This window comes from Macaca nemestrina, chromosome 1, assembly GCF_043159975.1.
Source record: "Macaca nemestrina isolate mMacNem1 chromosome 1, mMacNem.hap1, whole genome shotgun sequence".
Classification (NCBI taxonomy): Eukaryota; Metazoa; Chordata; class Mammalia; order Primates; family Cercopithecidae; genus Macaca; species Macaca nemestrina.
In genome coordinates, this window is record NC_092125.1 from 128,299,492 (window position 1) to 128,876,207 (window position 576,716).

Sequence of the window (576,716 nt, forward strand, 5' to 3'; positions counted from 1 at the left end):
CTCTCTCTATGTCTTTCTCATTCTTCCTCCCTCCCTCCTTCCTGTTCTCTCTCTCCACACACATTAATATATGTACATATATGCTATGGTCTGAATGTTTGTGTCCCAACATTTAAATGCTGAAATGCTAATCCCTAAGGTAATGCTATTAGAAGGTGGGGCTTTGAAGAGATGATTAACTCATAAGGATAGAGCACCCATTAATGGGATTAGTGCCCTTAGAAAAGAGACTCCAGAATGCTAGCTATCTGCTTCTTCCAGGTGAGAACAGAGCTAGAAGGAGCCATCTATGAGGACAGAGTCTCACCAGACACCAGTACCTTGGTCCAGGACTTTCTAGTCCCCAGAAGTGAGAATTAAATTTCTGTTGCTTATAAGTTACCCGGTCCATGACAATTTATGTAGTAGTCCAGATAAACTATAAATATGTATATATGTGCATGTATATGTAAATACACATGTACATACACACACATGCATACTTTCTAATAAATGTTTTAAAGTATATTTATCATGGAATGCTATATATTCATCCCAATGATATTTACATTACTCAATGCATTTTTAAAATATAACTTTAGAATTCTCAGAAAGGATTAAAATATTAACCCGTACATTCGTTTGTTCACTGCCTTAGCAAATATTCTTGATATAATAATACCAGGTAATTTTATTAGTGCTCATAGTAGTGTTGAACAAGCTAAATTCATTAACTCATGAAACTAGCATTCTAGTGAGAGAGTAAAATAAAAGCAATTTTAGTTAACATATATGATAAATTTTATGAAAATATTATAATAAAGCATATTTAAACATATACAGTTAAATGGAAACTTTTGCAAAAAAAAAGTACTGTGGTTGTGGGACATTTCTCTAATATAACTGAATAAAATGAAATGCAAACATTCTTTATAATCACTGGGCTTTCTCTTTTATATAAGAAACTTGCTTATCATTGCCCTCTTACCATGCTTCAGCTTAACTTCAATATTTTCTTTTTCTATGAACTTACATTTTGAATTTATAACAGTACTGTCCTAGAATTGAGAATATGCTTAAAGGAGAAAGGACCTAAGAAAATCCTCACCACAGAAAAAAGAATCTTCAGACTGACTGATGTGATGACAGTTGATAATATACATGTAACTTGCTTAGTGCCACAAGTATAAATTGATGGAAGTTAAACTATGCCTATGTGATACAGAAACACATTTTGTGTCTTTCCACATTTGAATTTTGGGAAAAGTGAAGTTTTAATATTCTTAGATGAAATATTAAACTATATATCAAAGTCAAAATGATATTCTGATTTATGTCGTGCTGTGTGGGAGGGAACTGAGAGCTATTTATAAACTGTGTAGGCCCCTAATCACATTGTTTCTGCACAATTTTTAAATTAATCAAAATTTCCACACAGATTGAGTTTGGATATAATTTTTTAATTAAAATCTCAAAAAAAGCCCCAGAAAAATAAAACATCAAAAGGAAGATCTATAGAATCTGCTAGAAATATAGTTCACAAAAAAACCCCACAAATGTTTAAAGCGATTTTTAATTGAAGGATTTTAATTTTGAATTGAAGGAAGCCAGTTCCTGTATGAATTACCATTTTTTTTCTATATTTTCATTGTATTAGTACCATGTTATAATGGCAAATGTGTTATTTCAGAGGAAACTCAAGCCTAGAAATAGGCGAAGAGTGAAAAGTTTGGGTTTTAAGACTTATTCAGGGAAGATGGCATGCTTCAAGCTCACATAAGCTGGGACCATATAAATGTAGAATCATTAGTAAAAGGAAGTCAAGAAACATGGCCTGTTACCTCGAGTAGAAGGACTGTTATACAGCCAAGGCTCTGATTAAAGAAAAAGGCCACATTAGACATTAAAGCTTCAAGCTTAACCCTATTATAAGTCTAAAGGGAAAGAAAGTCATGATCTAGAAAATGAGGGAGTCCCCAATATAATAACAGGGTAGTGATATTCTTGGAGCTGAGACTGAATAAAAGCAATAATTAAAAAAAAAAAAAAAAAATCTTGTGTTGGAAACTTAATCCCCAATGCAACAGTGCTGGGAGGTGGGGCTTTTGCAAGGTAAACAGGTCATGAGTTCCCTGCCATCATAAATAAATTAATGCTGCTATAAAAAGGGTAGTGGATTCTTTGTCTCTTTTGCTCTTTGGCCATATGAGGACAAAAGGTTTGTCCCTACTTGCCCTTCCACCTTCACCTTCCACCATATAAAGATAATACAGCAAGAAGGCTCTCACCAGACACCAGATATTGGTGCCTTATACTTGGAGTTTTCAGACTCCAAAACTGAAAAATAACCTTCTGTTATTTATAAATTATCCAGTCTCAGGTAGTTTGTTATAACCACAAGAAGTAAACTACGACACTTTGATAAAACAAAACACTCTTTTTTTTTTTTTTTTTTTTTTTTTTTTTTGAGACGGAGTCTCGCTCTGTCACCCAGGCTGGAGTGCAGTGGCCGGATCTCAGCTCACTGCAAGCTCCGCCTCCCGGGTTTACACCATTCTCCTGTCTCAGCCTCCCGAGTAGCTGGGACTACAGGTGCCCGCCACCTCGCCCGGCTAGTTTTTTGTATTTTTTAGTAGAGACGGGGTTTCACTGTGTTAGCCAGAATGGTCTCGATCTCCTGACCTCGTGATCCGCCCATCTTGGCCTCCCAAAGTGCTGGGATTACAGGCTTGAGCCACCGCGCCCAGCCAAAACAAAACATTCTTAAAATAATACATTTTAAACATTTAAATGTAAAACATTTCAGCCCAGCGTGGTGGCTCATGCCTGTAATCCTAGCGCTTTGGGAGGCTGAGGCGGGCGGATCACGAGGTCATGAGGTTGAGACCATCCTGGCCAACATGATGAAACCCTATCTCTATTAAAAACACAAAAATGAGCCAGGCGGGGTGGTGTGCACCTGTAGTTCCTACTGGGGGAGGCTATGGCAGAAGAATTGCTTGAACAGCGGGAGCAGAGGTTGCATTGAGCCGAGATGGGGCCACTGCACTCCAGCCTGGCAGCCTGGTGATGGAATGAGACTCCACCTCAAAAAAAAAAAAAAAAAAAAAAAAAAAAGCTTAAATTAAAAACATTTCAATTACATATGTATTTGATTTCTCAATCTCAGAGACTCTGTGGACAATTCCATAATTAGAAAAATCAATGTTCAATAAATATTCAAAAGATTATCATCCCAGAAGCACTATGTGTATAAAATTTTTATAGAGTTATAGTTGATATATGGTGTATTAGCCCATTTTCACACTGCTGATAAAGACATGCCTGAGACTGGGTAATTTGTAAAGAAAAAAAGGGGTTTAGTGGGCTCACAGTTCCATGTGGCTCACATGGAGGAGGATTCACAATCATGGCAGAAGGTGGAAGGCACAACTTACATGGCAGAAGGCCAGAGAAGTGAGAACCAAGCAAAAGAGGAAACTCCTTACAGAACCATCAGATCTTTTGAGGCTTTTTCACTATCACAAGCATGGGGGAACCGCCCTCATAATTCAATTATATCCCATCAGGCCCCTCCCACAACATGTGGGAATTATGGGAGCTACAGTTGAAGATAAGATTTGGGTGGGGACACAGCCAAACCATAAAATATAGCTATTGAATAATGTCACCAAAGTTTTACAAACAAATGATTAGTTCTTCAAAATTATTTGTGTTAGAAGACTATACATGTAAGTCAATTATGGTTTCATTGATTCAAAATAATTTTGCCTTTTATATTTTCACAATAAATGTATAAAAAAGCATAACTGCTAGTATTAATTTCTTTATTTTTCCGTTGGTAAATACTTTTTTATGTTCATTTTATTCTTACATTTATTTCTGCAAAAGAAAGATAATATGTTTAGCCATAAGTTTAATATAAATCATATTTTTATTCCTATTCCTAAGAGTTAGCTTGATCTTAAATAGCAGTATAGTAAGGATTGCATCAAAAACAAGGGTAGTAAAATTGTTACTGTCGTCTGTATTGATCAAGCCCCACAATTCATTCATTCTTTTAATAAATATTTATTCAATTTCATGTGCTGTGCTAGGTTTTAGAGACAAAATTAAAAACAAAGCCACTGGAGATAGTGCATAGAAAATTACAGTAAGCCATGTTAGCCACTACATGGAGAAAGGCAGGGATATGGAATAGAATTCAGAGAACTGACCTCTCAAAAGAGAGGTGTGAACAACTTTCTTGGTGGAATAACTGCATAATTTAATAATAAGTAGGGAATAGACAGATGAAGGAACAAAAGATAAGTAGATTACCTCAAGTAAAGGAAACATCATGTTTAATGTCTTAAAGATGAGGGAACTTAGCATTCAAGGTCCCATGGAGTATACTTGCAATACAGAAATGGAAGCTGTTTAGAAGATAAAAATGCTAAAATTTCTACGTAAGGATAATAAAAATGAATTTAGACCTACTTCTAAGAGTTATTTCAGGTTCTCATATTCTTAAAGTATGAAGTATACAACTATAGGTTTGTTTCCTTTCTTTTTTTGTTTAGGTTTTTTGTTGTTGTTATTGTTGTTGTTGTTTTAGACGGGATCTGTCTCAGTCACCCAGACTGGAGTGCAGTGGTGCGATCTCAGCTTACTACAAGCTCCGCTTCCCAGGTTCACACCATTTTCCTGCCTCAGCCTCCCGAGTAGCTGAGACTATAGGCGCCCGCCCCCACGCCCAGCTATTTTTTTTCTTTTTTTCTTTTTTGTATATTTAGTAGAGAAGGAGTTTCACCGTGTTAGCCAGGATGGTCTAGATCTCCTGACCTCGTGATCCACCCGCCTTGGCCTCCCAAAGTGCTGGGATTACAGGTGTGAACCACCGTGCCCAGCCTACGTTTGTTTTCTTAACACTCTCCTCTCTTCTCTGGAAAATTAACAGCTATTACCATCTTGCTAGATACCTATGGAGCCGATACTTTATACATTATATCACTACCTAAAACAATGGAATTCTTCCAGGGGCAGTCAGCTGACTCCAACCGGGCAAATTATAGGACCTCCCTCCCATACACAGTCACTGTACACGTTAAACAGTAAGTTAGCACTCACCCAAAGGTACTGAAGCAAATCTCTGCTGCACGTGACATTGAAGGCAGATTAAACTGGTGTCTTTAAGTTCTTTGTTTGCAAACATATGGGAGAAGCTGTTGTGCGGTAAAAAAGAATGAAATTTTCATATACATAATGGCAGAAACCACAACTACTTTTGCGCCAACTTAATAGTTGTCCCCGAGACATGACTGCATCTCTGCTCTTACATTATTTTGCTTTCTTTATACATCATTGTTTTCCTTAGTCACATAGTTTCCAAATTTGTAAAAGCTGGCTTGGGTCTCAAGGGGTGAAGCGGAGTTACTAGGGCAGTGTTAAAAAAACTAAAGCCCAGTTATTGTTAGCTATGGGAAGGTGTGCTGCTAGAAAATCTTGACCAAGGCTATGAGCCGATAAGAAACAGACAGCGAACGATGCAAACCTAGGACAGAAAAAAGTTCCTGTATGATAAGAGAATGAAATCTTTAAGGTTGGTATACTTCCAGGCTACCCCACCCCTTCCCTCCAGAGGTATAAAACCGTGTGGAAGATTAGGTGGCTGTGGTTCTGCACTCTGCTATATCCCTTACTTTGCACAGGCTACCATGTTTTGGGTGCAGCTCAGGCTACCATGTTTTGGGTTCAGCTCCATGAAAAATAATGGAATCACTGAATAGCAAAATATGGTCTTTGTACTCTTCAACCAGTATTTCTCCCACATTGTGCCCTTGCTGTTTCAATAATAATCTCACATAAAAGTAATCTCGACCAGACCAAGCGTAGTGGCTCACGCCTGTAATCCCAGCATTTTGGGAGGGCAAGGCAGGTGGATCATGAGGTCAGGAGTTTGAGACAAGCCTGACCAACATGGTGAAACCCTGTCTCTACTAAAACTACAAAAATTAGCCAAGTGTGGTGGCACGCGCCTGTAATCCCAGCTACTTAGGAGGCTGAGGCAGAAGAATTTCTTGAACCCGGGAGGTGGAGGTTGCAGTGAGCTAAGTTGATGCCACTGCACTCCAGACTGGGAGACAGAGCGAGACTTTGTCTCAGAAAAAAAAAAAAAAAAAAAAAAAAAGACAAAAAACAAAACAAAAAAACAGTTATCTCAAAAATTCTTTAGGTATAGAAATATTTCTTTTTTTGTTTTTTGTTTGTTTGTTTGTTTGTTTGTTTGTTTGTTTGAGATGGCGTCCCGCTGTCTGGCCCAGGTTGGAGTGCAGTGGTGCGATCTCGGCTCACTGCAAGCTCCACCGCCTCCCAGGTTCATGCCATTCTCCTGCCTTAGCCTCCCGAGAAGCTGGGACTACAGGCACCCGCCGCCACACCCGGCTAATTTTTTTGTATTTTTAGTAGAGACGGGGTTTCACCATGTTCGCCAGGATGGTCTCGATTTCCTGACCTCGTGACCTGCCCGCTGCAGCCTCCCAAAGTGCGGGGATTACAGGCGTGAGCCACTGCGCCCTGCTAGGTATAGAAATATTTCTATACAAACTAAGTCCATTGTCCTAAAGAGAAAAGTAAAGATTTGTAATTGTTCTGCGTATACAGACAGAACTAGTTTTACTATTTAGATATTTTAGATAAGTTATACAATATAAGGAGCTCTTTATGCTAATTACATGTCTGAGTTACAGAGGTGATTAATAAGGCTAAAATATATCATCTTTGCATATTTATTTAATTAACTTATTTTTTAATTTCAATAGGTTTTTGGGCAACAGGTGGTGTTTGGTTACATGAATAAGTTATTTAATTATTCTCAGATTTTGGTACACCCATATCCCAAGGAGTGTACACTGTACCCAATATGTAGTCTTTTATCCCCTCTTACATTTTCTCCCAGTACCCAAGGTCTTTGTATCATTTTTATGCCTTTGTGTCTTCACAGCACTTATGAGTGAGAACATACAATGTTTGCTTTTTCATTCCTGAGTTGCTTCACTTAGAATAATAGTCTCCAATTCCATCCAGTTTGCTGCAAATGCCTTTATTTCATTCCTTTTATGGCTTAGTAGTATTACGTGGTGTGTGTATATATATATATATATACACACACACACCACATTTCTTTATCTACTTGTTGATTGATGATCATTTGGGCAGTTTCATATTTTTGCAATTGCAAATTTTGCTGCTATAAGTATGTGTGTTCAAGTATCTATTTCGTTTAATGACTTTTTTTTTTTTTCCCCCTCTGGGTAGATACCTCTAGTAGTGAGATTGCTGGATCAAATAGCAGATCTACTTTAGGTTATTTAAGGAATATCTACACTGTTTTCCAAAGTGGTTGTACTAGGTTACGTTCCCACCAACAGTGTAAACATGTTCCCTTTTCACCACAACTACACCAACATTTATTTTTTGATTATGGCCATTTTTGCAGGATTAAGGTGTTATTGCATTGTGGTTTTGATTTGCATTTTCCTGATAATTAGTGATGTTGAATACTATTTCATATGTTTGTTGGTCATTTGTATATCTTTTTTGAGAATTGTCTATTCATGTCCTTAGCCCACTTTTTGATGGGATTACTTGCTTTTTTCTTGCTGATTTGTTTTAGTTGTTTGTAGCTTCTGGATATTAGTCCTTTGTTGGGTGTATAGATAGTGAAGATTTTCTGCCACTCTGTGGGTTGTTTGTTAACTCTGCTGATTATTTCTTTCATTGTGAAGAATTTTTTATAGTTTAATTAAAGTTTCATCTATTTTTCTTTGTCTTTGTTGCATTTGCTTTTGGGTTCTTGGTCATGAAGTCTTCGCCTAAGCCAGTGTCTAGAAAGGTTTTCCTGATATTACTATCTAGAATTTTTATGATTTCAGGTCTTAGATTTAAGTCTTTGATCCCTCTTGAGTTCATTTTTGTATTAGGTGATAGATGAGGATCCAGTTTGATTCTTCTACAAGTGGCTTGCCAATTATCGCAGCACCATTTGTTGAATATGGTGTCCTTTCCCCACTTTAGATTTTTTTATTATTATTATTTATCTATAAGTATTTGGCTTTATTTCTGGGTTCTCTATTCTCTGCCATTGATTTATGTGCCTATTTTTATACTAACACCATACTGTTTCGGTGACTATAGCTTTATAGTTGGATTTCCTCTTTCTCTCTTTCCTCCTTGATTAACTTAATAATCAACCTTATGAATTATTTTTCTGGCAATTCAGAGATTTGATCTTGGTTTGGATCTATTGTTCATGAGCTAGTGTGACCTTCTGGGGGTGTTAAAAAACTTTTTGTCATATGACTAGAATTGTTTTCCTGTGTCTCTTTATTTATTTATTTATTTGTTTATTTATTTTTATTTATTTATTTTTTCATTTGGGTAGACTATGTAAGAGGGAAGATCAAGGACTGAAGGGCTGCTGTTCAGATTCTTTGGTGGCATGGGGTGCTCTATTGATGTATTGATGTGGTGTTCTCCCCATTCCCCTTCAGATGGGGCTTTCTAAGGGTGGAATTGCAGTGATTGTTTTTGCTCTCCCGGCTCTAGCCACCCAGCAGAGCTACCAGGCTTTGGGCTGGCCCTGGGGGGTGTCTGAAAAGAGTCCTGTTATGTGATCCATCTTCAGGTCTTTTAGCCGTGGATGCCAGCATTTGCTCTGATGGAGGTAGCAGGGTTGCAAAGTGGACTCCGAAGTTTTTGGTTGTATGTTGGTTTAATGTGCTGGTTTTGTGTTGGTTGGCCTCCAGCCAGGAGTTGATACTTTCAAGAGTGCATCAGCTGTGGTACTGGGGCTGGAGAGAATAGAAATTTGCCCTAGGGTTGCCAGATTAAGTATTCAGGTTTCTCAGGTAGTAGGCAGGGTCATAGATCTCCCCCAGAGATTATGTCCTTTGTATTTGGCAACCAGGGCAGGTAGAGAAAGACCACCAGGTGTGGGCAGGGTTAGGCATGTCTGAGCTCAGACTCTTTTAGGGCAAGGATTACTGCTGCTGCTATGGAGAATGTGTGATTTAATTGCAACATTTAAGTAATTAAAATAAGATAAAATAAAATAATTTAGTTCCTAGGTTGCATTAGCTAAATGTCAAGCATGTACTAACTATGTGAAAATAGTTGCTACCTTGTTGGACAGGACAGATACACAGAGCATTTCCATTTTCATAGAAAATGTGTATAGATACCATGGAGCTTTGAAATAAATGCTGAGTCCATTCAAACTATAGTGAAATGCAGCATGTGAAAAAGTAATTCCTTATTGACTATAATAAATGCTTAATAAAATATAATAGATTCTGATTCTGTCCAAGATTGACAAAATCTAATGCAGCCTACATGTCTCAGTGGTTAATACTAAGACTAAATAAAATTCAAGCAAATAAATACCTTTGAGGACTTTGAACAATAAATAATAGAGGGCAGATTTAAGGGTAATCAGAACTTGAAGAAACGTCTATATGATGGTGGTGAATTTACTATATTTTTCTTATCTCCTAGGCTGTGACCTAAAGACTGTCTCACAGGGAAAATATATAACAGGCACAGTTATCAAAACCTAAGGGAGAACCACATATTTCTTGGCTATAAGACCAAGAAAAAGGCCCCTCCTAGCAGGAGAATGTAGGAGGAAACTTTTTTATCTTTTCTATTCTTTCTCTAGCAGCCATGTGCCATTGAGCTGTACTTCTGCTCTTAACACAGTGGCACAGGCACTAAGACTCTGAGAGAAATATATATATTTCTAGGTAGAAGAATGGATCAGAAGAGGTTTCTTTGGATCAAAAGAAGACAGATGGAAGAATAGATCAAAAAAGGCAGAAAAGAGTACCATTATTTTTTATTTTTTATTCTCACTACTGTGCCATGTTGAACATTCCCAGTTATGTAGAATTTTAGGACAGTGCTTGAGACTAAAATCTAAAATAATACCCTTTTTTAAAGCCAAAATATTGTAAAATTGGGCCATTGGGAAGCAGAAAAAATTGAGAGAATTCCTAAGATGAATGAGCTAAAGAAAGAGAACCATAAATCTGTGTATGAACTGGCACACCCATATCTGAAATACCCTGAAGCTGCACCAAAGTAGGAGTAGAACAAAGGTTAAGAGAGCTGAACTACGCCAGGCGTGTGGCTTACCCCTGTGTGTCCAGAATTTATTCCTTCCAGTGGGTTCTTGGTCTCACTGACTTCAAGAATGAAGTCGCAGACCCTTGCAGTGACGGTTACAGCTCTTAAAGATGGCACATCCAGAGTTGTTTGTTCCTCCTGGTGGGTTCATGGTCTCGCTGACTTTGGGAGTAAAGCCAGAGACCTCTGCAGTGTTACAACTCATAAAGGTAGTGTGGACCCAAAGTGTGAGCAGCAGTAAGATTTATTGTGAAGAGTGAAAGGACAAAGCTTCCACAGCATGGAAGGGCACCCCAATGGGTTTGCTGCTGCTGGCTCACGTGGCCAGCTTTTATTGCCTTATTTGGCCCTGCCCACGTCCCGCTGATTGGTCCATTTTACAGAGTGCTGATTGGTGTGTTTACAATTCTTTAGCTACACAGAAAAGTTCTCCAAGTCCCCACTCAAAGCAGGAAGTCCAGCTGGCTTCACCTCTCAATCTCCCCTCTAAACAGGACACTCCAACTGCTGTTGGGAATTGAGCGATGACCACTCTAACTAATTCCTGCTGGATAGGAGCAAAGAAGGAACCCTGCCATTGTAGTGTCCTCTAGAGGGGAACTCTTTAAACCAGTGAAAGATCCAGCAGTTCTGTCTAGGGATCCTCAGTAGAGGTTGTTAGTTGAGCTCATTTGGGGTTCCATTTGTATGACCATCTGTAGCTTGATGGCCTTGATCCTAGAGGAAACAAATTTGACAAGGAGGTTGAAAATACAGGGTCCGAAGGTGAGTAATAGCAAGATGACTGCTGTGGCACCTAGAAATGGGAGAAGTCATGTCACCCAACTCCAGAGGTTGGTATAAGAGTTTGAAAAGCATTGTCTGATTTCAGAAGACTTTTCCTGTAAACACCAGGTGGCATCTCGTGCTATCCCTGACTGGTTAGTGTGAAAACAACACTCTTCCCCTAAGAAGGTTCAGAGTCCTCCTTTCTCAGCAATGAGGAAATCTAGGCCTCGGTGGTTTTGGAGAGTCACTGCTGTCAAAGAGTCTACTTGGGTTTGCAGAGTAAGGATACATTTTGTTATTTCTTGCAAACTGTCTGAGAGGCAGATATAGGTTGAAGTTCCATGTAAGAGGAATATACCTTGGCTGGGTAGACAGAAATTTACCCTGGCTATCACCATTCCTTTTCAACATTGTAGTGGAAATTTTAATGGAGCAAGAAAGCAAGAAAAATAAGTTAAAGGCTTACCAATGAAAAGGAAGAAATGAAACTATCTCTTTTCACAGATAACATTTTCAAACAAAGAGCCCAAGGGATTTTAAAGTTACATTTCTCATAGAACTGTTACTCAAATGAATAGAAAATCCATATACACAGAGCTACACACAAATAATTATAGCAGGTTTATTCATAATCATCAAAAACTGGAAATAATCCAAATGTTGCTCATGTAAAGAACAGGTATTAGTACCATGTTATAGTATCATGTAAAGAACAGGTAAACTGTTGTTTATCCACATAATAGAATCTACTCAACTGTAAATGTCAACTATCAAGGTACCCAACAAAGTAGATGATTGTCAAACACAACACATTAAGCTAAGGCACAGAAAGTGTGATTTATTTACATGACTTTCTGGAAGACCCAACAATAATAAGGACTTAAAGGAGATCTGGGGTTTAAGGTAGAGTAAGAGTTTGACGACCAAGTGAAAGCATCTAATGTACACCAAAAATAGTGAAATTTGCTATATGTAAACTAAAAATTCATAAAGAGAAGTAGTAAAAGTATTTCATAATTTAACCAGTTATTTTTATATTTATTTACTTATTTATTTATTAATTTTCTAGAGCAAAAGGGAGAAGGAGCAGAACAGAGGTGGCTCAATGGCAGCACAGGTTTATTGGGAGACAGACCTGTGGTGTGGGGTGAGGGGGAACCAACTAGCACCAGGTCCCCTTTTCCCCCTTACAGGCCTGGACCCAAGAGGTCTGGGATTGTTGCGAAAATGGGGTGGGGGCCGTGTGTTTGGTTGCTGATAAGGAAGGAATTTTCCGTGGTTAGGGCTAGGCCTGGGACCTGTCCAACTGTATGTTTCTCATGGTCCAGGCCCTGATGGAATTTTCCACTCTAAGCAGAGTTTGTAAAATCGTGGGGGTCTGTAAACGGCATGGCTCAGGTTAACATTTATGCCTTCTTTTTTCTTGTAGATTCCAAAGACAAATATTAATTAAATGATTCTTTAAGATCTATTGCAAGTGAACATAATGCATATTATTTAAAATTATCTAAACTGTTGTGGACATTGAGTCAAAATTTAAATTAAGAACACATAGTAATAAAATGGTTTATATTTGTAGTATTCTGAATCTTGTATTCTTTATAATGCTAGCATTAGAGCTCTTCTACAATGAATGAGGTCAAGGCTTTGAGGTACATTTATTTAGATGTTAAAAAGCTGAAGAATATAATTTAAAAATTTACAAAATTAAATCATAGCTGCATTAAAATAACTTCTTAGCAACAGAAACAAACCTGAAGATACAGAAAATTCATGTATTGAGTTCAAGCAATTGAAGCACAACTCTGACAATAAAAATAATAAATTTGCAATGAAAATTCAAACACAAGAGTAGCAGTTCCTTCTGCTTCTACTACTCAGATATTGTCTTCACAGCCTTTCTCCTGATTTACATGAGAAGCCAGAAGTCATTGATGGTTAAACACAATGGCTTTAAAATAGTTTCAATGACTTTTTCAAAATTTTTTGTATGTAGTAAGCCAAAGGAAAACAGAGATGAAATTATTTCTGTTGAGAAAATAACAATAATACATACAGTTGTTTCATATACAAAAAGAATGCTTTCAAAGTGTCTTCAGTGAAAAGTACTAACCAAAGTCCAAGTGTTAAGATTTATTATGCCCACCAGAGATGAAAAGGCAGTTTACATTTGCTGTTGTTACTGTGAATGGAAAATGAAAACGACGGACCCCAGTTCATTCTGCAAAAAAATAAAAAAAAAAAATTACGATGTAAGCTGAGTCATGCAAAAAAGTTGTCTTTTATTCCTAAGCAGATAGCTACAGATGAAATGTTAAATATCTCCAAAGATAGCTATTCTACTCCGTGTTCACCTTATCTTATAGTGGGCAGGAGACAAATACATAATTATTTCCCTACTGTTCCTTTTGTTTTGCAACATGTAGATTCAGTTTCCCCTTTAAATATTGAAGCCCTCAAAATCATTCTGGAGAAAGGCACAGACGTTTCTCCCTGGCGTGCGCATTAACCTTGGCAAAATAAACTTCTAAATTGATTGAGAACTGTCTCAGGTAGTTTTTGGTTTATATTATGAAATATATTCAAAGATTATGAACAAAGTAAAATTTCTAAACACAAATGAAACATCTCTAGTATTGCTACTTTATGTCAAAAAATAAAAATAGCTTTTAGCCTTACGTATTTAGAAATAGCAGAGTTTTGTGTATTTTGCTTCATTGGTATTTCATTAGTTATTACAAAAACTGTGACCATTTTCACATGATAGATCAATTATGACAGCATAAAACTTAGGAAATCCAAAATATGATATATTTTAAAAATGTTTTCTCTCGCAAACCATATTTTATTTTAGAAGCCTGAGTCTAATTATCTTGACTTGTATTATTTTAGTTTATGTTTCTACAACAAGTTTAGATAAAACCATTTTCATCTATTTTTTAAATGAGAAAACATGACACTTTTTTTTTCTGTACCCTTCTCTTTCATATAATTTTAATGTATAAATTTAATATTTAGGGCTAAATAATCTCAATCTATTGATCAAAACTATACACAAGTACACCTGCTCATTTAAACACGTGTAGGTGTAAATTTTATAAAGATAGATGCAGTTATAATATTAATTACTCCTAAAACCAAAAAAATTCAATACCACATCCTTGAAAGACCAAGAATAATAAATGCAAACTTCTAAAGGCTGGTTAATGATAGAATATGCATGTGTGCCAAGAAATTTAATGATTATCATTAAAATACCTATTACAACATAAAAATGTACTCTCTTAGAAGCAAATAGAATGCCAGCAGATGATGTATTTAAAAATTGCTCCTGTTGTACTTAGGTTGATTCTGACAACCATTATTTGGCTGATTGAAAGATGTATATTTTGCTAATTTGTGTCAATGTTATATACAGAGATCTGTGATTGTTCTAACCTTGTATTCCTTGTTGGCCCATATCTGGTATCACACACTTACAAATAATTCTCAGACCATCTGGCTACTGACAGAACAGGGCACAGGTCAAGGACTGTTTGTACAGAGGGTAGTATGCCAGCTGCCTTCTCACAATGCCCTTCATTGTATGTTTCATCTTTGCTTAAAAAACCTATTCTTTCTAATATTAAGATGTCATTTTCTGTTGCTTAGAAACATTTGAACTATAACCAGCCTTTGTTTTATAATGTTAATACAGGATGTTTGACCTTTTCAATTGTTTCATGAGTGCAAAATGGCCCATTTAAATAATGGATATGTGCAAAGAGTGGTATATATCAATATTTCCTGGGTCGACTGTAATAATTCTCCAAGTGCCACTTTCTTAAACTACATTTTTTAAGTACTATCATAAGATTACTGTTTATCCAGCAGAATATTAAAATAAAGTGTAAGCATCAATCAAGGGCTAGGTCTTTTTCAGATATATGTATGCCTATGAATGACAGAAAAGGTAAAAAGGAAATGTGAAGTCACTGACTTATCGGTACATGGAAAGATACCAAACTGAAGAAACACTAAGGTTAAATTAAACTTTTATCAGTAGTTATGGTTAATTATGTCTAAAAATTACAGATTTTATTCTGATTGCAACACAAGTGGAATTACATATTGTTATAATGAAAGCATTATTATTACAGTACAAAATTAGATGTATTAAATTTTAGTGATGCCACGTGTACGAATAAGAAGTCTTTTTTGTTTGTTTTTGAAACGGACTCTCACTCTGTCACCAAGGCTAGAGTGCAGTAGTACAGTCGTGGCCAAACTACATCCTCTACCTCCCAGGTTCAAGTGATAATCTGACCTCCTGAGTAGCTGGGACTTTAGGCATGAGCCACTAAGCCAGACTGTTTTTTTTTTGGTTTGGTTTGGTTTCATAAAGATATGGTCTTGTTCTGTTGTTCAGGCTGGTCTCAAACTCCTGGCCTTAAGCAATACTCCCACCTCAGCCTCTCAACGTGCTGGGATTATAAGCATGAGCCACTGTGCCCACCTGAAATCAATTTTATAATCAAAGATAATCAAATACATTTTAATAGCTTATTTAGAACTAGTCTTTAATGCCACCTTTATTGAGGTTTGCTATTGAATTAAATGTGTGATGTCATGTATCTAACCACATTCTAAAGTGTTATATTAATGCTAATAAAATAGTAATAATAAATAAGGAATTTGATACTTAGTTTTCAAATTTTGCATGAAACATTGCATTATAATGTAATGTAATATATGTATTTTTTGTAAAGGATATAAAATACAATGGTGGGTCCTAAGATCACCCTGCCTCCATTATTTTTTAAATGTATTTGTATTTAATATATTTTGACCATTTGTTCAGAATCCTTCTAAATCCTTTGAATCCATAAGTCAATAAAACGCACCAAAATTAATGGATAGTAAAATTATTTTGATATAAGGAATTTATTATTTACAATAGTGAAATGTTTCATTTCAGTAAAAAGCAGAAAATTGATATAGAAAAACAGCAGAAAAAAATTCATCATTCTATTATAAAAATGACTTAAGGGTTAAATACAGTAGAACTTTGAAAGAAGTAATTTAAATGAATGGCATATTTACTAAAACACATAGCTGAAGAAAATAAAAATTATGCAAACTAAATAAGACATACATAATTAAATGTGTGAAATCTAAATATTCTTATAGGGAATGTATATATTATACATATACATGTGCATAAAATTTTATATATTATCTATACTTTTGAAGCCTTTTATTCAAATAATATTTTTGTACATTTAATCCCATAAAATATTTGACAAGGCTCATTCTTCTGAGTAGAGGCATGGAAATTTTCTCTCTCTCTCCTATTTCTTTCTTTCTTAAGTTTATGATACTATTTCTGTGTATCCTGATTTTGTCAGAGAAATTTTTCTTTGTATGTTTATTTACTGTAGCTAATATATAGTGTTTCACACTGGTGCATCATACTTTTAAAAAGTCATTTTAGATAGCCTTTCCTCAGTTCTGTAACTTCAGCCCAAAGGAAGATGGTATATCCTGTGATACTAATGCTCATGATAGCATGTAATGTGATAGTGAGAGGTGAAGCCAGTTAGGCTTCTGAGTCAGGTGGAGACTTGGAGAACTTTCCTGTCTAGCCAAAGGTTTGTAAACACACCAATCAGCACTCTGTAAAATTTCACCAATCAGCATTCTGTGTCTAGCTAAATGTTTGTAAATGCACCAATCAGCACTCTGTAAAAATGGACCAATCAGCACTCTGTAAAATGGACCAATCAGCGCTCTGTAAAATGGACCAATCAGCAGGATGTTGGCAGGGCCAAATAAGGGAATAAAATCTGGCCATCTGGCAGCAGCATCGGCAACCCAGTGGGGTCCGCTTCTGCTGCGTGGAGGCTTAGTTGTTTCGCTGTTCATAATAAATCTTGCTGCTGCTCACTCTTTGGGTCTGCACTACCTTTATGAGCTGTAACACTCACCACAAGGGTCTGTGGCTTTATTCGTGAAGTCAGGGAGACCATAAACCCTCTGGGAGGAACAAACAACTCCAGACGCACAACCTTTAAGAGCTGTAACACTCATTGCGAAGGTCTGTGGCTTCACTCCTGAAGTCAGCAAGACCACGAACCCACTGGAAGGAAGAAACTCTGGACACAACTGAACATCTGAAGGAACAAACTCTGGACACACCATGTTTAACAACTGTTACATTCACCACGAGGGTCCGCAGCTTCATACTTGAAGTCAGCGAGACCACGAACCCACTGGAAGGAACCAATTCCAGACAAAATGGTGATACCCAGACAGATGTTTTAGGTATCTGAGCTTCACAGCTAATATGGTCAGCACTACTATTGTACCATGCTATGAGGATTAATTTTATGTGTCAACTTGGCTAGTTTATGGTAGCCGGTTATTTAGTCACACACTAGTCTAAATATTGCTGTGGAAGTATTTTTTAGATGAGATTAATGTTTATGACTACTTGACTTTAAGCAAAGTAGATTCCTTTCCATAATGTGAATGGGCCTCATCCAATCAGCCGAAGGACTTTGGAGCAAAGACTGAGGTTTCATAATGAGGAAATATGCTGTCTGAGAACTGTGACATACAAATTTTGCCTAACTTTCCAGTCTGCTGCCCTGTATAATTCAGACTCAAGATTGCAACATCAACTCTACCTTAATTTTTCATTTGCCAGACTGCCCTGTGCCACTCCCATGATTCCATGAGCCAGTTTTTAGAAATCTTTTCCCCCCTCTCTCTCTGGAGGCTGAGGTGGGATAGTCACTTGAGCCAGGGAGGTCAAGGCTGTAGTCAGCATGGCGGTACCACTGCACTCCAGCGTAGGTGAGACAATGAGACTTCATGTCAAATAAACAACAAAAAAAATGGTTATAATCCTACATATAAATTGTAAATATATTTTATACATACTTACAATTTTTTCTGTGTTTTTGGACAACACTAACTAATATAGATGCCAAACAGTAGATTAAAAAAAAGTGAATTCTGTTCCTACTTATTAATGTGTGACTTTGACTTGTATTCAACAAATTTTTTAATCCTCATTTTCAAAAACTTTGAAGACCTTTTTACCATTGAGATAATCAAGTCATGTCCTTAAGGTCTCCTATTCCTTAAAAGTTGTTCAATATAATTTTCTTCTTATTCCGATGCTGCTAGATGAAACAACAAAAGTATGAGAACTTAGTAAATATTGTTATTTTTAAAATTTCTTGCAAGCTCTTTGCTGAAGTGCAAAGAGAATATATACATCAACTAACATTCATATTCATGTTTTCCACTAATGAGTTATCAAAATAAACTGCCTATTAACACGTGATTGTAGATTTTAAAACTATTTTAAAAACCAGATTTTGTAAACCATGACATATTAATAGGTTTCAATGGGTGGATAAAGGAGGAAAAATCTCTCTTTCTGCACAACTATTATCAAGCAAATATAATTATTTTTAGTAAGTCCGATAAAGTTACTCAATCTATATTAATTTGACCTGGAGTCACCTCCCATCTTAGTTGCTGTATTAAGGCATTTCACTCTTTCTTATACTTTGGTTTTGGTGAAAGGCCAAATTGCGTTTAAATTATTTCTATTTACCATGCAAAAGTGTATTTATTTATTTATTAGTAAGAATTAAGAGGTAAAAAGGGCAGGTTGGATATAATTCTCATTTATAAAGCGTCTGAATGCGATAATTTAGTCTAATTAAAATTGTTTAAGAGGACAGATATTTCTGAGGAAGGTTTGTTTAAAATTAGTTCTGTATCTCCTGCAACAGATGGGCTATATTCTTGTCTATTTCAGAGACATAAATGTATTTGTGCTCTTCTGTTAACATTAAGGCAAGGCTTATTTTGCAGATGATATGGCTCAATCAAATGACATGAGTAAAATATTTTTGCTTGCTTGATCACTGATCAGTAGAAATCAAAATAATATGTGTCATAGCTTTGATTAGGATAAGTATAATTTGATAGTTTACCAAATAAACTGCCTACTTTCGTTTTATTTTTTTCAAAGCCAGATTGCGATTATTATGAGTGTCTAAGCATCAGAAAGTTGTGTTGTAATTTTTAAATGTTTTCATGTTACCTGTAATTTTAAAAAATAAAATTATTATGAGATAAAATGGAAACTTTATATTTGCCAGCAATATATGTAACTTATTAATTTTAAATTATTAATGTAATTATTTTAAAATTGTTTATAATATTTTGGACAATACAGTGAAAAAGACATGCAATTTTATCTCTGCCCCTCACTATGACATCTTGGGCAGACTGTTCATCTGGACTTCATGTTCATCTGTGAAATGAAGCATTATTATAATATATTCAAGATATAGTCTCTATTTTTTAAAAAGCTGCTCACTATTCTGAAAATACATAAAATAACATAAACAAACAGGTATCAACAGCAACATCTGTGTTACTGATTGGCTACTTATTGTCAATTACTTCACCTGGAGCTTCTCATATATTATCCTCATTTTAATACTAACAACCACCCTGATTAATTCACGATTGTGCTCATTTTATGGATTAGGAGGATCATTTGTCATTTTTCTATAAACTTGTGTATTTCTAGTATTGAAAACATATTGGATGTCTTACAAATATTTATGACATATATATGTAATCTGTTTCAAAAGCTAATTTGTGCCCTATAAAAGATAACACATTATATTTACACGTCTTATGTTCTAAGGACCCTCAGTTCTAGGAGGGAAAGAACAGACTTTCCCTGTTTTTGAAAACCTTAACAGCTTTAGTAAGTAAAGTATGATACTTTGTAGGGCATTACTAAGTTCGGATATGTATAAATATTTGTTTTCTCATCATTACCCAGGAGTGTGGGATTTTGAGGAAAAGAACACAAAAGTTGTGTCATTCTTATCACATCATATCAAGTGTGCACATTACAAAACATGTATAGGATCTAATTATGGTAAACTAAAATTCTGATAAAATGAATGAAAAAAAGACTAAATATGTAAAGAAATATTCAACATTGTCTTGGTTTGCTGGGTTAGAGATTTCTACATTTTATTATTTTTTCCAAAGAATCTACTTTTAATTTTTTTATTTTTATTTTATTTTATTTTATGGACTTTTTTATTTTATTTGAAGTTCTGGGGTACATGTGCAGGATGTGCAGGTTTGTTACATAGGGAGATGTGTGCCATAGTGGCTTGCAGGACCTGTCAATCCATCTCTTAAGTATTAAGCCCAGCATGCATTAGCTATTTTTCCTGATGCTGTCCCTCTCCCTACACTCCCGGCAGTTCCCAGTGTGTGTTTTTCCCCTCCCTGTGTCCACGCATTTACGGTGTTCAGTTTCCACTTTTAAATGAGAACATGCAGTTAGTTTACTTTTCTGTTCCTGCAGTACATTGCTGAGGATAATGACTTCCAGCACCATCCATGTCCCTATAGAGGACATGATATCATTCCTTTTTTATGGCTGCTTAGTATTCCACAGAGTATATACACTACATTTTCTTTATCCAGTCTATCATTGATGGGCATGTGTGTAGATCCCATGTCTTTGCTATTGTGAATATTGCTGCAATGAATATATATGTGTATGTAACTTTATGATAGAATGATTTATATTCTTTGGGTACATACTCAGTAATGGGATTGTTGGATTGAATGGTATCTCTGGTTCTAAGTCTTTGAGGAATCACCACACTGTCTTCCAGAATCAAACTAATTTACATTCCTACCAACAGTGTAAAAGTGTTCCTATTTCTCTGCAGCCTCACCAGCATCTCGTTTCTTAACTTTTTAATAATAATAGCTATTCTGCCTGGTGCGAGGTCATATCTCATTGTGGTTTTGATTTGTGTTTCTCTAATTATCAGTGATGTCAGTGATGTTGAGATTTTTTGCACATGTTTGTTGACCAAATAAATATCTTCGTTTGAGAAGTGTCTGTTCATGCCCTTTGCCCACTTTTTTGTTGTTGTTGTTGACAGAGTTTCACTCTGTAACTCAGACTGCAGGGCAATGGCATGATCTCGGCTCACTGCAAGCTCCGCCCCCTGGGTTCACACCATTCTCCTGCATCAGCCTCCCAAGCAGCTGGGACTACAGGTGCCTGCCACCATGCCCAGCTAATTTTTTGTATTTTTAATAGAGAGAGGGTTTCACAGTGTTAGCCAGGATGGTCTCGATCTCCCGACCTTGTGATCCACCTGCCTCGGCCTTCCAAAGTGCTGGGATTACAGTCATGAGCCACTGTGCCTGGACCCTTTGCCCACTTTTTAATGGGGTTGTTGGATGTAAAATTTTTGGATGGATGGGATGCAAAAATTTTCTCCCATTCTGCAGGTTGTTTGTTCACTCTGATGATAGTTTATTTTGCTGTGCAACAGCTCTTTAGTTTAATTAGATCTCATTTGTCAATTTTTGCTTTTGTTGCAATTGCTGTTGACATTTTGATCATGAAATCTTTGCCCATGCCTATGTCCTGAATGGTATTGCCTACATTTTCTTCTACAGTTTTTATAGTTTTGAGTTTTACATTTAAATCTTTCATCCGTCTTGAGTTGATTTTTGTATAAGGTGTAAGGAAGGGGTCTGGTTTCAATTTCCTGCCTATGACTAGCCAGTTTTCCCAGCCCCACTTATTAGATAGGGAATCCTTTCCTTACTGCTTGTTTTATCAGGTTTGTCAAAGATCAGATAGTTGTGGGTGTGGAGGATTACTTCTGAGTTTATTCTGTTCCGTTGGTCTTTGTGTCTGTTTTTGTAAAAGTACCATGCTGTTTTGGTTAATGTAGCCTTGTAGTATCGTTTGAAGTTGAGTAGCATGATGCCTACAACTTTGATCTTTTTGCTTAAGCTTATCTTGGCTATACAGGCTCTTTTTTGCTTCTCTATGAATTTTAAAATAGTTTTTTTCTAGTTCTGTGAAGAATGTCAGTGGTAGTTTAATGGGAATAGCATTAAATCTATTAATTACTTTGGGCAGAATGGCCGTATTCACAATATTGATTCTTTCTATCCATGAGCATGGAATGTTTTTATTTTCTTTGTTTATGTCCTCTTTGATTTTCTTGAGCAGTTGTTTGTAGTTCTCTTTGAAGAAGTTCTTCATTCCCTAGTTAACTGTATTTCTATTTGTTTTATTCTCTTTAACAGTTGTGAATGGGAGTTCATTCATGATTTGGCTCTTTGGTTGTCTATTGTTGGTGTTTGTGATTTTTGCACATTGATTTGGTATCCTGAAGCTTTGCTGAAATTGCCTATCAGCTTAAGGAACTTTTGGGCTGAGATGATGGGGTTTTCTAGATATAGGATTGTTTCATATGCAGACAAGGCAATTTGACTTTCTCTCTTCCCATTTGAATAGCTTTATTTCTTTCTCTTGCCTGATTTTCCTGATCAGAACTTCTAATACTGTGTTGAATAAGAGTGATGAGAGAAGGCATCTTTGCTTTGTGCCAGTTTTCAAGGGAAATGTTTCCAGCTTTTGCCCATTCAGTATATTGGTTGTGGGTTTACTTTGAGGTATGTTCCTTCAATACTTAGTTTATTGAGAAATTTTAACATGAAAGGATGTCAAATTTATCAAAGGCCTTTTCTGCATCTATTGAGATAATTGTGGTTTTCAAATTGCTTCTCTGTTTTTAACTTGATTAATTATTTGCATTGTTATTATAGTTTTTCTGTGTTTGATTAAGATTTAGATTGTTCTTCTTTCATTAATCCTTAAGACAGATACTTATGTTGATGAATTCAGGTCTTTCACATTTTCTAATATATGCATTCAGTGCTATAATTTCCCTTTAATAACTGTTTTCAATGCATCTCATAAATTTAAAAAAATTGTATTTTCATTTTTTTAATTCATGATGTTTGTATTACTTAGAAGTGTTTTTTAATTAAAATATTTGGCAATTAACCATCTATCTTTAAATTATTGATTTTTAACTAATTCCAGAGTGACTTTTTTGTATAGAATATGTGTTTTATGGTATAGAATATGGTTGATCTTGGTGAATGTTATATGTGGTCATGAGAAAATGTATTTTCTGCTGTTGAATGGAGTAGTCTATACTTGTCAATTAGATCAAGTTGATTGAATATTGTTTAGGTCAACTACATCTTTATTGGTTTTCTACCTGCTTGATCTGTCAATTACTGAGAGAGAAATGTTGAAGTCTCCATATAATAATAGTGAATTTGTCTATTTCTTTTTTCAGTAGTATTTTGACATTCTGTTAGGTGCATACATTAGGATTATTATGTTTCCATGAATAATTGGCCCATTATTCCTGATCATTTCCCTAGTTGCTTCAGTTTACTTTTGATTAATGTTAGCATGATATATGTCTCTTCATCTACTCACTTTTAAACTGCTTATATTTAAAGTTTGTTTGTTTTTTTTTATTTGGCAGCATATATTTAGAACTTTTAAAAAATACTCTCTGACAATCTCTGTACTTTTTTTTTTTTTTTTTTTTTTCAGACAGAATCTTGCTCTGTTGCCCAGGATAGAGTACATTGGTGTGGTCATGGCTTACTGGATCCTTGTTCAAGCAATCCTCCTATCTCAGCCTCCCAAGTAGCTGGGAGTACAGATGTGTGCCACCACGCCCAGCTAAGATTTTATTTTTTGTAGAGATGGGGCCTTGCTATGTTGCCCAGGCTGATCTTGAACTCATGATCTCAAGAAATCTTCCTGCTTTTGTCTCTCGAAGTGGTGGGATTACAGGTGCACTTAGCCAACTTCTCTATTATAATTGTTGCATTTAGATGATTCACATTTAAGTGATTATTGAAATATTTTTATTACTATCTTTAATCTTTATTAACCATCTGTTATATTTGTTCTTTGTTTTCTTCCTCTTTTTCTGCCTTCTTTGCTTTTAATTGAATGTTTTATGGGATTTTTTTCTTCTTTATGCTATATTATTTATACTTATTTTTTAAATGTTAGTGGTTGTTGAAGAGTTTAGAAAATACTCTTAAATAATCTAAACTCACTTTCAAATAACTTTATAACACTTCATTTGTAGTACAGATACAGAATAATCCCAGTTTCTCATCCCATCTCTTGTGACATTGCATCAATCCTTTCACTTATCCATATGCTATAATCACCCACTATACTCTTACTTCTTAATACAACTAGTTATCATTCAGATCAATATAGAAAAAGAAAAATAATTATCATCATATTGCCTTTCTCTAATAGTCTAGGTTTCCTTATACAGATCAGTTTTTTTTTTTTTTTTTTTTTTTCTGTATTATTTTTCCTCTTCCCCTGAGATTTCCTTTAACATTTGTTGCAGGGAAATTCTGTTGGAGGTGAATTCCTTCTGTTTCCTTTGATAATTTTGTTTCTTAACTCACTTTTAAAAGATAATTGTAATGAATAGAGAATTATAGGCTGATGATTTTTTTTTCTTTTAACATATTAATATGTCACTCTATCTTTTCCTGCTTTTTTGGTTTCTAAGAAAAAGTATACTGTAATTCTATAGTTAGAGTGATTTCTTTCCCCTTTGATTTTAAGATTTTTTTCTTTGCCTTTGCATTTGAATATAATATGTTAGTGTTGTTTGCTTAGTTGTTTGCTTGTTTTTTTTTTTCTTGATAATGGTATATTTAGTTTACATGTATATATTTAGTATATATATATATTTGCTTTTTTTCTTGATAATTTTTATTAATAATGATGCTCATTGACTTTTCTGAATCTGTAACTTGGTGCCAATCATGAATTTAGTCATTATTACTACTTTTTTTTTCTAATACATTTTCTTGTTTTTCTTTCTGATATATTAAATGTTGGTGCATAAATAATTGAGGTTTTGGAAAGTGAATTTTAAGTCATTATAAGATGACTCAAACACATCTTTATTAATCAAAATAGGAACCATTACAATCAACATTATTTTTTGCCAATGAGAAATAAGTTGGTTTATTCTTGCAGTGTAAATATCTGTGCTTCAGGATTTGATTAACTCTTGGAAAGGATTTTTTTGCATCCTGCTGGTTGTGGAAGCATTTTTCTTGCAAAAAGTTATCAGGATGCTTGAAGAAGTGACAATTGGTTGTTGAGAATTCAGGTGAATATGGCATATAAGGCAAAACTTTGTAGCCCAATTCATTCAACTTTTGAAGCATTGTTTGTGCCAAGAAATTTTGTGGAGGACACTTTCTGCTGACCAATGCCAGCTGCAAGCGTTGCAGATTTCAAGGCATCTCATTGATTTACTGAGCATAGTTCTCAGATGTAATGGTTTCACTAGGATTCAGAAATAGTGGCTCAGACTGGCTGCAGAGCACCAAAGAGTGTCCATGATCTTTTCTTGGTGCAAGTTTGGCTTTGGGAAGTCTTTTGGAACTTCTTCTCTGTCCAACTACTGAACTGGTCATCGCCTGTTGTGGTTTAAAATCCACCTTTTGTCTCATGTCACAATCCAATTAAGAAATGGCTTGTTGTCATTACATAGAATAAGAGAAGATAACACTTCAAAATGATTTTTTTTTTTTTAATTTTCACTCAGGTCATGAAGAACCCACTTATCAAGCTTTTTTACTTTTCCAATTTGCTTCAAAGGTCAACAACTGTAGAATGTTTGATGTTGAGTTTTTGGCAACTTCTTGTGTAGTTGTAAGAGGATCAGCTTGGATAATTGTTCTCAACTGGTCATTGTCAACTTTTGATGGCTGGCCACTATATTCCTCATCTTCAAGGCTCTCGTCTGCTTTGCAAAATTTCTTGACCCACCACTGTACCATGCATTCGTTAGCAGTTCCTGAGTCAAATACATTGTTAATATTGCAAGTTGTCTCCCCTGCTTTATGACCCATTTTGAACCTGAATAAGAAAATCACTCAAATTTGTTTTTTGTTTAACATTATTTCCATAGTCTGAAATAAATATAAAACAAAGGGCAAATAATAAGCAATTAGCAAAAAATAAAATAAGGCAAGAAATGCCCATTAACATGATGTATAACATAACCACATTTATTTAAGAATGTACTTCAATATCAATGGTCAAATTTCAAAAATGCAAAAACCACAATTACATTTGCACCAACCTAATATCTAGTACACGTGTGTTATGACTTTCAAATGTCACACAAGTTTTGGATGTTTTGCTTTTTTCTTTTTTTACATTCTCTATGTATTTATTGCATTTCAGTATGAGAAGTTTCTACTGACTCACCTTCCAGGTCATTGATTCAGGTCTATTACCTTTTTTTTTTTTTTTTTTTTTTTTTTTTTTTTGAGACAGAGTTTCTCTCTTGTTGCCCTAGCTGGAGTGCAATGGTGCAATCTCGGCTCACTGCAACCTCTGCCTCCTGGGTTCAAGTGATTCTCCTGCCTCAGCCTCCTGAGTAGCTGGGACTACAGGCACCTGCCACCATGCCTGGATAAATTTTTGTATTTTTAGTAGAGATGGGGGTTTCACTATATTGGTCAGTCTGGTCTCGAACTCCTGACCTCAGGTGATCCACCCGCCTTGGCCTCCCAAAGTGCTGGGATTACAGGCATGAGCCACTGCACCTGGCCTCAGGTCTATTACTTTTTACAACAAAGAGCAAATAAAGATGCTGCATGAACAAGGTTTTCCAGTTTCTTAGTCTGATGCTTTGACATCTGGAGCCTTGAAGACTAGGAAAGTATTGCCCATCCCAGAGTTAGAAGATTCCTACATATAACAAAGAATTCTTCCTAGAGTGTGTATTTTTTATGAAAACTACCTAATCCAAAGCCCAACCCCCCTACCAGCCCCTATTTTCTTTACTCTTAACACTTCTGAAATATTATTCATCTGCCTTAATCACTCTGGCACCAGGCCCCAGAAAACTAGATGATGCCCTTACAGCCTGGAACCCACTATAGTTATTCAAATTAGCCAGTCATAAAACCTGTTTAGCCATTTATCCAGCCTCACTCATTCCTTCCTGCAAAAAACACAGTAAAACTTTTCCCGCCGTTCTCCTTACTCTCTGCCTATGACCACAACTGATGTGGCTCTGAGTGGTGTGGTGTGCCCCCCTTTTTTTGGTACTTCGAGTAATAAACTATCTTTTTAATGGCAATCATCTCCTCATCTATTGGTCTCACCATACCTGAACAAAAACAAAATCCAAGTATATATTGAAAACAGAAGCCCAATATTATTATTTTTATTCACTATTTTACTGAAGTTTCTTTCTTGAATATCCAATACATTTCTAATATTGGTTCATGTGGCAGTTTAAAAAAACAAGTTACTTGTTTTATGGTTAAAATTATTTTCAAATGTAATTTTGTCATCCGTAAGATGCCCTATAATTCCTGAACTCACATTGTACTGATTGCCTTCCAGTGCAAAACAAGTACATCACTATTTCTCAGATTTAAAATTTTGTTTCTATTTTAACATTTTGATCATACTGTTTTCAGTCTTTATACAGCTGGTATTTTGGCATCGTGATTCCTAAATTTCCTAAACTTCACATGGAATATCTGATCTCCCAATCTGATTCTCCACGACACGTTACCGAACTAGTTATGATCCTTTAAGCCCAACACATTGTTTAATGTTTAAATGCTTTTATCAGTCCCTGTAATAGATAAAATATTACCATGTTATTGATTTTTTTGTTTGTTTATGTCTTTGCAACCCAGAAGGTAAACCTCAAGACTGAAAGAAGTGAATACGTATTACTTAGTTTTGTATTTACACTGTATTACCTGTATACTAAATATACATTGGTGTAATTAATGTAGTCTATGAACTAATTAGGTCATTATACTTATAATAACTAATATTTGCATCTACTATTAATCAGATATTTTGCTAAACACTTAATATCTATTAACTAACCCTTAGATTTCTAATTCAATTTCCATATAGGGAGAATATATGGCTACTCATGATCATAAAATAAGGAAGAATCCAGCTGGATGCAAATCTATAATTTTTTACATCTATAATCTATACTATCATACTACATTTTAATAACTCTTTTAGAAATTAGATTTAGGTCATGATTCAGCACAGAAAAATCATTGTGGGCCAATTATTACAAAACAAATTTTCTGCTTTTGTACAGAAAGCAATGTATTTTTTCAAGAGAAAAGTAAGCCGAATGATGTAATTTTGTAAAAGCATTTGTCAAAATCAATATTTCTGAATTGAGAACATGAAGGATTCTCACTAAAATATTTAAATTAAATTATACAAGTTGCCTAATTTGTTTAATAAATAATTTCATTTTTTTGACAGTTTTGTTATATAAAATAGGATTGCTTCTCATGGTATTAGTCTATTAAATCAATCAAAAATTATTGTAAAATATATCAAAATTACTATTGTAGCAACAATTGATTGTTATTACTGTAACCTAACACCTATCTAATGTATTTGTTTCTGTGAATATAGGGTTATAATATACTTCATAAAATTATTGAAATTACTATTTTGCTTTTGCCGTGTGAAACCAGATTAGAGTTTTTAGAATAATTCTACTTTAAAATTTTTAACAAAACCACAAGAAACTAAGTAATATGCAGGGTAATTTTCTTGTATCTTATTAATCAATAATAAAGACATAAAATCTTGTAAAATATTTACCTAAAATATTTTAAAAACTCGTATGTTGATTTATCTATATTAAATAGGGCAAAGACACTATTGATGATCTTATTTGTCAATACCTAAACTTACAATATGCTTAATTTTGCAACTTCATGAAATATAATATGAAAACTTTATGATAGATGGGAAAAATAAAATTGAAAAATCATAAATAAAGCTATTTCATTCACTTTTCTCACACATTGTGGAAGTTGCAATAAAATTTTTTGAAAAGAAAGTTTAAAAATCTAGTGTCTCTTATGAGAAACTACTGGTACTTGATTCTGTATAAATAATATTTATAGTAGTAGAATGCATATTTTTTATAATAATCATACCTTACTTTAGAAAAGACTTTTTAGAGAAAAAACTTTTCAGTGTTGACTTTTGTATTATGCTCTTTCAGGAATGTATAAATGTTATTTACACTGAGGAGAAAATATTAAAAAATTAAATTGAGAGGTGTTAAATATCTGAGTATTTCTAAGAAGATGACACCAGTGTAATGTTTTCTCACACTGGCTTTCCATGTATGCCTATTTCAGCTATTCTTTTAATCCATCACCCACACTACTGTTGCTAGTATTTTCCATTCATTCATTATTAAGGTAGTTGTAATTTGTTTGCTCAATATTTTGACTCTGACAAAGAAGCTCTCCTTTGCTTATGAAATTTAGTTCTCAGCTTTGCTGCCATGAGTCTAATTTAGATTTTATCTGAAAGAGTAAATGAAAAAATGCCACCCACCCACACACGAAAGAATCCAACATAGTTCTGTGAGAAACATGTTATATTTATGAGATACTAGTATCAATCAATAATACAGAAAATTCAAACAAGTTAATTAGAACAAATGTTTATACATATATAAATATGTATATATATCAGGCATAGATAGATAGATAGACAGATAGATAGATAGATAGATAGATACAGCATATATATAGATACAGCATATATATATAGATACAGCATATATATACATACAGCATATATACAGATTTTCCTACAAGGCAGGCTTGTAATAAAAAGCATAATACAAAGTGTGCTATTTTTGTCCTATATAGCCATGGGATTCATATATACATATATATACACATATATATGTATATATACATATATACACATATATACATATATATACACACACATACACACACATATATGCATTTATATGTTTGTACATACACACATAAGAACTTTAAAAATAAACTTGCTAGTATGTCATTCTCCTAAAACTTTTATTTTCCTTCATAAGGGATAATGCCATTTGAGGTTCAACTTGTTTTATTAATAATTTTCTTTGAAGGGAAATAAGAAGCATTCACTTTCAAGTGAAAATATAACAGAACACTAATTGTTTTCATTCCCGTGACATTTTCAAAGACTTAAATTGAAGAAAACTGTTGGTTTATTGTTTTGTTTGTACAAAATTAAAAATCAATTATGACTGATTTTTAGAGCAAATTGGATAGGTCTCTGCTATTGTGTAAACATTCTTTTTGTTTAAACACAATTGAAAGACTTGTAATCTGAAAGATTATGAAAACATGACTGTGGCATATAATTTTACTACAAAAATTAATTATTCCCTGATTTAAATTTGAATCTTTATCAATGATCTAAAAAATTGGCAATGAAAAATGGAAGTTCGACTAATCTCACACACCTAGGTTATTACTGCATTAATTATCTATTACTGGGTATCAATATTAACACAAAACTAGCAACTAAAAATAGCACACGTTTAGTAACTCACAGTTTTGTGGATCAGAAATGTGACTACTTTACTCATAGGGGTACAAATCAAGGTGTCGAAAAGGGCTGTGTCATCTGAGACTCATACAGGAAAGATCTGCTTCTAAGGTTATGAAGATGTTGGTAGGAATCTGTTCCTGTCTAACCGAAGTTCGCTGGGGTGTACAGAGGCCTTCTTCATCTCCTTGAAACAAGGGTCTCTATATGTGGCAGCTTACTTTTTGAAAAACAGCAAGGAAGGGCATCAACAGAATTGGCTAGCAAGAAGTTACAATCTTACCAATTGTATTGTCAAAAGGGACATTCCATAGCCCTTTTTATTGTTTGGTAAGAAGCAAGTCAGAACCATCACCCACTATTCAAGAGAAGCGGATTACTAAAGCTATGAATATCAAAATATGAAAATAACTAAAGGAAAAGGAAAAACATAGAGTCTTTCTATCACAGTAATCCAGCTAATTCATTAAAATCATTGCCAGAACAGAAAAGCCTTAGAAGAAATCTAAGTAGAGAATTGCTTACAGACAATACCTCAGGAAACAGGAGAAAAAAATAGTACCCATTTTCTCCCTAACTTTTCACTTCCATGAATAATTTTTCCTGCCGATGTCTAATATCTTTTAATGGAAGATAATTTGTTTATTTCAAATTAACTCCATTAATTATAGAAATTGTTACAAATTAACAATTCTCCCTTTAAGCTAATATTATACACTAAGTGCTGTTCTAATTGCTGATATGCCATGATTAATGAAACAGAAGTAAAGAATAAAAGTTAAACTATTCAAGACATTTGAATTAAAAGGATATTATTTTGCATAAGATCTTTTATGTTAAAAGGAACTAAGAGCTACTCATTTTGTGTAAAAATACTTTTTGGATTGTTCAATATAAAGAAATTGCCAGTAATCAAAGGAATAAGAAAATAGCTATTCTCTGGCCGGGCGCGGTGGCTCAAGCCTGTAATCCCAGCACTTTGGGAGGCCGAGACGGGCGGATCACGAGGTCAGGAGTTCGAGACCATCCTGGCTAACACGGTGAAACCCCGTCTCTACTAAAAAATACAAAAAACTAGCCGGGCGAGGTGGCGGGCGCCTGTAGTCCCGGCTACTCGGGAGGCTGAGGCAGGAGAATGGCGTAAAAACCCGGGAGGCAGAGCTTGCAGTGAGCTGAGATCCGGCCACTGCACTCCAGCCTGGGCGACACAGCGAGACTCCGTCTCAAAAAAAAAAAAAAAAAAAAGCTATTCTCTAATTTTTGTACAGTAATTCTATTTTCTCTCTAAAGGATGTATTTCCTCCTAAGTTCTTACTATTCTAGATTTTCCTCTCCTGTAGTATGGTCATCAGACCCTGATTTTCCCATATATATATATATATATATGGGAAATTAAATATATGTATATATTTAATTAATAAGTAACAGTTTTAGAGGTCACCTTGAAATATTGAAATTAAAAGACATAGATTTTCCTCCATATTATGTCTCCATGTTATTGACGTAATATGGAGGGAATTACATAAAATTAGATAATTACATGCCTGATTGAATTCTGGAATTACCAATGTTTTAAATTATTTTGTATTATGAATTGACCATATTCTATTTTCCTTTACACAAATATCTAGTTAATTTACTTTGTCAATTTCTTCTCCAACTTTTACCTATATCCAACAGTTGAATTTCTAAAATTGGTAGAAATCATTCTATTAATACATTTTCTGTCATGATGATCAAAGATGTCATTATTCCACCTAATAGAAAATAAGAGAACATTTACAGAAAAATTCATTTTAATTAATTTCATTTATTAGTTTATGTTCATTTCTTTATGATATAAATAATATATAAACATATATAAATTTATGCTTAGTTTTTACAGCAGAAATATGATGCTAGATTTTTTTGTGTGGGAGATCAGTACTTGAAGGACTCTATTACTTTAAATTTTCATGCTCATTTTATTTCATTTATCCATAAATAAAAACTCCAGTTATGCACTCTTAATTAAAGGTTAACATAAGTGGATTTTTCAAAATGTTTCTGCTTTTATTTTATTTGAGCTGACAAAATTATCTGATAAGTGTGTACCTATTCTGTGAGGTTTCTTATTTCCTTCAGTGTTTAAGCTTTTCATTTCTTGCAGGTTAGCAGTTTTATTGCTTTTTATATTGGTCCAGCAAAATACATTATACATTGAATTAGTTATATTATATATATTTACTTTAAAAACTATACAACTATTACTGACTTAAAAAGCTTTAAACATTAACAGTGCTAAAATCAAGATAAAATAGTCTGTTGCTAATGGTATGTTCATTGTTTTGTTAACATAACTTTTAGTGAACTTTATATTTTAACAAAATTAGCCCCAAGATGTCTTAAAGATTTAAATGTTATACATCAAACTATAAGAATCATAGAAGAAAACGTGGGAAATACCATTCTGGACATTGGCCTTGGGGAAGAGTTTATGACTAAGTCCTCAAAAGTAATTGAAGCAAAAACAAAAATTCACAAGTAGAACCCAATCAAATACAGAGGTTCTGTACAGCAAAGGAAACCGTTCACAAAGTATGCATCTGACAAAAGTCAAATATCCAGAATCTACAAGGAACTTAAACAATTGAACAAGTGAAAAAGCAAGTAAACTTATTAGAAATGGACAAAGGTCACGAACAGATATTTCTCAAAGGAAGACATACACATGGCCAACAAACATATGAAAAAATGCTCAGCATCCCTAATTATCAGATAAATGTAAATCACAATGAGACACCACATCACACCACTCAGAATGGTGATTAGTAAAATTAAATAAATAAATAAATAAAAGTAAAAGAAAAAGATGCTAGTGAACTGTGGAGAAAAGGTAACACTTATACACTGTTGCCAGGAATGTAAACTAGTTCAGCCACTGTGCAAAATCGTTTGGCGATTTCTCGGAGAACTTAATACAGAACTACCATTTGATCCAGATATCCCATTACTGAGTATATACCCAAAAGAAAACAAACCATTCTACCAAAAAGGCACATGCACTCCCATGTTCATCGTACCACTATTCACAGTAGCAAAGACATGGAATCAACCTAAGTGCCCATCAGCAGTGGACTGGATAAAGAGCATGTGGTACATACACACTGTGAAATACTATGCAACCATGAACAAGAATGAAATTAGGTCTTTTGCAGAAACATGGACGCACGTGGAGGCCATTATCCTAAGTGAATTAACACAGGAACAGAAAACCAAATACTGCATGTTCTCACTTATAAATGAGAGCTAAATATTGGGTACTCATGGACCTAAATACGGCAACAATGTATACTGGTGACGGCTAGAGAAGGGAGGAAGGGTAAGAGGTAAATGTTGAAAAACTACCTATTAGGTACTATGCTCAGTAGTTGGTTAATGAGATCATTCATACCTCAAACCTCAGCATCACACAGTATACCCATGTAACAAACCTGAACATATATCTTCTGAATCTAAAATAAAATTTAAAAATAAAATAAAATAATAAAATGCCAATATTGGTTTTGTATAGTTGGTTTAGCATGCTTATGCCATTCTTTAGGTGTTGAATGTAGAATATGATTGGGTAACGTAACACAGCAAATAACATTATGCAAATGTGGATAATGTCCTGAGGTAGTTTGAGCTTAATGAAGCTCTCAAAATATCCATTCCACTGCCTCATAACAATGTACAGATAGCAACATTTTTTGATCAAGTTGCAAAAGCAGATGTTAAAGAACAGTGAAATTCACAACTTTCCTAAGTTGAAGTCATTGTGCAACAAGTGAAATCTATAGAAATAGGTGATTAGGAACATTTAAACACTGTGTACATTACCATGAAATTCCTTCTTAAATAAAGTGAACATTTTCTAGTAGTTTAGTGAAGTGTATTTAAGTAGAAAAATGAGTAACACAGACAGGGTAATGTCAGAAATGGATTCTTAAAGGGGTAGAAATAAAACAGTCTTAGTTTTAAGTAGCTTCTCTCAGATCCCTTTGAAATTAGTCTTTAAAATTTTCTGTCAAAAATTAATTTTTTTCTGCTAATTCATGCTATATTTAGAAGTGACTTTTAACTCTGTTGTTTAATATTTATCCTGAGAAGAAACACGGACTAGCTTTAACACAGGAAAGAGAATTCTCACAGGAATCAATGTGTATTTTTCTAAAATGTGATGAGTAAGCATCTAATGTTGAAGCAATTTTTAAAACACTTGCTAAATAAGCATATGTTACTTTATTAATTGTGAAGTGGAAAACTGATTTTACTATAAATATAAAAAAATAAAGACTTGGCTGGTTAAGCTACAAGACACTCTGTATTTCTAATATTTAAAAATCACATATTCTAAATAATTTGTGATTTTGAATGTTCAAAGTATTATGAGGTTGAACATTCTTGGCAGCTACGTATACACACTATCTTAGTTTGGTATAACTATAGGACAAATCCATGTAGTGTTATGGAACAGTGTCATATATGAATTTTAAATGAACATCTCCAAAATTAATTAGAATGAGATTTAAAATTACACCATTATAGTAATTTTCAACTTGCCCAAGAAGGACTTAAATTACAAAATACTTCGCTTTCTCTTTCCCTTATATTTAGAATATAATTAAACTGCTCATTTCTTTTATTATTATTACATACATGAATTTCGAATGTATAATTTAGGTTGTATCCAGTCCTCAGAGCTTCTTACCGGATATGGCTTGAGTATTACTACACCTTAGAAATAAATAAAGAAGTTATTAAGGACTAAGCTGTCTGTGTTCTATCAACTCTTGGGGGATTAATCTTCCTTGAAGTGTATGCCTTTTTCTCCCTTTTTGTCCCTTTTTTCTTATTTATTCTTTATACCGAATTATTGAATATAGTTAAATTTTATTTTATAAATAAAGAGTTGTAATGCATGATCTTCTATAGTACAAGTTAAATGAGAACATGAGAATGTAATTGTCTTGGCTGTATTCTCAATGCATAAAATAGTGTCTGACACATAGTAGGCATTCAATGATTGTTTATTGAATTAATATAATACAACTTTTAACCATGCACTTAACATATAATCCTGCCATTCCTCTCTTAGATTTTTCACCAAATTATTTAAGTTAGGTAGTTACCTAAGAGGAATAAAAACATCAGGCCACACACTATGAGTGGCTCACAACTGTAATCCCAGAACTTTGGGAAGCTGAGGCAGAAAGACCTCTTGAGTCCAGAAGTTTGAGACCAGCCAGGGCAACATAGGGAGACCCAATCTCTAAAAAAATTTCTTAAAAAATGTGTGTATATATATACATGTGTGTGTGTGTGTGTGTGTGTGTGTATTAACTGGGCATTATGGCACGTCCATGTGGTCTCAACTACCCAGAAGGCTAAAGCAGGCAGATTTCTTGAGCCCAGGATGTCAAGGATGCAGTGAGACGTGATTGTTCCACTGCATTCCAGCCTGGGCACAGCAGAACCCTGAAGAGGAAGAAGAAGAAGAAGGAGAAGGAGAAGGACAAGGAGAAGGACAAGGAGAAGAAGAAGGAGAAGGAGAAGGAGAAGGAGAAGGAGAAGGAGAAGGAGAAGAAGGAGAATTATATGGAAAAGCTCACAGTAACTTCATTCATTTACAGTACCCTCAAAATGGAAACAACTCAAATATCCATCAACAGGTGAATGAAAAAATAAGGAATCTCATATCCAAGCAGCAGAATATGATTCAGTAATTTGAAAATAGTGATTTATTTTACAACATGGACGTATTTCAAAAATAATTATGCCAAGTGTAATAAGGTAAGAAAATCAAAGAAATTTTATAATTCTTTTATTTTATTTTATTTTATTTTATTAATTATTTTTTATTATTATACTTTTATAATTCTTTTAATATAAATTTTTAAAATTTATACTTATCTATGGCAATAAAAATAAATTCACTGGTTAGCTCTGGGATGGTACTGTGAAGAGGGAATACATTTGGTGGTGTTGATGGATATGTTCATTATCATGATTGTGGTTAGGTAAAAATTTATTGAATATATGCTTTAAGTATCATGGTATATGTCAATTATTCCTCAATTAATTAAAAAAAGATACAAGCAAAGTTAACTGTTATTGGCTAGTAATTGCCAAATACTGATTTTTGTGGTTAAAAGTGAAACCCCGGAGATCTTCAAAAGAATTACTTCTTCACTTGATAGTCAAAATTATGTATCAAGCCATGAGTAAACTTTATTTATTAATACAATTGAGCTGGAGAATAGAAACTAACTGTATGCCACTGAAAAGGCTAATTGGCTAGCAATGCATACAAGCCGGAGATGATAACTCTCCTAAATGAATTGGTTCATGCTCTCTCAGTCACATCTCTCATGGCAATAAGTATTCCACATATGAAACAAATATGGGACATTCAGGTAGTCATGGAATATCCATTATGCGAGGTTGTATTCTTTCTTTACACTATGTAAGCTCTGTTCAGGGTAAAGTCTATGGTGTCTCACGAGCTGCAATTTCCATTCCAATCCAAACTACTATTTCTGGTTGAGTAACGCACACATTGTAGGGTTGTATATTCCACAGGCGAATATTTTTCATCCAGTTTTTTCAAATGTGTTGGATAAAGCTGATGTGCCTTGGTTTACACTTAAATTTATTTTAGCTTCTGTGAATTTCAGTACTAGTAAGATCTAGTACTATCTAGATCCATTTGTACACCCATTAATTCTCTCATTTTTATCTAATTCAACAAAATATTTATTGTAATGCCAAACATATTCTAGTCACTACACTAAATGTTAGAAGGAAATCATAATTAAAGTAACACACTTGCAATATTTCTGGGCTAAAAGGAATCTTATTTTTAAAATGATTGCCAAAATTTTTCTCTTTTAGCCATCATGGATTTTACTTTAATTTTTACGGGTTATGATGTTTATTATTTTCAAATACTTGCAGGAAAAAACATTATAATCAAATTGTATTAGGTAATTTCATATAAGTGAAAATAAAAAAGTGATTTTGCTCTTCTTTTATTATTTTCTGTTTTGCTGCATTTTTATAACTCATAAATCCTTTTATTTCCATCAATATGTTTTTCAAGGTAATTGATATGGCAAGTATTCAAAGATTTTTAAAAAGTGAATAGATTGATACTGATTTGTTGCTCTGACAGATAATGTTAGCATTCAAAATTAATACTTTGTGTTTCAAAGTGACACATTTGGCTATATCCTGAATATTATTTCTATGTGTGAGATGTCTGTTAAATCAAATTTTTTGTGCATGCAGAAGAGAGATAGAAGCTTTTTAAAGTCCAAAGAAATTGTCTAGGCAAGTAGAAAAATGTAAAAATGCAATAAAATACCAGAGCAAATATTGGATTAACAACCTTATTAGTAAATAAATTTTCTCATGCTTCTCTCTTTGTCTGGAAAAAATAGTCTAGATTATTCAGTGGTGGTTTTTAATAGAATAAAGTTTAAGTTTAGAGACATAAATATGGAATAATCTTAATTGCTAATGTGAATATGAGGAAATTCTCTTGGCAGAAGTTATAACTAATAACACTAAAGTTAAAACAAATAAAGTTAAAGCTATTAAAAAGTTTTATTTTTGTTAGAATGTGTAAAAATTGGTACATTTATTATTTTGTTTGCACATTGTTTTAGGAACTCAAAATGTAATTCTGAGAATGTATCATATGGTTTTGTTAATAATAAATGAGCATTATGAACTCTAACCATTATTACACATGTAATAACTTAGTACACAGTAAATACTCAGCAAATATATAACCTTTTTTTATACAGAAGCCAGGCAGGTAAAATAAATAATGCAGATAGGTATAATTAAACAAGAAGTGGTAAGATACTCCTTTGACAATGGGAGAATGCAGGCCCTATCTAAATACTTTTAAAATCCAAATTATTGCGAGCACCAGGAAGGCTTCAAATAAATAAATAAATAAATAAATAAATAAGCATGTACATGCATATATGTGTACATGTGCACTTATATGACATGTATGTAAGAAATAATTTTAAGTATGTACAATTAACTACAAGACCAAACAACTACATACAATTAAGTACAAGTCCAAACAAGTATGGACATAAGTATGTAAGTACATACTTAAACAATTTACTTTTGCTAAATATTTTTTCCTGGTCATTAGTGTACACACTCTTGAAATTTCCTGCTAAGATCATCCAACATTCAGATGCATCCAACTCTATAATTTTTATAACCCTATAGGGTAAAACTTCTAGTTATTTATCTGTTGAGCAAACTTTACTTCATTTTACATACCTCAAACAAACCACATGTAAAACCAAATTCACTTAGTCACTCCTCTTACCACCTCAGTGGACTCAGTGCATATTTCACTTTTCTTTTGTATTTTCTATCATTTTAGTAGTGCCATCATCTATCCAAAAAATCTGATTCAGCAGCTGAAGGCTTGGGAGTCAATCTCAAAGTTAACCTTACTTCAAACTCTAGCATCTAGATGTTTATTAATTCCATGATGCTGACACTTACTAGGCCCTTTTCTTCATTCACATTGCTATCTTATTTCCTATTCATCTTTTATATAAGTACAATATTCTCTTATTCAATGTCACGGCCTCTTATTTTGTTTCTCTTCTAATTTATCTTCTACATATTTGAGTATCATAAAACATTTTAAATTAGAAATAAGTAATAAAAATCCTTTGGTCTAACTAATATTTTGGATTGCAGTAACCAAGTTACAGACATTCTAGGTATAGAGCAGTGGTTAGCCTTCTCACATAACTTAGGCAGAAACAGTTTCATTTAAGTTAAGTTATTGTGAAGAGTCATAAAGCTAACTAGCGGAGCAGAAAGCATAATGGATTTGATTAATAAAACCAATGATACTATATTTCATACAGCGTTCACAAAACCCCATGAAACTATACTATTAACTCCAGATACACACACACACACACACACACACACACACACACATATATATAAATAATATTATTATTTTTGAGACAAGTCATTCTCTGAAGCCCAGGCTGGTGTGCAATAGTGCAATCTTGTCTCACTGCAACCTCCACCTCCCTGGTTCAAGCGATTCTCCCACCTCAGCTTCCTGAGTAGCTGGAATTACAGGCACACACCATCATGCCTGGCTAATTTTTGTATTTTTGTAGAGATGGGGTTTCACCATGTTGGCCACACTGGTCTTGAACTCCCGACCTCGGGTAATCTGCTTGCCTTGGCCTCCGAAAGTGCTGGGATTACAGGCATGAGCCACTGTGCCCAGCCATAATATATTTCCTAAGTAATGTTTTTTCCATCACACCAGAGAGTTTTGTTTAAGAAAATTAAAATAAATAAACATTTTATGAGATAATTTTTATTTGGCATTTATATACATACAACCCATTAAGTAGAAATCGTCTAGTTAAAGCAAAAGAGTACGCTTAGGCACCAACTTCTGTGTCTCCATTTCAGGCAGTGAATAGAGCTCGAGTTATTAAATAGACTGTACTGGTCTTTGGGATGTAGGCTGGTATTGCAAATGTGCTTATTTTCATTGATCACTTCTACTTATCATTTATGGTTTTATACCTCACTGTTTTAGAAAGAATTCTAAGGTGTAATCTGCACATTCAGAGAGTTTCATGATCAGTTATTGAAGTCTACTTTAGCCACCCATTGCATACAATCTATGTTTATGTCACTGAGCTCTAAGTTGATGAATTTTAATTCTCCAAAGGATCTACACATTTAATGAAACAGTCAATAAACACTTCTATGGCTACTATTCTATTCCACAGAATAACTACATATTAGGTTTAAATTTAATTTAACCCTAATTTGAATAATTTGAATCCAAGTGTAAGAGAATTGCATACATTTGTATTTTTCTACATTGTCAGTCACCAATTTAATTGAGCATACTTAGTTATTGGTGAAGATTCCTGCCTTGTAAGTATTCACGTAAATATATTGATGATTTAGTCTCTGCCCCCTATTTTCTGCTTTTGATTGCATTGGCAGAACAAAACCAGCTTTTTTGGGTAATTCCCATTGCATACATTGTGAGTCGTAAAATGTGAAGCTGCTTTATCTTATTCTGCTGGCTTGGCTATTGCAATGTTAAAGAGTAGAGCCCAGGTACCTATGGAGTGTTCCCTCTCTCCAGCCAGGTTGAGCTAATGGCAGGAACAAAATGATCTACAAAGCCATACAAAGTGTACAATCATCACTCTACTCTTTTAACTACTTAATGTTAAAACAATACAAAATATGAAAATTGGAAAGAAATTATCCTAGAAATTAAAGGGAAATAAGATAAAACAGTTGGCACAGACTTATAATTTGGGAGACTCAATATACTGAATTCTTTAAATATATTTAAACACATTGCTATAATGTGCTTCACTTAAAATAATTTGGTTTTGTGTAAAGCTTTTCTGAGTTGCAACTAGTATTTCAACAATTACATATTGACCTGATGTCCCACTGCACTTCAATTTCTGAAAAAATAAAATAAAAACTTAATGCATCATTAGTATGGTCCTCCTTTATGCCACACTTTCTGTCTCCAAACATATACAAAATTATCAAGACCCTAGTCATGATGATCTAGGTTAATGGTAATAGTTAGCATAAAAATAGTAATGGCTGTTGCCATAAAAAAAAGCCAGCCCCTCTGGAGGGTGTAACAAGATGGTAGAATGCCTTTAGCATTCATTCTTCCTGATGGAACACCACATTTTAACAACTATCTGCATACAGAAAAGCATCGTCACGAGAATAAAAAGTCAGGTGAGTAATTACTGGATTTAACTTCATATCACTGAAACAGACATTGAGGAGGGCAGGAGTGACAGTCTGGAATCACAGATGCTAACCCTGCTCCATTTGCTTGCAGCAGCCATGTAGTGCAGAGAAAGAGTCTATGCATTTGGGGAGGAAGAGTGTGGTGACTGAAGGACTTTATATTGAATTCACCAATGCCGTCATAGTGGAGAATCAAGCTGTGATGGGCTCAGTCACTCCCCACGCATGGAGGGAGCATTTGGATGAGCCCTAGCCCGAGGGGAATTGTCCATCCTTGCAGTCAGAACTTAAGTTTCATGGCAAGACTTCCCACCACAGGCTGAAGTGCTCTGAAGTCCCAGGTAAACTTGAAAGGCAGTCTAAGACACAATGACTGCAATTTCTAGGCAACTCCCAATGCTAGGTTGGGCCTACAGCCAATAAAGTAAGGTCCCATGTGACCTAGGGAGACACCAGGTGGCATGACTAAGGAAGTGCTTGTGCCCTAGGCAGTGCAGCTTACATCAACAAAACTGACTCCTTCCTTCTGCTTAAGGAGAGGAGAGCAAAATGTAAGGACTTTGTCTGACATTTTGGATACCAGTTCAGCCACGGTAAAATAGGCCACTGAGCAGAGTCCTGAGGCCCTCTTTCCAGGCCCTAGCTCACAAACAACATTTCTAGATATAACCTGCACCAAAATGGAACCTACTGCCTTGAAGGGAAGGACCCAGTCCTGGCAGGAGTCATCACCTCCTGACTAAAGAGCCTTTGGGCCTTGAATAAACAGCAGCAATATGCAGGCAGTACACCATGGACCTCAAACTCTGTGATATGCTGGCTTCATGGGTAACTCAACACATTCTCAGCCATGAAAGGCTCTCCTTGTTTAAGAAAAGCAGAGAGAAAAGTAAAGGGGACTTCATCTTGCACTTTAGGTACCAGCTTGGCCACAGTTGGGTAGAGCAACAAGCAGGCTCTTAGGATCCCCCAACAAGCAGGCTCTTAGGGTCCTGTGCCTAGGCCTTAACTTGGGGATCCTAAGCGTAGACCATAACTTAGGGATCCTAAGAGCCTGCTTGTTGCTCTGGAACTGCCCTGGAGCCAGAAGGCAGCCCACTGCCCTGAAGAGTGAAAACCAAGCCTGGCAGAATTGGCCACAGCTGATAAAACAGCCGTTGTGTTTTAGGTGAACATTGACAGTGGCCTGGTAGAATCCCTGTGGAGCAGTGGTGGTGGTGGCCACAGGAAGAGACTCCACTGCCTATGGAAAGGGAAGGGAAGAGCAGAAAGGATGAACTTTGCATTATGGTTTGAGTGCCAGTTTAGTCACAGTAGAACAGAACAACAGATAAACTGCTAAGATTTTTGACTCTGATCTCTGGCTCCCAGACAGCATCTCTGGCTACACCTGGAGCCTTGAGTAACACACCACCCAGAAAAGGAGGACTTGGGCAAGACCCAGTGATGTGCTGGCTTCAGATCTGGCCCCGTGTTGTCCCAGTGGTGATGTCCACAGTGATGCTTGCATCACCATGCCCCCAGTTCCAGGTGGCTCAGCACAGAGTGGGTGGGGGGGAGAGAGAGAGAGAGAGAGGGAGGGAGGGAGAGAGAGAGAGAGAGACTCTGTTCAGGAGAAAATAAGGGAAAAGAACAAAAGTTTCTGCCTGGTAATCCAGACAATTCTTCTGGATCTTATCCAAGAGCATCAAGATGGTACATCTACGAGTCTGCACAAAATGAAATAAAATAAAATACTAAAATGACATGAAATAAATAAAAAATAAAAACAAAACACCACCAACAACAACTGTTATTGGGCTTGAAACCAAAGTCTACTGGAATACTGGGAAAGCTTTTCCAAGAAGTCGAGGATCAAACACCTAGACTGTGAAGACTACAATAAATACCTAATTCTTCAATGCCCATATATCTACAAACACTTAACAGCATTAACACTATGCTGGAAAACATGACCTCAGCAAGTGAACTAAATAAGGCATCAGGGACCAGTTCTGGAGAAACAGAGATACACTACTTTCAGACAGATAATTCAAAATAACTGTTTTGAAAACACACAAAGGCATTCAAGATAACACAGAGATTAAATTCAGAGTTCTATCAGATAATTTAATGAAGAGATTGAAATTATTAAAAGGAATCAAGCAGAAATTCTAGAGTTGAAAAATGCAATTGAAATGCTGAATAATGCATCAGTCTCCTAATAGCAGAACTGACCTGAAGAAGGAGAAGAAAGAATTAGTGAGCCTGAAAATAGCCTATTTGAACATAAATAGAGAAGACAAAAGAAAAAGAAATTAAAAGCAATAAAGTATGGCTACAAAATCTAGAAAGTAGTTTTATTTATTTATATATTTATTATTACTATTATTATTATTATTATTAGACAGAGTTTCACTCTGTCACCCAGGCTGGATTGCAGTGGTGTGATCCCAGATCTCTGCAACCTCTGCCTTCTGGGTTCAAGCGATTTTCCTAGGTCAGCCTCCCAAATAGCTGGGACGACAGGCATATACCACCATGCCTGGATAATTATTTTGCATTTTTAGTAGACACAGGGTTTCACCATGTTGGCCAGGCTGGTCTCAAACTCCTGACCTCATGTGATCTGCCTGCCTTGGCATCCCAAAGTCCTGGGATTACAGTTGTGAGCCACCATGCCTGGCCAAAATCTGGAAAATAATTTTAAATGGGCAAATTTAAGAGTTAATGGCCTTAAAAGGAGGTAGAGAAAGACATAGTGGGAGAAAGTATACTCAAAGGGATAATAACAGAGAAGTTCCCAAACCTAAAAAAGAGATCAACATTAAAGTAAAAGAAAATTATAGAATACCAAGCAGATTCAATTCAGATAATACTATCTTGAAGCATTTATTTAATAATCAAACTTCCAAAGGTCAAGGATAAAGAAAGAATCCTAAAAGCAGTAAGAGAAGAGCGACAAATAACATACAACAGAGTTCCAATATCCCTGAGAGCAGGTTTTCTGGTGGAAATGTTACAAGCCAGGAGAGAGTGGCATGACATATTGAAAGTGCTGAAGGAAAAAAAAACTTTTACTTTAGAATAGTATATCTGGTACAAATATCCTTCAAACATGAAGGAGAAATAAAGACTTTCCCAGACAAAGAAAAACTAAGGGATTTCGTCAACACCACACCTGCCTTACAAGAAATGCTACATGGAGTTCGTCAATCTGAAAGAAACGGATGTCAATAAGCAAGAAAAAATCTGAAGGTACAAGATTCACTCGTAATATTAAGCACACAGAAAAACAGAATATTATAACAATGTAATGGTGGTACATAAACTACTCTTGTCTTAAGTAGAAGTAACAAATGATGAGCCAATAAAAAATATTAACTACAGTAACTTTTTAAGATGAAGACAGTACAATAAGACATAAAAGGAAACAACACAAGATTAAAAAGTGGGGGAGGGACAAAGTAAAAATGTTGAGCTTTTATTCGTTTTCTTATTGTGTGTTTGCTTATTCAATCAGTGATAAGTTGTCATCAATTTAAAATAATGGGTTATAAGATAATATTTGCAAGCCTCATGGTAACTTCAGATTGAAAAACACACAACAGACACACAAAAAGTAAAAAGCAAAAAATTAAAGCATAGCACAAGATAAAATCACCTTCACTAAAATGAAGGCAGAAAGAAAGGAAAGAAGGAAGAAAAGACTCCAAAACAACCAGAAAAAAATTAAGAAAATGACAGGAGTAAGTTCCTATTTATCAATAATAACATTGAATGTAAATGAACAAAATTCTCCAATGAAAAGGCATAGAGTGGCTGAATGAATTTTAAAACATGACTCAATTATTCATTGCCTACACGAAACACATTTATCCTATAAAGACACAAATTGACTGAAAACAAAGGATAGAAAATAATATTCCATGCAAATGGAAAGCAAAAAACAAAACAAAGCAAAACAGGAGTACTTAGACAAAATAGATTTCAAGACAAAAACTATTAGAAGAGGCAAAGAAAGTCATCATATCTTGATAAAGGGGTCAATTCAGCATGAGATTACAACAATGTAAATTTATGTGTACCCAATATTGGAGCACCCACATACATAAAGCAAATATCATTAGGGCTAAAGTGAGATATAGACCCTCAATAAAAAAAATAGCTGCAGACTTCAACACCCCATCTTCAGCACTGGACAGATCATTCAGAGAAAAAAATCAACAAAGAAACATTAGAATTAATTGGCACTATGGATCAAATGGTCTTGATAGATATTTACAGAACATTTTGTCTAGTAGCTACAGAATACACGTTTTTCTTCTCAGTAAATGGATCATTCTCAAGGACAGACCACATGTTAAGTTGCAAAACAAGTCTTAAAATGTTTAAAATATTGAAATAATATCAAGCATTTTTCCTGACCACAATGACATAAAACTAGAAATTAATAATGATGAGGAATTTTGGAAATGATACAAACACATGGAAATTAACCATTATTCTCCTGAATGCCTAGTGTGTCAATGAAGAAATTAAGAAGAAAATTGAAAAAAAATTTGAAACGAGTCATAATGAAAACACAGCACACCAAACTCAATGGGATACAGCAAAAACAGTTCTAAAAGAGAAATTTATAGCTATAAATGCCTGCATAAAAAAAGAAAAACTTCAACTAAATAACCTAGTGATGGATCTTAAAGAACTAGTAAAGCAAGAGCAAACCAAACCCCAAATTAGAAGAATATAAGCAACGGCAGCAAAAGCCAAAATTGACAAATGGGATCTCATTAAACTAAAGAGCTTCTGCACAGCAAAAGAAACTACCATCAGAGTGAACAGGCAACCTACAGAATGGGAGAACATTTTTGCAATCTACTCATCAGAAAAAGGGCTAATATCCAGAACCTACAAAGAACTCAAACAAATTTACAAGAAAAAAACAAACAACCCCATCAAAAAGTAGGCAAAGGATATGAACAGATATTTCTCAAAAGAAGACATTCATACAGCCAACAGACACATGAAAAAATGCTCATCATCACTGGCCATCAGAGAAATGCAAATAAAAACCACAATGAGATACCATCTCACACCAGTTAGAATGGCGATCATTAAAAAGTCAGGAAACAACAGGTGCTGGAGAGGATGTGGAGAAATAGGAACACTTTTACACTGTTGGTGGGATTGTAAACTAGTTCAACCATTATGGAAAACAGTATGGCGATTCCTCAAGGATCTAGAACTAGAAGTACCATATGACCCAGCCATCCCATTACTGGGTATATACCCAAAGGATTATAAATCATGCTGCTATAAAGACACATGCACACGTATGTTTATTGTGGCACTATTCACAATAGCAAAGACTTGGAATCAACCCAAATGTCCATCAGTGACAGACTGGATTAAGAAAATGTGGCACATATACACCATGGAATACTATGCAGCCATAAAAAAGGATGAGTTTGTGTCCTTTGTAGGGACATGGATGCAGCTGGAAACCATCATTCTTAGCAAACTATCACAAGGACAGAAAACCAAACACCGCATGTTCTCACTCATAGGTGAGAACTGAACAATGAGATCACTTGGACTCGGGAAGGGGAACATCACACACCGGGGCCTATCATGGGGAGGGGGGATGGGGGAGGGATTGCATTGGGAGTTATACCTGATGTAAATGACGAGTTGATGGGTGCTGAAGAGTTGATGGGTGCAGCACAGCAACATGGCACAAGTATACATATGTAACAAACCTGCACATTATGCACATGTACCCTAGAACTTAAAGTATAATAATAATAAAAAATAAATTTAAAAAATTGATTTAATTTTAAAAAAAAGAAGAAGAATATAAATGTAAAGAATCAGAGAAAAAATAAATAAAATTTTAAAAAAGAAAACAATACAAAAGATCAATGATACTAAAAGTTGGGTGTTTTTATAATGGAAAAACAAAAATGACAAACTTCAACCAGGCTTATAAAACAAGAGAGAAGACCCAAATAAATAAAATCAAGGATGAAAAAGTACACATTACAACTGGGAACAGAAATTCAAAAGATTATTATTGGCTACTGTAAGTAACTATATGCCAGTAAATTGAAAAAATCTAGAAGAAATGATTACATCCTTAGAAATATACCACCTACAAAGACTGAACCATGAAGAAATCCAAAACCGGAACAGACTAGCAACAAATAATGATTTTGATTTTGATGCCGTAATAAAAAAAGTCTCTGAGTAAAGAAAAACCTGGGACCTGATGGCTTCACAGTTGGATTTTACCAACTATTTAAAGAATAACGAATACCAACCCTATACCCAAACTGTTTCAAAAATAGAGGAGGAAGAAATACTTCCAAACCCATCCAATGAAGTCAGAATTACCCTTATACCAAAATCATACACATCAAAAAAAGGGCAATATATCTAATGAATATTCATACAAAAATTCTCAAAAATACTAGCAAACTGAATTCAACAATGCACTAAAAAGTTAATTGATCAGGTGGGATTTATCACAGAGATGCAAGGATGGTTCAACATATAAAAATCAATTCAGGTGACACATCATGTCTATAGAATGAAGGACAAAAGCCATATGATTATTTCAATTGATGCTGGGAAAGCATTTGATAAAGCTCAACATCTTTCCATGATAAAAGCTCTCAAAAAACTGCTTATAGAAAGAACACACCTTAACCAAAGCCATGTATGACAGATGCTCAACTAGTATCACACTGAATGGGGAAAAACTGAAAGCTTTTCCTCTTAGATCTGGAATATGGCAAAAATGCCCACTTTTACCACTGTAATTCAAAATAGTACTAGAAGTCCTAGCTAGTGCAATCAGACAAGAAAAAGAAATAAAAGACATCCAAATTGGAAAGGAAAATGTCAAATTATCCTTGTTTGAAGACGTTATAATTTTATATTTGGAAAACATAAGGATTCCACAAGAAAACTATTAGAACTAATAAACAATTTTAGTAAAATTATAGGATCCAAAATCAACATACAAAAATCAGTAGTATTTCTAAATACAAACAGTGAACAAACTGAAAAAGAAGTCAAGAAATTAATAACTTTTACAATAGCCATAGATAAAATAAAATACCTAGGAATTAAATTAACCAAACTGAAAGATCTCTATAATAAAAACTATAAAACATTGATAAAATAAATTGAAGATGAAACACAAAAAATAAGAAGATATTCCATGTTCATTAATTAGAAGAATCATTATTGTTAAAATGGCCCTATGGCCCCAGACAATATACAGATTTGATGTAATCCCTATCAAAATACCAATGACAGTCTTCACAAAAATAGAAACAAAATCATAAAATCCATATGAAACCACCACAGAAAACTGGAGGAATTACATTACCAGACTTCAAATTATACTACAGAGCTATACTAACTGAAACAGCATGGTATTGGCATAAAAATAGACACATAGACCAATGGAACAGAATTGAGAACCCAGAAACACATCCATACACTTAGAGTAAACTTATTTTGAACAAAGTTGCCAAGAACATACACTGGAGAAAAGACAGTCTCTTAAATAAGTGATGCTGGGGAAACTGGATATCCATATGCAGCACAAAGAAACTAGACCCCTATCTCTCGCCATATACAAAATTCAAGTGAAAACTGATTAAAGAGTTAAACTATATATGTTAAACTATAAAGTCACTAAAATAAAACATTGGAAACTTTTGGCATGGACATATTTACCAAATCCTTATACCTCCATTATATCTTGGAAATAACTAATTTGTTTTTGATTTTACAGGCTTATAGGCTGAAGGGTCTTACTTTGTCTCAGATGAGACTTGGAACTTTGGACTTTTGAGTTAATGCTGAAATGCGTTAAGACTTTTGGGGAGTATTGGGAAGCCATGACTGGATTTTTCAATGTGAGAAGGACATGAGATTTAGGAGGGGCCAGCGGCAGAATAATATTGTTTGGATCAGTGTCCCCACCCAAATATTATGTCAAACTATAGTTCCACAGTGTTGGAGGTAGGCCCTGGTTGGAGGTGGCAGTATCATGGAGGCAGAGTTCTCATAAACGGTTTAGCATCATTCCTCCTTGGTACTGAACAGTGATTGAGTTCTCACGCGATGTCATTGTTTAAAAATATAAAGCACCTCCCTGCTCTTCCTCTTCTTTCTGTTCTAGCCAACTGAAGTGCTGGCTTCTCTTTCACCTTCTTCCTTGAGAAAATGTTTCCTGAAGTCTCTCCAGAAGCTGAGCAGATTCCAGCATCATGCTTCCTGTATAGCCTACAGAGCCATGAGCCAATTAAACATTTATTTTTGGTAAATTACAGTCTCCATTATTTCTTTGTAGCATTGTAAGAACAAACTAATACAAATATATTTACCATTACGTCGAACAACTAAAACAATAAAATGAGATTATAAAATGCAAAACAACCTTATCTTTTAACATTTGGCATTGAGCATCTATCTTCATTCAGAACACCTTAAAATTCTAAGTAGGTTTTACAATTTTTTAAATTTTACTTAGCTAATTAAAGTATCTTGTACACTTTCAATCACAGAACATGGTCACAACTGTCTTCTTCTATCTTGGACTTACTTCCTACAAAAATCCTGTAGTATAAATATGATCTGGGGGCATGATTGGTTACCGTACTTTTTTCTCTGTCAATTTTTCTTTTCTCCTCAGTTTGTTGGCAGGGAATGCTAACTTTTCCAGTATCAAAGGGAGTTTTCTGGAGCTGGGGAAGAGAAGGAATCAGAAACTCAAAAAAATAAAATAAAATAGGGATGAGGGAAGATCTTAACAAGGTCTTATTTGACTGGTGAATTTGTTTTCTAAGATTGGTGCTTCCTGGGCTTCATAATATTCACAACTCTTGTGGTGTGTTTGTAATTTCAAGGTCCCTTATGGTGATCTTGATACAGTAAAGTTAACCAATTCAGATAATATACTCTCTTGCTCCTCTTTAGAGACATCCACTCCTTATTCCCCTAAACAGTGTATGCCATAGCCTCTGATTCCTGGGTTCCCCTTACCTCAGAAGGCTGACCTGTTGGTCCAGCCTTGGCTATGTTACTCAGCATCCACTTGGCCTTTGGAACACTATATTTATGTAGGTAAGTGCTTTGCCCTTACAATTACGGAAGCAGACCATTCCTAACATAGCTACCTTTCCTTGGTGCTCCTTAGCGAGCTAGCCAGCAAGTTTCTTTCTTTTCAGCTTTCTACCATATTGGCCTGGCAACAGCCTAAGTGTACCACTGACTCCACGTGACACAATTAACTCTCCCCCTTGAAGCTTTTTGTTTTGGGCTTGTGTTGAATCGGTTTTTGTCACTTTATTACCAAGTTTTGTCAAAGCAGTGTAGCACTAAATTTTCAAATAGAAAAAGTTTCCCAGTGATGTTTTATACTTAATAGCTCCTACATTATCACAAACTGACACATAGAAAGTCTCATTCTAACTTCTTGTACATGTGCCTTCCTTTCTAAAACTCCCAAACTTTCTGACCCAAATGATTATTTTTTTCTGTAACCAGTTGTGAACATTTGTCACAGCTAGACTTATTACTGCTTAGAGATGTTTAATGATGTTGGATTTGGGAAAAAATTACAAATCATGTATAAATACAATAGTTTTTTCTTTATACAGATTTACTTTAAGGATATAAGTTGATCTACTAATCCAAAGAAGTAATAGTATGTTATTTCTAATAATCAACAATAATTGTTCAAATATTAGAGTAGATACAAGCAATATTAAAATATATACATTAATTATAAAGTAATTAACAAGTGAAAGTTCTTTTTAAGGAAAGAGTCTATTATTTATTTTAAACTTAAATAGAGGGACTGAAGCAACCACAATAAATATTAAATTAACAGAATATTTTTAATTAATAAAGTATATTCATTTTTATCTCGATTGGTCAGGAATGGGCCAGTCAAATCAAACAACTTGTAGAGTAGATAATTTTAAAGAATATCATTTATGATTAAAGAATGTTTAAAGAGATAAAATATAATAAATTACAATTAAAATAAATGTATATTAAATGTAATTTTATTTCTTCGTTTAATCAAAAAAATGAGACTTTTGACATACAATTATGACTCTGAAAATAAAATATTGTTGTCAGAAAATACCAAATTATCACTGATGAAAAGTTGTTTACTAAATTACAAAACACTAGCTATAATAGTATTTAAACTTCCAAAAAAATAGCATATGCATTTGAGTTGAAATATGATACAGAATACCAAATTAAGCATTTAATTTAAAAAAAAAGTGTCAGTGAGAAGAATTTACCTAAAGAATAATGTGATGGCAAAAACAACTTTTGAGGAGGTAAAATTCATATCATCGATTTCTAAACTTCTTCTCTTTGCCTTATCTTGAGAGGGTAGTTTGTAGGCTTTCTTTAGTTTCTTTAGAAAGCAATCAACAAACCAAGTAGGAGAAAAGTGGGCTGTATACCAATGAAGAAGATGACTGGGTTATAAACGCTATTTCTCCTTAAGAAGTGTTTCTTGAGTCATCGATCATGAAAGTGACCTTGCTGCTCAAAATTGACTGAGTCCTTAATTGTCTGATTTCAAAAAGCAGATGAGTTAACCCAACCATGCTATCAATGTCACATGAATTCTCATGTTCATCACAGGTCAGTGATAAGGCAATGTCAAGTTCTATCTTCCGCTAGAAACCTCTTTGTGATCTTACACGGCCTTTATTGAATTTCAGTACCTTGGGTGAAATTTTAACTGCACTATTACCCATGTAATTGCAACTAAAAATACGAAAGGTAGAATTTTTCTTTGTTTTGTTTTCTCAGCTACTGAAAAAACTTATACCTTATTCAATACTCATTTCTTGCTGAATTGTTCATTTCAGGTTAAAAAAGTTGAAATTAAGGTGGTTATATTTAATATATTTATTAAGCTACTGGTTGTTTGGCTATCAAGATATCAGCTGGTAATGCTTTTTCAGAGATTAGTTTTTGTTTTTTTTTTCCTGTGTTAAGGAGAAACCAACTTTAATGTTTTAAAAATTGTAGCAACTTTTAAAGGGACCAATTTGTATAAACCCAAAATGACTTTCAAAAGTATGCATGCAAACAATTTAGTAAGAAATCTAACTATTCTATTTAATTGACACATGCAAATTATCTTTTTCATACAGAAAGTTTGTATATGAAATTATGGAACCTGCATTAAAATTCAGTCTGAAATGTCAAAACTATTAATCTACTCATCCTAAAAACTTTGCATTTTAATTAGAATGAGTATTTTAATTATTAGATTTTTTATTTATTAAAATATGACAAATATATCAGAATAGTATAATTACAAATGACAACTGTAATTAGATTTCTCCACCACTACTACTTTTAGGAAATTATCTTAAATGAAGCCTGCTACAGGAATAATCCCTCTGTCAGTAAAACAAAGAGCTAAACAAAATAAACTCTAATGCCACTGCTATAAGCAATACAATTCAGTTAGTAAAAAATAATAAGAGTGAAATGATTCTTTTAGTTTTTTAATTTACTCTGTAAATTTATGTTTTACTGAGTAACTAATAGATATCACTTATCCTGCTGTAATCTGGATACATAAAGATAAATATGATTTGTTTTCTAATCCTGAGATGCACAATTTGTAAGATTGCAACCAAATAATTATAACAAAATATTATATTGATGTATACAATTATTAACGTAATTATGTAAAATGCCATGAATAACTCAGACTAGTAGATAAATCTGGCAGAGGACCAAAACTTAGGCTAATTCATTCAAAATGAATTGAAGTTTAACATAAATAGATAGATTGATATAAGAGAGAGAAAATTCTAAGTTAAAAGAATAGCATGAATAAAAGAAAAGAGAGAAAAAAAAGCCCAATGCATTTGAGTAACGTGCATATTTCGGATTTGCTATTGCATAGGACATGTGGATGCACTTGACAGGAAAAGGCAGGACAATCTGATGAAGGACAAATTGTAAAAGTCCATTTTTATCAAGAGAAATATTTTATATATTGTTCTATGTGCACCTAGAAGACAAAAAATCAATCGACTCTGATGTGATCATCTGTGTGCCTATGTGTGTGGATGTCTTGAAGGGGTAGATGGGAAAAGAAGTAACATCAGTCATCTATCATCTTAGATGCCATGAGAGTGCAGACAAATACATATTGGGAGGGGAAAGTGTAGAAAGAGATCTATTAGAGACTTTTCCTTTAATAAATTGGTCAAGTAGACATTTCTGTGATCAGCATGGATGAGGATATAAAATGTGATGCAACATTCTAGAGTGAAATGTAGAAGGTAAGTAGCCAGTAGTGTGCACACAGCTCTGAAAGCACTTCTTTATCCCTCTGCTTCTTACCCAGCTTGCTCTTGGTTACCTAGGCCCTTCAATTTTGTTTCTCCTTGACTTAATTATCACATTATTATTTTCTTTGCTGGCTGGCCTAGTTCAACTGTTGCAAATATTCAACTTGATGTTTTCTGAAAACTCTGTGAACTCTTCTAACCATTTTTCTGATATTGTGTCCTAAGGTTTTTATTTCCGATTAATGATCCCAGAATGTTTTTCTTCTTGCCTATCACATTATACCTGTTTCATATCAGAGGTGTGTAATTGTTTTATGGGATGCTTAACCTACTTCAAATTAGAAAACTGAAACTACAAAGGTTACTGAGTACTGTAATCAAAAAAATCCCCAGATGTGATTCCTTGCTCACCACTGTTTTCATTCTCTTTATATTTTCCTCTCTTGGAGTTGCTGTTCTGGTCCATTGCTGCTTGATGAGTGTATTTTTTCATCAACTTTGCTCTGATATAGTATAAATATATACCACATCTGAGTTGATACACTATCTGCTCCTTGCTATCTTTTGGCAATGCAAACTCTTCCTAGACCTGTGTAAGCTGTCTTTGAGTTCTCTCTTCACTATGGTCTGGAAAGTACCTATATTAATAAGCTGAATAAATTGTATAATATGCTATCTCTATTTTTGTTGTTGTTGTTGTTGTTGTTATCTCTCTCAAGGATCACAGTCCTGTGGTGCCTATTGCTCTATATTGGAATACTAATATTTCATATACATTAGTTACACAATCATTTATGGTATTTACCTATTCTAACAGTGTGCAATGGGCCAGTGATAGAGAAATCTGTGTTGCCAACTTATCTGTGTGTATAGCCAAAGTGAAAGTACTATCCTCGTTGGACTTATGGTGGAAGTTAAGGAGTTATTTTCCTGGCTTTGGAGAAGTTCTGATGATTCTATAACCCAACCAATATCATTTGAATTAAGATTTTTTTTTACCCAAATTAGCAAGAGCTGATTAATTTTACTTTCAACTAAGAATCTTAAAATGCATAGAAGGCAGTAATAACTTTGTTAAATTTATGTTGCAGAAAAATCTGGTCCTCATGCCTATAGGCCCAGAAAATACTTGCCCCAATTTCTGGCACATCAGTATTGAATTTTATATATAGAGGACAGTTTAGCATTATTCAATTTCCTAAGGCTACTATATAAAATGATAAAGCTAAATTATTAGTTTTAATTCAATACATAACTCTAACAATATGCAAAATAATGTGTTCTGCATTGTTGGTTATTTGCCTTTAGGAATCTCTGAAATATTTCATCATAATCTGAAGAACCCATTGTAAATATGTTCAATTAGAAAACCATAATTATTCTATTCAAATATTGAACATTAACAGACTAATTCAGCCTGATGTACCCATATCCCATTAATGATTATAACATTCAAACATATTGTATTCAAACCCTTTATACACAACATTGAATTGAGGAGTGCCTTGCCTGTGGAACCATAATATCTAACCTATTGGTCAAATCCTCCTCTTCCCTGGATACTGTTTGGAGAATTCCCACAGTTGTTTTGGTTAAATTCTTTATTTTGTTGTGCCTCTCTTGTTCTCTGATTGGATAGTTAATTAATTCACATTTGTTTTGATTACATTTGTTTTTTGTATGTTAACATGCTCTTAGAATACAACCAAGCCTTTCAGACTTTGGAGCTATTCCCTCTCTTTATGATTACTTTGCTTTTGTTGTTTTAATATATTTTTTCTTACTATTGGTCTTTTGTAACCATTGTTCTAGTCCATAAACAGCAGTAATCATTGCTAAAGACAATGATGTAATTTATTTATGTTCCTGTTGTTGTTTGCTTTTGCCTAAAAGGAGAACATAGTGAAATAAAGTTAGAGAAGTTGATAGAGTCGTTAATTTTCATGTTAATAAAACATAACCTCAATTGGTAAGCAGTCTTCATTTAAACAATTTTATTGGGAAAGAGAATCAATCGAGGGATTTATTATTAAAATTAATCTAATTTTTTAGGATCTCTGGTGGTGCTTGGGAAGTTGTCATAAATGTGGTATAGTCAGAAAAACTGAGTAAGCAAGTAGTAGAACACAGTAATAGGGTATAATTAATAGCAGATAACCATAACTGCAGAAAGAAAAACATGGAAATGTATGGAAAATTGGAATATATATATTATGTATATTATATATATATTTTATATATATATATGGAGAGAGAGAGAGAGCGAGCATTGGAAATCTGTCAGATATGACCCTACATTCTTTACATGCAGATCACATTTAGATAGGGTTGTTATTATTTCTAGTTTGCAAACAAGTGACGAGGAAGCGATGGAACTTGCATAAAGTTACGCAGCTATAAGTTGTGTGTGCAGTAACTAGACTCAGTCAATTTTGCTTCAGAGGCCACTATGCAACATCATCTTAGCATAAAATCCGGTTATTTGTTACTCCTCCAATTTCTTATTATCCTCTAAGAACAGAAGAAATAAGTCTTAGTTACCACTTTGATTTTTTTAATCATAAGAAATTGAAAGAGTAAAAAAAGACTCTGGATATTATACTAAGTTAATATTTCATAGTGGCCTTTGTAGCAAGATTACCTAAATTTAGAACCTGGAGGCACAACGTACAGCTACATGACTTTTGCAACTTCCATAACCTCCTCATTACTCATGTATAAAATTGAGATGATAATGAATAGTATCTAAAATTATGTTTATATACAAAGAATGTATGTATCTTTGTGACACACTTCAGGTATTCAATAACTGATGTTATATTTATTATTATCAGACTCAAAGTCACTTGAGAAAAATGTTGGAATCATGGAAAAAAGTAGAAAACAATCTTTGTGGGGAAAATAATATATTCAACAATATAGAGTGAGTTTTAGTTGGTTGATAAAATTCTAAGAGAAGATATAGGAAAAATGTGGAAATACGAGTCAAGAATATAAAATTTCAAGCTTAAATTTATTGCCTTTATAGTTGTCTCCACAGAGGTGATGGATACAGCTTAAAGAAGATAAAAGATCTCTAATGGAATAAAAATAGAAAGAGGAACAAAAAGGAAGGATTTGTGGTATATCAGTCTTATTTTGACTTAGTCATGATATTTATCATCTTGCTATTTATTACAGATATCATTGCTATCTTCAAATAGCACAAAATATTTTGAATTACAAAATGAAATTATTAGTGCATGTATTTCTATGTTCTTAAACATAATTTTTAAAAATGTTGCTTAAAATTGTACAGAATGCTAAGAAACAAGAGACAGGGAAAGATTTTTTTTATATTTAATGATAATCATTAGCAAGTAAAAGTAATTAGTAAATTAATAAATAAAAGAACATAAAAAATTTTACATGTTATGGAGATTGGATGTGAATATATATTCTATACATTTATATGATATATTTATATGTCTATCATCTATCTAATAGAGAAGAAAGAAAAATCAGCAATCTAACATAGCATACAGATGACAATTAATTAGTGTACTTATCTGAGATTTTGAGATGATTTTGACAATGATTTCATATGCTCACATATATACAAAGTTATGCTAAAAGTGGAAAATAGAGATACAATATATTTGCCGAAGTTCACACAATTCCTATGGTTCCTTTCCTCAAGTTAAACAATACAAGGATTATAGTCTGGTGAAATATGCTTGAAATTTGAAGTAATATTATCAGATTATCAGAACTTGAATAAGCATTTCTCTGATATTGTATAAATGAATTAATTTTGTAAGCCTCATGGTTTTGTTTTGATTGTTGCTTTATACAAAAGGGCCTAAGAATATTAAACCCAGGCTTATTGTGAGGAAATAACATTAATAAGAATTAGCTATTATCTAATCCTTATTACGTACTCGAAATTTAAAACTTTGAATAGCCTTTTCTAATAATTTCTGAAAATCAGATTAACAGGTATTTACTACTCTTATTTATATTATGCAGATAAAGAAAACTAACTACATAGGAGTTAAGTAATTTGCCCAATATCTTACAGCTAATTTGTCTGAGCAAGGATTCTAACCTCAATGGTCTAATTCCAAACCTTATCCCCTCAATCATAATTATTTGTAAAATTATTTTGAAAAATATAAAAGTTCTATCTGAATGTTACATTTTTGAATTTTTAGTTGAAATTAATCCAAGATTAAAACAGTATAAAATTCAAGTATACATATTTAATTAACAAATATGTTTATTGGTGCCCACATCAAAGTATTATGTGATCTCCAAAATTAAACATTAACAAGATTTATAGTCTCTAATCGGTATTTGAATTTATTTGGCCTTTGCCTTATATTTATGCTTACATTTAAGCATTTAATAAATAAAGAAGTAAGGTGACATAAATAAGTAAGGTGACATAAATAAAATAAGGTGACATAAATAAAATAAGCTCAGAGAGCAGAAATCTCTTTAACAACCGATTTCATTCCTTTTGGATATACACTCAGTGGTAGAATTGTTGGACCATATGGTAGCTCTATTTTTAATTTTTTTTTAGAAACCTCTATACTGTTGTCCATAATGGCTGTGCTAACTTACATTCCCATCAACAATGTATGAGTTCCCTTTACTCCACATCCTAGACAGAATTGGTTGTTTTATCGTTGTTGTTTTGATAATAGTCATTTTAATGAAAATGAAATGGTATCTAACTGTAGTTTTGGTTTGCATTTTTCTGATGATTAGTGATGTTGAACATTTTTCACATAACTCTTGGCCATTTATCTGTCTTCATTTAAGAAATGTCTATTCAGATATTTTGCCCATTTTTAATTGATTATTTATTTATTTATTTTTTTGAAATTGAGTTGTTTGAGTTTCTTATATATTCTGGATGTCAACTCATCAGAGCTATAGTTTGCAAACATTTTCTCGCATTTTATAGGTTGTCTATTAACTCTCTTGATTGTTTCCTTTCCTGTGTAGCTTTTTAGTTTGATATAATCCCATTTATCCATTTTTGCTTCTATTTCCTGTGTTTTGAGACATTATTTAAAAAATCCTTGCCCAGATCAATGTCAGGAAGCATTTATTCAGCCATAAAAACAATAAAATTATGCCATTTGTGACAATACAGATAAATCTAGAGAACATTGTTAAGTGAAATAAGCCATGTATAATGGGGTAAAATACCATATGGTCTCACTTCTTTTTTTTTTTTTTTTTCTTTTTGAGACGGAGTCTCGCCTGTTGCCTGGGCTGGAGTGCGGTGGCCCGATCTCAGCTCACTGCAAGCTCCGCCTCCCGGGTTTACGCCATTCTCCTGCTCAGCTTCCCAAGTAGCTGGGACTACAGGTGCCCGCCACCTCACCTGGCTAGTTTTTTGTATTTTTTAGTAGAGACGGGGTTTCACCGTGTTAGCCAGGATGGTCTCGAACTCCTGACCTCGTGATCCGCCCGTCTCAGCCTCCCTTCTGTGTGGAATCTACAAAGGTTGACCCCATAGAAGTAGAGAGTAGAATAGTTGTTAACAGAAGCTGGGGAGGGGAGAAGGGAAGGAGGTTGGTAAGAACTTAGACAACATGTAGAAATTTACAGTTAGATGAGTAAAATAAGTTCTGGTGTTCTGTTGTACGGTAGGGTGATGATAGTTAGCGATAATGTGTTGTACATTTAAAAATAGATAGAAGGGAAGATTTTGTATGTTCTTACCACAAAGAAATGACAAGTATTTGAGAGGATAGATATGGTCTTTATGCTGACTTGATCATTACACAATACATATATGTATAAAAACATCATACTGTACCCACAAACACATACAATTATGTGTCAATTAAAAACAAAATTTACAAAGCTAATAAAATATAAATACATAAATATTCAACTTCAAAAGAATATTTAAAGAAACACTTAAAGAAAATTTAAAGGAAACGTTTGACATTTAAAGAAAATCACATTTCAATATTTTTTTAAAAAAATACTTGCCTTTAAAGACATTTCCTCATGTATATTTTGACAAGCATCAATATGGTTAAAATAGATAATTGACAGTAATGGCTATTTCAAGTTATTCATTTGTGGGCAAATTGGAAAGGGTCTTATGAATCCATTGCATACCTTTTTGTAGCACTTGGAAATCTACAATATTCCCATAGATTGAGATCACTTTCTCTTATACCTCATGAAAAAACAATAATTATAAGAAATAGAAGAATTTTCAATAAAATGGATATTTTTATAATAATTTTTTTTTTTTTTTTTTTGAGAGGGAGTCTGGCTCTGTCGCCCAGGCTGGAGTGCAGTGGCCGGATCTCAGCTCACTGCAAGTTCCGCCTCCCGGGTTTACGCCATTCTCCTGCCTCAGCCTCCCGAGTAGCTGGGACTACCGGCGCCCGCCACCTCGCCCGGCTAGTTTTTTTTTTTTTTTTTTTTTTTTTGTATTTTTTAGTAGAGATGGGGTTTCACCGTGTTAGCCAGGATGGTCTTGATCTCCTGACCTCGTGATCCGCCCGTCTCGGCCTCCCAAAGTGCTGGGATTACAGGCTTGAGCCACCGCGCCCGGCCTTTATAATAATTCTTAAGCAATTTATAGAGAAATCATTGATGAAGAAAATAATACAAACTATAGCTGTAGCAACTTATGTAACATTCAAAATAACCTCAATACAATATCTTTGCTAGGTATATATTTAAAGTGCATATTGAACACTTACCAAACAAACAAATAAACAAACAAAACCCAGGAACTGCCTTCAGCAAGTGTCTACAACAAATTTCTAAAGATTGAAAACATCCAAAGTACAATCTCTGTCTGTACTAGAACCAAGTTACAAACTAAAACACAGAACATGAATGTATTTAAAAACTGAGCAGAAATTTCTAAGTAACCAAAGGATCAGAGAAATCACTATGAAAATTTGAAAATATTTTGAATTAAATAAATATTGAAATATAAAAGTTAACCTATGGAATGAAGTTAAAATCATGCTTGGTGGGAAATTAGTCTTTAAGTATTTATTTTAGAGTAGGTAAAACTGTGAAAATTAATTCACTAAGCATTTTGTCAAGAAGCTGAAAAACAAATGGAGTTAAATTCATCATGAATTAGAAAGTTTTTAAAAGTGAAATAAGAATTTATTTTATTAGAATAGAAAAATAAATTTGAACAAATTAATAAAATAAATTTGACTAAAAAAATCAATAACTTTCTACCATTTCTGATCTAGACAAAATGCAAGTAAGCATAAATAGCCATGTTAATATTCAGAGTGGGACATTACTGAAGATATTATAATAATTATAAAATCCAATAATAGACTTTATGCAGATTGTTTTTATAATTTAAATAAATTTTCAGAAAACCACATTTACCATAATTAACAAATGGAAAACTGAACCTAGTATTGCTATAAATTTTAGAAACACTGAATATGTAATTTCAGATCTTCCCACAAAACTAAAGATTCATAGGACATTAGCAGTAAATTTGACCGATTATTTCAAAATCCCCAATATTACTAAAACTCTTTCATATGACTTGTCTTATGAGGACAGTAAAGCAAGATCAAGCTTGACATTTCTATAAGAATAAAGGAAAATTTCTTTTATTAGATGACAAATTGTAAATGAAATATTAGCAGTCAATGATATATAAAATGGATAATAGAATATGCCCAAATTGGCTTATTCCAAGAATAAAAAGGTGCCTTAACATTAGAAATTCAATTTTTTAAATTTTAATTAATTAATTAAGTAACTTATTTATTTTTTGAGATAGAGTCTCGCTCTGCCTCCAGACTGGAGTACAGTGGAGCGATCTCGGTTCACTGTAACCTCCGCCTCCCGGGTTCAAGCAATTTTCCTGCCTCGGCCTCCCAAGTAGCTGGGATTACAGGTGCACACCATCATGCCCAGCTAATTTTTGTATTTTTAGTAGAGACAGCGTTTCACCATGTTGGCCAGGATGGTCTTGATCTCTTGACCTTGTGATCTGTCTGCCTCGGCCTCCCAAAGTACTGGGATTATAGGCGTGAGCCAACACGCTGGGCCAAAATTCAATTATTTTAATGTAGCACAAGACAAACAAAACATAAAAAATAAGTAAAATTTCCACATGAAAAAAGAAAATACTTTTCTGTTCAGCCAATTCTATTATTTAGTGTAACTTTCACAAGAGGATTTACAGTATCTGTGTAGCTGCTGGCACTTATGGCCTATGGAGAAAACATCAGGTATTATAGAGATTCAGTTGTAGGGGATTAATGAAGAGACTGCTTAGTGGAGTTAAGAGACTCTTTATCTAGCTCACTCTTTGATCTATTTGATTTTAGGTGGTTTGGCTTATTGGGACCCTGGTAAGGAGCACACACTAAACTCTTGGTATTATCCTCCCGCTAGTCATAATAATAGCCTCCCTGGAATGCTATATTCTCTCAAAGGTTTTAAATGTTTGTATATAGCCATCTCTAGAATGTCTAATGGTCTCACTTCAACTGGATTGACCAGAGCTGAAAGAAATGTACAACCATGAGGACGCTGCAACTATGAATGACATGCTGAGATCAGAAACCCAAGATAATGGTACCTGAGAGTGGTGCTAAGACCCTAAGTTTTGGTCACACTCTCACTTAAGTGAGAATCTCAGCATAAAGGAAGAATGTTTTAAAACAAAATTATGGGAGGCCATTTTGGGGGGCTGAGCTCATGCACAATGCCCCAACAGACCAAACCAAACAGAAATGGAGTTGCTCATGCAAAATGTGACATAAACTAAGACTTTAAGGAAACACATAGATCCTTAAAGATGTGTACAACAAAACAGGTTTTGTTTTTCTCCTGTAAACAGGACGTTCCTGCATAAGGAGACAACCCTCTGCTCAGTCCTTGTTCCTGTCTTTGCAAAGCTGACTGTTCTACTCTTTCCGTGTAGGTTTCAAGACCAAGTAAGTACATGTATGATGGTAATAGTGACATCAATGACTAAAGTTTTGGTCATTCTCTCAAAACAGAAAATGACCCAAAGAGGGGAATTGTTAAAGTTAATTAATATGGCCTAAATAGAACTCTGTACTTCTATATTTGAGTCCTTGTGGACAAACTGTAATCTAACATAATAGACACACAAGATTGAAAACCTAATTTAGGAGTATTCGTCTGTAACATTAGCTGAGTCTCGTCCAGTCTCAGCAGCCATACTTCAACCACTCATGCACTGCTGAGTGTTCAAACTATGTTCAAATAAGGCAAATGCTGAGCTGTAACCAATCCATTTGCTTCTGTACCACACTCCTGATTTCTGTACTTCATTTCCTTTTTTCAGCTATAAATTTTATTCCATGACATGGCTGTGCTGGAGTCTCTCTGAATCTGCTGTAATTCTGGGGGCTGCCTGATTTGCAAATCATTAATTACTCAAACTTACTTAAATTTTTAAAAAGTGAATATAATAAAATTCAATAACCACTCATGATTTTTTTTTTAAAAAAAAGCTAGTTAACTAACATATGAAAAAATGCTCAACATCACTTATCATCAGGGAAATGTAAATCAAAACCACAATGAGGTATCCTCTAACTTCGATTAGGATGGTTATTATCAACAGAAAATTAAATAATGTTCTTACACGTGTGGAAGTCTTAAAAAGCAGATCTCATAGAAGTAAAAAGTAGAGCCAAGGATATTAGAGGCTGGGAAGGTACTGGAAAGGGAGGAATATACAGAGGATTGTTGAAGGACACAAAATTTCAGTTAGGTAGGAGAAACAAGTTCTAGTGTTCTGTATCACTTAAGAATATTATAGTTCACAAAAATACATAGTTTCAAATAACCGGAAGGAGGACATTGAATGCTCCCAATGCATAGAAATGATAAATATTTGAGATGATAGATATGCAAATTACCCAGATCTGATCACTATACATTATATGTAACACAACATCACCATGTACCCCATGAATATGTACAGTTGTCAATTAAAAATAAATTTAAAATGATACCCTAGTAAAATATATGTAGAAAAAAAATTTCTAAATCTGATAGCGTCATTAAAATAAACTTACAAAAAACATGATAATTAATAGTAAAATCTTTAAAAACTTTCACTCTGACATCAGGAAAATGATAATGTTTTCTGCTGTCATCATTTCCATTCAAAAGCATACTGGACATCTTGAAGTACTCAGACAAGAAAAAGGTAAAATGTCTAAAAATGGTAGTTAAACTTTTGCTATCAGCAGAGCTTTGAGTGTACATCTTCAATTTATTTTCTTCTTTTTTTTGAGACAGTCTCGCTCTGTCGCCCAGGCGGGAGTGCAGTGGCCGGATCTCAGTTTACTGTGAGCTCCGCCTCCCGGGTTCACGCCATTCTCCTGCCTCAGCCTCCCGAGTAGCTGGGATTACAGGCACCTGCCACCACGCCTGGCTAATTTTTTGTATTTTTAGTAGAGACGGGGTTTCACCGTGTTAGCCAGGATGGTCTCAATCTCCTGACCTCGTGATCCACCCACCTCAGCCTCCCAAAGTGCTGGGATTACAGGCGTGAGCCACTGCGCCCGGCCACATGTTCAGTATTTTAATTATGACTGTACAATATATAAGATAATCTACAGACAAATCACTGAAATTCAAATATGAGTTCATAAAATTAGCTGAATAAAAAGTTAATGTTTAAGATTATTTATATTTCTGTATGGATAGAACAAATACCATTGTCTCATCACTTCATCGATTGTTTATTTTGTTGCATAGATGATTTCAGTGTTGATGCAATTCTATTTGTCTATTTTTCCTTGGAATACTTGTGCTTTTGAAGTCTTGCCCCCAAAATACAGTTTTATTATTCAGGTCTTATATTTAAGTATTGAGTCCATTTTGATTTGATGTTTTCATATCATGAGAAGTAGGGATCTAGTTTCATTCTTCTGCATATAATTATCTCATTTGCCTAGAACCATTTATTGAAGAAAATGTCCTTTTCTTAGTGTACATTCTTGGCACCTTTAGATAAAACCAGTTGACTGTGAATGTGTGAAGTTATTTCTGTATTCTCTATTTTGTTGCATTGATCCTATGTGTCTATCTTTGTGACAGTGACATGCTGATTTATTTTGCATCAGTGTCTTGCCTCCCGCTTTGCTTTTATTGCTCAGGATTGCTTTTCTATTTGGGGTCTTTGGTGATTCCAAATAAAATTTTAAGATTTTTTAAAATCTCTGTGCCAAATGTCATTTGTATTTTGGTGGGGATTGCATTGAATCTGTACATTGCTTTGAGAAATATTATTATTATTTTAACAATATTACTTCTAATTCTAAGGCCATTTTCCATTTATTTGTGCCTTCTTCAATTTTTTCGTTAGTGTGTTATAATTTTTTATTGTAAAGATCTTTCACTTCTTTAGTTAAGTTGATTCTTAGATATTTTATATTTTGTATTTGCTATTGTAAATAGGATTGCTCTCTTGATTTATTTTTCAGTTGTGCACTGTTGGCATATATAAATACTACTGCTATTTGTATCTTGATTTTGCATCCTACTACTTTACTAAATTCCTTTTCCAATTTCAATAATTTTTGAAGACTAGGTTTTTTCAAATACTATATTATCTGCAAACAAGGTTAATGTGACTTCTTTCTTTTCAGTTTGTATCCCATTTATTTTTTTTACTAGCCTATTTGCTCAGGCCAGGACTTCCAGTATTATGTCGAATAAAAGTGGTAAATGTGAACAACCATGTCTTGGTACAGCTTTAGAGGAAAAGTTTTCAATTTTCTCTTGTTCAGTCTCATGTTAGCGGTGGACATGCCACATATGGCCTTTATTATTTTGAGGTATGTTCCTTCTCTATGCAATTTTTTAGAAGTTTTTTCATAAAGGAATGTTAAATTTTATTGAATGATTTTTCAATAACTATTAAAATAATCATATGGTTTTTGTTCTTGGTTGTTTGAATATGATGTATTGCATTGATTGATTTGTTTGTATTAAACCATATTTGCATCCCTGGGATGAATCCCACTTGGTCATGGGGAATAATATTTTTAATGTGTTGTACAATTTGATTTTTTAGTGTTGTGTTGAGGACTTTTGCATCTATATTAATCAGGGATATCGCCCTGCAGTGTTGTCGTTGTTGTTATGTGTCCTCTGATTTTAGTATCACGGTAATGTTGCCCTCACAGAATGAGGTTGGAAGTATTCCCTCCTCTTCACTTTTTTTGAAGGTTTTGTGCAGAATTGGTATTAGTTCTTCATTAGAACTAATTCGGGAGTTAAGGTATTATATTCTAGGTTTTTCTTTGTTTGGAAACTTCTTATTATGTCTTAGATCTCCTTATTTGTTATTAGTTTGTTCAGATTTTCTATTTTGTATTTATATTCGTATTTTTGTGTACTTGTATATTATAGTCTCTATTTAATTTTTCTCAGTTTTTTAAGTCTTTTTAGTTTCTGATTTTATATTTTGGGCCTTCTTTTTTGTTGTTGTTAGTCTAGATTAAGGCTTGTTAATTCTGTTTATCAGAATTAACAACTTTAAAAAAACAACTTTTTGTTCCATTCATCTCTTTTTATAGTCTCACATTTATTTATTTCTGCTCTGATTTTATTTATTTATTTATTTATTTTACTAATTGTGAGTTTGGTTTGTTCTTGCTTTTCTACTTCTTGAGGTGCACTGGGGTTGTGTTGTTAGGTTGTGTCTTTCTACTATTGCTATAACATTTCCTCTCGGTACAGCTTTTGCTGTATCCTGTAGATTTCAGTATGCTGTATTTACATTTTTATTCATTTTAAGACATTTTTAAATTTTATTGTTAATTTCTTCATTGTCTCATTCATCATTCAGGAGCATGTTGTTTAATTTCCAAGTGTTTGCGTAGTTTCCAAAATACTTGTTATTTGTTTCTTAGTTTATTTTATTGTGGCCAAAAAGATACTTGATATGATTTCTACTTTTTTGAATTTGTTGAGACTTGTTCTGGGGCCAAAGATATGGTCTATTCTGAAGCAGGTTCCATGTGTTGATAAAATGAATGTGTATTCTGCAGCAGTTGGATTACATGTTCTGTAAACGTCAGGCCATTTTGTTCTAGTGTGTAGTTTAAATTTTTTTTGGTTAATTTTCTGTCTGAATGATCTGTTCATTACTAAAAGTGGGGTGTTGAAGCCACCCACTATTATTATATTTTATTGTATTTCCTGCTTTTGATTGATTAATGTTTGCTTTATATACTTTGGCACTCCATTGTTGAACATATACAATATTTAAAATTGGTATATCCTCTTGCTGAATTGACCACTTTACTATTATATAGTAACATCATTTTTTCCTTTTTGTAGCCTTTGTCTTGGAGTCTAATTTATCTGATACAGATATAGTTACACCTATTCTTTTTTTTTATTTCCACCTTCATGGAATATCTTTTTCTATTCCTTCACTTTTAGCCTATGTGTGTCATTATAAGTGAAATGGATTTCAGTAGGCAGCATACTCTTGGGTCTTGTTCCTTTATTCATGCAGCTACTCTATTTCTATTTTGTTTTTCCAGGGTCTCACTCTGTTGCTCAGGCTGACGTGTAGTGCTGTGATCATGACTCACAGGAGCTTTGACCTCTCTGGGGTTAGGTGATCCTCCCACTTTAGCCTCCTGAGTAGCTGGGACTACATGTGCATGCTGCCACAAATGGCTAGCTTTTTATTCTTACTTTTTGTAAAGACAGGGTTTTGCCATGTTGCCAAAGTTGGTCTTAAATTCCTGGGCTCAAGTTATTCATCCACCTCAGCCTCCCAAAGTGCTGGGATTACAGGTGTGAGCCACCACCCCCTGCCCACTCCCTGTCTTTTAATTGGAGAATTGAGTTCACGTCCATTCAGTAAGGAGTTGCTACTGTTTTGTTGTTTATTTTCTGATTCTTTTGTAACTCCTTTCTTTTTCATTTCTTACTGCTTTGCTTCGTGGTTAAGTGATTTCCTGTGGTCTATGTTTTAATGTTTTGCTTTTTAAGTGAATCTATTATAGGATTTTTGCACTGCGGTTAACCAGAAGCTTACAAATACTATCTAACAGAAAAAAGTTGTTTCAAAAGATATGACAGCTTATCTTTAATCACAAATAAAATAATAAAAAAAAAACCAATTTTTAAAAAGCACATCTGTACTTTAACTCCATATCCCCTCTCCCACTTTTGCTTTTTATTATCTCACTTTTTATATTGTCTATATCTTAACAGGTTGCAGTACTTCTTACTGTTTTGTTTTTTGTTTGTTTGTTTGTTTTTTTGTGTGTTTTTAGTAGAGACAGGGTTTCACCGTGGTCTCGATCTCCTGACCTTGTGATCCACCCGCCTCGGATTCATACAAAATTTAAGAGTGGATTGCACACCACAGTTATGGTATTAAAGTATTCCAGGTTTGTCTGTTACCTTGATTTTACCAGTTGGTTTTATATTATCAAATGTTTTCCTTTTGCACACTAGTGTTTTGTTTTTCCAGACTGAATAACTCTCTTTAGCATTTCTTGTAAGGTATGTCTCATGGTAGTGAACTCTCTGGTTTTGTTTAGCTAAAAAAGGCTTTATTTCTCATATATGAAGAATATTTGAGAACTATTGGAAGGAGTGCTTTGCTGGGTAAAGTATTCTCAGATGAAAATTGTTTTTGTTCAGCACTTTGAAAATGTCATCCCATTCATTCCTGACCTATTGGTGTCCATTTAGAAAGCCTGTTGCTAGAGGAGTTGGAGCTCTTTTTTATGTTATTTGCTTCTTTTTTCATATTGCTTTTAGGAACATTTTTTGTCCCTGACTTTTGAGAATTTTATTATTATATGCATTGGGGCCTTATTTGGATCAAATCTATTTAGTGTTCTCTGATCTGGACATTTATTTGTGTCTCAAGTTTAGAAAAATTTTATGTGGTTATTTGTTTGAGTAAACTTTCTACTCCATATTCTTTCTCAATTCCTTCTTGAATATCAGTAATTTTTAGATTTAGTCTTTTGAGGTAATTTTCTATATCATGTAGGCGATCTTCAATTCTTTTCATTTTTTTCTTTTTTCTCCTCAGTGTCTTTAAGCTGATGCATTATTTCCTCTCTCTTATCCATTCTGTTGTTGACAGCCTCTAATGAATTTTTCCTTCAGAAAATATATTTATCAGTTCCCCAATTTTTAAAAAAATTATCATTTCAATTTATCCATTAAATTTCCAAATTACATTTCTATATTATCTTGGAGATCACTTAAAACTCCTCTTTTTGAATTATTAATCAGAGAGCTCAGATATTACCATCTCATTATCATCAGTCAGTGGTCCCATGCTGTGTCTATTAGAGGACATCATGGCTTTCTGTTTGCTGATGTTTCTTGTGAATGTCCATCTATTTATTTACACTGAAGGATTATTTATTCTACTCTTCTCTTTTTGATTTGCTTTGGCTTTTATTGGATATATTGTTAGATACCCTTTATAATTTACGTATTGAAATTTTTTTCCCAAATTTTCTGCTAGTTTACTGCTTCCTTTTCAGTACTAGATGGTGCCTTAACCCCAGGTTTGCCTCAGTTGTAGTATATAATCAAAGAACTGCTGATATCAAATTGGGGATATCAAAGAGGGGATATCCTCATAGTGTGAGAAGGCTGGCTAGAGGTTCGTGCCCAGGGCACCTGCAGAATATATCTCCTTCTGCATGGTGCTGCCGAATAGCCATTCTGGTTTGATGTTTTCTTTGGCCAAGTTACAGAGTTTCTAGGGCTTGGCAAGGTAGTTTCATTGCTTCACTTTGTCTTCCTTTTTGCTGTCCTCTGATATTTATCTGCCTTCTTAGACACTTGCAATGCTTCCTGCATGTTGAGGCAGAATCATATATCTTGACAGGGAACCCAAAGTGATGGGGAAGTTTGTTGTCCACCTTAAACTCTTATTTCCTAGTTTGGAAACTGTGAGTTGGGGATAAATTTTTTATATACTTGGGTGGCAGATGAATTGGGAGAGTAGCATCATAGATATGGAATTTTTATTCTTCTACCATCTCAGATTTTTAAATTTGTCTGTGACCCTAAGAACTGACTCATTCTCATATTTGAGTTGTGAAATACTTTTGTTGATCATCTCTATGCTGTGTATTTGTTTTGGTTTACTGTGGGAGGGAGAGGGTTAATAAATCCAACTTTCTACTCTGCCATTTTGGAACTGAAAGTCATCACTTTTAGTTTTTGGAAGACATTCTCTATAAAAAGAAGCTTAGTCTAGACTTCTGACCGCTACCGACTAAGCAAATTGGCAAACTAGATTCTAACTAAAACCAATTTGATTCCAATATGTCAATAGCCAATAAGAAAAACTGGGTTCCTAATGCAACACAATGGAACAAGAATGACTATTTTGGCAATTCCAGGGTTGATTACAGTGCCTCACAGTTATTCTTTATCTTTTTTTTTTTTTTTAGTGAAAATGTTACAATACATGCAAACAGACACACAGACACACAAACACACAGACACACACACACAGACACACACACACACACACACAACCAAAACTCATATCATGTCATCAAATAAAGAACACTGTAGATTTGAAGTGCTAAGAAGAGTCAAAGGGAATGTGAGATGAGTAGTGAAAGAAGGCATCTATAATGACTGATAGGCCTCTTTGCCAGCTGCGATATTTTAGGCTTCATATAGAAGTGTGAGATAATTAACATCACCCCAAATTATAAGCTGGCCCATAAGACTTAGCCATTTTCTTACTGGGGATATAAACTTTTCACCCAGATGAAAGCAGCCAAACTATTGAAGGATAGAACATATGGACAGTGTTGGGTAACTTCTGTTTAATTTTTATTCTATTCTTCATTGCTTTTTATGCTCCCATTTGTTTAAGAATGATGATGTCTGTAAATTGCATCAATAGGCTCCTTTGCTTCATACGTCCAAGTCCAATGTTGTCAGAAGGAATTCTAAGAATATTTGGAAAGAAACAAATGAGATAGGAAATTTTTTCTCTCACTCTTTCCCTGTGGGATTGATTTTGACTGGTTGTGTTCCTTGACTGCAAGTCACTGCCTTTTTAGTGCTACTTTTCTATAGGACTTTATCCTTCCCATTTACAATACTCTGTACCCCTTTTTCCCCCTTCATGAACCTAGGGATAGTAACTGTGATTCTAATGTTAGCCCTTGTTTATAGTCCTGTTTTTCATGTTTGCCTTCATGTTGTGCAAAGCTTTGCAAATAACTCTTTTATTACACCCTCCTTACATATCGTTATTAGTGTGTGTTCTCTGTTCGCTTGATGGGACCCTGGCTGATATACTAGTTATCTTAGGGAAGGAAAATTAAGGCAAATGACATAAGTGAAACTACTCAACTTGATAAAGTAATTGGTAATGTTACAGATTCTCACAAATCCTTCATTATCTCTAAGAATCAAAGTGTTTTGTATATAACATGACAACGCACTACAAGAAAGCATTTTCTAGACTGTACCCTACTCCTAAAATTCTATCTGTAAGTCCTTTAATGAGTTTTTTAATACTCATCATCACCAGCTTCTCTCCTACCCTTCTTAAGCCTAGCTTACCACTGTTCACTTAGGTTTACCATATTATAAGAAGGTTCTCTTACTCATTGGTCACCAACATTCTCCAATCTTTACAATTCTGTGGCATTCTTATCCAGTGTAATTAATCTTGGTACTCTTTTCATTAGTCAATGTCAGTTTAACTAAAAGACCCTAAAATCTTAAACATCATAACACAGTAATAATGTATCTCTGTTTCTCTCTCACAAAAAAATGTGATGTTGACTGGGTCACCCTCCAAAGCAACAATTTTCAATATAGAAATTATAGTATCTAGGCTGTTTCTATTTTGTTCCAAAGTCATATCAACACATGACATTCATGTTCATCATTAAAAAGGAAGAAAAAAATTGAGGAGGGACACCAGCTCTTCTTTAGAGAATTCTGTCTTCTCTAAGCCTTCACATATAAACAGCAAAAGGAAGAGAAAAATTGTACAACTCTATTACTTTCTCTGGTATTCATATGTTAATAATTAGGCACATATCCTTCTCCTATAAATTTCTGAATGTGAATTGAATGCAGTCTATTAAAAGAAAGGGCCAGCAAAATTAACTCATCTATGTATTAAGGTAGCTAGTTATTATCTCTCCTTTAATTTTCCATAATAACCACATTGTTAAATAAAATGGTTGGTTGTCAAAAGAATAAAGAAACTGAGTATTGTTAGTTTCTCTAATAAAAAAGAGCATTACTCCAAATATTTAAGTATTAATTATATTTGGTAATTATTTTCTAAATACAAATACAATATTCCTGTGTTTGCTTGCATTTGTGTATTAAAGGACATGATTAAATTTTATTTATTATAATAAGTTGAAAATAATAAAGTAAATAAACATATCTGAAAGATGAAATAAAACAAAGCAAACAAACATACCTAAAACTTTGTTATACTGCCAAATCCAGTAGCCCATCTTGTTATCCAAATCAAAAACTGTGACTGCAGGATACTGACATTTCATTCAGCTTTTGGAAAAATATCAATTTATCAGACATTTTCCCTCCAAACTGCATCAGCTAAAATCTTTCCTTACCATTTCTATCAGACTATTCTAATACAACTACTAGAAGCGTTCCATTTAAACCTTCCATCTATTTAATTCTATTTTCTAAATCAGACAGTCGCATGATCCCGATGACCATAATAGAATACCAGTCTTCTTAGGCAGTCCTTCCACTGGCATGGCTACACAAATTGTATGACATTTTCTCTATTTCCACAATACCTCCACCATCTGAATCCTGAAGCTTTTCAAGAAACAAACAAAAAAATCAAATGAAAATGTGTAACTTCTAGAAATTAAAGTGGCTTTATTAGATAAGGATATATATATGTATATATCCTAGGTAATGAATAATAATGCTTTTCACAGTACTAATATTATAATACTTTGTGCTTTTCACACCTATATTACGATTTCATAGCATGTAATCTTTAAAAAAATCTGATATAGACATCATTTTTAAGCACAATTTAAGAATGCTTGATATTACAATTAGACAAAACAAGTGCACATAATAATCATTTTAACATAAAACAAAGCAGGTCTTAAATGTATTAATTGTGCTTGTTTGAGATTACTGATAATTTAAAGGATATTTCTGAATGTCATAGATTTTAAGGTGATAGTGTTTTGTGTACTCTTGTATATATTTAAAAGAAAGACAATAAAAGTTGAATTACATATTTTACTATTTAATAGCTAAGTATGCTTTAATATTTTCCTACTGGTACTTTTAGAAAATCTTATTACAGGCTGACATACATGAGGAAAATATTTATTTACAGGAACATGCCATGGTTTTTATTGTTTCAATTAGATAATACATGTGAAAATCAAGGTTGTAAAATAAAGTGCATGGTTTCTATTAGTGTGACATTGAGTTTCAAAGTGTGAGTATCTTTTTTTAAAATCAAAATATTCATGGTAAACTATGGTAGATAAGCATGGCATATTATCTTCCCCTTTTTACTATCACAAACATACATGAACCCAAAATCTGTAAAATAAAAAGTCTAGCCCTTTTCATCTTCCCAGACCTGTAAAGAGCCCAAAAGGTTCCTGTAATTTTATTTATTATGAATTTTGTCTACTGATGCTGATTACCATGGTGGTTTCCATTTATCTAAACAAGAAATTTTATTGTTTTAAATAAATCCCTTGTAAATAAATACAGCATTATAAATAAATGTCACTTAGAAAACATACAAGAAATAGAAAATAATGGCAACAAGTTAATATATGTCAAAAATGTTGTTATGCATTTCTCCTCAAACTCAGATATTCTTAGACTTTAAGGTATGCTGACTTTTGACTTTCAAAAAGTAATATGAAGTGCAGGATGTTTAAGGTGAACAATTTGTTTAAAGGTCTGATATGAAGCTATTGAATAGGGGAATAAAAAGGGATTATCTTTTTATTTTACATGGTCACTCTCATTACTTCCCAAGTCTATTAACACAATGGTAGATTTTGCGTTGAGTAAATTCATTAATTGTCTATTATAAAAAGCTTTTAATACAACTAAAAACAGTCAACTTCTTTCACATTAGTGATGGCTTGCTCATGAAATTAGTTCTCATAAAGTATTATATATATATAAAAGAAGCAAAAATATAAATACTATTTTAAACATTTGTCCTTTCTACTATCTAAATCGTTATTGATTTTGACTGGCTTTAATTCTATTGTTTAAAAGTGTCATGACATATTTTAGCACTTCTCTACTATGGGATATTTAATTGTCCAATATTCTTACCTATTTATAAAAATTCTGCAATGAAATGTTATTACACATATCCAGGGTACTTGTTTGAATACTTAAAGGCAAATCCTAGAGATTTACTTTTGTTATCAAAGAGTATGTTTTGTTTTATTTTGTTTTGTTTTGTTTTGAGACAGATTCTCATTTTGTTGCTCAGGTTGGAGTGCAGTGGCAGTGATCTCTACACTCTGCAGCCTTGACCTTGAAAACTCAAGCAATCCTTCCACCTCAGCCTCCCACGTAGCGGGGACTACAGGCACGTGTCACCATGCCTGGATAAATATACAAGGAGTTTCACTCTTTCTTCCCAGGCTGCAGCGCAATGGTGCGATCTCGACTCTCTGCAACCTCTGCCTCCTGGGCTCAAGCAATTCTTCCTCAGCCTTCCGAGTACCTGGGACTACAGACGTGCACCACCGCGGCTGGCTAATTTTGTATTTTTAGTAGAGACTGGGTTTCGCCTTATTGGCCAGGCCGGTCTTGAACTCCTGACCTCAGGTGATCCGCTCGCCTCAGCCTCCCAAAGTGCTGGGATGACAGGAGCGAGCCACCGCTCCTGGCCTAGTATACACATTTTAATGATTTAATATTTACATACATTTTCCTGGCCAGGAGTGGTAGCTCACGTCTGCAATCCCAGCACTGTGGGAGGCCTAGGCAGTTGGATCACCTGAAATCAGGAGTTCCCATACCAGCCTGGCCAACATGGCGAAACCCCATCTCTAATAAAAATACAAAATTTAGCTGGGCATGGTGGTGTGAGCCTGCAACCCCCGCTACTCAGAAGGCTAAGGTAAGAGAATCGCTTGATCCTGGGAAGCGAGGTTGCAGTGAGCTGAGATCCGCACCACTGCACTCCAGCCTGGGTGACAGAGCAAGACTTTGTCTCAAGAAATAATAATAATAATAATAATAATAATAAATAAAATATACATACATTTTGCCAGAAGACTCTGGAATAAAGTTCCAAAGGAGTATAAATATTTACAGATGTGCATTAGACAAAACTACCCATATAACAATGCTAGGAATACTCATCAATATTATATATTGTCATTTTTTAAAATAATGATTTATCAAATATTCTGGATAAGATCTTGTAATAGAAAAATGCATCGCAAATATTTTTTCTTGTTGTATAGTTTTTATTTTCTCACCTTTAATGATGTCTTTCTATAAACAAAATTTGTTTATAAGTTATTCTTATATTTTTTAGAGACAGGGTCTCACTCTGTCAGCCAGACTGGAGTGCAGTGGCACAGTCATAGCTTGCTGTAACCTCAAGCTCCTGGGCTCAAAAAATCCTTCCTGCCTTGGCCTCCCAATGTGCTTATAAGCATGAACTGCCACACATGGCCTCATAACTATTTTAAGAGCTTAACAGAGGTATAACTGGCACACAACAAAATGTGTGTATCTAAAGTGTACTATTTGACAAGTCTTGGCATATGCATATACTCAGGAAAATACTGCCAAAATTAATGAATATGTTCATTACCCCTAGAAGTTTCTTTATGACCATTTGTAATCTCTCCTGCCATTGTTCCCAAACCCCTAATTCAGTACATCCACAGGCAGACACTAATTTCCTTTCTGCACTATGGACTAGTTTGTATTTTCTAGAATTTTCAATAAATAACATCATACAATAGACCTTCATTTTTTTTTTTTTTTTTTGTCTTGCTTCTTTCTGTCACAGGAATTATATTGAAATTTTTCCATGCTGTGTATATCAATCGTCTACTCCTTTTTGGTGCTGAGTGGCCTTACACGAATGAACATATTAGAGGTTGTTAATCCATTTCCTTGTTGATGGATATTTGAATTATTTCCAATTTGATTATTACAAATAAACCTTTTAGGAATATTTGTGTACATGTTTGTTATGAACTTATGCTTGGGTAAATATCGAAAAATAGAATGACTGGAAAAATATAGTAAGTAGATGATTCGATATTAATAATCTGCTGTCTTGTTTTTCATCAGTATTGTACCATTTTCCTTCTCGTCAGCAGTTAAAGAGAATTCCAAGTCCTCAGCACATTTTATAGTGAGTTATTTTTTTTTAATGTTGAGTACTCTAAGCCATACACAATGGTATGTCATTGTGGTTTTAGTTTGCATTTCTTTAATGACTAAAAGATGTTGAGTATCTTTTTATATATTTATTTACAATCACCTGAAGTATTCAAATATTTTGCTCCCTCCTTTATTGGATTTCTTTTTTTTATTATTGACTATAATAGGTTGATAATGGCTGCTCAATTATGTCCATATTCTAATCTGTAGGACCTATGAATACGTGATTTACGTGGTGAAAAGAATATTGCAGAAGTTATGAAATTAAAGATCTTAAAATGGGAGATTATTCTGGATTATCTAGGTGCTCCTAATGTAATTACAAATGTTCTGAAAAGTGAGTGGCAGGAGAATCAGAGTGTGAGAGAAAAGATGTAAAGACAGAATCAAAGGTCAGAGAAGTTTTTTGTTTCTAGCTTGGAAGATGGAGGAAGGCACCAAGAACCAAGGAATGTTGGCAGCTTCTAGAACTGGGAAAAGCAAGATAATGGATTCTCCTTTTGAGCTTCCAGTAGGAACCAACCCTTGTGAAGTCTTGACTTTATTCCAGTGAAACTGATTTCAAGTTTTTGGTTGTCAGAATTTGTTTGTTTTCAGTCATGACATTTGTGGTAATTTGTTACAGCAGCAAGAAGAAACTAATACAGATTATGAAACAAGAAATAGGATGCAGGATGCTGACCTAAAAAATACAGAAAACATGGAATTTGTTTTTGGATTAGACAAATTTGAAGAAGCTGGAAGAATTTTAGGAGTATCATGTTAAAATTCTAGATTGCTTTCAACAGACTGAATACAAGTTTGGATGTAAATGACTCTGCTAGGAAGGCCTCAGAAAGAAGAGTGGAACATGGTAGTAAAAAAATTATCTTAGATAATATTTAAATAATAAACACACTGTAGAAACATGCACATTAAAGGTGATTCTGATAAGGGAGCAGAAGGATGTTAGGAACATGGAAGCAAAAACACATGTGGTCTGAGAGAATATGTAATCTTTGACATGCTATTTATAAAAATAAATACATTAAAGGGGTGTTAGGGAAGGCTTAGACGAATGTGAAGAACATGTTACTAGAAAATGGAAAATAGATAATCCTTGATCTGTAGTGGTAAAATGTTTAGCTTAATTGTTTTCTGTAATTGTGTAAAAAGCAAACTTTGTAGATAATGGACTCTTATATTTAGCTCAGGAAATTTCTAAGTAACGTGTTAAAGATGGAACTATTTATTTCTGGCTGGTTATAGTAAGAAAAAAGTGGAAAGAGATGAATTAAAGAAATAATGATTAAGCAAAAAAAGAAGAAAGACTTGATGATTTAAAAAATCATTTGTTAGCCTATCCATTTGGTAAAAAATTAGGAGAGTCACTGCTGAGAAAACCTGATTCTAAGAGAAAGTCAAAAGTGTGGCTGGACAACCTTTTGTGTAAGATGGAAGGATGGAAGCAGAGGTCAGAGAGAACAAAAGATGCCTAACTGTTGGTTTTGAAGATGAGATAAGGAACAACAAGCGAAATAATGCAGGTGGCCTCTACAGACTGGAAAAGGAAAGGAATTTAGACCTTAGTGCTGCCTGAAGGAACACAGTCCTGCCTATGCTTTTACTTTACAGCCAGTGAAATTAATTTTGGATTTCTGTACTGCAGAACTGCAAACGTTTTTTAAATTGTTTTAAGTCACTAAGTTGACAGCAATTTGTCAGAGTGGAAACAAAATTAATCCACTAGTTTTGGAAAATTATTTATTCTGAATACAAGTTTTTTATCCAATATATGCTTTACAAATGTTTTCTTCTGTCTAAGGCTAAACTCTTTTCTCTCTTTCAACAGCATGTTTTAAAGACCAGCTGTTTTTAATTTTGATTAAATCCAACTCAACATACTTGTTTTTTGAGTAAGTCCTGTTTTTTATGTAATTTTAAGACACACTAACCTAACTGAAAATCATGAATGTACTGTCATTAAAACTGTATAATTTGGGTGGTTACATTTAGGTCTATGAACCACTTTTAGTTAATGTTTGAAAAAGATACTATCAATATATAAAACAGAAGGAGGGAAAATGCCATGACTAATATATCCCTTTCCCCATTATTTAGTACTTAAACATTTTTTCTAAACAATGTTTCCAAATTTTCCGTGAAACAGTCTTATATATCCTTTGCTAGAACATACATTTTACAACTTTTCAATGTATTGCAACTTGTTTTATGGCTCAGAATATGGGCTATCTTAAAAAGGCTTGTGTGCTTTTGAAAATCATATGTATTCTGAGATTTTTGAGGTGGTTATTGCATAAGTGCCATTAGGTTTGGCTTTGGTTGATAGTATTATTCAAACTTTCTGTATCCTTACTTATTTTCTGTATATTCCATCAACTAAAAGTATTTAAATCTCTTATAATTTTTTATTTCACTTATTATATATATTCTGAATTTCTGTTATTAGGTGTGATAATATTTATAATTATATTGACAGATTCACATTTTATCATTAAGAAACAACCCTTTATATCCCCGATAATATTTGTTGCTCTGAAGCCTTAGTCTGATATTAATATAGTCATTGCAGTTTTCTTCGACTAATATTAGCATTTAATATATTTTATAATTGATTTACTTTTAGTCTATTTGTATCTTTAAATTTATTTCTTACCAGAAAAGTAGAGTTATTTCTTTTTTATTTAATGTGCTATGCATTGCTTTTATTTGAATTATTACATCATGTTTATTCCGAGTTTTCATTGATTGTGTTTTGATTGTGTTTTAGGTTTCAATCTATCATCTTACTATTTGTTTTCTATTTGCAACATTTTTGCTTATTGAGATTATTTGAATATTTATTTTATTATTTTTGTATGGCTGCTATCACATATAAAAACAAATAGTGGCTTAAAACAGAACAAATTCATTATATGACCGTTATGAAGGTTAGTAGTTGAAATTCAGTAGCAGTTGGCTAAAATGAAAGTGCCACCATAGCTGTGTTCCTTTCTGGAAGCTCTTAGAAGCCATTTTCTTGACTTTTTTTTAACTTCTAAAGCCTTCCCTCAATTTTTGGCTCATGACCCCTTCCATCTTCAAAGCCACAAATAGTCAATTCTTTCTCACATCATATCACTCTGGCTGGCATTGACTTGCTGCTTCTCTCTTCCATATTTAAGGACCATAATAACTACAATGGGGCACCCAGATATCTAGAATAATTGCCCTGTCTTAAGGTCAGGTGATTAACAATCTTGATTCTATATGCCACTTTAATTTTCCTCCATCATGTAATATAACATATTTGTGACTTCCCAAGTTTGGGACATGGGCAGATTAAAAAGGATATTACTTGGCCTACCACAGATTCCATAGTATATTCTTTTTGGCCTTTGATCTAAACCAATTGTTTTGTTATAAAGTGGTAACCTTGGATTTATAGTGTATATATTTAACTTACAGTTCACCATCAAGTGATATCACTACATAGAGATTATAATAAAGCTATAATAACAGAATTTGATTTACCCCTTTGGGACCTTTGTATAACTGTTGATATTCATATATTTACTATTTAATTTTTATTTTTATATTTGTTATAAACCTCACCTACATTGCTATATTTTGTTTAAACTTTCAATTTTTTTATTTTTAATTTTAGTAAATATATAGTAGGCATATATATTTATGGGAACATGAAATATTTTTATACAGGCATACAAATAAATTTTAGCTCCCACAATAAGTGAGAACATGTGTAGTTTGCCTTTCTGTGCCTGGCTTATATTATTTTCACATAATGTCCTCCAGTTGGTCCATCCACGTTGTTGCAAGTGACAGGAGCTCATTCATTTTTAAGGCTGAATAATTCTCCATTGTGTATCATTTCGTTTGACTGGAGAGTTTAGCTCATTAATATTAATATTATTATTAATAAGTAAAGACTTACTGCTGATATTTTGTTTATTATTTGTTTTGTGGTTTTCTCCTCCTTCTTTCCTTCCTTCTCTCCCTCCTTTTTGTGAAGGTGATTTTCTATGGTGGTATGTTGTAATTTCTGTTTTTTTGTTTAATTAAGGTCGTGCTTTCCTTGATGTTTTTGGAGGTTTATTTGTGACTGGAATTTGAAGAGTTATGTATTTATTGTAGTCTTTGAAATCAGCCCATTTTTACCCATCCTTCTTGGGAAGGCACTATAGGTTTTCGAAGGGACTTGGGTGTTTTGATCTAAGCTCTTGGTCATGCAGCCATATCTGCATTAGGGGGCACCCCAAGCCCATTAATGCTGCCTTGCTACTGCTTATGTTCCCTCAAGGCCCTGGGGCTCTGCAATCAGCAGGCAAAGAAGTCATCCCCACTTGTGTCCTTCTCTTCAGGGTAACATGTTCTCTCCAGATTCAAGAAGGTCCAGAGTTGCCATTCAAAAGCCAGGGCCTGGAGTCAGAAATCTTAGGAATCTACCTAGTGCTTAATTCAACTGTACCTGAGCTGGCACTCAACCACAAGGCAAAGTTCTCATTCTTCCCTCCCTTTTCCACAAGCAGAGGAGTCTATTCCCAAAGCCACCACTGCCCCAGGCCTGTGGCAAGTAGTGCCAGGCTACCACTGAGGTTTACTCAAGGACCAAGTACTCCTCAGTCAGCTTGTGGTGAATGCTACCAGGCCTGGGACTTTCTCTTCAAAGTAATGGACTCCCCTCTGGTACAGAAATGCCATCCAAGAGCCAAGATCTGGAGTGCAAGACCCCAAGAGCCTGCTTGTTGCTCTACCCCAGTGTGCCCAAACTGGTACCTAAGCTGCAAAATGCAGTCCCCTTTTCTGTTCCTTCTCTTTTTCTCAAAAACAAGGAGTCTCTCCCTGTAGCCACCATACCTGGTAATGTGCTGAGTCACACCTGAAGCCAGCACTTCTCTGAGTCTCATTCAAGTCCCATAGGAAGTACGGCCTAGTTAGCACTACTGATTATTTGGGGCCCAAAAGCTCTTTAGTTGGCAGGTGATAAATCCTGCCAGAACTTAGCCCTTCCTTTTGAATCAGTGGGTTCCCTTCTGGCCCAGGATTTTATAGAGAAATGCTTTCCAGGAGATAAGGCTTGGAATGCGGAACTCAGGTCTCTGGTGCTCTATCCTACTGTGGCTGAGTTAGTATCTAAATTGCCATACTAAGTCCTCTTTCGTCTTCCTTCACTTTTTCTCAAGCTGAGGGAAGGTCTTTCCCAAAGCTGTGAGTTGCTGCCTGGGGTTGTGGGAGGGGTGACACAAGCACTCCCTTTGCCACCCCAGCTGGTGTCTCGCCAAGTCACATGTCCTCCAAGTCCACTGGCTATAAGCCCAGCACAGCACCAAGTCTTGCCCCAAAATTGCAGTCTCTTTCAAAGTTATCTAGGACTCCAGAGCAATTTAGCCCTTTTCATGAGTCTTGCCAGAACTCAGGTTCTGACCACTGGAATGGGCAATTCCCCTCTGGCTAAGGTTGGTCTAAATGTTCCTTCTGTAGATGCCAGCTGATTTCTACCCAGTGTTGCTTTCTGCTGTGACAGGGCAGCACTGAGTTTCAATGCAAAGCTCCACAGTCACTGGGCTCTCCTTCCCCCAAGGAAACAGATTCTCTCTCCATGCCATGTAGTTGCTGCCAGAGAATGAAGGGTGGTGGTAGCAATTCAAGATTGTCTTTTCTACCCTCTTCCATTCTGCTTTCAGTAACATGAAGTTAAAACTAAGTACTGTGGTTTCTCACCTGATTTTTGGTTCTTATGAAGGTGCTTTTCCTGTGTAGATAGTTGTTCAATTGGATGTGCCTGTGGATAGGACAATTAGGGAGGGCTTCTATTCAGCCAGCTTGCTCGACCTTCTTCTTCTCTATTTTTTAAAGTGATGTAAATAATGAGAAGAATTCATCTGTGTAAATTTATATATCCAGGCAAAATTTTATTATTGCCTGAAAAACTGCTTTAAACGTATCATGTGGAGTGGATTTATTGGTAAGTTATTTAAGCTTTTATCTGCATGGAAAGATTTTTACTTCACCTTCATTTTCAAAAGATATTTTACCAATTATGGAATTCTGGATGGAAAATTGATTTGCATTCTTTTTTTATTTGTTTTCTTTCAGTACTTTGAAAATGTTGCCCAACTCTCTTCAGACTTGTATTGTTTAAGATAAAAAATACATTGGCATCTTCATATTTGTTCCTCTGTCCATAACATGACTTTCTGTTTTGACTGATTTCAAGATTTTGTTTTTATCGTTGGTTTTCAATGATTTCATTATGATATCCTTTGGTGTAGCTTTGTTTATAATTCTTGTGCTTGGAGTTTGTCGAGTTTCTGGAATCTTGTAAATGGCACTTTCATTCAAACTTGTAAACATTCTGGCCCATGTTAGATATTTTTTGTTTTCTGTTCTTCCTTCTTTTCATCTTCCCTCTTCTATGAATTCTATTTGCATATGTATTAGGCAGCTTGCATTTGTCTCACCATTCAGTGGTGCTCTGCATATGTATTCTATAATTCTATTTATTCTCTGTGTCTAGATAGGTAGATAGATAGATAGATAGATAGATAGATAGATAGATAGATTTTTTTTTCTATTGCTGTATCTTCAAGTTTACTAATGTTTTCTTCTGCAAAGTGTAATTTCCATTTTGCATTTTTTTCAGCATTATGTTTTCCGCTTCTATAACTCTGACTTAAAAAATACCTTTCATATCTCCACCTAAATTTTGAGTATAGAGAAAACATTTATGGGGGGAAAGGAATGTCTGTGATTGTGACAGTTTTTTAGATATCCCTGTATAGCAGTTATACCATTTCTGCCACTTTTGAGTGTCTTTCAAGTTGTTTGTTGTTCTCCTCATTAGTTATTTCTATTTTGTGCATGCATAGTAATTTCTGCTTAGAGACCAAGCATTTTTTTTTTATCTTGTTGAGTACTGGATATTTACATATTTCTGTAAATATTGTGGAAATTTGACTCGTAATCTAGTTTTACTACTTAGAAAATGTTTAATGGGAAGGGGAGTCTTGTTTGTAAGAACTGTTTGATAGGAGTAGAGTGGTGTTTCATCCAAGATTAATTATACCCTACTAGTGACTCAAGACCTTCTGAATAAACTACCCAATGCCCCGTGAATTATGAGAAATTCACTGTGGCTTTTGAGAACAGGCACTATTTTTGGCCATGTATTGGTACCTAATCTATTCAGGTGGTTGTTATTCTGTCCTAGGATGTTTTCCTTACAGGTATGGACTTATCTGTACTCAGCCAACTATAGAAGAACAACTCTTCAGAGGTATCGATAAATTTTTCCCTTTGTAGAATTTTTTTCCTTAGTATTTTGTTCTGAACTCTTTTGCTGTTTAATCTCCTGGACTCTCAGCTTCATCTCTGAACTGCAAGTTTTATTAGAACATTCCTGAATTTTCCCCTCCATATCCTGCTGCCAGGAAACTCATACAAGGAAGTGAATTAAAACAAACACAGTGCTCACTTTATTTGTTCCCAGAATCTCAGGGACCATGGTCTTCATTGTCTGATGTCCATTGCCTTTAAACTGTTTTATACATTTTATTCATTACTTTTTTTTTTTTTCCGGAAAGGAGTGTACATCTGGTCCCTATTACTAAATGTTGATTAAAAGATCAAGATTGTTTAAATTTATTTTTAATAATTTATTATTATTTATTTTTAAAATTTCATTATTTTTAATATTTAGTATTTTGTTAAAGATATCTTTGTTTACTTAGACTACATTAGAGATACTACTAAAATATTCAAAATATTTTTGAGAGAAATAAAGAATCTAAATGAAAGGAAGGATAATGACAATGGTCATTGACTGGAAGACTCTAGCTAAAAACAAAAATTATAAAACTTTTTGAGGAAAACATGTCAACTATCTTTAAGATATTGGTAAAAACATACAGCCTTAGCACTGGCTTTTCAAATAACTTGTTAATACTGTACTCTTACACATCATGCTGCTGGTTTGTTCCTCTGCTTTCAGCCAGCAATTCAAACAACTATTTCTTTAAAAGGTCTTACCTAAATATATTAGCATACAAGTTGTCACTGAAGTCTGCTTATTTCTTTAACACTAATTCTACTTGATAATAATATACTTGTTATTTATATGGTTTTCTCTTGTTTACTCATTGACAGGAGGTTCTGTGAAGTCAAGACTAAGGTATATCTTCTTATACCTAAAACAGGGACCCAGGGACCTAAAACAATTCCTGGAATAAAGTATCACTTTTCATTATGAGTTCATTCATTAATTAAATACTCAGCACTGAGCAGTACTTTTACATTTTTGATACATCTTGAGCTTTCCTTTGAACTGTTTTCCATTTTTAGTTCATATGTGCCTTCCTGCCAGGCACTTAATTTCTTCCTCTAGCTTGGCTTAATTTGCCAAAATACATTGATGATTTCAAACTTATTGCTGCCAACTCATCATTTTTTCTAAAGACCATAAAAACATATCTGTTTATTTGAAATTTTAATTTGAAATATTGGTTATTCTACTAAATACTATAATTAAATATGACTAAAATTAATCTAATTATCTTTCATCATCCCCTTACTATAAACTTTGTTTACCTCTTGTAATCTGCTGCTTTCTGTGTATGAAATATATTGCTTCCTAGGTGTCATTCAGAAATCATGTCACTCTGGTCTACCCTTTCTTTGACCACCTCCATACAATCAATTAGACAATATGACATTTCTGAGAAATATGATCATGCCACACCTCTTCTCAAAACTTTGCTCATCCTTTTCTACAGCTTAAAGGCCAACTCAATCTGTAGTGTTAGAACTATCTAACAGTCTGCTTCTCATTGTCTATCTGGCTGCTTTTTTCGGTTGTTCCCCTTTTTATTATATTCCACAGACATACAGAATCACTCTCCCAAATGTAGAAAAAAATTGATGATGCTTTTTCTCCTAAAACATTAACCATAATGTTTGTCATGTCTGTGATGCTCAACTTGTACTCTCAATGCTACCATTTGTCTTCTCCACTCAGTTATTTATATCAAGAGACAAAGACTGTAGTTTGTATCAATGAGCTCTTTTGCACTTTACATTGTTGGATTTGGCCAACAGGAGATATGTGCAGGAGAATAGAGAATTGGAGGAAAGAGAGTTCAGGATATTGTTTCTCCTGATTACGTTTTTGACAGGTTAACTTCAGTGGTCTGTGTCTTTCCCACAGCTCCTGACACTTGGTCTTTTCCATACAGCAACTCTGGATTTAGGTAACTGGTCCCTCCTCTTGCCCAGAGATGTCCAATGGTACCTATCATGTAAACTCAGAGTGCTGTACTCTTCCTATTTTGTTTTCTTTGGTAAATATTTATTTTATTAAGCTTTCTGAAATTTACTCCTTCTAGGACCCTGACTCATCTCAGTACTAACATGCACATAATTGTCAAATAATTTTAAGTAGAAGCAGCAAGTTTAAAAAATGGTAAAAGTTCTGAATCTAAATAATCCTGAACTTATTATAGGTCCTGGGAGCCAAGTTCGGTTGTACAAATTTCTAAAATATTTTAGATATATAGAATTCCATGTGCTTATTTACAAATTAACCTTCTACTTTGTTAAAAGTTTATGTGTGAAGTTTCTTTTCTACTAAGAATAAGGAAAATATTTCCTTAGTTTGAAATTATATATGTCAATGTCATTTTTTGTGTATACTATAAAACCACAGTGCCCGAATTAAATATACTATTAGATGATTGACAAAATCAATTATTGGAGAAAATAGAAACAAAGATATGAGATAGAAACTGTTACTCAACACTATCAAATTTCAAAATATATTACAAAAATGTATGGCTTCATAGATATTATTTAGGAAAATATAATAAGCATTTTAATAGATTTATTTTATATCAAATTAAATTTTATAGTAAAATGCACTTTGATTAGCCATAAATGGTTGAATTTAATGTAAAATGTGAGAATTAATTTATTTCCATTTTAGAAAAGATACAGGCATGATTATTATAGTTCTCATTAAATTCATTACATGTACATTACAATCCTAAAGATAAATTTAAAATACAATGCATGATTACTATTATTATTACCAATACACTATTAACACATTGCATTTTAAGGTAAACTTTTGATTTAAAATTAACACAAAGAAATGTTAATAAAAATGGTGACTGTCTCATTAATAATGCATACATTTTACCAAAATAAGCTACAGCAAAATGTTATTTATAGAAAACTAAATATATATTTTTGTGAATATTTACATTACATTTATCTGTGTAAAGGGTACTCTGCTTACATAATACTAAGGATTTATTTCTTTACAATTCAGATTTTCAACAGGGTTTAGTCTCTCTTATATAATTTTATCATAGCTTTTATTCTATTTTCTCCCTTTGCAGTAACACATAAAATTAGATTTGCTTCCACAGGGTTGTAAAAATAACTTCAAGTCTTTCCTTTCAAATTAATTTTTACCTTAGCTGTTTTTCTTATTTAAGGTCATAAAATCATATTAATAATATATTTACAAAACTCAGACCTGCATGTACATATTAATATTGTTTCTAGCCAAAGTAGAGTAATTTGAGGCAATGTAGACTCAAACATAGTTAAGTAATTATTACCATATTGTATTGTGATATTTGTCTTCAGAGGACATTTCTCCCTTTACAAGTTGTTGATAAAAGTTTCCCGCCTTTTTTGCTTGCTAGTTTCTTTGCAGTGACTCATTGCTCTTAGAATATTTAGAAAAATTATCTTTCGGTCAAACTATCAAAGAGATTACACCACGTCTTACTGCACCTTATTTTAAATGGCAATTATGAGACATTATCACACAGCAATATCAAATAACAATGAACATTCACAGGTTCCTATAATGCTTTTAGCATTGTTTCTTGATTTCCACTCTCATTGCATCCTTTGAAAGAAAATAGATGCAACCTTGTTTTTTTTTTTTTTATTACCTAGAAGTGGTATGAATATACTGAGTAAGGTACAAATAAATTTATGTACCAAGGAAAAGAGAGTGTGTTTTATATTTATATTTTTTAAAAGTTTCTTCAGGATACCTGAAAATGTGCATAAACCTGTAAAATTTCAAGCCCAGTATAGTCTCTAGTGTAGCCTATCGTACTGAAGAAAATAGCAGTGTCAAAATGCAATAAAAATATTAAATCATATCAAAAGAATTAACATATAATGTAATAAGCTCAGTAATGAAAATCTGGAATGAAGATAGAAACAGGTTGTAACGCCCTATCCCTCAAGATGCAAAATTAAGTTGAAAGATAATTATCATTTTCTTTGACCCAAATATATTCTTCATTAGTCTTATCTAAATTCTCTTCATTATAACTTCATGGGTAAAAGACTTTATGGCAGAGAACAGATATTCTTTGGTTCTTTGTTTTGTTCATATTTTTCTTTATATAAATAATAATTTTGTAATCATGAGAGTAAGATATAGGGGTGTCATTTTTATTATTTTTTTCTTTTTTTTTTAGTTATTTTATTCAATTCTACAAAACTGAGAGGAGAGAATGTATCATTAAACCCAGTTGGATGAGCATATTTTTGACATAACAGCACTGAAAAACAAATACCATGAAACAAACAAAGACAAGCAAGGAAACCCAGTATAATAGAAGTAAAAGCATACTGCAAAAGTCAATAAAGCCTTAGAAAATATAAAGAAGATAGACAAATAAAATAGCTTAACATATCAATTTGAAATGTGTTTAAAAATGAAAATTAACTCTTTTCACATTCTAAATAAAAAACAATGCCCTGTTGAGATTCCTGACAGGTAATTAAAGTTTTGGGTAATTTTAAATAATGATCTGAAAAAGAAGCAACTGGTTAAGTAGAAGGTCAATCCCCAAAATCACTCTTCCAAGCCTATTATCAAGTGACAGGGCCTCATAAATGCAATGTTTACTTCCTGATACTAAAAGAGACGAGTGCAAGAATATAAATACCAGACACGACTGAGAATGAAAGTGAGGTGCCACACTGAAAGCAGGCAGATTATATGAAAATTGGCAGGGTGAATTTGAACAGCCTCAGTTTGTTTCTTTGTTTCTTTTTGATTGCTCTCAGAATACTGGAATCTAAGTTTACAGTCTCCTAGAAAGGATACTAAAAATTACCTTCTGGAGAAAAAACTAATTTGACCAAGAAAAAAAAAACAAACGTGTGTATATATATACACACGTGTGTGTGTGTGTGTATATATATATATATATACACATACGTGTGTGTGGGGGGGGGGGTAAAAGTTTGAATCTAAATAATCCTGAACTTATTGTAGGTCCTGGGATACACACACACACACACACACACACACACACACACATGGATTTTAGCAAATCCTCCAAAAAAAAAGACCCAGTTTTCTGACTTATCAGTCTCTATGGTAAGAATCACCAATGCTCAGAGAGCTTCCAAACCACTTATTAGTACCTCACTCATAAACATTCACGATTACCACATAAAAAAGAATAAAGGAAAGTGAAGAATCTCTACAAGAAAAACTATAAACCACTGCTCAAAGAAATTAGAGATGACACAAACAAATGGAAAAATATTCCGTGCTCATGAATAGGAAGAATCAATATCTATAAAAGGAATTTATATCTATAAAAGGAATTTATATCTATAAAAGGAATTTATAGATTCAATTATATTCCCATTAAACTACCATGGAGAGTCTTTTCAGAACTAGAAAAATACTATTTTAAAATTCATGTGGAACCAAAAAAAGAGGCTCAATAGCCAAGGCAATCCTAAGCAAAAAGAACAAAGCTGGAAGCATCATGCTACCCAACTTCAAACTCTACTGTAAGGCTACAGTAATGAAAACACTTTGATACTGGTACAAGAACAGACACATAGACCAATGGAACAGAATAGAAAACCCAGGAATAAGACTGCACACCTACAATCATCTTATCTTTGACAAACCTGTCAAAAACAAGCAATAGGGAAAGAACTTCCTATATCATAAATGGTTCTGGGATAATTGGCTAGCCATACGTAGAAAACTGAAACTGGGCCCCTTCCTTACATCATACACAAAAATCAACTCAAGATGAGTTTAAGACTTAAATGTAAAACCTAAAACTATAAAAACCCTGGAGAAAGTCCTAGGCAATACCATTCAGGACATACACATGGGCAAATATTTTATGATGAAGATTACAAAAGCAATTGCAACAAAAGCAAAAATTGACAAACAGGATCTAATTAAGAGCTTCTGCATAGCAAAATAAACCATCAACAGAGTAAACAGACAACCTGCACAATGAGGGAAAAATTTTTGCAAACTATGCATTTGACACATTCAGGATCTGTAAGGAACTAGAACCAGTTTACAAGAACAAAATAAACAACCCTAGTAAAAAGTGCAATAAGGACATGAATGGGCACTTCTCAAAAAAAAAAAGAGACATATGCAAAATCAACATCACTGATCATTAGAAACATGCAAATCAAACCCACAGTGAGATACCATCTCACACCAGTCAGAATGGCTATTATTAAAAGTCAAAAGACGCTTTTCATGCAGGCTCAGTAAGCCAGCTGGAAGTCCATGGTCAGTACTCCTTTATCAGGAAGGAATGCTCTGTAAGCTGGCCAGCTGTCATATAGGAATCCTGAAAAGCGAGGGGAGCCTGGCAGTGGTGTCATGAAGTTGGTGAAGTTGAAGTCGCTGTAGGAGTCTTCCATCCTTGGTTTTCCAGGGCTGAATTCTGTTTAACTATTAGGAAAAATATTCTGTTAATGGTTAGTGAGGAATAGGGTATCCTGAGGTGCAACTGACCTCTTGTCTTGTCATAGATGGGAAACTTTTGAAAATTATTCCGGGATCTCCTTGGCCAAGAGAGATCTGTTCAGTCAGAGGGATGAGAATTTTACTTTAATGTTACAAATCTAGGATACTTTTGGAGTCAGACTGTGCTAGACATGTGATATATGAAAATGCATGTAAGACTGTGTATCAGACTAATTCCTGAGATTCAGCAAAGGATAACTTTCATTGATGCAATGAAGGCATTCCAGATAATGGGGGTAATAACATTCCTGAGGGAGCGGAGTGAATTGCAGGTGACATTTAGTTACATGCACTGTGAGAGTTGTGTGGCTAACTAGGTATCAATGCTTAAATAGCCCTGAAACCATGATTGCGACATTATAACTGAGACGGTGAAAGAGATGTGACCTAACCAACTCCATCTTGCTTCTAAACTCCAAGCTGCCCTTTTTGTTCCTGGACGTAGGACAAACTAACTTTGGGAGGAGCTTAGTTTATAGTTTCTAACAAAGATGATAACAACTTTTTCCCAAGACAAACCTCCTTCTTGCCTGGGGACTAGACTGCCTTTGTAGGACTAACAATTTAGCCACAAGATTAGAAATTATGTTTTATGAATCATGCAGCTACAAAGGGTGGCTAAAAGATTCCGAAGCTCCTCAAATTGCTTCCGGCAATAAAATCAGTATTGTAAAACCTAAGACCAGTGCTCAAGATATTTTGTAGACCCTGCACTTGATGGATCAACTGTGACCACCTAGATTGATAAACTGGCGCATTTGATCTTGTGCGCCTCCCCCCCCCACTCAGGAACTGACTCAGCACAGGTTCAACTCCCTACAGTTTCACCTCTGACCTGACCAATCCACACTCCTGGCTTACTGGCTTCTCTCCACCCACCAAATTGTCCTTAAAACCTGTGACTCCTGATGCTCGGGGAGACTGATTTGAGTAAAAATAAACTCTGGTCTCCCGCACAGCCATCTCTGCATGAATTATTCCTTCTGTATTGCAACTCCCCTTTCTTGGTAAATCAGCTCTGTCTAGGCAGCAGGCAAGGTGAACCCATTAGACAGTTACAGCCCCAGTGCTAATTATTTCCCTTAATGGAAGTACCTATATGATGTGATTTGAATATTTGTCCCCTCCAGATCTCATGTTGAAATATAATCCCCATTGTTGGAGGTGGGGCCTGGTGGGAGGTGTTTGGATCATGGGATGGATCCCTCATAAATGGCTTAGCACCATTTCCTTGGTGACAAGTGAGTTCACACGAGATCTGGTTGTTTAAAGTGTGTGGCACCTCCTCCCTCTCTTTCTTGCTCACACTCTTACCATGTGAGATACCTGCTTCCCTTTAACATTCCACCATGACTGTAAGCCATCTGAGACCCTCACCAGAAGCAAATGTTAGCACAGTGCTTCTTCTACTGTCTGCAGAAATGTGAGCCAATTAAACCTCTTTTCTTTATAAATTACCCAGCCAATCTCAGGTATTTCTTTATAGCAACACAAGAGTGACCTAATACACCATGCACATTCACGTCATTTTATGATCAAGGAAAGTGGTTCCTTAAAGACATGACATATGAATTATACCATGAATAACACAATGAATGCTATGTTATTTCTTGACCTGCACCCTTTTTAATTTATTTATTTATATTTAGATATTTACTTTATAAAAGTCAGGATCTTGCTATGTTGCTCAGGTTGGTCTCAAACTCTTGTGCTCAAATGAGTCACCTGCCTTAGCCTCCTAAATTGTTGAAGTTACATTCATGAGCCACCATGCCTTGTCCCTGCACACTATTTTAAACCTAAATAAAGTCGTGCTGGGTGAAGCTCATGAATTTGAATTTTACTCAGTCCCCAGGAGCTCTACTAGTGGAGTGAACACTTTAGAACATTAATCTCAATAAATAAATAGCAGCCCAGACACATTTGGAAGTTGTCATCCTATCCTTATAAAAAAGACTAAGCTGAACAAACTAAAGTAAATGACTTTTTGGACTCATCAGAGATGGAAGCTTGCAAAGCAAACCACCACACCCAAATCTGGAAATAGCCATAGGAAAAAAGTAAAAACATAGCCAACATCTGTTAACCTGGAAGGAGATCTGCTCCAACAGCTTCTGAGTGTTCAAGCTGCTGGAGCAATAAACTGGTAACACTTTAGGAATAATTTTGATGAACTGCTGGAGGCTGAGTGTAAAATAGCTTCAGAGTGGGAGCCTTATTTATTTTCCCCACACCAAAATTAATACAGTGAATGAATGATACCACTAGGAACATTACCAGATTCTCATCATAAAAAGCCAAGAAAGAGTCCCTGTTACCTCTGGCTTAGGAAAGGAGAAAATGACCATGATGCAATACATCCAGAGAGTTATCCATAAGAAAACAGGGGGAAAGACTTTATCAGGAGAAGAAACATTGCCAAAACCCAGATCTTCTTGCTCTCCTGTCTAACCTAAGGAGAGAAATTGGAGATAAGAAACGCTTGAGAATATCCCAGCCTAGGGACACTTACCCACTGAAACACTGAGATAAACACATATAATTATCTTATAAAATTATTGAATATTTCCCCTTCCCCACACTTTATCTCCATACAAACAGGGCTCCATTATAGTCGATTACAGTTTTAAAAGATGCAAGATAGCAAGAACAATACTTGACAGAAGTTCTTAGGAAAACCCATACACAAGGGAGACAAAAATACTAGACATTAGAGTAATTTTAAGCACCTACAGCTACAGGAAATATGAAATAGAACACAACTTCTAGCCATATTAGCATAAAATACAGTAAAGATCTATTTTTGCCAGTTCCTATTAATACATCACACTTATCTTTAAACAAAAAATGCTAAAGGCAAGACAAAAATACTGTCTAAATAGACAAAGCAAGAATCCCAACCAAACTCAGACATGAAACGGATTATAGAATCATCTCACAGTAATATAAAATACCTATGATTAACATGTTGAAGGCTTTAATGGAAAAAGTAGACAGCATGCAAGAATAGATAGACAATGTAATCAGAGGGATGGAAATGATAAGACAGAATCAAAAGGAAATGCTAGAAATCAAAAACATTGAAACAGAAACAAATCACACTTTTGATGGGCTCATCAGTAAACTCACAGACCAGTTTAATATTATAAAATATTAATATTTTAATAAAAATATTAGCAAGAATCACATTGGTCAATAGAAATCTCCCAACCTGAACTGCACGGAGAAAAAGAAATGAAGAAAAGTTGAATGTGAGATAATTTCAAAGGGCATAACATTTGCAAACATAGAAAACCAGAAGAGAGAAGAGAAGAAGAACAGCTTTGAGATAATAGTGGTCAAAAAACTGAAAAACTCAATTACAGAGAAAAGCAAAACAAAACAAAACAAACAAACAAACAAAAACAACACAGATCCAGAAAGCTCAGAGAACACAACACAGGATAAATACTCCAGCATCTATACATAGGCATAGCATAGGACCAGGAGGAATATCTCAAACAAAAAAACTAGATGGTGCAGGGGCAGAGGACACATCTTACATGTAGAGAAACAAGGATAATAATTAAATTGTACTTTTTTTTTTAGAACCATGCACACAAGGAGAGAATATAGTAAACTATTTGTGTGGAAAGAAAAAAACAAAACTCTATGAACCTTGAATTCTATATCAGGCAAAATTATCCTGTAAATGTGAATGGAAAAGCCTTTCTTAAACAAACAAAAATCAGGAAAATCCATTGCCAGCAGGCATGCCCAACAAGAAATGTTGAAAGAAGTTCTTCAGGCAGCAACAATCAAAATCAGAAACTCAGATTGACATAAAGAGTGTTGAGAAGGGATAAATAAAGGCTGAATAAAATAATTTACTTATTCTGTTTTTAATTGAACAACATAATTGTTTTTAAAGTAATACTAAAACAGTTATTCACACAGCTTTGTGTGATTATAATATAAGAATAAGTGAAATGAATGACAACAGTGTTGTAATGTATGGGAGGGAAGTATTGAGAATGACCTGCGTTAAGGTAACTGCAGTATATGTGAAGTGGAATAGTGTTATTTTAACAGAGGTTTAGATTAGTTTAAAATGCAATTGAAAACTCTAGAAAAAAACCTAAAAATATTACAAAGTAACTTATATTATTGATATAACTGAATAGGGGTTAAAATTTAAGTATATAATATACCCAATTAAAATCAGAGAAGGTAGAAAAAGAAGGAAGGTAGAAAAGGAAGGAAGAGAAAAAACAAAGGATAATTGCAATGAATGGAAAACAGTTATAAATGTGGTTGACATTAACCAAATGTATCAATGCTCATCACTTCAGTGGTAATATGACTTAACTGCTGAAAAATAAAATAAAAAATCATTAATAGTATTGGCATTTATCCATATGTTAAGGCAATAGATGTAACTCTATATCTCATACAATAAAATACAAATACCTGTATGTGATGTAAATTTGAAAACCAAAGCAGGCCAGGCACGGTGACTCATGCCTGTATTCTCAGCACTTTGGGAGGCTGAGGCGGGCGCATCACCTGAGGTCGGGAGTTCAAGATGAGCCTGACCAACAAGGAGAAACCCCGACTCTACTAAGTAAATTACAAAGTTATCGGCGTGTCGCGCATGCCTGTAATCCCAGCTACTCGGGAGGCTGAGACAAGAGAATTGCTTGAACCCAGGAGGTGGAGGTTGCCGTGAGCCAAGATCGCGTCATTGCACTCCAGCCTGGGCAAAAAGAGAGAGACTCCATCTCAAAAAAAAAAAAAAAAAAAAAAAAAAAGCAAACAACAACAAGAAAGCATAAAGACATTGTTTTTAGAAAAAGTACAATAAGTACAATCTAGGGATCAAAGAGCACAACCTTACCAGGATGAGTGGATATCTCATTCATCACCAGTAGAGATGTAAAATAATGCAGACATTCTAGGAAATAATTTGACAGTTTCCTTTTGTTTTTCTCCATTTGTTCCAGCCTTGGCCACTTTGAGTTCTTTCAGTAGGCACGTCGATTTGCTTGTCTCACTCTTTTTGTCCAGGCGGAAGTGCAGTGGCTCAATCTCAGCTCACTGCAACCTCCCGGTTTCAAGCAATTCTCCTGCCTCAGCTGCCCAAGTAGCTGGCGTTACAGGCACACACTACCAAGCCTGGCTAATTTTTGTGTTTTTAGTCAGGGTTTCACCATGTCGACCAGGCTGGTCTCGAGCTCCTGACCTCAAGTGATCCACCCACTTCAATCTCCCAAAGGGGTGGGACTACATGTGTAAGCCACCACAACTGGCTGACATACCATTTTCATTATATTTTACTCATATGTATTTCATGAGAAAATTTATAAGAGTGGTTTCTTAATAGGCCCTAAATGGCAAATTAAAGAATTTTTAAATAATTAAATCTAAGTTTAAAGAATTACTATATATATACTTATAACAAATGTAAGACATACAGATGAAGACATAGATGGGCATGTAGATATAGATAGATGATAGATGGTTATAGATAGATAGATGATAGAGATATATAGATCTAGATATAAAGTATATAATATACATATGTGTGTGTGTGTGTATAAAGGATGCTTTTCCAATGTTAAATGATAGACACATCATATCATTTAGTACTTGAAGAAGTACTCAAGGATGATGTGGGAGCCAAGATAGGAGAATGCTTGATCAAAATACGAGAATGCTTCATGTGTGTTCAGAACAGTGAAAAACTGAAGTTTTTGGATAAGGAGTAGAGCGATAGGTGACAAGGTCACAAAGATAATGAAAGAATAGATGTCTTGCAAGAACTTTTGCTTTTAGTTTAAGTGTGAAGTTTTTTTTTTTTTTGTTTTTTGTTTTTGTTTTTTTTTTTTTTTTGAGACGGAGTCTGGCTCTGCCACCCAGGCTGGAGTGCAGTGGCCGGATCTCAGCTCACTGAAAGCTCCGCCTCCCGAGTTTACGCCATTCTCCTGCCTCAGCCTCCCGAGTAGCTGGGACTACAGGCGCCCGCCACGTCGCCCGGCTAGTTTTTAGTAGAGACGGGGTTTCACCGTGTTACCCAGGATGGTCTTGATCTCCTGACCTCGTGATCCTCCCGTCTTGGCCTCCCAAAGTGCTGGGATTACAGGCTTGAGCCACCGCGCCCGGCCCACTAAGTGTGAAGTTTTTAAGGAGGTTCGAACAGTGGTATGACATCATAAGATTTAACATTTCTAAAAGATCACTTTGTCTGCCTTTGGATAGGAGACAGTAACATGACAAGGTCAAAAGATTATTTTAGCCAGTTAGGCTATTGTAAAAATTCTAAGAAATGGTGCTTGAGCAAAATTTATGGAGACTGTGAGAAGTGGTCAAATTCAACAAACATATTTCAAGTAGAGTCCACAGAATATATGGAGAGATTGTATGAAGTGGAAAGAATGGGTCAAAGATGGTATTTGGGTTCCCTTTGTGCAAGCAAAAAAATTAAGTAACAATAACTATTTAGTAAAACTGAGGAAATTTATGACAGGTTTTGGGGGAATGTGCAGAGCATCTAAGTGGAGATCTATATTTAATCATTAGGTTTACAGGTATGGAGTTTAGGAGAGGAGACTTGACTAAGGATGTACATCTAGGAGTTTTCATTGTGTAGATGGCATTGAATCTGATGAGACCACCAATCAGAGAGAGAGAGAGAGAGAGAGAGAGAGAGACCCATTTAGAGTTCAGAGTTAGAATCATTCATAGGCACTATAAAAATAATAACAATGAGGGTTCATATTATCTTATCGATAATCTTCTTTTTCTACTTTTTACAACTATTAAATGACTCTGGTTGACAGATTGTTGTGTACAGATTTAGAGTTGTTAGAAAATAACATACTTAGTGTGGAGAACTGCAAGATTAAAAAATACAAATATAACACATCCTTTGGGTATCTCAAACATTATGGAACAATTCTTGTCAAAAATTAAAAAAATTTCAAAGGCTTTTTTTAAAAAATACTTGAGATTGCTGAAAACTAGTATTCATGCTATTATGTACATACCTGTTTAAAATAGCAATACTTTTAGGTTTTCTATAAGAATCAAGTGTTTAAATCAACACTTTATTCAGAAACTGTTAGTAAGGCAGGGGGAGCAAAATTAACACTGTGTGTAGAATAATGTATTGGTAAAAGTAACTAATGTTTGTTATGTCTGTAATTATGTGCAGTTTTTTCAATTTTCTTTGGATACTCTTTGACCTTTATAGGAAAGTTTGTTGTTACTTTTCTGATGGAATTTTTTCAATATTAGATCAGATGTTTAAAGAGATTTAGATTTGAGGAAATGGCCTTTTCTGTGTGCCACATCTAGTTTGCATTTATATGAGGAGATCTGCAACTTTCAATCTTGTTAAACACAAAGTTCCTCTTGGAAAGAGCAAGATATTAGAACTTTCAAAATTATTTTTCTCCTATTCAGATTTTCTTATAAAATTATCAGTTTTATAAGTGAATTACATTTATAACTCCTAACTTTTTGTCATTATATAACTCAATGATTAAGAAAGGTTGAAGAATTTCTTAAAAGAAAGAAATGTGGTTAAAAATATACATTTGTATCGTCAAGCATGAAAAAAAATTCTGAGGAAAACATGGATTTGGTATGATGTGAATTAAATATCTACATAGCATATGTATTTATTTAATTGGTTAATTATTTTAGATCTCAGGTATAAAGTTGAATTATGCATAGTTTTTGTTTTAAGAGAACAATTCTAATATTTTTAATGCCTGGACATTTACTTATGCATGTATCTAAAAACACTGTCAAACAAATGCAGAATATATCCAAAAACGTATTACATGGATAATAACATCTTATCTATCTATATGTTTGTTCTCTTTCCATTCATCAATTTTTTTTTTATTTGTTTTTATTTTTGGCTTTGAATAGTCTCACTCTTTAAAAAATATTTATCATATACCCACATACATTTATACAATTTTATCTTTTTTTTTTCCTTATTGATTGAGTTTTACTCTGTTGCCAAGGTTGGTGTACAGTGGCACAGTCATAGCTCACTGTAACCAAAACTGCCTGGGTTCAAGCAATCATCCTGCCCCAGCCTCCCAAGTACCTAGGACTGCAGGTACACGGCACCACACTCAGCTAATCTGTAAATCTTTTATAGAGAAGAAATTCTCACTTGCTCTGGCTTATAACAAACTCCTGACCTCAAGTGACTCTCCTGCCTAGACCTCATGTAGGCCACCATACCCCCCAACACCACTATCTGTTTCTGTCTATATACTTATCAATTTGTATTACTTGCTGAACTTTATGAAACACTCTTATATTATATTTTTATATCTGGGGCTTGCTTTTTTTGATTTCATGATATGATATTAAGATTTTATTCTTGTCATAGCTTATAGTTGAGATTCATTCCTTATCATGACATAGTATTTCATTTGGTGACTATTACAAAATTTATTGATCCATTTGTAAATCTATGATTACTTTGATTGCTTTTTTTCTTTTATTTCTGCTAAATGATTCTGTAGATATTCTACTGTGGTTATCCAATAATTGTGTTCTGAAATTCATGTTGCATTTTTCATAGCTAGTAGATTCCTGGCTTATTAAGTGTATGATGTTCAGATTTAAATGCTAATGTCAAAGGCCAGAAACAGCAAAAGGAGACTAAAATTCATTATGAAGTCTTAGTAATTTAGACAATATGATATTGGTATAAAAGTAGATAAATAAAACAATGAAACTGAATAGATAACCTAAAATTGTACATGAATATATGTTTATCTGAATTATGAAAAACAAAGTTGCAATGACAATGAAATCATCTTTTCATTAAATTGTGCTGGATCACTGGTTATCTACTGGAAAAAAATATTTAGAAATTTACATCATAGCACACTAAGTCTACATAAATTTTAAATCTAAATGTGAAAGCCAAATGATAAGGTACTTTGTAAAAAACAGAAGATAATATTTTCATGACCTTGGAAGTTAGCCAAAGGTTTCTTAACCAAGTTGCGAAGGATAAAAGTGATAAAACTAGGAACCCCTATTTATCAACAAGCGCCTTTAATGGACTGAAAAGCAAGCCAAAATGAGAGAAGTTGTAAAAAAATTTTATACCCATATCATACAAATCAATTATAAAAATTAACAGCCAACTAAATAGAAACTTTATATATACACAAAAGACCCATTCAGATACTTTAAACAATGCTCTAAAAGTCAGCGATGTTATGAGAACACATTCAGATTCATTAGTTAGTGAAAAATTGCCAGCTAAACCACAATAACTTATTCCTACGAATTAATCAGAACATCATTTTGTGTATCTCTGTGTATCTCCGCAGGGACGAGCTGCTGCTTTTGTCTTTCTCTAGTACTTTACATTCTTACTGTAATCCATGATTAACAGCAGAGTTAAGTCATATACCAATTTTCCAACCAAAAATGTAACTTAAGCTTCTACATAGCACCAAGCTGAGCGTATATCAAACATTTTCTGATGTACTGCTATGGAAATTTCCATGATTATGAAATAGATTTGAGTTTGTCTCCTAAAACTAAGAGTTCATGCTTGGGTTGCCAGAAGACAAAGTCCTCTTATTTCTGGTTAATTTTTTTTATGTATAGTATAATAACGTCATGTCCCACATGCTTAAGTAAAAACATGTAGGCCCCATGTTGATTTTTAGAGACTTGCCAACTCTCGCTATATTGTATTTTCACAGTCGTGGAGATTTTTGTTGTTATTTGTTTCATGGCTACTTTCTCAAACTATTTCCAGATGATTTTACTGGAAATGTTTTTTTAAAACTGGCAATAAATTTTGGTATAAAAATATTAATCTTTTCTAACACTCATTCTATTCTTCATTTAAATCAGAGATCTAAAATTATGCTCTGATGAAGTACATGTAAAGTTAAATGAATATTCTAGTGTATTACTACTAGTTTATAAATAAAGTAGGATCGACGGTATATTGATATTAATGATTATTGAAGTGTTTGCAATAGTTCTTGGATTTCACCTGAGAAACTCTTCCCTTCAGTAGGTGATATAAATAATTATGTATATTAAATATAGGAGCAAGGATATTAATCAACAAATCAAAGTCCTGTTAATTAGTTAGAAACTAATTAGTTTAGAAATTAATTAATTGATTGATAAACATTTTCTTTAGAGGAGACAAGCCAAACACATTCTCTACTATTAGACAAAAATTTTTCTTAAAAAATGAGAGAATGTTTGTGATAATGTTTTAATATTGAATAATCAAAACACATAGTTAATAATCATGAGATTCTGTTCTTATTTATGGTAAATTCACTCTACTCTACACAAGCACATGATATTTTCCTATTTATGATGAACTCTATGTCTTACTATTCCATATTACTTTGTCTTATTGTTTTCTTTTAAAACGTGTTAGAATTATCATATATGACAGTATCTTTTCTTACATTTTATATTATGGTATAATGTATTTTAGAGCTTATTTATAGACTCTCTTCTTTGTTTCCATATGTCAATGGGGGAACATTTCCTCGCTAAAAAAAAAAAAAAAAAAAAAAAAAAAATTATTCTGGCACTTACTGAAACAGTAGGGAAAACTTTAGTTTAGTTCAGACTATTGCAATAGGGATATTGCAATAGGAAATAAAGGTGAGGCTCAGCTTTGAATATGGCAAAGAAAAACAGAATATAACTGACAGCAGGGTGAGGGAATCAATGGATAGAAATTACTAAAACGAGACATCAAGGAGAGAGAGTTTTTGTTAAACCCACTTAGAATCTTTGCTTAAAGCAGGCCAGAATGATCAGATATCAACAGTGAAGATTTCTTGTTAAACTGGCTTAGGATTCTTGCTATCAATGAATTTGACAAAGATGAAGACAGAAGCCCAAGGTTGAGACCTAGTGGAGCAGAGGGCTCAGAGTCACCTGACTAAATTTTGGTCAAAGAGGAAGTCTTTGTCACAGTGAAGGCAGAGTTCTTTCAACCACACTAATTATCCATCATATACTTTTAACAACGAAGCCTAGAGTTTTACTCTTCAGCACCAGGCCTGGAGGTATTCCATCAGAAATAGCATGATGCTGGTGAACACGAGAAACTGTAGTAAGGTTAAGATCTTCTGATCCAATAATTTGCCTTTTCTGACTGCATGTGTGAGACATACTGCTTGTAAAAAAAATATGCAGAATAAAAGCTTATGTTAGATCTCCTTGGTTTAAAAATCTTTGTTATTCATTTAGTAAACAAATGCAATGTTTTCCTATGCATGGGTTAAAATGATCACCTTTTAACCTTTTCAACTATCCATGGAGAAGAGTTTACACATTTCAGAAAATACTAAGCAGATGACAGAATAATAAGTAGTCTTTTTTCTCTCTTAAATTTCTGTAGTGTTTTAACTTAATGAGTTGTATCTTTCAAGATAATTTTCCCTCCCTGAAATCAGTGATTATTTGGTTATGTATTTTAAGAGTGAAAAGAGGTATCTCAAATCGTAAAGCTACAACTATATCTGTAATTTTCCAGTGGAAATATGGGCTTCACATCCTTTTTGTAACCAAGCATTTTGTACAAAGTTATTAGTATCTGCCGCTTGATTTCATTAAAACTTAACTTGATCAATTACTTCGTTAGCCTGGGAAAAAAATTATATCCACTCTCTAGAATATATAACTCTTAAATTGGTATTTTATCAAGTAGATATAAAAAAGAAAAAGACGAAAATGGTTATTTTTAAAAATAAATAATCTGTTTTGATAGGTTAATTGAAGCACAACATTTCTGTGTAAGAGGCATGAAAAAGGATGACAATAAAATTCATTATCCTTGGTTTAATATGATAATAACCTACAAAACACAGAAAGCAAACATATGTTAATATGATCAAGGTAATCATATAGTGTAATGTTTTCTTTATTAATATGTATTATTTAAATAATCAAAAGAAATATTTTATCTTAAAGACAACATTTTAAGTTTACCTGTTTATCTTATTTTGCATTATGCAGTACTTTAGAATTTATTTTATTTTGTATTATGTTGTAATTTAATCAATTTTCCAAGAGTTAAATGCAGATGTTTTACAAATGACCTTGTAAAAATATTCAACTTTACCTAATTAGGGGCTAACTGAATGAAACAGAGATTAACAACCTTACCCAAATAATTATTTTTATTTAATTATAAAAGAATAATGTTTCTTAAAAAGGCAATATTGAAGAATACCTTGAATATAAATTACCTAATATACTAATACTTTGCCTTTATCCTTCATTATAAGTCTATCTGAACTTTTTACACCCATTATTTTAAAAGCTAATTATCATTAATTAATACATTAACTAATTTATTAAGCATTTATTTATGCATCATTTATCATGTACAGAGCTCCTAATCCTGGGATATTCACATAAATGTTAAAATGTTTAGTGGGTCTGTGTTTCACAACTATATGAAAAATAATGTACATTTAAAGTCTCTCCAAAACATATTCCCTTTTCCAGCTCTGCCACAGAATGTCTGCTGATACTTTATAACTTTTCTAAATTGCTATGGGGGGCCTCAGTATTATCCAAAATTAGCATTCTTTCAATAAACTACTAATTGCAAGAGTGGCCTGTCTGATGCAGTCACAGTGAAGATGCTGTCTGCAGTGTGGGTTAGGTGCTACTCGGAGCCAGCGGGAACTGACAAAAGTCGGGAGTTCAGCCCTCTACTGAGTTGGTGGAGCAGAAGCCCCGCACTCCTGGGCGTAGCTGCAGCTGCTCAGCTGTGGCTCTGGACCTGGGCATCACTGCCCTCTTAGAGACCCTGGAAGCCTCCTGCTCTGGCACACTCGGTAGTGCCTGTTCCTGCTCACTGGCCTCTCCCTAGTCTCAGTGCTTGCTCTGGGGGCACAGTGAAGTTATGGCTCAGTCTGAGTGCTCTTGCAACCTGGCCGAGTGTGTGCATGCTCAGGCTGGTGCTGACATGCCAGCTCCCTGTGTTGTTGGCACCCTCTGGACTTTGGGCACTGACAAGCATGGGAGGGAGCCCCAGGTGGGGCTGGGGATGGTTTGGCATGGGCCTTCAGGCGCTTCTTGACATGAACACATGGGCACCGTGGATGTCATATTTATGTTGGCAGGAGGCAGACAGGTTTCTGGGTCAAAAGGGGTGGGTTACTGGTAAAACTGCACCTTTAAACCAGGGACAGCCTGAAGTCTTGGGTCCAGGCTGCCAGTTCCAGGTGGGGTCCATGTCCCAGAGTGAGAACTTATGGTCCTTTTTCCAGGCCCACTCATAATCACCCATGGATCAATCCACATGCGCTTCCTTCTGAGCCCATAAAATCCCCAGACTCAGTCAGAGTAGGACAGATGCTGGGATCCCCTGCCTGCAGAAAGGAGCTACCCACTGAGGGTCTCCTCTCTGCTGAGAGCTGGACATCATCACTGGGATGACCTGCTACCCACTATGGGTATGCTCTCCACTGAAAGCTGGGCACTTATCAGAACGACCTGCCTGTGGAAAAGAGCTACCTGCTGTGGGTCTCTTCTCTGCTGAAAGCTGGACACTTAACTGGGATGACCTGCCTGCAGAAAGGAGCTACCTACTACAGGTCTCCTGAAAGCTGTTTCATCACTCAGTGATGTTCCTCTCTACCTTGTTCACCCTCCAGTTGTTTGCATACGTCAGTCTTCCTGGATGCAGGGCAATAATTTGGGTTCCACTGAATGGCAGGACTGAAAAAGCTGTAATACAAACAGGGCTGAAACATGCCCTCCCACCCCCAACTGCTCTCCATCTTGCAGGCGACAAGAAGGAGAGAAGACCCTTTGGAGAGCCCAGACCTAGAGGATCCTAGAGCCAGGGTTGTGATGCCCTCTTCAGGGCTCTGTAGTTTCTTGTGTCTCCAAGCTTCTAGGAACCACCACATTCCCCTTGTCCAGATGTAGATGCAGATGCCTGCAGCAGAAGTCTCATGCAATACATCTTGTCCAGCCACAACCTTGCACAGAGCCAGCACCTGTGCTGGCACCTGGAGCTGGCCTGCCCTGCTGCAGCAGTGGCATGCCTGGCTATGTGCAGCGGCTAGACCCTGCACTTGCTCGGCCACACACCCTTGCCACTATGTACCTAGCTCCACCTTCGCAGGTATGAAATCTGGGTCAATAGTGCAAGCTGAGCGCAGCCTGCTTGGCTGTGTGGGAGGAACAAGCCCAGCAGGTGTGATCAATACTCAGGCAGAAGGCACCACCAGCCACAAAAGTTTCCAGCTGGCGAAGCTACACTCCAAGGAGCCTGTGACACTAGTATATGTCCATATCAGCAGTAGAAGTGCTACTTTTCAGTGTCATGAGTATTTCTTTCTGGTGCATTACATCTCCAAATTTTTTAGGTATTACTTTTTATGCAGAATACCTGCTGCATAACCTGCTCCTACTTGAATCAACTTCATAATTTTCAGGTTTAGTCATAAACCCTAATACATAGCAAAAGATAGATGTAATTTGCTTGTTTTTAGATTATGTGAAGTTGCACGACTTTATTTTGAAAATTTTGACAGTATTACACTAGTTACTAAATATTTTACTAAATTACTGTCTGATTACACTAGTTACTAAATATTTTACTAAATTACTGTCTGAAGAGCTGCAAAGTTTTAATATGGAAAGTAGTTAATGGAAGTAATATTCTTTTTCATAAATTGATACTTTTAAGAATATTATTTTGAGCTCAGGAGGAATGTTTGCGTCCTCATTTAATAATTACAGTGTGCCTTTCTGTGCTTCCCTCTTCTGTTCTCAAGACTGTTTAGAACATATAAAACTCTTGTGGAAAAATACTTATGAATCTCAAGGTGCATTGTTACTTATCTATTGGATAAAGCACAAAATTGAGAATATTGTTTATGCCCCGGCAAGTTTCAGTTTGTGTGTGACCTACATTACAACTCATTCTTGGAGGCTGCTTGGATAAATTACCAAGAAATTACTAAATTTTCAATTTGATTTTTATATATGCAGAGCTGCATATATAAATTCTATGCAATACATAGAATTGCAGAATTGTGTCATACCAATGATTGTCTTTTTCATAATTTTTCAGATATATACTCGTAAATAAAGAGAAAATTAAAATATGAAATTCAGACTTATAAGATTGTTTAATTTGTAGAAATATTAAATTGGTGAGATATTTAAAATATGAATATTGCTGCTATTTTCTAGAATCACATTACACCAGTTAATTTGATAACCAAGGTGTTGAAGATACATTAAGAATTAAAGTATAAGCCCCAAAAATACAGCCTCCAAAAGCATAAATACTTGATACTTGGAAGCATTGAATAAACTAGAGTTTGCTTGAAGCCAAACTTGGGCACATCTGTGCCTATCTCCAAAGATGTCTAGAAGTCTCGTATTGGCTCTTGGTTAACACAAGGATGAAATAGGATAATTTCATAGTCTTAGTCTTGACCTAGCACCAAGTTTAGAAGAAAGGTAGAATTTTAGGTTTTAAAAAGGTACAATACAGGAACAGCATGCCAGTGGTCTCACAATTCCCAGGCAAAGCTACCAATACTTCTACACACACACACCCCCGCCCCCCCAGAACCATGAGAAATAAACTTAAATGGGTGCAGTCCACATTAGCACAGTGGAACTATCAGCTCTGGGTCTCTCCAGCCTTTATAACTTGCTAACCGCCTCGGAGATATATAACTAGCTTGAACTTGTTGATACAGCTGTAGGTCAATTATAAGTTAGTACACTGAACAGTGTCGACAAAAAGTAGAGTATTATATACAACATAAATTCCTGACAGTCTCATATTGATCCATATTTTCATTCTTTTAAATGAAGTCAGTACAGCTAATTAAGACTCTTTCACTTTCCTTAAATTAAATAGAAAGTAGTTCAAACAAGGATCAAATCCTAAAGATCTTTGTAGCTGGAAAAATATTATACTTCATTATGTAACCATTTTCTCACAATAAGAAAAAAATAGTAACATAGCTTCAAAGAGAAAAGTAGAAGCATATATCACTCTTTGTAGATAAAGATTTCTTAAACTGAACATAAGAGAGCCGTAGTAAAGAAAGTTTCAATTTAAGCTATATTAAAATTGTAAACTTCTAATTATCAAAATATTCTATTAAGAATCTGATGATTTTTACACATTGTGTGCCTGTATCAAACTATCTCATGTTCCCCACAAATATACACACCCACCATGTGCCCACAAATTTTTTAAAATCGATTTTAACCTCCCACAAAAAGACATTGTTAAGGAAAGACATAATGTAAAAATGCATTTTCAATACATATCTTAAAAGATACATATGTACAGTAAACAAATACTAATAGAAACTGTGAAAAAGACAGATAAAAAAATATGGAAGAGTCTTAAACATATTTCTTGTAAACGATATCCAAATGGTCAATAAACCTAAGAAAAAAAATGCTCAAAATATGCTTACAATTTGGTAAGTAAGCTAATATGTACTATTTTAATGATATACTATATCTGACCTTCAATAGTAGGAAAATATTATGAGAAAAATAATGTCAAGCGTTGTCAACAGTGTTCACTAACAATCTGTCATACACTGCAGATGGAAGTAGAAATTGACAAAAATAGTTTGAAAACTGATTAGCAGAATCACTAAAGTTGAATGTGGACATAGTTTATGATGTAGGGGTTTTATTTCGAGGTCTATACCCCAGGGAAATGTACACATAAGTACACCAAATTATCTTTACAGTTGGCAGCATTACTCAAAATATTCCAAACCTAGAAACAGTCCATATATCCATAAACACTGTAATAGATACTTAAAACTACACCATATTCTACACAGTAATGGAATGAACACACTAGTAAGAACATTAAAAGAGATCCTAGAGACTAAATGTTAACCAAGAGAATCCAAGAAAAAGAAAAAGTAATAATGTATGATTTTATTTATAAGATTTAAATGGAAAACCTGCAAAGTTTTAAAATGTTAGAAATGAAGATAGAAGTTGCTTCAAGGGAGGAGGAAAGAGATCGTCATTGTGAAAGAGTGAGAATATAGATTTAGAGTTTCTGAAGCTGAATTTGTGTGGAGGTTACCTTAGTGTGTTTACTTGGTGATAATTCATCAAGTAGTACTCTCGTAATATTGTATTTTGTATATGTGACATACATCTATGACACTAGTTATTAATGACTAAAATATACTAGTTTTTATGTAAACTAATAAGCTGAAATAAATATTTATTTGAAAACGATAAAGCCTAAAAATAGTCAAGCCAACATTAAACATTTTAGCGATAAGAACATTGTGATATTACTGCAAAGACAGAAAAACATAGAACAATGGAACGGAAGAGAGTTTATAAATAGATCCATGTTTATATGCGTAATTAACTCATGATAAAGTCTCTTTATGTGGATATATTCCAATATTTTTAAAAAATTAATTATTTTTATTCCCCTAACTTGAATCTGAGAAAGAGTGGCAAAGCTATCTTTTCTCCATTCGTCCTCTTCTGCATTCTGTCGTATTTCCGTAGCTGGCTGTGTCTGATTTCTCTAGTGTTAAATTTGAGAAAGGACAAGAGATAAAGGAATGAAGATGATTGCCTGTTTGCCATTTCCATGAGTTGGAATTGGAAGACATTTACAGCACCTTTTTCCTCTCATGGGGCATCTTCTTGGTTTTGTGGGAAACCTCGTATTTAGGGACTTCTCACTTGCAGGGGTTTCAATTGTTTAATGTTGGCAACTGCATCTCAACTGATTTATAGCTTTTGGATCTCATTAGCATCCAATGTCTATCACCAGATTTTCACAGCTAGTATTAATTCACTTCTCCACATAATTCCCTCGGACAGGATTTAAACCCCACCTGAAGATTTCTCTCTTGTATGTGATACAATTTGTTTCAGGAAACATAGACATCCTTTTCCCTCCCACACTCTGGAGGTGCAGGATGCCACCTAGAACAACTTCACTTTCCTCCATAGTGACAATAGCCTGAGTTCTGCCCCAATTATTTTATTCTTCTATCTTCATGTAACAGATGTCAAATTCTCCAAGGATTCTATTGAATTTTCTCTTATGTGATTGAAGCAAAAGAAATATATTCTCTTAAGCCCTGTCCTATAAACTAGTGAGACTCAAAGCCTACCAGTAGCTATAAGAGAACCATTCTTTTATTTCTCAACTTCTCACCTACTACAATTTTCACTCTTTTTATCTTAGATTGCATAAAAGGCCAAGAATTGCAAAACTACACCATTGTTAATAGGTAAATAATGTGTTGTATATTTTCTGTGCCAGGTGTTTCATATATGTTATTTTAATTCAATATCTAAAACATTGATATAAGTTAGGATCACCTTCATTTAACATAAAAAATAGTAGTTCAAAACTACTAAGCAAGTTTCCCAAGATCACTTAACTACTTCTATTTGAATCACTTCTCTGCTCAAAAGAACTAAGATTTCGCTGGGCGTGGTGGCTCACACCTGTTATCCCAGCACTTTGGGAGGCTGAGAGTGGTGGATCACCTGAGGTTGGAAGTTCAAGACAAGCCTGACGAACATGGAGAAACCCCGTCTCTACTAAAAATAACAAAAAATTAGCCGAGCATGGTGGCGCATGCCTGTAATCCCAGCTAATCGGGAGGCCGAGGCAGGAGAATTACTTGAACCCGGGAGGTGGAGGTTGCGGTGAGCAGAGATCCTGCCATTGCACTCCAGACTGCAGCCTGGGCAACAAGAGCGAAATTCCGTCTAAAAAACAAAAGAAAAAGTCACAATGTTGACAAATTAATGAATCAAAAAAATATTTAATTAAATTCCCACTATTTTTATAAGTATGTGCTTAATATTGTTCTAACAGTTTATGGAAATGAAAAATAATTTCATCAGTCAAGAGAAAAAAATATTGCCCTTGTGCCTTAATGCTATTAATTAAATTAATAACCTATCTTCATTATTAGATTTTATTCTTAATGGGTACTGACAGTTACTAAATATAAAATATGCCTTAGAAAAATTATTATAATTGGACATACTAATGAATATTCTTTTATCTCTGAAAGCAATTCTAATGAAAAAATTTCCAAAATATTTCAGGAAATACTATCATCAAAGGACTAAAGCATTACTCTCCTCTAGACATATATTTAGGGATACTTGTTAAAATAAAAAGAGAGGGGAGGAGTGCAATTCTTTCTCACTAGAAAGCATGCATCAATTTTGTAGCAACTGTCCCACATAAGAAGAAAACATTTCATCAATAAAACTATTTCCGTATACCACAATTTTATTTCATGAAATTGATTTTATCAAATTTGCATAAATACACTGTTACTATTGCTTTGATAAAATACATTTACTGTCATTTTATTTTCGTGGTTATGAATAACTTTATGAGTAAAACATGCTTCCAATTGAAAGCAAATTTCAAATTGAATAAAAGGAATAGAAATTGTGAAGAAATTTCTGTTGTGCCATTATTAGTAGAATTGTACTGTAGAAAGAATCAACTGAATGAGTGTATTTTGTCAAGAGCTATGGATAATTAGAGATTTTATCAAACTTTCTAGCTAATAACTTGGACTGCCATAGTCTCATGGATCTGGCAGAAGATGTGAAACTCCTGGGTCAGAAGAAAAGGATTTTATGACTCACAGTACAACAGGCAGCTCTTACTTCGTCTTCACATCAGTTACCTTTCTTGTCTAAGTCCCTCAAGGGTGATACTGAAGTCACCCCAGATGGATACTAAACACAAAACAGGTGAGTGTCATAGCTGAGGAACCCTTAACTTAAGAAAATCCTAATTTTATAACAATGCTACTAGCACACCTGCCAGACTCTTGCCCTGAAAACACTTTTTTTTTTTTTTTTTTTTTTTTACTACATTTGTCAGGAAACAAAGCTACCCTCTGCCCTGTAGTGTTTTCTGATAGGAAAACACTATTGCTATCTTTCAGGATTGCTTGCTACACAAATGTTCTTGGAAAGATAGCCCTGGAACAAAAACAGGTACAAGACTTGTAGAAATGACACAATGAAGTGTTTCCCAGCATATGTTTGCACAGTGTTCTCCCTGCTAAGATGTAACCCCACGTTTTAGGAGTATTCTCTCCTTCTTCCAGTGTCCCAGGTACAGTGACGGCAGCTAAGTTCATAAACATTATCTCGTATATCATCCAAATTGAGCTAATAATGGCCCTCTGCCCAAATTTGCTCTATGCTTTGGTAAACAGAGAGAACTGTACCCCACAAAAACTAATATGCATATTAGAAAGTTGTAATTACCATTTTTAAGTCAAATACCAAACGTTAACATACAGGAATAAGAATGAAAGAGATAGGCAGGCTAGAGAACAAATAAGAGATAAAAACAGGAAACTATGACTTTAGCCTTGAGCATTGGCCCCAAATAGGTTCTGAGTCCCAGCTGCTTGCTTGACTTTGAGTATAACTTCCTGATGAGGGTCTCCTTTTTGCCTAAATTAGCTCAAATACATTATTTTTGTTTACATATGCATATGAAAAAACAGATAACTAAGACAAATTTAGTAATGACTTTTTATATTATCATTTATCCTTGAAATATTTTTTAGCTCCTTATCTGTGCTAGACATGAGAATGGGTGCTGAGATGGGAAGACTATACCCTCTTTCAAGTGCCTCAAAGTCTAGATTGCAGGACAATGTGGCCAGTTCTGTGAGAAAGATGTAGTCAGATTGTATTTGGAAAAAAGAACAAGGATAATTAACACAAACTGGAATTGGATATTGAATTATTTCAACTATCAGGTTTAATATGTGAATTGAAAATTTGTGGGTTGAGCCATTCCACTAAGCATGGTTGGCCTTTGGAATAGTTTATAATTAATTATTTTATTATAATACTAGCTTAGTGTCAGAAGAATTATATATAATTCAACATCCTTTATAGAAAGTAAAATTAATCTGAGATTACAGAAAAGTTTAAATACTAAACTAAGAGTACATTATTCATCCTAATATAAGAAACTGTGTTTTATCATTTTACTAATTCAGTATACACTTCCAAATTTGTTCAATCTTTAAACCCATTTATGGGTGTGTGTATTGAAGTTTTTTTTTTTGTTTGTTTTGTTTTGTTTTTTACAATTTTACATGTCAAGAGTTTTGTCCTTCATGGAACAAATTACCAGGTTCCTGAGCTATTAAAAAAGAAAATTCCTCATGGGAGTTAAACCAGGTAAGGTTGGCCTTATCTACAGGCAAACTTAGACGCTATTAAGTGTGTATCAGTGAATAGATGAAGGATTAACTAGGATAGTTACAACAAGAGGAACAGGTAAATTAGACTTTTTGATGCCATTAATGCAAGTGGCACCTGAATATCAAGTTGGAGTTGGCCGAGAGCCTATGAAAGTGTTAGGAAACAGATGATGCTTGAACATTTTCTTGATTCCGCCACCTTCATATAAGTGACATTTCCTTTTCTGAGAATTAACTGTTAAGACAGTTTGCCTTTTTCCTATCATGTTTCTTTATATTTTTGTATTTTACAAATGTCTTACAATATATTTACTAATAACTCCTTTATATTTATGTCTTCCAGTATATTCTCATTGTAAATTTGTTACTTTTTAAAAATCACATTTAATATCTCTATGTACATAATTTTGAAAAGAAAATTTAATAAAATATATCAATATTTTCCTTTATGATTGTTGTTTTGCATTTATATGTATATATTATTTATAAAATCTGTGTTTAATTTGAGATCTTAAAAATATGCACTAATGCTTACTTAAAATAAAATGCCAACTTTTATATAAAGGATTTCTGTAAATCTACACCTCAGTTCTGCTCTTTTTATTCTATTATTTTGATCTATCTCACCAAACATGACCACCCTATTATAGTGCTGAAATTTTAAAATGTAAATTAATATGTGTGAGACAATTTTTTCTACATTTTTATTCTACTTAAGTTTTGATGAATTCTTCTTTGCTATTTATCTTCTCATATATTTTTTACATAGTGTTTTAGATAAAGTGTATCAATTTGTATGAAAAAATTGGGATTTTAAAAACTGACATTGATTTAAATGTATATGTTAATTTGGTGAACACTATTTTTTTACATTATTATATACCTTTTGCATAAACATGTATTATTTATCAATGTATTAAATATGTCTTTATTGTCTTTCAGTATGTCATATTTTTCATAAAACCCTGCAAATCTTTAAATACATTTAATCTTATATATCCTTTTCTAATTTTAATTTTAAATTGTATCTTTAAAATTAACTTACTAAACTCTTCTGTTCATCTTGATATAGAAAGGGACTATATGACTATTTCAAATTTGAACATATATTACTTTGCTAAAGCTAAAAATCATTTTAAAGGTTTAAACAAGTTATATCTAAATATCATCACATTCTAAATGATGATGAAATCCATGGCTATGACATGTGGTCTCACATAAAGAATAAATATAAATCTCATAATTAAGCCCCTAATCCAGCCTGTGGTGTTTTTGTTTTTGCTGTGGTTTTTTTTTTTTTTTCTTTTATTTATTTTCCTGGTATCTGTTTTACTTTTGATTTTATTTTCTGAACTAAATTTTTATTCAACTTTTTCTAACAGTGCAATTAATAATTTATGCAGTAAGTGATATATGTTTCAAATTACAACAGATATATGGCTTTAATCTAAATTATGGCACCATTTTATTATTCTTTTTTAAGATAAGGCTCTTTCACAAATCTAGTTGATTTGGTGAGTGACAGAAATTCAAATACTCAGGCTTCTGGAATTCTATAAATATTCTCATTCTGCCATTGGAATTATGTTCTGCCATATTTTCATAAAAGTTTTTGCTGCTTCAAGACTGAGACACACCATTAAAATTAAAAAGAAGGTGATTTTTTTCTTTATATTCTTAAATAGTGTAAATTTTAAAAATGATAGTTTATGTATACCAAAACAATGTTTGAAATTAGAAATTACCATAAAAAGAGACACACATATACATATATATCCCTATTTGTGTATATATATGTGTGTGTATATATATATGTAGAAATATATTCCTTTTGTTACATCTACAGAGATTAATAAATAATGCTGCTGTTGATATATAAATCATGTAAATATTTATTTTCTGTGGTCACATATTTATTTAAAATGCTCTCCTTAAAATAAGCATTGAGGATAAGGTAGTTGGTAAATTTTTAATGTTGTACGATTTGACTATTATTGACAATTCTTTCATCAATGTGCATAGGCAGTGCCTTTTATCTTTTGCCTTCAATGTTCAACTCTCTAGGGTATGTGGAATCACAAAGGGGCACAAATGGGACTGCCTCATCTCCATATCGATGCATATTGGGGTGTGGGTGAAGGTGAAGGTGAAATCATGTGTTCCAGCAAGAAGCCAGATGCCCCTGTGAGAGCAGATGTATTTGTTCCTACACATTTGGGGACATTTGCCAGTTCATAAATATAATGTTAATTAGATTAACACAACACTTGAACTAAAATTCTTATAGTACAATACTGCAAACTCCAGTTCAAAACTGTAATAGTCAAACTTCTACTTGAACAATGTTTTCTTAATACATTTTCATTTTAAATTCTGTCTGTAAAATCAAAACTTAGAAACTTATTTTCCTTTGAGGAGGTCAAGTAGATTTTTGTTTAATCTCAGAATGATTTTAAGAATAGTTGGTGAGACCATTAAGTTGTATATTAATATAAATGTTCAGGGTACACTATAAAACATAGAGAAGTAAGAACACGTTTTACTCAGTATTTCAAGGTAATAGTGCTGGGATACAAGGGAATGGAGTTTCTCATTGTTCTTGAACAAGATCCTAATCTCTTAAGACTATACATATATATATATACACACACACACACACACACTGTATAGATATACTGTAAAATTAGTAACTGCTTTGACTTCTCCTAGAACATGTTTACATATTATAAAGTTCAGATTTTCAGTCATTTGTTTAAATGTTTCTTATCTCCCCAAAAGTCAAATAATTACATCTTAGGATAGGTACTTAAGTTTGTGCAGAAGGTAACTGGGAGACTGGGGTATTTTCCTACACATTTAAATCCCAGGGAGACATCTAGCAAAAATACCTGGGGCTCTTTTGTTCCTGAGGATATTTTATTTACATTTTCCATACAAAAGAACTGGAGTCAGAAAGAGATCCCTTCTAGAGAGGGGGAGTATGGGTGCCTCCAATACCTTATTAAACAGAGAATAATTGTTTCCTCTTTTCTAGCCTGTGGAGTGTCTTGCAACTTGCCTTGCACAATTGACTAGTCTCGCATCACATCGCCATAGGGGTAACTCCCAGGGCAAAGGGAAACAGATGTGCTCATCATTTACTGTGTAGTATTTAAAAACAGCTCTGCCTCTGATCCAGAACACCTAATGGACCCATTTAGGATAAAAGTATACGTAGAGAAAATTAAACGATCAACACAAATAACAATTTGTGTGCAAATAATTTCAAGAAATGGATTATAATTTATTCAATGTCAGTCATTCAAAGATATTCAAATAGAATTTGAATAATTGTAATAATTACAAAAAATAATATATTATCCCCAGTTTTTAGTATTTATGCCAAGAACTGTGCTATACTTATTAATAGAGCTTTTTTATCATATGTACAACAAATCTCTAGATGCAGTAATTTTTAATTTTTGGATCTAACCTGAGTCTTCAACTCCCTCAAAATGTTTTAGCTAAACATTCTTTTACATAGTGCATTCCAACTTTTTTTTCTATAATGATATTCTATCTCTTCTCTTTGCTAATACTTACAAAGTTTAACATTATTTCATTAAAAATCAACCTTTTATGGATTCAAAATTGTATGTAATGTGAAACAATAAAATTAACTCTCATTTTTTGTTAATTTACCCTAATAATAATTTTAAAACCTCAACTCATAGACTTTTCTATGATGTAGTGCAAACAAATATAATTAGAATTGTATTAACATTACATTCACTATTTATTAATCTATTAATATCTTTTTGTCATTTTTTGTACCTCCACCAAAATAATGCAAGGTCCAATAAGTAAAAATCTTATATGACTTTTATAACATTTTATTCTCAACAGCTAGCACTGTGGCTTTGTCCATTCTACACTCATTTTCCTTTTTGAATGAATGAATGATTATATAAATGAGACCTACAGGTATTAAATAACCTTCTCGTATTCTCATAACTACCAAGGGACAAAGCAAGAACACAAGCCTGTCTTACTACAAAGTCTGCTGCTTCTTCATTTTACAAAATGGTTTTGCCTGAATATTTTATAATCTTGGGTGTCAAATATGAGTACTATCTTAAACTCTTACTCTTTTGGCTTTCATGTGGAGTCTCAATGTTTGCCTCACTTTTTTCTGGCAGTTTTCTGTGCTGGCTATGATGTAAAAGTTTACTCACGACACCTCAGCTACTCACACATACATTTCAAGATTTTTTCCATGGGGATAGCTGACTGGAACACGAGAGGTATTCTTTGAGAATTGAAGTAGAGTTGAAGTTTTCTTCATTGACAGTGAAGTGACAAAGTGGTCATTTACATGTCTTCTGATTTTCTCTCTTTGTTTTTTTTAAATTTCCATTTTACTGCCAAGTTTTTACTCTAAGAGAATGGAGGGGTAACATATGCTGGGCCTCGCATGTGACTTACCCTTGGGTGTTTTCTGTTTGATTTCTCATGGTGACATGGAGATCTGGCAATGAATGACAATGGTCCTTGGAAATATGAGAAAATGGTACAAATACTTTGCAACTAATTAAAAATCTGTGGTGTTGACATCTGCTTAATATAGGTAGTAATTTCAGAAGTTGGTAGCAGACCACCTCTAAGCAGCAAGGGTATGGCGCTGCCTCTTTAAATAATTATGAAGTGTAGTGGCATGGATATAAACTTGGAGATCATCCAAATGGAGTCATAAAATGTGCTAATTGATACTGAGGATTAGAATGCAATAAAACCACATTTACTATGCTATTTTACAGTGGAAGTAACTTTTCTACTCCAAAGACTAAAAATGCCCCTGAGTATTAGGAGAAAAATGTTACTAGGTTTCAATTCTTCTTGCAACTTTAAAGTTATCATAGGTTGTATTCAGATTTAGGAATGTATATATATATATATATATATATATTCACTTTTAATTCATGTATTTAGTTAACAGATACAAAGGAATAGTATCATTGTACAATTATTAACTATTTGAGCATTCTATCTAAATATGGAATAATGACTTATGAAAACACTTAGAAAGTACATTGAACCACTGTCATATAAATCAAGATACTGGCATAATAAATATCACAAGTTTTATGTGTATATGCATACATTTTCATTTGTCCCCCATAAAAAATGATAGATATTAATAGATCAATAAATAGTGAATGTAATGTTAATATAATTCTAATTATATTTCTTTGCACTACATCATAGAAAAGTGTATGAGCTGAGGTTTTAAAATTATTATTAGGGTACATTAACAAAAAATGAGAGTTAATTTTATTGTTTCACATCACATACAATTTTGAATCCATGAAATCCTGTGTGTAAAGGGCAGTTGAGATAGATGTTTAATTAAATATAATTTTGAAGAAGATAGGCTAAATTAAAACTGATGATAGAAAATCAATATGACTTTTATGGAATTCTACAAGATACTAATGATAATTTAATACTTCAAATTGTCATACTAAGAACCTAATTTTACATTTGAATTGGCAATAAAAATCAAGATGATTCAAATTATAAAATCTGTGCTTCTGTAAAAAGTTGAATTTATTGCTTCAGAAGTAATAGTAATGAGATACTTTATTCATAAATCTTAAAAGAAATGCTTATTTTCAGACTGAGTTTCTAATAAATAATAAACATCATATAAAACTAATTATCCATTCAATAGTAGATGGAAAATTGGGTTGTGTTCACTTTTGAGCTACTGTGAATAATGGTGCTATTAATATTTGTGAGAATATTTTTATATGGACCTGTGTTTTCATTTTGCTTGAGTATATAACCAAGTGTGGAATTGATGATTCATGTGGTATCTTCATATTTCACATTTTGAGAAAGTGCCAAATTGTTTTCCATTTTATAATTTTACCTTATAAATGTTACCAGAAATTTATGAGGGCATCAAATTTTCCACATTGTAACTGGTTATCATTTGTATTTGAGTTTTAGTCATCATAGTGAGCATGAAACCATAACATATTGTTATTTTGATTTGCATTTGCCTCATAAATAATGATGTTCATGTGATCGTCATCTATTTATGTATTTTATTTGAGAAATGACTATTCAATCCTGTTGCTCATTTTTCAACTAATTATTTGACATTTTATTATCCAGTTATAAAGTCCCTTACCCATTCTGGAAAACAGTTTCTCATCAGATACCTTATTTGCAAATATTTTCTTCCATTCTGTGGTTGGTTTTTCACTTTCTTTATGGTATCATTTACAGTGAAAAGGTTTTAAAATGTTGATAATTTCTCTACTTTTTTTCTTTGTCCTTATGACTTTGGTATCATGTCTAAGACATCATTGCCTAATTCAAGTTCACAAATGTTTACTGCTATGCTTTCTCCTGAGAGTTTTATACATTTAGATCTGTGATCCATTTTGAGTTTATGTCTGTGCAATGTGTAAGGGATAGTTCCCACATCAGTCTTTTGCTTGTGATACCAGTTGACCCAGGACCAGTACCTGAAAATACTACTATTTCTACAATTGAATTTTCTTGTGACCCTTGTTTAATAGCACTTGACCAGTCATGTATGGGTTTATTTCTAGACTCTAACTTCTGTATAATTAATTTATATTGACACATAAATGTGTATGTTTGTGTGTGTGTATATATATGTGTGTTTTTCTGTTTGCATGCATGTGTGTGTGCCTGTTTGTGTGTGTGCGTGTGTATCTCATTATGCTAGTAAAACAGTCTTGGTTATTTCAGTTCTACAGCAAGTTTTGAGATCAGAAAATGTGAGTCCTTTGGAAATGTTTTTCTTTCCTAAGATTGCCTTGTCTATTCTCAGTCCTTTTCAACTATATAAATTTTAAAATCAGCTGTTAAAGTTCTGCAAAAAGCCGGATGGAATTTTCATAGGGATCACAGTGTATCTCCAGTTCATTTGGGGGGATATTACTAATTAATGGTGTTGCTTTTTTAAATCTATGTACATAGGATATTTCTTTTCTTTTTATTCTTATTTTTTGACAATGTAAATAGTTTTCTTAACTGTATTTTGGATTGTTCATTGCTAAGGTACAAAATTTCAATTGCATCATGTGTACTGATTTTGTATTCTGCCAACTTGCTGATCAGGTTTGTTAGTTTTAATAATTTTTAATGGATTCCTTAGGATATCTTTTATACATGATCATATTAGTATAAATAGAGTTTTATTTCTTCCTTTCAGAATTAGATGATTTTATTTACCTTTCTTGTCTGTTTCCCTACTAGAATCTCTAATGCATTTTTAAATAGAAGTGATGAAAACAGGCATTCTTTTCTTTTTCTTGATATTAGGAAAGAGTATTCAATCTTTTACCATTAGTATGATGTTAGCTGTGCATTTTTCCTAGCTGAACTTTATTAAGTTGAGGATATTCTATTCTATTCTATTCCTAATTTGTTGAGCATTTTTATCATAAAAGGAAGTTGCATTTTGCTATATGCCCTTTCTTTTCTTTCTTTTTTTTTTTTTTTTTTTTTGAGATGGAGTCTTGCCCTGTCCTCCAGGTTGTAGTGCAGTGGCGCGATCTAGGCTCACTACAAGCTCTGCCTCCCGGGGTCACGCCATTCTCCTGCCTCAGCCTCTCAAGTAGCTGGGACTACAGGTGCCTGTCACCATGCCCGGCTAATTTTTTTGTATTTTCAGTAGAGATGGGGTTTCACCGTGTTAGCCAGGATGGTCTCAATCTCCTGACTCGGATCTGCTCTCCTCAGCCTCCCAAAATGCTGGGATTACAGGCGTGAGCCACTGCACCTGGCTGCTAAATGCTTTTTCTACTTTTATTAAGATGATCCTATGAATTTTGTTCTTGATTCTATTAATATGGTGTATTCTATCAGTTCATTTTCACATGTAAAACAAATCTTGCTTTCCTGGGGTAAATTTCATTTGGTCACTGTGTATCATTCATCTTGTATGTTGCTGGATTTGATTTGCCAATATTTTATTAGCTTTTCTTGTGTGTCTGTGTTCATAAGGAGTATTGGTCTAAAGTTCTTTTGTGTGTTTTTTTCTTCTTTTTTTGTTTTTTGTTTTTTGTGTTTTGTTTTTTTGTTTTTAGACAAGGTCTTGCTCTGTCCACCTATGCTGGAGTGCAGTGAGTGGCACAATCTTGGGTCACTGTAGCCTCAAATTCCTGGGCTTAAACGATCTTCCCAGCCCAGCCTCCCAGATAACTAGGACTACAGGCATACTCCACCATGTCTGAATAATTAAAAAAAAAAAAGAAAAAGAAAAAGAAAAAATTTTTGGCTGGGCCTGGTGGCTCACACTTGTAATCCCAGCACTTTGGGAGGCCGAGGCAGGCAGATCATGAGGTCAGGAGATCCAGACCATTCTGGCTAACATGGTGAAACCCTGTGTCTACTAAAAATACAAAACAAAAAACAAAAAAAAAAAAAAAAAAATTAGCCAGACGTGGTGGCGGGTGCCTGTAGTCCCAGCTACTTGGGAGGCTGAGGCAGGAGAATGATGTGAACCCGGGAGGCGGAGCTTGCAGTGAGCTGAGATTGCGCCACTGCACTCCAGCCTGGGCGACAGAGCGAGACTCCATCTCAAAAAAAAAAAAAAAAAAGAAAGAAATCATAGGGACAGGATATTGCTATGTTGTCAAGGCTGTTCTCAAAACTCCTGACCTCCAGCAATCTTCCAGCCTCTGATTTCTAATTCTCAAAGTGTGAGATTAAAGGTGTGAGCCACCATGCCCAGCCTTGTGATGTCTTATATGGTTTTGTTATCAGCATAATACTACACTCATAGAATAAGTTGGGATAGGTTTCTGTATTTTGGGGAAAGTTTGTAAAAACTTTGTGTTAATTTTTCTTTCTGTGTTTGGTGGAATTCACCAATGAAGTCATCTGGGCCTGGAATATTTTTTTTTAGTGAAGATTTTGATTACAAAATTGCTCTAATTCTTTTAGGTCTATTCTGGGTTTCAACTTATTTTTAAACCAGTTTTTGTCTGTCTAGAATGTTATTGATTTTATTCTAGTTATCTAATGTGTTGGTGCACAATCATTTATATGATTGCTTTATAACTTATTTCTGTAATGTAGATAGTGAGGCACTCTCTGTCATTCATGCTTTTAGTAATTTTAGTCTTATCTATTTTATTGGTTGAGTTAGCTAAGGACTTGCCAATTTTGTTTATTTTTACGCAAAAGAAACTTTTGGTTTTATTGAGTTTTTCTATTGCTTTTTTCTATTCTTTATTTCATTTATATTTACCCTAGTCTTTATTATTTTATCTTATTGTTTGAATTTATTTTGTTTATATTTTTCTCTTATTACTTGGGAGAAGGTTTAGCCTATTGATTTAAGATCTTTCTTCTTTTTTAACATATATGTTTATAGCTATTCATTTATATTTAAACATTACTTCAACTGTATCCCATAGTGCTAGTATGTTGTGTTTTAATTTTATTCATCTCAAATTATTTTCCAATTTATGTTTAAAGCTTTTTTTTCACCCACTTGTTATTTAAAAGTGTGCAAGTTTTGTAATTTCCACATATTTTTGAATTTTTCAACTTTTTTGGTTGATGGTTTCTAACATAATTTTGTTGAAGTTGGATACTATGTGACATTTCAAGACTTTTAAATGTATTGAAGCTCGCTTTATCACTAAACATAAGGCATATTCTGAAGAATATTCTAGGTATCTTTGAGAAGACTCTATATTCTGCTGTGTTTGGTGGAGTGTTCTATATAAATCTGTTAGATCTAGTTGATTTAGAGTGTTGTCCAAGTCTTTTTTTATTGATTTTCTGTCAACTTGTTCCAGCCTTTAATGACAGTGAGGTATTGATGTCTATTGATTTTGAATTGTCCATTTTCTCTTCAGTTTGCTTTGTATATTTTATAATGACTATAATATTTATATGTAATATAAGAATTATATTCATACTCAAAATTATTATATTTTCCTGATGGACTGATAATTTTATCATAGTGAAATTTCTTTTTCTCTACTACTTTCTTTTGAAGTCTATTTTTCTGATATTAGTAAGGCCATTCCAATGCCCTTAAGGTTGCTGCTTGCATGATATATCTTCTTTTAAAACATTTTATCTTTCTTTGATTCTAAATTGTGTATCTTCTAGACAGTAGAGTTGGATCTTTTTTTTTTCTTCATTCAACCTCCTGATCTGCCCATTTATACATTTTTATTGGATCTATTCGAATTTAATGTTATGATTAATATTGGATTTACATATGCTATTTGGAATTTTTGCTTTTCATGTGTCTCATGTTTTTTGTTCCTCTGTTCTTCCTCATCTACCTTATTTTGTATTAAGTAGACTATAATTACATTCATATTTTTAATTACACATGTAAATATTTTCTTACATCTCAACTTCTCAAAAACTACTTTAAAACTATGCTATTAATAGTTTGTTTCTAGCCAAATATAAAAACTTTATTACTTTATAGCTTCATCCTGATTCCACATCCCTTTTTGTACTATTACTGCTAGAAATTTTTTTTTCCAAGATGGAGTCTTACTCTGTCTCCCAGGTTGGAGTGTAATGGCACAATCTCGGCTGACTGCAACCTCCACCTTCTGGGTTCCAGCAATTACCCTGCCTCAGCCTTTTGAGTAACTGGGATTACAGATGTGTGCCACTACGCCTGGCTAATTTTTTGTATTTTTAGTAGAGGTGGGGTTTCACCATGTTGGCCAGGCTGGTCTCAAACTCCTGACCTCGTGATCTGCCCACCTTGGCCTCCCAAATTGCTGGGATTACAGATGTGAGCTACCGTCCCCAGCTTACTGTTAGAATTTACATCGACTTATGTTACAAACCCAACAATATATTGTTGTAACTGTTATTTTACATAATCATATATCCATTAAAAAGTTGAGAGATGGAAGAAGGGTTGGTATTTATTGAGTGACTTTGTTATATTAAATTTCTTATTTACTCGTTTTTATTTTCTCTTATAGATTCAAGTTACCATTTAGTGTCATTTCCTTAATCCAATAAGGCTTTGTTTCACCTGCTTCTTTTGTGTTGTTACTCTCATATATAGTTGAATCTTGAACACAGGGGTTGGGGTCCCAACACCCCGTGCAGTCAAAAAACTATATATGATTTTTTTCTCCCCAAAAACTTAACTACTAATTGCCTTTTGTTGACCAAATTGTTACCAATAACATAAACATTTAATTAATACATTTTGTATTTTATTCTGTACTATATTCTTACAATAAAGTAAGCTGGAGGAAAGGAAATGTTATTAAGAAAATTATAAAGAAGAGAAAATGTACTTACTATTCATTAAGTAGAAGTGGCTCATGATAAATGTCTCCATCTTTGTCACCATTAGAGGATGGGTTGATCTTGCTATCTCAGGGCTGGCAGGGGCTAAAAGGTGGGAAAGTCAGGAGAGGGCAGGCACACTGGTACCGATCATTTCACTATTTGCTTTAGTTTCAGTTTTTGTATCATAGAAGGTCACATATTGCAAAATAAATCAAAACTGGTCTTGACAAATCCGAGTCCATTTTTCAGACTGTCCAAGGTGAATTTGTTTTCTGGCAATGTTTCTTCTGCATGGTCTTCCTCATTGTCTGGCACTCGTTAGAAAAGACTCATTTCCATTAAGTCATCTTCTGTTACTGTCTGTCATGTGGTGTCCATTAACTTTTGAATTTCTCCAAGATTCATATCTTGAAATTTTTCACTCCCAAGTTTTTAAAACACATCCACAGTCTCTTTCATGATTTTTTGATTGACTGTGTTATATATCCTGGGAAATCATGCAAAGCATCTGGACACAGTGTTCTCCAGCAGGAATTTGCTTTGGGATTGATGGCATTCACAGCTTTTTCTATAACAACAATGGCATCTTCAATGATAACCTTTTTTTTGTTTGTTTGTTTTGATGTTCTCTCTCTGGCAAAGTACTTCCCTACTTCAAGGGCAAAGCATCAATGGGACAAACCCAGAAAGGGGGTTTATATCCAGGTCTTCTTGTACAACCAAGAGACTGGCAGCTGGTGTACATCTTTTTCCTTCAAGGCTCAAGGGTTAGCTTTTTACAGAAAAAGGCAATCCTAATCATAAACCTGAATGAATTTGCACAAAACCATAGACGTGGCCTATCTCTGCCTGCCTTAAATCATAGTGCTCACTTTTCTTCCTTACTAATACGTGACTTTTGTGGCATTTTTTCCAGATTAGGGCACTTTTGTTTGCATTAAAAACTCATTCAGGCAAATATCCTATCTTCTCAATGACTTTCTTAATGACATACGGACACTCGTCTGCGTCTGTTGCTCTTGGTCAGCAGAAACTGCTTCTCCTGTTATATCTACGTTTTTTTCAGCCAAACTTCTTTCTAAAATTATCAAACCATCTTTCTCTGGGATTAAATTCTCCAGCTTTAGATTCTTCATCTTTTTTTGCTTTAACTTGTCACAGAATGACTTTGCTTTTTCTAGAATTATACTAGAGTCTATAGTCATACATTTCTTACAGCAATACTGCATCCACATTATGGCTGCAATTTTAATACAAAATAGAAAAATATTTAGCAAAAAGAGCAAGGTTTTACAAAAATTCAGTTTTCTTTTTCTTTTTCTTTTCTTTTCTTTTTCTTTTTTTTTTTTTTTACAGTAGTCCTTATGTTGAATTCATTTATCTTGAAATGGTGGGCAAGCATGTCTGTAGGCTTCAATCTACAGTACATATTAAGAATTCAACCATTTTGTGTAATGTCATGACTTTTCTCTGCTTCTTGGGAGCAGTTTCATCATCGCTAGTGGCACTTTATCTAGGTCTCATGATGTTATTCAAGGTTTACAGTACTGGATTAAACAGGATGAAAGATATGTGAGAACTGTGAGCGATCACTTTTTACTGTGATAAGTAATTTACTAGGGAGTGACTGATCATGCAGAGATGATCAGTGTCACATGGTGTTTAAGGTGACTTGTCAAAACACTTGAGCTCACTGCAGTAGCAACAGAAGTGACTACAAAATCATTATATTAGTACAGTATGTACTGCAGTTAATTCATACAGTTATAATTTAATACTGCATCTTTTTGTTTGTTTATATTACTTCTCAACTGAGAATGGTACCATACATGATCTGTAAGTGTTTGTGTGTGTAATTTTTAATAAGTTACAAATTAATGTAATAGATTTGTCTATATTTTATATTACATAAGAAAATAGACTAGTATTTGCATATATTTTATGCATTTATGACATCTCTAACTTCTCAATTTTTTTGATATTTCTATGACACACGATTTTTCTATAAAAAATTTTCAAATAGCTGCAAATCTCCCAACATTTTTTCTACAGTTTTACAATTTGCATATTAGTAAACCTAAATATAATAAGTTCAAGCCCACACTTTTTTTGCCATAGTCATAATCTCTTCTTAATTTTTTTTATTGACCTGTCATAAATTCTGCGGAGGCATGCACAACATCTGGGCACAGGTTTCTTTAGCAGCAGTTTATTGTTTTGGGCTTGATGACTTTCACAGCTTTTTCTATAGAAATGGCCTCTTCGATTGTGTAATTTTTCGTGAATTTCTGGTTCAAGAGTCACTGTATAATGTATTTTGCTGTATTATATGTTCAACAATATAAATATAAATATAAATATATATTGCAATACTAATGCAAGTAAATATTTATGTAATTTATTTTAAAATCAATTAAGAAAAAACATATGTATGTATTAAAACACCATATCTGTGATTATTGACAAAATTTTTATTGTGTGATATTTCTAAGGTTCTTTTTCCTCCATGTGTGTGTGTGCTCACATGTGTATGTAATCAAACTATTGTCTCGTGTCACTTGCTTTTAACCTGAATAAGTTATTTCAGTATTCCTTATCTCTGAAACTTCTAATACCAGGCTATTTCACCTTTTGATTAATTAGGAATTTCTTTATTTTGTCTTCATTTTTGAAGGTAGTTTGGTAGATAAAGTATTCTTGCTAGGAAGTGTTTTTTGTTAGTTTGTTTGATTGTTTTGAACTTTTTAGCACTTTGAATATGTTATCCCTTTGTCTTTTGGTCTCAATTATTTATGTTGAAATATCAGCTATGGGTTTTATTTAGCACTCCTTGTACGTGGTGACTAATTTTTCTCTTTCTACTTTCAAGATTTTCTTCTTGGCTTTTAACATTTTGACTACAATATATATAGATGTTGATATATTTGCATGTGCCTTATTGAAGGTCATTGGTCTTCTTGGATGTGCAGATTAATTTTTTTTTTATTATATTAGAGGGTTTAGAGAAATTAACTTTAATTTTTTTCTCTTATCTTTTCTTTCTCTCTTTCCTTCTGATGTATCATGTGTGTTGGCCCCCTTAATGGTGTTTTACATTGATCAGAGGATCTTTTCATCTTTCTTAACTTGATTTCCCTGTTCTTCAGATTGTATAGTTATTTTATTTCATATTTGATGACTTTCTTGTCAGTTCTAATTTTAAGACTCTATCAAAATTTTTATTTTTGTTATTATACTTTTCGATGGTAAAATTTTCATTCAGTTCTTTCTTATAATTTATATGTTTGTATTTACATTCTCTTTTACATAAGCCATTGTCATCATGTCTTTAATTACTTATATGTGGTCTATTTTAGTTCTCTGATTATACTAGTATGTATAAAGATTACTTTAAAAATCTTCATCTACCGAGTTCTCCATCTGGGCCTCATCTAAAGCAACTTTTATTACCTGCTTTTTTCTGTGTATGAATCACACTTTTCTCCTTTTCACAATTTTTTGGTTGTTAAAAATCTTTTCATTGTTATATTTTTTATCATTACTGTTCTGGATACTTCTCCTCCCTCTCCCCATGAGGGTTAATGTTTATGCTACTATAGTTTTTGTCCGCTTTACCTTTTAATTTTTGCTTAATGGTTTTGCATAACTCAGTATGCAAAATTAGTTCTTGCCCAAATATGAAGTCCTTGATATCTCGGTTTAAATTCTGTTTTTGTTTTATGTTTTACCCAGCAGTCACTGCGCATCAATGTAAGATACATATTGATGAAAGGTTGTATGTAAGTCCCTTTGGTTCATTCTTTCCATTTTATTTTTACTAGTTGTACTTTAACTACATTGGTAGACTATATAGTCATCATATTCTTTATTGTATTCCCCATAATGTTTAATTTTCTTAGATCTGTGGGTAAATATGTATTTAATTCTCACTATCAGTATTTTGTGCTTAAGTATTTCCAGGCCCCTTATGTTTCTCTAGTAGATTAGTGATGAAAGACTCATGGAAAGAATACTGCCTGAACTCTTGTAGCGTCATCACATATTTTTTAGGAATGTTTATTGTGAGGATTAAAATTTTTGTTCTACATTTTTTTAATCCATGGATGTATAAATAGTGCTACCTTGTCTCGTAGCAAAAACTATTGCTATGAAAAACTATAAAGAATTCAATTTACTTATCTTTTAATGGCCTGATCGCAATCCCTGAACACCAAAAATAATTGTCTCTTTTATTATTTAATATAGTGTTCTAAATAATTCAAAATAATAATTTTTTAAACTTAAGTTTTGAAAACTAATTTTTATACAAATTTTAATATTTTTATCACAAAATATTCAGACTGATTTTCCCCTTATATGACATTTCAACTGGTAGTTTCAAGTTCTTCTCATTTCAGTAAAATTTTTCAATTGTTGCCTTTCTGTTTGCTCATATATTACTTTTGGCATCTTTTTTCTTTTTTTTTTTATTTTAAGTTCAAGGGTACATGTGCACAATGTGCAGATTTGTTACATATGTATACTTGTGCCGTGTTGGTGTGCTGCACTCATCAACTCATCAGCACTCATCAACTCGTCATTTACATCAGGTATAACTCGCAATACAACCCCCCCAACTTCCCCCTCTCCAAAATAGGCCCCGGTATGTGATGTTCCCCTTCCCGAGTCCAAGTGATCTCACTGTTCAGTTCCCACCTATGAGTGAGAACATGCGGTGTTTGGTTTTCTGTTCTTGTGATAGTTTGCTAAGAATGATGGTTTCCAGCTGCATCCATGTCCCTACAAAGGACACAAACTCATCCATTTTTATGGCTGCAGAGTATTCCATGGTGTATATGTGCCACATTTTCTTAATCCAGTCTGTCACTGATGGACATTTGGGTTGATTCCAAGTCTTTGCTATAGTGAATAGTGCTGCAATAAACATACGTGTGCATGTGTCTTTATAGCAGCATGATTTATAATCTTTTGGGTATATCCCCAGTAATGGGATGGCTGGGTCATATGGTACATCTAGTTCTAGATCCTTGAGGAATCGCCATACTGTTTTCCATAATGGTTGAACTAGTTTACAATCCCACCAACAGTGTATTGATGGGGATGGCATTGAATCTATAAATTACCTTGGGCAGTATGGCCATTTTCACGATATTGATTCTTCCTATCCATGAGCATGGTATGTTCTTCCATTTGTTTGTGTCCTCTTTTATTTCACTGAGCAGTGGTTTGTAGTTCTCCTTGAAGAGGTCTTTTACATCCCTTATAAGTTGGATTCCTAGGTATTTTATTCTCTTTGAAGCAATTGTGAATGGAAGTTCATTCCTGATTTGGTTCTCTGTTTGTCTGTTACTGGTGTATAAGGATGCTTGTGATTTTTGCACATTAATTTTGTATCCTGAGACTTTGCTGAAGTTTCTTATCAGCTTAAGGAGATTTTGAGCTGAGATGATGGGGTTTTCTAAATATACAACTATGTCATCTGCAAACAGAGACAATTTGACTTCTTTTCTTAACTGAATACCCTTGATTTCTTTTACTTGCCTGATCGCCCTAGCCAGAAATTCCAACACTCTGTTGAATAGGAGTGGTGAGAGAGGGCATCCCTATCTTGTGCCAATTTTAAAAGGGAATGCTTCCAGTTTTTGCCCATTCAGTATGATATCAGTTGTGGGTTTGCCATGAATAGCTCTTATTATTATGAGATACATTCCATCAATACCTAGTTTATTGAGAGTTTTTAGCATGAAGGGATGTTGAATTTTGTCAAAGGCTTTTTCTGCATCTATTGTGATAATCATGTGGTTTTTGTCTTTGGTTCTGTTTATATGCTGGATTACATTTATTGATTTGCATATGTTGAACCAACTTTGCATCCCAGGGATGAAGCCCACTTGATCATGGTGGATAAGCTTTTTGATGTGCTACTGCATTTGGTTTGCCAGTATTTTATTGAGGACTTTTGCATCAATGTTCATCAGGGATATTGGTCTAAAATTCTCTTTTTTGGTTGTGTCTCTGCCAGGCTTTGGGATCAGGATGATGCTGGCCTCAAAAATGAGTTAGGGAGGATTCCCTCTTTTTCTATTGATTGGAATAGTTTCAGAAGGAATGGTACCTGCTCCTCTTTTACCTCTGGTAGAATTCAGCTGTGAATCCATCTGGTCCTGGACTTTTTTTTGGTTGGTAGGCTATTAATTATTGCCTCAATTTCAGAGCCTACTATTGGTCTATTCAGGGATTCAGTTTCTTCCTGATTTAGTCTTGGAAGAGTGTAAGTGTACAGGAAGTTATCCATTTCTTCTATATTTTCTAGTTTATTTGCATAGAGGTGTTTATAGTATTCTCTGATGGTAGTTTGTATTTCTGTGGGGTCGGTGGTGATATTCCCTTTATCATTTTTTATTACGTCTATTTGATTCTTCTCTCTTTTCTTCTTTATTAGTCTTGCTAGTGGTCTATCAATTTTATTGATCTTTTCAAAAAACCAACTCCTGGATTAATTGATTTTTTTGGAGGGATTTTTGTATCTCTATCTCCTTCAGTTCTGCTCTGATCTTAGTTATTTCTTGCCTTCTGCTAGCTTTTGAGTGTGTTTGCTCTTGCTTCTCTAGTAATTTTAATTGTGATGTTAGAGTGTCAATTTTAGATCTCTCCAGCTTTCTCTTGTGGGCATTTAGTGCTATAAATTTCCCTCTACACACTGCTTTAAGTGTGTCCCAGAGATTCTGGTATGTTGTATCTTTGTTCTCATTGGTTTCAAAGAACATCTTTACTTCTGCCTTCATTTCGTTATGTACCCAGTAGTCATTCAGGAGCAGGCTGTTCAGTTTCCATGTAGTTGAGCGGTTTTGATTGAGTTTCTTAGTCCTGAGTTCTAGTTTGATTGCATTGTGGTCTGAGAGACAGTTTGTTATAATTTCTGTTCTTGTACATTTGCTGAGGAGTGCTTTACTTCCAATTGTGTCGTCAATTTTGGAATAAGTGTGATGTAGTGCTGAGAAGAATGTATATTTTGTTGATTTGTGGTGGAGAGTTCTGTAGATGTCTATTAGGTCCGCTTGGTGCAAAGTTGAGTTCAATTCCTGGATATCCTTGTTAACTTTCTGTCTCGTTGATCTGTCTAATGTTGACAGTGGGGTGTTGAAGTCTCCCATTATTATTGTATGGGAGTCTAAGTCTCTTTGTAAGTCTCTAAGGACTTGCTTTATGAATCTGGGTGCTCCTGTATTGGGTGCATATATATTTAGGATAGTTAGCTCTTCCTGTTGAATTGATCCCTTTACCATTATGTAATGGCCTTCTTTGTCTCTTTTGATCTTTGATGTTTTAACGTCTGTTTCATCAGAGACTGGGATTGCAACCCCTACTTTTTTTTTGTTCTCCATTTGGTTGGTAAATCTTCCTCCATCCCTTTATTTTGAGCCTATGTATGTCTCTGCATGTGAGATGTGTCTCCTGAATACAACAAACTGATGGGTCTTGACTCTTTATCCAATTTGCCAGTCCATGTCTTTTAATTGGACCTTTTAGTCCATTTACATTTAAGGTTAATATTGTTATGTATGAACTTGATCCTGTCATTATGATATTAGCTGGTTATTTTGCTCGTTAGTTGATGCAGTTTCTTCCTAGAATCGATGATCTTTACATTTCGGCATGTTTTTGCAATGGCTGGTACCGGTTGTTCCTTTCCATGTTTAGTGCTTCCTTCAGGGTCTCTTGTAGGGCAGATCTGGTGGTGACAAAATCTCTAAGCATTTGTTTATCTGTAAAGGATTTTATTTCTCCTTCACTTATCAAACTTAGTTTGGTTGGAGATGAAATTTTGGGTTGGAAATTCTTTTCTTTAAGAATGTTGAATATTGGCCCCCATTCTCTTCTGGCTTGTAGAGTTTCTGCCGAGAGATCTGCTATTAGTCTGATGAGCTTCCCTTTGTGTGTAACCCGACCTTTCTCTCTGGCTGCCTTTAACAGTTTTTCCTTCATTTCAACTTTGGTGAATCTGACAATTATGTGTCTTGGAGTTGCTCTTCTAGAGAAGTATCTTTATGGCTTTCTCTGTATTTCCTGAATTTGAATGTTGGCCTGCCTTACTCGGTTGGGGAAGTTCTCCTGGATGATATCCTGAAGGGTGTTTTCCAACTTGGTTCTATTTTCCCCCTCACTTTCAGGCACCCCAATCAGATGTAGATTTGGTCTTTTCACATAATCCCATACTTCTTGCAGTCTTTGTTCATTTCTTTTTCCTCTTTTTTCTTTAGACTTCTCTTCTCGCTTCATTTCATTCATATGATCCTCAGTTGCTGATACTCTTTCTTCCAGTTGATTGAGTCAGTTACTGAAGTTTGTGCATTTGTCACGTATTTCTTGTCTCATGATTTTTATCTCTGTCAGTTCATTTTTAGCCTTGTCTACATTGATTATTTTAGTTATCCATTCTTCTATTCTTTTTTCAAGATTTTTAGTTTCTTTGCATTGGGTACGTAATTCCTCCTTTAGCTCTGAGAAGTTTGATGGACTGAAGCCTTCTTCTCTCAACTCGTCAAAGTCATTCTCTGTACAGCTTTGATCTGTTGCTGGCGATGAGCTGCATTACTTTGGACGGGGAGATGCGCTCTTGTTTTTTGAATTTCCAGCTTTTCTGCCCTGCTTTTTCCCTATCTTTGTGTTTTTATCTGCCTTTGGTCTTTGATGATGGTGACGTACTGATGGGGTTTTGGTGTGGGTGTCCTTCCTGTTTGTTAGTTTTCCTTCTAACAGTCAGGACCCTCAGCTGTAGGTCTGTTGGAGATTGCTTGAGGTCCACTCCAGACCCTGTTTGCCTGGGTATCAGCAGCAGAGACTGCAGAAGATAGAATGCTGCTGAACAGCGAGTGTACCTGTCTGATTCTTGCTTTGGAAGCTTTGTCTCAGGGGTGTACCCTGCTGTGTGAGATGTGGGGTGTCGGTCTGCACCTAGTGGGGGATGTCTCCCAGTTAGGCTACACAGGGGTCAGAGACCCACTTGAGCAGGCAATCTGTCCCTTCTCAGTTCTCAACTTCCGTGCTGGGAGATCCACTGCTCTCTTCAAAGCTGTCAGACAGGGTCGTTTGCATCTGCAGAGGTTACTGCTGCTTTTTGTTTAGTAAGACTGTGCCCTGTCCCCAGAGGTGGAGTCTACAGAGACAGATAGGCCTCCTTGAGCTGCTGTGGGCTCCACCCAGTTCGAGTTTCCCGGTGGCTTTGTTTACCTACTTAATCCTCAGCAATGACACAGACTGCTGTGCTAGCAATGAGGGAGGCTCTGTGGGCATGGTACCCTCCGGGCCAGGTGTAGGATATAATCTCCTGGTGTGCCTTTTGCTAAGACCCTTGGTAAAGGGCAGTATTGGGGTGAGAGTTACCTGATTTTCCAGGTGTTGTGTGTCTCAGTTCCCCTGGCTAGGAAAAGGGATTCCCTTTCCCCTTGTGCTTACCAGGTGAGGCGATGCCTCTCCCGGCTTCAGCTTTCGCTGGTTGGGCTGCAGCAGCTGACCAGCATAGATTATCCAGCACTCCCTAGGGAGAGGAACCCGGTACCTCAGTTGAAAATGCAAAAATCACCCGTCTTCTGTGTTGCTCGCGCTGGGAGCTGAAGTCTGGAGCTGTTCCTATTCGGCCATCTTGCTCCGCCCTCCGGCATCTTTTTTTTCCTTTTCCAAAGGTGTGTGATCTTCTCCATGATTCCCACCTCCTAGTATTGATTTTCTTATTTAATTCTGTCTGCTTGAGTATGGGTGAGATTTGTGATGTGCATCTAACAAATATATGGCAAAGGTGATAAGATAACATTCCCATTATTTTATTTATTATATTATATTAATTGTATTGCATTATATTTTTATTCTGTTCTATTGCAGTAAAGATGAAATGCCATTACATTATACAAGGAACCCTCCTACTAGTAGATTTACCTTGGAATCTTTGAATAGCAATTTCTTTGAGTCCTACAGCCACAAGAAAATAAATTCTATGAAGATCTTGAGTGAGCTTACAAACAGACCCTTTCCCAGCCAAGCCTTTGGTTGAGAAACTAGCTACATCTGATACCTTGATTGGATTCTTGCACAAGTCCTGCACAGGACCATCTAAGCAATGCCCAGACTTCTGACACAAAAAGACTGTAAGGTAATAAGTGTATGTTGTTTCAGTTCTCTAAATTTGTTATGCAGTATAGATTACTTTCAGCAAGAAGCTTTTATTAAACACATCTCTGTTAATTCTGCCTGCTTTCAATAACTTTCTGTCTTTTTAAAAAGTTTTAAATATCTAGAAACATATATATATATATCTTAAATCATTATTCATTGTTTCATTATTTGCTATTGCATTTCTTGTAACTTGGTGTTTATTTATGAAATATATCTAGTACTTTAGATATAAATATTTTCTCTCCTAACAATTCTTTCAAAAATCTTTCATTTTTTTAAACGACCTCATTAATGCTTTTTCTAATTATGATTTATGCTGTTTTGATTTTTCATAGCTTCTATGAATTATTTTTATGAAATTAATTATTTTTAACTGGCTTTAAAATATCAAAACAAAGTTCTGTTTATTTGCAGACATCTTACTTGGCATGTATTTATGGTCTGAATTGACATTAATCTGCACTTATTTCATTTTTTAAAATAATGTTTATGGGATTCATTTCAATCTATGTTGCTCAGGGTGAACTAAGAGGAGTTTTCCAGTACTTTTAAAATAGAAGTTAAGGCAGTTTTTCTAATTTCAAAAATCTAGAACTCTCTCTTCCATTGTTTTCTCAAAGTGTTGATGAATACAGTGCTCTCTTCTCTGAATCCACTGACTGTAACACTCATAAATTTTCACCTTGATATTCTCCTTTTAGTGCTTCTATTGTACTGTCCTGCTCAATCTGTATTCTATTTTTAGCAGTTTCTCCTCCATGTACATCTTTGTCCTGGAAAGGAGGCTTGGTTGTTTAGTTCTGTTCTCCTGTGGTCATCTGCTCATCTGCACCTGTTCTTACGGAGAAATCCTTGCCCAAGTTTTGCTGCCATTCCCAAATTGGTGTGCGAAAGTTTCCTGTGGGTATGTATTGAAATATATGTCATTTGAGGATATTCGAGACTGTTGGAAATTCCTTTCTCTTGCTTTGTCTTTGACTTCTTCCTGCACAGTTGCTGATCACACACAGTACACAGAGTTGTGAGTTTGCCCACTGACTCTTGACTCTTTATTTTTGGCTTTGTGGTCATTATGTTGCTGATAAATGTTTTCTGTTTCTGTGAAAGTTTGTGTCTGAGTGTGTTTCAGTTTGGTATCTTAGTTTCTCTGTCCATTACACATTTGATCTAACAAATTACTTCAAACTTGGTGACTTAAAACAAGAGAAATTTATTATCTCACAGATATGAAAGCCTCAAGTCCAAAGTCAATGTGTCAGTGGGGCTGTGTTCCCTCCAGAAGCTCTATGGAAAATTGAATTGTTTGCTTTTTCCAACTTCTGGTCACTGTCTGTATTCCTTGACTTGTGACTGCTTACCAACCTCATTTTACAGAATGTTCTAAATTATCAAATATTTGAGAACATAAATTATATGTTACAATTCTTACTCTTTTTCAGGCATAATAGTTTCAACATATTCATCACTCTGGGGATATTGTTTAATAAATAATCATTAGGCTCTATGTATATACTTGTCAATAAGTTCTTATAAAATATCTAGCTAGAACCCATGGAGCTTTTAAATTAAGAAAGAATGCCTTACTTCTGTGTCACAGTTGTTTCTCTTATTAACCTAATTTCCCAAGTTCTTTGGATATGAATATCAATCAATACAGTTCATATAGTCTCAAAAATTGTGGGTAGTGAGAATTAGGGTACACGTCATGCATAAGTACAGGCCTATGCAAAAATCCTAAGAGCTTCCTCATCTGTTCCTCTAGGGATGCGAAGAGTTTTTAAATGATATAAGGGACAAGTAGAGCTCACAGTCATTCATAAATTATCCTACTTTATCAAAGTGAATACCGATTTTCCTGTGTTTATATTTGAACTTGATCCCAAAGTTAACATGGTTGTTTGAAAACTTAAAATATTATATTGTATTTGCTAGTGTAGCTTCAATACATTCGATATATTAGTCTCTGGTTTTCAGGGTATAGCGAACAGATATATTGTAATTTATCTAACTTTCTATCTTTTTTCCCACTTGCCTATAAAAAAACGGGAAGGGAGGCAGCAAGAGTTTCTTCTTAAAGTGAATGTGCTACAAAGATGATTAGAGTCTATGATTTTGAAATTAATATTGTATAAATATTTTATGCCATATATCCCTTTATATCAGAATTCCTGCCATGATGGCTAGTAAAATATTCTATAAAAGAAGCACTGTATGTTAAGTACATAATGATTATGACAAACATAAACATGCATTGCTTATACTTAGTTTTATTAATTTTTTTTATCCTGAGTTTTATTCATGAGCTAGGTTATCACTAAGGGCAATAAATACAACAGAATAAAGTAATTAATTGAAGGTATTATCTTAAATACATATAATCTCTTTGTCTAAGTAAATGTTTAAAGTGAATCTTATCAAATTCATTTTGATTAATTTAATATTTATGAACTTCCATTGTGCTATAAGTACCTACAAAACACTTGATAAGAAAAAAGTAACAGATTTGGCACTTGTTCTCATGGAATTAAAATTATATAAGTATTTGAGGCTATTACCTCTATTGCTTGTACATATGTCTAATTTACTAAAGGAAATAATTAAAATCAATAGGTAATATAATATACCTAATTCTTAAGGAATATATTTTAGGAATAACAAACAAAAATCAGTAGCAATTTATGTATGTCAAGACCAAGCAAACTTAAAAGAAATCAAGAAAGCAGTCTCAACTACAGTAGCTACAAAAATAAAAAATACCTGGAAATAAATGTCACCTAAGTAGTAAAAGATCTCTGCAAGGAAAACTATAAAGCACCAATGAAACAGATTTAAAAAGAGGCAAAGAAATGGAAAGTTATTCCATGCTCATGGATTTGAAAAATTAATGTTACTAAAATGTCAGTACTGGCCAGGCACCGTGGCTCATGTCTGTCAAATCCCAGCACTTTGGGAGGCTAAGGAGGGCAGATCACCTGAGGTCAGGAGTTCGAGACCAGCCTGGCTAACATTGTGAAACCCCATCTCTACTAAAAATACAAAAATTAGCCAGACATGGTGGTGGGTGCTTGTAATCCCAGCTACTTGAGCAGCTGAGGCAAGAGAATCGCTTGAACCTAGGAGGCAGAGGTTGCAGTGAGATGAGATTGCACTATTTGCACTCCACCCTGGGTGACAAGGTGAAACTCCTCAAAAAAGGAAAAAAAAAATAGTCAATACTACACAAAATGATCTAGTATCAATGGGATCTCTGCTATATTACCAATTATATTTTTAAATATTAATATTCATTCAATATTCTTCACAGAAACAAAAAAAAAAAAAACAAATTTCACATGAAAACACAAAAGACCCAAAATAGACATAGCAATCACACTACCTGACTTCAAAATATACTAAAAAGCTATGGTAACCAAAACAGCATGGTATTAACATTAAAAGAGATACACAGAGAAGCAGGACATAATGAAGAACCCAGAAATAAACCTACATATTTATAACCAACTCATTTTCAACAAAGACAGCAAAAACACACATAGGCAAAAGGATAGTATTTTCAATAAATGGTGCAAAAAAACTGGATAACCACATGCAAAAAAAAAAAGAAAAAAAAATGATGCAACACTGCTATCTCTCATCATACACAAAAATTAACTTCAAATGGATGAAACACTTAAATATAGGACTTGAAACTATGAAAGTACTAGAAGAACACATTGGTAAAACATTTTAGGATATTTTCAGTAAAGAATTTAGATAAAACCTCAAAAGGACAGACAAAAAGAAATAGACAAATGACATTACTTCAAGCTAAAATGCTCAGGACAGCAAAGGAAAATATCAATAATGTGAAGAAACAATATCACAGAATGGGAGAAAATGTTTGCAAGCTACCCATCTGAAGGGGCATTAATAACTAGAATATATAAGGAACTCAACCAACTCACTCGTAAGTAATAATAATAATGATAATAACAATAATCCAGTTTTAAAATGGGTAAAATGTATGAATAGATATTTCTTAAAAGAAAACATACAAATAGCAGGTATATGAAGACTGTTCAACATCACTCATCATCAAGAAAATGCAGGCCAAAACCACAGTGAGATATTATTTCACTTCAGTTGAAATAGCTTTTATCAAAATGTTTTAGGAAATAGATATCTCAATTAGCCTGATTTGGCGATTATGCAGTGTACACGTGTATCAAAATATCCCAATTACCCCAAATTGTGTGCAATTATGTATCAATGGAAAACAATATTCTATTAACATTAGATGGTTAAATGCAGCAGGTGAGAAGCTATTTAAGAGTATATACATGTTTTCCCATTCCTACTCTTTATGTATTTCTAAAATTCACACAGAAATGACAAAGGTAGAGAATTGTTAGGCAATACAAACTGTGTTACTTCAACGACATTTTCAAATGCATTAGTTGTGGGTAAATGTATTAAATGACATAATATTTGTATTAGTCCATTCTCATCCTGCTGATAAGACATATGTGAGAGTGGGCAATTTACAAAAGAATGAGAGGTTTAATGGACTTAATTTCCACATGACTGGGGAGGCTTCACAATCATGGTGGAAGGCAAGGAGGAGCAAGTCATGTCTTAAATGGATGACAGCAGGCAAAGAGAGAGAGCTTGTGAAGGGAAACACCCGTTATTAAAAACCAACAGACCTCATAAGTCTTATTCACTATGATGACAACAGCACAGGAAAGACTCACCCCCATTAGTCAATTATCCTCACTGAATCCCTCCCAGAACACATGGAAATTCAAGATGAGATTTGAGTGGGAACAGAGCCAAACCATACAAGTATTCAATGTCGGTTATCACTGCCCTATAAGCAAAATAGGAATATTTTGGAACTTGATAGAGATATAGAATTCTAATTATTTACAATGTATCTTATTATTTCCTTGGTTTTAGGAGCAAAATACGTTTAATTTTTTAGCTGAAAGTTTGCTAGTTAGAAGTAATAATCACTAACACAAGAGTAATGACAGTAACATAATCACTTGAAAAATAAAGAAGATTTGGATAACTAAGTGAAGACAAAGTGTTATTAACTCATAGAGAAAATGATTTTAATATCCCCAAAGTGAGCCTGTGGTTTAATTATATTATATGTCTTTGAATCATTCAGATGTTGATACTACAACCTCACAATAAATAAAATATAGATGTATTTTATTTTATATTTATTTAGGTTTTACTTAAAATATAGATATAGAAAGTCAAGCTCTGAAAAAGAAATCCCAGATGTGTCTCAATGTAATAAATTTTTTCCAACTTAAGAAAATATCAAATATTGTTCAAGACTATGACAGACACAGGTGGTATTTAATTCTGGTTAAATTATTTTCTCTATAAGAACTAAAGTCATCCAAAGCTAAATTTCCCATAGAGTTTTCTTGGAAGAAGATTTGTACAAGGTATGTATAGTTAAAAAATATTACTAGTTGAATGTGTAAAGTAATGATTTATTTGCTGAGAAAAAAATACATTAGTTTTTATTGTGACTTAAATGAGTTATCATTGTGCTATAACATTTAAATGGTGAAATGAGATTTGGAAGCCCTTTGTGTTTCTATTAGATTGATATGAAGTTGGTTATGAAGTAACTTATTCATATTTTTTCTCATTTTCATATACTTAAGTGTATCTTAAAGTTACAATCTAGTACTATTGATAAATCTGGCAATTTAGTCAATTGTGGAAAGTATTATTTTTAGCCATTCTAAATGAAAACCCAGATCTTGGAGTTAGACCAAATCTAAAACCTATTCCATTACTTTAGAAGACATCCATACTGTCATTCTTGGAATTTCTCCATACATCTTACAAAACCATCTTTGAGGGAATTGCTTTTTTCCAACTTAAGCTACAGGACTCCAGTGGGGACTGCAAATTGGTTTACATTATATCTCTGGACACATGAGTAGCCTTATGATTTGATTGGGGCCACCTAGAATTCTTATCCAGTACCTTTCAATTCTTTCCAGTACTAAACTAAAGAAAAAAGAATTCATCCACTTGTTGGTGAAATTGGAAAAATGTAAGTCTGGCAGTCATAAGTGCCCATGACTCAGGCTTAGGTTAAAAAGACATCATGAAAAAAGCCACACCAGGGGAAAATAGAAAATAAATGAAAATAAGAGAATCATATTGTATTTTATTAAAATTAATTAATTAATTTATTTATTTTGAGATAAAGTCATCCTCTGTTGCCCTGGCTGGAGTGCAGTGGCGTAATCTTGGCTTACTACAAGCTCAGTCTCCCGAGTTCAAGCAATTCTCCTGCCTCAGCCTCCTGAGTAGCTGGGATTACAGGCGCACGCACACCATGCCCAGCTAATTTTTGTATTTTTTTAGTAGAGACGGGGTTTCACCATGTTGGCCAGGCTGGTCTCAAACTCCTTACCTTGTGATTCGCCCATCTCGGCCTCCCAAAGTGCTGGGCTTACAGGCGTGAGCTGCTGCTCCGGGCCGAGAATCATATTTTAATTCCACTGAGCAAAGGAATCTATGCATCTACCCTTCCTCTCATTGATTATGCAAGTTAATAATTGTTTCTGAATTTGTTCTATTTTGTTTTTGTTTTAAGTTGGTTAAAGCTTAGTTTCTTTCTCTTTACAGCATGTGACTTCTGACAAAAACTTAATGTCTCACTCTTTCACTCATATAATTATTGTAATATTTGAATCAGTAAACCTGTTTTCCTTTTTTTTTTCATCTGTTTCAGCTCTCAGAAAACTTGATTCTTTAAAGTAACATAAAATTTGGCTCAAACTGGCCCAAATAATGTGGAGTGTCATTGGATTACTGCAGATTCCAGAGGAGGGCCGTTTCAAATAGATAATCCAGCAGCTCAATGACATCACCAAAATTCCATTTGCTTCTTTTTTATACTCTGATCTTCCTAAGGTCAGTTTCATCCAAAAACAAACAAACAAAAAATATCTTCTTGTTACTGGTTGTAGTATTCTTTTTTTTCACGTGTAGCAGAGAAAAAAAAAAATATCATCGTCTGTGAATTTTCTTAATAAAGATCTGAAAGTCCTATCTCTACTTTTGTAATTCTTTTCTCTGGTATTAAGTTATTCTGTATATATAAAATATCTTTTCACATGAATTAAAAAAATAGTTAAAATTTAGTTTTCCACCACAGATTATTTCTTTAGGTCACAAACTAAATTCAGAAAAAGAAGCTTTGCGCTACACTGGATGAGATGTGCTGTTGTTTTGTCCTTCATCATCTGCCTCACTTAGGTGCTTTCATAATTTTTTGAAGGGGGCGTAAAATACTATAATAATAGAAATTATTTAGCCTTTAAAGCATGTAACTTTTTATTAGTTACATCAATTGCTATAGCAGTCAACAATATGCTCAATAAATTGCCAAATCATCTGGTCAACAAAATAAAATAGCCAGTTGACTTTTTTCTCGTTTCTAAAGTATTAGCATGCTTTTCTCAATCGTTTAAGTTATCTCAGTATTTTGATACAACATTTAGTTCAATGTGTGGTGAAGAGAAAGATGTATCATCCAAATATTCCTTTAAGGGAGACTTGCTGTTCCAGCTATTAGCAGACTGCTTTCAGATCTCACCTGTTCAGAGCTTGCCTCAGTTACAGAAAATTGCCTTGCAGAAGGGCACACCCTCATCCAATGACCAATTAAGGTGGATATATAAAAGGTTAATACTTTCGGTGAAACGTGGGACATCTCTGATGGCCACATATTTTTCAAATCTGTCTGTGATGTTGACAGAATCTGCATTGAGCCTGTACTGATCAAGGGAGCCATAACAAAAGTTTAGATAGAAAAATACTTACTGATATGTGAGCTTTCTCCCAAAATACACGATTTAATAGCTGGTAAAGACTCCTGGAGATGATGAAAACTGACTACATAAAAACCCGATGGTTCCTGGGCCAGTTTCTGTATTCCATTCACTTTCCAAATTCAGAATCTACTGACAGAAAAGGAGCTAGGTCTCCTGGAAGAAGAATGCAGCAGCACTATTGAGAGTATGCCACTAATGAATACCCAGTGCTTACACAGACATATCTATGGTTATTTACTTGAGTGCCTACGCAGGGCAAAATAAAATAAATATTTTGAGGCCTGTTGGACACATAGACAGACCTAATTATTGCTTTAGTATTTATGGCACATACTAAGTATGGCAATCCCAATTATACATTTAGGGATTGTAAAAATGACCACCAGGTAGATTCATGGCTCAAGTAGATCCACAATAAGCTGAAGCTTAAGCAGGAATCCACTGAGTCAGGAACCCACCTAGTGGTCAGTTTCACAATCCCTAAATGATAATTGGTATTGGCATACTTAGTATTTGCCATAACTCCCACACTGATGACTTGATCTGGCGGGTGAGATCTCTCACAGTCCAGAAGGTAAAATGAAGGCACGGAAACTACCACTCTGCCAATGTAGTAAATAGAAACCAATAATACATCCTGGGACAGACAACATAAATTAATACGGATTTGAAGGATTTAGAGTTGATGGTTTCCATCATATCTCCATTTGATTCACAGGTCTGGCCCATCCAGAAAGCAGATGGATCCTGGAGGCTACCACCAACTCAGAGAGGTAGCAGCACTCGCTGCTGGGCTAGCTAGGTATTCTTTGCTAGGACAGATTATTAAGGCCTTGGGTGTAGGAAAGCAGCGTGGATTTGGTGAGTGCATTCGTTTGTATTATTATCAGAAAGGAGCATAATTAGAAACAATTCTTATTTACATGGAATAGGTAATAACACAGATGTACAATTTTGTACATCTATATTACCTCTTCTGATCTCCATCATTTTAGAGTACCAGGAAATTTGGACAATACGGTTATTCCACACAGTGTCAGATTGAATGACTACATTATATTACTAAAGCTGAGTAATCAAGAAATATCGGCCAGACACAGTGGCTCACGTCTGCAATCCCAGCACTTTGGGAGGCTGAGGAAGGAGAATCACTTGAACCCAGGTGGTGGAGGTTGTAGTAAGCCGAGATGCACCACTGCACTCCAGCCTGGGCAACAAGAGCTAAACTTGGTCTCAAAAAAAAAAAAAAAAAAAAAAAAAGAAAGAAAGAAAAGAAAAAGAAATAACTAGCACAGTAGAGAGTCTAGTAATGCAAATTAATTCACAGAGTGTGAGATAAACTATATGAAGATCAGCATCCTGACACATCACATTTAGTGGAAGTAAACAGCATGTCTTTTTCCAAACTCCATAATCATATAGATGATAAACAGACATCCTTAAATTTGAATGTAATACACATATATTTGAAAAATTAAGTTTCAAGAGAGAATGCTTTGTAAAGGAGCAAAAATAACTTGAAATAACAATATTTGCATAATTTGTTGTTGTTGTTCTAAACAGAACATTAAGAATTGATCTCTTTGGTTTTTAAATGAGTCTCTATTGAATTACACATTTTAATGACTTAGAGACATAGACTCTTTTAGCAGTTGAATTCGATTGCTTGTGGTATTAATCAATGTATGAAATCAACTTTAAATTTTATATAATTAGAATTGCTTGAAGGAATAACTTGTTAGAATTAAAGATTTTCCCAAAACAAAATAATTAAACTGTTAAAATCTTTGGCAAAATAAATTAACATAGTGAATTATTCTAACTTTGCTGGTATTATATGATTTGATAGCAGCTTTTGTGCATGACAGAAATAATAGACTAATATATGTAGAATATATACTTTCAAAAACCTAATTATTGTCAGTCTGATTAGCTAGGCTAATCTCATAAAACAATAGGGTTGATAATTTAAATGAAAACAATTCCCAAATAATTAATATTTTGCTTTCTAAAGAAGCTTTTCCCTGCAGATTTAACATTCCAATTATTTCTACCCTTAAGGTAAAATTAAAACTAATTTATAATTGAGTTCAAATGACTTCACCATTAACCTATCTTTAATTTACTTATTCAAAAATATTTTTTCTGTTTATTTCATTGTTACCTATCTTCAAACATACAGCATATACCACTTTTTGCCATATTTATTAACACAAAAGTGTATTTTTATCTTACTGTTAAAAAATGCTCTAATGACATTAATATTCCTCCATTATTCTATTGGTGGGCAAAACTATCATTTTAAAATAAAACTTTACATGTAAAGTGAAAAGAAAGCAAGCAAATTGCAATATTAAAATTTCAAGAATTTTTTTTTCCAATTACATGAAAATATTCACGTTTAAGTAATTCCTCTAGAAAGTGAAAGCTACTGGGATTCTTTTTTTTTTTTTTTTTTGAGATGGAGTCTTGCTCTGTCACCCAGACTGGAGTGCAATGGCACCATCTCAGCTCACTGCAACCTCCACCTTCTGGATTCAAGTGATTTTCTGCCTCAGTCTCCCCAAGTAACTGGGATTACAGGTGCCCACCACCACAGCGGGCTAAGTTTTGTATTTTTAGTAGAGACTTGGTTTCATCATTTTGGTCAAGCTGGTCTCAAACTCCTGATCTTGAGATCTGCCTATCTTGGCCTCCCAAAGTTCTGGGGTTACAGCTGTGAGCCACCATGCCTGGCCACTACTGGGATTTTTTATGTGTTATATTTTTTCAGAATATACTTTAGCAATTTCTAACAGAATTGAGAGCATCAAAAGTGTTTCTTTTTTTTTTGAAGAATGTTTACCACATATTACATATTATAAAAATGTAATACAATATAAATCTGTATTCTAATTGCTATACAATTTTCTAAATTAATAGCAATTAAGTAAAACATATTTTCGTTATCTAATTTGAGTCACACTTAATCTGTGATTTTTAAATTATGAAGCATTTATTTGAAAAGAGAAGACATAACTAATAAATTTTTCTGAACACATGAAATACTTTTCTTAATAGATTCAGTTACTTAAATAATTTAATTTCAAGAAAATGTAACTTTTACAAACTACTGGCAATGCTAGTATTTAATAGTCTTTACTTTTCTTCTATTTTCCTACCATAGGTGGATTAAAACTCCAATCAAGTACTTTGCAATGTGTAGTGCAAAAAGTCGTGGGTGTATGGATTTTAACAAATTTTAAACAACAAATTTTGTCTACAATTAATTATAACTTCTGTTTACAAATTTATTATTCTTGCACTTCAACAAAATTATTTTTGAATTTTTGTGTTTGGCATGATATAAATTTTCTTTTTGTGCTCCATGTTAATATTTTTACTTATGGGACAACGATAATTTGTAAGTATCACATCGCTACCATTTGTGGATGGCTGACTACTTTTTTTTTTTTTTTTTTCCTGTAGAGGCCAAGTTTCACTCTTGTGGTCCAGGCTGGAGTGCAATGGCAGGATCTCCGCTCACAGCAACCTCTGCCTCCCGGGCTTCAGCAATTCTCCTGCCTCAGCCTCCCTAGAAGGTGTGATTACAGGCACCTGCCACCAAGCCCAGCTAATTCTTGTATTTTTAGTGGAGACAGTGTTTCGCCATGTTGGCAGGCTAGTCTTGAACTCCTGATCTCAAGTGAACCGCCAGCCTGGGCCTCCCAAAGTGCTGGGATTACAGGCCTGAGCCACCGTGCCTGGCCGGCCGACTACTTTCTAAAGTAACAATGTAACCTGGATCTATTCTTAACTAATTTTAGCCTGTAGTACTTAAGAGGTAAGGGAATGGACAATCCTACAAATTGGAACAAGGTTTTTCACAAAAGTGAGCTTACAGCTAGCTATCTTTTAAGCATCTGTTGGAAATTCAGAATGTAAACAACTATTGAATTTTGTCATTGGGTATTTTTTGTATATATATACACACACACAACATATATAATTTATTGTACCATATATATATATATAAAATTAATACTACTAACAGTTTTAATTATAGACCCTTGGAGTTTCTAGGAAACCTTAAAAGAAATCTAATCTTAACTCTGTATTTGTAGGATTTTTTTTGTTTTTGCTGTTTTCCTTTCTTCATATTCTAATAGAACACCTTCCATTATAACAAAAGCACCCTTTGAACAATCATTCTATTACAATTTGGACCATTATGACTCATACAGATGCTAATAGTTGACCTACAAATTAAGCAAAATAAAATATTTTCAAATAACAGTATGCAAATAATTTAAAAATCATATTTTATATTTATTTCCTTAAAAGTGAATAAACTGAAGGTTGGTTTACTAGAATAAAATAATTTAGAAAGAAAAATATGAGGTATATGTGATACAGTAATCATCTTTTTGTTTTATTTGAATTGTATAAGTCAGAATTATTTAAATACTTTAATTCAACTATGTGCCTAAAATACTTTCAGTCAAATTAAATACACAGATTATCAGATATATGTTGCTAAAAATAGTAGTTTTAAAAATAATAATGTACAGGCTTTGTGGGAAAGCAGGAAATTTGTTTTTCAAGGGTATTTGTGTTTATCATAAATATTCAGTCTGAAAAAATTAGAATTCTAATCAGAAAAAGAAGGCAAATATTTTACAAATTGAATAACTAAAGTTGACTGCAATAATGAGCTAGCCTTTACTCTTATAGAGCAAATTAAATGAAAGGAGAATACACAGCTTCTTGCATTTTGGTGCTATATTATGTTTTCCCTTAGACTCTTTGAGAGCCGTCTGAAGTCAAATAAGTAGGTCACTTGCTGCGTTGCTGAGCTTCTGGTTCTCAGCCACTAGGTTTTCTGACAACATCATCCTGTCAAGTGTTGCCTTTTTATTGGCAAGTATATTGATTTCCTGATTAATGTACAACTCCATCACTGGCATTTGCTACAGGAGACATAATTTTAATGTTAGTATGATCAATAGCTCCATCAGCACTAAGAACTCCTACTGTTAGTTTGAATGGCTTTAACTGTAGGGAATTGTGTGTTTCTTGATAAATACAGGAAAGGCATTGTAAATATTATCAAAGCAAATAAAATGGATGTTCTATATGGTGTTCTATTATATCTTACTACCAAAATAAAGGAAAAAATCAAAAAATACAAAAATTTTAAAGTAATTCTGTAGAGAGGAAGCAACCTAGCGGATGTTGTTTGTTTGGGATTTAACAGAATATATGAACATAAAGTATTTATTTAATTTTTTCTAGTTCGTTAAATGCAGGATGTGTAAATATATGTTACAAAAAATATTGTAAATGTGTATATGATCATAGTAAGTTTCATTTGAGTAATGGAATTCAATGATGGTAATAGCATTTTTAGATGTATAACATCTACATACTAAATGTGGTACATCAGAGTGATTGTCTAAAACATTATAAACTTGTACTTAAAAATTGTAATAGATGCTACAATTACCTGAATTTTACTGAATATATGTTTTTCTTTATCATGTTTAAAACTAAATGAGCCATCAAATCAAATGGGAACTTATTCCAGGTATGCAAGATTGGTAAATCAGTGGAATTGGTATTATCAGCAGGTTAAAGAGTAAAGTGTCATACGATCCTATCAATTGCTGCTGAAAAAATATTTGAGAAAATTCATTTATCTCTTTATGTAAATAATATGGAAGGAAAACTATGTCTTTAATTTTCAATATTTCTAGAAGAAAGACCTCTGATACTGTTACTTATCAATTAAATATATTTAACTGTATATATATATTGGGGTAAAATCAGGGCCAGGAAAGCCAAGATAATCATACTATAGGAGATAAAAATATATGAATAATAAGAACTTAGAATCAAAAACACAGTTTAGAGAGAAAAACGGAATTACTGCAGGAGAGAATGAGAGAATATTTTGTTATCCCTTTCATTACTGACAATTACGTTATCTGGAAGGGTCCAAAAAGTGTTTTTTATATAAAATGAATAGCTCTTATTTTAACATAAAAGACCTTAAGCAAAATAATTAATATGCTTTTAATCCAAATGTCTTGAATATTTTAACTTTTACATTTTCTTTCTGTTTTATTAACCATTGTATATCCAGCAGTTAGAACAGCACTTAGTATATAATACTAGCTTAAAGAGATAATTGTTAATCTAGAACAAATTTCCTCAATTAATGAAATTAATTAGTAATTTTTTTTTCCCATTCAAAGATGTTAGACATCAGCAGGAAAAAATATTCCTGAAAGCGAAAAGTTGAGGAGGAAAATGGCTACTATTTTTTTCCCCGTCTCCTGAGGTATTGTCTGTAAGCAATTCTCTACTCAGATTTCATCTAAAGCTTTTCTTTTCTGGCAATGATTTAACTGAATTAGTTGGGTTACTGTGGTAGAAAGACTCTAAATTTGTCCTTAGTTATTTTTTTATTCTGATATTCACGGCTTCATCTCCTTCTCTTGGATAGTGGGTGATGTTTGTGATTTGTTTCTTACCAAAGAAAAACACAAAAAGGTGATGGAATGTCCCTTTTGAGAATAAATTATGTAAGATTGTAACTTCTTGCTAGCCAGTTCTCTTGATGCTCTTCCTTGCTGGTTGTCAAAATGTAAGCTACCACAAACAGAGACCGTTGTTTCAGTAAGGTGAAGGAAGCTTCTTTCCACCCAGTGGACATCAGTTTAATGGGAACAGATTCCTGCCAATATCTTCATGAGCTTAGAAGTAGATCATTTCCTGCATGAGTCTGAGATGACACAGCCCTTTTTGAAACCTTGATTTTTACCCCTGTGAGAAATCTAAAGTAGTCACATTTCTGATCCAGAAAACTGTGAGTTAATAAATGTGTGCTATTTCTAGTTCCTACTTTTGTGTTAATATTGGTACATGGCAATAACTACCTAGGTGTGTGAGACTAGTCAGACTTTCATTTCTTATTGCCAATTTATTGTACAATTAGATCATTGATAAGGATCCAAATTTAATGAGAGAATAATTAATTTACTTAATTAAAATATATGTCACAGATATGTTTTCATATTCTTTAAAGTTTCAGATTACAAGTCTCTCAATTGTGTTTAAATAAAAAATATTTAAACAATAACAGAGAACTATCCACACACACCGGGTCCTATTGTGGGGAGGAGAGAGTGGGGAGGGATAGCATTAGGAGATATACCTAATGTAAATGATGAGTTAATGGGTGCAGCACACCAACATGGCACATGTATACATATGTAACAAACCTGCACATTGTGCACATGTACCCTAGAACTTAAAGTATAATAATAAAAAAAGTTAAAAAAAAAGAAGAAAAAAAATCCATTTTTAACATTGTACAAACAAAATAATGAATCAACAGTTTTCTTCCATTTAAGTCTTTGAAAATATCAGGGGACTGAAAATAATCAGTGTTCTGTTACATTTACACTTGAAAGTGAATGTTTCTCATTTCCCTTCAAAGAAAATTATTAATAAACCAAGTTGAACCTCAAATGACATTATTCCTTATGAAGGAAAAATAGAAGTTTTAGAAGCATCACATACTAGCAAGTTTGTTTTTAAAATAAGTATGTGTGCATGCACAAACATATAAATGCATACATATGTGTATATATATTTATATACTTCCAGGAAAATCAATAGTATATATCAAACACAAATCCCAAGAATATAGGACAAAAATAGCATAGTTTGTATTATGCTTTTCATTACAAGCCTGCGATAAAAAAATATTAGGAATATCTATTTATAGAAAAAAACATTTATTCTAACTAATTTGTTTGAATTTCTTGTATTATCAGTTGATGCCCCTATCTTATAAATATAACCTGTTCCTCATAGAAGTATGTTAGATTCTTTTTTGTGTGGGTGACATTTTCTCATTTATTCTGTCAGATAAAATCTGAATTACACTAATGGCAGCAATGTGAGAACTAAATTTCATAAGCAAAGAGGAGCTTCTTTGTCAGAGTCAACATATTGAACAAGCGAATTACAACTGCCTTGATAATGGATGAATGGAAAATATTAGCAAGAGGAATGTGGGTGATGGATTAAAAGAATAGCTGAAACAGGCACACATGGAGAGCCAGTGTGAAAAAAGGTTACAGTGGTGTCATCTGCTTGGAAATATTCAGAGATTTAACAATTCTCATTCTAATTGTTCTATATTTTCTCCTCAGTGTAAATAATATTTATATGTTCCTGAAGGAGCATAATCTGAAAGTGAACACTGAAAAGAAATTTGTGGTTTATCTGAAGTTAGTAATGATTATTATAAAAATTATGCATTTTATTACTATAAATACTGTTTATATGGGATCAAGTACCAATAGTTACTCATAAGAGACACTGATTTTTGAACTTTTGTTTTTAAAAATTTTATTACAACATACAAGTGTGAGAAAAGTGAATAAAATGTTTTTGTTTATAATTTTTAAATTTTATTTTTCCCATTTATCATAAAATTTTCATATTATATGTCATAAAATTGCAAAATTAAGCATATTGTAAGTTTAAGTGTTAGCAAATAAGATAATCAGTAGTGTCTTTTGCCCTATTGATAAATCATACATGTGAATTTTTAAAATATTTTAGATTAATATTTTATAAATTTTTGTCTTTATTATTAAGATTATTAAGATATGAGAAAACTATCTGCATTTCACTTAGTTACTTGTGGTTTCATTAAAAATTTCAAAGTAGAACTTTTCTAAAGGATCTAATCTGGTTTCAAGTGGTATAACCAAAATAATACTTTCAATACTTTGTGAAATATATATTAACCCTATGTCCACAGAAACAAATAAATTATATAGGAATTAGGTTACAATAATTACAATCAATTGCTACTAAAATAGTAACTTTGATATATATTACAATAATTTTTATTCAATTTAATAGATAAGGTAAGAATATAAACACAAACAATTCTATTTTATATGAAGAAACTGGGATAGAAATAAAATTATTAAATGAATTAAGTAACTTTTATAATTTAATTTAAAAATATTAGTGAAAACTTTCTATGTTCGTAATTAGGATATATTGTTTTTGACATATGTTTTTACAAAATCATATCATTTGCCTTAACTATTCCATAATAAAATACACATTGTTTTCTGTATAAAAGTAAAAAATTCTTTCTTTAATAGTTGGCCCACAATGACTTTTCTGTGCTGAATTATAATTTAAATCTATTTTCTAAGAGAGTTGTTAAAAATATAGGAGATTGTAAATTATAGACATAAAAACTATGGAATTGCAACCAGCTAGATTCATCCTCTTTTTATTATTATGAATAGTCACATATTCTCTCTAAATGGAAGTGGAATTAGAAATCTAAGGGTTAGATGAGGTAATAAATATTGTGTTTAGGAAAATAACTGATTAATAGTAGACATAAATGTTAGCTATTATCAGTATAATGACCTAATTAATTCATTAAATAAATAAATTATACTAATGTATATTGAGCACACCTGCAATATGGTGTGAATACAGAACTAAATAATACATACTGATTTTTTCAGACTTGAGGTTTACCTTCTGAGATACAAGGACACAAATGAATACAAAAATCAACAACATGTTAATATTTCATATATTACAGGGTCTGTGAGAAGCATTTAAAACATTACAAAAGGTGTTGGGTAATGATAGTGACTAGTTTGGTAGCATGTTGTAGAGAATCAGACTGGTAGATCAGATATTCCATATGAAGTTTATGAAATTTGGAAATAATGATACCAAAATACCAGCTGTATAAAGATGGAAAGTGGAATGTTCAAAATGTTAAAATAGGGAGAAAATTTTAAATCTGAGAAATAGTGATGTAATAGGTTTTAGGATTGACTACTTTGAATAATTACAGTGGATTCCAAGGTGTAAGGACATTGTTTAGTTGTCTGAGGCCTGGTGTCAAGGTGATTAGGGCAGATGAATAATGTCTCAAAAGTATAAGAGCCCATAAAACAAGGGCTGGTGGGGGGGGGTGGTCTTTGAATTGGGTAATTTTCATACAAAAGACACACTCTACAGAGAGTCCTTTGTTATCTGCAGGAATCTTCTAACCTTGGAATGGGCAGTCCTTTCTTAGTCTTCAAAGCTCCAGATGTCAATATATTATACACAGAAACTGAACAACTGTATTAGTCCAGCAACCTTCTTTTCTCCCTAATTTAAAAAAGTAATATACCTGAATCAATGACCTAGAAGATGAGTCAATAGAAGCACCTCATACTGAAATGCAATCTCATCTCATGCCAGTCAGAATGACAATTATTAAAAAGTGAAGAAACAACAGATGTTGGTGACACTGTGGAGAGATAGCAATGCTTTTACACTGTTGGTAGGAATATAAATTAGTTTTAGAACTTAATTAGAATATAAATTATTTTAGAACTTAAAATTAAATTTAATTTAATAAAATAAAGAAAGAAGGGATGCTGAAAACCATTCTTTTTTAAAATTCCATTTATATTATACTCTGAAAAATGGAAAATTATAGACATGGCAACAGGTCAGTGGTTGCCAGAAGTAAAGCGTTAGGAGTTAAAGCATGGAATTTTTAACCATTTTTTAACCATTTTGAGTGAAATTGTAATAGGCAATACTATAGGAATAGTTATAGTTTGTATACACAGTTTACCATACTACTATACTAATGTATATGTATATATATGTGTGTGTGTGTGCGTGCGTGTGTGTGTGTGTATATATATATATATTTCTCTGTCAGCTAATAGTGCAGACATGTGAAGATACTACAGTAACAACAGGCACACCTAAAACCAAATTCTGGTTCCTAATGTCATTTTGAAATAAAAGGAACCAAAATGGACTGATTCTGGGATTGAGACAGGAAATTGACAAGATTAATCTGGAGCATGGCACAGAGACAGTAATTAAGGAGGTGCTTAAAAGAGCACACACACATATACACTTACAGAGCACACCCCAGAGTCAATGGAAAGAGCTCCTCATGGCCAAAATGGAAATAATTTGAACACCAAAAAATTTCAAATAATTTATATAGATATTCTAACCTCAAGGAGGCGGAGCATAACTTCCTACTTCTTGGGCTATACTTAATGACCTCTTTTCAAGGATTACAGTAAGAAGAGGGGAACAAAAGAGTAAATATATAGCAGAGAAAGCTGAAAAGTACTACTTTAAACAGGTGATCAAACATTAACAGTGATAAGTCATGCTGAATCATTCATATGTATCGTCAATATGAGGTGATGAGATTTTTATTTTATCTTTGTGGTATCCCTCCTCAAACTCCATAACATCAGGCTAATCATCAGGGGGGAAATATCAGACATATTCCAATAGAGAGGCAGCCTATAAAATACCTTGCAATTAGTTCTCAACTCACAAGGTACTTTTCAAAAAGGTATTATAAACTATCACAGCCAGGAAAAGCCAACGAAACATGACCAAAAAAAAAAAAAAAAAGTAATGTGGATCCTGGTAGGGATCCTGGAACATTGGCTAGAATTAGCTAGAAAATAAGGAAATCTGAATAATGCATGATTTTAATTTACAATAATGTATCAATATTGGTGCTTTAATAGTAAAAAATGTATCATATTAATGTAATATAGTAATAATACAGGAAATGTGATTTCAAGTATATAGCAACTCAAATTATATTGATAATTTTTCCATAAATCTAAAATTATTGTAAGAAAAAGTTTTTAAAAATCTGAATCAAGAACACAAAGTATCTACTATTTATGTTTAATTAATGACACAATATAATTTGTAAATTTTATTTTGGTTAATAAATAATACACTAATGTGTTTTTTTTATTTTAATCAAAATTCACATGGTGAATTGAATTAGAATGCTAAAATTGAGCCAAAACCTATGTTCTTAATTTACAGTAGAATCACTCTGAACAAGGTAAAAACATACAATTTAAAAATCCTGAAAGACAACCTAGGCAATATCATTTTGGACATAGGACCTGACAAAAATTTCATAAGTAAGATGTTAAAAGCAATTGCAACAAAGGCAGCAACTGACAAATGGGACATAAACTAAAGAGCTTCTGCACACCAAAAGAAACTATCAACAGAGTAAACAGACAACCTACAGAATGGGAAAATATTTGTAAACTATGCATCTGACAAAGGTTTAATATCTTGCATTTATAAGGAGCTTAAATTTACAAAGAGAAAATGAACAATCCATTAAAAAGTGGGCAAATGGCATGGATGCTTTTCAAAAGAAGACATACACATGGCCAAAAAGCATATGGGGAAAAAAAAAAAAAAAACCCTCAATGTCACTGATAAATGCAAAGAAAAACCACGATGAGATGTCATCTCACACCAGTCAGAACGGCTATTATTAAATAGTCAAAAAATAATAGATGCTGGCAAGGTTGTGGAGAAAAAGGAACACTTATAAACTGCTGGTGGAAGTGTAAATTAGCTCAGCCATCATGGAAGGCAGTTTGATGATTTCTCAGAGAACTTAAAACAGAACTACAATTTGACTCAGCAATCCCATTACTGAGTATATACCCAAAGGAATATAAATTATCTACCATAAAGACCCAGAAATGTGTATGTTCTTCACAGAGACTCACAGGAGCAGCCCCTTTCAACAGAGGACATCTTCCCTATAATTGATATATGGTAGGATATCTTGTTAGTTTGAATCATCCTTCCCTTTACTAGTGCGTATCCTGATACTCATGTCTAATGTCAAATGGTTAAATTTTGGTTATTGTCCATTTCTTGGAAAATAGAATTAAGTTCATTTCTAAAAATACAGAAATAGGCCGGGCCCGGTGTCTCACACCTGTAATCCCAGCACTTCGGGAGGCCGAGGCGGGTGGATCTCTAGGTCAGGAGATAGAGACCATCCTGGCTAACACGGTGAAACCCTGTCTCTACTAAAAATACAAAAAAAATTAGCCAGGCGTGGTGGCGGGCACCTGTAGTCCCAGCTACTCGGGAGGCTGAGGCAGGAGAATGGCGTGAACCCGGGAGGCAGAGCTTGCAGTGAGCCAAGATCAAGCCGCTGCACTCCAGCCTGGGCCACAGAGTGAGACTCCGCCTAAAAAAAAATATATATATATATATATATATATATATATATATATATATATAACATTATTGATTATTATTGTAAAAGACAATGCCATTCTATCATTAGAAAGAGTGTTAGAGATTTACTGGGTACTGTGCTAAAACTACGGCTTCTAAGGTTTGTAAACATAGTCAATTATCCATAATTTACATGATTTGATTTGCTTCTATTTAATTGGATACTTGTATTTTTATCTAATTATGCCTCTTCAATTTTCTGTGTCTCCATCAAGGTAGTAATCTCCTATAGTGCAAGGACTGTAATGTATATATTGTCATTATTATTCATAATAATCATATTACAAGCATTACTGTACAAGTGATAATTTTATTATATTCCCTTACACTTTGCAAATAAAACATTTAACCATATCAATTATTAAATAATGATTAAATATAATAAATATAATGGTAACACTTAAATCTCCCTAATGTTTGCAAACAACTGGCTTTTACATGACATAATTTTGATATGATTTTAGTACACTGAGGTTCATAGGATAAGTTATATTATGTCCATTTTTAAAAGGATACAACCACCTCCTAGAAATTAAGTGATTGGATAGAGATCCCATATTTAATAAGAGGTAGTACTTTGATTTGAACTCAAGTATTTTATTTAAAATCTGATAATCTTTTTACTGATTCTGCTTTAAGTTTTTGTGAATTTCCAACAGAATCCTGGACAATAACCGTCAGTAGGAGGATAAAGACGAATCCTCATGCAACTCAGCAATGTGTGATTTTTTTGAAAGCCAAGGAAACAGGTTTAACTGGGAACACTGCCATTTTTAATGGCACTCTGTCAAGTATAGTAAATTGGAATTTTCATTCTTGCATGTGCAGTTACAGTAATCCCCTGATTCTCTTCACTATTTTTCTCTATATGAGCAAAACTAAATTTTGTCATCTTACTACACCAATTCACTCTATATTAAATTAAACATAAATTTGTTATAATATTTTCACTTTGCAAGTATATTAATTACTGAAATACTCAATATTCAGACTGTCTCTAATAATCTTTATATTCCCACTCATCTTCACAGCTTTATTGATGATATTTTTCCAGACTTATTTACTTTCCCTTAATCAATAATCACCCAGATATAATAAGTTTCTTTGTTTTCTTAATGAAATAGGATTTTTTGCTTATTTTGAAGCATAATCATGGAATTGTCTTATCATGTAGGGGGTGGGTGGAATATGGAGAAAAGTTTCTCTACCACTGCTGAAAAGAAATATTGATGCCCACCAATAATGCAACTAACTGTGGATCTGGAGATATCATGTTCTCATATTCTTAGACTCTTCAAACGACTTGTGAAATGGTCACTGTGTTTTCCATGAAAGAACACAACACACTGCGTTTTCACTATGGAAAAATTATTCTACTTGTATGATCTTTAGTATACTCTCAGCATATAATAATAATGGTAATATAATTCTTTTCTGGAGCTCACTTAGATTGTGAGACAATTTAAGGTGGAATTTGACTTAGAAATAGAAATTACAGCCATTATATTCCATTAATGCTAGTTCTTTTGTAAACTGACCTGAACTATACCAAACCCTGAATAAACAGGATAATTTTTCTGGTCTAAGCCATTTTTATCAATTGTTAATTCTATTATTACCACAGAATTTCACTACCATATGTATACCTACCTGGCAACACTTGCATCTATTGAGTTTGTCTTCTCACCTGTCATCAAAAAATGGAGAATATCCCCCATTTATCACAAATTGTTCTGATCTAGCCAGGCACTTCAACAACAACTTACTAATCCCTAATTGGAATATTGAATAAAATTCCAAGAATTTTTAGAAAAAATAAAAAACTATATTAGAAAACATTTTGTAGTAGGAAGATTTCTAAGATGACAGCTAAGGTGCTCACTCCCTGTTGTATATATCCAGTGTAATCACCATATAGAGTATGAAAGAAATTTGTGAATATGGTGGAACAATTACTTCCCTGGTTATATTACATTATATAAGATTCCACTGTAGGAGACTGGAGAGAGACTCTTTTGCTGGTTTTAACTAATTTTAGCTGCCATGCTGTGGATAGGACATATATCTAGGTACGTAATATAGCTTCAAGGAGCTGAAACTGTCCCTCCCAAGGTCCAATTTTCTTTCTGAGTTGTTGGCACAATTCCGTCCATTGTGGTTGTATGAATGAATGAGGTCCAGTGGAAGGGAAGGAAATGGAAGGGAGAGGAGGGGAGGGGAGGGGAGGGGAGGGAAGAGGAGGGGAAGGGAGGGAAGGGGAGGAAAGGGAAGGGAAGGGAAGGGAAGAAAGAATTATTATTTAAACATAGTAATATGGTATTATCATTATCAGAAAAAAGAAAGATAAAGAAAGAAAGAAAGAAAGGAAAGAAAGAGAAAGAAAGAGAAGAAAGAGAAAGAAAGAAAGAAAGAAAGAAAGAAAGAAAGAAAGAAAGAAAGAAAGAAAGAAAGAAAGAAAGAAAGAAAGAAAGAAAGAGAGGGAGGGAGGGAGGGAGGGAGGGAGGGAGGGAGGGAGAAAGGAAGGAAGGAAGGGAGGAAGGAAGGGAAAGAAAGAGAAAGAAAAAAAGAAAGAAAGAAAGAAAGAAAGAAAGAAAGAAAGAAAGAAAGAAAGAAAGAAAGAAAGAAAGAAAGAAAGAAAGAAAGAAAGAAAGAAAGAAAGAAAGAAAGAAAGAAAGAAAGAAAGAAAGAAAGAAAGAAAGAAAGAAAGAAAGAAAGAAAGAAAGAAAGAAAGAAAGAAAGAAAGAAAAGAAAGAAGAGGAAGGAAGGAAGGAAGGAAGGAAGGAAGGAAGGAAGGAAGGAAGGAAGGAAGGAAGGAAGGAAGGACGGAAGGAAGGAAGGAAGGAAGGAAGGAAGGAAGGAAGGAAGGAAGGAAGGAAGGAAGGAAGGGAAAATTGGGCCTCACTCATACAACCACAAGGTACTGAATTCTGCCAACAACTAGTAAACTTGGAAGATAATTCCAAGCATCAGATGAGATCATGATCCACGTAGAGAACTTGTTTCACGTGACATCCTGAGTAGAAGACCCAGACTTCTGACCCAAATGTAAGGTAATATATTCACATTGCTTTAAAATGCTAAATTTTTTGCACAATAATATATAACAAATACAGACATATTATTCAGAAAATATAATAATTAAATTAATTAAAATCCAATAATTACTTGTTACACAATTAATATATAGTCATTATATAATACATATTTCTTGATTATATCAATATCCTCTCTCTCACAGTTGTCTGTTTTGATAATACATTATGGTTAATCTACACATGCTGCACACCCAATTTACTAGTTGTTGTTAGTTGTGTAACTTCCACAGAATCTCACTACCATATATACCTACCTGGCAACATTTGCATCTATGGAAGTCTACCCTTCCTCAAATTTCAATTACTTTTCTCACTTTTAATGAGCTAAGTTACTTTCATTCTTCAGTTAGATTACTCCAAAAGACTCATAATATGTTTGTTTCTAATCTCATCCACCTCATTCACTTGCATTTCTCTATAATGGTCCTCAACACAGATCCCAAACATAATTTATATCTTGTCACTCTTGTGCTCAAAATTCTGCAGTAACCTCATATTTAAGTCAGAGTAAAAGCCAAAGTCCTTGCAATATATATCAAGGCCTTACATGGTCTAGTATACTTTCTCTGTAGCTACCCCCAGTACTTGAACACACTAGGTTTACTTAGACCTTTGAGCCTTTGTTCTGTTTTGTTGTTTGTTTGTTTTGTTTGTTTGTTTTCCCTACCTGGAATGTTCCAGGTAGGTATTTGCATGGCTAACTCTTCCTCAAAACTTGGTTCAAATCTGATCTTCAGTGATGTCTGTCTTGACCAAGCTTTTGAATGTTAATAGCTACTATTCCACCATCTCTAGTGTAACTTATTGTGTTTCTCACCTGATTTCCTTTCCCCAGCTCTATCCCTTTTTAATAATATGCATTGTTTTCTAGCAAATAATAGCATTTATCTATTTATTTTTCTTGTTTTTCTCTCACTGCTAGAATATAATTTCCATGACTACATGGAATGTTAATTGTTTTGTTTCATTACGGCTTATCAAATATCTAGAAATATGTATTGAGCCCTAGTACATATTCAATAAACATGAGTTAAATAAATACATTGATATAGCAAAAGTTTCCTTTCTGGTTCTTTCTTGTCTGTAGAAACCCCCTCACGTTTGCACCCACTTGAACTAACTCCTTCCCTTTCTGAATGCTTTCAGAGATTATATCACAAAACCTTTATAATTTTATGTTAAATTTAAAATATATAAAAGTAATTATTTACTGCTATTAGACAGGTTTTCTTGATAATGTATTAAACTGGTCTGTGAAGGACCTTGCCTTTCCCAACATTTGGCACATACCTGTGCAGATGGTGAATAGTCAGCTTTTAAATTGTAAGATTTTTCATGGAGGACATCGGTGAATGTGGTGGTGATTCCTTAGGAAATTTTTTAAAATTTGCTTAAAATGTTGATTTAGAAAACTTTGAAAAAGTAGCAGGTAGAATCATATTAGGTACACATGAATTGGATTAAAAAATACTGACTTATTTTGGTAATTAATCAAATGAATAATTCACACATGTATAATTGGAAATTGATTTTACTAATATATATTCTAATTAGTTTCACTGAGAAATAAAATCACCTTTAAATGATTTCTTACTATTCATAGACAAAAGAAATGCCATAAGTATATTTTGACATACTTCTCCAACTTTGTGTATAAAAATACAATAATATATTTTCTTTTTCATTCTATGGAGATGATTTGGTCTTAAGAAAAGGCTTCGTGGCTTGAACTTTTAAAAGGAGATGAAAGAACTTGGTATATATGAATCTACTATTTATTTTGTTCATTTGATATTTGTAGTTTGTAGTTTTTCATGCAAAAAAATAAAAATAAATAAATCTAACAGGCTGCATTGTTTTTCACACTGATTCCTTTGTAAATTAGAATTGTGCTATATAAAAGCACAACATAACACCTATAATTACCATACTTATACTGAATCTTTTGTAGATAAATTAATTTAGATTTTTTTTTTTTTTTTGGTATGTTTTGTTTTATTTTGTTTTTGAGATGGAGTCTTGCTCTGTCACCCAGGACAAGAATGCAATGGTGTGATCTTGGCTCACTGCAACCTCTGCCTCCAGAGTTTAAGCGATTCTCCTGCTTCAGCCTCCCGTGTAGCTGGGACTACAGGCGTGCACTACCATGCTTGCCTAATTTTTGTATTTTTAGTGGAGACGGGGTATCACCATGTTGGCCAGGCTGGTCTTGAACCCCTGACCTCAGGTGATCCGCCCCCACTTGGCCTTCAACAGTGATAGGATTACAGGCATGAGTCACCACACAAGACTATTTTTATTATTTAAACATAGTAATATGATATTATCATTATCAGACATATTTTGCTAAGTTATTTTACCATAAGTAATACTTTGTGAATCACTTATTAGACATAAAACAGTAAGTCGGATGACAAAAATAGTGTTAAGCTGTCTTATTTGTCAAATATATATTATTGACTATATTTCAATGGGATTATAATAGATATAAAGTTAAGGATAACTGAGCTATGTGGGGTTTATGTTTTTATGGGAAGTAATGGACAAACCAAAGCACATCAATGTTAGTATCGTTGAATAAGTCTTCACTAAAGGGAATAGTGATGAGGCAAAAGAGAAGAAAAACGTCATTGCAAATTCAAATATTAGCCTCTACGTATTAAAAAAGAAGAAAAAGGCAAAGAAAATGCAAACCTAAAAAATGTCAGAAGTGTTGTAACTTGGAGTTTAAATTCAACCTAAAAAATCCAATATAATATGATATAACCTATGGAAGAGTTGGGAGATAGAGAAAGTGAGGTGGTTCAAGTTGGGGCAGTTGGCATGGGGTTGCCACAGGCACCGAATATTATTTCAGCCTTAGGCATTTTGAATTGACAGCTGGTTAAGGAGAGAAAATCTAAGGTCATTTTGTTATCTTATGAAAGTTATGAGAATCAGCCAGTAAAAGTTTCTATTGACTTGGGTGTCAAGAAACTCTGACTGGCTAATACTTTTATAAAAAGGTTATTGGTATTGTAAAATATAGGTTGTATCTCAATATATGATCACATGCAAAGTTGTTGTCATGACAGTGAACAATAAGTATATTAAATAAATACTTTTTAACTATATAAACAAATCAAGTAACTCTAGTTCTAGCAGGGAAATGTCATAAATTAACATTATTATGTATATTTTCAAGATTATCTAGTAACTATCTTTGAAGTAAATTGAGGACAAATGAATAATTATGTGATAATTTCCTCAGCACACTTGTTTAAATTATTGATAAACATATCAACATTCCCTCCCAATCTTCTGTAAAATTTTCACAATAATTTATACACAGGAAATACTATAAAAGTAATTTATATCAAAAGTATTGAAATATTAATAAATGAAATTTAAAGCAAAATAATTTTGTGAGAATTGTCCTTTTTAAGCCAATGTCAGTTTGTAAAATGCTAATTTTTCTAATAATAACTTTAACAAAAGCAGCTAAACTAAATTTCTACTGGATTTTAGAATAGGTAAAAAATGTAATAGAAAATATAGTTATAAATATTGAACTGAAACTATCCTGTATATTATTAAAACATTTCCAAACTTCTACTTGGGAAATAACCTCCAAATTTAAGCTTAAATTTTTAGTCAAGATTATGAGTTTACATGTGGAAATCTAACTCTGTGCCAAAGCAATGACAGAATACATGTACACAGACACGCACACACATGTACACACACAGAAATGTAATGTTAATAAATAATAGGGAATGATGAAATAAATATAGCCAGGTCTGAATAAAAAACTGTTGTATACGGGAATAGTAAATCTGTGTATGCGTGTGTGCGTGTGTGTCTGTGTGTCTATGTGTGTGTATAGAAATAGATATAGGTGGATCACTATGTATACATTGAGACATAATTATTTAAAAATACCCTCAAAACTGGCATATACTTTAGGTAAGCCATAGAAGATGAATAAAGGTATATAACAAAGAAGTTCAGAGATACAGAAGTTCAATTATGGAGTTCCATCTCCCATCTATCAAGAAAATAGTGAAGGGCAGAATTTATAGGGGATTCCTAGTATCCTGGATAGAATGGATTTTTTTTGTTTACAAATTGGTAAGAAATAAATGATTTTTTTTATCTTCCCTAGATGGAGAGCCCACCAAATAACACAGAGTTATAGCATAGTGAAATTACATAACATCAAGATAAAAATAATAATTAAAAGCTAAGAGAAAAAATATCATACAGCAACAACCTTAGAATAATTGAAGACTATTAAACAGCAATAATAAGATTCAGCTAACAAAATACAGCTAAATATAGATATTTAAGAAAATGTAAAATGTGGAATATTATCACCTATATGGAATGTCATAATTGGCTCTGAGCAGGGAAGAAAATTAGACCTCACAAGAGTAAAAGCAGGACACATCAACTTTCTCTGTAGACCTTTTTGTTATTTATTGTGGTAAGAAAATTTAAAATCTACTCTCCTAAACTTTTACTTGCACAATACGCTTTTGTGTGTACTATGGGCACAAAACTGTATAAAAAATATCTAGAAATTATTCTTCTTGGACCACTAAAACTTTATAGCTATTGGATAGCAAACCCTCCATTTCTAACACTTCCATCCCTTCTAACGACTACTTTACCATTTCTTCCCATGAGTATGACTATTTTAATGACCTCATATAAGGGAAATTATATAGTATTTGTGTTTCTGTAAGTGGCTGTTTTTCACTTGACATAGTGTGCACAAGATGCATCCGTATTGCTGTATATAACAAAATTTCCTTCATTTTTTTAATAGAGCAATTTTAGTATCACAGTACATTTCAATGAAAAGAACAGAGATTTTTCATATATTCCTTGCTCCCACACATGGATATCCTTCCCCATTATCAACATCCCCCACCAGAGTGGTACAACGGTTACAATTGATGAGCCTACACAGACACACCACAATCAAGCAGAGTCCATAGTTTACATTAGGGTTTACTCTTGATACTACACATTCTATGGGTTTGGAAAAATTTATAATGCCATGGATCCATCAGTATAGTACCATACAGAATAGTGTCACTGCCTTAAATATACTCTGTACTCAACCTTTTCATTCCTCTCACCTTCATAACCATTATCAACCACTGATCTTTTCATTGTCTCTATAGATATACCTTTTTCAGAATGCCATACAGTTGGAATCATAGCATATGTAGCCTTTTCAGATTGGCTTGTGTCACTTAAGAGTACACATTTAAATTTCTTCCATGACTTTTCATGGCTTGCTAACCCTTTTCTTTTGAGTGAAGAATACTCTTCCATTGTTTGATGGTACTACAGTTTATCCATTCACCTATTAAATAACAGCCCATTGCTTTCAAACTTTGGCAATTACAAAGAAAGCTGCTTTAAACATTTATGTGCAGGTTTTGTGTGGACATAAGCTTTCAATTCCTTTGAGTAACCACCAAGAAGCTTAACTAAGACATTGTATGTAAGATAAGAATATGTTTAGTTTTTTAAGAAACTGCCAAATTGTCTTCCAAAATGATTGCACTATTTTCCATTCCTATCAGCAATAAATACTTTGCAGGAAGTCAGGGACCCCAAATGGAGGGACTGGCTGGAGCCTTGGCAGAGGAACATGAATTGTGAAGATTTCATGAACATTTATCCATTTTCAAATAATATGTTTATAATTCCTTACACCTGTGTTACTTTAATCTCTTAATCCTGTTATCTTCATAAGCTGAGAATGTATGTCACCTCAGGACCACTGCGATAATTGTTTTAACTGTACAAATTGATTGCAAAACATGTGTGTTTGAACAATATGAAATCAGTGCACCTTGAAAAAGAACAGAATAAAAGCAACTTTTAGAGAACAAGGGAAGACAACCATAAGGTCAGACTGCCTGTGGAGTCGGGCAAAAACAGCCATATATTTCTTCTTGCAGAGAGCCTATAAATGGACGTGCAAGTAGGAGAGATATCACTAAATTCTTTTCCTGGCAAGGAATATTAATATTAATACCCTGGGAAAGGAATGCATTCCTAGGGGGAGGTCTATAAACGGCCACTCTGGGAGTGTCTGTCTTATGCGGTTGAGATAAAGACTGAGATACGCCCTGGTCTCCTGCAGTACCCTCAGGCTTACTAGGGTGGAGAAAACACTCAGCCCTGGTAAATGTTTGGTCAGACCAGTTCTCTGCTCTTGATCCCTGTTTTCTGTTATTTAAGATGTTTATCAAGACAATATGTGCACCACTGAACATAGACCCTTATCAATAGTTCTGCTTTTGCCCTTTGCCTTGTGATCTTTATTGGACCCTTATCAGTAGTTCTTCTTTTTGCCCTTTGAAGCATGTGATCTACTCCCTGTTCTTACACCCCTTCACCTTTTGAAACCCTTAATAAAAAACTTGCTGGTTTAAGACTCAGGTGGTCATCACAGTCCTACAGATATATGATGTCACCCTCAGCAGCCTAGCTGTAAAATTCCTCTCTTTGTACTCTTTCTCTTTATTTCTGAGCTGGCCGACAGTTACAGAAAATAGAAAGAACCTATGTTGAAATATTGGGGGTGGGTTCCCCCTATATAAATAAGTTTGTGTTAATCCATGTCCTTGCAGGATTTGGTGTTGTCAGTGTTCTGAATTTTGGCTATTCTAATAGGCATGTAGTGGTTCTTCATTTTTAAGACTAAATAATATTTATTTGTACATATATTCTACATTTTCTTTTTCTTTTCATCTGTTGATGTACACTTTGGTTGCTCCCGTATCTTTACTATTACAAATAATGCTACAGTGACTATGAGAATTCAGGTATCTCTGAGATCCTGATTTCAACATTTCTGAATAAATATCCAAAAGTGGAATTTTTGTATCACATGCTAGCATTGTTTTTCATCTTTTTGAGAAATCACCATACCGTTTCCATAACAGCTGCACCATTTTATATTCCCACCAACAATGTAAAAAGATTTCTTTGTTTTCACATGCTCACTAGTGCCTTTTTTTCTCTTCAAATACCCATTCTAACAGGTGTAAGGTGATATTGTGGTGTTTATTTGCATTTCTCTGCTAATTAATGATGTCAAGTATCTTTTCAATAACCTGTTATCAATTTGTTTGTCTTCTTTGAGAAAAATGTCTATTGAAGTCCTTTGCTTTCCCACTCCATTTTTTCCTAATGAGTTGTAGAAGTGTCTTAAATATCTTGGATATTAACCCTTTATCAGATATATGGCTTCTAAGTGTTTTTCTTTCTGATTCTGCAGGTTGTCTTATTACTTTATTGATTGTTGCCTTTGCTGTGAAAATGCATTTTAGTTTGATGTAGTCCCATTTGTCTACTTCACTATTATTTTCTATGTTTTTGGTGTCATATCTAATACATCATTGCAAAGACCAATGTCATGAAGATTTTTCTATTCCTTTCTTCTGGGAACTTAACAGTTTCAGGTTTTACAGTTAAGCCTTTAATCTATTTTGGGGATCTTTTTGCATATTATATGAGATAAGAATCCAAATTTATTCATTTCCACATTGATATACAGTTTACCCAACATCATTTATTGAGGAGACTATCTTTATTAGGTGTTCTTGTCATACTGTCAAAAACTAGTTGATTGTATATGCATGAGTTTATTTTTCAGCTCCATATTCTATATCATTGGTCAGTATGTTTATTTTCATGCTAGTGTCATATTGTTTTAATTACTATAGCTTTGTAATGTATTTTGAAATGAGAAAGTGATATGCCTCCAGCTTTGTTGTTCTCTCTCAAGGCCAATTTGGATATTGGTGGTCTTTTGTAGTTTCATATGAATTTCAAAATTATTATTTCTAATTCTGTAAAAAATGCCACAGAATTTTTGATAGAGATTTCACTCAATCTGCAGATTACTTTAAGTAGTACAATTACTTGAACAGTATTAAACTTTCTAGCTCAGGAGCATAAAATATATTTTTATATATTTGTGTCTTCTTTAATTTCTTCCATTAAAATTTTGTAATTTTCAGTATACAAATGAAGGGTGGACTTGCCAGAATATATAGAGAGCAATAGCTAAAGTTAGAGAAAAGGGCGACTAGAAAGGAGATGATGACTTACAACAGAGCCATGAACAATCTGTATAATTGTAGGGAAGGATGTGGGAAATAAATGGCCTCGTCATTTCCTTTATTCAATATCATATAGGTATCTACAATTGGCTGAATCAAATCAGATGATGGAGGGAAAGAGGGTAAGAGGGTTAGTTTGGTATAGACCATAAGACAGACCTCTGACTCAAATAACAGAGAAACATGAGCAGTGAATAAATCGATGGTGGCTAATTGAGAAGATCCGGCACACTATAGTTAAGCCAGTGGAGAAGGAGAATAGTGAACATAGAAATGCTTAGTCCAACAATAAAAGTTTATGGGTGAGAGGTCATTGATTAATGTGTTCAGAGTCTTCAATATGTTAAACACACATAAAATAATCAAATTTATAAAAACATAATTGAAAAAAATATTAAAATTAAATATTTCCATGGGAGCCTAAAATATTGTGGGCTGTAGGCACTGTGGCAATTGTGTGTGATGAATAAGTTAATCTTAGTGGGCAGACTAAATTTCCCATGTAGTACAAAATCCTGAGTTTTCTAATATAAGGCCAGTTTAGTAATATGCAACATAGATGCCTCAAAATAGCAAACAAAGAGCTACACAACAAAATGAAATTCAAAGAGAAACAAAATTTTACATAACACAAACTCTCAAACAAAATTAGAGCAATTATAATTTATCAAACAAAAATTACTTTTTTCAACAGAAAATATGATTTAAGGAGATTACTTATTAACACATAGAGATGTAATGAGAAATTCCAAGAGGACCATGAAAATAGTAGTTATGAATGTGTAAAAATATAAAGAATAGCAACCATGCCATGAATAAAGGAATTTATTAAATAATATGCTAAATACATTATAGACAATTCCCAGTCAATCACACTTTTGTGTACCTCCTTCCTTTTGAGTACAGGTGGAATCTGTGCCTTGCTCCTAATCACTAAAATATGAAAAAATTGTGGAATTTCACTACCATACATGTTTGTTATGTAAGACTGTAATCACTAGAAGAACAGATTCTTCTCTTGGCACTGGAGAAGTAATTTACATGTTGTTAAAAGGTCTGTGGGAAGACCACATGGCAGGGAAATGTGAGCAGCCTCTAGAACCTTGGGGCAGCCTCAAGCTAACCATCAGTAAGAATGAGAGGACCTCAGTTATGCAGTCACAAGGGAATGAATTTTGACAACCAGCTAAATTAACTTAGAAGTGTATTATTTCCCAGTCAATTCCCCAGATTAAAATGCAGCCTGGTAATTATGCTTCTACTCTCAATTATTAGGCATTCATTGCATGCCTGTGTCAAGGTTTCTCTTGTACCCTATAAATATATACATCTACTATGTACTCCCCAAAATCAGAAATTAAAATAATGATAATGAAAAATATATATAATTATAATTATAATAATAATAATTATTTTTTGAGATGGATTTTCTCTCTTGTTGCCCAGGCTAGAGTGCAATGGCACGATATTGGTTCACCGCAATTTCCGCCTCCCAGGTTCAGGTGATTCTCCTACCTCAGCCCCCCAAGTAGCTGGGATTACAGGCATGCACAACCACACCGGACTAATTTTGTCATTTTAGTAGAGACAGGGTTTCTCCATGTTGGTCAGGCTGGTCTCGAACTCCCGACCTCAGGTGGTCTGCCCGCCTCGGTCCCCCAGTGTGCTGAGATTACAGGTGTGAGTCACTGCTCCTGGCCTAAAATATATATATTTTTAATACAGACTGACCCACACTTTGACTGTAGTATTGTAATATGTCAAGCAGAGTCTAAGTAGGCCATGCCAGAACTCCTGGTACACAGCAACTGTGAGAAAATAAATACATATTGTTTTAAGCTGGTAAGCTCTGATAATTTATTACACAGCAGTAGAAAACTAATACAAATAAGAAATTAAAGGTGTGAAATAAAACTGACTAGGGGAATGAAAATACTCAGATACTTAAATAAAAGTTCACTCACACACTGTCGTACGTAGATTAAATATTAGACACATTTCAGTCGAAAATAGAATTAGTAAATTGGGGAATAAATATAAATAAAGTATCTGGAGATGTAAGTGAAAAACATTTTTTTTAGAGTTCAGAAATAGCATGACTAGAATGAGTACCTCCATCCTATATTTAATTTTCTTTTAGGAAATGAATAAAATTTAAGAAGAAAAAAGGTAACATTTGAAGACTATTTGGGGATGAAGGAATATTGTGGCTGAATATCCTCTCATGCAAATTAATATTTTGAGTTTTGGGGCTGGAAGTATTATCAAGTTAAGAGCAGAGCTAAGAAATTTTAGAAAATAATCGCGATTTTACCATTGCATATTGAAGTTGCAGAACATAACATATAAAGACAAAATCTGAAAATTAATCAAAAAGAAATGACAGATCTCTTTCAAAAGTACAGGAGTCAAAATAATAGAGACGTTTTATGAACAGAAATGAATACGTAAACTTTGAAGTAATTGCTGTAAAGCGAAGCAGAAAATAACAATAAATTGGAATTAAGTTATTCTCTACTCCTCAAAAGAAAGGGTATACAGTAGTCCTCCAGTATTCACAGTTTCAGTTACCCACAATAAACTGCATCCTAAAATATTAAATGGAAAATCCCAGAAATCTACATTTCTTTAAGTTGCATGCCATAGTGGGTAGCATAACGAAATCTTTGGCTGTCCTATTTTGTCTTGCCAGGAATGTGAATTATCCCTTTGTCAAGTGTATCCACTGTATACGCTGGCTTCCCCATTAGTCACTGAGTTGCTGTCTCAGTTAAATCAACTGTCATGGTATTGCAATATGTTCAGGTAGCCCTTATTTCATTTAATAATGGCCCTAAAGTACAGTAGTAGTGATATCGGCATGTTGTTATAGTTATTCTATTTTATTATAAGTCATTGTTAATTTCCTCTGTGTCTAAATTTATAAACTAAATTTTATCATGGGTATGTATGTATGTATACACGTCTATAAAGGAAAACAACATAGGAAATACAGGGTTTGTCACTATATGCGGTTTCAGGCGTCCACTGAGGTACTGGAATGTACATCCAGAGATAAACCAAAACAATTGTACTATCAACATTTTGGGAAAATGATGCAGAAATGTAATACTTACAGATCGTATGTGAAAGAACTACTAAATTCTATTATTCATTAAAAAGAAAAATTAATTCCACAGAAAAATCATCCAAAATGAAACAAAAAAGTGGAAAAAACTATGGTGATCCAAGAAATTTATAGAATAAATCTAAAGGTATGCATAATAATGTATTGTAAACAACAATAAATAAATAATAAAAATAATACTAAAAATTTGGCATTCAAAGCAAACTGGAATTAAAAGTGAAGATAAAAATACAGAAAAAAGAAATTCAAAGGAAAATTTAATGACTAATATTCTTTCTCATTCTACAAGAGGTCATAGTTTCTAATAAATTTTGGACTTAGAAAAAAAAATTATGCTAAAATTTTGTGTGCCAGTGAAAAAATAAAATTTATACTTTATGAACCATTAAATTTAGAAAGCCTATATGAAAAGGACTTTATCAATCCTATGAAAATCAAGAGGTTGTAGAAAAGTCAAAGAACAAGCATGGTGAATAAAAAGCACAATTTAAGATGACAATAACTGCAAAGTATGTTCATAATCACTAATGTTAATTTCATCTGTCGAAAGTGAGAGAGCTTTGTTTGAAACTATGAACTATTTCAAATAATTAAACTAAGGACAAGTTTGCAGAATAAGTGGAAATGAAATGATGAGGGGGCTATACACCTCAAAAAGAGTAATCCCCCTTCTCTAAAATATATTGTGCCTCAGTATTTATATTAAAAACGAACCTAAGGCCTACTTATTATGTGAGAACATTCTTACTAATAAAAGTAAATGTATATAAGTGATATTTTAACAAGTCATACATATACTATTGAAACATAAATTATGTGGAAAAAATACAGATAAGCAAACCCCACATATTTATAAGAAATTCACAACTGTAATAAGAAATTATAACATACTTTTCTTAAAAACTGATATTCAAGCAGTCAAAAAATTATTTAATTTATAAAGATTGGCATAATATAATTTAAAGGCTATCATATGCATATAGACCACATTAGTAGATTTAGAAACATAGTGTGCAATAGTACTCTTTTTTTTTTTTTTTTTTTTTTTAATAAAGTCTTGCTCTGTCGCCCAGGCTTAGAGTACAGTGCCATGATCTCAGCCACTGCAGCCTCTGCCTCCTAGGTTCAAGCAATTCTCCTGCCTCAGGCTCCCAAGTAGCTGAGATTACAGGCATCTGCCACCATGCTCAGCTAATTTTTATAGTTTTAGTAGAGACAAGGTTTCACCATGTTGGCCAGGCCGGTCTTGAACTCCTGACCTCAACTGATCCACTTGCCTCAGCCTCCCAAAGCGCTGAGATTACAGGCAGGAGCCACTGTACCCTGCCTGCAGTAGTACTCTTGAAGCCCAGCTTTATTTTCTGATGAGGATGTACCATCTAGAAAGCACTTCTTGCATTTACAGGGTTGACAAGTAAATATATGTTTTACAAATATATTTAGAGCAACAACAATGTTTTAACATTAACCAATACCAAGCTATCATATACTGTATCTATAATTTAGAAAGAAAAGAATGAGCTTAGTAAAGATAAATCTGAATTTAAGACTGAATATTTATTATCTATACCCTTCTCAAGATATTCTTAATTAAAATAATTTATGTCTTTATCAGCTGCTTTTAAAGGCAAAAATAGTAGTGTTTTAGTCAGCTATAATCCTGCTATTGATTAAAGCTTTTAAAGGCAAAAATAGTAGTATTTTAGTCGGCTATAATCCTGCTGTTGATTAAACTCAACTTTTCAATGACTATTTAGAATTTTAGCAAAATGTTAATTTGTAAATAAAGCCCGTGTTTTAGATTTTGAGGCACAAATTAAATTTTCTCGTGGGATCACAAAAATACCAACATCTCAATATTAGAGACAGAAGAGATCTTTGTGGTTGATACAAATCTCACTAACTAACTGCTTATATATATTTTTCAGCAATGTCGATACAAAAAAAAAAAAAACTGGTTAGGGCTTTCATTACACACAGTGAAATTTATAGATATGCCTCTAAGGCGCGACACTTGAATTCCTACTATTTGATTGCTCAAGAAAGCATCTATTTTGAAGCAAACATCCCAGCACCTAGAAAAGAGGTGACATCACATAATATCATTTTTTAACGTATTTCCAATAAACTAGTCACACAATATAGATAGGTATATTTCAAGCAAAGTGGGTATATTCATTTTAATGTGAGAGAGCGGGTAATGAAATTGTCATGTTATATGGATGCCAAGCCATAAAAAGATTTGGAAACAAACCATGGTAAGGAGGCTTCTTAATTAAATATTTGACGAAAGCCAAGAAATGACTCATTATTCACTGAAGTAAAAAGATTGTTGAAATGAACATAATAAAAAGAAAGAATGAGAAATTAGTATGTACTACTTTTGAATGTTAACTTCTGTTGGGTGATTAATTTATTTTCTTATTAATAACTATTACTTAATCTTGAAGCAAGTTATTCTTTACTTCAAATTCTGACTGAAGAAATTCAAGCTCACATACTACTGCCAGTGATTATACAGATAGAAATTTAGAAAACAGGTTCTAATCCAGTTAGACTTGAATTAAAAGCCTGAATTGTTTTCATGGATACTTGATGCCTCCTGGAAGAAATAGATATTGAAAATAACATAACATACAATCTAGTTCTTATATTTGAAAATAGACTAAGAAGAATTTATTTTTGGGTCTTATGACCTGTGCTAGCTTGGTAAGAGATTGCTGTTTTTTGTTATTGTTGTTGTTTTTTTTTTTCAAATCCTTGGAAAAAATGTTTTCTAACGGAAGGAATAAGAAAAGAGATAATTAAGATTAAATTTTTTTTCAAAAATTAATTGAAGATGTTTATTTTTGTTTTTATTATTAATTTGCTAAGTATTCTATTTTAAAGGAGAAAAAAGAAAAAATATACAGGAGAGAATACCTTACAGAAACTATCAATTAGAGCTAAATGATTGATAGATTAGTTGAGTACATTGATTACTATAAATTCAATTTCCTATAGTTATCAGTGAGGGCTAGACTGATCCTTTGTGAGACTCCTAATTTCTAAATGTTCAGTTATTCTTAATTGTACTATTTAACAGGTAGAGAATACTTAACAGGTAGAGAACTATTTAATAGGTAGAGAATATTTGTTAAAGTGTTGAGTATAGTAGTACGTGTGTGTGTTTCTATATATACAGTTCTTAACATTTCAACAGAAACTGTGTGATGCACCTACTCAACAAGAATAATTCACATGTGGAATATATGTCTATTTTCTTTGTGTTTGTCCAACTATTCAGTTGATTTGGTGGCACTAATAAGTTAATATGGAAAGGCCCTGGCATCTCAGTTGCTCCTCTGAGGAAGGAGACCCTTCTAACTTTAAAGGACAATGCATTTGTCTAGAATTATTCTTATGTGTTATTTAAATGCTCCCTGGAACAATTCATATATATGTTTATTTGATAAAATATCAGATTAAAAATAACTAGGGAGTAATTTTTTACTTCAGCTTGAATAATTGTGGAAAGACAGTGTGGCAGTAGAAGTTTAAATGATTCATCTAAATTACTATCCTTTAGAGAACTGCAGCAAGGAATTTAAATTACAAAGCAGGTAACAATCTAAATATTGTCAGCTAAGCAGAAGCCTCAATCCATTCAGTTGATCACCTACTGAGAATTGTCTTGTTATGTGTCTCTTGATAGTTTTCCAATGACAAACTTCAGATTTTAAACTATATTATTCATTTTTATATAATTGCATTACTCTATAAGACTGTTAGAATAATTAAAAGGACAAATGAAGTATGCGCTGTGAAGCAAAAACAAGGTAGTTGAGTTTGTAAAATGAAAATTCATGATAATGTAGAAATTAGGCATGTATGCAGGTGGAAAAAGCACAGTATTACGTATGGTAAATACTGCAAATTTTAAAAAATTAAAACAATCGATTTATATATACAGTGCATTCTTAGTGCAGTAAGGAAACTGTTAAGAAAAGAAAGTAAACTATTGCCACTTCCTCTGGTTTCACATCCTATCATTATCATTATCTTTATTACTACCTAATTTTTTGTTGTTGCATCCATTCAGATTTACTGAGATTATTTGCAATCTTGGCTCAGGTTCATAGCCTACTTGATTAGAAAATTATTAACAAACTGCCGGAAAACCATAGAGTTCCCAAATAACAAATCAAATGTCTTTATCTTGTACCACGTAATTTAATTTGCTTTAATGCCTTTTAATGTCTTCATTTAGTACCACGTAATTTAATTTACTTTAATGTCTTTTCTTCACTTATACTCCACCACCTCATTCTCCTTTTCCTCCTCCTTCTGCACCTCCTTTTGCTTTCTGGTTTGTTTGTGTATGATGTAATAGAATTAAGCAACATCGAATAGAAGGGAATACAAATGTGTAGTTGACGCTGTTTCAACAGAGTTATAGAAAGAAAATAGGCATTGGTAAACAAACATACAGGCAATACTTTTCTTGGACACAGTCTATAATTTACATATAAACAAAGCTGCTAAACACACGTACCACCAAACATAGTCATTATCGGAAGTGGTACCCAATTACCTACACTTTATAATCTTTATGACATCTGTAGTGTGAGCTTCAACTTCTATCCTGGCCAAGGACTATTATTTAAGTCTCAGACTTGTCTACTTTCCTCAGGTAATTTTTCTCTTGGTTCATGGCAATAAATGCATACCTACATATTCTGTCACCAAGCCGTAGAATAAATGTAGTTCCTAGGAAAGGAGACCCTAGACAGAGGGCAAGCACTGGAATCAATAGAAGTCAGGTGTCAGGTGCTGGATACTAAAGGAAGGTAAATCGTGGTTGTAGGTCCCCCCTATGTTTGGCGGGGAGAAAACATCTTAAACATCAAACCTAGAAAAGGGTATACAATTGCTATTAACAATATCAATAATTTTCAAGGCTAAAGGGTATACAATTGCTATTAACAATATCAATATTTTTTCTTTTTTTCTGTTCTTTCTTTCTTTTTTTTTTTTTGAGACGGAGTCTTGCACTATCGCGCAATGGGGCGATCGCAGCTCACTGCAACCTCCTCCTCCTAGGTTCATAAGATTCTCTTGCCTCAGCCTCCCGAGTAGCTGCGATTACAGGCACACGCCACCACACCCCGCTAATTTTTTGTATATTTAATAGGGTCTGGGTTTCACTATGTTGGACAGACTGGTATAGAACTCCTTACCTTGTGATCCGCCCGCCTCGGCCTCCCAAAGTGCTGAGATTACAGGCATGAGGCACTGTGCCCGGCTGAATTTTCCTTTCTGTAAGGCTTAATGTGTGTAGTGGTCAACAGCAAAAGTATTCAGCTGATTTACCTTTTCTACTTGAAGCAATTATGCTTATTCAGTTATAAACCAAATTTTACAGCATCCTGGCTTTTCTTTTACTTTTTTAAGGTTACATTTTATGGAAAAAAAAATATTTTTCCACACTTTGTCTTCATAATCTTGTTTTCTTGTATTCATTCTTAAAGCTAACCACTTTTATGAATTTGGATGTATATGGTCCTTTAAAGTAGTTTAATACATATATTTCTATATAATGTATGATGTTTTAATTATTTAATTAAATTTTCAAAAATGGCGTATTATGGAAACTTGTTGGTTATGAAATACCATTCATTTTGAGAACTATCTAGAAAGAATTTAGATTCAGTTCTTATATTTTAACCACTAGAGAATGAATAGTCCTCTAAATAAATATCCAAAATGTATTTATTCCCATAATAATGGATACTTAAATTATTATCAAATGTATAAAATTACCACAAAAAGCTATGACAAATATTCCTGTAAATCTACTTAATTTAACCCACCGATGTCTCCAACATCTATTTGTAATTAAAATTAGTGTGCATGGATTTTCACAGTGTAAATTAGAACTCCAATGTGAATTCACCAACAACTACTCTCTCAAGCAAAGTTCAAAAGTTTTTATTTTTGGAAGGTTTTCAAAAAATAACCATAGATCTTCTACATTTTCTTTGCCTGTTTTTTTTTTTTTTTTTTTTCATCATGCTATTGATTTTTCCTTAGATATTTTATTGACTATTTTCATAATTGTGGATGTTAATCCTTTGGCTAATATGTGAAAATATTGCTTGAAATGTTAAATATTTTTGTTTTCTGAACTTATTTTTGAACAATGTTGCTGTATTTTTACATTATTTGTTGTACCTTAAAATAATTTTTTGATATTTTGATTCCTATTTTATTCCATTTTAATAGTTTTTATTACATGTATAGTTAATGTTGCTATTATTTTATAGCTTCTGATTTAAATATTGAGCTTATTTTAAATATTATTGATTATTTTCCATAAATGGATTTAAAATTTTAATCTAAAATTTCTTTTAAGTTTCACTTATATTGTAATACAAGTTTATCTGCAGTGCTTCCTTTGTCAATCATTGCTAAGCGCTTCAAACAAGTTAGTATGATTTTCTATTAATCAATGAGTTATTTAGGCTTTGTTTAATAGTTTTCAGTTATATTGCATTTTTAGTCAGGCTCATATATCTTAAAGATAATGTATCTTATTTTATGGACTATTTTATGGCTTGATTTTATCGATGTTGAATTTGTAGTATGTTGCAAGTGAAAGTTTCTAAAATATAGTTTAGATGAATTTTATTCATTGAATTGCTTAAGTCCTATGAATCCTTAAAAATACTTTGTCAGTTTTATCTTTCAGTTTCTAATTGAGAACTTTAAAAATCTGTTATTGCCTATTGCAGTTCTTTTAGTTTGTGGGATGTGGCTTATATATTCCAAGTCATTGTTTAAGTGAATAGAAGTTTGTAATAGTTATACTTTTTTTATTGGCTGTATTATTTTGTAGTACTCCTATGCAGCCCCATTAATTATTTTCCACTTAAGTGGCAATTACCTTTTGATTATTTTGATATGATTTTTTTAAATAGACTTTTTTATAAGTAGAGCAGAGACATAAGATTTTTCACGTTAATTATGTTTCAGAAGATATTTGTATTCAAAAAGTACTTATAAAATTATGTCTTTATGAGAACAATATAATATCGTTCCCCTCAATTCCACCTCTCTCTCCTCTAATCTTATTTACTTGCAACACTAGAAGTTTTGTGATTTAGTTATCAATGTAGACAAATAACTTCTAATCATAACACTATCTATGAAGGCAAAGGGAGCTCCCACAGCCTTGGGAAACTCTGCCCTTGTGGCTTTGCAGGCTACAGCTCCCTTCTGGCTGCTTTCATGGACAAGGGTTGAGTGTCTGTGGCTTTACCAGGCACACAGTGCAAGCTGTTGGTGGAGCTACCATTCCTAGTTCTGGAGGACAGTGGCTGTCCTCTCACTAGGCAATGCCTTAGTGTAGGCTCCGTGGAGGGGCTCCGACCCCACATTTCCCTTTCACACTGTCGTGGCAGAGGTTGTCCAGGAGTACTCTACCCCTGCTTCAAACTTCCTGGACATCTAGGCATTACCTTACATCCTCTAAAATCTTGGCGGAGGTTTCCAAACCTCGGTTCTTGACTTCTGTGCACCCACAGGCTCAACACCACACCATGGAAGCCATCAAGGCTTGGGGCTTACACCCCCTGAAGTGATAGTCTGAGCTATACCTTGGCCCCTTTTTGCCACAGGTGGAGTGAAACAGCTGGGACACAGAAAACCATATCCATAGGCTGCACAGAGCAAGGAAGCTTTGGGCCTGGCCCACAAAACCATAATTCCCCTGTAGGCCTCTGGGACTGCGATGGGAAGAACTGTTGTGAACATATCTGACATGCCCGGGAGACATTTTCCCCATTGTCTTGGCTAGTTTCTTGTTACTTATGCAAATTTCTGCCTGTGACCTCCACCATTTCTGGCGAGAAATTGGCTCTGGTTAAGGATCTTTTGTGCATGATGAGTCACTTCCTTCTTATTGCTTTCAAGATTCTTTGTCTTTGGCTTCTAACATTTATGAATATAGTGTATCTTGGGATGGATATTTGAGTTTATCCTTCCTATAGCTTATTGAGCTTATTGGGTATGCAGATACATGTTATCAAAATTGGAAGATTTTAACCATTTTCTCTTTCTTTGTCCTTCTTCTATTTCTGACTTTTTTCTGTGTGGGTAGGGGGATTCCCACATTGCATGTATTGGTATGCTTAATGTGTCTGGTAGTTTCTTTAGGCTCTCTTTATTTATTAATTTTATTTTTATTTTTATTTTTATTTTTTTTTTTTTGAGACAGAGTCTAACTCTGTAACCCAGACTGGAATCAGAGGCATGATCTCGGCTCACTGCAACTTCTGCCGCCCGGGTTCAAGCAATTCTCCTGTCTCAGCCTCCCAAGTAGCTGGGATTACAGGCATGCACCACCACGCCTGGCTAATTTTTGTAGTTTTAGTAGAGACAGGGTTACTCCATGTTGGTCAGGCTGGTCTCAAACTCCCGACCTTGTGATCTGCCCGCCTAAGTCTCCCAAAGTGCTGGGATTTCCAGGCATGAGCCACCATGTCCAGCCCGTTTTTCTTTTTTCTTTCTCCTTTCTCCTCCTCATACTAGGTAATTTTAATTATTCTGTCATGAAGCTCATTGATTCTTTCTTCTGCCTGTTCAAACCTGCTGTTAAATTCATCTGATTTTTTTTTTTATTTTAGCTGTTATGTGTTTTAGCATCAGAATTACAATAAATACATTTTCTATTTTCTATCTCTTTGTTGATATTCTCTACTTGTTCTTACATCATTCTCCTGATTTTCTTTAGTTCTTTGTTCACAATTTATTTTAGTTTTTTGAGCACTTTAAAGACAGTTGAAATCGTTGTCTATGAAGACCCAAGTCTAGTCTTTCTCCTGGTATTTGTACATTTATTTTCTTTCCCCTATGAATAGGCTTTACTTTATTGTTTCTTTGTATGCTTTGTAAGTGCTTTGTTTATTAAGTGACCTTCTAAATATGGTAATGTAATTCTGAAAAGAATTGCTATTGTTATTTGTTGAAGGCTCCAGGGATCCATTAATTTACGGACTTTTCTACACTATTTTATTTGAAGAACTACATTTCTTGTCATATTTTGTCACTGAGGTCACTGTACCATTATCTCCACGGTCAGCCAGTGATCTGACAGAGATTTAACTTTAATGCTTGTATCCATTAAAAAAAAAAAAATGAAAAATGTTTGTTCTGTATCTTTAAATTCCTTGGACTGATGCCTCTGAGGAAGCTGATTCAGTTCATAGAGGTGTAAACAACAGTACTGGCTTCTCAGTGATCAAAAATAGAGAATAAAATAAGAAACTCTTACTTTTGGAGGACAAAATGCCTGTTGTGCACGCTGGCATCAAGCAGCCATGTGATGAACATGGGACACCATCTTCATGACTGACTGCCCCATGGGGATGTCAGCAACTACACAAAAAGCCAAAGTTCACTCAAATTTACTAGCCTCTTTCTTCATCAGGTAGACCCCTAAATGGTACAATGTTTGCCTAGGCTCAAGATTTCTTAAATAGTTGATCAAACAGTTCTTGGCAGCTCAATAGTTGTTTTGTGGAGGGATTGATTCCTGGAGCTTCCTATTCTACTATCTTTCATGATGTCATCTCACGCTCTTTCTTTTTCATTTGTTAACGAAAAACTTATTTTAAATATTCAATGCCATTCTCATTTATTTAGCTGTTTTATTAGCTGTGTTTTTTTTTAATTATTATTATACTTTAAGTTCTAGGGTACATGTGCATAACGTGCAGGTTTGTTACATATGTATACTTGTGCCATGTTGCTGTGCTGCACCCATCAACTCGTCATTTACATCAGGTATAACTCCCAATGCAATCCCTCCCCCCTCCCCCCTCCCCATAATAGGCCCCGGTGTGTGATGTCCCCCTTCCGGAGTCCAAGTGATCTCATTGTTCAGTTCCCACCTATGAGTGAGAACATGCGGTGTTTGGTTTTCTGTTCTTGTGATAGTTTGTTTTTAATAGTATGAAGTTTGAAAGAAAAAAGACATTTTGGTATTTGTTCAATATTTAATTATATTATAGAAGCACTTGCTATCTTAATTGGAAAATGCTCTATTTTACTTTTATTTACCACTGTTTTGAGTGTCTCTCAAAAACCTTTGAAAAAAACAGTTAATTATACATTATCATGGCCAGAAAAACCTCTAGGTCTTAGTTGTAAAAAAAGAATAAAAAAAGAACACATTTTATTTTTAAAACTACTCCTGGTCAGAGGTCTTAAATGGATTACACTTCTTGATGATTCAAACAAGCTCTCTAACTATTCTTGTATTTCTGTTCCTAATTTCAAAACCGTCTCCTAACCAACATGGAAAGATTTACATATATAAAATTTCTACTGATGGGCATGGGCCTGTGTTTTGTTCTTTAAATCTTTTATTTTCAATCATTCGGGTTATATAAATATTGTGTATGTCTACATCTATGCTCTTCATATCATATAAACTGAAAACAGAAAACATTTTAGATCTTAAGAAGTCAACAGTTTTTACATTATTTTAAAGCAGTGAAAACTTTTCTACTCCATAAAATTTATATATATATATTCATATTTGAATTGTGTGTGTGTGTGTGTGTGTGTGTGTGTGTGTAAATGCAAGGATGTCTGATTGCAAAAGCACCTCACCAGTTTACTCCCTCTTACCCCACTTAGTCTCTTCAGGCAATATATAAGAAACCACTATGTGCCTTTATGACAAGGCTAAACAAAATTCAAATAACTTATATGGCTTAATATCTACATGAATAGTTTAGAAACCTACAAAACGAACATACAAAAAGTGGTATGGGACTTATTCACTATCTCAAATGCATTAACGAATGGATGATGAATATATTCTCTGAATGTTGACCATTCTGGTTTTGTTGGCTGTTGTCTTCATTATACTTTTACTTTGGACTGATTAACTAAAATCTACTTTGGGGCACAATGGTAAGTTAGCTGAAATGATGGGAGCAGTATATATATGAACAGACATGTGCTAAATAATGATGCTTTAATGATGAACAATATAAACCATGGTGGTCCCCTAATTATAATACTATATATTATTGTACATTATAATGGTTAGATAGACAAATACCATTGTGTTACAATTACCTACAGTATTCGGTGCAGTAACATACCGTACATATTAGTAGCCTAAGAGGAACAGTCTATACTATATAGCCTAGTTGTGTAGTAGGCTATACCATCTAGGTGTGTGGAAGTACTCTCCAGGATGTTCATACAATGACAAAATTTTGTAAAGCTACATTTCTCAGAATGTATTCTCTTCTATAAGTGATGCATGACTGTGTGTGTATGTGTACGTATGTGTGCGTGTATGTACAGCTAATCAAAATGTTAGCTTCAGTGAAAGATTTATAAAATAAAAATAAGAGAACCAAAGCTAATGTAAGGGAGGAAAACCTATGCTTAAATATCTCATCTAATTGTAATACAGCAGAGTCTCACAAATGAAAGAAACTAGAAAATCATCAGAAACCCAGAGCCCGGGCTATTTTTTTTCTTATGTATTTCATTTTCCCTGTCTGCTTTATTTCTCCCATTATCCATATTTTTTTTCTTGCACAAAGGAAAAACATAAATGGGTCAGATGTAGTGTCTGGTAACTACCCCACTAGGTTTTATCCTCTGCTCCTGCAATGTGTCCTAACCCAATTCCAGATCCCCTCCCCCTACTGCCCCCCAAAAAACTCTGATTGAACTTGTTCGGATGATGTAACTGCCCCTAGCCAAACAAGTATATTTAGGGAATTTGCTAAATAAGATAGCTCATTGAAAATTCCTAATTCAACGTTTGTTGAAACATAATGCATCTTTGTTATTATCTTTATTGCCACCATGATGTGCACACTTAAGGTAAAGGACAACCACTCTAACTTTCATGTTTATTCCAATGTATATGTGCACAATCTCAGTATTTTAAATGCTCTGTTATAGAAAAATACAAAAGATATTAGTCCAATATTCCAAAAAGCAAGCATGAAAATATGTTCAGAGGAAAATAATTTCAATAATGATTATATATATATCATTTCAGTTTATCAAATGAATGTCAGTTAGAGATAGGATAATATGTAATAAATAATACCCATATTCCCTGCAAAATTACATATAGGATTTCAGTCTTGCTTTTATTTTTATTTTCTTATTTCTTGGATTTGGGTTCTGGCTCATTATAATCTTTTGAAGAGCTTCAGCAGAAGTGTTCATATGTGACCCAAAATGAGATCTGCATATGTTATGTGTCATAGGCAACATGCTGTTTAAAAGTTTAGAAATTTGCTCATTATTGGAGACGCTCAAATGATTGAGCCCGAAAAGGAGAGCCAATGCTGCTGCTCAACAAAGCATTGAGGCAGTTTGAACAATTTTGAAGGATAAAATTGAAGGACTCAGAATATTCTGAGCCTAAGGCTATGGCACAGAGCAGTCACAATATTACCTTGCCTGGAAACCACAAAACAGTTTAAAGTATCATTGTGGGAACGGAAGAAAAAGGTGCTTAGAAGTGTTTGATTTTCGATATTTCTGAGTACACAAAAGATAAAAAGTATTGAAATGCAGCATTACCATATCTGAACCAATTTAATGTCTGTATTACAAAATCTCTTTGGGATTTTCTAAGAAAAACAGTGGTGGAAACATCAAGGGAAAATAGTACCACTTTTCCCACATTAGAATATTCTGAGACTTTATAATTGAATATGTTTTTTTCATTTTCATTTAGAGACACATAGATATAGGGAGAAAGACTAGCTAATGGCTTGCTTTCAAATTTAATGACATAGTTAATAGACTCACACATAGTAAAACAAGCTGTGAAGTTTTGTACTTCTGAATTGCATTTGTGTATCTCATTAATCCATAGGGCTCAGTTGCACTTTCTTTGTATTTGTGGCTTTAGTTTTTTCAATGAGTTTCTGTCACCACAGGCTCTGTCACCCGGGAAGCTTTCTTAAAATTATTGTTGCCTAATAGTCATCATGTTAAAGTTGTTTACTGCCAATGGTTGAAATTAACTGTAGTGCCTGTTTGCCCAAAAGAAACAAAAATTTGAAATGAGAGCCTCAGCACTTTTGATTTCTCATGGAGTCCTTACATCAAACATATTCACAAACAGCTAGTAGAAAGCATTAAACAATTCAATAACAGTCCAGTTTTAATGTGATATATTGCTGCATCCTTTCTGTAAGTCTAACTTAAATAATAACAGCAACAACCTCAAAACCCAACCCTCCTTTTGTTAATATTCAATCTGGTAGGTAATATTGAGCCTGACAAGGCAGAATAGCTGTTTTATTTTTTAACTAAGAAAACAATGCTGGCATTATTTTCGCATACAGTGAGAAAATTATTATAAAAGATAGGAGAAGGGTATTAGATCTCTCTCCACATTTATTAGAGGGAAAAATAAAACAACCATTGATGTGGGTTCAAAAATCCAGTTTTATTTTCCTAGCTGCTAAAATATTTCTGATAGATCTAAAACTGTTTACTGAATCCTTACTATTTCCCACAAAAGATGTGATGTGTTTTACCTATCTTACCTCTTTTGGCTTATTTCAACAGTGTGAGATGGGCATATTATTTTCATTTTATAGATGAAGAAACTAGGATGAAGAGAATTTAAATAAATTGTTCAAGTTTATATAACCAATAGATAGTGAAGCAGTGTTTTCAACCTAAAGCCATAAACCAAGTATTCTCTTTTTATATCACATTATTTCACATCAAATTTCTTTAGCAAAATAACCATGCTTAGAAAATGCAAAAACTATGATTTAGATTTATTATTTTATAGAATTATTTTGAATTATGTTATATATAGATCTTAGAAATAAATTCACTTAAAGTTTACTATATTTTTATTATTTTAGAGTTTCCAATGTCTTATTGTTTTTAATTGTATTCTAGACAGACTCTCTATCCTGATCTTCAGTCTACTATCAAAGATTTATAATTAAACTTCCCTAAATAATTTCAGTAACTTTACTGAGATATACTTTGTATCTCACACAATTTATTAATCCATTTTAAATGTACAACTCAATAAATTCAGTATATTCATAGAATTCTATAGCACATCATCACACAATACCTGAATCTAATTTTAGAACATTCCAATCACCCTAAAAAGAAACCTTGTGCCCATTTATCATGACTCTGTATTCTCATCCCTCTTCCTAGGTGACCACTAATCTACTTTCTGCCTCTTCAGACTTGCTTTTTCTTGTCAGTTCATACAAGTGAAATTATGTATGTATTCTTTTGTGTCTGGCTTCTTTTACTGAGCATAGTGATCTAAGAATAATTGAAGGTTAATTTATTATTAATGTTATTACTGCTCAAATATCTCAAAAAGACATACTCAATATTGAGTTCAAAGAACATTAGAGCCACAGTTCCTTCATTTATATATTATATAAATTATATATCTATATAGATATATAGATCTATAAATAGATCTATAGATATATCATTTAGTCTATGTGGGAATATAAAATAATGTGTACTATCACACTTTAAAGATAGAGTTTATTTAATTTCTTCTCAAATTACAAGCCTATACTCATATTTAGTTGGTAATAGTTTTGAGTGAAGTGTATTAAACACAAATGAATCCTAAAAAAATTAGAATAGGCTAGAATGAGCAGAAAGTACATAAGACAATACTTTGAATATTCCCATTACTATAATACAAGTGAAGGTACTTTCAATTTCTAAAATTATTTTGCAACTTAGAAAATTTAGAAACATATACTTGAATAATGACAGCTTATAATCAAAATTACCTGAATTTATTTGAAATGTACGTGCATGGGATTGAAAATATATAGGGGTGGTATTGAAAATTGACCTTTATAATCATGGAATCTGAAAAGGCACATTTGTTTTTAGGTAAAAATATTGGTTAGTTGTTTTTCATAAAAAACAATGTGTGTGAATCTCAGTTGCTTCTAATTCTCAATTTAGAACACTTCAATTATAGGGAGGTTGTATTTCTGATAATTACTGACAAAAATAATCATTATTAAATATAAAAAGATAAAAATTACTGACAAGAAAAAAAATCAATGGAAAACAAAATATGAGATAAGATTTTAAAAAACCGTATTCATTTTTAAAATTAAAAAATCTGCCAATTGTAGAAAGAAACACAAAATAATAAACAGAAAAGTCTAGAAATGTTATGCTTCCGGTCTGTCTTAGTCCATGCTGCTGTAACAGAGTACCACACACTGGGTCATTTATAATGAACAGATACATATTGGCTCACAATTCTGGAGGCTGGGAAGTCTAATATCAAGGTGCCAGCATCTAGCAAGTGCCTTCTTACCATGTTTTAACATGGCGGGAAGCATTACATGACAGAGGGCAAAAAGAGTGTCAGAGAGATAGCAAGAGGAGGTGAACCGGCACTCACAGAAAGGAAGCCACTCCCTTCATAGTGTTATTAGCCTATTCATGTGGACAAAGTTCTCATACCTAAACACATTTTAAAGGTCCTGTCTCTCAATACAATTACAATGGCAATTAAACTTCAGCATGAATTTTGGCCAAGACAAGCAGTCAAACCATAGAAAGGTTCTAAAGCGAAGAGAGGTAGCCAAAAGCTAGATTCCTTTTTTTTTTTTAAGATATGCCCCCAGCTAACAGAAAAAAAAATGGACTGCCCATGGCTTACTTATGTTACTTACGTGCTCATTAATGTAACAGGATCCTTAGGGTGTCGCTTCACCAGCTGGAAGCCTCTTAGGCTTGCAGTGCCTCTGCAGGAGTTTTGTTCCTGCCCATTGGACTTGTTCCACCCACTTGGCCTAGCAGGCTGTGCTCAACTCATGCTACCAGCCTGGATCCTATACCTGCCAATGGCAAGTCAAGCACTGAATAGCGAGAGGTGTATGAGCGAGCAAGCATGGGGTCTGGCCAATGCACACGGCCAGGCACACTGGCTGCTGTGGTGGTGAGGCAGCTCCAGCCACTAGCACAGGCATTGACTCCATGTGAGGCTGCAGCTGGAGCAGATGGGCTGCAAGCAGCTTCCACTATGGGCATTGGTGTCTGGATGAGGGGAATGTGGTGGCACCAGAAAGCTTAGAGATGCCAGGAACTGCAGAGCCCCAAAGAGGGCGTTATAGTGTGTCATAGGCCTGGCTCGGGGAGCCCGGAGGTCTGAGTTCCCAGAAGGTGGCCACAGCTCTTCTCCCCTTCTCGTCACCTGCAGCATGATGAGCGGGGAGGAAGGTGTGTTTCAGAGGGGACATGTTTCAACCCATTTGTGTTACAGCTCTTTCAGTTCCACCACCCTGTTCTGGCCCATGGCTCCTAGGCTGGCCCAGCCTCGCTGCTGCTTTCTACTGCGTAGGGCAGCTACCCCATGCTGGCAGAGGGCCGGAGGGTTATAGTGTTACAGCAGCTGTGGCTTGGGGAAATCTCGAAGTCTGGGACCCCAGAAGGGTTGCTGCTCTTCACTCTTGCAGTCCAGGACCATGTCATCACCCGAAGCTTGCTGAGCTGGCCAGGAACGTGTAACAGTTCCTTTAGTTCCTGCCGTTTGGCAGGTCCCAAGTTCTTGTCCGGAGTCCAGGAAGAATGAGGTTACATAGACAACTGGAGGCTGAGCAAAGCAGAAAGGAACTTTATTGACTGACAGAATAGCTCCCAGTAGAGACCAGACCTGCAGTTGGTAGTTCATGTCCACAGGCAGGTCGCTCCAAGGAGAGTCTGAGTGTGGTTAAGTCTGAGGTTTTTGTGGGCTCAGAAAGGAGGAAGTACATGCTGATTGGTCCATGGGTGGCTCTGGGCGGGTCTGATGAAAACATCACTCAATTGGCCGAAAGGTATGCAGAAAGTTCGCACTCTGGGTCATTGACTTCACCCTGAATTGTCAGCCCAGCCTCCAGGCTTCAGGCCTCCCTGGCTTGAAGGTGGGATTTCACCACGGACCTGCTCCTTCCCTCCTAGGAACCTGTCTGCCCCCCACAGCCATTAACATGCTGTCCACAGCGCCCAGGTTGTCAGCACCAATGGGGCATCTTCAGGCCCACACTGCGCTGCCTTCAACCCCCTGGACTCCCTCCTGTGCTCAATGACGCCCAAAATCTGGAGGAGGTCAAGGCAGCATGGGGCTGGCATGTCAGCACCACCCCCAAGTATGCACACACCTGACCAGGTTGCGACTGCACCTAGGCTTGGTCATGACTTTGCTCTGCCTTGGAGCAGGTACAGGGAGTGAGAAGAGGTCAGGGAGCAGGAGCAGGCACTTCTGAGCATGTGCGGGCAGGGGGCTTCTTGGGCCCCCAAGAGTATGGGGATGCTTGGGTCCAGAGCCACCGCTGGGTGGTTGCAGCTGTGCCCAGGAGCACAGGTTCCTACAGTGCCAGATTGGTAGGCATGATGTTCCTGTGTGGGTCACCTATTCCCTGTCCCCACTGGCTCCATGGGGCTTGAAGCCCTGCCACGTCTCTCCCACTGAAGCCAGCAGATGCCCCAGATGGGCTGACGCTGCCATCTAGGCATTAAAACAGAACCAGGCAGCCACAGCTGAACAAGAGAGTGAGCGTATATTCTGTATTCTCAGAAAAATGTAGAGGTGTCACAGGACCTCCCTTGGGACAAGCCAAACTAGTTCTTGTTTTCTGTGCCAAGATAGACTGCAGCTGGAAATTCCCCAACTGACCACCGACGGACCACCTGAAGCCAGCCAGTAAATATAATTGTGATGTCTTGTTTAAAGGCCTCCAATCTAGACCTAGCAACTGATTCCCTCATTCTATGGTTTTTGCATTTATAATCTACTTTCCTACTCCTGCTCAGAGCACACTTTAAAAGATTACATCCTCCCAACCTATAGATTGCTTTTAGAAAACAAAATTTCCCTTTTGTTTCTGCACATCTCAGGTATTCTATTAACATTTCATGGTGACAAGGATTGGATTTGAAGCAGCACCAAGCTCATTCCCAATGCCAACCAGACCAATACATTGACCCCTACATGAGTTCTTTATGTTCAGTTGTTTCCCTACTGCACAGGGGAGGAATTAGACAGACCCTCTCAGATCCAGGATCTCTTGTTTTAAACTGAGGTCTCAGCAACTTTATTTTCTTCAGAGAGCCTTCCCATCTGGCTCCACAGGGTACCCATTTGTGGACTACACTTGCACTTGGCAGAGTTTGCTCACCCTTTTCGGGGTACACTCAGGCTTTGTGGGGTAAGCTAGTCAAAACTTCAGTTTTGAGAGGATGCTCACACTTTGTTTGGACTCGAAGAGACACCCACATAAGTTGATTGCTATGGGTAACCTAGGGTCTAAGGGAATGGCCTCTAACCAGCTGCCATTTCAGTGGTTCAATTACTGACCAACCACCATCAGGTACTCTGGCGGTTTTTAAAATGTAAAACTTTAAAATCAAATTAAAACAAAGAGGAGTCTGCACCTCTCAAAGATAATAAGGGGATTTCAGCACTTCTGAAAGCACCAATTACAATTGGGACTATGTCCAAGTTTTCAAAGTAGACTAATCTGAAGACAAGTGATATCTCCAAATACTTGAAAGGCTCCCAGACACTAAGGTGGAGAGCCCTATACCTCCCTGCCCCTCCCATGCCCTGCATTCCACCTCCACTTTTTCCTTCTCACCACCACCTTCATCATCTGGAACACTGTGAGAACTCAATGCCCCAGTTGCAGCATAGGCCCTTTGAGCCCTTCTGACTCTTCCATGGTTGCAAAGAACTGGGTGAGTCTTTGCTCTATTTCGGACCTCTCACTTCTCTAATGATCCAGAGTTTTATTCAGCCAGTTGCTCTCCTTGGCAAAAGGGTAAGTTTTCCTTGAGATGTTTTGTTTTCTAAGAAGGGGATAATTCTCTGTGGTTCTCCCCCATAAGGACATTAATACATTTATATGCTATTTCCCCTATAAATCTTCGCTGTGGGTTGAATTTTTCATTGAATCTTCAGAGAGCAAGGGGGAAGCTTTCCCTTGGCCTTTACAGTTTTGTCACTGTCATCAGGATGAACAAAGCCACTCTGGTTTTCTTAAAGTCACAGTGAAGGGAACTCAGGGCCCAGCAAGCCAGCAGAAGATTAAGATTTTCTTACTAGTCAGGCTCCCAGCCTCTAATACTCTGGGCTCTAGTCAAGCAGAAGGTAGAAGTCAGTTTGTCTTCTCTGCAGTATCTTAATTAGTGGGAAAAAAGGATTGATGTGAATAATCGTGGGTATAGCAGCACTTGTGTTTTTTAGTAATTTTTGATATGAATATTCATATTGTTTAATTCCTTTGAATCTCAGACATAGTCTATCCAATTGTCTTTGTCTTCCTGTTTTGTTCTGTCATAATGAGGTATACCACAGCATGGAACATGAGAGTATAATTATTATAAGACCATTGTTCAAGCCAACCCTGCAGAATGATCAGTTTGCAGACTTGATCAGACTGGTATATAAACTTTGCTTTGGGTCCTCAAAAAAAAAAAAAAAAAAAATTAGATGAGGTTCTTCTCTGTTCTTGATTTACGTCCTTGAGAGCTTGACTTGTGGCCAAGTAGGAGCACTTTCTTTCAGTGTCTGCCATCAGGGGGAGGGCATTATTTTCAGGTTATGTCAGGTGGCCTGTCCGAAAATGGCTGGGAAGCCAGGGCATATAAGATTTTAAGCAACCCGCTTTTTGTTCTGAATGTGTCATACTTTGGGGGCAACTTGTCCCAAGAAACACCATCTCTGAGGGCTTTTGTCATCTCAACATTTTTTGCCCAGTTAGTCCTGGGAAAGTCCAATCCCAAAAGGACCTACCAGGTGTGACAGATTAGTGGATCTGTGAGTGTCAGCCCACCTCCTCTTCTGGGTCGCAAGAGGTAATATCGTTTGGACATTTGTCCCCACAACCACCCACCAAATACTCTCTTGTTTCTGCTTTCATGAAGTGATGTGCCTGCTCCTGTTTTGTCTTCCAACATGATTATAAGCCGCCTGAGATCTCACCAGAAGTAGATGCCAATGCTTCCTGTACAGCCTGCGGAATCATGAGCCAATTCAACCTCTTTTCTTATAAATTACTCAGCCTTAGGCATTTCTTTATAGCAATGCGAGAATGGACTAGCACAAGAGATAATGTGTGCATAAATGCCATTTTTAACCATGTGTGTCAACAGGAGTCTTTTGCCATTTTAGCTATTTTAGGGAGTAAGTTTTCATGGGGGAGATCTTTGGAATTGCCACTTCTGTGCCCTCTCAAGGAAATACCTTTATCTCGACTGGCAAGAACTTATTCTAAAACTGGAAAATTACATCCTGGGCTTTTCATGAAGAAAGCATTGGAGTCTTCATTTAAATAAATATACCATGGAAAATTCCATTGTCAATGGCTAGAAGATTCTTTAAAGTAGACTCTTAATAAAAAGATTTTAGAGATTTGTCATAGTAAACAGTTCCTTTATTTGTATTTATAGAAAGTTTAAGTTGAAAAAAAGGCACATAAATGTCATAGCCTGCCTTAGAAATTGTCTTGACAAAATTAAAGAGCAAAAATTTGACCTAAAACAAAGTTAAAATCTTTTGTATGCTTAAACTCCTTGCCTTGTATTCTCTGCAGGATTTATTAGAAAGCACTCCATCCTATAGTCTAGTCACTAAGATTCTCTACTCTCATTGCTGTGGTCTTAGTTTAATTCCCCAACAGAGTACCGATCCCATTTATTTTTAAATTATTTGCATGACCCTTAAACTTTTGGGGTATCCATTTGTTATTGATTATTTTCCCTTCTGTGGACAGCTTTTGATTTCTTATCTTTTACTATCTGTAAGGCATGTGGGGACTTGGGGCCTTTATGATTAGACCAGCTGAAAAGCTGAGATGCTAGAAAATATGGTTGGACAGAAATGTGGGTTAGAATCTGTTTGTGGAAGAATTTTCTTACTTTGAACTGCCTTTAGAGTGTTTCTGGATCTTGTGAGGACTGTTTTGCACATCTTTAGAGGCGACTAATTTTTCATAACCTTAGTTGAGGCTTATTAATTTTCATGAATCACTTGAAAAGGTATATTTGGTTTAAAAGAAAAAGCCAGAGAAAGTGTTTACAAAAGTTAGGCCCTCAGGTAAAATAGGAGTGCTCAGTTTTCAGAGCTATTCATGCTAAGTTGAGGCATGAAAAATGCCTTTTCCACAGTCAAGTAAAACCAGTGAACCAGTTCCTGCTGTCCATGCTGAGATAGACCGTAGCTGAAAATTTTCCAAATGAACACCAACAGATCACCTGAGGCCAGCCAATAAAAAGAGACTTGTAATGTCTCTCATAGAAACCATCCTAATCCAGTCCCAGTACCTGATTCCCCTCCGCGCTCCCATCCATCCTGCAGTTTTTGCCTGTATAATAATCTACTTTCCAACCCCTCCTCCGAGCACACTCTTTTTGCACCGAAGGCCGTGACATATTCCCAATCTGTAGATTGCTTTTGAAAAATGAAATTTTCCTTTTGTCTCCCTTGTCTTTTTTTAACACCTTCATGATTAAAAACAACAAGAAAAGCTTACCTTGTTGTAGAGGCTTAGTGCAAGAAATTGTGACAGGACTTCTTATCAATGAAAGGAGGCTGAACAAAGCTGTGACCATTGCCCAGGATTATGGGGTATATAATACTATCATTAGAGAGAGTGAAATAAACCAGATTGAACGTCAAAAGCAGGAACTCAAATATTCCGAATATTTTTCAGGTGTTCTGGATCTCTCTGCAAGATATTGAACATGTTGCGGTGATGAGCAGATCCAGCTGTCGAACAACTTGACTGGATGGAAATGCCTGGTCTATTCTGTAGCAGTGTGTGAATGTAAAATATGACAAAATATTTTGGGACTTAGCACCAAGAAGGTACTCAATATCTGTGTGATTGTTATCAGGAGTCACCTGAGCTGGGAGAGAGCTGAGCTGCCAAGTATTAGAATAGCCAATCAAAGCAACACGTCAATTAATGACTTACTGCAATGTCACAAGCAAGAATTTAAAACTGAAGAATGACTTACTGCAATGTCACAGACAAGAATTTAAAACTGAAAAATGACTTACTGCAATGTTACAGGAAAGAATTTAAAACTGAAAAAATGCCAACTCCCGTGTCCCATTTCCTTCATGGAATGTGAGGCTGGTCCAGAATCAAATGGATCAGCACAAATATGGAGGCTGCCTCACTTTTGAGGAAGTCTCAACAAAAGACTCCAGCAGTTCTGTGGAATCTGAATTGAGGGTAGGGTAAAAGGGAGATATAGGAGTAGAAAAGTACTAAGTGCTGGGGAAAGTGTCCTCAAGGTTTCCTCCCTCCTCCTCCTATTAGCAAACCTTGGGAGATACCTGAAAATAATTTTGTGCAAGGCCTCAGATAAAGAGACCTAGAAATGGAAGAGGCATGTAAATATGTGAAAAAACATTACCTACCAGGGAGTTCAGAGTCCTTGACCGCATCTCCTTTCGGAAATGATAGTGCACTGGCTGTTTACCCCAGCTGGTGAGGTAGGGCAGAATTTCCTGAGGAGAGGCCCTGCAGTAAAGCCTTCATCATTGCCTAATGTCAGGCCTGAAAAATCACACCTAGGTTTTTGTTGTTGACGTCGTTGTTGTTTTCTTTAACTTTTATTTTAGGTTCAGAGATACATGTGCAGGTTTGTTATATAAATAAACTCATAATGAGATACTATCTCATACCAGTCAGAATGGCTATTATTAAAAAGTCAAAAAATAATAGATACTGGAGAGGTTGTGGAGAAAAGGGAGGAAAAAGGACACTTATACACAGTTGGTGGAAAAGTAAATTAGTTCATGTAAAGGGTGTAGTGATTTCTCAAAAACCTAAAAACAGAACTACCATTCAACCCAGCAATCCCATTACTGGGTATATACCCAAAGGAATATACATTGTTCCATCTTAAACACAAATGCACTTGTATGTTCACTGCAGCACTATTCACAATAGCAAAGATGTGGCCCATCAATGGTAGACTGGATGAAGAAAATATGGCACATACACACACCAAGGTTTTTAACCAGGAGCCAGGTTGCTCAACTCTATAAGGAGGATGTGAAAATCTTAATAATGCTAGATTTTATCTTTACTTGTGGAATACAGTATTTACTCTTGTAGGTAATAGGAGAACTCAAGGTGTGATCTTGAAAAGTAGGATAATAAAATAATCCATTGGATTAAGTTTTTAAGGGACTCATAATGCCATCTAATTATATATAAATTAGGTAGTTATATAATGAAAAGGGAACATCAAAATGTGGAGGCAGGACATGTATTTTAAATCTTAAAATCAAGAAGACTCAATATGTAAGTAAAAAATGATATGGTGGCAGGAATAATAGGAAGATATGACATAACCTATTTCTTATTATAAGGTTACTAATGTGTTGTAGGTTTGTAGAAGAGATACATATGTGGAATAAGTCATACACAGAGAATATAGTACACCAAATGAATTTGCAGAGAAAGTAAATAAAATAGAACAAGCTCATTAGAGAAGTGAGTCTAAAGGAGAGAAATGATACTTTTTTGTCTGAGATGGAAGAGATGAAGCAAGAGGGAGAAAGAGGAAATTGAGTGAAAGATATATCCAGTGGCCTCATATTTTTGAAATAGTAAATTCTATTTGCAAAAATAAAGGAAGCAAGTGGGACATCCAAGACTAAGGAGATTTAACAACAAAGTTGAGAGGATTGCTTCAGGAAACGGGATTGACAATCAATTGTAGACTAGTAGGATTATTGATAATCAATTGGGAAAAATTGAGACTCACATATACTGTTAATGCATAGTATATAGAAATTATAAAAGTGGAATTTTTATTAAAAGATGGGGCAGAGGCCAGGCGCAGTGGCTCACGCCTCTAATCCCAGAACTTTGGAAGGCCCAGGTGGGCGGATCACGAGGTCAGGAGATCAAGACCATCCTGGCTAATATGGTGAAACCCCGTTTCTACTAAAAATACAAAAACAATTAGCCCAGCATGGTGGCGGGCACATGTAGTCCCAGCTACTAGGGAGACTGAGGTGGGAGAATGGAGTGAACCCGGGAGGTGGAGGTTTCAGTGAGCCCAGATCGTGCCACTGCACTCCAGCCTGGGCGACAGAGCGAGACTTCTGTGGGGGGGGGGGGGGGGGAAAGGCTGGGGCAGAGAGTAGGGTTACAGTTTTGAGACCTTCCCAAAATAACATTGAAATTGAAATTTTTTTCATTTTTGTAATATAAGTGAGAAAGTATGCATATTTGAAATAAAAGAATAAAGTCAAACAATTTTTGGATTTATTTTGCATACAAGGAAATTTTTCTTTAAGTTTAGGGTTTCTTCAGAAAAGTTGTATTTTCCTTGTATATATAGAAATGTGCAATCATTTAGAACAAAAATAAACCTATTTTTTATTTTATGTAGATTCAGTCATCTATTGAATATTTGTAGGTTTGTGTATGTATTTTATCCACTTTGAACATTTATTTCTCTGAGGATGTTACAAGGATGGTTTGTTAAAAATGTGAATTTCTGAATGCTAATAGTAGCAAATATTTATTGTGGTTACAATGTGGCTTATGATGCAGTTACTTTTTTAATTCCCATTAGAAATCTGAAGACACTGAGGTTTAGAGGATGTTTATGCCATATGCTAGTAATTATAATTCTGACTGCATCAGGATTTTTGTTTTTATTAGTCATCTCACAAATGTTTGAGAAGAAATATGTAGTTTACTTTTTAATCTCTTTTTATTTCTCAGTGTAACAAAACTGAAATGGTACACGTGAGACTCAAATTAAGAGCCATCTTCCTCTCTTTGTGTTTGTAACAAACATAACAGTTTCCGCTTATGTGGCAATAGTCTGTGTACTACATCGTAGCTTTTTGCATAATTGCTGATTCTCTTTTTTTTTTTTCTCCACAGGACATTTCACCCACAATTATAAACTGGGCAGAGAATGGGAGAAGAGCATGAGGAATCATGTAACAGCAATGGATAGCAGAGAAAAATAATCCTCTGGGGAGATTCATGGTCGGCACCAAAACCAGCAAAATGGGGGAACTCGTTTTTTCATTTATTCCTTCTTGACTATTCCTTGGATATCTACTGAGCCTCATTCTGAAGGTCAGAAAAGTGTAAAAAGTGACTAAGACTGAACTTATTCGAGATACATCTCAAAATATTTCAAGCAGTACATGTCTATCCAATTGCTTTCTTTTAATGTTCAAGGAATTTTTCTATATAGTCAACCTTTAAAGAAAAATAAATATATATATATTTGAAACTGAAGAGAAGACAGTGTTACAAGAGGTGTCACATCTAGATAAACACAGTGTGCTACTGTTTTGGTAAAAGTAAAGATCATTAAAAGAGAAAATAATTTGCTGCAGAACACTGAGTGTTGCAATTCTATTAAACAAGGTTTCCCCTCTTTCCTGAAAGTGTCATAACATAATTTGGATGTTTACAATCTTAAAAGATTTGTATGCTGTGTCATAAGAATCATGTGCATTGTTTCTTTAAAAGATATATGTTTTATCTTCGCCCTGTATTTGTAGAGAAAAATGTTCATAGTTAACACAGTGTTTTATAATTTACATAGAGGAGAAGATAAAGTCCAGTGAAATTCAAATTAACAAGTGCAAAACAAAGAAAATGCTCCAACATCTCCTACATAATTATTTGAAGGTTTTATTTATTTTTATTGACAAATAATATTAGTATATATTTATGAGGTACAATGTGATGTTTCATTATATGTTCATTCTGTAGAATGATTAAATCAAGCTAATTAACATATTCATCACCCGATCAACTATTTTTGTAGCAAGAACTTTTAACATTCATTATTTCAGCAATTGTGAAACACAATCTCACTTATGTCTGGGATCTGGAAATGTCAATTTCATCTAAACAGAGAGTAGAAAAGTGATTACCAGAAGCTGAGAGGTGAATGTAGAAATAGGGGAAGGGTAGAGGTTGATCAAATGGTACATATTTCAGTGACATGAGAGGAATCAATTTTTTTGTTTTATTTGTAGGGTGAACAGGGTCTCACTGAGTCACTCTGTCACCCAGATTGGAGTGCACTGGAGTAATCATAGCTTACTGCAGCCTCAAACTCTTGGGCTCAAGTGATCCTTTCACCTCACCCTCTGGAGTAGTTGGGACTACAGGCATGCACCACCACTATGCCTGCTAACATTTGTATTTTTTGCAGATGAGGTTTTGCCATGTTGCCCAGGATGGTCTCAAACTCCTGGGCTCAAGAGGTCTACCCATCTCCTTCTTTCAAAGTTCTGCGATTATAGATGTGAGCCACAGCACCCGACCAGTTTTAATGATCTATTACACTGCATGGAGAACACAATTAACATTTGCAGAGTTTACATAGTTCACGTCAAGTTTGAGAAATCTGGCTCCTGGTTAAAAAATCTATAGGTGATTTTTCAGGTCTGGCCATAGACGGTTACAAAGGCTTTATTTAAATGACAGGCCTGATGGAGAAAACCTGCCCTCACATCTCCATACAAGACATAGTGCACAGACCATGCCTTAAACACTGTCAAAGGGGAGCTGCAGTCAAACACTCAAGCCCCTTTGTGTGTCTGCCTATACACATATTTGCACTTTCAGCCCAGATAATTTCATCCCTTAGGTATCTTTATTTGGGGTCTCCAGAGACCTTTTAATAAAATTTGAGTAAGAAATGTGAAAAGTTGAAGATACTTTTCTTCACTCTAACTCAGTACTTTTCCACTCTCTGCCCTTTGCTTTTCTCTCATCCCATTCCAGGGTCCATAAAACTGCAGGAGTCTTTTTTGGGGGAGCTCCCTGGGCATTGAGAGGACCTCCGTGTCTGTGCTGAGCCCCCTGACCTTCAACTGGTGTCCCTGGGGGAGAAAATGGAATAGAGGTGGGACTGGGGGTTCAGCATAATCTCTGGTATTAGCATCTTGCTTATGCTATCTCAATCAGAAATTAAAGGTTTGATTGTTACTTTTATTTTGGGTTTGTTGCTTTGATTGGCTACTTGAGCAGCTGAGATTTCAGCTGTCCTCAGCTCAGCTGAACTCCTGACACAGTTATATAAGTTTTCTTCAGAGTTTTCAAAAAATAATTTTTAGTATGTTAGTCACTCATTTTGATTCTGTCTGTTCACTTAGCAGATATTTAAGGAGCAAACCCACCACCCTGCACTATGCTAAGGTGCTAAGTAGTGTGCTACAAAATGGGAGAAACCAACATTTTTACCCTTGAGGAAGTGTAGAAAGTGGAGAAAAGACTTCATAAAGGAGGAGATGCTTACTAACCCTGTAGAATTTTACAATAAATTATAATGGAGAAGTAAAGTCAGAAACGTAATGAAGGGGAATGCAGTGTTATCCTATAATCAGGATTGGAATACTTAGCCCAGAGAATGTGTTACTTGTACATAAAATAGATGATGGCTTACCAGGCTAAAAAAGTCACATCACACTATCTCCATGTTCTGTCATGGAGAGAAGAGTATCTGGGAAAAGAGTGAACTGATTGTAGAAGGCTTGCTTAGGGAGGGAAGTCTTGGAAAAAAAAAATGGGCAAGGGAGCTGGCACTAGACCCCAGTATTTTGACAGCAGTCAGGATGCAACAGGAGAAACAAGGGAGGGAGGCATCCATGGGGAGGAGATGGAAACCAAAGGAAATTAAATGCCCTACCATTTTAGTAGGTCTTGTGTTGTTTGCAGCAAAGAAAATGCATGAAAAATGTCAGTTATTACAGAGCTGAAATCTGAAAAGCTGCATTATTCTCATAGCAGTTAAATATTCAGTGTGAAGTTTGCTTATATGCTACACACAAATGTGTATTATATACTCATCTATATGTGTATATACATATTTAATATGTGTATATACATATTTAATTATGTACATTTGATTTATGCATATACATATACATAAATATTTAATTATGAGTAACCATAGGCTTACAATGAGATCCACTCAAAATAGTAGTATCATACTGGTGCCTTGTTTTCCAAATCTCTAATTGATGAGTCATAACTGACTGAAATTCTCAGACTATTGTGATCCAAGGAAATTCTCTGGTGTTATGTGTTTGGAAGCCTATGTGGCCAATATTTATAACTCCTGTAACATCTGCTGTATTTCAGCTCTCCCAGACAAACTGTCAAAATAATGAGATGCTGAAATGTGGATACATCTCAACGTTCAAGATCCAAATCTGGCAATTCAGCTTTGCACATGTCAAAGGGAAGATAGTTCTATGGGATGATTTTGATTTGACAGAAATCTCCTACCTGCTTATCTATCACAATTGAAAAAATTCGAGTCCACTCTATGATATTTAAAGCTTCTAGGTCATAGAACACAATTTGAGCATATTACAATCTGGACTCTAAATAAATATCTACAATTTTAATTAATTGTCAATGCAATTAATTTAACTTCTTAAATTTATTTTTATTTACTTACTTTTTTATTATACATTAAGTTCTGGGATACATGTGCAGAACAGGAAGGTTTGTTACATAGGTATACACGTGCAATGGTGGCTTCCTGCACTCATCAGCCCGTCACCTACAATAGATATTTCTCCTAATGCTGTCTCTCCCCTAGTTCCCCTCCTTTGACAGGCATCAGTGTGTGATGTTCCCCTCCCTGTGTCCATGTGTTCTCATTGTTCAACTCCCACTTATGAGTGAGAACATGCAGTGTTTGGTTTTCTGTTCCTGTGTTAGTTTGCTGAGAATGATGGTTTCCAGCTTCATCCACATCCCTGCAAAGGACATGAACGCATGCTTTTTTATGCCACATTTTCTTTATTCTGCCAATCATTGATAGGCATTTGGGTTGGTTCCAAGTTTTTGCTATTGTGAATAGTGCTACAATAAACATATGGGTGAATGTGCCTTTATAGTAGAATGATATATAATCCCTTGGGTATATACCCAGTAATGGGATTGCTGGGTCAAATGGTATTTCTAGTTCTAGATCCTTAAGGAGTTGCCACGCTGTCTTCCACAATGGTTGAACTAATTTATTGTCCAACCAACAGTGTAAAAGTGTTCCTATTTCTCCAGGTCCTCTCCAGCATCTGTTGTTTACTGAGTTTTAATGCGCGCCATTCTAACTGGTGTTAGATGGTATCTCAATGTGGTTTTGATTTGCATTTCTCTAATAACCAGTGATGACCAGTGTTCATTGGCTGCATAAATGCCTTCTTTTGGGAAGTGTCTGTTCATATCCTTTACCCACCTTTTGATGGGATTTTTTCTTGTAAATTTGTTTAATTTCCTTGTAGATTCTGGATATCAGCCCTTTGTCAGATGGATAGATTGCAACAATTTTCTCCCATTCTGTAGGTTGCCTGTTCACTCCAATGATAATTTATTTTGCTGTGCAGAAAGCACAACAATTAAATCTAAAATTTAGTTTAATTAGATCCCATTTGTCAATTTGACTTTTGTTGCCATTACTTTTGGTGTTTTAGCCATGAAGTCTTTGCCCATGCCTATATCATGAATGGTATTGCTTAAGTTTTTTTCTAGAGTTTTTGTGGTTTTAGGTCTTACGTTTAAGTCTTTACTCCATCTTGAGTTAATTTTTGTATAAGTGTAAGCAAGGGATGCAGTTTCAGTTTTCTGCATATGGCTACCCAGTTTTCCCAACACCATTAAATAGAGAATCCTTTTCCTGTTACTTGTTTTTGTCAGGTTTGTCAAAGATCAGATGGTGTGGCATTACATCTGAGGCCTCTGTTCTGTTCCATTGGTCCATATATCTGTTTTGGTACCAGTATCATGATGTTTTGGTTATTGTAGCCTTGTAGTATAGTTTGAAGTCAGGTAGCGTGATGCCTCCAGCGTTATTCTTTTTGCTTAGGATTGTTTGGTTATATGGGCTCTTTTCTGATTCCATATGAAATTTAAAGTAGGTTTTTCTAATTCTGTGAAGAAAGTCAATGATATCTTGATGGGGATAGCACAGAAACTATAAATTACTTTGGGCAGTATGGCCATTTTCATGATATTGATTCTTTCTATCCATGAGCATGGAATGTTTTTCCATTTGTTTGTGTCCTCTCTCATTTCCTTGAGCAGTGGTTTGTAGTTCTCCTTGAAGAGGTCCTTCCCATCCCTTATAAGTTGTATTCCTAGGGATTTTATTCTCTTTGTAGCAATTGTGAATGGGAGTTCACTCATGATTTGGCTCTCTGTCTATTACTTGTATAATGGAACGTTTGTGTTCTTTGCACATTGTTTTTTTTTTGTTTGTTTGTTTGTTTGTTTTTTCCTGAGACTTTGCTGAAATTGCTTATCAGCTTAAAGAGATTTGGGGCTGAGAGAATGGGGTTTTCTGAATATACCATCATGTCATCTGCAAAGAGAGACAATTTGACTTCATCTCTTCCTGTTTGAATGCCCTTTATTTCTTTCTCTCTCCTGATTGCCCTGGCCAGAATTTCCAATACTATGTTGAATAGGATTGGTGACAGAGGGCATACTTGTCTTGTGTTGGTTTTCAGAGGGAATGCTTCCAGTTTTTGCCCATTCAGTATGATATTGGCTGCAAGTTTTTCATAAATAGCTGTTCTTATTTTGTATCTCTGGCAGCATTCAACTGTGAATCGATCTGGTCCTGGGCTTTTTTGCTTGGTAGGTTATTAATTATTGCCTCAGTTTTAGAACTTGTTATTGGTCTAATCAGGGATTCAACTTCTTGCTGGTTTAGTCTTGAGACAGTGTATGTGTCCAGGAGTTTATCCATTTCTTCTAGATTTTCTAATTTATTTGTGTAGAGGTGTTTGTGGTATTCTCTGATGATAGTTTGTATTTCTGTGGTCCAGTGGTGATCTCCCATTTATCATATTTTATTGTGTCTGTTTGATTCTTCTCTCTTTTCTTCTTTATTAGTCTGGCTAGTGATCTATCTACTTCGTTAATCTTTTAAAAAAATATCAGCTCCTGGATTCATTGATTTTTTGAAGGATTTTTTTGTGTCTCTATCTTCTTTGGTTCCATTCTGATCTTAATTGTTTCTTTTCTTCTGCTAGCTTTTGAATTTGTTTGCTCTTGCCTTTCTAGTTCTTTAATTGTGATGTTAGGGTGTCAATTTTAGATTTTTCCCACTTTCTCCCATGGACATTTAGTACTATAAATTTCCCTCCAAACACTGCTTTAGCTTTGTCCCAGAGATTCTGGTACGTTGTGTCTTTGTTCTCATTGGTTTCAAATAAAATCTTTATTTCTGCCTTCTTTTGGTTATTTACCCCGTAGTCATTCAGGAGCAGATTGTTCAGTTTCCATGTAGTTGTGCAGTTTTGAGTGAGTTTCTTAATCCTGAGTTCCAATTTGATTGTAGTGTGGTCTGAGAGCCTGTTTGTTATGAATTCCGTTCTTTTGCATTTGCTCAGGAGTGTTTTACTTCCAATAATGTGGTCAATTTTAGGATAAATGTGATGTGGTGCTGGGAAGAATGCATATTCTGTTGATTTTGGGTGGAGAGTTCTGTAGATGCCTGTCAGGTCCACTTGGTCCAGAGCTGAGTTCAAGTCCTGAATATCCTTGTTATTTTTCTGTCTTGTTGATCTGTCTGATATTGACAGTAGGGTGTTAAAGTCTCCCATTATTATTGTATGGGAATCTAAGTCTCTTTGTAAGCCTCTAAGGACTTGCTTTATGAATCTGGGTGCTCCTGCATTGGGTGCATATATATTTAGGGTAGTTAGCTCTTCTTGTTGCATTGATCCCTTTACCATTATGTAATGCCCTTCTTTGTCTCTTTGGATCTTTGTTGGTTTGAAGTCTGTTTTATCAGAGACCAGGATTGCAATTGCTGCTTTATTTGCTTTCCATTTGCTTGGTAAATATTTCTCCATCCCTTTATTTTGAGCCTATGTGTGTCTTTGCATGTGAGATGGGTCTCCTGAGTACAGCACACTGATGGGTCTTGACTCTACCCAATTTGCCAGTCTGTGTCTTTTAATTGGGGTATTTAGCCCACTTACATTTAACGTTAATTTTGTTATGTGTGAATTTGATCCTGTCATTTTGGTGCTAGCTGGTGATTTTGCTTGTTAGTTGATGCAGTTTCTTCATAGTGTTGATGGTCTTTACAATTTGGCATGTTTTTGCAGTGGCTGGTACTGCTTGTTTCTTTCCATATTCAGTGCTTCCTTCAGCAGCTTTTGTAAGGCAGTCCTGGTGGTGACAACATTTCTCAGTATTTACTTCTCTGTACCGGATTTTATTTCTCCTTTGCTTATGAAGCTTAGTTTGGCTGGATATGAAATTCTGGGTTGAAAATTTTTTTCTTTAAGAATATTCAATCTTGGTTCCCACTCTCTTCTGGCTTATATGGTTTCTGCAGAGAGATCTGCTGTTAGTCTGATGGACTTCCCTTTGTGGTTAACCAGACCTTTCTCTCTGGCTGCCCTTCACACTTTTTCCTTCATTTCTACCTTGGTGAATCTGACAATTATGTGTCTTTGGGTTGCTCTTCTCGAGGAGAATCTTTGCGGTGTTCTCTGTATTTCCCGAATTCGAACGTTGGTCTCTCTTTCTAGATTGAGGAAGTTCTCCTGGTTAATATCCTGAAAAGTGTTTTCCCACTTGGTTCCACTGTCCCCGCCACTTTTAGGTACACCAATCAAAAGTAAGTTTGGTCTTTTCACATAGTCCCATATTTTTTGAAGGCTTTGTTCATTCCTTCTCATTCTTTTTTTTTCTCTAATCTTGTCTTCATGGTTTATTTCAGTTATGTAAGTTGATCTGCCTCCTCAAGTGGATTCCTGACTCCCATGCCTCCTGACTGGGAGACATCTCCCAGCAGGGGTGGACAGATACTTCAAACAGGCGAGCTCCGGCTGGCATCTGGAAGGTCCCCCTCTGGGATGAAGCTTCCAGAGGATAGAATAGGAAGCAATCTTTGCTGTTCTGCAGCCTCCACTGGTGATAGTCAGGCAAACAGTGTCTGGAGTGGAACTCCAGCAAACTCCAGCAGATCTGCAGCAGAGGAGCCTGACTGTTAGAAGGAAAACTAGCAAACAGAAAGGGATAGCATCAACATCAACAAAAAGGACGTCCACACAATAACTCCATCTGAAGGTCACCAACATCAAAGACCAAAGGTAGATAAATCCACGAAGATGAGGAAAAACCAGTGCAAAAGGCTGAAAATTACAAAAACTAGAACACCTTTTCTCCTCCAGATGATCACAATTCCTCGCCAGTAAGGCAACAAAACTGGACGGAGAATGAGTTTGACGAACTGACAGAAGTAGGCTTCAGAAGGTGGGTGATAATAAACTCCTCAGAGCTAAAGGAGCATGTTCTGGCCGGGCGCGGTGGCTCAAGCCTGTAATCCCAGCACTTTGGGAGGCCGAGACAGGCGGATCACGAGGTCAGGAGATCGAGACCATCCTGGCTAACACGGTGAAACCCCGTCTCTACTAAAAAATACAAAAAACTAGCTGGGCGAGGTGGCGGGCGCCTGTAGTCCCAGCTACTCGGGAGTCTGAGGCAGGAGAATGGCGGGAATCTGGGGGTGGAGCTTGCAGTGAGCTGAGATCCGGCCACTGCACTCCAGCCTGGGCAACAGAGCGAGACTCTGTCACAAAAAAAATAAAAATAAAAATAAAAATAAAAATAAAAAAAGGAGCATGTTCTAACCCAATACAAGGAAGTTACGAACCTTGAAAAATGGTTAGAGAAACTGTTAATTAGAATAACCAGTTTAGAGAAGAACATAAATGACCTGATGGAGCTGGAAAAAAAAAAAAAAAAAAAAAAAAAAAAAGCAGCATGAGAACTTCGTGAAGCATACATAAGTATCAATAGCAGAATTGATCAAGCAGAAGAAAGGATGTCAATGCACCTTTAAATAACAGTAACACATAGAAGAAAATTTTCAGCAATTATCGTACATTTTGGAAAGTATTACAAACCATAATACTGCAGGCCAAATTATTTTTAATGCCTCAGAGTCTTACTTTCAAGAAATACATTTTCATATACATAAAAATATTTAGGTTTATACAGAGGTAGTCATTTTTATATTGAAGATCAGTGCATAACATTCCTTTTAATAAGCATTCAAAAATTGTCCTTATTTCTTACTTTTCTAAACAATTTTAACAAAGCACAGTAGCTTGCACTGCTTTTCCTTTATTTTCTTTTATAAAAACTAAAACTGTCCCTCATCTTGGGCTTAGTTATTCCTGCACCTGTGTTCTCATTTTAAATGCCCTAAATTTTCATTATTTTCTTTCATAATATTATTTCACACTCATGTCTTTATAAGTTATAGTAATACTTACATAAAAACACAAAGCCTTCTTTAGTACTTCTTTTAAAATTGCCTTGTATCTTTCCATATTCTTTGAGACAGGAATCTATTTACTCTCGGTCTACATTTACTCTTGGATTCTTTCCAGATTTTTCCATTAAAATTTGAATTTTATTCATAGTACTTTGACTTCTTTCTTGATAGTTACCCTGCCATATCCACTTAAAGACAAATTTCTCACACTTTTTAGCTTTTCTATGATATATCATAACATTGTAGTACATCCTATTCCTTTGAAAATAATATTTATTTTTTACCTTCTTCTCTTTATCACATTACGCTGCTTCTCCAATCTTTTGGGTAAACTGTCTTTTATTTCTAATTAGCACAGGGTTAGTTCATTGTTACCACTCTAACACTGACTGTTAAAGTGAATCTGTTTTTCTATACATTATACTTCAGTAAAACACACACACTGTGGCCCTTCAGAGGTTGGAGCATGTGAGGAGGGAGAGGATCAGGAAAAATAACTAATGGGTACTAGGCTTAATACCTGGGTGATGAAATAATCTGCACAACAAACACCCATGACAAATTTATCTATGTCACAAAACTGGATTTGTATCCCTGAACTTTAAAGTTAAAAGAAACAAACAAAAAATATTTTAAAAATTAAATATATAAATATATATTTTTATATTTATATATACAATTATATATTATATATAAAATATATAATATAGTATATTATATAAAATATATATTAGTATATGATTATATTTATGTAAATAACATGATATAAATAGTATATAATATGCATTATATATAATATAAATTTTATATTTATATATATATTTATATATTTTACACACACACACACTCTGAAAGTTAAAAGTATCATAATAAAAATAAAAATAATTCACTCTACTGGCTAAATAGCAAACTTAAACTAGCAGAAGAAAAAATCAGCACATTTAAAGACACATCAAAACAGACTTTCAATCTGAAGAACAGGAAAAACAATGGAAATAAACAATGACTCAGAGACATGTTGTCCACCATTAAGCACTGCAACATAATGACTAGATCAGAAAGAGAAAGACAAAGAGAGGAGCAAAAGAATGTTTGAAAATATAGTGACTAAAAACTAAATTTGAGGAAAACATTAATTCACATATCTAAAAAGGCCAAGAAACACCACAGAGAATAAACATGAGATCCACAACTAGAGATCACAGTCAAACAGTTGAATGCCAGAAATAAAGAGAAGAATCATTACTGTTGTTATTGTACTTTTATATTCAGAATTTTCATTTGGATCTTTTTAATGTAATTTTTACATCTTACTGATATTCTATATTTCCAAGAGTTCTGTTATCAAAATAACTTTTAACTTTTAAACGTGGTTTTCTTAGTACTTTGAACTTTTAAAAGAATAACTGCTTGAATCTTTCTGTTTGTTCATTTGTTTATTTGTTTTTGAGACAGGGTCTGGCTTTGTTGCCCAGGTTGATGGGGCAATCTTGGCTCACTGTAACCTCTACTTTCCAGGTTCAAGTGATTCTCCTACCTCAGCCTCAAGAGTAGCTAGGATTACAGGCATGCACCACAATGCCTGATTAATTTTGGTATTTTTATTAGATACAGGGTTTTGCCATATTGGCCAAACTGGTTTCAAAGTACTTGTCTCAAGTTATCTGCCCATCTAGGACTCCCAAAGTACTGGGATTACAGGCATGAGCCACTTTGCCCAGACACTGCTTTGAATCTTTTTTGCTAAGTTAAACATCTGGGTATACTCTGGGCAGCTTCTGAAGTACAAAAAAACTATCTCAAAAAGTCATCTTAGGGATAACTAAATGAACATAAAGGCATCTATGCTAAAGTTAGAGATAATAGGATTAGTACATTTGTGGGACAATATTTTAAAAACAATTTTAGGGATTCTTTCTCAGCATATTTTATGTATATAGTGTCTCTTTTCTCCTACCAATAAAAAAAAAGAAATAGAAAATGTCTTCTGTAATCTTCAATCGCCTTCTCAAAACTTTTCTCAATGACTCCCTCTACTCTTTTGCAATCTTATTTTGCAAATGATTCTATGATCAAATATTACACTGAATTGTATATGTCAACAGTTTCCAGACATTTTACTTTGGATCAAATTTACAATTGAAAACAAGACACAATTTTTCAAAGTACAAGATGTATAATGTCTAAATATGGGAATGCTTTGTGTATTTCAGATAATTAAGCATAAGCCATGCAACATTCTTGGCTGTGGTTCAGTATTCAATTTTGCTTCATTATGAACTACTGGATACCACTACATTCTACCCTCTAGTCCTAGACACACCTTCAAGTATAAAAGTTACAGAGTCTATTTTCAGAATTATTTTCCCTAGTAGGGCCAGAGTTTCTGTTTGTGCCTTAGTTCATATATGATAAGTACATTATTGTAAGTATTCTTGTATGGATTTTATCATAAATTCATTTCTGACAAATAAGCTCTTCCATTGTTTTTTCTAAGGAACTGCATCTAAGGAGTGCATCTATCTTCAAATTGCAATTTTGCACCGTGTAAGTCTTATTATTGTGTTATCCTGTTTCACTTTTTTCCCCCTCACTCTCGAGATTGATAGTATGATTTTACACTTCTTAAATGTAATACTGTGAACGTTTTTGATGCATCCTTTATTTTGCTATCCTTTAGATATTTGCAGTATCTTTAAATTCTTAAAGAATTTAAGAGTATTTTAAATTATAGAAGTATATGGAGTGCGTGAATTTTTGAACATTATGGATTTATTCAGTAGCTAAATTGAGTACTTAACATATTTGTATTTTAAAAATTAATCTAAAAAACTACTTTGACACTATAATGAACATTTGTATACATATTGCCATGTCATGTATTTTTATACATATATGTGTGCACATATGTATATATGTTTATACTTATATACAACTATAGATTTAAATTTATGGAATTGAGAATAAACTGACATATACAGTTTTATTTCTCTGCATTTTCATATGATTTGTACCTTCCACAATTTATCATAAATTATTATCCATACTTGATTTCTACTTAATACCTATATAATCATTTGAATATGTGTATTTTAGTGAAACATTTCCTTAGTGTTCACTATTAGTTTCTTTCCTCCAGAATTTGCATTCACAAATTATACTCAGATAAACAGCCTTGAACACAGCCCTTACCTTGTATCTCTGATTATTTTTAGCAGTAGTTCTAGGAAAAAAAGTTGATTGGCTGTTAAAATAAATTATTGTACATAATTTGAATTTTGGTCAGGTAGTATTTTGTACCCTTAGTGGAAGATTATGTGAGAACTCTTTTCCCCTCCTGGTTTTCCAAGATGTTTGGGTTTTACATAATATAAAAATAAAACAGTAGAACAGATCTACTTGTTAATATTTTACACTACAATTAACTCTACTTTCTCAAAAGATCTCCATATTCTCAAAGAAATGCATTTAAGTCCAACAGGTGAAAAGTAAGGAATGAAAGCTCAAATTACTAATATTTATTTTCCAAAAGGCATGTAAAATTCTCTGCTATTGTAAATGATGTAATTGCATCTACTGTAACCAGCAGCAGTTTACTAACTACACCAGGGATGCTGTCAAAGGGATAGCAGAACAGTTGACGCCCACTGGCCAGATGGCCTGAGAAAACAGAATGGCCCTACATATGATGTTAGCTGAAAAACCTGGTGTTTGTGTTGTGATTAAAATTCAGTATTGTACCTTTATCCCAAACAACACTACCCACACTGGGAGCATAACAAGGGCCTTACAAAGACTTACCACTTTGTCCAATGAGTGAGCTAAAAATTCTGAAGTCGATAACCCTTTCTCAGGGTGGCTAAAAAGGTGGTGGTTCAGTAAATGGAAAGAAATAGTAGCCTCAATTCTTTCTTCTCTTGCAGCCATAATAGGTGTACACATTCTTCTTGGGTGTGTTGTGTCATACCATGCATCCGTGGGATAGTACAAAGACTTACAAGCAGCACTTACTAAAACCTCCCTTAGCTCTCTCTTCCACCTTATTCAGATCATTTTTTTTTTTTCTTTTAGAGAATTAAGTCAAGCAGCAAAGCCAAAGTATGTTAGAAAAGTTTGAAGAGGAAGTACTGTGAAAATTGAAAGGGGGAAAATTGTAGGATATAATAAATTCCTCTTGAAAGGTTTTAGCCTGTAAATTGTTCTGTACAATTTACAGAATTCTGTGCAATTTACAGAGTTCTGTACAATTCTGTAAATTGTTCAGTACAATGAGTTCTGTGATCCTCCCAAAGAACCAATGTATCAGTATGTTCAGCTCCCCTGTTCTTTGTTGTTCATTTTAAAGTTTAAATTCCTCATTCCTCACATCTCCTTGCCCCTAGTTTCAGTAAACAACTCCATCCTAGCCTCTATCACTTGCTCTGACCTTAGTCACTCTTGATCACCTGCTTTGACCTGAGTTATCCTCGGTCACCTGCTCTGTCCTTAGTCATCCTAGCCACCTGTTCTGTAACCATCCTTCCTGCCAAATTACTCACCCCGCCACTCCTGCTCATACCCCTGTTCTCTTTAAAATAGCCAATCGGAATTAGTTTAGACTGTGCAGTCCAACGCTAGCCAGTAGAGGAATGACACAGCACTAGAAGCTGCCTGAGTCAGATACAGAACCTCTTCGCCTCCCTGGTTCAGATGTGCTCTTGCCATTGCTCCATCCACGAGACACACCCTACTATAGAAGTAAAATTGCCTGGCTAAGAAAAAAAATTCTCTGCTATTTGTGTTTAGATTAGAAAACATCCATCTTAAATGGCAATGAGCATGTCTGTCAATTGCATTTATTTAAGCATTCTTATTAATATTTCTAGTCTTAGTTTACTAAAGCATACTTAATCAATGTATTTTATATTTAACATAAGTATTCTAGACAAATCAGAATATACTGTCATGTACAAGCTTTCAGAAAATTAGAAATTATAGAGGTATATAACTATTAATTTATTGAGATATGTCACCCAGCAAAATAAGCAAGTAATGAGATCACGTAAAATAATTATTCTAGGTAAATTTTAGTTCTATTTTAAAAATTATTGTGTAGAAAAGTAAACATACACAACTGTGACAAACTAATCTCTTTAACTAGAGCAGTCTCAGATGTATTTAAAATATTAACATTTTGCTTAAAATCATATTTACACTTCTTTATAAAAAACAAATTTTAAAATACATTTTGGTTCCATTGTCAAAGGAAAACAACCATCAAGTCAGATTATTTATTTATCATTCCATGTTTCTGTTAAAATGGCAGAGACACATAGTCTAACAAATACTGTAAAAGAGTTCATCCTTTTTCAGTAACTAAAGATATTTTTGAGTTCTATTGTTTTTTCCCTTGGGTGGTAGTGAGATGTCACTTTTGGGAAGCAATTTCTAACTACATAGAAATATTTATTATTTATGATTTAATATTTATTAATAATTTACATTATACATTCATATATTAATATATTATTGCTATATAATAAATATCTATATTACTAAACTCTTGTATATAATGTAATTATATATTTTTATTTGCATAGAATTGTTTTAACCTCATTGAAATATAACTCCCTCTGCCATTTATTGAATTGAAGAAAGTAGTAAAGATATTGAAAACATTGACTGAAGGCAAATTATCTTTCATTCTATAGCAGAATCTAATACCTCTACTTTATGACCTGAATTAATATTCTAAGTTTTAATTAAATTGATACTAAATCATGTGTTCTTTACCATATTGAGCTGAGCATACTCAAACTTAATATATTGCCTAGAAAACACACATTATTCGCCCTTAAAAATCTGATTGTGGAAAAATGAGAAAATAGGTGTGATCATTTAGATATTAAACCAAAATAAATATGACTCATTCATTTGTTGATTGTAGATTTACTATGTGAGGTGATTATGGCTAGAATTATAAAAGACATAATCCATATTTTCTTTTGCAAAATATTATCTAACCTAGAAGATGGGGTAAAGAGAATAAGAACATTTGCATAAAGATTATAAAATGATTTCAACTAATGTTATTGCATATATATGTAGATATATATATAATGTAGCTATAATATATATGTTTTATATAATTTGTCTTCTGGTGATATAAGGGTGAATATAAAATAAGTAAGAGAAAGAATGATTTCAGAAATGTACATTAAGAATCATAAATTGCTCATTCATAAAATTCTCACTTTTTACCTCTTCTCAATTCTATCTATTCCCCCTGCCAATATGATTAATTGTGCAGACACACTAGATTGACAATGAATTAGCTACATTCTTAGGTTTGTCAGTTGCACAGACAAGAAATTAGACATTGCTTAAGCAACACTCCAACAATGCACCAGATCAAACAATAAAACAAAAGTATGTATCGACTGCTTTTGGTATTAAGTTGTCCAAATAAAACTGTTAATTACTTAAGTTTTTCACTATGTGTTAATTGTTTGCTCCTTTATTTATTACAAAATTATAATTTTATAATATAGCTGTATAATCAAATAACGTGAATCTTTTGAGTATTCACAATAACTAAATAAACCCTAAGAGCATGTTGAGTGTGTGTAGCAATTTCAAGTTTTAAACATTTTCATGCATTTTATACATTTCACAGTTTCTCAAAATCTTGCAAAATTATCTTAAAATTTTCAAAAATATGAGATGCAAAGATGTTTATTTTTTTAGATACAGTCAAACTAACATACATTATGATGGACCCAGAAAATCTCTAAGACATGACACTGGACAATGCCTTTCATAAGTGTACAGGCAATTCTGAAGACATCACTTTCTAAAATATATCATTTTCTTGCCAGGTGCTAGGTACTCTTATGTACACTTTGTATAATATATATGGGAGAAAAAACTATGAAATATTTGAACCTTTTCGAAATTATGTGCTAAATTGAGTGATAAAAGCGACAAACAGTGTTTTGAAGAAATGGATAATTTGGGTTGGAGCCAGTAGGGAAGTCCTGGTGGAAGGGGGAAGCTCCCAATTCTAGAAGAATGCCTGGTGATGAACAAAAGTAAAGATCAGTGAAGATATCAAACCTCTGTACACACAAATGTAAAAAGTACCATTGAGCACATGAGAAAGTCAGAAGAAAGAACTAGATTGGAACATTGGCTGTGGAGTAGTGAGAGAAAATATAGGTTAATAAACTCACAAGTGGGTTGAAATGTACTCATGACACAAATAAAACGTATCTGCAAATAAAAGGTATTATTATTTTAGATATAATGAAGATTTGATCTTAAGATCAGCCTACACATGATGGATAGAGTAAAAGGGAGCATTAGAAACACATAATTTCAGTCTAATCTATTAAGCATATTGAGTTTAAAGGTTGATCTCAGCGATGTTTATTCTCTCAGAATTATGACTCAGTCTTTGTTCCTCTCCACAGTGGTGTTTTCGTGTATGGAATGTTGACTTCTATGTTCTGTTAGCAGCAGGAAAAAAAAGAGAATCTCAAACTCACACACAGTCCTCACGTTGCCTGTTCTTTGCTGTGGCGTCACTGATCTAACATGGTCTGTAAATTGGTAACCCCTGAGATGAAAGTATTCTTGACCACAACTCTTTTGCATGGGTTTTGCTATTGAAATGGTAAAATCTGTGTCTCGTACGTTTATCCAGGACTAATGTAATCCCTAGTTGATTTGGCCTCACCTTAGCTATTGCTGGTGCTCTGGAGTTGACTATCTTTAACTTTTTAACTTTTTTTTTTTTTTAGGCAATGACTTCTTTCTGTCTTCTGGCAAAGGCAGTCTAATTTAATCATTGTCTTAGCCAGCCTCATGCCCTTCTGGTGGTTTGCATTTCTGCTAATTTCTGTGTGGTCAAGTGGAAAGATTTGGAAAATTTTTAGTCTGATTCATGCCACAAGAGGATATGAGGGTAACTTCAGAAAATTATTTAAATGGTTGCCTTCATTTCACAAAATTCAACTATACTGCCAAATTTACACTGAAGTAACTCTGAGGAAAACTATCCTTGGTTCCTATTAAGACTGAAGTGCTGTTTCTTCTTGAACCCAAATTATGAAATGGTGCAAAAATTCCCTGTTCTATATGTTCCCCTCAATTCAGTTAAAAGTTAATCACAAAAAAATTAAGAATGTAGAGAAGGCAAACACACTTATCCATCTGTCTTCCCTATTTCTGTCTGTATTTTTTTTTTTACAGTTTGTTGGTTCAGTAAAAGAAAATATCTATCTTCCACTTCCTGTATAACTTTCTTATGTAAATCTCAATATTAGGTCTTTAGATTTCATCTTTATATATTAGTAATAATTAGTAAATGGTGTAAATATGTTTTCTTACGTAAAAATATTTGATTATATCTTGTTTCAAAGTTCTATTTCTTCTTTTTTTTTTTTTTTTTCTTATTTTGAGACAGGGTCCCACTTTGTTACCCAGACTGAAGTGCAGTGGCACATTCACAGCTCATTGCAGCCTAAACCTTACAGATTCAAGCCATTCTCTCAACTCTGTCTTCTTAGTAGCTGAACAAAGTTCTGGTTTTAATATTAATATCAAATTAATAACTATTAATTTTCATTTGCACTTCTACGTAACAATTCTAGTGGCTCCTATACCTCTCTTCATTTCTTTTTCCTTGATTCCAAAGCACATAGACATCTTAAATGCACAGCAAAAATGTGTACACAAAATGGAAAGATTAAATACATAATATTAGATTTTAAAACATTTTTCCAAGTGCAATATGTTATCATTGGGATAAACTGGGTGAGTGGTAGACAGAATATCTCTGTATTATTTCTTACAACTGTATGTAAATTTGTGATGATCCCAATATAGAAGGTTAAAAATATTTAAAAAGGAAAGAGACTAAACAAAAAAATACAGGGCAATGAGAGACACTTTATATCTCTATATTTTAAAGTAAATAGTGGTTGGAGAATACATGGAAGTAGAATATGTGATCCAACTTTTAACTACTAAGTTTGCAATTAAAAGTTTTCCCCACAAGAAAACTGTATTCTGCAATGAAATTAACAGTAAATACAACCATCAAACTTTTAAGGAAAAAATAACACTATCTTACACAAAGTTACTCCTAAAACAATAAGTGAATAAAGACTACTAAACTTGCTTTATGACATCAGTGTCATCTGGATAAAAAACAATCCGGAAATAAACATCATAAGAAAAGAAAGTAATAAGCTAGTTTTACATGTAAAAAAATCATTCAAACAATTCACAATTGGAACTTTCAAAATGTATGAAAAGCATAATAGACCAAAGCCAAATTATATATATTTTAGGAATGAAAAGTAATTTTCCTATATCAATAGAGTAAGGTAGAAACACATTCCTAATGGATACATGCTGTATGTAGTCTGAATATTTAAGTCCCCCAACATGAATATGTTGAAATTGTAATCCCAAAGGTTATGGTATTAAGAACTAGATACTTTTGGGAGGTGATAAGATCAAGAGGAGAGAGGCCTCATGAAGGACAGTGTTTATAAAATAATCCTAAAGGAGCACCTTCTCTTTCTACCATTTGAGGACACAGCTAGAAGATGCATCTATGAGACAGAAAACAGGCCCTCACCAGACACCAAATGGGCTGGTACAGCCATTTGAATTTCTCAGCCTTCAGAACTGTGAGAAATAAATTTCTGTTGTTTAAAATTCACTCAGTTTATGGCAGTTTGTATAGTAGACTGAATGGACTAAGACTGTAAAGTATTTTATAAAATATAACATCCTTCATGCTTAAACATCACTAAAAAATCAAAATATAATTAGACTTCTTTTATGTGACTATTGTGACCTACAAAAACCTTACAGCAAGCATCACGTGTTACAGTAAAAGTTGAAAGTTTTACTGGTGATGTGAAAAATCATACAAGCAGGTTTATTGTCATTATTCCTCTTTAAAACTTTAAAAGAAGTTCTATTCAATAGCGTTCAAAAAAAGATAGCCTGGACAACATAGTGAGACCACATCTCTACATAACGTAAGCACAGTTTAAAAAATTAGCCTGGCCTGATGGTATGACTCTAGTCACACTGTAGTCACACTGCTGCGTGGGAAGTTGAGGCAAGAGGATTGCTTGAGCCCAGGAGTTTGAGGCTGGAGTAAGCTATGATCACGTGACTACATTCCAGCCTGAGTGAGCAAAATCTTTTCTCAAAAAGAGAAAGAAAAACAGAAATAAAAAAGAAGACTATGTCAGCAATAACAATTAAAAAAACCTATCGCTTACAGATGTTATGATTCTTTAATCAGAAATAGCCAATCACAAAAACCTGTAAATTATTATAATTAATAATTAAATGTAGCAATATTGTAAGGCACGTTTTAAGCAAAATATTTATATTTATACATGATAGCAACATATAGGGTAAAATAAATTTTAAAAACATTATTTTCATCAGTTTCTTAAAATATCAAATATATAGAAACATACAAAAACCATGTTTTAAATATACTTAAGCAAAAAAAAAAAAATACAGATGCTGATGTAAGCAAGAGGGTAAATTTGAAAGCTCCAGATCTTTTTTTTTTTCATAATGGAAACCTCAAATAAACAATAATTTATGGACCTAAATTCCTTTCTGTGAACTCTAGAAATCAGCTAAGAAGGTAAAGAAAACAAACACTTAATTAAAAAAAAAAAAAAAAAAAAAAAGCTGTACCGAAAAAGGTAGGAAATTTGTGACTTTTGTCTCATCTTTTTCCCATTCACATTCTAGTGCAGTACTCCTGGTCAGGAGGAAACAAAGCAACTCCCAGCTCTTCTCTCCAGACAGGAGGAAAACATGGACATTTGCTTGCAATATTCTGACTCGTCTGGGAACTGCTTAAGGGACTGGTTTTGGAGTCCCTTATCTCCAAAAACTGGTGGGAACATTGATACAATTCCAAATTGGTTCTGACACCAAGGGTGTCAAGGGTGACAAGCTCTAAGAATCCTAAGCTAAGATACAGTAGAATCCAGCTGTCAAAACTTAAAAGACAAATGGTCTTGAAAGAAGAAAAGCAACTTATTCCATACAAGAGAGAGTCTATCAGAGTATTAGCATATTTTTCACCTGAAACTTTGCATGCCAGAAGGTAGTACAGTAATGTATTTAATGTGATGAAAGAAAAAGAAACTGAGTAGCGAATACTATATCTGGCAAAACTGTCATTCATATAAGGTAAAATTAAGACTTTCCAGAAAAACGAAAGCTGATGAAGATTATTATCATTAGACCTGTCCTATTAAAGAAAATGCTAAAGGGGCTTCTTCTAGTTGAAACAAAAGAATACTAGAGAGTAGCTCGAAGTTGTATGAAAATGTAAAGTTCACTGGTAAATGTAAATAAACGAAAAATATATAAACCTAAATTATTTTAAATTTGGGTTGTAACTCCAATTCTTTTATGTGGGCTAGGCACGGTGACTGACATCTGTAATCACAGAGGGAGGCCAAGGAAGGTGGATCACCTGAGGTCAGGAGTTCGAGACCAACCTGGCCAATATGGCAAAACCCTGACTCTACTAAAAATGCAAAAATTAACCAGTGATTGTGGTGGATGCCTGTAATCCCAGCTACTCTGGAGGCTGAGGCAGGGGGAATGGCTTGAATTCGGGAGGCAAAGGTTGAAGTGAGCTGAGATCATGCCACTGCACTCCAGTCTGTGTGAGAGAGTGAGACTCCATCTCAAAAATAAAAACAAAAACAAAACAAAAATATTTTATATGATTTAAAACACAAAGTATAAAAATAACTATAATCTATGTTAATGAGTTCATGATATATCAAGATGTAATTTATGGCATAAATAATATAAAGGGTAGAAAAAACTGTAAAGAAATAGAGTTTTTGTTTGCAGTGGATCAGTTTAAAATAGATTGTTATAATTTATTTCATGCAATCCTCACTGAAAGGAAATGTGCAGAGAATCAAACATGTCACTATAAAAAATTAAGCACCAAAAAAGGATATAAAGGAGAAAATTGACAAAAATGTTATAACATCCAGGAAGCAATGAACAAATTGGCAGTAGCAAATCATTCCCTATCTCTGATTACTTTAAATATAAATGGAATAAACTCCTTGCTATGATCTAAATGTTTGTATTTCCCCAAAATTTATATGTTGAAACTAAATAATCATTGCAATTGTATTTGGGGGTAGGGCCTTTGAGAGGTCATTAGATAATTAGGGAAGAGCTCTCAGAAATATAATTAATACCCTTACGAAATAGGCTCTAGAGAGCTTCTTTTATTTCCATCATGTGAGGACACAGTGCGGTGTCTTAGTCCATTTTGTGTTACTATAACAGAATACCTGAGACTGAATACTTAATCTTAAAAAGAGGTTTATATGACTCATTATTCTGGAGACTGGGAAGTTTAACAGCATGACACTGGCATTTACTCAGATTTTGGTGAAGGCCTTTGCTACATCATAACTTGGCAGGGAAATGGAAGGAGAACCAGGTACATGAAAAAGAGACCAGACACAAGGAGAAATATCACTTTATAAAAATGGGCTCTCACAATAACTATTCCAGTCCTTTGAAAGTAACAACTCACTCCCACAAGATGGCATTAATCTATGGTGATCTGCCTCCATGACCCAAACACTTCCCACTAGGCCTTACCTTCTAACACCAGTACATTTGTAATTAAATTTCGAGATAAATTTTGTTGGGACAAACCATATCTAAACCATAGCGTATTGCCTCTGCCCCATAAAACACATGTTCTTCTTACACACAGAATACAATTATTTCATCCTGACAGTCCCAAAAGTCTTAACTTGATTCAGCATCAACTCAGCAATCCAAAGTTCAAAGTGTCATCTGAGATGCAAGGCAAAACTCCTAGCACTAAATGTGTGAAATCAAAAAACAACTTGTCTACTTCTAAAATATGATGGTTGAACAGGGATCAGGTTAAAATTTCTATTCCAAAAGGGATAAATAAGTCAAAAGGAGAACATAATTTGCCCCAAGCAAGTTCAAAACCCAGTAGGGCAGACATTGAATTCTAAGGCTGAAGAATAATTATTTACCTGTGTGCTGCTTCCTGGACACACTGGAGCAGAAGGAGGAACCCCAAGGCCTCTGAGTTCCTCTCCTTCTGGCTTAGCCCACAGGGAGGGGCTCAACCCTCATGCCTGCTCTCATAGGTTTAAGGGTTCAAGTCAGGTGCTTGCAGGTTTCCCAGGCAAGCATTGCATGTTGCTGCTGGCTCTACAGTTCTGGAATTTGAAGGGCAGTGGCCTGTTCCTATGGCTCCACTAGGCATTCCAGTACAGATTTTCTGTGACAGTCCTGTTCCTGCAGAAAGTTTCTATATGGGCCCACAGCTGTTTAATATATCCTTTGAAATCTAGGTGGAAGTCACCGTGACCCCACAGACTACACACTGTGTAAGTCTGCAGACTTAGCACTAGGTAGAAGTTGCTAAGACTTACCACTTTTACCCTTCAAAGAAACGGTAGGAGGCATACCTGGAGTCTGTTAAGCCATGGTTAGAGAAATCAGAGAAGTTTTTTAATTTGATGTTATCTCACTTGTCTATTGTTGCTTTTGCTTTTGGTGTCAAATCCCTGAAGTCATTGCCAAAACCAATGTCGTGAACCTACCTCCATGTTTTTACCTAGGCATTTTACAATTTGGGGTCTTAAGAGTTTAATTCATTTTGAATTTAATTTTAGGTATGGTGTAAGATAAGGGTCTAATTTCATTCATTTCCATGAAGATGCACACTTTTCCCAATATAATTTGCTGAAGAGACTATACTTTCTCATTTCATATTCTTGACAGGCTTGTTGAAGATTAGTTGACTATATATGCATAGATTAATTTTTGGCTTTCCATTCTGTTTTGTTTCTCTCTCTCTCTCTCGCTCTCTCTCTCTCTATATATATATATATATCTCCATATATATGTATATGTATAACTCTTATACACATATATGTATATACTATATATTATATATAGTATATATACTATATGATATATGTATAAATGTATATAATTAATACATTTGTATATACATTTGTATATACAAATGCATGTAAGTTATATGCATTTGTAAGTTATATACATGTATACATATACAACTCATATACATATATGTATATAAATATATATAACATATATATAGAGAGAGAGACAGAACAGAATGGAAAGCCAAAAATAAATCTATACATATGTAGTCAACTAATCTTATATAACTCTCATATAAATATATATGTGTGTGTATATATATGTATATATATATAGAGAGAGCATCACTAGTTATTAGTGGAACAACAATCATAAAACAATGATTAAATTAATTAAAAATAACCATTGATTACTGACCATTAATCAAAGTAATGAAACATCACTTGATATTAAAATGGCTGCTATTTATAAAATCCTGGAAATAACAAGAATCGGTGAGTATGTGAAGATATTGGAAGCTTGTTAACTGTTGGTTGGAATGCTAAATGCTGCAGTAGCTATAAAAAACAATATGATTGTGTCTCAAAAATCTAAAACTAGACTTACCATGCAATACAGCAACTCTACTTCTGGGTATATATCCAAAAGAATTGAAAGCCAGGTCCCAAAATCATATCTTTATACACATGTTTATATAAGCATTATCCACAATGCCAAAAGGTGAAAACAGCCCAACTGTCCATGGACAAATTAATGGATAAAGAAATTATGGTATATACATACAATAGAATATTACTCAGGCTTAAAAAGAAAGGAAATTCTGACACATGCTACAACATGCATGAACACTGAGGACATTCTAAGTAAAATAAGAAGTCACAAAAATATAAATACTACATTATTCCACTTATATGAGGTATCTAGAGAAGTTAAATTAATAGAAATAAAAATAGAATGGTGGTTGTCAGATGCTGATGGGAGTGAGAATGAAGAATTGTTTTATGGGTATAGAATTTCAGATTTGCAAGATAAAAAATGTTCTTCAGTGGCTATACAACTATGTGAACAGTATTAACAATTACTAAATCATGTGCTTCAAACAGTCAAAATAATAGATCATATGTTCTATTTATTTTACCACTAATTAATTAAAGTACAAAATATTTTTGAAACAAATTTAAAAAGCTGAACATAAATGGAGGAACACACCATGTTTATGAATTTGGAAGCCCCTATCTTATAATCATGTCAGTTCTTCATAAATAAATTTAAATACAAGTCAGTCTCAACCTTAGTCTCACTAATGCCCTTGTGGGTACATAACAAACTTTTGAAAATTTGTACAAAACCTGAGGAGCTATGAATAGTCAATTTATATATATATATATATATGAAAATGAACAAAAAGATAATGATAATACTGTACTATTGCCACAGCATAAGTAAATGATACAGTGGAATAGAGAGATGAAAAAGACAGCTACATGTGTATGAACAAAAAAGAAGGTAATATATTACTTTGTTTCAAAAGTAATTGAGATTTACTTTTATGGCAAAAACCGCAATTATTATGCACCAATCTAATAGATTAGTGATAAACAGTTATTTAAACATTTGTTTTTGTTGAAACAAAAAATAACAATTCACAACTTATAGAAACATGTATATGAAATGAACCATACAAATGCAGTTAGCTCCTAGTTGATTATATGATAAATTGCTTCTCAGTTTCCAAATTAAGAGTTAAAAAAAAATTTGAAAAATAGGGTTTAAAAAGTACGAAGTATAATACAAAATGAATAAAGCAGAGTACACTAAAATTAAGTTTCTCTTCATAAGAGAAAGAAAGAATAAAAACACCATTAAGAGGAAAAATCCAAGCCACTGAGTCAAAGAAGGATTTGTATAACAGAAATAATCACAAAAGCTTTTATCTGTAATAATAATAATAATAATAATAAGTCAAGAAGAAATAATAGAGCTTGTAAAAGAAGAATGGGATGCTTGAAAATGTACACAAAAACTATATTCATATGGGCAATAAACGTATGAAAATGTGGTAAATTCTATTATCATTAGAATTTTGGACTTTCACTATAGCACACCTTTATTATCCAGCAGAAAGGCTAAAATTAAAACAATGAAAATAGAAATTGTTGACAAAGTTGTTGTTGTAGTCCATTTGGGCTGTTATACAGAATACTAAAGAGTGGGTGATTTATAATAAACATAAGTTTATTGGTTGGCAGTTCTGGAGGCTGGGAAGTCCAATATCAAGGTGCTTGCATCTGTTGAGGACCTTCTTGCTTCATCTTGTGGCAAAATGAAAAAGAAGTAAAAGGAGGCTGAACTTCTTTTATAACAGCATTAATCCTATCAAGTAGGGCAGAACCATCACGGTTTAATCACCTTTCAAAGGCCCAACCTCCTAATACTGATACAATGGCAATAAATGTTTAATATGAGTTGGAAGGAACAAACATTCTAACCACAGCAGTTGTTGAGCTACCAAACCCTGAATCATTACTGGTCGTCATGTACATTGGTATCACAATTTTGAATAATGTTTTGGCATTAGCTATTATAGTTGAACTCAACCATAGTGTGTATATCATAGAACAGAGTTTAGCAAACTGTAACCCACAGCCTTTATTTGAAAATAAATGTTTTTTTGGCATACAACTTTACTCACTTGTTTATGTATTGCCTATGGCTACTATGACACTACAACAGGAAGTTTGTGTAGTTGCTACAGAGACTATGCCATGTATCATGTAAAGCTTAAGGCACTTACTATCTTATACTTTACAGAAAGTTTAATAACCTCTACCATAGATATAAATCAAAAAATAAAATATTGGGTAAACATCAAAACAATTACAAACACTAAGGAATATATACAGCAATAATCAGAGCAGTATTGTTTATAATAATAAAAAACTAAAGAGGATCAAAAGATCATTCATAATAATCAAAATCGGAAAATATATATAATAGTGGTATGTTCACATCATAGAATGTTACTGAGTAATGAAAAATGAACAACTATCTGTTGCACAATAACATGCTTTTTATCTGTTAATTTGCCCTATTTCAATTAAATTCTCAGGCTTAGCTGGAAGCCCTAAGAGGATAAAGGTAAAGTTTTCTTCCCCTATGCTGTCAATGTTTCATTCATATATATATATGTATATTAGTGGTGCTTATATTTGTGATTCATTTATGATTTGCTGCTCACCTAAGTGAACATTTCCATTTTGTATTATTTTCTGTGTGTTTGTTTATCTTGAATGGTCTGTTGGCAATTCACCATCACTTTGAGCCCTTCTAAATTTTGTCGAAGAGAAGTAGTCACAAAATTTGGAAGATGAGAGAGAAAATAAGAAGTGGTTATTGAGGCAATAACAGATGTGAAACCCACAGTTGGCTACCAAAACAAAAGCACACTTTTGTGGTCCAAACTAAAAAATTGGTGAACACTGGCCAGAGATTCTTGTAAATGGCAGCCAGTTTCTAGAGAATTATTGACAATCATCTGCCTTCATTCTGCAGGGTGAAATTTTTGTTGGTGGCTCTTCTGACCTTTATTCCTGCAGTCATTTGATTACACAAAATTATATTAAAATATTTATACTAGGAATATGCAGAGTGGCTTCTGTATTCTTAAAGAAATCTGGACTGATTATTTCTATATCTACATATATCAGATATTTATATGGTTTTGCTGTGTCCCCACCCAAATCTCATCTTGAATTGTAACTCCCATAATCCCCACCAGTCAAACGAAGGACACAGTGGGAGGTAATTGAATCAGGGGGGTAAGTTTTTCCCATGCTATTCTCATGATGGTGAATATGTCCCAAAAGATCTGATGGTTTTATAAAGGGCAGTTCCCCTCACACACTCTCTTGTATGCTGCCATGTGAGATGTGACTGTGCTCCTCCTTCACCTTCCACCATGATTGTGAGGCCTCCCTAGCCATGTGGAACTGTGAGTCCATTAAACCTCTTTTCCTTTATAAATTATCCAATCTCAGCTATGTTTTCATAAGCAGTGTGAGAACAGACTAATACAGTAAATTGGTCCTGGTAGAGTAAGGTACTGCTATTAAGATACCTCAAATTTGGAAGAGACTTTGGAACTGGATAACAGGGAGAGATTGGAACAGTTTAAATGGCTCAGGAGAAGACAGGAAGATGTGGGAAAATTATGGAGCTTTGTAGACACTTATTGAATGGGTTTTACTAAAATGCTGATAGTGGTATGGACAGTGAAGTCCAGGCTGAGGTGGTGGTCTCAGATGGAGATGAGGAACTTATTGAGAACTGAAGCAAAGGTGATTCTTACTATGACTTAGCAAAGAGAATGGAGGCATTTTGCCCCTGTCTTAGAGATCTGTGAAATTTTGAGCTTGAGGGATATGATTTAGGGTGTCTGGTGGAATAAATTTCTAAGCAGCAAAGCATTCAAGAGGTGAACTGGATGCTCTTGAAATAATTCAGTTTTATTAATTAACAAAGATATGGTTTGGAATTGGAACTTACGTTTAAAAGGGAAGCAGAGCAAAAAACATTTGGAAAATTTACAGCCTGATGATGTGATATAAAAGAAAAACCCATTTTCTGAGAATTCAAACCAGCTACAGAAATTTGCATAAGTAAAAAGGAGGCAAATGTTAATCACCAAGACAACGAGGAAAATGCCTCCAGGGCATGTCAAAGGTCTTCACACCAGACCCCTCCATCACAGGCCTGGAGGCCAAGAAGGAAAAATACAGTTTCATAGGCCAGGCCCAGAGCCCTACTGCTTTGTGCAGTCTCAAGACTTGGTGCCCTGTGCCCCAGCCAGGACTAAAAGGGACCAACATATAGCTCAGGCCATTGCTTCAGAGGGTGCAAGCCCTAAGCCTTGATGGCTTACATGTGGTGTTGTGTCTGCAGGTGCAAAGAGGTCAAGAATTGAGGTTTGAGAACCTCTGCCTAGATTTCAGAGGATGTCTGGAAATGCCTGGATGTCCAGACAGAGGTGTGCTGCATGGGCAGAGCCCTCATGGTGAGCCTCTGCTAGGACAGTGCAGAAGGGAAATGTGGAATTGGAACCCCCACTCAGAGTCTCCACTGGGCCACTGCCTAGTGGAGCTGTGAGAAGATGGCCACTGTCTTCTAGACCCCAGAATGGAAGATCCACTGGCAGCTTGCACTGTGTACCTGGAAAAGTCATAGATACCCAATGCTAGGCCATGAAAGCAGCCAGTAGCGGGGCTATACCCTTTAAGGCCACATGGTGAACTGCCCAAGTCCTTGGGAGCCCACCTCATGGATATGAGACATGGAGTAAATGGAGATCATTTGGGAGTTTTAAGATTTGACTGCCACGCTGGATTTTTTACTTGCATGGGGCCTATAGTCCCTTTGATTTGGCCAATTTCTCCCAATTGGAATGGATGTATTTACCCAACATCTGTACACCCATTGTATCTACGAAGTAACTAACTTGCTTTTGATTTTACAGGCTCATAGGCAGAAGGGACTTGCCTTGTTTCAGATGAGACTTTGGACTGCAGACTTTTCAGTTAATTCTGAAATGTGTTAAGACTTTGGATGACTGTAGGGGAGACATGATTGGTTTTGAAATGTGAGGACATGAGATTTGGGAGGAAGCAGGGATAGAGTAATATGGTTTGGTTGTGTCCCCACCCAAATCTCACTTTGAATTGTAGCTCCCCAAATCCCCATGTGTCATGGGAGGGACTCAGTGGGAGGTAATTGAATCATAGGTGTGAGTTTTTCCCATGTTGTTCTCATAATAGTGAATAAGTCTCACGAGAGCTGATGGTTTTGTAAAAGGCAGTTCCCCTACACACGCTCTTGCCTGCAGCCATGTAAGATATGTCTTTGCCCCTCCTTCACCTTACACCATGATTATGAGGCCTACCCAGCCATGTGGATCTGTGAGTTCATTAAACCACTTCTTCTTTATAAGTTACCTAGTCTTGAGTATTTCTTCATAGCAGTACGAAAATGGACGAATACAAATATATACCTATTTCTCTACCTATATAATATACAGTCTATTGTGTCCCTCTAAATTCATGTTCAAATCTAATCTCCGTTGTGCTGGTAATAAGAGGTGAGATTTTTAAGAATTTAGTAAATCATGAGAGCATCACCTTTACAAATGGGATTAATGCCCTTATAAACGAGGTTGAAGAAACCTATCTTGCCCGTTCCATTATGGGGGAACACAACATTCACCATTCTGCTATGTGAGGAAACAGGGAATGAGTTCTTGCCAGGCAATGAAAGTGCTAGCACCTTGTATTAGTCAGGGTTCTCTAAAGGGCCAGAATGAATATGATAGATGTATACATAAAGGTGAATTTATTAAGGAGTATTAACTCACATGATTACAAGGTGAGGTCCCACAATAGACCATCTTCAAGCTGAGGAGCAAGGAAGCCAGTCCAAATCCCAAAGCTGAATAACTTGGAGTCTGATGTTAGAGGGCAGGAAGCATCCAGCATGGGAGAAAGATGTAGGCCTGGAGACTAAGTCAGTCTAATCTTTCCAGTTCTTCTGCTTGCTTTTATTCCTGCCTCACTGGCAGCTGATTAGATTGTGCCTACCCAGATTGAGGGTAAGTCTGCCTTTCCCAGTCCACTGAATCAAATGTAAATCTCCTTTGGCAACCTCAAAGACACACCAGGAACAATAATTTACATCCTTCAATCCAATCAAGTTGACAATCAATATTAAGCATCACACACCTTGAGGTTGGACTTCTCAGGCTCCAGGCCTATGAGATATGAATTCATGTTGTTTACATAGTACTCAGTCTAAGATATTTTGTTATAGCAGCAGGAATGGACTAAGACAATCAGGATTATATATGACTTATATATGAGTATAAAACGTGAAAATATTTGTAGCATGTTGTTTACTTGGAAATCATGGAAATTACTGAGAAAGTAAAAAAGGGAAAGTAATTAACAAACATGATTCTTTATAAAGGCTTTCCTGTTATATTGCACTTATTCTCTCATGTGGTAAGAAAAATATATGCATATAGGCAGTATAGTCTATTCATTTATTTAAATAATAAATACACATCTAAAATACATGTGTATTTTAAAACAATTTTATGTCCACGGAAAAATCAGGTGGGATATACATGGAGTTCCCATGTACCCCCTACCCCCATGTATCCCCTATCCCCATGTATACCCTTCCTCCATTATCAACATCTTTCAGCAGATTGGCACATTTCCTACAATTGATACACCTGCATTGACAAATCATTATCATTTAAAGTACAAATTTTACATTAGGCTTCACTTTTGGTGTTTTATATTCCTTGATTTTTTTAAACCACTGTATTCTGTATTCTAATTAATTATGAAATCTTTGCTAGTTGTTTCAAACACTGGTGAAAAAGTGGGTTCTTTCTGAATTGTCAAAACCAGAGAATATAAATTGGTAATCTATGATATTTATTTAGCTGTCTCATGGTTCTGCATGTCTTACATATCATTAAAAAAACTGTTATATAGTGAGCTCTTTTATGCAAATTTAAGAATTTATTGATTATACATACCACTCCAGAGACTGTTTCTCTGAGGGGAAAAAAAAAGAGATAAAGAAGAAAAGTCTATAAGCACTGTACTCACATTGTCACAGGTTAGTAATGTATTGGAGCTGAATGTTTACAGTTTAAATGGCACCTGTATTCTCTAATTCACTGTGGTCTGTACCATTTGCTATTGTCTCTCTGTTATTTTCTCCATTAATATTTATTTGATCCTATTTCTATTAAAAAAATGAAACATTACCATGATTTTTCTAGTACCCAAATATCTTAAGTCATTTTGATCACCTTCCTGTACATGGTGGATACCTGTTATATAATGTCACTTCTAGAAATAAATTTTTAAAAAACAGTAGTTTGAAACTTGCTAATTTAAACAGAAAAGGTATATAGTCTTGTTCTATCAAAAGAGCCCATGAAATAGAGCATGTACTGTACTTTTTAAAAAGTTATTTCTGTTTTGAGAATATGTTGCTTAAATATATTCACTTCGGAATTCTTTTTTTTTACACATTAATAGTGGCAAGGACTTTTATTATAGCACAACTGAATTGAAACCACAGAAATAAAATCTTTTAGTCAGTATTTGGTATACAAGCCAAGTACATAGTGCAAGATTATGTGGGTGTCCTTACTGACTTCTGAGAACTCTTTCAATGGCTGTTTTTGGTTTCTGGTACGTTACGGCTGAGAATCTGCTGTCCTAATGTTTTCGACCCTGAACTAAAGACCAATATTACAAGAAATTGAACCCATCTTTGATCAATAGTTAGCATTAGTTTAAATGAAAGTTCACCAGGTATTTGCTGTAAATATATAAAAGGTTACAGTTGAAAATATGATAATTACCTTGTCTTTTACTCATTTGAGACTTCCACACTATAATTAATTAATAAAGACAGTTGTAATATTCTACTACAGTGATTAGAAAACCAAAAAGTCCAGGAAGCTAAGGGAACTATGTTATTTACTGAATGAAAATCTACAATGGGAGTTGACATAAAACTTTAATTCAGAAAATATAATGTTGGGTTAATATTTTCAGTTTTATAAAATGAATTGATCAAGTTGATACTCATTTTAATGTGGTAGAACTAATTTTTCTGTTTTATTACAATCCTGGGAATAAGACCCTAAGTGCATTCATTAATTTCTAAAAGGAAATTCAATTAACTGAAGTGTGTATTTCCAGGTGATATATATATATAGTGACATTTTATAAAAATAATAGGCTAATAAACAAAATTGTATAAGGTAGAGATATATGTCGATATTTTATTTATTTTATATATTTTCTCTAGATGCATGCATCTCAAAAAACTTTATTCTAGGTTAGGAAGATTGATAAAATGGAGAAAAATGTTTTAATTTTGAATGTAAGAAATATTTTCTGGTAATCATTTCTTATTTCTATTTTAGTAAGGCAAAGACATTTGTTATAGAGCCTTATGGGTTATATTTGAACACTCTAATCCTGTTTACTTTTGGTTATAGTGCCCCTTGAATTATAATCAAAACTATTACTCCATTTCAATTCAGGCTGTCTTCTCAACTTTCTCACCTGAGGAATCAACAAAAACAATAACAGAACCAACTGGTTTATACTTATGAGATAACCTCAGTTTTTCTTTCTTTTGAAATTTTTTTTCACAAGTTTTACAAAATCTTGTGAAGTAGCTGTCATATGAAAAAAAAAAATTTAATCCTTTGGTATTGGCGCCTGGAGAAAAAGCTTCAAAACCTCATAAAAACATAAAAGATTCTTCCAAAGATTTGATATTTTTAAATAGTTCCAGTTCTTTTAAGTCTACAAATCTAGTTCCAAGATGCAGCCATTGCCTTCTAGTCTCATAATTATTCTCAAGCATTGAGATATTGAATGCAAATAGAAAGTTTCCAATTGTGTCTTAATTTTTTTCTCAATTAATTTGTATGGACTATGGCTTAGTTTGCATATGTAGTAGCTACCTACATTTTAGAGTTTATAAATTAAATGTTGAAATTATATTTATTTAGTGAAATAGATGTGTTTGGTAGTTCAATGGTGCTTATAAACAACTTGCTATCTTAAACTGAGAGAATAATGATTAATGTATTGTAATGTTTTACTATGTCTTCATCCTCAAATTGATAAATTTAATTAAAGCAATGGATCACTTGCAAAATAACAATCTTAAGCATATACAAATAATCATTTAAATATGTTTAATATAGCCTGAGCAATTAGGCAAGAAAGAAATAAAGAACATCCAAATTGGAATGGAAGATGTCAAGTTGTCGCTGTTTGCAGACATCATTTTACACATAGAAGAATCTCAAGACTCTACCACAACAAATTCAATGTTGCAGAATACAAAATCACATGCAAAAATTCTAGAATTTCTATACAAGAAAAACAAAATATCTAAAAAAAATTCAAGAAGGCAATCCCACATACAATATCTATAAAAGAAAAAAATCACCCAAGAGCAAATATAACCAAGGGGATAAAAGACTTCTATAAGCAAAACTACAAAATGCTATTGTTCATGAAAGAAATTTAAAAGGATACAAACAAATGGAATGGCATCCCATGCTCATGTATCGGAAGAGTTAATATCATTAAAAAGACAATATTACACGAAGCAATATACAGATTCAATGAAATCCCTAAAAAAAATCAGTGACATTATTCACAGAAATAGAAAAAAAATATACTTAAAATGTTTATAGAACCACCAAAGACTCTAAACGGCCAAATAAATATTGACCAAAAGGAATAAAGCTGGAAGCATCACACTATCAGATTTCAAACTATAGTACCAAGCCATGCTAACCAATACAGCATGCTACTCACATAGAAATAGACAGATCAACCAAAGGAACTGGATAGAGAGCCCAGAAATTAATCTATATATCTATAACTAACTGATTCCTGACAAAGTCGCCAAGAACATCCACTGCAGAAAGGATAGTCTTTCCAATAAAGGGTGTTGGGAAAGCGAGATACCTACATGCAGAAGAATAAAGCTAGACCTGTGTCTCTCATCTTATAGAAAAATCAACTTAAAATGGATCAAAGACCTACATATAAGAGCTAAAACAATATAACTCTCATAAGAAAACACAGGGAAAATATTTCAGAACATTGGTCTGGGCAAAGATTTTGGGGGTAAGACTTTACAATTATAGGCAATGAAAGCAAAAACAAACAAATGTGATTATATCAAACTAGAAAGCTCTTCAAGGCAAAGGAAAAAATTGAGTGTGTGGGGGGGGAACCCTACAGAATAGGAGAAAATCTTTGCCAACTATTCATTTGACAGGGGATTCATGTCCAGAATATACAAGGGAACAAAACATTGCAATAGCCATTAAAAAGGGCAAATAATCTGAATAGATATTTCTCAAAAGAGATACACATGATCATCAAATACAGGAAAAAAATGTTCAACATCACTAATCATCAGGGAAATGCAAATCAAAACAACAATGAGGTATCATCTCTCGCCAGTTAGAATGGCTATGATCAAAGAAACAAAAATAACAAATGCTGGTGAGCATGAGGTGAAAAGCAACTCTTACACACTGTTGGTGGGAAAGTAAACTAGTATGGCTACTATGGAGAACAATAGGGAGGTTCTCCCGAGAACTACAAATGGAACTACCATATGATCTAGCAATCCCACTACTGAACATTTATCCACAGGAAAAGAAATCAGTATATCAAAGAGACATCTGCCCTCACCCCATGTCTGTTGCAGCACTATTCATAATAGCCAAGATATGGAATCAATTCGGATGTCCAATGAAAGATGAATGGATAAAGAAAATATGGTATATATGCAAAATGAAATACTCTTCAGTCATTAAACAAATGAAATCCTGTCATTTGCAGCAATATGGATGAAACTAGACATTATTTTAAGTGAAATAAGCCAGGAACAGAAAGTTAAACACTGCATGTTCTCACATATGTGGAAGTTTAAAAATGTTGATCTCATAGAAGTAAAAAGCAGAATAGGATACTGCAGGCTGGGAATGGTAGGGGGAAGGAAAGAATAGAGAGATATTTGTAAGAGGATACAAAATGACACATAGGAGGAATAAATTCTAGTTTTCTATACAACTGTAGGTATAGAACTATGACCATAGTTATCATAATATATAGTTCTAAATACCTATAAGAAGAATATTGAATGTTCCTAACATAAAGAAATAGTAACTGTTTGAGATGATGGATAGGCTAATTACTCTGACCTAGTCACTATGCCTTATATGTATAAAAACATCACTATATACCCATATATATGTAGAATTATTATATGTCAATCTAAAAAAATAAAAATATGTTAAATCGTTTTCATTAACTCAAACATCTTCAGGATTCAGGTAGGTAAAAACTAGGTACAGTAATTATTTATTATAAAAGTAGTGATATTTAATAATGTCACTCATTGAGGGTGTCACATTAGCAGTGAGTCCAGTGACAAAGGGGAGTCTAAGGTTTCATATGACCAACAGCAGTGGTGTTGTCTAAACTGGCTTGTGGTATAACGTTTCTTTGTTTTCAGCAATTTTAAAAAAATTATTGGGTTCTCTTTATTCTCTGAGCTTCTCTAACTTTTCACTTATTCTGAAAACTCTCTCTGAAATAAGATCCTTTTATCCAGAATTATTAATTTTCTTATTGACTGCCAAAGACAATGCCAAAAAAGAAGCATTCCATCAGATAATCAAATCTTTATCTTCTTCCATTTATAATACTGATCTCATTATGTAAAAAATACATATCAGTGCAAATATTATGAAGATTATGCAAATAATTCCTTAAGGTGGCAAATGAGAGTCAAAGAAAAAGAGAATACTGATAAATCTGGATGGATATTTCAAGTTACTTTTAACAGAGTAGCATATTAACATAAAATTTTTTGGAAGTCTGCAATGTTTAAGTTTGCACTACTGTATTCTTCTTTGAATTAATCAACTACAGGTATGAGAGTTAGCAGAAAGTTTTATTATCTTTACCGTGATACTGGAAAGAGAATGGGAAGAGACTTGTGTATGCTGTTAAAGGTAGGAGTGGAGACAGCCAGCACACTGAGCAGATAGAAGATTTACAACGTCTTTGTTTAGTTTTGTTTTGTCAGTCAATGTAAAATTCACATAACATAAAATTAACTATTTTAAATTGAATACTTCAGTGTAAATTAATCCATTCAAAATGTTTTATCGTCATGACCTGCATCTAATTCCAAAATATTTTTATCACCCAAAAGGAAATAGATCCATGAAGCAGTTGCTCCCCATTCTTCCTTTTTCCACTGGGTGGCAACCACCAGTCTACATTAATTCTTTATGCTTATACCTATTCTGGTTACTTCATATAAATGGAATCATACAATATGTGACCTTGTGTGTCTGCCTTCTTTCACTTAGCTTTATGTTTTCTGGGTTCATCTGTACTGTAGCAGGTAGTAATGTAAAATAGTTCAATTAGTATTGAAGAGTTTTGGGATTCCTCAGTTAAACACAGAATTACATGTAACTCTGCAGTTCCACTCCAAGGAATATACTCTAGAGAATTAAAAACTGGTAGTCAAACAAATACATGCACACACATATTCATTCATATCATCACTATTAACAATAGTCAAAATGTAGAAACAGTTCAAATGTCCAACAGTGTACGAGTGGGTAAACAAACTGTGGTATGTATACATACAATAGAAATAAATGACTTTATCTTATTATTTCTGTCAGGTGATGAAGGTTTTCTTACTATTTGTTGGAGACCCTTGCATAATATCAACTGGAATCCAATCTCAGTTCTTATAGTTATTTGTGTTTTAGGGTCTCTCAAAAACGTCACTTGTTTTCTCAAAATCAGCAAAGACAGAGAAGTTGCAGGAAGATGGACATTGCAATCTTATTTAATGTAAGCACATAATCACCTACATGAAATCACATACCAGATCATCTCTGACATATTCTATTTGTTATAAGAAGGCCACAAGTCTTACACCCACTGAAGGAGGGGATCACACAAGAGCATGAACGTCAGGAGGCAAAGATGATGGGGGCCACCCTAAGAATCTGTTCACTGTACAACTGAATGCAAGTAGCTCCGTGAAGTTCTGAAATGTAGCTGTGCTGGAGAGCAGGGCTCTGAACTCAGATTTGAGCTCTGTCAGGAACCTGATGGATGACACTGGGGAAGTTTTTTGTTTTGTTTTGTTTTGACTTTCCCTAATTCTCTAAGTTTTATCACTTATAAGAATAAAAATATAGACACAGATTTCAAAATGCTAACACATACAAATACATTTTTCAATGTAAATTACATCTAATAAAGGAAATAGCATGAAAATATTTATCAGGCAAATTGTATTTCAGTTAAGTCTGAAGTTGAACTTATGCCTGTCTGCCATCCTTCTTTTTGTTTTCTGTATGTCTTATGTATTTTGGGTTCCTCTATTCATCTTTGCTGGTTTTTCTTGCATTAGTGAACATTTTCTAGTGTAGCTTTTTAAATGATTTTTGTCATTAAATACTTTTAGTTATTTTCTTAATGTTGCTCTAAGGTTTCTTCTTATAGACAACAGAACCGACTTCAGATTTATCATACCTTAATTCAGTGATTAATGGATTAAATTAGTGATGTTACATAGAAAAGTTACACCTACATATCATTATTACCTCTTCACCCTTTTTGTGAAAAGAACCCCACAATAGCATATATGTTTACATGTATATATGTTTAAAGAAGCTGAGAGAAGAAAGTAGAGCAAGAATATATTTATAGTGTGCTATAATAATATTCTTGTAAGTATTAACCTTAATATTAACATTAACGATTCTCTACTCTCTGTGCAGTGTCTTTGGCAGAGTAAAATTTTTAATTTTAATAAAATCCAACGTATTTGTTTGTTTGTTTGTTTTTGGTGGCTTATTTAATAATGTATGGCTGGCCGGGTGTAGTGATTCACTCCTGTAATCCCAGCATTTTGGAAAGATGCAGCATTACTTTGATTTTCTCTGTTATCTTCCAGAAATAACATAATTTTGCATTTTACGTGTTGGACTAAGATCCATTTGAGGTTAATTCTTGTGAAAGATGTAAGAACTGTGTCTAGAGCGATTTTTGTTTTCTGCATCTGAATGTCCAGTTGTTCTAGCAACATTTATTAAAAGACTATCCTTTCTCCACTTAATTGTTTGTCAAAGATCAGTGGATCTACTCTTTCTGGGCTCTCTATTCTGTTCCCTTGATCTATTTGCCCATTCTTTTGCCAATACCTTGATGGTTTTTGCATCTGTGTTCATGAAAGATGTTGGTGTATACTTTTCCTTCATAACAATATTTAGTTTTGTTATTAGAGGTTTCATAGCATGAGTAAGGAAAAGTTCCATTTGCTTATATTTTCTGGAAGATACCGTAGAGAATTGGAATAATTTATACTTTAGATGTTTGGTAGAATTCACCAGTGAAAATACCTGGGCTTGGTGCCTTCTCTTTTGGAAGGATATTAGCTGTTGATTTAGTTTATTTAACATATATATATATATAATATATATATATATATATTCAGATTATCTATTTATCCTTATGTGGGTTTCGATAGATTTTGTTTTTCATAGAATTGATTCAACTTATATAGACCATCAAATTTATGGGCATAGAACTGTTCATGAAATGCCTTTGTTATTCATCATATCAACAGCAATTTCCCTCTTTCGTTTCTGATATTAATAAATCTTCTCTTCTTTTTTTCTTGATTACCCTGGGGACTAAGCAGGGGCTTCTAATTATTATTTTTTTAATAATCTGATTTTGGTTTTGTTCATTTTTTCTGCCAGTTTCTTATTTTTAATTTTATTGATTTTTGCTCTGGTATTATCTCTCCTATTTTGTTTATTTTGAATTTAAATTGCTCTTGTTTTTGAGTTTCCTAAAATGGAAGCTTAGATTATTAATGTAAGATATTTCCCCTTTTGTAATATATGCATTCAATAAACAAATATCTCTTTAAGTACTACCTTTGCTGCATCAAAATATTTTTTAATTTCTCATAAGCCTTTTTTCTTTTTTAAAAAAATGTGTTATTTACAAGTATGTTATTTTATCTCAAGGTACTGGGGAATTTTCCAGCTATCTTTCTGTTATTAATTTCTAGTTTAATTCCATTTTGGCCAGAATTTCTACTCTTACACTTGTTAAAGTGTATCTTCTGTTTCTGTCATCTCAGTGGTTCGTCGTGCAACCTCAGGGCTCTGACAGATCTAAAAAGAATTGTGGATTTTCAGCTTTTCAGATATTTTCTTGCAGCAAAAATAGCAATGAGAAATTTCAAACTCTTTGCATATCAGATTCACTGTTATTTAATTAGCTTGTTTTCCTACTGTTGAATGTTAATAAATTTAAATCACTTTGAACCATTTACATTATTGAAAGAAAGTTTTGCTAAATATAACATATTTGGTTGACCTTTTATTTTTTTTCAGTACTTTGAATATTTCCTCTCACTGTCTCTGACTTCTGTTGTTTCCGGTGGAAAGCCATGTGTAATTTTTATATGGGTTTCTTCATACGTAGGGTTATTTTTCACTTCATTTTCAATATTTTCTGTTTATCTTTGGTCTTAGTTTTGCTATTATGTGTCTATATATGGATCTTTTTGTGTTCATCCTACTTATCTATTGAGCTTCTTGGATGTATAAATTTATGTTTATCAAATTTGGAAAGTTTTCTGCCGTTATTTTTTCAAATATTTTTTCTGCTCCCTTTTTATCTCTGTCTTGATACTCTTCTTACACATACATTAGGGTGCTTAATCGTGCTCCACATTCTGATGCTCTCCTCGTTTCCCCTTATTTTATTTTCTCTCTACTTTTCAGGTAGTAAAATAACTGTCAACGTATATTTGAGTACCCTGATTTTTCCGCAGGTTTAAATCCACCATTGAGTCTTCTGATAAATGTTTTATTTCAGATATTTTACTTTTCGATTCCAGAATTTTTATGTGATTCTGTTTTTTTAATTTGTATTTATTATTCTATATGTGCTGATATATTATCATGATACCTTCTATTACTTCTTTCATCATGGCCTCCTTTAGTTTTCTGAACATATTCATAATGGTTGCTTTGACATCTTTGTTTGCTACATCAAACATCTGATCCTCTCACAGTTTTAATTTTCTACTCTTTCTTTTCCTATGCATGAGTCACCATTTTGTGTTTCTGTATATATCTTTTTTTTTTTTTTTTTTTTTTGAGACGGAGTCTCACGCTGTTGCCCAGGCTGGAGTGCAGTGGCGCGATCTCGGCTCACTGCAAGCTCCGCCTCCCGGGTTCCCGCCATTCTCCTGCCTCAGCCTCCTGAGTAGCTGGGACTACAGGCGCCCGCCACCGCGCCCGGCTAATTTTTTGTATTTTTAGTAGAGACGGGGTTTCACTGTGGTCTCGATCTCCTGACCTTGTGATCCGCCCGCCTCGGCCTCCCAAAGTGCTGGGATTACAGGCTTGAGCCACCGCGCCTGGCCAGTGTTTCTGTATATATCTTATATCTTTACATACAAGACATATCTTATATCTTTATATATCTTTACATTTTTCACTAAAAAATAAACAGTTTAGATAATATAGTAACTCTGGATACTGATCCCCCTCACCCTTGGGATTTGCTGTGAATTTGTATTTGCTTGGTTATTAGTTTAGTGACTTGGATTGACTTCTTTAGTGATGTATATTTTCCCCACAGGATAAAACCTATGATGTCAATCCTCAGAGGCTACAACCTTGCCTGTGCATATGCTAACTATGGAATAACAGTGATTTTAGCAGAACTCTGTCTCTTTTCCTAATCTCTCTGTTATGCTGTCTGACTCTTTTGGTATCACAGTCAACTATTAGACACCACTAATTGCCAGTTGCTTGCCTTATTATTTTATTTTATTTTATTTTACTTTATTTTATTTATTTATTTATTTATTTATTTATTTATTTTTTGAGACGGAGTCTCGCTGTCACCCAGGCTGGAGTGCGGTGGCGCGATCTCAACTCACTGCAAGCTCCGCCTCCCGGGTTCACGCCATTCTCCTGCCTCAGCCTCCCGAGTAGCTGGGACTACAGGCGCCCGCCACCTCGCCCGGCTAGTTTTTTTTTTTTTTTTTTTTTTTAGTAGAGACGGGGTTTCACCGTGTTAGCCAGGATAGTCTCTATCTGCTGACTTCGTGATCTGCCCGTCTCGGCCTCCCAAAGTGCTGGGATTACAGGCTTGAGCTACCGCGCCCCGCCATTATTTTAGACACAATTGTAGAGTATAAACTAAATTTGGGACCCTTTATGTAAGTATTTTTAAGGTCAGTATTTACTCTGACCACAGGAGAGTTCTTAGCTGTTTCTGTCCTTAGTTTTCCTTGGCAAACTGCTGACTTGTGATTTAATTTGTTGGTCCCATAGAACTGCCGGCTTTATTTTGATTTATCATCAAAATCTCCAATTTTTTTTTAATAATAGTATCCTTAAGCTTGAACTTTATTACACTATGTTTCAACTACAGACAGTTTATTTGAGAAGAGCTTTGATGTTGTGAACACAAATGGGCCACTGCCCCCATCCCCAGATCCAGATAAAAATGAAGGCTAAGCCACAGCAATTCTTTTAAGATGCACAGATAATCTAGCACTGACCAATGTAATCAACATGGAATTTTTTTGAAAGATCTGAAAAGTAGGCTCTGAAGAAAATAAAAAAGACTCAATGAAAGAAGAAAATATGAAAATCTAGCCCACCCCACCCCTTCCTCAACTGATAATACATACTTAAAGCAGTACTACTGTTCCAGTCTACAGCATTGGTTATCTCTAGAATTTTTTACTGTGCTGAATATTAGCCAATTTAAGAAAACACATGTTAGATTTTAATTTTTTATTTGAACATTTAGTAGTGGTAAATATTTTATTTCTTTTTCAGATCCTTTATAAAGTTTTATATACATATTTCTACTGAAGGGACAGTGTGGCAGTAAATACAGACAATATATAACAAAGCTGGAAATATTGGGGGTCTGATTTATTTATTAGCCTATTAGAAGACTAATGAAAAACAAATTCAAATTGTTGTTTCAGTTATTAAGCAATAGAATTTGCTTAATACAAATACTGTAGTTTTAGTTTTTGTGGTGCCTTTATCTAGTTTTGGTATCTGGTGAGTCTGGAAATATTGTCTCCTTTTCAATTTTTTGAAATAGTTTAAGAAAATTAGTGTTACTTCTTTGATTGTTTAATAGAATTTAGTAATGAATGCATCAAGTCTTGGTCTTGGGCTTTTCTTTAATGGGAGACTTTTTATTAGGTTGGTGCAAAAGTAATTGTGCTTTTTGTAATTACTTTTTTTTTTTTTAGAGACAGAGTCTCGCTCTGTCCCCCAGGCTGGAGTGCAGTGCCAGGATCTTGGCTCACTGCAAGCTCCACCTCCTGGATTCACGCCATTCTCCTGCCTTAGTCTCCCGAGTAGCTGGAACTACAGGCGCCTGCCACCACGCCTGGCTAATTTTTTGTATTTTCAGTAGAGATGGGGTTTCAATGTGTTAGCCAGGATGGTCTTGATCTCCTGACCTCGTGATCCGCCCGCCTCGGCCTCCCAAAGTGCTGAGATTACAGGTGTGACCCACCACGCCCGGCCTTGACATTACTTTTAATGACAAAATTACTGCTTTGATCTTTTTACTCATTATTTGTCTGTTCAGGTACTCTATTTCTACATGTGTCAGTCTTGGTGGATTGAACAACCTTTTGCTACAGTATTACTAAGTCATCTTAGTTATTTTTTTAGTGTATTCATTTTTTAGGGCTCCCATAGCAAATTTTCACAAAGTGGATGCCTTAAAGAGTAATTTATTATCTCAAATTTCTGGAGGTTAACAGTCTAAAAGCAAGATCACTGCAGGGTTGGTTCCTTCCAAGGTCTATTAAGGAGATTTTTTCCCATGTATTTATCCTAGTTTCCAGTAGTTTGCTAGAAATCTTTGATATTTACTAGCTGGTAGATGATTACCTTAGATTTTTGCCTTCATCTCACTTAGATCTCTTTCTTCAGGTTTATATGGCACTCTTCTTGTAAGTATCTGCTTCAGTTTCAAATTTTCCCCTTTTTGTAAGGACACAGTTACATTGGATTCGAGCCCACCCTAATGACCTCTTCTTATTTTGATCATCAGCAAAGACCTTATTGTATAAAAAGGTCACATTCACAGGTACGGTGGTTTAGGACATCAACATCTTTTGAGGAACTTGATTCAACCTTCAGTCCTCAAGAATCTTGGAATCACTAACAGAAGTGAATTTGTATTAACTATGAGAAAATATCAAGGAAAAGGATTATAGATGTTCATGTTAGATAATCAGGGCTCATGTTTTTGTCTCTAATGACCCATTATTCTCTACAAATATATATAACTAATTTATCTGTGACCAAAAATGTATTTTATCAGTTCTATGATGCATAATTTTTACATTTTAAAATGTCTTAAATTATGGTGCATGTGCAAAACCAAAGGAAAATATCAACAGAGTAAATAGACCACCTACAGAATGGGAAAAAATATTCACAAACTCTACATCCAATAAAGATCTAATACCCAGAATACAAGGAACTTTAACAAATCAACAAGTCAAAAAAAAATCATTAAAAATGGGCAAAGTACGTTAACAAACACTTACCAAAGAAGACATACATGCAGCCAACAAGCATAGGAAAAAATGTTCAACATCGGTAATCATCACATAAATGCAAATCAAAGCAACAATGAGATACCATCAAACATCAGTCAAAATGACTATTATTAAAATACCAAAAAATAACAGAAGCTGATGAGGTTATGGAGAAAAGGAAATGCTTATGCATTATGGGTGGAAATGTAAATTAGTTCAGTCACTGTGGAAAGTAGTTTGGAAATTTCTCAAAGAATTTAAAGTAGAACTACCATTTGATCCAGCAATGCCATTACTGGGTATATACCCAAAAGCAAACAAAGAATTCCACCAAAAACACACGCGCACTTGCATGTTCATTGCAGCACTATCCACAATAACAAAGTGATGGAATCAATGTAAGTGTCCATCAGTGGTGGATTGCATAAAGAAATTGTGGTACATAGACACCATGGAATATTATAAAGCCATAACATAGAATAAGATCATGTCTTATTCTATGCATCTGGATGGTATTATCCTAAGTGAACTAACACAGAAAGAAAAAGCTAAATAACACAGGAAGAAAAAGCCAAATACCACAAAACTCTTTAATCATGACTGGACATGGTGGCTCATGGCTCATGCCTGTAATCTCAGCAATTGAGGAAGCTGAGACAGATGGATCACTTGAGGTCAGGAATTCAAGAGCAGCCTGGCCAACATGGTGAAACCCTATCTCTATGAAAAAATACAAAAATTAGCTGGTCATGGTAGCACACACCTGTAATCCCAGCTACTCAGGAGGTTGAGGCAGGAGAATAGCTTTAACCCGGGAGGCAGAGGTTGCAGTGAGCCAGGATCGCACCACTATATTCCAGCTTGGGCATTATTTATTACCATTTTTATATGACTCTATATTTTGCAAATATAAATTTTGTTCTCAAATTATTTTCTCAAAAATATTTACTTTGACTTAGAATATTTGGAAATGTAGCCTGTTCTTCAGCTAGGTAACAAGTCAACCATGTGTTAACTATCTGCCATGTTTCACTTTCAAATCAGATTAGTGCATACTATTTCCACAAGCATAATTCATTTGAAACGAAGGTTTAGACAAAGTACAAATAGGGAATTGTAATTTTCACTATATTCATCTCCATTAATAGCAGTTCACAAGTACAAAACATTGTTTATTTTGTCTTGTTCTGTTAGATTAAGATCCTAAGAGGATTGATTTCTGAAAAAGTTGGGGCATGTTTTGTCAACACATTTCTCTCAGGGACACTGTTCTTTGTTAAGTCCAGAAAAATGAAGCCAAGACCACTCTATTTTTTGTTGTTGTTGTTTATTTCTATGTTTGTGGAAGTGCTCTTTATGGTTAACGGATACTCTGCTACAGTACCATTTTTTTGGGGGGACTGAAATTTTAATTAGTCCTTTGAGTTTTAGCCAGTTGTCTTTGGCAACTCAATGCACATCTTTAATCATTCTCTTTGACATCAACTTAAGATGTCATAATACTTTCCTCCCTAATTAATCAACTTTCCTAGCTTTAAATAGTTTGCCACTAACATGAAGCTATATTTATAAAATTCTTAAGATTCATATTTTTGCTGTCATTAGACTATTTGCTTTTAAAGTTTACTATTATTCAATTATGTTACACTTCATCATTATTTAATTAGCTGTTATTTCATGTAGGACTTTATTGCTTAGCTTGTTCATGTAATTCTTCTTTATGATAGTTACTGAAGTATTTGTCTGTGGTTTAAAGGTTCCTATAGATAATTGATACGATTTTTTTCCCTAAGAAAAATAGAGAATATTCCGTCAGTTTCAGTATAAAATGGTACCATAGTTGACTTACTACTCTGTTGATCAGTGAGACCTTTTCTTAAGAAATATATAATTCCACTAAGGACATAATTAATTAAGTTGGTTTCTAACTTTGGAGTAGATGAACCATGAAAAGTAAGCTGTCATGTCTGCTGTAACAGTTATACCGAAGATACATCAATCAGAAGCATTCTAATTCTGAAGCAACGGAGAAGGACACACATATACATGTACACACACACTTACACATACATACACACACACAGATCTAAGACCTAGTCTGCGGTGAATACTGGCAGATAAATTTTGCTTATTTAGATAATGCTCATAGATAACAAAGAGTATGCCAAAGTCTTTTCCAGATATTACATATAAAAAAAACTAAAAAATATCCATGACAGGGAAATGCTTACTGAAAAATAACATCTGAATCATAATTACATCCTACCAGGGGACAGGGTTGGGAAGAGAAGCAAATTAGCAATTTATATCGCATTTCTTTATTTTTGCCACAAGATTCAATTAATCAATAATCTTACTCTTTTTTTTTCTTCAATCGTATGTCAGTCAGGGTTCTTCAGAGAAACAAAAACAATAGGAGAGAGCCTATATGTATTTAAAACAATTTCCTTACATATGTATATGCAAAGAAGGTGATAAGAGAAGGAATACAATAATAAATCAGTGCACATACATAATACATACGTATGCATAAGCCAATTCATATATGTTCAAGCATATATGAATTTGCTTATGTATTTTTGAGACTGGCAAGTCTGAAACCTATAGAGCTGGACATTAATTTGGAAACTCCTGGCCCAGAGCTGATGTTGCAATCTTGAGGCACAATTTATTCTTCCTCAGGGAAACCTCAGTTTTACAATCAAGGGTTTTCAACTGATTGGATGATAAATCATAGCTAGAATCATAAAAGATATTTTACTTAACATCAATTCATTGTAAGTCCATACCTAAAAAGTACATTTACAACAGCATCTAGATTAGCGTTTAATTGACAAACTGGGTATACTATTGCCAAACTGACACATAAAACCAATATCATAGTTCACCCCTTGTCAACTTGGCACTGTATATATGGCTTTAAAACATATTTGATCTCCAAATAAACACAATAATGAAGTCACATTTGTAGCTAAAATAATATAGTGAAAACTCGTTAACATTTTCCCAAAAAAGAATGTGAAGTTCAGGGGCCAGGTTTATTATTCTCCTTAATAATTCTGTAACTTAAATAATGTGATACAAATTCAAATATTATTAACATTTCTTATTTAAGATGAGAACAGAATAAAAGAAGGAATATAATGAAAATAGATAAATATATATAATACATACAAACACATATTTATAACAAAATAAAGAAGAACTATGGATAACAATTGCAGAATTACGTTCCTCATTTTTTCAACTGGTCATCTGGTTGTAGCTGATATTTATAACTACCTTATTCTACTACCGATTTCATTTTCACTTTGACCCCACCAAGCACCTTAGTTAGTCATTGCTTCTTTGCTTCTTGTGGTGAAATTCATTACCGAAGGCTCAGGGCCATTAGTGGCCCTCTTTGACGTACACTCTCATAGTTTTCCATTACCTTTAATTATAAGACATGACAGCCTTAAAGATACCCTAAGAGACCTCCTATATTCCAGACTTACTCCTCCTTACCTTTGCTGTATAGTAGCAGTCCAATTTTCTTTTGGCAATCGGTATCAATCACTCAACACACTACAATGACTCCCTTCTTTATCAGATTCAGAGGCACAAGGGATTCAAAGTGACCAGTAATTTAACTAAATTAAGCAATCAATAAAATTAATAAGATTAATTAGTTAATAATTTTCATTTCAAGAGAATAGTTTTTGTGTCTCCTAGCAGAAACATTCGTCTCTTTGGAACTAAGATCACTGGAGCAGTAAAGTATAATGCTGCAGGCACAGAGACAGGAAACAAAAAGTTTGCTATTGGATTCAAAGTCATCCTTCTCTCATTTCCACCTGTTGATTACTAAACCACCAAATCTTGGCTATTACAAAAAGAGTACCATATATAAGATACATATTTACAACATAGGCATCCAGTGGTAATTGCCTTAGCCCTTTAATTACCATCTGGCTGATACATGTACCAATACTTGTTTCTTAGTTTTGATAAATCTTTCATGCCAATATAAAACATTAACAATAATGGAAACTGGGTAAAGAACATTGGGGGACTGTCTGTACTATCTTTGCAACTTTACATGTCCAAGTTGACACACGAAACTAAACATGAAGTGTAAAGTCTCAGCTTGGCCATATGAGGTAGTCAAACAAGGGTATCTTGGATCCTCATATCAGTCTAGAAAGCATTCTGAAGCAGAATTGTGATATTATCTAGACTTACCTCCAAATGTAGGACGGCTAGGTTAAATCTTCTTCTAGTTAGGTGTTGTGAGAAATTCAACAAATTACTAAGTTTAGTCTCCTCCAAACATAAGTTTTCCTATTTCTAAAATGGAAGTATTAATAGCATCTACTTTATAGGGTTGTTACTAAACCTATACTAGTTAAATGCTTGGGATATAATTTAGAACGGAGTCTGACAAATATTAAGTGCTCCATAAACATTAACTGTTATTAATATTATATCATGACATAAAGTCCACAGATAAAAAAGTATAAAAAAGTACATGATATAGAAGAACTAACATGCCCTCAAGAGTGGTGTTACCTCCCTTTTTTTGCTTCCATATTAACATCACTTTTGTGACCTTGGACAAATACTTAACCTTTGTAAAATTTAGTGTTGCCATCAGAAAAATAATATTAATACTTTTTTTGATGAATGGTTATAAAAATAAAAGCAAATATATTTATAGTGATATCATATAATATTACAAAAATATACAGGCATACATCATATTATAATATATTATTATTAGACAAATTTCATTTGTTTAAATTACTACAGACAGATTTTACAGCCTGTTTTATCCTTCTTTGGAAGTCTTTATCTTAAATATGTAGTCAGTATAATTTTATTGTTTGATGCTTGTATTATTTCAGAATTAGGCTTATTCATGAATAAAATATTTAAGAAAAAAGTCCACATGCATATATGTAAAAATGGAGAAATATGCATTTCAGAATTGCAGTCACATTATAATCTGTCAACCCCGTTAAGAGGATATGCTTCTTCTCATGAATAAGAACTGGACAATTTTACTTAGGCTCATGGGACCAAACTTAACTTGAAAAATTACTTTGATGATATTTCTATACAATCCATATAATTTAAAGAGATTCTTGAAAAAAATAGATTATTATGTTATAAATTGATTTATTCTCAAGTGTATATTCTGATACAGGACCAATTTACATTAAATTTAAAAGCTAGATAAAAACATGTGTTATCTATTTTTATATAGTTCTTCATATAGAAATGGAAATACTAATTTAAAACAGTAATACTTTTTTAATACTGTCTGAATACACCCAAAATACCATGGGATTTTTTTACCTTTTAAGATTCGAATTGTCTAAGGCATATTGTTAACAGGTGTTCAGCAATAACATCAAACTACACAAATATATTAATCTCAAACATTCTGTGAATAAAGTTGTATCACTTGTCTTATTAATAAAAAGATGGTAAATTTAGGGAATAATATTTTGGTTATTACTTAGGCTTTTTAAAATTTTTATTCATCTTTTAGAGACATAGAAATTAATAACTAACTAACTATGTAGGGAGATGAATTATTTTCTGCCTCCTCACCCTACTTTTTAATTTTTTTTAATATAGGGAATTCGAACTATTGGAATCTCACCATCAAATAATTGTCAATTGAATTACTTCTTCTTCTACACTACTACAACAACAAAAGTACTTGTTCTTTTTCTCTTCTCCTGTTAAGACATTGGTAAAATTTGAACTGGTAGTTTTTACTGTTTTGATATATCTTTTTCCTTTTATATCCTTCTTCATATATTCAACAATTTCCTTGCACAAGAAGTTACTCTGTAGTTATGATTCAATCTTTCTAAATTTTTATAATAGCAGATCATGAAATAATATAAAAACCTGCTCTCTCTATATATATGTATGTGTGTGTGTGTGTATATATATATATACACACACACACAAATAATTAGTTTGTTTTCCCACTGCTGATAAATACATACCCAAGACTAGGCAATTTACAAAAAAAAAAAAAAAAAAAAAAAAGAAGTAGTTTATTGGACTTACAGTTCCATGTTGCTGGAGAGGCCTCACAATCATGGTGGAAGGTGAAAGGCATGTCTCACATGGAGGCAGCAAGAGAGAGAATGAGAGTCAAGTAAAATGGGTTTTCCCTTATTAAATCATCAGATCGGTGAGACTTATTCACTACCATCAGAACAGAATGGGGGAAACCTCCCCCATGATTAAACTATCTCCCACCAAGTCCCTCCACACATGTGGGAATTATGGGAGTTACAAGATGTGATTTGAGGAGGCAAACCATATCATTCTGTCCCTGGCCCTTCCCACATCTGATGTCTTGTTGTATCAATTGTCTTATTAATAAAAAGATGGTAAATTTAGGGAGTAATATTTTGGTTATTAGTTAGGCTTTTAAAATTTTTATTCGTCAAAACCAATGATGCCTTCCCAACGGTCCACCAAAGTCCTACCTCATTTCAGCATTTTCTCAAAAGTTCACAGTCTAAAGTCTCATCTGAGACAAGGCAGGTCCCTTCTGCCTATGAGCCTGCAAAATCAAGACCAAGTTAGTTACTTCCTAGATATAATTGGGGTACAGGCATCGGGTAAATACAGTCGTTCCAAATGGGAGAAATTGGTCAAAACAAAGCGGTTACAGGTCTCATGCAAGTCAAAAATTTTGGGTGTCAGTCAAATCTTGAAGCTCCAAAACGATCTTATTTGACTCCACATATCATATCCAGGTCACGCTGATGCAAGAGGTGGGCTTCGATGGTCTTGGGGAGCTCTGCCCTTGTGGCTTTGCAGGGTACAGCCTTCCTTTCAGCTGCTTTCACAGCCTGGCATTGTCTGTGGCTTTTCCAGGTGCATGGTGCAAGCTGTCCATGTTTCTACCATTCTGGGGTCTGGAGGAGAGCTCTTCTCACAGCTCCACTAGGTGGTGCCACAGTAGTGACTCTGTGTGGGGGGCTCTGGCACCACATTTCCTTTCTGCACTGCCCTATCAGAGGTTCTCCATGAGGACCCTACCCCTACGGCAAACTTCTGCTTGGGCATCCAGGCATTTCCATACATCTTCTGAAATCTACGTGGAGGTTCCCAAACCTCAGTTCTTGACTTCTGTGCACCTGCAGGCTCAACACCACGTGGAAGCTGTCAAGGCTTGGTGCTTGCACCCTTTGAAGCAACAGTTTGAGTTTTATCTTGACCCTTTTTAGTCATGGTTGGACTGACTGGGATACAAGGCACCAAGTCCCTAGACTGCATACAGCAGAGGGACCCTGGGCCTGGCCCATGATACCATTTTTTTTTCCTCCTAAACTTCCAGGTCTGTGATGAGAGGGCCTGAAGTAAAGACCTCTGACATGCTCTGAAAACATTTTCCTTATTGTCTCACTGATTAACATTTGGCTCCTTGTTGCGAATGCACATTTCTACAGCCAGCTTAAATTTCTCTTCAGAAATGGGATTTTTACTTTCCATCACATTTTTAGGCTGCAAATTTTCCAAACTTTCATTCTCTGTTTTCTTTATAAATCTGAATGCCTTTAACAGCACACAAGTCACCTCTTGAATGCTTTGCTGCTTAGAAATTTCTTCCACCAGATATCCTACATCATCTCTCTCAAGCTCAAAGTTCCATAAATCTCTAGGGCAGGGACAAAATGCCACCAGTCTCGGTGCTACAACATAACAGGAGTCACCTTTGCTCTAGTTCCCAACAAGTTCCTTATTTCCATATGAGACCACCTGAGCCTGGACTTTATTGTCTATGTCACTGTTGGCATTTTAGGTGAAGCCATTCAACAAGTCTCTAGGGAGTTCCAAACTTTCCCACATTTTTCTTTTTTTACTGGGCCCTCCAAACCATTCCAGCCTCTGCCAGTTACCCAGTTCCAAATCATTTCCACATTTTCAAGTATCTTTTCAGTAATGCCCCACTCTTGATACCTATTTACTATATTAGTTGATTTTCACACTGCTGCTAAAGACATACCTGAGACTGGGCAATTTACAAAAGAAAGAGGTTTATTGGATGTACAGTTCCACATGGCTGATAAGGCCTCACAATCATGGCAGATGGTGAAAGGTTTGTCTCACATGGCAGCAGCAAGAGAGAGAATGAAAGGCAAGCAAAACAGGTTTCGCTTCATCAAACCATCAGATCTCATGAGAATTATTCACTACCATGAGAACAGTATGGGGGAAACTGTCCCCATGATTCAATCATCTCCCACCAAGTCCCTCCCACAACACATGGGATTTATGGGAGCTCCACGATGAGACTTGGATGAGGACACAGAGCCAAACCATATTATATGTACAGTATATATAGGATATATACACTATGCACTAAATATGTATATAAAATGTGTACACATTATATACAATGTGTATACAAAAATACATATCGGAGACATATGTATACAATATATACACATATTAGTATAGTATATATCCTCTATATAAAGTACATATATGTATAATATGTATTTTTATATATACAACTATAATTACATATATACAATATGTGTTTAGACATATACAATGATATCTATATTCACATATAAATACATATGTTATATATAAATAATAGTATATATAATAAATAATAGTATATATAAATAAATAATATGTAAATATATATATATTTATATGTGTGTGTGTATATGTGTATATATTTATTCACAGCTAAATCATGAAGGCTGTTAATCTGCATAGGTAAATTTCAAGAAAAACTTGCCAAAACCAAATATATGTTTTTATCATAATTGAAACCAAATTATCCTCTGAAAACGTAAATTCAAGGAATAAAAGCCACATCAATCATATCAAATTCTCTGATTAAAAAATTGAAAAATAAGACAATACACCTTCTAATCATATACAAATTTTTGGAACACTAATATGTATTTGATATTTAGTTAGATATTCTGGGAGAGTGGAAAGGATACAAAAACAAATAGTAATGGATTAAGTGTTACTCATGGTAATGCTCTTAAAGGAATTTATAATTAAATAGAAAAGTTGGATAGAAATGCATGTATTCAGAAGAATATAAATTACTGATCATGCTAAACTAAAACAACAAAGTGTTTCTGTATCTTGTTTCAGAGGCAACAAAGAGATAACCATGCTTGTAGAAAGCTGGTAAACAATAGGGCTATTGCTTGCGTGTATTGGGAAAGACTGAAACTCACATATACGGAAAGTTTGTAATGTATATATATATATCAATTACTTTGTTGTGAATAGTTAGCAGGAGTAGGGATTTGAATGCAAATTAGTATAACCGATATAAGCTATCTATAATTTATGTCATTACCATGCGTAGTCTTCTAAAATGATAAACCACTTAGGACATTCCATTTCCGTTTTACTCAAGATTAGTGTTTAAAGTACGAGAGCACAGTTGCTAATAGAGATTTTTCAATGCACCCCTCCACAGAAATAAAAAATAGATAAAAACATGATTGTGCCTTTGGGGAATGGAAATATTTATATCAGTTTTTCGAAAAACTTATTGCAGAGGAAAAGAAAAATGCTACATACAAAAATATTCTCTTTTCAAATAATGAGAAATAGTGCATAGTATATTTTTACTTATAATGAATCATGGAACATGAGACTATACTAAAGTCCTAAGAAGTTCTGCAGTACGGAATTCTGTTTTAAATTATTGAACTAAATATTTTCTAAACTTATTTGACCATAGAATATGTCATCCTTATGTTTGGCTTTACAAGTCAGCAAAAAATATTTTCTTGTTTTATTACAAAAATCTGTTGCCATCATCACATCATTATTATATTTTGTTTATATAATAACAGTACATGGGAAAACATAAAAATAATAGAATTTTGTTAAATATATTAATGACTAACTCTAGAAATTAGAAAGAGATTAATTAATGATAAGCATTTACAATGTATATGTACATAATCTCTTATTTCACAGGCTCAGGTTCATGGTAAATTACTAAATTTTCCATTAACAGAATCGTGAGAATTTCAGCATCATCTAGGTTCAGGAAAATTTTTTTTGATCAGTTATATGAGATATAACTATATAGTTATATATAACTGATATAAATAATATATTATTTGTAACTAAATATATAGTTATATTAATATATAAATCATATTTCATATAATTGATATGAGTTATATCAGATTGATTAATTCATATCAAATGACTCAAAAGAGTCATCAGATTGATTAAAACATAGGTAATAATTGTTATTTTAAAAGATTATTTTTATTTCTGTAAAGTTTTCTAAAATCAATTCCACTGGTAAATTAACATAAAAATGTGTACCAATTAGTTTTCACAGCTGTATATACTGAGATAACAATGGAAACAATCAAGATAGAGAACATTTCAATATCCCAGAAAGTTGTTTTAGCTCCCTTTAGTTAATCCCAACATCACCCCAGCTCCAGGCAATCCATGACTAGAAAAAAAAATAAAAATAGTAAACACAGGACTTGATTTAAAATGTGAAATTCCTTCTATAAATCATATGCATTGAGAGTTTGTATCTACTACAATAACAGAAACAAATAAGTAAAACAATGTGAATATTGCTAAGACATGACATTGATTTCTATATAACATTAAGACCTCCATCTCTTTTGGGTTTTCTGAATATTTTAGAATGATTCTCTGTCTTCACAGACTACAAATTCACATAAAAGTGGAACCTGTAAGCTTTGTACAGTCTCCTGTATTTGAGTATACTTTTTTCTTTATGTCTAGAAAAGATCGGATTCAGATTAAAAGATTGTAAGAGTAAAATGTTAATCACATGTTTTAAAAAGTTAAGAAATTTAGAGATTTGTCTCAATGGGAAAGCACAAGAATGGTAAAGAGTTTTTAATGGGGGAAAAGTAGATGAAGTATTTATGCATGTTATAGTTAACTGAAGATTAAATAACCTCAGAATTGTCTTTCTCTTTTTTATTTGAAATATTTAGGGTATTTATACTTTTATTTTGCTTCATGTTTGTTTTTTCTTCTAATAAATTAAGTATGGATTCCTTCTGTCTAACCTCTAGAAAATTCAAATATTATAAATATCCCTAAATCTCATTATTTCTTATGAATCTTGAAACAGGTGTTATTCACATCTTTGGCTCTAGTTTCTCATAAAAATTTGTATAATTTCCTCGACTTTCTGTTTTCCCGTATGTTCTCACATAAAAGGTTACACTTAATAGAGTAAAACACCAACTCTTGTTTTTCTCCTCAAATGATAATGGTATAGAATATCATCTCCTGTAACGTTATTTTACCACCAAATGTAAACTGCTTTTAAGTATAATGATGGCATCAAATATTACGGGGAGGCCTATGATCCCTCAGTCAGAGTGGGGTTGTGATCTCAGTAATTGCATCTCATGTGAAGAGTCGACTGTTATTCAGGAGCACTCTACTGTCACTAAGCGTGAAGTAGTTGTGAGGAAGTTATGTCTGTTTCATGTCTGGAAAACAGTAAGTTCCTAACTGTCAATATAAGACGTGCATCATGCTGGGATTAATACCTAGGTGATGACTTGATCGGTGCAGCAAACCACCTTGGCACACGTGCAGGATGTAACAAACCTACACATACTGCACATGTATCCTGGAACTTAAAATAAAATAAAATGAAATAAAAAGTAGAACATCAATGAAAATAATACAAAAGTATACCTTTTAAGGTAAATTAAGAAACGTTTTGAATGTTGATTTAACATTTAATGAAATTTAGATTGCCAGGAGTGTATCCATTGAAGCTCTTTGCCCAACCATCACGAAGAAAGCAATATTAGATTGTCTAGAATCAGAAAAGTCAGTATTCATCTTTGACGTATTTGTAGTCTCAAAATTACTCCGAAATAAATTAATATTTGTTTAAATTTAAATGAAATTTTTTAAAAGTGTGGAAGACCATACTAAACTTTGAGTATGTTTTTGCCAAAATAAAGTGAGATTTGTGAATAAAGATTTAAATTTTTGATAAATTAAAGAATTTTATTTATTTATTTTAGTTTTATTTTTACAGAAAAGTTGCAAAGATAGTACAATTATTTTTTATAAACTTTATACTGGTTTCCCCTATTTAACGTAATAATGTTGTAGTTTGTCACAATTAGTGATCATATACTCTTATTAGTTAACTTTATACTGTATTCAGATTTCCTTAGTTTTCACTTAATATCTGTTTTCTATTCCATGATTCCATCCAAGTTACATTATATTTAGTTGTCATATTTTCTTAGGCTCTTCTTGTCTGTGACAAAATTGTTTCTCAGACTTTTCTTTTCTTTTCTTTCTTTCCTTCCTTCCTTCCTTCCTTCCTTCCTTCCTTCCTTCCTTCCTTCCTTCCTTCCATCCATCCATTCATCCTTCCTTCCTTCCATCCTTCCTGCATCCATCCGTCTTGACAATTTTGAGAGTACGGGTCAGGTATTTTGTAGAATATTCCTCACTGGGAAATTTTTTAATGTTTTCCTCAAGATTTGACTGAGGTTATATGTTTTGGTGAGGAAGACCACAGAGGTGAAGTGATGGTCTTATTACTTCCTATCAAGATTACAAACATCAACATGATTTATCACAGTTAGTGTTAACTTTATGTGACATAGTGTTAGGGTTCTCCTCTGTAAAGTTACTCTCTTTCTGCCTTTTCATACTGCACTGTTTGAAATGAAGTGGCCTGACCCACTTAGTGGGAAGTTACTCCCCATTTCCTTGAGGGTACAGTATCTATATAAATGATTTAGAATTCTCCTGCATAGATATTTGTGATTCTCCACTATTTATTTATTCATTCAATCATGGACACATTGATATTGATTATATACATTGGGTCATAATTCAGCACTACTTTATTTACTTTGGTGCTCAAATTTTTCCATGTTGGGTATCTGAAGCTCTTTCCGTTTCTTCCCTTTGTCCCATTGACATCCACATTATCATGGTTTTTATATGATTTATTTATTTAGGTGTGTTAGTTGCTACTGGGTTGCCTTTTCTTCTAGACTCTTTTAGCTGACAGAGAAAGAAAATACGAACCAGTATATAAAACATATCTATAAATATTTCTAATGCATCCATATCTAGCTTCACTAAACTAAGCATGAGTTCATATTATTGCCAACTCTAAACACATAGATCATTCTAGCTTTCTCACCATGCTTGTCTGAAACTTTCCACTCAAAGAGTGAGAAACCTCCCCTCGTTATCTGCCATCCATTTATTTCATTGTTTAATTCTAATACATATGTATATTGGCTTCAGAATTCTTTAACCATACCCCTGCAGGAAATAACTTTACAAAATATAATATTGTTCTTTTGTACTATTCTGTTCATCTTTTGTCTCATAGTTTTTACTCATTTCCAAAGTTACTCCAGTCAACACCTTTTTCCACTACCCCTTTGGGTTTGTTTACTTTATACACTTCGATTATTTTTTATCTAAATATATTACACTCTGCATTTTATCCTGGGAATCTCTGACCTAAATGCTTCGCTAAAATTTTCATACATGAAGGTTTACTTTTCATGTTGCAAAATTTTATAGGGTTGACATTCATAGTATTATCAATCTACCATTTCGGTGTCATATAGAATAGTTTCACTGCCCTATAAAATTCTCCTGCATTGCAACTTTTCAAACCCCCATGTTCACCCCAAGCCCCAGGCAACCACTGACATATTTACTGCCTCCATTGTTTTACCTTTTACGGAATCTCATAGAAATTAAATCATGTAGCTTGCAATGTTTTCAATACTGGCTTCTTTCATATAGCAATATGCATTCAAGATTTACCCATGCATGTAATTTTGTATCTTGAAAACTCAATTTTTTAATTGCTGAATACCCATTACATTGTAAGGATGTATACAGTTTACAGTTTGCTTACCCATACATTTTTGAGAAACATCTTAGTTGCTCCTAGTTTTTGCTAATAATGAATAAAGCTTCTATAAACATTCACATAAAGGTTTTTTGTGGACATGTTTTCAAATCAGTTTGGTCAATACCTAGGAACATGGTTTTTGAGTGGGGTGATAATAATACGTTTAAATATTGTAAGAAAGTGCAAAACCTGTCTTCCAAAGCAGCTGTATAATTTTGCATTGCAACCATCAATAAATGAAAATTCCTGTTGCTTATCATTTTCACCAGAAGTTGGTATTGTCAGTTTTATTTTAATTACTTCAGCCATTCTTTTAGATGTGTAGTTACATCTCTTCGTTGTTTTATTTTACATTTTCCTAACATCAAAAATTTTGAGAATTTTTCTTTATTTTTTATTAGTATACAATATACTCATTGGCAAAACATTTGTTGGGATATTTCACTCATTATTTAATTTGTTTTTTTTTTTTTGCTTTATTATTGAGTTTTAATCATTTTTAAATCTATTTTGGATAGAAATATATATTGCATATATGTTTTGTAAATATTTTCTTCCTGTCTATGGCTTGCCTTTTCATTCTCTTAACAGTGTTTTTTTTTTTTTTTTTTTTTTTTGTTTGTTTGTTTGTTTGTTTTTGAGACGGAGTCTCGCTCTGTCACCCAGGCTGCAGTGCAGTGGCCGGATCTCAGCTCACTGCAAGCTCCGCCTCCCGGGTTCACGCCATTCTCCTGCCTCAGCCTCCCGAGTAGCTGGGACTACAGGCGCCCGCCACCTCGCCCGGCTAGTTTTTTGTATTTTTTAGTAGAGACGGGGTTTCACCGTGTTAGCCAGGATGGTCTCGATCTCCTGACGTCGTGATCCACCCGTCTCAGCCTCCCAAAGTGCTAGGATTACAGGCTTAACAGTGTTTTTATAGAGAAATTTTTAATTTAGATTATTAATATTTAAAAATTAAAATTCTACACTATCCAATTTTTATCTGCCATGTGTTATTCTGACTAAATATAAAGCATGCAACAAAAGAAATATTTTAAATTATTTTGCTAAATCCTTCAATGCTAAATTGTCCTTGTGGAAATTTTTGTGTATATTTCCCATTATATATTTTTAATTTCATGGAGGTATGTAATGCAAGTTGTGGAGCTTTTGCAAATGGCAAGAAACATAAGAAAATTTATAAAGCAAACAGCATCTAAGCAACTTTAGTCATTGTGCAAAATGTAAATATGGAGTTTTTATATTTCTAGTGTACATATCATAAAAAACACATTCTATGATTATTAACACAATAACTAAATAAGAAGATTTTTAGGTATTGATTTTTCTCTTTGGTTCAACACAATTTTAGCAATAGTGTTTTCAAAGTATTTCTACGCAGCATCTTTTGCATTCAGAGCTCACAAATTTCACTTTCATATACTTACAATTTTCTATTATTAACCACACTATAAAAAAATTCTGACTGTCTCAGTTACAGAAAATATATAAAATTTTAAATTGATATATAGGTTTTTAGCACACAACTGGAATATGCCTAATTAGAACCTTCATAGATAGATAGATAGATAGATAGATAGATAGATAGATAGATAGATATAGTTTGTTCGTTTTTTTGAGACAGTCTTGCTCTGTCACCCAGGTTGGAGTGCAATGGCTTGATTTCTGCTCACTGCAAGCTCTGCCTCCCAGGTTCAGGCCATTCTCCTGCCTCTCGAGTAGCTGGGACTACAGGAGCCCACCACCACGCACGGTTAATTTTTTGTATTTTTAGTAGAGATGGGATTTCACCGTGTTAGCCAGGATAATCTCGATCTCCTGACCTCGTGATCTGCCCTCTTCGGCCTCCCAAAAACTTATTTTTTTGAGTTGTAGCATGCTATGTAGAAAACCTCATTATCAGTGTTTATGCTAACTTAAAGAACAACATAAAAGCATCTATTAGAATTACCCTATTTTCAAAATTTCAGACATTTTTGTCTCTAAAGGCTACAATTTAAATATACTATTTTCATTCTGGGACTGTTTACTTTATAGATGTCTTCTGTGTATATGATTAATGTGCATAAGTATCAAAGGTGAGAGACTTCTAGTAAATATAATTATTGTGCATCACAAACCTTGAATAGCTCCAAAATGTCACAGTGCTGTAACCTCGGGTAGTAATTCTACATCACAAATATTTCCTATGAGAGAGTGAGCAAAGGCTTATATACAGAAATTACAGGCAATTGCAAGTTACACTGAAATCTCCACTGAAGTGATAAAAAGTCGTACCAGTGATTTTTGCTATGCTTCAATTAGTTACATTTCAATTACACTTTCTCTCTCTTACTAGCTGTCCTCTTCTTCCTGTTAAATACACATTCCCATAGCTGTTCTTTTCTTACTAACCATGTACTGGAAATAGCGAAATATTTTCTCAAAGGCCTGTATAGCTAAGAGGGATGATGGTAGACTAAAGTGATGCTTATATTGGTAGAGTATTTGAAATCAATCACAGACCCATATAGATACTGAATAGCTGTCATTTTTCATGTGAAACTTATTTTGAAAGATTTTCAAGTAAAGTAGTTGTATCAGTTTAGGAGAAGCAAGGATTTGTCCAAAGCTCACTGCCCTGCGAAGCAAATTAAGATAAACATACAGATCACAATCATGATCTGGAAACATTAACCAAGTTCAAAATTTCCAGTACCATTTATGTCAAGTCATTTAGTGTATATCTTTTATTCTTTATATTTTAAAAACTGTAAGATAATACCTAATTTTCATATTTATGAGATGCGATCACTCATATAAAAATATTTAGACAAATATTTTCCTACTATTATTTCTCAAGAATAGTTCTAGAGCTACTTGAATCTGTATTGCCTTAGAGAATTCTAACAAAAATATATGTGCCTCACTCCCACGGAATCACAAACAGGTTTTAGTGTCCTTAGAGTCTGCATTTTCAATAGTTTGCGATCTATGCAAAACAGTTTGGTAAACATTCTCCTAAAAACTCTACATTAAGAGTATCTGGTTTTAAACGTAAGTTAGGTAGTGAAAATGTTACTTCACTTGTTAATTCATTTCATTATATCTTAAAGGTAACTGATATAATATTACCTATTATAGTAATAAGTCCTAATTTGAAAAGGAAAAAAAATATTTCTATTCCTTTTTTCACTGTAGAATATCCTGGGTCGGTTGAATATGAAAAATTGATTTTTTATAACTTTCCTCATATTTTCTTTAATTCATAGTCATTGTCAAGAAGCAAACAACAAAGCATTTTTGCAAGCAGCTGTGAGATTTTTGAAAATAACTATGCAGTTGTATATGCTAAGCTCAATATAGGTTTTTTTATTTTAATATTTAAGAAATGTGCTATTTTCTTGATAAAACCCAGGTTACCCCAAAATTACACTCACAGGTATATGCATTTAACACAAATATTCAGACAACATACTTAGGTATGTGCAATTTGTGTCATAAATTATGCATACATAAATTAATTTAACTAAATGACCTCTGAATATTTTGTGAACTTGAACATTTCTAGTATTTTTCTGTCGTTTCAGAAAAATACTAGAAACAGGCTCAAACAGGCTACCAACTGTTAGCCGTTAGTTAGCTGTTAGCCGTTACTCAAACAGGCTACCAACTGTTTGAGTAAATTAAATATTAACTTAATAATTATTGACAGTTTGATAAAATATATCTCACCAAAACATATTTGGATTTTGTTAAATGCAAGTAATACATGTGTATACAATCTGTAAAATAAGAATTTTCTATTTTAAAAAATGCTGGAAATTTTGTGGTTTATGCTTTTCCTCTTATATTTTACTTATGATTAATAGTTATTTAATATTAATATTTTTAAATATTGTGGAAATATCTAAATTTTTACAATGAATATTTCCAGCCAGAAAAGGTAATTTAGTAATACTCACACAAGTATTAGCACCAGTGATGCCTGCTGCTGCCAACAGCATTTCATTTTATGGTATCACATATTAAACTTTTGGTTTCAAATGAATTAAATGTCTGTAGCTAGCATAATAAGTCACTTAAACTTATACTAATTATAATGTCTAGAATCCAAGAGGTGGCAGGCCAAAAATTCTGTCTGGGGATTTGCCAGCAAAACAGGCCTATCTTGAATAAACAGGAAATAGTTCAAAGAGATTGAGTTGAACCTAGGACCAAATTAAATTATGGTAAGAAATCTAGAAAATGTCAATCCAGAGTCCTTAAACAAAGCATCTTAAAATAGACCAATAGCCAAAAGATCGGTTAACAGAGGCTAGGGAAGAAGAAAGTATTGATAAAACAAGTAGTCAAAATCCAAATCCTTATAATAGTGTCTACAATTGAAAGCAATCAGATTGAAATAAGGTATTCAAATTAATCACCAATTGCTAAGTGTTTCAATGCTTTGCATTATTTTTATGCCATCTTGAAAGATGCTTTTTTTATATTGAGTTTAGAATCACTTATCAATCTTTTATATATAAAAACTTAACAAATCTACTCTTCCTTTAACAAAAACAGTCTGAGTTCTTATGATTAGCTCAGTAATGTAATTTATGGTGAGGAAATAAAGACAGTTAAAGTTTTATTACTTTTAGATGAATAACTTTAGATTTACAGCATCACTGGGAATACAGTAGAAAATATTTTGACAGTTAAATTTGTGTCACCACTCTAAAAATTGTGAAGATATCTGAAAGTAATATAAAAATAATTAAAGATGTAAAAATGCAACAGAAAATACTGAGGATTATAACATTATGTTATAAAATTTTAATGTATTTTCTCAGAGATTGATTGGTCAAGCAGAACACAATCAGAAAACGTAAAACAAAATGAATGAGCTTTACTTAATGCATGCATATAGAAGTCTACAAACATATATAAAAAATAATATGATTGGCAATAAAGTAAATCTCAAGTATTTTAGATAATTGGTATCACGTAAATCTATTATCTTATGAAACCAAAAGAATTTAAAAGTTAATAAAAAGAGACTAGTCTGGAAAACATAGCAAGAATTCATCACTAAAAAAATGTATTATTTTGAGCTTTGTCCCATCGATACCTAGTTTACTGAGAATTTTTAGCATGAAGGAGTGTTCAGTTTTATCAAAGGCCTTTTCTGCATCTATTGAGCTAAACATGTGGTTTTTGTTATTGGTTCTGTTTATGTGATGGATTACATTTACTGATATGCATATGTTGGACCAGCCTTGCCTTCCAGGGATGAAGCCAACTTGATCACGGTGGATAAGCTTTCTGATGTGCTGCTGGATTAGGTGTGCCAGTATTTTATGGAGGATTTTCCCATTGATATTCATCAGGGATATCGGCCTGAAATTTCCTTTTCTTGTTGTGTCTTTGCCAGATTTTGGTAACAAAAATTAATTCAATACGGATTAATCACTTAAATGTAAAACTTAAAACCATGAAAACTCTAGAAGTAAACTTAGGCAATACCATTTAGTACATAGGCATGGACAAAGATTCATGACTAATATGCCAAAAACAATTGCAACAAAAGCTAAAATTGACCAATAGGATATAATTAAACTAAAGAGCTTCTGCACAGCAAAAGAAACCATCATCAGGGTGAACAGGCAACCTACAGAATGGTACAAAATTTCTGCAATCTATCCATCTAACAAAGGGCTAATATCCAGAATCTACAAGGAACTTAAACTAATTTACAAGAAAAAAACAACCCCATCCATCATAATGTGGGCAGTGGATATAAACAGACACTTCTCAAAAGAAGACATTTATGTGGCCAAAAAACTTATGAAAAAAAGCTCATCATCACTGGTAAATGCAAATCAAAACCACAATGAGAAAGCATCTCATACCAGTCAGAATAGCAATTATTAAAAAGTCAGGAAACAACAGACTCTGGCGAGGCTTTAGAGAGATAGTAACACGTTTATACTGTTGGTGAGAGTGTAAATTAGTTCAACCATTGTGGAAGACAGTGTGGATCTAGAACCAGAAATACCATTTGATCCAGCAATTCCATTACTGGATATGTACCTAAAGGATTATAAATCATTCTACTGTAAAGACAAATACACACATATGTTTATTGTAGTACTATTTACAATAGCAAAGACTTGGAACTAACTCAAATGCTCATCAGTAATAGACTGGATAAAGAAAATGTAGCACATATACACCATGGAATACTGTGCAGCCTTAAAAAAGGATGAGTTCATATCTTTTGCAGGGACATGGATGAAGCTGGAAACCATCATTCTCATCAAACACAGGAACAGAAAACCAAATACCACATGTTCTCACTTATATGTGGGGGTTGAACAATCAGAACACATAGACACAGGGAGGGGGAACATCACACAACGGGGCCTGTTGTGGGGTTGGGGGCAAGGGTAGGATGAGCTTTAGGACAAATACCTAATACATGTGAGTGCTTAAAACCTGGATGATGGGTTGATGGGTGCAGCAAACCACCATGGCACATGTATACATATGTAGCAAACCTTAACATTCTGCATATGTATCCCAGAACTTAAAGTAAAAGAATAAAACAAGAAAAAGAAACCATTATATCAAAAAGACACTTGTACACATTTGTTTATTACAGCACAATTCACAGTTTCAAAGATATAGAACCTATTTAAGTGCCCATCAACTGATGAATGGATAAAGGAAATGTGGTATATACACAGCAGGGACTACTCCTGGCCATAAAAAATAATGAAATAATGTCTTTTGCAGCAAATTGAGGCCAGAGGCTGGAGGCCATTATTCCAAGTGAAGTAACTCGGGACTGGAAAACCAAATACCATATGTTCTAAATTATATGTGGGAGCTAATCTATGGGTGAACAGAGGCAAACAAAGTGGTATAATGGATTTTGGAGACTCTGAAGGGGGAAGGATGGGAGATGGATGAAGGATTTAAAACTACATATTGGTTATAAAGACACAACTTGGGTGATGGGTACACTAAAATGTCAAACTTCATCACTATATAATTCATCCATGAAAGCAAAAACACTTGTACCCCTAAAGCTATTGAAATAAATGAAATAAAATAAAAATGACTGGTTTCAAAAATGTTAGGTTTTTAAATTAAAACCAAAAAGTTATAAAAAATTTTGTATATTTATAATTCTTAATATATACTTAAAACAAGTCTTGGTTAAAAAAGAATTAATGGAGACAAGGAGAAACACAATTGCATGGCAATGAAATAAAATACATATAAAATCTGTAGACTAAAGGGATAGTTTAAAAAGAAATATAAAGTCATAAATACTTATTTCATATCTATCTTAATTATTACTGAATAAATGCTAATCTTTATAAATCAAGGTGATATTCTACTTAATTTCTGATGGTATTTTTGATGCTTTATGAAATAATCAAGTTTTACGTATCACTGGAGTTTGTTCCTACATGGAAAATTAAAATATATACTGTTATCAAATGAAACATCATTGAAGTTACTATAATAAAAAACAGGCAGGGTGTGGTGGTTCATGCCTGTAATCCTATCACTTTGGGAGGCCGAGGTGAGCAGGTCACTTGAGGTCAGGAGTTCGAGATCAGCCAGGACAACATGGCGAAGCCCCATTTCTACTAAAAATACAAAAATTAGTCGGGCGTGGTGGCCTGTAATCCCAGCTACTCAGGACGCTGAGACAAGACAATTGCTTGAATCCAGGGGGTAAATGTTTCGGTGAGCCAAGATCGCGCCATTGCACCCCAACCCTGGCAACAGAGCAAGACTCCATCTCAAAGAAAAAAAAAATTCTCAATTCAAATAGTATATTTCATTGATTAAAAATTCCTTCTGATTTCAAAAATGTTAAAAGTTTAGAGACAAATGTTTCTTAAAATTGATAAAATACAGCAAACTTACACACATCTGTAGGGGCTATCCTTTTGCTTTTTAAATTGTTTTACATTCAGAGGGAATTAAATATTATTTGTTAGTAATCAAAATGTCTAGCCAGATATCCAAATGCCCAGTATAAAAAAAAAAAAAAATTGACATAGTTAGTCTGTATCAGGTTAAAAAGTTAACAAAACTTCACAATTTTCTTCAAATGAATAAGGATAGTATAATCTAAACATTTAAATGTGAAATTAATAATTAGTAGCTGGAAAAACTATCAGTTATGTATTTTCAGTGTATACTATAAAAATAGATCTGAAAAAGAAATACTAGAAAGGCCTCTATCATTATAAGTTTATTAAAAAGTTATCTTACATGTAAACCTAATATTAGTTATTGTTTTACATTCTGCATGCCAATATTTAATTCACAGAAATATTTTATATGGTGAATTGGACATTTGTGATTGTTTATCAATCATCATTTTTCATTTTTTCATTTTTTCCCTTTTTTTTTTTTTTTTTTTTTGAGACAGAGTCTTGCTCTGTCACCAAGCTAGAATGTAGTGGCCACTTTTGGCTCATTGCAACCTCCACCCCCTGGGTTCAAGCCTATTCTCCTGCCTCAGCCTCTAGAGTAGCTGTGACTACAGGTGCATGCCACTTTGCCCAGCTAATTTTTGTATTTTTAGTAGAGACGAGGTTTCACTGGCCTGGATGGTCTCGATCTCTTGACCTCATGATCCGCCCACCTCGCCCTCTCAAAGTGCTGGGATTACAGGTGTGAGTCACTGTGCCTGGGGTCATTTTTTCTCATTCTAAATAACATGCATATTTTTCTCCGGGGTCATTATCCTCATGTTGTGCAGCAACAGAAGTATATGGGTATGAGATTTGTTAGGGAAACCAAGACTAAGTGTAACTGCTAACAGCATTCCCTGCTCATGGAAATTCATTTGATGCAATTCGCTTTATAATTCTCAAAATTCAATCATGAACTCTTAGCTATTATAGACATCATTTTTTCTTTGTGAAATTTAAGATAGTTTTATTTAAAAATTGCATTGAAATCATATTTCTTTGTGATTGATTGATATTTTAGTGTTGATTTTTTAAACCAATGTCTAGGTTTTGTTTTATAAGCTTGACTGAAATTTTATAGTTTTATGAAACTATTTCATTAGATATATAGTTTAAATTAATGCTTCTTACAGGAGTTTGGTTCTACATACATTTCTAAGTAAATTACATGTGTAAATTTTAAAGGTGAAAAAATATTTGAATATTTGAAAAGAATCTCCTTGGCAATCTATATATTATCTTGTTGATATAGTACTACAATCAATTAACTCTTACTTTATTTAGAATTTTACTTCTATATTCAGAAATTAGTCTACAGTTTTGACTTTCATTTTTCACTGTCTTAACAAGTTTCAGTGCTAAAGTAACCCTAATAAAAGTATTAGAGGAAACTTTGTATGATTATCAGTCAAAACTTATGTTTTAAGAGAAGAAAAAATATGTTCAACGTTAACTGTATCTAGAACTTTCTTCACTTCACTATCTCTTTAGGTTTTTCAAACTTAGTATTTCTAACTGGGTCGATTTTGACATTTTGTATTTTGTTGAAAAATTATCTGATTTGTCTAGACTTTCAAATGTTCATACTGGAATATCAATGATATCCTCGATATTTTAAACTATCTTTAGGATTGAAGTATTTATTTATTCATTTATTGAGACAGAGTCTCTCTCTGTGGCCCAGGCTGGAGTGCAGTAGCAAGATCTTGGCTCACTGCAACCTCCTCCTCTCAAGCTATTCTCCTGCCTCAACCTCCTGAGTAACTGTAACTGCAGGCATGCACCACCACACCTGGCTAATTTTTTTGTAATTTTAGTAGGCGGGTTTCACTATGTTGATCAGGCTAGTCTCAAACTCCTGATCTCAAATGATCCACCTGCCTCGGCCTCCCAAAGTTCTGGGGTTGCAGGCATGAACCACTGTGCCTGGCCTATTTTAATATAAAATGTCATATGTTTTCTTTTTATAAATATTTTACTGATTTTTATATGTTCTAGTATTATTAAAAACAATTTTTTAATGATCTTTGCATTTTTTAGTATTATTTAAAAACAAATTTTAAATGTACTATTTGTGTGCTTATAAACTTTTATTCTGTTTATTGTTTATTATAAATTTATTAGAAATTCTTATCTGCATTTATATTTGTCATGTCTTTTCCAAAATTGAATGATTATTTATTTTTAGACTTTTCTTATTTAAAAAATAGCTCACTAAAGCAAAAGGCATAATCTTTGTAAATTATAACATACTGAAGGGCTTCAAGATGGATGACTAGAGACATCTGATAACCACCCCTTCCACAAAGGAGAAACAATATAGTGAGTAAATAACTATGCTTCAAGTAAATCTCATAAAATAATGCTAAAATTTGAAAGAAATGACAGGAAACACCTAAGTCAAGGAAGCAGAGGGAAGTTAGTCAGCTTCTTCAGCCAGAATTGGCTAGGAGCTTGGAGAGGCTCCATACTGTGGGGAAGCCTCAGTATGTTAGTGGCCCACAGCAGTCCACATTTCTACTGTGGACTCCTCCAATTCTATCCAGGAGGGAGTCCCAGGACCCTCTTGGTCCCTGAGACTATATAGAAAGTTTCCTGAATATCATATAAAAGAATTGCTACAGACAGGGAACTCATGCTGGGTTCCAACACACACTGAGTGAGTTCTAAGCAGCTGCAGCAAGACATCATCTCGAAAGCTGCACCCTCATCTGTTGCAGGAAGTCAGGGATCCCGAACTGAGAGACCGGCTGGAGCTATGGCAGAGGAACATAAACTGTGAAGATTTCATGGACATTTATCACTTCTCTAATAATACTCTTATAATTTCTTATGCCTGTCTTACTTTAATCTCTTAATCCTGTTATCTTCATAAGCTGAGGATGTACATCACCACAGGACCCTGTGATGATTATGTTAAATGTAAAAATTAATTATAAAACACGTATGTTTGAACAATATTAAATCAGTGCACCTTGAAAAAGAACAGAATAACAGCAATTTTAGGGAACAAGAGAAGGTAACTATAAGATCTGACTGCCTGCAGGGTTGGGCAAAAAGAGCCATATTTTACTTCTTGCAGAGAGCCTATAAATGGACGTGCAAGTAGGAGAGATATTGTTAAATTCTTTTCCTAGCAAGGAATGTTGATATTTAATACTCTGGGAAAATAATTACATGCCTGGGGGAGGTCTAGAAATGGTTGCTCCAGGATTGTATGTCCTCTGCCATTGAGATAAGGACTGAGATACACCCTGGTCTCCTGCAGTACCCTCAGGCCTACTAGGATTGGGAAACCCCGCCCTAGTAAATTTGAGATCAGACCAGTTCTCTGCTCTCGAACCCTGTTTTCTGTTGTTCAAGATGTTTATCAAGACAATACATGCACAGCGGAACATAGACCTTTATCAGTAATTCTGCTTTTGCCCTTTGCCTTGTGTTCTTTGCTGAACCCTTATCAGGAGTTCCTGATTTTATCCTTTCCCTGTTTCCTCAGAAGTATGTGATCTTTGTTCTCCTTTTTTGCCCCTTGAAGTATGTGATCTTTGTTACCTACTCCCTGTTCGTACACCCCCTCCCCTTTTGAAATCCCTAATAAAAACTTGCTGGTTTTGCGGCTCAGGTGGGCATCACAGACCTACCGATATGTGATGTCACTCCCGGCGGCCCAGCTGTAAAATTCCTCTCTTTGTATTCTTTCTCTTTATTTCTCAGACTGGCCAACACTTAGGGAAAATAGAAAGAACCTACATTGAAATATTGGGGGTGAGTTCCCCCAATACTCACCATATTGCATCCTTAACTGGAGTCAAATAGCCCCAACATCTTCCCATCCTTCGAGCCCCAATGATATTTGTCATCTGCAGCTGGGCACTGCTGCTGACTGCCTCCAGATCCTAAGTTTGAGTTATTGGAAGCAATTCTCCCATAACCAGGAGAAGGTTTGCTACATATTTACAAGCACCCTGAGAACAGGCCACCGTATTTGCAGCCACTATCTGGGGTCAAAGTGCATGCTTCCCATAGATCTGTTTACAGTTGCTACCTATGAGAGCAACACCACTCTCTCTAGTAGCATGGATGCAGCACAACCACTATACCCCTACCCAATCATTCTATCAGGGTGTGGGGATCACCTTACCCGTATCTATCACAGGCAATAACCTGACACACAAATGGCTGGCTGAGGACAAGCCTGTCCAGGTCAGTTCCACACCCACATGCCCAAGAAGGTCATCTAGAGAACTAGGGATTTTCCAGCTCTGTTTACCAGCATTGGCACCTGAGCATTCATCCAAGGACCTGAGGCCAGGCTCACTCAACCTGATGCTACCACCAAAACTGGCACAAACACATTTCCTACATGCGGACTAGGAGATTGGAACATTGAGCCTGTTGCAGTCACTGCCAGTATCAGCATAGACCACATCGAAAGCCAGAGCATTGCCTTGCTACTGCTACTGCTATCATCCCATCACCCACATCAAACCTGCTGCCCAAGGACCCTAGGGTCTACCCACCCACTCAACCCACTGTTGCAACTGCTGGCACTCTAGCAAGCTACCAATTCTAGCAAGAATTGGCCCTCCTATACCTGGAAACATTAGTGCTAGTGTACACTCTCCCAGGACCCAAGAATAGGTATGCTCAGCCTACCGCTGCCACCACCAGGGCCCAAGGACCATCCCACTTGATTTCTCCATCTACAGTAAAATTTTACCACAACCTCCATAACAACTGTGCCCCAAGGAAATTACAGTCACCACTAATGCTAATGTTAATAGTCAAAGAAATCATAAGAAGAATACACTACTGAATCCACTCAGAATGAAAGCTAAAGTGCCTCACCAAACCAATACCATAGATACAACTTCCCTACGTACTCCCCCGTAGAAGCAAATTCAAATATTGGAAGATGCAGTCGTTATGTCAGATATGCAGATATCAATGTAAATAACATTAAAATCAATAAAATATGTCACTTCCAAAGGAACATAGTAATTCTCCTGCAACAGATTCAAATGTAAAAGAAATTATGAGGTCTCAGAAAAATTTAAAATATTGATTTTAAAGAATCTCAGTGAGACACAATGAAAATTCCAAAAAAACAATACAAAGAAATTAGAAAGACAATCAGAATATAAATTAAAACTTCCCAAAGAGTTAAACATCATAAAAAAGAACAAGACATTCTGGGACTGAAGAATGCATTGAATTAGCTATAAAAGGCTTTCAATATCTTCAACAATGCGCTAAATCAAGTAGAAGAAAGAGTTTCAGAACTTAAAGATAGGTCTTTTAAAATAACTCAGCCAGACAAAATTTAAAATAAAGAATAAAAATGAATGAACAAAGCTCACGTGATATATGGAACATCATAAAGTGAGCAAGTATTTGCCATTTGTTGTCCCAGAAAGAGAGAAAAATGAAAGGGCTAGAAAATCTATTCAACAAAATAATAGCTATTAATAAAAACTTCCAAGTCTAACAGGAGATTTAAACATATATATACAAGAAACTCAGAGATTCCAAAATATATACAATTTAAACATGTCTTATAATCTTATATTTATGAATAGATAATATTCTACTTTTTAAAGGATAACATGAATTTTCTTATTAATGTCAATAATAAATAGAGCAGATGTTATGAATTCTAAGGGAAAGATGTTTAACTTTTTTCATTTTAGTTTTGATTAAAAAAATAAGATAATCTAATTGACAATGTTTCAACAAAATTACATTTTATATAATTCTATTATAAACATTTTAACAAGCATCACACTTGTTTTTAATTTTTATTTCAATTTAACTATATATGTTTAATACATACAATATGGTTTGGCTGGGTTCCCACCCAAACCTCATCTTGAATTGTAGTTCTCATAACCTCATGTGCCATAGGAGGGACCTGGTGGGATGCAACTGAACAATGGGGGTGGGTTTTTCCCATGCTGTTTTTGTGATAGTGAATAAGTCTCATGAGATCTCATGGTTTTCTAAACGGAATTTTCCCTGCGCACACTCTCTGATCTGCTGCCATGTAAGATGTGCCTTTGCTCCTCCTTCACCTTTCACCATGATTATGAGGCCTCCCCAGTCATGTGGAACTGTGAGTCCATTGAACCTCTTTTTCTTTATAAATTACCCAGTCTTGGGTATTTCCTTATAGCAGTATGAGAATGGACTAATACAGTAAATTGGTACTGGAATTGGGGCTGTACCCTGCAAAGCCACAGGGCAGAGATGCCCAAAGCCATTGGAGCTGACCACTTGCATCAGCATGACCTGGATGTGAGACATAGAGTTAAAGAAGATAACTTTGGAGCTTTAGGATTTGACTGCCCTGCTAGATTTCGGACTAACATGGGACCTGTAGCTGCTTTGTTTGGGCCAATTTCCCCTATGTGGAACAGGCGTATTTACTCAATGCCTGTACCCCCATTGTATCTAGGAAGTAACTAACCTGCCTTTGATTTCACAGGCTCATAAGTGGAAGAGACTTGCCTTATCTCAGGTAAGACTTTGAACTGTGGACTTTTCAGTTAAAGGTGAAATGAATGAACACTTCGGGGGACCGATGGGAAGGCATGGTTGGTTTTGAAATGTGAGGACATGAGATCTGGGAGGGGCCAGGGGCAGAATGGTATGGTTTGACTGTGTGCCTAACCAAATCTCATCTTGAATTTTAGGTTTCATAATTCCCACATGTCATGGGAGAGACCTGGTGGAGGTAATTGAATCATGCTGTTCTTGTGATAGTGAATACGTCTCATGAGATCTGATGGTTTTATAGGGTGCAGTTCCTCAGGACACACTCTCTGGCCTGCTGCAATGTAAGATGTGCCTTTGCTCCTCCTTTACCTTCTGCCATGATTGTGAGGTTTCCCCAGCCATGTGGAACGGTGAGTCCATTAAACCTCTTTTTCTTTATAAAGTACCCAGTCTAGGGTATTTCTTCATAGCAGTATGAGAACACATTAATGTACATACTGATTACTGAGGAGGTTAAAATACATTTTTAAAACAGAAAAATACAAAGAAGAATGTTACCATTAATATATTTTCTATGTAAACTGGAAAATTTGTAGAAATAATAATAAACAAATAAACATCCCAATTAAATGAAGAGTCTTTCTTTACTTCTAGATAATTTCTTTTATTTATTTCTTCATTGTCTTTCTATTACCTTTTTTTGAGAAATTCTATTAGGTAGATTTCAGCACTTCTGAATGATATCTTTGTTTATTTACCTTCTCTCTGGTAATTTCCATATTTCTATCTATTAATCCCTAATAGAAACAGGAGTTTTATATGGGCATGGTGGCTCACATCTGTATTCCCAGTGTTTTGGGACAGATCACTTGAGGTCAGAAGTTTAACACCAATTTGGCCAACCCAATGAAACCCTGTCTCTAATAAAAAAAAAAAAAATACAAATATTAGCCATTCATGTTGGTGGGCACCTGTAATCCCACATACTTGGGAAACTGAGGCAGAATTATTTGAACCTGGGAGGCAGAGGTTGAAGTGAGCTGAGATTGCACTACTGCACTTCAGCCTGGGCGACAGAGTTAGACTACATCTCAAAAAATTAAATAAATAAATAAATAAAAACGTAATGTAGAGTTCCCCTACAGTGACTCTAGTTATTACAAACAAAAGCTCTAGTTATTATGCCCGAACAGAAAATTTCCCCACAACTCACTGGAAACAAACAAACAAACAAACAAACAAAAAAATAGTTATTTACCATGCCCCTGGATTTTGTGGGTCAGGAATTTGAACAGGTCATGATTGGGATAGCTTGTCTCTGCTCTATAATATGTATGACCACAAACTGGGAGGTTCAAATGTTTGGAGCTGGAATTATCTGAAATTCACACTGATAACGGGAGCAGGGCAGGGAAGTTCTGGGTAGAGAAAGGCAGGGTCCCTGGCGAGGGCTCCACCCTCGGGCCTGTGCCCACAGACCTAAGTGAGGACACGCAATTCTGTTTTCGCTCCCAAATGTTGCATTTTCCAGGACCACTCTGGCCCGCCATGGCCCATCCTATGCATATATAAAAACCCCAAGACCCTAGCGGGCACACACACAAGTAGCTGGATGTCGAGAGGATCGCACCAGCGTAAAAACACACAAGTGGCCGGATGTTTGAGAGGAACACACTGGTGGAAAAACACAGCGGCAGATGCGTGGAAGGCTGTGGATGCCGAGGTGAATTGGATTAGAGAAGAGCCGGGCCACTGAGCAGCCAGATTCCAGGAAAAGACCACCTGGCTCCCATCCCCCTTTTGGCTCCCATCCATCTGCTGAGAGCTACCTCCACCATTCAATAAAACCTTGCACTCGTTCTCCAAGCCCATATCTGATCTGATTTTTCTGGTACACTAAGCAAGAAATCAGGATACAGAAAATCCTCTGTCCTTGCTATAAGGCAGAGGGTCTAATGGAGCTGATTAACACAAGCAGCCTGCAAACAGCAAAATTGAAAAAAACACACTGTAACACACACCCACTGGGGCTTTGGGAGCTGTAAACACTTAACCCTAGATGCTATGGTGGGGTCAGAGCCCAACAACCTGCCCATCTGCATGCTCCCCCAGGGGCATGAGCAGTCAGGCACTGTAGAAGCAAGCCACACCCCCACTGCATGCCCTGCAAGGGGGATAAGGGAATTTTCCAGTTACAACATATCTCTAGGATGAAACTGGCTGGGGGCTGACATGAGTTGGGGCAAGTTGATCTCTTGTTGTTTCCACATACCCTGGGCTTCCTTACTGCAGGGTGGCTGAACCACAGGGGTGAGTGTATATAGATAGATAAATAGATAGATAGATAGATAGATAGATAGATAGATAGATAGATAGAGGTATATAGATATATGTAGATATAGATATAGATAGATACATAGATATAGATACATATAGATACATAGACATAGCATATATAGATATAGAGTACATATAGATAGATATAGTATAGAGATATATCTATCTATAGACATAGACATAGTATATATCTATATATAGATATAGACAGATATAGTATGTATCTATATATAGATAGATATACTATTTATATAGAGAGATAGATCTAATATATCTATCTGTCATCTACCTATCTATTTAGAGAGAGAGAGAGAGAGAGAGAGTGCATGTGTGTGTGTGTGTGAGACAGAGAGAGAGTCAGGTGAAACCATATCACTTTTTATTACCTACACAGAGAAGTCACATAATACCACTTCTTACATTCTCCTCACAGAGACATTAACAAAATACCACTGAGTTCAAATAGAGGTGAAATAAATCTATCTGTTGATGGAACTAGTAACATTATGTAGTTGCAAGTGGAAGCAGAAATATTGTTGTGGAAATGTTTAGAAAATGCCACAACTAATCTTTAACAACTAGTCTGTCTCTGTGTGTGTGTGTGTGTGTGTGTGTGTGTGAGACGGAGTCTTGCTTGTCGCCCAGGCTGGAGTGCAGTGGCACGATCTCGGCTCACTGCAAGCTTCGCCTCCCTGGTTCACGCCATTCTCCTGCCTCAGCCTCCCGAGTAGCTGGGACTACAGGTGCCCACCACCATGCCCGGCTCATTTTTTATACTTTTAGTAGAGATGGGGTTTCACCGTGTTAGCCAGGATGGTCTCGATCTCCTGACCTCCTGATCCACCCGCCTCAGTCTCCCAAAGTGCTGGGATTACAGGCGTGAGCCACCGCGCCCAGCCAACAACAAATCTCTTTTTAGGAATTTGTTGTCAAGGAGAAAATATAAATGAGTTGGTAGGTGGAGAGAATATAGAATGACAGCATGCTTTTTTATTCATTTGAGAAACAACAGAGAATATTTGTATACTAGCAAAAATTATCTAGAAGAGTGGAAGAAACTGATGATAGTGAAGAAATGGAATGAATGTAAAAATGAAGCTTTTATACCCCAACCAAGATCTGATCCAAAGCCAAGAGCAGGAGTTGGCTTGTGAAAGGGTCACTTCTTCCATCTTCCACAGTAATAACAGAAAACAGAGAGAATGTTGTTATAGTTACAAATAATCTTCATTCATTTAACAAACACTAATATTTATTATATATCAGGCCATGTTTTAAAGTGTTACACATGTATTAACATTTACTACCACTCTACAAATATGTATTATTTCTATTTTACAGACAGAAAAACTGAGATACAGAAAAAATAAATAAATTGCTGAAGATTACACAGCTCTGATGATTAGCAGAGCTGGAACTCAAATCCCAGTAGATGAGTTCCAGAAAACATGCTTTCAAGCACAAGGTTAAACTGCTAATTAGCAGTTTAACGAAACTGCTAGGGGTATGAGCAGCATATGAAATTAAAGCGACTAGATTTGGTGCAAAAAAATATGTAAATTTCCAAAGGACTGTTATTATCTGTTACTTTTAACAGTAAAAAAAAAAAAAAAAAATGTTGTCATCCAAGGGCATTATGAACACTTGGCTGAATAGAGCAGATATAATGTATCATTTCTTGGGGAAAATCTTATAAGCAGAAACATGTTAGAGTACAGTAAGTCCTCAGACATCTCATTCTTCCACAGGACAGGCTGAGTTAGAGTTCAATACACAGCATGGCTATGGTTCCAACAGAGAAGCCGATGAGGGCTGCAGGTGGACCCATGACAGAGGGCACTCCAAGACAGTGACTGTGCCTGCCCCCCACCCACACACACAGGGCTACATTTTTACAGGTGTAGCCTAAGGTGGACTACAGAACATCTATTTTCTCTAAATAACGAGAAAGTTTTCAAGGCAGCTTGAAGAAGACTGGAAGGTGAACAAACTGAGGTCTAAGTTGTGCATACCAGGGGCTCTGGGTAAAGCCTGGGAAAATGCTGACACCAGCCAAAGGCCTTCCTTGCTGCCTAGCTAAGAGAGCTTCCTGTTGAACTGCCAAAAGGGGAAAAAAATGAACTTCCGGACAATCTATGTTTGTCAATGAACAGAGATGGTATTATTATCAGAAAATAAACGTGAGACTGTATTGAGAAGTGGAAAATGTGAAAGTAAACATATTAAGGAAATTTAGTTTTATAATGTATTAGTGCTGAATGCCAATCTGAGACTGATGGCCACAAAATTAAAGAGACTAGCTAATACTGTTTTAATATGTTCTTTGCTAATATCTAGTTTAGTGAGAGCAGCTTGTTGGTCCTAACCTAACTTAAGGCTTTGTCAACTCAATGTTATTAACTAGCAAGGATCAAAAATATTAATAGTATTTGTAAGAAAATATTACATCATAGAATCTAGGAAGAGGAAATATGAAGGTAATGATGAATAATGAAAGAAGTAATTTAGCATTAGTTTAGCGGTTTGCTGTGAATTTATTTGGCACTATTTTTCCCCTAAAACGTCAGAAAACTTAATTTTCAATTACCCTAGATTATTTTCTGTGAAATTCTTCTGAATTACAGTCAAAGACTTGTCAAATACTTTCCTCGTTTTGACATCAAATCCTAGAGAGTTTGGAATGAAATTAGTACATTCACACTTTGCTAGTGGCCATAATGGTGATAAGTAGCAAGTTATTTTGAAATCTCACTCCTTGAAATTTGCTTATTCCAAAACAATGATACATTTTAAGAAAAAGTAGTATCACAAATGTAAAGGAGAAGCATAAATATGTCTAGATATTTGCTTAGAGCTCTCAGCTATCTTTCCAAATTTTAGGCTTATAGTTAATCCTATTTCTAGTTTTCTCACTAATCTCAAAGGGAGAGATCATAGCACATATTGCTGACGTCTAGATTCTGAAACCAACACATCATTTATTGGAACAACGTGATCAGAAGGATAAAAAAAAGAGGGGATAACCCTCCTTTACATTTCCTCAATAATGTAATCTTAGAAAAGGACATTGGTTAGAGATTGAATATTTCTGCATCCCTTTGATGCAAGCAATGGATACAATGTAATTAGCACCTTAGAGATTGGTCCCAGATTAACATCTTGGACAGCAGCAGGGAGAGATCCCCAGTAACCTGGGCCCAGAAGAGTTTTCTGCTTCTTTCTCAAAACCCGTTAACACTTCTGTTCTTTAGTGGAAGAGGTACCAGGTAAGGTAGTAGAGATTCCTCTCCTCATCCAGCCCTATATAACCAAGGAAAGAATTGACTTGTATCTTGTCTGCCCCAGTCTTCTATGAGAGAACTGAGTTCCATGGAGAAGATCCTGTCAGTTTCTACAAACTCCCCTTGCATCTGAATCACTTAGAGATAATATATTCTCATGCTATTCTCCCCTCAGCCTTTATTAATTCATTTTAAAAATGCTGAATTCTTCTAATCTACTTTTATGGAGACCTTGTCTTCCTCCTATTGCCACAGACAAGTTAATTCTCATATCCCATATCTCTTTTGATGCTTTTTTTCATTCTTTAGATTATGGAGTAGTCGGTTGCATTGTGACTTTATTTCTTAATGATTTTGTATATTATTTGGCTGCTGTTGTTAGAGTAGATGTGACACTTTTTCCAACTTTTTTATACAACATGGAAGTCAGAAGCCTTGTATCATTTAATGTTAATCCATTTGAATATGGAATTGGTTGTCATAGGGGAGCTTTAATTAACAACATATTAGAAATATTAACTTTTGCTTATTTAATAAAGATCATTTTGTTTATATTTGAAAGGAACTTCAAGACATACCCTTGGACAGTATTTTGAGGAAGAGCTATTGCTGTTTGGTTACATTTTTTTTGTTTTGTTTTGTTTTAAGAAACAGTTTAAGATATACAATCTCTCCTAGTTAGGCATGGCCAGAATATATTTACATGAGAAGGGTTGGAACCTTTTAAAAAAAGGTTTATATTACAGGTTTGAACACTGAGCGATGTAATGATAATAACTAAGTTAACACTTGTACTTTATTTACTTCCAGGATATATTCCAACTTGTTTAATTTTTAAATAATTTCATGACATTGATCCTTTCAATATTCTCATTTTACATAAACAAAATTAAGGAAGGTGGAGCTTAAGTTACTAAGCCAGCATTCAAACAAGGAATGCTGGATCGAGAAGTAATGTTCTTCATCTCCATACCAACTACCTCCTGAAAGAAATTATTAGACAGAATAAACAAGGAATGTTCTTACAATTTTTTGCTTGTATCAAGCCTGCAATAGGAGCTGAGAACACAACATTGTCCAAAGAAACCAACGAAGCCTTTTTAAGATATGTATAAACTTATGTTTCCTAGGTAAAATATAATGTGCTTTTACACATGCCTCTGGTGATAGAATGTTTTATAAAGTAAGATGGAAGATAAAACCGGATGAAAAGGTAAATTTTGATGAACATTGTCTACCAGGACTAGAAATGTCATTCTATATACTACTGATAATGGAAATTATCTCTATAATGATATAGAAATACAAAACTGATTTGCTAAAAATAATACATGTTCATTAAACATGTATTATTCATATTTGTCAGTCAATATAAGTTTCTAAAAACAATTACTTAAATACTCAGATCTTTCCTATAAGATCAGTATCAATTTCTCCATCTTATCAATAAAGAAACTGAATTAATTGGGGTGAGTATAATTTAGTAAAGATTTCACAGAGGTTATCCCATGTTAACTTAAATTCAGTTGATGAACCCTTTAATTAAAAGCTTCCAAACTTGAGAAAATTACATGTTGATTTGTGTTAGCAAACACACTAAATGTTAACAAGCATTGCTCAGAGGCTAAGAGAAATAATTATGATCTTAAAGGCCAATAGGTAATAGCTCTGACAAAAAATGTGTAAGCTCATTTTCCTTCATAAATAATGTATTCCTGGTTTTTTTTAATGTCTGGACAGGAAATTCTGGAATTACATTCTTTTATTTTAATGATAGATTGACTACAAACAATAGGATTGTAGTAGAAATGTGAATATAGTAAAATGCTAAATTATTCAAAAATTATACTCAGTAGTGTTCAGTAGTAACTGGTTTGGGGCTATTTACTGGTAGAACGATAGATAGAAGTAATGAAACAACTACAAATGTTTCTTATGTTCCTCAGATCAACACTGAAGGATGTCAATTAAAAGACACAATCAGTTTTGTAACCTCACTGCCCGGAAGCTTCTGCTATTACAGTTTCTTTCAGATACTCAAATATCATTTAACACTACATATATGTAGAGAGACAGACAAATAAATACATGCAAACATTTTTGAGAGAATTCATATTACATTGTATAGACTCAGTCAAGGTTTATTATTAATTGTTTCATTTTATTATGCAATTACTAGAAGAAATTAGAGTTTTAGCAATTTCCTGCTTTAACACACGAGATCTTATATACTTCTAAATCACCTGGACAATATTTAAAAAAAAAAAGTTTTCCAAAGTTTACTACCTTCATGGCCAGCTACTTGTGTGAGCCTAAATGCAATGACAAGCTAAAATGCAAATGTAAGTCCTAGGGTTTGGGGATAATCATTCATTGAGAAACAAATATAGTAAGATTCTGTTTGTTAGAATATTATGTATCTGATAAGAGTTCCTTTATTGTGAACTTGAGTGTGATAGTCATTAAAAATTTAATCAAGTCAGAATTAGATGGTAAAACAGCATAATTACTTGTAATTATAAATATAGTATTACTGATATTGGCAGGGTTCAGGAAGATTTATTTACCTTCCTGGATCTGCTTTTGTGTCCGCAAGCCGTCTATGGTCTACCTTGGGATAGTGTTCTAAATCTTTCCAGTTATATTTCATCTCTCCTGATTAATTTTGTCTGCTATTATTTTTTCTCAGCATGCTCATATTTTTTTTAATTTTTTTTTTTTTTTTGCTAAGGGGATATATCTCCTCTTCAAGTTAAGTAATAGTTTAAGTATTATTATTCGAAAGAATTTTTAAAACTGGGCAACTTAATGCTTCATACAGTGAGGAGAAAGCATAAAATACAAATATGATAGCTACAACTTCAGTGAAGCTAGACAGAGCACATTTTGTTTATGGAATAGGCACTAATCCTTATGCCTTTGCATCAGTAGTTGAAATACTTCCTTTCCATTTACTCTGTAAAGGAAGGAAGTGACTTACTGAGCTAAGAGCATTCAACTTTTCTAATTATTTGCAAGGTTGAAAATAGAAATCCAGTTTCTTGCTCTGTATTGCAAACTTAGTAGATTTCCTCTTGGATGCAGAGCTTGTTTATATCTAGACTTCTCCCTTTTGATGTCTGCAACAATATAAGACTTAAAACAAGAGAGATGTTTGCCTGACAAAGAAACAAGACTAAGAATCAGATTCACCTGTAGAAGCAACCTACTGAGGAGCTTACTCTGAGTTTTGAATGGAGCTGTGTGCCTCTGTTTCTAGCAACTCCTTGTAGAATGACCTTCATGCCAGACTTTCAGGGGTGTTGAGAGCATCAGTCTGGTACTATAATCATTAAATTCTTCCTCTGGAGTGCACTTTATATAAAGGATATTCAAGTATAGAACAGACTTTCTATTCCTAATGACTTTGAAGTTGCAGCTTTATGTTTTCAGATAAGATAAAATAGAGACAGGTAGAAGTAAACAACAGTTTACTATGCAGAAAGGGTCTAACATTGCTCAAGGTTATTTTCTTCTGAGAGAGATTTACCAGAAAACAATAAATCTATAATATATAAAGCAGTGATAGGACTAATTAATTATATTTTAAAGATGTGCATCCCCTGCAATTATTTGACCTGAGAAGGGTCTAAAAAATTCCACCTCCTGTAAGTAGAATGAAGTGAAATGTAATTGGCCATTCGCCATATTTCTACACATGAAAATATTACTTCAGAAGGTACACATGAGTCTCTGTTGCCCAAGTAATAAAGCACAGACTCCATGACCTCCATGAAGTGCGATCAAACGTTCTTTCAAGCTATTTTTCTACCTTTACTTTCTTATACAGATGTTCTGCTCTAGGACAGGCGATTAGAAACATCACACACCGTATTGCCACACCTATCCCTTTTTTTCCTTGTCTTTTCCTCCTTTACTAAAGTTACCTTCTTTCACTAAGTCCCACTCTATTACTTTTATATCTAATTTCGGATCACGAGGTCAAGAGATTGAGCCTATCCTGGTTAACACAGTGAAACCCTGTCCGTACTAAAAATACAAAAATTAGCTTGGTGTAGTAGTGTGCGCCGGTAGTCCCAGCTACTATGGAGGCTGAGGCAGGAGAATGCTTGAACCCAGGAAACGGAGGTTGCAGTGAGCCGAGATTGCGCCACTGCACTTCAACCTGGCGACAGAGACTCCAAAAAAAAAGAAAAAAAAAAAAAAGCAAATTCTGTCACATAATAACAATAGCCAACAGTGTACAAAATAATTATTATTAGTGACTAAGTATTTTATATGCATTATTTTTAGTATGCCAAACAATCTTATGTATTTGGAAGTACACAATAAATAGTGAAAGAAAAATGTCCCTTTTTTTTTTTTTTTTTTTTTTTTTTTGAGATGGAGTCTCGCTCTGTCGCCCAGGCTGGAGTGCAGTGGCGTGATCTCGGCTCACTGCAAGCTCCGCCTCCCGGGTTCACGCCATTCTCCCGCCTCAGCCTCCCAAACAGCTGGTACTACAGGTGCCCACCACCACGTCCAGCTTATTATTATTATTATTATTATTATTTGTATTTTTAGTAGAGACGGGGTTTCATTGTGTTAGCCTGGATGGTCTTGATATCCTGACCCCGTAATCTGCCCGCGTTGGCCTCCCAAAGTGCTGAGATTACAGGCGTAAGCCACCGTGCCCGCCAAAAATGTCCATTTTACATATAAGAAAACAATGATTAAAATATCAACTAATTTGGCAAGACATACAAACGTCTTGTGACAGAGTGGGGTCTGTTTGACAATGGCAAGCAGGTTCTGGATCAGCAGGTTGCTGTAGCAACCCTAAAAATGAGAGCACCTCAAAAATGGGAGTTATTATCTCCATTTTACAGATCAAGACACCAAGATTTAAAAGGCTTCTGAATAGTCATAGAAGCAAATTTTGTATGCAGAGAGATATATTTCAGAATCTAAGTTATTTTGACTTTGATGTTTTGAATCTCACAATATGAAATAAATAGATAAAATATCTTATAGTATTTAAAGCACTAAGTAGTTACCATTCTATATCTGAGTGCTAATTCTGCCTAATATCCTGAACAGAAGTTTGGACATTCAGAGCCACGTTGAAAGGTAAAATACACTGACTGCAAAATAAAATATCAATCTGTCACTTTTTATGGCTTAGTGATTGCATCAAATCAGCTGCAGAGTTGATCACATTGATAATGAAAAAAGAGGTTATTATGACATAGAAATAATATTAAATAGCAAAAAAACAAATTTGACAGCAACTCAGAGATATAATCTGGGTATTTTCCAATCATATTTTGAGTACATTTGCCTGGCATTATGTATGTTTCATGACAATTATCTTTCTTATTGTATCACTGGAATGAAAGACATTTCTTTCTATTGCCATGATGCAAATTTCCTTAGTGAGCAATTGGATTGATTTGCTGGTTATACCCTTCGCTAAGTGATGGAAAATGCTAAATTAGGCTCAGTAAGGAAATGGCCATAAAATGCATTGTGTCTTATCCTATAGCTAAGATAATCAAGCAGTATAACGTTGAGAAAACAACTAAATCATAACGTCTGGAGGAGAAATATCTTTCAGCAGCCTTATCATTGATGCTTTTATCAACTAGTTTTTCATTTGTGAAATTAAAGTCTCTGAATAATAATAGATGGTATGGGTATAATCTGCTCCATTATCATTGATACAGTTTCTGTAAACTGCCAATGTAAAAGTCCATAGACCTAAACAACTCTATCTTGTTGAAATTGCTGGTCTTATATTATTAAATACATATTCAAGGAACTGTGTATCAACTGACATTCTGTCAACTAGAAATCTCAAATACCATAGTCCATCACACAGTTAATGTTAATACCTGCTTAAATACCTGCTCACTTAAATCTTTACAGTGTATACACTGCACATTCAGATATTCCCTGTAGATGGTCAAATCAATACATACAAGATATATATTTATAACCTCTGTTCTTTGCTTTTTAAATCTTTCATTCAATCAAATCATTACCTTTGTAGGTAATGGTTCTTTTTCTAAAATAAAAACCACCTCGTATAAGCCTTTTAAACTGCTATGAGACATAAACAGCTGACACTACAATGGTGATTCTTGGGTCCTAAAAAGATTCTGAATTACAGCATTCTGATTATTCTAGGTTGCTCCAATTCTTAGAATATTTGAGTCGTACAGCTCAGGATTTTTATCTTTCTGACCTAGAATTTTAAGGACACTTAACTATAGCTATACTAAACTACTATCCTTCCTAAATATGACATCTTCAATCATGAACTGTTTTTCTCCACTCAAATTATCCCTTCTCTTTCTGTATACCGATTATTATTTTTTAGTACAACATTTTAGTGTTATTCCTCAATTTAATTATTCGATGCTTTCAGCATTAATCAGTCCTGTGACTTTTAAAAATCACTTAATATTTCTGAGCAATTTCTCTTACCTTTGGTAGGAATTATAATGTTACTTTATAAGTTTATAAAGCTTAAATGAGATAATAGGTTAAACTATAGTATTTGTTTGGCACAGAGTAAGCACTCAATAAATATATATATGTTTTTCCGTCTTAGCACAGTCAAGACTTAAATAGTTAGACATCATGACAGAGTAGAATACGACTTCCTCTACACTTTGAAAGCACTTTGTACCATCATCTGGGATAGTCCTTATACTAATCTGGACCCAGTAACTTGATATTAGAACTGTTATATTACCTTTGTGTCTATCTCCAGCCATAACATAAGTAAGATATTTAATAATCCATAATTATTTATCAAATTTGCATGCCAGGATTAAGGGAAAACTAGATACATGTAAAACTGTTAGAATTTTTACTTGAGCAATTAAATAAATAATTGTGTAATTTAATGAGTTGAAAAAATTAAGAAATTGACAGATTTTCATTGAGGGGACCTGGAATTCTGCTACATTCATGCTATGTGTGACTTAGCTATTAACAGATATATGGAGATAGAGGTCTAGGGTGATCGAGGTTGGATTATTGTTAGGAAGAATTTTTCTACTTATGAACCCATTTGTTAACTGAGTGCAAACAAAAAATCAAAAAATGCTCTTTCTTTTTCTCTTCAGACAGGAAAACTCCTTTAGTTGCATGTGTAAATACAAGTTCATTCTATTTCATAAAACGTGTTTATAATGTGTTGTATTAAAATCAGCATTATATTCTGATTGGTTATATTTTATATTAATTTAAAGTTCTGCCTTACATTTTGACTTTTACTGCACTATATTTTGACGTATCCATTCATTATTTATTCTATTCATTCAACAATACATATAAATATGAATATGATATGGCTCCATGTATTCAAAGACCTCACAGATTAATGTTGGAGATCAATGACTGCAATGTAAAGGGATAAGAATAAAAATAAATCAAAGAAGTCTTTTGGAACCATGTAGGAGGGACACAAAATCAAAAATGTGTTTGTTGGGGGAGAAAAGGAGGTAGAGAGAATAAGCAGCTCCTTTGCAAAAAAGATGATATTTGAGCTAATCTCAAATAAAATATGAAGGGTGAGAAAAATAAGCTAGGTAAAGGATATTTTATTTAGAGGAAATCATGTACAAGGATAGAGAAAATTAAAGTAATTTTAGGCACTGGAAATATTTGTGTGGCTAGAAGAAACCAACACTACAAACATGAAAAGTTTAAAGTCATGAAGTTTCTTTATATTGTGCTGCTTCATTTATATTTTCTCTTTAAGACAATGGGGAATGATAAAGGAGTTAATCAGGGGAGATATATGATCAGGTATAAAGTTGATAAAGATTAGTCTGTTTGCAAAGTACAGAATGTACAACAGGCGAAATGTTAGATGCCAGGAAGTTAAGAAAGACACTATTGTAATAATTAGCACAAATTGGCTTCAGGAAAAAACAGTGATGATGGAGATATGAGAAATACTGGAAAGGGATGAATCAAGGATGATCATCTGGCTCAAGTAAATGAATAGATAATGGAATCATTAGTAGCAGGAGAGATTGCAAATGGAAAATTAGATCTGGGGAGGTAGTACAGATCCAGTGGGAGGAGGGAAATTTCAAGAGTGTTTGAACCAGAGCAACTCCATCTTGAATAGGTGCTGGGTAAAATAACGAAGAGACCTACTAGGCTGCATTTCTAGAAAGTTATGCATTCTTAGCCATGGGATGAGACAGGAGGTCAGCACAAGATACAGGTCACAAAGACCTTGCTGATAAAACAGGATCTGGTCAAGAATCCAGCCTAAAACTGCCAAAATTAAGATGTCAATGAAAGTGACCTCTGGTCATCCTCACTGCTCAGTATACTCAAATTGTAATACATTAGCATGCTAAAGAATTCAACAGCTCTTCATGCTAAAAACTCCCAATAAATTAGGTATTGATGGAACTTATCTCAAAATAGTAACAGCTATTTATGACAAACCCACAGCCAATATCATACTGAATGGGCAAAAACTGGAAGCATTCCCTTTGAAAACTGGCACAAGACAGGGATGTCCTCTCTCACCACTCCTATTCAACATAGTGTTGGAAGTTCTGGCTAGGGCAATCAGGCAAGAGAAAGAAATAAAGGGTATTCAGTTAAGAAAAGAAGAAGCTTTGCACCTGTTTGCAGATGACATGATGGTATATTTAGAAAATCTTATCATCTCAGTATATTTAGAAAACCCCATTGTCTCAGCCCAAAATCTCCTTAAGCTGATAAGCAACTTCAGCAAAGTCTCAAGATGCAAAATCAATGAGCAAAAATCACAAGCATTCTTATACACCAGTAACAGACAAACAGAGAGCCAAATCGTGAAGAAGTCCCATTCACAATAGCTTCAAAGAGAATAAAATACCTAGGAATTCAACTTACAAGGGATGTAAAGGACCTCTTCAAGGAGAACTACAAACCACTGCTCAGTGAAATAAAAGAGGATACAAACAAATGGAAGAACAAACTATGCTCATGGATAGGAAGAATCAATATTGTGAAAATGGTCATACTGTCAAGGTAATTTTTAGATTCAATACCATCCCCATTAAGCTACCAATGACTTTCTTCACAGAATTGGAAAAAACTGCTTTAAAGTTCATATGGAACCAAACAAGACCCTGTATTGCCAAGATAATCCTAAGCCAAAAGAACAAAGCTGGAGGTATCACACTACCTGACCACAAACTATACTACAAGGCTACAGTAACCAAAACAGCATGGTACTGGTACCAAAACAGAGATATAGACCAATGGAATAGAACAGAGTCCTCAGAAATAATACCACGCATCTACAGCCATCTGATCTTTGACAAACCTGAGAAAAACAAGAAATGGGGAAAGGATTCCCTATTTAATAAATGGTGCTGGGAAAATTGGCTAGCCGTAAGTAGAAAGCTGAAACTGGATCCTTTCCTTATTCGTTATACGAAAATTAACTCAAGATGGATTAGAGACTTAAATGTTAGACCGAAAACCATAAAAACCCTAGAAGAAAAGCTAGGTAATACCATTCAGGACATAGGCATGGGCAAGGACTTCATGTCTAAAACACCAAAAGCAATGGTAACAAAAGCCATAATTGACAAGTGGGATCTCATTAAACTAAAGAGCTTCTGCACAGCAAGAGAAACTAACATCAGAGTAAACAGGCGACCTACAGAATGAGAAAAATTTTTTGCAATCTACTCATCTGACAAAGGACTAATATCCAGAACCTACAAAGAACTCAAACAAATTTACAAGAAAAACACAAACAAACTCATCAAAAATTGGGTGAAGGATATGAACAGACACTTCTCAAAAGAAGACATTCATACAGCCAACAGACACATGAAAAAATGCTTATCATCATTTGCCATCAGAGAAATGCAAATCAAAACCACAATGAGATACCATCTCACACCAGTTCCAATGGCAATCATTTAAAAAAATCAGGAAACAACAGGTGCTGGAGAGGATGTGGAGAAATAGAAACACTTTTACACTGTTGGTGGGACTGTAAACTAGTTCAAGCATTGTGGAAAACAGTATGACGATTCCTCAAGGATCTAGAACTAGAAATACCATTTGACCCAGCCATCCCATTACTGGGTATATACCCAAAGGATTATAAATCATGCTGCTATAAAGACATATGCACACATATGTTTTTTGCAGCACTATTCACAATAGCAAAGACTTGGAATCAACCCAAATGTCCATCCGTGACAGACTGGATTAAGAAAATGTGGCACATATACACCATGGAATACTATGCAGCCATAAAAAAGAATGAGTTCATGTTCTTTGTAGGGACATGTATGCAGCTGGAAACCATCATTCTCAGCAAACTATCACAAGAACAGAAAACCAAACACCGCATGTTCTCACTCATAGGTGGGAACTGAACAATGAGATAACTCGGACTCGGGAAGGGGAACATCACACACTAGGGCCTATTATGGGGAGGGGGCAGGGGAGAGGGATTGCATTGGGAGTTATACCTGATGTAAATGACGAGTTGATGGGTGCTGATGAGTTGATGGGTGCAGCACACAAACATGGCACAAGTATACATATGTAACAAACCTGCACGTTATGCACATGTACCCTAGAACTTAAAGTATAATAATAATAATAAAAAATAAAAAATAAAAAAAAAGAAAATGTGACACATATACACCATGGAATACTATGCAGCCATAAAACTGATGAGTTCATGTCCTTTGTAGGGACATGGGTGTAACTGGAAACCATCATTCTCAGCAAACTATTGCAAGAACAGAAAAACTATTTCAAGAACCAAACACCGCATGTTCTCACTCATAGGTGGGAATTGAACAATGAGATCACTTGGACACATAAAGGGGAACATCACATACCGGGGCCTATTGTGGGGAGCGGGGAGGGGAGAGGGACAGCATTAGGAGATTTACCTAATGTAAATGATGAGTTAATGGGTGCAGCACAACAACATGGCACATGTATACATACGTAACAAAACTGCACGTTGTGCACATGTACCTTAGAACTTAAAGTATAATAATAATAATAATAATAATAATAATAATAAAGAAAAAAAGAATACTCCCATCAGCAACATGACAGTGTACAAATGTCATGGAAACATCATGAAATTACCCTACATGGTCTAAAATGGGGAGAAACCCTCAGTTCTGGGAATTGCCCATCCCTTTCCTGAAAAACTTTTGAATAATCCTCCTCTTCTTTAGGATATAATCAACAAATAACTATAAGTATACTCAGTTGAGCACCCCATGCCATTGCTCTGCCTATGGAGTAGCCATTCCTTTTTTCCTTTACTTTTTTTATTATATTTTAAGTTACAGTGTACATGTGCACAGCATGCAGTTTTGATACATAGGTATACATGTGCCATGTTGGTTTGATGCACCCATCAACTTATCAGTCACATTGAGTATTTCTTCTAATGATATCCCTCCCCCAGTCCTCCACTCCATGACAGGCCCTGGGGTGTGATGTTCCCCACCCTGTGTCCAAGTATTCTCATTGTTCAATTCCCACCTATAAGAACATGCATTGTTTGGTTTTCTGATAGTTTGCTGAGAATGATGGTTTCCAGCTTCATCCGTGTCCCTACAAAGAACATGAACTCATCTTTTTTATGACTACATAGTATTCCATGGTATATATGTGCCACATTTTCTTAATCCAGTCTATCATTGATGGGCATTTGGATTGGTTCCAAGTGTTTGCTATTGTGAATATGCCACCATAAACATACGTGTGCTTGTGTTTTTATAGTAGCATGATTTATAATTCTTTTCGTATATACCCAGTAATGGGATTGCTGGGTCAAATGGTAATTCTAGTTCTAGATCCTTGAGGAATCACCACACTGCCTTCCACAATGGTTGAACCAATTAACACTCCCACCAACAGTGTAAAAGCATTCCTATTTCTCCACATCCTCTCCAGCACCTGTTGTTTCCTGACTTTTTAACGATTGCCATTCTAACTGGTGTGAGATGGTGTCTCATTGTGGTTTTGATTTGCATTTATCTGATGACCAGTGATGATGAGCTTTTTTTCATGTGTCTGTTGGCTCCATAGATGTCTTCTTTTGAGAAGTGTCTGTTCATATCCTTTGCCCACTTTTGGATGGGTTTTTTTTTTCTTGTAAATTTGTTGAAGCTCTTTGTAGATTCTGGATATTAGCCTTTTGTCAGATGGGTAGATTGAAAAATTTTCTCCCATTCTCTAGGTTGCCTGTTCACTCTGATGGTAGCTTCTTTTGCCATGCAGAAACTGTTTAGTTTAATTAGATCCCATTAGTCTATTTTAGCTTTTGTTGCCATTGCTTTTGGTGTTTTAGTTATAAAGTCCTTGCCCATGCCTATGTCCTGAATGGTTTTGCCTAGATTTTCTTCTGGGGTTTTTATGGTTTCAGGTCTAATATTTAAGTTTTTAATCCATCTAGAATTAAATTTTGTTTAATAAAGAAGGGATACAATTTCAGCTTTATACATATGGCTAGCTAGTTTTCCCAGCACCATTTATTAAATAAATAATTCCCTATTAAATAGGGAACCCTTTCCCCATTTCTTGTTTTTGTCAGGTTTGTCAAAGATCAGACAGTTGTAGATGTGTGGCATTATTTCTGAGGGCTCTATTCTGTTCCATTGGTCTATATCTTTGTTTTGGTACCAGAACCATGTTGTTTTGGTTACTGTAGTCTTGTAGTACAGTTTGAAGTCAGGTAGTGTGATGCCTCTAGCTTTGTTCTTTTTGTTTAAGATTGTCTTAGCAATGTGAACTCTTTTTTGGTTCCATATGAATGTTAGTTTTTTTGTTTGTTTGTTTGTTTGTTTGTTTTTCCAATTTTGTGAAGAAAGACATTGGTAGCTTGATGGGGATAGCATTTAATCTGTAAATTACCTTAGGTAGTATGGCCATTTTGACGATATTGATTCTTTCTATCCATGAGCATGGAATATTCTTCCATTTGTTTGTGTCCCCTTTTATTTCATTGGGCAGTAGTTTATAGTTCTCCTTGAAGAGTTCCTTCACACCCTTGTATGCTGGATTCCTAGGTATTTTATTCTCTTTGTAGCAATTGTGAATCAGAGTTCACTCATGCTTTGGCTCTGTGTTTGTCTGTTAATGGTGTATAGGAATGCTTGTGATTTTTGCACATTGATTTTGTATCCTAAGACTTTGCTGAAGTTGTGTATCATCTTAGGGATATTTTGGGCTGAGACGATGGGGTTTTCTAAACCTACAATCATGTCATCCAACAACAGGGACAATTTGACTTCCTCTTTTCCTAATTGAATACCCTTTATTTCTTTCTGTTGACTTATTGCCCTGGCCAGAACTTCCAACAGTCTATTGAATAAGAGTGGTGAGAGAGGGCATCCTTGTCTTGTGCTGGTTTTCAAACGGAATGCTTCCAGTTGTCACCCATTCAGTATGATATTGGCTGTGGGTTTGTCATAAATAGCTCTTATTATTTTGAGATACATTCTGCCAATACTTAGTTTATTGAGAGTTTTTTGTTTGTTTGTTTTTCTTTTTTGAGACGGAGTCTCGCTAGTTGTCCAGGCTGGAGTGCAGTGGTGCAATCTCAGCTCACTGCAAGCTCCACCTCCCAGGTTCATGCCATTTTCCTGTCTCAGCCTCCCGAGCAGCTGGGACTACAGGCGCCTGCCACCACACTCGGCTAATTTTTTGTATTTTTAGTAGAGACGGGGTTTCACCATGTTAGCCAGGATGGTCTCGATCTCCTGACGTTGTGATCTGCCTGCCTCGGCCTCCCAAAGTGCTGGGATTACAGGCATGAGCCACCTAGCCAGGCCTATTGAGAGTTTTTAACATGAAAGGCTGTTGAATTTTGTGAAAATCCTTTTTCTGCATCTATTGAGATAATCATGTGGTTTTTGTCGTTGGTTCTGTTTATGTGATGGATTACGTTTATTGATTTGCATATGTTGATCTCAAGCATGGGGAAGTTCTCCTGGATAATATTCTGAAGAATGTTTTCCAACTTGGTTCCATCTCTCCTTGACTTTCAGGTATACCAATCAAATGTAGATTTGATCTTTTCACATAGTCCCATATTTCTTGGAGGCTTTGTTCATTTCTTTTTATTCTTTTTTCTTTAATCTTGTCTTCTCACTTTATTTCATTAATTTGATCTTCAATCACTGATACCCTTTCTTCCACTTGATCGAATAAGCTATTGAAGCTTGATTTCACTTTACTCTATGGACTCACCCCAAATTCTTGCATGAGATCCAGAATTTCTCACTTGATGACTGGATCAGAAATGCTTCTCAATATCAAAACTGCAACGTGAATTCAGTTCAGACATATTTAGGTTTGACATGCCTGAGGAACTCAGATTGTTTGTATCTGTGTCCTCACTCAAATCTCATGATGTAATTGAATCCCCAGTCCTAGAGATGGGGGCCTGGTAGGAGAGATGATTAGATCATGGGGGTGGTTTTTAAATGCTTAGCGCCATCCTCCTAGTCTGTTTTCATGATATAGTTTTCATGAGATCCTGTTATTTAAAAATGTGTAGCACCTCCACCATCTCTCTTCTTCCTGCGCCAGCCGTGTAAGACATTCCAGCTTCTCCTTTGCCTTCTGACGTGATTTTAAGTGTCCTGAGACTACCAGAGAAGACAAGTGGATGCCAGAATTATGCTTTCTGCACAGCCTACAGAATGATAAGGCAATTAAACCTTTTTTCCTTATAAATTATCCAAACTCAGGTATTGCTTTAGAGCACTGTGAGAACAGACTAATACAGGGACAGTAAGCTAAAGATATTTGTAGTTGAGTATCTAGAACTCAGAAATATAGATGAGAGATTTAGGAATTGGTAGTTCTTACTTATGGCATAACAACAAGGATACCCACTTCCAATATTATTTATATTGGCTAAAATTAAATAAAAATAAATATTTATAATTAAAAATTCAGTACTTTTTTTTTTTTTTTTTTTTTTTTTGAGACAGAGTCTTGCTCTTTTGCCGAGACTGGAGTGCAGTGGTGCCATCTTGGCTCTGTACAGCCTCTGTCTCCTGGGTCCCAGCGATTCTCCTGCCTCAGCCTCCTGGGTAGCTGGCATGACAGGCATGTGCCACCATGACTAGCTAATTTTTGTATTTTTAGTAGAGGCTGGGTTTCGCCATGTTGGCCAGACTGGTCTTGAACTCCTGAGCTCAGGTGATCTGCCCACGTTGGCCCCCTACGGTGCTGGGATTACAGGCGTGAACCACCACGCCCGGTCGAAGATTCAGTACTTTTAAATGATTTACTATGTATCATTTTATGTGTTTTTATATAATTATCGAACTTAAAATTTACAGGCATTATACAGGAGGAGAGGAGAGAGATTTAATTGAAATTGCTATTCTACAGATGAATATATTGAGAACTACAGAAGTAAACTTAAAAGTTACATTAAACTACTACCTGCAGAGCTAGGAGGTAGATTCAGATCAACTGACTTCAAGGTTAGTCCTTTTTCAATGTCATTAGTTCCCTCTTATGGGCATCATTTATATTTTGGTAGTGTGATAAAACTCTAGCAGTGAATATCATAACAATCATACTAACGATAGATTGTAAAAGTAAATTAATATTTTAGAAAATTGATTCAGGGGATGTATGTTCAGCTAACTTACAAAAATATATTGCCCAGGCATGAAGTATGGGCTTCTAGTGTGCTCATAACCCAAATAGTGAACATTGTACCCAACAGGTAATTTACTCCCCTTATTTTCCCTTTTTTGGAGTCCTCAGTGTCTATTATTTCCATCTTTATGTCCATGTGCACCCTTTGTTTAATTCTCACTTATAAGTGAAAACATGTGCTATGTGATTATCTGTTTCTGAGTTACTTTATTGAAGATAATGCTCTCAGGCTGTATGTATGTCACTGCAATAAACTTGTTTTCTTTCTTTTTTATGGATGCATAGTATTCCATGATGTATGTACACCATATTTTCTTTATTCAAACATCCATTAATGGATGCTTAGATTGCTTTTATGATTTTGTTATTGTAAATAATGCTGCAATTGACATATGAATGTAGGTGTCTTTTTGATATAACAATTAATTTTCCTTTCAGTAGATACCCAGTAGTGGGATTTCTGGATTTAGTTCTATTTTAGTTCTTTGAGAAATCTTCATCCATACAGGTTGTGCTAATTCACATTCCAACCAACAGTGCATAAGCATTGCCTTTTATCCACATCTTCACAGACATCTGTTGATTTTAATAATAGCCATTCTGACTGATGTGAGATGGTTTTCTCATTGTGGTTTTACTTTGCATTTCTTTGATGATTAATGAGGTTGAGAATTTTTTCGCACTTTTTTGGTTGTTTGTATGACTTCTTTTGAGAAAGAATGCCCTTTGTACAATTTTGAATGTGGTTATATGATTTTTATCTTGTTGAATAGAGTTCATTGTAGATTTTGGATATTGGTCCTTTCTTGGATGCATAGTTTGCAAATATTTTCTCTAATTTTTGTATGTTGTCCATTTACTCTGTAGATTATTTCTATTGCTGTGCAGGAGCTAGTTTGATTATGTCCAATTTGTCTATTTTTGGTTTTGTTGCATTTGTTTTTGAGGTCTTAGTCATAAACTCCTTGCCTAGGCCTATGTCTAGAAGAATTTTCCTAGATAATTTTCTAGAATATTTATATTTTCAGGACTTACATTCAAACCTTTTATTAATCTTAACTTTTGCATACAGTGAGATATAGGCATTCAGTTTCATTCTTCTGCATGCGGCTAGACAGTTTTCTCAGCACCATTTATTGAATAGGGTGTCTTTTCCCCACTGTCTATTTCGGTCAGCTTTTTTCAAGATTATTTGGTTTTAGGTAAGTGACTTTATTTCTGGGTTCTCTATTATGTTCCATTGGTCCGTGTTTTTATTTTTGTACCAGTACCCCATGCTGTTTTGGTTAATATAGCCTTTAGCATAGTTTGAAGTCAGGTGATGTGCCTCTGGCTTTGTTCTTTTTGCTTAGAATTGCTTTGGATATTTTTATTCTATATGAATGTTTAGATTTTTTCCTAATTCTGTGAAAAATGGCATTGGTAATTTGATGAGAATTGCATTGAATCTGTAAATTGCTTTGGGCAGTGTGATCATTTTAATGGTATTAATTCTTAAAATCTGTGAGCATGGGATGTTTTGCCACTTCTTTTTGTCATTTGTGATTTCTTCTATCAGTGTTTTGTAGTTCTCCTTGTAGACATGTTTCATTTCCATGGTTAGGAAGGAACCAATTAAATAAAATTCCTAGGTATTTTATTTCATTTTATTTTTTGTGTGGCTATTGCAAACAGTATTATTGATTTCATTTTTAGCTTGAATATTACTGTTATATAGAAATGCTACTGATTTTTGTACATTGATTTTGTATCCCAAAACTTTACTGAAGTTATTTATCAAGTCTATGGGTCTTTTGGAGGAGTTCTTAGGGTTTTCTTGGTTTAAGATCATACCATCAGTGAACAGAGATAATTTGACTTCCTCTTTCCCAATCTGAATGCCTTTTAATTCTTTCCTTTACATTATTTCTGTGGCTAGGACTTCCAGTACTATGGCAAATAGAAGTGGTGAAAGTAGGCATGTTTGTCTTGTTCCAGTTTTTGTTGTTGTTGTTGTTTTTTGGTGTTTTTTTTTTTTTTTTTTTTTTTTTTTTTTTTTTTTTTGAGACAGAGTCTCCCTCTGCCGCCCAGGCGGGAGTGCAGTGGCGCGATCTCAGCTCACTGCAAGCTCCGCCTCCCGGGTTTACGGGATTCTCCTGCCTCAGCCTCCCGAGTAGCTGGGATTACAGGCGCCCGCCACCACGCCTGGCTAATTTTTTTTGTATTTTTAGTAGAGATGGGGTTTCACCGTGTTAGCCAGGATGGTCTCGATCTTCTGACCTCGAGATCTGCCCTCCTCGGCCTCCCAAAGTGCTGGGATTACAGGAGTGGGCCACCGCGCCCGGCCTTGTTCCAGTTTTTAAAGAGAATGGTTTCAACTTTTCCTTGTTCAATATGATTTTGGCCATGGGATTATTGTATATGACTTTTATAATTTTGAAATATGTTCCTTCCAGTCCTAGTTTGTTGAGGGTGTTTGTCATGAAGAGGTGTTGAATTTTATCAACTGCTTTTTCCGCATTTATTGAGATGACCATCAGGTTCTATGTCATTTGCTAATTGAGATCACAGCAACATCAAAAGAATCATCCAATTATCTGCAATGGATTTAACATAGGCTATTGTGCTTGGTAACTTAATAAAAAAAATATGCATTATGTAACTATTCCACAAACATTGCAACTTTTCTCAATAAGCTATTTAAGAAATAAAATATCTGAAAATTTTATAATTTCCGCTAACAAAGACTCTTGGAATAGTACTTTGTTGACACATCCTGAGTCTGCTTACTGTAGTTTGGAGTGTAAATGTGGAAAAAATAACCTCATTTGTTTAAAATTAGCAATTATACACAAGGAAGAAACTAGAAATAATTTCTATCCATGAAAATTAATAATATTGGTGGGGGCCAACCAATGGGGGCTAATTATAGCTTCATTCATTTATATATTTTATTTTCATCATATAATGCAATTTGGTAGGCCTTGGTGTGTTACAATAATGAAAAATAAATTTTCTCTGAAAGATTAATTGCAGACGTGGAAAAGGGAACATGGGACGAAAGGGGCAAAAATTATAATGTATGTCAATACTAAATTTAGAACAAAAAGATAAATAGGGTAATAGTGGAAGCTTCATGAAATCATCATCAACAACTCTGTAATACAGACAATCTTTAGATATTGAATGTCTGATAAAAATATTATGATAGCTAAATAAATCAGTTAAGTCATCACTCAAGATATTTAAGAGATGGGCACTGAAATATAAAATTAACCAGATTCAGAGCCACATGTTTACAATATATTCCAATTTACCCATGAATGCCTTTCTGTGGTTCCTTTTTTTGTCTAGGCTTTTATTTATTCATTTTATTTTAAGAGAGTTAATGGCATGCTGTACTTTATGTGCTAAGCTTCTATCCTTTTTACCTTGTGACTAAGACTAATGTTAGCCTCAGTAAGTCCATATGGCAGACATATCTTCACTTCGTAGTATAGAATTGATACATTACCATCTCTGAGCCTTTTACTTTTTTTTGATGTAACTACTTCCATCAAACACTCAAAAATGTCCATAATGTATTTTTAAGGGGTAGACATATGATAGAGTCGCAGTTATGTCCCTAAGGGTGTATTCAAACCAAAACAGCATGGTACTGGTACCAAAACAGAGATATAGACCAATGGAACAGAACAGAGTCCTCAGAAATAATACCACACATCTACAACCATCTGATCTTTGACAAACCTGAGAGAAACAAGAAATGGGGAAAGGATTCCCTATTTAATAAATGGTGCTGGGAAAATTGGCTAGCCATAAGTAGAAAGCTGAAACTGGATCCTTTCCTTACTCCTTATATGAAAATTAATTCAAGATGGATTAGAGACTTAAATGTTAGACCTAATACCATAAAAATCCTAGAGGAAAACCTAGGTAGTACCATTCAGGACATAGGCACGGGCAAAGACTTCATGTCTAAAACACCAAAAGCAACGGCAGCAAAAGCCAAAATTGACAAATGGGATCTCATTAAATTAAAGAGCTTCTGCACAGCAAAAGAAACTACCATCAGAGTGAACAGGCAACCTACAGAATGGGAGAAAATTTTTGCAATCTACTCATCTGACAAAGGGCTAATATCCAGAACCTACAAAGAACTCAAACAAATTTACAAGAAAAAACCAAACAACCCCATCAAAAAGTGGGCGAAGGATTTGAACAGACATTTCTCAAAAGAAGACATTCATACAGCCAACAGACGTGTGAAAAAATGCTCATCATCACTGGCCATCAGAGAAATGCAAATCAAAACCACAATGAGATACCATCTCACACCAGTTAGAATGGCGATCATTAAAAAGTCAGGAAACAACAGGTGCTGGAGAGGATGTGGAGAAATAGGAACACTTTTACACTGTTGGTGGGATTGTAAACTAGTTCAACCATTATGGAAAACAGTATGGCGATTCCTCAAGGATCTAGAACTAGATGTACCATATGACCCAGCCATCCCATTACTGGGTATATACCCAAAGGATTATAAATTATGCTGCTATAAAGACACATGCACACGTATGTTTATTGCAGCACTATTCACAATAGCAAAGACTTGGAATCAACCCAAATGTCCATCAGTGACAGACTGGATTAAGAAAATGTGGCACATATACACCATGGAATACTATGCAGCCATCAAAAAGGATGAGTTTGCGTCCTTTGTAGGGACATGGATGCAGCTGGAAACCATCATTCTTAGCAAACTATCACAAGAACAGAAAACCAAACACCGCATGTTCTCACTCATAGGTGGGAACTGAACAATAAGATCACTTGGACTCAGGAAGGGGAACATCACACACAGAGGCCTATCATGGGGAGGGGGGAGGGGGGAGGGATTGCATTGGGAGTTATACCTGATGTAAATGATGAGTTGATGGGTGCAGCACACCAACATGGCACAAGTATACATATGTAACAAACCTGCACGTTATGCACATGTACCCTACAACTTAAAGTATAATAATAATGAATAAATTTAAAAAAAAAAAAAGAAGAGCTAGCGTTAGTTTTCTTAACTTTTTGAATGAATAAGCCAGACTTCCTTTCATTATAATGTATGAAAATAAAGAAGCAAATTAGTTGCAAGTTTTGAGAACTTTACTGTTTTATGCACTCTTCACTTTGTAATATTAAACTACTTAAAATAATGTTCCTAATGTTGAATTAAAATTAACATGTTTTATTCAGAGAACACCTTTGATTTTAGAACAACATGGTAAGTACCTGGATTGTAACTATTAAATAATTATTATTACTTTGGCAATATGGAAAGCAGTTTCACTTATTTATTGGGGTTGTGCATTTGAATAGGAATATTTCATGGGAATAATATTTTATCAAAATTTTAAAGATTTGAGAAAATAGGAATACTGAATTATGTAATATTCTAAATATTAAAGTATACTTACATATCTAAATTTGACACATTCTTACATGAGTAACATGTTTTTATTTCACATATTTTAGTTGGACAGGCAAATCCTTTCAAACTTGTACGTTTTGAAAGGATTTGCCTGTTGCATCTTGAAATTTAATGTAACTCAGCCTGAATGTGATGTCTGAGTGCTAATATGGGTTTTAATTCCATACTAGTTTTAAGCTTTAAAATTTCTTCTTCAAAATTAGCAGGTGTAAATAAAAATTTCTATAGCACTTAGAATAAACAGTCTCTATGTTGAAAATCAGTAGAGAAAACAAGAGTACTGAGAGAAGTATCAGAATTTGAGACATGGATTTGGTGATGTGATGAGTGAAGCCATGAGAGTAAATCAGTTATTTTAGGTAGAAACTATGGAGTATGTAAAGAAGAGAGAGGGGTGGAAAAAGGGAAATTAAAAGAAAAACAGAAAAGAGGGGAGGAAGGAGGGAGGCAAGGAAATTAATCCACAGTGAAATTCTCTGCCTTTCCCCACTTTTAACAGGAATGAAAACAACCAAGATCCTCTTGTCTCCTATATTAAAGTTTTTTTACACATTCTTGAAAAGCACGAAAGAAACATAAACTCTAAGCTAATGTATCCACTGCATTGGATAGTTATTTTGAGGTCTATGTTGAAGTAAGTCAGTGCTCAATTTTAAGTGAATTCATTTTTGCACAGACAACTATTTGAAAATAAATAATTAGTAAAAACCTAACCTAATTAGACTGTCATAGCCAAATAAATTCCAATTTGTCATTTAAAATATCACTATCTTATTAAAATGATTTTAAATAATACAGGAATTTCATTTAATGATTAAAAACATGTTTTATTTGTGAAGTAATAAGAAGCTGAATGACAAAAAAACAAAAACAAAAACAAAAAAACAAAGAACCTCAACTTCACAACTAAATATTTATTTACTTAAAATTGAAGCTTTAATTTTCAGTCTGCAAGAGTTTTACTTGTTGAGAGCATGGAGAACACTAATGCCAAGTGTGATGGGTTTTCTGTGCCCTTTTCCCCTCTAGCTTGATGATATGATTTGTTTTCTTTACTTATGGTGAGAAGACAGGTTACTTGCACTATTTCGGTTATGAACTGAGTTAGCTTCTTGAACTTTTCTAACTAGTAATTTTCCTTTTTGCCTCTCAAGTGTGTTTTTTCTCTGTATAATATAGCATAGGTATACCACCAACTTGTTTAAGAAAATGTATTAAACATTTTTTCTATAACTATTAAATACTTGTACAAAACACCGTGTAGCATTATTATGCAAATTGGAGTAAATAGCATATTAAATAACCCACAATATAGAATCAATAATTTTCTGAGTCAGAGAATGTTACAAATTTATCTATATATAGAAACATTTTTTTCTTTTATTTTTCTTTTATTAGATTTAGCCTACATATCACTGCATATTGGGCCACATGTATGTGAACCAAACTTCTGCTTATAATTTTATAGTCTTTAACCCTTTAATAGTCTATGAAACACTTTTTGTAAGGTTGTTACGCTGTTATAACACTTAATAACTATTACTATAAACAGAAGGAACTCCAAATTCCTAAAAAGAGTTTAGAAATTTCCCATCAGTGCATTCTACTCTTCCCGTCTGATTTTAATGTTCCCTTAAAAATAAGCTAATTAATGACTTCAGCAGGACACAGAGGATTTTTACCAGGTTATACTTCCCTATGATAGTATTTTAAATAATATGGAGCATCTTGCACATGTTATAGAGCTATCAGGCTTGCAATTCTTTAGAGAAAAAATGTATGAACAGGCTTCCCCAGAAGGACTGCCTAGTGAAATGGAGTATCTCTTTGTTAAACATGCATAGCTAAGCTATTTAGTAGAACTTAATATAGTATTAATATTTTAAATATTGCATATCAATGTGTGTCTCCAAAAGTATATATAGGTGTATATATTATGTGTATGTGCTATTGTAAAAACTCAAAACAATAAATGAGTGAACTATCACTGATTGCACTGATAGTAAATGGTATATTATTTTGTCATTGAAGTGAGGCTGAGGGCAAAGAGTAATTAGGTTGGCATGGTATTTCCTCCTGATTCAGGATTTGTAGGGTCCTTGGAGAACAATGGTAATAACCTTTCAGAAGTACTGATTACAAAGAGAGATGATCTGCATATTAACTACAGATTTTTACCCAAGAGGATCTAGAAAATAACTAACAGTGTTAAAGAAACAAAGTGGAGAGAAGCCAAGAATGCTTTGAGGGTGGGGTAGTGAAGCAATTGTCTTTGAATATAATGATTAAGATGCACTGGTGTTGAAGCAAGGTAGGTTGCTGACACTACAAGACAGAAACAATGTTAAAATCAATTATATCACTTCTCACTTAACAATTTAGTAGTTCTCTAAGTGGAAATGTGGGTTGTTAAAGGTGAGATCTTTATCAGTGTACACTGTCATTGTACATTATTTATTACATATTTATGAAGACTAAGGGCTTACTTATGTTAAAATACAAGGACTCAGTTTTAGGAATAAAGCCTAGTTTAAAAAGAAATATTTAATGCATTTATAATTTATGAGATAAGCACTTCATTTTTGAAACTTATGAAACCATGGAATATAAAAATATCAATATGAGAATGTCAGATTAGAAAATGACAGACATTTGTGAAAGATGATGCATATACACTTAAAGTGATTGTGTGTCACTTACATTTGTAAAAGCAAATGAATATGAGAAAAACATTCTTATTATTTAATTTGATAATTGTTTTACATGGAATGTAATTACATACCCAGAGTTTTAATATGGTACCAAAGATATACAATATCTAATATGGAACTAAGATATGGGATATCTAATATGGAATTAAGATATTTAAAGGTAGGATTAAACGGTTAAGATCAGGGATTTTTTTTTTTTTTGGACTGAATCTCACTCTCCCAGGCTGGAGTTCAGTGATGCAATCTCTGCTCACTGCAAGCTCTGCCTCCTGGGTTCAAGCAATTCTTCCGCCTCAGCCTTCCGAGTAGCTGGGACTACAGGTGTGCGCCAGCATGCCAGGCTAATTTTTGTGTTTTTTGTAGAGATGGGGTTTCACCATATTTGCCAGGCTGGTCTCGAATTCCTGACCTCGTGATCTGCCTGCCTCGGCCTCCTAAAGTGCTGGGATTACAGGTGTGAGCCACTGCGCCCAGTCAAGATCAGGTTTTACGCAAAAAGTTGCTGTCTTCTAACTTCCTAAATTTAACAAAATATATTTTTAATAGATCTGAAGGTTTTTTAATACACCAATGAAGATATTTATCTCTTATAATGTAGAATAACACAACAAACAGAAAATTTATATTAAATTAATAGTTTTTCTTTATGAAATATCTATTTAACAAACATTCACTTATCACTAAGTGCTTTGACCAGAAAATTATACATTCAAGAAAAAGTAAGTTTAAATGCCTCATTCGTGTTCTCTAGACTCTTGGGTTTCCAATAGGAGATGGGCAACCACCGAGTACAAAATAGTAAAAAAAAATTCAGCAGCTTCTAGTATTTAATAAATTGAGGAAAACGTAAAAAAGAATCTACGTCTGGTGGACTAAATTACTAAATGTTTCATGAAGTGGACACTTGAAGGATGAGTACCTTTGATTTAAAGTTGCATAACTATATGCAAACACACAAGAAAGCTGGCTGGAGGATGGGGTGGGAGATGGGAATGGAACTGCACATAGTAAAAGAGAAGATGTACAAAGATGATGAATATTTCTCATCCATATCAGGCACACTGCACCTCCCCCTTTTTTTTTTTTTTTTTTTTTTGAGACGGAGTCTTGCTCTGTCACCCAGGCTGGAGTGCAGTGGCGCGATGTGGGCTCACTGCAAGCTCCGCCTCCCGGGTTCACGCCATTCTCCTGCCTCAACCTCCCGAGTAGCTGGGACTACAGGCGCCCGCCACCTCGCCCGGCTAGTTTTTTGTATTCTTTTTAGTAGAGACGGGGTTTCACCGTGTTAGCCAGGATGGTCTCGATCTCCTGACCTCGTGATCCGCCCGTCTCGGCCTCCCAAAGTGCTGGGATTACAGGCTTGAGCCACCGCGCCCGGCCCTCTTTTTTTAATAATAAATAATTTCAAAGACTTCTTTTATTTTTCTGTATTGAATTAATAGATAACATAAACTCCCCCCCAAACTACTATAAAACAATAACGATATAATGTCCTAAGAGGAGAAAAATAGCAAAATTAAGGAAAGTAATTTATAATAAAATAATATGCATCTTAGTAGTTACATCCTCAAGGCTTAACTACATTAAAAGACAATCAAGTGTTTGTATGTGTGTGCCAATATACAGGACCATTCATGATTCTGAGAGCTGCAAATGCAGATTTATAAAGATGATGTAGTCATCATTCAACTACCTGGGTTGATATTGTGTTAGATAACATGGATTTCCAGATGGAATAAACCCCTGATTAAGCTTTGGAGAAACAAAGTAAATTTTCTTCTGAATTTGCATTATAATTATTTATGATGGGAAATAAAAATTTAATATCAGGCTTATATCTTATTCTATCTTTGCTGGTATATAACATTTCAAACAAAGAAAGATGACCTAGACTAATTTCTTACTAAATATACTAAAAACAGAACTCGAGAAATACACATCTATTCGCTAGCCGGGGAGTCTTCTTATGGACTACTTTTTTAACAGATATCGTGTTTGTCTAGAATTGCTCATAAAAAACAAACCTAAAATCTCCCGATGAAAATTTTATTGAATATACCACATTTTATTCCTAAAAAAGTACTACTACTACTTAAAAACTATTCTAAAATTCACAAGAAACTACAAAGGACCCTGAATAGTCAAAACAATCTTGACAAAGATGATCCAATCTTTCTGATTTCAAAACATATTCCAAAGCTACAATAATTACAACTCTCCAGAATTGGCATAGTTACAGACAATGAGATTATTAGAACAGAATAGAAAGCACAGAAATAAACCTATACATGTACAGTTAAATTATCTCTGACAAGGAAGCCAAGAATATACAATAGGGAAATGATAGTCTCTGCAAAAAATGGTATCAGAAAAACTGGGTATCCACATGTAAATTAATGGAATTTCACCCTTATATCATACACAAAAGTTATCAACAACAAGAAAACATTGAAGACTGAAATGTAAGTCCTGGAACTACAAAAATCCTGAAAGAAAACAAACAAAAACCTTAATGAGATTGATTTGGCAATAATTTTTGGAATATAATACTAAAAGCACAGGCCTCAAAAGCAAAACTAGACAAGTAGGACTACATTAAACTAAAAAGCTCTGCATAGCAAAAAATTTATCAAAATTAAAATTGTATGCAATGGGAGAATATACTTACAAATCATCTATGTAATGAGAGTTAACATCCAAAATATACAAGAAAGTTCTACAACTGAATACCAAAAATCTGATTGTTTTAATGAATGAAAGATTTAAATACACATTTCTTTAAAGAAGAAAATACAACTTGCCAACATAATATATGAAATGAAGCTCAGTATCACTAATCATCAGTGAAATGCAAATCTATACCACAATGAGATGTCAACTTATACTTGTTAGGATGACTATTACCAAAAAGTCAAAAGGTAAGTGTTGGTGAGGATGTGGAGAAAGGGACCCCTACTACATTGTTAGGGAGAATGTAAATTAGTAGACATTATAGAAAACAGTATAGAAGTTTCCTCAAAACATTAGAAATTGAACTATCATATGATCCAACAACACCACTTCCGAGTATTGGGTATATATCTTAAGACATTTATATCAATGTGTGAAAGAAATATCTGCACTCTCATGTTCATTGCAACATTACAATAACTAGGATGTGAAAACAACTCTAGTGTTCACAAACATATGAATGGATAGAGAAAATGTGGCATATACATGCATACAATGAAATATTATTTAGCCCTACAAAAGAAGAAAATTCTATCATATTTGGCAACAAGAAGAAACCTGAAAGACATTATGCTAAGTTAAATACACCAGTCACAGAAAGATAAATAATGCACGATTACACTTATAGGGGATACTGAAATAGTCAAACTCATATACGTAGGAAATAGAATGGTTGTTTCTGGGGACTAGGCGATGAGAAATAGGGGAAGTTCCTGTTTCATAGGTAGAAATTTTTAATCATGCAAGATGAATAAGTTCTAGGGATTTGCTGTACAGCATTGTGCCAATAGTTGTCAATACCATATTGTACGCTTAACATTTTGCTGTAGAAAGCAGATCTCATGTTACCTTCTGACTAAAATAAAAATAATCAAACTGTGGTATATTCATTGAATATATCACATTTTATTTATCTGTTTCCCAGTTGATGAACATTTTAGTTCTTTCTGGTTTAGGAACAACATTATGAATAATGATGCTATAATTGCGAATGTAAAATTATATGTGTGGACATATTTTTCCATCTCTGTTGGGCAGATATCTAGGATTAAATTAGTAAGAAATATGGTAAATATATGTTTATATTTTTATGGCACTTACTGTTTTTACATTGTCATCAGCAATGTATAATAGTGCCTTAGTCCATTTGGGCTCCAATAACAAAACACCTTAGACTGAGTAATTTAAAACAACAGAAGTTTATTGCCTACAGTTTTGGAGACTGAGAAGTCCGAGATCAAGGCATAAACAGATTTAATTCCTGTTAAGGGCTTGCCCTCTGCTTCATATATGTTATGTTGTTGCTACATTCTCAAATGGTGGAAGAGGCAAGGAAGCCCACTTGAGTCTCTTTTATTAGGTTACTCATTACAATCATGAAAGTGGAGACCTCATAACTTAATCACTTTCTAAAGGCCCCACCTGTTAATACTCTTACATTGGGTATTGGGTTATAAAATATGAATTTTGTGGGTGACACCAAGATTCAGATCATAGCAGATGGTTTTATCTCCTACACATATTCTGCAACACTTGATATTGTCTATCTTTTTTATTATTATTCTCCATTTGTAAAGTAGTATCTTACTGTAATCTCCCTGTTAACTAACAATGTTGTATTTCTCATGACTAATGAATTGAACTTAATTACATGTGCTTATTAAACAGTTGGATATGTCCTTTGGGGAAATATACATTCAAATATTTAGCCTAGTTTTAATTGGGTTACTCATCTTGTTATCATTGAGTTGTAAGAATTCTTTTTACGTTCTTGATGCAATTACTTTATAAGATACATGACCTGGAAATATTTTCTCTTACTGTGTGGCTTGCATTTTCTCATTGTATTGATTCCTTTTAAATTACAAAGTTTTATAATTTTAATGAAGACCAATTTAATGATATTTCTTTTATGGTTTGTGATGTTTGTGTCTTAAGAAATCTTTGTCCAATTTAGACCAGAAAAAATATTCTTTAAACCTTCTTCTAAATAAAATTATAGCTTCAGTACTTAGGTTTGGGTCTGTGATTCTTTTTTATTATTATTATACTCTAAGTTTTGGGATACATGTGCAGAATGTGCAGGTTTGTTACATAGGTTTACACATGCCATGGTGGTTTGCTGCACCCATCAATCTATAAATCATTTCAGAGTAATGTTTATATGAACATTGGATCTTCTCATCTTTAAACACTGAATATGTCTGCATTTAATTAGATCTTTACTATCTCTCAGCAATGTGTTATAGTTTGCAATGTACACACTTGGCACTTTATTTGTTGAATGTATACTTAAATATTTTAGTCTTATGCTATTGTATGATTGCTTTTTAAATTAATTTTCTCTGTTTACTAGCACATAAAAATAAAAATATATTTTTGTATATTGATCTTTCATCCTGTATTATTGTTGAGCTCAATTATTAATTGTAGTTGTTTTCTTGTGTATTTGTTGCAATTTTTAAAATATGGAATAATGGTATTGGTAAATACAATTTTTCTTCTTTCCAATTCTAAAGCTATGGATATGATTATTTTTCTTGTTTATACACTTGCTAGTTTTGAAAGATTTTTTGTCTTTCATCATTAGTTAAAATTTAACATTAGGCTTATTCAAGTTAAAGAAGCTTCTTTCTATTAAAAGTTTCTGAGAATCTGAACTACAAATGGATGTTGGGTTATTTCAGATGCTTTCTTGTTGCTTCAGTTGACACAATCGTGCTAATTTTGTCTTTGTTCTATTGATATGGTTTATCACATTAATACATTTTTAGATAACTAGAAAGTGATGTATTATTGGGATAAATCTCACTTGCTTGACATGTGTAATAATTTTTATATATTGGTAAACTTAGGTTGCTACTATTTTGTTGATAACTTTTATATTTATATTTATGATGGATATTGTCTACCATCTCTTTTCTTGTGATGTCTTTCCCTAGCTTTGGCATAATGGTATTACTGGTCTCATAATATGAGTGGGTATGTATTCTTTTTTCTTTGGACTTCAAGAATAGTTTGTGAAAGAATAATATTTCTTAAAATTTCTAACATAATAAAACCATAAAGCAATTTGGGCCTGGAATTTTCTTTGTTGGAACACATTAAACTACTAACTTAATTTCCTTACTTGTCATAAGTCAATTCAATTTTCTATTTTTTCTTGGCTCAGTTTCAATTTTTGTCTTTTGAATGTTTTTTCCTTTTATTTAGATTTTGTAACTTTTTTACTGTAAAGTTGTGTATAGTATTTCTTTATCATCTTAAATTTCTGTGAGGTCATTGGTGACATTACTTATTTTTGCTGATTTTAGTAAATTGTGTCTTTTTATTTTTTTCTTGGTCAGTCTAGCTAATTTAACAATTTTGTTGATCTTTTCAAAAATCCAATTTGGTTTTATTGACTTTATTGCACTACTGGTTTTAATTTTGAGATTTAGTTCATTTTTTTCTCATTTTTTAAAGTGAAAACTTAGGTTTTAGATTCAAGGCCTTTTCAATTTTTCACTAAATGTGCTTTACTTTTAAATGTTTATATGTACTATGTTAGCTTCTCTTGTAAATGTTAATATTTAATTTTCATTCAATCCATAATATATTCTTTTTTTTTTTTTTTTTTTTTTTTTTTTTTTTTTTTTTTGAGAGGGAGTCTGGCTCTGTCGCCTGGGCTGGAGTGCAGTGGAGCGATATCAGCTCACTGCAAGCTCCGCCTCTGGGGTTCACGCCATTCTCCTGCCTCAGCCTCCCGAGTAGCTGGAACTGCAGGCGCCCGCCACCGCGCCCGGCTAGTTTTTTGTATTTTTTAGTAGAGATGGGGTTTCACCGTGTTAGCCAGGATGGTCTCGGTCTCCTGACCTCGTGATCCGCCCGTCTCGGCCTCCCAAAGTGCTGGGATTACAGGCTTGAGCCACCGCGCCCGGCCAATCCATAATATATTCTAATCTCATTTGTGATTTTTTTGGATTATTTAGACATTTACCTTTATTTTCCAAATATTTATAGATTTACTCTTGCTTTCATTTCTTATTGATTCCTAATTTAGTTATTTAGGTATTAAATTGATTCCTAATTATTTATATAAGTTAAATTCTTTTAAAATTTTGGTCTACGGCATGATATACCTGGAAAATGTTTCAAGTATATGTGCAAAGCATGTCCATTTTGCTGTTGGTTGAAATGTTCTATAAATGTCAGTAGGTCACCTTTCTTGATAGAATTGTTTAAGTCTTCTATGTAATTCCTGACTTTCTATCTAGTTATATGTGCTGCTGTAAATGGAGGTTTCTATTACCTTAATATTTTAATTGAACTAATTATTTGTCTTGTTCATTCTGTCAGATTTTTTTCTCATGTAATTTTGGGTTTATCACTTTGTAAACATTTGTTTGATTTTTAGAGCAGTTTTAAGTTCACAACAAAACTGAGCAGAAAGTACAGATAATTCCCATATATTCTCTGCCTCCATACATACATTGCCTCTCCCATTAACAACACCCCCGCCAGAGTGTACAGTTGTTACAATTCATGAACCTACATTGACACATCATCACACAAAGACTATTGTTTACATTAGAGTTCATTTGTGGTGTTGTATATTGTGTGTTACATATACTTGTTTAAACAAGTGTATAATGATATGTATCTGCCATTACAAGATTATACAGAATAATTATTACTGCACTGAAAATCCTCTGTGCTCTGTTTATTAATTCATCTCTTCCCCTTACCTGGCAAACACTGATCTTTTTACTATCTTCATAGTTTCGCATTTTCCAGGCTTTTGTATTATTGGTATTATACAGTATGCAACTTTTTCAGGTTGGCTTCTTTCACTTAGTAATATGCATTTAGGTTTCTTCCATGTTTTTCATGATTTGATAGCTTATTTCCTTTAATGTTGAGTACTAGTCCATTGTCTGAAATAGGATTGTTCTTTTAACCTAGTTATTCATCTTTTATCATACTACAGGATAATAAATTATTCATTATTTAATGATTCATTCATCCTTTAGCTTAGTGAAAGACATCTTGGTTGTCTAAGGCTTCTTCACAGCAAAAGAAATAATCAACAGAGTGAACAGACAATCTTCAGAATGATAGAAAATATTTGCAAAATATGTGTATGACAGTGGGAAAATATCCAGAATTTACAAGAAACTTAAACAATTCAACAACAAGCACAAACACAAATGAATAAAAAATAACCCCATTGAATAGTGGGCAAATGACATGAATAGAGAACTTTCAAAAGAAGATATGCAAATAGCCAACAGGCATATGAAAAATGCTCAACATCACTAATCATAAGAGAAATACAAATTAAAACAACAATAAGATATCATCTCATATGAGTCAGAATATCCATTATTGAAATGTTAACAAACAAACAAAAACAAAAAGATATTGGTCAGGATTCAGAAAAATGGGAACTCTCAATCACTGTTAGTGGGAATGTAAATTAGTACAATCTCTATGGAAAATAGCATGGGGATTTCTCAAAGATCTAAAAATAGAACCATCACTTGATCCAGCAATACCACTACTGGATATTTACCCAAAGAAAGATAAATCATTATATAAAAAAGATTCCTGTACTCATATGTTTATTGTAGCACTATTCACAATAGTAAAGATAGAATCAACCTATGTGGTCATCGATGGATAATTAGATAAAATAATATGATGTATATATGCAATGGGATACTATTCAGTCATAGAAAATAATTAAATCATGTCTTTTGCAGCAACATAGGTGAAACCTGAGGCCATTATTGTAAGTGAAACAACTCTAATTCAGAAAGTTAAATACTGCATGTTCTCACTTATAGGTGGGAACTAATGAAAGGTGAGAACTATGGACATAGAATGTGGAATAATAAATATTACAAAATCAAAATTGTGGGAGAGTGAGAGGGAGTGGTACAATGTACATTATTGAAGTGATAATTACACTAAAAGTCTAGAGTTCACCAAAACTCAATATATTAATGTAACAAAAGTACACTTGCACCTCTTAAATTTATATAATTTTTTTAAAAAACAAGTTTTTGCAATTATGAGTAAAGCTGCTATAAATATATTTATGCAAGTTTTTGTGTAGTCATAAGTTTTAAATCCTTTGAGTAAACACCACAAAGCAGGTTTGCTGAATGATATAAGAATATGTTTAGCTTTCTAAGGAAGCATCAAACTGTCTTCCAACATGACTATATCATTTTGCATTCTCTTCAGCAACGAATGAGAAAGTTTCTGCTGCTTTAAATCCTCATCACCATTTGCTGTTGTCAGTATTCTGGATTTTGGTCATTCTAACTTATATGTAGTGGTATCTCATTGTTTTAATTTCCATTTTCTTGATGATCTATGAACAATCTGTTCTAATGATTATTTATCATCTGTATATTTTCTCTGGTGAGCTGTCTGTTAAGGACCTTGGCCCACTTTTAAATTTTTTCTTTTCCAAGATGGTGGATTAGAGGCATTGCTGGCACACCTCTCCAACTTGGAAGAACAAAATAGTGTGTAGAGATTAACACCATGAATTCTGAGACAGAGTCTCGCTCTGTCACCCAGGCTGGAGTGCAGTGACGCGATCTCGGCTCACTGCAAGCTCCGCCTCCCGGGTTCACGCCATTCTCCTGCCTCAGCCTCCAGAGTAGCTGGGACTACAGGCGCCCGCCACCACCCTCGGCTAATTTTTTGTATTTTTAGTAGAGACAGGGTTTCACCGTGTTAGCCAGGATGCTCTCGATCTCCTGACCTCATGATCTGCCCGCCTCTGCCTCCCAATGTGCTGGGATTATAAACGTGAGCCACCGCGCCCGGTGTTTTTTGTTTTTGTTTTTGTTTTTGTTTTTGTTTTACCAAGAAGCTATGCAGGAACTGAACAGGAAAACCAATGGAATATACAGACACTTTGAAGGAAGCAGGAAGCTGCAAGCTACATAGTGGGTCAGGCTGACAGTCCCTAGAATGTGAGGAGGGGAAAGATCCACCAACATATACACGCCCACAGGGGACCCTGAAAGTCCAGGCCACATGGAAAAGCCTCAACTCTATGCAGTGCAGGAACTGACTTGGGGAGTTTGGTGGAATATAATAGCAGAAGCAGCAGCAAGAAGATCCCTGCATGCACTCCTAGATCCCAGGGCAGACCGAGGTCAGCTATTCCTTGCTGTTCCTCACAGGGGACATTTTAGAGGACAGCAAAAAAGTTCAGGCAGTGGTCACAGATTGAAAGAAGTCCCCAACTGGGTCTCACATTATAACCACAAGTGGGGACAAACTCCCTTGACCTGTGCTGGGGTGGGGGTAAGTAAAAAGTGGGCTGCAACTGTGAGTGCAGGAGCTACCGCTGCAGGAAAATTAACTCTGGTGATATGACAAAATAGGGTTCTATAACACCTCCAAAAGATCACACTAGGTCTCCAGCTATGAATCTAAATGAAGATAACATATTTGAAATACCAGATAAGGAATTCAGAGGTTGATTACAAAGCTACTCAAGCAGACACCAGAGAAAGGTGAAAACCATTATAAATTAAAAGAGCAGTTCAGGAAATGAATGACAAAATTTGTAGAGAGATCGATATCATCAGGAAAAAACAATCAGGACTTCTTGAAATGAAAGACAGAGGGAATTACAAAATACAGTGGAAAGTTTTAATAATAGACTAGAAAAATAGAAGAAAGAATTTCAGAGCTTGAAGACATTGAAGACAAGGGTTTGTTTGTTTTTGTTTGTTTTATTAACCCAATCACACAAAAATAAAGAAAAAAGAATCAAAAGAAATAAACAAAGTCTTCAAGAAATGTGGGTTTATGTAAAATGGCTAAACCTAAGAATGGTGTTCCTGAGCAGTGAGGGAAAATAATAAGTCTGGAAACCTTATCTGAGAGATGGTTGAGGAAAACATTCTAACAGCAGTAAGACAAAGGTATCAGGTAACCTAAAAAGGAAAACCTATCAGAATAACAGCATACTTCTCAGCAGAAACTTCACAAGCCAAGAGCTTCATAATTGAGAGAGAAATAAGTTCATTTGTTTCGGACAAACAAATGCTGAGGCAACTTGTCACTACAAAACCAGCATTACAAGAAATATCAAAAGGAATTCCAAACCTTGAACAAAAGCTTAATATACACTAAAGGGTAACTATTGAAAGCTTAAAACTCATAAGGCCTATAAAACAATAACACAATGAAAAAAAACTATCTAGTTAACAATTTACATAATGAAGAGTATAGTGCCTTATATCTCAATATTATCACTGGAATTAAGTGGCCTAGAAAGTAGGGACATTTCAACCAACACCACAGAAATATGTAAGATTATTTGAGACTGCCATGAACACCTTTTTTTGTAAAAACTAGAAAACCTAGAGGAAATAGATAAATTCTTGGAAACATACAACCCTCCTAGATTAAATCAGAAAAAAAAAAAAAAAGAAAAGAAAGAAACTTTGAACAGACCAATAACAACCAGTGAGATTGAATCAGTAATTTTAAAATATCCAATTTAGGACCATGTGGATTCAAAGCTGAATTCTACCAGTCATTCAAAGAATTGAAACCTATTCTACCTAAACTATTCCAAAAGACTGAGAGAGGGAGTCCACTCTAAATCATTCTATGAAGCCGGTATCACCCTGAAATCAAAACCAGGAGAGGATACAAAAACAAAAACAAAACTACAAACCAATTTCCCTGATGAACATAGATGCAAAACTCCTCAGCAATATACTAGCTAACCAAATTCAACAGCACATCAAAAAGATAATTCACCATGATTAAATGGGTTTTATTCCAGGGATGCAGGAATGGTTTAAGGTATGCAACTCAATAAATGTAACACATCACATAAACAGAATTAAAAACAAAAACCATATGATCATCTCAATAGATGCAAAAAGAAGCATTTGACAAAATCAAGCCTCCCTTTATGATAAAAATTCTCAACAAACTAGTCATAGAAGGGACCTAACTCAAATAATAAAAACCATATATGATAAACCCACAGCCAGTATCATACTGAATGGGGAAAAGTTGAAAGTATTCTCCCAGATAACAGGAACAAAACAAAGATGCCCACTTTCACCACTCCTATTCAACATAGTTCTAGAAGTCCTAGCCAGAGCAGTTAGGCACGCAAAAGAAATAAAGGGCATCCAAGTTGGAAAAGAGGAAGTCAGACTATTGTTGCTTGCTGATGATATGATTGTATACCCTGAAAATCCTAATGATTCCCCCAAAAAACTCCTAGCTTTGATAAATGAATTGAGTAAAGTCTCGGGTTAGAAAATTAATGTATACAAATCAGTATTTCTATTCCCTAACAATGACCAAGTTGAGAATCAAATCAGTAATTCATTCTCATTCACAATAACCACAAAAAGAATGAAATACTTAGGAATATACTTAACCAAGGAGGTGAAGATATCTACAGGGAGAACTATAAAGCACTGCTGAAATAAATCATCGATAACACAAACAAATGGAAATGCATCTCATACTCATGGATGGGTTAAATCAGTGTTGTGTAAATGGCCATGCTACACAAAGAAATCTACAGATTCAATGCAGCTCCCATCAAATAACATAATTTTTCACAAAATTAGAAAAAAAAATCCTAAAATTACTGCAACCCAAAGAGAGCTTGCATAGCTAAAGCAATTCTAAGCCAAAAGAATAAACCTGGAGGCATCCCATTACTGTACTTCAAATGATACTTTAAGGTTATAGTTACCAAAACAGCAATGTAGTGGTATAAAAGTAGGCACATGCACAAATGGAACAGAATAGAGAGCCCAGAAATAAAGCCAAATATGTACAGCCAACTAATCTTTGACAAAACACACAAAAACATAAATTGGAGAACCGACACCCTATTTAATAAAAGGTGCTGGGAAAACTGGCAAGCCACATGTAGAAGAATGAAACTGGATCCTTATTTCTCATCTTATACAAAGTCAACTCAAGATGGATCACAGACTGATACATAAGTCCTAAAACTTTAAAAATTCTAGAAGACAATGTTGGAAAACCTCTTCTAGACACTGGCTTAGACAAAGAATTTATGACTAAGACCCCAAAAGCAAATGCAATAAAAACAAAAATAAATAGATGGGACCTAATTAAACATAAAAGCTTCTGCATAGGAAAAGAAATATTCAGCAGAATAAACAGACAATTCACAGAATGGGGAAATTATTTGCCACCTATACATCTGACAAAGGACTACTATCCAGAATCTACAAGGAACTCAAACAAACCAGCAAGAAAAAGCCTAAATAATCCCATTAAAAAGTCAGCAAAGAACACAAATAGACATTTCTTAAGAGAATATATAAAATGGCCAACAAATACAGGAAAAATGCTCAGCATCATTAATCATCAGGGAAATGCTAAATAAAACCACAATGAAATAACACCATATTCCTGCAAGAATGGCCATTACTAACAAGTCAAGAAACAATAGATGTTCGTGCAGATGTGGGGAAAAGAGAATGCTTATACACTCCTGGGGTGAATGTAAATCAGTACAGCTTATATGGAAAACAGTATGGAGATTCCTTAAAGGGCTAAAAGTAGATTACCATCCAATCCAGCAATCCCACTCCTGGGTATCTATGCAAAAGAAAAAAAAAAGTCATTATATAAACTAAACAAAACAAAACAACAACAAAAAAACACTTGCACACATATTTTATAGCTGCACAATTTACAATTGCAAAGGTGTGGAACCAAGCTTAGCACCCATCAACTAATGAGAGAAATAATGTCTTTTGCAGCAAATTGAATAAACCTGGAGGCCATTGTTCTAAGTGAAATAACATAGGAATGGAAAATCAAAAACCTTATCTTCTCACTTGTAACTGGGAGCTAAGCTATGAGTACACAAAGGTATCCAAAATGGTATAATAAGTTTTACAGACTCCTAAGGGGAAGGTTGAGAGAGGGGCGAGGGACAAGAAACTACACGTTAGGCACAGCAAACACTACTTGGGTGATGGGTGCACAAAAAAATTCTTCAGAATTCAACAATCTACAATTCATCCATGTCACAAAAACTACCTGTATCCCAAAAGCTATTGAAATAGTTTAAAAACATTTAAAAAGTATAAATAAATTATATTTTTTGTTTCCTTATTGTTGAGTTTTAAGGCTTCTTTGCATATTTTGAATGAAAGTCTTTTATCAGGTATGGTTTTTGCAAATATGACCACTGTTTTTTTTTTTTAAATCCTTTTGACAGTGACTTTTATAGAGAAGAAATTATAATTTTAATAAAATCCAGCTTGTGAATTATTTCTTTCATGGATTATACCTTTGATGTATCTTAAAAAGTCATCACCAAACCCATGGTCATCTGTAATTTCTCCTATGTTATCTACTAGGAATTTCATAGGCATACACTTAAACGTTTTTTTATCATTATTTGTTTTTTAAAAATAAGACCGTCTTTCTTTCTTTTTTTTTTTTTTTTTTTTTTGAGACGGAGTCTGGCTCTGTCGCCCGGGCTGGAGTGCAGTGGCCGGATCTCAGCTCACTGCAAGCTCCGCCCCCCGGGTTTATGCCATTCTCCTGCCTCAGCCTCCCGAGTAGCTGGGACTACAGGCGCCCGCCGCCTCGCCCGGCTAGTTTTTTGTATTTTTTAGTAGAGACGGGGTTTCACCGTGTTCGCCAGGATGGTCTCGATCTCCTGACCTCGTGATCCGCCCGTCTCGGCCTCCCAAAGTGCTGGGAAGACCGTCTTTCTAGCTACCATTCCTAGGTCAGCAGAGCTTAGTCATCAGCCAGGATTGTCCAAAAATTGTGATTACACCTTGGGCCAGTAAGGGTTCATCCCTTTGTTACTATACTTTTTGAAGGACAGTGATTTATTCACAATTTGGTAACTTGCAATTTTCTCTTGTCTTTCACTGTCTCTGTGTATAAGCTTTCATGTTCAGCCAAAAACTATAGACAGAGACTGTTTTCTTTGGTGACTCATGAACTTACATGTGTTCTATATTTAGACAGTTTCCCAGACTAACAGAGATATATGGAAGTTTATTAAGGTACACTATAGTTTTCAAATTTCTTAGATCTTCCTGTGAAATTTTTGGCCAGCATCTTACAGACCCTACTGAATATTAAAAATTAAATGAATTGCAATGTTGGCTCTTCCCTGATTGTTTGATATCACATATGTGATGCCTGGATAGGAGAGACAAGATCAGTTTCGGGGCTGGAATAACTGTGTGTCCTTTGGTGTCTTTCATTGCCTCTCTATCATCTTTCCATCTAATCTCTTCTACTGGGCGTATTCAAGATAACTGGACTTCTCAGATGTTGGCTTTGAGCTTTCAAGGCATGAGGTACATTAAGAGAAGCCAGGCGGAAGCTTTGACAAATTAAATGTAACAGATTTTATTGTTTTTTCATTATAATCTATACTCACATATTATGAAGTACCACATCCACCATATTCTATTTATTAAGATAGTCACCCTGGGTGTGGTGGCTCATGCCTCTAATCCCAGCACTTTTGGAGACTGAGGTGGGTGGATCTCTTGTGCCTAGACTTTGAGACCAGCCTGGGCAACATAGTGAGACACTGTCTTTACAAATAATACAAAAATTAGTTGTGTGTGGTGGCATCCCCCTGCAGTCCCGACTACTTGGGAGGCTGAGGTCTGAGGAATCACTTTTGCCTGGAGAGGTAGAGGCTGCAGTGAGCCATGTTCATGTCACTTCACTCCAGTCTGAGTGACAGAGTCAGACCCTGTCTGGGAAAAAAAAAAAAAAAAAAAAAAAAAGTCACAAAACTCCACCCAGGTTAAAGAAGAGGAGATATAAAACCCAAATTTTAGTGAGGGAGTAGCAAGATTCTACAAGGGCATGTAGGAACATAAGTATTGCTTTGGGGAAAAAATAGTACTGAGATGTCAATAACAGTGGCCCTAACGTTATATAAATGTTGCTGCTCCAAGATGTACCAGTTTCTTGGTTCTGGGATCCTGAAGCAAGCAATTAATTTAAAAATTTGTACCAGGCTGATGATATATATTGTTATGGGCTTTTATAAGTTCCTTTCACTAAAAGAATTTTAAAGAGTGGCCAAAAATATGAACAAACCTAAAACAGAACTCTTATCAAACATTATCTAAGACAAGTAGAAACAATACACCATCATGCAATGATAAATACACAAGAATTAAACCCTTATAAAATGACCTTATGAAAGGAAAAGCAAAATGAAAATTTAAAAAGCAATTTAAAGTACGCAGCAAAAACAAGAGAACTAAATAGTAAAAACAAAAAACAAAGATATTTAAGTAGGATTAAAATAGAATCCTAGTAATGAAAACAAATTTTTATTGAAATTAAAAGCACTAGTAAGATGTTAATAATAGAAGAGACCGTGGGTCAAGGGAAGGTATTTAAGGGATTCTCAATACTTTTTACCTAACTTGTATGTAAATCTAAAACCACCTAAAAATAAAGTCTACCATAAAATAAGTAATAATAAAATTTTAATGGAAATTAGCTTAAGAAGGAATTTAACTGAAAGATTGAATTGCGTTAATGAGATAAAAATGTAATTGATGGAGAGCATGAAGGTGATGTTAAGAAAATAATCAGAACATAATGAAAACATTAAGCATATATGTGAAAGCCATCCAGAAAGATATAATAGAGTAAAATGCAGAGAGCTAAAAATAAAGGTTAAGTAGTGAGAAATTTTTATTTAAACAATATAAATTTATAATAATGAGCGAATCTCCAAAGGATGAATAAAACTAAATAAAAAACCTAGATATATTGTGTTGAAACTGCAGAAAAATACAAAACAGAAAAAGAGACTAATTAAAAAGCAGCACATAGAAAAGTGAAATATTAGAGAACACATGGAAAACGGAAATATTACTTTCAGAACATACAAATACAAAGGCTTCTCAAAAACAGTAAATATAACAGGCTTGGCTTGATTTATGAAAAACAAAAAACAACGCAAAACAAAACAGACAAGCAATCTCATATGGACGTGTGCATTAAGATATACATTATGAACTAAAACATAGTAAACATTGAATAAGAAACTAAGACAGCAGCAAAAGAACAAACGAGGGCTTGCCTCATACTTCAAATCTACAGTATTTACTACATTGAACTAAAAAGAACATAGTAATTCTGGTTCTACCTTTTTGTTTTAAGTTCCTAGACTTTTATTTTCCACATCTGATAAAAAAATAGAGTTGAAACAAATATATATTTTGGAAATATTATTTCTATTATCACTTGTAATTGGGGGCTATTCCTTTTACCGAACTCATTGGTCCAATACGGTATGCATTTTTTCCCACTATGTACAGAAGGTGAGGATACCTCGTTAGAATGTTACTCATTTTTTATATTGAATGATTGCCATTAAGATTTGTTACGTTTTTGCTAAACTCACTTGGTATCGATTGTGTAGGGTAGAAGATGCATTAAAAGAAGATAAAACATAAAAGATACCAAATAAAATGGTTTTAGTTAATGCTATTAATACTGATAAAATATTTTAGTTATTAAATAACCCTTCAAAAATAATATAACAGGTAGTTATACAGTCAACACTCAAATTTAACAGATATTAAAATATTGTCATATTTGTTTTTAAAAAATAAAATGTTGAAGTCAGAGCTAAGGCTACCTTACTTTTCCTGTTTATATGGATACCTGTTACATTGTTTCCTGAATGGTGAAAGTATGTAGTTAACGATTCTATTTTATTAAGAAAATAGCTACACTTGACCACTTTGTAAACATGTGGATGTGATATAATAACAATGAGACACTTGATGGAGTGTCTGTATGAGATATTTTTTAATATATTTAATTGCTTTTGGTTGTTTATTGTAAATAAACCTGGAATGTAGATTCATGTGATGCAGCTGTTTGGAAATTCAGTGTCAACTAAGAAGCCCCAACGTTAATGTGTCCTCTTATCTAGCTTATATCAGACAGTTATGTCGTTCATTCTATTATAAAGAACAACTTTGGGCTGGGCACTGTGGCTCACGCCAGTAATCCCAGCACTTTGGGAGGCCAAGGCAGGTGGATCACGAGGTCAGGAGATCAAGACCATCCTGCCTTACACGGTGAAACCTGATCTGTACTAAAAATACAAAAAAAAAAAAAAAATTAGCTGGGCATGGTGGCAGGTGACTGTGGTCCCAGCTACTCAGGAGACTGAGGCAGGAGAATGGCGTGAATCTGGGAGGCGGAACTTGCAGTGAGCTGAGATTGCACCACTGCACACCAGCCTGGGCGACAGAGCGAGACTCTGTCTCAAAAGAAAAAAAAAGAACTTTGGCAAATTAAATGTAACAGAGTTTATTTGAGCAAAGAATGGTTTATGAAACAGGCAGCACTCAGAAACAGAAGTGGTTCAGAGGGGTCTACCAGCCATGTGAGCCTGGAGCTTTAATAGGCCTCATAGGGAAGCAAATTGAGATATTATTTAATTGGCTACAGACAGACATTTGCCTTGTTCAAGCATGATGTGATAAGGCATTTTCCTTCTCTGGGCATGGTCTGATCAGTTGGATGCTCAACTGTTTTCAATTGGCTGAAAATCAGCTATTATAAAAATATACTTCTACATTAGGTTTTAGTTTGTTTATGTATTAATTTAGGTTTCAGTTTGATAAAGAGGAACTTAAAGTACTGAGACAGCTTCACGCTCATGGCCTCCTGCTTATTTAATTTAGGAACTCCAAAATCAAAATGTATACCAATACAGAGAAAGAGTATTTTGGAGGCTGTATCTTACAATTCAGAGTCTTCCAGAAACAGATTATAATATATCTGTGCTTTCTTTTTACCGGCATTCTTCATTATTCATTAGTAACGTTTGTTTTGGGTAAGATCTATGATTCATGTTGAGTCTGCTCTGATAATTCAGCCTTTTGTGACACTGCAAATATATAAGCAGCAGCCATCAGCAAGTGGATTTTGATGAAACAGATCCTATCCATAATGACAATAAAAACCATAGGTATTTGAAAAATATTGTAATATAAAATATATAATACTTGAATAATCAACGGACGAATCTTTCCTGACAAATGTATAAGTCTTGAGTGAAAAGTGAGATAAAGAGATTTTTGGAATGAGAAGACTGAATATTGTAGAGATGTCATCTCATGGTAAATTATTTAGAGATTAATGCAATTCCAGTAAAACTCCATGCTGGATGTTAATTTTAACCGGAAACAGCTATCAGTGAATGCAGATAGAAAACACAATAGGGAAAGACAGCAAAGACATCTTTGAAAAACAGTTTTTACCATTTCTTACCAAACTGTCAAAATTTGGCAGGACATTGGCCATTCTGACTGTATCTAGCTTACATTTTTAATATAATGTCCAAAAAAAAGATGCAGTGTAAGGAGTTATTAAGGAAAGACACTGTCAGTAGCTGGACCAAAGTATAATTGTGAAGTATAGGTTTAAAATTGAAAAACACACAAAAATAAGGATTTTTGTAAAAATAATATCAACTTTTTTTCACACTACCTAGAATTAACTATCAGAGTGTTGGAAGTGTACCTTATAATGAGGCCTCCTAAAATAGTAGTGTAATCTAGTTAGACTGTGCATGTCTTAATTCTATCCTCAGCTGTTTTAGAGTGCACCCTCTTTCAGACCCACAAATTATATTTTTTGTACACCTTTTCTTTAACAAATACATATATGCCTATCTTAGCAGTTACGAAGCATTATTGTGTGTATTTATTCTTCCCTGCGAAACAATCTGATAACTTAGGAAGCAGGGCAATTTCCTTAAAAAATGCTTTTGCTAACATATTCTCAATGCCTAACAGAGTATCTGAAATTGAACAGGCACAAAATAAACTTATATTCTATTAAGCAGATTCATGAATGGATGAATGGTAAGAGATTATCACTCTTTGATTCTGGTAGTGGACATAATATAGATGTACAGTTCATTCTCACAGTAAGATTTAAATGTAACTATTATAACATTTTGCAAAATAGAAAATTTAGTTATATTAACTAGCTATTCAAGTTTACTCAAGTGTCAGTTTCATGGTGATTTGGGTTTCAAACAAATGATTTTATTGAAACCCTTGATAATATAGACAAAACTGAGGTGTTGAACAAATAAACTCACCAAAAGATATTTTATTTTTCATTGAGTTTTTAATTGACATATAATGAGTACATATTCATGGGGTACCTAGTGATGTCATCATACATATTATGTACAGTCATCAGATCAGGGCAAAATAGGTTTGGAAAATACAATAACATGATAAAGGACAAATAAAAAATTAATAGGGATGAAAGGTGATATTGATTAAATAATAGCAGAAATATTGGCTTGAAATTTGAACAAAAAATGAACAGAAATTAGTTTTGATTCAATTAAAAATTACATTTTAAAACAAATAAGCAAATACAGTTAACTTAAATGCTATCGGTCTCAAATGTTTGGATGAGAAGGCATTGAAAACTAAAAGTTATCGAAAATATAAAGAATTTATACATATGCTTTTCAATATCTGCCCTATTTTTTCTTTTGTATTTTAAAAAAAATAAAATACTAAAGAAGTAAAAATGTACCATGTAAACATGTTGGTACAAAGAAGCTGAGAAGAGGATTTATTTTATATGTTATAAAATATGCAATTAGATATATAAGTAAGGTCTTGGAGAGAAGCTATACCTAAAAAGAAGGTATGAATTTAGGGCCAGTGAAGAAAAATCTCAAGGGGATGGTTTGAGTGAGCAAAATCCTAGAACCTTATTACTGTGTAGATGTATGAAGTTATTAGAAAAGTGTTCAGACCACCAATTCGTAAGTGTTAAATGAAATGTCAGGGCTCAATTATAAATATTCTTTTCTTTTTTGCTAAGAGATTTAGACTGATTCTGTGAAGTAGACCCTGAAAAGAAGATTGGGAACTTTATAATTACAAACAACAAAATATGTGTGAAGTAATTAACATGAAGGTAAATAAAAATGCAAAAATAAAAATGAAAAATCAATAGTCATATAAGGAAAATGTATATAAATGTATGAAGACTGAAAGATAATGTCTATTATAAAACATTAAAAATATAGCTATGATAATCTGTATCATGTCATATATCATTTAATTTTGAACTATAGGTAAGATGGAGGAACCATTGTAATTATTGTTATCAGTAGATTCTCAAATCCTCTTTAAATATTTTCAATATTTTGGTAAACAGATAAATAAGACATAGAGATATTTTCCCTGAAAGTAATAGATTCTGTTGTCATAGCTCATTTATCATCTCAAGTTTTCTATAAGCAGTCAAAGCAGAAAATCTATTTCTCTCTTGTGTGAACCATATTCTGTCTACTTCTGTCTGAAGCCTCTGCAAATTCATTTGAAAAGATGATTTGTCAGTTTTACACTTCTGTGGGTTGCTGCTATGAAAGGATAGGTAATTTGCTCAGAGAAGCAGTGGATTCTGTGTTAGTACTTGTCATACTAATGGCTAATTCAGAAAACCTTAAGTACTTCAAAACAGAAGTCTCTGATATAGGTCATCATTAGTAGTGAGTGAAATAGAGAACATACATCAGAGTTGGTTAATAAACACTGTTTATGCCAGGTGCAGTGGCTCATACCTGTAATCCTACCACTTTGGGAAGCCAAGGTGGGCAGATCATGAAGTCAGTAGTTCAAGACCAGCCTGACCAACATGTTGAAACTCCATCTCTACTAAAAAATGTGCAAATGAGCCAGGCGTGGTGGCGTGTGCCTGTAATCCCAGCTACTCAGGAGACTGAGGCAGGAGAATTCCTTGAACCCAGGATGCAGAGGTTGCAGTGAGCGGAGATTGCGCCACTGCACTCCAGCCTGGGCAACAGAGTGAGACTCTGTCTCAAAAATAAATAAATAAATAAACAAACACACACTATTATTCTGATCAGATATTCCATGGCTTTCACATTCAATTATCTGTCTTAGGTTAGGTTCCTCAGAGAACATCCAGAGACTGAGCTTTACATGCAGAATGTTTATGAGGAAGCACTCTCCTTAATGATATTGGAGAAATCAAACAGGGAGGATTAAGCAGAGAAAGAAGTGGAACTGTAAAGTATTGCAACAAAGACCTCAGCTAATAGCATATGGGATTCTAGATCTGGTATGGCCTTTCATAGTTATCCTTCCCTGAAGAGATAGTTCTTCTAGGCCTTCATATTCTGTATGCACTAGTCTTTAGATGGAGGCAGTCTTAGAAATAGGAATGTCATTTCGAGCAAAGCAGTTTACATCTCCTGTAGGAAATGACTGGACAGGGACTCCTGAGTGGTCTGATTCCTTGTCACTGGGTCCTTCTCGGTCCATAGCTGAGGCACTTGCTGATTTGCCATAAACATAAGGAAAAGGAATTATAAGAGAAATACATGGGCATCACCTGTATGCCAATTTTTTCCCTATTGTAAAACAACAGCCTACCTGCTGGAATGGTGTGATGGTTAAATTCATGTGTTAATCTGACTGGGTTAGGGGATATCCAGATAGCTGGTAATGTGTAATTTCTGAGTGTATCTACGAGGGTGTTTCTGGAAGAGATTAGCATTTGAGTCAGTAGACTGTGTAAGAAAACGCATTATTGTGGGCAAGCATCATCTAATCAGTCAGTCGACAGCTCAAAAAGAACAAAAATGCAGAGAAAGCACAAATTTCTTCTCTTTCCTGGAAATGGGGCATTTATCTTCTCCTTTCTTTAGACAACAGAGCTTCAGATTCTCAGGACTTCAGACTCTGGGATTTATGCTAGCACCCAGATCACAACTCCTTTCTCAGGCATTCAGCCTTGGACTGAGAGTTATACCATTTAATATTCTGATTCGCAAGCCCTTTGACTGAGACTGAATTATACCACTGGCTTTCCTGAGTCTCCAACTTTCCAAACAACATATTGTGGGACTTCTTGGCCTTATTGCATGAGCCAATTCCCATTATAAATCCCCTTTTATCTATCTATCTATCTATCTATCTATCTATCTATCTATCTATCTATCTATCTATTCATTCTACATCTATCATTTATTTATCATCTATGTATTTATCTCTCTCTCTCTATCTATCTATCTATCTATCTATCTATCTATCTATCTATCTATCTATCTCTACATATGATCTGTTTATCCTATTGGTTTTGTTTCTCTGGAGAACCCTGACAAATACACTAATACAGGTGATAACTTTTTTCCTTGCTTGAAGAGATCAAATGGCAGCTCAAAATTTAGTGGGATACTTGATTTGCCTGGTGGAAGCATTCCTTATCTGGGATTGGAATATCTAAATCTGCAGAGATCAGTGTTCTAGTGTCATAAACTACAAATTTTCCAAGATGGATCACTTAGAAAAAGAGACACTCTTACTCCATCCTTTGGTTCTTGTTTCCTAGAGAAACAGCATCATATCATGATCATTAGTTAAAGGTATAGTCTGTGGCCTGAGAATGGCATTCTATCCTTGCATGACAAAAGAGAGCAACTCAGCTGCACCTTCAAAACATCATTTTATGAGGTCGATATTTTGAATGGTGCTGAATGTGCTTGAACCAGTATATGTAATCGTGTGTTAATTGCTGCACCTTTTGGCTATAAAATAGATCATTTAGTCTTTTATACTTTAAGGGATTTTGTGTGTTGGGGAGTGTTATGAGAGATTCTATGTCAGTGAAACAAATTCTTCATAAGCCAGTGGTTAACAGTGCTGGTTAAGGTCTTGTGGGCAGAAAAGGCTGTGTTATTGGAATATATGTAAGTTCTAGTCAAGATGAGTCCTTGTGCTGTTAAGGATAGAAGAGATCCAATGCAATCTGCATACGATCAAGTTGCTAATGGATCTCGCTAGAGAAGATGTTAAATTATGGACAGTAAGAGTTAAATCAACCTTGGTCAATAGGAGCCCATGTAAACCCTCTGTATTAGTTTGCTAGTGCTGCCACAATAAAGCAGTTTACATTTCCTGTAGGAAATGTCTGGACAGGGACTCCTGAGTGGTCTAATTCAGATTGTTTGGCTTAAACAATAGAAATTTACTTTCTCACAGTTCTAGAGGCTAGAAGTCCAATATTTAGGTGTCTGCAGGTTTGGTTTCTTCTGAATTTTCTCTCCTTGCCTTGCCTTGCAGATGGATGCCATCCTGCTACCTCTTCATATGGTTGACCCTCTGTGCACACATGTCTGTGGCTCTGTGTCTGTTAATTTCCTCTTTTGATAAGAACACGAGTCAGACTAAATTAGGGCCCACAGTAATGGCTGCATTTTAATTTGGTCATCTCTTTAAAACCTCTGTTTCCAAATACAGTCACATTCTGAGATACTAGATGTTAAGACTTCAACAAAATTTCTATCCTCCCTCCCAGAGCTTCCTCTACTTTATCCTTGCTACCCAGCAATGTAAGCAAAGATTCTCTAGGTGGGGAGGGAGACATTTTTTATTTTTTACAAGATAAATGAAGCTGAACAAATGGATTGCTAATGCATGAGCCTAAAGAAAGAGAATTTCATAGAGAATTATTTTCTACAAGGTACAAGTTGGATTTGATGGTTAATTTTGGCTAGGGTTTCTGTGGCAAAAGATTTTTCTTGGCAATCCCCCAAGTAATAACTCTTTCCTCCCAGGGCAAAGAAACAATGTGGCGTTTATAATAATTACCAATATGTCCATTCTAGTTATACATTTTGAGTTATTGTGCCGCATAAACTCACTGTGAGTTGTAATTGGGCCAAGTCCTCATTATGAGCCTTGTCCCCGTGTTTTCTCATTTATAATATAGGACAGGAAATCACTTTGAGTCTATGGGTTTCAGTGCTAAATTGGATCTTGTGTCTAACAATCCTTGAAATATCTTGGTGTGCTTCATTCACAGGTGAATGATTAACTAAATATAGGGCTATAGTTTTGAGGAAGTAATGGACAAAACGTCACCACGCAAATTGTGGTGTTACAAGATTCCTCTTCTTGCAGTGTCTATAGCAGTCAGAGATTCGCAGCTCTAAATTTTTCAGCTTGAAAACAAGACTTTTTTTTTAAAGTGATTATCCTCAGCCTCCTCATCATCAATTTTTTTCATTGATTATATTGAGCAATGCCCTTATCAGCTTCCCATCTACCTTGACCACAGAGACGTTACATTACTTTAACCATCTCCTTAACTCTTTTTGGGTCATGTGCTGCTGAGTGTCACTTTGATTTTTACCATTTATTATGATAATAATGTTATTTTTGCTTCTGAAATTTAAGTACTCCCACCTAGATTCTATCACTTGAGATATCATATACTACTTTACTATTGGAAAACCCAGTTCTATAGCAGCATCTACCACCATCAACTTTGGCTTGTAGATGACACCCAATAGTAAGTTTCTCAGTGATGCTGGTGTCCCCCTTACCGGTGCATTCCTTACGGCGTTAATAAATAGCATGTCCTCACAGTTCTTACACAGAACACAAACTGCAGGTTAGTTTTCTGGCTTTATCTAGTATAGCAGCCATTCTAGCATGCCAATATATTTGAGACATTTATTACCTTTCTCAGAATCTGACGTGGAAATGGTGACATTCCTGCTTCACTTAAGAGTTCATTACTTTCTCTAAACTTCCAAGAACTAAGCCAACATTGTGTTAACACCGTCTCTAAAGTTTTTTCAGGTTAAATCCCATACTAGGGAAGAATTCTCACACATCCATAAATGCTTCCATATGTTGTGTTACTTCTTGATCCAGTAATCTCAGAACCCAGTCACATACTACTTTCTTTACTCCTGTACAGCTTGGTTAGATTTGGCAGTTTCTTTGAACAATTACTTATTTCCTCTTTTAATATGCTCAGAAATTCTTCAGCTGGGTTATATTTTTTTTTTTTTTCTACTTAATAGCCTATGGGTGTAGAGCTTGAAAAGAGTAGGTTTGACTTTCAAAACAGAGATCTTTCATCATCTGCAACAAGGATGTAGTGCTTGCCTCAAACAATAAACCACCTCTGCAAGGCCTGAACATTCAGAGTGATACAAAGTTTTAAATTTTTGAATCCATTGTCCCGGATTTCCCAGTCTCACTCATTCCCAAATAGAGGCCTGATCGTTGCATAGCGTTACGTACAGGGGTTGAGTAGCCAACCTGCTTTGGAACCTTGCTACCTACAAGTGCACCTGAAACATTCTCCATGATTGATCACCTATTAGGCCATAAAAGAAGTGTTAAAAAATTTAACAAAACTGAAATCATATCAAGTATCTCACCACAATTATATAAAATTAGAAATCACTAACAGAAAGTAAGTTGGAAATTGATAAACGTCAAAACACATCCTCAGAAAGTGAGAAAAAAAAATAAATCAAAGGGAATTCAGAAAATATTTTGAGGAAAATAAAGATAAAAACACACAACATAACAAAACTTGTGGTATGCTGTAAAAGCAGAACTAAGAAAATGCTTATAGTGAAAAATGCCTAAATTATAAAAGAAAAATCTCAAACAACCTGACATTAAGCCTCAAAGATCTAAAAAAATGTAGAAAATAAACAACATGGGGGCAGAGCAAGATGGCCGAAGAGGAACAGCTCCAGTCTCCAACTCCCAGCGCCAGCGACACAGAAGACCGGTGATTTCTGCATTTTCAACTGAGGTACTGGGTTCATCTCACTAGGGAGTGCCGGACGATCGGTGCTGGTCAGCTGCTGCAGCCCGACCAGCGAGAGCTGAAGCAGGGCAAGGCATCGCCTCACCTGGGAAGCGCAAGGGGAAAGGGAATCCCTTTTCCTAGCCAGGGGAACTGAGACACACAACACCTGGAAAATCGGGTAACTCCCACCCCAATACTGCGCTTTAAGCAAATAGGCACACCAGGAGATCATATCCCACACCTGGCCGGGAGGGTCCCACACCCATGGAGCCTCCCTCATTGCTAGCACAGCGGTCTGTGATCTCGGGGGCAAGGCAGCAGCAAGGCTGGGGGAGGGGCGCCCGCCATTGCTGAGGCTTAAGTAGGTAAACAAAGCCGCTGGGAAGCTCGAACGGGGTGGAGCTCACAGCAGCTCAAGGAAACCTGCCTGTCTCTGTAGACACCACCTCTGGGGACAGGGCACAGATAACAACAAAAGCAACAGAAACCTCTGCAGACGCAAATGACTCAGACAACTTTGAAGAGTGCAGTGGATCTCCCAACAGGGAGGTTGAGATCTGAGAAGGGACAGACTGCCTGCTCAAGTGGGTCCCTGACCCCTGAGTAGCCTAACTGGGAGACATCCCCCACTAGGGGCAGTCTGACACCCCACTGCCCCTTGCTTTGGAAGCCTCCAAAGCAAGAATCAGACAGGTACACTTGCTGTTCAGCAATATTCTATCTTCTGCAGCCTCTGCTGCTGACACGCAGGCAAATAGCGTCTGGAGTGGACCTCAAGCAATCTCCAACAGACCTACAGCTGAGGGTCCTGACTGTTAGAAGGAAAACTATCAAACAGGAAGGACACCTACACCAAAACCCCATCAGTACGTCACCATCATCATCAAAGACCAGAGGCAGATAAAACCACAAAGATGGGGAAAAAGCAGGGCAGAAAAGCTGGAAATTCAAAAAATAAGGGCGCATCTCCCCCGGCAAAGGAGCGCAGCTCATCGCCAGCAACGGATCAAAGCTTGATGGAGAATGACTTTGACGAGATGAGAGAAGAAGGCTTCAGTCCATCAAACTTCTCAGAGCTAAAGGAGGAATTACGTACCCAGCACAAAGAAACTAAAATTCTTGAAAAATAGTGGAAGAATTAATGGCTAGAGTAATTAATGCAGAGAAGGTCATAAACGAAATGAAAGAGATGAAAACCATGACACGAGAAATACGTGACAAATGCACAAGATTCAGTAACCGACTCGATCAACTGGAAGAAAGGGTATCAGCGATTGAAGATCAAATGAATGAAATGAAGCGAGAAGAGAAACCAAAAGAAAAAAGAAGAAAAAGAAATGAACAAAGCCTGCAAGAAGTATGGGATTATGTAAAAAGACCAAATCTACGTGTGATTGGGGTGCCTGAAAGTGAGGGGGAAAATGGAACCAAGTTGGAAAACACTCTTCAGGATATCATCCAGGAGAACTTCCCCAACCCAGTAGGGCAGGCCAACATTCAAATCCAGGAAATACAGAGAACACCACAAAGATACTCCTCGAGAAGAGCAACTCCAAGACACATAATTGCCAGATTCACCAAAGTTGAAATGAAGGAAAAAATGTGAAGGGCAGCCAGAGAGAAAGGTCGGGTTACCCACAAAGGGAAGCCGACTAACAGCAGATCTCTAACAGCAGATCTAACAGCAGATCTCTCAGCAGAAACTCTACAAGCCAGAAGAGAGTGGGGGCCAATATTCAACATTCTTAAAGAAAAGAATTGTAAACCCAGAATTTCATATCCAGCCAAACTAAGTTTCATAAGTGAAGGAGAAATAAAATCCTTTACAGATAAGCAAATGCTTAGAGATTTTGTCACCACTAGGCCTGCCTTACAAGAGACCCTGAAGGAAGCACTCAACATGGAAAGGAACAACCGGTACCAGCCATTGCAAAAACATGCCAAAATGTAAAGAACATCGATGCTAGGAAGAAACTGCATCAACTAACGAGCAAAATAACCAGTTAATATCACAATGGCAGGATCAAGTTCACACATAACAATCTTAACCTTAAATGTAAATGGACTAAATGCTCCAATTAAAAGACACAGACTGGCAAACTGGATAAAGAGTCAAGATCCATCAGTCTGCTGTATTCAGGAGACCCATCTCACATGCAGAGACATACATAGGCTCAAAATAAACGGATGGAGGAAGATTTACCAAGCAAATGGAGAACAAAAAAAAGCGGGGGTTGCAATACTAGTCTCTGATAAAACAGACTTCTTCTCCCTCATGACCTAATCACCTCCCTCAAAAACCTGCTTCCTAATACCATCATCTTGAAGTTTAGAATTTCAACATATAAATTTGAGGGCACACAAACATTCAAAGTTTAGCACCTCTCAACAAAGAAAACCCCAGGAACAAATGGCTTCACTAGGGAATTCTGCCAAATGATTAAAAGAAGAATTAATGTTAATCTTTCTGAAACTCTTATAATTATAATTAAAGCAGGGCCAAATACTCAGATTTTCTGGCCTCTAAGGAAATGATTCTCATCTACCAAGAAGGCCCTTCGACTTTTGTGTTTTTCTCCAATTGTTGATTAAACACCTTGGTATTCTGTGTGTGTGTGGGGTGTGTGTGTGTGTGTGTGTGTGTGTGTGTTTAATACACTGATGAAACTCAGTAAAAGCCATCCAATTCCACTGGCCTTCTGATTAGTATCAACTTACCTCCCTCAAACTTCACAATAAATATTTTTTACAGTAAATCTTTTTCATTTTTATTACAGTAAATCTGTTTCAATGTATTCAATTCAAGTTCAAGCCTAACAAAACTTTTAACAATTGCACCATCACTTCATGGTAAGCTGTACCATTAGTGATGGAGTCTTCATTATCAGCTGACTGGTGGATGATTGAGCTCTAAATCTCACATTACATTTGATTTCTTCTGACTACTTTTAATTTAGGTCAAATTTCCTAGGAAACTAATTTTGAGGAGGACATTTGAATCAGGAGCATAATAGGAATGTTTTTACACATCAATAATTAGAAGATTACAGTAAGTAATCACTAGCAGAAGGAAGATATACTATTTTCCTAGTACTGTTGTAATAAAGTATAACAAACTTAGTGGCCTAAAATAGTATGAATTTATTCTATTATATTTCTGGACGTCAGGAGAGCCTCCTGTAAGTTCTAGCAAACAATCAGCTTTCTTGACTCGTTTAGCATATAGAAGATATTTGGATTCCTTGGTTCCTGTCCTTGTTCTCTATCTTCAAAGTCAGAAGCATAGCATCTTCAAATATCTGTCCTGCTTCTGTTAACACAATGCCTTCTGTATCTATGACCATCCTGCCTCCCTCTTATAAAGACTCATGATTCAACTGGGCCTACTACATAATCCAGAACAATGTCCCCATCTCAATATTCACAACGTTTCTTTAATCATGCATGATAACACATTTACAGGATCTGGGGATTAGAATATAGACAGCTTTGATGAACCATTATTCAATGTCTCACAGTCTACCCTCTGAGATATTTTCAATGTATAACCCATGGAACTGTTGAAGGTTAATGACATTTTTGTGCTATCCCTAATATTATTGGATATCCCTAATAAAGTGGATGATCTCTGCAACATGAACATAATTTCCTTACAGGTGAAGTAATAATGAATCTTAGCATGTGGTTTAATGCCAAAAAATTCTTTAATTGTGTGCTATTACTGTTTGAATTTTGAAACGTTTATATTTAATTATTACAGTTTCTGCAAATGGCTTATGTTTACTCAAAACACAATTTTTACATTGTGCTTGTGCTAAGATTCATTTCATATTTAAACTTTAACAATAGTTGTATTTTTACATATTTTTCATCACAAGGGTTTAATTTTCCCTTAACATTTACAGACTTTGAGTCTCTTTTCCTCTGTATACTTCCAATAAATTTTGTGTTTTAAATTATGAAGTAGAGATATTGTATAAATATCAGAGTTAAACAGAATTAGGTAAAGTATATTTGGGAATAAATTGTTTATTTTGTAAGATTAACCTTTTACTACAATTACCTAATTCTTAGTAACTTTTTATTTAATTTTAATTTTATTTTATATATATATATTTTGAGATGGAGTCTTGCTCTGTCACCCAGGCTGTAGTGTAATGGTGCGATCTTAGCTCACTGCAACCTCCACTTCCCAGGTTCAATTGATTCTCATGCTCCAGCCTCCCGAGTAGCTGGGATTGAAGGCACGTGCCACTGCACTCTACTAATTTTTGTATTTTTTTTTTTTTAGTAGAGAGGGGGTTTTGCAATGCTGATTAGAATAAATGCATGTTAATTGTCATATCCTAACCTTTAATAAAGTGATATATTTACCATCTTTATTTTTATACATGAGAAGAACCCATAAGCAATCTTTTGAACATGCAACCTCAAAATTTTAGGCAAAAATGTAATAAAATTCAGACCAAAAACATTGATAAAGATTATATCTTATAGATGAAAAGTTTGATTTATTATTCCAAACAACTACATGTAATAGAAAATACATTATTTGCATCTGCCTAGAGATTCAGTCTAAACATATATTTTAATATTTTTACTAATTAATAAAGGCTCATAATGATCTTAGAATAATACAGTAAATAATTAGTGTTCATTCCTATATGACCTCCATATCCATCACCTGGGACAGTGTCTATGACATTGCTGTATTTTACAGCCAGTTCTATTCGATACATATTTTATGAACATTAAGTGATCACTTCTAACCTAGATATGTTTACAGAGTGTGTGCTTTGCCTCATGGAACTGAGACCAAAGCTTTCAATAAAAAGCCGTTGGAGATCAGTACAACATAAATTACAATAAAATAATATTTATTGAATAATATTTGAACTGTTCACATATAAAATGCTTCATAGAGGCTTTATCATATAATATTCAAAAATTATAATGGGCTTTTAAATCAAACAGAACTTAGATTAAGTGAGGAATGCAGCCCAAGCTGTATTGCCTTGGGCAGGTCAATTATTTTTTCATATATTGAAGAGGTTTGATAGTATCTATACCCTAGATTATTTGTGAGGTTAAATTTGATGAATCCCATAAAGCACTTTTGGTGTTATACACTATTTAGTACTTGCACATGATTTAGTACATACACAGCACTCCATATATGTCAGATCTTTTGTTACCACTATTGCCTCTTTTAGGATATTTTTGTTAGTGTTAGTATTTACATTAGTATTATTTTGACTATTGGTTTATGTGTTACCTGAATTGAAAGAGACAAATATCTCAGGGTCTCTCTTGGCAATGTATTCATAAAAGTGGTTATATGATTCTTGCAGCACACATAAGACTAGGGTAAGGAGATGGGAGGTAAATGTATTTTATTAATCGATTAATAATTTTTTAAGCATTCACCACATTGGAAGAACTACATTAATTCCTGAGAAAATTGAATCTATTCAAGCATCATTTTGCTCTCAAGTAATTTATAATCTGTGGCTAGAAAAATATAAGTAAATCAAGGATTAATATGCCTAAGAGTATATTCAGAAGCACAGAAAAAGAGAATTAAAATTCAGATGGCTGCTCAGTGAAGACTTCAAAGAGCAAAAGAAATGGATGGTGTTCTACTTAGGCAGGGAAAATAAGCCTGTCATGTACAAATGAAGCTAAAGAGTCCAAAATGATGGGAATCAAGTCAGGAGATGTGTTTTACAAAGTATCTGGTTTGATAGATGAAGTAGAGCCAGTTTGCACATGACATGGATATCGTGGAGATGTGGAGTTCTCTAGATAACAGCTTGTCACTGGAAAATTGGAGCATGGGACTAATAAGACTAATACAAACAAAAGTTATTTGGCAAGGTACATATGAATTATATTACCAAAATACTTCTACTATTTTAAAAATACATATTAGATTGACTGCCAAAGATAAAGGGAAGCCTTTTTTTTTTTTTTTTTTTTGAGATGGAGTCTCGCGCTGTCACCCAGGCTGGAGTGCAGTGGCTGGATCTCAGCTCACTGCAAGCTCCGCCTCCCGGGTTCACGCCATTCTCCTGCCTCCACCTCCCGAGTAGCTGGGACTACAGGCGTCCGCCACCTTGGCCGGCTAGTTTTTTGTATTTTTTAGTAGAGACGGGGTTTCACCGTGTTAACCAGGATGGTCTCGATCTCCTGACCTCGTGATCCGCCCGTCTCGGCCTCCCAAAGTGCTGGGATTACAGGCTTAAGCCACCGCGCCCGGCCTAGGGAAGCCTATTTTATTGCCCTTTACCTTTACAACTGCCTTCAAGAGAAGACGTCCGAAAGTCACATCTAACCTAAGGACTTGGACTTTGTCAGCAGTATTGTCTATGTAAAAATGCCAATAAGAAGTCTCATCTTCACTCAAATGACAACTTTCTCCTGGCCATTGTCCTATAGCTTGAATGCATTCTTTGTGAATTAATCATTTAGCTAACAATAATCTCTTTGAGATGTAAAATGAAACATTCTTATACTCAATATTTCAGGAAAAAAAAAAGTGTTAGCTGTTTTGATCTTGAATATAAATACAATTTGAATCTTTCAGTGTTAGCTATTTTGATCTTGAATATAAATACAATTTGAATCTTTCAGCTTAGTGGCCCATATGAAATACAATAAAATATTTCCACTTTTCCTTTGCATCCTCATATGTCAAAGACACTTTAAAAAATAAATCTCTTATCACCATCATCAAACTTTTATGAACATTGGCAAGAAAAATGAATGCTAGTAGATACTATAATGGTGAAAGAATTTAGGGTAAATATTGTCCTGAAAATCAAAAACACACACATGCCCACACAAATACGGGCCAAAATCACAACTTTACAGCATGTGCGTTAAAGGTAAAATTACATAACTAAAACACAGATTTGAAAGAATAGGAAGAATTTACATTTCTCTTCAGATAACATTTTATCCCGCTGTCTCAGTACTTTGCCTTATAGAAAATATGACAAAGTGAGGCTTTTTTTTTTTTAATACATAAAGGATTCTTCCCTTTACTGGCTACATTATGCATTATAGGCTCCACACTGAGATACTGAGCTTCTTACCTCATAAAGTGATTTATTTATGGAGCAATTGTAATCTGCTGATATAAATTCCATTTTTAGTGGCTCATAGAAAATTATGGGCTATGTTCCTGATGGATAGGAAGACGTCTGGTGAGAACTATGACTATAAAATGATGGGGAATGTGGCAAAAATGATACTCAGATAAGTGGAGACATTATTTTATTAAAGTTTTAAGTTAAAACATTCAAAAATGCAGGAAAAAAGCTTTATGAAATGTTTTATAAAATTTAGTTCATGCTACAAACTTTATTTTTATTGTAACATTGTATTTTGCCTAATGTTTTATAAGATCTTAGCCCCAAAAATGATTTTAAGTAAACATCTACAATATATTTACTTTCTAAAATTACTACAATTTATATTATGTTTTATTTCAGCTTATAGCTGCATAAAATTCTTTAAATGCAAACATAAAAACATATATTATTTCATAAAGTATTCCTGTTACATAGCTACAATCTACAAAACTAAAACTGTAAGTAGCATTTTAAAATTTGAATAAAAAATAGAAAATAATTTTGGTAGCTATAACTGTATTCTAAAATATGTAAATGGCTTAATGAATCTACAGTTTTTTTAATGTTTCTACTTTGTTTGTGGGACTTGTGTATTGTATCTTCTAAATGTATATTTCTTGTGGGCCTTATTTTATTTTTATTTGAAACATGAAAATACAGATTATTTCAGTTGAATGTCATGTTCTTACTTTGAAACGAAGAATTAAAATATGAACTAGACCACCACCTTACATATCAAAACATATTACATAGTAAGACATTATTTTTGTTAATTTGAATGTTGTTACAAGGTTGACATGAAAAAGCAAGATGTTTATTGCTCAAGCAGGTTCTTTGGGAGACAGCAGAAGGGAAGTCATGGACGTAAATTTAATAGTTCACCTAGTAATAACCAGATTGATCTGTTATCCAGAAGGGTATTTGGGACTACTAAGATTAATTTCTTTAGACGTATTGATTTCCATAGATTCAACACGAAGAACATCCACTTTATTATTTAGTGACTTTAGGAACAAGTTAGTAATTCAATGGATTCAGTGAATATGATATTGAAGGAAAAAAATTGGCTCATCCTATGAAACTTTCCACCTATGCTATTGTAGATCTTATTATAGTCTTTCTATTATATGAGAAAATAAGTGAGCAGGACACCTATATCACTGGTAGAGAGTATTTATTTTCCTTGGACATGTTTGGGTACCTGCTCATAAATTATTTTATTAAATTTTTTCAATGTCTTCTATCTATCAATAGAATCATTTTTTTTTATCCTTTGACACTTCAGCTGAACAACCATTTCACAATTCACTGCATCATTCTTACCTTTATAATATTTTAACTTCATAATATTTTAACTTAATAACACTCTCTCTAGGAAGACATAATAACCATTTTACTAAATTTTAAGTAGTGTTGTCTACTCTTTCCTGGGATCTAAGTTCCTCTATGTGATGGAAGCAGGAAACAGACAAGTTCCTAGGTGGGAAGGGGCAGATGCCCAGTGATGCCTGACCTTCAAGCCAGGGATAGACTGAAGCCTGAAATCTAGGCTGCCAGTTCCAGGTATAGCACATGACCCAAAATAATAACTTTCTTGATGCCTTTCAGCCAGTGGCACGGTGCTTTATACAGGCCCAACCATGAACCAATCAGCACACACTTGTTCCCACCCATGGGCCAATCAGCATACAGTTTCTCCATTCTGAGTCTATATAAAAACCTAGACTCAACAGGACTCAGACATACATGGAGACTACCTACCTGAGGGTAGGAGCAACCTACTTTGGATTTCCTTTCAACTTACAGCTGTTCTGTTGCTCAATAAAACTATTCTCTGCCTTGCTAACCTTCCAGTTGCTCATGTAACTTCATTCTTCCTGGATGTGGGACAAGAACTTGGGACACACCAAACAGCAGGTGAGAAAGGGGCTGTAACACTTTCCCTGGCTGGCATGCCAAGTTGTCGGCGGTGTAAAGAGATGTAACATATTCCTGTCTGGCTCACCGAGCTACAGGTAGTGACAGCTCCTGTTTGTAAAAAGTAAAGAGTGGTGACCCTTCAGGCAGCCCACACCTTGGGATCCCAAGCTAGAACTGTAACACTTTAGCGCTTCTGCTCTCCACCAGCAACAGGCAGCTGTCCCACATTATGGGAAGCAGCAGCAGGGCCAGACCAGCCCAGAAACTGTAGGTCAGAGCAAGAAAAAGGGCTGAAAGAGCTGTTAACACGCCCTTGTCTGCCGAGCTGCAGGTGGCAGGAAGAAGAGAGCTGTAGCATGCCTCCCTCAATACCTTGGATCTCTGCAGTTGCTAGCATCTCCGAGTTTTCAGGCTCCACTGCATTCCTCTCATCGAGATGCCAGTGTCCACAGTAGAAGACACTTGCGGCACGCCTGGCCCATTCGAAGCCTCGGATGGAGCCAGTGCCTGTGTCAGAGCCTGGAGCTGCCCGCTCTGGCTCAGCAGCTGGTGCACCTGGCTGTATGCAGTGCCCAGAGTGCTCAGTCATTCACACAATCCTTGCTGCTCCGCACCTGGCTCAGCTGGTAGTGTGAACTGTTAGGCCAGGTGGGTGGAAAAAGCCCAGTAGGTGGGAGTGAAACTCAAGCAGAGGCACTGCCACCCACAGAGGTTTCCAGATGGTGAAGCCACACCCAAAGGATACTGTGACATATGCATTAACCTTAATAGTAGTATGTTTTTAAAAATATATTGATAGTGAAGAGATTTGCCATTCCTGAAATTATACCAGTGTATGGATATTTATTTTGTTTACCCACTGATGCTTTGAGACTAGATAAATGGTATTCAATTTTAGGATAAGTTAAAAAAAAGTGCAAAGTAAGAATAAAAGCTAGTTAAAGAGAGAGTAAAATCCAAGTCTTTTAATCCCAATTTTTAAAAGTTTTGTTAGTTTTTTTATGTAGAAATGTAAAAGAGCCTTTATTATTATTTGCCATTCTTGACTCACTAGAGACTCATATACGACAGACATTAATGGACTTTTCTCTCTTAATTTTTTTTTGTTAATGACTTATTACTTGCTGTTTAAGTTTATTTTAGACAATGGAAATGATGTTAGACAAAAAGTAAATTCAAGTGATTTTCTTATTCAAGTTCAAAATGGGTCGTAAAGCAGCAGGGACCTCTCACAAGATCAACAATGCATTTGGCCCAGGAACTACTATCAAACATACAGTGTAGTGGTGGTTTAAGTTTTGCAAAGGAGACCAGAGCCTTGAAGATGAGAAGCATGGTGGCTGGACATTGGAAGTTGACAATGACCAATCAAGAGCGATTATCAAAGCTGATTCTATTACCACTATAGAAGAAGTTGCTGGAGAACTCAGTGTTGACAATTCTATGGTCGTTCAACATTTGAAGCAAATTGGATAGGTGAAAAAGTTCAATCAGTGGGTGCCTCATGAGCCCAGTGAAAATCAAAAAAATTGTCGTTTTGAAGTGTCATCTTCCCTTATTCTATGCAACAACAATCAATCATTTCTCAATCACATTGTGATGTATGATGAAAGTGGATTTCATGTGACAACAGCTCAGTGGTTAGACTGAGAAGAAGCTTCAAAGCACTTCCCAAAGCCAAACTTGGACCAAAAAAGGTCATGGTGACTGTTTGGTGGTCTGCTGCCAGTCTGATTCTCTACAGCTTTCTGAATCGTGATGAAACCATTATATCTGAGAAGTATGCTCAGCAAATTGATGAGATGCAATGAATACTCACTCAATGCCTGCAGCCAGCATTGGTCATCAGAAGGGGTCCAATTCTTCATGACAGTGCCTGACTAGATATCATACAACCAATGCTTCAACAGTTGAAAGAGTTAAGCTATGAAGTTTTGCCTTATCCGCTGTATTCACCTGACCTCTTGCAAACCTACTACCACTTCTTAAAGCATCTCAACAACTTTTTTCAGGGTAAATGCTTCCACTTTCAGCAGGATGCAGAAAATGCTTTCCAAGAGTTTGTCAAATTCTGAAGCACAAATTTTTATGCTACAGGAATAAACAAACTTATTTCTCATTGGCAAAAATGGGTTGATTGTAATGGTTTCTACTTTAATAAAGATGTGTTTGAGCCTAATTATAATGATTCAAATTTCATGGTCTAAAACCGCAATTACTTTTGCACCAACCCTAATATACGCTCCATCTGACAAACTCTGGGCCAAGACAGGGATAAACTCATATATATTAACGATCTATTGTGTGCTATTTAAAGTCCTGAAACTCCCCTGGAGGCATGGCACCATTGTTTATAGAGAATGTACAGGCAGATGAGTTGCACTTAATTTAACTGGTTACCCAGTGTGGTTTGGCTATGTGACTAATAAGGTATTAAAAAGAAACAAGCACTCTCAGTGAGCTTTGCCTCAGCTTCCCTGACTCCAAGATATACCTTCATGGTTTGTGATCCTGAGATGTAGCATTTTTCAGGAGAATGAGATATCTTGAAAATGTTTGCCTGAATGTCTGAGAACTCCATAATGTTTGTGTTTTCCTTCTCCTGTTCTGTCATACACATTGTCTTTATTAACATTTCACTTGAGTATACATTGTGTAGTCATATAAATCCTTTCAATAATGCAAAATGCATATATAGTAATTGCTACAATGCTATAGGAGTAATCATTAAAATGTTTTTATTTCATAAGTGAATCAATGGACTACTGAGTAAAAAAAAGAAATGCCAACTTAAAAGAAGAGCACAAATGAGCTTGATTCAGTGAATTGATGGGGAAATTTGTTATTATTAGCATTTTGGTGATTAAAAACATGCTTGCTTACTTATTTCAACAATCTCTCATCTACATGAAAGATTATGTACAGGTTGAGTATCCATTATCTAAAATGTTTAGGACCAGAAATATTTCAGATTCCAGTTTTTTTTTCAGATTTGGGAATATTTGCATATAATGGGGTATCTTGTGGATGGAACCCAAATCTAAACACAAAACTCATTCATTTTCATATACAAGTTATACACATAGCCTAAGGGTAATCCTATGCAATATTTTTAATAATTTTGTGTATGGAACAAAGTTTTGACTGTGACCTGCCACATAAGGTCAGGTGTGAGATTTTCCTCTGATGGTGTCATGTCAGCACTCAACAATTGGAGCATTTAAGATTTTTTATTTCTTATTAGAGATATTCAACCTGTAAAAGTGATTTTTGTATTGATTTTCTAATTTTTATTTATATGTTCAGGAGGATGCTTCAGTAATTTTTAAAAATTTAGAACAAACCATGTAAAAATGTTTGAAGGCACATAAAAAAGTAACATGAGCCATCTGTCTTTGCTACTGTTTATGTAGGTTAGTTCTAGATGAAACCAGAACCCTGATTATTAAATGTTATATAACCTCATGCTCAAAATCTTTGCTGACCCAGTTATCAGGCTAACATATATTCTGTCCAACACAGGTAACTGTCCTTAATTGAGCTCATTAAATGACTTCCATGCCTCTCGTCTACCATTCATTCTTAGTCTTTAACCTATCACATGACAACCCATAAATTATATACTGTTTTATGAAAATAAAAGGCTTGTTTTAGAGCTGAAAAATAAGGGCCCATCAAATTCTGTTCTGAAGCAAAGTAACCCTGCTTCTAAGTTTCCCCAACATTGACTGGCTCCTTGACATTTTTATATATCTCAGTGTGTTGACCTGCACAAGCTCACATGAAGGGCACCTCTTGTGTTGAACATGATCACTGATGTCTCCGACTTGCTCTACTTGGCTTCCCTGTATATGTACTCTGAATTCTTGGACTCTCATAGATTATGTGGTCTTTCTCCTTTTCAGAAACATTTAAATCTCATTATTAAAGAGGAGGAAATTTAAAAATATCTTCTCAAGACCCACATTGCTGTCAGAATGAATGGATTCAATCAGCTCCTACCATTAATGTGAATTTTTACTTTCAATATTATCTCTTACAATGTGACTACAGATACATCACTAAATAACTTTATGAACATAGTTTATTTATTCACACTTTAGGAAAGTGTGATCTCAGTGAGTTCTTTTTAGTTTCTGATTTGTAAGTAAAATACCTCTTTCGAAATTGGATACAAAATGGTGCAAAAAGAGGTTACAGTGGGGAGTTAAAACAAAACAAGGAAGAAAGACCTGACACGTATCCCTCAGATAAATATCAAGTAAAAAACAAATAGCCAGACAGGATTCAATAAACAGGTGTTAACCTAAAATCAGGATTTAAAGCAAGAGTTTAAATATTATTGGTGGAATAGAGGTTAGGTTTTCTTTTCCTCTTTTTGATGACTGTTGATGTACTTTGTCCTGATACAGTCAGATGCGTACTTTTCCATAAAAAGAAATGAAACTGTCGAAACTGTACTACAGAGCAGCTTAAACATGCTAGTAAACGAATTGCATAGTATTAAAGCTTTAATCTATAGAAAAATAATACAGACCCTTCCATATGCAAAGCCTTGCCTCGAAATGTACATAATTAACCAGATCTGGCCTTAGCTTTGGCTATTGTCTGGTATAATACTGCAACAAATTCAAGATAACAGGGTCCCACTTATCTTTTCTACAAATAAAGCTTGGGAAATCTGCCTGTGAGATTTCATCCTAGCATAAATATCTGAGACATATGACTGAGAGTTGAGATTCTTCTAAATATAGCTTGATATTTAAAATAGAACCAAGTGGAGAATAAAGCTAGAATTTACTTTATTTTAAAAACCCTTAGTGAAAATATGTAATCAGGACAACTATAGACCTACAAAACTGGCTGATATCTTGATTCCAATAATACCTGATTACAAGATACCAATAAATTCCTCAAAGATAATATACAGTATGAGTACAAATCTAATTTTATTATAACATCAAATGTTGAATGTATCTCTGCATTGATAAAAGAACCATAAAAATAATTAGGTCTCTAATTGGCCAAATGTCAATTTCTCTTTAATTATCTAGATATTGAGATCTCAATTATATTTACGAGTCCTTAAATTATCTACATGTGTGTGTCAAATGTCAATGATATATTATCAGATATTAAATACTTTGGTAGAATAAATTGGCAGATTGACTAATTTTAAACTTGGAGTTTGCTTCCATTTTGGAATTATATGTTACCACTTTGTAAGTAAATTTTAGTGGTTTTCAGATAGAAATATGCCACATACAAAGGGCATGTACCAAGGGCGTGAGTACAGAGGGCATCAAACCTTTGGGAGGGGAATGTTGGCACCTGACTTAAAGGACAGGAGTTGGCAAATAAACAGTATGCAAATATGTTTTAGAAAGCAGGAGTAGCCTTCACAAAGACACAAGAGAAAAATCTGATGATTAAGGAAACTGAGATATTTGGCACATAGTAAATACTTATTCAATGTTTGTCATTATTTTATTAGAATTATTGTTGTTATTGCAGGTGGAGAAAAGCATATAAGAGTCAGCGAGGTGAGATCTCTGAGAGGTTTTTAGAAGAGAGCAAATAATAACATTTAACTATACATTTTTGCATACATTCTGTAAAATAAAGAGAAATGTATGGGTAGTGAATTGAATAGATGTACATTGTGGATGATTAGTGAAGAATAGATAAGAATAGCATAAAACAGATTACTGAAGTTTCATTGTAGTAATCTAAGGGAGATACAGTAAGTCCTAATAGCAATAGAGGTTATGGGAAAAAGAGTATCATTGTTTTGGGAGATAAATGAAGAGATGGGACTAATTTTTTTGTGAGGAATGAAAGAAGGAGAGTAAAGCAAGGAATTTTAAATGACTTCATCATCCATGCTTGAAAAAGTAGGGGAATAATTCTGTAACCAGTGTGTCCAATTTGAGAAATATCATGGTTAGGGAAGAAGATGCTACATTACATCTTGAGTATGTTTATTTTGAGGTACCTGATGACTTCTAAGTGAAGACTTCCATTAAACATGTAGAGATAGATATAAATTTGGGGAGTCTGCAGCTTGTAGATAGAAGGTGAAATTGTGAGAATGATCTCAGCACCTAGAGAGAGGATGCAGAGAGATAAGTAGGAAGATTGAGATCAGAACTCTCCTAAATACCAGTATTTCATTATTTACTTATAGTCAGAGAGAGGATGCAGAGACAGAAGTAGGAAGATTGAGAAATGAACTTTCCTAAATACCATTGTTTCAATATTTATAGTCAGAAGAAGCAGACACCACACACACACACACACACACACACACACACACACACAGAGAGAGAGAGAGAGAGAGAGAGAGAAGAGAAAAAAAGATGGAGAACTGCTTTAAATGCGGTAGAAGAGAACATTCCGAGGAAGATGAGGTGAGTAGTTTCAAATACTGCAAAAACAAAGTATATTGGAAAGATTCACTGGACTTAGTAAAGAAAGGCTATGTCATGGAGAATGTTACTTTCCTTGGAAGAGTGGGCCTGAAAACCAGGTGTCAATAACCTGAGGACTAAATAATGGGCAAGCAAATTGTGAGAGAAAGTGTAACCTAGTCTATGGAAAACATTAGCAAAAACTCTTGGTTGTATCTATTTTTAATTACTGATGGTTACATTCTCCAAGGTTAATATCATCGAAGTCTTGAGACATGAACAAAGCAATAAGGCTATGAAATTTCCAGGTTGAGGTATCATTTATGAACTAAAATTAATGGGAATAGTAAGAGCATCCGACCGTGGCAGATGGTGTACGAGGAATCACGATTAACCAAAAGAGCAAATATAGAAAAAAGAAAATACAGAAGTCATATATTTGTGGTGAAAGGTAATGAGTTTGGTTTTTGACATGTCTGCCACATATTCTAGTGTAAATGACTGGTTGGAAGATAATTATAGAGTCTTAGTATTGGAAGACTGGTCAGTGATGGATATTTGTGAATTTCTAACACAAAACAAATGTTTTATTGGTCTGAAGTCTGTGCCTTTGCCTAGGGGAAAAGAAATGAGACTAAAAACAGTCATTGGTTTGCCCAGAAGGTTATTAAATCCTATTAGGGGCTGGAGAAAAAGTAGCAGATTTAAGTAAAAACAGGGGTAATTACTTGAAATCATACAATAAAAGGTGGCATGATTTTCTAACTGGCACCAAGGCTGTCTTATGTGCTAGCAGAGGCTCTCTCAGAATATTGATGATAATTATTACTGTGGAAGTGGGTGAGAGACTATACATTAAAATAAAGAGATGGCAAGTACGGAAAGCAAGAATAAAGTAAATGAAGGCCAGAATCCTGGAAAACAAATATGTAATGGTTGCATAAAGAAGAGAAACAGGCAAGAAAACTAACACATGTTCAGAGAGATAGGAAGAAAATCAGGGCAAAATAACATCTAGCAGGTCAAAGGTAATCTGGGTCCATAACTCTGATGGGTTTGACACCCTTTTGGAAGAGCATTTGCTGTGTGATTTAACACAAGGTAATCTTCTTTGGCTACTTTTCAAATTGGATCTTCTCTGGCCCAGATAGCTCTTTGCTGCCCCCTTCTGATTTTTTCTTGCTACAACGCCTGCAAATTAGAATTAACTGTGAATTTAGGTCAACGTTAAAAATTCAGAGCCTGACAGCACATACCACTAGGGTCCTGATTTCTATGTGCGATCCTTCTAAAATATGAAATTCAGTTGATGCATCCCAGGCAACTGTGGTTATTGCTAAACCCCATCTTTTACTAATTTTACCCCTTTTAATTACTAATGGTTATCCTCTACAAGGCTAACCTCAATGAAGTCTTGAGTGATATAAGCAATGAGGTTATTAGATTTCTAGTGAAATTTGAAGTTAGTCTAATTCTACAGGTCTGATGCCTGTGCACCTGGAGAGAACTCTGAATATCTGAGTGTCCACTTACCTGAATCTACTCTAAAATTAACTCCTTGTTTATTTTAAGAAGGAGATTCTGCCTTGGGTTCCTATTCAGCAATTTAAAACCTGAATGACCTGATGTTAGGCACCCTGTTGTGCACTTCTAAATGGTTGGGTGAATCAAAACTGCATTACAATTACCTTTTCAAACATCAGTCTTTAATGATAGCCTTTGTTATTACATGATCTCAATTCTAGCCATTCTTGTCCACAGCTGTATTCCTGATGCACTAGAAAAGTCTAGAAAATGCTAGGCTTTAATGCTATTTCTTAAGTGAATTAGTGGGTAAATTTTGTTAAATACGTACACTAAATCCTAGACCCTATGTCTGATATGTTTTCACTGCTATTAGATCTGTTCTGAAAGAACTAATTGTATACATCATGTTTCACAAAGACTTCAAGTGTCATCCAATATCAGAATGTCCTCTCTCTAAACTGAAATCTAAGCTAAATACTTCAATTTTTAAATACTCTTTTACATACAACTTTGGACTTCAGCGTATCTCCAAAGAGCCAGCACTCAGCTAGGTCAGTAGCTTCTCCATATCCAGTCAATTTCCAAATCCCCTCCTTCTACCATTGATCACAGTGGCATGGTCCTGGCATTCCTTGCAGCTGAATACATAAAAATTTTTATCAATTTTGTTCTCCTTGCAATGTAACAAAATGATCTACACATTTATCAGGACGTATTTTTTTAACTATTTTTTTTTTTACCTCTTCCTATTGCTACCTTGTTCTTTCTGGATCTTCTGTTATAGTTCTGTCCATCCCTACCTCCTACTAAACACTAGATGTCAAATGTCTACATTCTCTGAATACTTATTTTCTGGGTGTGTGTGTGTGCATTCTGATTCTATTATGGGGAATTTGACATAAGAATAACCTTAATTCCTTTCTTAATCTTCTATAGATTGTGATGAAACAAGCTGCTCTATGGCTCAAGATTTTGTGAAGTCAGTGAAACTCTTGTAGATAATGTGGACCCCAACAAAGAGAAGGTAAAAAAATAAAAGACTTGAAACACTGAATCGATAAATCAAGACGTATTTATGAAATATCCCAGGGAAGGAAAATACATAATTCTAATTTTTCTTTGTAGTGTAATTCTAATACCATTACTAATAGTGCCATTATTACTAGCCAGCGTGTGTGGACCTTGTAGTATGTAATGGACTGCCTATATATAAACACAATTTATATATTATTTAATGTCTTTCTCACAAAAATTCTATTCTGATATGAAATAGAGAAAGAGCAAGAATCTTGCTGAAAATCAATGACCTGGGAAGTGGTAAGCTGGGATTTTCATCCATAAGTGAATACTATTTAAAGTTCTATAGAGCAGGTTTCTGAAGTTTGACAGAGATAGATAGGGTCAGGAAAGGGGCATGCATGGGGCTTCAAGGATTATATTTTACTTTGTAACATGGCTGGTGGGTAAGTGAGTTCTCATATTTTTAGTCTTCACATTCTAGGCATACACTACAAATAGCTTCTGTGTTATTGTACAATACTCTGTATTCAATTTGTAATAAGACTTTTAAAAAAGGAAAATTTAATATTCCTCTAAGCAACAAGATATGTTCTACTTGGCAGTTTTAATTGACATCATGTGAATTTGTAAAGAAAAGATAAGTGTGCTCTTTCAATGATAGGTTTGCCAACCCCAAATTTCAGCTTACACCACAGGAAACATGGTAAAATATGAGACTGTATTTTCAGTGCATAATCACAGTTGTAATGGCCTGAAATTCGCTTTTGTAAGAACGATATGTTAAGCAAATGTCACACATACTTACATGAGATTTTTTTTTAGCGTGTGCTGGGGATAACCTGATTATAATAATACAGATTACTATATCAAGATACCCATTCATGATATAGAGATCTTATACTAAATTACACAATGAAAATATGAGAATTGTCAAATACTAAATGAATATATAAATTTAGAAGTCATTTAGCTCAACAAAACTGCACAATTACAGCAAGTAAAACAGTCAAAATTAGAATACATACCATTAAAATCATTTTCTAGTAACAAGTGAACTTGAATGTCATTTCATGTTAATTGAATATTAGTATTTCTTCATCTGTAATGTGCCAGTTTATATGTTTTGCCAATTTGTTTTCTATTACATAGTTCTCAATTTTAAAAAATAGGTGTTTGATATGGTTTGGCTATCTCCCTACCCAAATATCATCTTGAATTGTAGCACCCATAATTCCCACGTGTTGTGGGAGGGACCTAGTGGGAGGTAATTGAATCACAGGGGCAGGTCTTTCCCATATTGTTCTTGTGGTAGTGAATTAGTCTCCTGAGATCTGATAGCTATATACCAGTTTCCCCTTTTGCTTGGCTTTCATTCCCTCTTTGCCTGCCACAATGTCAGACATGCCTTTGTTCTTCCCTCACCTTCCGCCATGATTGTGAGGCCTCCCAGCCAGGTGGAACTGTGAGTCCTTTAAACCTCTTTTTCTTTATAAATTACCCAGTCTCAGGTATGTCATTATCAAGCAGCATGAAAACAGACTAATACAGTGTTTTATATACCTTGAACATTGTTACCCAAAAATCTTCCTCATGATAATTCTGAGATTTGAAGCATCTTTCTGGGGTTCTGGCTCATCTATTTTCTAGATCTTATGTCTTTCCTTGCTTGGGTTGCATTCTCATCTGGGAAGTTCATACCCCCGTGAGGCTTCCTGGAGGGAGGCATTTGATAGAAAAATATTTGAGAATATAAATGCATGAAAATGCTTTAACTCTCATATTCTTTTAAGTTTGACATCAGAATGAAAATGTCTAAATTGGAAATCCAAATTTCATTTTCTTTGCAACCTGAATGATCTAGGAAATCAAATCTAAATTTACTATTATGTATCCCTTTGGCCAATTGAAATTGTTTAAGAAAGGACATGTTACTCCAAACAGACATAATTAGAAAAAGAGCAGAAGTGCATTAGAAATTTCTAGAAAGCATGGTTTTCCTTTTCCAGTAGTTGTTGGATACCAGTCTTCTCCATCCCTCTGAATAGTGTGTTGTGCAGAGTGAATTTCTCTGGTCATTTTCCCTTGAAGAACTTGAAACTACAGAAGGCAGAGCTGACAGGCAAGAAAGTACCAGCTCATCAGTAAGTCAGTGAATAAGCACAACCCTGAAACCTATTTTGTGTCTGGACTACCTAATAATGCAAACCAATAAATGTCCCTTATTATTTAAGTTGATATCAATTGTGCTGCGTGTTAATTTACACATAGAGAATCTAAGTAATGCATTGGGCATTACTATTTATTCTAGGAAGTAGCTGATATTTGATTGCCCAAATCTCTGTCGTTTACAAGGGTTATTTTTAAGATAATAATCTAATTAGAGTAATGATTTCAAGTAGAATGGAATGGGAAAAAGAAATTCATAACCGTGTATCTAGGCAGTAGAACAAGGACTCAGTCTTTGAGTCAAATTGACTATCCTAAATATTTAAGCTATTTAAGACTCTCAGAATGCCATGCAAAAATGATTGTCTGAGCGGCAGAATATTTGTCATCACCAGAGATCCTCGGCTAAAAGTGGGTTGGCCAATAATTAAAGTGTAATATTTCTGGAGCAATTTGTTCCATAATTTTTAGAAGATATTTCATAACTTCATAATTTTTAGAAGATATTTTTGCTGTGGACGCTTTTTTTTTTTTTTTTTGAGACAGAGTCTCGCTCTGTCACCAGGCTGGAGTGCCGTGGCACAATCTCGGCTCACTGTAATCTCCGCCTCCCGCGTTCAAGATACTCTCCTGCCTCAGTCTCCTGACTAGCTGGGATTACGGGCACACGCCACCAGGCCCAGCTAATTTTTGTATTTTTAGTAGAGACAGGGTTTCACCGTGTTGGCCAGGATGGTCTTGATCTTCTGACCTCATGATCCACCCACCTCGGCCTCCCAAAGTGCTGGGATTACAGGCATGAGCTACCATGCCCATCCATGGCCACTCATTTTAAAGTTCTCTTGGATTTGTGATGTGTTTTAAAAGAACTTGACAAGTAATATAGCATCAATCAAACTATTTAAGTAACATCCTAGAACAAGCCTGATTTAAGAGAAAGAGATGGAAAAATTTATTGCATAATTGACATATACTGACTTAAAAATTATCCTAATAACTACCTCCCAAAGCATTGCATACAACCAAAGGGTGAGAGGATGTTCCTGATAATATCTGTAGACTTATATTTTTCTCATATTCTACAATTTTTAACATCAATAATAGGTTTAGCATTTGGCATTCAAAAGCAAGTATATATATAGAGATAAATATATCTATATATGTATGTATATATAATGTATAGATATATACACATATATATGCACATACATAGCTCATGTAAAATAATCTCTAAAATATCTAGATATAAATATATCTATATATGTGTATATATAGAGTATGTATAGATATACACACATATATGCACTTACACAGCTCATGTAAAATAAAGACAATAAAATATCATGTATATGCTTGTGTTTTTGTGATGGTTGTGTGAATGTATTACAAGTTCAAGTAGAATGGATAATAAATTTCTATGAGTAAGAGGAGCAAAGTTTGATGACATTGAAGATAATACTTTAAGATTTATTTTTTATTACTATTTAATTTTATCTGAGAATGTCTTCATTTATGCCATACATAAAAATGTATGCCATCCATAAACCAAAAAAAATTACACCATGAATAAAAAAATGTATGCCATGTATAAACAAAACCATTATAGCTCACTGCAGCCTCAAATTCCTGGGCTCAAGTGAACCTCCCACCTCAGCCTCCCAAGTAGCTAAGACTATGGTTATGTGCCACTAGCCTGGCTATTAAAAAAAAAAAATTGTGGAGATGGTGGTCTCACTATGTTTCCAAGGCTGGTCTTGAACGCCTGGCATCAAGCCATCTTCCTGCCTTAGCCCCAAAAAGTTCTGGGCTTACAAGTTTGTACCACTGTGCCTGGAGAGGTTTCCCTATCAACAGTATTTTTCTATTGCATATGTATACAATTATTATCCATTAGTGTTTACAGGTAGTCATATAATGCAATTCTCACAAAAGCCTTGGTATGTATTCTTATGTCACAAAAGATTAAAATCTATGGGGACTTTCCCAAGTTGCACAAACATCGAGCATAATCCTGGGAACTTTTATCCAAGGCTTTAGGTTCAAGCTCATTGCCCTGTTAAATTTACTACGCTTCAGTGCTACAAAGGGAATTTTATACATTACACATGGAATGAGAGATATAGATCACTTTATGACCTGGATGATTGTACAACATGCTTCTCTAGATCCTCAGAATGACTTGGTGATGCAACTAGAATGAGATGAGACATGGCACTTGCAAAAGATTCCCATGCCCCCTTTGGCAAAGTGCTGAGCTGCTATCTAACTTCTAGTATATACACTCTTGTTGGCATCGTAGGAATAGAAACAAGTGCACATACATTGAAGGAAACTGAATTATTGAAAAATGTGACTAGCTTAACGCAAAATGTTCAGGTTGGATCATGACATGCTAATAATTTACAAGAGTATCTACAAAAATAGTTATAGTTTACTTAGTCATTAGTAAGCCACAGTAGAACCAAAATAGTATTTTAGTTCAGCAGGGTAAATGTCTAGGAGGCCCTTAAAAATTTTGAAGTCAACATTTTAATGTAATTTGAATAAGTGTTACAACCTAAATGAAATTATTAATTCTATTATATCTTGCTCAATAGCTCTTTCTCAATGCTAAATATAAAATTATCAAATTGATTATTTTTAGAGGATGTATGGTCTTATTACATTTTGTATATATATATATATTTTTTTATTTTTATTATACTTTAAGTTGTAGGGTACATGTGCATAACGTGCAGGTTTGTTACATATGTATACTTGTGCCATGTTGGTGTGCTGCACCCATCAACTCGTCATTTACATCAGGTGTAACTCCCAATGCAATCCCTCCCCCCTCCCCCCTCCCCATGATAGGTCCCGGTGTGTGATGTTCCCCTTCCTGAGTCCAAGTGATCTCATTGTTCAGTTCCCACCTATGAGTGAGAACATGCGGTGTTTGGTTTTCTGTTCTTGTGATAGTTTGCTGAGAATGATGGTTTCCAGCTGCATCCATGTCCCTACAAAGGACACAAACTCATCCTTTTTGATGGCTGCATAGTATTCCATGGTGTATATGTGCCACATTTTCTTAATCCAGTCTGTCACTGATGGACATTTGGGTTGATTCCAAGTCTTTGCTATTGTGAATAGTGCTGCAATAAACATACGTCTGCATGTGTCTTTATAGCAGCATAATTTATAATCCTTTGGGTATATACCCAGTAATGGGATGGCTGGGTCATATGGTACATCTAGTTCTAGATCCTTGAGGAATCGCCATACTGTTTTCCATAATGGTTGAACTAGTTTACAATCCCACCAACAGTGTAAAAGTGTTCCTATTTCTCCACATCCTCTCCAGCACCTGTTGTTTCCTGACTTTTTAATGATCGCCATTCTAACTGGTGTGAGATGGTATCTCATTGTGGTTTTGATTTGCATTTCTCTGATGGCCAGTGATGATGAGCATTTTTTCATGTGTCTGTTGGCTGTATGAATGTCTTCTTTTGAGAAATGTCTGTTCATATCCTTTGCCCACTTTTTGATGGGGTTGTTTGTTTTTTTCTTGTAAATTTGTTTGAGTTCTTTGTAGGTTCTGGATATTAGCCCTTTGTCAGATGAGTAGATTGCAAAAATTTTCTCCCATTCTGTAGGTTGCCTGTTCACTCTGATGGTAGTTTCTTTTGCTGTGCAGAAGCTCTTTAGTTTAATTAGATCCCATTTGTCAATTTTGGCTTTTGCTGCTGTTGCTTTTGGTGTTTTAGACATGAAGTCTTTGCCCATGCCTATGTCCTGAATGGTACTACCTAGGTTTTCCTCTAGGATTTTTATGGTATTAGGTCTAACATTTAAGTCTCTAATCCATCTTGAATTAATTTTCATATAAGGAGTAAGGAAAGGATCCAGTTTCAGCTTTCTACTTATGGCTAGCCAATTTTCCCAGCACCATTTATTAAATAGGGAATCCTTTCCCCATTTCTTGTTTCTCTCAGGTTTGTCAAAGATCAGATGGCTGTAGATGTGTGGTATTATTTCTGAGGACTCTGTTCTGTTCCATTGGTCTGTATCTCTGTTTTTGGTACCAGTACCATGCTGTTTTGGTTACTGTAGCCTTGTAGTATAGTTTGAAGTCAGGTAGCGTGATGCCTCCAGCTTTGTTCTTTTGACTTAGGATTGTCTTGGAGATGCGGGCTCTTTTTTGGTTCCATATGAACTTTAAAGCAGTTTTTTCCAATTCTGTGAAGAAACTCATTGGTAGCTTGATGGGGATGGCATTGAATCTATAAATTACCTTGGGCAGTATGGCCATTTTCACAATATTGATTCTTCCTATCCATGAGCATGGTATCTTCTTCCATTTGTTTGTGTCCTCTTTTATTTCACTGAGCAGTGGTTTGTAGTTCTCCTTGAAGAGGTCCTTTACATCCCTTGTGAGTTGGATTCCTAGGTATTTTATTCTCTTTGAAGCAATTGTGAATGGAAGTTCATTCCTGATTTGGCTCTCTGTTTGTCTGTTACTGGTGTATAAGAATGCTTGTGATTTTTGCACATTAATTTTGTATCCTGAGACTTTGCTGAAGTTGCTTATCAGCTTAAGGAGATTTTGGGCTGAGACAATGGGGTTTTCTAAATAGACAATCATGTCATCTGCAAACAGGGACAATTTGACTTCTTCTTTTCCTAACTGAATACCCTTGATTTCTTTCTCTTGCCTAATTGCCCTAGCCAGAACTTCCAACACTATGTTGAATAGGAGTGGTGAGGGAGGGCATCCCTGTCTTGTGCCAGTTTTCAAAGGGAATTTTTCCAGTTTTTGTCCATTCAGTATGATATTGGCTGTGGGTTTGTCATAAATAGCTCTTATTATTTTGAGGTACGTTCCATCAATACCGAATTTATTGAGCGATTTTAGCATGAAGGGCTGTTGAATTTTGTCAAAAGCCTTTTCTGCATCTATTGAGATAATCATGTGGTTCTTGTCTTTGGTTCTGTTTATATGCTGGATTATGTTTATTGATTTGCGAATGTTGAACCAGCCTTGCATCCCAGGGATGAAGCCCACTTGATCATGGTGGATAAGCTTTTTGATGTGTTGCTGAATCCGGTTTGCCAGTATTTTATTGAGGATTTTTGCATTGATGTTCATCAGGGATATTGGTCTGAAATTCTCTTTTTTTGTTTTATCTCTGCCAGGCTTTGGTATAAGGATGATGTTGGCCTCATAAAATGAGTTAGGGAGGATTCCCTCTTTTTCTGTTGATTGGAATAGTTTCAGAAGGAATGGTACCAACTCCTCCTTGTACCTCTGGTAGAATTCAGCTGTGAATCCATCTGGTCCTGGACTTTTTTTGGTTGGTAGGCTATTAATTATTGCCTCAATTTCAGAGCCTGCTATTGGTCTATTCAGGGATTCAACTTCTTCCTGGTTTAGTCTTGGAAGAGTGTAAGTGTCCAGGAAATTATCCATTTCTTCCAGATTTTCCAGTTTATTTGCGTAGAGGTGTTTATAGTATTCTCTGATGGTAGTTTGTATTTCTGTGGGGTCGGTGATGATATCCCCTTTATCATTTTTAATTGCATCGATTTGATTTTTCTCTCTTTTCTTCTTTATTAGTCTTGCCAGTGGTCTGTCAATTTTGTTGATCTTTTCAAAAAACCAACTCCTGGATTCATTGATTTTTTGGAGGGTATTTTGTGTCTCTGTCTCCTTCAGTTCTGCTCTGATCTTAGTTATTTCTTGCCTTCTGCTAGCTTTCGAATGTGTCTGCTCTTGCTTCTCTAGTTCTTTTAATTGCGATGTTTGAGTGTCAATTTTAGATCTTTCCTGCTTTCTCTTGTGGGCATTTAGTGCTATAAATTTCCCTCTACACACTGCTTTAAATGTGTCCCAGAGATTCTGGTATGTTGTATCTTTGTTCTCATTGGTTTCAAAGAACATCTTTATTTCTGCCTTCATTTCGTTATGTACCCAGTAGTCATTCAGGAGCAGGTTGTTCAGTTTCCATGTAGTTGAGCGGTTTTGATTGAGTTTCTTAGTCCTGAGTTCTAGTTTGATTGCACTGTGGTCTGAGAGACAGTTTGTTATAATTTCTGTTCCTGTACATTTGCTGAGGAGTGCTTTACTTCCAATTATGTGGTCAATTTTGGAGTAAGTACGATGTGGTGCTGAGAAGAATGTATATTCTGTTGATTTGGGGTGGAGAGTTCTATAGATGTCTATTAGGTCTGCTTGCTGCAGAGATGAGTTCAATTCCTGGATATCCTTGTTAACTTTCTGTCTCGTTGATCTGTCTAATGTTGACAGTGGTGTGTTGAAGTCTCCCATTATTATTGTATGGGAGTCTAAGTCTCTTTGTAAGTCTCTAAGGACTTGCTTTATGAATCTGGGTGCTCCTGTATTGGGTGCATATATATTTAGGATAGTTAGCTCTTCCTGTTGAATTGATCCTATTACCATTATGTAATGGCCTTGTCTCTTTTGATCTTTGATGGTTTAAAGTCTGTTTTATCAGAGACTAGTATTGCAATCCCCGCTTTTTTTTGTTCTCCATTTGCTTGGTAAATCTTCCTCCATCCCTTTATTTTGAGCCTATGTATGTCTCTGCGTGTGAGATGGGTCTCCTGAATACAGCAGACTGATGGGTCTTGACTCTTTATCCAGTTTGCCAGTCTGTGTCTTTTAAATTGGAGCATTTAGTCCATTTACATTTAAGGTTAAGATTGTTATGTGTGAACTTGATCCTGCCATTATGATATTAACTGGTTATTTTGCTCGTTAGTTGATGCAGTTTCTTCCTAGCCTCGATGGTCTTTACATTTTGGCATGTTTTTGCAATGGCTGGTACCGGTTGTGCCTTTCCATGTTGAGTGCTTCCTTCAGGGTCTCTTGTAAGGCAGGCCTAGTGGTGACAAAATCTCTAAGCATTTGCTTATCTGTAAAGGATTTTATTTCTCCTTCACTTATGAAACTTAGTTTGGCTGGATATGAAATTCTGGGTTTACAATTCTTTTCTTTAAGAATGTTGAATATTGGCCCCCACTCTCTTCTGGCTTGTAGAGTTTCTGCTGAGAGATCTGCTGTTAGTCTGATGGGCTTCCCTTTGTGGGTAACCCGACCTTTCTCTCTGGCTGCCCTTCACATTTTTTCCTTCATTTCAACTTTGGTGAATCTGGCAATTATGTGTCTTGGAGTTGCTCTTCTCGAGGAGTATCTTTGTGGTGTTCTCTGTATTTCCTGGATTTGAATGTTGGCCTGCCCTACTGGGTTGGGGAAGTTCTCCTGGATGATATCCTGAAGAGTGTTTTCCAACTTGGTTCCATTTTCCCCCTCACTTTCAGGCACCCCAATCAGACGTAGATTTGGTCTTTTTACATAATCCCATACTTCTTGCAGGCTTTGTTCATTTCTTTTTCTTCTTTTTTCTTTTGGTTTCTCTTCTCGCTTCATTTCCTTCATTTGATCCTCAATCGCTGATACTCTTTCTTCCAGTTGATCAAGTCGGTTACTGAAGCTTGTGCATTTGTCACGTATTTCTCGTGTCATGGTTTTCATCTCTTTCATTTCGTTTAGGACCTTCTCTGCATTAATTACTCTAGCCATCAATTCTTCCACTTTTTTTTCAAGAATTTTAGTTTCTTTGCGCTGGGTACGTAATTCCTCCTTTAGCTCTGAGAAATTTGATGGACTGAAGCCTTCTTCTCTCATCTCATCAAAGTCATTCTCCGTCTAGCTTTGATCCGTTGCTGGCGATGAGCTGCGCTCCTTTGCCGGGGGAGATGCGCCCTTATTTTTTGAATTTCCAGCTTTTCTGCCCTGCTTTTTCCCCATCTTTGTGGTTTTATCTGCCTCTGGTCTTTGATGATGGTGATGTACTGATGGGGTTTTGGTGTAGGTGTCCTTCCTGTTGATAGTTTTCCTTCTAACAATCAGGACCCTCAGCTGTAGGTCTGTTGGAGATTGCTTGAGGTCCACTCCAGACCCTGTTTGCCTGGGTATCAGCAGCAGAGGCTGCAGAAGATAGAATATTTCTGAACAGCAAGTGTACCTGTCTGATTCTTGCTTTGGAAGCTTCCTCTCAGGAGTGTACTCCACCCTGTGAGGTGTGGGGTGTCAGACTGCCCCTAGTGGGGGATGTCTCCCAGTTAGGCTACTCAGGGGTCAGGGACCCACTTGAGCAGGGAGTCTGTCCCTTCTCAGATCTCAACTTCCGTGTTGGGAGATCCACTGCTCTCTTCAAAGCTGTCAGACAGAGTCATTTGTGTCTGCAGAGGTTTCTGCTGCATTTGTTATTGTTTACTGTGCCCTGTCCCCAGAGGTGGAGTCTACAGAGACAGGCAGGTTTCCTTGAGCTGCTGTGAGCTCCACCCAGTTTGAGCTTCCCAGCAGCTTCGTTTACCTACTTAAGCCTCAGCAATGGCGGGCGCCCCTCCCCCAGCCTCGCTGCTGCCTTGCCGGTAGATCACAGACTGCTGTGCTAGCAATGAGGGAGGCTCCGTGGGCGTGGGACCCTCCCGGCCAGGTGTGGGATATGATCTCCTGGTGTGCCTGTTTGCTTAAAGCGCAGTATTGGGGTGGGAGTGACCCGATTTTCCAGGTGTTGTGTTTCTCAGTTCCCCTGGCTAGGAAAAGGGATTCCCTTCCCCCTTGCGCTTCCCAGGTGAGGCAATGCCTCGCCCTGCTTCAGCTCTCGCTGGTCGGGCTGCAGCAGCTGACCAGCACCAATCGTCTGGCACTCCCCAGTGAGATGAACCCAGTACCTCAGTTGAAAATGCAGAAATCACCGGTCTTCTGTGTCGCTGGCGCTGGGAGTTGGAGACTGGAGCTGTTCCTAATCGGCCATCTTGCTCCGCCCCTCCCAATATATATATAAAACATATACATATATTTCACATTATTTGTAGTGTTTTTACTTTTTTTTTTTTTTGAGATGGAGTCTCACTCTGTTGCCCAGGCTTGAGTGAAGTGGCTCCTTGGCTCACTGCAAGCTCCACCTCCTGGGTTCATGCCATTCTCCTGCCTCAGACTCCCCAGTAGCTGGGACTACAGGCAGCCCCCACCACGCCAGGCTAATTTTTTGTATTTTTAGTAGAGACAGGCTTTCACCATGTTAGCCAGGATTGTCTCGATCTCCTGACCTCGTGATCCGCCCACCTTGGCCTCCCAAAGTGCTGGGATTAAAAGCCTGAGCCACCGCACCCGGCTGCCTTTACTTCTAATTTGAATCCGTTTTGTATTTTGTGCAGGCAAAATAATGTATAATATGCATTGTAACATTTGCCAGCAATACGCCTATGGCTTACTCAGTAAGTCACAGTAACAATGGTAATACAACATACACTTACAAAGGAGGGAACACTCTTTACTGACAGATTTATTTTTAACATTGAGAATGACACTGAAAAGAGAATATCTTGGAAATTTCCTCAAAGTTTGTTTAACAAACTAACAATAAGATTATAAAAATTATCCAATCCTTATTTTATGAATGAGAGTTTTATGTTTATTTCACATGGACCTATAGAAGGCTGTAAAAATAGTCAGCATTATATCAGTGGCCAGTACTATATATTTTATTTCTTATTACTTGATTTCCTATATGTTTTGTTTCAAAAAGTAAAATGGAACTAAATTTTCAAATACATTTAAAATAGTAGTTTCTTATACTAAAAATAGCAATACTTGTACTGAAAACAGTAATAAAAATAACAATATTTTATATATTTTATATGTAATAGGTAATACACTGAAATATTTGTGTATTATCACTTAATTATAATTATGAAATATTTGTGTATTATCACTTAATTATAATTGATAATCACTTTTAAATTAGAAATATTTTCTTCATCAATATAAATTCAAAACCCTAAGTAAAAGAAACAAGTACTAACAACATTTAAATCTTTATTATTGTATAATTTAACCTGTACAGTCTAGTCACCATTTTCTTCTTCTCCAAGTTGTACTTTGAAGATTATTTTTCTTGTGTTCCTTAATCTAAGTAATAAATACTTCTTTTAATACATGTGGAATCAGAATATGTCTTTGCTTTCCTTAGATTTTCAGAAGCTCTTCTGACTTTCTCACAGATTAGATTAAATATCCTTTTCCACTGAAGAAACAGGTTTTTAGGAACAGATTTTTAACGTTGTTGTTTGTTTTGGGGGTCTCGCTCTGTCTCTTGCTCTGGCTGGAGTGCAGTGGTGCAATCTCGGCAACTTCTGCCTCCTCGGAGGGAATATGATTCCCACCACAGAAACCACTTTCCAAAGAATAATTCGGTCCCTGAATGAATTCGGTTCACAAATATTTCTTTATTACCAGAACGTTTTCAATTTTAATTCTGTTCTTGAAAGATTATTCTTTTAGTTCCATAGCTATATGTTTCTTAAGAAAGAAAATGGCCACTTTATCTGGCTAGAAGGGAGCAAGACCAAAGAAAAGAAGTCGCCAGACTGTGTGCAGGCAATTCTCCTGCCTCAGCCTCCCGAGTAGCTGGAACTACAGGCATGTGCCACCACTTCCAGCTAATTTCTGTATTTTTAGTAGAGATGGGGTTTCACCATGTTGGCCAGGATGGTCTTGATCTCTTGACCTCGTGATCTGCCCACCTTGGCCTCCCGGAGTGCTGGGATAATGTTCTTTCTGACCTTTCTCAATTTATAATAGATTAATGCAGGTTTCTATTTTTAATAACAATAATATTTCTTAATACTAAGCATTAACTTCTGCCAGCTACTCCCATTACTTGTTTTGCATGAAGTCTTTTATTTAATTATTCACAAGAGCTCTGAATTATATACAGTCACTACGCCAAATTTGACGGAAAAAGAACATGGAACTTATAAAAGCTACAGGTGTTACTTCAGTTGTCATTGCAGAACTAGTAGGTGAATCATCTGAATACTTTGCCTCAAGATCTTGTGCACTTTCTTGAGAGCCAGAACAGTTATAGGAGGCATGGGAATGGATGTTGGCATAAGACAATAATGTTCTGATACACCCATGCCTCCAATTGCAAAACAAACAAACCAAAAACCCAACTGGATCAGAATTTAGGGTAAGTATTTATACATGATGGAATACATGCATTCAATTACTTGTTCAACAAAATTCATTAATGCTTTAATACCTACAGTTCACTACAATAACAGCTGGGTTCCATACAGAAATTAAGATAAAGGTGCCTGATGTTTAGGGTCATATATAATGTAGAGGCTGTAAGGAATAGAAAATAATTATAAGTTATTAAAATAACTTGCAAATTTCAAGTTCACAGATATCTATGTAATGACTATTGTTTTTGGCTTATAAAGATTATAAGAGTGTATAAATAGCTGTTATTTTTAAATCTCTACTAACATGCGTCATTAACTGCCTGTTTCACCAATAAACTTAAACTGGAAACACACAACATATCGATTGTATTCTATTTTAAATTAAAACATTATTAGAGTCTTGTCCAAATCCCCAAAATATTTTGGCAGATTTTCTATTTTGACAGTTAAGGCGTTTTCAATTTTAATTCTGTTCTTGAAAGATTATTGTTTATTATTATTCTTTTAGTTCATAGCAATATGTTTCTTAAGAAAGAAAATAGCCGCTGTATCTAACTAGAAGGCAGCAAGACCAAAGAAAAGAAATTGCCAGACTGTGCTTTATTTCCCCTTCTCTGAGCTCCACACAGAAGTTTTTACCCTTGCTTGAAGTTATCAGAGCTAACAGAACAAATTTTTAAATAGTCTGTCTCCAGCTGTCTCCTTGTTTGAGTCCCTGGATGATTTCTCTATGTGAAATTGTCTTTCATCTCTTTTCAGGGGAAAGGTTTACTTATAGCTTTTCCAACTAAAATCTCCTAAGCTCAGAAATGAAGCTCAGACTCTTTCTGAAGGAGGCTGGCTCCTCAGAGCTGCTCAGCTGCAGAGCATACACTGAGGTTCTGCCACCCACCACTTGAACAAGGGACAGGTTCCAATTAAAAAGAAGCCAAACAGGTAGGATGTACATAGGCAACGAGAGACTTAATGCTTCATCTTTGCCAAATAGACACACTCTGGCCAATGAAACATGTCAGATGGAACTATGAGACTTGTTTTCACAGGTTATCAGGGGATATTGAGCCAGAACTAACACATGTGACCTATTTTGTCTTTGGTACCCTGGATTCTTATTTCCCTTCTATCTGAATTGTCATGGCCCTCTTTTTCCCAGAAGACTTCTTCCAGCTTACCAATGCACTCTTCATTTTTTCTTTCTTTTCTTATTTATAACCTGTTATTGTTTTTTTTTAAAAAGTGACATATTTATTCATTTACTTTGGGATGAAAATTATGGATAAGGCTTAATCTCTTTCATGACTACTTGCCATTTTGTATGCTACAGAATCTAAGGCCAAAGTAAAGCATATTTAAATGATAAACTATGCGGCAACAGCAACAAAGAGAAGAATAATATTTGGAAAGTTAGTGAATCCTGAATGTCCTTAACCTTTAAGATTTATTTATTCTGTACATAAATCGTATACATACACATAAATAGTGCAAGTTAGGGATGTGTGTTATGTATATGTGTGTGGGGTAGTGATGGTAGTGGTGTTACGCAAGAAGAACAGCATTTGTCAATTTATCTTGGTAAAAATAATCCTAATACTCTGATAATACAAGTGGTATTATTTAGCTACAGTTCCTTTCTGTCTCTCTACATTTATTTTCACTGGCTTTCATTCCAGGCATTGTGACATATTACACATCATAAATGACCTACCCACTGAAAGCATCTAGAACTGCTCAATAAAATAATTTTTAAAGTTTTGTTTTTTTGTTTTTTTTTGTTTTTTTCCAGAAGAAAAGCTGATATGGCAAGGAAATAAGAACTTCTAAATGGTTAAAAACAATGAAAGTAGGAAACCTGGAAGGTGAACGGGAGGCAAGTATGTTTTGAAGGTGGCTTTTGCCCCGAGAGTATCTGCCAAATGCCTGTGCAGCAATTACTTAGGGTCAGATAATTGAAAGGGCTTGTGATACTCCACAGGGTATACGCACATAAGGCTTTAATAAAACTAAAATATATGGTTTAGCAGAGAAGAAAAGGCAAAGGCAAACATCACAGAGGTCCAAGACTTATAGACGCAGCTCCCAGGGTCTGTCCTTAGTTGCACAACTCACACACACTTGGTCTTCAGATCATTAATCACCACAAAGTGGGAGGAACCCAAGTCTCAGGGGAAACTCCGTCTCAGAGGAAAACCCCAACCAGCGTGCATTACTGTGCTCAATAGCAGACACCAAGAGAACAAAACAGCAATCCAGTGCAAACTATCAGCCTGTTCATACTTTATAAACAATGCTGAAACTGGTACAAGTTGCCTCCCAGTCTATCTCAAATCCTAGCACAGGACCACACTAATCATTAGTTAGTACAATGTATTTCGGCTTGGCTAAGTTTCCCAGAAAACTCCAGGCAATCTGGATGGAAGCACAGCATTGCAATATGTTAACTGAGATTAATTCTACACTTACACAAATCACAACTTTTTGAGAGTCCGATAGAATTGAAGAGATGGAAGGTAGTAAAGTCTTGGGCTCCGCAAAGTTGGCAAGGAATCTAATGGGGAAAAAAAAATGTGCTTTTACATGAAATTCCAAATGCAATGATGAAATAGAAATACACTTGACATACCAAAAAAACAGCCAAAAAGAAATAAATTTTTATCTCAACCTGGGTGTTTGACAGAAAAGGAAATGTCTTTGTTGAGGACTCCTAATTTTAGGACTCTCATGTGAATTCGTGGTCTAAATAGGTTAAATACAAGAATCATTATTAAATACAACAATCAAAATATAAATTCTACAGTTCATGAACTCTAAAATCACAAAGCACACAAAGACACAAAGAACAAATGTTTGGCCAGCAGAAAAGTAGTAGCAAACATAAAATATGTCCGACACAGATGCAGATGCAAAGTAAATATGTCTGTCAAATTTTGTTTAAAGAAACAAAACATAGCTACTATTTTAAAAATAAAATGAAAAATAAAATGACATACCATATTATGGATTAAAAAATATAAAAGTGTCTAAAAAAAGGAGGTCAAAAAAATAATCAAGAGAATTGGGAGACTGAAAATACACACACATTTATATGGGGGAGAAGATTTATTTAAAGGGAAAAATAATATTCCAGAATAGATGAGGAATTGTCTCATATTTGGAGACAATTCCAAACTAATGAATTCCAAACAGATTAAATAAAAGCAAATGTATATTATGGAAATGTAGGTGGCCAAAGATAAGATATTTTCTAAAAAAACAAAACATTGATTATCACTGAAGGGAAGAAAGGACACTGATAGCTTAATGTGATAATGGAGGCCAAAATTATAAAAATACATTTGATAGGCTGTGACAAAATGACTTCTGACCTAGACTTGTATGCCAGCAAATCTGTCTTTCAGAAACGAGGTTAAATTTTTAACAGTTCAGATAGGCAAAAGTGAAAAAAGATTGCTACCACTAGGTATTCTATACAAGTTTATAAAGAATGAATTTTATTCTATACAAGTTTGTAAAGAATGGATTTCAACAATTCCATTTGGATCAAAAAAAGATCAAAAAAAGATCCAAATGGAATTGTTGAAATCCAAAATGTAAGTTAGTAAACATATTAATAACTGTATTGGTCAATCAAAATATTAATTTATCAGATCTATCAAATTTAGTTAAAAAGATAAGACCACTAAAATATGTGATGTATTGAAATACATAGTATATTTAAGTTGGGGAAATTTGCAACTAGAGGGAGTTCAGAGAATTTCACCCCTACATCATTGTTCTATTACCGAAGTCTAGATGGTATTTAATGTTAGCTGTCTTATCAAAACACTTCCTAATAAACATATAGATTACACACATGTCGAGGTTGTGTAGCTAACAAATTTAAAATAATGTATTTTGTTAGTCTTAGCTGATCCTTTTTCCTGCTTCCTGTTCTTAGAATCTTTGCTTCTTATTTTTGTTCCTAACAACAATCAATTGAAAAAAAATAAAAAAGCCCGTATAGGGGAGTTTGCTCAAGTAAAAATACTTCCAGGGCTTTCTTACCAATATTTCACTTCTCTGTTGTAGGGTCAAAGACTTCTATTCTCATAACACTGCGAGGAGACAATATATATATATTTTTAATTCACACCGATGTGGAAATGACTTGTCATTTATCTTCTCAATACAATGGGTTTGATTTAGAGAAGAAAAGCATGATTTTTCTAAATGTCTTAAAGGAAGTTAGAGACCAAAGGCAGTTAAGTAGTAGGAGGTGGAGCAGGCTAGAAGAGGGAGGAAGGGATAGAAAATGAAAACAATTTTGCCTGGGAGACAAACTCTTTTCAAATGTTGGCCTGGAGATTACTGGATCTACAATCTTAAAAACCTGATAGTCACTGAACCTCAAAGTCATGCATGCTAGGTTCTCAGGAATGAAGCTTGCTATATTATCCTAATATAATTGTTGTATTGGTCAAATAACAGAGAAACCCTACTTTTAATGCCTTGACTCAAAGAGAAATAATCTTTCCAATCAGTGTTTTTCATAGCAGGAAATGTCATTGTATCACTTGAGTACCAGGAGTGTCAGTGATTTGCTTTGCGTATTACAGACTGTTAAAGCATTCTTGGCTTGTCAAATCTAAATAGTGTGAGAGTACCGTCACCACATATTATTAATTTACCTTTCAACAAGACAAAGCTACCATATTTACTAAACAAAGCTAAACTGATTTTTTTTTTTGCAACCCAAATAAATATATCACTGCCATTTAGCAATCCTCTGTGTTCAGTTGAACTTTTCCAGCACTATTAGAAGGTTAAAGGAGGGTGAAAATAGACAGTTCATTGACTTCCCAAGCATATATCTATACCACTTTAATCTTGCACATAAAAGGTCAAGCATAAAATTATTTGCTTAGGGCAGCTGTCCTCAGAGATTTGAATTAACATAGATGGAGAGAACCATGGGGGAAAAAAAGTTAATTTTATCTTAATTGGATTAAGCCAGGGCCCATCCATACCGAGGGAATGAGGGTACAAAAGACTAGAAACTGCCAGGTTGACAGAAAGGGATTAATTCATGGGCTAGCGTCAGGATGTTGACTAATAACATATTGATCGTATCTGTAAGATATGCAGAATGTCCGTCAGGAGCAGAGGCACTTTGGAATTGAAGATGGCTAGGGTATCTGACATGATCAAAGTTAGATTAATATTATTAAGGAGCTGCAAGTGAGCTGCCTATTACCTTAGCAACCACAGACATTTTCTACACGTGTCTGTGATTGACCATCATAAACAGTAGCAGTACTTGCTGGTTAGAGGGAAGTAACCAATTTGTGTAGCTGCTTCTCCCTCAGCCCCTTATTTAATGTGTTCCAACAGACATATTGAACGGCCACAGTTTAATCCCAGTGGAGCCTGCAGGTGGTATTGTCCTTGCATTGAAGAGTTATTAAATTCTTAAGGTCACCATAAAAAAGGTTCCTTTAAATTTAGTTAATAAAAACATCAGGCAAAGGTTTGCAAAGAGCACAAATGTCAAAGCTGTGGGAATTGGAATCTATCATGATACCAGACTAAAATAATAATTTAAATCATACTATAATATAAACATTATGCATTATTTTAAAAGATATGAAATGTTTGTACCTAATACACATGTGCCTATGTGAACACTTACATGAAACATTCATTTCTTTAGTTTTTTTGGTTTTTTACGTTTCACTTTTTTCAGTTGAGACTGTTCAAAAACTGACACAGCAGGAAAATAGTACCCTGATAGTGAACACCCGGTGAATTTTTTGGAATGTTTTTGTATATTTGAAAACTGATTTTTTTTTTTTTAAGAAAACATATATAAAAGAAGGAAAACATGGCACTTGACTTAGGATGGCTTTTGTACTTGCCTCAATGGAGTATGTGAATGTGGATTAGAAAACAGTGTTTAGTACTTAAGTGGAAAGTTGCAGCTACTAAGATTCTTCACTTTACATCCTATACACAAGACTGCGCTAATGGCATAAATAGTCTGGAGATCCAATTATGTCCCATGCACACCACTTGCCTGCGGTTTATGACAGCCTGCTTCTTTTCCACATCTCATGGAAGAGGTAGTAGAATACACTAGTTTGACAGTATTGTAATAAACAATCTAAAAACTGCTTGTTACCCAATCTTTCCACATATTAAATTTTAATATTCTAAATTTTCAGAAAAAAATAAAAATGACTCTTTTGGAGATTCACAACTTGTAGCTTTCTAGAATGAATTTACCAAACTCATTTTATGACCTGCTCAAGAAGTAACCACTATTTCTTAACCAAAATCTCATGTACTGTTTTTTGTTGTTGTTGTTTTTGTTTGTTTGTTTGTTTTCTGGAGCACAAGCATGTCCAAATAGTCTATCTTCCTAGGGTTCATTGCATTCTCTAATAATACGACTCTGTCCTCCTTTGGGGATAGCTCCACATTTGTGAGGCTCTGTGTAATATGAAAATATGTAGAGCTGGGAATGGAGAAAAAGGTGCGTTGAAGCAGGAAAAAAAATGTTCCATTAAAGGTACTGTTCATAATTTATAAAGCTTTCATTTATCTCTGTTTCTTCCTCTCAACTTATCACATTATTTTTGTATTTGCTTATTAGCGTCTTTTCAGTTAAAAAAAAAAAAAAGATTATTATTTCTTGTGACAGGGCCTCACTCTGTCACCAAAGCTGGAGTGCAGTGGCACAAACAGCTCACTGCATCCTGGACATCCTGGGCTTAAGCAATTCTCCTGCCTCAACCTCCCAAATAGCTGGGACCACAGGCACATGACACCATGCCTGGCTATTTTATTATTATGTTTGTAGAAACAGGGTCTTACCTTGTTGCCCAGGCTGGTCTCCAATTCCCGGGCTTGAGCAAGCCTCTCACGTTGGCCTCCCAAATTGCTGAGTTTACAGGCATGAGCCACTATACTCAGCCATAACAATTTTAATTATTAATATTAATTTTTCTGTTTACATTCATTGTGTTCAACTCCAGCTTTTAACGTAAGTATTAGGGCATTTAACGCTTATGAAGAATAACAGAAATTACAAAATTCATGTTTCAGCCTGTACATATGTATGTACTTCATTATTATCAGAACAGTGGAAATACTTCACAAAAATCAACTCAACTGCCTTTTTCTTCACTTCTTGATATGCATGCATACTCTCAATGCTATTTTTGGCTTACTGATGAGTAAAAAAGGATTGAAATGAAAAGAATCCATAGGTTGCTTTTTTTCTTTCCCTTTCATCTTCAGTGTAAGTGAAGACAGGGAAGTAAAACTGGTAAGAAAGAATAAGGTAGACTTGCTTGTTGTTCCTGTTTCTTGAAACACCATTGCCTTCATTCTGCATATGAAGAAAGTCCTGGTTCAACAGAAAAGTTTCTCGGGGCTTAGTGCCCCCACTTACTCAGTCTCAGAACTACATGTTAACCTTGCTCTTGCCCTGAATCTTGTTGAACTCCCATCCACCTAGGGTCCATTGTAATTTTGTGCTCGTGGAATGTTGCACAATTTATCTGTGAATGGTGCAGCAAGAAACAGTAGACACATAGATTGTGATTATCTCCTCTGCTCACATGCATGCTCAATTGTCCCATGAGCCTGCAAAGAGAGTCCAAAGAAAAAAATTAAGAATTTCAAAAAAGTGACAGAAGAGCATTAATTCCAGTATGGGGCCCTTCTAAGTGTAGGTTCCTTTGGCACTGCATAGGTCACATGTCCATAAAACTGCTCTTGTTTGTATTAAAATAATGTGAGTGGAAGTGATATATGCATTTTAGCCTGAGTCTTAAGACATTAGGCATGCCAGCTTCCATGAAATTTTGATCCTTTCATGGTGGCAGGAAAGTAGACTAGAGAGACATAGCATTGTACATGCAGAGGAAGGTAAGGCTTAAGGAATAATGAGCAGGAAATAAAAATATAAGCCTAAGTACTTTGGCAGGGCATGGTGGCTCATGTCTAATCCCAGCACTTTGGGAGGCCGAGATGGGTGGATCACTTGAGGTCAGGAGTTCAAGAGCAGCCTGGCCAACATGTTGAAACTCTATGTCTCCACTAAAAAAAAAAAAAAAAAAACAACAATTATCCGGGCATGGTGGTGCGTGTCTGTAGTCCCAGCTACACTAGAAGCTAAGGCAGGAGAATTGCTTGAACCCGGGAGGCAGAGGTTGCAGTGAGCTGAGATGTCGCCATCGCACTCCAGCCTGGGTGACAGAGTGAAATACTCTAAAATAAATAAATAAATAAATAATAATAATAAATCTAAGTACTTGAATAACCATAAGTAACAGAGCTACCTGCCCTAAAAAAGAGTGACATATTGCCATTTGCCATAAAATGAATGAAACTGGAGGGCATTATGCTAAGTAAAATAAGCCAGGCACAGAAAGAAAAATATTTCATGATCTCTCACTTATACATGGAATCTGAAACTGAAATCAAATATACAAAGATAGAGAAAAGAACAGTGGCTACCTGGGCAGGATTGGGATGGGATGGGAGCAAATGGGGAGGTGTAGGTCAGAGGATAAAAAGTAGCAGACATATAGGATGAACAAGATTAGAGATCTAAGGTACAATATAAGGAGTCTAGATCATATACATTATAATTTTATTAGATTCCTGCTAAATAAGTAGGTTTTATCTGTTATTTCCACATATACCAAAACAAACATATAATGGGTAACTATTTGAGATGATGTATTCATTAATTTACTTTACTATAGCAACCCTTTTACTATCTGCATATAATCTGTAAAAGCATGTTGAACACCTTAAATATGCACAACACAATTTATCTACAAAAGAAAATGGCAACTTAGAAATGTTGAGAAATAAAAAAAAAGAACAGTTCTTTTCACTACATGGACTGTCCAAATTGGGAAATTTTTATGAAACAGACATAATGATTTACAAAAGGAAAATCTTAGGAGGTAATATAATACCTTAGGGCTAATAGCCCGGCGATTGTTAGCACACCAGTTCTGAAGGCCAAGGAGAAAGAGCAGTCGATGGAGACAATGTTTCACATGAATCTCTTATCTTTAGTTGAGGAATGCAGCAAGTCTAAGGTGCCCCTGCTGAGAAGGCGTCAGGGAAAAACCATTGGCCACTTTTTACTCCCTTCATTGAATTTCCTACCAAGATTCCAGATTGCTGAACTCTCCCACTGCCGCCTATTTAGAAACCAGAAGCAGCAGAGTCACAAGGAGCCATATTCATCAACCATAATGAGTAGAGGAAAGGTGAAGGGTGGAGTGTGGATAGGGAGAAAAAAGAGTAAAGACGTCCCACATATTCTGTTTCTTTTGGTCCACAACACCGGTCTTATCTATTATCTAATTAAAGATAATTTGCCCAAACAAGGAACCACATGTCCCGAAAGCTATTCTGCTATCATAAGATGTTGTCAATGTGCCATCATTCTTCATGTGAACTTGAAATGTTAGCCATCACAACTGATTGTTCACTAGAGAAAAAGTATTAAGGGGAGGGGAGAAAACAAGTAACACTGAACTATCATTGTTCCTGTGTCCATAGCAGTTTCCATAGCCTAAGCAGGTAATCATTACTTAATAGTTTTACAAGATTCTCTTTCCTCTGCCAGGCATTCAGCTGAACCTAATTCCAAACATGAGTGACCCAAACATACATACGTGCAGAAAATTAATACAAGTATGATGGTCGATTATGTATTGGGTTGCTGCAGTTTTGCATTGACTGGGAATGTTGAGCAAATAAGAAAAGAGGTTTTGGTAAATCTCCTAATCTCCATCCTGTCCCCTACTTTGTTGCGACGAGACACTTTTCCCAGGCAGTGGTGTAATAATCAGGAATTCAGCATTAGAGTCAGTTGTGTGAAGACTGAGTCTTCAGCAGTGATAGATGCTATAACAGCCTTGCAGAGGAAAAAGCCATGCTAATGATTGGATACCTTGTTCCTTGTGAGCATTAGTATTTTGTGAACAACACTGTTAAGCACTGGGAAACCCTGAATAAATACTGTAGTGCAGCTACAGGTTGCATTCCCATCTTATATATATATATATATATACACACACACACACACACACACACACACACAACTACATATATATATATATATTTTAATTTTTACAATTATTAATTTTGAGAAAGGGTCTGTCATCCAGGCTGAAGTACAGTGGCTGCACGATTATGGCTCACTGCAGTCTGGACCTCCCAGGCTTGATCAAGCAGTATTCCCACCTCAGGCCTCTGAGTAGCTGTGACAACAGGTACATATCACCACGCCTGGATAATAGTTTTTTTTTTTTTTTTTAGCCGGCATGAGGGTTTTGCCGGGTTTAAGCGATCCTCACACCTCGGCCTCCCAAAGTGCTGGGATTACGGGGGTCAGACACCATGCCCCATCTCTCATCTAATTTTTGATAGCTTGTTTTGCAATACAAATCTTCTGGTAGTTTTTATATAATACAATATATTTCACTCTGAGAACATCCAGAGGAGTCCATCTACATAACTCTCCCTTGTAGACAGACTAACTCATTTTCTTATTTTATTTTATCCAAGTTCTGACTAGCTGGCCAACACATGAGAGAACTTCACAAGGATCAATGTAGATTCTTACTACAGGCATCTGTCTTTCTCCTACAAATGAACAATCAGATATACCAACCAAAATTCTAATCGGAAAATAGAATTTATCTTCATTATGTTTTCTGGACCAAGGTAATGACCACTCTGTCTACATCCATCTATTAAGTAAACTGAACTATTTCTTCTTCCATGAACTGATTATTGGGAAAGCTACATGAAGGCAGAGATGTCAGTTGAAAAAGAAATGGGAAAATAATGGAAGGGGTTTTCTTGAGAGTCTGAGTCACCTGTCTGTGCAGTTTCTTCAGATGTTCCAAATCATTGAGCAAAGGTTCATATATAATATTTCTATATTAAAAAAATTCTATACCTGAATAGACTGTAGATCAGAGAACAGACTGATCATAACTGGCAATTCAGGTTACTTTATCACCTAGAGTATTGTGACAGGCATAAAGTTTCAACCAAAAACCAGTAACAAACCAGGATCTGCTTTTTAAATGGAGCACAGAAGATGCCATAACTTTCCGATTTTTCATGTTTGGACTATTATATTCTCATTGGGAATTTCCAAAAGCCCATACAGTATTTCTGTCTACTAGAGAAACTCACAGCAGTATTCAACATGCTGGAATTATAGAGTTCAAAAGCAGAACAACATGAATTGCAGCCAGGAACTAATGTAGAATTCTGTCATTCTTCAGGCTCAACTGGAACATGGAAAATCTACTTTATATTATCTCAATATTAGATAAGTTGGTTAATGAGAGACAATGAAATATGATATGCATTGCCAGCAAGACATGAAGAAGCATATTAGGGATGTGTCGCCTTTTTCATAAGTTTTCTATTAAACCTACCTTTGACTTCATGATTCAAATTATTTCTAAAAATTATAGAATTTCAGTTTATTTTTAAAATTCTAGTTTTTGGCAGAAGTCTCCATTTTGCCATTTAATATTTGATATTATTACTCATATTTATTTTAAACTTTGTGCCTGATAATGCCAAAAATGTGATATCTGGGATTTCCTTGAGTGTCCTTCTATTGTCATAGGTCGTGATGTTTATTTATCCTTAGAGAAATTATGCACTCTTGGCCGGGCGCGGTGGCTCAAGCCTGTAATCCCAGCACTTTGGGAGGCCGAGACGGGCGGATCACGAGGTCAGGAGATCGAGACCATCCTGGCTGACACGGTGAAACCCCGTCTCTACTTTAAAAATACAAAAAACTAGCCGGGCGAGGTGGCGGGCGCCTGTAGTCCCAGCTACTCGGGAGGCTGAGGCAGGAGAATGGCGTGAACCCGGGAGGCGGAGCTTGCAGTGAGCTGAGATCCGGCCACCGCACTCCAGCCTGGGTGACAGAGCGAGACTCCGTCTCAAAAAAAAAAAAAAAAAAAAAAAAGAGAGAAAAATTATGCACTCTTTAATTCATTCATTTTAGTGGCAGAAAGCTAGCATTGGCAAAAAGACAATATATTTTGATCTTCAATTTACATTAATTAAAGGTGGGCTTCAGTACTTTCTAGAGATAACCAAAATTATTTCTATGTATTTTTTCACACATGGTGCTTAGCACTCAATGAAAAATGACCTAGCACGTAATGAAAAATAACTGACTGGACATCAAAAGAAAAATATGTGGGTAAAAGTAAGTAAATGGTGACTATACAACACAACTATTGTAGTAATGTTTTCTGTGGTATACAACATAAATAGAATTAAACAAAAACAATAACTCATAATGTGGCAGCAGAGTGTGGATGAAATTTCAAGTTTTCTAGTGCCCTTGTTTTATATGAAAAACAATAAAAGGTATTTCTTTGTTTTAGATGTTAACAGATTAAGGCTGCATGTTGTATTCTGTAGAATAAAACTACAGAATATTTGAAGAATATTTACTTTACAAGAAAACAATGAGGATAATTCCATAAACAACTGTTTCAAAATGCAAAGGAAGAAGGTGAAAGAGAGGAAAAAAGTATATAAAATAGTTTGAAAAAGTAAAAGCTAGTAAGATATATTTAAAGCCAAATTGAGAGATAATTGTATTAACTAAAAAGTGGCTGAATGGTTCATAGTAAGATAGATTTAAATCAAAATTGAGAAATAATTATATTTTAAAAAGTGGCTTAATGTTTCAACTAATATTATTGTTAAGTGGATAAGAAAATGACACATGTAGCTAAGAAGTGACAGCCTTCAAATGTCAAGTTGAAATTCTATGAATGAAAACAGAAATATGTGAAAAAATTAGCCATGAAATGGTGGTGTAGCTATAGTATTACTAAAGAATAATTTAAAGAAAACAGCATTGGTAGAAATAAAATATGAATATGTGTTATAATGATAAATAGATGAATGTGCCATACATATGTACCAGTTCTACAAATGTCAGAGCAAAAGATGATATAACAGGGAACAAATCCATTATCACAACAGGATATTTTAATTTACCTCTTACAGTAACTGATAGAACATACAAAAACAAATCAAAGACAGAAGATTTGAATAACAGAAATTGTCTAACTTGACTAAATGGACATATTTACAACATTGCACCCAGTACCTGGAGAATATATAGTTTTTTCAAATGCGATTAGAGCATTTTAAAAAGGATAGTAAATTACAGGGATTGCTTACATGCTAGAGAAACAAAATGGACAGAAATCATTTTTTAAAGCCAATTTAGCAATCTCTATGTGTGTAGATAATAAACAGTAAAAATCTAGCTAACCTATAAGCCTTAGAAGTAATCATAAAAATTTTGAACATATTTTGAAATGAAATATATATGATAAATCCTGTGAAATATATGTAAAAATATTTGGGGACAAATTTTTTCTTTTTTCTTTTTTTCATTAAATGGTTATAGCAGAAGGGGAGGCTGAAAAATTGATGATGAAATCATCTATTAAAATAAAGTAATAACAAATTAAGCCCAACTTTGTTGAAGATGTGAAATCATAAAACTAAAAACAGAAATTAGTGAAATAAAACCAAACAACCACAGAGAGAGCCATTAAAGCCAAAATAGTCAGTTCTTTGTAAAAACTAAAAGATTGATCAGCTCCTAACAACCTAGATCAAGACACATGAGGGATGGTACAAATAATAATTATCAGTATTATTCAAAGACTATCAATAAAGATCCTATTTTTTAAAAACAAATTAGCCTGCGTTTGGTGGCTCAGGCCTGTAATCCCAGCACTCTGAAAGGCTGAGGTGGGTGGATTGCTTGAGCCTAGAAGTTCAAGACCATCCTGGGCAACATTTGGAGACCCTGTCTCTGCTAAAAATACAAAAAAAATCAGCCAGACATTGTGGTGTGTGCCTGTAGTCCCAGCGACTCAGAAGTCTGGGGTGGGAGAATCAATCGAGTCTGGGAAGTCAAGGCTGCAGTGAGCCATGATTGTTCCAGGGCACTGAAGCTCGCGTGATGAGAGTGAGACTCTGTCTCTAATATATAAATAAGTAATAAATTATACATTATGAAAAAATCTGTGATAATACATTTGAAATGTGGGTAGAATAGACAAACTCGGAAAACTTTGTCTACCATAACTAATATGCACACAAAATATGAAGACAACGTAGTCCCATGTGTACCAAAAAGCAAATTTCTAATTAAAATCCTTAACACAAAGAAAATTCCAGAATCAGGAAGCTTTAACAGAAACATTGAAAGTTCAAATATCAAAATAAGACAAAACACCATTCCAACAAAAAACTTATCAGGGAGAAGAAATAAAAAGTGGGCACTACAATACTTATTTTATAAAAAAAGAATAACCTTGGCCCAAAATTTGACAGGCATATTATAAGAAATAGGTTGGTTTCCTTCAAAAACAAAAAGTAATACTAAACATAAAATCAGCAAATTAAATCTAGCAATACATAAAATTTACTGTACCATTCCAAGTTGGAACTACTCCAAAATTATAATATTATTTTAGTATCCAAGTATCAATGAATGCATTTAATCACTTTAACAGAATAGAGTAGGTAAAATTATCCAGTCGTTGAAACAGATGCAAGATAAACAAAAGTAAATAAAATTTAACTTCTATTCTTTAAGAAATTTTAACAAATTGGAAATAGAAGTTTAGTTTCTAACTTTCAATGAGAGTAAAAAAACTATAACATTAATCATAGTTGATGAATTACTGAAAACTTTCCATATAAAATTGAGAATTAAACAAGGATGCTGCAATCACCATTTATTGACCTAAAAGAGACAGTCCCAGAGTCACCGACAGTTACTACATGCAGCTCAGTGAATAGCTATTCCAGTCCAGATATGGCTCCTGGATTGTAGTGAATTTTAAGCAATATCCCCACTTACCCATACAACCAATCTAAAATATATTGCAACAGACAAAATTTCTATAATAAACATGTTCATACACAACACAAAATAATATTTATTGCGGCACTATTCACAATAGCAAAGACTTGGAATCAACCCAAATGTCCATCAGTGACAGACTGGATTAAGAAAATGTGGCACATATACACCATGGAATACTTTGCAGCCATAAAAAAGGATGAGTTTGTGTCCTTTGTAGGGACATGGATGCAGCTGGAAACCATCATTCTCAGCAAACTATCCCAAGAACAGAAAACCAAACACCGCATGTTCTCACTCATAGGTGGGAACTGAACAATGAGATCACTTGGACTCGGGAAGGGGAATATCATACACCGGGGCCTATCATGGGGAGGGGGTAGGGGGGAGGGATTGCATTGGGAGTTATACCTGATGTAAATGACGAGTTGATGGGTGCAGCACACCAACATGGCACATGTATACATATGTAACAAACCTGCACATTATGCACATGTACCCTAGAACTTAAAGGATAATAATAATAATGATAATAAAAAAGAAAAAAAAAAGAATATGGCAGACATTGATCCATGGCAGATTTGAAATCATCACAGGCAACAATTTTAAAGACTCCATGTGGCATCTGATCCTGACCTCTGAGGAGTTCACTTTTCTGTTTATTAAAACCTGACCTCTGAAAGGAAGTTTGTCTTTTGTCTACATAGGAAATGGACCTTGAAGTGTTTATTCTTTATGTGGGCTGCACAGTTTTTCAGTCTCTTACCTGAGGATGGACTTTTGAGAACCCACATTGCTTTAATGGTTAAAAAAAATCACAAGCATTTTCAGAAAATTTATACAATTTATTTCTCAAAACACACAAGCTTCTGTTCTCTTGTAGTCTGTTCTGTGCATAAGTTACTACAAGCAGAAATGCTGTCGAGATATAGTCCTTACTTTAGGAGAAGGATTTGGGGAAGTAGCAGGGTAAAGTGAGTTTGTGACATAATTCTTTTGAAGTGGCTACAGTACATCCAAAAAAGCCTAGATGTCCTTCACCTATGCATAGCTGGAACTCAGGAGAAATACTTGAGTTGGAGGGATGGATTTGTTAGTCCTCAGAAATCAAAGTCTATTTCAATTGTTTAATTTGAATAAGGCCTTCAAGGAGACTGATAAAGAGGAACATTACAAAATACTTATATAGGGTTTTATAAAAACATCAGTATCGAAAATCAAGTATGATATTAACTTACAGCTAGATATTTTTCAACAATTACTGTTTTTTCTTATTACATTAAACTTTTGATTTTGACAGATTTCCCCATGATTCAGAAACACTGAATTTTCTAATAGTTATGATTTTAGCTCTGGTATAGCAGTGTTCATTTCAGTCAGCAGCAAAAAGAGACGAAATAAAGAATGTTGTTGGATCCTGATTAGCAGCTTTTATACTAGAGTCAAGAGGAACTTTTCCATCTACTTATTTGTACAGGCTCAGAACGACGGACAGAAATTTATAATTAAAAAAACCGGTATTGGCAAAGTCAGGCAAATTGACTAAATATTCAGCTCCAATTCATCTAGCAAGCAGTATGGACCATAATTTATCAGTCATAGAATTATTTAACAAGTTATCTCTGAACTCTGCACCTTAAAACAATATGTATAATCAGTTTTCATATTAAATGGCAATGCAGGGCCATAAAAATGACTGTGCAAACTGAAACCATGAAACGTAATTTTAAGAATCAACAGGGAATTAATTGTTCACTGATGTTTTAACATTTTTATAACATTAAAGACTCTTATTTTGGCTATAAATGTAAAGGGAAATGGAAAAAAGGTAAAGGTGGTATTTAATATAGTAACAGAATCAGTGATAATGCTTTACTTGTAAAAAAAAAAAAAAACCTTGTCAATAGTAGGTTGAATAGCATTTGCGTTTTGAATCTATAACATATTTTCTATACATTGACAAATTGTTACATTCCTTTCTAAATATAGATACATTTGTATTTTATTCTTTAACATTGTGAAATATCTAAGAGTTACCTTAATGTGAAATATTTTGCTCCAATCACTTCCTCTAGGGCATCTCCATTCTTTTCATTAAAATAACTTTTTAAATTTAAGTTGAGAAGTTCACCTTAACTAAGTTTCCCTGGCTGCATATATATTCTTATGAATGATAGCAGTGTCAACATTTCCATGGTGAACTACTTCTTCTGTAACTATTACATTTTTATTATGCAGTAATTTGCACAGTGAATTAAAATATTCACTTTTTTCTTTGTTGCACTTTCATCTTTGTTGCCAATTATCTCCTAAGTTCATTCATTTTTGTAAAATGTCACATGATTTGATCACTAGAAGACAAAGAAGCAACACAACTACATACTTTGCTGTGTGTGAAGTGAATAACAGAAGTGCACCGGCCAATCAGTGACAGACACAAAAAAAGTGACAAGATTAGTTAATGAACCTGATACACACTTCCTAATTACACATAGATTTCTGTGCTGAAGAGCTAGCAGCAAAGTATGTACTTTACGTAATAACTCATAGCTAATATATCATGATAACTGAAACTTAAACGGTGTTGTAAGCCTGTTGTTATTTAACAAAATCACAGTTACTGATATTTGTGCATACTGGAACTATGCAAAATGCAGACTATATTTGTATCACATTTCTATGGTGTCAAAATCTGTAAATGGCTTACAATTCTTGTCCAGGGGTTCTTATGAGGTTGGAGTCAAGATGTTGGCTTGTACTGTGATCAGGTGAAGGTTTACATACGCTTAGATTATTTATGATATGGTTTGGCTGTGTCCCCACCCAAACCTCATCTTGAATTGTAGTTCCCACAATCCCCAGATGTCCTGGGAGGGGCCCAGTGGGAAGTAATTGAACCATGGAGGCAGTTACCCCCAACGCTGCTATTCTCATGATCGTGAATGAGTTGTCATGAGTTCTGTTGGTTTTATATGAGGCTTTTCCCCCTTTTGCTTGGTACTTCTTCCTGCCACCATGTGAAAAAGGAGGTGTTTGTTTCCCCTTCTGCCATGATTGCAAATTTCCTGAGGCCTCCCTGGCCATGCTGAAATCTGAGTCAATTAAACCTCTTTCCTTTAAAAAGTATCCAGTCTTGGGTATGTCTTTATTAGCAGCATGTGAACAGACTAATATAATTCATTTGCTAGCACTTCTGGAAATTTGGAGCTGGTTGACAAGAAGACTCAGTTCCTTCCATGGACCGCAAGGATATCCTCATGATGTGTCAGTAGGCTACTATAAGAATAAGAGATCCGAGAGAAAGAGAAGATAGTATAAGGTGGTAGTAACATTGTCTTATCTGCTCTGAGAAGCCTCACACCATCACTTCCACAACATTCAATTGTTTACAAAGGGTAATCCTACTCGATATAAGAAGGAAGTCTAGTTCATTGGAGAATCATCTTGAAGAACGAATCCTACACACAGCAACCGATAATTTAGGAGATGGTTTAGAAAAAAATAAAAAGAAAAAGAGGGAATCCTCCCTAACTCATTTTATGAGGCCAACATTATCCTGATGCCAAAGCCTGGCAGAGATACAACAACAAAAAAAGAGAGAATTTTAGACCAATATCCCTGATGAACATTGATGCAAAAATCCTCAATAAAATACTGGCAAACCAAATCCAGCAGCACATCAAAAAGATTATCCACCATGATCAAGTGGGCTTCATCCCTGGGATGCAAGGCTGGTTCAATATACACAAATCAATAAACGTAATCCAGCATATAAACAGAACCAAAGACAAAAACCATATGATATTTCAATAGATGCAAAAAAGGCCTTTGACAAAATTCAACAGCCCTTCATGCTAAAAACTCTCAATAAATTCGGTATTGATGGAACGTATCTCAAAATAATAAGAGCTATTTATGACAAACCCACAGCCAATATCATACTGAATGGGCAAAAACTGGAAAAATTCCCCTTGAAAACTGGCACAAGACAGGGATGCCCTCCCTCACCACTCCTATTCAACATAGTGTTGGAAGTTCTGGCCAGGGTAATCAGGCAGGAGAAAGAAACAAAGGGTATTCAATTAGGAAAAGAGGAAGTCAAATTGTCCCTGTTTGCTGATGACATGATTGTATAATCAGAAAACCCCATCATCTCAGCCCAAAATCTCCCTAAGCTGATAAGCAACTTCAGCAAAGTCTCAGGATACAAAATTAATGTGCAAAACTCACAAGCATTCTTCTACACCAGTAACAGACAGAGTCAAATCATGAGTGAACTCCCATTCACAATTGCTTCAAATAGAATAAAATACCTAGGAATCCAACTTACAAGGGATGTGAAGGACCTCTTCAAGGAGAACTACAAACCACTGCTCAATGAAATTAAAGAGGACACGAACAAATGGAAGAACATACCATTCTCATGGATAGGAAGAATCAATATTGTGAAAATGGCCATGCTGCCCAAGGTAATTTATAGATTTAATGCCACCCCCATTAGGCTACCAGTGACTTTCTTCACAAAATTGGACAAAACTACTTTAATGTTCATGTGGAAACAAAAAAGAGCCCACATTGCCAAGACAATCCTAAGCCAAAAGAACAAAGCTAGAGGCATCATGCTACCTGACTTCAAACTATACTACAAGGCTACAGTAACCAAAACAGCATGGTACTGGTACCAAAACAGAGATATAGAACAATGGAACAGAACACAGCCCTCAGAAATAATGCCACACATCTACAACCATCTGATCTTTGACAAACCTGACAAAAACAAGAAATGGTTTCCCCATTTCCCTATTTAATAAATGGTGCTGGGAAAATTGGCTAGCCATAAGTAGAAAGCTGAAACTGGATCCTTTCCTTATGCCTTATAAAAAAAAAATTAATTCAAGATGGATTAGAGACTTAAATGTTTGACCTAAAACTATAAAAACCCTAGAAGAAAACCTAGGCAATACCATTCAGGACATAGGTATGGAAAAGGATTTCACATCTAAAACACCAAAAGCAATGGAAACAAAAGTGAAAATTGACAAATGGGATCTAATTAAACTAAAGAGCTTCTGCTCAGCAAAAGAAACTACTATCAGAGCGAACAGGCAACCTACAGAATGGGAGAAAATTTTTGCAATCTACCCATCTGAAAAAGGGCTAATATCCAGAACCTACAAAGAACTCAAACAAATTTACAAGAAAAAAAACAACCCCATTAAAAAGTGGGCTAAGGATATGAACAGACACTTCTCAAAAGAAAACATTTATGCAGACAACAGACATGAAAAAATGCTCATCATCACTAGCCATCAGAGAAATACAAATCAAAACCGCAATGAGATGCCATCTCACACCAGTCAGAATGGCAATCATTAAAAAGTCAGGAAACAACAGGTGCTGGAGAGGATGTGGAGAAATAGGAACACTTTTACACTGTTGGTGGGACTGTAAACTGGTTCAACCATTATGGAAAACAGTGTGGCGATTCCTCAAGGATCTAGAACTAGAAATACCATTTGACCCAACCATTCCATTACTGGGTATATACCCAAAGGATTATAAGTCATGCTGCTATAAAGACACATGCACATGTATGTTTTTTGCAACACTATTCACAAGAGCAAAGACTTGGAATCAACCCAAATGTCCATCAATGACAGACTAGATTAAGAAAATGTGGCACATATACACCATGGAATACTATGCAGCCATAAAAAAGGATGAGTTTGTGTACTTTGTAGGGACACTGATGCAGTTGGAAGCCATCATTCTCAGCAAACTATTGCAAGAACAAAAAAACAAACACCACATGTTCTCACTCATAGGTGGGAATTGAACAATGAGAACACTTGGGCATAAGAAGGGGAACATCACACACTGGGGCCTGTTGTGGGGTCTGGGGATGGGGGAGGGATAGCATTAGGAGATATACCTAATATAAATGACGAGTTGATGGGTGCAGCACACCACCATGGCACATGTATACATATGTAACAAACCTGCACGTGGTGCACATGTACCTTAGAACTTAAAGTATTAAAAAAAAAGAAAAAAAAAGAAAACAAACAAGAAAAAAATAAATTAGAGAATTAAAATATACTCAATAAAACACACACACACACATTGAAAAGACCAAAAAATAAGCAAAAACTATGATTCAATTGGGTTAGATCGAAGGTTAATTTTATTTTTATAATATTAATACTCTCTTAATGCTTTTAGGAGACAAACTCATCTTCATTGCAGACATTTAATAAACTTAACTGAATATTGTATTATTCACTCCTTTCCTCACATATACTAAATTTAAAGGCTCCTTGAATCACAAGCAAAATATTACTTACCTTTGTATGCATAGAATTTAAAATAGGACCTAGCTTATAAAACATACCTAATAGAGCTTTGCAATAAGGTCATCAATTGGGGAGAAAAACTTTTAAGTTCTTTCAGTTATTTTGATAGTGCTGGTGACTTCATACACTTTAATTATTTAATACTGTTGTAGCATATTTTCCCATAAGAGAACGTTTTATGTATAAAAAAGATTTTGAGAATATCAATATATTTTTTCTTTATAAAGATTGTTTCCTACATGAGTGTACAAAGGTGTTCATTTCCATGTACATTCATCAGCATTGGTCATTAGTATTGCTCTTTATTATAAAAATCTGTAAAATGAAAACCGATTTGCACTTGTTTTGATTTTCAGTTGTTTTATTACTGGCAAAGTTGAGTATTTCCCTAATGTACATTCCATCCTTTTTATTTTGTAACTTACCTAAAAATATATTGTTATATTGTGTCAATAATATTTTATCTTATAATAGCATTATTATATATTAAAGTACAAGATTTTGTCTAATACATGATGAATGTGTTTTTATAGTTTGATTAACTTATTGTTTTCAGTAGTGGAAAAGATGATTTTGGAATTTTGTTTTTAATTTCTATGTAATAAGATGTATTAATCTGCTTTAAAATTTTATTTATCCTTCTTAGAAGGTCACTCTAATAGTAATTAATTTGTGCAAATATTCCCATAAAATTCTTGTAGTGTTTATATTAAAACTTTTAATGAACATAGAATGAATATTGGTGTGTGATTTTCATCAGGCATAAACATTTATTTTTTTGTCTAGAATGTCAGCTAATTTCCTTACCAACGGAACAATCCATCTTTAATATTTCAGAAATAAGTATGATTTTTTATCTGAATTGTATATTGTATGCCAGTTTCACACTTTTATAATTGTTTTTAGGTTTTTTTTGTTTTTTTGGTTTTTTTAAAATCAGTAGTTTCCTAAATTGGTTTTAGATTAAATGCCTCTTATGGGTATAATTGGCAGATGGCTTTTACCACATTTGAAGAGTGCTGAAAGTAAAAATCAATAATACTTCTTTCTCACAAATGTGCCACTGACCTTGAAATATTCACTGTTAACTTATTTCTGCCAGGCTCATCTCTTTTTACAATAAACATTTTCAAATAAAATTGTACCATCTAGAAAGATTGAAGATTTTTTATATTATTTTTAATTTTATAAAATTATATTTCTAAAGATACATTCTGATGCATGTCAGTGTAATTTTTAAAGAGTTATTTTGGTGGTGGGAAAGAGTAGTACCGTATATAAAACAGTTTTGAGAAGTATATATACCATTTAATCAGAATACCTCACTAGACATGTGAAGATGTAGCACTTGTATAAGAATGTGCATAGGAAAAACTGGACTGTTTGATGTTATCAAAAAAACAAAGAAAAAAATGTGCTAAACTTGAAAGATATTTTTCCAGAAAAGTATAATACTAATTGAAAATGTATAACGTGTGGGGATCTCTCTCTTGATCTCTTTTACTGGGAAATTATAAAAAGAATAAGAAATTAATAGAAACAGCTCTCCAGAATTTTGAAAATCAGGAAACAGACACATGCATTTTGATCCTGCTTTCTCCCACTGGCTAAAGATGCACCCCTGTTAACTCCACATTATGTGCAAAAACAGGAAAATCTTATATACAGAAAATAGAAATTGATATTTTATATATATATATTATATAATTCACTTAATTCTTGTAGAATGATGTAAACTTTAAGTATAAAAGGGCATTGGCATTTACAAGTAGAGCTTCAAAATCCAAAAAGACACAACTTCACGTGTACAGTGTCACTGGCCAATTAGAATCCCTTCCCACTGCTATCCCCTCATTCTGTATGACAAATCTTTGAAACCAAGGAAGTTATACTAAAAAGTCCTGTATTTTTTTTTTCTTTTTAGGTCTATATTATGTCCAAGATGATTTTGTATCCTCGGCTAATTAATTATGCTTACTCTAAATTTACAACTGTGCCTATAGGTTTTCCTCTTCTGTAAATATCTAGAGTACCAGAAATACTATAGCTGGCATCAGAAATGAGATGAGAAACACTACTGGTGTCATTAGAATTTAGCTTTATAGCCCTGTCAACATAATTAAATACTAAAAGTTCTGACACTCAAAAGAACTGAGAACTGATTCCCTAGCAATTTAGGGTAGTTTCTATAGGAGATTATATGAGAGATTCACGTACATTCCTCTAGTCTTAAAGGAAGACTCAAGATTAGAGGTGCCCAAGGCTCAATCCTTTGGTTTCTCAGGTTTCCCAAGGCAGAAGAGAAGTCCAGAGGATTGCAGATATTTAGGTGGCTTTGCTAGATGTCAGAAGCAATGCTCTGGCATAAAACTAGTCAACAACCAAGATTTTAACTGTGGAAGTGAGAAATGGAATTAAGAAACAGTTTAATTCTTTATAATCTCATTTACTTGCTAGACTGAATATGAAAATTTTAAAATGTCACTATTTTTCCTTTTCAAATGCAGGAAGGTGTCATTTTATAAAATAAACATTTTTTTCAGTTATTCTCCTTTTCTTGGAAATCTACCTCCAGAGAAGAACTATCGCAATTTAAAGATTTTAACTGAATAATTATCTTCTAACATATATGTGTTCATTGTTTTTCCCTTGCAAACATCTGTGGTCTTGAACTTTAGCAACTAGGGCAAACACATTGTGAACACATAGCAATAAATTAAATGAAAAGCGCTGACAAATATTACTTAAATAGAAACCAGGTAGTTCTGCTATTACAATGATCTTAGTCCATTTGTGCTGCTAATAAGTTACCTTAGATCAAATAATTTAAAAACAATAGAAATCTATTGTTCATAGCTCTGGAGGCTGGGGAGTCCAAGGCACCAGTAAATTCATGGTTTGGGAAAAGCATGCTGTCTGCTTCAAAATGGCGACTTGCTGCAGCACCTTACATGGCACAAAATACAAGGCAGCACACTTCAACCACTTTTATAAGGACACTAATCCCATTTATGTACCCTCATAACTTAATCAGTTATCAAACACCTCACCTCTTAATAGCATCCGAATGATGACTAGGTCTAAAACACAAATTTTTGAGGGACATATTCAGGTCATAGCAAATGGCAATGTACTTCTTTATGAAATTTCTGCTTGAAACAGCTAAATGATTCAGCTGAAGATATGAGAAATTAGAGTGGGTTACATTTTAGCATTTCCTGGATAAGTCATAGTCCTCAGATATTTAAGTAGTATGTGGTGATTCTATTGAAAAGTTAAGTAACTAATTTCTAAGTTTCAAAAAACATAGTTGTAGAAAAGGTAATGAACTTGACATTGAACAAAAGGCTGCCAAGCTACTGGCCTTCTCAAAGTTTACAAGGCCTGACTCCTTTTTCCTTCCCTCCCACCATCAATTTTTGATTAGTTTTAAAATTTCATTTTGAGATTATGTGTTTCTTACCACAGAGTTCTTGGATTCTTCCATCTTTAGTATAATTAAGTTGGGGGAAGGAGAGGAATCTGTAGATGATTTTTTGAAAATCCAGAATGAAGACAATGGAGAATCTCAAAATGGACAGAAAAGTAATACACAGTATTGAGAGAGAAAAATGTATCATTGTAAGTTCACAAAGAAAATAGGACCCAGAAGAACTAAAGGGGCCTATCAGGGAGAGTAGGACTGAAGTAAAATACCCAGAAAAATAAGAATTTGTCCTCTTCACTTTCCAGACAAGAAAATCCACAGAATGGAGATGGAAACCTAGGCTTACATAAGGAAAACCATACCCCCAAATGATAAATCATTGATTATATCTGCATCTGATGGCTGAAAGTCAGGAGTTGTACCCATTTCCTTGCATCAGGAAAAAAAATTGTTGACATTTTCCCTCTTAACCAGTGACAGATCCTGCACATTTTAAACTCACATCTGCTGAATGGCCAGGGCACAAGAAAGCAGGAATTTTTCTATAAGGATCAGATGGGTCAGTTCTTCTATGTCAATAGAGATGTAATTTATAAGTTTTTGTTTTTCTTTATTTTTTAAAGGAACCTTTACAATTATCAGCCCCTTAAGCAGATAATCTGAAACAGTTAATTATTAAACAAAGTGTGAGTGGCTGTGGAATCACCGGGAATTTTTGTTTGTCAATGAAGAATAAATTACTACCTGTGAACCAAATCATGTACAAGCGGGAAGTCAAAAAATCACTAGGGTAGTTTAGATATTCCTGAAACTATATATCAAATATGGGTGTCTTTTTTTGAATCCTACAAACTAAGCTACCAAAACAAAGAGTGATTCTGCAGTTTCTTCTTTGGGATAAATACAGCTGCCATAGAAAGCAAACTTGGAAGGATAGACAAGATACCTTTAATTTATGGAAAATTTGGATTTTTACAGTAAATTTGAAATGGCTACAAAGCCATATATCTGTGCTGTGCTGTGCTGTCTTTTGTGAAAAAGAAAAATGTAAAGGACAGAGCTTCTAAAACAAACCACTTTGTCCATTGGCATGAAGGTGAGGAGGGTGAAAAGTATTATAGAATATGATCATAAAATTTAACGTGCAATAGATCATTAACGAAATGTTTTGGTGTATTTTATTAAATTTGTGAACTCCAGAAAAACCATGTGAATTATTTTATTTTTCTTTTAAACTTTATGTGAAGATTAAAGAATATGATAAATCTTGACATAAATGTCATGTATTTTCTGACATTATTGACGTTGGAAGGTTTGTCTAATGACTGAGATAATATCTGGATATTTATAACACCCTTTCACAATTCAAGCTCAAAAACTGCCTATAATAAGTATGGGAAAATTTTAGACCTAATTTAGACAAATGCTAAGCAAGCCCTACAATGTCTCTTTGGTTTACCATTGCTTGTATTTTCCTTTCTTGAGTGCATTTCTGCATAAGTCTTGGGCTTATTTTTTATTTTTGATACATGACTCTGGTCAGAATCATAAAAATGATCTTAAAACCCGAACCTCATAGACCCATTTTAGAAGACTTTAGAAATTGTTAAAAATGGGTAAAAGGCAAAGGAAGGCTTTCACATTTGAGGATAAACTGATTTGATCACATTTGGAATAACAAAGCATACAGCATTATACAATGAGTTATAGACAAAGCAAAAAATACAGATTCTCATTTGAGAATGGCATGAAATGAGGTAATTTGTATTATTAAGATAAATTACTGCAAAATTAAGCATTGTTCCCTGATTTATATAAGTGTCTAGTAGCCTTGTAGTCTGCTGCACTGCTTTTAGTACTCATATATACAAGGCGTACTTCTGATATCTGGATATTGATTTAGTCACTAAAAGACATCAATCCCCTTTTGATAGTAACTAGTTCTAGGTTTGTGGTAGGTCTGGAGGAACTTACACAACCTGGTAGGTTGTAAGAACAAACAAACAAACAAAAAATTTAGCTAGATTAGATAGATACAAATGTTCACATACTCATACAATTATGTGTATATATTTACACAAATCAAAATGCATATATATTTATAAATGGCTCCACAAATCAACCTATGGTAATTTGGTAATTATATAATCTAAGAAAATATGATTTTATACTACTAAAAAAAGAGTTGTTTTTGAAAGTATGCTTCCATGATGATTTTCAAAAAGGCCCAATATTGTAAAACTTGCCAAAGTTGTTTATTCCAAGTAAAATATTGATGCTAGTTATAAAATATTATTTACCTAATATTGCTGAGATAAAAGACTACCCACTAGTCAGAGATTAAATTCTAGGGAAATAATTTAGTGATTGTTATTGTCAAACCAAATGACATTCGAAACGACGAAATGGAAGGGTTTTGCCTCACAGACTGAAAAAAGAGACTCTCTTATATATTAAAATCCTAGAGACTGGTGAACAACTTTCTAGGTACAGATTCTACTCCCTCGCGCCACCTCAGATGAGAATCAGATCTTACTAATGTTAATCCCAATTCAGAACCTGAGAAGTCTGACATCCAGAAACACATGCTGTAAACTCTAAGAAGGGCAGTGGCATAGCTAGATAAGCATTTCTCATCTATGCTGCACCCTTATCTTATGTGTACAGTATCACTGATAGATGCGTGACTCCCATAACACAATATGGTGTATAGAAGTATCTAAAGGTGTTTCAGCATCTGCTTTTGTGTAAAAAAATAAAATAAAATAATCGATTGACATAACAATTAAATGTGTAATTCAACTTTAGAGTATGTGTGTTCTCTTTTAATCTGTAATGTATCAGAAAAGTAAAAAGTTAAGTAATCAAAATCCAACCTAAATAGTAGAGAGGTTTTTAACATATAAGAGATTTAAGGAAAAGAAAAACGAAATATATCAAGAGGAATTCATACTCAGAAATTTCAAAAACAGAAAGATTCTACAAAGCTGCATAAAATTTTCAGGAAAAAATCTCTGGTTTACTCATGCTTGGTGGTGGTAGGATGGAGAAAGAATTGTATAGAGGACAAGACTGAAATTATTTAAATGTAATCCCATATGAATCTTTCTAAGCTGTAATCCCATTAAATATGGTAACAGAAGGGGGCTTCTGCTTCTGTATAATTCAAGGAATATTAGAAAATAGAATCTTGAGCAAAATCAGTTCACATATACAAGGATCACTAATAAAGAAAATTAAAAGTTACCCTTCGGCTCATTTCTATCAAGGCTGGTACCAATGAAATTCACCATCTATATTTTCCTATCATCGTCTGTTAGTATTTAGGGCCTGTGATAAATGAGGGAGCAAGGAGGAGAAAGAGATGGGCTCTGGGATAAGTGAAGGAGAAAGAGAGGAGAGATACTCTCTGTATGTCCTTGGCAGAAGAATTTGAGGACAAAAAATTAGATTTTTTTTTTTTTTTTTTTTTTTTGGTCTCAAAAGCTTCTGGAGCACTACTTAAAAAAAAAAAAGTTCATAGGATTTCTTCTGACCATCAGAGGCAATATGTTAATGCCTTTTGCTTTTAAAGCTGTCTTGAAAGAAGAGCAACAAAATGCTTTAAACTTGCATTTCAATTTATACTTTATAAGATTTTTTTATATGTATATTTCCATTTCATCTTTTTAGTACAATGTGTGATTATGATGTACATAAGAATAATTCATTTTTATTAATCTACTTGAACTAAAGGATGAAACAGTGTAGAACAGGTTAAATGCTATTTCCTAAATCACAAATCACAGAGCTAAAAGCTTCTTAACATTTAAGTTTTCAGACCCCCACTTTAGGATGGTTGTTTTTATTTGCTCACATTATTTCCTATATGATTTTCTGTGGCAATTCCGTTGATCCTTTTTCTTTTTTTCCTTTTTTTTTTTTTTTTCTTGGTGTGTGTGTGTTTGGGGTGTGTATCTTCATATGAAATGAGAAAGAAAACCCTGAGGCATTATTTTTCAAAAATATATTAACTACAATTGAATGTATTGTATAAACCAGTATTACTTAATAAGTAGTTACACTGTATAGAAGAGGCAGCTGTAGCAATTACTAAAGACAACATATGGCAGGTGTCTTAAAGCTCTAGGGTGACAACAAAAACATATGACTTCAGCTCATTATAAGCATTTTCTAAGATCTTCTTAATTGCCATAGTAATTAAAATGTACCAATATTTGTGAATTTGCCAACTGACTTGAATATTTGAAATGAATATGCTTTGTACTATTAAGTTGACATGAAATATACATTTTAAGAAAATGTAGTCTGACCCTCTACATGCATGCCTATGTAATCATATAAAGAAACCTTAGAAACAGAATCTCTTACACAGCTGTCATGTATCATTTCTATTTTCTTCACATAACATTGTGTCTGAACATTTTCTGATTAGTAATACATACTGTGTGATGATTGCAATCTGCTGGAATAGAGTTATAATTAGCATTAAGAAAATGTACTATTTCAAATCAACATGACAGTTTAGCTTTCCAGGTCACATAGTACTACCGGTAACACCACTGTGATTAAAAGAAATGCTTGCTGGATTAAAATACAAATGAAAAATAATAATACGTGATAACATTTTAATTCTGGGATCCCATATAACAGAGAAAAACACTTTCTAAGGGAAATTGGATTTTTTTCCTTTAAACTTTTGTTAGATGTTAGAGGTTATTGGATACCCTTGAGAAAAGTTATTCTTAAAAAATATATAATTTTAAATTCATGACAACATAACCACTTGAAATTACCTTTCAAGTAAAGATTTAGTTTTCATTTGTTTAATCAATCCAAGCTTTATGAAACACTTGAAGGTATATAAATAGCTAGAAACTTAAGAAAATATTAAATATCCTAAGAAAATTATTTATCATAAATTCTGTTAAATTTAAACAATGGTTCTAAGTTACAGGTCAAAATGGATCAGGTTAAAAATATAAAATGTTTTAGAATGTAATGTAAAATATAATATATTAACCTAAGGTTAATTTCTTTATTTTTTAAACACTCAGATTATATCAAGTAGGGTACAATGTGGGAAGAGAGTCTACTTTAGGTTTTTTATTTATTTCCTTTGTTCGTTTTTTCCACAAAGAGAAAGTGCTTACAAAATCAGAGGTCACCACTGGAAATACTAAGTTTGAGAACACATTCCCTTAGATGCCATGTATATATCTGAACACCGGAACCAAAAAGCTGCTGCTAGATCTGTAGCTCAGCATCAACAAAATAATGACTATACTCCGGAATTCTGAGCTTAGCTAGTTCAACTGATTCTTAATATAAATTAAGCTACAGACACTAAACACTCAAGTCAATTGTAGCAACATCTATCTACAATTCAAATACCATGTTTGACAGCAGAAATGTTAAACAAATACCAGAAGTGTTTCAGTGTAATCAGGAATATAAAAACCAATCTAAGTACCTAAAATAGTGGAAATTTAATTAAGGTAATTTGATTAATGCTGACACTGAGTCTTCAGATGTAAGTTGAAACTCAGGTCTATTGTCTCAATATTGAATGTAATAACTCTTTAGAAGAGATAATGTACTAGATCACATAGCAGGCATGAAACTATTATCATTGATATCAATTAAAAAAAAATAAAGGAGGGTGTTAAATACATCCTGCTTTTAAGTAATTGACAGAGATCAGTGATTGTCAAACAAGGATGATTTTTCCCCTTATGGGACATTTGGCAATACCTGGAGATATTTGTGGTTGTTAAACTCCAGAATGGAGTGAGATGACACACAGTGCAGAGGGGTTGTATTGAAAGAGTCAGTATCAGCATTAATAACTAAGGATGCCAAATTTTAAAATATCACTAGCATTCCACTTGTAGTAGATAAAATTGTCATTTATTCTTTTTCTTTCTTTTTTCTCTATATTGATTATGACTTTCCTGTGGGCAATTCATACCTCTTGGCACCTGTGTCTTTGGTCTTGGATCTGTGAACTGCTTTGTTTTGTAAAAGAGTGTGTGGGAAAACTTTGCAATATACCAATTTCCATCTGAGGCCTTAAAATATATGAAATTTTTATCAGCACTCAGGGTTTCCAATTTATGAAATGTTATGAGCATATTTCAAGAAGCCATTGCTCTGTCAGACTTGGTTCTGAAGAACAGACATGGACCCAACCAAAACTTGGAGTCCTGCCTAGCCCAGTCAAGGCTGGAGAAACGTAACCAAGATGATCAAACTGCAGTCATGCAGACACACGAGTATAACATAAATTATTGTTATAGTAAGCCACTGAGATTTTGTTATTGTTTTGTACTGAACTTCATTACAAAAGAATGCTTGGATGTACAACACAGTCACTGTTAGCTCTCTAACTTAGGGGAAGATGTTATTTTATGTGCTGTAAATAACTTTATCTACAAAATGAGGCAATTTGAAAGGTAATTTTAAATTTGTTTTCTAACATAAATATTCTACATTCTCTGATTCTATTTCATTTATAACATTATAGATTTATATCCTCACATCAAAAAAAGTATGTGAACTGTAAGTTTAAAACGTTCTCCATCTGTGTGAGTGAAAGAGTGATACATTATTTGTGTCATTTGAAAGACAGAGCCTGCAACTGATACTAAAAATTAAAGAAATGGGTGGTTCACAGGAGTATCCACTGATATCCTAAGTTAAGGTGTCAAATAATTAGAAAAAACTTACTTTAGGCAGTAGAATTAGTATTAAGAAACACAGGAGGAGAAGAGAGAAGGAAGACAGGAGAACCTATGCATCTCCTTTGGAAAGGGGGAGCAGTTGGTGGAAGAACCACAATTATAATTTTGCAGGACATAGATTATGAAAAAGACTACCTGAAATATCAAATGAAGTAACCCAAGCAGTGTGATACTATCACATAAGCCCCTAGGAGAAAATAATTTTGAGTGTGTTTTCTACAGGAAAAATGTATATATAAGAGACAATGGAAATTAGTAATAATGTATTTCAAGGATATTATCCTCTTCGCTATCTTCACAAGGGAAACAGGGGTTATAGATGTTACATGGCTTTTTTGAATATCTAATATTGTAAAGTCCATACAAATAAAAATAAAGATTTGGATCTAATATATTACGTTGCCTTTATGTATGTTTGCTCTCTATTTTTCAAAATTCATAGATGACTATCATATTTTCACTTCTTTATTCAAATATCAAACACCTCTTACACCATCTCCACTCTTAACTGAACATATTGCTTCCAAGTTCACATAATGATGGAAGCGGTCATATTCAAATGTGGCCAAATTGAAGGTCTTTCGAGGGAAAGTATGGGATCCCAGAATTAGAATAGGGTATCTTTGTCAATACCTTATAAATATTAAAACCTTTTCGTCTGCTTTCCTAACTGTGTATGTCCTAAAACATCCTATACTCTTTTAAAATGGGTGACCTGAATGTGCTTCCAGCAAATCACAGAATCTCCATCTATGTCCTTCTATGTACCAGATCGCACAAATATTCTCAGCTTTGCCTGCATTATGCTTTCTCTCCACTAAATTTTTCTCAATAGCCTACACTTCACTGTTCAGTCATTGCCTAGTTTTGCTCTTTGCTTTATAGTGTATCTTGGAAATCACTTTCTATACTATATCAGATATTTTTCTTGCGTTTTCTCTCAAATCAACTAGAGTCTGGTTGACAATCACTGTCCCACCAAAACTGTTTTTCTTAATGTGATTAATAATCTCTATTATCAGTGAAAATTCATCTCTCCTCTTATTATTTGCAATAACAACATATTTGATTTCTCTCTTCTCACAGAATCACTTTCTTCATCTTTCCGAGCATGAGACTTCCTGATATTCCTCCTAACTTGTAGTTGCTCATTCTCCTTTTCTGCTCAATTTTCTTCATCTCCTTGACTCTGATATGTGGTAGTATCCCAGTAACACTAAACTTCTTTCTTTTTAATACAAAATCTCCCTGAGAATGTTGTCTTTAAAAGCTCTATTGAGATGCAATTCATGAACATAAGATTACTCAGTGTATGTCTCAGTTTTTCCCATATAGAGTTGCACAACCATTGCCACCACAATCTAGTTTTAAAACATTTTCTTTGCTCCCAAAGAAATCCCATATGAATTCACAGTCACTTCTCACTCATCTCCCTCTCTCCAAGCTCTATTTTCCTCTTCTGGAAATTTAATATAATTGGAATTCTAAATATAAGGCCCTTGTGAATTGTTCTTTTTTTCTTTTCTTTTTCTTTTTTTTTTTTTTTTTTTTTTGAGACAGGGTCTCCTTTCTCTGTTGCCCAGGCTGGAGTGCAATGTTGTGATCTTGGCTCACTGCAGCCTCAAACTCCCAGGTTTAAGTGATCCTCTCACCTCAGCCTCCTAAGTAGCTGGTACTACAGTCACATGCCACCACATCTGGCTAATTTCTGTATTTTTTTTCCTAAAGACAAGTTATCACCATGTTGCCCAAGCAGGACTTCAACTCTTGAGGTCAAGCAATCCTCCTGCCACAGTCTTCCAAATTACTGGGAGCACAGCCACGCACCACCATGCCCAGGCCCAGCTGGAACTGTTTTCTAAATGCCATTTTTACAATGTCTATTTTAAGCATAAAATTATATAATTCTCTTCTACATATTCTTTATCCTAAAACTCACTGAATTTCTTCTAAGTTCCAATTTTGTTTTAGCTGATTATCTAGCATTTCTGTATACGGTCATCCCTTGGTATCCATGGTGGATTGGTTCCAGGACAATCCTCTCTTCCCTGCAGATGTCAAAATATAAAAATACTCAGTTTCCTTTAAAAAAAGGTCATAGCATTGAATTCCAGATTCCACTTCAAGAGGGCTGACTAGAGATATCAAAAATCCACCCTCTCTAGAAATAAGAACAAAAATTATAAATCAGTAATGATTTCTTGAATAGAACATCTAAGACAACACCAGGGTTCAAGAGAAACTCATGGGAAGCACCTAAGGCACAGAAGAAGAAGGAAGCAAGCAGCCAGCTTGCCCTAGATCAGGTTGAAGCCACGAGGAGCTCATGGTACTGTGGGGAAAGAGTAAATGAGAGTGCTTCGGTGGTCCACATACATGCCACCGGCTGCTGCAATCCAAACCATGAGAAAACTCATTTACTCTTACAAACCCTGATGCTAGCAAGGCTGCCGATTTGAAAACCTGTGAAAGCGTTAACCAATCTAGGAACTTGCACTGGGTCATTCACCCTCCCTCCAGACTTGAGCAGCTGTGACAGAGCACCATTTTGGAAGTACATCAGTCACAAGATTACAGTCAGCACTGATAATCACAGACCCCGTACCTCCACATCCCAGGAACTCCTTCTGATATTGAGAAGTGTCCACTTAGAGAGCTGCAGCAACACAGCACTGGCTGGACCCAGAGGTGCTGCAGGCTCCTCAGTAATCTAGCCCATAGGGAATGTTATTCTCCAAAGGATTATGAAGTGCAACAAAAAAGCAGACCTCAGGATAAAATAAACCAAAAGGCACTTTTATCAGGTCTGAAAGCTATTTGTGTCTGTGTAAAATTATTTTCCATCTCATCCCTAGCAGCCACACAAACTCCGTGTTTATCTTTGTAAGCAAACAGTGAAATTCTCTCCCACCAGCAAAACAGCCTCTATGCTAAGACACACACAGAGAGAACAGGATACCTCCTCTCTCCTACTGCATACTTGCTCCTGCTACCACTGAAGTTGGGGGTGGGTGAGCCTGAGGGCTCCCTCTCTGAGTCTGTGAGTGACAACTGTTACCCTACTGGTGGTGTGGCCTCTGTGATGAAGCTCAGGCTTGCAGGGTGGGATCCCTCCCCACTATCTGTGGTGCTACGGCACTGTTGCTACAGAGAGCAGGAGAACCTGAGGGTAGTATGTCTAGGCTGTGGGTGGAGACACTGCTTCACAGCTACCACCAACACTGGCCTGCAATTCTCAAGGCACAGAGGGTTGTCCCACAACTGCTACTGCCATCACCAACACTACACCAGCTTCCCAGGGACTTGAGAACCCACTCACCTGTCTAGGCCACTTCTGCCACTACTGATATCTGGGGAAGCCACCAGGAGGCCTGAGAATCAGCATACTGCTAACCACAAATACAGGTGCAATTGGTGAATAAAAATAGGGGCACAAACATAGGCAATGCTCGACCCCCCACTGCAACTATGGGGCATAAAGATTGGCTCACATTTCCTCCCAGTTCCCAGCACAAGGTCCTTATAGCTTCTACTAATAACTATATCCCAATACTCAGGAAACCACAGAAAGTACTAACAATGTTTACAGCCAAAGAAATGGGGAGACTACACTACTGCACAAACTCAGGATCAAAGTCAAAGGGCCCTATCCAGCCCAAAACCAAATATATTTATAAGGAAAAGTGCTACTCTACAAAAGTAAATTGAACCATAGGAAAAAGTGGCTGTTACACCAGAGGTGCAGATGTCAGTGTAAGACACAGAAAACATAAAAACACAAAAAGATATGACACTTCCAAAGGAAACCAACAATTAACCAAGAATGAGTCTTAATAAAATATATCAATTTTGAAAATCACAGATAAAACATTTAAAATATTAATTTTAGAAGACGCTCAGTTAGATAAGAGGATTCTAAAAAAAAAAAAAAATTACAAATTAATCCAAAAAAATTCAGGACATGAATGATAAATTTACCAAATAGAATATATTAATGAAAAGGAAACAAACAGATGTTCTGTCACTAATTAACTGATAAACAAAATACATTTCAAAGCCTTAAAAGTAGATCTGGCAGAAGAAACAATCTCAGAACTTATAGACAGGTTATTTGAAATCATCTATTCAGACAACAATCAAGAAAAAAAAAGTAAAAAAGAGAGATGAAAAGATTTCATGACATTTGAGACAACATAGAACAGTTAAATATTCAAATTATCAGCATCCCAAAGCATGTAGAGACCTCCCCCCAAAAAAAGGGGGGGGGGGTGGTAAAACTATTTAATGATATAGTGGATAAAATTTTTCCAAATCTAGCAAATGATTTAGATGTTTAGATACAGGAGAATCAGTGATCTCTAGTAAGACGCATTGAAAAAATCTCTTTATAGCACATTATAGTCAGATAGTATAAAGTCAAAGAGCAGATTCTAAAAACAGGAGAAAAGTGCCTATTCACCTATAAAGGATCATCAGATTAAAAGCTTCTCAACAGAAACTTTAAGGGCCAGAAGAGAATGTCATTTTATATTTAAACTTCTAAAAGAAAAGAACAAAAAAAACTAGTCAAGAATACATTAAAGTCTCTCGCACACAAGCAAATTTTGAGGGAATTTATTTTCATTAGACCAGACTTACATGAAATGTTCAAGGGAGTCTTAAACTTGGAAGCAAAAGGATGACAGTTATTATTACAGAAACACATGAAATTGTAAAACTCATGGGAACATAAATCACACAAATGAAGGAAAGAGTCAACTGGTACTACTACAGAAATCCACCAAACAAAAATGACAATCAGTATAAGAAAAAGAAAGCAACAAATAATATATAAAACAACCAGAAAATAAATTTCATGACAGGAAAAACATCTCACATCAATAATAACCTTGAACATAAAAGAATTAAATTATCTATTTATAAGATAGAGAATGGTAGAATAAAGAACACATGATCCCACTATATGCTGTTAAAAAGAAACTCAACTTATTAGTAAAGACACATATAGACTAAAAGTAAAGAGATGCAAAAAGATAATCCATGCTGATGGAAAACTAAGTGAGCATGAATAGCTATACTTAGATAGAACAGACTTTAAGTCAAGAACAGTAAAATAGATCAAAGAAGCTTGTTACATGATACAAGGATCAATCCCGCAAAAGTATGTAGAAATTATAAAATACACACTCCAAATACTGGAGCACCCAGATTCATAAAGCAAATATTACTAGAGTGTTGGAGGCTGCACAAGTGTTTACGATTAGGCATAATTGAAACCTGTTAACAGTATGAACCAGTGATCAATTAAGTAGCTGATCACTTGTTACCTTCTCCTCCTTGCTCTTGTTATGTAGAGAAGGGTGGTAACATTTACAGGGAATAAGCATCAGTTGAGCAACTTACTATCCTGGTTCAAACACCCAAAGATCTTGTGACATTACCACTATCTGAATTTCTCCTTCACAGTTAAAATCAACAACTCCTGGACCTATAAGTTAAGACAGCTTTTACCAAAATCAATCCCGTGTATCTTGTTGGCAAAGGTCTCTAAATACCGGTATGAATCTTGGTTTGTGTCTTTCAGTTAACATAATGTGTTCTCTAGGAGATCTAATCCTGCATTTCCAGGTGTTCCTGGGGAAAGAGAATGAATATGGAATGAGGGCAAAGTCCTGGTGTTTCTATTGGGAGGGGAACTGCATAATAAGAGCCCTTTTGCCCAGAGGTCTGGCGGTGTTCTTTTTTGAAACGTCGTTTTTCTATACTTACAACACTTTTCCACTTTAGGGCTTAAACCTTGGCTTCTCTTAGATCTGTCGATTACCAAATTAGCCATTGCCTGAGTCATGAAGCTCAGTTCCCACATCTTAAAAAGCTCCAAGAAAATCTCCCAAGTCCCCTGCACATCTCACACGTGCCAGTGCACGTTTACAATCCACAAAAGCCAAAGCTAAATTTAGTCTTCCTGTAGCCACAAAAGACAGTACATCCAATTTCCATTCTCCCTCTCCTGTTGACCACATTCAATAGGTGCTGTAGGTGGAGCAAACAATTATCTCAAACCCTGAAATAATAAAAATATGGTAGGTACCAAGGTCCAAACAAAAGAGAAAAATAACCAAATTCTTCCCATGTTATTCTGATTCAAAAACTTCCTGTTTTTGTACCTCTAGGGCATTGACCAGTACCTTTTTAGAGCACTCACCTCATGTTGCTGCCGGCAGACATGTAGTGGGGTGTCTCATTCATCTAGTCGGTTTTAGTTGGTTTTGGTTCAAGCAGATCTTCTTCATTCAAGTCCATAACAGGCCCCTTCAGGTCTCTGTTTGTCCCTGTTAGTCCCTGTTCGGGTGCCACTTGTGGCTGACTGCCACTATCAGTACTTGAGACTGTCATTATGGCAGTTACTACTGTTACTACTTGAGACCATCATTGCAAGACTCAATGAAGGAACAAACACAGAAATGATGAGAGAAAACAAAAGTAACCATTTTAAGGAAAGGCTAGGATGGGGAAGAAGAGGAGAGCTCCCTGTTTCTAGTGAGCAAAGGCAGCCGCCCAAATTTCTACAGCTCTTCCTATTTATTAACAAGAGCAAGGAGGAGCAGGTAAGGATTGGTCAGCTGCTTAATTGATCACAGGTGTGAACAGGCTTCAATTATGCCTAATCATAAGAAACACTTGTGTGGCCTCCAACACTAGCTCTAAAGAGAGACACTGCAATACAATGATAGTGGAGTCAGTGAGGGAAATTAAGATGGCAATAAAAATATTTTGAAGCAAACGGAAACAGAAACACAACATAAAAGAATAAACCTATGGCATACAGCAGAAGCAGTGCTAAGAGTTAAGTGTATAGCAATAAATGTCTGTATTAGAAAAAGCGAAAGGATTGCAAACTAAAAATCTTACAATGTGCCTTAAAGAGCTAAAGAAAAAAGAACAAAACCTCAAATTAGCAAAAGAAAATCAGCAAAAAAAGATCAGAGTAGAATTAAATGAAATAGAGACCTAAGAAGCAATACAAAAGGATCAACACAACAAAAACTGATTATTGGAAAAGATAAGCAAAACTCATAAATCACTGGCTAGACTAAGAAGAGAAAGGAATGAAATAAAATCAGAAATGAAAAAGGAGACATTACAACTGATACCACAGATTCACAAAAGGTCATCTGAGACCATTATGAAAAACCATACGGGAACAAACTAGAAAACCTAGAGGATCTGGATAAATTCCTGAAAATATACAACCTACCAAGATTCAATGAGGAAGAAATAAAAAAATATAAATAGACCAATAATCAGTGGTGAAATTGAATCACTAATAAAAAGTCAACAATTAAAATTCTGAGACCTGATGGATTCACAGCCAAAATACACCAAACATATGAAGATACTAATCCTACTGAATTTATTTCAAATAATCACAGATGGAAATTCTACCTAACTCATTCTACAAGACCAGCATCACCCTGATATCCAAACTAGACAACAACATACAAAAACAAACAAACAAACAAACAAACAAACAAAACAAACTGCTGGACAATATCCTAGGTAAACAGTCACAAAAATCCTAAGCAAAGTACTATCAAGCTGAATCCAGCACCATATCAAAACGATGATAAACCACAATTAAGTGTGATTTACACCAGGAATGCAAGTACAGATCAACATATGCAAATCAAAAAATGTGATACCTAACATAAATGGAATGGAAGATAAAAGATATATGATTATCTCAATAGACATAGAAAAAGCATTTGATAAAACTTAACACCCATACATGATAAAAATTGTCAACAAACTAGGCACAGAAGAAACAGACCTCAAAATAATAAAAGTCATATATGACAAAACCACAACTAGTATTATACTGAATAGGTAAATAATGAAAGCCTTTCCAGTAAGAACTGGAACAAGACAAGGATGTTCACTATCACCATTCTAATTCAACATAGTATTATAAGTCCTTCCCACAGTAATTATTCAAGAGAAAGAAAGAAAAGACATCCATATTGAAAGAGAGAAAATCAAATTACCCCTTCTTGGCCGATGATATAGTTTTATATCTGAAAAACCTGGTCTCCAACCAAAGTAAATCTTAAATTTAATAAATAAATTCAGCAATGTTATGGGATACAAATCAGTAGTGTTTCTGTATACCAATAATGATCTAGCTAGGAAGGTAATAACATTTACAATAACTACAAAAAGAATTACCTAAAAATATATTTAACGAAGGAGGTGACAGATGTCTATAAGGAAAACTACAAAACACTGATGAAAGAAATTGAAGATGATGCTAGCAAATGGAAAAACATCCCATGTTCACTGCTTTTAAAAATTAATACCATTAAAATAAACTATTGAATTTTGGGAGGCCAAGGAAAGGGGATTGGTTTTGGCCAGGATTTGAGAGCCTGGAAAACATAGCGAGACATCATCTCTACAAAAAAATGTTTTTTTAAAAAAATTATCTTGTATAGTGGCACAAACCTGTAGTCCTAGTTATTTGGGAGGCTTAGGTGGGAGAATTGCTTGAGCCTAAGAATTTGAGGCTGTAGTAAACTATGATCCTCCCAACTGTACTTCCACCTAGGTGAAAGAATGAGATCCTGTTTCTGTTTTTTTTTTTTTTATGACCATATTGCCAAAAGCAATTTACAGATTTCATGACATCTCTATCAAAACACCAATGCTATTTTACATAGAACTTGGGAAAAAAGAAAAAAAAAAAAACCTAACATTTATATGAAACGAAAAAGAAGCCCAAATAACCAACACAATTCTAAGCAGAAAGAACAAAGCTTGAAGCATCATGTTACCTGACATAAAAATACATAACTAACCTATAGTAACCAAAACAGTTTAGTATTGGTATAAAAATACACATACAAACCAATGGAAAGCCACAGACTTGTGGCCAACTGATCTTTGACAATGCTGGTAAGAACTTACATTGGGGATAGAATACTCTGTTCAATACATGATTCCAGGAAAATGAGATACTCACACACAAAAGAATAAAACTGTATTTGTATCTCTTACCATATACAAAAGTCAACTCAAAATGGACTAAGTACTTAAATTGGAGACCTGAAACTATAAAAAGCTAAACCCAAACAACAACCACCACCAACAAACAAACAGGGAAATCTCCTCTGGATTTTGATCTGGGCCAAGAATTTATGACTAAAACTTCAAAAAGCACAGGCAACAAAAATAATAGACACATGAGACATAATTAAACTAGAAAGCTTCTGTACATCAAATGAAATAATGAACAGAATGAAAAGACAGTCTTCAGACTGGCAGAAAATATTTGCAAACTATTCATCTGAACAGGGGAGTAATATAAAGACTGTAAAAGTAACTCAAAGAACTCAACAGGGAGAAAACAAATAATCTCATTACAAAGTGGACCAAGGGCATAAATAAACATTTCTTAAAAGAAGACATACACATGAACAACATATATATATATATATATATATATAAAAATACCCAACATCACTAAACAACAGATAAATGCAAATCAAAACTACAAATGTCAATTATTAAAAATACAAAAATTAACAGATGTTGGTGAGGATGCAACGAAAAGGAAACTCATACACTGTGGGTGAGAATGTACCTAGAACAGCCACTGTGGAAAAGAGTATAGAAATTTCTCAAAAAACTTAAAATAGAATTACCGTTCTATCCAGCAATCCTGTTACTGAAAATGTATCCAAAGTGGGGGAATATATATATATATATATATGGAATGCCTGCAGTCACATGTTTATTGCAGCACTATTGACAATAGCCAAGATATAGAGTCAACTTAGGTGTCCATCAATGGATGAACGGATAAAGAAAAGGTGGTTTATATACATAACACAATACTATTCAGCCATAAAAATAATGAAATTATGTCATTTGCAGCAATATGGATAAAGTGAAATAAGCCAGACATAAAAAGATAACACATGTTCTAACTCATAAGCAGAAGTTAAGCAATTTGATCACGTGGAGGTAAAGAGTGGAAACATCTATAACAAACAAAGGAAGGAGCAAGAGTGTGGGGGAAACGATGGAGAGAAGTGGGTTAAAAGGTGTAAGCATACAGCAAAATATGACCAAATTCAGTGTTTGATAGAATAGGGTAATTGTACTTAAATATTTACTGTACTTTGGTGACAGACACCCTAAATACCCTGATTTGATCCGTATGCATTATATACATAGAAAAAAATTTATATGTAACCCATACGTTTGTACAAATAAAAATAAAATGCCATATTATTTGCATATAAGCTATGCACATTTTCTCACATAGTTTAAGCCATCTCTAGATTACTTATAAAACCTAGTGTAATGTAAGTGACAGTTATACTAATTTTTAAAATTTCCATTATTTTATAATATTTTGAACTACTATTAAACTTTGCTGAATACTTTTAACATTAATGGGTACATGATATTTTCAAATGCTTTTTCTGCATCTATTAAGACTTTCAAGTATTTCTTTTTCTTAAATTTATGTAATGTATTACACTGATCGATTTTTATATATTAAGTCAAATTTGTAATCCTTGCATAAATCCTACTTTTTCATAGTGTATGACCTTTTTATATGTTGCTAGATTCAGATTGCTAGTATTTTATTAAGGATTTTTGAATCTATATTTTTAAGGGATATTGGCCAGTAGTTTTCTATGAAACCTTTGGTTTGGCTATTAGGGTAACTTCAGCCTCATAGAATGAGTTTGTTAATATTATTAATTTTTTCAAACAATAAACTTTTGGTTTCATTGAGTTTTTATATTGATTTTCTGTTTTATTTATCTTGTTCTTTTTTTTTTTTCTCATTTCCACAGGGAGAAGATTAGATTATTGTTTGAAATCTTTTTTAACATACACATTTACAGCCATACATTTGCCTCTGAAGACTTATTTAACTGCATCCCATTACTTTTTGCATGCTATGTTTCTATTTTTATTTATCTCTGAATATTTTATATTTTCCTTGTGAATTTCCCCCGTTTCATTGGTTATTAGGATTCCATTTTTTAATTTTCACATAGTTAATAATTTGAATTTTCACTTTCTTTCACTATTGATGTCTAATTTAATTGTATTTTAATCAGAAAACATACTTTGCATAATTTCAATATTTTTAATTGGGGGGGCTTGTTTTATGTCTTAATATATGATCTAGTCTGGAGAATGTTATGTGCACATGAAAAAAGGTGCATTCTATTGTTGTTGAGTGAGGTGTTTTGTAGTCTATTTTTCATCTTTTTTTGGGTAAAAGGTTTTTCTTATGTTCATTGTGCCAGTAAGGTTCTGTTCTTTATTGATGATTCTGAGCATAGCTTTGAGAATATTGTCAAATCTTCCCCACATCTGGCTTACTCTGCTCCCAAACAGGTGTAACCTGACATTTATGTGCAGCCTTCCTACCCACAGGGTTGACTGTGATACCAGGAGTGGTATTCTTGGCTCTTTACCTTGTTCTCTCTGATTAACTTCTGGTTATTCTGAAGGCTGCATATTCCTACTAATTGAGGAGTTATGAGTGCCGTCTTAATTGCTTTCCCACTTTCCTTCTGTTTTTTGTTTGTTTGTTTTTGGTGATTGTAGTTGTAATTTTTTGACTGACAAATGACGGGATTTTTTCCCTATATTTATGGTACTCACTATGATGTTTTTATATATTCCATACGTTGTAGAAGGGCTAAATCAAGCTATTTAACATATGCATTACCTCATATATTTATCATTTTTGAAGGTGAGAGCACAAAAATCTACTCCTACTCTCAGCGATTTTTATATAGAGAATATATTGTTATTAACTGTAGTCACTGCTGTGATGTACAACAGATCTCTGGAACTTATTCTTTCTGTCTCATTGATACTTTGTGTCCTTTGACTAATGTCTCCACAATGCACTCAACCCCCAGTCTCTGGTAATCACCATTTAACTTTCTGTTCTATGAGTCTGAATATTTTTACACTCCAAATATAAATGATATCATGCAATATTTATTTGTTTCTGTGCTTGGCTTGTTTCACTTAACATAATGTTCTCCAGGTTCATCCACAGTGTTGCAAACGACGAGATTTCTTTCCATTTAAATATTGAATAGTTTTACGTTGTGTATACATCCACATTTTCTTTATCCATTCTTCTTTTGATGGACACAGGTTGAATCCATATCTTGGTTATTATGAGTAATGCTGCAGTCAACATGGGAATGAAGATATCTCTTCAACTACCGATTTTTATATCCTTTACATATATACTCAAGAGCAGGATTGCTGGATCACATGGTAGTTCTATTTTTAATTTTTTGAGGAACCTCCATACTATCTTCCATAATGGCTATACTAATTCACATCCCCACCAACAATGTTTAAGTGTACCTTGTTTCTCCACATCCTTGCCAATATTTTTAATCTTCTATGTTTTTGTGATAACAGCCATCCTGGGCAGAGTGCAGTGACTCACACCTGCAAACCCAGAACTTTGGAAGGCCAAGGCGGGTGGATCACCTGAGGTCAGGTGTTCGAGACCAGCCTGGCCAACATGGTGAAACCCCATCTCTTCTAAAAATATGAAAATTAGCCATGGATGGTGGCAGGCACTTGTAATCCCACTACTCAGGAGGTTGAGGCAGGAGAATCGCTTGAACCCAGGAGGCAGAGATTGCAGTGAGCCAAGATCACGCCATTGCACTCCAACCTGGGTGATAAGAGTGAAACTCCATCTCAAAAAAAAAAAAAACAAGCCATCCTAATCTAAATGAGGTGGTATCTCATTGTGGTTTTAATATGAATTTCCCTGAAGAATGTATAAACATTTTTTTCATATATCAATTGTCCATTTGTATGTCTACTTTTGGTATGTCTATTTAGGACCTTTGTTCATTTTATAATTGTGTCCATTTCTCACTATTGATTTGTGTGAGTTCCTTATACAGCTTGGATATTAATCGCTTATCAGACGTATGATTTGCAGATATTTTCTCCTATTCTATAGGTTGTGTTTGTATTCTATTGATTTTTTTCTTTGCTATGAAGAAGCTTTATAGTTTGATGTAATCCTATTTGTCTATTTTTGCTTTTGTTGAATGTGCTTTTTGGATCGTATCTGAAATACCTTTGCCAAGACCAATGACATGGAGCTTCTCCTTTAAGATTTCTTCCAGCAGTTTTACAGTTTTGCATCTTATATTTAAAACTTTAATCCATTTTCAGTTAATTTTTAGATTTATTTCTATATTTTTAAGTTGAGATGTGTTTTGCTATGTTGCCCAGGCTGGTCTCTAGCTCCTGGGCACAAGCAACCCTCCTACCTAGGCCTCCCAAAGTGCTGGTATTACAGGCATGAGCCAATGTGCCTGGCTCATTTTCAGTTTTGTTTTTTTTTTTTAATGATATCAAATGAGAGTTTAATTTCCTTCTTCTGCATTATGGATATACAGTTTTTCCAGGACCATTTATTGAAGGCTCTCTCCTTTCCTTGTGTGTTCCTGCCATATATATTATACATACACACACACAAACACAAAAAAAACATACACACACACATATATACACACATACACATATATACACACACACACACACACACACATATATATACACATATACATACATACACACACATATATATGGCACATTTTATATATATACACATTTTTTTAAGACAAAGTCTTTCTCTGTTGCCCAGGCTGGAGTACAGTGACATGATTTTGGCTCACTGCAACCCCCGCCACCCAGGTTCAAACGATTCCCTGCCTCAGTCTCCTGAGTAGCTGGGATTATAGGTGTGAACCACCACACCCGACTCATTTTTGTAATTTCAGTAGAAACAGGGTTTCACCATGTTGGCCAGGCTGGTCTAGAACTCCTTACCTCAAGTGATCCACTTGCCTTAGGCCTCCCAATGTGTTGGGATTACAGGTGTTAGCTCCTACACCCAGCCAACATTGCATTTTTTATACAGTTTTGAGTCATATGAACATTTTAACAGTATTAATTATTCTAATACATTAACATGGGTTGTCATTTCACCTAATTGTATCTTCTTCAACCTCTTTCATCAATAATTTATAGTTTTCAGTATACAGCCCTTTCATCTCCTTGGTTAAATTTAGTGCACTTTTTTTTTTTTTTAATGCTGTTGTAAATCAGATAATTTTCTTAATTCCCTTTTCAGATAGTTTGTTACTTGACAGAAACTCTAGTGATTTTTAAAACTCATTCATTACCTCTCAACTTTACTGAATTTTTATTTCTAACCAGTTTATGGTAGGGATTTTAGAGTTTTTTTACATATATAATGTAATGTAATCTGCAAACAAAGACAATTTTACATCTTCCTTTTTAATATGATGCCTTTTATTTCTTTCTCTTGTCTACTTGCTCTGGCTAGGCTTCTAGTACTATATTGAATAAAAATGACTATTGACTTGTTTCTGATCTTAAATAAAACAGCTTTGAGCTTTTAGCAGTTAGCTATGGGCTTATAATATATGGCCTTTATTGTGTTGAGGTATGTTCCTTCTGTATCTAAGTTGTTGAGAATTTTTATCATGAAAGTATGTTAGTTTTTGTCCTTCATTCTATGAATGTGATATGTCACATTTATTTGTTTGTGTATGTTGAATCAATCTTGCATTAATGGGATGAATCTTACTTGAGCGTGGTGAATGATGTTTTTAATATGCTGATGAATTCAGTTCGATAATATTTTGTTGAGAATTTTTGCATGTAAGTTCATCAGGAATAATGTACCATACTTTTCTCATCCGGTAGTGTCCTTTCCTGGCTTTGGTATTAGCGTAACGCAGGCATAGTAAAATGGGTTTGGGTGTTTTTTCCTCGTCTTCAACGTTTTGGAAGAGTTGAAGAATGATTAGTATTAGTGTTTCTTCACATGTTTGGTAAAATTCAGCTGTGAAGCAATTAGGTCCTGGGTTTTCCTTTGAGGGGAGAAATTTTTTAAATTACCAGTTCACTCACTTTCTCATTATTTTCCTGTTCAGAGTTTCTATTCTTTTTTTTTTTTTTTTTTTTTTTTTTTTTTTTAGATGGAGTCTTGCTCTGTCACCCAGGCTGGAGTGCAGTGGCCAGATCTCAGCTCACTGCAAGCTCCTCCTTTCGGGTTCACGCCATTCTCCTGCCTCAGCCTCCCGAGTAGCTGGGACTACAGGCACCCGCCACTTCGCCCGGCTATTTTTTTTTTTTTTTTTTTTTTGTATTTTTTAGTAGAGACGGGGTTTCACCGTGTTAGCCAGGATGGTCTCGATCTCCTGACCTCGTGATCCGCCCATCTCGGCCTCCCAAAGTGCTGGGATTACAGGCTTGAGCCACCGCGCCCGGTCCAGATTTTCTATTGTTTTGTTTTAATTTTTCAGTTTTAGTAGGTTGCATTTGTCTCAGAATTTGTTCATTACTTCTAGATTATCCAAATTATTGGTGTGTAATTTTTTCATAGTAGTCTCTGATGCACCTTTGTGTTTCATTAGTATCTCCTCTTTCATTTCTGATTTTTATGTGAATTTCCTCTCTTTTCTCTTACTCCTGCACAAGAGTTGTCATTTTTGTATGTATCTTAAAAAAATAAAAATAAAAATAAAAACTAACTTTCATGTATGTTTTCTACTGTTTTTCTAGTCTCTATTTTATTTGTCTCAGCTCTGATCTCTATGACTTCCTTCTTCTACTAATTTGGGCTTAGTTTGTTTTTATTTTATTCTAGTTCCTTGAGGGGTAATGTTAAGTTGTTTTTTTTTTTTTAAATCTTTTTATTTTTTCCTTTTTGACCTAGGCATTTATTGTTGTGAACTTCTCTTAGAATGGCTTTTATTGTATCTCATAAATTCTCATGTGTTGTATTTCCTTTTTTGTCTGTTTCAAGGTATTTTTAGAATTTTCTTTTTATGACCCATTACTTGAGCAATGTCTTTTAATTTCTACATACATAATTTTTCAACATTTCTATTATTGATTTTTATTATACCATTTATGTTTAGAAAAGATATTTGATATTATTTTTAATTTTCCTAAATTTATTAAGACTTGTTTTGTGAACGAACATGATTCATCCTTGATGATGTTCTACGTATGCTTGAGAAGAATGTACATTCTGCTGCTGTTGGATGGAATGTTCTGTATATACCAGTTAGGTCCATTTTGTCTAAGTGCAGTTCAAGTCCAATAGTTCCTGATTGATTTGCTTTTTAGATGATTTCTCCATTATTTAAACTGGGATATTGACTTCCCCTATTGTGTTGCGGTCTATCTTTTTCTTTAGATCCATTAGTATTTGTTTTACATATTTATATGTACTGATATTAGGTGCATATGTATTTACAATTGTTATATCTTTTTGATGACTTTTTCCTTTAATCATTATATAAGATTATTCTTCATCTTTCGTTTTGGAAATCTCCTCTCTGAAGTTTTCCTCTCTGATTACCTCAGTGTCAGGATATATCAGAGTCTTCTTGCTGAACAGGCCACTGGGGTTGCAGTGGTTTCTGCCAAATTGCTGATACTGACATCCTCCATCTTTCTTCTTTGCTCCTGGCCATCTTCAACAGTCTTAGGTATGTGAATCTTACCAGTGATCATTTCTATGTAATATTCCTTTCTCTCTCTCTCTCTCTCTCTCTCTCTACTGTGTTGCTTCCGATTATCTGGTGAACTCCCTCCCTTTCTGGACTCTTTTTATTTGTGAATAACTGTTGACTTTTTATTTATTTATTTATTTATTTATTTGCACAGGTCCTGACAATGAGTCTTCAATTAGTATTGAGAGATGAAGCCAACTGGATTTCTGGGTTGGGTGGGGACTTGAATAACTTCTCTGTCTTAGGACAGGTTTGTAAAAATGCATTGGTGCTCTGTTAAAACGCACCAATCATTGCTCTGTGACTAGTTAGAGGTTTGTAAAATGGACCAATCAGCAGGACATGGGTGGGGGACTAATAAGGGAATAAAAGCTGACCACCCCCAGCCAGCAGTGGCAGCTCCCTGGGGTCCCCTTTCACTCTGTGGAAGCTTTGCTCTTTTGCTCTTTGCAATGAAACTTGCTGCTTCTCACTCTTTGGGTCCGTGCCACCTTTAGCAGCTGTAACACTCACCACAAAGGTCCGCGGCTTGGTTCTTGAAGTCAGTGAGAACAGGAACCCACCAGAAGGAACAAACTCGGACACAGTATTAGCAAGACAATGAGAAAGTGAACATTATTGAAGGATGGAAAATGGCTGTGTTGCTGCTGCTTTTAAGGAGGACAGTATAATTGGAGAAATGAGAAAAAGAAATGAGACTTTTATTTCATTGGATTTATTTTTATTTCTTTGGATTTATGGGAATATGTGATGTGAGTAAGCATTTCACCACTTTAATTCTAGCTTAAGTGTTTGGGAAAAACGTAAATTTTTATCTCTATGTATAAATGAGATTATAATACATAAGCTCAGTGACACAATTTTCCATGCTTCTTTCATTTGTAGATTTGTTCAATTCAAGGAGTATGCACATGATAAAACCTCAGTTAAGATTTACTGATGACAAAGAAAAACAATAGAAATAAACAGAACATAGAAAATAAAGCCACAAATGCTGAAATGTCAAGTGTAAAACATTTCTGAAATAAAGTTTAATTTCTAAAAGTATATTCTCTGAGCCCGGGTTGCCTAGATTTGAATCACAGTTACCAGTGTAATGTTGTGCAAGTGTATTTACCTTACCTTGCTTGGTTTTCTCAGCTATAAAATGGAAATTCTCACTATATCTCTCTTACAGAGGTAATAACATAATTTAATGGAATAAAGCATCTAAAATACTTTTCAAACTGACGGTAAAACAGTGTTCAATAAACATTTGCTGTAATTAAATATTCTATTATTACTGAATCTACCTCAGCACTTTGAAGGTAATATTTTAATGTTATAGCTTTATTAAGAAATAAATCACAAACCATAAAATTTATCAATTGAAAGTTTACAGTTTAGTGGTTTCTTGCATATTTACAGATCTGTGCAACTATTACTACAATCTAATTTTAAAACATTTTCAACACCCTCAAAAGATAGATAGCCTGGCCGGGCGCGGTGGCTCAAGCCTGTAATCCCAGCACTTTGGGAGGCCGAGGCGGGTGGATCACGAGGTCAGGAGATCGAGACTATCCTGGCTAACACGGTGAAACCCCGTCTCTACTAAAAATACAAAAAAAAAAAAACTAGCCGGGCGTGGTGGCGGGCGCCTGTAGTCTCAGCTACTCGGGAGGCTGAGGCGGGAGAATGGCATGAACCCGGGAGGCGGAGCTTGCAGTGAGCGGAGATCACGCCACTGCACTCCAGCCTGGGAGACACAGCGAGACTCCGTCTCAAAAAAAAAAAAAAAAAAAAAAGATAGATAGCCTGTAAACTACATTAGCCGATATTCCCAATTGCCACTTCCTACCCCTACCCCAAACCTCAGCAACCACTAATCCAAGTCCACTTCTTCACTTTTACAGACTTACCTCTTTTGGAAATTTCACATATGGAATTCAATAATATGTGGTCTTTTGTAACTTCTTCCTTCTATTTAGCATAATGTTTGCAAGTTTCACCCATGTTGTATTATGTATCAAAACTTCATTCATTTTATCACCATACAATAATCCATTGTGTGAATACACTGTTCTATTTACTCATCAGTTAATGGACATTTGGTTTGCTTTCACTTCTGTGCTGTTACGAATAACACAGCTGTGAACACTGTATGAATATCTGTTTTCATTTCTCTTGCATATATACTTACAATTGGAATCCCTGAGTCATAAGTTAACTCTACATTTAGTAGTCATAGAAACTGCCAAACTGTTCTCCTAAGTGATGGCATCATTTTACACTTCCAACAGCAACAAATGGAGGATTTTAATTTTTCCACATTTTTGCCAATCCTTGTTATTGTAAGTGGGAAGCAGGTTTCTACTGTTCCAGTTTAATTTACATTTTCCTAATGACAAATTAGAGTGAGCATATTTTCATGTGTTTATTGGTCATTTATGTATCTTGCTTGGAGAAATGTTTATTCAAAGCCATTTTTAATTGGATAATTTGTCTTTTTATTATTCAGTGGTAAGTATTATTATTATTATTATTATTATTATTTATTTATTTATTTTGAGATGGAGTCTGGCTCTGTCGCCCAGGCTGGAGTGTAGTGGCCGGATCTCAGCTCACTGCAAGCTCCGCCTCCCGAGTTCACGCCATTCTCCTGCCTCAGCCTCCTGAGTAGCTGGGACTACAGGCACCTGCCACCACGCCCAGCTAATTTTTTGTATTTTTAGTAGAGATGGGGTTTCACCGTGTTAGCCAGGATGGTCTCGATCTCCTGACCTCGTGATCCGCCCGCCTCGGCCTCCCAAAGTGCTGGGATTACAGGCGTGAGCCACCGCGCCCGGCAGGTAAGCATTGTTTTTATAGTCTAGAATTATAAGTCCCTTTTCAGGTATATAACTTGGAAATATTTCCTCCCATTTGTGTTTTTCTCCTTTTGTAAACAGTATCTTTTGAAGCTGCAAATTTTAATTTTTGATTAAGTCAAATTTATTTTCTTCATTTGCCATTTTTTCAGTTGGTGAGATATATAAGAATCTATTATCCAACTCGAAATCACAGATATTTACTACTATTATTGTATAATTTTGTGAGTTTAACTCTTACGTTTATGATTCATTTTGAGTTCATTTTAGACATGATATCCATAGAAAGTCATTATTTTGCATGTGACTAGTCGTCCAGCACCATTTATTGAAATAATAATAAAAAAAAATTTTCCACTAAGTTTTCTGGGCATTCATGTTAAAAATGAATTCATCATAAGTGTAAGAATGTATTTCTTAACTCCTAATTCTACTCCACGATCTATATGTCTATCTTTATGTCTGTCCAAGACTGTCTTGGTCACAACAACTTTTTCGTATCAATCAGAAAGGGAGTCCACTAACTTTGTTCTTTTTTGTTCACAATTATTTTGGTTCTTCAAGGTCCCTTAAACTTCAATACAAATTTTGGAATCTGTTTACCAATTTCTGCAAAATACCAGCTGGAGTTATATAGGGATTGCTTTGTATCTATCCATCAATTTGGAGAGTATTTCTATCTTTGCAGTATTAAGTCTTCCAATTCGTAAAGTGTGGGATGTCTTTCCATTTGTTTATATTCTTTAATTTCTCTCAATATGTTTTAAAATTTTTTGGTGCACACAACTCACATATTTTTCTTAAATGTATTCCTGTTTTATTTTGGTTGCTATTATAAATGAATCTGCGCCTTTAATTTTATTTTTACATTTTTGATTTCTAGTATATAGAAACACAGACAATTTTTGTAAATTGACCTTACATCTTGCCACATTACTGAACCCCCTTATTATTTCAATAATGTGTGTATATGGTGTTCATGTGTATATGCATGTGTGTGTGTATTCCTTTGGATTTTCTATATCCAAGATTATGTCATCTGCAAATATAAACAGTTTTACTTATTTCTTTATAATCTGGAAGCATTTTATTTGATTTTTCTTAGCCAATTACCATGGTTAGAACCTTCAGTTCAAAGTTAAATGGAAGTAGTAAGAGTGGGCATTCTTTTCTGGTTTCTGATTTTAGGAGATTGTATTCGGTGTTTCTCTATTATATATCATGTCAGTTGTAGTTTTTTCTTTCTTTTTTTTTTTTTTTTTTTTTTTGGATACACCTTGACACTTTGTTAGGGTAAAGGAGTTACCTTATATTTCTAGTTGCTGAGTAATCTTATTGTAGGATATTTTTAAATGATTTTGCTGTGTCTGTTGAGATAACCATGTAGTTTTTAATCATGTATTTTATTTGATATGCTGTATTATGTTGTTGGGTTTTTATATGTTAAACCAACCTTTCACTTCGGGAGTACATCCCACTTGATCATAGTGTATAATCTTTTTTACATGTTGCTGGATTCAGTTTGCTAGTATTTCACTGCAGATATTTTACATGTGTACTCATAGGGCTATTGATCTATAATTTTATTGTGGTGTATTCTGGTATCGGCCTCAAGGAATCAGTTGGGAAGTGTTTTCTATTCTTTGGAAGACTTTGTGAGGACACATATTAAATCATCTTTAAATGTTACTAAGAATTCATCAGTAAAGTCATCTGGGTCTGGACTTTTCTCTGTCTCTCTTTTCTCTTTAAGTGGTAATTTAATCACTTTGCTTGCTATATAAATCTACTCAGATTAGTTAGTTATTTTTGAAGTCAGTTTTGGTAGTTTGTGTTTTTCTAGAAAATTGTCCATTTCACCTAAATTACCTAATTTGATGGCATTTCTCCATATTATGCCTTTCTATGTTGTTTTCATACTATCCTTTTTTATTCTGTAAGGCCAGCAGTGATAGCCTTGCTTTCATTCTTAATTTTTGTATTTGCTTCCTGAGTGTATGGTACCCAACTCTACACTACTGCCCCTCTGGGATGAGCTTAGTTCTTTGTCAAATCAAAGTCATAACCCTCTGAACATACAAATTTCCCAGGGAGGAAACTACAAATTGGATAAAATATCGACGATGCTCTGGGGATGATGCTTTTAAACGAGCTCCTTAAACAGTGAGATATTTCCATTGACTGCAATGTTGCTGGCTTTTGGCTACCGTACAACTGAGCAGAGAATAGAGAAGGAATTTGAATAGCCCTAAGTTAAAGAGTCATAGACTCTGCTGTTTTAATAAGGTGCAGTAGTTCCTCTTGGAGAGATTATTTTTATTTTGTTCTGTGGCTTTGGCTAATTGCTAGATTTTTGAAATAGTGATTTTAGTTGATTTACCATATTTTTATCATTTTACAGAGAGTTTACTGACATTTTCACTCCGCTATTCTGTAAGTCCATCTGGGCTGGCAGAATTTGCTTCTGCTTTATGTCTGTTTTGAATTTTGAGTCAGTAGTAAGTTATTGAAATTTTCTGTAAAATAAGAGTATAACATTTTTGAAATATCTAATAAAAAAGTTAATCAATAATTATCAATGCAAGTGGAAACTATAATACCTTTAATTTTATCATAATTTAATTATTGCAAAGGAAGACAACAATTAGATAAATAATTGTTGCTAAAATAATGAAAACCCCTTCTAAAAAATAAGATGGTCACAAATGTTTGACTACCTCAGTTATTCTATTAAATATCTAAACTTTTCATATGACTTTTTACAGGTAAACATAAACTTATCCTAAAGCTGTCAGCATCAGCTATCTACTGCAGATGATTAATTAATGCAGCTTTGATTACAGGTTTAATAATTCATTTGCCTATTAATGCCACCATAAAGTCCCAGAAGCTCTTTACAAAATTTGCAGTGAAATAAAGTTAGCAGGTGCTATTAAGAGAATATGCAAGTTCGCTTTACAAAATGCCAGAAGGTGATTGTCGACCAGCTTGGGAAGACCTGTGAGATCTTTCCAGTATACACAAAAGAAATGAATTTATAATTAAATTACAGTTACTCACAGATGGCTATTTTACAACAGGTGCTCAGTTTTGAAAGTATAGTTCTAGACTACTTTTGTTCCAACATGGTGCTTAATCCTTGTTGGTTATCTGGCAATATTTTACAGTTAGAAAAATGTTGATTTTGTGGTTAAAGTATTATTTATTTCATAACTATAGTAAATATTGTCTAATATTAATTTTCATGTATGTTTTGTGAGCATGTGCACTTTTTTGGTATTTAAAAATCTTACAAAAAGACTCATTTAAAATATTTTTTATCATATTTATAAACTACCTTTATTTAGCAATAATTGCCTTTCAATGATATTAATGGAATGACACAAAAAAGCATTAAGAATTAAGAATGCTAAATTACTAAAACTTAGACAAAAAAAAATACTCATATTAACAATGGCACGTTTAGCAAAATACAGGCTTATTCTGATCACATTTCACTTTCAAAAAAGTTAATAATAGAATTAAAAGATAACATTTAAAATGTATATTAGTCATCACAATGTCTGAAGGGAAGGAATGGAATAGAGTATATGTACATATTTTATTTTTACAGAGTTATAGGATACATGATAAATTTTGTTACATGTATATAATGCATAGTGATTAAGTCAGGGCTTAGTGTCCATCACCCAAATACAATACATTTTTGTTACATCTAGTCTCTCTAATCTGCTACCAAGCATTGAATTTATTCCTTCTATCTTACTGTATGTTTGTAACATTTAAACCGGTTCTCTTCATTCTCTTCCCTTATCTCCACTTACTCTTCCAAGTCCTATTAACTCTATTATCTTTCCACTCTTTACCTACATGTCACCACAATTTTTAGTGCCCACATATGAGTGAGTACATGTGGTATCTTTCTATGCCTGGCTTATTTCACTTAAGAAATTTCATGTCTGCAAATGACAAAATTTCATTTCTTAATGGTGTAATAGTATTCCATTGTATATATATACCACATTTTTCTCATCCATTTATGTGCTGGTGAACACTTGGCCTGTATTTTTTTGTTACATCTTTAAAATTAATACTTCTCATGTTCTGTAAGTATCTTTTTTCAGCAATGCTGTTCCCTCTTCAGAATATCTTGAATGTAAAGCTTATATAAGTACCTATATTATAATGTCTAATTATTAAACGGCTATTAAATGCAAGATCCTGAAGCAGATGCAAGTTACAGTTAGCTCTTTTAGTTCTGGCATTTTATTGTGGATGTATTAGATTTCTACATTTTTATAGGTTACCACTAATACCTTTCAACTCCCTATATATGCCTCTATTAACTCAGTTTGTAGAGTGGAATAGAATACCCCTAATGGCTTTGACATTGCTTTCTGACAACACTGCTTTCAATCTTATTATTTTATACGATGGTCCAAATGGGCATTTCTTCTAAATAGGGGATGAAAATACATGTGCATACACACTCACACACACACAAATACGCAGACGCACACACAAAATAAGAAATAAAATACGGAATGTCATCCCCAGTACCCCAAAGTAGGACAAAGGCCTTGTTTAGATTTTTGAAAAAAATATTGTAATACCTATTTATAGGCACAAAAATAGTTAGAATAATAAAGACACTATTATGTTTCAGACCTAAGAACATAACTGCCATATGTGAGAAAATGGTTGGAATTCAGCTGAATACACAGAAACAAATGAAACACATGTATGATCAAAATACATAAATCAGAAACTACAAAATAAAAGATTCATGGAACCGATAAACGTGTTTCAAATCAAGAATTTGGTAAAAGTTCAACAACAATGGTTTGGCCTCAGACCTCCTTTCCATAAAGGAACATTCCTGGACCAGCTAAACTGAACCATAAACATTCCATTATATATGCTATTTTTTCCCACTTTCTTTACCACTTAGCATTTGCACATTTTTTGTTAGGGACTTCTCCTTTCTCCATCCTACAACTTGAATATCTCTCTGCTTTCCCCACTCCCAATTTAGCTTAATACCTCTCACACCTGTTATGTCAGTTACAACTTATATCCAGCATTCCTCGAAAACATTTTTATTCAATATTTAAATATGTGATTTTCCTGTGCTACTTGTAAAGTACTTGGTATTTATACCAAAATTACACTTTTGTTCCGTCTTGAAAATTTCTTTTTATTCGATCTATGTGTGTTCCTAATGCATCCCGTGATTACATCAGATCCCATGGTGTCTGTCACGTAGGCACTGAATAACTTTCTGATTTCTTTGAATGAGTAAATATGATCCAAGAGGCACCACTTTTGTGGCTTTAAAATTTTTACATAAGAATATGTCACTTGTTTCCTACCCTTAATTACAGAAAATAAATGCAAAGTAAGAATACTACATTATTAATTGTAAAATAACTACCATTTGAAAACCTCAAGGTCTTTAATGTATTTTTAGTGTGTACTCATACATTTTCAAATTAGATCAAAATGTTGAAAAAAGCATAGCTTATCTAATTCGCACCTAATGGTTAGTTTCTTGCCTATGCCATCTTAAAAGCTGTTGAAAAGGGTTATTTAATACCTTGATTATAAATCTACCTGCTAGAATTATGTGTCATGTCTGCATTTTTCAGCATACGTTTTAACAGTAAAAGACACGTATGGAATCTTTAATAGATTCAATGCACAAAAGTAGTCACCATAGCAGGGTAAATCCTATACCTCAAAGAAATCTCATATAAAGCAAGTGAATATGATGAGATTTGATATCACCAATTTCACATGACCTACATTTGAAGAGCACCCCAGTGAGTAACATGCTTTGAAGACAAATATTATATCTCAAAAAAACTACCATGGCAGCTGATTTCCTATTAGAATAAATTTCATATATTTATAGAGTTTGTTTTCTAAGAAGTATCCTAATTCAACGTTTTCAGAAACATATAGTTGAACTGTTCACTTTCATAAAGATATATTTGATCTTTAGTCACAGGGATTGTGACTAAATTATATCCAAGCGAGTTAATTTTAATGGAGTTTTAAAGCTAGAATTTTGGACATAATTGATAACATATAGTTCTGAATATGAGAAAGTTCAACTATACTTGGAACAATTAAAAAATAAAAAGATGTAATTTTTAAAATAGATATACTCGTTTTTATAAAATGTGAGAAAAATAAAGATCTTGAGTTATAATCTCTTAAATACAGTGTCTCTTGATCCTCTTTTACAGAAACCCTTAAGTTTATGGAATTTATTTTAACTTATTTCTTAATGAACAGCTTATAAATTCATGGCCCAATGGAAAAATATTAAGATTTTTTTTTAAAGAAATTAAGCCAAGAGTAAAAGAATTAGAAAACTAACAGAAACATGTAAATTTATTCCTTCTCTTGAGAAGGAATATTAGGTTTGGGTGTCTTTTATTAAATATTCATTCTGTGGTCTATAAACTATTGTCTATCCGACACAAAGAGTAATTATCATTGCCCATTTACAACAGCTCTTTCCCTATTATGTTTTTCATACATGATAAATATTTTTCTAAGTTATATCTCTACTAAGAGTTAGAAAAAAAGATAGTCAAATAAAGTCACAGTTTTTTAAAGTAATTTGTATAAAATACATCTTTATGAAAGTGAACAGTTCAACTATATGTTTCTGAAAATGTTGAGTGGGTTACCTGGGGTATAGTGAAGAGAGTAAAAAATGAAAAGATCAGGAAACTTCTTATATAGATCATTACAAAATTAGATAAAAATATTTTTTTAAATAAAAAAGCATAACAGAAATTGTGTCATAGGTAAAATTAAATTAAACAAAGAGAAACAATCCTGTCAAATATTAAATCAGTGTTGTGAAGCATAATCTCAAGAAAATCTTAGAAGCTGTGAAAAAAAATTATATCAAAAAATTTAGAAATAAAGACAAAGATGATAGTTATAGAGTCCACACAATGGAAATATTATATGGATAATATAGCTGAAGACCAAAAATAAAGCAAATAATAGAGAAAAATTTTAAATGATATTACAAAAGTAACATTTCTGTATAGATCTGTTTATGAAAACTGAGACATACAAAAATTAAATAAAAGCAGAAATTGCAAGCATACATCTATAAGTATGTGTTATGGATGAGCAGGACAGTAGTTTTTATATAAATTTAAATCTAAGAAACTAGTTATGGACGGTTATAAGTTTATATGCATATGTTAAACACTTGAAAACATACACAAACATTAGATTATTCAAAATTACTAAAAATAGCAAACTGCTCGCCCAAATTAGACACTAGAAATGTGAGAGGTGGAAAAAGGTGATAAGTTGCAGACCTCCTTTTTTTTTTTTTTTTTTTTTTTTTTTTTGAGATGGAGTCTTGCTCTGCTGCCCAGGCTGGAGTGCAGTGGCCGGCTCTCAGCTCACTGCAAGCTCCGCCTCCCGGGTTTACTCCATTCTCCTGCCTCAGCCTCCCGAGTAGCTGGGACTACAGGCGCCCACCACCTCGCCCGGCTAGTTTTTTGTATTTTTTAATAGAGACGGGGTTTCACCGGGTTAGCCAGGATGGTCTTGATCTTCTGACCTCGTGATCTGCCCGTCTCGGTCTCCCAAAGTGCTGGGATTACAGGCTTGAGCCACCGCGTCCAGCCATGGAGACCTTCTTTATTGACAGAGCTGACATGCAGAAGTGATTCTAACTAGCAAACGTAAAAGATAATTAAAACAATACATATCTAAGTATTATTAGCATTTGACGAGAGCCACATATTTTTATTTATTTATCTAATAAAGAAAAATAGTTTAAATCCTTACTATGTGCCAGAAATCCTCTATGTTCTGGAGATACAATGATAAACAAAATGTGTGTGTGTGTGTGTGTGTGTGTGTGTGTGTGTGTGTGTATAATATACATGTTATATATGTGTCTGCATTTTTATATATACATAACATGTATATTTTACATTCTTCAAGAGTAGTATATGTACATATTTGTATATATGCATAGATCATTATTGTGTTTAAGGATACAAGATTTCTAGAGATCAGCTGGAGAATGGGTGAGTACACGAGATGAGAGCTGAGGTTCAAATCCAAGTGTCATGCCCTTGGTTCTGACATTTAAGTTACAAAGAAAAGCAAAACAAATTCAGCTCAAAGTAATTGAAAGGAGAAGCATATGAAGTTAAAGAGTCTAGGGATATGGATGAGAGAGACAGGGAGAGAGAAGAAGAAGGGGAGAAAGAATGCTGGGGAAGCTAGGGATGTATATTTCATCAGAATGTGGATGAAAGGAAAGTACATAAAAGACTTATTGAAGTAAGTTCAAGAGAGAAAGAGAAAAGAGGTAAAAATAGTGGATACAAGCATGTAATTACAAAGAATAAATTTTCCTGTAAGATGAACAGAAAATCAGACCGGTTGTGGTGGCTCATGCCTATAATCCCAGTTTGGGATTATCTCATTTTGGGAGGCCGAGGTGGGTAGAAAACCTGAGGCCAGGAGTTTGAGACTAGCTTGGACAACATGGTGAAACCCTGTCTCTACTGAAAATACAAAAAGTTAGCCAGACATGGGGGCACATACCTGTAATCCTAGCTATTCGGAAGGCTAGGGCAGGAGAATCACTTGAACCCGGGAGGTGGAGGTTGCAGTGAGCCGAGATTGGGCCATTGCCCTCCAGCCTGGGCAACAAGAGCGAAACTGTGTCTCAAAACAAACAACCAAAAACCCTAGAAAATCCAGTGCGTGGAGGGGACTCTACTTACAAGATGTTTTGTTGCCTGTTTTTAATTTCTCAGCATGAGTGATGCTGAAGCATGCTTTTAGCTGATGAAGGTAAGCCAACCATGAGTGTTAAAAATGGTGATGTAGGACAGAGCAGGGATTGATCCAGCAATGAAATTCTTCTGTTTCAAATTAATGGATCCATTGAGCAAGTGGAGAACAGAGCCTAAAATAGGATTAGTAATGATGTATAGTAACAAAAACAAAGGCAAAATATATCTTACACATGGAGAGTCACAGATACTAACATGGACCATCATTAGTGACATTTGAAATTTCTAAGAGAATCATAGCTCTGTCATAGAGCCAACTGGAAAAGTCAGGCAACTCTACCATGGCCTAGAAAACCATTGATATTGTGGTAGTTCATAATGAAGTTAAGATCTTTGTATTTGGGCTATCAACCCCCAAATTATTTTATACATAAAATTGATGTTTTAATTAATGTTTGTGTATCCTTTATAAATGCTTGAAAGTAATTTCTATTTCAACTGAAGTGATGACAGAATTTCTTTTTAAATTGTAACTCACAAAAGCAAGAGAAAGAAAAGCTTAAAACAGAAAAAGTTATTAAACTATAAATGTAAATATATAAATCAATCAAGAATGCAAATGAGACATCTGCCTATTTTTAAAATGACATAATGAGTTAAAACTCAGTTGTTCTACAACTGAAATATGCTATGAAGTTTTCAAAAAATAAAATCATTAAATTTAAAGGATGGTCCAATATCTATGAAACAAATAATAAAAAAGAGCAGTTTATCTTAGAAATAATGTGTTTACAAGAAACAGAATCCATTCAAGTCAGCTATAAAAAGAAATGTGGAATAATTACACTAAAAAAGTGATGTTATTAATGTTTTTAAAATATATAATGTTTTAAAAAACTGATTTTGTGGGGAAAATGAAATTCCTAACAAGTAATAAAGAAAAAGGGTCACATTGTAATTTATGCTTGAAAAGTAGATATAACCACAGATAAACTGAAATATTTAGAAGATTATTTTTATAAACATGTGGTAACAAATTTGGAAATCAGTACAAAGTTTTGAAGGGAAGCCTACACTGCAAGAAGTAATAAGAAACCCAATTAAATGAATAATAATGTGGTAACATAAAAATATTTCAAATTTAACCTCATTAAGCATAACCACATCATCATCTACATAAGTAAGTTTATTTGAACACTCAAACATTACTAGGTCTGTATTCTAGTTGTTTCAATGCAAGGAAATAGAGAAAATCCCTTCAATTAATTTTTGAATGCTAATATAAATTTATGCCAAAACTCAGCTATGAGAACAATTTTTAAAACTCTGCATACTAATATTACTGAAAAATATGCAAAAATTTAAAATAGGAATTTAAAAACTTAAAACTTGGAACACTTGGTAAAAATGATATTGATAAACATCATCAAGGTGGCAGAATAGAAAGCCCTGGAACTTCCTTCTCATCAAGAATACACAGATTGAGCGATAATACATGGGCAAATTCCCATGGTAAATTCAGATACTAGTTGAGAGATTTGTGCACTTTGGGTGAGTGTGAAATCAGATTCATCATAGTAGGTAGAAAAACTTCAGAATTCCTTTAGCCCTAATCCCTAACCCCATCACAATGCTGTAAGATCAGAAGGAAAGCTGTCAGATTCTCCCTAGAGAAGAAGGACATTTGACCACATGACCAATACTCAGATCTTTCAAGGATCTGCCCAAGGTACTGATTTCTATCTCTGGTCTCAGAACACTGATGGATCCTGAAGTGGGGCTAGTAAGAAGAAAGAAGATGGTTGAAAGCAGCATGCAAGCAGTAGCCATAATCCCTGCCCCTCAGCTCAACCTTAGATTCCACCTTTTCCCTGGAAAAGGAAAGAGTTGGACTAAGCATCAAACTCTCCAACTTTTCCAGTGACTACCTGAGGGATTGGCTATTGTCTCACCTGTCTTGAAGCACTGACTGATCAGCCTGCTCCAGATAGACGTTTGAGGGTCCCTAAGAATAAAGACAGTGGTTTAGACTAACACGAAGGTCTTCCAGACCCCAAGAATCTCTGGCTAGGCTGATTGGTGAAGGTCCTACATGAGTGAAAACTGGGAAAGATGGCTGGTTTTACTAGTGCACAGATACCAACAGAAAGAATCAAAGAAAATGAAGAAATAGGGAGTGACATCCTAAACAAAGTAACTAGATAAAACTTCAAATCAATCCTAATCAAAGTTATGAACAAAGAATTTGAAATAACACTGATAAAGATGCTCAATAAGGTCAGGAGAGCAATGTGTGAGCAAAGTGAAACTTTGAACAAAGAGATAAAAAATCTACCAAATAAAAATATTGGAGGCAACCATTAATCCTACTTTTTGTCTCTGAAGATAGTCTTTTTCTCATATTTCTATAAATATAAACAATATGTGTTCTCTTGAGACTGATTTCTTTCACAGAGCATACTGTTTTTAGTGTATTGTAACAAATCTTTTTTATAACTGAATAAAATTCCACTGAATATGCCACATTTCATTTATGTATTAAGAAACAATTCTAAAATTTGTATGGAACCACAAAAGACTGAATAATCTAAACAACCTTGAAAAGGAAGAATAGAGCTTCCTGATTTCAAAACATGTTACAACGCTACAAAATTAAAACAGTAAGGTGCTATCATAAAAATAGACATTTCTAGCAATTCAACAGAATAGAGAGCCAAGAAGTAAACACATACATACTGAGTCAATTTATCTTTTACATGGATGCCAAACATACATAATGGGAAAATGATATATCTTCAACAAACGGTATTTGGTAAACCACGTATAACATGCAAATAATGAAATTGAAAGTTTATCCTATACTATACACAAAAATCAACTCAAAATAGACTAAAGACTTAAACACAAGATCTGAAACTGTAAACCTCCTACAAGAAACAGGGGAGAAGCTTCCTGACTTTGTTATTGGCAATCATTTCTTGGATATACACCAAAAGCACAAGTAATGAAAACAGAAAACAGTGAAGCTATGTAAAAGAAAAAGCTCTTCGGCTGGGTGCGGTGGCTCAAGCCTGTAATCCCAGCACTTTGGGAGGCCGAGACGGGCAGATCACGAGGTCAGGACATCGAGACCATTCTGGCTAACACGGTGAAACCCCGTCTCTACTAAAAAAATACAAAAAACTAGCCAGGTGAGGTGGCGGGTGCCTGTAGTCCCAGCTACTCGGGAGGCTGAGACAGGAGAATGGCGTAAACCCGGGAGGCGGAGCTTGCAGTGAGCTGAGATCTGGCCACTGCACTCCAGCCGGGGTGACAGAGCGAGACTCCGTCTCAAAAAAAAAAAAAAAAAAAAAAAAAAAAAGAAAAAGAAAAAGCTCTTCACAGCAAAGACAAAAAATCAACATGGTGAAAAGGCAATCTAAGAAATGGGAGGAAATATTTGCAAAACACACATCTGATAAGAGGCTAATAGTAAAAATACATAAGAAACTCACACAGCTGAATAGCAGAAGATACAACACAATTAAAAAATCAGCAAAAGTCTTTAGTAAATATTTCTCCTAAGAAGATAGGCAAATAATCAACATATATGAAAAGATACTAAACATCACTAATCCTCAGGTTAATACAAATCAAAATTGTAATATCATCTCACATCTGTTAGAATGACTTATAAAGCAAAGAAAAACAAGGCAAAATATAAATTTTGATGATGATGTGCAAAAACTAGAATCTTTGTACAATATTACTGGAATGTAATCTGGAGCAGTTGTTATGAAAAACAGTATGGAGGTTCCTCAAAAAATTAAAAATAAAACTACCAACAATTCCACTCTAGGTATCTGTCCAAAAGAATTAAAATCAGAGTTGTGAAAGATATTTATAATCCTACGTTCATTGCCCCATTATTCATAGTAGCCAAGATTTAGAGGCAACCTCAATGTTCAGTAGCAGATAAAGATAATATCGTGCAAACATACAAAAAAATATTATTCAGCCTGGCCAGTTGTGGTGGCTCATGCCTATAATCCCTCCCCTTGGGAGGCCAAGGCAGGAGGATTGTTTGAGCCCAAGAGATTGAGACCATCCTGGACAACAAAGGGAGACCTTGTCTCTACAAAATATTAAAATATATATATATATATATATATATATATAGCTGGGCATAGTGGCTCACACCTGAGGTCCAGCCACTCGGGAGGCTGACAGGAGGATCTGCTTGAGACTGAGAGGTGGAGACTGCCGTGAGCCATGTTTATGCCATTGCACTTCATAGAGTAAGACCCTGTCTCAAAACAAACAAACAGATAAAAAAAAACCAACTGTCTGGCTTTATCAACAAGAAGAATGAACCGGGAGGAAGTTATGCTACACAAAAAGAGCCAGTCACAGAAAGACAAATACAACATAATCCCAGTTATATGAAATATCTAAATAGTCAAACTCATAGAAGAAGAGAGTAGAATGTTGGTTGCCAGTGCCTGCGGAAGGGGGAAATTGGGAATTGCTATTCAACAAGAATAAAGCTTTAGTTTCATAAAATGAAAAAGTTCTAGAGATCTTCTGTACAACATTGTGCCTATAGTTAAGAACACTGTATTGTATACTTAAATATTTGTTGGCATAGATTCATGATAAACATCGTTACCTTAAAGAAGAAAAAGGGGACAGCACATCCATTTAGGATTTACTCTACAAGATATAGTCTAGAAAAACAAAAAAGTTCAATGATAAGAACTCATATAATAAGCCTACTTTCTAAAGAAGAAACTCAGAATATTAATCATGCATTTCCGAGTTTTAAAATTGTTTAGTAACGCAATTTAATTATTTTACTAGCCAAATGGAAAGCAAAATCTTTTTACTAATTGTCAGTATTATATTTCAGGACAAATATTGACAAGGCCTCTATTGAAAGCAGAAATAAGAATAGCATTACTAGTAAGTTTTTAAATTATTGTAGTGCTGGTCAATTCTGTTAGGTTTGTGCAAATGGCATAATTATTGCAAATATTTCTCCTTAAAAATTAAAAAATCTTTTAATATTATTGAGGGACTAAGTGGCTAAGTTGGCTGGACTTCCTGGGTCAACAGGGACTTCCCTAAGGGGACTTTCCCCTCTGCCAAAATGAGTCATAGCTGCAAGTTAAGGGATTGAAACTTCAACCAATAAAAGGGGTCTTTCCCCTAGGCTAAAATGAGTCACAGCTGCAAGCTAAGGGATTGAAATTTCAACCAATCATATAGGGAGTTTAAATTCTAGCTGCAGCCTGATGTTTTTAACCAATCAGGCCCGCCAACTCAAAAGCGGATAGAAAATAAGTTAATTCTATAGGACAGAAAAAGGAAAAGGGGAGCGGTCATAAGGGGATATAAGCATAAGACACCCAAGCCAGAAACGGCAACCCTTAGGGCCCGTTTACAGTGCGTGGAAGTTTTACTTTCGCTTTCACTTTACATTTACTTTCGCTTTGGTAAGTCTTGCCGCTGCACACTCCTTAGGTGCGGGTGTATCTCTAATCAAGCTGTAACACTAGGCGCTGCGATCCATGGCTTCATTCCTTAAAGCCCATAAGACTACGAACCCTTTGATCGAGAAAATCCTTCTATCAGGAAGCAGACTCGTCATCTCATTTCATCCATGCGTTTCTCTAATGGAGCTGTAACACTCGCCACTGAGGTTCATGGCTTCATTCCTTGAAGCCCGTGAGACCATGAACTCTTCCATCAAGAAAAACCTTCAATCAGAAGAAGACTTCTCATCTCATTATTAGCAAGAAGCATTGTGTAATCCTGTGGAAAACTCCATTCACAATATCAAGGGTATGAATTAACTAGTATTAACTTAAGAATGATATAGAATTTATATTATTATAACCTATTGTGAACTGAATTAAACATACGTACTAAAATATGACAAAACCAAACAGAGTAAACTGTATGACATATCGTTTGTGTGATGACACATATTTCTCTCTAAGAACCTATAATTATACATTTAATAAAATCTAATAAAATTATAATTCTATTTTTTTGTTTGTTGGTGCTACTTGAGTCTAAATAAAATATTCCAAATTTCATCTGAAAAAATAAGCATGTGACAAGTTTCAGGATAAATGCTTTCCATCCAAATATTAACATATCCTTGCTGCTCTTCTATGAATTAAGGATAAACCTCAAGGAATATAAACATACCTCTCTATTTTCAAAGAGCTTAAAATATGTATTGTGAACTCAGAAAATCTCAGATAGGTCTCAGATTAACTTAGAAATTTTATTTTTCCAAGGTGGAGGACGTGCCTGTGACGCAGCCTCAGAAAGTCCTGAGGACATGCGCCCAAGATGGTTGAAGCATGGCTTGGTTTCATACATTTTAGGGAGACATGAGACATCAGTTAATATAGGTAAGAAATTCTTTGATTTCTATCCGGAAAGGTGGGACAACTTGAATTAAAGGCAGGAAGACTGGAAAGGAGGAGAGAGGGGGATAAGTGAGACAAAAACGGTTGCATTCTTTTGAATTTCTGATTTCCCTTTCCAAAGGAGGCAATCAGATATGCATCTGTGTCCCGTGGGTGGGGAGAGGGGGATAACTCTGAATACAATGGGAGGCAGGTTTGCTCCAAGCAGTTTACAGCTTGAGTTTTCCTAAGTAAAGATTTTGGAGGCTGAAGATATTTTTCTTTCACAGTATTATAAATGAAATCAAATGCAATTGTGTAAATTCTGTGCTATAATCAATTATTACTTATAATGTTTTTCAGAACTTAATGTCAGTGAGAGAAAATTAATTATTCACTTAATTGTTTGTTACAATGTAGAAAAGAACACAAGTAGACTCTTACAAGCTATGTATAAATAAAAATTTAAGGATAAAACCAGAAAATACAGAAATACCGAAAGAAAATGAAGGTTTATCCAAATAATGACCCAGAGGGGAAAAAAAAAAGTATCTAGAACAAAAAGAAAAGAAAATTTTAAAGTATCATAATAAATGTTAATGCAAAAGATAGAAGCTACTTTCCAATTGGTAAATTCTATAATGTTTTAATATATACTTCAAACTAATAAGAAATAAGCAAAAGATAAAAGATACTTTCCAGTTGGTTAAATTCTATAACATTTTAATGTATTGTTCAAACTAGTAAGAAAGAAATTGCATAAATTAAAAGGGAAGGGAATTATTGTTTTGCTAAAAATGAAATACAAACAACCGACAACTAAAAGTGTTCTTAACCTTCATTCTAAGCGAAATAAGAATGGGTTACAATATATTGTTAGAAGAATGTATTTCCAATCTATTCCTGAAAATTTACTATATATTTTCCTCTTAAAACTGGGGTGAGATTATAGCTCATTTTAGTTTTGATTTGCATTTCTGTGATTATCAATGATTTGGTTTGGCTGTGTCCCTACCCAAATTTCACCTTGAATTGTAATAATCCCCACATGTCAAGGGCAGGGTCAAGTGGAGATAATTGAATCATGTGGGTGATTTCCCCCATACTGTTCTTGTGGTAGTGAATAAGTCTAGAAAATCTGATGGTTTTATACATGGGAGTTTCCCTGAACAAACTGTCTTGCCTGCCACCATGTGAGAGGGGACTTTGCTTTTCTTTTGTCTTTCACCACTATTGTGAGGCCTCCCAGCCATGTGGACTGTGAATCAATTAAACCTCTTTCCTTTATGAATTACCCAGTCTCAGTTATGTCTTTATTAGCAGTGTGAGAACAGACTAATGCAATCCATGATGTTAAGCATCTTTTAATATACATGTTTTCCATCTGTATGTTTTCTTTTGATAAATGTCTATTCTGATCTTTTGTTCATTTTAAAAATTGGGTGATTAGATACTTCCTATGGAGTTGTATGAGCTCCATATATTCTGATTATTAATCCCTTGTCAGACGGGCAATTTGCAAATATTTTCTCCCAATCTGTGCATTGTCTCTTCACTTTATTCATTGTTTCCTTTGCTTTGCAGAAGGTTTTTAACCTGATGTAATCTCACTCGTCCATTTTTACTTTGGTTGCCTGTGCCGGTGGAGTATTGCTCAAAAATTCTTTGCCCATTCCAATGTCTTGAAGAGTTTCCCCATTTATTTTTATTAGTAGTTTTATGGCTTGAGGTCTTATACTTAAGTCTTTAATCCATTTTGGTTTGATTTTTATAAGTGAGAGATAGGAGTCTAGTTTTATTCTTTTGCATATAAATATCCAGTTTTCCCAGCACCATTTGTTGAAGAGACTGTCCTTTCCTTCAGTGAATGTTCTTGGAACCTCATCAAAAATGATTTCACTGTAGATGTATGGATTTATATATGAGCTCTTTATTCAATTCCACTGATATCTGTTTTTACACCAGCAGTATGCCATTTTGATTATGATAGCTCTGTAGTATAATTTAACTCGAGTAATGTGATTCCTCCAGTTTTGTTTTATATGCTTAGAATATCTTTGGCTATTCTGGATCTTTTGTGGTCCCATGTAAATTTTAGTCCTGTTTATTCTGTTTCTGTGAAGAATATCATTGGTATTTTGATAGTGATTTCATTAAATCTGTAGATTGCTTTGAGTTCTATGGACATTTTAACAATGTTGATTTTTCCAACTCATGAACATGAAATATCTTTCCCTTTTTTTCATAGTTTGTCTGGCTAAAGATTTTTGTGTCCTCTTCAATTCCATGCATCAAACTTTTATAGTTATCATTGTAGAGATTTTTCACTTCTTTGGTTAAATTAATTCCTAGGTATTTTATTTTTAGCTATTGCAAATGTGATATTTATTTTTTGATTTATTTTCCAGATTGTTTGCTGCTGGCATATACAACTTCCACTTATTTTTGTATGTTGCGTTTTTATCCTCAGGCTTACTGAATTTGTTTATCAGTTCTAATAGGTTTTTGGTAGAATCTTTAGGTTTTTCCAAATATAAGATACTATTGTCTGCAAGCAAGAATAATTTTACTTATTTATTTCCAATTTGGATACAATTTATTTCTTTCTCTTGTGTAATTGCTTTAGCTAGGAATTACAAGACTATGTTGAAGAACAGTGGTGACAGTGGGCATCCTTGTCATGTTCCATATGTTAGAAAAAAGGCTGCAGTTTTTCCATTTCAATGTGATACTAGCTGCAAGTCTATGGTACATGGCTATTAATATATTGAGATATCTTATTTCTATACTTTTTTTTGATGGGCTTTATTATGAAGGTATGTTGAATATTATCAAATGCTTTTTCAGCACCAACTGAAACAAAAATATGGTACTTGTTCTTCATTCTGCTGGTATGATGTATCACACTGATGAATTCGTGTATGTTGAATCACCCTTGTGTCATTGGGATAAATCCCACTTAGTCCTGATTAATGATTCTGTAAACATGTTGTTGAATATAGTTTGCTAGTATTTAGTTGAAGATTTTTGCATCAATATTTATCAGTGATATTGCCCTATAGTTGTTTGTTTTTGTTTTTGTTTTTGATGTGTATTTGTCTGGTTTTGGTATCAGGATAACACTGGGCTTGTAGAATGGCATTGGAAGAATTTCCTCCTCCTCTATATTTCACACTAGTTTGAGGAGGATTGATATTTGTTCTCTAAATGTTTGGTAGAATTCAGCAGTGAAGCCATTAGGTCTCAGGCTTTTCTGTGCTTGAAGCCTTTTATTATTATGTGTTCAATATTATTTCTTGTTATTCTTCTATTCAGGTTTTGTTTTTGATTTCTTCATGGTTCAATTTTGGTAGATTGTATGTGTCTAAGAACTTCTCTATTTATTCCAGAATTTCCAATTTATTTTCCAATTTGTTAGTTGTTTATAGTACCCACTAACAATCTTTTGACTTTCTGCATTATCAGTTGTAATGTCTCCTTTTACATCTCTGATTTTATTTATTTGTATCTTCTTTTTTTTTCTTTCTTTCTTTTTTTTTTTGTCTGGCCAAAGGTCTGTTGATTTGTTTAGCTTAATAGATTTTGTGTTATTGATACTTTGCATTTTTTTCATTTCAATTTCATGTATTTCTGCTCTAATCTTTATTATTTATTTCAGGGAGGACTATCAATGGGGTCTTTTACTCCACCATCTTGCTCCACCCCTCTGTCCCTCTCCTCACTTTTGTAAGAGCCCACACTCACTGATTCTGATATGTACATGGTTATGCAAATTTACCTGTTTCTAGTTACTGAAATATTGCTCTACATTGGATATCTTAAAGTGTTTGTAGAGTAGCAATGTTCAATTAAATTGAAATATATAAATATACATATTACTAGATCATACAAAGATAGACTTTCAAGCTCCCCTTTAGCTATTTCAGGAGCCAGGTTACTAGAATTACTCTCAAGAGTCATGAGGATAATAAAGAACTGTAGTCCCTTTTTACTCATATGATCTTGACAGTTAATATTGACTTGAATCTTTTGCTGTGCATAGGAGATCAAAGTATGCCCTGTTTAAACCTAGCTCTATATATTTTGAAAGATTTCCAATGGTCTAATATTAAATACTTTCTCCAGGCTCCTCTGAATTGTGTCTATTCCCATTTTAATTACATTCCATATAAAAAAGAATGACCATACGATTTGTTTTCTGAATTGAGACACATGAGCATAAAAGGAGACATTACAGTCTCATACCAGCCATAAAATGATACATAACAAAGAGGTGGAGGTTGATCATAATAGTGGATTATATCCCCAATCTGGTTAGTCTATGACTTTCCATGATACAAAACTCTCCTCACTTTCCATTACCAGGTCAAGAGCTACTTTTGATAACTTCAAACTACCTAAAAATTAAATATTGGAGAATCTGTATTTCTCTTAGAGGGTTAGGGAAGAGAGGAATAACACGGTTATTGTATTGGAAAGCAGAAAAAAATTTTTAAATATTTTTGAACATTTCCATCATCAAACTCTAATTTTATCCATAATCTTTGATTTTTTGCAAAGAAGTGGGAAGGGAATTGATTAAAAACAGTTGCCAATTTGAGTTCACTTAAAATCTGTATAAAAATTAATCTTCTCTGAGACTAATAATAGTGCTCTGTAGTATATAGCTCAAAAGAATTTTCACATTAATAATTCTCAACAACATTTAACTAATGCTATATATATATACACACACACACACACACACACATTGCTTAAATGAAATGTAACATGTTTTGGTTAAATCTTTTAAATTACATATATAGCTATAGTAAATATTATTATTTGTATAAAATCCACTAAAATGCTATTGTTTAAACACCAATTAAAACAAACAGTGTATAGCAGTGCAAATAGCTATAAAAGAAATGCTAATTTAATAATTTGAACTGCTAGTTTGTTTGTAGCTTTTAAGGTTGTTGCTTTTGTTTTTTCTCTAAAACGAAGTTGCATCGCCAAAACTTAGGGGTAGTGTTTTTAATGTGCATTAAAATGAAATATTTGTAAGACAATCATTTGTAAACATAAGACCATGAGTAAAACACTTAGGATTATGACTGGTTCATAGAAAATATTTATTAAAAATTAATCATAATTATTTTCATTTTAATTATTTACTGCTGCCTGAATTTAACAACAAAAATGCAACGAACTCAAAGAAAAATTCTTATAAAATACTGTGTTTATTTTAGAATGGCAATTAAATATAACATATAAAAATGAACTATTCAATGAACTATATATTTAAAACTTTTATCTTAAGCTTATTTGTTGCCCAGCAAAAGATGTGTGTGCCAATGAAATGATTGAAACATCAGGATTAGTGATATAAAATTATTGTTCTAGCACAAATATTAACAGTATTTTTGAAACATTTTAGAAATTTGGATCCTGCTGCTTCTTATCATAAAATGGTTCTTATTGACTGGGTAGTCTTATCTGTAACAAAAATAGTCAATTTACACATATTTTGTATGCTACATATAGTATATTTATTGTTGCAATGAAGAAAGCTAGATAAAAGAAAATGTTATTAAGATAATGATAAGGAAGAAGAAATACATTTACTATTCATTAAGTGGATAGAGACTATCGTAACAGTATTCACCTTCACGGTGTCCAGAATGAGTAGGCTGAGGAGAAGGAGGAAGAGGAAGGTGGTGGCCTTGCTGTCTCAGGGCTGGCAGAGACTACCAAAAGGTGGAGGAGGTGGAAGGGGAAGCCAGAGAGGCAGGCACACTTACTTTAACTGTATGGAAATACACTATCATTTCCATCTGACTCTTTTGCTTTCCTTTCTCTAAAAATGTTTCTAGATGCTGCCCATCCCCCTTCCACTGTTATGCTTTGGTTTCAGTGCGCATATCATATAAGGATCTATGTCTTAAAAGAAATCAAAATCAGTCTTGAATAATCAGACTCCTTCTGACAGATTGTCTAATGTCAATTTGTTTTCTGACACTACTTCTAAATTTTTTTCCTCATACTCTGGCACTGGTTCAGACACACTTGTTTCCATGAAATCATTTATGTTGCTTCCTCTGGTGTGGTGTCTATGAGCTGTTGAATTTCTTCAAGTTCCATATCTTTTTTTGTTGTTTTTTATGAATTATTATTATTATTATTATACTTTAAGTTCTAGTGTACATGTGCACAGCATGCAGGTTTGATACATAGGTATACATGTGCCATGTTGGTTTGCTGCACCCATCAACTCACCATTTACATTAGGTATTTCTCCTAATGCTATCCCTCCCCCAGACCCCCACTCTATGACAGGCCCCGGTGTGTGATGTTCCCTGCACCGTGTCCAAGTGATCTCATTGTTCAGTTCTCACCTATGAGTGAGAATATGAGGTGTTTGATTTTCTGTCCTTGTGATAGTTTGCTGAGAATGATGGTTTCCAACTTCATCCATGTCCCTGCAAAGGACATGAACTCATTATTTTGTGGCTGTATAGTATTCCATGGTGTATATGTGCCACATTTTCTTAATCCAGTCTGTCACTGATGGACATTTGGGTTGGTTCCAAGTCTTTGCTATTGTGAATAGTGCTGCAATAAACATGTGTGTATTTATCTTTATAGTAGCATGATTTATAATCCTTTGGGAATATATCCAGTAATGGGATGGCTGGGTCAAATGTTATTTCTAGTTCTAGATCCTTGAGGAATTGCCACAATGTCTTCCACAATGGTTGAACTAATTTACACTTCCACCAACAGTGTAAAAACATTCCTATTTCTCCACATCCTCTCTAGCATCTGTTGTTTCCTGACTTTTTAACGACTGCCATTCTAACTGGCCTGAGATGGTATCTCATTGTGGTTTTGATTTGCATTTATCTCATGACCAGTGATTATGAGCATTTTTTCATGTGTCTGTTGGCTGTATGAATGTCTTCTTTTGAGAAATGTCTGTTCATATCCTTTGCCCACTTTTTGATACGGAAGTTTGTTTTTTTTCTTGTAAATTTGTTTGAGTTCTTTGTAGATTCTGGATATTAGTCCTTTGTCAGATGGGTAGATTGCAAAAATTTTCTCCCATTCTGTAGGTTACCTATTTACTCTGTTGGTAGTTTATTTTGTCGTGCAGAAGCTCTTTAGTTTAATTAGATCCCATTTGTCTATTTTGGTTTTTGTTGCCATTGCTTGTGTTTTAGTCATGAAGTCCTTGCCCATGCCTATGTCCTGAATGATATTGCCTAGGTTTTCTTCTAGGGTTTTTGTGGTTTTAGGTCTATCATTTAAATCTTTAATCCATCTTGAATTAATGTTTGTATTAGGTGTAAAGAAGGGATCCAGTTTCAGCTTTCTACATATGGCTAGCCAATTTTCCCAGCACCATTTATTAAACAGGGAATCCTTTTCCCATTTCTTGTTTTTGTCAGGTTTGTCAAAGATCAGATGATGTTGATGTATAGTGTTATTTCTGAGGTCTCTGTTCTGTTCCATTGGTCTATATATCTGTTTTGGTACCAGGACCATGTTGTTTTGGTTACTGTAGCCTTGTAGTATAGTTTGAAGTCGAGTGGAGTGATGCCTCCAGCTTTGTTCTTTTTGCTTAGGATTGTCTTGGCAATGCAGGCTTTTTTTTTTTTTTTGGTTCCATATGAACTTTAAAATGTTTTTTTTTTCTCAATTCTGTGAAGAAAGTCATTGGAAGCTTCATGGGGATGGCATTGAATCTATACATTACCTTGGGCAGTATGGCCATTTTCACAATATTGATTCTTCCTATCCATGAGCATGGAATGTTCTTCCATTTGTTTGTGTTCTCTTTTATTTCATTGATCAGTGGTTTGTAGTTCTCCTTGAAGAGGTCCTTCACATCCCTTGTAAGTTCGATTCCTGGGTATTTTATTCTATTTGTAGCAATTGTGAATGGGAGTTCACTTATGATTTGGCTCTCTGTTTGTCTGTTATTGGTGTATAAGAATGCTTGTGATCTTTGCACATTTTTTTTTTCTTTATTATTATACTTTAAGTTCTAGGGTACATGTGCACAATGTGCAGGTTTATTACATATGTATACTTGTACCATGTTGGTGTGCTGCACCCATCAACTCATCAGCACCCATCAACTCTTCATTTACATCAGGTATAACTCCCAATGCCATCCCTCCCCCCTCCCCCCTACCCATAATAGGCCCCGGTGTGTGATGTTCCCCTTCCTGAGTCCAAGTGATCTCATTGTTTAATTCCCACCTATGAGTGAGAACGTGCGGTGTTAGGTTTTCTGTTCTTGCTATAGTTTGCTGAGAATGATGATTTCCAGCTGCATCCATGTCCCTACAAAGGACACAAACTCATCCTTTTTTTATGGCTACATAGTATTCCATGGTGTATATGTGCCACATTTTCTTAATCCAGTCTGTCACTGATGGACATTTGGGTTGATTCCAAGTCTTTGCTATTGTGAATAGTGCCACAATAAACATATGTGTGCATGTGTCTTTATAGCAGTATGATTTATAATCTTTTGGTGTAAGGAAGGGATCCAGTTTCAGCTTTCTACATATGGCTAGTCAGTTTTCCCAGCACCATTTATTAAATAGGGAATCCTTTCCCCATTGCTTGTTTTTGTCAGGTTTGTCAAAGATTAGATGGTTGTAGATGTGTGGTGTTATTTCTGAGGACTCTGTTCTGTTCCATTGTTCTATATCTCTGTTTTGGTACCAGTACAATGCTGTTTTGGTTACTGTAGACTTGTAGTATAGTTTGAAGTCAGGTAGCATGATGCCTCCAGCTTTGTTCTTTTGACTTAGGATTGTCTTGGCAATGCGGGCTCTTTTTTGGTTCCATATGAACTTTAAAGCAGTTTTTTCCAATTCTGTGAAGAAACTCATTGGTAGCTTGATGGGGATGCCATTGAATCTATAAATAACCTTGGGCATTATGGCCATTTTCACGATATTGATTCTTCCTATCCATGAGCATGGTATGTTCTTCCATTTGTTTGTGTCCTCTTTGATTTCACTGAGCAGTGGTTTGTAGTTCTCCTTGAAGAGGTCCTTTACATCCCTTGTAAGTTGGATTCCTAGGTATTTTATTCTCTTTGAAGCAATTGTGAATGGAAGTTCATTCATGATTTGGCTCTCTGTTTGTCTGTTACTGGTGTATAAAATACTTGTGATTTTTGCACATTAATTTTGTATCCTGAGACTTTGCTGAAGTTGCTTATCAGCTTAAGGAGATTTTGGGCTGAGACAATGGGGTTTTCTAAATATACAATCATGTCATCTGCAAACAGGGGCAATTTGACTTCCTCCTTTCCTGATTGAGTACCCTTTATTTCTTTTCTTGCCTGATTGCCCTGGCTAGAACTTCCAACACTATGTTGAATAGGAGTGGTGAGAGAGGGCATCCCTGTCTTGTGCTGGTTTTCAAAGGGAATGCTTCCAGTTTTTGCTTGTTCAGTATGATATTCGCTGTAGGTTTGTCATAATTAGCTGTTATTATTTTGAGATATGTTCAATCAATACCTAGTTTATTGAGAGTTTTCAGCATGAAGAGCTGTTGAATTTTGTCAAAGGCCTTTTCTGCATCTGTTGAGATAATCATGTGGTTTTTGTCTTTGATTCTGTTCATGTGATGTATTATGTTTGTTGATTTGTGTATGTTGAACCAGCCTTGCATCCCAGGGATGAATCTGACCTGATCATGGTAGATAAGCTTTTTGATGTGCTGCTAGATTCAGTTTGCCAGTATTTTATTGAGGATTTTTGCATCAATGTTCATCAGCGATATTGGTCTAAAATTTTCCCTCTCTTTCTTTTTTTTTTTTTTTTTTGTTGTGTATTTGCCAGGATTTGGTATCAAGATGATGTTAGCCTCATAAAATGATTTAGGTAGGATTCCCTCTTTTTCTATTGATTGAAATAGTTTCAGAAGGAATGGTACCAGCTCCTCTTTGTAGCTCTAGTAGAATTTGACTGTGAATCTGTCTGGTCCTGTACTTTCTTTGATTTGTAGGCTATTAATTATTTCTTCAATTTCAGAGGCTGTTGTTGGTCTATTCAGAGATTCAACTTCTACTTGGTTTAGTTTGGGAGGATGTATGTGTCCTGGAATTTTTCCATTTCTTCTAGGTTTTCTAGCTTACTTGCATAGATGTGTTTATAGTGTTCTCTGATGGTAGTTTGTATTTCTGTGGTATCAGTGGTGATATCCCCTTTATCATTTTTTATTGTGTTTATTTGATTCTTCTCTCTTTTCTTGTTTATTAGTCTTGCTGATAGTCTATCAATTTTGTTGATCTTTTCAAAACACCAGCCCCTGGATTCATTGATTTTTTTAAGGGTTTTTTGTGTCTCTATCTATTTCAGTTCTGTTCTTATCTTAGTTATTTCTTGCATTCTGCTAGCTTTTGAATTTATTTGCTCTTGCTTCTCTAGTTCTTTTAACTGAGATGTGACAGTGTCAATTTTAGATCTTTCCTGCTTTCTCTTGTGGGCATTTAATGCTATAAATTTCCCTCTACATACTGCGTTAAATGTGTCCCAGAGGTTCTGGTACGTTGTGTCTTTGTTCTTATTGGTTTCAAAGAACATTTTTATTTCTGCTTTCATTTCGTTATTTACCCAGTAGTCATTCAGGAGCAAGTTGTTCAGTTTCCATGTAGTTGTGCAGTTTTGAGTGGGTTTCTTAATCCTGAATTCTCATTTGATTGCACTGTGGTCTGATAGACAATTTGTTGTGATTTCCGTTCTTTTACATTTGCTGAGGAGTGCTTTACTTTCAACTATGTGGTCAGTTTTCGAATAAGTGTATGCGGTGCTGAGAAGAATGTATGTTCTGTTGATTTGGGGTGGAGAGTTCTGTAGCTGTCTATTAGGTCTGCTTGGTGCAGAACTGAGTTCAAGTCCTGGATATCCTTGTTAACCTTCCCTCTTATTGATCTAATATTGGCAGTGGGGTGTTAAAATTTCCCACTACTATTGTGTTGGAATCTAAGTCTCTTTGTAGATCTCAAAGGACTTGCTTTCTGAATCTGGGTGCTCCTATATTGGGTGCATATATATTTAGGATAGTTAGTTCTTCTTGTTGAATTGATCTCTTTACCATTATGTAACGGCCTTTTTGTCTCTTTTGATCTTTGTTGGTTTAAAGAGATCAAGAGACTGAGATTGCAGAGATTGCAAACCCTGCTTTTTTTTTTTTGGTTTTCATTTGCTTGGTACATCTTCCTCCATCTTTGCACATGAGATGGGTGTCCTGAGTACAACACACTGATGGGTGTTGACTCTATCCAATTTGCCAGTTTTGTCTTTAAATTGGTGCATTCAGCCCATTTACACTTAAGGTTAATATTGTTATGCGTGAATTTGTTCCTGTCATTGTGATGTTAGCTGGTTATTTTGCCTGTTAATTGATACTGTTTCTATAGCATTGATGGTCTTTACAATTTGGCATGTTTTTGCAGTGGCCGGTACCAGTTGTTCCTTTCCATGTTTAGTGCTTGCTTCAGGAGCTCTTTTAAGGCAGGCCTGGTGGTGACAAAATCTCTCAGCATTTGTTTGGCTGTAAAGAATTTTATTTCTCCTTCACTTATGAAGCTTAGTTGGGCTGGATATGAAAATCTGAATTGAAAATTCTTTTCTTTAAGAATGTTGAATATAGGCCCCCGCTCTCTTCTGGCTTGTAGGGTTTCTGCCAAGAGATCTGCTGTTAGTCTGATGGGCTTCCCTTTGTGAGTAACCCGACCTTTCTCTCTGGCTGCCATTAACAGTTTTTCCTTCATTTCAACCTCGGTGGATCTGACAATTATGTGTCTTGGGGTTGCTCTTCTCGAGGAGTATCTTTGTGGTGTTCTCTGTATTTCCTGGAGTTGAATGTTGGCCTGCCTTACTAGGTTGGGGAAGTTCTCCTGGATAATATTCTGAAGAATGTTTTCCAACTTGGTTCCATTCTCCTCATCACTTTCAGGTACACCAGTCAAACATAGATTTGGTCTTTTCACATAGTCCTATATTTATTGGAGACTTTGTTTGTTTCTTTTTATTCTCTTTCCTCTAAATTTCTCTCTCATTTTATTTCATTAATTTGATCTTCAATCACTGATACCCTTTCTTCCACTTGATCAAATCTGCTACTGAAGCTTGTGCATGCATCACAAAATTCTCATGCCATCGTTTTCAGCTCCATCAGTTAATTTAAAGTCTTCTCTACACTGTTTATTCTAGTTAGCCATTCGTCTAATCTTTTTTCAAAGTGTTTAGCTTCCTTGCGATGGGTTCGAATATGCTCCTTTAGCTCAGAGAAGTTTGTTATTACCCACCTTCTGAAGCCTCCTTCTGTCAACTCTTCCAAGTCATTCCCCATGCAGCTTTGTTCCATTGCAGGCATGGAGCTGTGATCCCTTGGAGGAGAAGAGGTGCTCTGGTTTTTAGAATTTTCAGCTTTTCTGCTCTGGTTTCTCCCCATCTTTGTGGTTTTATCTACCTTTGGTCTTTGATGTTGGTGACCTACAGTTGGAGTTTTGGTGTGGATGCCCTTTTTGTTGATGTTAATGCTATTCCTTTCTGTTTGTTAGTTTTCCGTCTAACAGTCAGGTCCCTCAGCTACAGGTCTGTTGGAGTTTGCTGGAGGTCCACTCCAGACCGTGTTTACCTGGGTATCACCAACGGAGGCTGCAGAACAGCAAATATTACAGAACAGCAAGTATTGCTGCCTGATCCTTCCTCTGGAAGCTTCGCAGAGGGGCACGTGTGTATATGAGGTGTCTGTTGGCCCCTACTGGGAGGTGTCTCCCAGTTAGGCTACTGGGGGGTCAGGGACCAACTTGAGGAGGCAGTCTGTCCATTCTCAGAGCTCAAACGCCATGTTGGGAGAACCACTGCTCTCTTCAGAGTTCAGTTGGAAATGCAGAAATCATGCATCTTCTGTGTTGATCATGCTGGGAGCTGCAGATCAGAGCTGTTCCTATTCAGCCATCTTGAAATGGATCTCAAGTTTCATATCTTGAAATCTTTCATCCCTTAACTTTTTTGACATATCAGCAATGCTTTCCATAGTTTCCATTTTTGACTCTATCATAAATCCTGTGAAGTTATCAATGATATCTAGTCACAGTTTTCCATAGTAGGAATTTATTGTTATGGGTTTGATGGCTTTCACAGCCTTTTCTATAACAATGATGGCATCATCAATAGTGTAACCTCTCCAGACTTTCATGATGTTCTCTATTGGAGTTTTCTTCCATAATATTGACATAGAATAGACCACTGTGAATAATATGCCTTAAATATTCTTATTCCATAGAATACTGTGAATAATATCCCTTAAACATTCTTATTACCCCCTTATCTAGAGGCTGATTTTGAGACATTGTGTTTGGGTGAGGAGACCACTTTAATGTTTTGGTGTTAAAATCATGGGATACTGGGATGCCAGGGGCATTGTCTAATATAAAAATAATTTTAAATTTAATTCCTTACTGATAAGGTAATTTCTGACTTCAGGGACTAAGCATCAGTTGAAACAATCTAGAAAAACAGTTCTCATTGTTCAAGGCTTCTTGTAGTATAATCAAAAGATTGGTGACTGGTATTTTTCATTTTCCTTCACGGCTCCAGGGTTAACAATTTTATAGATAAAGTCAGTTCTGATCATAAACCTGTTTGTATTTGCAGAAAACAGTAGAGTTAGTTAGCATGTCCTTTCTTGCCTTAAATTTTAGTGCTTGCTTTTCTTCCTTACTAATAAGTGCTTTGATGGCATTATTTTACAGAACAATATATTTCTGTCTGCATTAAAACTTATTTAGGCAGTTATTAGTTATCTTTTCTTCTCAATGCTTTTTCAAGTGGCATCTAGGAACTCATCTGCTTTTTTTTTTTTTTTTTTTTTTTTTTTTTTTCCCTCACCAGCTGCTTCTCTTGTTATCATGACATTTTTTTAGGTCAAACTTCTTTCCAAAATTATCAAACCATTCTTTACTGGCATTAAATTCACCAATCAGATCCTTAGACTTCCTCTTGCTTTAAGTTGTCATGTAATAATTTTGCTTTTTTTGAGTCATATTATCATCTATAAGTATGTCTTTCTTATAGGAATCATGCACCCACATAAAGGTACATATTTAATACAAGTTAAAAAGTTATTTAGCAAAAAGTGCAAGATTTTCATGCATGCAGTTGTAGCTGCAGCAATGGTTTCACAAACTTTCTTTCATTTTTTTACAATGGTCCTTGTGCTGTATTCATTTATCATGAAATATTGCCCAACCACAGATAGAAACCTCAACCAACTTTTATTGCTTGGTACATACCAAGCAATTCAACTTTTATTGTGATGTTGTGACTTTTCTTGCTTCCTGGACACACTTCTAGCATCACTAGTGACAGTTCCTATGGGTCTGATGGTGTTATTCAAGACCCACAGTATTGCATGAAATGTGATGAAAACATGAGAATGGTGAAAAACCCTTTTTTTTACTGCAATATGCAATTTACTGGAGAGAAGAACTGCTTATGTGGTAATAATTAGCATGACTTGGCATTTTAAGTGGATAGTCTCAACACTTGAGCTTATTGCAATAGCAACAGGAGGTGATTATGAAATTAATATCATAGTATAGTACGTATTACAATTCATTTTATGCTGTTATGATTTAATCCATCCTCACTAAATTTCTTTATATTTGTTTTAATTGTGAATGGGCCATGTAAGACCTGTAAATATTTGTGTGAATACGTTTTTATAAATTTTAACTTTTTAAAATAGGTTAGTATACATTTGGATTAGTGAATAACATTGACTAGTGTCTACATATACTAAAATATTTTATGCATAGACAACATACCTAAATTTTTAATCATTATTTTCAATATTTATAGGCTACATGGTTTCTCTGAAAGTGGTTTTCAAATTATTGCAAATCTTTGAAAAATATTCCAACTATTTATTGAAAAAAAAAAATTATGTGTTAGTAGGTCCATGCAGTTCAAGGGTCAATTGTGTGTTTACAGACACACATATATGTGTGTGTATATATAATAGCTAATATCTAATACATGGTTTTTTAAAGTTCTGCCACTTATGCCATAATTTAAGACATTTGAGGAAAAATATGAATTTATATAATATATACATATAAAGATATATGTAACATATAAAAATGTTATATTTTCTCAAATATCTTAATTAAGTAATGGCATAAGTGGCAGAACTACCAAGGTGAAATTATATCCAGGCATATTATCACTAACTATATCATCTAAAAGATTTATGAGACAATTTTACTCTCATATTTATTAATGAAGAAAATGAAAATGAATCCCTCATATACTTTAAACATGATTGACATTATTAATCAAAGAGTGAGTTTGCTTCACAACTACTTTTGAAATGTTCAGGAAGCAAAGTAGTCATTTATTTGAAACATATAGATTCAGTCACATTCAAATAATCTAAACTATGATTTATAAAACCTTCTGCTGTTTTGGAGGAAATAAAATTTTTATCAGAATTTGATAACCTGTAAACTTCTGTTTGTTTTTCATTTATAACACGTTTTCTTAATCATTATACTGTATAAGAAAAAAGTCTATATCTAGGTGTGTATGGTTGTACATTCAATACATTAGGGTACATTAAGACAAATGATGAATGAAGTTAAGAATATGTGACTAAATAAAATACAGTAATTTTAAGAAGTTGAAGCTAGAATTGTACCCATGGTGATAGAAATGGAACCCACTGAATAGTCAGTAGACTCAAATGGTCACAATACAAACAATCAAACACCTGCTAAATCGGGATTGCAAAGAATTTTGAGTACATGACATTTAGTGTAGAATTCAGTGTATTTATTGACTTAGTGATGTCAATTAGTTTTTCACTTCACCATAGACAGATATTTCCTACCCTCTTCAACTGTGAACAAATATTTTGCAAGATAGAAAAAGTTGAGGATGACATATAATAAAAAATAAAATATACGCTAACACAAAACAGTGGTTTAATCTTTTAATTTGTTCATTAAATAATCACTGATAAATTATTCAGGAATTATCTTTAAAATGTTTTGAAATTAGACTTTAATTACCAATTTTAATGTAGTAAAGAATTTTGCTTTGATAGATCAAAATTCATTGTTAAAAAATTACTGTAATGTCCATTTTTATTATACCACTATTAGAATTAAAATTTTGAATTTATAGTTAAATCAAAGTTTAGTAAGAATAACTTAAGGACAAACATAGTTTTCTCTAGCTGGTCAAATAAAGCAAGTAAGCTCTCTTATGTGCACATAATTTTATTAGCATATCATTTGTTAACAGTTAATATACTTCCTATAATAGTATGTTGATGCTGTGTGCATTACTCAGATCAGGCTGCCATAACAAGACACCGCAGAATGGCTTAAGTAACAGACATTTTTTTTCTCACAGTTCTAGAGGCTATTCAAGATCACGTTGCCAGCTTGGTCAGGTTCAGATGAGGGCTGGTAGATGACTGTTTTCTTCTTGTGTGCTCATAAGGCAGAGAGAGGGCAAGAGCAATATCTCTGGTGCTTCTTCTTTTAAGACCACTAATCTCATCCTAAATTCCCCATCCTCATCTAAACCTGATTACCTACCAAAAACCCTATCTGCAAATGTTATTATATTTGAAGTTAGGGATTCAGCATAGGAATTGAGGTGAGGGGAACAATTCAATCTATAGCACTGTGTATACAGTTTATATGTAAGACTACAATAAATGTATCCTCCAAGTTAGAATACTTTTTGAGCAAGAAATGCATGCTGTTAATAATCATAATAGGGAGAGTTGCAAACCTGAATATTTCCAGGCAAATAGCTGTGATTATCCTTGTATATGTTATTACACTATAGTTAAGAACAGTTATATGATTTGGCTGTGTTCCCACTCAAATCTAATCTTGAATTGTAGTTCCCATAATTCCCACGAGTTGTGGGAGAGTCCTGGTGGGAAGTAATTTAATCATGGGGGTGGTTTTTCCTGTGTTGTTGTCATGATAGTAAATAAGTCTCACAAGAACTGGTGGTTTTATAAAAAAGCAGTTCCCCTGCACAAGCTCTCTTGCCTGACATCGTGTAAGACGTGTCTTTGCTCCTCCTTCACCTTCTCCCATGATTGTAAGGCCTCCGCAGCCATATGGAACTGTGAGTCCGTTAAACATCTTTTTTCTTTATAAATTACCCAGTCTCGGGTATTAGCAGTGTAAGAACAGATTAATACAAACAAATATCATATTTTTCAGTTTGATATTTCTACTAAGATTTCTGTTTGACCGTCCAGAGTACCTGGTACTATAAACTTGAGTCCCTCCAAACAGAAAGCAGATACTATTTTTGCATACAGTAGGATAAGATAACGGTAAAAGGGGGACTAGTTGAGTGTTTATGCTAGATGTTGTGTTTGATGTTTTATAAACATCATGAATTAGAGAGATAGCTCATGTCTAAGCACTCTCTGTTTCTACTTATGAGGTAATACAGAAAAATATAACATACTGCTTAAAATTATGGATCATGGAAACGGACTTCTTGGGTTTAAATCATAGCTGTACTTCTACTACTACTAGTGACGTTATTGGATTGAAATCATAGCTCTACCTCTATTACTACCATGTGACATTATTCAAAATACTGTAACCTTGATAAAGTGCCTTAATTTTTATTTGCTTCAGTTTCATCATTTCCAACATATGGGTAGTAATAGCACCTGTACCACAAGATTAAATCAATTAAGTGTGTTTGCCGAGGGGGGGATGCATTTAAAAGAGGGCCTCACAAATGCAATAGGTGTTTCCTATGAATATTACTTTTGTTTTCTATTAATGTAAGCATACCTGTACATACTTATCCTTGGTTTTATTTTGTTTCACCTCATAGTACCTCATGCCAGAGCTGATTTTTGGGTCTTTATCCATTATTTGTTCTGGCTTGAAAATAAAAACTGGGTTAATTCATTTTACAGTATGCTGAATAAGAAAACACCTAAGGATTGTTGTAGAATAAAGGATATCTAAAAGTATGTTACTTATTGTAGCATGTGTAAACGTCATTGTGATAGAGTTACTTGACACAGAAATCAGATATCTCTATGTGGAAATTATATATGAGAACTAACTAAAAAATACATTAACTTGAGTGAAATTATCATTGTAACTCGTATGGTCTAAGTCTGTATTTAGATTCACATACAGCTGAGTGAGATTTTTCCAGTTTCACAACATATTAATATTGTTTTTAAAACTTTCACAGTGTAGAGAACTTATATATAGAAGACTTGCAGATGTAGACACATTGTTTCAAAATGTAAATTGACTTAATTTTATGACCTCACATTCATCAAATGAAACAGGAGGAAGTAATCACATATTAGTTTTAAAATATTAATGTTTCCAAAGCCTTGGACAGTGAAATTCCATATGTGCTGATGTGTGATATTTACATAATATGATGTAGAATCTGGGAAAAATATAGTATGTTGGAAAAAATATTTAAGCTTAGTAAAAGGAGATTTAAACTAGTAAAAGCCAAACATATGTAAAATTAGGGAACAATTTTGTCTATTAATTTATTTAAACTACTTACTAAATGTGTATTAGATGCCAGTTATTGATTGACTGTGTTTGTTGAGAGCCTCATCATATGTACTAAGAACATACTCTTGGGCATAGAGTATGTTAGTAATACTCCTTGTAAACTGGGGGTAACTCAGAGATACTAGGTAACACAAGTATGTTTTAAATCACATATCATTTTTAAATAGTTCAAAAAATAAGATATAAATATCAAAAATATAAATTGTTCTACCATAAAGACACATGCCTGCATATATTCATTGTGGTACTGTGTTCATTGCAGCACTATTCACAATAGCAAAGACATGGAGTCAACATAGATACCCATTAACGATGGACTGGATAAAGAAGGTGTGGTACATATACACTATAGAATACTGTGTAGCCATACAAAAAAACAAAATCATGTCTGTTACAGCAACATGGATGCAGCCGGAGACCATTATCATAAGCTAATTAATGTGGGAACAGAAAACTAAATACCTCATTTTCTCACTTACAAGTGGGAGCTAAACACTGAATACACATGAACACAAAAAATAAAGCAATAAACATAAGGGCCTACTTGAGGGCAGAGAGTGGGAGGAGGGTGAGTATAAAAAGATTACCTATCAGGTACTGTGCTTATTAATGGGACGATAAAATAATATGTATGCCAGACCCCTGTGACATGCAATTTACCCGTGTAACAAACCTGCACATGCACCCCCGAACCTAAATTTGGAAAGAAAAATAAATAAAAAATAAATATTAAAACTAAAAGATGTAGATTATTACGATGTATATTACCGGAAAATTGTACCCAGGGTAGAGTAATAAGAAAAAAAAAAATAAGTAAATTGCAATCAGTTATCTTTCCTATCAAGAAAACTCCTTGAGAAAAACAATAGATGATATTATATTCAGATAGTCACAGGACTTCTTAAAATACATTCAAAATTAAACTTAGTAAGGACTCTCTCCAGAAGCAGAATAATAAAAAGTTAACTATGAATTATTTTAATGAATAAAGTGTATAATATAACAAGTGCCAGGATGGGAATTGTAAAAATGACCATCCTCTATGAATTAATTTATAGACTTAATTCAATTAGGTGAAAAGCCAGTGGGATTTTCTTATAAAAAGATAAAATAACCTCAAAGAATATCTGAAATAATGAAGATGTAAAACTGTCCAGAAAAAAACTAATTTTAAAAAGTTTTTATTTAAATATAATACAGTGAAAAGTACACATATTATGTGTGTCCCACATTTATCTCACACACGTCTATTTTTACATTTTTTTTTTCTGTAGTTTCCCAGGATTTCTTTCTTTCTTTTTTTTTTAATCACTCTTCCTTTCATGTAACTAATCTTAGCTGCTTCTTTGGCCACCATGTTGTGAAACAAATCTATTGGCTGCAGAGTTTCAAATGCAATGTTTATTTTTTAATTTCTAGCATGATAATTGATTATTTCAAAAGTGAACATTCTAATAGTTTCTTCTATTTTGTCACTTTTTAAAGTTTCCTGGAACATATGTGTCATAGTAATTTTAAAGTCTTAGTGTGGTAACTCCAGACAAGGTCTCTAAAATTACTAAAATTACTTATTTTGGTCTGAGCTCAGTGGCTTGTGCCTGTAATCCCAGGACTTTGGGAGGCTGAGGTGAGCAAATCACCTGAGGTCGGGAGTTTGAGACCAGACTGACCAACACGGAGAAACCCCGTCTCAACTGAAAATACAAAATTAGACGGGCGTGGTGGTGCATGCCTGTAATCCCAGCTACTCGGGAGGCGGAGGCAGGAGAATCACTTGTACCCGGGAGGTGGAGGTTGCAGTGAACCGAGATTGTGCCACTGCACACCAGCCTGGGCAACAAGAGTGAAATTCCATCTCAAGAAAAAAAGAAAAAACTAAAACTTACTTTGTCATTTTTTCTCTTGGTTACTGGTCACCTAGTTTGTCCTCTTGTATGTATAATAATTGTTTAATTGTATGCCAGCTGTATAAAATGTATGTATAAAATGTAGTATGGAGGCAAAATTCTCAACACTAAAAAGGGCAGAGCTGCATCAGGGCAGAGCTGAATCAGGGCTGAGTTGAAGTTTCATTGTTTCTAATTTATTTCTTGTTTCTGGGGTTTCCGCTCTGAGCTCATTGCTTAGATTATGGGAGATTTAATTCTACCCCTCACCAGTGATCCTATGCAGCTTCAAATTTTGACAAATGCCTTACAATGGAGAATGCCGTGTTTTTGGGAAAGCCTCCGCCTTCACAGATCTTTGTTTCCAATTGACACTAGGTTGTAGATGATTTTACTGTGTGTAGCTTTTCGAAGCTTTTGGCTTAGCTCCTCTGTCTTCCAAATAGGCCCTGAACTCAGAAAATGTTCTTTTGAAAGAACTGGCAAATATCCATTACGAAAACAAGCAAGAAAAACAAACAGAAAACCAATCGGCTACACATTATCAGCTTACATCAAAACAGTTCTTCCCCCTCCAGAAGCTTTCATCATGTTTCCCATTGTTTATGCAATGCTCCCTGATGCCTTTCATAATATATTTTTTGTAACTAATCTGTCTTTCTTTTTTCTAGTTGTGACATCAGAAGTTTCAGGCTGCCATGATACACTGTATTTTATCAAGAAAGGGCACTCACTCCCTTAATAACCAAATGCAGTAGTAACTGATTCCATGGTAATTTATGATGAGAAGGCTTTTATTCTATTACTTCTTTTCCTGAGGTCTTTTTTCTCATTAAGAAATGATTACACGTTCGAGAAGTTTATCTTGTATTGGTTTGCTTGTTATTTAGTTCTTTCCTCAACATTAAACGTTTCTGCAGGATACTCCTCTGCCCTTTAGAAAAACCGCTCCTTATGTGTTGTATTTCCATCAGACCCTAGGCTGATGTCACCCATTTCTATAGACTTGTGGCCCATTCGGCACATAGGCCCTTCTCAATCTTCCAAATATAATTAAAGTTTTAAGGGTTAAAAACTTTTAATGACGATTTAAGATTTGAGTATAACAGAAAACATGACAAAGCATAAATAAAATATAAACCACATCTAGATGTAACTGTTTCCGGAGTGCATACAGTAATCTTTTACATGGTATTTCTCACCAAATATTATTGATATTTTTCCTGTCTCTGCTATTTTTATTGTTATATTGTTTTGTTTTTAATATGTTCTGTTTGATTATATCTAACCTTCCTAGAGCCCAATACCTACTCCAGTGTTTTAGGCTCATTGAGAGGTTTTCTTTCTTTTTTACCCCCTTCTCATTAAATATTGAAGCCTATTTTCTAGTCAACATATTTTCCTTGAGGTATTTCTTTAGCCAAAACAATTTACATTATCAGGCATGAAAGATATATTTGCCCTGTCTTGATACTCTAGAACATCTAGCATTCTAGAACAGTGTTTCCTTTTTACTGTGGTGTAATCAAATTTCCAATTTAAATATTGTTGCGTAAAATAAATTGTTTTACAATTAAATCAAAAGTTTTACATCAGTTTTAGAAAGTGGAAGATTCCTTCAGTTCCCCAAAATCTTAAGGATTCAGTCACATATCCTCAATTCTAGCCACTCCTTGTACATAATACTTTGTTGAATTATCTATTAGTTTGTGTTTCCCAAGGTAGAATTAGAATTGAAAACTAAAGCTGTTTTATTTTCAATAAAAATCAGTACAATCATATTCTCCAAATTCTTCTGTGAAAATTTACATTTACATTTTCACAGAAGAATATGAGGGTGCCAATCCAACACAGAATGCCAAAGTTGAGTATAATAATCCTTAACTTCATTTGAAAATTATACTTGCTATTTTTTATTATTTTATTTTATTCACAGTTGGATTAAATGTATTAATATATTTTTCAGTCACTTGTCATTCCTCTATGATTTTGTGGGCATTGCATTGCTCGTTTTATTGAGTTTATAGTTTTATGATACGTTTGTGAGATACTTAGATATAAAGATTCTAATTTATTCTGTAACTTCTGAAATGCGTATTTAACTATTTATTGTTTGTATATGTATTTCAGTATTATAAAATAAAGTTTCTTGTGTTATTGTGTGTGCATGCATTTGTATTTAAAATAAAATAACTCTATTATAGAAAATTTAAATTTTCTTTAGAAATTGTCTGGAGGAGAAGTGAGAATCAAATTGCATATATATGTATACACATACATATATAAATTGTATATAATTTATATACTTTATCTTGTGTCCATATGTACACATAAAAATTATGTATTTATATACATAAATGTGTGTGTATATATAACTTAAGTGTCCGATTTTGCTAGTGTCAAGTATTGAATAATATTCTCTTTCATAAGTGATGATTATACCACCTTTTCCCAATACTATGTTATTATTGTGTATAACTGAATCTGGACTGTTCTGTACCATTGAGTTGTCTCTGCTTTCAATGGTAACACTCTTTTTTATTTTAATTATAAAATACTTAATATACAACAGAAGATAGTAAAAATATATCATAAAATAAATATGGATTATAATACATCATAATTATTCATTTATATTGAGAAGGTAATATACTATCAGTTGTCTTTTCCAAAAGTGTGTTGGCTTTTATCTTCTTATTATTTATTTTTGGGTCACTTTCTTTTCATTTCTAAGAAAATACTATACTGGATTTTCTATTGAACATAAAGAAACCAGAAATACTCTCCATATTTTTTATAATCAGTGTTGACTATAATAAATAAGTAATGAGCTGAGATGTACATTTTTTCAATTGTTGACTTCTACTGCCTTGACCTATAGGTTTGAGTGGGTTTAAATTCTCTCATCATCTAGGTATCAGATCATTGCTATTTCAAAGAATTCAAATCCAGGCGATGAATTGATAGGTGTAGGAAACCACCACAGCACATGTTTACCTATGTAACAAACCTGCACGTTCTGTACATGTATCCCAGAACTTTAAATTATGATGAGTTAATGGGTGCAGCACACCAACATGGCACATGTATACATATGTAACAAACCTGCACGTTGTGCACATGTACCTTAGAACTTAAAGTATAATAAAATAAATAAATAAATAAATAAAAGAATTCCAATCTAATTTCCAGCCACTATCCTAGGAAACTTATTCCCACCATTTATATTCACACGGTAAAGGTCACTCATAGAACTTGGTGGCAACTGGAATGTACAAACATCTAGTTTATGTCATATTTGGACATGTTGGGGGAGGTCTGGGGGTTTTGCATTAGACAACTTGTTTCAGAGCATGGAGACCTAATAAAATTAATCTTATGTACAACTCTAAATCAATCTCTCAAGGTCTCTTTTCTTTGTACTATGAAATTCCTTTCAAAGAATGAACCAGTTAATCTTGCCAGTTATTACTGTTTACTTTAGTTGTAATAGATGTGGGAAGTTATCCTTCTTCAAAGGATATTTGAAAACTGGGAATGACATTCCAAAACTGGGAATGACATGTGACTTCTGATCTTTTTTGAGATTTTTGTCCCACATCTGTTCTTACTTTATTTCATTCTTGTTTTAATAAAAAAAGACCTGTTTGTTCATACAAATTGATTATGATTATTATTATATATCTGTAACCAACCCCCAACTTCTTGTTCTATCTCTCTGACTGACTTATACATATTTTACTGAATTCATGGTCTTATCTTGTTTGGTTTTTACGGAAAAAAAATAATAAAATACTCCCCCGATACAGTAGATTTGCCTTATGCGTAATATCACACAAAGGAATAATTATAACTTGATGTAAGAATGTATGCTTGTTTCTGCAAAATGTAGACCTACGTTCTTATTAACTAGGAAGACAGTGTTCAGATAAGTTATTTACTCAGGATGTACTAGCTGACGATATAGAACCACAATTTGAACTTGAAGACAAGATTTTTATGTCCAATTCTTTGTTCTTACTAGCATACTTTTAAGTGTAAAAACATAATTAACTAGGAAGACAGTGTTCAGATAAGTTATTTACTCAGGATGTACTAGCTGACAATATAGAACCACAATTTGAACTTGAAGACAAGATTTTTATTTCCAATTCTTTGTTCTTACTAGCATACTTTTAAATGTAAAAACATAATTTAAAAAGAAGAGGCTCCTTGATGTTACACATACAAAAATTAAGATCAATTATTTTCTCATCATATAATATTCCACGGCTTTCTGTTCAAATGCCTGTTATGAGTTACCAAAGTAAGTATTATTTAGTTGTGATATTTATATAATAACATCCTATTATTTTCATTCCAATGACTTTTAAAAAGTTATTTTAACTGACGAGTTAAAATTGCATACATTTTTGGTGTACAACATGAGAGTTCCATATATGTATACATTGTAGAATGGGTAAATCAAGCTTTAACATATGTATTGCCTCATATATATATATATAAATCACCATTTTGCCCTATTTCTATTGCATCTGCTTTTTTATATTTCACTCATAAGTGAGATTATGCAGTATTTTTTATGTCTGACATTTCATTTAACACAATGCCCTCCAGGTTTAGGCGTGTTGTGGTTAATGACAGGATTTTCTTATATTTTAAGGCTGTTATTCCATTGTGTATATGTATCATGTTTTCCTTATTAATTGACCCAATGATGATACAGGTTGAATCTCGTATCTTGGATATTATGAATAATGCTGCAATGAACATGGAAGTGCAGATATCTCTTCTACATACTCATCTTATGTCCTTTCAGTGTATACACAGTAGTGGAATTGCTGGATCATATGATAGTTTCTTATTCAATATTTTGAGGACCTCCATATTGTTTTCTATATGGGCAGTACTAATTTACATTACCACCAATAGTGTATAAGGGTTCCCTTTTCTCCACATCCTCTCCAACATTTGCTGTCTCATCTTTTTGATAACAGCCATTTTAAGATGTGTAAGATGATAACTCATTGTGGTTTTAATTTTGATTTCCCTGATGCTTAGTGATCTTGATCATATTTTCAGATACCTGTTATTTACTTGTATTACTCTTTTTTAGAAATGTCTGTTTGGTCCTTGTCTTCATTTTAAAATCAGGTAACTATTTTCTTACTATTGAGTTGTATAATTTTCTTATATATTTTGAAAATTAACCTCTTATCAAATGTATAATTTGCAAATATTTTCTCAAATTCTATAGATTTCATTTTCACTCCATTGATTGTTTTCTATGCTGTGCAGAAGCATTTTTGTTTTATGTAATCCCACTTGTCTACTTCTGCTTTTGCTGAAGGCGCTTTTGGGGTCATATTTAAAATTATTTCCCAGGACCAGTGTCATAGAGTTTCCCCCTATGGTTTCATCTAGTCTTTCTACATTTGAGACTTTTTCCATTTTTAGTTGATTTTTATATACGGTGTGAGATGAGGGCATAATTGTATTCTTACGCATGTGGATATACAGTTTCCTCACAGTGTAATTTTGGCATTTTTGTTGAAAAACAATTGATAGTAAATGTGAAGATTTATTTCTGGGCTCTTGATTCTGTTCTGTTGGTTTATGTGTGAATGTCATGTTTTTATGCCAGTACCATGCTGTTTAGATTACCATAGCTTTGTAGTAGATTTCAAGGCCAGGTAATGTAATGCCTCTGCCTTTGTTTATTTTGCTCATGCTTGCTTAACTCTTTAGGGTTTTTGTGTGTGTGTGTGTGATTCCATCAAAATTTTAGAAAATGTTCATAGATAATTTATCTAATTACAATTTGATCAAAATAGTGTCACTAATATCTATATCCCTTTCACCATTTAAAATGAGTTTATGTATATTTAAAATTTTACTCTCAGTAATCCTCTCTACCAAGAATTTTATAAATATTTTGTAGAGAGACAAATGAGGCTTTAAGAATTTAGGTCTCTTGCTCATCATTATATTCACAGAATTTAAATAAAAATTTTCCCATGTTTAGTGTTTCTTCAACTAAAGCAGCCATATAATAAAAATTTAAAAATAAAATTTTTGCTCTGAAAAAAAGCTCATTGTGACATGTAATAATAGTTTCTGTCAATAAGTCCTTTTTTAAACTTAGGGCAGTGTTTATATAAATACAAATATAACTGAGATAAAACTAAATTTAGAAAGTAAAGAATCTAACATTTCATGGATATTCCCTATATGATATTTTTAAAAGTTCACAACACTTTCTATTATATTTTGCTCCTATCATGATATATCATATTTAAATGTATGTATATATTATAATTTATATTGTGAATAACTGTTTTTTTAAAATAATTGTTTTAACAGAATTAATTTGTCATTCCAGCTACAAAGACTTGAGTAATATAGCTGAAATTGGCATTGAGTGTGTGAATTAAAAACTTTATTTAGGCACTGAGATACAAACAAGATGATAATAGAAAATAATTACTTTCCTTTCCTTTTTCTCAGTAATATTTACCTCTGATAAATTTTGAATGCAAGGGGTAATTTACTTTTAGAATATTTTGGTACTTTAAGTGCCTTGCATCTCAAAGAAAAACAAATAGAAATAATTGTATAAAAGTACAGAAGGTAAGAAAAAAATATAAAATTGATTTCAAATTTCTGGCATTATTTACTCTTAGTTTTTATTTATAATCAATAAAATATTAAGCAGTTACTTTGACATTGGTATTTAGGGATTTATGTAAGGGAAATGGGAAGGGGAAAGTATGGTTCTACCTTGCTAAGATTATTAGATAGTATAAGATGGTCTAAATTATTATGAATCCCTTATGTTGCATGCATTTGCAAGGCAATTTGAAATCATGACCCATTTAAATATCTTTACTGAATTCAGAATTGTTTGCTGTTTCTTGTATATATTCAATAGCAGTGTGCATTAGAGAAATGTATTCTAATTATTATTTACTTTTCCCTGCATATTTTTGAATCCTAGAAGAAATTCATCAGCCATGCTTGTATCAGTCTAATTTTGAAAGTGCTCTTGTGTAATTGTTTCTTATTCATTTTCTGTTTTCTGTATTTACTGGAATAAATTTTAATTACAGCCAATCCCCTACTAACTCTTCATACCAGAGTATTACAAAAGGCAAAGGGAACTTTATGCCATTGTCTTGGCATTTCAGGAAACTACTGTCTGTGGAGTTAAAAAATAATTTTGAAAACAACCAAAAGTTGTCTGTTTATTGTTATTACCATACATTGACATTTCCAGACAATAGCGGTAATAACATTGTGGCAGAGAGATGCCAGTATTCTTCCCTTGTTTGTGAAACAGTGTCATACCACTGCCAGATTAATATTCTTGTAGTATATATCTAGTCTTAACATTCCAATACTTATAAAACTTTTGTAGACTTTTTTACTCTTTCTATAGCATTTTCTTCAAATTTTAGTACCAATTATTATTTTTTTTTAATCTCATATTCGATATCCTACACTCAAATTAAGAACAAACATAAAACCACATATTTAAAGAATTGTGTATCATTTCTAACTATCCATTTTTTTTTATACTGGTCTTCTTATTTTTCCTATATAAAGAGAATGTTCTCATTGTACTTAAATAAATTTAAGACCAATATAAAATTATCAGCCATCTCCCTAATTGATAATAATAAGATGAATAGTGACAATGGTAGTATGCACATGTATTGAGAAATTAAGAGGCAAAAGCATTGTGCAAAAATCAGTATATAAATTGTCTCATTTAATCTTCACAGAAAATTTAGGGGGGTGGACATTACAGTTGAAAACAAACTCATAAATTTAATAACATGCTCACAGTAAAACTAAATATAAAAACTGGCTAGTAATATATATATAAACTGACTAGTAAATATAAAAACTGGAATTCAAACATAGATATGCCTAACTCTGTATTTGAGAGTTCATGCCCCCAATAAAGAAGTTTTATGTATTACCTATTTGTAGCAAAACATTATGTTCTTGATCATGGTAAAATGTAGAGATGAATCTGTTGGGGTACTTATTACAATGTGCCTTACGCCATAATCTGTGTCTATGTTTCTCCCATATATTGTACAGGAAGCAACTGGAGGACAAGACTTTGTTATCGGTTTTGTGTATCTCTAACATTGGTTCAATTTCTTATATTCATTGATGGTTTAATGGATGAATGGATTAACATCTGTAGAACACCTCTGATACTTAGATTGCTTGTTCAATAGGAATAAACATAGAGACAGATTTAAAATTAATTATAAGACAGGGAGCCAGGAGGGGTAGATAGTTTCAATAATCACTACCAACAGAGGTAAAACTCTGCAGAGGAAAAGTGGAAGAGAAAGTAAGACAGACTAAGACTGTAACTGAGACAATTATAAAAACTGAACTTTTACTCATTTCTACAAGTCCACATGAAAAATCAGGTGTTCTAAAAGTAAATGTAGTACAATTTTAGCCTTTTAAAAATGAATCAAGAATAGATTCTATTTTAAAACTGGAAGAAATTGCCATAAAAATATTTAATTATGATTGGTTTCACAATTCTCCACAACTTCTGTCTCACTGAAGGAACAGATCAAACAAACATATGGCAGTCATAGATAAATGGTGAGCTGGTTCAGAAAGAATCTGCTCTTTTTAATGTAAAAGTTTTAAAAAGGAACATGCATAACTTTCATTATTAGTATTGTTACCTTAACAACACATTTTATTAGCATAGATAATTACAATCCTTGGAAATTTGTTGCTATTACTATTTATTGTGAATATTTGTTACTACCAATAGTTATCTGTGTATATCTAACCAACTAGCTAAGATTCATAATATGGTGCTTTGCACTGGAACTTTTTGTTGAAACACAGAAGAGGGACATAGCTTGCCTCTGATGCAACCGGCTGGTGAATCCACATGGTCAAAATTTTTGAATTTTGTTAATGATATTAGCAAATAGTTAGTATTTATTTGTACATACAATGTCATTCTTTACATGCCTTACATTGCAAGCTTATTTTGAAGACAACATTTTACGAATATAAAAGCAGGGGTTGAAGTAAAAACAACTTTATTTTCTAAATAATGTAAAAGAAAAGGGGATTATAATTGATTGAGAATTGTTTATTCAAGTGATAACAGTTTATTTTAAAATAAAATATTTTTTATATATTTCCCTACATTTTAAAACAAATTATCTAGGCAAAGTAATACTGAATAAATATTAATAAAAGAGCTTGAAAACTAAAAAAAATTCTACAGAATAAAGTTGCTTATATATTACTAACCATTTTTAGTTTAATAGTTAATTTTCATATGAATTTTTTCTCTAAAATACTAGTCCATATGAGACAGTACATAAAAGTTCAGTACCCTTCTGTTAAAATCAAGTGACATTTTCTATTTTTCCTTTTTTGAGTGATAAGAAGTCAAGTGTTCTTGTGGTTTCAAAGAGGTGGAACAGCAATTTCCACTCATTTAAAACTTTCCATAGTGTAAAGGAATATGGTAACTAAAAAAAAAAAAAAAAAAAAGGAAAAAAGTTTGTTTCCAAATAAAATGGAAATCAAAATCAAAATCTATAGCTATCATGCAAGTTATACATAGCAAAAGTCATTTAAAAATAAAATTTTCAGATTTAGTCATGTAGCCAACATATTTCATGTATTTCATTATAATAGAGGAGTCTCGCTCTGTTTCTCTGTCGCCCAGGCTGGAGTGCAGTGGCACCATCTCGGCTCACTGCAAGCTCCACCTCCCGGGTTCACACCATTCTCCTGCCTCAGCCGCCCAAGTAGCTGGGACTACAGACTCCCACCACCATGTCTGGCTACTTTTTTTGTGTGTGTGTATTTTTAGTAGGGATGGGGTTTCACCGTGTTAGTGTTAGCCAGGATGGTCTTGATCTCCTGACCTTGTGATCCGCCCACCTTGGCCTACCAAAGTGCTGGGATTACAGGTGTGAGCCACTGCACAACCTAAAAAAACTTTTGTCTATTATTTCTTACTACCACCACCGAACCACCACCAGTATTACGAGCAAGGCAAGATAATGGAGAGGGAACTGATACTGGACTGATTCATATATATATTTGAGATGGAGTCTTGCTCTGTTGCCCAGGCTGGAGTGCAGTGGCATGATCTCGGCTCACTATAACCTCCGCCTCCCGGGTTTAAGAGAGTCTCCTGCCTCAGCCTTTGGAGTAGCCTGGATTACAGGCGTGCACTACCATGCCCAGCTAATTTAGGTATTTTTAATAGAGACCGGATTTTACCATGTTGGCCAGGCTGGTCATGAACTCCTGACCTCAGGTGATTCATCTGCTTTGTCTCCCAAAGTGCTGGGATTATGAGCGTGAGCCACCATGCCCGGCCGCGATTCCTATATTTGGAATTACCATCACTTCTAATGAACTACCACCACCATTAGGAGCAAGGTGGGATAATAGGTGAGATACTGGACTGATTCCTTTGCATTTAATAGATGTGTAACATTAATCACTTATACTCATTGCTTTTGTCCTACTTTGTCTTTTATTAGGTGGGCATAAAATAACACCTGTTCAGTTGACGTCCTAAAAAAGTTGATAAAGTCTGTAACTAGTTTGGACAATAAAATTTTTAAGACCGAATGAATATGTCAATTTAGGGTTAAATATACTATTTTCGGACAGCTATAATGGGCCATATATAAGCAATACAGAGTAAAAGTGTACGTAGAATGAAAAAGAAAAAAGATACCACATTAAGCCAAAGAGATATAAGGTAAATTCTGACCCAATTGAAGCCAGCCATACTTAAATCTCTCTTGGACTTTAGTTTTTAAACTCAGAATGCTTAAAACCATTTCTTTTTATTTTAACAAAAAATTATCTCAATAAATAAATACTAGTAAGGATCCATAAATAATTGAAATTTATTTCCAGACTTGAATTTGGGAGAAAATTACATCTGATAAACTAAAGCATTAAAAGTATTTTCTCCAATAATACTAATTTGAATATATATCTTGAACAGAAGCTGGTTTTATGTTGATGTTGTCCCCAAGTAAAATGAGTAGTTTTATTCACCATTAAGCTACTATTTATTAAACATAACTTTTTCAAAAATTCTTCTCCTATTATCTCAGGTAGTCAATTATATTCCTAATTATTCCATTCATTATTCTTTTTTAAAATGAGGAAAAGTACACTCAGAAAGGCCAAGGAACTGGTCTAAGATCACACAGCTAGTAATGAAAAGATGGCCCAGATCTTTCTGAATCCCTAATGCATATACTCTTTCAAATACAGTTAGCTTTCATTTAGTCAATTTTGGTATACAAAATAATGACCTAAGATAATCCTGATTTATCTAGAAAAAAATAACATTCTTCAATAAGCTGTACTTACCAAGATTTCACATTTTATTGAAACTATTAAGATTTGTAGCAGCAAGATGTTTTCTAAAATAGTTTTCTAGACAAAGTTTATGTATAGAAAATCCAAACAAAATTACTCATTATTTTAACATGCTACTTAGTTAACGAAATGGGTGCTTTTAAATATTGGTTAAATTCTGTATATTAAATACTCCTTAATAAAAATGCACAGTCATACGACTATGACCAACTTTATAATTAGAATTCAGAAAATCCTGGGTGGGATGCTGACATTTAAATTATTTTTAAAGGTCCACAAATGATTCTCAGTTGCAAAAATTGAGGACCATTGGATTCTGTTGTTTAAGAAAAGGGGAAAGTTCATAAGACAATTATACACACATGAGGTGAACTATGTGTGTTCATTTTGTTACTTTATTTTTGTTTATTTAACACCCTTGAATTATCTCATTATTTCACTGTGAAAAGGACCCTTGGAGATATTGTCTTAGTCTGTTTGGGCTGCTGCAACAAAATACTATAAACTGGGTAGCTTCTAAACAACAGAAATTTATTTCCAATGGTTCTGTTAGCTGAGAAGTTCAAGATCAAGGTACAAGCTAATTTAGTGCCTGCTGAAGGTTCACTTTCCTGTAGATAGCAGCTTCTATGTCCTCAAATGATAGGGCCAAGTAAGCTCTTAGAGAAACAAATCTCATTCGTAAGGGCACTAGCTTCATGACCTCGTCATTTCCCAACCGACCTCATGGCCTAATATCATCCCATTCAGAATTAGGTCTCTCACATAAATTCTGTGCTACACAAACATTCAGACCATAGCAGATACACACTAATATTATTTTATTCCCATTTTATAGAATAGAAAATTAGTTTGAAGAGGTTATGACCTTGCCCAAAATTACTCAGCTAGAAAGCTAGAGTGTAGCTTTGAACCAGGCAGTCTTATTCCAGATTGCACATTCTTAATCAATATAATAAATGGCACCCCTCACTTCCATTGCCCTCACATACATAAGAAATAAGGGATTCATAAATGAAAATTTCCTAAGTTTCTAATAAATTTCCCAAGTTGCCTCCTGGGATATGTTTCTCTAGAATATCTTCTAGGAGAAAATGTTCTGATTTCTAGATAACTAGAATTTTCTATTTTGACATAAATGTGCTGTAGGGGGCATTTCTCTATTAAGAAATTGACAATTTCCATAATTATAAAGAATTTTTTTTAAATAGAAAATTCTCATTTAGTTTTTATCTTTTCAAATGTATTGCCACTGACATAGTTCTTTTTTTTCTGGAATTAAATTCAAAATTTTGTCCTGTAAGTTAATTTCTAAGTCATAATTCTCATGTTGTGTAAAATAATAAAGTAGATAATGACTTCAGTCATGCTGGTAAAATAAAGAATTTTTGAACAGTTAGAACTTTTTATCCTTGAGGTAAAAACTTAATGCCTACTGAATACCTTTTCTTCATGACACCACCCTAGCAGTTAAGTGATTTGCCCAAGACAGGAAGCTAGGTAGTGATGGAGCTGGATTTGAATCTCAGGCTGTTTAGTGTCAGAGCTGGTACTACTAGATTGTGACCTATTTGGCACAGCTTCCATCGTAACCCCAGGGCACAAAGAGTCATTCTTTAGTATCTTAATGAGTGTTGTTCCTCTGTATCCAGACATCTTTCCATGAGTTTCTAGAATTAATGTACAGACAAAAGCCAAGCGCCAGAATTCAGGCAAATGTGCCTGGGGATTGACATTCTAGGTACTTTATCCAAACCACCCTGTCAAGCAGCAGTCAGTCTCACGTGGCGAACGTTGATCAGCTTCAGTCAGTTCTGCCTAAAGAGCAGATCTAGTGGTGGCATGGTGATTGTGCTGTTGCTCTCTTTGCAGCAGTGTCATGTTCACGAGGCCGTGCTTCTCAACAGACACGCCGTATTTCCTGCTTCCTGCTCTGTGATCCTGTGGAACGCACGTCGTTCTTGATATGACTAGGCCTAACCACTGTGAGATCCAAAATCCTTCCAATAAATTCCTTTTGTAGGTTAGTCTGGGTTGCTTTCTGTTTTCTGCAATCAATACTTCTAAAGTGATAGACTCTGCTTGCCCTCAACAACAACTTGGAATGTTATGACGGTGATGTGTCTCACATAAAGGGCCTGATTTACAGGGTCGTAAAGAGGCTAAACACAATCTATAATAGATTTCTTACAGGCTTCTGGCTAGGTGCCCAAGTTACTAAAGCAGGCTTGATGAAACAGAGGGAGATAAGATAATGGGTCTAGATTAGTTGCTGAATTCTTACTTATCTACTTATTGGAAAGAGTACATAGTGAGACTGATAAGATATTTTTACAAACACTGGAACAGTCTCTGGGTGTTACATGCATTTGGCCTCACAGGGCTTCAGGATACTTTACCACCTTAGCTGAATGAGAAATATTAATAACTATTCTAGAGTAGAACGTTGCTGAAATAGGCATCCAAACAACTAGACTATTACAGTTGATACCTATGTGTTTGCTTCAATAAGTCTTTATAAATATCTGTATTTTGAGATGCTAACAAAATTAATTGCTAAATTGGAACTGTCTGAAGCTAAGAAAAAAACTGATTAAATCACATTTAAAGATATGCTAGCCATTTCTGTATGTCTAGTGTTTCTAGACTGTTAGGTCTTTGAAAGCAAAGCAGTCATCCCACCACTACAATTCAGCTCTGGCACACAGGAGATATTCAATAATGTATTGCTCAATGGATTCTGGAGAAGCTTGAATGATAGAGTCCTGTTCAGTCTGTTCAGTCTATTAACTTTTTTTTGTTTGTTTTTTTTTGAGACGGAGTCTCACTCTGTTGCCCAGGCTGGAGTACAGTGGCGTGATCTCAGCTCACTGAAACCATCATCCCGGGTTCAAGTGATTATCCTGCCTCAGCCTCCTGAGTAGCTGGGATTACAGGCACCTTCCACCACAGCTGGCTAATTTTTGTATTTTTAGTAGAGATGGGGTTTCAACATCCTGGCCAGGCTGGTCTTGAACTCCTTACCTTGTGATCCACTTGCCTTGGTCTCCCAAAGTGCTGGGATTCCTGGTATGAGCCACCAAGGCTGGCCTACCATAACGTATTTTATGTGGCTCATAAATATATCTCAAATCCATGCACTGCTCCGGTTTTAACAAAATCGTCTTTATCCTAGGTGAACTTCTAAAATATTTTCTAAATTTCTAAAATTTATCTACCTGCAACCATGTTTGCTTTTCTACAGTCTGTTATTTTTACTACAGCCATAATAATAATTTAAAAATATAAATGTGATTATAATACCTCCTTAACTAAAAGGCTTTGAAACTTTAAAATTAAAAAAAAAATAAAGATGAAGTCTAAAAAAGCTGTTCATCCACCTGTACGTCCTCTTGAAGCTTCACCTCTTACCACATTTGACATTACTCTCTACCCACTGTTCCTACCAGCCTTTTGAGGAACCTTGGAGTGCTCTTGCCTGCCTCTACCCCATCACATAGGCTGTTCTGTACTTCTCATTCTCTTTAGACAACATTTTTTTTTTTTCTTTATTCTGATATCAGTGCAAACATTATTTCCTCATAATCATCTTGTAGCTATAAAATTATGACATCTCTGTAATTGTTTCTTCACAGTACTTTTTAGGGTTGAAAATAAGATGATAATTTGTATGAATAGTTGTTGATAGCTATCTTTTATCACTAGAATTCAGGTGCAATAAGGTCGTGAATCATATCCATTTTTGTTCCTCATTGTATACCTAGATTCTAGTACAGTATTTTGTATATATAAATAACTTTTGTCTGAAAAAAATTGAATGAACAGCCTTCTTACATGTTTCAACTGAAGTAAGCATTCTAAATAGACATCTCAAAAAATGTCTTTTTATTTGAACAAAGAGGCAAACAGCGTTAACTTTCTAAATCCACTATTCTTTCATGTCTGGCCCAAGTATGAATGTTATGAACAAGTTTTTCCTTTATATGGGACAGGTATGCCTTAAAGTAGATGAACTATTAATGGCTCCTCAATGAGAACAACTTACCTGACCTTATGTCTTTTTTTTTTTTTCTTTTTCCTCTCAGAAATACTGGAGGAGTAGTAATGAGTTTTAGAAGATTAATCTAACCAGTATGAATTTAGCATCAATTATATGAGCCTACATCTGTGATTAGAATTTAATACTTTTGTAGTACTCTCTTCAAGAGTGTTAAAATCTTCTAATTAAAAAAAAAAAAAAAAGAAGGATGAGGACTGGACATGGTGGCTCATGCCTGTAATCCCTGCACCTTGTTAGGTCATTGTGAAAGGATCATTTGAAGTCAGGAGTTTGAGACTAGCCTGGACAATATAGTGAGAACCCCCACCTCACCTCTACCAAATAAATAAATAAATAAATAAATAAAAATTAGCTGGGCATGGTGGTGTGAAACTGTAGTCCTAGGTATTCTGAAGGCTGAGACAGGAGGATTGCTTGAGTCCAGGAATTTGAAGTTACAGTGAGCTATGATCATGACACTGCATTCTAGCCTAGGTGACAGAGTACTACCCTGTTTTTAAAAAATAATAATAGTGATAAACACTAGATTCATGCACTGAAGGATGCCAAAATTTAAACACACGATGCAACAATTGTATGGTGAATTAAACAACAAATTACATAATATGTATGAAATATACTCAAAGATGTTTTGGAGGAAAACTATATTTAATAAACATACATATGTTGTGGAATAGATTGCAAAGTGGCATGATTAATGTATCCTTTTAGACAGACTTTTTTACTTTTTCTGCAAAATATGTCTTTAGCTAAGTTTAGGAATGGGAAAATATTCTACAATATATCTGGTTTATACTCTTCTAAAGATCAAAGTCAAGAAAGACAAAGGCCAAATAATCATTTCAGAATAAAGGAGACTACCAGGAAGTAATAACTAAATGTGTGGCTTTGGATTAGATTATATGGAAGAAAACAGTGTAAAGGACATTACTGAGCAGTTGATAAACTGTTAGTATGAAGTATGAATTAAAATACAATATTAGATTAATAGTAAATTTTCTTATTTTAACTAGTGTGTTATCAGGTAAGAGAAAATTCCATTTTTATGTTGATAAGCATTTAAGTATAAAAGAGTTAAGGGGCATGATATCTCCACGTTTCAGTATCTATAAATTGATAAACAGAGACAAACAGAGAGAAGAGATCAAGCGACAAGATGGAAGGGAAGAAAGAGAAGGGACAGGACAGAAGGAGAAAGTAAATAAGGCAAAATATAAGTAGTTGGTGAATCTGGATCAATGATATAATTGTATATATTTTGCAAACTTTCTTTAAATTTAAAATTATATATAATCAACAAGTTACGAAAAATGCATAGCAGACTACCAGTCCTATGATATGCATATAATAAAGAAAGCTCTCAATAAGTAGGTTTGTTATGTGCCGCCTATATTTTCTGTACTTTTTTTTTTTTTTTTTTTTTTTGAGACGGAGTCTCGCTCTGTCGCCCAGGCTGGAGTGCAGTGGCGTGATCTCGGCTCACTGCAAGCTCCGCCTCCCGAGTTCACGCCATTCTCCTGCCTCAGCCTCCCGAGTAGCTGGGACTACAGGCGCCCACAACCGCGCCCGGCTAATTTTTTTTTTTTTTTTGTATTTTTTTTTTTAGTAGAGACGGGGTTTCACCGTGGTCTCGATCTCCTGACCTTGTGATCCGCCCGCCTCGGCCTCCCAAAGTGCTGGGATTACAGGCGTGAGCCACCGCGCCCGGCCCATTTTCTGTACTTTTAATTAACAAAAAAACTAAATCATCACGTGAAACTTTCCATTCATCAAGTTTGTTCATTAATCTCAAAGTACTATTAAATATGAACCTACATATTTATGACTATAATTACTTCTGCTTATGTCTTTCTGTGTTTGAATATTTATTTTAGGCACTGTTATATTGAAACACAGCTATATACAATTACATAAAATATTCTTATTTAAATGAGATTTATAGATAACTAATAGCATGTATTTTACTATATTAAAAATATGACTATTATAATTACTTATTTAATTATAGATCAAATCATTTATTTTTATTGTAAATAGGTTCAAAAATATATTAAAGAATAATAGGCAATGATCTTTCTCCTAACTTTAGGAATTTTTAAGTAATTTCTGATGAACTTCCATGTATAATAATCAATCAAACTTAGCAGTCTATAAGAAATAGGTGTCTTTACACATACAAATACACAAAATTCACCATAATTACTTTGATAAAGAAATAAAAAGTATTTACATTAAGTAAATGATTACTTCTTTTTAATTCATGATTAAGGCATAAGTATTTAAAAAATATATATACTTGTCAACGTATAAGATACAATTTCTTCCATGACTTGACTATTTCTGTTCCTCTCATTTTATGTGCTTCATTTGTTCTTCACAATGAATTTGAGATTTAAGGTGGTTTTCAAATATGTTCTAGAGTATTTCAGCCCTATTACTGAGGTCAGCCCTATAATACTGCTATTTACGTTAAGGTTAATGTTCTATTTTTCCTTCTACCTGAAGGTTATTTCATCCATCGTTATCTTTGAACTTTTCTTTCTTAAAGAAGCATGAATTTTAATGCTTGAAATATTCCTTGGGCAGATCGTGAATATTAGGACATATCTGATATATTGACTATTTTAAATAAAATTTAATTAGTCCTTTAACCTTGAACTTCAGTGCCTTTCTTATATAAGGCAGTTGACAAAATGAGGTTTAATAACCATATTATTTAGGACAAAACCATTTATACAACAAATAATAATTGCTATCCCTTTTACTATTAGCTCCCAAGTTAGAAAACAATATATCTTATGTAATTTATAGCAACTATAACCAGGAAAAGTAAATATGTGACCCATATTTTAATTTTTAAATTATTCAAGTAGCAGTTTAATAATAATTATTATATCGAAGTGGGTGGATCACTTGAGGTCAATAGTTTGAGACCAACCTGGCCAATGTGGTGAAACACTATTTCTACTAAAAATACAAAATTTATCTAATTGGGAGGCTGAGGCAGGAGAATCACTTGAACCGGGAGGCAGAGGTTGCAGTGAGTCGAGATAGCACCACTTCACTCCAGCCTGGGTGACAGAGCGAGACACTGTCTTAAAAATAAATAAATAAATAAATTAAATAAATAAATAAATAAATAATTTTCCTTTATATTTTTTCAATAAAATATTTGAGGCTAAGCCTACATAAGTATAAATAATCTGACTCATTTTTATTATAATAGATACTAAAATGTCAGTCTTATTACAAATAGATGAAATAAATTAGTGTATATACACATATTTATACATTTTCATCTATAGTACTCTATGTATAAGTATATATTTGAAAAATAACAAAGAGGCAATTAGATGATACAGTATTTTATAGACAAACAGGAAATTTATAACATAACTGTAACACAGCTTCTTATAAAAAATATTAAGAGTGAAATTATTATGCTTTTTGGAAAAAACACTCTTCTTAAACCAAATTTTTAGAGGAAGTAGTTTTCCTGAACATTTATTTTATTACATATGGGACTCATTGAAATAGTGCTCAATATTAAAAATAATACTTTGGCTCTTGCTCATGATTGGATGGCTATTCACATAATATTCTTTGGCCACTCAGCCTTCAGAATTGTGGCCCATCTGTGGGACAGATTTTATCAGAGTCTGTAAATCTCATATTAAATCATGAAAATCACATTAGTAATATGTTTGCTTTTCTGAGGTCAATCACGGTTGATTAGAGAAACAGTTTCAAGGTAGATTTGGGCATAATGCAATTCTCTTCTGGTTATAATTAACAAAAATGGTTGGTTGTAGTTTATACTAGTTTAGGAAGAAGAGAGGTCTACCTTGTGTCCACATTTAGAGTGATGCATTAATCCATAACACATGACCATGGGCCATTATGGACAGGCATGATGGGCAACAGTGAAAAATGCATCATATAAAACTGATTCCCCAAAGATTTTTAGGATAGAGTCCTTTAGGTAGTGGTCATTTGAGATCATACATGTGGCTAAATTAGAGTTGATCCTACCAGAAGAGTGATTGGAATTGTAAAATTGTATTATATATCAGTGTAAGTACAAGATAATGTAAAGTTATATTTAAGGGAGACAGCAAATGAATACTTTTGTTTTTCTCAATTCCTAGGCTACTTCTTTTTCTACTGTGCAGTATAGGTCTTTATAAGTTTTGCTTTGCATAACTTATGCTCAACATTATGAACTTAATAAAATGCAGGAGAAAAAATGATTTTTAAGGGTCAGTTATTCAAGCAGCAAAAATTTAAAATCTAGAGTGAGTGGAACAATAATAGTACTTTTAAAGGACAATTTTGTTTCCAGACATGAAGAACTAATTGCTACAGAACTAACTCTACTGCCTAAAACAACTAGAAAACATGGCAAATTATATGAAAGCTCTTTTCCGTCATTGTGAAACAGACATTTTAATACTGAGACACATCAGAAAATGAGCCCTAAAATGCTCTCAGATTTCTTTCTGGAGAGAATTTCATATACATATATAAACACATTTTTTGGGGGGCGGGGGGTAGCGGGGATGGAGTCTTGTTCTGTCACCCGGGCTGGAGTGCAGTGGTGCGATCTCCACTCACTGCAAGCTCCGCCCCCCCGGGTTCACGCCAATCTCCTGCCTCAGCCTCCGGAGTAGCTGGGACTGCAGGCACCCGCCAACAGGCCCGGCTAGTGTGTGTGTGTGTGTGTGAGCGCGCGCGCGCGTGTGTGTGTGTGTGTGTGGTTTTAGTAGAGATGGGGTTTCACCATGTTAGCCAGGATGGTCTCGATCTCCTGACCTCGTGATCTGCCCGCCTCGGCCTCCCAAGTTCTGGGATTACAGGCGTGAGCCATCGTGCCTGGCCACCAAACCATATTTTAAGTAGGAAAAATACACATGTGCCAAGTGGTCTTTCTATGTTGCAGATAATGTTCTTGGATTCTAGGGATGCCAACATGTCTAAAATGTTAGGGATAGTGTACAGAGGGAAGGAAATGCCACAGAGAAAGAGCTATATAATTAGTCAAAGGGGTGCTGGAGTCTTTGAATATCAATATGACAATGGATAACATAAAATTCCATAAGGTCAAACATAGAAAAGCTACTAGAGAAAGAGATATCATCGGATAGTTATAAGCTGCAATTTATTTTTCAGTTCACACAGGACTAGGAATCATTTGGGTTTCTGTGAGCCAGAGTGAAAAGAGCTCACTGAATATACAGAGTATTAAGTAGATTTCTTAACAGCCTTAAGATATTTTGGTTGAGCTAAAGAAGCACTAGTATCAAGGGTACTCCAGACTCAGTCTAATAAAACTTCTCACAAAACCTTCAAAGTGTTCTTCAGGCGATTGTGTGATGAACAAAGTTCAATAATTTAAAAAGGAATAAAACAAGACCTTTCACTCAAAAACGTAAAATTCACTATGCCAAAGATCCAATAATATTAGGTATGAAAAGAAGTGGAAAATGTGACCAGTAATACAGGAAAAAGACAAGTCAAAATACAGTCAGAATTTTTTTAAAAAAGATAATGAAATTAGAAGACAAGGGTGTTAAGTATGCTCATTATGAATACTTTAAAGGTTGACCATAATAAAAAAATGAATGGAATGTTTGCAAACATACCTAAGAGCAATAATAAAGATGAAACAGAGATTATTCGTACTGAATATTTTCTGTAAGTAAAAAACAGCAAACAGCAGATTGGATGATATGGAAGAAAACATTGGTCAGTCTGAAGACAGGCAATCAAAACTGTGAAAAACAAAAGACAATAAGATAAAAAGAGTGAAATAATAAATGTTTTTAAAAACAAGTAATTTCTATGTAGCCTAATATATGTGAAATTATAATGTTAGAAAGAAGGAGGGGCAAAATATTTAAAAAGAAATAGCAGAAATATTTTCCACCTGTTATAACCTAAAAACCTATAAATACAATGAACTCTAAGCAGGAAAGAAATTCAAAGAAAACTGCATCAAGACAGATGACAATTATCTTGATGAAAACCAATAATAAAATTAAAAATTAAATACAAATAGAAAAAAAGCCATATCTCCTGCAAAGGAACAAATATAAGTGAGTGCAGAATTTCTAACATAAATGTATAAGGCTAAAAGACAATGAAATAACATCTTTATAATACTGGGAGGAAAAGCTCACCTAAAATTCCATATTAAGTGAAAATATATTTCACTTACTTCTTTAGAAAACTGAGGGGAAAAGTTAACCTACATTCAATACTAAGTGAAAATATATTTCAGTATGAGGAAAAAGGTCTATTTTTCGTACATACAAAAGCTGAGAGAATCTATTTCTAACAAACCTGCAGTACAAAAAAAAGTTTAAGAAATTCTTCAGGTGGAAGAAAATACTATATGATGAAAATTGAATATATACACATAATTAAATAAATATAATAATCATCTCAGAAATAAAAGTTTTACATACAATTCAGAAACAGTCAAGGGAATTCCCTATATTAAAAGAATAAGAGCAAAACATTTTTATTAAATAATTAGGAACAATTCAAAAATTTTTTAAGATTAAAAAGTAAGAAAATATATTAGGAGTGGAGCAAGATAAAGGAATTAAAAGCTTTGATTGCTCCCCCTGCAGAGTGCCTGCAAGGACAAAAAGTTAACAACTATCTACCCAGAAAAACTACCTTCATAAGAAACAAAAATTAGTTGAGCCCTCATATTGACTGGTTTTAACTTCAAATGACTTAAAGAGTCACTGAAGTGATTAAAATAAAAAAAACGTTATTAATCACCTGTGCCACCCATCCTTTACCCTCAGTGGCAGGGGTGCACTGTGGAGTGTCTGTGGGCACTGGGGGTGGGAGAACACAGAAACTGTGAGGCATTAAACTAAGTACTGTCCTATTAGAGCAGAAATAAAAACTGAACCAAACTCAGCTGATGCCAGCCCACACAGGGAGCATTTAAACAAGCCCTACCCAGAGGGAAATCTTCAATCCCAGAGGTCAGAACTTGAGTGCCCATATACCTCACCACTGAGGGCCAAGGTGCTGTCAGTCTATAAGTAAACTTGAAAGGTAGCCTTAGCCATAAGGACTACAACTCTTAGGTGAGCCCTAAGGCTTAAGTACACCCAGAGACATTGCACTGGGGAGGGCACAGGACATACTGAGAAACCAGCTGGGGCAGCCAGAGGAGTGCTGGCCTCACTCATTCCTTAACCCCAGGTGCACAGGTCATGGCCCCAAAAGAGACCCCTTTCTTCAGATTGAGGAGAGGAGAAGAAAAACTAGGGAGGACTTTGTCTTGCATCATACATACCACCTCAGCCATAGCAGGATAGGGCACCAGTCAGAGTCATGAGACCCTTGTCCCAGGTCCTTAGTCCCAGATAACATTTCTGGACACACTCTAGGTCAGAAGAGAACTCACTGCCTTGAAGGAAAGGAGTCAGTCCTACCAGCAATAATCAACTGCTAACTGAAGAGCCCTGGGACCTAAATAACCAGCAGCAATACCCAGGTACTACATCGAGGGCCTTGGGGGAACCTCTGAGACTTGTTGGCTTCAGGCAGGGCTCAGCATATTATCAACTGTGGTGGCTCTGGGGCAAAACTCCTGCTTGAAAAAAGCAGAGGGAAAGGAGACTTTGCCTTGTACCTTTGGTACCAGCATAGCCACAGGGGGCAGAACACCAAGCAGGCTCTTGGGGCCTCCAATTCCAGAAACTGACTCTTGGATAGGATTTCTGGACCCGCCCCTGGCCAAAGAGGAGACCACTGCCCTGAAGGGTGAGTCTCAGACCACCCAACATTTACAAAAAGCTGATTTAAGAGATCTTGAGCCTTAAGGAAATATCAGCAGTAGTGTGGCAGTACTCCTCATAGCCAGGGGTGGCAGTGCCTATGGGGTGAAGCTCTTCTGCCTTTGGAAAGAAGAGGGAAGAATGGTAAGAACTGCATCTTGTGGTTCCAGTGCCAGCTAAGCTGCAACACAATGGAACTCCAAGTAGACTTCTAAGGTTTGTCTCTCTAGTCCCTGACTTCCAGATAACATGTCTGGACCCACTCAAGGCTTGTGGGCTCTTGTCACCCTGAAGGGAAGGACACAGGACTGGCTGGCTCTGCACGAGGTGATTGTAGAACCCCAGGGCCTGAGCAAACATAGGCAGTAGCCAGAAAGTGGTTACAGCAAGTTTTGGGTGAGACCCAGCACTGTGCTTGCTTCAGATCTGACTCAGCATTGTCATAGTGGTAGTGGCAACAGGAGTGCTTGTGTCAGTCAACCCATGGCTTCATGTAGCTCACAACAGACAAACTCTGTGTGTTTGCAAGAAAGTAAAGGGAGAAAACAGAAGTCTCTGGCTTTATGTAGCTCACAACATGACAAACTCTGTGTGTTTGGGAGAAAGCAAAGGGAGAAAACAGAGAATTCTCTGGTAATTCAGAGAATTCTTGAGGATCTTGTACAAGATTATCAAGGTAGTATCTCTATGAGTCTGCAAGAATCACATTATGGGCTTGGGTGGCCCCTAAGGCAGACACAGCTTAGATCACAACATCCAAGTTCTTTCAAATATCTGGAAAGTGTTTCCAAAAAGGATGGCTACAGATAAGTTTAGAAAGTGAAGACTACAATAAACACCTAAATATTCAATGCCCAAACATTGAAGAACATCTACTAACATCAACACCATCCAGGGAAACATGACCTCACTAAAGGAAGTAAATAAGGCACTAAGGACCAATCCTGGAGAAATAGGGATATGTGACTTTTCCAACAGAGAATTCAAAGTAGCTGTGTTGAAGAAACTCAAAGAAATACAAGATAACACAGAGAAGGAATTCAGAATTCTATCACAAAAATTTAACAAACAGATTAAAATAATTAAGAAGAATCAAGCAGAAATTCTGGAGTTGAAAAATGCAATTGGCGTACTAAAGAATACATCAGGACTCTTTAATAACAGAATTGATCAAGCAGAAGAAAGAATTATTGAGCTTGAAGAGAAGCTATTTGAAAATACAGTCAGAGTAGACAAAAGAAAAAAGAATAATAAACAATGAAGCAAACCTACAGGATCTGGAAAATTGCCTCAAATCTAAGAGTTAACTGGCTTTAAATAGAAGGTAGAAAAAGATAGGAGTTGAAATGTTATTGAAAGGAATAATAACAAAGAACTTCTCAAACCTAAATAAATATATTAATATCCAATTACAAGAAGGGTATAGAACAACATACAGATTTAACCCAGAGAAGACTACCTCAAGCATTTAATAATCAAACTTACAAAAGTCAAGGATAAATAGCAAAATATTCTAATAGAGCTCCAATACATCTGGCAGCAGACTTTTCAGTGGAACTGTTATTAGGCCAGGAGAGAGTGGCATGACATGTTTAAAGTGCTGAAGAAAAAAAAAGAAAAAACAACTTTTATTCTAGAATAGTATATCTCACGAAAATATCCTTCATACACAAAGGAGAAACAAAGACTTTCCCAGACAAACAAGAGTTGAGGGATTTCATTAATACCAGACTCATCTAACAAAATATGCTAATGGGAGTACTTAAATCAGAGAGAAAAGGACATTAATGAGCAATAAATAATAACTTGAAAGTACAAAACTCACTGGTAGTAGTAAGTGTGCAGAAAAATAGAATATTGTCACACTGTAACTGTGGCATGTAAACTATTCTTATCCCAAATAGAAAGACTAAATGATGAACCAATAAATAATAATAACTACAATTTTCAAGACATAGACAATACAACAATAAGATATAAATGAAATAATTAAAAACTTAAAAACAGGGGAGGGAACAAAAGAAATAGAGGTTTTCTTAGATTTCTTTTTGCTGCTTTGTTCATTGAAATACTGTTAAGCTGTAATCAGGTTAAAGTAATGAGTTATAAGATAGCATTTGCGAGTCTCATGGTAACCTCAAACCAAAAAACAATAATGGATACACAAAAAAATAAAAAGCAGAGAGCTAAATCATATTTAGTTTTTTTGAAAAATCACCTTTACTAGAAAAAGACATGAAGGAAAGAAAGAAGGATGAGAAGACAAAAACACAAACAACAACAACAACAAAATGGCAGGAGTATGTCCTTACTTATCAATAATAACCTTGATGTAAATGGACTAAACCTTTTATTCAATCAAAAGACACGGATTGGTTGAATGGATGAAAAAAGAAGACCTATTGATCAGTAGCTTATAAGAAACACACTTCACCTATGAAGACACACATAGACTGAAAATAAAGAAACAGAAAAAAATAATCCATGCCAGTGAAAACGTTTTATCCAAGAGCTACAGAATACACATTCTTTTCTTCAGAGCATGTTTTATTGCAAGGATAGATCACATATTACATCACAAAACAAGTCTTAAAACGTTAAAAAAGTTGAAATAATGTCAAGCATTTTCTCTGATCACGAATGAATAAAACTAGCAATTAATAACAAGAGGAATTTTGGAAACTGTACAGATATGGAAATTAAACCATATGCTCCTGAAGGTTCAGTGAGTTAATGAAAAAATTAAGAAAGAAATTCGTAAATATGGGATATAGCAAAAGAAATACTAAGAGAGAAGTTTGTAGTTATGTGTGCCTACATCAAAAAAGAAGAAAATTTTTCAATAAACAATCTAATGATGAAACTCAAACAACCAGAAAATAAAAAGCAAACCAAACCAAAAATTAGTAGCAGTAAGTAAATAATGCACAGAAATAAAGGAAACTGAAACAAAAAGAATAATATCAATGAAACAGAAAGTTGATTTTTCTAAAAGTTAAACAAAATTGACCAATCTTTAGTCAGAATAACTAAGAAAGAGAGAAAATCTAAATACAAAAAAAATCAAAAATGAAATGATATTACATACATTCAAAGGATCAATAGTGGCTACTATCAGCGACTATTTGCCAATAAGTTGGAAAATATAGAAGAAATGGACAAATTCCTAGATCCACAGAACCTGCCAAGATTGAACCAGGAAGAAATCCAAAACCTAAACAGACAAAAACAAATAACAAGATTAAAACATCTCCTGTACCCCATAAATATATAAACTCAGTATGTACCCACAAATATTTAAAACATAATTTAAAATATAAAAAAATAAGAAAAGTGGAACAGAAGAAAAATTGCTTAATGAAATAAAGTACATCAGTGAAAAAATTTGAAGCCACCATCTTATATACTGCTGAATGATACAATGCTTTCTCTCTAAAATTATGCCCATTTCTATTCAGCACTATACTAGACATCCTAGCCAGTACAATATGGTAAGAAAAAGAAAAAAAAAAAGAGACTTATAGATTGGAAATGAGGATGTTAAATTGCCTTTTCTTCACAGACAACATGATGATATTTGCAGAAAATTTGAATGTTCCAAAAGGTTACTTGAATGAATATTCTTCTTTAGCAATGTCTTGGAAAATAATTTCTAATTAAACAAAATTTTAATTTTATATGTTAGCATTCAACAATCAGTGGGTTAAACTTTAGAGAATGTAGAATATCATATAATAAATACTTAGGTGGAAAGGTAAAAATATATTTCTAAGAACCTTATATGAAGAAGTACAAAGCATTATAATAGGTAAAAAAAGAGGTATATGATGTACGTAGATCAGAAGGGTTAATCTTAAGATATCAATTCTTTACCAATTAATTTTCTTGTTCATTGCTATCTCAATCAAAATGCCAGCACATATTTTCACAAAACTGACAAAACAATTCTAACGATTTTAGAGAAATGTAAATAACCTGGAATAGCAAAAACCATTTTGAAATATATATATAAAAAAAATAAGCTGGAAGTCTGTTTTCAATACTTATCACTACTATAAAGACATAGTCAACAATTAAGTCTGGTATTGGCATAAGGATAGATTTACAAATAGAATAGCATAATAAAGAAACCTGAATTATGCCATATGTAAAAGCCAATTGATTTTTCAACAGCAATAATAAGGTAATTCAAAGGATAAAGTCCTTACAACAAATTATGTTGTTAACAACTGCCGATTTTATATATATTTCAACAGTTAATTCAAATCATGCTTAAAAAAAACAAAACTTGAAATGTAACATACACCTAAAAGTAAGAGTTAAACATTTGAAAATTCTAGAAGTTCAGAAAATTTCCAAAAAAAAAAAAAAAAGTCTAATATATGATTCAACTTGAATGAAACCCTATGAAAAATAAAAGTAGTCTATAATGGTAGAAAGAAAATAATTGTTTTTCTGGGACCAGATATTTGGTGATTAACTGCAGAAGGGCAATGGAATCTTTTTGGAATAAATATGTAAGTATTGTGATTTTGTTTTTATATATTCTCATGTTGTTATATGAATGCATAGTTTTAAAAATTCATCAAATTGCACACCAAGAATATATTTTATTTTATGCAAAATGTATCCCTGTAAAGACAGTAAAAAAAAAGTAGAAATATTATTTATGAAATTCCTACAGAAAAATGGCAACATCTAGCGCAATGAGGTTTTAAAAGGAGGTCATTTATATTGATTATGGTCAATATGCAGTATTACTATATGTACTATTTCTATAGGTATTCTGTATTTATTTTCATTATGCAGTATTTCTATATGCAGTTTCTGTATGCAGTAGTTTGAAGCTTAGTAAGTGGAAGAGACCAATTAGAGGGAAAGATGGATGCAGGTGAAGTTGTCCTTCTTTTTATATGCAAACTTCTAACAGGGGATGCTTTTTGCTAAATATTGCATCATAGAGAAAAATGCAAGGGGCAAAGGAATGACAAAATAAGTGCAGAAACAAGAAGAATCTTACTAACGTGGTTCTTTTTATGGGAAGTTCAAATTGGAAAGTAGTACATGAAAATACAAAGACGTATTTAGAGAAATATGTGTAATTTGGAAACACAGAAATGTAATTTATTATACAGAAGGAAGCAAGTGATTTAATTTTAGCCACAGGAAAATAAAAGAATTTAACATATTTGGGGTAATTTTTTTTTTTAGCCCCACCAGGTTTTCCTGGGAAAGAGACTAAACAAAATTAGAAAGAAAGACAAAGTTGGAAAATTTTACGTGTGTAAAATTAGCCAAAACCAAACAGGAAGCACAATCAAGGGTAAGTAAAAACTGCTTAAAAGGAAATTCAAAAACTGCTGCTTAAAAGGAAATTCAAAAACTAGGACAACACTACAGAAATGTGAATACACATTTCTTGTTGCCCTGTTAAATGGTTCAATGAATTAATGTCAATAGGTTTTTATTATAATATAATCAATAGGTTCTTATTATGATATAATCACTCCAGATAATTACAGGGAGGAAACAGAATGCAGGCAAAATAAAAAGGCCAACAGAAGACGTTGTGGCAACTTAAGAAACAGAAGCAAGCTTCCACTATGCCTTGGTTTAGAGAGTAACAGGAAAAAATGGTGTTACTGGACCTCAAGACTTGTGGTCACTCAGTCAGAACTGTAGAAATGACGAAGTGCTTCCTGGTTGGAGCTGGATCTATACAGGAGAGAGTCGTCTTGTGAGCAGTGGAACCCCAAAGGAGACTCAACCTCTGCTGGAAATTTTGCCCAAAACAAGGGGACAGAGGATAGTGTTTACTAAATATCCACGTGTATAAAGTGATAAAGGCTGTGCCTGAGCTCAACTGCGTGAACTTCAGTTCTCCAAGATTGACCTGGCTACCACTATTGGTGACATCCCAGGCTGTCAATAGCACCTATCAGTCTTCAGTCGAAGAATGGCTTTATTTCCCTGGAAGATCAGGCTTACACCTCATGGCTGGTTAATTGCAACAAACCAGTTCCATCAAGGAGGTATCCATGATTGGTTATCATTGAAAAAGTCACTTCATCTGAATATGGATTTGCCTTCCCTGCAGCATCATCTATAGATACCATCCTGATGTTGTACAATATGTTGATTTTGATGAGAAACTCAGATCACAGACTAGTAAGTGCAGCTTCGTGTTTCTTCTCATGAGAATCTAGTCTCCGTGGTAGATTGATGCAATAGCTTATTGAAGACTCATTTACATTACTAACTAGTCAAGTAAATTTCCCAGATATGGTGATGTTCTCCTTCAGCATGTGGGCCATTCTTTGAACCAGAGCTCAATAGGTGTGTTTGTGTTGTTCTGTTCTGTTTTTACCCTTTCTCTCTAATATTTATGCTGCACTTACTCAGCTGCCAGCCAGCAACTTGTTTAAAAGTGCTTTTGCTTCCTATCTCCAGAAGAGTTAAAAGAGAAACCCTTGAGAGTTCCCCGAGAGGAGACCAAACAATACTTGAAGTGGCAAAAATAGGAGAAAAGAATTCTGACAATTAGAGGACCATTTTAGGAAGACTAATATTTGAATAACAGGGAAATATCAAAGCAAGGCAATAACCAAGGAAACACATTTTTCTTTCACACATTTTTACAACTGAAGGATAGGAGTTTCCAATTTGAAATTGCCTGCTGAGTCATATCACAATTCATGAAAATAGAGTAATGTATTATCATGAAATTAAAAATTAAATTAAGACTAGAGGCAATGATAAGCCATTAATAAGGTTCAGAAAGTGGAAAATATTAGGTCTCATGAAAGACCATTAATCAGAATGACTTTGGAATACTTGGCACCTTAAGGTATACAATAATACCGATGTATTTTTTTCTCTCTCCCCTACAGGTGCACGTGCACACACACACACACATACACACTCACATACAATTTTCTGATTATTCAATTTGGTTCCATTGTAAAATCGACTTTTGCCATAAAAATGAAAGCGGAGAAACCCTTCATATAGTTGAATCATGTAGATATACCAGAATAAGAGAGAGAGCAAGGGGGCGGGGGGCGGGCACAGAAACTAGGTCATAACTAGGTCTTAGTAACATTATTTGTCTTGGTAACATTATTTGTACCTCTGAATCAATTAGAAGTCAGAATCAATACCTACTCTTTTATTTTATATACATTTAGTCAAATGAGACGATGAAAACGATGAAACTGATATTCTTTGAGCCATTTTGCTTTCCTGTTAATTGAAATAAAATAGTCCTAAATTATGTAAGAATTTTGTTTACAGCAGGTCAACCTGAGTTAATGTCATGATGCATATCCAAGAACAATAATAAAATGTAAAATTAATTACTAAAATGTGAGGGATAATAATTCCATATCTGAGACACTACAACCAGGTTTAATCACAATGTGGTAAGACATAGAGTAATGAAATGTGTTGTACTCTTAGAAGTTAGCATATAAAATGATGAGTAGGGCAAAATAATATAAATTCATGGCATATTTAATATATGCAAGGCACTAAGATAAAGCTTTTTCATGAGTAACGTGTTAATAATTTCTCAAATGAAACTATAATGTAGGTAATAATAAACATGTCAGTACCAGGTGATATTGCTATAACTGGAAATCTATTGCAATAAAATGATTGCTGTTATAACATATTGAAGTATTTTGATGTGAAAAATGTATTTTGTATATCTACTAAGTCCATATCTGGGGCAACATTGAAGTAGCAAATGGAAAGCATGTTGTAAGTCAACGTTACTAGGATAAGTATAGCTGATCAAAAATAGAAAGCTGTTTTGTGAGGTAGTGAACTAGAAATGCTCTAGTAGTATATCACTTCCATTTTTATAAGATATTTAAGTATGTAAACTAGCAATTAATTCTACATTAGGTAGGACAATATAATAAATAATCTTAGGACATCTTCCAGCTGCATAATTTGTTGTTAATATTTTATTGGAATGACTAGGCTGTGGCACGTGTGATCATTATCAGTGGCCTCCTGGGGAAATTCAAGTTACTTAGAATGAGAACCAAAAAGTCTTTTGAAATTCTGAAAGTTCCAAGTGCTTTACAATTTCTTTAGTTAATTGTAAATTACTTTATTTAACCAATTTAATTGTTCTAAGATATTGTTGTTTTCTTATTTCTAGATTTATAAAAAGCTGTATATAAGAGAAGTTATGTAGTTTAAGCCCACATACTTAATAATTTATAGAACTGGTATTTGAACCCAGGAATTCTCTGATTTTATTAGTTTCATTCATAGTTTTGTCCAAAAGAGGTGTGACCAATCCCATTAATATGATAAATTATTTACCGAAAGAAGAATTTTGCCTGAAGAATAATGATAGATGCTTATGTATTCACTATATGACAAACTATTATGTGTTTCATTCACTATATGACAACTAATATGTGTTTTATACCCAAACTAAGAATAATTTGTTATTTTCTTCTTACAGAGTATACCATGTATGTAAGCATGTGGTACACACACACGCACCATATCTCTCTATATATACATTCCAGATATTCTGCCTTAGTTCCAGACATTTATTTTTAAAATTATTTGTTTGCTTCATAAATATCTCATATCAGTAACATTTCAAAAAGGTTGCACTCTAAAATATTATGAATGCTTTGAGTAATTAAATGTAGTACATTAATAGGCGTTGTCCATTCTTAATTGATCAAATTCTGGTTTCATAAAAGAAAAAAAATGTCATTCAAAAATTCAAGCTTAATTTTCTCACTCTCTTCCGGATACCCTATATATCTTCTAAGAGAAACAAATGGCATGAATCATCAGCCTAATTACAGTAATGTCAGAGCTTGGTTTAGCTTACAGCAACATTTATTTTCTGTGCCTGGCTACATCTCTGTAATAATTACAGAGATTTGGCAATGCTGCTTATATAACCATTGACCATAAATTATAGTTAGACCAAACAGCTTTGGAAACTGATGGCAGAGCAGCTGACATTTCTAATTTACTGATCCTGTTGTCATTAGTATAAAGTAGGTGGTGAGGTGAAAAGAGGGTCAGGGCTAAATCCTTCACATGTTGAAATTCTGCCCACCACCATAGGGGACAATTACCCTTCAGAAAAGATTACTCAGACAGTCTTTTAACAAGAGTGACATCTGCTGGCCCACATACGCAATTCAAGCTATTCCATTTTTATAATTCTTTGCAATAGCCTAGCTTCATTTCCACAGATGGCAAATTAGCTGAGTTTATAATTACAAAGGACAATATTTAGCACAATGGAGTCTTATTTAGTTATTTTAAATGTGTGGTTTAAACAAGATGACTTTAAATTTGTTTGCTTTTCATTTTGACGTTTTATTTGCAATATTATTTTTCATGTGTTTTTTTCTTCTTGCAAATGCTAGTTTTTTTCAAGTTTGAATGTAAGATACTTACGGTCTAGATATTTTCTGGAATTTATTTTTAAGACGTTTACTGTAATAATCCAAGACAATATTTTAAATTGAATGAAACAATTACATTGCAAAAATGTCATGTTTTTTTGTTTGTTGTGTGTTATAAATTTTCTTTTTTTAAAAAATGTGTATTATATTTTCATCTACCATACTTTAAGAACAATTATGCAGTATTATCCTGATTAGTTGTTCTCTCTCGAGTGAATGTGGGTGAGCATAGTAGAAAATGATATTTTTGCATTAGAGTTAGTATGCAAATATTGTGTTATTTTTTGTGAATACTTGTATTCCTTATATCTCTATAAACTGGTTGCTTTTATTTCTAGTAATCATTATCAAAAGATTTTTTTGTTGAAATACACAAGCAAATATTTATGGGAATGCATTTTACACTTACGATGATTATTATGGAATTGTATTTTTAATTGACAAAAGTATCTTTTAATTTCTAAATACAAAATTCTTAAGTCAGGCAAATATATGAGCAAGTACTTAAAAAACTAAAATAGTTGTTATAGGGATATTTAATTCTGGAATGTATTCTTATGTAAAATTATAGAAGTGGAAATATATTAGAATTTTTAGTTTTACATGAAAATAATCAAATTATAATATTCTGTAACATTTTTAAACCAATTAAGACTATATCAGATTAATAAGCATTAATATTATTTTTTGTGATCCATATCTTAAGAAGCTGTATAAAACAATGGAGCTATCTTTTAAGTACAATATATACAAAGGCATACACACTAAAAGCATCCAGACATTTATAATGACTATGTTCTTACGCCTCTCTACTTAAAATTAAATATGGCATCTCAAAAAGTCTTAACTTCCACATTTCACATTCTTGATTTTCTGTTTATATGTTACTTTATTTCTATTAGTCTAAACGATTATGTTGGAAACATAATTGAACAAAGAACTAAAAATTTGTATAATACCCTTAGGTCTATTATTAATTATCTGAGTCACTCAAACTTTTTCGTCTCTATTTTCCTACCTGTAAAGCTCATAATATCTACTGCAGAAGATTCATGTAAGGATCAAATTTTAATATACTATATAGAAAAGTGTTCTTTATACCATTAAGCACTTCTAGAAGTTGGTAGTAATTATTAACTGATCTCATGGCTAAGTACATTTCCTCATTTATTCTCCAAAATAATATTATGACATAAGTAAATCTATTGTTACAGGTATTAAAAAAATCAAAACCTATATGACACACTCAGATTAAAAATTCAAATGATGGAACTAAGAGTCAAATCCAAGTAATTTTGTCTCTAAAGCCAGAAAGCCATGTGGTCAAATAATTTTAATATAAACTTACTCAGAAACATGTAAATAATAACAAAAAAATCAAATCAAGCAACATTTAAAAGTATTCTAAGTAAATTAAATGTGTAGTATACACCAAAATTACTATATTATAAATAACTCAGTTTAAAATATGCTTTCAGTATCATAAAGTGTCTAAACACTTTGTCTTTTTCTATTAAAAAATACTAAAAAAACTGCACAACATTTACTTGCAGGTATATCTCAAATATATTGTGGATTCAGTTCCAGATCATTGCAATAAAGGGAATATTGCAATAAAGTGAGTCGCACAAACTATTTGATATATTGTCCATGTAAAAGTCATGTTTACATTATAGAATAGAGTGTAGTCTATTAAGTGAGCAGCAGCACACATCTAATAAAACAATGAACATACCTTAATATAAAAACACTTGATTGCTTAAAAACGCTAACAGTCATCTAAGTCTTCAGTCAGTTGTCATCTTTTGCTAGTGCAGACTGATCAGGCTGGTGGTTGCTGAAGAGTGTGGTGGTTATGGCAATTTATTAAAATAAGACGACAATGATGAAGTTTGACACATTGGTTGGCTCTTCCTTTTTTTTTTTTTGAGACAGTGTCTCACTTTGTCACCCAGGCTGGAGTGCAGTGGCACGATCTCAGCTCACTGCAACCTCTGCCACACAGGTTCAAATGATTGCCCTGCCTCAGCCTCTCGATTAGCTGGGATCACATGCAACTGCCACCACGCCTGGCTAATTTTTGTATTTTGTATTTTTAGTAGAAATGGGGTTTCACCATATTGGTTAGGCTAGTCTTGAACTCCTGATCCACCTGACCTCGTGATCCACCCACCTTGGCCTCCCAAAGTGCTGGGATAACAGGCGTGAGCCACTGCGCCTGGCCTGCTCTTCCTTTTACACGCGCGCACACACACACACACACACACACACACAGAGCATGTGATGCTGTTTGATAACATTTTATCCACAGTAGAATGTCTTCAAAATTGGAATCATCCCAAAAACTGCTGCTGCTTTATCCACTAAGTTTATGGAATATTCAAAACTCTTGGTTTTCATTTTTTAAATGTCACAGCACCATCACCAGAAGCACCATCAAGGAAACACTTTCTGAGATCATCCAACAGGCAACTTCTCATCCATTAAAGTTTGATCACAAGATTTTAGAAATTCAGTCACATCATCAGACTCCGCTTCTAACTTCTAGTTCTCTTGCTTTTTCCACCACATCATCAGTTACTTCATTCACTGACATTTGGAGGCACTGAAAGTCAATCCTGAGTGTTGGAATTAACCTCTCCTAAACTGTTAATATTAATATCTCGACCTCCTTAAATGAATCACAAATATTCTTAATGGTATCTAGAATAGTGAATCCATTCCTGAATGTTTTCAATTTATTTTGCCCACATCAATCAGAGCAATGACTATCAATGGCAGCTATGACCTTATGAAGTGTATTTCTTACATAATAAGAGTTAGAAATAAAAATTAGTTTTTGATCCATGGGCTATGGAATTGATGTTGTTAGGAGGCATGAAAACAACATGAATTCTCATGTACATCAGCATGAGAGCTCTTTCTTGGGTGATTATGTGCGCTGTTATTGAATAGGAATATTTTGAATGAATACTTTTTCTGAGCAGCAGGTATAAATAGTGGCCTTAAAATATTCAGTAAACCATGCTGTGAACAGATGTGCTATCACCCAGGCCTTGTTTCATCTCTAAAGAACAGGCAGAGGAGATGCAACTTAATTCTTAAGGACCCTCAGATTTTCACAAGTGTAAATGAACACTGGCTTCAACTTAAAATCACTAGCTTCATTAGTGAAGCTGTCGTTTGAAGCTTTGAACAAACGTTGACTTCTCATCTGTTGCTATGAAAGTCACAGATGACATCTCCTTCTAATAGAAATTTAATATATGTTGAAAATCTATTGTTTAGTATTGCCACCTTCATCAGTGGTCTTACCTACATCTTCTGGATAACTTGCTGCAGTTGCTACATCAGCACTTGCTGCTTTACCTTGCGCTTTTATGATATGAAGGTGGCTTCTTTCCTTAAACCTTATGAACCAGCCTCTGCTAGCTTCAAACTTTTCTTCTTTAGCTTTCTCACTGCTCTCAGCCTTCATAGAATTGAAGAGACTTGGGCGCTTGCTCTGAATTAGGCTTTGGCTTACGGGAATATTATAACTGATTTAACTTTGTATTTATGCCATACAAACTTTCTCCCTGTCAGCAATAGTTCTATTTTGCTTTCTTATCATCCATGTGCTCCCTGCAGTAGCACTTTAATTTCCTTCAGTTTGGCTAACTTTGGTGCAGGAGGCCTGGATTTTGACCTATCTTGACTTTTGACATTCCTTCTTCACTAAGCCTAATCGTTTCCAGCTTTTACTTTAAAGCGAGAGAGACGTTTAACTCTTTTTTTCACTTGCACACTTAGAAGTTATATGTAGGGTTATAAATTGGCCTAATTTCAATGCTGCTGTTTCTCAGGGCATCGGGAGGCCCAAGGACAGACTGAGACAGAGGGAAAGAGTGAGACACAGGGAGGAGCCAGTTGGTGGGTAGAGCAGTGAGGACAAAAGCATTTATTGATTACATTTGCTGTGTTATAGAAGCACAATTTGTGGCACTTCAGAACCATTACAATAGCAACATCAAAGATCACTGATCACAGATTACAATGGCAGATATAATAATTATAAAAAAGTTTGAATTGTTGTTAGAATTACCAAAATGTGAAATAGGAACGTGAAATGAGCATATGCTGATGGTAAAATGAAGCCATAGACTTAATAGAAGCAAAGCTGACATAAGCCTTTAATTTTTTTAAAAAGTATCTCTCTCTCTAAAACACAATAAAGTTCAATAAAACGAGGTGTGCCTATATTTGCACACATTAGCTTGAATTAAAAATGTTAAACTTGGCCGGGCGCGGTGGCTCAAGCCTGTAATCCCAGCACTTTGGGAGGCCGAGGCAGGCGGATCACAAGGTCAGGAGATTGAGACCATGGTGAAACCCCGTCTCTACTAAAAATACAAAAAATTAGCCGGGCGCGGTGGCGGGCGCCTGTAGTCCCAGCTACTCAGGAGGCTGAGGCAGGAGAATGGCGTGAACCCGGGAGGCGGAGCTTGCAGTGAGCCGAGATTGCACCACTGCACTCCAGCCTGGGCGACAGAGCGAGACTCTGTCTCAAAAAAAAAAAAAAAAAAAAAAGTTAAACTTTTCATATGAAAAACAAATATCGGGCCGGGCGCGGTGGCTCACGCCTGTAATCCCAGTACTTTGGGAGGCCGAGACCATCCTGGCTAACACGGTGAAACCCCGTCTCTACTAAAAATACAAAACAATTAGCCGGGCGTGGTGGTGGGCACCTGTAGTCCCAGCTACTTGGGAGGCTGAGGCATGAGAATGGCGTGAACCCGGAAGGGGGAGCTTGCAGTGAGCAGAGATCGCGCCACTGCACTCCAGCCTGGGCGACAGAGCGAGACTCTGTCTCAAAAAAAACAAAAAAAAAACAAACAAAAAAAGAAAAACATATATCATAATAGGAACAAAAATAATATGACTTAGATTTTCCGTGCTAGTTGCTGTCAAATTTGTTTTCTTTGTAGTTAAGTGGAGAAATATCTAACAATTGAAGAAGCTGTAATCAATAAACTGACTTAGTTTCTTATACTTTGAGGATAGTTCAGATTAATTTTGGGTGCATTTAGCTTAAAAATGTTTGTTATTTTCTTCACATTATATCATGAAGGATGATTTAGACAAACTACCTACCATTTACAGCATTGTATCTAAGAGGAAAAAAAAAAAAAAATGTTGTGGTGTGTGACAAGCATTAAATGTGGTCCTGTCCTTGAACTTTTGTGTAACCCTAGCCACAGATTTCTTCCAGGAATGAAAGACAATACCTTGTGAAATGTCTCACTTCACTTGGCTTTGGGCATTTCTATGAAACAATTTCTGAAATAAATTTTCAATTTACTTTAATGATTTTAATTATTTATTTAATAATTCTATTTTGTTTTGGTTTATGAAATAGATAATCTATTTTTCTGACAGTTTAGTATAACTAGGATAATATTTTATAAGCATTTAATAATCTAACATTTTCAACAATATTATAGGTTTACACCTAATATTCTAGATCAATGCCAAGTTTTGTGATGCATATAATATAAAGATTTAAAACATATACAGTGGCACATTGACTTGAAATTATTGAGATGTTTTGAAAATATCGAAAAACATATTAGAGTACAGTTATTCTTGTTTCTTACTTCTCCCACAGATGATTGGCTGGAAAACATTCAGGTTGTACAACCTTATTTGAAGTGATGGCATATAGCACACATATAACCATCTTCACTTTCTAAATCTAATTTTAAACCATTCTTTTTGGGATTTTTGTACTATTTTCTATCAAACTCTTTCCTTATATTCTGTTCTTGGATTTTAATGACATCTGGTTAGTGGTATACGTTTACTCACTTCAATACGTAAGAATGATTCTATTTTAAACATACTTTCAGTTACATAGAAGTGTTATATATTGACCCAGCAACTCAAGTACTGTTTTACATGATATTTTATTACGTTATATATATAACTATATTCTATTATTAGCATTCAAACTCAGTTCATACACACTAGCCTAGAAACTTTAATATCAATACTCTTCTAATTAAATGCATTAATTATATAATCGATAACATATTTGCACATGGAAAAACAAAACGAAAGAATATTATATTTCAGAATGGTCTTAGGCTTGGTTAATTCACTAATGCAAGTGAAAACATCTGATTTCATTTTTTTTTTTTTTTTTTTTGGAAACGGAGACTCGCTCTGTCACCCAGCCTGGAGTGCAGGGGCGCGATCTTGGCTCACTCCAAACTCCGCCTCCCACGTTCACATCGTTCTCCTGCCTCTGCCTCCTGAGTAGCTGAGATGACAGGTGCCCACCACCACGCCTGCCTATTTTTTTGTGTGTATTTTTAGTAGAGACGGGGTTTCACCGTGTTAACCAGGATGTCTCTATCTCCTGACCTCCTTATCCGCCCACCTTGGCCTCCCAAAGTTTACAGGTGTGTTAACTTACAGGGATTACTGGCGTGAGTCACCACACCCAGCCCTGATTTCATTCTTAAACTTCACAGGAATCATTAAATTATATAGATTTGTGAGATATATGCTCTTAAATAGGTGACCATTTACAGGAGAAGAGAAATCAAAGAAGACAGTTGATATAGTCTTTCGTCTTACCAAAACGTTCAACTTACTTGTTTGGTCTTAAAATCAAGGACCTTTTCATAAAGGAGTCTGTATTTTCACAAAAGGGTCAGTTCTCATTAAATGTCACTATAATGACCCATTATGTCCATCACAACACAACTTAACTATCTAGGATTTCATGAGGATTTTGTGTTCTGATGTCCACTTACTCTCATCTGAGATAAGTAGGTTAAAGTGATTAGATACGTGTTAGTGCCAGATACCAATCAGAGTTTAGTTAAAAGCAAAAAAAAAAAAAAAAAAAAAAAAAAATTCTCTGTGTGATTTTACTATAAAAGAAAATTATTAATTCACTAACAGGGTATTGGATAGCTTATTGAATCACCCAAAAAGTTGTTGAACAGGCATGGCAACAAGGAAAGCTGTCCAGATTCTAATTAAAAACTGTTCCAGACAGCAATCTGTCATGGCCCTTCCAAGTACTAGCTACTACTGTGGAAACACTCAACACTGTTAGTAGGGAAGCCTGAATGTTGCAACTAGTACATCTGCCATCATTGCCTGTGGACTAGACTCTATCTTGTTGCAATTAGAACCATTCCCAGAAATATTTGCATTCCTGATTCCCTGATTCAATAGTCAAGTGCAAATGCGTCTGATGACTATTGGATCCAAGGTCAAATGTTTATGCATTACTGTTAAGAAAGTCTACAAAAATGAGTATTTATCGTTTTGTAATTTACAGTGGAAAATAACTCTGTCTCTCACAAATACTCAAAAAGAGGGACGTTCTCGACCAAGTGGTAGCTTTATATGTTGGAAACTAAGTACAATGACATATGTTTACTACAAGCCACAAAATAAGATGGCATGCCATTCCAGATAAGAATACCCCGAACCATTCACTGGATAAGAGCTGCCAAGGAGAGCAACCTGATTCAAGTAAGACTTTGATATAAGTGAAAAATCAACTTCTATTTGGTTATGTCACTGAGATTTTGATAATTGTTAATGGAGCATTTCTTAGTGCATTATAGTTTAGAATATAATGATTAATAGAGTATTGAATATATTGTAACAAGAATACAAAATATATGAGAATCATTTAGTGGTTAGGTAATGAGTAATGAGAATACACATATAACAGTCTGAATAACCTTAGATCCATGATAGGCAGTAGCACAATATTTAGCAGAAATTTTGCCTGCTGCATTTTAGACAACAGATCATGTGTCTCTTCATCCTACAGGCTGAGATTGGAAAGGCAGAGTTTCTCAAAACAAGTTTCACAAAACACTAGTCTTATAAAATTATTTGATAGGAAATCACATATATTTCATTAATGAATTAAACATGTTGCCAAGTTCTTTGTACTGTATCTCCCTCTTATAGATCCACAATGCCTACTTAATAATTGAAAGCTCTGAATTACTCAGTGTTACAACATCAAAAACAAGCATTTAACCAGGTGTTTCCCAGTATTTAAAATATAATGTAAATTGATAGTTCAACTAACTAATTTTGAGCTGAATACACCTTAGAATATCCTGTATTTGTGAGAAATGTTCAATGTATAAGGGAGAGAACGTGGGTTGCTGCTTGCACCAATGTGCTGTTGCATCATTAAGATTTCTGGACCTTGAAATCTTCTGTATCCATTCCCCCAGAAAAAAGATTAAAAAGAAAGTTAAATGGAGTATGTGGTTGAATTGCATGAAATAAATGATGTAAACTCTCTAATCTCTATCCTCTTTTAAGTAAAATCTTCTTTGCTGAATAATATATTTGGTAGAGCCTTTCTGAGGCCTGCAAAGAGGAGTCCCATATACATATTGGTGGTCTCGTGAATAACTGCTCAGAAGCAGCAAGATTCTAAATTAAACACAGAGAATAAATGACATAAAATACATCAGGGTATTAATTGCCCTGCTCTCTGTGTGGTGAAATTATTGCTATTTTACTTTTCTTATTTATGCTTTTCTAAACATTTCACAATAAAACTGAATTTCTCTTCTAACATTAAGAACACAATATATGTTATAGAGAGCAAGGAAGGTATGCATATGATTTGGGTTTGGAAGGATTACATGGCTATATGCAGAGACAGAATAAATAATTTTGTCATGTAATTCTGATTTAGAATGAGTTTATTATTTCTACACTCTTTAGATACTCAAATGTCGTGGTCATTCTGGTAATCACTACCTCCTAAATTTAGAATCAAATTGTACAAAATTATCTACCTAGAGATTAAGAACATAGACATAAATCCAACAATTACCACATTCTAGTTTACCTGAAATGTAGATTTTTTTTACTGTTTGGTTTGATTAGAAGTAATTATTATTAGATTCTTTGTTACCATTCTACCATCTGATGACCACACACAGTATTTTTGGTTCATGTGAAAAGGATCTCAGTTTAAGACTTCAGCTCAAACATTAAAGCACCTTATGGAAATATATTTTTCCCATCATGATTAAAAAAATATGACCACTAGAGCTGAGAGAAAGTTTTAGAATAAGTCAAACTTAAATTTTCTAATGGGAACTAGTATCACAGAATTAATTTAAAATAAGGCTGAGCTCTTTTCTCCTAGGGGCAAGAAAAATAGGAATACTGGCTTTAAAGCTATTTTCCATTTCCAATTTCAAAGTTCCAAGTTTTACACCACAAAAAGTAAGTTTTTGGTTAACTATTCTGTCTTCATTCTACATTTTAAAAATATTAAAATGTTATTCATGTAACCTCCTGAAATTGCTAAGATACTTGCTAGCTTTTTACCCCAGTGATTTCTAAAAGGAAATTTAAATATCTACTCAGGCAAGAAAAAGAAACATTTAGGGAACTGTGCAGACAGTTGATTGATTACAGAGGCCTGAGATAAGATTTCTAAACTAAGAGATACACTTGTGTTCAGCCATTTATCTCAACAACGAGAAAAATCTACAGAAAAGAAAACATTCAACAAAATGGTCATGGGTAATTAAACCAATAATTTTAAAGTACAATATTGGAACATGTAGTTGCTTTCTCTTAAGATTAGAGGAACTCAATTGCTCTGCAAAGTATTCTTAAAATCTGAGGATTTTAAACTTTTTAAAAATAAGTTTACTTTCATTTAGCAGTTTGAATCAACAGAACCTTGTTATTATGTACTAGTGGATATTAATAGAGAAGGAGGAGTTATGTACTAATGGATATTACAGATTGTGTACTAATGGATATTAATAGAGACAGTGAGGTAAATTATTAGGTGATCTGAAATAATACTTTTTTTTTTTTTGAGACAGTCTCTCTCTGTTGCCCAGGCTGGAGTGCAGTGGCGTGATCGCGACTCACTGCAAGCTCCGCTTCCCGGATTCATGCCATTCTCCTTCCTCAGCCTCCCAAGTAACTGGGACTACAGGCGCCAGCCACTATGCCCAGCTAATTTTGTTTTGTGTTTTTAGTAGAGAGGGGGTTTCACTGTGTTAGTCAGGATGGTGTCGATCTCCTGGCCCCGTGATCCGCCCGCCTCGGCCTCCCAAAGTGCTGGGATTGCAGGCGTGAGCCACGGCGCCCAGCCTCATTTCTTTATTCAAATACGTGCTACTGTAGAATCATGATAAAAAGCCTTTTTGGAAAGATTACATTTGAGGTGAGATCTGAATGACAAGAAAGAGTCACCGAGACAGAAAAGGGGGAAGAGCATGACCAGCAGAGACAACAGTCATTTCAGGAACCTTTTTTGGGGCGTGCTTTGACTTTTGAAGAAATAGGAAGATCAGGTTGGATACAAGGTAGTGGGAAAAAAAAAAATAAATAAATAACCAGAATGAGGTTAGGGAGTTAGGACAAGATCAAATACTATTGCATACAAACCAAGGTGTATGATTTGATTCTAATAAAAGCCATTTAAGGAAGCAGAGGAATGCTATGATCTGATGTGGATCTTCAAAAGACTGCTGTGGTTTTTGTTTTGGAAAATGGCTTGTTGAGTGGCCTGGATAAATGCAAAACACCAGTATGGAATTTTTTTCTGTGATATTCAAGTCGCCTACACTGTGTAAGACATTGTGCTAAGCACTTAAAAAGCCCTTCTGGGATACTTGCAAGATAGATATTATTTAATAAGTACATAGGTGAGTCAGGGAAGTTACATAATATGCACTAAGTCACAGAGATCATACTTAGTGGCCCATTAAATCCTGGTTGAATATGGTTTCAGGTTTGCATAGCTCTGCTGTGTTGTCAGAGTGCAGCCCCTTTACTTTATGCTGTGACTTATTTATCAAACATTCACAAAATGTATTTGGTTGGTATAATATAAGGTGTGAAGACTGTCCAGATATGCAACTGCAATTTGTGATTCCAGACAATATCTAATTAAGAACGGGATTTTTCTTTCTCTTTGCCATCTTTAGCCTCTGTGATGGTGACTTTTCTGTGTCTACTTTACTAGGCCATGGAGTGCTCAGATATTTGGATCAAAAATTATTCTGGGTGTTTCTGTAAGGGTATTTTTGGATGAAGTCAACAGTTAAATTAGCAGACTGAATAAAGCAGATTTCGCTCCCTAATGTGGGTGAGCCTCATCCAATCAGTTGAAGGCATGAATAAAACAAAGGACTAATCTCACCCCCTGTTAAGAGAGGACTCTTCCTGCTGGACAGTCTTCTGAGATATCCATTCTTTCTCATTTTACAGCACTTTCTGGTCTTTGGGCTTGAACTGGGGCATTGAGTCTATAGATTTTGAACTTGGCAATTTTCATAATCCTATAGGCCAATTCCTAATAATAAGCCTATTTATTCATATTATATCCATATTACCTACTGATTTTGTTTCCCTGGAGAACCCTGACTTCTACATCCTGTGCAGAAGCAAGCATACAGTTGTGTCTGATCAATTAAGTCTGTTAGATAAAAGGAGTACTGAAGAGCAGAGTTTTACAAATGGACACATGAACTTTCTCCAGACAGTCTGATGAGGTCATTATAGAAGTAGTTTCACAGTTCATGCAATCACACAGACAAACTAGGGATGACCTGACAAAATGTACTTTTAGTCATTTAGGCAGATAACTGTAGTTATGCCATTTATTTTCCACCTTCTGAGCGAGGCTGAAATACAGTTTGAAATTTTTGTCCCTGAAAGCAAGAAAGGCCTTTGATTCTTCAGAACCATTTATGTTTCCATCTGAGAGGAAAAATGTATGTTCATCTGACACGTTATATGTTTTCCTGGATTCCAGAACAGACTAAAATAAAATTGTTGGAACCAAAATTGCTTCTTCTGAAAGGTCAATAAAATTAATAAAAGTCCAGTTTTATCAATCATGTAAAAGTAGAAGGAAACCAAATATCACTATTAGGAATGCAAATGGAGACATCACCATATTTACTAAAGATCTCGGAAGAATAAAAAGAAATATAAAAATTTTATACCAATATATTCTACAATTTAGAAGAAATGGACAAATAATATGAAACTTACAAGTTATCAAAACAGAAACAAGAAGAAATTTAAAAATCTGAATAGGTTTATGAGAATTAATAAATTGAATTATGGATGATATTTTTTTCTACAAGAAAAACACTGGGCACAGATGGCTTCACTGGATAATTCCATCAAATATTTAAAGAAGAAATAGTACCGATGTTATACAAATTCTTTCAGAAAAGAAAAGGGTACACTTCCTAATTCATTTCATAAGGTCAGGATTATCCAGATACCAAAACTAAACAAAGCTGTTACAAGAAAATTGTGCACTAATATATTTCATGAATTAGTTAAAAACATTCTCAAAAACATTTTAACTAATTGAATCCAGCAATATATAGCAAAGACAATCACTACAATGACAATGGATTTATTTGTCCAGTTGGTTTAACATTAAAATAATATAAATCACCTTATTAGCAAACTAAAAAAGTAAATTATATGCTTATATAAATAGATGCATAAAAAGCATTTTTAAAAACAAAATTCAACATGCATGCTTAGTAAAAGTTCTCAGGAAAGTAACAGGAGAGATTTCCTCCACAATCTAAATAGTATCCCTGAACAATCTTCAGTTCATATTGTAACTTAATGGTGAAAGACTGAAAGAATAACCTCCCAAAACAGAACAACTGCGAGGATATATATTCTTATCACTTCCATTCTATTTTCTACTGGGAGTCCTAGCCAGCACAAGAAAGCTAGAAAAAGAAAGTTTGGAGCAGAATTAGAGTAATTTTCTTCCCTTTATTTTAGACAATATGATCATGTAAATAACATATTGTGAGTATTTTATGAAAAATTGAAATTAACTTAGCAATTTTGTAAAAACTAAGGTTAAGATTTTAAAAAGGTACAATTTCTAGGCATTAGCAGTGAATCATTATAAAATAAAATTCTAATATGCATTAGCTTTTGCAATAATAGGAAAATATACCTATGGATAAATTATAAATTTCATAAAATATTTGTGAGACATATGCTGAAAGTTACAAAATATTGCTGAAAAGAATATTAAAATCCAAACAGATACATTATGTAAATAGGTTGAGAGTCTCAATATTGTTAAGACCAGAGTTTTCCCAAGATGATCTATAGATCAATGAAATAGCAATGAAAATCCCATCTCATATTTTGTAAAAATTATTATACTAGTTCTAAATGTTGTCTCATAATGCAAAAGGGCCAGAATAGTCAGAGCAATTTTCAAGATGAAGAAGAAAGCTATCTGGTTTCATGTTTTGCTATAAAGGCACAGCAATCAAGAGAGTGTACATTGACATGAGAATTTTCATATAAATCAGTGGAAAAGAATAGAAAGTACATAAAATGACCCACAGATGTAGTTTCAAAGACACACTCTGTTGCCCAGACTGGAGTGCAGTGGCGCAATCTCTGCTCACAGCAGCTCCGCCTCCCAGGTTCAAGGGATTCCCCTGCCTCAGCCTCCTGAGTATCTGGGATCACAGGCGCCCGCCACCATGCCTGGCTAATTTTTGCATTTTTAGTAGAGACGGGGTTTCACCATGTTGGTCAGGCTGGTCTCTAACTCTTGACCTCGTGATCCGCCCACCTTGGCCTCCCAAAGTGCTGGGATTACAGGCTTGAGCCACCACGCCCGGCCTGGTTCAAATAATTTTTAACAAAGATGTCAAGGTCATTCAGTAAAAAAAAAAAAAAAAAAAAAAAAATCGATTAATTGAAAGCCTACCTCAAACCATGCACAAAACCAAATAAAAGTAGATTAGAGATATGAATATTAAGACAAAATTACAAAATTTCTAGAGGAAAAATAAAAGAAAATGTTGATGATCTTGGAACAGGTAATAAAAAACAGCAGTTATAAAATAAAAAATTCAAAAACAGGAATTAACCAAAATTAAAATTAAATCTTCAATGACATTGTCAAAAATGAGAAGGCAAGCAACAGGCTGGTAGAGCACTATGTGTGTGTGTGTGTGTGTGTGTGTGTGTGTATGTGTAGCTATAACAAATATATAAAACTCTTACAAATAATTAATAATAATTCAGCAGACAACCCAATAGAAATGGACAAACTATATGAATACAAAAATTATAAAAATTTATAGTTGCCCAGTAAATATATAAATTGATGCTCAATATCTTTAATCATCATGGGAATTCAAACTGAAATCATGACACACCATTTGATACACTGCAGAATTACTAAAACTAAAATGTCTTATAATATGAAGTGTTCACAAAGATGTGAAGATAAAAAGTCTGTCGCATTTTACTAGTGAGACTTTAAAACTTTGTAACCACTTTGAAAAACATTTGATGGTCTCTTGCAAATTAAATATATACTTAACATAATGACCCAGCAATTAAGCTCCTCAATAATGATCCAAGAAAAATACCAAAAATACATTCATAAAAATCTCTTAAACACATTTTCTTACGAATAATATTTATAATACAATAATAATGAAAAAATAAATATTTACAAACTATTGAATGGATAAACAAATTTTGAAATATTGAGAAAGGAAATAATTTTCAGTGAAATGAGAAAAACCTACTAATATACACAACGACATAAAGGCATTAAGATAAGTCAAAATAGACATAAAAATCATACGTTCTCTATGATTCTGTTTGTATAAAGTACTAGAGTTGTGAAATCTAATCTAGAGTGCTAATAGTCAAATCTAGTGGTTGCCTGGAGTAGTAATGTTTGAAGAGATTTTTCTGCTAAATATTATGAAGAAAGTTTTTGCAGGGAATAGCTGAAATGAAATTTAACTTACTGGATTTTATATATTTGTCAAAACTCAATGAACTTTACACTTTTAGTAAGTGCATTTTGTCATTTTTACTCAGTGAAGAGACTTCATTGAAAATGATCATAGAAATAATTCATCACCTGCCACATATAAGGAAAATATTTTCCAAGGTGATTATTATTTAATTCAAATTTGCTTTTTTCTCTACTATTGTTACTTCTTTTTGTTGTTCAAAACCAAATCTGTATGAATCAATCTCTATTACAGAAAGAGAAAATAAAAGAAACAATTGCAAAATGCTACAGCACTCTGAGTAAATCGTTTTTGTATACAAGAGATAGCGTGTTTCCATGGCCTAAAAAAGAAGCATGCTTATGGAGAACTGAATATATCTGTTGAATATATGATGAGATGAAGAGCCATGGAAGCCTCTTTTTACTATTTCTTTACAACATCCAACTCAGAGATATAAATGATCACAGTCAATATATTTTTTGTGACTTCTTGTGTAGCTATAATTCCTATCACTTTAATATCTCTTAAGGCTTTTATAATTCATGACTGTTTCATAGATATTAATTTATAAACTCCTTGGTTTGGACTCATTACTTCAGTGATATAATTTGGATATTTGTCCTCTCCAAGTCTCATATTGAAATTTTATTCCCACCCAATGCTGAAGCTAGGCCCTGGCAAGAGGTGGTTGTACCATAGAGGCAAATCCCTCATGAATGACTTAGAGCTGTCCTCCCAGTAGTGACTGAGTTCTCACTTGTAGTTTCCATGAGATCTGGCTGTGAAAAAGAGTTTGGCGCCTTCTCTCTTCCTCCCTCTCTGGCCATGTGATCTGTCCGCACGGGCTCCCCTTCGCCTTCCCTTGGAAGCTTCCTGAGGTCTTCAACCAGAAGGAGATGTTGACACCATGTTTCTTGTACAACTTGCAAAACAGTGAGTGAAATAAGCCTCTTTTCATTATAAACTGCCCAGACTCAGGTGTTCCTCTGTAGTAACACAAATGGACTAAGACATTCAGGAAAAGCAAATTAATGATTACATTTTATTTCTCTGATTATTATCTCAATTCTTTTTTAAAAACAAGTTCTATGTAAAAAAATAAAAAGAGTCATACATTTCTAGATTGTTCTGTATAAAAAGCCTAAGAAATAGCTAAAGTTGCATGGCTGTGTCAATATCTTTGTATGTAAGCAGAGAAAAGCTTTAGATACCGAATAGATTATAATGCCAATCAGTTACCTGAGACTGGAATAGTTATGGCCATCATGTTCACTGAACTGTATCCAGTTGGCAGAAGTTAATCTAGGGGGAGAAAGTCTAAATATCAACAAAATGTGTTTCTGGTTAGATAATAAAACTGTAGTGGTGCTGATTAGAGGGCAGTCTTCCAATTCTGAGTCTGTCTCACACCTGCTTCATCTACTTGTTTTATGTGGTGTCTGGTTTACACACTGTCATATTTAGGAAAAGCACTCCATTCCAGTAATCGAATTGCCAATGCTGATTTCTTGATTTAGTTCAAGACATTCCAGGAAGTAATGCCAAACATTCTTATATAAAGTGTGATCTTTTGCCAGGACATGCGGGGCAATTCGGAATTGCCAATTTTTCAACCAAAGGGTCCTTTCTACAAAAACTTATAGACATTTTTTCTACTATGGGCTAAGCCTGATTTATTGGGTCTTATGTTCAACTCAGCAGGTTTGAGATATCAAAGGAAACAAAAATATTTGGGTTTATATTTGATCTTTTTGTGTGTGATTTATATGTATTTTAAAGAATGTAAAGTAATAGTCTAAAATCAACAGAGGAGGCCCTTAGTATTTTATTATTTCAACTAATTTATTTATGATTAATATAAATCAAAATTAATGGACAAATTGTATGTAGCTGCAAACCTCAAATCATCATAACACTTCATCATTAAATACCATAATTTTATGGATTTGCAACAGTTGTGTCTATATTATGTTATGACACCAAATTTAAAAACATTTTATTTATGGAAGTGACTCATTATTTCATCACTGAGTATGAGTTCTGTAATTGTTATCTGGAAGAAAATGTGTGCGGTAAATATTCTTTAAGAAACATAAATGATTGCTTATTGTGCCTTGTTTATCCTGAATAACAAATAAGTGAATGTAAGACACTGACTGAAAGATTAAAAATAAATACAAATAAAATAAATAATATAGTTCAAAATATTTTGTCACAATGGTTCATGACAACTCATTTTATCTTTTTTCTTAAATTGAATGGTGGTATTGAACTCTACAGAGCAATCAGAGCAAAACAACAGTGAAATGTTTAAACAATATCCAGTGTGTTCCTTAATATAGACCTGGTCTTCGTCTTAATATTAATGTGAATACTTTTCTTTCTTAGAATAGCAGTAAAATTAATGTAAAATTATTTTTCAAAAATTTTTCTAGAAGGAAAAGAGGAAATATAAGCTTAAAGTTGATTCAACCACTGCTTACGTCTTTTACTCTGGCTCTATTTCCAATCCTAGGATAATTGTTTATTTAACATTAAGGAGTACCTGCAGTGTACTAGATTTTATTGTTGAAGTCTAGAGACAAAAATATAAATAGGACATGGTAAGTGTGACTTTAAGATATTCCGGATTCAGTTGAAGAGTGACACATTAGTGGAAAATTTCAGTGTTATCTGGTAAATGAAGTAAAAATGGATTCCCCTGGGGTGTTACAATAGCGTGGAGGTGGTGAGTATTTTCCAGAGGAGAATTCAGCACTGCAAAACGACATTGTTTCCCAAGGAAAATTTAAATAATGAGATGGAAAGATATACCATGCAGATGATGGAAACAGCATGAGCCATGTATAAATGTTTGGAATGGCAAAGAAGGGTACAAGGAAATGTTAGCAGTGTAGCACTTTAGGTTTTTATTTTTAGACTATACTGTGTTCTTTATGTGTGATTGACACAACGTGTAGGAAGTATCTCTGCCTATTTTATATCTCACGATCAAATATTTAAGAGGGTTGACCAAAACTTTTCATCTAATAAATTGGAGATACAGAATGCAAAGCTATTCTATTTCAACAAATATATTAAACTACATCTACTTTTATAGCTAACCAAATTGAACAGTGATTTGTTTATACAGATTTTAAAATGAGCTTATACATCTACCAAAGTGATAGGTATATATTGGGATTTTGTAATTTTTTTTGAAATATCTTATACACACACATTACACAATTACATCATTAAGGAGGATATACTGGAAATTTCTATTTTTACTGCTAGAAATTTTTTGCAAAATAGTAGCAATGTGAAATTCTCTGAATATTAATAATCACATCACATCCATTCTTCAAGTAGTCCTAACCTAAGTTGAGCTATTTGTCTTCATTTTATCTTTAATTGTGTAATCTCGATCTACTCTCCTATCACAGAAGAAATTCCTTCTCCTCCACTATTAAACAATAATGTCTAGAACAATTTAAAAGTCAAGGTGATTTCTATGTTAAAAATGAAATGGATTCACTGTTTCCTACTGCATTTCTAATTACTTATTCAGCTGATTGTACATCCATTTGGGAAGATTTAGCATTTCTGATCCAACAGTTAGCTTTGTTCTAAATGGCTGCATTTGAGTTTAGAGAATGAGAGAAATTGGAAATTACCTTTCTGTGTGATACTATTTGAACTGCAACTAACTGACCACTGAAAGAAAAGGGAAGTAGTTGTCAAAAAGATTTAAAGTTACTGTCAAGTTTACACAGATACACTGAAAAGGTTGTAGGAGGAACATGATTTTCTTGAAATCAAGTACCAACAACTACTGGACCATGGAAATGCACACTGGTTGTTATTAATGTCTGACATCTGCATCTTTTTGGAGATGTCCACGTTGTTTTTCTTGTTAGAAACAAAGTGCTCTACATTGTGATCTTCATCAATTTTCTTTAAAATTTATGATACAGGCCAGGCGTGGGGGCTCATGCCTGTAATCCCAGCAACTTTGAGAGACCAAGGCAGGTAAATCACTAGGTCAAGAGATAGAGACCTTCCTGGCCAACATGGAGAAACCCTCTCTCTAAGAAAAATACAAAAATTAGTTTGGCGTGGTGGCGGAAGCCTATAGTCCCAGCTACTCGGAAGGCTAAGGAAGGAGAATTGCTTGAACCTGGGAGATTGAGGTTGCAGTGAGCCGAGATCGCACCACTGCACTCCAGCCTGGCGATGGAGTGAGACTCTGTCTCAAAAAAAAAAAAAAAAGAAAAAAGAAAAAGAAAAGAAAAATTAGGGTACACATTGTGTCTGTGAACCTAGTATTCAACAAGAGTACATTTCTTTCTTTGTTAACTATTTAGCATATGGGAAATCACAGAGTAGCCTGCTGAGTAATAAAATACTTGTGCTTTCTTGCAATATGAAATTATTTGGCCTAAATTGGCGATATAAATTTAAAAATTAAATACACACACACACACACACACGACTATATATACATGTGTTTACTATATATGTGTATATATACATATACATATATACACATACATATATATATATATATGTGTAGAGAGAGAGAGCGCTACCTCTAAGCAATCTTCATGTATTTGATAATTTTGTTCTTCTTCTTGGTATTACAGCTATGTATATGAAAGGTGCTAGAAGGCTGGTCAAATTATGAAGAATTAAAAAGAAACTGAAACTTCACATTTCTATAAATCAGTAAGTGCTTATTAAATTCTTAAAATATGTCACCAAATTCTAGATTTGGAGGTGAAAAAGATAAATATTTTGTGTCTCCTAACGTAAAAGAGTTTACAGCTTAACAGTTGTAAGAGGATTGTTTTACTTTTTTTGATAGCAGTTGACATGGATTGTACAAAAACAGACTATTTACCTAGTTTTTATATGTGAAACAGAATATTCAAGTTCTGAAGTAACTGCATCATAAACTGATTGCTAAGGTAAGCAGATTAGATTTTCACTATAGTTCTTTTTATTTTACAAATTTGGCCTGTAATCTATATTTTTTTAAATACAAAGCTATAGATCTATTTCTAATTTGTTCAATGGCTTTAGTATCAATTTTTTAATCTTGTCCTTCTTGGTAGGACTTAGCACTGCTCCCTAGTTTCTCTAATTAGATAATAACCACTATTTTATATCTCCAATATATAAATTATTGGGGTGTATGTGTGTGTGTTTACATATCTGGCTTGCTTTTTCAATGTCAGCTTCCCAAATGACAACTATAGGACATTGGATTAGTATCAGTATGAATGTATCTTTAATCTGAACATTGTTCACAGCTTCATTTTTACCACCTGTATACCAGCCACAATATCTCATGCCTGAAGCACTGTTACAAGCTTTACAAAAACAACATTACTATGTAAGAAAACATGAACACAATACTTTTGCCCACATATCTTGGACAATATCCAGCTTGTAGTAGGTACTCAAGTACTTGACAGAATGAAATAATAATAAAAGATTATTCTGCATCTCTACCTATCAACAGTGTTTCAGAGCCCTAGAATATCAAAAACTGAAAAAGTTTTGGCTCTTCTAAAAAAAATAATAAGAGATCATAGATAATGTTAGAGTAGTCTGATTATGTTAACCAATTAACTTCTATCTCTATTTTGATACATACAGTAGTCTTTAAAGTGTGAAAATCCAAAGACAAATAAAAGAGAAATGATGCAGATTGGCTCATCAAATATCTGTAAAGTGCTTAGGTGGTACTAATAGATAACTTTATATACAAGATGCATATATAACTTATGAAAAGATGTCACTGCCAGCAGTTAATGAGTACGGACATTCCTCTTATAAAACCAATTTTTATATAACTGATGCAAGAGTTTTAAAGGTTAAGATTTTGATATGTGAAATTTGGAGCTTCAAGTTTGGAAAAACAGGGCAGAAGCTCAACTCCAACCGTTTAAAAGACTTCACTAGAAACATAATTACCTGTATTCCTTGATGAACAACATATATCCCCTTGAGTGTTACCCATCTAGCCCTAATGTACTGCCTATCTTGCAAACTGATCAGAACACAGCCTTTGTATGTTTTATAGCAACATAAGAGAGATTAGTGTCCTTATGGGTAGTTACCAAGTAGTCAAAGTATTGCCAGCAAAGCATACTGTCTGACATTAATCTCTGAAAACTTGCTTCTATAGATAATATGGTTAAGAGTGGAAGTACTAAACTTGGATGAAAACTGTTTATTTTGTTTTATAGGTTAAAAGCCAAATACAAGCTATCAAATAGAGAAAAGTAGCAAATAATATGGTTTGATATTATATAGTTCAGTGGTGCTTGACTCTATAGTGGCTACATTTTTAGAATGACTATATCCACAAGAATGGCTATAATAAGAAAGGACAGACAATAACAAATTTGAGTGAGAATGAGAAGAAACTGAAACCATCATATATTGTTGCTGGGAGTCTAAAATGGTGCACCCACTTTGGAAAACAGTTTGGCAATTTTTTAACACGTTAAACAGAGTTTTGTCGTAATACCTAGGAATTGCATTTCTAGGTATTTCCCTAAAAGAAAAAAAAAAAATGTGTATCTCCTACAAAGACTGAGATGTGAATGTTCATAACAATGTTATTTATAATGGCCAAAAGTTTAAACAAATGGATACCAATTTTATGATTTATCCATACAATGGATTAATATTTGAAAATAAAATGGGAGAAATTACTAGTACATATAAAAATAGATAAATTTTTAAAAATATTATGTGAAGATAAAGAAAACAGTTGCAAAAGATTACATATTGCATACATACAAAGTACTGAGAAAAGATAAATATATACTACAGAAAGTGGACTGGCAATGGCCTGGGCAGTGTTGAGAATAAGGGCTGACTGACAATGGACATCATATTTTTTTGAGGGGTATGGAAATAATGTAAATTTAGATTATAAGGATTACAGTAAAACTCATTAAATTTACTGAAAGTCATTAAACTGTATATAATTAAAATGGGTTTATTTTATGGTTTGCAACTTACACGTCAGTGAAGCTGTAAAAATCATTACAGTTGCTCTTTCCCCCTCAATTTCCTACTAGTACTTAATTATTTTGGTAGCATCATAGTCGATTCACTTCAATAATAGCTTGCTTTCTTCTATGACTATCTTTTTTTGTTTGTATGTATTCGCTCATGTGTTTTAGGTTATGTTTAAAATGTACTTTTATACACATATTTCTGTTTTGTGGTATTACAGAGAATATTGGTAGAGGTTAAGTACACAGAATTTCTAAGATTTTAATAGACCACTTTATTATCTTAATAGAAAGTTTATAGAAAATAATAAGGAAATTGAATGCTGTATGAAAGAAATTACAAAATTAATATGTTAAAAGTTCTAAAAAGCCAATAAAAACTTATTTTATAACACTTTTCACTACTGCTTTTAGTTTTTTAGTGTATTGCGGTCTAATTTAAAATGTCGCTTAGTCTTCTACAAAACTCAAATATGATCCCTGTTTATATTTGTCTATGAAGACAGAATTACGGAATGAAATTGTAACTGTTCAAGGCATTATCTCTCTAAAATAATGAGTTTTCTTTAATGACACAAGATATACAAAAAATATTATCTTCTGGAATTCTCTATGTTAAATAGTATCATAATAAAACAGATACAAGTAGTACCTTAGTCATAAATGGGTTACTATGTTTGTTCAAGTCATAATTACCATTTTACAGTAAGTACTGCAAAAGTATCACAAATATAATGAGATTACTGGAGACTTGTCCCCGCTTATCCACAGAAGATACGTTCCAAGACTCCCAGTTGAAACTATGTATAGTATCAAACTCCATTGTTATCAACTGGAACACGTTTCTGTTCATGTCTTCTACCCACAGATTTGATGTCTTTTCCATCTTAACTAAGCACTTTTCCTGCACTGTGATACCAGCTGTATCACATCTCAAACTGCACTGTGATACGACGACAGTAGACCTGATAAAAACGAGCAGCCTACTAAGTTACTAATAGGTGGCTAATGTAGACAGTGTGGACACACTGGAGAAAGGGAGGATTCACTTCCTGGGTAGGATAGAGAGGAACAGTGTGAGATTTCATCACGTTACTCAGAACAGTACATGAATCAAAATGAATGAATTGTTTATTTCCAGAATGTTTCATTACATTATTTGTAGACCATAACTGATATCGGATAACTGAAACCATGGAAAGTGAAATTGCACATGGTCATTAATCTTGAGAATGAACAAAGTTCTGTGGGAACTTAATACAATCTCCACATAAGAATCAGTTATTCTTATGGTTTTGATTATTCTTCATTCCTGTTTTGTTTTTTTTTTTTTTAGTTTTCGTTACATGTGTACTATATTACATCAATCCATCTATGTGTTTTAATGACATTTTAGTTGAATTTCTACTGTAAACTAGAAAAACATAGTATATGTTTTGATAAGTAGTGATCATGGTATCAAGGGGTTATTAAATCAGACCTTGGGAACTTCATAAGAAAGAGAATTCAAATTACATTGAAAATCACAAATGTTCATAGAATTCCTACTGTGTGCCAAGCATTGTCTTATACAGAAATGTGAGGTCTCTTTTTATAAATCACACTCAACCACAAAATAAAAGTAATTTTATTTCTATTAAATATCATACTGATATAATATGATGAACCTGATTTTCTTGCAGCTGAAAGGTTTTATTCATTCCACAATGATAGCAAATAATTGAGAATTGTTCATCTCAATTGAGATAAAATCTGTGAGAAATACTCTGTGAGAATGTATAAAAAATATGAGCAACTTTTGTCATTCAGTTAAATTTAAAAACAATGCAATGCTCATTTTCATATTTATGTTATTGTGCAATACAAATTTAAGAACTTCACGTATTTTTCTTGATTGTATTGTTTTTCATAGCCACTTTGCAACTCTTCCTTTTTAAGCTTCCTTCTCATGTTAACATTCCTCTTACATGATCACAGTACACAAATTCAGCAATTTCACCTTCCAGTTTCTACTTTCTCATAATCCCACACTTGATTCTTACTTCCCTTTCTTCTGTTTAATGATTATGTGATATTTTCCCCACCCTTTTCCTTTCAATCCTTCTTTTGCTGCATGTTAAAAGCATGTTTAGCACAAACAATATGCAGTAAAATATATTGTATTATAAATAAAAGTCCTGCTTTTTTATGCTGTTTAATAATATCTAGCTTTTAAGTGCAGCATTTACTCCACTTATGTTTAATAATAGTTATTGTTTAGCTGTGTTACATACAGGTCTTGCTATCTGTTCTCCTCATTCTTCATCTGCTTTTTCACCCTTACCTTCCTGTCTTGCTTTGGGTAAAGTAATTTTTAGTTTTTTAGTTACTGAAATTCTATTTCATCTTATCTATTTCCTGCCTTTCTCTACATCTTCTTTTGCTGAATACTTGAAAGATTGTATGTAGACTTAAATAATCACAATATACCTTTAAATAATAATCTATTCCACAATGTAAAAACAAATAACAATACAATTCTATTTATCTCTAACAAAGTTTACATTCTTATTATTTTACTTTTATGTCTGCCCTGAAACCAAAGGTTTATTATTATTCCTTTAAAAAAGTAAACTTTAAATACATATATATATAATGTATGCCTACATAGATATTATAAAGATGGTAAAATGTATTTTAATATTTATTCATGTACTAACACTTTTTTTGTGTTCTTTCCTTCTTGCTTGACGCTATTTTGATCTAGGATGTTACTCTTTAACTCAAGAACTGTTAGCTGTTTTTGTGTTGTAGCTATGCTGGAAATGATTACTTTCAACTTTGATTTTGCAGAAAGTGTCTTTACTTTGTTCTTCGTACATAGTATTTTTGCTGGTATAGAATTTTAGTTGGGCATTTCTATTTTACATTATTTTCTTCTTTTTTTCATTTTCTGGAATAGATTTTACACAGTTGATATTAATTCGTGTTAAAATATTTTGAAGAAGCCTCTGGATCTGAAGATTTTGTTTGGGAGATTTTATGTTGTTAATAAGATGGATACTTTTACACAGTACATAGTTGCAACCTATTTTTTTAATCCAATCTGAATCTATGCTTTATAGTTGTTATTTTAGGCCATTTATACTAAAGGTAGTTATTTATCTATTAGTGATTAATTCTGCATTGTATTATTTTCTCTTTTCCTCTGTTTTATCTTGCCCTTCTCTGCATTATGTATACATTTTTTAGAGTTATTTATTTATTTATTTGTAATGTATTTAGATGTATTACTTTTGATAATTTTCTTAATGGTGGCTCTAAATGTTTCCATATATATATGATTATCAAAGTATTAAAATCAAAATTTACAACTTCAAGTACAATTAGAAAGCCTTACTTCTATTCATCTTTCTTTATCTTCCTTACTTTTAAATATTATTGTCACATCAGATGGTGTTACATCTCTTTGTCTCTAGAAAAGGTAAGAAAAAGTTTATTTTATTTACTCACATGTGTATTATTATTTTTATTTTTTCTAATATTTTAAGATTGCTTCATTTTTCTTTTCCTGTTTTGAAGAACGTTATTTAGACATTTCTTAATGATAGTTACATATTCTTTCATGTGATAATGTCTATTTTCTCATCAATCCTGAAAAATAGTTTTGCTAAATAAAAATTTATAGCAGATCTTTTTTATTCAACACTTGTAAAATATTATGTCAATTCCTTTGGCCTCCATAGTTTCAGATAAGAAATTCACTGGCATTCAAATAGATTTTTCTCTCTGTTGGCTTTCATCATATCCTCTTTGCCTGTAGCCTTCAGAAGTTAATTATTATGTGTCTTAAAATATGTATTTCTTTAACTTTATTCTATTGGGTTTAGCTCAGCTTCTTTAATATGTAGATTTATTTTTTTTGCCAAATTTGGCAAGTCTTAAGCCATTATTTTCTTGAATATTCTTTCAGTCCCGTTGTCTTTTTTCTTGCCTTCTTAAACTCTGATATCAAGGTTTGATTTTTGGCTGCTGTTCCTGTTCTGCAGGTCTCTGAGGCTCTGTTGCTTTTTTTTTTTCCCAGTTCATTTTCTCTTTGTTGTTCAGATTTGGTAAACTCTATTGGTCTTTCTTCATGTTTACTGATTTCGTCTTTTTATTTCCTCCACTTTACTCCTAAGTCCACCCATCAAATGTCTTTATTAAAAATGTTTTGGCACTGTAGTCTTTTTCAATTGTATACTTTCACTTTCTTTGTTATAACTTCTATTACTTTGCTAAATTTTTCTAACTTTTGTTTTTGTGAAAGGAATATATTTTGAACCCCCGAAATCACTAAGCTAAAGGGAAATGTCAAGCTGGGAACTGTTTAGGTGAAACCTGCCTCCCAGCCTACTCAAAATTAGCCCTCTGCTCACTGAGATAAATCCATATCTGATTGCCTCCTTTGGAGAAGCTAACTAGAAATTCGAAAATGTACCAGCCATTGCAAAAACATGCCAAAATGTAAAGACCATTGAGGCTAGGAAGAAACTGCATCAACTAACGAGCAAAATAACCAGTTAATATCATAGTGGCAGGATCAAGTTCACACATAACAATCTTAACCTTAAATGTAAATGGACTAAATGCTCCAATTAAAAGACACAGACTGGCAAACTGGATAAAGAGTCAAGACCCATCAGTCTCCTGTATTCAGGAGACCCATCTCACACGCAGAGACATACATAGGCTCAAAATAAAGGGATGGAGGAAGATTTACCAAGCAAATGGAGAACAAAAAAAAGCGGGGGTTGCAATACTAGTCTCTGATAAAACAGACTTTAAACCATCAAAGATCAAAAGAGACAAGGCCATTACATAATGGTAAAGGGATCAATTCAACAGGAAGAGCTAACTATCCTCAATATATATGCACCCAATACAGGAGCACCCAGATTCATCAAGCAAGTCCTTAGAGACTTACAAAGAGACTTAGACTCCCATACAATAATAATGGGAGACTTCAACACTCCACTGTCAACATTAGACAGATCAACAAGACAGAAAGTTAACAAAGATATCCAGGAATTGAACTCATCTCTGGAGCAAGCAGACCTAATAGACATCTATAGAACTCTCCACCCCAAATCAACAGAATATACATTCTTCTCAGCACCACATCGTACTTACTCCAAAATCGACCATGTAATTGGAAGTAAAGCACTCCTCAGCAAATGTACAAGAACAGAAATTATAACAAACTGTCTCTCAGACCACAGTGCAATCAAACTAGAACTCAGGACTAAGAAACTCAATCAAAACCACTCAACTACATGGAAACTGAACAACCTGCTCCTGAATGACTACTGGGTACATAACGAAATGAAGGCAGAAATAAAGATGTTCTTTGAAACCAATGAGAACAAAGATACAACATACCAGAATCTCTGGGACACATTTAAAGCAGTGTGTAGAGGGAAATTTATAGCACTAAATGCCCACAAGAGAAAGCAGGAAAGATCTAAAATTGACACTCTTAACATCGCAATTAAAAGAACTAGAGAAGCAAGAGCAAACACATTCGAAAGCTAGCAGAAGGCAAGAAATAACTAAGATCAGAGCAGAACTGAAGGAGATAGAGACACAAAAAACTCTCCAAAAAATCAATGAATCCAGGAGTTGGTTTTTTGAAAAGATCAACAAAATTGACAGACCACTAGCAAGACTAATAAAGAAGAAAAGAGAGAGGAATCAAATTGACGCAATTAAAAATGATAAAGGGGATATCACCACCGACCCCACAGAAATACAAACTACCATCAGAGAATACTATAAACACCTCTACGCAAATAAACTGGAAAATCTAGAAGAAATGGATAATTTCCTGGACACTTACACTCTCCCAAGACTAAACCAGGAAGAAGTTGAATCCCTGAATAGACCAATAGCAGGCTCTGAAATGGAGGCAATAATTAATAGCCTACCAACCAAAAATAGTCCAGGACCAGATGGATTCACAGCTGAATTCTACCAGAGGAACAAGGAGGAGTTGGTACCATTCCTTCTGAAACTATTCCAATCAATAGAAAAAGAGGGAATCCTCCCTAACTCATTTTATGAGGCCAACATCATCCTGATACCAAAGCCTGGCAGAGACACAACAAAAAAAGAGAATTTTAGACCAATATCTCTGATGAACATCAATGCAAAAATCCTCAATAAAATACTGGCAAACCGGATTCAGCAACACATCAAAAAGCTTATCCACCATGATCAAGTGGGCTTCATCCCTGGGATGCAAGGCTGGTTCAACATTCGCAAATCAATAAACATAATCCAGCATATAAACAGAACCAAAGACAAGAACCACATGATTATCTCAATAGATGCAGAAAAGGCTTTTGACAAAATTCAACAGCCCTTCATGCTAAAAACGCTCAAGAAATTTGGTATTGATGGAACGTACCTCAAAATAATAAGAGCTATTTATGACAAACCCACAGCCAATATCATACTGAATGGGCAAAAACTGGAAAAATTCCCTTTGAAAACTGGCACAAGACAGGGATGCCCTCTCTCACCACTCTTATTCAACATAGTGTTGGAAGTTCTGGCTAGGGCAATTAGGCAAGAGAAAGCAATCAAGGGTATTCAGTTAGGAAAAGAAGAAGTCAAATTGTCCCTGCTTGCAGATGACATGATTGTATATTTAGAAAACCCCATTGTCTCAGCCCAAGATCTCCTTAAGCTGATAAGCAACTTCAGCAAAGTCTCAGGATACAAAATTAATGTGCAAAAATCACAAGCATTCTTATACACCAGTAACAGACAAACAGAGAGCCAAATCAGGAATGAACTTCCATTCACAATTGCTTCAAAGAGAATCAAATACCTAGGAATCCAACTTACAAGGGATGTAAAGGACCTCTTCAAGGAGAACTACAAACCACTGCTCAGTGAAATAAAAGAGGACACGAACAAATGGAAAAACATACCATGCTCATGGATAGGAAGAATCAATATCGTGAAAATGGCCATACTGCCCAAGGTAATTTATAGATTCAATGCCATCCCCATCAAGCTACCAATGAGTTTCTTCACAGAATTGGAAAAAACTGCTTTAAAGTTCATATGGAACCAAAAAAGAGCCCGCATCTCCAAGACAATCCTAAGTCAAAAGAACAAAGCTGGAGGCATCACGCTACCTGACTTCAAACTATACTACAAGGCTACAGTAACCAAAACAGCATGGTACTGGTACCAAAACAGAGATATAGACCAATGGAACAGAACAGAGTCCTCAGAAATAATACCACACATCTACAGCCATCTGATCTTTGACAAACCTGAGAGAAACAAGAAATGGGGAAAGGATTCCCTATTTAATAAATGGTGCTGGGAAAATTGGCTAGCCATAAGTAGAAAGCTGAAACCGGATCCTTTCCTTACTCCTTATACGAAAATTAATTCAAGATGGATTAGAGACTTAAATGTTAGACCTAACACCATAAAAATCCTAGAGGAAAACCTAGGTAGTACCATTCAGGACATAGGCATGGGCAAAGACTTCATGTCTAAAACACCAAAAGCAATGGCAGCAAAAGCCAAAATTGACAAATGGGATCTCATTAAACTAAAGAGCTTCTGCACAGCAAAAGAAACTACCATCAGAGTGAACAGGCAACCTACAGAATGGGAGAAAATTTTTGCAATCTACTCATCTGACAAAGGGCTAATATCCAGAACCTACAAAGAACTCAAACAAATTTACAAGAAAAAAACAAACAACCCCATCAAAAAGTGGGCAAAGGATATGAACAGACATTTCTCAAAAGAAGACATTCATACAGCCAACAGACACATGAAAAAATGCTCATCATCACTGGCCATCAGAGAAATGCAAATCAAAACCACAATGAGATACCATCTCACACCAGTTAGAATGGCGATCATTAAAAAGTCAGGAAACAACAGGTGCTGGAGAGGATGTGGAGAAATAGGAACACTTTTACACTGTTGGTGGGATTGTAAACTAGTTCAACCATTATGGAAAACAGTATGGCGATTCCTCAGGGATCTAGAACTAGATGTACCATATGACCCAGCCATCCCATTACTGGGTATATACCCAAAGGATTATAAGTTATGCTGCTATAAAGACACATGCACACGTATGTTTATTGCAGCACTATTCACAATAGCAAAGACTTGGAATCAACCCAAATGTCCATCAGTGACAGATTGGATTAAGAAAATGTGGCACATACACACCATGGAATACTATGCAGCCATAAAAAAGGATGAGTTTGTGTCCTTTGTAGGGACATGGATGCAGCTGGAAACCATCATTCTCAGCAAACTATCACAAGAACAGAAAACCAAACACCGCATGTTCTCACTCATAGGTGGGAACTGAACAATGAGATCACTTGGACTCAGGAAGGGGAACATCACACACCGGGGCCTATCATGGGGAGGGGGGAGGGGGGAGGGATTGCATTGGGAGTTATACCTGATGTAAATGACGAGTTGATGGGTGCAGCACACCAACATGGCACAAGTATACATATGTAACAAACCTGCACGTTATGCACATGTACCCTACAACTTAAAGTATAATAATAATAAATAAATAAATAAATAAAAAAAAAGAAATTCGAAAGCATGCAACCGTTTGTCTCTTATCTACCTATGACCTTGACCTTGAGTTGTCCGGTTTTTTATTTGAGTCATCCTGCCTTTCCAGAGGCAGTCAATGTTCATCTTACATGTGTTAATTGATGTTTAATGTCTCCCAAAAATGTATAAAACCAAGCTGTGCCCTAACTACCTTGAGCACATGTTATCAGGACCGTCTGATGCTGTGTCATGGGCGAGCGGGCATTCTCAACTTCGATTAAATATATAAATTAACTGAGGCCTGTCTCAGATTTTCAGGGTTCACAGTTTCAAGAGAATGTGTAATTGTCTATTGAATTGTGTTTATGATGGCTGCTTTAAAATCTTCATCCAAAAATTCAAGCATTTTATTGATCTTGGTGTTAGCATGAGTTGATTGCTTTTGTTCATTCAATTTTGATTTTTCCTAATTCTTATCAAAATGGGTGACATTTTTATTTGTATGGTATATATGTAATCTATTATAGGAGACTTTTGGTTCTACTTAAAGCTTTAGCAGGAAGTCGCCCTGTTTAGGTTTATTGCATGTACGTCTTGGCTTTATCTTATGCATTGTTTCTACCAATGCCAATGTCATTTTCAGTCTTTGAAGTACTATTTTATCTGCTTTCTTTATCTCATGCTGGTAGAGCTCCCAGTTTCCTGTTAGTGCTACTTGAGGGACAGAAGAATCTTCATTTGGCTAGGCTGTCTGTTGCTACTAGGTGAGAGAAGTCAATCTCTAACCCATGGAAACAAAGAGCACTTCCCTGGCAATGTATAGTTGTACCAGAGTCACTCTTGTGGATGCTTCTGAGCTTTGCTTGATCTTTGGTTGAGAAAGGAAAGCATCAAACCCAATGGGAAATAAGAATATTTCTCCTAGTGGCTTTATTTTATTTTATTTTATTTTAGACAGGGTGTAGCTCTGTCACCCAGGTTGGAGTACAGTAGTGGGATGTTGTCTTACTGCTACCCCCACAGTCCAGGCTTAAGTGATACTCTTACCTCAGCCTCCTGAGTAGTTGGGTTTACAAGAACTTGCCGCCACACCTGGCTAAATTTTGTATTTTTTGTACAGACAAGGTCTTGCCATATTGCCCAGCTGGTCTCAAGCCCCTGAAGTCACACGATCCACCAGTTTCAGCCTCCCAAAGTGTTGAGATTATAGGCGTGAGCCACTGCTAGTGTTCTTTTATTAGGAGGTATTCCAATTGATTACTTTTTGACAGTTCTGCCTTGCTTGCCTGGTGTTGGCAACTGAATTCCTTCCTGTTTGACCTTGAGTGGGGTTGGAGGTGTAGGGTAGGGAGAAAGAAATGAGCCTACTTGGTCTACTTTCTTTTGCTAGTTTGAGAGTGAGGAAAGCTGAACCTGGTCAGTTCTTCTCTTGGGTAGAGACTTGTAAGAAACTTGTACTGTGTTTTTTGTTGTTAGTTTTCTTGTTTGTTTGTTTATTTCTTATCCTGAGATCCCTAACCAATATACCTTCCTTTTTAAACCTTTCTGAGTTCATCTTTGGTTGTCTATGGCCCAGGAAAAAACATGTCTGTGACATGTTATTTGGATCAGAAGTCTCTATTATTTATTGGCAAGTCCATATTTTGTGTCAAACACTGGGCTAGGCCTATCTCAGCAATATAAGAATGAATGAAACACTTTTCCAAGGTCTTGTGGCATTTAAAATTTAATAGGAAACAAATACTAATACATGATTATAATAAAGTGTGAAATATTCTGTGATAATGGTAGTATGAGGTATTGTCAAGATACATAGCATGAACAACACATCTTTTCACCTGGGATAATTGAAGATATTCTAGGATAAATGACATTAAAAGCAAGAACTAAAGTCAGAAAGTTAGTCAGATAAAATAGGGATTGAAAGAATGTTCCAAGTAGAGGAATGATCATGTGAAAAATTTTGGATGCAATAGATCAAAATAGGTTAAAAATGCAAATAGTAGATTCAAATCACTGAAGTTTATAGCAAGAAAAAAATAGTAGTGGGAGCAGACACTGGATGTCCTTAAAGAACTATAAAGCTAAAACTAAATAATTATTTTAAGAAAGAGAATGATATGTATTTTTCTTTTTCTCTTTCTTTTTTTTCCCCATTCTTTAGCTTTCTTTCTTTTTTCTTTTTTTCTTTTTGTTTTTGAGAAAGGGTCTCACTCTGTCACCTAGGCTGGGATGCACTGGCATGATCACAGCTCACTGCAGGCAATCTCTACATCTGAGGCTTAGGTGATCCTCCCACCTCAGCCTCCCAGGTAGCAGGGACTACAGCACATGCCACCACACCTGGCTGGCTATATATATCTATGACACAAGGTTTGAGTGTGTGTGTATATATATGTATATATGACACACACACATATATATATGTATATATGACACATATATATATATATATTTCTTCTCTAAATTGCCAAGTCCTAGGTATGCCTTTATCAGCATCATGAAAACAAACTAATACAGTAAATTGGTACCAGGAGTAGGGTTTTGCTAAAAAGATACCTGAAAATGTGACAATATATGATATATATATATATATAAGATATTTTTGATCATATGATATATATGAGGTTTCACCGTATTGCCCAAGCTGGTCTCAAACCTCTGGGCTCAAGTGATCTGCCTGCCACAAGCTCCCAAAATGCTGGGATTACAGGCATTAGCCACCACACCTGGTGATAAGTATTTTTCTATATCATTTTGAATGTCCTATCTACTATTGTGATGGGGGGTTGGACAGGTACAGATGATAATAGTGTTCCATTTTTTGTTTGTTTGTTTTTAATCAGGAAACATAGGTCCTAACAGACAGTAGGAATTATTTAGTTACTTTGTAATACATTTCATCAAAAAACTTTATCATGAAAGACTGCTTTTACTGAGCCAGAACTTATTCCATACCTTCTTGTAGAAGGTCCATATCATTAACATTTTTAAGCACCATTCATTGTCTATTTTCAAAAAAAAAAAAAAAAAAATCACCCTGCCCAACTCCATTTTTCAACATGATTGATAATCCAGAACTGGCATTAGAATTAATGACATGGAGTCACCATAAACACTTAATAATAACACCATTATAAACACATATAACTAAATATCTAATTTAAATTTAATGATCTTTTTATGTTATAATTATTAATAGGCCTGAAGGAAGCATTTTGCTAAGTAAAAATGTTAAATTCAGTAAAACAATACTAAGAATATAAAATTCAATTTTTCAAAAGACTAACCATTTACTAGCAATACTCCTTTTTATTTATATGGTCAATGACTAGATTTTTAAGCTTTTGGTCAAGGAAGTGTTTTTATGCCCATCTGGAATTAATTGGCCATTAAAGATCTTACAGACACATCAGTTTCTGTTGAAGCAGGGTAGAGCTAAACAAATCTATATTTGTTTAATGGACAGTATACTTGTCACACCACTTGATTTTCCAACTATGTAAAGGATGAAATCTACAATTTACTACTTTTTTTTTTTTATTTTTGAAAGATGACAAGAAAAAAGAGGGGCAGAAAGAGGGAAAAAATGATGTTAGGAAACTAGCATTTGTGAGCAGTCATTTCTAATAGTATATTAGGTAATTTATTTATGATATTAAAACTAATCCTTATATAAAAATTACTCCTAATTTATAGATAAGGAAATATGTCCAGATCACAAGATTTGAACCTACAGTTTAATTAGTTCTAACCTTATCTTTTTTACTAAAACATATCCTCCCAAAAATACATGTTCATATTTTAAAGAAGAGGGGTGTAATTTCATTATTTTTTTATGATGCATCTCTAAAAGCTGATTAGAATTATATTTCTTCTTGTAGAATAAATGGGATAAGAAGAAAGGTATTAAATAAAAACTTGCTTTTTATATTTATTATTTCTTTCTCCCTTGTATTTTTTAAGCTTACATAATGGGAATATTTATTACTGTGAATGAAATTATAAGGTAGATGAATTGATTGATATGTACTGCAGATTGAGTTCTGCAACTATGGTTGCCAGCTATTCCAGACAGACCATTCTGTAAATAGAGGATGTAAATCTATGGCATTCATGAATACAATACAGTACTGTAAATGTACGGTTTGGTTTGACTTTGTGTAACCACCTAAATTTCATCTTAATTTGTAATTCCATATGTTGAGAGAGGGAACTGGTGGGAGGTGAATGGATAATGGGAACAGACCTCCCCCTGGCTGTTCTGATGACAGTGAGTTCTCATAATATCTGATAGTTTAAAAGTGTGCCACATCCCCCTAATATGGTTTGCCGGTGTCCCCACCCAAATCTCATCTTGAATTCCCACATGTTGTAGGAGGGACCAAGTGGGAGGTAATTGAATCATGGGGGTAAGTCTTTCCCATGCTGTTCTAGTGATAGTAAGTCTCACAAAATCTGATGGTTATTATAAGGATGAGATTTCCTGCCCAAGCTCTCATTGTTTGCTGCTATCCATGTAAGATTTGACTTACTCCTTCTTGCATTCTGTCATGATTCTGAGGCTCCCCTACCCACATGGGGCTGTAAGTCCAATTAAACCTCTTACTTCTGTAAATTGCCAGGTCTTAGGTTTGCCTTTATCAGCATTGTGAAAGCAAACTAATACAGTAAATTGGTACCAGGAGTAGGGTGTTGCTAAAAAGATACCTGAAAATGTGAAAATGACTTTGGAACTGGGTAACAGACAGAAGTTGGAACAGTTTGGAGAACTCAGAAAGAGATAGGAAAATGTGGGAAAGTTTGGAACTTTCTAAAGAATTTTTGAATGCCTTTACAAAAATTCTGATAGTCACATGAACAATAAGGTCCAGGCTGAGGTGGTCTCAGATGGAGATGAAAAATGTGTTGATAACTGGAGCAAAAGTGATTCTTGTTATGTTTTAACAAAGAGACTGTTAGCGTTTTGCCCCTGTCATAGAGATTTGTGGAACTTTGAACTTGAGAGAGATGATTTAGAGTATCTGGTGGAAGAAATGTCTAGGCAGCAAAGCATTTAAGATGTGACTTCAGTGCTGTTTTAAAGGCATTCAGTTTTATAAGGGAAGCAGAATGGAAAAGTTCAGGAAATTTGCAGCTGGACAATGCAATAGAAAGGAAAATCTCATTTTCTGAGGAGAAATTCAAGCTAGCTGTAGAAATTTGCATAAGTAATGAGGAGACATATGTCAATCCTCAAGACAATGAGGAAAATGTCTCCAGGGCATGTCAGAGGTATTTACTGCAGCACATCCCTTCACAACCCTGGAGGTCTAGGTGAAAAAAGTGGTTATGTGGTCCAGACCCAGGGTCCTCATGCTGTGTGCAGCCTAGGGACTTGGTGCCCTGTATCCCAGCTGTTCCAGCCATGGCTGAAAGGGGCCAATGTAGAGCTCAGCCCATCACTTCAGAGGGTGCAAGCCCCAAGCCTTCCATGTGGTGTTGAGCTTGCAAGTGCATAGGAGTCAATAATTGAGGTTTGGGAACTTCCACCTAGATTTCAGAGGATGTATAGAAATGGTTGGTTGTCCAGGCAGAAGTTTCCTGCAGGGGAGGGTCCCTCATGGAGAACCTCTGCTAGGGCAGTGCAGAAGGGAGATGTGGGGCCCAAGCCCCCACACAGAGTCCCTACTGGGTCACTGCCTAGAGGAACTGTGAGAAGGGCCACCATCCTCCAGATCCCAGAGTGACAGATACATCAACAGCTTGCACTATGTGGCTGGAAAAGCTGCAGCCACTTAACACCATCCCTTGAAAGGAGCTCGCAGGGATACCCACCACAGGAGTGGAGCTGCCCAAGACCACGGAAACCCATCTCTTGCATAAGCATGCCCTGGATGCTAGACATCGAGTCAAAATCATTTCCAAGCTTTAAGATTTGACTGCCCTGCTGGACTTTGGACTTGCAAGGGGCCTGTAGTCCTTTTGTTTTGGCCAATTTCTCCCATTTGGAATGACTTTAATTATCTAATGTCTGTACCCCCATTGTATCTGGAAAGTAACTAACGTGCTTTTGATTTTAAAGGCTTATAGGCTGAAGGGACTTGCCTTGTCTCTGATGAGACTTTGAAATGTGAACTTTTGAGTTAATGCTGAAATGAATTAAGACTTTGGAGGACTGTTGGGAAGGCATTTTTTGTTTTAAAATGTGAGGATGTGAGATTTGGGAGAGGACATGGGTGGAATAATATGGTTTGTCTGTGACTCCACCATAATTTCATCTTTAATTCCTATGTGTTGTGGGAGGCACCTGTCAGGAAGTAATTGAATCATGAAGGCAGGTCTTTCCTGTGCTGTTCTTGAGATAGTGAGTAAGTCTCACAAGATCTGATGGATATTATGAGGGGGAGTTTTCCTGCACAAGCTCTCATTGCTTGCTTCCATCCATCTAAGACGTGACTTGCTTCTCCTTGCTTTCCGCCATGATTGTGAGGCTTCCCCAGCCATGTAGAGCTTTAATTCCAATTAAACCTCTTTCTCTTGTAAACTGCCCAATCTTGGGTATGTGTTTATCAGTGGCATGAAAACAGACTAATACATCTCCCCACTTACTACTACCATGTAAGACCTGCTTGCATCCCCTTCATCTTCCACCCTGATTGTAAGTTTCCTGAGGGTTCCTAGCCATGCTTTCTGATAAGACTGAGGAACTGTTGTGAGTCAGTTCAACCTCTTTATAGATTATCCAGTCTCTGGTAATTCTTTATAGCAGTGTGAAAATGGACTAATACAATGTATTTTCTCTTTCTTTGATTTTCTTAACATTTTCTTTTGTCTAAGTTACCTTATGGTAATAATACAACATATGGTTAATTGACTTTTTTATGTGATTGCTAAGGCTTCAAGGTAAACAATGAATTATTAGTAAGGTTTTTGGAAGTCAAGAGTTATACATGGATTTTCAGCTTCATGGGGAGTCATTACATCTCACCTTCACATTGTCCAAGAGTCAACTATGCGTCTTAGGTCTTCTCTAGATACTTAGCCCAGTGTCTGTGGACCTATCTTAATAGCTCTCTCAAATACTGACTTACAGAATTGAAATATTTCTGTATCATTTAACTCTTCTTTTTCAACTCACCCCATTTTCCCTTCCTGTCAGAATTTATAAAATGCCACCCTCTTTTCTATTCCACTTTACAATAATAATTATTCCCTAGTAACTTCAGGCATATCTCAAGATAATTTCACCTGCATGTATGGACATCATTCAGTACCCACAGCATATAATACAAGATAGAATTAAATTTACCTTTAACAACTTTAATTTTCACAGGAAAATTGTAAGTTAAGTATGAGAATTGTTATTTTCCAGATGAAGAAACAGATTCAAAGATGAGGCAGAATCATAATTTAAATCTAATTTTGTCTCCATAATCTGGGCTCATTCCACTTCACAACACTTTCTTGCAGTTATAGATGAGTCTGTCATTTGCCACATCCCAGTACTTGACCCATTTCAGTGGAACAATATAGTACTTTTATCTGTGAGGTTTTCCAGTCATCCTATAGATGAATAGTCATTCAGAAAATTACTGTAGTCAAAATGCTTTTATAAGAAAGAGAGTTAATATCCAAGTGAAGCCAATGATGACATTTTTCTGGTAATATCATGTAGAATAGACAAAATTACTGAAGTTGGTTTGTACCAGCTAACTCATTCAATATCCAGTGACCTATGAGTATGTAAGTTCCTCTTACAAGTATAATCCTTATGAGAAAAATATCAATTGAATTATTCTATGTTCACAAGTCAGTTTAGGCTATAAACAATGTATGCTTGGGTGGTGGAACAGCAGTGCCCTTAGACCAGGCAAGAGAGGCTGTGATCAGAGTCTCAAAAAGGGCCACACATTTTATAATTACATGCAAAATAATATGTATATTAAAGTGTATAGCATATTTCTGTCATTGGATAGCCAGGACTTAGTTTATCCCAGAAAAGTGCATAATCATAAATATCTTTTCTTCTGGCTAATACCTTAATGCTGGAAAACATTTTTCTATATGTTGTACCTTATATCATCAAAATGGGAAGATTTGTGAATTGCACTGCTGCCAATATGAGAGATAGAAACTGCTTTGCAGTGAAGGAAAGATAAAAGGCAATTGATACAGCTAATTTAATTAAATTATGAAACATCTCCTGTAAGATAGCATGAATCCAGCAAATCCTTGCACCAAAGAAAGGTATCATTTCTAAGTACTGCCAAACATTTTTCTTACTTTCTTTGTGATCCAACTACATGTTAAACATAGAGATTTACATGTATATATTAGTTTTGTTTCTATAGGATATATTTATTTAGGTAAGGGTCTAGATAAGTCATATTTAATCGTTATTAGCTTTATTCATATGTTTTGATTTTTAGATACATTTTTATCTAATCCTGAGCTCCCCAAATTACAGGGGCAGATATTTGTGGCAATAGAGAGTGGAGGGTTAGGTGTATTTCTAGTAAATACTGTTGTTCTTATTTAAAAGAAAGGCATTAGCCAGAAGGTTATTATTGATTCAAATCATCTCTCTAGAGCAATATTGGAAGTATTGCTCCATTCCACACTGCTTTCACATTACAAGAAAAGAATCCTAGTTTCAAGACGTTTCACTGTTTTATTTATTTCCAACTCTTTTATCTCAGTCTTCTATGTTTGCATTTGATTTGTGCAGTAAATACTTATGCAGACTTTTCCTTTCCCGTGTGTGTGTGTGTGTGTGTGTGTGTGTGTGTGTGTGTGTGTGTGTGTGTAACTATACTAGTATCACGGTTTCCTTCTTCCTTTGGATGTATCTCCTCTTCTAATCTTGTTAAAATGTAATCTTACTTTTTCAGATGTATTGGGGTATAATTAGCAAATATTATGTGTATTTAAGGTGAACAACCTGGTGTTTTTGGTGTGTATGTGTGTGTATATATATATATACACACACACAATTATAAAATAATAATCACAACAATGTTAATTATCATATCTGTTATTTAACATAGTTACCACTTCTCTCTCTCTCTCTCTCTCTCTCTCTCTCTCTCTCTCTCTGTGTATGTGTGTGTGTGTGTGTTGAGAATGTTTAAGGTCTACCATCTAAGCAAATATCAAGTTTACAATATAAACACATTATTACAAACTATACTCACAATGCTGTATGTTAGGTTTCCAGAACATACTCATTTTATATCTGAAAGTTTATACCTTTTTATTATTATACATTAAGTTCTGGGGTACATGTGCAGAATTTACAGGTTTGATGCATAGTTATGCATGTACCACAGTGGTTTGCTGAATCCAACAACCTGTCATCTATGTCAGGTATTTCTCCTAATGATATCACTCCCCTAGACCCCAGTCCCTGACAAGCCACATTGTGTGATGTTTCCCTCACTGTGTCCATGCGTTCTTATTGTTCAACTCCCACGTATGAATGAGAACATGCAGTGTTCGTTTTTCTGTTCTTGTGTTAGTTTTCTGAGAATGATGGTTTCTAGCTTCATCCATGTTCCTGCAAAGGACATGAATTCATCCTTTTTATGGCTGCATAGTATTCCGTGGTATATATGTGCCACATTTTCTTTATCCAGTCTATCAATGATGGATATTTGGGTTGGTTCCAGGTCATTGCCATTGTGAATAGTGTGACAATAAGCATAAGTATGCATGTGTCTTTTTAGTAGAGTGATTTATAATTCTTTGGACAAATACCCAGTAATGGGAAAACTAGGTCAAATGGTATTTCTGTTTCTAGATCCTTGAGGAATTGTCACACTGTCTTCCACATTAATTGGACTAATTTATACTTTCACCAACAGCATAAAAGCATTCCTATTTGTCCACATCCTCTCCAGCATCTGTTGTTTCCTGACTTTTTAATGATTGCCATTCTAAGTGGCGTGAAATGGTATCTCATTGTGCTTTTGATTTGCATTTCCTTAATGACCAGTGACGATGAACTTTTTTTCGTATGTTTGTTGGCTGCCTAAAAGTCTTCTTTTGAGAAGTGTCTGTTAATATCCTTCACCCACTTTTTGATAGGGTTGTTTGTGTTTTTCTTGTAAATTTGTTTAAGTTCTTTTCAGATTCTGGATGTTAGCTCTTTGTCAGATGGATAGATTGCAAAAATTTTCTCCCATCCTATAAGTTGCCTGTTCACTCTGATGATAGTTTCATTTGCTGTGCAGAAGCTCTTTAGTTTAATTAGACCTCATTCATCAATTTTGGCTTTTGTTGCCATTGCTTTTGGTGTTTTAGTCAGGAAGTCTTTGCCAATGCCTATGTACTAAATTGTATTGCCTACATTTTCTTCTAGGGTTTTTATGGTTTAGGTTTTACATTTAAGTCTTTAATCCATCTTAATTTTCATATGAAGTGTAAGTAAGAGGTACAGTTTCAGTTTTCTGCATATGGCTAGTTTTCCCAACACTATTTATTAAATATGAAATATTTTCCCCTTTGCTTGTTTGTGTCAAGTTTGTCAAAGTTCTTAAGGTTGTAGATGTGGGGTGTTATTTCTGAGGCCTCTGTTCTGTTCCATTGATCTATATATCTGTTTTGATACCAACACCATGCTGTTTTTCTTATTGTAGCCTTATAGTATAGTTTGAAGTCAGGTTGCACGATGTCTCCAGCTTTTTTCTTTTTCTTAGGATTGTCGTGGCTATGCATGCTTGTTTTTTGTTCAATTTGAAATTTAAGGTATGGTTTGTTTTTTTTTTTTCTTTCTAATTCTGTGAAGAAAGTCCATGGTAGCTGGAAGGGGATAGTATTGAATCTGTAAATTACTTTGGGAAGTATGGTCATTTTCACAATATTGATTCTTCCTGTCCATGAGCATGGAATATTTTTCCATATGTTTTTTCTCTTATTTCCTTGAGTAGTGGTTTGTACTTCTCCTTGAAGAGGTCCTTCACATCCCTTGTAAGTTGTATTACTAGGTATTTTATTCTCTTTGTAGCAATTGTGAATGGGAGGTCACTCATTATTTGGCTCTCTGTTTGTCTGTTATTGGTGTATAGAAATGCTTGTTATTTTTGCATGTTGATTTTGTATCCTGAGACATTGATTATCAGGAGAACCCACTCCTGATATTTAACATGGGTTCATTTCTATTTCCTAAGTGTCTCGGCTGGGTTGAGAAATAAAGGGAAAGAGCACAAGAGAGAGAAATTTAAAGCTGGAGGTCTGGGGGAGACATCACATGTCAGCAGGATCCGTGATGTTCCCCAAGCTGTAAAACCAGCAAGTTTTTATTAGCGATTTTCAAAAGGGGAGGGAGTGCACAAATTGGGTGTGGGTCACAGAGATAACATACTTCACAAGGTAATAAAATATCACAAAGCAAATGGAGGCAGGGCGAGATCACAGGACCACTGGATGAGGTGAAATTAAAAGTTTCAGGCATGCATTGTCATTGATAACATCTTATCAGGAAACAGCATTTGAGAGCAGATAACCTGTCTGACCACAATTTATTAGGTGGGAATTTTCTCATCCTAATAAGCCTGGGAGCATTATAGGAGACCAGGGCTTATTTCATCCCTTTGGCTTTGACCATAAAAGATGGGACACCTTAAAAAGGGGCCATCTATAGTCCTACCTTCAGGGTGTATTCTCTTTCTCAGTGATGTTCCTTGCTGAGTAAAAGAATTCAGTGATGTTTCTCCTATTTGCCTATGAAAGAGGAGAAATATAGCTCTGTTCTGTCCAGCTCACCGGCGGCCAGTTCAAAGTTACCTCTGTTGTTCCCTGAACATTGCTGTTATCCTGTTCTTTTTTTAAGATACCCAGATTTCATATTGTTCAAACACACTTGCTCTACAAAAAATTTGTGCAGTTGATACAATCACAGGGTCCCGAGGTGACATTCATCCTCCTCAGCTTGCAAAGAAGATGATGGGATTAAGAGATTAAAGACAGGCATAGGAAATCACAAGGATATTCATTCGGGAAGTGGTAAATGCCCATGAAATCTTCACAATTTATGTTCAGAGATTACAGTAAAGACAGGCATAAAAAATATAAAAGTATTAATTTGGAGAATTAATAAATGTCCATGAAATCTTCACAATTTATGTTCTTCTGCCAAGACTTCAGCCGGTCCCTCCATTCAGGGTCCCTGACTTCCCGCAACAATTGCTGAAGTTGCTTATCAACTTAAGGAGACTTGGGACTGAGAGGATAGAGTGTTCTAAATATATAGTCATATCATCTGCAAAAAGAGACAATTTGACAATTTTCTATTTGGATACGCTTTATTTCTTTCACTTGCCTGATTTCCCTGGCCAGAACTTACAATACTATGTTGAATAGAAGTGATGAAAGAGGGCATCCTTGTCTTGTGCCGGTTTTCAAAGTGAATGCCTCCAGTTTTTGACTGGTCAATATAATATTGGCTGAGGGTTTGTCATAAATAGCTCTTATTATTTTGAGATATGTTCTATCAATACCTACTTTATTGAGAATTTTTAGCATGAAGGAGTGTTGAATTTTTTCTAAGGCCTTTTCTGCATCTGTTGAGATAATCATGTCATTTTTGTCATTGATTGTGTTTATGTGATGGATGGATGTATGTGGAGCCAGGCTTGCATCTCAGGGATGAGGCTGACTTGATCGTGGTGGATAAGCTTTTTGATGTGCTGCTGGATTCAGTTTGCCAGCATTTTATTGAGGATTATTGCAAGGATGTTCATCAGGGATATTGGCCTCAAGTGTTCTTTTTTTGTTGTGTCTCTGCCAGGTTTTAGCATCAGAATGATGCTGACCTCATTAAATGAGTTAGGGAGGATTCCCTCTTTTTCTATTGTTTGGAATAGTTTCAGAAGGAATGGTACCAGCTCTTCTTTGTACCTCTGGTGGAATTCAGCTGTGAATCCATCCGGTCCTGGGCTTTTTTTCGGTTAGTAGTATATTAATTACTGCCTCAATTCGTAACTTGTTATTGGTCTATTCAGGGGTTCGACTTCTTCCTGATTTAGACTTGGGAGGGTATATGTGTCCAAGAATTTGTGCATTTATTCTTGATTTTCTAGCTTATTTGAGTAAAGTTGTTTATAGTATTCTCTGATAGTAGTCTGTATTTCTGTGGAATCAGTGGTGATATCCTGTGTATCATTTTTTTATTACATCTATTTGATTCTTCTCTCTTTTCTTCTTTATTAGTCTGGCTAGTGGTCTCTCTATTTTGTTCACCTTTTCAAAAAATTCGCTCTGGGATTCATTGATTTTTTAAGATTTTTTGTGTCTCTATCTCCTTTAGTTCTAGTCTGATCTTAGTTATTTCTTGTCTTCTGCTAGCTTTTGAATTGCTATTGCTTCTCTGGTTCTTTTAATTGTGGTGTTAAGAGTGGCAATTTTATATCTTTCCTGCTTTCCCTTGGGGACATTTAGCACTATAAATTTCCCTCTAAACACTGCTTTAAATATGTCCCAGAGATTCTGCTATGTTGTGTCTTTGCTCTCATTGGTTTCAAAGAACATCTTTGTTTCTGCCTTAATTTAGTAATTTAATCAGCAGTCATTCAGAACAGTTTGCTCAGTTTCCATGTAGTTGTGTGGTTTTGAGTGAGTTTTTTAATCCTGAGTTCTAATTTGATTGCACTGTGGTCTGAGAGACTGTTATGATTAATGTTATTTTCCATTTGCTGAGGAGTGTTTAACTTCCAATTATGTAGTCAATTTTACAATAAGTGTGATGTGGTGCTGAGAAGAATGTATTTTCTGTTTATTTGGGGTGGAGAGTTCTGTAGATGTCTATTAGGTTTGCTTGGTCCAGAGCTGAGTTCAAGTTATAAATATCCTTGTAAATTTTCTGTCTTATTGATCTGTGTAGTATTGACAGTTGGGTGCTAAAGTCTCCCACTATTATTGTGTGGGAGTCTAAGTCTCTTTGTAGGTCTCTAAGCACTTGCTTTACGAATCTGGGTGCTCCTGTACTGGGTGCATATGTATTTAGGACAGTTAGCTCTTCTTGTTTCATTGATTCCTTTACTGTTATGTAATGACCTTCCTTGTCTCTTTTTATCTTTGTTGGTTTAAAGTCTGTTTTCTCAGAGACTAGGATTGCAACCCCTGCTTTTTTTTCTTTTTTTTTTTTTTTTTTTTTGGAGGGGGGGTGCTTTCCAGTAGCTTGCACCCACTGTCCAACCAGTCTCAATGACGTAAGTCAGGTACCTCATTTGGAAATGCAGAAATCACCCCCTTCTGTGTCAATCTCATTGGGAGCTGCAGACAGGAGCTCTTTCTTTTCTGCCATCTTGACAGCAATTCAAGCAGTTTATACCTTTTAACCAAAATCTCCCTATTTCCTCCAACCACCAGCCCATAGCAATCATAATCCTACTCTCTGTTTTTATGATTTCCATTTTACAGATTCCACATATAAGTGAGATCATGTAGTATCTGTCTTTCTACATCTGGCTGATTTCACTCAGGATAAAATCCACCAGGTTGACCCATGCTGTTGCACATAATAGGATTTTCTTCTTTTTTTTTTTTTTTTTTTTTTTTTTTTTAACTTATCAATATTCTACTCATCTCTAGATGAACATTAGATTGTTTACTTATCTCGGCTCTATGAATAATGCTGCAGTGAATATGAGAGTGCAGATATTTCTTTGACATTCTGCTTTCATATTCTTTGATTATATGCTAAGAAATGTAATTTCTGAATTATATGATAATTCAATTTTTTAGAAAAATTCTTGAGTAAACTCCATAATGTTTTTCATAATAGCTATACCAACTTACATTCCCACCAACAATGTTTAAGGAAGAAAACCCTTTCCTCCACATCCTTGCCAACACTTGTTTTCTTTTGGCTTTTTGATAAAAGACATCCTAACAGGTGTGTGGTGTTATTGTAATTTTGATTTGTGTTTCCTTGATGATTAGTGATGTTGAGCACATTTTCATATGCATGTTGGCATTGATGTGTCTTCTTAGAAAAAAATAAAAAGCTTTTCAGGTATTTGCCCATTTTTTAATTATGTTGCTATTATCATCATCATCGTCACTACCACCACAACCACCACTGAGTTGTATGTTTTTAAGAGCTTTGGATATCATCTCCTTATCAGACATACTGCTTACAAATATGTTGTCTCTTCACTTTGTTTATTATTTCCTTCATTGTGGTAGTTGTCGATGTGATTTAGTCTTACTTGTTTGTTTTTGCTTTTGTTGTCTGTGATTTTAGTGTCATATCCAAAAATTATTGCAATGAACAATGTCATGGATCTTTTCCCCTATGTTTACTTTTAAATGTTTTATGGTTTCATATTCTGTGTTTTAGTCTTTAACACATTTTGAGATGGTTTTTGTTTATGGTGTAAGATACAAATATAGATTTTTTTAGTTTGATTTTGCTTTCTTTTTTACCTATGTGGATATCCATTTCTTTTCTTTTTTTTTTTTTCCACAGCAATTATTAAAGATACTAGCTTTTCCCCATGGTGCATTCTACATTGCTTTGTTTCTGTGCTTTCTCTTCTGTTCATTGATCTATGTGTCTGTTTATACAGCTGTACCATACTGCTTCGATTGCTGTAGCTTTGTAATATAATTTAAAAATCAAGAACTGTAATTTTTCCAACTTTGCTCCTCTTGATCCATATTACTTTAGCTGTTCTTGGTTTTTGGTAGCTTCAATTATGGAATTGCTTTTTCAATTTCTGTGAACAATATCATGAAGACTTTGATAAGAATTTAATTGAATCTTATTTTAGGAAATGTAGACAATTTGATAATATTAATCTCTCCAATCCATGTACTTGGGGAATATTTTCATTTTTTGTCTTTATTTTGTTTAATTAATGTTTTATCATGTTAATTATACAGAATATTCACCATTTTTGTTAAATTTATTACTAGTATTTTACCTTTTTGATAATATTGTGAATGGAAGCAATATTCCATTGAGTCTAATGTTAGCTGTGGACTTGTCATACATATAAGGCCTTTATTTCGTTGAGGTATGTTTTCTGTATTTAATTTGTTGAGAGTTATTAATTATGAATAAAATGCTGAATTATGTCAAATGACTTTTTCTGTATTTTTGAGATTATCATATGGTTTGATCTTTCATTCTGTTAATGGGGAGAATCACATTTATTGATTTAATATGCTGAACTATTCTTGCATCATGGGAATAAACATCACTTGATCATGATGTAGGATCCTGTTAATGTGCTGTTTAATTAGGTTTATTACAATTTCTTGAAGCTTTTTGCATCTATGATTATCAGGAAAAAAAAAAAAAAAAAACAGGTTTGTAGTTTTTTTTTTTTTTTTTTTTTTTTTTTTTCTTGTGGCCTTGTCTGCCTTTGGTATCAGTGTAATGCTAGCCTCATAAAATGAGTTTGGAAGAGTCACCTCCTATACAAGTTTTTGCAAAAGTTTGAAAAGCATTGGCATTAATTGTTTTTTAAATATTTGATACAATTTACTAGCAAAGCCATCAAATCGTGTGCTTTTATTTGGTGGAAATTTTTTATTATTGCTTTAGTGCCCATTATTGGACTGTTCGAATTTTTTATTTCTTTCCAATTCAGTCTTGGTAGTTTGAATGTTTCTAAGAATTTATATTTTTTCTAAGATTATCCAATTTATTAACATATAATTGACGATAGTAATTTACTTTGTATTTGTGTATTACCAGTTGGAATGTATCCCAGTTTATATCTGATTTTTAAAATTGTCTTCTTTCTCTTTTTTTAGTCTACTTAAAAATTTGTCAATTTTGTTTATCTTTTCAAAAAAACAGTTCAGTTTTGTTTATCTTTTTGTTTTTCTAGTATCCATTTCATTTATTTATGCTCTGATTATTATTGTTTTCATTTTTCTACCAACAATGACTTTAGTTTGTTAATTTTCTTTCTAGTTTCTTCAGATGCAGAGTAAGTATTTTTTACTTAAGATTTATTTTTTCTTTTTGTAAGTATTTATTGCTATAAACATCTCTCTCAGACCTGCTTTTGCTGTATTTTATAAGTTTTGGTATATTGTGTTTCCATTTTTATTTGTCCAGAGATACATTTTGATTTACTTTTCTGATTTCCTCTTTGACCCATTGGTTATTTCAGAGCATGTTGTTTAATTTCCATGTATTTCCAAAGTGTCCAGGTTTCCTCATTAGTGATTTTTAGTTTCATACCATTACGGTGAGAGAATATGCTTCATATTATTTCATCTTCCTAAAGTCTGCTAAGATTTGTTTTGTGGCCTAACATATGATCTATTCTAAAGAATGTTCCATGTGCCCCACAGAAAAAAAGTGTATTCTGCTGCTGTTCAGTGTGCTATCTGCATATGTCTGTTTGGTCCATTTGTTCTAAAGTGTAGTTCATATCCAATGTTTCCTGGTTGATCTTCTGTCTGGAAGACACATCTATTGTTGAAAGTTGGATATTGAAGTCTCTAACTATCTGTTTCTTCCTTCAGATCTGTTAACATTGATTTTATTATTTAGGTGCTCTGAGATATACATAATTTTTAGAGCTCCTAAATTGTTTTATATTTTTATATTTAGGTGCTATGAGATATATAGATAGATAGGGAGTTATAGATATATCTATATGTGTATTACATGTGTCTCTATGTGCGTGTGTGTATAGATAGATAGATAAATATACCTCAGAGCACCTAAATATAGATATCTATCTATATACATACATATATGTCTGATATATATATTTATGTATAGATACAGATAGATATATAGAGAGAATTAAACATAGATATATAGATTTATCTTTCTCTTTCTCCTTCTCTCTATCTATCTGTCTCTCTATCAGTCTATCGATATCCCATTTCATTTCTGATCTTTTAAATTTGAGTCTTCTCTCCCTTTACCTTAGTCTACTTAAAGGTTAGTCAATTTTCTTTATCTTTTTAAAAGAGAAGCAATTTAGTTTTGTTAATCTTTTTGCTGTTTTTATGTATATTATATATCAATATTATATACACATTTATATATAAATGAATTATGCTGACACATAATATATTATATTTTTATATGCATGTATACATATAAAATGATATATATGTGGATATATATATATATATATATATATAGAAAGAGTGAAGAGGGAGGAAGAGAGGGAGGCAGAGAAGGAGAATTTTTAAATCCTCTTGATGATTTACTCTCTAGTCACTACATAATGACTTCGTTCATCTCTTTTCAGTTTTAGACTAAAGTTTATTTTTCTGATGTAAGCATAGTAACCCGTGCTGTCTTCGTTAAATTATGCATGAAATGTCTATTTCTAGTCCTTCTCTTTCAATCTATATGAGTTTTTAAAGATGACATAAATCTCTTGTTTGCAGCATATAATGGGAGCTTGTTTTCCTCTGTTTGTTCTCCATCTATCCACTCTGTCTTTTTATTGGAGACATTAGTCTATTTATATTTATAAAAATTATTGTTAGGTAAGGATTAACTCTTGTCACTTTGTTTCTTAACTATTTTGTAGACTCTTTGTTCCTTTCTTCCTGTCATCATATGTGATTTGATGATTTTATATAACGTTATGTTTTGAGTCTTTCCTCTTTATCCTTTATGTAGCTACTATAAGTTTTTGCTTTTTATATACTCTGAGGTTTACAGAAAATATTTTTTAGTTTATAAGCCTCTGTTAAGTTGACAACAAATTAAATTAGCTTGCATATAAAAATTCTATACTTTAGCTTCCTCTACATATTTGATATTTTTAATGTTACAATTTGTATTTTTTAATTGTGTAACTCTTAAAATTATTGTAGTTATCGTTATTTTAATATTTTCTATTTTAAGCTTTATACTTAACTTATAAGTGATTTACACACCACCATGGTAGTTTTGGAATATTGTGAATTTGGTTATTAATTTATCTTTACAAATATTTTTTATGTTACTAGTGTCCTTTTGTTTTGTCTTGAATAAATCCTTTTTTTACTATTTGAAAGGCAGGCCTAGTCATGAGCAATTCCCTCAACCTTTGTTTGTCTGGATAAGTCTAATCTCTTCTATTTCTAAAGGAAACATTTTTTGCCTAAAATATTATTGGGTGATGGTTTTTGTTTTGGAGAGGATTTGCTCAGCACTTAGAATATATTATCCTACCCTGTTCTGGACAGGAAGGTGTTTTGCTAAGAAATCTTATAAGAATACCTTTGTGTATTATTTTCTCTGCTGCTTTAAAATTTTTTCTGTCTTTGATTTTTGAAAGTTTGTAATGTGTCTTGGTAAAGTCCTCTTTGAGTTAAGCCTGTTCATAGTTACTTGAGCTTCATTAAGAGGGTTGTACCCATCTCCAGATTTGGGAAGTTTTCAGCCATCATTTATTTAAATAAAACTTTCTTCCTCCCACCCACTTCTCCTTCTGAAATTTCCAAAATGTAAAAATTAGTTCCCTTGATGGTATCTCACAAATCCCATACTTATTCCTTATTTATTTTTTATTCTTTATTTTTTTTTGATTTTTGACTGAGTAGTTTTGAATGATCTGTAACAGATTTCACAGATTTTTTTTTGGTTGTTTACCAAGTCCATTGCTTATATGCTTTATAGCATTTTTAATTTTTTTTTCTTATTCTTCAGCTTCAGAATTTGCTTGGATTTTTTTCTTAAATATAATGTATATCTCTTTATGGAATCTCTCCTTCTGTTTATATATTGTTTTTCTGTTTTTTAAAAAATTGTTTATCTGTTTTTTGTCTGTTTTCTTTTCTGTAATTCACTGAGCTTCCTTAACATAATTGTTTTAATTTTTCCCCAGATAATTTTTAGGTATCTATTTATTTGGGAGACATTACTGGAATGTTATTGAGTTTTTCTGGTGGCATCATGCTGCCTTGATTTTTTTGCTTTCCTTGAAATCTTACACTGCTGTCTTCACATTTGAAGAAGCAGTTTTTACTGACCGGCTATTGGAAAGAAACATCACCAATTAGCACAGTTGATGATTCTGAGGCTCTCTCAGACTTTCTCTGTTTCCTCTTGTATTAGTCTGTTCTTACAATGCTATGAGTAACTATCTGAGAAGGGGTAATTTATGAACAAAAAAGATTTAATTGACTGACAGTTGTGCAGGCTGTATGTCATGCACATCCATGTGAAGAGACCACCACACAGGCTATGTGTGAGCAATAAAGCTTTTTAATCACCTAAGTGCAGGTGGGCTGAGTCTGAAAAGAGAGTCAGTGAAGGGAGATAGGGGTGAGGCCATTTTATAGGATTTGGGTAGGTATTGGAAAATTACAGTCAAAGGGGGTTGTTCTCTGGCCAGCAGGGGCAAGGGTCACATGGTGCTCAGTGGGAGAGCTTCTGAGCCAGAAGAAGGAATTCCACAAGGTAATGCCATCAATTAAGGCAGGAACTGACCATTTTCACTTCTTTGTGATTCTTCACTTGCTTCAGGCCATCTGGATGTGTACATGCAGGCTTGAGCTCACAGGCCTGACATTCCTGTCTTCTTATATTAATAAGAAAAATAACATAAAATAGTATTGAAGTGTTGAGGCAGCAAAAAATTTTGGGGGGGTGGTATGGAGAGATAATGGGTGACGTTTCTCAGGGCTGCTTCAAGTGGGATTAGGGGCCGCATGGGAACCTAGAGTGGGAGAGAGTAAGTTGAAGGAAGATTTTATGGCAAGGGGTGATATTGTGGGGTTGTTAGAAGAAATACGTGTCATATAGAATGATTGCTGATGGTCTGGATACTTTTTTTATGAATTGAGAAACTAAATGGAAGACAGAAGGTCTGAATAAGAGGAGAAAAATAGGTATTAAAGGACAGAATTGGGAGGACCCAGGACATCCAATTAGAGAGTGCCTAAGGGGATTCAGCATAATTACGCATAATTACTTGCTTGGTTGGCAAGTTTTTAGGCTCTGTCTTTGAAGGTTTTTGTTTGTTTGTTTTATTTGTTTGTTTATGTTGTTATATACCAGACCAGATTGATTTAGGTATAAACAATATTTTTCATTTAAAAATATACAGAGTCCTCTTTTTTTTAGCAGTGAGTAAGTCAAGGCCTTGGTGATTTTGGAGGAAAGAGAAATGCAAAGCCAGCAATTGTTTGTTTAAGAAGGATTAGAAACGGCTAGGAGACAGTGAGTGAGACTGATAGTGTGGTGGACCTTGCTGAGGAGAGGTAGAGGGTGGTATAAGAACAGGAACGAGAGTAAGAGTGAATATAAAAGTAAAGAATGGGACTTCATCAGGGTGAAAGTGTTGGAGTGTACACTGTCAGTAAAGATCATCTATCCAGTCTAAGAGGGAGTTAAGATTGGTGGTTTGGGGATAGCACCAGGAGATGTTAGCTGTGATGGCTTGGAGAAACAATGTAAACTGGTAGAGTAAACAAGAGCAGGGCATTTATGAGTAGTTGAGAACAATGAATAGGAGTATGACTAGACAGAAGATAGTAGGGATTACAAGTTTTGGGGGCACAGTTCAAGTTGGACTGGTGTCTGGAATGAGACTGGGGCCTAATAAAAAGGAACATCCACACAGGAGCTCAAATGGGCTGTACCCTGTAGCATCCCAAGAACAGGCCCAAATTCTGAGAAGGGCAAGTGGTAAAAGTATTGTCCAGTCCTTTTTAAGTTGGAGGCTGAGCTTAGTGAGGTGTGTTTTTAAAAGACCATTCGTCTGTTCTACCTTTTCTGAAGACGGTAAGGGGTATGAAGGTTTCACTGAATACCAAGAGCCTGAGAGACTGCTTGGGTGATTTGACTAGTAAAGGTCAGTCTGTTATCAGAATATTTAGAGCTGGAAAGGCCAAAGCAAGGAATTATGTCTGACAGAAGGGAAGAAATGACCATGGTCGCCTTCTCAGACCCTGTGGGAAAGGCCTCTGCCTATCCAGTGAAGTGTCTACCCAGAACAAGAGGTATTTTAGTTTCCTGACTTGGGGCATGTAAGTAAAGTTAATTTGCCAGTCCTGGGCAGGGATAAATCCCCAAGCTTGATGTGTAGGGAAGGGAAGGGGCCTGAACAATCCCCCAGGAGTAGTAGAATAGCAGATGGAACACTGAGAAGTGATTTCCTTGAGAACAGATTTCCACAATGTAAAGGAAATGAGAGGTACTAAGAGATGGGCTAGTGGCTTGTAACCTACATGGAAGAAGTTATGAAATGACAACAGAATAGAATGGGCCTGTGAGGTTGGAAGGAGATATTTTCCTCGGTTCAAGAACCATTTGCCTTGTATGGGAAGAGATTGATGGTGGAAGTTTCAGTGGGGGAGTAGATGGGAGTGACTGATGAGAAGGAGAAAAACTGGCCATGAGTGACAGAAGGTGGAACACTAACTGCTTTTTTAGCTACCCTATCAGCATAAATGTTGCCCTGAGCAATGGGATCTGATACCTTTTGATGGCCTTTTCAGTGAATGACTCCAACTTCCTTTGGAAGTAAAGCAGCCTTGAGAAGAGTTTTTATTAAAGAGGCATTAATGAAGGAGGACCCTTGCATAGTGAGGAAACCTCTTTCAGCCTGTATAACAGCATGGTGCTGCAGGATACGGAAGGCATATTTAGAGTTAGTATAGTCAGTATAAATATTGATGCATAGTCCCTTTGCAAGAGTAGGGCTTGCGCTAAGGCAATAAGTTCAGCTTGCTGAGAGGTAGTGGAGTGGGGCAGAGCAGTAGCCTCAATGATAGATGTGGAAGATACTATAGCATAGACTGCCTTTGCTGGTGAGTAGCAATTAGGCCTGGTGGAACTGCCATTGATAAACCAAGTGTGATCAGGGTGAGGAACACGAAAGAAGGAAATATAGGGAAATGGAGTGAATGCCAGGTCTATCAGAGAGATGCAGTCGTGGGGGTCAGGTGTGGTATCTGGAATAATGTGGGAGGCTGGATTGAAGTCTGGGCCAGGAACAATTATAACTGTGGGAGACTCAACAAAGAGTGAATATAGCTGAAGGAACTGGGGAGCAGAAAGTATATGCATCAGATGTGAGGAAAAAAATAGATTTTGGAAGTTATGAGAACTGCAGAGAGTGAGTTGAACATAGTTTGTGATTTTGAGGGCCTCTAAAATTGTTAGGGCAGCGGCAGCCACCACACAGAGACATGATGGCCAGCCTAAAATAGTAAAGTCAAGTTGTTTGGACAAAAAGGCTACAGGGTGCGGTCTCATTCCTTGTGTAAGAATTCCAACTGCACAGCCCTGCACTTCAGCGGTATGTAATGAAAAGGGTTGGATGAGTCAGGGAGAGCTAGTGTGGGAGCAGTCTCTAAAGCTGTCTTCAAGGAATGGACAGGAGAGTGGGGAAAGGATTTAGGATCTATGGGGTCAACTAGGTTTCCTTTTGTGAGTTTATATAATGGTTTTATTAGGATGGCAAAACCAGGTATCCAAAGGTGAAAGTATTCAACCATGTCTACGAAGGAAAGGAGTTATTTTGTAGAAGGGGTTGGGGTTTGGGAAATTAGCCAAAACTCGATCAGTGGGTAAAGCACGTGTGTTTTCATGAAAAATTATTCTGAGATAGGCAATGGATAAGGAAGAAATTTGGGCTTGACTTAAGTAATGGGACCTGTCTATGAAACCTTGAAGCACTACAGCCCAGGTAATTTGCTAAGCCTGATGGGTGTCAGGGTCAGTCCAAGTGAAAACAAAGAGATACTGGGATGAAGGGTGCAAAGGAATAGTAAAGAAAACATGTTTGAGATACAGGACAGAATAATGGGTTGTGGAGGGAGGTATTGAGGATAGGAGAGTATATGGGTTTGGCACCACAGGGCGGATAGGCAAAACAATTTGATCGATAAGGTGCATATCCTAAACTAACTTGTAAGACTTGTTCAGTTTTTGGACAGGTAAAATGGGGAATTGTAAGGAGAGTTTATAGGAATAAAAGGCCAATCTATAACAGATGAGAGATAATGGGTTTTAATCCTTTTAAAGTGTGCTGTGGGATGGGATATTGGCATTGAGCAGGGTAAGGGTGATTAGGTTTTAATGGGATGCTAAGGGGTGCATGATAGGTCACCAAGGAGGGAGTAGGGCTGTCCCACACCTGTGGATTAAGGTGGGGAGGTACAAGGGGAAGATGTGAAGGAGGCTTTGAACTTTGGAAAAGGGTGGCAATGAGGTGTGGTTGTAGCCTAGGAATAGTCAGGGAAATAGAAAATTTAGTTAAAATGTCTCAACCTAATAAGGGATCTTGGCAGGTGAGGATAGCTAAAAAGGAGTGCATAAAAGAATGTTGCCCAAGTTGGAATCAGAATTGGGGAGTTTTAAGAGGTTTAGAAGCCTGGCCGTCAATACCTAAACAGTTATAGAGGCAAAGGAAACAGACCCTTGAAGAGAAGGTAATGTGAAGTCAGTAGCCTCCGTATTGATTAAGAAGGGGACGAATTTACCCTCAACTGTAAGAGTTACTGAAAACATCTGTCATGGTCCAGGAGGCTTCCGAGGTGATCAGGCAGCATCAATCTCCAGCTGCTAAACCTAGAAGATCTGGGAAGGAGTCAGTCAGAGAACCTTGGGTCAGAGTTCCAGGGGCTCTGGGAGTGGCTGCCGGGCAAGTTTGGACAGTCTGATTTCCAGTGGGGTCCCATACAGATTGGACATGGTTTAGGAGGAATCCAGGGCTGTGGGCATTCTTTGGCCCAGTGGCCAGATTTCTGGCACTTGAAGCAAGGTCCTGATGGAGGAGGTCCCGTAGGAATGCTTGAACACTGTGGCTTAGGCATGTATGGCTTAGGCATTTTGAAGTTCTTGTGTGCTGGAGATGTGGCTGGGGTTTCTCTCCCAGCAGAGGCAAGTAATTGTAACTCTTCTCTATTATCATACACCTTGAAGGCAAGGTTAATTAAGTCTTGTTGTGGGGTTTGAGGGCTGGAATTTAATTTTTGGAGTTTTATTTAATGTTGGGAGCAGTTTGGGTAAGAAAATGCACATTGAGAGTAAGACAGCCTTCTGATCTTTTAGGGTCTAGGTCTGTAAAATGTCTAAGGATTGTTGCAAAACAAACCATGAACTGGGCTGGGTTTTTATATTTGATGAAAAAGAGTCTAAATGCTAACTGATTTGGGAAAGGTCAGATAAAGAAAGAAGAGCATTAATCATGACGATGCCTTTAGCTCTAGCCACCTAATTAAGAGCAAATTGTTGGGCAAGTCGGAGAGCTAGTCACGGAACAAAACTGTAAACCAGACCAGGTGTGAGAAGGGGAGGTGATAGAAGGATTATAGGGTGGGGAAGAGAAGGCTGAGGAAGAATTGGGGCCTGATTCAGCCTGGTGGAGAGTGACCTGAGGAGCAGTCTGGGGAGGAGGGGAGAGGTCAGATGGGTCGGTAGAAAAAGAAGATTGAAAAGACTCAGTGATGCTTCAGGTTGGGACTGAGAGGACATGCAGGAGGGAAAGAAGGAAGATTTGGGATGAGTCGTATTGGGAACAGAGACTAGGGAAGTACTGATGTGTAAAAGAATGCCTGGGCATCAGGCACCTCAGACCATTTGCCCATTTTGCGACAAGAATTATATAGATATTGTAGGATGGAGAAATTGAAAGGGCCATTTTTTGGCTATTTGGAACCATTATTGAGTTTGTATTGGGGTCAAGCAGTATTGCAGAAGAAAATAAGGCTTTAGGTTTTATGTCAGGTGTGAGCTGAAGAGGTTTTAAGTTCTTGAGAACACAGGCTAAGGGAGAAGAAGGAGGAATGGAGGATGGAAGGTTGTCTATAGTGAAAGAGGCAAGCCCAGAGAAAAGAGAGGGTAGAGACATGGAGACAAGGGGTGGGGGGTGCTTGCACCCTAGGAAAGTGGTGCTTGCCACTAAGGGTGAAGGCTCAAAGCAGGTGTCCCCACAGTGATCAGACACCTCTGAAATGTGGGCGAATAATCAAACAGGCATCCCCACAGTGATTAAACACCAAGGGAAATGTGTCTTCCCGAGTCCATGACCTGCACCAGAGTTCTGGGTTCATGGATAAAACGTGTCTCCTCTATCTCTACCAGAAAAGGAAAGGAAATGAAATTAAGAGAAGGGAGAGATTGAAGGATAGCACCAAGATTGAAAGGAGAAAAAGTTTTAGGAATATTGAGAGAGGTTGGAGAAGAGAGTAAAAAGAGGCCACCTACCCGATTTAAAATTGGTAAGATGTTCCTTGGGCTGGTTGGTCTGAGAAGCAGAGGTCATAGGTGGACCTTCCTCACAGAGCAAAGAGCAGGAAGACAGGCGATTGATCTCCCAAGGGAAGTCCTCCAATCCAAGTCACAACACCAAATGCCACATGCATCCATTTGAAGAGACCACCAAATAGACTTTGTGTGAGCAATAAAGCTTTTTAATCACCTGGTTGCAGGTGGGCTGAGTCCGAAAAGAGAGTCAGCAAAGGGAGATAGGGGAGGGGCCATTTTATAGGATTTGGGTAAATAGTGGAAAATTACAGTCAAATTTTCCAGCAGGGGCAGGGGTCACAAGGTGCTCAGTGGGGGAGCTTCTGAGCCAGGAGAAGGAATTTCACAAGATAATGTCATCAGTTAAGGCAGAGACTGACCATTTTCACTTATTTTGTGATTCTTCACTTGCTTAAGACTATCTGGATATATACCTGCAGGCTTGGACTCAGAGGCCTGACACTGTATAGTAAGCATGGCTGGGGAGGCCTCAGTAAACTTACAAGCATGGTGAAAGGCAGAGGGAAAGCAGGCACATCTTCACATAGTGAAGCAAGAGAGAGAGAGAGCAAAGGGAGAAAGTGCTATACACTTTTAAACAATCAGATCTCATCAGAACTCACTCACTACCATGAGAACAGCAAAGGGGATGCCTGGCTCATGATTCAATCACCTGTCACCAGGCCCCTCCCCCAACTTTGAGGATTACAATTCTAAATGAGATTTAGGTGGGGACACAAAGTCAAACCATATTATTCTACCCCTGGCCCCTCCCAAATCTCATGTTCTTCTCACATTTCAAAACACAATCAGGCCTTCTCAACAGCTCCTAAAAGTTTTAACTCGTTTCAGCTTAACTCAAAAGTCCAACTTCAAGGTCTCATCTGAGACAAGGTAAGTCCCTTATGCTTACTTGCCTGTAAAATAAAAAACAAGCTAATTGCCTCCAAGATAAAATGGGGTTACAAGAGTTGGGTAAATTGGCTAAAAACGGAGGCCACATTTCCCATACTAGTCCAAAGCCCAGCAGCGCAGTCATTAAATCTTAAAGCTCTAAAACAATTTTCTTTTACTCCATGTCTCACATACAGGCCACACTGATGCAATAGGTGGGCTTCCAAGGTATTGGGCATCTCCACCCCTGTGACTCTGCAGGGTACGGCCCCCACAGCTGCTTTCAAGGGCTGGTATTGAGTGCCTGCAGCTTTTCCATGCACAAGGTGAAAGATGTCAATGGACCAACCATTCTGGGGCCAGAAGGATGGTTGCTGTTTTCTCACAGTTCCATTAGGCAGTGCCCTAGTGGAGACTCTGTGTGGGGACTCCAACCCCACCTTTCCCTTCTGTACGGAATTAATAAAGATCCTCTAGGTGGGCTCTGTTCCTGCAGCAGACATTTGCCTGGACATCCAGGATTTCCATACATCCTTTTTAAACATAAATAGAGGCTCCCAAGCCTCACTTCTCACAATCTGCACACCCACAGGCTTTACACATGGAATCTGTCAAGGCTAATGATTTGTATCCTCTGAAGCAACAGGTCAAGCTATACTTTGGGCCCTTTTAGCAGTGGCTGGAGCTTGAGCAGTTGCAATGCAGGATGACATGTCCTGAGGTTGCACAAAGTAGTGGGACCTTGGGTCTGGCCCACAAAACCATTCTTCCCTCCTAGACCTCCTGCCATGTAATGGGAGAGGCTTCTGAGAAGGTCTCTGAAATACTTTGAAGGCATTTTCTCCTTTTTCTTTGCTATCAACATTTGGCTCCTCTTTACATACGCAAATTTCTACAGCTAACTTGAATTTCTCCCTAGAAAATGGGTTTTTCTTTTCTACCACCTGCTCAGGCTGCAAATTTTCCAAACTGTTACACTCTGCCTCCCTTTTACATATAAGTTTCAGTTTCAGATCATCTCTTTGCTCATGATAACAAAAGTGACCTTAGCTCCAGTTCTTAATAAATTCCTCATCTCCATCTGAGACCACGTCAGCCTAGACTTCATTGTTTGTATCACTATCAGCAATTTAGTAAAAAGCATTCAACCACTCTCTAGGAAGCTCCAAACTTTCTCTCATCTTTCTTTTTCTGAATCCTGCACCATCTGACAACCTCTGCCTGTTATGCAATTACAAAGTTGCTGTCAACATTTTCAATTATCTTTATAGCAATGCCCCATTTCTATAGTAACAATTTTCTATTGGTCTGTCTTATGGCTTTAAAAAGCTATCAGAGACTGGGTAATTTATGAAGAAAAAAGTTAACTAACAGTTCCACCGGATATAAAAGAAGTATGGCTGAGAGACCTCAGGAAACTTACAATTATGACGGAAAGTGAAGTGGAAGCAGGCACATCGTCACATGCAGAGCAGGAGAGATAGAGCTAATGGGAAAGTGCTATACACTTTTAAACAGCCAGATCTTGTGAGAACTCACTCACTGTCATGAGAAGAGCAAGAGGGTAGTCTGCCCCATGATCCAATCATCTCTTACCATGCCTCTCCTCCAACATTAAAGACTACGATTTGACATGCAATTTGAGTGGGGACACAGATCCAAACCATACCACCTGGAAATACATCTCTTTCTCTTGTTCCCACAAAACAAGGCCAGGTGGCAAGAGCTTTCTTTTTGTTTACCCTAGGGTGAAGTACTGAAATGCTCAAGTTTTGTCCCTTCTTTTAGTCTTATAGAATTGGGCTGGATATATAAGACACTTGCATTTCCTGTTGAGGAAGATGTGCTCAGAGAGCTGACTTGGGGAAAGAGGACTGTCAAAGAGGACTTGGGGAAAGGTTCACAGAGCATTTGGGGTGCTCATGGGTGAGTTGGGGGTAGTCCACAGGTGAGGAGTTCAAAGTGGCTTGTGTGTGTGATTCCTGATTGAGTTCATGAAACAATAGAGTCTGTGGCTTTTCTTTCCTGCTCACAGCCGCTCTCAACTACTTAGCAATGTTGATCACCTAAATATCCTGGATGAGGTTAGAAGAAAGTAGGTTTCTTTGCAGCATTAAACAGAGCTGGATGGAGAAGTTTCTACAAACTGTTAAAGCAAAAAAAAAAAAAAAAAAAAAAAAAAAGTAAGAATAGATGCATTGAAGATGGTGGGAATAGTTTTATTTTACTCATGTACCCATGCAGCACAGGTCAGTACCAAGAGATAACCTTACAGTACAGGACCTCCAGAGGGAAAGTGAAAGTTAAGTGAGTGAACACTGTGATGATTTAACTCTTTTGATTCAAAATATATTTTATCAAAAACAGCAAGTTCTACCTTACCCTAGAGCATTTATCTGAATATCAAAACATCTTCATGTTCTTTAAATTACCTTAATGAGTAATAATATTTATTTACTTAATTTGTTTATGTATTTATTCAGCAAATATTTCCAGAGAACCTACTTCATGTCAACTACTTTCCGGGCAGTAAATTATATTTTTCCTACATAGAACTAAGGATTTAATGACTATTCTCACAAATATTTCTCCACCAGACAAAGCTTTCCTGATAATAGAAGTATATGAGTAATATACATTTGTAGCATCATATACTTTTTATTTAATTCATCGCTATTACAATTTAATAACTACTTGCTTCATCTTTGATTCCCTAGTGTCATTTCATCTTTATATTCCCAGGCACTAATATTGTTACTTGTGCAGAGTAAAAGCTCAAAAACGTTTGTTGAATGAATTAATAATGTAATTTATATTTTTAAATATCTCTGTAACAAATGATTGCTCACATGTGACGTGAAGAATTTGTGTTTTTGAGAGTATAAGTTCAAAGTTGTACATGATTTCAAGGTATGTGCTCTCATACACTATACACTATTGACAATAACAGTTGTTAGTTCTGTCAGTGTAATGTATTTTCATCTACAAGTTTAAAGTACATCATTCTTAATTTTAGAAGGATTGTAGTCTTGTTGAACATATATAAATAAGTACATTATCAAACAAAAAGAGGTGAAAAGTGATAACACAAGGATACAATAGATATTTCAATGTAGTATAAGATTAATTACAGAAATAGATGAAATATATAAATTAAAAATTTTACATTAATGAGTATTCTAGGGTGTCTAAATATTCTCGTACATTATATCTTTAAGTAAATAATAACGGTATGTTTGCTAAGTAGAAGAAATTTGTTTTTATTTTGTATGCTTATTTTAACAATTTCAACTCAAGGCTATGTTAATACATAGTTATATAACCTAAGAAGATATAAGAAATTAGTGCAACATCAAGTATTCTAATGTATTTTAAATTCATTTTAGAAGTTTTATGTTAATACATATGTGTGTGTGTGTGTGTATGTGTGTGTGTGTGTACATGTCTATATATAATCTGAATTTGGAAAAGGTTAAACAACTTTTTTAAAAAATATATACTTTAAGTTCTGGGATACATGTACAGAATGAGCACGTTTGTTACATAGGTATACACGTGCCATGGTGGTTTGCTGCAACCATCAACGTGTCACCTACCTTAGATATTTCTCCTAACGTTATTTCTCCCTTCAGTCCCTACCTCCCAACAGGCCCCAGTGTGTGAGGTTCCCCTCCTTGTGTCCATATGTTCTCACTGTTGAGCTCACACTTATGAATGATAACATGCAGTGTTTGGTTTTCTGTTCCTGTGTTAGTTTGCTGAGAATGATGGTTTCCAGCTTCATCCATGTCCCTTCAAAGGACAGGAACTCATCCTTTTTTATGGCTGCATAGTATTCCATGGTGTATATGTGCCACATTTTTTTTATCCAGTCTATCATTGATGGACATTTGGGTTGGTTCCAAGTGTTTGCTATTGTGAATGCTGCTTCAGTAAACATATGTGTGCATGAGTCTTTATAGCAGAATGATTTATAATCTTTTGAATATATACCCAGTAATGTGGTTGCTGGGTCAAATGGTATTTCTGGTTCTAGATCCTCGAGGAATTACCACACTGTCTTCCACAACAGCTGAACTAATTTACACTCCCACCAACAGTGTGAAAGCATTCCTATTTCTCTACATCCTCTCCAGCATCTGTTGTTTCCCGACTTTTAAATGATCACCATTCTAACTGCTGTGAGATAGTATCTCATTGTGGTTTTGATTTGCATTTCTCTAATGACCAGTGATGATAAGCTTTTATTTCATATGTTTGTTGACTGCATAAATGTCTTATTTTGAGAAGTGTCTGTTCATATCCTTTGCCGATTTTTGATGGAGTATTTTGTTTATTGTAGTAAATTTGTTCAAGTTCCTTGTATATTCTGGATATTAGCCCTTTGTCAGGTGGATAGATTGCAAAAATTTTCTCCCATTCTATAGGTTGCCTGTTCACTCATGATAGCTTCTTTTGCTGTGCAAAAGGTCTTTAGTTTAATTAGATTGCATTTGTCAATTTTGGCTTTTGTTGCCTTTGCTTGTGGTGTTTTAGTCATCAAACCTTTGCCCATGCCTGCGTCCTGAATGCTAATGCCTAGGTTTTCTTCTAAGGTTTTTATGGTTTGGGTCTTACATTTAAATCTTTAATCCATGTCAATTTTTGTATAAGATATAAGGAAGGTGTGCAGTTTTAGTTTTCTGGATATGGCTAGCCAGTTTTTCCAACATCATTTATTAAATAGGGAATCCTTTTCCCATTGCGTGTTTTTGTCTAGTTTGTTAAAGATCAGATAGTTGTAAATGTGTGGTGCTATTTCTGAGGCCTCTGTTTTATTCCATTGGTCTGCATATCAGTTTTGGTAACAGTACCATGCTGTTTTGGTTACTGTAGCCTTGTAGTACAGTTTGAATTCAGGTAGCATGATGCCTCCAGCTTTATTCTTTTTGCTTAGGATTGTCTTGGCTATACAGGCTTGCTTTTGGTTTCATATGAAATTTAAAGTAGATTTTTTCTAATTCTGTGAAGAAAGTCCATGGTAGCTTGATATTGATAGAACTGGATCTATAAATTACTTTGGGCAGTATGGCCCTTTTCATCATATTGATTCTTCCTGTCCATGAGCATGAAATATTTTTCCATGTGTTTGTGTCCTCTCTTACTTCCTTGAGCAGTGGATTGTAGTTCTCCTTGAAAAGGTCCTTCACATCGTTTGTAAGTTGTATTCCTAGGTATTTTATTCTCTTTGTAGCAATTGTGAATGGGAGGTCACTCATGATTTGGCTCTCTGTTTGTCTATTATTGCTGTATAGGAATGCTTGTGATGTTTGCTCATTAATTTTGTATCCTGATACATTGCTGAAGTTGCTTATCAGCTTATGGAAACTTGGGGCTGAGGTGACGGAGTGTTCTAAATATGCATTCGTGTTATCTGCAAACAGAGACAATTTGACTTCCTCTCTTTCTACTTGATAACCTTTATTTCTTTCTCTTGCCTGATTGCCCTGGCCAGAACTTCCAATGTTATATTGAAAAGGAGTGGTGAGAGAGGGCATCCTTGTCTTATGCTGGTTTTCATAGGGAATGTTTCCAGTTTTTGCCCAATCAGTATAATATTAGCTGGGGGTTTGGCACAAACAGTTCTTACTATTTTGAGATATATTTCATCAATACCTAGTTTATTGAGAGTTTTCAGCATGAAGGGGTGAATTTTATCAAAGGTCTTTTCTGGATCTATTGAGATAATCATGTGGCTTTTGTCACTGGTGCTGTTTATGTGATGGATTCCATTTATTGATTTGTGTATGTTGAACGAGAGTTGCATCCCAGGGATGAAGCCGACTTGATTGTGGTGGATAAACTTTTTGGTGTACTGCTGGATTTGGTTTGCAAGTGTTTTACTGAGGAGTTTTGCAAATATGTTCATCACGAATATTGGCTTGAAATTTTCTTTCTCCATCGTGTCTCTGCCAGCTTTTTGTATCAGGATGATGCTGGCTTCATAAAATGAGTTAGGGAGGAGTCTCTCTTTTTTTATTGTTTGAAATAGTTTCAGAAGGAATGGTGCCAGTTCCTCTTTGTACATCTGGTAGAATTCAGCGGTGAATCTATCTGGTCCAAAAAAGATCTCAATTTCAGAACTTGCTGAGGGATTCAAATTCTTCCTGGTTTAGTCTTGGGAGGATGTATGTTTTCAGGAATTTATCTATTTCTTCTAGATTTTCTAGTGTATTCGTGTAGTGGTGTTTATAGTATTCTCTCATGGTAGTTTGTATTTCTCTGGGATCAGTGGTGATATACCCTTTATTATTTTTTCTTGTGTGTATTTGATTGTTCTCTCTTTTCTTCTTTATTAGTCTGACTAGTTGTCTATCTATTTTGTTCATCTTTTCAAAAAAAACCAGCTCCTGGATTCAGTGATTTTTGAAGGGTTTTTCTTGTATTTATCCCCTTCAGTTCTGCTCTGATCTTAGTTGTTTCTTGTCTTATGCTAGATTTTGAATTTGTTTGCCCTTACTTCTCTAATTATTTTAATTTTGATGTCATATTGTCAGTTTTAGATCTTTCCTGCTTTCTCCTGTGGGCATTTAGTGCTATAAATTTCCCTGTAAACACTGCTTTAAATGTGTCCCAGAGATTCTGGTACGTTGTGTCTTTTTTACAATTAGTTTCATAGAACTGATTTATCTCTGCCTTAATTTTGTTATTTACCCAGTAGTCATTCAGGAGCAGGTTGTTCAGTTGTCATATAATTGTTCAGATTTGAGCGCATTTCTTAATTCTGAGTTCCTATTTGATTACACTGTGGTCTGGGAGGCTGTTTGTTATAATTTCCATTCTTTTGCATTTGCTAAGGAGTGTTTTATCTCCAATTTTGTAGTCAATTTTAGATTAAGGGTGATGTGCTGAGAAGAATGTATATTCTGTTGATTTGGGGTGGAAACTTCTATAGATGTCTATTAGGTTCGCTTGGTACAGAACTGAGTTCAAGTCCTGAATATCCTTGTTAATTTTCTGTCTCATTGATCTGTCTAATATTGACAGTGGGGAGTTAAAACCTCCCACTATTATTCATCGGAGTCCAAGTCTCTTTGTAGGTCTCTAATAACTTGCTTTATGAATCTGGGTGCTCCTGTATTGGGTGCATATATATTTAGGATCATTAGCTCTTCGTGTTGCATTCATCCCTTTACCATTATGTAATGCTCCTCTTGGTATTTGTTGACTTTGTTGGTTTAAAGTCTGTTTTATCAGAGACTAGGATTGCAATCCCTGCTTTTTTTCCTTTCCATTTCCTTGACAAATATTTCTCCATCCATTTATTTTGAGCCTATGTGTGTCTTTGCATGTGAGATGGGTCTCCTGTATAGAGCACAACATTGGGTCTTGACTCTTTATCCAATTTGCCAGTCTGTCTTTTAATTGGGGCATTTATCCCATTTACATTTAAGATTAATATTTTTATGTGTGAATTTGATCCTGTCATTATAATGCTAGCTGGTTATTTTGCACATTAGTTGATGCAGTTTCTTTATAGCATCTATAGTTTTTACAATCGGGTATGGTTTTGCAGTGGCTGGTACCAGTTTTTCCTTTCCAGATTTAGTGCTTCCTACAGGAGCTCTTTTATTTTTATTTATTTATTTATTTTTTTTTTTTTTTTTTTGAGATGGAGTCTCGCTCTGTCGCCCAGGCTGGAGTGCAGTGGCCGGATCTCAGCTCACTGCAAGCTCCGCCTCCCGGGTTCGGGCCATTCTCTACAGGAGCTCTTTTAAAGTAGGCCTGGTGGTGATAAAATCTCTCAGCATTTGCTTGTCTTTAAAAGATTTTATTTCTCCTTCACTTATGAAGCTTACTTTTGCTTAATATAAAATTCTGGGTTGAAAATTCTTGTTTTGTTTTGTTTTGTTTTGTTTTTAAGAATGTTGAATATTGGCCCCCACTGTCTTCTGGCTTGTAGGGTTTCTGCAGATAGATCCACTATTTGTCTGATGAGGTTCCCTTTGTAGGTAGCCCAACCTTTCTCTCTGGCTGCCCTAAACATTTTTTCCTCATTTCAACCTTGGTCAATCTGATGATTATGTGTCTTGGGGGGGTTGCTCCTCTTGAGGAGTATCTTAGTGGTGTTCTCTGTACTTCCTGAATTTAAATGTTAGCCTGTGTTGCTCAGTTGGGGAAGTTTTCCTGGATAATATCCTGAAGAGTGTTTTCCAACTTGGTTCCATTCTCTCTGTCACTTTCAGGTACACTCATCAAACCTACGTTTGGTCTATTAACAGAGTCGCATATTGCTTGGAGGCTTTGTTTCTTCCTTTTCATTATTTTTTCTCTAACCTTGTCTTCATGCTTTATTTCATTAAGTTCATCTTCAATCTCTGGTATCTTTTCTTCTGGTTGATTGACTTGGCTATTGATAATTGTGTATGCTGTGTTTTTTGGCTCCATCAGGTCATTTATGTTCTTCTCTATACTGGTTATTCTAGTTAGCAATTCCTCTAATCATTTTTCAAGTTTCTTAGCTTCCTTCCATTGGGTTAGAACATGCTCCTTTAGCTAGGATAAGTTTGTTATTACCCATCTTTTGAAGCCTACTTCTGTCAATTCATCAAACTCATTCTTCATCCAGTTTTGTTCCTTGATGGCAAGGAGTTGTGATCCTTTGGAGGAGAAGAGATGTTCCGGTTTTTGGAATTTTCAGCCTTTTTGCACTGTTTTCTCCTCATCTTCATGGATTTATCCACCTTTGGTCTTTGATATTGGTGACCTTTGGATGGGGTTTTTGAGTGGACCTCCTTTTTTTGATGTTGATGCTATTCTTTTCTCTTTGTTAATTTTCCTTCTAACAGTCAGGCTTCTCTGCTACAGGTCGGCTGGAGTTTTCTAGAGGTCCACACCAGACTCTGTTTGCCTGGGTATTACCAGCGGAGGCTGAAGAACAGCAAAGATTTCTGCCTGTTCCTTCCTGTGGAAGTTTCATTCCAGAGGAGCACCCACCAGACTCCAACCAGAGCTCTCCTGTATGAGGTGTTTGTCGACCTCTGCAGGGAGGAGTCTCCCAGTCAGAAGGCCAGGAGATCAGGGACCCACTTGAGGAGGCAGTCTGTCTCTTAGCAGAGCTCAAGTGCTATGCTGGGAGATTTATTGCTTTCTTCAGAGCTGGCAGGCAGGAATGTTTAAGTCTGCTGAAGCTGTGCCCATAGCCACCCCTACCTGCAGGTACTCAGTCCCAGGGTGATGGGAGTTTAATTTACAAGCCCCTGAGTGGGGCTGCTACCTTTCTTCCAGAGATGCCCTGCCCTGGGAAGAGGAATCTAGAGAGGCAGTCTTGCTCCAGTGGCTTTGCAGAGCTGCAGTGGGCTCTGCCCAGTTCAAACTTCCTTGTGGCTTTGTTTACACTGTGAGGGGAAAACAGCCTACTCAAGTCTCTGTAATGGTGGATGTCCCTCACCCCACCAAGCTCAAACATCCCAGGTTGACTTCAGACTGTTGTGCTGGCAGTGAGAATTTCAAGCCAGTGGATCTCAGCTTGCTGGGCTCTATGGGAGTGGGATCTAATGAATAAGACCACTTGGCTCCCCGGTGTCAGCCCCCTTTACAGGGAAGTGAAAGGTTCTATCTCACTGGCATTCCTGGCACCATTGGGGTATGAAAAAAAAATACTCCCACAGCTAGCTCAGTGCCTGCCCAAATGGATGCCCAGTTTTGTGCTTGAAACCCAGGGCCCTGGTGGTGTAAGTGCCTAAGGGAATCTCCTGGTCTGCAGTTTGCGAATACTGTGGCAAAAGCATAGTATCTGGACCGGAATACACTGTTCCTGATGGCACAGTCCCTCATTGCTTCCCTTGGCTAGTGGAGGGAGGTCTCTGACCCCTTGTGCTTCGTGGGTGAGGCAATGCCCCACCCTGCTTCTGCTCTGCCTCTGTTGGCTGCGCACACTGTCTAACCAGTCCCAATGAGATGAGCTAAGTACCTCAGTTGGAAACACAGAAATCACCCATCTTCTGCATTGATCTCTCTGGGAGCTGAAGACTGGAGCTAATCCTTTTTGGCCATCTTGCCAGTCACCACTAAACAAATTTTTTAAAATTCTTTTTTATTCTTTATTTAAAATAGCATTTAAGAGGAAAATAGTCTCTTGAATAAATGGAATGGAGAAAATTGGATATTCATATGAAAAAGAATGAAATGATTCTTATCACTCAACATATACAACATCAACTCAAAAAGGATGAAAGAAAAATCTAAGCCCTGAATCTATGGAAACATTGGGGAAATGCTTTAGGACATTGGTCTGGGCAAAGACATTTTGGGTAGGACTTCAAAAGCACAGGTAACTAAAGCAAACATATTTATATAGGATTGCATTAAGCTAAGAAAATTCTGCACTTTACAGGAAATAGTCAATAAAGAGACATTCTGTAGAATAAGTGAAAATATTTGCAAACTCACCATCTGACAAGGGATTTGTAACCAGAATATTACAAGAACTCAAACAACTCAATAGCAATAAAAACAAACGATCTGATTTTAAAAATGGGCAAAAGATCTCAAGATATTTATCAAAATAAGACATACAGATGTCCAACAGACACATAAAAAATGTTTAACATCACTAATAATCAGGGAAATGCAAATCAAAACCACAATAAGATAATATCTTACCTCAGTTAAATTGACTATTACTGAAAGTCAAAAAATAATAAGTGCTGGCAAGGATTCAGAGAAAGAAAAGTACTTGTACACTGCAGATGAAAATGCAAATTAGTAAAGCCACTATAAGAAACAGTATGAGGGTTCCTCAAGAAAACTAAAAATAGACCTATCATATGATTCAATAATCCCACTGCTGTGTAAATATCCAAAATAAAGACAATCAGTGTGTTAAAATGATATCTGCTGATATGGTTTCTCTCTGAGTCTCCATCCAAATCTCATCTCAACCTGTAATCATGTGATCGCGGGGGTGTGGAGAACCTATAGGAGGTGACTGGATCATGGGGGCAGTTTTCCTTATGATGTTCTCATAATAGTGAGGGAGTTCTCATAAGATGTGGTGGTTTAAAAGTTTTGGCAGGCCTGGGTACAGAGGCATATGCCTGTAATTCCAGCACTTTGATTGGCTGAGGTAAGTGTAACACTTGAAGTAGGCAGTTTGAGACCAGACTGGTCAACTTGGTGAAACCCTGTCTCTAATAAAAATACAAAAAGTAGCCAGGTATGGTGGCAGGCACCTGTAATCCCAGGTACTACAGGGGTTGAGTGAGCTGATATTGCACCACTGCACTTTAGTCTGAGCAGCATGGTGAGACTCCACCTCAAAAATTAAATAAAAATAAAATAAATAAAATTCAAATAAAATAAAATAGAAGGTTTGGCATTTTCTCTCTTGCTGTCTTTCCCCTGTCACCATGTAGTACATGCCTTCCTTGTTTCTCTTTTGTCTTTCACCATGATTGTAAGTTTCCTGAGGCTTTCCCAGTCAGGAAGAACTGGGAATCAATTAAAACTCCTCACTTTATAAATTACCCAGTCTCAGGTAGTTATTTATAGTAGTGTAAAAATAGACTAGTACAGAAAATTGAGAGAAGTCAGTGTTACAATAAAGATAGTTGAATATGTGGAAGCAACTTTGAAACTGGGTAATGTACAGTGGTTGGAACAGTTTGGAGGGCTCAGAAGAAGGAAAGAAGGTGACTAAAAGTTTGTAAATTCCTAGAGACTTGTTTAATGATTTTGAGCAAAATGCTGATAATGATATGGACAATGAAATCTGGGCTGAATTGGTCTCAAATGGAGATGAAGAACTTATTGGGAACTAGAGTAATGGTTACTCTTGCTATGCTTTAGTAAAGAGACTGGTGGCATTTTGCCCCAGATTTAAACATCTGTGGAACTTTGAACTTGAAAGAGATGATTTAGAATATCTGGCACAATAAATTTCCAAGCAGCAAAGTGTTCAAGATGCGATTTGGCTGCTCCTAAGAGGATAAAGTCATACGTATTCACAAAGAGGTGATATGAAATTGGAACTTATGTTTAAAAGGGAAGCAGAGTAGAAAAGTTTAGAAAACTTGCAGCCTGACCATGTGGTAGAAAAGAAAAAACAAAGATTGTTTTTTCTTAAGATTGTGTGGAAATGTTGGAAAGGCATGATTTTGTTTTGAGATGTAAAAATAATAGAGATTTGAGAAGGGCCAGGGGCAGAATATGTTTTGTCTCTGTGTCCTCACCCAAATCTCTTCTCAAATTGTAGTCTCCATAGTAGTAGTACCAGGAATGGTTCTAGAACAACAGAATATTAAGGATGGAGTTTTTGTGTTAGTTTTGGAGTTTCCAGAGTTGGTTGTTAAATATAATTAGACCCAAAGATGGTATGGACTTTACTTCTAACAGTATGGAAAACAATGATAGTTCTTTGAATGAACTGTTTAGAGAGTTAGCAAAATAAATGCATTTGACACTCCTGATTCACCACTCATGAGAGGCAAGCAGTTTAATGACTCTATACATAATACTTTTGACCATATGTGGAGAACCAAGAAACATAATGAAGCTGGTTGGTTGCTCCTAAGTTCAGTGGTCAAAATGATGAAAGGAAATTACAAACTCAGGAAATCTAACTCCCAGCTTCGAAGCAGATACTGAGCTTCAAATCTGCTGAGATTGCCCTGAGTGAGAGTCTTATCTCTTGTAGAGAAAGAGCTGAAATTGTGGGAAAACACACACAAACACACAACCTCTTTTCTTGTTTTTGAGATGGAGTCTCGCCCTGTTGTCCAGACTGGAGTGCAGTGGCATGATCTTGGCTCACTGCAACTCCATCTCTTGGGTTCAAGCTATTCTTCTGCCTCAGCCTCCTGAGTATCTGGGAGTACAGGCACACACTACCACATCCAGCTAATTTTTGCATTTTTAGTAGAGGTGGGGTTTCTCTATATTGGCCAGGCTGGTCTCTAATTCCTGTCATCATTATCCACCCACCTCGGCCTCCCAAAGTACTGGGATTACAGGCGTGAGCCACCGTGCCTGGCCCAGACACATGCTCTTATCATGCACGTGGCTGACCTGCAATGAAAAGTGCATGCCCAGCCTCACCAGGTATCCACTGCTAAAGTGAGGGCATTGATTTCAAATGAATGGGACCCTACTGCTTGAGATGGCCGTGCGTGAAAGGACCCTGATGAAGCTGGGGACATTGAGTTTGTAAATTCTTGTGAAAGTTTTTTTTGTTTTTTGTTTTTTGTTTTTTCCCCACCAGAAGAAACAGCTTCCCCATCCCCAGTAGTGGCAACATCTTCTCCCCGACCCATGGTGCTATCAGCCTTTCCTTCTTTGTCTGAGCAGATAAACTCTGTGCTACCTGAGGCAATGTGATGGCCTCCCTTGAGGCATCTGCCAGGCAAAATAATGTTGATTCTCCTCAGGAGCTACTCCCAACACCCCTATTTGCTTCTAGACCTATAACTAAAGTCCTAGCAGATCCCTAGAGGTGAGTTTGATAGTGTGATCCATCAGGAGGCACACTACACTCAAAAATAACCACTTGAGTTTTCTAATTTATATAAACAGAAATCTGGAGAACAGACATGAGAATGGATATTAAGGGTGTGGGATAATGGTGGAAGAAACACAGAGTTGGACCAGGCTCAATTTATTGATTTGGGCCCTCTAAGTAGGGACTCTACACTTCATGTTGCAGCTTGGGGAGTTAAAAAATGTTCTAATAGTTTATTTTCTTGGTTAGCTGAAATACTGATTAAACGATGGTCCACTGTATGCAAGCTGGAAATGCCTGATCTCCCTTGGCTTAATGAAGATGAAAGGTCCAAAGGCTTAGGAGGATTGGGATAATGCAGTGAATTAGTCATTTTAGACCTACTCATTCCAGCTGGGTGGGTGCAGAAGATATACCCTTTACCAATGCCTTGTGTAATAGATTTGTGAGGGCAGCACCTGCATTTTTGAAGAGCCCTGTAATTGCTCTTCTCTGTATGTCAGATCTAACAGCGGGAACCACTGTCACTTAACTACAAAATTGAAATACAATAGAAATAATTGAATCCTATGGTGGTAGGGGCCAAGTGGCAGCACTTAACCATCTAAAGCATGGTAGGTGTAGCTACTCTAATGGAAAGCAGAGACAAAGAAGCAATCAGAATAGTCTGACTCATGTAGAGCTCTAGCATTGATTAATTAATCATGGAGTTCTTAGAAGTGAAATTGATAGAAAACCTGCTGCATTCTTATTTAATTTATATGAGTAGGAAATTTTAGAGCAAATGGACCATAGACTAATTGAATTTTAAGAACAGAGAATCATGGCCTCTCAATTTCCAGACTTGAACCAATTTACAGACTCAGAACCTCTTGAATAAAGGGAAAGCCAGGTCCCCTTGAGGAAGGACAGAAGGACCCCACTATGTTACCGACAATTTTTTCAATGAATCTTTCTCCCATCCTTCCCTCAAAAGACCTCCAGCCTTTTCCCAGGGTAACTGTGCATTGGTGAAAAGAAAATGATCAGACATTTCAGGGAGTACTGGACACTGGCTCTGAGCTGACGTTGATTCCAGGAGACCCAAAACGTCATTGTGGTCTTACAGTTAAAGTAGGTGCTTATGGAGGTCAGGTAATTAATAGTGTTTTAGCTCAGGTCTCACTTACAGTGGGTCCAGTGTTTCCCCTGACTCATCCTATGTTCACTTCCCCCTTGCCAGAATGCATAATTGGCTTAGATATACATAGCATCTGGCAGAACCCCCACAGTGACTCCCTGACTGGTAAGGTTAGGGCTATTATGGTGGGAAATGCAAAATAGAGCTGTGCCTACCTAGAAAAAAATAGAATATCAAAAACAATATCACATTTCTGGAGGGATTGCAGAGGTTATTGCCACCATCAAGCAAGGACTTGAAAGATGCTTGGGTGGTGATTTCCACCACATCCTCTTTTAATGCTCCTATTTGGCCTGTTGAGAAGACAGATGAATCTTGGGGAATGACAACAGATTATTGTAGCTTAACCAAGTGGTGACTCCAATTGCAGCTGCTGTACCAAATGTGATTTTATTTCTTGAGCAAATAAACACATTTCCTGGTACCTGGTATGCATCCATTGATTTGCCAAATACCCTTTTCTCCATTCCTGTCCATAAGGCCCAAAAGAAGTAATTTGTCTTCATCTGGCAAGGCCAGCAGTATACCTTTACTGTCCAATCTCAGGGATATATAACTCTCTGGCTTTGTACCACAATTTGATTTTGAGAGATCTTGATCACTTTTCGCTTCCTCAAGATGTCACGCTGCTCCATTACATTGATGATAGTATACTGATTGGATCCAGTGAGCAAGAAGCAGCAAACACACTGGATTATTGGTGAGACATTTGCATGCCAAAGGTTGGGAAATAAATCCAACTAAACTTCAAGGACCTTCTACCTCAGTATAATTTCTAGGGGTCCAGTGGTGTGGGGCCTGTTGAGATATTCCTTCTAAGGTGAAGGATAAGTTGCCGCATTTGGTCCCTCCTACAACCAAGAAAGAGGCACAACACCTAGTGGGCCTATTTGGATTTTGGAAGCAACTCATTCCTCATTTGTGTGTGTTACTCCAGTAGATTTATTAAGTCACCCAAAAGTCTCCCAGTTTTGAGTGGAGTCCAGAATAGGAGAAGGCTCTGAAACAGGTCCAGGGTGCTGTGCAAGCTGCTCTGCCATCTGGGTCATGTGACCCAGCAGATCAAATGGTGCTTGAAGGTAAGTGGAAGATAGGGATGCTGCTTAGAGCCTTTGGCAGGTCCTCATAGGTGAATCACAGCAGAGGCCTCTAGGATTTTTGTGCAATGTCCTGCCATATTTTGCAGATAACTACCCTCTTTTTGAGAGAAAACTTTTGGCCTGTTACTGGGCTTTGGTGGAAACTGAATGTTTTACTATGGGTCATCAAGTCAGCACATGACCTGAACTGCCTATCATGAACTGGATGCTTTCTGACCCATCTCACCATAAAGTGGGTCATGCACAGCAGCATTCTATCATCAAATGGAAGTGATATATACACGATTGCACTCGAGAAGATCCTGAAGACACAAGTAAGTTACAAGAGGAAGTGGTTCAAATGCCCATGGTCTCCACTCCTGCCACCTTGCCTTCCCTCCCCCAGCCTGCACCGACAACCTCATGAGAAGTTCCCTATAATCAGTTGACAGAAGAAGAGAAAACTAGGTCCTGGTTTACAGATGGTTCTTCACCATGTGCAGGCACCACCCAAAAGTGGACAGCTGCAGCACTACAGACCCTTTCTAGGACACCCCTGAAGAACAGCAGTGAAGGGAAATCCTCCCACTGGACAGAACTTCAAGCAGTGCAGCTGGTTATGCACTTTGCATGGAAGGAGAAATGGCTGGATGTGCAATTAGATACTGATTTATGGGCTGTAGCCAATGGTTTGGCTGGATAATCTGAGACTTGGAAGAAGCATCATTGGAAAATTGGTGACAAAAATTTTGGGAAAAAGTATGTGGATGGACCTCTCTGAGTGGTCAAAGCTGTGAAGATGGCTGGATGCGGTGGCTCATGCCTGTAATAACAGGACTTTGGGAAGCTGACGCGGGTGGATCATGAGGGCAGGAAATTGAGACCATCCTGACTAACACGGTGAAATCCTGTCTCTACTAAAAATACAAAAAAATTGGCCAGGCATGGTGGCGGGTGCCTGTAGTCCCAGCTATTCGGGAGGTTGAGGCAGGAGAATGGCATGAACCCAGGAGGCGGAGCTTGCAGTGAGCCGAGATCGCACGACTGCACACAAAGCCTGGGCAACAGAGCCAGACTCTGTCTCAAAAAAGCAAATAAACAAAAAAAAAGAGCCGTGAACATATTTGTATTCCATGTGAGTGCTCACCAACGAGTGACCTCAGCAGAGGAGGAGTATAATAATCAAGTGGATAAGATGACCCTTTCTTTGGACACCACTCAGTCTTTTTCCCCAGGCACCCGTCATTGCCCAATGGGCCAATGAACAAACTAGCCACGGTAGCAGTGATGAAGGTTACACATGGTCTCAGTAACATGGAGTTTTACTCAGTAAGTCTTACCTGGCTATGGCCACTGCTGAGTGCCCAATTTGCCAGCAGTAGAGGCCAACACTGAGACCTTGGTATGAGACTAATCCTTGGAGTGATTAGCCAGCTACTTGGTGGCAGGTTGATTATATTAGACCTCTTCCATCATGGAAAGGACAGAGGTTTGTCCTCACTGGAACAGACAGTAACTCCGGGTATGGGTTTGCCTATCTTGCACACGATGCTTCTGCCAAGACTGCCATCCTTGGATGGAATGTATGGAATACAGTAGATCCATGTATGAAATACAGTATGCATGGAATACACGAGATCCATTAGGGTGTCTCAGTATTGCCTTGCCCTATGATTAAGGTCAATGGAAAACTACAATGGCCCAATCCAGGCAGGACTAATGGCCCAGAGCCTTCAGGAATGAAGGTTTGGGTCACTCCACCAGGAAAAGAAACCACGACCTGCTGAGGTGCTTGCTGAAGGCAAAGGGAGTACAGAATGGTTAGTAGAAGAAGGTAGTCATCAATACCAGCTATGAGCATGTGACCAGCTGCAGAAATAAAGACTGCAATTGTCATATTTTCTCTTTTTTTAATTAAAAGAATATTTGTGCGTGTATACACTTGTACTAAGAATATATCTTCATTCTTGTCTTTTTTCTTTATCATGTGACATAAGATTTATTGACTGCATATCAGCATTTAGGTATTATTAACTTTATGTTACAGTATTTGGGTTGGGTATTGGTGTGTTTCTGGTTGTAAGAAGGATAGTTGTATTATGTTAGGCTTAACCATGACCTTATTACTTTCTTTATTCAAAGATTATCTATGATCTCAGGATATGTGTATGGTTTCTAGTAGAAAAAAGGTAGAGTTGTGATAGTTAATACTGAGTGTCAACTTGATTGGATTGAAGGATGCAAAGTACTGATCCGGAGTGTGTCTGTGAAGGTGTTGCCAAAAGAGACTAACATTTGAGTTAGTGGGCTGGGGAAGGCAGACCAACCCTTAATCTGGGTAGGCACCATCTAATCAGCTGCCAGTGTGGCTAGAATATAAAGCAGGCAGAAAAACATGAAAGATTAGACTGGCCTAGCCTCCCAGACTACATCTTTCTTCCATGCAGTATGCTTCCTGCCTTCAAACATCAGACTCCAATTCTTCAGTTTTGGGACTCAGCCTGGCTCACCTTTTACCTAAGCTTACAGATGGCAGATGGCCTATTGTGGGACCTTGTGATCTAGTCAGTTAATACTTAATAAACTCCTCTTGATGTATCTGTCCTATTAGCTCTATCCCTCTAGAAAACTCTATTACATTGTGAATATCCAAATTACCCTAATTTGATTATTACATATTGTATTAATGTATCAAAATATCACATGTATCCCATAAGGATGTACAATTATTTTGTGTCAATATCTTTTTTTCTTTTAAAAAAGACATAATGAAAGAAGAAAAAAAAGAAGCAAAAATACCCAAAAAAAAAACAAAACAAAACAAAAAAAAAAACAAGAAAAAAACAAGAAAGAAGCAAAAAGACACAAACAGTCAAATTGCCTGGATATTATCTTGGATATTATCTTTTATTATGCAAGGTATATGCCAGAAGAAACTTTAATATAAAAACTGAAAATTTCAAAGAAAGAATGTGTAAAATAGTATTAATCATTTGATTTATGTAAACTTTTCCAAATTTCTGTTCTGATATATATATAAAAGTTACATCTGTAACCATCTTTAATATTTATAATAATCTATATTTTGGTCTATGAATCTCCCAAATTATTAAGACTCAGCCCAATAGGGGTAAAATAAAACAAGTCTAGCTAAGAATTGCTTAAGTGTTCATATAACCATACCATTGCTTAACATTCTGGGACACCTAGTCTTCTTTTTCATTTGGCACCTGGGACAACAATCCTGTTCATTTGAAAAACATGATATGTTTTAGTCACCCTTCCAGTATTCCTGACCTGAATGTATTATTTGTATGTGAAATTATCAACATTTCCTTTTCTCTTTAAGGTCCTTATCTCTGGCCTGAAGTCAATAATCAGAGGCAGTGCCATACATAAGAATTAAAGTTTTAGAAACAAAATAAAAGCTCATTCAATTAACTCAATAGCAGAATGGACATGACAGAAGAGTCAGTAAACTTGAAGAGAGATCTATATAAATTACCTAATCTAAAAATAATTAGAAACAAAATAAAAATTAATACCTATATACATCTATGGAACATTAACAATAGGTCTAAATTTGTGTCCTAAGATTTCAAGGAGGAGTGGGAAAAAAAAGCTGAAATAGTGACAAATTAAAAAAGAAATGAAGGAAGACTTACCAAGTTGGCTGAAAAACAAACCCACAAATTCAAAAAGCTCAGCTAATCCAAATAGAATAGTAAAAGAAATTTCCAGTCAAGCTGTCACAAATTAAAAACAAAGTCTTGAATGTAGACAGAGAAAAATGATATATTAAATAAAAAAGAAAAATAATTCTATTAATCCCGAATTCTGCATCAAGCAAAACTGTCCTTAATGGATAAAGTTGAAATAAAGACATTCTCAGCTGATAGAAAACAGAGAGAACTATTATATGTATGAGATGGGTAAACGACCTATATTTTGGGTAAATATCTCATATTTTATAAACCCCACAATTCATTGTTACTGTGTTTGTTCTAAACAGTCAATTATATTTTATATAGGTGGGCCATTTGTTATTATAGTTATATATGTATTTCCATTTTCAGTACTCATGATTTCTTTATCCTTTTGAGTAGTTTCAAATTTCCTTTAGATATAGTTTTTCTTACATTAAAAGAACTTGCTTTAACATTTCTCATAGTGAAGGTCTCCTGGTTATGGCTTCTTTCAACAATTTATATATATATATAATACACACACACACACACACACACACACACACACACATACTTGTTTTTTGTTGCCTATGAGAAATATGTTTGTTTCTCTGTACCTAATGTGTCATTTGTTTAAAAAGGCCTGCTTTTAAGACTTTGCCTTTATCACTAATATTGAGCAATTTAATTATGATATGCCTAGGTACAGTTTTCTTACAATTCTAGTACCTGATGTCAGTTTAGTGTTTTTATCAAATTAGTTAATGCTAACTTATATTTATTCACATATTTGTCTGCCCCATGTCCTGCCTCTTTTTCAGGGAGGCTCCAATTACTTGTACATTAGACCACCAGAAATTGTGCCAAATCGCACTCATGCTTTACTCATTTGGTTTTCAGGCTTAGTCTTCCCATATTTCATTTTGGACAGGACTAATTGCTGTGTGTTAAAAGTCACTTTCTTTCTGAAGTATCTCTTTTGCTATTAATTCTCTCCCTCACTTTTTCCATACACAGACATCATAGACTTTAGTTGTTTGGGGTATTTTTACATCTTCAATGTATCTACTCACACATGTTCAATCTTTCTGATATCCTCTTGACCATATAAAATACACTTATCATAATTTTAAGGACCTTGTCTAATAGATCCCTCATTTGTGCCATTTGTTAATTGCTATTGATTATCTTTTTTCCTCTTTATTTGTCCTAGTGCTCTCCCTCTTTCTCCCTCTCTCTCTCTGGCAGGTAGAAACAGGAACTCTTCGTTGCTGTGTGTTAATCTTGAGAACTGTAACTTCTTATCCTTTTGACTGGTTGTTTTCCCAGCCTCAGGTAGTTTGCTCAAGTCACACACTGATTATTAGCACAAATATTAAGAAAACCTTTTGCAGGTCTATCAAGGTCTACCTCTGTATAGTTTATTTCTCACAATCTGCCCTGTGAATTCTCCCTGCCTTCATTTACTTTGTCTCCCACGCCCATCTCCACAACCAAAAAGGTCCATTCAACTCTGTTTGGTACCTTCTCCTATACATGGTAATCTAGAATTTCTCCAGGCAGTAAGCTGAGGAAATCTTGTACTCACCTCCCTTGTTTCTTATCTTTCAGTGTCATTGTTCTTTGATGACTGATGTTTAATGTTTTGAAAACCATTACTTCATGTATTTTGTCTAGAGTTTCAGTTTTATATGAAATGACAAATGTCATCTCTGTTACTCTATTCTGGCCTGTGCATGGCTTTTTTTCTCCATTTTTTATGACCTTATTATATCTTTCAATTTGTTTTAAAATTACCTCAACATACATGTTTCATGCATTTTAAAGATTTATTATTGGGTTCATTTTAGTTTTTTTTTTCTTTTTTCTCATTCTTAGAAATACACACAATCACATGCACACGTGTAATATATAATTACATATTTTAAATAGTCATGATCATTATTAAAATATTTCAAAAGGTATCCTATTCAGCAGCTTTGTGAATTTTTGATCAATGATTTTTAACAATAGACTGTATATAAACTTGGCTTTGAAATAAAGACAAACCTTATAATCTGCAAATACTATCATATTGCCTTTTGGATTTTAATTCACATTTTCATAATTATTTTACTTCTTGTTAGAGATTTTCTGCTTCATTTATATTTTTTATCCAGTCTCTCTCTCTCTCTTTCTTTGTCCCTCTTTTTTTCACTCCTTTGAAAAACCACTCTAACATTTACACAATTGCTTCCACTCGGATCCTAGACCCTCAATACAGAACTAGGGTATATAAAGGTATTTCAGAACAACTGTGATATACTAGGCATCTAATCACCAAAAGTGCAGAAAACTTTGTTTCATTTCAAATTATGTTTCACAAATTGTGTATGTATAATTTTCCATTTTCTTAATAAAATTAACCTGGTCAAAATTCAACAGCTAGGCTTATTTCAAGTTCCTTTCATTAATAGAGAGAAGATCTATTGCTTCCTCTGTCTTAAATGGAAGAAATGTAATTGGCATTACTGAAACCATTAGTCTCTTGGCTGCTGCTGTCTCATTTAGGACTTGAATTCACAAATATATGAGATTTCAATTTGCTTTAGTTTTATATTTCTGGTTCACATCAATAGGGCTTCCTTTTGTTATAAGCAAAACTGCCTTTTGACACATTATATCAATTATTGATCGGTGTTTGAATAAGTAGCAAAACGTGAATGGACATAACTCTTTTGAATGACATTCATGGTTCATCACACATTTTTGACTATGAAGAGCACATTTAAGTGTGTGAATGTGGGTCAAATCTATAAAACAGAAAGCAAATATTTATAATGAAGACAAGAATGGTGGAGTCTGGGAGTAACATTGATTTTATATCAGCTAACATGTGAAGTCATTTCATCTGCCATTTTTTTTTCCATTTTTTTATTATTTCTATACAATTTGATTTCCGTTGTGCAGTTTAGAATGTAGTATACCCAAATTGCAATTAATAGAATTCTCAAGAAATATTTGCTAAAATGATTCATCATACTTAAATAGTGTACTTCATTTCTAATGCACCACATATAGTGCTAAATGTTTTCTTTGCAAACAAGTAATGACCTATGTAAGGATTCATCACATATCTAAAGCTGACTCTGGATATTTTTCCTATACTACTCTCAGATTGCAAAGTCTCCAGTGCTTTCTTGCTGACTTTCACATTACATTATACAAATGCCTCTATTACCCTTACCAAGTGAAACTGTTATATTTACTTCACAGGCTAGGTTTTTTTTTTTGTTTTTTTTGTTTGTTTGTTTGTTTTTTTGGTAACAGTTTAAGCACACTAAAATGAAAGATATAAATGAAATTAAAGGATCTTAAATACGTGTTTACTGGGCAAGTTAGTTTTATAGGAATCAGAAAGTTTATACTTGCATTTCTTATCCCAGAGAAACTCATTTAACTCATTTAACAAAAATAAACATATTTTATATATTGTTTTTCCATTGATTACTGTTTATTATTAAGTAACTCAGTGGAACATATCCCATTTATAAGGGTTATCTGAGCATTAATGTGACTGTTGAAATGTGCTGAATTATCACTGACACAGCATTTTCCACAAGCTATAAAATAAAGGACACAGAAAAACTGATTAGTCACCATGACAGAATGAACACTTGAGAATGACTTTTCTTTGCATATCATTAAAAAAATCAATTAGACAAATGCAGAGAGATCAATATTATTTAGTGTAGAAAAACAAATAAAAAGAACAAAACTCTGCCATCACTGCCTTCTAAATTTTTCGCTTTAGGCTGGCAATCTTGAGCGAAGGCACTTAGAAAATGATGTAGTAAAGGTCACCTTTAGCTGCAAGAATTACCATTGCCCTTTTGCTTCTTTTCAGAAGTATGATGTTATCAACTTCAATACACAATGAAAAGGTGCAGCATTGACTACTGTGATATTTTATAAATAAAATTTGAAGATTGCTCTTTGACAATAATCAAAAAAGGAGTATTTTCTTGTGTCCTTTTTTCTCTTACCTACAATTTATTACTGAGTTGTCTTTTTGGGTTTTTTGTTTTTCTAGTTTTGTGGTTGCTTGTAAAATGTCAAACCCAGCATTTGGAATTTTTTTGAGACCCATAAGTGCCAAATAGTAAGATATTGAATCTGTATTTAAAAACATCTAATACAAATTAATTGTATAATTTTATACATTATTGAGGAGCCAAAGAGAACATTTTTTACTTTTATTATAAGGCATAGTTTTATAAAACTTTAAACAGGAATTAAGTTTATACCATTTCGATAAATAGTAGTAGTATCAGAAATTATATAGAAAGAGCTCAGTTAGTGTTTTGAGTAAAGTTTAGTATTCAAAATTTAAATGTTCCTGACAATTGAGTTTGAAGTTGATTTTGGAGTGGTGTGTTCTTTTGATCAAAGATACTATAAATTATTTTTAAATAACAACAACAAAAAAAATTCAGACATTAATCAAAGAAACAAAAACACCACTATCTTAACAGTATTATGCTATAACAAGCTGTCAAAGTCTTGTATTAAATTCTTTGTTAGTAATTTAAATATTCTACTAACAACCCAGTTTATGTTATATAGTTTCCATTAAAAAAATAAGGATAATGAGATTTAAAGAGGTTCAATTAATTATCCAAGTTGGAACTTATATATGGTTAAATTGAGATTTGATTTAATTTTTTGTTTGATTTTGAAATCTAAACTCTTTCACCTAGAATAATTTAAGAAAAAATTATTTAAACCAGAGTCAATTTAAATAGAAAAATTAACTTTTTTTCACCAAATATTATTATCAGTATTTAAATCACTACACATCATGGATTTATGACAAACTGCCATAGGAAAGGGTTATGATATAATAAATAATTTAGAGAAATAAGATTTTAAAAGTGTGTATTTATATAACATTAAAATTTAATTTAAAACAAAAATTAAAAAAAAATAAAACACTAAAATCCCTACTCAGGGCTTTTTAAAAAGAAACACTAATTTCTGAGATCCAACTCCAAGATTCAGTAGGAGGCTGGTAGGGCCCTGGAATCTATATGTTTATCATAAGTTCCAGCTGATACTGATAACTAGTTCATAGACAATATTTTGAGAACCATTATTCTATAATACAAATACTATGAAATAAGAACTTCCTTTACTAAACATATGCAAGTATTAGAAAAGGAAATAGTTGCATTGTTCTGTTACTGATAATCTGATTATCAGAATGCCTGCAGAGTTGAAGTCAGACTTCACACAAAGAATTAAAAAAAAAAAAAAAAAAAATGAAAGGGGGCAGTCACTGAAACTGTGTGTCATACTTTATTCTGCCAGATTCTGACTAGAATTTGACAGACATACTTATCTATCTAGGACTTTGAAAGGAGCACAGGTATTTATCTCCACAAAACTTCAATAACAGAAACAGATTGTAACCTTTGTGAGCTGCCTTGGGAGACATGGACATATAAGATTTCCCTTTCTCTCATTGCTCAATAAGTAAAAATGTAGTTTGGAAAATTTCTCCCTTACTGACATAAAATAGAGCTTTTGAACCATTTCAGAGTATGTCACTGCATAAATAGAACTGCAGAAACAAAAGGATTATTTGTATAAGCACTGCCTACCATAGTAATGGAGTGTTTTCAATTATATGTATAAAAATATGTAACATGATTATATATATCAACTGATTCATGTGCGGTGAATAGATATAAGTAAATGTTGCTTTTAAAAAATTTTGGCCTAATTTGAAATTAATTATTTATAAATTACTTTTTGATGTTTGTTTTCTCCCAACCATTAATATATATGTTATTTCATCAATTATCAATTATCATAAACAGCAAAATTGGTACATCATCTTTGGTATACATCTTTCTTTTTCAGTTTTTTATTATTCATAGTTATAAGTTTGTTACACTTTCTATTCCATTATCTCTACCTATGATTATAAACTAGCATGTGTGTTGAATACCTAAACCAAATGTACAAATGTTATATTTATATTACAATCTGTAATGTGAGTTAGATTGTGAAATTAGAGTTCCCATGTAAATGCACTGAGTGTTTTCATCTAGTGTTAAGTGTGATCTATATAATCAAATTACTAATGTAGTTTAGAAATACAAATCTATCACTTTACCCATGAATAGTAATATGCAAGTATATACTGCAAAAGACATGCAAAGTTTATACATTTTATGTGTGGTCCATTGAATATAGGTGTATAAACACTTTTATATTATTTGATATATGTTCATAAGACAAAATTTTGCCTTAAAGGTAACATATTTTAAAAGTATTTTAATGTTTGAAATATTTTGTGTGTGGAATCCTTATGACATCCTTACTTAAAACGGGATCCCAGAATATGAAATATCTGATATATGTCAAAGAAGTGATGATGTCTATTAATAATTTTGAGTATGGGATTCAGCTGTTTCTATTGTTGTTTTTAATATCTTTCGTTATCTCTTAAGGTTATTTCAATGTTTTGTCTTATGTTTATCTGTATAAAAGTGTTAATAATATACATTTTTAGTGAAGCAATTAATAAGCCAGCAATTAAGAGGAAAAGCCACTAATTGCCTGATTAATATAAATTGGTATTGGGGAGTGACTAACCTACAGTGCAACATGAATAGAAAGGGAAGAGGTGACAAGAGTTAAAAAAAAAAAAAGAACACTAAAAAAGAAGAAAATGATAAGAATAAATATTTCAAAAGTAAGAGAAAACCAAATGATAGCAGGGGGAGGTGGGGGGAAAAGTAATACATAACAACAATGAGGTATATTGACAGTGCTGATAATGTATACATCTGACCAGAACAGCCTTAACATTACTTTCAGTCTGACTAAGTTTTAGGCCTGTAGGTTTCTGACTACAGGACTCTGACTTCCCCCTTAGAGCATTTACATTTGAAACTGTGAATTTTTTCTGCCCTTTGAGATGTAAATCTCTTCCCAGCCTCTTTCCAGTTACAACCCAACAACCTATTTATCAAGGACCTAGGAGAACCATGCCTTTGACATGTAATTCATCAAGAGAAAGAGATCGCCCCTTCTCCCAATCTCTATAGGAGGGTAGGAATTGAACTTCCATAAACATCAATTAGCAAACACAGAGTGGCATAATCACATTGAGCAACACCTCCCCTAATGTCTGCCAATATTTTCCACCATCTTCCACTTTTCATTTCACAGGATTTTGATATCTCTTCCCTATTGGAGTACTCCTGACCTCTATTTTAATATTCTTGAAGATCTTCTTTGCCTGTTTAACTTTTCTACTGCAAGTTTTCTTTGACAATTATTACCAAATACATCATACTCTGATGTAAAAAATAAAATAAAATACAGGGGGAGTTTTGTTATTTTCTTTCTCCTTTTGTTTTTCTCTTTCTCCTGTATATCCTTCCTCATTTTTTCCCTTTTTAATTTTTTTAATATTTGTGAGTACATAGTAGTTGTATATATTTACAGGGTACCTGAAATAATTTGATAGAGTCATACAATGTATAATAATCAGAATAGGGTCTCGATCACCTGAAACATACATCCCTTTTTTGTGTTACAAACAATCCAATCATAGATTAGTTTAAGATGTGCAATAAATTATTGTGACTCTAGTTATGCTGTTGTGCTATCAAATGCTAGATCTTACTCATTCTATCTAACTATATTTTTGTACCCATTGACATCCCCACTCCCACTCCACGCTACCGTTTCTAGCATCTGGTTGCCAACATTCTATTCTTTATCTTCTTGATCAATTGTTTTAATGTTTTAAATTTGTTTTAATGTTCAGCTGCCCAAAATAAGTGAGAACATGCAAAATTTATTTCTGGACTTGGCTTGTTTTAGTTAACATAATGTTCTCCAGTTGCATTGATGTTGCTGCAAATGACAAAATATCTTATTTTTAATGGCTGAAGAGTACTCTATTGTTTATATACCACATTTTGTTTATCCATTCTTGGCTATTGTAAGTAGTACTGCAATAAACATGGAAATGCAGATATCTCTTCAATACTCTAATTCCCTTTCTTTTAGGTATCATACCTAGCAGTGAGATTGCTGAATTATAAAGTAGTTATATTTTTAGTTTTTTAAGCAACCTCCATACTGTTCTCCATATTGGCTGTACTAATTTACATTTCCACTAACATGTATAATGGTTCCCTTTTCTCCACATCATCTCCAGAATTTGTTACTGCCTGTCTTCTAGATAAGAGCAATTTTAACTGGGGAAAGATGATATCTCACTGTAGTTTTGATAAGCATTTCTCTGATTGTCAATGATATTGAGCACCTTTTCATATACCTGGTTGTCAATTGTGTGTCTTCTTTGGAGAATTGTCTATTGAGATTTTTTTTTGCCTATTTTTTAATCAGATTTTTATTCCATTGTGGTCAGAAAAGATTATTGATATTAGTTCATTTTTTTGGAATGTTTTAAGACTTATATTATAAGCTAACACACAATCTATCCTTGAGAGTGATATATGTGCTGAGGAGAAGAATGCATGTTCTGCAGTCATTATATGAAATATTCTGTAAATATCTGTTAGGCTTATTTGATCTATACTGCAGATTAAGAAACAACATTTCTTCGGTGATTTTCTGTCTGGATGATGTATTTTCTGTCTGGATAATTTGTCTAATGTAGAAAATAAAGTGTTAAACTCTTAAACGATTCTTCTTTTGGAGTCTCTCTCTTTAGTTCTAATACTATTTGCATTATATATCTCAGTACTCCAGTGTTGGGTGTATATATTGTTATAGCCTCTTGCTGAATTGATCCCTTTATCATTATATGATGACCTTATTTGTCTCTTTTCATAACGTTTGTCTTGCAATCTATTTTGTCTGATATTAGAATAGGTACTCCTACTTATTTTGTTTTCCACCTGCATGAAATAGGTATTTTCATCCATTTATTTTCAGTCTGTGTATTCATAGGCTAAGTGTGTTTCTTGCAGGCAGATTGTTGGGTCTTGTGATCTAAGTTTTTGGCCACTGCAGCCATATCTGCATTAGGAGTCACTCCAAGCACAGTGACACTGTGGTTCTTGCAGACTCATAGTGATACCATATTGGAGGTCTTATAGAAGACCCAGAAAAATTATCTGGATTACCAGGCAGCAATTGTTGTTCTCTTCTCTTACTTTCTTCCAAACAAATAGAATCTCTCTCTGTGCTGAACTGCCTGGAGCTTGGGGAGGGGTGACACAAGCACCCCTGTTGCCATCCCCACTGGGACTTTGCTGAATCAGACCTGAAACCAGCACAGCATTGGGTCTCATCCAAGGCTACTGGTAACCACTGTCTACCTGCCATATTTTTACTCAAGGCTCTAGGGCTCTACAATCAGCAGGTGTTGAAGCCAGCCAGATTTATGTCCTTCCCTTCAGAGCAGTGAGTTTCCCATGGTTTGGGGCAGGTCTAGATATGCTGTCTGAAAGTCAGAACCTAGTATCACAAAACTTATTAATCTACCTTGTGCTCTATTCTACTATGACTGAGTGGGCACCTGAGCCACCAGACAAAGTCCTTATCTCTCTTCCCTCCCCTTTCCAGAAAGAAAGAAACCTCTCCCTGTGGTCACCACTACCCCAGGTCCATCATGTGTATTGCCTGGCTACCACTGATGTTCATTCAAAGCCTAAGGGCTCTTCTGTCAGCTAATGGCGAATAGGTTTGGGAAAACACCCTTAAGGGCCATGGCCTCTCCTCTGACCCAGGGCAGGTTCAGAAATGCCATCTAAGAGCCAAGGCCTGGAATTGGGAAACCCAAAAGCCCACTTGGTTCCATACCCCACTGTAGCAGAGCTGATATTAAGCTGATTTGGGGGTCTTATGATGGCAATTTTTTTGTGTGGATAGTTGTTCAATTTGGCGTTCCTGTGGGGAGCACATCTGGTGCAAACTTCTATTCAACCATATTGCTACTACACCTCCACCCTCTCCACTCTTCTTTTTAAATTTATATTTAGTATACCTGTTGAAAAGTCAGTATCTGGTAAAAAAAAAAAAAGAAAAAATAAAAAAAAGGTTGACTCAGCTATGCCAAGTAACTGTTGAAAATGAGAGCTGGACTTTCAGAATTATCGTTTTTAAATCTCAAGTTCTAGCTCAGGTGAAAAAGTCTTTTCTTGGCAAACAGTCTATGATATCATAGAAGTAATAGAAATTTTGAATAAAGTCTCAATATTAGCCTATATGTTATATAAGTAAGTAATACTTTATGTACTTGAAAGTGATTTTTAAAGAAATTTATTCCTTATTAATTCTATATTCTAGATAACCTTACTGGGACTAATTGCAATGTCTTTAGATTATTTTGAAACAAACTGTTTTTCCTTACTATTTGTTTATAGTTTATCTTCCTAATCTATTTCTTTCAATGCTGATTTTTCTATATTTCTCAGCATTTGTCTGAGTCAATGTTTCTTAAGATCAAATCATATAATCCCAGGGAAAATCAGCACTCCCCAAAGTTTAATTTTCATTCTGATTAGCTGTATCAAGACTCAAACTGTGATCTTTGTTGAAGCCCAGCACTCCATGGTGAGTTCAGCTCAGAAACTATTTGTTAGCTAAGTTAAAATGCTGTAGTAGATTTTCTGTATTACATGTCTATTAAATATGTGTGATTCCTTGAAAAATAATTATAGAAAGTAAAAATTATATGCATTTACATATTCTAATTAATTATCATGATCAGTTGTTTCCTTTCCTTTAGAACCAATGACTGATTAATATAAGTATGCTAAAGTTTTCTGAGGTTTTTGAATAAAATAAATGTTAGAAAACATTAAAATATATGTTAGAAAACTTTAAAATATGTCAAAGTTTTACCTTTCAACATTGAAAAATAAATATTCCAGTCTAGCTTAATTTTTAGTGCCTTAAAGAGATCAGATTTTTAAAAATTAACACTTTTTTATTATGCTCAATTTATTTTTCAGTTATATTGTCCCTTGTTAAAGGAAACTTTATGCAAATTAAACTTAATACCATTTAATTGAGCAAAGAACAGCTTGTGAATTCTGTGGGTCCCAGAACTAGAACAGGCTCAGAGGTACTCCGGGGCTGCCATATAGTTAAAGAATTTGTTTGAACAGAAAAAGCAAAATAATATACAAAAAAGAAAGTGAGGTACAGAAACAGTTAGTTGGCTACTTGGCTACAGTTATTGGCTGAGAATCAGCTAGTTTTTACAAAAATAAATTCCTGAATTAAGTTTTCAGTTTGTTTACCTACTGAGTTAGGTTGTAGTTTATTACATAGAACTCATATGGAGGAGTCTAATACCCACATTTAGTTTAATTTGGGACTCTTTATCAACCTGCACTAACATCTTAATCAACCATATAATTAAATCTATTTTATTCAGTCTTCTTTTTATATGATTTAAACTTTATTCTGATGACCATTGTTTTCATTTTTGAAAATTTATTCAATTAACTTTTTCCTATTTCTTTAATTTTCCATCGTATGCTATGAAATGCTATAGCTTAACATAGACAAATATTTTTGAACTTTTTATATGGTTGATCTATTTGTTTTAGGCATTGCTTTTATTGTTAATAACTTTTATTGTTAATAAATTGTATTTTATTACATTTTAAAATTTTGCCCAGATTCTATGCAATTATTCCTTAACATGAAGTCAAAGTTGTCATATAGAATTTATGCAATTATTTAAAACACATTGTCATTAATTTTATGATATTACTCCAGCTCCATTGTCAAAACATTACTTGTGAATTTGCATTCTTTGTGAGCAATAGCTTTAGAAAAATAATCATCATTCATAATTTTAAAATGTAAAAACTAAGCTGTCTATAACAACAATAGAAGAAACTTCAGACATTCTGGAAACTTTACTGAAATATTTATACAAAATAATAAAAAGGTTGATGTAATGATAATAGTTATAATGATGAATCACAGTCTAATGGTCAATATGTGCTGAGGGCTTTCATATTTCAAGTCATTCAATCCTCTAAATAACACTATACATTACTATCCTCATTATAAGAATATGAGACCTAAGATAATTCTGTGGTTTGAATGTTTGCCCCCTTCCAAACTCCAAAACTCATGTGAAAACTTAATCCTCAATGTGGCAGTATTGAGAACTGGGGCCATTAAAAGGTCATTGAGTCGTGAGAACTTTGCTCTTATGAATGAATTAACTTATTTAATGGGTAAATGAATTAATGAGTTATTATGTGAGTGGAACTAGTTGCTTTATAAGAAGAGGAGGAGAGAGATGGATAGCATACTCAGCTCCCTTGCCACGTGGTGCCTGTGCCAAGAATAACCATCAGCAAGAAGACTCTCACCAGATGTGGCCACTTATTGATGGAATTCTTAGCCTCCAAACTATAAGAGTTGAATTCCTTTTCATTATAGTTACTCAGTTTCAGGTATTCTGTTATAAGCAACAGAAAATAAACTAAGACATGTCATGAGAGATAACTTTATGCAGTATAAACATGAGAATAACTATTGTAAAAAACTTATAGGTGATCCTAATACATGCCACTTTTGATATATGTACATGTATATGTTTTAACATGTTATTTGCAATATACTTAATGATTTTTATTAAGCTGAATGATTCTATTAATTGTACCTGGAATTAAAAACATAATTTTTCTGTATTTTTCATTGTTACCATATTTTAAAAAAAGTTTCAAGCAAAGCCATTAGCTAGGCTTCAGTTGCCTCTGATAACACAAGGTGGCATAACAGTATGACAGAACGTATTATGTGATAGCACTGTTCAACCACCAGAATAACTCCTATATTATTTTCTTTATTTTGTTTCGCAGACTTTACACCTTTACAAATTGAAAATTCATGACAATCCTGCCTTGAGCAAATATATTAGCACTTTTTCCAACAGCATGTGCCACTTCATTTCTCTGTGTCACAATTAGGGATCCTTTATGCTATTATTGTAATTATTTGGGGGCATCACATCACAAGCTATGCCCATATAAGGCTGCAGACTTAATCGATAAATATGTTGTCTGTTTTGACTGCTTTACTGGCTGGTCATTCACTTGTCTCTCTCCTGCTCAGCCTTCCTGTTCTGTAAAAACAAAAAAATAAAATAAAATGAAGCCAATTAATAACCCTACAATGGCCACTAAGTGTTCAAGTGAAGGGAAAAGTTGTATATTTCTCATTTGCAATCAAAAACTACAATTTATTGAGCTTAGTGAGAAAGACTTGTTGAAAGTCAAGATAGGCTGAAAGCTAGGACTCATGCCAATCAGTTAGCCAAGTTGTGAATATAAAAGAAAAGTTTTTGAAGAAAATTAAAAGTTCTTTTTCAGTGAACACATAAATAATAAGAAAATTTAAAAAACCTTACTGCCGATGTGGTGAAAGTTTGAGTGGTCTGGATAGAAGATAAAACCAGCCACAGTACTCCCTAAACCAAAGTTTAATCCATAGCCAGGCTCTAAGTGCCTTCAATTCTTGAAAGCTAAGAGAGGTAAGGAAGTTGAACAAGAAAAGTTGGAATCAGACAGAGGTTTAAGAAAATATGTAATCTTCATGACACAGAAGTGCAAGGTAAAACAACAAGTACTGATGTAGGAACTATAGCAAGTTATCCAGAAAATGAAGCTAAGGTAATTAGGGAAGGTAGCTATACTAAACAATAGATTTTCAATGTAACTGAAATTTTTGTTGGAGGAAGACGCCATCTAGGGCTTGCATAGCTAGAGAGGAGAAATCAATGCCTGCCTGGAAAGTTTCAAAGGGACTCTCTTGTTGGAAACAAATGTAGTTGGTAACATTAAGTTAAGGTCAATGCTTATTTGCCATCCTGAAAATCTCAGGGTCAGTAAAAACTATACTAAATGTATTCTGCCTGCCCTTTAGAAATTAAGCAACAAAGCGTGTTTGACAACACATCTATTTATGGCATGGTTCACTGAATATTTTAAGCCTATTGGTGAGACCTACCATTTAGAAAGAAACAATTTTTTTTTTCAGAATATTACTTCTCATTGACAATGTACCTAGTCACTCAAGAAATCTGATGGAGATGTATGAAGAGATTAATGTTGTTTTCATCCATGCTAACATATTATCCATACTGCAGCCCATGGATCAAGGAGCAATTTTGACTTTCAAGTTATATCATTTAAGAAAATATTTTGTAAGACTATAGCTACCATAATGATTCTTTTGATGGATCTGGGCAAAGTAAATTAAAACTTTTCTGGAAATAATTCATAAATTATAGATGCCATTAAAAACATTCATGATTTTGAGGGAAGTTCAAGGTATCAACCTTAAAAGGAATTTGGAAAATGTTGATGCTAAGCCTTATTGATGGTGTTGAGAGGTTCAAGATGTCAGAAAAGAAAGTAACTACAGATGTTGTGGAAATAGCAAGATAGCTAGAATTAGAAGTGGAACCTGAAGGTGTGACCAAATTGCTGCAATCTCAGGATAAAACTTTAAAGTATGCAGTTGCCTCTTATGAATGAGCGAATAATGTGATTACTTTAGTTAGCTTCTATTCCTAGTGAAAATTGTTGAAGTGACAACAAAAAATGTAAAATATTTCACAAATTTTGTTGATAAAGAAAGCATAGAGTTAGACAGGATTGACTCCAACTGTGTGTAAAATGCTGTCAAACAGCGTTAAATGCTACAGAGACATTTGTTTATGATAGAGTCAATTGGTGAAGCAAATTTTGTCTTCTTTTAAGAAATTGCTATGGCCACTAAAACCTTCAGCAACTACTACCCTAATCAGTCAGTACTCATCAACCTTGAGGCAAAGTCCTCCACCAGTAATGAAATTATGACCCACTGGAAGCTCAAGTGGTTGTTAGTAACTCATAGCAATAAAGTATTTTTTTAAATTAAGGCATGTAAAATTTTCAGACATAATGCTATTGCATACTTAATAAACTACTGTATAGTGTAAACATAACTTTTATAATGCACTGAGAAACCAAAAAGTTTACATGACATCATTTATTGAAATATTTATTTTATTGCAGCAATCTGGAACAAACTCCATGATATCTCCTGGTATGCCAGTATGAAACCACTGCTTACTAATTCATCAATGGCTTATACTATACATATTATGAAAATCTTGTACATTATTAATTTTTCTCCTGCTAAATAAAGTTCTTAGAACTCTGTGGGTGTTTTTAATTTTATATAAATAAATTTTATGAAAATCTACTAACATAAACTATATTCCTTATAAAAGATTAACTATCTTACACCCTCCTGCCCTAGCTGGAATATTAAAAGCTTTCACATAAACAGATGTTTTCATTCCTTCAGCTTATTCCATGCCCTGAGAAATTCCTTAGTATCATGGTCTTTCCTTTTGTTTTAACTTTTTTTTTAAGTTCAGGGGTATATGTGCAGATTTGTTATATAAGTAAACTTGTGTCATGGGGATTTGTTGTACAGATTATTTCATCACCCATGAACTAATCCCAGTACTCAATAGTTATCTTTCCTGCTCTTCTCCTTCCTCCCATCCTTCACCCTCAAATGGACTCCAGTATGTGTTGTTCAATTCTTTGGGCTCATTAGTTCTCATCATTTAGCTCCCACTTATAAGTGAGAACATGTGGTATTTGGTTTCCTGTTTCTGCCTTAGTTAACTAAAGATTATAGCCTCCAGCTACATTCATGTACCTGCAAAAAACATGATCTCATTCTTTTCTTTATGACTGCATAGTTTTCTATGGTATATATGTACCACATTTTCTTTATCCAATCTGTCACTGATGGACATTTAGGTTGATTCCATGTCTTTGCTGTTGTGAAGAGTGCTTCAGTGAACATCCACATGCATGACTCTTTATGGTAGAATGATTTATAATTCTCTGGGTATATGCCAAGTAATGGGATTGCTGGGTCAAGTAGTATTTCTGCTTTTAGCTTTTTGGAAAATTGTCATGCCACTTTCCACGATAGTTGAACTAATTTACACACCCACCAAGAATGTATAAGTATTCCCTTTTCTCCCTAACCTCACCAGCATCTGTTATTGTTTGACTTTTTGTTAATAGCCATTTTGACTGATGTGAGATGGTATCTCACTGGAGTTTTGATTTGCATTTCCCTAATGATCAATGATATTAAGCTTTTTGTCATAGGCTTGTTGGCCACATGCATTTCTTCTTTTGAAAAGTGTCTGGTCATGTTCTTTGCCTACTTTTTGTGGGATTGTTTGTTTTTCTCTAGTACATTTATTTAAATTTGTTATGATTGCTGGGTATTAGACTTTTTTCACATGAACAATGTATTAGGGTATATACATATATATGTATACTATGTAGTATATATACTATTTAGTGTATATATATACACTGTTAGTATATTATTCTATATCAGAATATATTATATATACTATTAGTGTGTATGTGTATAAATATATATATATATATGTTTGTGTGTGTGTGAGTATATATATATGTAAAGGACAGTTTATAAAGTATTAGCTCACACAATCACAAGGTCTCACAATAGACCATCTACAGGCTGAGGAGAAAGGAGAGCAAGTCCGAGTCCCAAAATTTGAGAATTTGGAGTCCGATGTTTGAGGGCAGGAAGCATCCAGCATGAGAGAAAGATGTAGGCCTGGAGACAAGGCCAGTCTCTCCTTTGACATTTTTCTGCCTGCTTATATTCTAGCTGTGCTGGCAGTTGTTTAGATTGTAACCACCTGGATTAAAGGTGGGTCTGCCTTTCCCAGCCCATTGACTCAAATGTTAATCTCTTTTGGCAACACCCTCACAGACACACCCAGCATCAATACTTTGTATCCTTCAATTCAATCAAGTTGCCACTCAGTATTAACCATCACAAGTCCACCCCTTGTCAACTTGAACCCATACACATCTACTGAGATCATACATAGTCTTTAAGTAAAGAAAATAGTAAGGTCCTAATTACACCTAACGTAATACAACTATCCTTCATGTAACCAGAAATGCACCAATTCCCAACCCAAATACTATTACAGAAAGTCAGCAACACTTAAATGATGTGAAGTCAATAAATCTTATGTCACATGATAAAAATAAAATAAAATGAATATATTTTCTTAGTACAAGTGTATACATGAACAAACATGTTTTTAACAAAAGAAGGAGAAAAACTCATGACTATTACAATCCTCATTGCTGTAGCTGGTCATGTGGTCTTAGCTGGTATTGCTGACTACCTTCTACTAGACATTCTGTATTCCCTTTGCTTTCAGCAAGCACCTCAGCAGATCATATGTTTTGTTTTGTTTTGTTTTGTTTTGTTTTGTTTTTTTCCTGGTAGACCTAAATCTTCATTCCTGAAGGGTTTGGGTCACTTGTAGTCCTGCCTGGATTGGGCTGTTATAGTTTCCCATTGACCTAAATCACAGAGCATGGTAATACTAAGAGATGCTCTAATGGGTCTCCTGTATTCCATGCATACTCTTCCTTACCTCCGTTGTTAGTCTTGATAGTCCAGGTCAATCACTACAGCCAACACTGTAACTCCCTTCTTAGTCTGTTGACTTAAAGGTAGGAGGAGCCCAAAGTGCTCAGGTGGCAATCTTAACTTCCATTTCAATGGAATTGTTGTTGTGCCTCCTGGTGGCAGTATTCCTGTCTCTGGGACTAAGACCTCTTGGACAGCAGAACTTAATGCTGCAGGAATAAGAAGGAAAAATTTTGCTAGTGGATCACTAGGGGTGATGGTGAGTGGTGCCACTTCCACTCCTTGATTTCTGGACCCATGAATCCTGGCTATGGGAGAAACAGTACCATATATTGGATGCTGAGTCACAGCATAAATGCCTTCTGGAGAACTTTGCCCCAGCCCTGCAAAGTATTGTCACCTAGTTGGCATTGCAATTGTGACTTCAAAAGGCCATTACACCATTCTACCAGTCCCGCTGTTTCAGGATGTTGAGGAACATGGTAAGACCAGTGAATTTTATGAGCATGAGCCCACTGCCACACTTCTTTAGCCACAAAGTGTGTGTACATGCACCACATTTTCTTTAGCCAGTCTATTATTGATAGTCATTTGGGTTGGTTCTATGTCTTTGCTATTGTAAGTAGTACTGCAGTAAACATACATGTGCATGCGTCTTTATAGCAGAATGATTTATATTTTTGGGGGGGTATATACCCAGTAATGACCCATTACTGGGTCAAATGGTATTTCTTACTATAGATCTTTGAGGAATCATCATACTGCCTTCCACATGGTTGAACTAATTTACATTCCAACCAACAGAGTAAAAGCATTCCTATTTCTCCACAGCCTCTCCAGCATCTATTATTTCTTGACTTTTTAATAATTGCCATTCTGACTGATGTGAGATGGTATCTCATTGTGGTTTTGATTTGCATTTTGTTAATAATCAGTGATCTTGAGCTTTTCTTCATATGTTTGTTGGCCATGTAAATGTCCTCTATTGAGAAGTTTCTGTTCATATCCTTTTCCCACTTTTTGATGTGGCTTTTTTTTTTTTTTCCTTGAAAATTTGTTTAAGTTTCTTGTGAATACTGAGTATTAGACCTTTGTCAGATGGGTAGATTGCAAAAATTTTCTCCCATTCTGTAGGTTGCCTCTTCACTCTAATGGTAGTTTCTTTTGCTGTGCAGAAGCTCTTTAGTTTAATTAGATCCCAATTGTCAATTTATTTTTTGTTGTAATTGCTTTTGGTGTTTTTGTCATGAAGTCTTTGCCTATGCCTATGCCCTGAATGGTATATTGAATACATTTTATTCTACAGTTTTTATGGTTTGGAGCTTTACATTTAAGTCTTTAATCAATCTTGAGTTAATTTCTAAGGTGTAAGGAAGTGGTCCAGTTTCAGTTTTCTTCATATGGCTAGCTAGTTTTCCTAACGTCATTTATTTAATAGGAGATTCTTTCCCCATTACTTGTTCTTGTCAGGTTTATCAAAGATCAGTTGGCTGTAGATATATGGTGTTATATTTATGAGGTCTCTCTTCTGTTTTATATATCAATGCCAGGAACATAACACTATCCATTACTCACAGAGATAAAGCAACTACAAGATCCACATTTGGAACTTTCTCAGGCTCTTCCATATAAGCCTCTTTCTTTGACTGACTAAATTTGAAGTTTTAGCTGTAATAAAACTTAACCATAAGTATAGCAGTTTTCAGTGTGTTCTGCAAGATTTTCTAAGTATATATATATATCTGTTTTGGTACCAGTACCATTCTGTTTTGGTTAATGTAGCCTTGTAGTATAGTTTTAAGTCAGGTAGTGTGATAACTCCAGCTTTGTTCTTTTTGCTGAGAAGTGTCTTGGCTATACTGGTCTTCTTTTATTCCATATGAAATTTAAAGTAAGTTTTTTTTTTTTTGTTTTTGTTTTTTTCTAATTCTGTGAAGAATGTCAATGGTAGTTTGATAGGAATAGCATTAAATCTATAAATTACTTTGGGCAGTATGGCCATTTTCATGATACTGATTATTCCTATCCATGTGAATGTAATGTGTTTCCATTTGTTTCGGTCTTCTCTTATTTCTTTGAGCAGTGGTTTGTAGTTCTCCTTGAAGAGGTCCTTCACATCCTTTGTTAGCTGTATTTCTAGGTATTTTATTCTCTTCATAGCAATTGCGAATGGAAGTTTATTCATGATTTGGTCTCTGTCTACTGTTGGTGTAAAGGAATGCTTGTGATTTTTGTACAATGATTTTGTATCCTAAGACTTTGCTGAAGTTGCTTATCAAAGTAAAGACTTTTGAAGCTAAGATGATTTTTTGTTGTTGTTGTTTTGTTTTGTTTTTGTGTAGAATGTCATCTGAAAACAGAGACAATTTGACTTCCTGTCTTCCTATTTAAATACACTTTATTTCTTTCTCTTACCTGATTGCCTTGGCCAGAATTTCCTGGCCATCTCTAGTCAGCCATTTGCCCTCTCTCCTGGTCTTCTCTCTTGCTATTATTTTGAGGGGCATATCATATATTTGAATGGTCAGAGTTGATGTTAAATAAACCACTTATTTTTTTTAACCATAATTAATGTAAAATCTATTGGTGAGTACAAGTGCTTAGGTAAAACACAAGTAATACCTAGATTGAAGTGTGCATATATGACTGAATACATGAATTTGTGACATTGTCTACTTAAAGGAAAGCTTGAAATAAACTAGAAAAAGAAATCTTGTATGTCAGAAATATTTTGAAACAGAGCTGAAATGCCATAGAGAATTCCTTTCTTTCTAAAATCACAGCTCTGAGTATATGTGTGTAGAAAAAAAAAATTAACCTTGTAAAAAAATGTTCAGGCTTTTACCCTTGGGTTCAAGGAGGTAATCTCTAAGATTTTGAAGAATCATGCTAGTTGGGGTGTGTTTGCTTGCCTAAGAGCCTGTATTGTTTGGATATTCTAACGATGTGGTTTTGAGTGGGGTTGGCTACAGCAGATAATCTAACAACATGATTTAGGGTGGGCTTGTTTGGTTATCAGCTTGACCTCCAGAGAAACTGAAGGCTGAGGTCATCTTGAGAATCTACCATGTATATGTGATGAAACCCCAATAAAGTCTCCAAATCCCGAGAATCAGATAAACTACATGGTTTGATGATACTTCATGAAATTGCATATTATCACCCATCAATGCCAGGAACATAACAGTATCCATTACTCACAGAGATAAAACAACTAAAAGATCCAGATTTGGAGTTTTCTCAGGCTCTTCCCCATAAGCCTCTCTCTTTGACTGACTTTAAATTTGAAAATTTAGCTGTAATAAAACTTAACCACGAGTATAGCAGTTTTCAGTGTGTTCTGCAAGATTTTCTAGAGAATTATTAAACCTAAGGTTTGTCTGGGGTATGGCCAAACTTGCAATTGGTGTCAGAAGTAGGAGCACTCTTTGGACTGTTCTCTAACTTTGAAATATGTCAATTTATATTTTTTTAAACTTGGTAGGAAACAGCCACCAAGATAATTCAAATTTTATGTTCTATGGTATAAATGGGTAAGATATTCAACAATCCCACTTTCTTCACAGCATCAATGTTACATAATTCTCAGCCTGCCTGAAAAATAAAAAAGAAAAGCTCTTTAATGTCCTTCTCATTTTATACCCAGCTGTCAGCTGGATGCCACCAAGGTAGCCTTAACAATGCATATGAAAGATTCTGTCTGCTACATGTGGCAGCATGAAAGCTGCATGCTCTCTGGGCCACAGCAACCTAACAAGCAATGGCTTTGGCATAAGTAAAAAATATGCCTCAATTTTGTTAAATAAGAAATTGGTGTCTATTTGCTACCCAGTATAATGTAGCCTAACCTAATATATGAGCATTTATTCTTAGTCAATACAGCGAAAAATGTCAAAAACTTCACACACATACATATACATATACATATACATATACATGTGTGTTTGTGTGTGTGTGTATATATATGTATGTATGTGACTTTGGTCACCTATGTGTTAATTGTTGCCTATCTTACCTTCATTGATTGTTTTCAATTGCATCTATGTAGGAGAAGTTAATTTTAATCAAAAGTAAAAGCCATGATTGATCCAATCAGCCTGCTCAGCCTGTATGAGGCATTTTAGATCAAAGTGAGGCTTTTAACTTTAATTAAATTCAGCAGTCCCGTAGACTTTCAATTTAGTATGTGCACAACACCCTACCCATGGTCTTGATTTTTCTCCCCTCAATATTGAACTTACTTGCTGTTTTCAGTTTTTCTAGCTAGAAGATTTAATCCTAAATAGACGTCAGACATTACAGCATTTGTTAATGAGGTACAAAGTTTTATTAAAATAATAACAGAATAGGCTCTGAAAATTCTATAAAATGTTGAGAAATGTTTTATGCTTTCTCAAGAACTATTCACAAATGTAAAGCAAACTGTCTCCAAAATGTTAATGGATGTCAATAATGTATAAAGCTTATGAAAATAATTACAGAAATGTTTAGGCTGAAAATTGATCTTCTTATAAAAGTTCAATTCTATGCTAAATAGTCTCACAAGTGCTATCTCATTTAATTATCCCAAATTTGTAAAGTTGGTATTATTAGCTTAACTTTACCAATGAGGAAACTGAAGCTCAAAGAGATTGTATAACTTGACTATATTTTACACATTTAGTGAAAGTGTTTAGATGCAAAATCTTGTCATTTGAATATAAATGAAATGTTTTATATATTATGATTCTAAATAAACTTAAATGAACCTACAACTATTAGGTTTATGAGAAATTATTAAGATTGAGAGCTATACTATTACAGGTAATAACATTGTTTTCCTCAAAAATAACCTTTACATCACTGTCTTTGCAGTGTAGAAATTACTGAATTACTGTATTCAGTGATCATAAATTTGTTAGTAGGACATTAATCTACATGAATAAAGATTTTTTTTTCTATCTTAATGTATCAGAATAAAAGGAAGGTTTTTGTTATATGGATTTTTAACAATTCTTGAATACCATTGAAACACTTCATTCAACTCTGTATATTTTGATATCACATATTACACAGTACATTGTAGAATCATGGTGAATTTACTAAAATAATTTACTGAAGGAGACTTACAATCACAGCAGAAGGCAAAGTGGAAGCAGGCGTGTCCTACATATCTGGAGCTGAAGAAAGAGGGAGCAGGCTGAGGTGATACACACTTCTAAACAACCGGATCTCATGAGAATTCACTGTGTGTCATGAGAACAAGGGGGAAATCTACCCCCATAATCCAATCGCCTCCCACCAGGCCCCTCCTCCAACACTGGGGATCACAATTTGACATAGAATTTGGGCAAGGACATAAATCCGATGCATAACCATTATTATTTCCTTTCCTGTGTGCTTTAGAGAAGAGAGGGCAAACTCCAGTGTGTCCTCCTCTTATGAGCACACCTGTCCTATGGAATCAGTGTCCCACCTTTATGACCACATTTAACTTGAATTGCTTCCTTAAATGGTTCATCTTTAATACAGTCACGTTGAGGGTTAGGGATTCAACATATGGATTGTGGGGAAAACAATTCAGTCCATATTGTCAATTTAATATTTATGAGCACCTAATATATGCTAAGCTATATGATAGATGTTAAAAATATAGATGTAAAATTTCTGTTTTCATGAAGCTTCTAGTTTTGTAAAGACAAATTCACAAATCACAAGTAATCCATAGGAATATACAAAATTCTAATTGAATTAAGGCCAGGAAAAATTCCTTCAAGGATAAGACCTGGAAAAAAAATTGTTTCAAAAAACTGTAAATCTCAAAACATTTGAGAAAAAAAGACAAAGGGAGTGGGCTAAAGAAGCATAATATGAGGCAGAAAAAAATAGGCAAGAGCTGGATGATACAGGGTTCCCCAGGTTTTGGTGAAGATTACACATTTTGTCCTATATTTAATGGGGAGTATTTACAGGATGTACATAGTAAAGGTACATACTCTAATTCATATTTTAAACACTTTTTTTTTTCCTAGAATGGGGAAATCACATATTAAAGTCCTAAAAGAGGAATCTGAGAATCCAGTTAGGGAAATATGCAAGTGGTAAGGACAGACTTAAGCATGGATTAAGTGAGTTATTCTTATTCTTATATTCAGTATTCTTATATTCAGTTTATTCCGTGAGTTAATCTGAGTTCATTTAGGAGCAAAACCAATTCAGACATATTGAATATGGGGACTGAGAAAGATGGATATGGCAAAGGTGACACCCAGGTCTCTAGCATTATCTGTAGGGAGCATGGAGGTGTCTTGTGCCAGTCCTAGAAACACTTGTAGCAAAACCATTTGGAAAAAAAAATAAGACCTTATTCCATACGTATAAAGTTTAAAGTACCTCTGAAACATCTCAGTAAATTTGTTTTATAAGCAATGAAATCTACTGGTAAAACTCAAAAGAGTTATGGGCTAGACATCTAGATTTGTAAAGCATGATAAAGATGCAATGAAATCCAAGCAAGTTATATGAAAATATGTAAGGAGAGAGAACAAACTGAAAAGAATGGGAGTCCTCTTCAGCTTTGAATAGCTTGAACATTTAGAAAGCAAGAGAAAGAGGAGTAGCTTCAATAGGAAATTAAAAAGGAGAAGGCAGAAAGATAGGAGAAAAAAGCATCATGGTGAAGTATCATGGAAGAAAAAACAGGAGGGATTTAAAATTCTCTTGGGTTCCACAGAGAATACAGTCAAAATGAGAGGTAAATTATTGTCCTGATTTATCAACAAATTGTTACACCAGACTATTTATACTACAAAATTTATCTAATTTGTTCTCTCACTAGCCCTCTTAAGCATGAGTAAGGTTACTTATTTGTCAAAGAAAATAAATGACAGATCTGAAACTCAAACTTCATCCTTCATTGGTCATATTCTGGTAATACAACAGAAGTTTTAACTATGTTATCCAAATATCTGCTAAATTACCAGCTTTTGGGGATTGAAAATATTACATAACAAATCATTTTTTAAAAACTGAAAATGAAGCTACAAAGAGGAGTAACATATTGTCCTACTCATTGTCTATGCCAACTTTTTAGTTATTTCTTTTGCCTGTGGGTGGCATTTGATAATAGCTTTATTTTATATTTATTTATTTCTGTTTTAGAGACAGGGTCACATTGTCACCCAGGCTGGAGTGCAGTGATCCAGTCATAGCTCACAGCAGCCTCGACCTTCTGGGCTCAAGAGGTCCTCCCTCCCAAGCCTCCAGAGGAGTTACCACAGGTGTATACAACCATGCCTCGCTAAAAAATAAGAAATGTAGAGATGGGGTCAAGCTATGTTGTCCAAGCTGATCTTGAACTCCTGGCCTCAAGCAATCCTCCAAGCTCAGACTCCCAATGCACTGGGATGGTGATAGATTGACTATCTCATGCATTTCTTCTTTTATTTTTGAATTTTGGAGGCTCAGGCAAAAATCTAATGATAAGTCATCTTTTCTAAAAATGCCATTTTGAATGTAAAGTGAAATTTTTATTGCTAAATTATTACATTTATGCCATTAAGGTATTCTAACAATTAAGTCTACAGATGTTCTATTAAAAATGAGAAAAATGTTTTCCTCAGTTATATTCAATTTCTCACCAATGGTCTGGCTCAAGCTGCTTTATTTGTGTTTATAATAAAAGGGTGAATAACTTTTATTTCCCAAAAGTTTTTTCAATTTTTTTCAAAGGACCTATTATACTTTAAATCAGATGTGTAGGAATGTCAGAGCTTTTTAGTTAGCGTATGTTTTATAATTTAGATACAAATCATGTCTCTGCAATAAAACAACTGTCTTTTAATAGTTTCAGTTGATGATAAAATCATGTAATAGTTTGTATATTTTATTATTAGTGGATGTAGAAAGTTTAGGAACTTGAAATTCATTAGTTATGTTGTCAGGGAAGAATTTGGGTTTAAATCCTATCTCCTATAAATGAGATTATTTCAGCGTATCCATTTCGGGCTCTAAAATATAAATTAGTTGAATATAACTGGGCAGCAAGTGGTGGTGGGAAACAACCTTAATTTGTGGATAAAGAAGGACTCTCAATAGAGGTGACATTTTTGCTGAGGAGTAGAGGAAAGTAGAGAGTTATTGGATGCTTGAGAAGAGACAACACAGTTAAAAAAATGCTGGTGAGTGACAAACTTAGAATTTGTAACAGTGCTTCAAGTCCTTTTATGCGTACTGTTGAGGTGGTGTTCGTAACATTGGTGTATCCCATCAGCAAAAGTATAAGCTTTGTCCAAATAGATTCAGTCCCGTGCATGTAGGTTATATAGAGTAAGTGGGTAGTTAAGTTTAATCATTGTTGTTTCTTTCTTAGTTGAATATAAAGCAGAAAGAAAAAAGTAAAGACCATTAAAGAGCATTTGCAAAAAAATAATTTTAAGTGATGCATGATGAAAGTGAGGGGGGTCATGAAGAAGGGTGGAGGTCAAAGAATAAGCAGTTCTTGATGTCAATGAGCTATTTTTCAAAAAGGGTTTGAGTAAGTGAATCTACATTCTAAGAAAAAATATGTGTCTAATAACAGAGTGACCATCTAGTTGAAATCCTGTTTTGGTGATTTGAACTACATAACTTGTCTTTATAAAAACAAAAGCAATAAATACCCCTTTCATAATGAAGCTTACTATATTTATAGGAAAAAATAAACACACACACACACACACACACATACACACGTCTGTCTGTCTATCTATCTATCTATCTATCTATCTATCTATCTATCTATCCATCCATTGATCTCTCTAAAGTCTGAAAGTGGTAACCAATTCCTAAGTAGCACTTGGCAAGCTAAAGGTTACAAGATCACACTGGGCTTGAAAGACAGGGAAGCAAGGATGGTTGGAAAGGGGAGAAGATCCATTGTCTGATTACTAAATTAGTCAGTGTTCTCCAGAGAATCAGAACCAGAATTATAGATAAATAGCTAATAGATAGATGATACATAGATAGATTGGACAGGTAATGGATAGACAGATTAGATAGATAGATGGATAGATCGATCGATCGATTGATCGATCGATAGATAGATAGATAGTTAGATAGATACAAGATATTTATTGTGAGGATTGGCTTACCCAATTACAGAGACTGCGAAGAGCTAAGATCTGTCATCTGCTGGAGGACCAGGAAAACTGGTGGTATCATTTGATTTGAGTCTGAAATCTCAAGATCCGGGATCTCAGCTGTCTAAGAGTAGGAGAATATTGATGTCCTAGCTCAAAAAAGGGAAGCAAAAATTCCCCTTTTTAAAATCTTTTTGTTTTGTTCAGGCCTTCAACAACTTGATGATGTCTACCCTCATTTGGTGAGTGTAGATTTCTTTTACTAAGTCTACTGATGCAAATGCTTATGTCTTCCAGAAATACCGTTATAGACACACACCAGAAATAATATTTTACCATCTATGTAGGATCCTTTAGCCTACTTAAGTGATACTTGGATTAGACATTGCAGCTACATATAATTCTGCATCCCTCACAGGTTCACTGCTGAATTCAACAACTTCTTTCTGCCACAGGTTTGTTTCTTTTTTAAATAATGCAAAAAATATTTATGTTTCTATTTAACTATACCTCTAAGAATCTTACAGGATGAAAGACAAAGATAATGCCATATAAATGTTTTTAAAAATGAATATGATAAAACCTGGGAAATAACTGGAAAAGTTTAAAAGGGGAAATGAAAAAAATCACAGGAAAAAAGAAAATTATGCAGTGAAGGCATAATTAGGAATTAAATATTTGTAAAATCTAAGAGGAGTGAAAAAAAAAACCCTAATATACATTTGATAATATAAATGAAACAAGGAAGTCTATTACTATGAAAGTAAAGTGACAAATTTGGTTAAGTGCACACTTTTTTTTCTGCTAAAAAGAACAAAGGTTGTTTTATGTAGTTTAAAAAATGTATCAGTATGAATAATAGGGTTAACTCTCTTACAAACGAGGAAATTCTTCTGTAGCATTGCATAGACTGGGATATTGTGCAAGAAATATTATACATACTCACATGCCCACTAACTTTTTAAATCTTAGTTTAAATTGCTAATGAAAGCTCAGCTGCTATGACCTCACTTAATCTAGTAGTACTTGCAACACAAGAAGAATCTTATGTCTCTTGCCATTTTAAACTCTGCTCTGACCTCACCTGCTTATATTTTATTTTAGTGTAAAGAGACCATGTCATTTGGGGGATGGCTCATTTTATCTCATGTTAAAAACCAGAGTCACCTCAAAATGACATTTTTTTTTTCCTTTGACCTACTCCTCCCCCTTTTTTCCCCCTCAAAATCACAAAAATCTAAAGAAATACTGAAATTGACCTCCTTTGTGTTTTCCTACTTAACTGCCTTTGTACTGTTTAAAACAGTGACCTTGGCATTCTAAAATGTCTAAAATGATTTGGAGAAAACTTTCCAACAGATATTGCTCAATATATTTTCAGACCAATATGTTGCAGATGGAATCTTGAGATAATTGAAAAACTCCCCAGGCTCAGTTTTTTTGTGTGTAATGAACTAAACTAAATGGCCTATTACAATGATCACAGTGAAGATAATTTGGTAACAGACATTCTCAAGTGTACCCCGCTGGTTTTCTAAAACTAAATAAATGCCCAGCAGACATTGTATGTGTTGAAGCTGATTTTGGTGACACTTGGAATTCCTCTTTATTTACATGATATTTCACCAGTGAAGACAAATTAGCAACTTCGTATGTAATATGCAGAGTTAGACAAAATCTCTTCCTTAAATATATCACTGGAAGCTTTGTCATGAGTAATTCATTTTCAATTTAGAAGTGATACAATTATTCTTTTAAAAATTGATTTATCAAGCAACTACTTATTAAGTTTTTACTGTAAAACCTAACATCCCTCACTTAGGTCCTGAAGATGTAGCATTGTGAAT